The following is a 576,716-nucleotide window of genomic DNA, read 5'->3' as shown; positions in this document are numbered from 1 at the left end:
CTTCTCTGCTCTTCCCCCTTCAGCAATTTGAAGCCCTGATTTGGAGAGAGAGAAAGAGAGAGAGAGAGAGAGAGAAATAAAGAACAAATTAATTCTGTGAAATGCATTTTGTGGGGAAAAATACCAGATGCAAAGAGAAATTAGTTTCAATGTGTATAAACCAGAGCACTAGCATTCAGCTGGCTGAAAAATCTGCTAGTGAAATGCCAACCTTTTGATAGGATTTCTTTTTTTCTTTGGTTCAGCAGATTCCTTTTTCATTACTATAAGAAATATTGTAGAGTGAGCAAAGCTCTGGATAAAGTATATCAACAGCTTCAGCTGTTGAAAGAGCATTCATGTGTATGATACAAAGGATGACGGGAAATGTCTTTTACTACAACAATTGTTACCTCTGACCCTCTCTTGCTTGTCTTCCAGAAGATGAACCTGATACATGGTAGAGTTTACAGCAAGAAATCTATTGTATTTGAAGTTCTGGAATGTTGCCATTGAAGAAAGGAAGAAAACAAAGCAAAGCAAAACAAGCTTAATCTTGACATTAAAGCCAAACACAACTGAAATCACAAAACTCCAGCAGCTGTCTGTTGTTTCAGAATATGTTTCCTGCATTATGCCCATGACATTTTGCAGGAAATACATTTCAACATCCTCAAAGATTAAACTTTAGTATCACATCCAGGAATTAAATTGTAAAGGCTTTGAGCTAAAGTGGGAGAATTGAATCTTAAAAGGAAAAAAAAATGTCTGTGATTACAAGTAAACGAACAAGCTCTAAAAGGCAGAAACTGAATTAATTTTCTCCTTGTAAGCTCTATACTGCCTGTGCAATGCATTAGATTTTACTTTAGCCAGTATGTAATGTGAGATTAAGAGGAAAGTACATATTAATGAAGAGGTTTTACCTTAATATCTATTTTCAAGTGCAGCTCAGTAGAGCAGTACAAATAGTAGAAAGCCACAGTGCTATTAGAGACACAATCATCAGTGGCAGCTGCTAAGACATGGGGTGCTTGAGATCTCAGATGTACATTTCTGTGAGGGCAGGAGGAGGAATCTGACTCTGAGAGAAAGTGGTGCACAGTCATCTACAGAAGACAAATACAATAATAAGCTCTTTAGTTTGGTAGAAAAGGAGTATCAATCACTGATGTTTTGCATGTCTCCAAAAATATCATCTTAGTAATTTTATCACACATGAACAGAAAATCAGCTAAGGTATTGATGCAAAAGTTAGGTATTTGTGCTCTAATGGCTCACAGTAAAGGGAAATCTTTTTCTTCCTATTTTTCATGATGTTAATAAACTGGTGATTTAGAGTTCTATTTAGAGACACATATCCTATCCAGTATAGGCATGAGCATAACCTGAGGGAGTTTGTCTTCCTTTCCTCTCTAATTGGGTTTTGTTTTGGTTTTTTGCCCTGGTCCTAAATTAGATTGTTAAGTCTTCAAAGCAGGGACCCTGAACTCAATTATCCTCTCATTTTTCTCAGTCAAAGTCACTAAAGCTTCACTAGCAATAAACTTGCAAAAGTAGATGAGGAATCATACTTGCCTCATTATATGTCTCCAAAGACATCTAAATTACACAGGCGTGTGAGGCAGCCACCTGAGAAAGTTCACCACATATTACATGGATTGTGCCACCTTCCCCATTGTCATTTCTATCATTATTACATGACTAGAGAATTTTCATCTTTTTCTATTCTTGCACCAGAAATGAGAAGTTCTTCTGCAGCTCTGGTAAGGTTTCTCACACTTTCAAAGATAAAGCAGAGTGACATAGTGCTTTATTATGGCCAGTTAAAATTTTGGAGAAGGTACTTCTCATTCCAAGCAGGTTGGCCTCCCCTCTATCCTAAAATAGCAAACAGACTTAGGTTCTCACGTTCAAAATGTAGATTTTTCTCACAGAGGAATCAGACTGATCTGTATGTCAAACAAGGCTATAAATCCCAGCCAAAGGGAAGACCTCTCCAGAGGTGCACAATGATGTACTTGACCTAACTTTCAAGAAGGGATTAGTTCACAGCTCTCCTTTCTGGATTTCTTTATTGTCAGTTTAGAGCTACTCCTATGTCTAAGCCTTCATCATCTTCCTCTAGCAAAACCTCTTCCCTGTCCACAGTGTGGAGGACCTGCCACCTCACTGCCATTTCTGGATGCAGTCACAGTGGTTAGTGGGATTTGGAAAGTATTCTCAATCCCCAAGGAACTGGGGAGACCATTCTGCTTTGATGAGGACATAAACCATGGGATAAAAAACACAGCAGAAACCTTTGTTTGAGCCATTTTCAGGTCAGTGTGACAATATGTGTATCAGACAAAATAGAAGAGCAAGAGAAGTCAGTATCAAAAGTGCTTCTGACAATCTGTAGAAAAAGCAACTGTTTCACTAAGTCAAAGGTCTTACAGAGTAAGGTAATACTTATTTGGCTGGCTTTACTTTTTTACCATGCAAAATTGCCTTTAATTATATGTACATGTATAAAAAGTTCTCCTATTGATACAGAGAAAAACTCGTTATTCTGATATTCTATTCCTAAATGGCATAGGTTACCATTACAATTATCCTTTGCTACCTTTGTAATTTATTAGCCATTTTATACATTGAACCTTTATATAATATGTGATGTAATGCTTTATAATGACCTCATTTGTTTAAAAGGTGCTGCAATACTTTAAATAGAAGTTGTTTTCATATAATTTGTCTTAAAATGAGAACTACTTCTGTCCAAGAATAATACCAAGTTCAAACACTGTCAGACTGAAACACAGTGAATCAAAACCAGTTAAAATGCAATTTTGCCTCTATCTGACAGTCATCCTGCAATGTTTATGGATTTTATTGTTGCAATAAAATTTGATGGGGAGAAAGGAATTGACTGATTTTCTTTGTTCCACCCATTACCCTACAGTGAGTTTTGAAAGATATATTCACATAGGAAAAATAATTAAACCAAATGTACTCTTAATGACATAAAGAAAATAAGATTAATATAATATTTTGTGTCTAATTTTGTGTCATAAGGAGACCGTTTTTGCTTTTTTAGGTTAAAGATGTCCCTTCAACATTCTAATCTAAAACTGAATTATGCACATGTCTTGCAAGAATTAGATGAATTTCAAAGAAGCAGTTAATGTCAAACACACTTATTCTGCCTTTCTCTTGACAAAGTAATGAGACTGACAGTCTGCTTTGGGTTTTTGCTTCAGTGCTATTATGTGTTTTCAGGTGAAAACTAGATCTGTAACACTGCTTCATTTTGTATTTTTTAAAATTATTATTTATCTGTACATTAAAGAAAATAATAAAATAAAGAAATACCACTTTGCTCCAAGTGCACAAATCATGCCTGTATGATACTCCCTGATTGGTTCAGAGAATATTTGGTTATGCTCAAGTTCCTCTATGGACACCTTCTACCAGAAGGTCTTGATACTGTTGATTAGAGTGATTGATGGGTTTGATGGGTTATTTATTCCACTTAGATAGTTGAGATCAATTAACTTCAGCTGAGTTTTTGAACAGTGCTTCTTTGTTCATTTAGCAAAATGCTGGCTTCTCTTAATATAGACTTCTTTGAAAATGTGTTTTTTTCTAAGTCTGAAATCTCAGGTGCTGACTGGAGGTTGGCTGAGTCTAGCTCTGGGAGCAGAAGCCTAGCACTGAATGCACAGCCCAGACCTGAGAACTCATGGTGGATTGTCACTGGCCTACAGACACATACCCCCACAGACACTCACTCTCCTCCCTGGCAGGAGATAATCACAGAAAGGTGAGGAGGCTCATGCATTAAGATGTAGGGAAGCAAAAGCTATCCCCAAAAGCAAAACAAAGAAATAATTTATTCACTATTTCCTCTCAGCAGGCAGCTGCCCAGTCACTTAATAAATAAAGTCACAATAAATTAATAAATAAAGTCACAATAAAGCAGGGCTTCATCACCTCTAGTGGTTCCTCAGGAAGACTAATGCCACAACCATGGACAATCCTCTTCCTTCTCCTTTCCCTGAACTTTTATTGCTGAGCAGAACACCATACAGTATGGAATACCCTTTTCCTCATTACAGGTCAGCTGTCCTGCCTGTGCCCCCTCCCACTTTCTAGCCCTCTCTCAGTGGAGAGCTCCAGCTTGTAGAGTTGTTTTTGCTCTCTACCCCTGCATGTTCGAACTTGGAAAAATCACTTCTCAGAGCCTCAGTCTACTCAGGCTTAATATAGGAGGAAAATTTCCCCTGCAAGACATCAAGAATCACCACTCTGAAAGTGCTTTCAAAGACATTGACAAAAAGAGCAGCAGAAGCTTCAAATACCATAGTAGCATTTTTAACATTTGTATTTCAATTCTGTCCTCTCCAGATGCGTTTTAGAATTTGGCTTAGCTTTATGTGCACTGAATTTTAGGGTTTCATTAAATTTAGTCCTCTTTCTCTAATCCCTATGTTATGTCCTTTCTCTAATCCCTATTATGTTTTCTGTGTACCTCAGCTTTGGTGGAGCCATGCAACCAGGAGGGTTGCAGAAGGGAATACAAGTCCCACTCCTCTCCGACCAGGATCTCGTGATCTTCTGTTTTAACACACAGCAGTGAAACACAAAATGGACACCATGTTTCAGTGGTCATGCTGGCCCAAAGGCTTCATATGCCTCACATCTGACTGCTGGACAGCCTTCTCCAGCAGGGGGTTGGCCCCACCTGCCCATTCCTTTGGACTTAGGGCTTTGGCATCAGTGGCTGCCTTGTGACTCGGTGCCGGCTGTCGGGCTGTTGTGCAGTGGAGTGCATACAAGACCCTACCTAAAGGGGTGGTGCAAGATGCAGTGAGGAGGATATTCCTGTAGGGGGTTGTCCTTATGTACATCTGGAGTGCTGTCCTGGAGGCCAGGCATTATCTGAGGCTTACACCTTTTAAATTAACCTCATGCCTCTCTGCAGGTACTTCCTGTCAAAAGGCCAGAGCAGTAACAGTCAATAACATACTCATAAAAGTCACCATAAAAAAAAATGAAAGTGCAATAGGAGACTCCCCAGTAGATTTTTGTGTTGTTATTTACTGTTTAAGGACCATATGTCTTTACTCTTTACACTAGCTAATAATGAGCTGCCACCAAATGTAAATTCAACTTTTCACCTGTTTCTCTTCCATGTGGCACAGCAATGACTCAGGCTGCACATGAGCAGTTTCATAAAACCACTTTTTTGATAATTTCTAGTCCTGATCCCTTTTTAAAGAGTAGGAGTTTCAGTATATTGCTATTACCCACTAATTTCATGGTCCATGGTCAAACATAAGGCTGTAATTCAATTGTGGATTTTTTTCTGATACTGAAAACAGCAAGAGCCATCTGATTTATATTCTCAGTGTTCACAAGGACTACATATTGTTATTTATAATGTAAGTAATTTATAATATGTGCTATTTATAATATAGTCATTAAGTTATTTAAAATCCATTATTCTGGAAAAGAAATCTTAATCCCTAAAATGTTTAAAGGAAGGGATTACAGTGCCAGAGACCTCAAAAGGAAGTGTTACTGAGGAAAAAAATTATCACAGTGTGTTCACTTCCTGAGGAACAATCACTTGTAGACAAGACAGTGTCTTGTCTACAGCCTGCATGTACAGATCAATTTTTTGTATTTATTATAAAATACATTTTCCGCATAATAATACATGGGAATTAATTGACAAAGTAATAAGGATATCCTATATCTACTTATCTTTGTTCTGGCAATATCTATTTCATGTTATGTTCAGATGAACAAGAAAGTACAGTCATAATTGCAGGAGGAAAAGCTTTTGAAAGATGTGAAATCAATATCTGTCCTGAAATTTGTACCAGAAGAGAAATATTTTGCAGAGCGATTAAACTTACAACTCACTGGGAGCCACACACTGTCATAACACTTGATCTTACAAGAAGCTGAACATTTTCTGTCTGCTCCAGCAGACCACTCATGTGTGGATGACAGATAAAGTCCCATGGTTAGCACTGGTACTACTCTCTTACATTTAAACTGGCCCTTAAACACTTCAGTTTTTGAACCAGTATGCACAGAAAGTTAAAGGAACAAACCTTTAACAAAAATTTATGAACAGTCCAGAACCAAATTCTGCAATCCTGAAGGTCAAAGTCTAGCTCATTCAGAGTCTGTGACTCATGCTGCATAAGGCACACATATTGAAATTATCATTATCTCACAGTCTTTATCCAGGGAAAATGTCCATTAGTCTATGTATTGAAACAGATGTATTAATTCTACCCATCCCGTCCTGGACTCTCCATAATAACTTGATGCTCCTCCTTTACCTGTTAGCCAGCCTCTGCATCTCCCGCTTTTAGGCTGGCCCTGTGTGTCACTGACAAAGAAGTGGTTTTGCTGCCCTCATCGGATGTAGAAGGATCTGTGTGCTTTGAGTGAGTAAGGAAGGACAAGAGGAACCTGAGGTGCTCAGGCACGGGGCTTTCCTCTTTACCTTAGTTCAATAGTTTATGTCTCAGAGACTCCAACACTGTTGGCTGCTTTAAAAGCAGCAAAGACAGAAATAAGTCAAAAAGATTGTGTTGGGTCTGATAGATTTACTGTCTGTCTGCCCTGGGGTCTGTTGCCTGTTGGAAAACAGGTATTCAAGGATGTGAGAGTGTGCTCCCACTGACGTGGGGCAGCCTCACTCCACCGCTAAGAGAGGTAAAATTCATTAATGCCTGCCCATTGAAATAATGAAAATAGATATTGTTCAGCTAAATTAGTGTGTCTTTATAGGAGGGAAGTCTGGTCAATAAAAACAACAGACAATAAGATCTAACATCAGCAGAGATCTTTTTGTGTTTCCCTTCAAAAGCACAATTAGACAAGAAGGGACAACTTTGCCCAAACTCCATGGAAGGTAAGAATATGAGATCCTGATGACTTCTCATGGCTTTCTAGTCTTTAGTGGATATTCTATAAAATATTTGAGCTCTACAATCTTCTATATCAGAACCAGTGTTCTGAATTTTTTTCTGCTTCTCTCTGACCTAGGAATTTCATTGTCCAAGCAAAAGCAAGTTTGCTAATACAAACTAAATTTCATCTACTGTCCTGGCAAACTTTGCTTCCAAAAGAACAGTGCATGTAAAACCTATTGAATACTTGACACTATTAATTTTTTGTCTTCTGACTACCTTGCTCATTCACCATCCTATATGTGCAACAAAGCCATAAGGATTAAGGACGTAAGAATAATTACATTTTCCATTTTACTGCCAAACTAAAACCTGGAAAAAAATCCCCTCACCAAATTAAAAACAATAAAACCCTAGGTATTAAATTTAGAGTAGAATGCTTCATTCTTGGATGTTTGACAGATTAAAAAGCAAGACAGGGACTACAGCAAAATAAGAGGACTGAGGAGACGGAGAAGGTATCTGGATAGTTCATGCCTGATGTCAGTAAGCTTGATTACTTCTCAGAGCTTCCACTAGTGCCCAATGTTTTCTGCTTCAGTGCGTCTGAAATCCATCTGGCCAAAGCTGTCCTTAGCTAGGAGTGCTCTCATCCAGCCTTGGTAAGAGAGTGTGAGAAATTACTTTCCCTGAAGGAGCTGTAAAATGAATGAAGCAGGTATTGGCCTCCATGGGAACTTTTCTTAGGGACATTCAAATGGGTTTGAACCTGTTGAAGGCAAATTCCACCCTTGTGAGGTGAGCACCAATCCAGAACAGCCAAAGTAAGTCTGGAAAGATGGGAAGGACAAGATATTAGAACATCTCACTGTTTCTCCTCTGGCAACATCCATACTCAGAAACCAAAGAGGATATGGATCACTGGACCATTGTGTAGCCACAATGCCAGGTGGTACCAGACAGTTCACATGGATATTCGCATGGTATTCCCTGCTATACCAAAATACACTGGTTGAAACACTCTGCAATAGAGAAGGGAGTGTGCAGATGAGCAGGATGCAAGTGCCTGAGCACCTGGGCATAACCCACATATGCCATTCTGCCAATGCCTCCATCAGGAGCCTGCAAGTTGCCATTGGTTCAGCACATGTTCCATTATGTCTGACAGGAACTTGAAATACCTTAAAACATGGCAGCTAGGATACTGTAAATGTGAAAGAAAGAAGGGACATTGATTCACCATTGTCAGCCTGTGTGACTTCTCAACAAGTAGAAAGGGATCACTTTTACCTTGATAACATTGCCAAGCCAGCCTGTTGTGTCTTTGCTTCTATTTAGTGTCTGAAATTAAGAAATTTGGAAAATGCATGTAGGAGATTTTAGAAAATGTAATAATGAGCTGCTTTGACATCCCGATCCTTATTGCTGTTTTCACTGTGATCAAAACAGCAAATTCAAGTGAAATTTATCATAACTGCATGTTTCAATGCTTTTGTATTTGCCTATTTTTGTCCTTTTTTCCTTCCCAAATATAAGGCTGACAAAAAAAAAAAAAAGAAGAAGAATTGGATAACATCTAGTCATTTCATCTGCACTGCATAGTTCACCAGTGAGCTGGTGCCCATTTTTGGAGAGTCCAGGCATAACTCTTCAAGGAAAGGAGTTGAACCACACCTAGGTCTTGCCCCAGAGTGGAGTCAGTACAGAATCAGGATGCTCATTTGCATCCAAGGGTCCAAGACTGTACAAATCTATTTATTTGGTATCCTGCAGCCCAACATGATGGGGACATTAAAGGTTTGGAGCACAGTCGCTCCTTCCTAGGCATTTGGATGGCCATGCTCAAGGCCAGGTCACCTATGAATGGTGCTGTACAGCAAGAGCTGTAAGAGCCTCAGAGGAGGCTCTCCTCCTTCTTTTGGGAGCTGCTTTGTAGCTGAAGTTTTTGTTCTTGGTCCCCACCTGAGGTCAACTTCAGCTGCTTTGCAGCCTTAAGTGTGCTCCATCTTGTGCCTCACTGATATTTACTCTGATTCTGAGCTTCTGTATTGATTTCTCGCTTCACCTCAGACTTGTCTCATCACCACAGATTTTCAGGGTGAATGCTGCTCTGTGTATGATGCTGGGTGCTCTTACAGACCTGTTCTGCACTCCTGGCTCAGGAGAAGTGGGACAGCCCTGGATGGTGTCAGTACAGGCTCTACCTGCCTTGCTGAGAATATCAGCTCCCAGCTCCTCACCTGCAGGGTGATGGATCCTCAGCTCTGCCTGGAAGGCAGAGATTTTCAGCCTTTCTTTGATTTCCTACTTGCTGTTTCAAATGCAGCAGATTATCTCAAGATGCCTGGAAGTTCATATTTGAGTCCGATTGCCTTCATAAAATGAGTAATATCGAGTCAGCTTCCTGATGATGGCTGTCCACATCTCAATTAGCATTTCATCTACTCAGAGTTATCAGGGATATTCTCAGAACCAAAATGCAAATGTGGCTGATGATATGAAATTAATGGAATTACATCTGCCTACATGGAAGCAGACCCTCTGACCTTGAGTACTTAACTTCATAGATGTGACATGGGGCATAAAGCCTCAACAGTGGAAACTCATCTATTCATTCCACTGTGCCTCTTAGAGGGAAAAAGGGAAGACTTTCTGCCTCTCAGTCTGTCACCAATTGTCACACAGAGAGTTATGTCTTAAAAGAAAACAGAGGAAAGAATGAATTAATGAATAAATAATCAGTGGAAGTTTTTGACAGTTAACACAGAGATAAAGCTCATGCAGTATCAGCAGGACACCTCAGGGTTTCTGCGGAATGGAGGTGCTATTATGAACCCCTTGTTTGTGTAGAGTTCCTTTATAATATATAAATAGAAATTTAAGAGTAACCTTAAGCAGGAAAATTCATCAGGCCAGAGGGTCGAATTTACTATCCAATGCCCTTGCCTTGGTTTTAATCCATGGTTTAAACTGTTTCTAAACTTTTTACCGCTAATGCTCTTCTCTCAGGATGAAAAATTAAAGACCTGTCCCAGTTTCTGGTCATCTGTTGAGCAGAACAGGAGGTGACACCCTCACCCTAAACTATAAGGTCTTTGAAGTAGAAGACTGCACTCTCTTTGTTCTTTGTTAAGCAGGTGGGAATCTGAGGTCCTACACCATTGTTATGTAAATTAAAAATAATGTTAAATTACAGAACTCACTCCTTACCCATCCAGAATTAAATCTCTGTCCACCTTCACAATATGTGGCAAATGCATAATTTTGTTTAAAAATTTCCCTTTTGATAGAGGAAATAATTTTTCAGTAAAGCTGAGGTTAATAATAAGATAGAACTATAGGTAAATTGAAATATCTTTAAGGCAAACTTAAGGAAAGGTAAGCATGTCTTAAAGTTAATTCAGTACTCACAGTGCAGATAAAGAGAAAAGTTTATTCTAAATATATTTTTCTTTTTAGTGGTTAGACTTTTTAGATAGAAACCAAAAATCTCTCCCTATTAAAATTTTTTTGAAATAGTGAAATGCAAGTAAAAGAATGTTAGGTTAGCAAATCACACCAATATACCAGGATTAAGGTTTTTGTTCTGTTTCCTATGGACTGTCATTTTCCTCAGGAAATCATCCAGAAAGGTCTATTTCATACAGAAAATAAAATTTTAGAAACTATGCAGAGTTCCAGCTTAACTATATTTAGTGCAGCCATATAAAAGCCAAAACCTTACATACACAACAAGAAGGCCCAGAGAAAGGTTAAGTCCAGAGGAAGCCTGAAGTTTATAAATTTGCTTAAGCTGCTTTTGCCACTGTTGATCTAAATCAGAGACACCCACCTCTAGGGTCCTATACTTGGCTCAGATGGACTTGTGTGGGAATAAAGACATTTTGTCTGCAGCTCAGGTGATGTAAACTTCTTTAATCAGGGATGTGTTGCTAGGATCATGGGAATTTGAGAACTATAGCATCATGTCCATATTGGATGTACTCTAATATTTTATTATTAACATATATATATGTACACTTGAAGGGAGATAAAATAACAGTTCACATGCTGAGGAGAGTGTAAGCAAAATTTCTGTCACTGTGATTTGAGTCTTTGTTCTGTAGAGTTTTAGGGCAAGAGACAAGATGCAACCTTTACAGGAAAACACTTGCATGTACATTTAGGTTCCAGTGTTGCTAGCAGCTGTTAAGCAAGTATTTAAAACCTAAGCATGGTCAAGAGCTTTACTAAGTATCAATTGTGAAATAGAGGCCTTAGGGATGGTAAAAACAGTGGGAAGCCCAAGGGTAAATATAAATAAGATATTTATAGAAAAATCTCCAGTGGGGGATAAATTCTTACCCTCTTTCTCATGTTAAATAGCAATTTATTCTACCCACTTCTTGACTACTTCCTGTGAGCTTTAAGAATTGGTCCCAATGACCTAACATGTCTACAGTCCAAGTCAGGGTTTTCCAGGAGACATCTTGTAAGATCCAAAAACTTAAGTTTAAAGCAATCTTTTAATATAAGGAGATATTAAATTCATGTTACAAGGAATCTTAGTTCTACTTGTCATTCCTTAGTTGCATGAAAAATACAATTAGCTTTTAGATTTTTATCAAAAACTGATTGTTGCAAAATTTCTTTTAAATAAAAACTTTCACTTTTTCCCTAATAAAACAGGACAGTTTCCATTTCCTGATTTCAAACTAAACTAATTTTTTTTAATCATCCAGCCTGCCATTAAATAAAGGGTATGTATATTAAATGTGGGCGTTTGATAATCAGAGTTATAGAAAGTGTAAAAGCTGTGCTTTTTCATCTTAGGCATTTACACCTCTTGATTTTTATTTTTCAGCATGTAGGGAAAGAGTGCAGTCAAAAACATATTGTTTGGTCTAAAACTTGCACTTCAAGTAATTTTTTATTTCAATAATTTTTAGATTTGTCATAATGAAAGCAACGCAAAAATGAAAACAGCAGAAATAGCAACTTGAATAAGTTGTTAATGGCTGCTTTCCTTTTTTCCCTCCAAATCCTCCATTTGTTATGTCATAATAATGATTACTTTCAAGGGCTGTCGTTTGACAGTCCCACACGGTGTAGGAGGGGTGAATGAAAGCTGCTTCTTCTGCCTTCAAGCTGAAGCACACAGCACACTTGCACAAAAGACAAGAGCTGAGAGGATGCTATATATCATTATCTCAGTCATTGCCTAATGTTGCTCTCACTTGTTCTTAAATTTGCTTTTATTTTTCAGAGGGGGATAATAAAATAAGCCTCTATTGCCTTCTAACCCCATTGAGTCATATTTTTTGCTTTTAAATATTTGTTTCATTTTGACCTGCACTTCAATAAACACGAGGCTTGAAAAATTATTAAGTAGATAAGGCAAAGATAAAAAAAAATAAATCTCTTATTAGTCTGGACTTCTTGTCCCCTCAACAGCCCACAAAAATCCATGGACGTTATTATCACAGGTAGGATTTAAATCTCAGTTACATTCTTGGGGCCTGACTGCCACTAGCACTGCCTTACAGCAATTTACACAGATGACTCTCTGATCCCTTGCTGACAGGCTAATGGAGTCCATGAAATTCTCTGCAGTGGTTCAGTTGTACTGAATTGCACCTGAAAATACAGTATGTGAATTGATTTAAGCATCAATGTACCAGTCTTTCAGCAGCATCTTGTGCACACATTTAATTTTATGCACATGGTTTAATTTGGAGCAAAAGCCATGATTTAATTTGGAGCAAAACTAAGTGCCTTAATTTGTTTTCCTACCATTTATAATGATAGTTTTCCTGTTAAGTGAGCCACTCCATTACTTATTAATGCTCTTAAAACATTATCTGTTACTATTTTTAAAAGCTTCAGTTTACACTTACAAAAACCATGGTCTTGGTCCAGCTACCACAGAAGTCCCCATATCTGCACTGCCATTATTTTTGTAGGCAAGTGCTGAGATTTTACCAGCTGGATTCACTGTGTGTCAGCACACCCAGCTGTGCTCACACTGCAGCCCAAAAAGCACCTTTATACCAGCCCTGGCACATCCACCCTGCAGCTTGCTCACTGCCTACCCTGCTCCCTGTGTGGAGTACGGTGCTATCAGCAGTACGGGACTTCAGTATTCCTACAGCTCTTGTTCCTAACCTGACATGCAGTGGTAGCAAAGATTGGAATGGGGGGTAAAGGAGGGTGGTAAATAGGTCATCTGGGTGTGAATTGAGCCCCTGCTTCTTGCAGCTCAGGGTTTTACAGATGGCACAGTTTCTCAGGCTTTCACCTGATCAGCAACCCAGAGTATCCTTATCTTGCACCTGTTGATGCTCTTGCATTAGAGCAGATCCAGCTGGAGCACCATTTCTTTGAATGGGTGCTGGAAGGATGCATCCATTCCTCAACAATCTAGGTTAGAACCCACTGTGACAGCACCATATCTGGCTGAAAGCATGATATTAACTCCAATGGACTAAAAATCCTTTCTGTACACAGGGCTACTGTCACAAACTGTGAAGAGCTGATTGTTTTTCTACTTCAACAGTGTGGTTCCTCCCAGCAATGGAGTTTTCTATCACAGGAAGATGCAGTGTTGAAGCAGGACTTTGGATTTCCCAGTCAAGAAAGAAGTGTCAGAACACTATGGAACCACAAAATGGGAATCTTGGATAACAACTTTGGAAGAGCAAGGTTATCAATTACCAACAACCGTCATGAATATAACTCTATATGTTCAGCACAGGATGCATCACGACAGGTAGGTTTTTTTATTCTCCTTAACTTCTTAATAAGTATGTCCTCTATGCAGAGTGCATCCCACCCTATATTCCTATTCTGAGAGGAGCCCCAGTCCAGAGGCACACAGTGGATATCAGCCTCTTCCACACATAGGTTAGCTGAGTGTTTTCAGGCCTTTACATACAGCAGTATTCCTATGGTCCTGCTCCACCCCTATCTGGATCTCTGGACACCACAGATAGAGGAATCTATGGGAGAAATGTGATGCCTAAAGAGATGTGGACTTCCTGTATTTCTGATTTTCTGTCCTTGAACCTTTACCTCTGCTTTGGAGAGCCTGAAGCGGGCACCCAGACTCACAGCTGCTATCCTACCACACACCTATATACCACAGCTATATACCACAGCTGCTGTCCTGACTCTGATGGCATTAATGCAAAGTAACAAATACAGGGGATAAGTTGCTTTCTTCAGACTTTTTCAGACTAGCAGGTGATAGTGATGATCAGTTACTCTAATGACTTGGAATCACTGATCACTGCCATTTAAAACAGATGGATAAATCTACAAGTCTGTCTCTGTGATAATGCAGGAGAACTAGAAAAAATTCAAGTAAAGGAGACTTGGATGACTACATGACTGCAATGGGTGTAAAGCAAAATAGATTTCCAAAATGGAAAAGAGAAGTCTGAGGTGGGACATAATATCTCAAAAGAAGATAATGAAACTACCAATATAAAATACTAGTATAAAATATATGTTTTTAAAATTATGTAGAAATGGCAAATAAAGACTGATTATTCTCTATTTCTCACAGTAATAGAGCCATGAAGCATTAAAGGAAACTGTCAGGTAACAGGTTGAAAACAAGACAGAGAAACTAAGCTCTTCAGTATTACTACAGTGTCTTATTTGCCTTTGTTGACACTTAAAAATTGGGTGAGAGATCATGTGTAAGAAAATCAGCTTTAACAGTCTCATATTCTCACAGGGATGGGCAGCTGAAAATAATGTTGAGAAGGAATGTGTGAGACATCTTCTGAAGACGTGGTGTGAAAACCAGGTGAGGTATTTTTTGCTATTAGTTAATATAAGCTGTCTTAATTTTCAGGGAATCAGTATTTTCTGTTTTTCATGTGCTGTGAGCCATGGCATCTAAATCATTACTCCCCCAAAAAGTACTTCATTAAACAATATTGATAATACCTACAAAAAGAAGTTGGAAAAGTCACTCTCTGGTGTACAAACAAGCTGTACGCTGGATGCTGTAAAAGCATGTGCAAGAGGGAAGGAAGCATCTTGGCCTGCTCCCAGTACTCCCAGAAAATTGTGGGCATCCCGTTCAGCTTGCTGGATGTCCAGCTGACAAGGGATGAAACCTCTGTCACAGAGGGTTGAATCTTCACTCACTAACAAAAGTTACTGAAAGCAGAGCACTGAAGACATTTAAGGCTAAAATGTTATGTCTGATAAGCTCTGGAAAATCATGTGACAATAAAGGCCACAGATTCTGAATTATTTTTAACTAGGACAGCACAGGGTCTTTTTATATACAGAATAACATAATACTGTGAAATGTCATATCATTATTATTAATCTGGTATTTATGTCAGCACAAATTAATCAACAGAAAATGGCAATATAAAAATACTATTTTCATGCTTATTACTCTTCAGTATGTCATAACAGGAAAGTAATTGGAGAGAGTACATAATAATAAAATTATGTGAACGTATCCAGTAAAATAATCTCTTTTTTACTTTGGGGACTGTAAACAGTTCTCAAAATAAAATTGCCAAGCTTGTGGAAGAAAGTGAAAAATTTATAACAACTAGAGCTAAGTGGAATATTCCAGTTGCCTTACGCAGCTGGAACTTGATGTCTTGCTGTCAGAAATCCATAACAGAGTAACAGCCTCATAATCCACCTATCAGACTTGTACTATACCTTGTAATATATATATATATATATATATATATATATATATATATAGCCTTTATGTATGGTGATAGTTGGAGAGAGTTCAGTCATGGGAAATCATCCCACTCCCTTCCACTAACTACAGAGATGGGTCCGGGAGTCATGGGTAGTAAGTGATAAAGACGACGGTGATTGTTTCAGACATCCTAAAGATAGAAGGAAAGGACATAGACTGTACTCAGGAATGAAGAAAAATAAATCAGTTTCAGTATCTGGAATGAAGGTAGTGATAGCATGACAATGGCAGGGGTTATCATATTAAAACGAAATAGAAAATGAAGAGGTATATGCTAAAATATTCATATGTATGTCAATAAATACAAAGAAGCTGTTATGGAAGCTGTATTTGGTTAAGAGAAGAGACAGCAGCAAAGTATTGTCAGCAGGAGAGGATAAAGCTTCTTTCCTTTGCTTGAATTTGACATATTTTTTTCTTTCAATGACAGGTGGAATAAGTCTTTATTATACAGAGGTGAAGACACTGAAGATAAAAGTGTGCCCTGTTTCACAATTAATAAATTTACTGGCTTCAGTGGAATCAGATTTTACCCAAGGTCATCTAAATGTATGAGATGGTCTCAAATCAGGGATCATTTCTTGCCTCTTTTTATTTGTTTGCTTGTTTTTTTTTTTTTAACTCATGGTGCTGCAGCTAAATGGACTTGAAATTTAGTAGACAAAACACAAGGAAACTTAATTTAAGTTAGATTTTATTGCAAAGTATGGGAGCCCTGTAAACCTTATAACCAATGCATGTTCTGTCTCTGCCCTAGATGAACACAGAGTGGACCTTTTTCCCTTTGGATTACAGAGGATAAAACTAGCTGAATACCACATCTTTCATCTGCTATCATTAAATGTGTAGCATGTTGTTTGAAAAACCTTGTTTATGAGAAACAAAAGAAATGCCATATGAAATGGATCTTTTCACAGTCAGGCTATTTTTTTTACCTGCAATGACTTCAAGAACCTTTAAAGATCTTGAAAGAGAATTGACTTTGGATTTTTTGGGTTTGAACTGTTGGAGGGTTTTACACCTCCTAAAGGACTTATAGGAAGCAAGTTGCCTGATCCTAATGTTCTCATGACTACTGTCACAGACAAATCCAAGACAAAAGGTTTGTATTGTAAGCAATGGAGTACATGTTACTTCAAAAGTTCAGACTGTTCTTCATTTTTCATGGAGAAGCATTAAGCTTTTACAGGCATAAAATATCAGATAGCAGACAGCGCTTAAAGACATCATTCATCCCAGTAACCTTTAATTTGACCTTTGGTAATTAGCCACTCTTTTTTCTCAGTCCAGAGAAACTGAGGCTATTATTTAACAAAGTTAAGAGACTTTAGAACAAGTTTAAGAGTCCGTGCTTCAGAATGCAGTTTGGAAATATCTAGCTAGTATGGGCTTTTCGTATAGTATCATTAATGTGTAACTGACAGTAAAATATTTGCTTTTGTTAACAACCAATTATAATTCTTCTGTGTAGGATTTAGCATTAGTGAATACATCTGCATCTTGGGATTGTGGTCCCCTAATATTTTTGCTTTAAGTTCAATTTTTTAAAAAATTCATATCCATCTGGAAGCTTTCTTGCCGAAAACTCAAATACTCTTGCAGTGCTGAAGCTCTCTAGAAGAAGTGTAATTATTTTATCTTTTACTATTAGCGCATCAATTTTTCCAGTTCTTCATTTCAGTTTCTTTCATTTGAGACTTTTATGCTGATCAAGGCTGCTGGCAAAACTGTGGGAGACTTGCACTGAAATTCCAAGTGGGATTTGGTAAGAAAAACTGAGCACTAAGACAGTTCACAGTCCTTGGAAGCTAAAGGTATCTTTCCAGTCTTCAAGAAGCCTTTAGAACAAGATCCAAATATATATAGCATTTCTGTTTCCTTAAAAAACTAGGATATCACTCTGAGACTACAGGAGTAGACGTAAGCCACAGCAAGCTGCTGTGATTTCATTGATGCTGAAGCTGTTTCTATCAAAGAAACAGCTTTCACACTCTCCACAATGCTTGGTGTCATGGAACAAATGTAAGTATTTTGGCTTTGTTGTCTAAAGGTTATCTCCTTGTTCTTTTTTTACATATCTATATTTCCTAATTTCTTTGTAGCAAATGCCTATGTATAAAGTAAGTGAAGAAAAGATCAGGACTGGAAAAGGGGGAGGTTTCATGTAGGGATTTTTTTCCCTGAATTCAAGAGAAGGATTTAAAACGTGTAAGTAAAAACATTCTGGGGCAGAAACAAGGGAAAAAATACTGAGAAAAAAATGTATTTCACTCATGAAGGAACATTCAGACAGCAGTGAGGAAACAAGAAATGGTGACATATCACCATCATTATCACATCTCCCACAAATGTTAAGTTTTATATTTTTCTGTGGAAAAAAAAGAAGAAAAAGGGAGCAAACAAAAGCATTATTGGAGTTCATTCAAAAAATCAGTGTAGAGCAAGTCCATTAAAACTGCCATACCTGAAACATCATGAATGGAGTTCAAGCTGTTCCAAGCCTTTTGCAAACCTTTCACAAAATTAAACAGACTTACGCAAATTATACTTCAAACACATTATTGATCCCCCTTAACAACACTGTTAATCAACTAACACAAATTAAACTCGCTGCAAAGTCTTAATAAAGCAGACTGCTATTAAAGAAGTACAAAAGAAATTTCAGCTAAAACTCTAGAAGAGCGTGCCAGTCAATAATACAATTGTTTCATTGCAATCATTAACACTGGCTAACAAGTAACTAAAAATTCATGTCATAGAATCATTGAATATCTCACAATATCTCATGTTGGAGGAGAGCCATAAGGATCATCAAGTCAAAATCCAAAAATATATATATATATATATATATAAATATAAATCATCTGTACATTCAGTAAAATAAATAATGTCCTGATGTTACAATGACTCAATCCATTTCCATTTCAAAGGCACTTCACACATCTGAATTTCACTGATTTATTCTGGTGCATTTGATTCCCTTTGAGACTGCTTGGATTCAGCCTTCAGTTACAAACACAATTGCTAAAATTGCATCAATATCAACATCCTCCTCCACTGGCATCCTCCCTGCACTATTCCCACATCAGGGACAAAAAACCACACGTCTTTGTGAAGGATCCATCAAAGATGCCACTTCAGGTTCGATTGGGTGTTCATTTTATTTAGATAATGGAGAAGAGAGTCAAAGTCTGTTTGATGTAATGTAGAATGGATTTGCTTAAAAGTGCCTAAAGCTATAAAAAAGTACTAATTTCAAGATATCTACAGAAGTGGTAAATGTATTCATTTTGAAAATAATTGTTATATTATTTATGTTTAGACTGAAATATTTAACTATTTAAAGACCATCAGGATTTTAAAACTCTACCTGTAATCCTTTATTATTCCATAGTTTTTAATCGTGAAAATATCTACGTATTTTTATCCAGCTAACTTGTTATTCACTAAAAAACTTCTTTGTAGCCCACTTTTTTGGGGCTGTCCATCCTATTGTAGTGCTCCCAGGGCTGTGACCAAATCTGGCTTCAGTGGCAGTTTGGGGAAATGGTTGGGAATTCTACCAGGAGTGCTGAAATATCAATGTGGACCAATCAGTCCTCAGGATGAGAAAACCAGCTTCTTCCTCAGAAGAAACAGACCCAACTTTTGGTCCCTTCTCCAGGCTTCTGAGAAAAATATCCAATTTTTTGAATGTCACTTCCAATTACCCACTTGATGGTGTGTCCTTCAATAGCAGCTTGCTCTAGATCAACTTGCGATATAAATATGAAAGCCCTGTGTGAGAACACAACTGCATTTCCTTTTGATTAACCAGAACACACTGTGCACTGTTCAGCTGGCTCTGTGTCAGCTGCATGAAGACAGATACCTGGTGTACTATGGGGCAAAGTTAACCCTTCAAAAATTTTACTGGAAATTCAACTGGTAGAGTGAATTTGCACTAAGTCAGTTCTGTACATCATGTGAAGGCAGCATCTCAGACCTGGTATTTTGTACCCTTAAATGGAATTATTTTATTAAAAAGACACACTCTCAGTGGCCTCTGGAATAGTCTGATGTTGGGAAACAAACATTTTTTTTACATCTGCCTAACACACAGCCTAGCACTGAGAACATCCCAGATAAAACTTGTTCCATAAAAGAAGAGAGCTGTTTTGTACACATATACCTTGGGAATCTTTTTGTTGTGCAATGTGCTATAATATTATGTAGGCATCCATGAAATTCCCTATACCAAAACCACACATATCTGAGACTTCCCATTTGTGGACATGTTAAAGTGTGAATTTAGGCATATAAGCACCAGTTAGGGCTGGAACCTCTATGATTCACTAGCAAGCACTGAGGACATTTTGAAGGGTGGTAGAAACAGGCAATGGAAAAGCTAAAAAGAGTCAATATTTTAAATTTAGGAAAAACTATATGTAGGTGTTTTTCTAAGTGTTAATGAGTTATCGTTGGCTAGGATACACTAGGATATGTTGGCTAGGATCCATTTATTGTAACAGAAGGAGCTTGGAGAAGAGGAGATAGTTAACCCAAAACAGGGACTTGGGTATTTCTGGCTCCTGTGGCTCAGAATCCAGACACATACAAACTAACAAGTTGTGTTAATGGAGGTGCAGGGATGGATACATCCTTTTGTACATCAAATAAAACTTTTTTTTCTGCTTATTGTGGTCTGGAAATGATTGCAAAATTTATCTGCAAAGCATTCAGATTTGGGGCTCTTTAAAATCTGTGTATTTATTTTCAATGCTTATAATGAATTGGTTTTACAGTCAATTCAGAAAAAAAAAGTTGTTATTCCTAGAGAAAGTAAATTCTGGCAAAGCTAGGATTTCATCAGATATTTTCCTTCACATTCACATTTTGTCCTGTGTGGTTATTCATTTAGGATTCCCAGGCTTTTTTATTCTTTGTGTAATCCTTTATGGGAGCTTTTATCTACAGGTTTTGAATTTATTATCTTAGGCTGCACAAAAGGGTCATAAGATAACCTCCTTCCCTACCCTTCTGTTGCAGTTGACAGTGACTTTAAACATTCCAATAATGGAAAAGATCAGATCTAGGAGCCAACTCCTAGCTTTTTTAAAGTATATACTAGTACTGCAACAACCCAGAGCTGGGAATGGAAGAGGAAAAGAGAATAGCTGGTGGAGAGGGGAGGGAGGAGAGAGCATGGAGGAAAACAGGCAGAAACATTCTTTTAATATAGTACTACACTTTGGTACATCAACCAAAGTCTACAATGAAAAAAGGAAAATTCAAAGTGACTCTTAGATATGAAGCTATTTCAGTCCAAAGAGTGCCTTGGAAGGCATTCCAACATTTCTCGTGCTGATGGTGACTAAGGCAGGACTAGCTGTAAGCTGCCCTGCAGCTATGTTTGTCCTGTATCATATGCTCCAGGGTCACCCGTGTCACAAAGAGCACATGTCTCAGCCAAACAGTGCACCCTGTTCTATAACTTGCTGCACACATTTTTTATTTCTCTCTCTGCAAAGGAGAGAGATGGTTATGGAAGAAGAAAATTGTTCAGCAGCGGTGAAGGTCAGAAGCTGAACAGATTTGTTTAACAAACCGTCTCAGTACCATCTCTTTAATCCTCTGAGAGAGGAATAGAGCAGAAGTGCTGGTAAAGTTCAGTCTACTTCATTATTAATTTGCCTTTTTTCTTCTCTATTAACTCATATACTATAACACTTTCAATTTCTAAGCAACAGCCTGGGGCAAAGCCAGGGCCTGGCCTTAAGCAAGAAACATTTGCTTGTCTTACAGGGGCTCTCCAGCATGGTGAGGCCATTGAGCCTCCAGCTGAAAAGAAAAATTGCACCTTCCTGCTCACCTTCAACCCTGCCTCCCCAACAAACCTTATGGGAAATGCAGCACAGCATTATTACCTGCAGCATTAAATCCATTTCCCATTTCACACTTGGGAGCTGCTCACAGTGTTTACATAGACATGTGTTTGCAGGTGGATGCCCATCAATGTCTCCCCGACTCTGGAGACGAGTAGCACGGCTTTAGCATAATTCAGTATAATCTGCAGATTTTTTGCAAGTGCAACTGGTCGTGCAAGGCACAACACCTGCTGGTACCTACCCTGAGCAAAGTCTGAGTGTAACTCTTGGGATATAACCAGGACTAACCATGAAAACCTTTTGGGTGACAGGATTGCAGGTGTTAAAATTGTTCTTCAATCCACTGGGCAGACCTATGTACATGTTAACCCTCTAAGGATTCCATGCATACAGTTTATACATAAATCTAACCTGAGAAATCAGTAAAATGCCTCCAATAAAGTGTAGAGCAAAACTGACAGCAAAGTTGGAGAAGCACTGTTATAGTTAGCAGCAAAATAACACACTGGTTGGGTCTGTCTAGTATAACTGCCAGCACATGTCAGCTAAGAATATCTGAAACTGCAGTAAAATGCTTTGTTCTGATGAGTGTGATAATGGAGGCCTGGCAGAAGATAAGGCAGCAGAAGTTCCTGGGTGTTCATGGGGTTTTTTGGTATGGTTATTTGGTGAGGTGCTTGGTTTGAGGCAGTAAGGGCTCCTGATGTAGGCCAACCAAGCAACTTCTGGGGATAAGACTTCTGCTCTGCTAATTTCTGATGTGTTTCTGGGGAAGTCTTCCCAAATGGCCTTTTTCCACTGCAGCTGGCTGGTCTATCTACCTGCAAGCTCTGTCTCAAGCCTGAGGACACTCCCACGGGTGACTTTTCAGGACACTTCCACAGGTGGCTTTTCATAGCTTCTCTTAGTTTCAAGGCACTTACAATAGGTTTTCTTTTGTGAAGAATCCCATGCACCATTGTAAAGGAAGGAAAAAACCCACCTTTAATGGCATACAATTTAGCTATCTTCTGGGGAGCAGAAACCCTTGCTACAAATAGAGTCATAGACTGTGGAAGGTGAAAAGGAAAGCTCTTATCCCCCCAGCAATTCATTTGCAACTCAGAGACAGGGAGGCACATTAAGGCGGGAACCTAGTGTGTCCCTCACCACACTGAACTAGGCACCTGGGTGATGTGTGACATGTGGTACTCACTGTCCAAATCTTTCTCCTCAGCTCATGCACCTTGTGAGGGCTCAATTATTAAAAAAATTTCAGGGACAAATATACATTGCATGAAAAATGGGTTTGTGTCACTGACAATCCCCTAATGATGGCTGTTCACACTAGCCATGGATGGATGTCAGACTCAGGAGCTCCTGTCCTCTGCCTGTAGGGTAAAAAACTTAGCCACCATGTTAGCACTGGTACACAAAGTATCGTGCAGCACACCTACATAAAATCTTTCCAGAGTTAATATAAATTATGATTACCCTTCCAGAATAAGCTGCTTCTACCTTTTTCCCTGGCATATTGTAAATTCTACAAACCAAAGACCACGCTACAGGCTAAAATGGATTCATAAGCTGAAATCCCACATTTTTGTCAAGAAGCCTGGGATAAATTCTTAGAACAGTACTCCTGTTTATACTAATGGATTAAATTCAGATTATTATTATTATTATTATTATTATTATTATTATTATTCAATGTTTCTACTCAATTTCTGCTATTGCTGTTGTTCTCTGATTTCTAACCAGTCATCACACCTATAGGTGATTTCAAATATTTTCAAGAAGTTAAATGTCACCCTATTGTCCTTATTAATCTTATTTCTCATTAGTACATTGGCTGCAGTCATGTAGGACTGATGGAAAAGTAAAAAGCATAAATCTTTCTGGAACTAATCTCAGAATAAAAAGTCTTTCCTGAAGGCTGTTGGAAGCTGGGTTTTATGCCTTGTTAGAAAAGATGCAGTGGCCTTTTGACCCAAAAAGCCTCTCATTAAAACTCAGACATTAGTGAACTCTCTTGATCAGGATTGATTTCTATTTCATTGTGGTGTGATTAATGTATGGAAAAAAGAAGCAGTATTTGAGCAAACGAGGCGAGGGCTATCCATTTATGGGCAATAATATCTGCTCAATCAAGAGACCTCACAGAACAGCTTTTTGTTCTGATTAAGATATATACCAAATTAAAGGTTTCAAACCAGTTTCCACTCAAATCAAAGGGAGCTTTCTCCACCAACATCGGTGGGTGTTGATTAGGCCTGCAGAGGGGATGTTTCTTCATATATGAAAGTTTTCCCAGATCATTCTGTTTTTCTTGAAGTAACTTACTTGTTCAAACAGGAGGACCCTGAGACAATACATTTCCTGAAATATTTCTGAGGAAGGAAATTTGCAAAAACACAGAAGTCAGGAGTTATTTCTAATTACTTCTGCAAAAGATCCATTTATTTAAGTCTGTACTTAGCTGTGAATCACACATAAGGTTTATAGACATGAGGTGTATGCTTAAGCATAATCAGAAGATTGGCTCTTATTAATGTTTGAAAGTGCATTTAAATAAATAAATAATGTGGGCTGATAAAGTTTTCTTTGGTTGTTTGGGTTTTTTGGATCTGGTTTGGAATTTTTTTTCCTCCAAGTACTGGTGAAATGATGTACCACTGATGAAATACCATACTAAAATACCCCTTGTTAATGTCTGTAAAAATGCTTGAAAAATAGTTAATTTTGAGGAATTTTGGAAGAGTTTTGGAAGAGCAGTAAAGCAATTTATCTGAACGGATCTATTAGAAAATAAAGCTAGTACCAATAGCTCTTTGGTATTGCAGAGCCTGCATCTGCAACATATTTACAGGTGTCACAATGAATTGGGATTGTTTTTACAATTAACTAGCACTGTGGTCTTCTAAAGTGAATTTTTTTGGACATGAATGTGTCTATAAAATATTTAAGTTAAATGGATGAAGTGAAATTCAAATAATTTCAATCATTAACAAACATAACACATAAATATTCAAAAGTACTAATCATGGTAAGAGTTGTTCACTTAGAATCAAGATCCATCTATCCATTTATTGTTACAAGATTGTAAATAGTGTGCAGACAGTGTAAGACTAGGACTGGGTATAACTTTAAAAATTATTTCAACTTATAAGATTTACCAGAGGTGAGTCTTTCTGTTTAGTTGGCTTAATTCTGGTGTATAGACCCATCCTCTTCAAAAATATGCAAGTCTTTCAATATTTAAAGATGTCTTTTTTTATTTTATTAAAGGAGTGTTTAAATTATAAAGCAGTTAAAGGAAAAAACTTTGGCATTTAAGAAACAAACTAGCTAGGGAACTAGAAAACCTATAAGATTAAAGGAAATCAGCTTTTCCCAGGTTACAAGTGATAAGAAAAGAGGAAATTACTCCAGATTGTTCCAGAAGAGGGTTGGCTTGAATATAAGGAAGACTTTATTTGCTGAAATTGTTGTCAAGCGTTGGAGCAGGCTACCCAGAGAGATGGTGGAATCTTTATGTACCTTGGTGAGGTGTTTCGAGATATGCAGATGTGGTGGTTAGGAATATGGTTAAGTGATGGACTTGGCAGTGCTATGTTAACAGTTGGCAATGATGGTCTTAAAGGTCTTTTCCAACCTAAATTATTTTATGATTATTTTATTTTGGTCAGAACACTATACATGCTGCGAGTACATCCATTGCCACACCTACACTATGTGTCTCCAACAAGTTTCAAGGTCCCAGGAGGGATTGCAAGGAATGAAGAATCTATTAGGACCAGGTAGACCTGTACATACATAAAGAGGGGACAATTAAGGCAATTTTCAGATTTGAAGTGAAGAACTACTGGCATTTAGAGACTTTTGGTGTAAAGCAGTTTATGAGTGAGAGAATTTGAGGCTTTGATTTTGGACTTTGGATATAAAGTCCAGTTAAATACTTTTCTGGATCTGGCCTGTAATTGCTAATGCCACATCTCTCCGTGTATGGTTTTTTCTCTAACTGATCTTTTCTTAATTCAGAACATGCCCAGTTTTTGAGTGAGTATTAATTGGCATAATGTTAATATATCCCACCATTGTGCATGCTCATGCTTTTGAATGGACAATTAATTTGAACACTGAATATCTTAAAGAATGCCAAAAAAATCTTGCATAATTCCAGCTTGAAGAGAATTAGTGGGCTACGGTGAAAAGAAATATTCCTGGCATCTCAGTTTTGATCCCCTTGGCTAAGCCCTGTTCGCTTTTAATAATTTCTTTAAAAATGTAAACCTTTCACTTGTCTGACAGAATACTCCGAAATTGCTAGACACCTTTAGTTAAATATAGCACATTTGCATTTCTACAATATTCATGCTTATTTTACTAATTCTGTCCACCCAATATTCCTATCAGAATGAATCCTAAAGTTGAAAGCACCATTCCAGTTGCATGTATTGTTAGAATGCCTATGGACATATCAGCCCAGCATTTTTAGTGGACAATGCTGCACTAAGAGAAAACCAGAAAGTAATCCCCATGTAAAAGACTGCTATCTAGGTAAAACAGGAAAACAACCAAAATTGTACAACAGTTTAATTCAGACAAATCAGCACAAAAAGAGTAACATTTTTTTCTTGTTTCTAGAAATGTAGAATTGTTCCCTAGTCTTTTGTCACTCTTTCTGAGTGTGTCCTTTAAAATATTAGCTCTCATTATCCTTACCTGCCTGAAGTAAATATTTTCAATCCTCTGTTCTCAGAAAGAAGCAGCCAAACAGTGACCAAGTGTTATTGTCATCCAGTTGGAAAATTGAGATGAATAACTTTCTTGAGCTCTTTTTTTTTCAGTATTTTAGAATTTTGTATTAAAGTAAAGACAAACAAAATGCTCTTGTGTCTAGGTCTGCCTGGTTTGCTTCAAGTTAGGCTAAGCTGCAGTTGTCTGAGTTAAAAGAGGAAAATAGATGCAACTGACCTATTCTGAGCAAGAGTAACTTCATCTCTGTTAACTTCCCAAAATATCTGTCATCTCCTCAGGGGTCTGAGTCAGCAGCTCAATCATAGAATAGAATTACAGAGTCATTAAAGTTGGAAAACACTTCCAAGATTATCAAGTCAAACCTGAACTGACTTCCACCGTGCCCACTATACCATATTGCAAAGTGTCACATCTACTATTTCAGGGAAGAAATTTTTCCTAATATCCAACCTGAACCCCACCTGGCTCAACTTCAGGCCATTTCTCCTGTGGTATTGCTTGGTCAATCCCCATCTTACTGCAACCTTCTTTTGTGTAGTTGTAGAGAGCGATAGGTTTCCCCTGAGCTTCCTCTTCTCCAGGCCAAAAATTTCCAGCTCCATCAGCCACTCTTCATAGGATTTATGCTCAAAAATGTCCCATATTGATTATGTAAGGTCTGTGTGTAAATTCTTCTTCTGAATAAAGCTTCATCATCAATCAGTCAAAGGCTCACCTGACTTAGGGGCTGTTTATATTACTTGTTCAGGTCAGAGGTTGGTGTAGTGAGCCTTCTGATTGCCAGCTGTTTTTTATATTCAGACACATTTTGGGTACAAAGCAGTAGCAGCTGGATTCTTGCAGAAGTGCTGTTTGCTGCCACCTACACAGGGAAATTTTTTCTTGTGTTGTGGGTCACTTACAGTCTATTACTGTCCAAAGGGGTGAATTGGAACCACCCATGTCAGTAAGTAATTGCATTTTGAGTTCCTCTGCTTGCCTTTGCTTTAGAAGAAATGAAGATCAGGGGCCTCAATGTGGAAGTGGTGAACAGCAGAAATACCTGTCAGCTGGTGGAAGTTGTGAGCTATTCACTCCCTGTGGCATTTCAGCCCACCACCAGAGTGCCCGAAAATGCTGTGGTGATTTGCCCCAACTTCATATGCATCAGGCAATAACCAGGTTTTGGTAGAACTTTGGAGACAAAGGTAAATATCTAAATCCAAGTTTAGCGAGCAAGAATTGTACTTTGGCTTCGTGGTCCTCAAAACATTCTCCCAGTGAGTGTACAGCCAGTCCTTCAGTGGATACAGTATCTCTGGGCTTAAACTGAAACAGTTGGTCCTACTGCTCACAAAAAGTCACCTTGTCAAGCTGGATGCAAAAGTGAATGCAAATGAAATACTGTCCCTTGCAAGAGATGAAAGAAAAAGAATCAGAGAAAGTGACCATGACAGTACCCTCAGGCAAGGAAGAAAAGAGGGAGCCCAGCATGGAAGAACAAAAGAGGAAATAGAGCTGATGAGTGGAGAGAAGCCTTAGTTTTCACATTTCCAAGGATTTAAATAGTTATTCTCCTTTCCCTAATAATGATCTCTAAGGTTATTCTCTCATGTCAGTCTAAAAGCTCCTGATGTTCAGACAGAAAACCACTCCAGACTCAACTGTTACATGACATTTTGGGTACTCTATGACATATATATCACATGCATCATTCATCTTGATTTTGCCAGCATCTTATTTACTGTTCTTGCCTCTTCTTATTTGAACAGGACGTCACTGTTTTATTTGCCATCTGTGAGCTCCATATGGTCATAGCTAATGAAAGCAAGTAGTCTAAAAAAGATGACACCATTAAATAACCTTTGTTTGATTAAATACACAGTCTACTTCTTTTAGACTAGACTTGCCGTCTCTAAATGTCAAGATAGATAGTCTTGTATTTTCTGTAGACCACAGTGTTTGGGATAGCTGAAAAAATATTGGCTGTCATGTTACAACTGCAGTAAAATTTCCTAAAACTCTCCAAAATTGAAGTTCTTCTGAATCTTTCTCACTCAGATAAGACACAGTCATATTAGCAGCTTTTCCTGAATATCCAGTTCCATCAAAAAGAAAAAGGAGGCTAAAATAGGCCATCAAATTTTTGTCCTCTCATCTTAGACATTTGGGCCCTTGAATCCACAGAGCTTATCTCTGATGCTGTGATCTCATTTATGAACCCATTCACCTTGTTGGGAAGAACAGCCTGGGAATCCCCTGGTGTGCTCTCAAGGACCACAAACACCACAAAGTTTCTGAGCACTTCAGAAGACTGAGCAACAGCAATATCAGCTGCATCAGCCTCTCATTTGTCTGTCTCATGGGTGTCCTTTGCACTCAGTAGCCAATAAAACATTCAAATCTGTAGCAATGGGGCCTGTCAGACCCACGGTCTCTGCCTTCCCCAGGGGCAGTCTCAGTGACCAGTGTAGCAGCTGCAGTGTCCCAGCAGAATTCTCTGAGGAATGTACTTTTTCTGAAAACTCGTGAGAGAAGAGGCCAGGATTTACACCTGATAATTTACACTCTAGGGATATAATTAAGGCTGGCTTACATCTGTGAAACCCCATTAAGGCTCTGGCAGCCAGAGTCAGGACCTTTTAAGCCTGTGGGTTTCCAAGTTTGATTTTTATAAATGAAGTTGAAATGGATGCCAGCTTTATGTGGCTACAGAACTGCTACTGTACACATGAATAGGGATATTAATGATTAGTTGAAATCCCTATGGTGTTGTATGAGGTTTTAAATATTGTTTTAAAATGCATTAAATGAAAATAATTAAATAATGTCTTGCTTTTACAGTGCAACTAAAAGAGCTATGTAATTAGAATGAGGAGTAATATACAATATTTAATTGTGGCCCTGGTGTTCTTTATAATGAAGTTTGAGTAATTAGTGGCATGATGACTGAGTACTTATTACTTAGTATGAGGTTTGTGTTCCATTACACAAAACATCAATTACTGTTTCCCCATGACAGCTGTTATGGCAGTGTCTCTTTTTCTCTTTTCCTGTGACTCTGTTTGCAGATTTCTAGACTTACCCCAAATTTTGTTTAAGCTTTTCACTGTCTCTCTTGGTTGTTTTGCAAGTAGGGCCAAACTCCATTGTCATCTATATAATATAGCATGAATGACTACCAAAAAGGAGGGTTTTTCTTACGATAAAACTCTTTGTATTGAAAGGCATGCTGCAAAAATATCTGGTTTAACAATTTTTATAGCATAACTGTCCATCTATGAAGTTTTTGTGTCTATTTATTTCAGAATTTAAAGGGCCTTCTTGTATAATCTGGGAAGCTCTTGTGCAAACTTCTATTGATATGTTCTTTCCATGCTTTTCTCTGCTCTTCAAGAATTGAGCCCATGGGAAAACATCACCTGAGATAATCAGGTCTGATCTTCTCAAAGGTTTTGAAATGCAAAAAGTGAGTGTTAGTAGGTGTTTAATTAAGAGCCAATACTGGGGAAATGCTTCTCCCATCCCATTTTTGTTTGCAAATATCTGTTTTTCCCCTCAATACGAACTCAATTTTCTCCTATATCCATGGTCAGTCTGAATTCTATTACAAAGAAAGCAGGTTATTCGTGAATATCTGGGTTTTGTGACTGTCTGACATCATGGTCCTTTGTTTTCTGGCTGGGGAAAAGGCAGAGAGGCTTTCTTCTTCTAATATATTTCCCTGTTTTAGGCATGTTAGGGAACAGACCAGAGTAGTATTAGTAACTGAAAAGCTGGCATTCTAATGGTAATGGGATGGTATTAATTACCTCTTTAAAGGCTGAGCACTACTGAGCATTTCCTGACTACATCCCAGACAGCTGTTCTTTGTTCAAGGCCTGCTAGCACCCAGACCTTGAGGACTGATGTAGTATCCAGGGTGGGAAATGAGAGCTTCTTAGCAAAATCAGCGTGTAAGGTCACAGCACCTCCTAGCTAGCCAGCCTCTCCATGGCATCCCACAGATCCTGCTGTCAGTTTTCTGTCAGGCTCTTTAGTGGTCAGGCTGAGATCCACAGGCATTCCCTTACGTCACACACTAGTAAAAGATGGACTACAATTATATGACTGACAAAAAAAGCCTTTCTCAGCTGCCACAAGCAATGACCTGACATGATAACTTGTAAGTTGCAATGGCACATTTTCCACTTCAGTCACTGGGGGTCATATTGTGAGTAGAGGGGATGACAAAGGCAATAGTGGTCTGGGCTGGACTGACCATGGCTGGGAACCCAGTGGTGTGCTAAACACAACCAACAACAAAAAGGCTTTTATAAGATGAACAGACTTTACTGTCTCACATCATAGCAACCTCTTTCTAATAGCCAAAAAGGACAAGAGGAGATGAGTTTTTTATATGGGTGCAAACTGACTAAATATGGGAAATTGTTCTGCCCTGTGTCTTTTTTTTTTTCCTTTTGCTAAAGAAGCAGAAGAAAAGGGATTAACATAAGAAGTATAGCGGCACTTAGATAAAACACTTGGCCTGAACTCCACGGTTTGTTTTTTTTTAATATTCTTCATTTTGTTCTTTTTGTTTGCATGTTTTTGTTGTACATTTAAGGAACAGTGAGAGATAACCTTCTTATACAAGAAGTCATTTTCATGAGAAAATTGAGACATGTAAATATTACCAGTTTGAGGCATAAAATCAATCCTGAAAAGATGCTGATTTGCACTTGCTAGCTTGTTTGAGCTGGGCAAATAAGTAAAGAACCTTCTTTGACAAACAGTGTTGCTTGTGCTCAGATTGACTCACACAGTCAATTTCATTGACTTCAGGCTAACTTTGCTGAATGCCATCAGTTCTTATTGATTTAAAATGAGTTTAAAATATGTGGAATACATTGTATGTAAAATGAAGGCAGAATAGACCCAGGCAGAACATTGGATGTGAAATGAAAAAGGGAAGTATTAAAAAGAGGAAAAGGGAATAAAGTATAGGACAAGTTTAATTGCACCCAAGTTGGGTCACACAAAAGCTTGGTGTGTAGCCTGTATTAATTGTACAGATCTTCTCCACAGTCATGAAGAGGAAGTGACAACTCCACAGAGACATTAATTTCAGAAATCTCAGAAAATTATTTCAGAAATGAATGAGTCACCCTTCAGGGCATCTGTGTCCCTCCTCAGAGTTTAAAGGGAGGATAGGGAATGGTAGGGATATTTTATCTGTGAAATAAAGGCATTAATTTGAAAGAAAAAAATTCAGCCATGGAGGAGAGGAGAGCATACCACTATCCTAAAGACAAACCAATTACAAATTGGGACGATTTCTTGTTTTCTCTTAGATGCTTTATTGAACTTTAAGGTATAGAAGATTCAAAAGGCTTTTTCATAGAGAAAGACTATTGAGTTCTGTCTCTAGCTTCACTCATTTTTAATCAAATGAACCTAAGAGTTTTAAAGTACCTGAATGCCCATATACAGAAAATAAACCAGATGTTATGTGTCAGAAGCATCTTACATGCAATCATAAACATTTGCATTATCACCACTTGATCCACAGTGGATGTATCCCATAAGACCGGTAAGTCCTTCAGTGTGGGCTATAATCACAGAAAAGATGAAGCATCTAAATGAGAATTTTGATCCCACATAATCTTACTTTACAGTCTTCAAGCCTCCACCCCACTGTGGACATATTTTCTGTTTGATTTCTAACAGTTTGCTCTGCAGGCATTACTCTGCAGAATTACTCCCCTCTGAAACATCAAGCTCGTCACTCATTATTACCAAGAGACAATTATTACCAAGAGACACCTATAAATAGATGCCGTGAAGCTGTCTGACCACTTGCTAATAAGGTGCTCCCATACCTGACTTTCAAGTGTCTGGACACCAGCCTGGTATCAAAGACTCTGAGATGGAAGCGTAAGAGGCATTCATTCAGTAAGGAGACACATTTAACTAACCCCTAGGGAAGGAAGTTAGATTAGGAGTAGGGAAGGGGGTGATTGGACAGAATAACAGTCAAGGAGGCCAGAGACAGGAAGCAGGGGAAAGCAAAGCGTTCTGCCTGAGATTTGTGATCATAAGGTCACACAGGGAAGAAGTGCGCTCAGGAAGGGAAGAAAACCTGCATCTGCTTTGGCCCAGCCACCTGCACTTAAGCTCTCTGGTCCTCACCAGTGGGGGACTCCCAATGAGGACAGCATGTCTTCCCTTGGAGCTTCCTCCAATAGCTCTCTACTGACTGTGTAGCTACCATTGCTCACTTATTTTAAGGTATGTTCAAGTGCCACCTGAGCATCTTGGCCTTGTTGCTTCCAACACCTGAGCTCTTGATTGGCAGGAGGTGGGAGCCTGTTTCTGTTCCCTTGTCAGATTGAGGAGTTTAAACTTTGGTTTCTCATCCCCAGTGCCCTAGGAAGATACTTATAGCTTAGAATGAGTGCAGGAATCCTTTTCCCCTTCTGTTCAAGTTTCAACATTGCCCGGGGGAAAATAAATCAATAATTCTATAATCAGAAACAGAGAGAACAAATACAGTCAGCTGAAAAAGGACAGTTATCTGCCTTGGAACAGTGTGCTTTTTATGACTAGAAAAAAAAAAAAAACAAAAAAACCCAAACTCATACACCTTTCAGCAATATATTGAAACAGTTGGTGACTGTCTCACACAGTTCTTGCCTGGGTGAATGTCCTTATTCCCAGCTGAGGAATCAAGAGTTTTCTTCTGCTTCTTTCCTTTTGTGCCTTGAATTTCTAAAATGAACTCTTAACAGCCCAGTAATCTCTACCTAACACTAGAAGAAAGATTAAAATATATATGAATATTTTCTCAGACATGGCTTCTTTTTCAACCCAGAAATCTCATCTGTGATGAGATGAGTGGTTCAAGAAACTGATGTTTGTTCCAGATGTTTAGCAGTGTGCTGCTCCTGCTCTCCAGGAACAGTACAGCCCTCCAGCAACAGCAGCACGAATGCTCAGTGGGGAACGCTGGACCTGTGTAACAGCAGAAAATGTTGGACTGCACTCTGGGATGGGAACACATCAGATCCAATGCGTTTTTCAGAGGCATTGGGTTTATAGCTCACATGTCAGATATTCTGGCCATGTGCACCAAGTACAAGGCCACCTGGAATAATTTAACTTACTGAGCACTTCCTAAATGTCAAAATGCTCTGCACTGATCCTTGACACCCAGGCCTTACTCCATGCAGGACAAGGTGTGAGAGTTTATTTTGGTTTCCCATATCAAGGTACAAAATTCTTCCCAGGAGGCAAATGGGCACAGACCACAGACCTGTCTGCTGCAACATTGCAAAGCATTCTACTGTGTAATCTCTATGCAACTCAGTCCTCTGCAAGATTTGATCCCAGCTGTCAGTTTCTGTTTGCTAAATAGTGATATTCTCCACCTGTTGCTTGCATTAATAACTGTGCTGTATGAATGTAAAATTTTATTCTTATCTAATGATATTTTGCAATCATTTTAGTCTGATATGTGACAAAGGCTTCAGTCACTGGTTACTGAGCCTCACGATGCTTTTAGTTGCCCCTGAATAGCAGCATTTACTTTACTAGATTTGTCTGTGATAGTCAGGATTGGTTTCCCAGAAAATACAGCTTTTCTGTTCCACACGAATTCTGGGAACAGAACCATGAAGCTGTGCCATCACTAACAGTGATAAAAAAAATGGAAAAGCAAAATTTTCTGGTCACTTAAGGGTATTTTATCAACCTCCAGATTCCCAAATTCAATTTTTTTTTTTGGTTTTGAGAAGTTTGTAACTTCAGAAAGAATCTTACTACGTGTAATTTTCCTTCTCGCTGGTTCAGCAGCATCAAATATGCTGACACTTTCTCTGACTTGACACATTCTCCATCTACCTCTTCTACAAATGCCAGTAAGATGAATGTAGCAATGTTTTTTTCACTTGCACAGAGGACAGCAACTTGAGGCCAAGAGGGTATGAGTGGTGACTCTGCAGTCATGATGTCTGCTACTTCCCCAAGCCATATTTAACCAAGCTGATTCCTCACATCCACCATATTAAGTTGTTATGTTTGAACAGGTCTCCAAACATGCATATCAGTCTGGCTTCTAACCTCTGTTAAGACCCTCTTCAGAAGTCACTGAAGTATGAAAGTATACTTTTTAAAGAAAGGAACTTGAAAAGATCAATATTTGAAAATGCTGTGCCATATCTGTCATATCCACATGGACACCTTGTTTTTCCTACAGAATCTAAAATATCATGAGACCTTACATTCAGTTGCCATGATTGCTCACCATGTGTGCAGGTTGGTTTCCTGAGATAACTGCCTTTCATATCAAGCACAAGCAGATAGACAACCCCAACAGTCAATCAGTCAGTCTGCTCCAGAAATTCTTTATTGGAAAATGAGCATCCCTTAGAGGGCCTCTGCTTCTTTCCACAGACTGGAAAGAGAACATATCATAGACAGGGCAGACGTTCCTGATGCCTGTCTTAGGAAAAATGAATTCCATTTCAAGTCTTAGGTCGGGCCCATGCCTATTTGAGTTAAAACCTTGTTTGTGTGCAATGCAACAGAAATAATAACATCTGGGTTATCTCACTCTCAGAACTTCACCACATATCTTATCCTGAAAGTTCTGTGTAGATTCTGTTCCTACATGCACTTGGCCAAATAGAAATACAATTAGTGAGAACAGTGTAAATCTCTAAAAGTATTTAAATTCCTAATTAATGCAACCTGTACAATGCAATACAGAGGTTTATTTGCAGAAAAGTCCATTTCATGGCTTCTTACTTAATGGAAGTGAAACAAAACAGTTTTCAATAATTTACTAGATAATAAAATTGTTTCAAAAATCCATTTGGGGACTGCAAATGGAAAACTTTTCTTTGTTTAATATGTGGATGGTATTAACATTTTGGTAGGCACCTCACCGAGGTGATTAGAGGAAAATCCAGGCCCAGGTTGTGCCCTGAGCCAGAGAGGGGGCTTTCTATGCCAAGATTACCACAGATTAGGCAAAACACTAAGACACTGCTGATATCTCTAGCTTACTTCTTCTCGAGCTTTAATACTCATCCACCTTACTATAATCAATTAGTTCCATTTCATTCACGGTATTATAGGCAAAGAGAAAGTATTAATAGGATGGTGTAGTTAAGATCAGTTTTTTTTTTTTTTTTGTGTAAAATAAAGTTGTTTTTCACAGTGAGATTATACCTTTTTAAAGGGTTTATGTTCCTGAAGCAGATACAGAAAAGGAATGGTATACTTTTGAGATTAAGAAAAGTGAAACTAACCAAAAATCTACCCAGAGAAAAAGATAATGATGGTTTGAATAAAAGTATCAAAAATCAGCTCTATCAAGGAAACCCTGATGTTATAAAACTACTCAGGTAGAGGTTTGGTTTGGCACTTTTGCATAGAACTGAGAACGTTGTCTATAAAGGTCTTTGCAAAGATCATTTTAGAAGTTAAGGAACTGATGGGCAGTTTGTAGAACATTCAGCTAAACATAGACTTGAAAGGAAGGTCAGTAGGTTCTGACCTACTCTGTGCTTCCTTGGCCATGTTTTCCTTTTTTTTCCTTTTCCTTATTATAAGAGAAAGTATATAACATTTCCCCAGCCTTTTGAATTGGTGCGATCTAAAGCTTAATAAATACATTTGTGACACTCGCACTCATTTCAATTGTTTACAGTCAGTCTTTACTAGGCATTTTCTGAGGCATCCTTCCCCATGTCTTGCTGTCAAAGATGCTACCACATTCAGAAATTTTATTTAGCACCAATTAATTTGCTTTCAGAAATGAAATCACACTTATTTTAACTTGTAAAAAATGCAGGCATATGAAGATTCAGTTTAGGTCGTTCTGAGATTTGAGATAAATACAGATGAATGCAAAGATCAATGTTACAGAAATGTAACAAGTAACTTTTGGTGAGCTCTGCTGCGGTGTCTTTCACGATGCATAGTCCTCGACAATTACAATAGCGAAATAAAACATTTTACCTTAAACTTCCCTGTGAGAATGTAAAGTAAGTGATCTCCCTGCATGTCAAGACCTGACACATAAGGTTCTGGGGATGTGTTGGATTCAGCTTAGAAGAGCACATCCTCTTATCCCCCTGACTAGACCAAGTTCATGACCACAGCTGGAAATCTCAGCCAGGCACTTTCACTGCCGCGTCACTTCTTTGGTTCATTACTTTGTATAAAACTACCAAGCAATACTAATTAGGCTAAAAAAAAAAAAAAAAAAGAGAGAGAGAGAGAGAAAGATTAAGGAAAGATTAGGAGGGTGCACTGCATCTTGCAACATCATGATCAGTTAACTGTGAAATTACTGCTTATCACCACTATACATTTTCTATTACCCTATGGACCTTTTCAAATTCAGCATGTTGCTGACAGAAAAATAAATTTTTTTAAACTGCAGGGTAAAGCCAAAGTTAGCAAATATGCATGTATGGATTTCAAAGTAGAAAACAAAATAACCCTATCAGAATTTAGTTATATTTTAATGTTTTAGGAAAAAGTACTTATTTCAAGGTAGTTATTGGTAAAGATGGACATTTGAATAATTAGAAATTTGCATTAAGACATCCAGGCATTCTAAACTTTGCCCTATATGCATGTGTTAAGAAAGCCTAAGAAGAGTGTCTTATCAACGCTAGTAAACAATTCCTCCTGCACCATGTGCAGCTTGGTCAGACTCCAAATCCTGTCCCAAAGAGTCTATTTTCCACTGGATACAAAAGGATTATATTTCTCCTTTAAGGGATACATTCTGCACATGATTAATTGCCATCGGGATGTGATATTGATCTAGTCAGAAAACTGTATTTTAGAACCAAGATTAGAAATTTAATTTACATAAATTCCAGTAATTCATTAAAACAAAGATCCAGGGGTTCATGTATTTTTTGCTAGCACATTAGTCAGGATAAAACTGTGATAATTGATAACAACACAGATGACATACACGCATCCACAACTTGTTGACTTGTGCAGCACAAGTAAGCCAATATTTCAGCACAGCAAAATATCTTAAGTGCAGGAAGCAAAGTAGTTATTTGGCAGTAAACATTTCAGAGAAATGAGATAGCTAAATTTGAAAAACACAAAATTATTCAGTTTTAAAAAGCCATCTTATTTTAATAGCAGTGATTGTAATAGCACATTTAGTTTATATAGCTGTACTTAATTTTTGAAGTATTTTTAGTTGTGCCAGTTATATGAACTATAAAGATGTCATGATATTTCATTATAGGAATTAGCATATCAATACTGAAAAATAAAAGATAAAACAGCATCTCAACATTTTTTCGTAAAATATCTTCCAATTCCCTCAAACAAGTTTATTAAACTATATCTTAGAGCCTGGATCTTATAATGAAAGGTAGCAGTCTACAGGTGAGAAGAAGGATGTTCAGAAACAGCATCTCTAACAACATCTCTAATCAATTTAAGAATGGAATGTTGTCCTTGTCTATTACTGGTCTTCATTTTTGATCTGATTTAACTCCTTCCGAAGTTGATGAATAGATTTCCAATTACTCCAGTGTGAACTGGATTAGTAACTGTGTTCCTCAGTAGATGTGCAAACTAAAACAGTTATTGTTATTAGCCTAAACCAAAAGAATATGAAACAGTGGCCTCAGTCACAGATGAAATTAAATGCTCAGAATCTCTCAATAACATCTGTGATAGTTGATAATATAAACATATATTATATAGGCTATCCAGAGCATGAAAGTTTAGTAGAGTTCTCATGCTAGTGAACTGCACAATGACATCCAAGTTCAGCAGTGTTGGACACTTCTGGGATGGGAGATCCCAAAAAGGGGATTAGGCAACAGGGACAGAGGTGGAGGCTAAATGGACACTAAAGTCTACCTGGGCAGAGGCTTTCCTCCACAATAAAACTGATTTCCTTTTCATAAAAAGAATTGTGGCATGTAAGATGACAGATATCAGAGGCATGTAAGCTTCTAACCAAATACCAGAGCTTGGTGGTTTTAGTCAGGATTTCCAAGCTTGCTCTGCTAAGTCCCCAGACTGTCTCAGCAGGGTAGCAGACACATATCTGAGATTGGAAGCGTGAGTCACTGCTGATCTCTGGTATAGCTCACAGGTGGGAATAGGCCCATGGGGTTTTACCTTGTCTTTTACTGATCAAATGGGCTTTTTCCTGGCATTAAGATTAATTGTGGAATGTACAAACTTCGGGGGTTGGAGGAATGTGTCAAGGGGCCATGTGCTCTTTAAATGTGAATATTAAATGGGAAAAATATTCTTCTGAGAAAGGTAAACAATGAGAGGTACTTTAAGCAATATAATGGGTATGAGACAACATCAGCACTCTTAAAAGTGACCATGTTTTTATTTCTTTTGACATTTGTACATGCTCACTCATTAGAAATGGCAGACAGAACAAAAGCACTGCAAGCCAGTATCTAGTGCCTGTTACCAAGCTACAACTCCACTGAAGACTTGCCAGCTTGTATGAAGGGCTTAAGTGTTTGAGTGGGATTGTGTGATTTTGTTTACTATAGCCTTGGGAGGTCAGCAGTGGAATGACTTTGGATCAACAACTGGAAGATGAATTTAGCTACTATTGTCGTATAATATCACTGTCCTCCTGTATGGGTGTCAAGGAAAGAAAAGCAGGTAGTACCTCAGTACTTAGGCCAGGTACAAATCTAAGGTCTTAGTTAATGCATCCATTATCAAATGGTTTTCTCAACTATGAAGGATAATGTTACTACAGAACATTAGTTTGGTTGTAAAAGAAAAAGTTTACATAAATGTAGGAGACAATGAGGAAAATAGCATTGATAAATTTCTCCAAATCATTAATATAATTGTACCATTTATGTACTCTCAAGATTTTTTTTTGTTTGTTTTAGTAATCAATAATTTTTGTAGATGCTAAAATAACTTCTGAGCTGAGGTATTCTGCAATACTGGCAAATATTTCACGTTATGTGTTTGCACTTTCTGTGGTGGAGTGTGTGATATTGTTCTTAACTTCTTTCAATTATTTAGTTGCTACAGAAAACAATATTTAAAGTAGTATACATATAAAAATAGTTCCAGAATGGCTTCAGGAACATCTCTGATGCAAATTTCTTCTCTATTGCTTTGTGCAAGCAGTCATTGTGATTCTATTTTCTGCATATGAGCTCAATTATTGCAAGTTTGCAACTAAACCCATATAAAAACTTATAAATACCAAAGTAGTAATTGCATGGTTTTATTTTCAAAAATACTAAGTATGTTTTATTACAGTGAAAATAATGTCAATTTCACACCTACTATAAAAGATGGATGAACCTGTGCACACTTTGAGTTACTTCAGAATTTAAAGGTGTGTCTGTAAAATGGGCAATAGAAAATGTGAATTCATACTAAATTTAGACAATAGCTCCAGAAGAATACTCTTTATCCTGCCCACCTCTCAGAAAGAGGCTAGGCCAGGGTTACTCCTAAAATTTTAAAACAAAAAGCAAAGAGTCTAATTGGGACAGGATAATTAGTGTCAGATGGAAAATGTGACAGAGAAACTAGCACTAGTAAAAAATTGAGAAAATTACTTTAATATTTTGAGCATATACCTTGAAAACTTAAAGACAGTGGATAAACCCATATTGACTTAAGAATTTAATTATATCCAAGAGTTATGGGTAAATCCTGAGTTTCTTGCAAGGACTGGAACTTTTCCAGGACAAGGACATGCTTACAGCTGAACTGATTTCTTCTTCTTTTGTGTGACAGTAATGCCTCTATATGAAGGAATTAATTTTCATGGAGCTCTTTCCCAATTTTCCACAGAAATCTTAGGATGTCTTTCCCCTCTCTCTCCTCTCCCATATCATACGTTTCTGCTAAAAACCTCAAGAAAAATATCAGGATAATGTAAATGTGAAGCAGTATTTTTATGATGTCTCAAAAATGAAAAATCGATTAAAAAAGAAGTTCCTTGGCATCTTATCTTGTAAGCTTTTGGTAGTACCAAGACTATTTAGTGCAAGTTAAGGTAAAATAGCCCAATATGTTCCAGATCCAATCTAGGCCACATTTCTACTAGTAAATATAACTAGCCTGGCCTGTTTCCTAGGTCTGACATCAAGTGATGTGATGTGACGTAAGCTGTAAAAGCCAGAGAATATTTTCATATCCTGTTTTCAGAGACAGAGGAAATTGAGCAGCTGATGAATAGAAGTGTATTAGGTTGACTCACTGCTTTTCTTTCTTAATATAGCTAGCTACTCACTTAACATGTGTCATAGAGCCACAAAATTATGGAATCATTTGGATTCCAAGATACTTTTAAGGATGATCAAGTTCAACCCCACCCTGGGCCATGGGCAGGGACACCTCCCACTAGACCAGTTTGCACAAAGCCCCAGCCTGAACACTTCCAGGGACGAAGTATCCACACTTTCTTAGGGAAAGCTGTTTCAGTGCCTCACTGCCCTTACAGTAAAGAATTTCTTCGGCTCTCACTCATTGCCCAGCCTATATCCATATTTAGGATTGCCCCTAACCAAGCGTAGGACTTTGCACTTGGCCCTGCTGAACTTAATCCCTCTGAATGGCACCCCATGCTCCAGAGGACCTGCAGCCACCACTCAGCTTGGTGTGATTCAAAAACTTGTTGAGAGTACATTCAACCCCACTATCCAGGGCCCTAGTGAAGATGTTAGATAATACTCATCACAATACGGACCCCAAGGGACACAGTACCTGACATATTTTCCAATTTTACCAAATCATCTCTTAGCAGAGTAGAAGAATTACAAGTGGAATGGAAAGTGCTGAATGCAATAAGCCTACACAGCAGGATGGCTATGTTTTTATTTTCTACTTTCCCCCCAGTATTTTTCTAATAAAATTCTATTTCTTTTTCAATGCTACTAAGCATTGAGATAGGAGTATAATTTTGTGCTTCTGTTTATTGGATTTTATTTAGCATTTTATCACACTGTGATTCATTATCTTTAGCCTTTTCTGCAACCTTTGTTAGTCAATTCTCCTCTTGACATGTGTTTTTAAAACTTACTAATATCAGCAAACTGTCACCTAATTATTTTCTCTTGTTTACAGATATCTGTGAATACACTGAACAGTTTCAGTGGGGATCTCTGTTTCCAATGGGGAATGGCAACTCAGTTTTTCCCTGTACTGTGAAAAGCATTTATTACTGCTCTGGCTTCCTGTATTTAATCACGTTAGAATGTTCCTTTTAATTCATGTGAGTTATTTCTGTAACAGTACTTGGTGAGTTCTTGACAAAGGAAATTGTGTAGTCTGTTACCTTTTGTTATCAGAACTCTTTTAGGTTGCCATCTTATTTCTGCCTTGAGTGTTTTCTGGGTCTTTCTAACATCTTAAGTAATATGAATTTTCTGTGAATATCCTGTGTTATGTTGTCTGTTTAATGCATTTTGTACATCATGTAAACACATTTTACCCTGTGGGTCTCCCCTGTATCTTCTTTTTAAATGAGAAATCCCATCCTGTCATGCTTATGTGGTCTTCTTTTGGACATTAAATAGTAAGGTAGAAGACGGGGTGACAGGGAGCTCACCAGGACTACAAAAATCCTGGATCTAAGTACTGTAAAAAGAGATTTTTAGTAAAAAAAATATTATGTGCTGTGGACGGGCAAGCCACAAGCTGCATCCCTTCCTGCATGCCCTGACTTGTTGCTCTACAGATCAGCCAGTGATGTCTAAAAAATTTAGTCTCAGCATCTACCTCTGTTGTGACATGTACCTTTTCAACAAGAGACTGCAAACCTCCCCTGCTCTTCTTCTGTTTCTTGGCCTTTCAATTTGATGATTGCTCTGACCAGGTCACATAAAATCGTTGTCATCCTAATTGCATAGTTCTAGATGTTTCCTATTTAAAATGAAAATTTCAAACATCTAGGAGAGTTTCAACATTTCCTGAAGCATTGAAATTTTTTATGTGATTAGACTATTTCCATATTAGCAAATACACTACATTTTATGTGCTATTTGCCATATAGTTTCTGCTTATTTGTTACTGTGTCTCTAATTATCTTCCTCCCATTAAGTTTTTTTTGCACATTTATAGCAGAATATGTGAGTTTAAAACACGTGGTTTTCCTCTTCTTATTTCTGGGCTTTTTATATTTCCTACACAAAATTTTATTTTTCAGTGCCATATTTAACTGGGAACTCATTTATTGAGAATTTTCCCTCATCATTACTGTCCTCTCCTTTACATGAGGACACACAATTCATCAACTCGAACAGTATTGTCCATCTGCCTCTGCTGGCTTCCTGTCCTCCCACCAAGACCATTTGTTTAACTTTTATGGGTTTTTTTTTAAATTTTTCACCTTTTTTCCCTTGTTCTATGGGAAGGAAGGAAGGAAGGAAGGAAGGAAGGAAGGAAGGAAGGAAGGAAGGAAGGAAGGAAGGAAGGAAGGAAGGAAGGAAGGAAGGAAGGAAGGAAGGAAGGAAGGAAGGAAGGAAGGAAGGAAGGAAGGAAGGAAGGAAGGAAGGAAGGAAGGAAGGAAGGAAGGAAGGAAGGAAGGAAGGAAGGAAGGAAGGAAGGAAGGAAGGAAGGAAGGAAGGAAGGAAGGAAGGAAGGAAGGAAATAGTACTTCTGTTCCAGAAGTTTTCACAATTTCTAAGATGCTAAAAGCCTTCTCCTTCTCAGTGTTTATCCTGATGTCTCAGCAGGAAAGTTCTGCATTTCCCTTCCTTTCATTTCAACAGTATGAGTGTTACTAGCCTGGAGTTGGGATAGCTTAGCAGTGCCTTTAGAGACACTGTGGAATAAATTTTCTTTCTCCCTAGAGGACCTACCTCTGGACCCCAGAACCTGCCCAGGAGATTTTCTCAGCAGGAATTACTGCAATGTGACAGGAGAGAACCGAATAAAGCTAATACAGCCTTAGACCATGAAAGGTTGATGATACAGAATCATCCTGGGGAGAAGAGCAAGTTTTTCATCCTTAAGTAAGCTCGTGCCAAGGGTGCAGATGGGCTTGTTTGTGATACATGAAGAGAGTTGAATGCACTACCAAGACTCATGGCTTCTGCAAAGTGGGCCTCTTCAGAGTGCACACATTTAGAAGGTGGAATAAACCTAGAGTAATTCTCTAATGTAAGTGAAAAACTGAAGGCCGAGTACTGCAAGGTAAACAGCAAAATAAAGTGTTTTAAATCAGCATGTCTGAGTGGAATTTTAACAAATATTTTTGCAGTTCTGAAGGGGAAACACTTTCCAGTTTAGCAAAGGATCTGAACGAAGTGAACAACTGTGGCAAAACAGCATGTGAACACAGTAGATTCTGCCAAAAGAGAAATCCTTGAGGGTAAAGGAGGATGAAGGTGAACTCTCAGAGTTTTTATTGGATTAGTTCCAGTATAGTGCTGCATGTTGAAATGAACAGCAGTGAGGCTTGAAACAATTTCTAGTCAGGAATCTGGATTTTTTTTTTCTGAAGTCCACAATGCTACAGATTAGGGATTGCTATTATGTCATGTTCATTAGCTGCACTTTGCTAAAATACCCCTTGGGCTCTATAATAATTGCAAACTTAAGAAACTTTATTCTACTTAAACTCTTTTAACTTAACTGCCTTTGACCAAATACATAAAAACTCCATGATTTTATTCCCTCATTGGAGCCTGGAATCCTCAACAATTTAACAAGAATCGATTGATGACATTGCGACAAGCGAGTCAGAACAAAATGTCAAAAAATGTAAATGAAAGAGACAAGCAGAGACTGATGTGGAGAGATGTGGAGAAATGTGTTGCTCCACACATTTGTGGAGAAATGTGTTACTTTTGGAGGCTCTGAAGGCTGGTGATGAACTGAGCAACTCAGGTTCTTCTTTGGAATTGCCACCATTTCCTCATTCCTGTTACAATGCCAGCTATCTGCAAACCACTGCAAAACTGACTTAACCTCAATGTGAGTCAGAACTAGAAATCCAATTCAGTGTTTTAAATCAATGAGGAAGCCTTGCCAGAAGTCTTTAGCACTAAGCCTCATTTCTTTGTCAAGAGGAAATCCAAGTCCAAAGAATTACATGAGTAAAATAAAAAATAGTGCTGACCAGTCTGACAGCAGATGTATCTATCTGTTATATAAAACAAATTTAAAAGTTGTAGCAGCTCAGATAAATATAAAATAGCATTTTTGATAGAAAAATATAATGAGGAATATTTTAATTAATGGCTATATTAAGAAAGGAAAGCCATGAGTCGACCTAAAGCTTTTCCATTCATCAACTTCTCAATTTCCTCTTTCTCTGAAAACAGGATATGAAAATATTGTCTTGCTTTTGCAGCTTACATCACATAAGAAGTTGGACTATTTGGAAAATATGTTTTAACAGAAATCCCAGTTTCTTTATCAAATTTCTATGGTATTTCTTTTTATCATTAAAAAACATAGACTAAGACTGATGGGTCTCTGCCTATTAAAGAGCTACCATAAAGGGTAAAAAATGAAGAAGCTTTGTAGGATATGAATGAAAATCTTCAAAGAAGGCTACAGGTACATCACTATTTTTCAAATAATCACCCCATCATAGCTCAATCCTTTACCTTCTTGAAGCCCTCCTGAATAAGAAAATTTAAACCACTGCACAATGTCTTAATGCAAGCTTGAAAAAAACAATGTCCAGTTCAGCACACAGAACCCCAAATAGAGTTCTTCAGCACTGAGTGCTCTGAACCCAATCTACTGTTACCTAAGGAAGCATTATGCACAGGAAAGCATGGATTATGGGGTTCAGTGTATTTAAACTGCTCCAAGACAGTGTGTGATAATCTCCAAAGAGATCTGTTGAGGAAAAATGCTGGGAATGTGCTATTTCTGCTCTTTTATGACAGGTACAGAAAGCCTGTAATGTTTCTTTTTATAAAAAATACAAAGGATGGTGTTTGTAGAGGGGTAATTATACTTGGACAAATATTTAGCCGTATTATGGAAAGCAGCTTAGCAAGCTACTTGGGATCTCCTCAAAACTAGGACAGTTTCCAGGCAGAACTTCATCTTTATTTCAACCTCAAGAACAGTTAGCATATTCCAGGAGAGGGAGCTGTCTCCTGACACCTCTGATAGGGAGCAAACATCTCACACAGCAGGAAAATAGTGACTTGATAAGAAAAAGAATATGCTATACAAGTGTATGCCCATGATTTGTGTAAGTGCACTGGTCAATCATCTAGAGAATAATACTGCAGTTGTAGAACATGTGAGACTGAAACCCTTTATTGCTGCTGTAAGTTTCTATCCCCACTGTCTAATCTCAGTCATTAACAACTTTCAGGAGTTATTATCCATCAGGCTTTTCAGGTAGCTTTACTGTTCCAGAGTAATTTAGTTTTTTGAAGTTTAAAGTTAATAATCCAATTACTTTTGAAAACTTGAAAAGTAGAGGAATACAATCCCCATGGCAAATAATGAAATCCTCTCCTAAGTTTGTAAATGCTCTAACTTCAACGCCATTATCAGACCATTAATGATATTTCCCATTTGTATCTGGAGAAACACAGCTCCCTTTCTTGTAGAGCAGGAAAGAAACAAAATGTACTTGGTCAATGACTTATATTTGGTGCACCTTACCCATGGTGCACAAAAGGGTTACCTTTTGCCCCCCTAAAATAAAAAGGAATATGCATTTATTACCAAATGGCCAAGTATTTTTTTAATTATTAGGAACTTCAAAATAGAGTATTTCTCATTTTGATTAGGGAATTGAAGATCATATTTGTGTGCTGTCTTGGTTTGGAAAGACAAGTGTCTGCTAAGGAAGGCAGGAGCCTCCCCTGGAATGGAAAAATGTAAACCCCCTCCCTCCAAATTGTTATAAATTTGAAATTAAGGGGGGGCTCTCAGGCAGGAGCAGGAATATTAGATTTTTATTAGGGAAGAAAATAAAAAGATAGAATAAACAATACAGTAAACTAAACACTGACAGAGTCAGAACACAACCTGACACCCTGTTGGTCAGGGTGTTGGTAGCAGTCCAATTGGAATTGTTGCTGCAGACTTCCTGGAATGTCGGGTGTGGTTGTGTTGGAGCGTGATCCTGGAGAAGGGTGTATTCTTCCTCTGAAGGTCCACTGGAAGAAGAGGCAGCTGCTGTTCCTCTGGGAAACCCAGTGGAGAAAGCCATTCCGGTGTACCAGAGCTCGCGATTATACCTGGGTAGGAATGCTTGGCTCCTCCCTCTGGGTGGAGCATCTCACAGTGGGATGCTGTAGTTCTTATCAGTCATGCAGTGACATTCAATAGCCTATTATCAGCAGATGCCTCCCCAGAGGGAGGATTGGTTGTGGAAGAGATAAGGAAAACTGCCCACTTAACAGAAGACGACTGCCATATGGATGGCAAATAGAATACAATTTGCTTGGCAATCCAGGACATGTGCCCAGCGAGGCCAGTTTTTGAGACATCCCCACTAAGTTATGCTTCCCTACCTTGGAGCTCTTGGAGCTGCTTTCCTGGGAGACTCTGGTACTTTCTCCCTACCACAGCTGCACTGCATCCCACCTGTCTGCTGGGGCTCACATGGATCCAGACTCTGACCCATGATGGCCCAGCCATGTTCCATCTTCATTCCCAATGTCTTGGGCTGGGGCTGCCCTTGGCTATCCCCAGATGGCCTCACTGCTGAGGATCTGCCTTTCCTGCCTGTGAGTCTTGGCTCACAGCGTCTCTTAAAAAGCTTTCTGCCCTCCCTGAAGCTAAATGTCTAGCCTGGACCAAAAAATAAATTGCAATTATTCTAGATAAACTTCTTTTTAGATATATACTTTATATACTTCTATACCAATGGCTTCTCTGGTAGAGCAACTACCAAAGCAACGGTGAACACTTGAACTTTAAGGATGCTTGACAGAGATTTATCTTGGCTAAGGTTCAGCTCTGTGTATTAGAATGAGAGGCAGGGCAGCTGCCTGCAACCAGGGCCTCTCAGGGGGATTTCACTCCAAGGGATGGCAGCTCCTTGCAATTAATTACAAAAAATTACCTTAAAAGTAAGGCAATTTGCAATCTTTGGAAGGATTTCTGTTTTGTTTTTTTTTTTTTTAACTGGTTTGAAAGATTCTTTGAGTGAGTGTCAGACTATCACGACATCCCTAGGATCTGTATTGATTTTTAGCTTTTTGCCTAGGAACATGAGGCTGGGAAGGAACTCTTCAATCACCAAGGACAACAGTTCGCTACTGCAGATGATCACCTTATGTAACAGGTTTTTGAAAACTCATCTTTCTGTTACTTAAATCAATCTTCTTCCCTGTTTTTAATAAATGGCTGTGCAGAACTGTGACAGCGTTCACAGGGGTCTCAGGTTGAGGGAAGAGACGAATCTGACTCCATGTTTCAGAAGGCTTGATTTATTATTTTATGATATATATTACATTAAAATTATACTAAAAGAATAGAAGAAAGGATTTCATCAGAAGGCTAGCTAAGAATAGAATAGGAAGGAATGATAACAAAAGCTTCTGTCTCAGAGAGTCCAAGCCAGCTGACTGTGATTGGCCGTTAATTAGAAACAACTCTATGAGACCAATCACAGATCCACCTGTTGCATTCCACAGCAGCAGATAACCATTGTTTACATTTTGTTCCTGAGGCCTCTCAGCTTCTCAGGAGGAAAAATCCTAAGGAAAGGATTTTTCATAAAAGATGTCTGCAACACAGAACATCACTACATTTATATTTACAAGCTTCTCTTGACTTTTCAGACTGAATGTACTTAGCAAAAATCTACAATTTTCTTTTTTTTTTAATGCCCAAACTGTTATATTCCCATGTTTAACTGGTAGACTTCTGTGATTTCTGCCTGTATCATTAGTAAACTGATAGAAAAAAACAGAATCTATCCTTCAGGAACATTGGTGGGGATAATTCCCTAGATTAATGATTCCACTTTTGACACAACCAGCCTCCTCATCCTTATCTTCTTTAAACTTTCCTTTCTCTCTCTTCTCTGGCATTACTGTCTCAAATGCCACCATAGCACCATAGTGAATGTCATATACATTAGTTCCTTGTCTAAAAAACCAATTTTCTATTTTAGAGAGACATTGTGTTATTTTGGTGTTATCTGTCATGCAAAACATGTTATGTTCTTATAACATTTATTTCAGGGTTATTAACATATCTTCAAATTTATTGTAAAGCTTTGCTTACAACTGAAATCAGTCTACTGCATCTGATGTTGCTCCACAGCTTCCTGTTTTGAAATAGGTAATTTTCCAATCACAAAGCACCAGACAGCACCAACAGTAAATTTTAAAATTTTGTATCAAGATTTGTGATTTTACATAACAATTTTTCCAGATTTTTGATGGCGATTTTCTGACAGGAGCATATTGTGTTTCATAAATCAAATTTCTACTCTGCTTTAGGTAATTTTTTTATTATTATTATTTTGTACACATCCCCATTATTTGCACTGCATTCGCTTGCTTAATCTATAGCATGATTCTTATTTAACTGAAACATCTAAGGAAGATGGCAGGAAGGAACAACTAAATCTTTTTGAACCTCAATACCATGGTTATTGTTTAGGATTTCCCCCTTTAGTTTTCCTTCTTAGAAACACAGCAAAAAATATACTGGGTCAAACAGGAAGTCCATCTCCCTCAATATCATCTTTACAAGCGCACACTAAGCATTTGCCATTATAAAGATAATAATACAAAAGTATAGGTGCCGCTATCAAGCTTCCAGGAGCTGCCACTCTGCTCTTTTCATTTAAATAACTTGAAAAAAATTAACTCTGTTTATTCTAACTTTGAATGTAAAACCTAACCTTGTTGGACCTGGGGCAAGTCTGAACTGCCTCCTTTCTGAGCTGTAAGATGTTTGCTGACTTGTTTTGTCTCCTTTCCTGTTCCTGATTATTCCTCATGCTTTTTCAGAGGCAGCACTTCAGACTGTTAGAACTAGAACCCTCACCTTTCTTCTTTACTTGAGATGCAATATTCTGAAGACTTTTTTCAACTTTAAGTCCAAACCAACAGCATATTAGAGATCCCATCTGTACCATTTAGGCCTTCAAAGCTTGTTTGTTCCTGTGAGACTGAAAAACTTAGATGAAAAGCTAATTTTATTCCTACATAAATTTACATAGAGCAAAGGCAACATATGTTATTCAGTCCAAGATTGTACTCTAAAGTCAGTCCTAATATTCTCATGTACTTTAGAAACATAGCCTTAACCTACACCATTTCTTACTCATGTAATATTTATGTGAATAAATCTTTGAGCCAACATTTCTATGAATACCTTGACCATGTAATTCACTTTTATTGTCTCTGTTCACCAATTTGTATGTGGGAAGTTAAAATCTTCTTCCATTGCACAATTCAAAAGAGTATTTCCTTTTAGCAATATTTTAGAGATGTCTATTCCAGTTCCCGTACAGTCCTTGAATGCCATATATTACTTCTAATCCTCAGAATATACTTCACAATTTTCTTGAAACCAATTTTTTTGCTCAAGAAGATTCTCTTGTGTCTGAATTTTATAAGCATCATATTTCTCTCTCATCTGTACAATATTTTGAATTCTTTTTTTTTCTTTTTTTTCTCAAGACTTGCACAACTCACAGTGATGGAAATCTTGACCTGGCACATATTTCTACCTGACGGAGGTATGGTCTAAGAACCTTTGATACTAATGTTAACTTATACAGCTTTTAAAATTTGAAAATCTCATACAGTCTCAAGTGCTTTTTAGATCCATTTTTCAAGAAATCTGAAATGATGTGAATTATTCAATATTTTATTTTGAAATTTAATGTCCTGTTATAGATTGCTCAACTTTAAAACTTTTTTTCCTGCATCATGTATAGTCTCACAGACAGTTTTTGTACACATTTCAGCAGGCAGTGTTTTCCCTTTGAACAGATACTTACATAATTTAAAAAAAAAAGATTAAATATATATATGTGTTCATATGATGAGCATAACAATGAACTATAAGCCAAAACAATATTCATATGATAATCCACCACCACTGGAAGGTGTCTGGAAATTCTGACACTATAAGGCACTCAGACCTGAGAGAACTAAATATGGGCTTGGTGTATTTCAGGGGATGAGAACCTGTGAACTCTCTCAGACGCTCACAGAAATTCTCAGTGTATTTCTAAATTGGTTCTCTTTCAGGGCTCTCTTTCTTTAAGGTACTTGTAACAGTGTCGGACAAGATTTCACCACTCTGCGTACAAAATTGATGTTACTCAGTGCATACCTAGGTATGCAGAAATTCTTTGTCTTTCCTCTACCACACCAGTAAAAGGACCTGTTTCAAATGGGAAGAAGTCATTCAATTGCCACCTAGGGCCTCCTACTATAAAGAATTTAGTCCTGTGGTTGCACTGCCTGAGCCTGTATATGTTGGGTTGCCTTCACCAACTTCTTCCACCAGTATTTGCCTCCCATAACCCACACCAAACAAAGCTGCTCCTTCCTCAGTTCAGTGAACCAGTCATGCCTAGAAATCATGCAGAAAAGGACAGTACTGTGGTTAGTGATTGTAATGACATCTCAAAACTACCACAAAATACATATGAGATCACAAGACTGCATATATATTATACACAACTGCAAGGATTTTCCACAAATGTGTGTAACATCTGTTATCACTTTTTATTGAGGAATGGAGAGAGTCCACAGCAGCTATCTTCAGCCTGGCATCTAAGGTTAGGTGACCTGGACCTGAGAGACAGATTCCAGTTCAGAGTAAGTCATAAGGGGCATAAATACAAGTTCTTGAGGAGTACTGTTGCAGTCAATGGGTTTTAAGAACATAATTAGGCCTAAATATGTTAACGGGTGGCAGCTTTTCCTTCTGAATACTTTGGTTTCTTATTTAAAAAGAAAATCTTCTCTTCTATCTTATTTTGCTTCTTTTTAATCAGTTTGTGACATCTCTAGGGCTGATAGTGTCTTTGGGAGTGGAACTGAAGACTGACTTCTTTGTGCCTCTGTATTTGCAAAGTTTTTCTTACAGTCAAGACTTCTGAAATCACCTGGACTCTCTGTAATCCAGGCTTTCCTTTAAAAAATTGAAAGCTTCAATGTTTCATAGATACAGAGAAAGTTTTGAATACATGTTCAAATTTATCTGGAAAGTTTAGCAATCAGGAAACAACAACAACAACAAAAAAAAAGGAATTAAAATCTTTAAAGCATCATTGCTTTTAAATTGATCTGATGATAATTGGAGTTTCATTTAGAGTTTTTGAAATGTTGAAAGAAGCAATTCTGATCTCCACAGTGCAATGGAACAAAATTTTCACCCGAATCAAACACTGAAAAGAATGACTTATTAACAAATGCATGCTTTAATTGCAAGAATTTATGTACAGATATTTCTGCCCTGACTTTAACTGGAAATTTGGCCCAGGTAGGAAGCTAGTCTATTCTATCTCTCCCCATCATCCTTCTTAGTTGAGGCAATTGTCAAAGAATTGGTAATTAATAAGAAGAATCCTGAGGAAGAGGAGTTCTGGCATTCAAAGTGAGCAAGAAAAGTGATCTCAAAGTGGAAACAAAATGTTTCAAATATTCACAGTTATGGGCAGGCAACTTAAAAAGAAAAGTCAGACACTTCAGGTACAAGATGCTTATTCTCTTTTCCTATTTTTCCTTTTCATGTTTTCTTATGTTAGCCTATTCCCAAAGAATATAAATCTCATGATTTGCTTGTCTATTCTCCTATTTTATGAGGAACACAATTAACAAAAGTACTGAGCAATCAGAAGAATCTTTTTCAAAATTCACAAAATTTACACAAACTCTGGACACAATTTCAGGGATTACTATTTTCTGTACATAAAAATCCGTCATCGCTCTTTCTCACCTGCTGAAAGTTTGAATAGAACCTTATTTTTTCTGGATGCATTTGCCCACTGCCAATTGTTTGTATTCTGTAGGGATGTCTGGTCCCTAAGACAGCTCCAGGTATTAAATAGACTATGTCTCAGCAGGTTAGCTACTTATAACTACAGCCACTTGAAAACAGTAGCAGTAGGAGAGCCAAGTGAGATTATCATACATGTTTGAGAACAGAACAAGAAGTCAAGGAAAACAAAAGAACTGTACCTCTGCTTTATTTGCCATCTGGGGACACTTTTTTCCTGCTCAACAATATTATTTCCCCCATGGTAGTCAATATATACAGTGATTCTGAATGTCAGGTGTCTGAGCACATTGTCCCACTGCTGAGAATTTCTCTGCTTGGGCTTCGGGACAACTTAGATAATGTGTGGGTACCCAGCCTTGGAGAGAGCTGCTGGCAGAATCTCTGCTGAAAAAAGCCTCAGTGGAGGCTCCTCCTGAGCAGATCTGCTAAGATACTCCAGCAAAGAGTCCTCCTCCTAGTCCAGGAGTTGGTTTAAGATGAGGCTTGCCCACCAGGTACATCCAGAGCCACTCCCCAGTTACAGCCACGCTTGCACCTTGTACATACCTGCTGGACCAAATTTGGACTCTGACCCACAGTCAGAGCTCTGGACTTGACCCAAGACCTGCCTACTGCTCAGGCTGCCTGGCCTTGCTGGACAGTTCACTGGCGTGGCAGAGCCCTGCTGCCCTTCGGGATGGCCCTGGGAGTGCCCCTCCACTCCTGGCCCCCAAGGAGCAATGCAACCACACTAAATTTTCAGCAAAAAGCAACAAACCCACCATCAAAGGAAATAGCTTTCAAGCACCTGCATTGTACAGGAGAGCACAAGTTCAAGCAGCAGCCAGAACAAAGGATTGCTCTGATGGCAAAGCCAAGTAAGTTAAAAAAATACAGGAATGCCTGCCCTGAAAATTGTGTGTACCACCATCTTTCTTTTCAAGCAAACACAGAAGCATTAAATGCTTACAACATACACTACTGCATACTTCTACAAACTCTGTCAATCCCTGAAACATATAATAACGTCATGTATAGGAGGATTTGACCCTGAGAAAAAGATGTAAATAGAATCTTATGTTGTATCTCCTTATAGTGGATGGCATATTCATTCTAATGCCATTTTTTTAAGATGCCTTAGTTCATTTAGCAAGCCACAGATTTTAATGAAAAAAAGTATTTTACTCTCTCCAATAAGAATGATAATAATTGAAATTATTTCAACTACATTATTGTTAGAGGCCTCAGGTTAAATGAATTCACATCAGCTTCTAACACATTTACACACATCATAAATCCTCTGTCTTTTTTCTGTGCCTTGTTCAATAATACTTATTGAAATATTCAGCTTAAGGGGAAGCAGTCTCAGAGATTTTTTTTCTACATATATATTTATAGAGAAGAATCAATTCTTTCTGATGAAAGAGTCATGTAAAGAGTGATTTATTAACAGAAGTGTATAACAAAAGGAATAATCCTCCAGGTATTTGATAACTTCTTACTTAGCCTGTAAACTAGATGTACACTGGATTTTTACATTTTAAGTGAAATGCAGATCCTTTCTCTGTAAGTGATAGTTTACTCCACTGTGTTTTTTATGAAACCAGTAAGAGTGCTTGCATGGCAAAATGACGCCCATTGTGAAAAAGTAACAGTGATCAACACTGATAAAAAAAAATGTTAAGGCTGAAAAACACTATTAGCTCTGAGGAGCACTTTCAAGACAAAAATAGAAATAATGATACAAAACCCCACAGTATATAAAAATTTGCTGGTGAGCTAAGTCAGAAATTAGTTATATAGAGCAAGATCAGAATAAAATGCAGCCAAACTGAATGTGATGGTAAATTAATGCACAAGGTGCAGTGCCATGTTGACAGGGACAGCTCTGAGAAATTATTTGTAAATTTGAAATTTGAAATTTGTAAGCTTGGAGTATATACTTGGAAAGTGCAGGTGGATTTCAGGGAAGAGAATGACAAACAAGAAATATGTCCAATAGTATGAGGAGATTAAAAAATGAAATCTAGAGTATATCCCTTTCTACAGAGAGAGAGAGAGAGAGAGAGACATTAATAGTATGCTTCTCTGCAGGTCCTATCAGCTAGATCATATACTTCTGGTTACCTGTGAACTCAGTAAAGCTAAACTCAAGGAAGATTAACCAGATTTTCCTAGAGAATGCAAACCACATTTTATTAGCAGAGATAGAGATGTGTGGCTTGCTTAGACAAGCAGGAGGAAAACTGAGTGGGGGTGTCATTGCTGTCTATAAATATCTAAAGCAGAGAAGATCAAGGGAGATTCAGATCTATTTATGCTAAAGAGCCACTTTGGCACAGGTATGAATGAACCATGGATACATTAACAATGAACCATGGATACATTAACTGCAGATCAGATTATTTTCAAGATTAGATTATTTTCAAACAGCACAGTGAAGTGCTGAACAGGTTTGATGCTTAAGAGAGAACACATTCCAGGTTTTTTCAGCTTCTCAGTTATAGAAAAAGGTAAATTGATACATATATGATAGGATATGATCCTGTGGATGCTGGTGACCCAAGAGTTCCCTTGTAGTCTTGAGGTACCTGGAGTGGCTTGGAGTAGATAACAAAGATTTGCAAAAAGCTGAAGTCTTCTAGGATGAGATTGTTAGACACCAACTTACAATTGTTTTACTAATCTTTTTCTTTCGCTATATTGCACTGCAATATGAGATCATTTGCTGTTGGTGGAATTATTACCATTTTTGCACAGAAAATATATATACTACTTCTATTGGGAAAAAAAAAAGAAAAAAAGACCCTGAACAATTGCAACAGTATAAAAATCTATGACAGGAACAATTATTGTAACATGACCCTTCATAGAGTCATGGCTGATCTGAGTCATATTCTGTATTTACAATTTTAAATGGATACAGAATGGATTAGTGCAGAAGGGCAAAGGAGTTGAGCAGATTTTCCAAAAGCTGGAGGGAAGTGAATGCTCTGATACAGTGTTTCTCAAATTGGTGGAGCTTACTGGAAACAAGACTTTTTAAATGATGACACATAAGTGAGAAGCTAATTCAGTTCCTTAATAACTTTCCAGCTCCTTATTTGGCCCACTGAAACTCAGATGGTTCTTGCCACTGCAGCTGGTGAACATTTCCCTATTTACTGCTCTGTCAGGCATCTTCTCTGCTACGTTGCTAGTTTCAGAAATTATGCTGAGCTGTAGACAATCAGAGATTTATAATGCTCATGTTATGTTCACTTCTTCAATGACTGATGTGACATTTTGGATGTTCTCATGCACAGAATTTAGAATGAGGGAACTTTGAAACCACAGTGCTGTCAGAAAGCTGAAACTCAAGCAAGGCTTGTGGAGCTGCAAGTGACCAGGTTCTGTGGCAGCTGCAGTTATGGATTTTCTAAGGATGTGTTTTTTAGGGAGGGAGTCTTCCTATCCAGGTCCACCACAAGGGATGGGAAAACTCTAAAAAACAAACCCTAGATGCCCAGTGCCTTGTTCTCCATCCTGCACTGCTGAGGCTCTGTCTAAAGAGCTTAGGCTCCATCTAAAATCACAGCTCACAAATTCCAGTAACCATGTCACATATCTTGAGCAGTTTACCAGTGATTCTCCACACCTTTCTCTGAGCTACTGCTGTCTTGCACATGGCTACAGCCCTTCACACTTCACACACATCTAAAAGCCAGCAACTATAATTCTTTGTTGCTGTTGAGTTTGGGGAGAGCTGTGTCCAATGGCAAAGCGCTTTTTCTGTGCTACCTTCTGCTAGATTGTTCCCAAGGGACATGCCAATAAAAAAGGCTAAGCCTGACCTTTCTCAATAATTTCAAGCTCATATAGTGTCTTCTGGCTTTAACAGCTATCTCTATGTTACATATCATATGGGGAGCCTTAAGGAATACCTGTTATCCTGCAGGACTTGGGTTACCTTTGGCAAGGCCATTCCAGGTCTTAGGCCATACCCTAGTTTGTCTTTACTTCATATGCTCTCTCAGTCCTGCTTTCCTTCCTCCATAAGGGAGCTGCCTTCCATTTTGCCTCAGCAACCACACCAGTCCTGCTCTGCAGCACACTGGTCTCCTGGTGGCACAGATGTCGGCTTATTCCTGGGACAAGTTTTCTCTAAAGCAAAACTTAGCCATGGTTCTGATAAATGATTGCTGTATGCAATGGCAAGAATGGACCAGATTTACTTCCTATCATTCTGTGAGTACCTCTCCAAAAGCTTCTTTATTGTGCATTTCCAAAAGCTTCCACACAACTGTGTACCTGTTGTCATGCCACACTCCAGGCATAGAGTCTAAGCACTGTGCCATTTGAAAACATAAATGAGCATACAAAAAAGGTATATATAAAGAATAGCTGCCTTCTGGAGCTAGCATACCTAAGAAAATTGCCCAGATGTAAAGGATAAAAAGATGCTTACATTTGTATTGAGATCATTGTCCACTACTTGGAATCAATGCCTTGAAAGATTTTATTCCTATTTACTTGATTTACTTGAGCCAGCTCCCAGGGAACCAGGAAGAAGACCAGGGAACAATGGTAGCCCTATTTCAGGTGATCCACAAGAGCTCTTCAGCAATCACCTGCCAGGTTTGCATCCCAACAGGTGAGGGATGCCCATCATGCCCTGGATGATGATCATTCTGCTACCTGTTGTTCTCCATTGCTGGCTTAGGAATGGGCCTCCAATAAATAGTAGTTCCTTGGATGTCTGTGGTGAGGGGAGGCATTTTCATGTATGTCTGTAGTTTGAATAACTCCTTTTGGGTATCCTTAGTTTGAAAGCTTTCCTCTTCCTTCCCCACATCTCACTGGTAATGATGCTTCTCCCCATCAAGACTGGGCTAAGTGTTCCCAAGGGCCATATAGCAGCTGTCAGAGAATCATAGGATTGATAAAATTGGAAATGATCTTTGATATCACCAAGTCCAAATTTGCTGCTGAAGATCTTCTTTAAAATCTTTGAACTGCACCAGGATAGCCAAGGCACAGGCTCATAAAAACTCAATCTGTGTGTGTAAAATATAAAAAAAAAGAAACTCAAGGCTCATTCTCAAGTGAGTTTTTTTCTTTTGATACACTAAACCACATAGAAGGTATTTGAAAATTATTTGGATATTTTAAAAATGTATCAGTTCTGGTATTCTGCCTCCATAGTATTTCCCAGTCTTGTGTTACCTTCAAGTACAATGGATGCTTTTCTTGTGACTATGACAAAAGTAAAAAGGCCACAGTGTGAATTGTACCCAGGCCCATAGATTTGTTTGCCCTTTTTCCTTTAGAAAGTTCTTTATTTTATTTTATTGATTTGTATTGTATTGTATTTTCATCAATTTTGCTCTAGAATGCTTTTGAAAGGCTTGGATAAAGTTATTTATTTTAATTTATTTCCCTGGGTAAAGGGGTTAAGCTAATTGTCTAAAGGACTGCACTTGAGTAGCACCAGATATGATTGTTGGAAGCCTATCATTTAGATTTTTATGAAAAGAATGAGGAGCATAATGACTATTCCTGCAGCACCAAGGTAAGGTAGCACTGTATCTGAAAGTCAAGAAAGGAACAAGAGGCAGAAAGGCATCATTTTCTCCCTTGATATACCACTTGCTGTTTGCACAATGATCTACATTTAATAGGAAAAACCTGTAACTCTTTAAAAAGAAAAGCAGCCAAAGAAAAACAATATCTTTCAATATACAGCAGACAGAGTCACTAAAGGTATAGCAGAATGCTTTAACAAATACAAGGCCATATGAGTTAATTAGGCTTTTTTCATCTTCCATTTAATAAGAAACAAAGTTACCATGGAGACTCACTGGATAATGCATTCTATTTTGGTACAAAAACACCTTTTAAAAGAACATACTTAGTGAGAAATTTTCAAAGTGAATGCTTTGGAAAAACATCCCACATGAACCCTTTGGTTATTCATTTTTTTTCTCATTTTTGTCTGCAGTAGTTGTTCTGTCCCTGTTGTCTGGTGGCTGTCTGGGAAGAGTTCTCTGTTCTGTCCATAGAACAAATAAATGGAAACTGGAGAGACAACAGCCCTGCCTGGTTAGATTGCAACACAGCAGGACAAGCTATCTGTGAATCTGGTACCCCTGGGACCCCTGGACTCTGTGTGTCTCTGGTGAATTGCTTTCTAATATGGATACTGAATTCTCAGTGTCTAAATTGCTCTGTCTTGTACCATTGTCCCTAACCTAGCAGCCAGGCTCACAGAACAGAGAGGAGACTCTTCCTGGAGCTCTCTCTGTTGGCAGGGCATCGAAGCAGGGCTAGAAAAAAGGTTGTGAAGAGGGGAGCTTCCCTCCTCCTTTTTTGTATGGCATAGATGCCTAATTCAGAAGAAGGCCTCCCTCTGACAGGTTTTCAAATGAGACAATTTTTTCAATACTATTTATATCTTGGTAGATGATGTGAAGTGTGGTGAAATGGTGGCTGACTCCAGGATCATTACATTAGTTGTTCCATAAAAGTTTCCATAAACCAAAGGGATTACCATTATCATTTATAGTTATTTTGATTTTTATGGGAGGAAGCTTCTCTCATGGAATATTTGGAGACTTTGACTATAATTCTAAGACTTTGAGTTTTAATATTGTAGGTTTATATTTCTGTAGTTTTTCATATGGGTTATTGGATGTTATATCTTTTTCACCTGAAGGAACAATCCCAAAACATTTTCTGATTTTTAATTAAGTTTACTTTGACAACAGATTTTTTTATGTGATCTTTCATATGAACACAGAAAAATTTCCTTCTTCAGTCACAAAAAAGCTAATGAGAACAGATAATATTAATAAAAATTATATTGCATTTAGAAGTGTTGAAATGCTACTGATTTTTTTTTCATTATTCATTGTTTCAGAACACTAATGTTTAGCAAAAATAGATTTATCATTCTCAAAACCAGACCTATAAATGGATTATAAAATGCAAATAGCAAGAATATTTTAAAGGACAGTCAGTACCTGTAAACCAGGTAAAGTACATGATGAAATGTAAATAGCATATATAACCTAATAGATGTGAAGCACTCGATAATGCTAAAGATAATTTTTGTCATTCATTATCAATTCCTTATTTTTCTTTGCACCTAAAGCAAATTAAAGAAATATATGCTCATACTTCAATTTAAATATTTTGATAAAATAGTGTACCACTCTCAGCTTTTCAACACAAACATAAGACCTTAAATGCAAATGAGCTATTTTGAAATTTATTACAAAGGGTCCTTATCAAAAGCCAAAACCTCTGGACAAGCCTAATTGTCACCTCCAAACAGAGCAGGCAGAAGCTCCATGGAACCAAGCATAATCTGTCACAGGAAAGTCTTACTTGGGGCACTTGGCAGAAGTGAGACCATTTAGAGGGGAAGTAATTTTTCTTAAATTTATCTCCTAAAGGACAAAAAGGAAATATTAAATACTTAATGACCACACAGAAAAATAAAATTACCAACTTTAACTCAATTTTCAAGTCTGATTGATGCTATATTATTTCTAAAGCTGCAGAGATGAATAAGAATCAGATATATTCCCATAGTTTCTTAGAGAAATGCAAAAAAGCAAGTAAAATATTGGAAATATTACTATCTTTGATGGATATGGTAATTGACTAGAGGAATTTCTCTAGCACACAAACCAGACAGACACTTTCAAGAAGACATACACAAGTTATCAGCAGTAGTAATGGAGAATTCTGAGAAAGTGTTCTCAGAATTTAAAATGTCCATAAAATAAAACTAAAATAAAATTTAGGAAGGAAAAGCATCAAAAGAGTAAAATTAGCTGTATGTAGAAGAGATGGCTAGCAGTGTAACTAAAGCATAAAACTGTTTTCCTTTCACCAGTAATATACTACTAAAGTTGTGGGAGAGCTATATCATCAAGATGTCTGCAAGTGAGCTATCAAGCCTGAACTAATCCCTGTACGAAACTTTATGATCAAGAGACAAAGATAGACACTACCAAATAGGGATTTATGTGCCCTTTTGTGAATTCTGATTTCAGGATGGTTTTTTTTCCCTTGCCATTAATAATAAAAGGAGCCTAAGTCATGTAGATTTTCTAACTTTTAGATACTTAAGCTAAGGATGATTCATTCCCCTTTTTCTTGTGAAAACACACAGTTTTTAAATATACTCTCCAACTTAGTTACAAGAACTTCTATATGAGGGGAAGAACCCACTACATTTTATTAGTACCCCAAATGGACTGACCATCCCATGGCTGTTTGCATCTTAAATCACAAGCAAAGTTCTGGGAATGCTTGGGGGCACTTTGGGGGTGCTTTTTGTGTGTTGCTTACCCAGATCACAGTTTTTCATTGATACATTGGCTCTTGAACATTGGATGCAAGGTAGATACAACCTCTTTCCCATAGAATTGCAGATGTTTTATCTACTTAGATTCTTATAGTCAGAAACTCTATTGGAAAATAAAGGCTGTTCATTTGTGCAAAAAAGGTTATCCAAAAAATGGAATTAATTTCATATGTGCCTTAGGATCAAGTGGCAACTAGTGCCCCTCATGCTCTTCCCAAAGCATTATTGATTAACACATCTAAAGGATAAGAGTGCTACTGTTACAAGATAATCCTTATACAAGGTTCCCAGGCAAAGATGTTCTCCTTTGCAATCATATCCATGTCGATTTCCAAAAACTATCATTCGACTGATGGTGATCCAGGCAGGAAACAAAAACAAACCAAAAAAAGCATCAAAACTGCTGCAGATTCAGTATAAAAATGTTGGCATTTTCAGCATCAGCCAATTGAAGTTTTGCCTTCATATAAACCAAGTTCTTTAGCTCTATTATGAAGCTGAGCATTCTTCTGTCAGGGTTGACTTCTCACAATTGACTTAGCAATGCAACCTTGGAAATCTGTAACAAAATCATTTAGTGTTGCTCCTTTTGTCAGAGAAATAGGAATTCCTCAGCTACACTGGTGATAATAAAACATGCACCAGATATGGTGGAAGTCATCCAGTAAAAATGTCTTCAGTTGCTTCATTTTCCTCTCATTTTTTTAATCCCCAGAGAACTGGCAGACATATGGCTCTCTGGGTACCCAGTACTTGCATGTTACAGACATTTTTTATTTTGCTTCTTGTTCTGTTTTAATCTCTGTTTTCTTTTACAGTGTCACTGGAACCCTTCTTATGAAGATTTGCTGAAGAAAGTTAGTTGTTAGATTTCCCATACTTGCACTATTTATCTTCCTACATACAATGTTTTTCTCTGCCTCTTCACAGGAAACAACTTCATTATGTTGTAGATGAGCAAGGAGGGATGTGCCAAGACACTTAGTTCAAATGGCTAATTTTTGGTGATGTGATTTTTCTAGCAGGATCAGAAGCCTGAAAACACAGGGTTTGATTTTCAGTATTTTAATAGTTTTCCCAATTTCAGTAATTTTTAGTCATTTACAGAATTTACAACTGCATCAATCGCTTTAGTGTGAGTTAAAATATGAAGCAAGAAAATATTTTGTAGGGAATCAGCATTTGATGAATGATCTCAGTCTGTTAGGGGGAGGAGGGTGCTTTGTTTTAGTAAACAAATTTGAGAACTTTGCTGGAATTTGCTGGCAGTCTTTGACAAAAGCAACAGCAATTTCATAGATGGGCATGTATCTATACATCCAAGAGAGAATCACTTTGTGGAATTTTAAGGATTTTAAATTTTTATATATATATATATATATATACACACACACACTCACACACATATATATATATGTATACACACACACACACACATATATATATATCTCCATCTATATATATATATTTATCTTTTTCCAAGGGTTTATCCCACACATTCCCACTGCAGTTGACAAGTGAACTAAAGCAACAACTTCAAAATAGCAAAAGGTTTTTGTTTTTGGCAGAAATAGCAATTTAAAAGAAACATGAACACAAAGAGCTGTGACACAGCTCAAAAATCCCTGCCATTTAATATCAGCAGTGGATTGTGTCACAGCATCCAAATCCTCTGAAAGCCTGATTGCACTGTTCTGCTGCATGCTGCATATGTGGGCAGGAATTCTACCTCAGCAATGACCACATTGTATTTCTCCTCTATTTTCTTCAAAAGCCATGATCAAGTGTCCAAACTCTTTTTTTAAATAACTTAAATTCAGTCCAAGTTCTGATCACTTCAACTCCACCTGCCCCTGTGGCTTGGGCACATCAAAGTGCTCCAAGAAAGGTCATGCTTTCTTTTCCAAAAGGACCCAAAGCAATTGTCATACCTGACATCCTCACTGCAAGGTTTCCTAAAAGATTGCCAGATATGTGTGTGTGTGTGTGTGTGTGTGTATATGCCTCTTCTTCCTATTAAAATTAAGTTATCACTAATAATAACTACACTATAGCCAATACTATGATTAATAAATTCTTAATTAATATGAATTAACTGGGGTTTGGGTCTTCCCTGTGGCAGTGAAGGCACAGTTATCCTCTTTTGTAGAATAGCAGTAGGATTTTTCCAGTCTGCATAACCACATGTGCAAAGCAGAACCCCAGGCCAGTGAAAAATAGGATATGTCTTTAACCAAAATCACAAACAACTTCCTCACTGAGCCTCCTAGTGATTAAATTCATTTACAGTATTCCTTTTCACTTGAGCATTTTCTACTTCATCTGGAACGTAATAACTTTCTTTTCTGTGTTGCAATTTAGAAATTTGAATTTAGTTTTTCCATTTTATTTTGAGCTTATTTTGCTTCAAGTTATTTAAACACTGATTGAAGTAATTGTAGGCATTAAAAGCATTTTTTATAAAGTATGTCCTCATTGGAAGCACTTTATAAAAACAAAACAATTACAAAATAAATAAAGATAGGATAAAAAAAATTGACCATCAAATAGAAATACAAGTCAGAAATGACCCAATACACACTAAGTGGAAACAAACCACTAAAGCTTTGTTGATATGATGGGAAAAAGCCTAAATTCCACAATGTGTACCCAAATTCAAAATTGAGTATCCAGGGTTTATTTTTCCTGACTGAATTATAGTCTGTTTTGTGGCTTGCTATTGAAATTTTAGTCAGACTATATTCTCTACGTACCAATAAAATAGTATAAACATTTGTCAATTCCCCATGAAAGGAAAGCCACCATTAGAAATTTTGCAAGTATTGTGCATTTCATTTAGTGTTCAGAATGACAGCATAAAAGTCAGTACAGCATGTTGAGGCAAAGAGATAAAACACAGCAGCTTCATCCATTTAGAGAAAAATTAATGAAATATTGGCAGTCTGGGAAGGAAATCCATTGAATGGGAAAAGGAGAAGTTGCTGTGCCCTTTAAAAGTGTCTTGTTTTGTGTCACTAAGGCAGGAGGACACACACTAGTCAAGATGCAATCATATCATAAATCTTATTTATAATGTTTATTTAGTTATGCTCTTCTGTTTTGTGAAATATGTTTGAAATCTCATTAGAATTACTCAACTTAGTTTCAGAATCCAACCTGACAGTGTTTATTGTCAACTGTTTTCTATGAGTAAATCCCAGAAATCTGAAAGCTGATGAAGTAATTTCTCAGAAAAAGATATTTCAATAAAATTGAATGTACTCCATTAAAAAATAGCAACTCCAGACAGTAGTGAGGAATTTTTTAATTTAAGACTTATGTAACGGTTTTGATAAATATTACACATTTTATTTTTCTTGTCTAATTGCTACTTCCACAAAATAATGTGATGAAAAAAACCTCATAATTTTCTTTTTTTAAAGTCTCTTGTTATTAGTATTTGGCCACCTGTGTGTGTCTGTGCATAAGTATGAGGCACTGTGTTCTTGGGTTGAGCTGTTACTTTCATCTATGGTGGTTTCCTAGGCCTATCCGAAATCATTCAGAGCACAAGTAGAGAGGCTGCTGCTCCAAGGGGAACCACGGACAAGTTGGAACCTAACACAGTAAATCACAATTGCTTGCAGCCCTCAGAAGAAATTTTTGAAAGAATTCCTGGAAAACTGTTGTTGCTAATTCTGTAATGAGGAGAATGGTTTTCTATGAGATTTGAAATACACATTTATGTGGTACTCATTTTTCATTGTTTTTCCCTTTTTCTGAAGGACACATCTAGAATGTTTTTTCTGTAGCTGCTAGTATTAAATATTTGAAAATCTAGTTCAGTATTTGCACAGTATGCAGGGAATGTCAGCTACATTATAACCCAAGCTTTCTACATTACCTCTCAAAGCAACCACACACTGTCTCAGTTCTTTTGCAGTAAGCTCAAAATTGCTCCTTTCCTGTGCCAAATGTGGCAGTTGGCAATTCATATCCTAACCCATGCAATTAAATGGTCTTGGGCAGTGGGCCATGCCCAGGGCATACAGGCAGGAGAGGACACGAGCTTCTGGAAACAGAAATGGAGCAACTGCACAACAGCCTCAGCCCATCCCCAGCTGCACGCCCTGCGTCGCACCACTGCAGACTGAGCACTGTGCAGGGCTTAACTGGGAGAGGTGGGCATTGTAAGAGGCTGATCTTATTCTGTGCACATCATGGTGATTCACAGACAACAAAAAAAGAATGAGTACCCTGTGGAGATGCAATTCTACCCCCTAAGTTCATGCCTGAATTCATTCAAATTAATGGCTCTTTCCTGTTTACAAGGTTTACGCATGTATTAAGCCCTGGAGGCCTGAACAGACAGTAGCGAACTGAGGAAATCTGTGCTACTACAAAGTTTTATCATTGTATTGTTATGTTTTACTACAACACTTTATCATTTTATTGTTATGTTTCACTTGTAGGCATTTCATATCTGCTGCTGATTTACATCCTTACAATAGAAAGCTCTGTTACATAGCTCACCTTAGGACTGGCACAAGGGCAGAGTTTTATTGCTGTGTCAGTCAGAGAAGTCCATCTTTGATCACAGCATAGACAGGTTTGCTCTACAGAAAGTGGGAGACCACCACACAGAGACGCAAACACAGCTGTATGTGGTTTGATGAAATGGAGCAATACATACATTTTTGTCTTGAATAAAGACATGTTTTAACTTCCATGATATTATTGCCTGATGAATGAAAGTAACTAAGCAATTGAATCATATTTAACTAGATGTTGACAATTACCAGTAATTCCTGTGAGAATGGAACCACAGTTGATGGAGCAGATTGAAGATGGTTCCAGTTTTTCTATTATGGTTCCCATTCATGTTATCACAATGTTCTAATAAAGGATTTAGTAGGTTATTGGTAATTCTTGAGTGTAACTTAAATTGTCATAAAGCCAAAGATTACTCCCTTTGGGACTTGGGCCAGACCATATATAAAGTTGATAAACATTCTACTTAATCCCAAAGTCACATAGAAAATTCCTTAATAATGTGGAACATGTTTTATAGAACAGTTAAGACCACATAGTAGAGAGGTAATTTTTTCTTATCTTGATGAGTCCAAAGGAAGTACAAAGGAAAAGGGGTGAAAGATAGAGTTTGCTACATTTAGTCCACCACTGCATGGAAGATTGGACGTAATAAATAATATATTTGTAATAAATATTCATATAAAGCAGAGAGACAAGGAAAATCAAGTAGCTGCCTGCTTTATTTTGAGAGAGGTGTTATTTTGCTCTCTTTATGTGTGGTCAGGGCTTTTCCATGCCACTGCAAATGTACGGATGGAAAAGAATATACAACACTAAAAGCTCGAGTTACAAAATCTGTCATTCCTGGCTATCTTCTCAAAGAAACCGAGCAGCAGTATTCCAAAGCATTCAATGAATTTTAAATTTCTTAAATTTTCTATTTTTATGTATGGAGGAATTCGAGCAGAAGAATTAAAATGGCTTCTTTAGCAGCTATGAGTTCTAACTGGCAGTGGTGAGTGGTAAAAGAGTCACTTGCATCTCTATACTTCTGTAAAACTGGTAAAACCTAGTTCACAGCCTTTCTTGGTTAATCTTCCATCAGAACATTTTATCAGTGCTCATTTTAAAAATGGAGCACTACTTAAGACTCAAGTGAAAGAAAACATCTTCTTCTTCAACTACTAAGGCAGAAGTAAAGAAAAAAAAACAAAGGTTTCTTTCTGCTGCTGACTTCATGATTGCATTTAACTAGTTGTAATAATTTTGTACTATATAATTTGATGCAATTGATTTATTGATTCAATTTCAATTACTACCTTGATTTAATTCTCACATTATTGCATTATTAATCTTTGACAGTAGTAACAGCTTTAGTAAATGATGTATATATTTAATTCTAGATTAGCTTGTCTTTTAAATAAAATTAATAATAATCTGTTTTGATACACCATTTTTGTTTGCATCATGGGTCAGTTTCTCTAAAACAAAGCTGTCTCTGACAGGTATGTCATGCTAGTCACCAATAGAACTGTGGTTTGTTCAATGAACTGCTGTTCACTGGCACTCCCAATAAGTGGTTGCCTTAGGAATGTTATTGCTACCAACATGACACAGCAATTGGACACCTGATTTAAAAGAAAATAAACTGGAACAATATTATTACCTGAGTGCCTTTTGTCTCAAAATAAAAAACTCAGTGCTTCCCCCCTAGCTGGTTAAACATCATTTTATCATCTGTTTCCTCTGCAAACAAAAATAATTATTTTAATTGAAAATGAAGAATGAAAGATGACAAGAATTACATAAAAAGAAAAAAGACTTGTAGTAGTTTATTTAATTCTAAAGCAAGAATGATTCCAATAGCAAATCAGTATTGGATTTTAATACCTAGTCCACAGGCTGTCCTAGGCAAATTTGTCCCTTGGAGCTGGGCAGGGATAGCATGGGAACCATGCAGAGAGGCACAGGTGTCCCTGTCCTGCCACCTGAAGGCTGCAGCCAGGGGTGTTTCCAGGCAGACAATACTGTGCCAGGCCAGAACCCATGCAGTGATTACCTCATGTTTTTACCTGCACCAGTTGCTGCCTACAACATGCCTCCAATATGTGTGTGTATGAACTAACCCAGTCACTCAAGGCCACCCTTCAGATACAGCAGTGCTCTCTTCTGTGTGCTTCTAGGAGTGACAGTCTGTCAGTGACACTAGAGCTGATAAGGGATCTCAGCTGTTTCCCTAGCAGCCACATTCACCACAGCCCTGAAGCTGGGCATTGGGATGTTACCTCTGTACAAAGGACTAACTCACCTTGAAGTGTTTCCCAGCCCATCTGCAACAATGTGGATGGTCAGCCTGCATAACACCCTCTAAGTTTTCATTCAAATATTGGGCCAACCATCCTGCTACATAATCAGCACTAGGTCTGCCAGAGTATCATGTAGGTGGAGTCCTCCATCAGAAGACGAGACAGATGCTGCTCAACCCAGACTGAGAGCACAGTGAAGTCCTATGGGTCTTGCCATTTCATTTACCAGGGACACATTCAGCCAATCTCTCATGTTGCACTTGTGAGATATCCTCCCCTCCATTACCTTTCACTGAGTCAGGGCACAGCAGAGTAATTCATATTCCCCAGTGCTGCAGCTGTTTTTGACAAGTTGTGATACACTTACCTTTTAGTCAGAAAAAGCTGATTTAGATATTACACTGAAGAATCCATACTAACTAACATCAGAAATAATTAATCTGTAAGAAATCAGTGGTCTCTGTTGTTAAAGGGGAATTCATGCACAGTAAGTTTTCTACCTTTTAGAAGGTCCTCGAGGACTTAGAGGATTTAATGCATAAAGGAATTTATAAGAATCTGATCTTTTCCCTGACAATGTTATGAGATGCCCACAGGGCACCCAGAAAAAATTGTCATTGTCTAAAAGGCATAAATTTGGATTAATGCTGGAAATGTGTGCCAAGGAAATAGCTGTTTTAAAGCAGTTAATCACTCATATAAATTCAAACTGCAAATTTAGGCAAATAATATATATGAATCTTTGTTATTGCTCAAAGACACTAAGTATAATTAAGAATACTGTCAATAGATGTACCAAATTCACCAAACTTTCTACCCTACACTGCAAAAATCTTTCTTCAGTGGTATGAGTTAAGCAAATAAAATTTGAGAAAAATTGAAGTGGAACCAATTAAACCAATGAACAGCTTTGTAAAAAAATCCTGTACATTTTAAAGACAAAAATTATGGGATTTTCGAGATGCTATTTTCTTATATTGCAAATATATCTGTAGTCTGATTGTTTAATAGCTTAAGTGAGAGTCTTTTGCTCAGGAATGAAATACCTTATGAATAAATGGAATGAATAAAAACAAAGAAAAAGTTCACCTCTTGCCTCACAGCAAAGGGAGGCAAACAAAATAAAATGTTCCTGTTTTAAACATTGAATGAGCTAGGTTATTTTAAACATAGCACTCAGCTGGTGCTAGGCCAAATTAATATGACTGATGTCTTTCACATGTTAACCACAGGAAAATGTAAGTTTACATGCTGGCTGTAGAGCTGCCTTGAATTCAAGTTATGTTATGTAGAGCCCAAGTCAAAAATTTAGGCTTGGTCATAACTTGATATGATTTATTTAAGATTCAATATTCACCTTTTTAAATTTTTTTCTCCTTTCCCTACAATCCAATTTTCCATCAGTATTTGAGGGACAGGGCTTGAAAAAAAATTGAAAAAAAAGAGTAAAGGAAATTTGTATTTAGAAAATTGTGGAATGCCAAAAGGGGATGCAGTCGTACAGAGTTGTGAATATTTAAAATATTTGTGCAGAGCATAGAAGCTGATGTAAAAGTATGTGAGCAGTATGAGGTCCACAGCTTTGCATCCTCTGGGTTCAGGTGTTACTGAACTGCAGCACAATATACTGGGGAATGCAGTCATCAAGTCTCAAACAGAGGTGGCTGCTGGTCTGCAGTACAGAAAACTGTCTCCTAAGTAACAGGCTGGCAACAGCAACCCTGTATATATGAGCCAGTGGACACACAAACAAGGTCAAACACATAGTCTTGATGTTATCCCAACTCAGAGATTTTTTCTCCAATATTATCTTCATGGGGAAAAAAAGAGCCACTCTTCATAGGAATGCATCTCCTGCTTGTGTCTTGCCAATGACAAGATCCCGCCACTGCGATGACCATGCAAGGATGGGCTGGTCACCTTCAGGGCAAAACACAAGATGCATTTTTGTTGTACTTCATGCCACATCCATATTGTTCCACTTCTCAGACTCTCTTGAAACAGAAAGGAAAGCCATGGAACTATCAAGTAGATCAAACAAGGGAAAGAATTAGTCTTGGGAGAAGCACAGATTACCTGTCTAGACTGCATCAGTAGTGAGGGCACACTCATTTTACAGAAGCTAGTTTTGAAGAAGGCTTAAAGGCAATAGTAATGTAGCTCAGATACAGCTCAGATCCTGGTGCAGTCACTTGTTTTTATTGTGCTGAAACCACTATTTTACCTGGTATTTTTACATGGGAAATAATACAATATTGATGAAACTATTTCTTGGAAATTAAGGACATTCCATAAGGTAGAATAATTCATTCAAATACATAAGTTTGAGAGATCATAGTCAATTACAAGTACAATTTGTTTCTAAAATTTTATGGATTCATAACTATTGACGTACTGCAGCTGACACTACTTACATTTAGTAAATACATTTTCTTAAATCTTGACAAGTCTACACATGTTTCCCAAGAAAAAAATTTTATGGATCTTTTATAGACCAGGTTTCCAATTGACTGACAGAGGTGACTATGTATAGAAGCTCATTGACATTCTACCACTTCAAAGAGCTGTCAGTGCCAAGTTAGTTGTTGACATTAGCAACTGTCCTTTCTGTTGTCAAAACAGCTCAGAGTGGAGGAACAAGTTTCATGCAAACAAATACAAGGTGTGTGCAAATACCTGTATACACTGACATTGGTGATACATTTTTTTCTATGTGGACATGCAATGCACAGTCAATGTCATAATAAATTATTTCGTGTTTCCTATTTCCACATCATCTCAAGCTGTTTTGAAGCTGCTCCATGAATCCATACTGTTTTAGCCTTTTCAGTGATAAGAAGTTGACTGAAGGAAGCAAGTAGGATCCATGTACTACTTTTATTTCAATTCTCATTGTGCAGAGGCAACTTTTGCCAAGAGAGAGTAGAGTCAATATTATATAGTAAGAAGACAGTAACTTTTTGTGCTAATCCATTATGATGAATACACTTATGAAAGTAATAATGTGGATAAATTTGAATGTAGGTAAGTATAATTTCATATATTTTGATTTGATTACAAATCTGGACATAAATTCTTAGAGAAAAAAATAAAAGTCACAAATGTTCAGAAGTGTTGCTCTGAGAAATTGCTATAACTTATGATTTGGTGTAGCTGGAACGAATCTGAAAGAGTCTCCTGAAATATCATTCAGACCTTGTTTTCATGATTTCACAATCTGTGCTCCTCTTTAATAGGCATAAAGTAAGGAGCAATTTTAATGTCACATAAATTTTTAGAATTTTTTGTAAAGAGTTAAAATAATTTTAATTCATAAATTAAAAAGGTTGTGTGAAAGTTAATATACAGTTTCACCATATTGCTACCACTTCAGAAATAGCGTTGTATGTAGTGCCTGCTGTGATTGTATAGGCTCCCCACCAGGACTCAAAAGGAATAAAAGGGCCACCCACTGAGAAGAGGCACCACAGCTGTGAAGCCTAGCTAGTTTAAGGAGCAATTATGAAAGCTGACTGGAAAGGAAAAAAAATAAATCAGAAACTGACTCCTACCATAAGAAGTCTGGTATTTTGCTTTCCCTTCCTGGAGAAAGGTGGAAATTAGGAGCCTTGTTTGAATTGAGAAAGGAATTAGTTGAATGAATAGATTTGAAAATATTTAAAATGGACTTTTCCAATTGAGAATACTTGTAGGATTGCTTTGACAGACCTTCACCCCTTTATGCTCAACAAGATTTTAATATCTGGACACTTCAGAAGAAAACTATGATATATATTCCTGTAACACCTATCTTTTTCAAACTCCATTTGGAAATACCAATGGATATTTGTACACATAGATATTATGTGTACAAATTACATAGATTGTAATCTTATATGCAAAAAGGGTCATCAGTTTGATTACTGAAAAATAACCACTACAAATGTGAAAGTAAAACTTCCACTCCATTTTTTTTCTTGAAACAAAATAATTTGAAATCTTTCAAGGCTCATCTGCTTTACCTGAGATATTTTCAAAACAGGATGAGCTACAGAAAGATGAAAAGAACAACTTTTCCAGCATTTCAGATTATGATTTTTTTTGTACCACCCTCTGTTAGAATGTTTTTCTACCCATTGAATGACTCAACTCTAAGTTGTCACAATCCATGAACTGTGAATGGTGTGAAATTCCATACTACTATAATGTTCTTTCCAAGTACTTTAATGCATTAGATTGCCTGCAAAACTTGAAACAGACTTTTGAGTGTGGTTTTTCAAATAGGTTGCTCCAAGACTTTGTACATGAAGTACATCATCTTTTCAAGTTATTCCTTATTTCTCTTCAGAGGATCACTTGGAGAAGTTTAATCCCAAGTATCTCAAGCTCACCCTTAGGAGATGATGATTCATAGTCAATCAAAAACATTTAATTAATGCATGCTGTTCAGTACTTTAGAGGACTAACACACTCAAGAGATATGCACTATATCCAGTCACATTCTCACATAAGAGATTTCTTAAAGAAGAAGAAAAGTTTTGGCACCAGAGCATTCTAAAAAGTGGATGCAATGTATAGGCAGGATATATTCACTCTTGTCATGGTTTAAGCCCAGCCGGCAGCCAAGCCCTACACAGCCACTGACTCAGTGGCATGGGAGTGGGATTCAGGAGGGTAAAAGCTGGAGAACTCATAGATTCAAATACAGACAGTTTAACTGGGAAAGTGAAAAATCTGAATGCAGGCAAGCAAAACAAATTCACTGCTCATTCACTGCTCCCCGTGGGCAGGCAGGTGTTCAGCCATCTCCAGGAGACCAGATCCCCATCATGCGTAACAGTGACTTGGGAAGACAAAAGCCACTGCTCCAAACATCCTCTGCTTCCTCCTTTTCCCCCCAGGTTCTGGAATCTCCCTTTGGTCAGGTGGGGTCACCTGTCCTGGCTGTGTCTCCTCCCAGCCTCCAAGCACCCCCATCACCCTCACCAGTGTGGCAGTACAAGAAGCAGAAAAGGCCTTGGCTCTGTGCTTGTCCTGCTCAGCAATAACAAGAACATCTCTGTGTTATCAACCCTGTGTTCAGCACAAATCAAAACCACAATTTTATATCAGTCACTGTGAAGAAAATTAATTCAATTCTAGCCAAAACCACCACAGCTGTCTTCTCATTTATTACTGGTAAAAGTTCTCTGACCCTGTAACTATGATTTGCATTTAAAAAAATGGAGGTGGAATGGTATGGAAACAAATATCTATTAACCTTAACCAAAAATTTCTGAATTAAAACCAATATCCATCAATTATAACTTACAGTGCTTCAGTTTACAAAGCCCTGTGCAGATACCTGTTCAGTGTTGGAATACGAATTCGTTTGCTATACACTACAACCAGATTAAGTTCTAATCCTCATTCTTGTTCAGTCTGTAGAAAACATACTAGAAAATATCAATTTTTCAAACACCACAGAATGTCTGTTTTCTGTATCGCTACTTTTTTCAATAGTATTCACATAAATAGACTGCTCAGTGTCTTAAAGATTTCCTGCAGAATTATACATGCTTCAAATAAAATGAATATTTTTCCTAACTCTGTAGATGACTTATGATTTGTTTCCACTTCTCAGCCAGATCTCACTCTGTCTCCCTTGAGTTGCACTGGTTTTAATTCAATTGTCATCCCTCATCCTCTGATATTTAGGCTAAGCCATTTATTTTTGCATGAATAACTTTCTTAAAAGCAAAGAAGAGAAATGAATGAAATAATAAAAGCAAAATTCTTTTGGAATTTATAGGATTTGTTGGGTTTTTTCTGTATCATGCTGCAGCCCTTTGACCAACAAATTACTTTGATCATTAAATGAAGTAAGTTCCACCCAATGACACTGTATACTAATGAAATCATGAGTCCCCCTCCCCACCCCGCAAAAAAAAAAAAAAAAAAAAAAAAAAAAATTAAAGTATGTCTTTGGGGATTTCCTCCTTAAACTTCATACACTGGAATTTCCTCCTTAAAATTCATAGTGGCTTGCATTCTCTGGCAACTCAGAAACTTTTTTGTTTCAGCACAAAAATAAACCTTTGTTAAATTGCACCATGAACTTGAATGCTTCCAAACAACAAATTATTTTCTCTGATCTATCAGGAAGGATATGAATGCTTCACACCTCTAGATCTTTCTTCCCCAGAGGTCAAAACTGTGTTCAAATAATCATAAACAGATTATTCTCTCCTTTTTTTGGCTGATTAAACTTGTCACATTATCTCCCTCTGTGTTCCTGGAAAAAAGCATTTAACTCTTACCTTCATTGACATTTTTCTTAGGATGAGCTAAATTGTTTCTCTTTATCACCTCTCTTTCCCATATGTTTTTCTGGTGCGTTTTATTATCTTCAAAAAAGGGGGGCTTTAGAGCGGTTAAATTCAGTGAAATTAATGTCCCCCTTTTTGTGTTTATTCTACTGCCTTCTCTGTGAGAATCATGTTATTCTCTTCCCTGTGCTGTTCAAAGGAGAAAGTGCCTTGACAAGTGTTCCAGTCTAACCATGTCCTTCACATTCTGAATTGTGATACAACAAACTTATGAAAATTTACAGATGTTGTGTACAAGCTGGAACTGCTTGCTATCTTTTCTAAATCCCCAAAACCACCACGACCTTTTGATACATTAGATGCTTGAGACCATTCTTGGCCTACTGTTGTACACATGTTGATTTGGAGATTCAAAACAAGATGACAGACAAAAATGAAAGCATTCATTCTTCTGCAATCTTAGAATTAAAATGGTGTGTACACAAGAAAATGGAAAACATCCTACTATGTCAAAACAGTCCACCACAGGAGGATAGTGTTTTGCTATACCGCTGAAAAACAGAGAACTTTTGAGGTAGAAAACTCAGTCTATGTGAGTATAAACAGCAGACTATGCTGCATATATAAACAAAAGCACTGCATTTATTCAGAAACAAACATACATAAAACCTCTGCATTAGAGTAATCAAAGTATTTTATGTGAAATTTTTACCTTTCTGAACAACAAGATAACAAATAAGCACAGAACAAAAGCCATTTGGTTTCATCAACTGAATGAAACTCCTCCACAGATAATTACTTTTCCTTCAGTCTCACATTTCTCTGAAAATTTGGTATGTTAAAAAGTATAGTTCAGGGCTTTTCTATTTACACAAGGTTTATCATGGTAATGCAGTCTGCCATTCTCTACACAGTCACATAGCCAGATATGAAACAGTTGGCTAAAAAAAGCCTGATTCCAAGCTTTCCTTATATGGCACATCATTGGCAAATGCCTCTCATGGATATCACAAGAATGTAATTATTATGTCATGGGGTTTTATCATTCAGATACAGTCAGTATTAGTCTGTTTGAGTCTACTGCATGGGACTTTGAGTCTAGACAAAGCATGAAAGCAAAGCATTGGCTGACAATGCTTTTTTCTGTTTCAGTTATCCTCATATGTTAGTGAGTCTGTATCATCTCCCTGATCCTCCATTTTATCATGAACATAGTGTATCTTCAGACTGACTAGTCTTTGATACAGTGCCAATGTTGAGAATTTCTGGGACTTCTAAATAAGAAGTTTCTACCCTGTCCTTACAGATATATTGGTAATATAAACAAATATGCCACAATATCTTGGTAAACAGTAGCAGAAGAAATAAATTAGAAGCATATTCAAGGGAGTAAGGAGCAATGAATACTGCCTTGAATTTTGGGAATTTACTTGAGTGTGGCCCCCATGTCAAAGATGTGCACAATTTAGTCACTAGAATGTTAATGATAAGGAGAATTTAATGATCTGTGACATTTTGACTAGGAACCTGTGTAAATAGCAGGACATACTACAGAAAATTTGGAGTATGAAGTAATTATTGTGCTTGATTGAAGATGGACGCAAAGGAAAACTTGATGAAAATGCAGATATATTTTATAGTAAACTGTGTTCAGGGAATGAGACCATAGTCTACAATACCTTTAGCCAGCAGGTGGAAAGGACAGTACTCTCTAAACTCTAGTAGCAGAATTATCCTTATGCCCTTGCTTCACTTTTGGAAATTTTTCTTTCTCAGATTTAAGTACTATGATGCTATGAAACATAAAATGGTAATATTAACACAGTTCTGCCAGAGGAAATAGAGCAGAATTTCTGCTCACAATAAAGCCTAGCTTTACCAAGGTCATATATATAAAAGCCCATCTGGAGATTCTGTTTCTTGCAAGCCGCTAGTTTGCTTCAAATGAAAGAAACCTTGCAAGTATTCACTTACATGTTGCATTTGAGACATTCTAAGTCAGTTAAAAAACTTTAAATTTTATATAATACCTTTTGTGTATTATAATTTTTATATGCATATAATATCTAAAAATAACTTCCACCAAAAATTTTATGATAGTTTTAGGAAAAGAGGCTAGTTCCATAGCACTTCTATTGAGGCTCTCTGTTGCAGTTTAACTTCACAGATCATTTGAATATATAATATTTAAGATTCAAATATAATAAAAGACAACTCTAAATTATGTCTAATACTTCAGTAATCAAGTGCAGACAAATGAAGTAGGCATTCATGGTCTCAATTTTCTAAGAAGCTGAATAGTTGCAAATTACAGAAGACATCATTCTATCCCATTTCAAATACCTTTATCTTTTTCTTTATCTTTGTTGCTAGGAAACAATTAACACATTATTTGGAACATAAAGTAGTTAACAATGCATAATTTTGTTATTTAGCCTTTTTTTTTTTACTTATTAACCCTTTAAATATATATTTTCCTGTGCTCAGTGAAGAGAGAAAATATATTCTAGCACCCAAGAAGACATTATGTTTAAGATAAAAATCCGTTCCTTATTCACATGGTTGAAAATGCTTTGGCAGTCCAATTTACACAATCTCATTTGTTATTATGTCTCACAACATACCATGAGCCTTTTAAGCATTAAGGATTTCTCTGAGATCTCTTTGAAACTAAAAGGGTTGATATTAGCTATCCATGGATGCCTTTTATGTGGTGGTACCACATTTGCTGGAAAATAATTTAAATATGCATAACAGGTTTTTGGGGTTTATTTAAGCATGAAATATCAATATTTCATTTGTTAAAGAAATTGGTGATTCCACAATAAAAAAAAAAAAAAAACAACTTTGGCAGGAAGGTCAGGTTAAGAAGTTCTTGCTACCTGCTTTAGTCATGGTCATGAATTTAAAAAATGGGTTGAGTAATCTTAAGCCCATATTAATTCACTTCTGCAATGGACACAACAAAACGAGCAGCATGTTCCTGCGCAGGGTTGGACAATACAGCCACACAGGATGTAAAAATGTTTTAAGCCAACAGCATTAACTCCTTAAACTATCAGACTGAGGTCTCAAATTCAGAATTGGCTTCAACCTGTGCAGAGATTACTAAATATAAGGTGCAATTTTGTGCTTTCAGAAATGAATGTGAATGTATCATATAATGTCATAGATATAACTTTCAAATTATTATTTGCAACTAAGATTGGTAAATAGCGATGAAAAGTCATTCTCATATTACTTAATAAAGAGCACCCTTCCAAGGAAAAACATTTTTGACAAAGCTGTTGAATGAGATCTATATACCAAAAAGCAACAGCTCAGAAAAGGGAGAGTCACAGTGGACAAGCAGCTAAGAATATTCCAGCATCCCTCGTTAATGTAAATGCAGAGGAATATTTGAGAAGAGTTGAGAGATTACATTTTCCTTGATTATACAACATTAACAAAGCAGAATATTGCACATAGTTCTTGTATTTACACACAAAAATAGAAAAATTACACTGGAAACAAGAAATATAACTCAAATTATTCAGAGCTAGGAAAACCTTTTTACTTGCAGACTGCAGGTGTTCAGCTTATCAAAAGGAAGTGTAAATTATTTGTGTACATAAAAACTGGTATTCTATGAGATAAAATACTAGATGTGAAAACAATCTGTTTGGACAAAGTCTTAAAAATCCAGTTCCGTAAGTTGATGACACACTTCAGCTTCTAAAGGCATTACCTCTTGCAAATAATTTCACTCTTACCCAATAAGAATTATTTGTATAAAAATAAGTGTAGTCCCAGAAACATAAGAAACAAGAATCGAGGTCTGTTGGATTTTGAATTGTTTTGTTCTCATTTCTAAATAAAAAAGAAATAAAAAGGTTTAGCTTTATGAATGTATTTCAATAAGAGGGAGCATCAAATATCTATACCCTCAGGAAGAAAAATAGTGAAAAAATGACTTCGTGTTCTGAAAAGGATGATCATATAAAATTCTATGTCATTCCTTAAAATATCTTTCCTCCCTCTATATGTCCTGATTTTAAAAATGCTACATAAAAAAGTTAGCAGAGAAAGGTTTTCCAGTATTTCATTAGTCAAAGCCTTCTGAAGATCAGACTGACTTAAGCAGCTAAATGTATCATCAATTTATTAGGAAGTACATTATTATCATAAACAATAAAGTGTGATTATAACTCTAAAAGAATAAAAACCAGCAAACATCTAAGAGGTGTTTATAAGGTGTTTATCTATGAGATTTACAGACATGAGAAGAAGTGTCAATGAAAATTCACTTTGGTAAAAACCAGGAAAGTGTGTATAAACATGCAGTGCTCAGTTTCTCAGTGTTGTCCATTTGAATTTGAATTATGAATTAATATTTCCTGATGGTTCATTATTTATTTATATTTGTTTAAATAGAAAAATCCTCAACTTAAGAATACAGGTGCAGAACAACACCACCATATTATTCATCCTCAACTTTCTTTAGAAAAAAATATTTAAGCAGCATGTCATATTTACGGCTTTCAGGAGAAAGGATCAGTGTAATAAAGCTGCAACACAGAGCTCTGGCAGGAGACTGATTGTTTTTTTCCTGGCACCACTGACACAATCTGGATAATGGCCACCATATTGACTTTCACAGTGTAGGCTGTTAGAGGACAAGATGCTAATCTTATATAGTTTGCACAGTGACTCATCCTCCACATCAGTAATAGAGGCAGAGGACACTACTGTATTTGAAGTATGTCTTTTCACAGGAGGCATTAACAGAATCTGTGGGGTGAAATATGGGTGGCACTGGGAAAGGAAAGAAAATTAGAAAATATGACTAAAGATGGAGGTTGTGTAGAATTGCTGAGTTCTGCAGTTTCAGCTCTGTACTTCCTCAAAAATGAAGATTATTAATTACCTGCTCTCTTAGCCTGGCAAATGATAAGAGTGGAAATTTAGGCACACTAAATCTGCACATTCCAGAAAAATAAATGCTGCTATGGCCTTCAGAATTTCAACTTTTATTGTAAAAAAAGAGGAGGAATATAGAAAGATGAGCCTGGATCATGCAGGAGATGGAGAGGGGAAGGAAGGGTGAGAGAAGCTAATTTAGTTGCAGTAGACAGTAGCATAGGAAGAAGAACTGTGACTGGTTTAGGGAAGGCCTCAGTGCATCAGGCAGGCTTGAGCAGTACCAGAGTGGCAAGAATTGCAATAGGATACCTGCAGCTGCTGTAGGGGGTTCACATGAGTACCTATGAGTTTATGATATTGGGTAGTGCATTTGTTTTGAAGAGCTGGCTTGCCTATATTGTAGGATTGAAAGGCAAAGCCCTGCTACCGGAGGCACTCGTGTTCTCTGCCTTTGTCTGTCGTTGCTGTTCATCCGTGTGTCACTTCCCCATGGTTGCTCATTGTAAGATCAGTGAAAGAGAAAGCAGGAAAAAGCACATGACTGGATGAAAAGAGGATGCTAAAGGAAAGGAAGGACTATTGAGTAATGTCAGCAGCCCTGATGAATGTCTAACATTCCGGCAGAGCTGCTAGAGACGTGAAATGCATGTGATTTGGAAGATTAGAAAATAAATCTAAGCTTTAAAAATGCTTTTGCCTGTTGCAGTCTTTCTCCTTTTCTCTAGAAGGCTTTTAAGATTAGCTGTTGATGCAAGAAATGAGTATGGGCAAAACAAAAAGAGCTATATGTCTCCAGAAGGAGGAGCCCAAATGAAAGACATTTAGCTTCAGTCCTGAATACAGTGGTAAAGAGAAGCAGTAAAGACCCAGTGTCCGAAAGAATGAGAGTAAAAATGAAAAAGACTGCTCATTGGATATTTTGGACAGGAAAGCAGGCTTGCTATTGATAATACCAAAACTAAACTTTGCATGACCTTTAAAGCACATACCCATTTCCTCTTTAGAAGGCACTTGGGAGACATGGGGAAAGCACAAACCAATGAGGGAACATTACATTGCTGAGGGGGTTGAGTGTAATGACAATCATTGGGAGTAAATACCTGATCTGCTGGGATGGCAAGCACAGAAAAAGGATCTTTGAAGCAGCATAGTGCTACAGAGAAACACTTCATTATTAAGAGCAGGAATGGTTTGGAGGAGGCTTGCATAACTGTATACTGTCATCAGGGGGAGGAGTTTGGAGAATATTTCAGCGATACATAGAGATATGCAAAGCATAATTTGCAGGAAAATTGAATTAATCTGTTTCCATGCACCTTAGTATGTGGAAATGGCTAGGCAGCAGCAGAAGACACTGAAGAAGAACAAAGAAATATACCAAAAGAATGTGAACAGAAAGAGAACTAGAGTAGGAAATAACCTTGAGATCAGCAGAAAAGCTGTTTAACAAAATGCATGAGGAAACCAGGAGGAAGAAAAAAATTGCAAAAAATTGCTCAAATTAAAATTAATAAAATGGTCAAGAGACACATGGAGTATGGTTTTCTCTAAAACATTTAGTAGAAGCCTTATGTGAGAAATATATGGGGCTTTGTGCTTACCTGAATGCATATGATTTTTAAGGAATAGGAATTGGATGATGATTTGTATTTTGAAGAGTACCTGCTATTCTGAGTTCCTCATCTTTACTGAGGCTTCTGAAAGTTACAGTACTGTGCGTACTGTACAATACCAAAAGTATATGACAGCAATTTTATTACTTATCTACAACAACTAGCATGGATATAATATAGCTTTGGGACATTCTTTGTGCATGTAAAATCACTTCAGAGAGACATACCAGACTTAATTCATTTGGATCTGGAAACTGCACCTAGGGTTCTTTGGGCACCCTGCCACCAGAGCTGTGAGCGAGCCAGAGCAAATCTGCTGACAGTAATCTTCCTGGTTGCTGTAACAGAGGCACAGAAGGGCTTTGCCTCCCTCAAAGCCATGACACAACATTTAGTAAACTGCCAGAATCATCTGAATATTGGGTCTTTCATCCTCAGTATTTCTAGAGTCACTCTTTTTCCTGAACGTCTCTTAAAAACCAAAGAGGCTCATGAAGAACAAGTTACTAAGAGTATTTAGGATTAAAGCAGACTTGCTTTGCTGAAAGTTTGGCCTAAAATGGATCTGCTTTTTTCTTTTAACTTGACTCTTGGTTTCTGTATGCACAAAATCAAGAAAAATTAAACCTTATTTTTCCTGACCACGATATTCATGCTGAACAAATAATTATTAACAGAAATATTGTTAGGCAAAGGATATAAAAATAAGAGGATTACTTTTGTATGCAGAGGGGGAAAAAACCAACTAAAACAAAAGAGTCTAATTAAAAAATGAAGAGGAAGAAAATTAGTGATGATGATATTGCCGAGATGCTGACTACTCAGTTTTTAATGAGGAAAGAAAAGGGGGGAAGTAAGTATAATTAGGAAATAATGAAGCTGCTCTAAATACACCTGTTTATAAAACAGAGGTAAGAAGATGCTGGAATGTACTATGGCTATATTCACCGGCATATTGCTTTGTACAGAAAGTACTGACTGAGGTCAGATTTTCCTCTGCTTAGACTCCTCTGACTAGCTATTCAGGAGCACAAGAGTTATATGGGGATTTCTAGAGAAGTTACACATAAAATTTAACCTAAAATAATCTAAAATGAACTATCTAATTCAGTGACAATGTTCATAAAGAAACGAGAGAACATTTTTCTGGCATTAGACATTCATAATATTTTTCCTGGTAACGAATGTTTTTGCCTCAATATTCATTTCTATAAGAGCAAATTGGTTGTTATTCAAAGTCTGGAAACAATGGTTGCTGGGGTGTGTCAAACACAGCATCACCAGGAAGACAAAAGAAGTGATAATCATGATGTGTTTAGCAGTGAGGCAGCCTCACCTTAAGCACTGGGTATAGTTCTTGGCCCCAAAAATTTAAAAGGGTGTGAAAGTCCTTACGTGTGTCCAGGGGAGGGCATCAAAGATGGGGAAAAGGCTGGAAGGAATGTCTTATGGGAAGTAGAAAAGTATTTTGGGCTTGTCTAGTTCGGAAAAAGGAATCTGAACCTTGCTACTCTATACAGCTTCCTGAGGAGAGGAAGCAGAGTGGGAGTTTATGATCTCTTCTTTCTGGTACTTACTGCTAGAATGCATGAGAATGGTTCAAGGCTGTTTTGGGCAGGGTCAGATTTGAAATTAGAAACCATTAGTTCTGAAGGGTAGTGGCACACTGGAACAGTCTTCCTAGTGAAGTACTTGATGCTCCAAGCCTGTGAGGGGTGAGGAGACATTTAGAAAATGCATTTAACAAGATGCTTTAACTTGTGGTCTGACTACTGGAGTAGTCAGGCAGTTGGACTGGATGATCATTGCAGGTTCCTTCCAGCTGGAACATTCTATTCTATTCTATTCTATTCTATTCTATTCTATTCTATTCTATTCTATTCTATTCTATTCTATTCTCCTACACAGGTCAATCTCTTATTTCAGACTCTGAAACTGTAAGTAACCTCTAGGAAGAAATTTCACAGGCTGTTTCTATATATAAATTATGAGGGATGTAAACAAAAATAATCTTGTACATCGCAAACTGCAAGATTTAGGCAAAGATACTACAATTAGGCAAGGATATTACCTTCAGTACTCTAAAATTTCGCTGGGAAAATGAAGAGTCATATAAATGGAGGGTGGTATCAACATTTGCAGGATGTTTAGGAATTAGAGGTAACATAAAGTATAAATTGAAAATTATTTGTCTGTGTTGTCTTGACAGCCAGTAAACAAGTCAAACACCAAGTTTTACATGCAAGAAAATCTAAAGGGAGTAGGTAAGATCTCTGTACCTGTTTATCTACCAAAAAAAATAGATCAGTGTTTTATTGTTAAAAAGGTGCTTTACATTTCAGAAAGCTTTTTGTTTGTTTGGGGTTTTTATGTTTCTTTAGGGTTTTTTTGGGGTTTTTTTTTCAAATGAAGCACAAATGGTTCCAGGTTTATTTTACATTTCTAGGTCTTGAAAGCCAAATCAGTTCTCATGTCACACAAAACTCCCAATGTGCCTAAGATCTGCTCTTTATGTTCAAGACTGCAACTATAAAGAATAGTAGAATTTCCTCTTGCAAATAAAAACCATTTATTCTAGGAAGTAATGTTTGCACAGTGCCTAATATGACAGGATGTATCTCTAATTGGTGTCACTGGTAACATTTAAAACACAAACACATTAAGTGTATCAAATGAAAATAGTTCTGAGTCTTTCTATTTCAATACCAAATAAACACAAAATGAAGCAGTAGCACTGTTTGCCCTCTTTTTTTATAATTCGCTGAACTAATCAATAAAATTTGACATATTTATATCAACTATAGAATAACAGTGCATGAAGATCAAGGATATGAATTGAGCTGAACCTAAGTAAGTGAAACTGAAACACAGTTCTAAATACCTTGACCTCTTGTTGCATCCAGATCCAGGCATTGCCTTGTACTGTCTTCCCTGTGTATACATTTTGCAACAGGATATATTAAAGCATGAAAGTTGCTATGGTTTGGGAGTTCTACTGAAATTGAAAATCTCTTGCTTTCTTTAGCATTTTTCATGATTTAGCCCCAGCCAGACATTAAGGGTCACACATTTACTGATTCCCTCCAGTGTGGTGGGAGAGAGAACTAGAAGGGTTAAAGTGAGAAATCTCATCAGTGGAGGTTAAAGCAAATAGGAAAATCAGAAGCTTAACAAACTATGCAAAACAGGGAATTCAGTCACCATGTCCCATGGGCAGGCAGGTGTTCAGCCTAGGAGAGCAGGGCCCCATCACACTGAACAGTGAATTGTGTAGATTAATATCATAAGTTTAAACATCCCCCTTCCTGCTTCTTCTCCCACTTTTTGGTGTTAAAGATAACACCACATGGCCTGAATTGTCCCTTAGGTCAGCTGGGGTCAGCTGTCCCATCTATGTCCCCTCCTACCTCCTCTTGCACCCTCAGCTGGTCAAGTGGGAAGAGAAGGAGAAAATGCCTTGATGTTGTGTAAACCCTGCTCAGGAGTAACTAAAACATCCTTGAATTATCAATGCTGTTTTAAGCCCAGATGAAATCTCACAGAATAATAAATATTGGGAGGTTAATTTTATTTTTTTCTTACATTTTGAATTGGGTTTCTTACTGTTCCTGGTTATTGTGCTGATACCTCTGCTGCCACACTCCTTAACAAGAAGATCCTGCTGTCAACCTCCTTCAGCCCTCACAATTCTTGGCATGGAGGTGACTCTTTAGACAGTCCTTCTCTTGCCAGATAAACACCACTTGTGAACTCTCCCAGAGGCCACCTTGCCATGTACAGACAATCCCTATCCTGTAATGAACATCATGGACATTTTTTGCCATCCTTTCTCAGCATTTCTGACCCTTCAGTGTATAATGGTAGATAAAGAAGGTCTGTCCTTCTGAAGTCCTCAGGGAATGCTGGGCTGTTCAAGGATGTTCCTTGCTGGTGAGTCACCAGCAAAGGCAACCCCATACATGGCATTTGTATCACAGAATTTGTGATCTATGCCAATGAAGTTTGGTAAGAAAATGAAAGATTTTTTTTTTTACAATTGTTCTTCAGTTTTAGCATTCTGCTTTCACAGTAACAAGTTTTTCTTGATCATCAGGAACAAGTAAGCAAACACTATCCCTAAATGATCTGTCATTCTAGGCACCTACATCCTCTTTGGCAGGAGTATAGTGCAAATAAAGAGTGGGCAAGCTTACCTTTTTTTGATGTATTACCATAAACTGTAATTCCCAAATGACAAGTGAATAAACTTTACTTACTTGAGTTTATCTTCAACTATGTCTCAACTGTGATTCATAAAAGTAAAAAAGAAAATGTTCTTAAACTATTTTCTTGCTAGATGAACCCTTTTGGTCATACAAGAATCATGTTTATTAAAAAGGTGGAATTTCATAGGCATGACAAGGTAAATAAAAAGACTGCAGACAACTATTAATCACAGGAACTATCAAGGAATTATTTTAGATTCAAATAGTCACCTTTAATATTTTACATGTTACTGACCCACTCCATTTCATTGTAAAACCAAGTAGCAGACTAACCAAGATCAATTGGTGAAAAAAACACACACCATCTGTCATGGGTGAACATGCTGCAACTTGATGTGAATTAGGTGCACCCTGCCCCTCTGTATGACAAAATACTGAGGATGGTAGAAAGGATGATGACTAGAAGATCATCTGTCATCCATTTAAAGTTAGTTTAACTAACACAAAATTCAAATTAACATTTGGAGAATTAGGACCACTGCTTTCTCCCTGTAACTTCTCAGTAAGTCCATCCTCCATATAATTTATACCTTGATGTTTATTTCCATTGCATTCTAAGGAACCATAGAAAGATTGTATAGGTGGAGCCTAAAAAGTATCTTGCAGTGTGTTTAACTATCCACAATAGCAGAAAAAAGTATATAATATGTACAAAAACTTTAATTAATCTTATTTTAAATATATATATATATATATGTATAAATTACCCTCTCTCTTTTTCCTCCTGGGAAACTAATGCAGGAAGTGCTAACATGGTTTTCCATCCTGCAGTCCTATGATCCAGTCTACCTCATTTCAGAACTAAGACCTTATTCATCTCACCTATATTTAGATTTTTAGCTGAAATTCTAAGTGCATGGTGGTGTATAGGCACTAAAATGCCTCTGTATCCAACAAAGAGAGATATTTGCGAAGGGTGACCCAGAACTTCAGTGGGTATTTCATTCTGTGTGGATTAGAAATAGATGTGCAAACACTTGGCTTCTTGCCTAGATAATTCGGTTAAGTCTAACATTAGGTGGAAAGAATCCTTGATGGAATCTTAAACTTGTAGTGGTGGAGGCACATGTCTGTTTTTGGGCTCAAAAGGTATTAGTGAGAACAGTAGGCAAGGCATAAAATGGAGAAGTGAAATCAGGATATTTGAGATCCTCCTTTAACTATTCTGTCAATTCTCTATATTATCTGCAAAAACTAAAAAATTCACACACTGTAGGTTTTTTGGTTTGTGATTTTTTGTTTGTTTTGTTTTGGTTTGTTTTGTTTGTTTTTTAGGGTTTTTTTTTTTGCATTAATTGGAAGAAAAACTTAAATTTGCATTTGCCTGTTTCTCACCTGCATTTCTCTGGTTACCGACAGCTTTGATTTTTCTACACTCTGGAAGGGTGCAAGACCTTAACTGGAAACCTTAACTTGGCATGAGCAGTATTCTTGACACTGAATACAGACAGGATATACAAAAAAAAAAGGATTATATAGTTTTGTTTGATTTTTTGTCAAATTTCTCAGGAAGTAGTGAAGAAGCAAAAATGTAACCACACTCAAAAAACACAGAAAAGTGTAAATACAGGACATAGCTGAAGTAGCTGAAGTTGTTCCACAACATCCTGGCATGGTGAAACAGGAAACCTTTATAAAATGAACATGACTGAACAGTGAGAACAAATAAATCAAAGAGTGAGAGCAAATATATGATGAATAGATCATTAAAAAGGGTAGTGCAGGTTTTGTTGTGAGTAATTTCAAAAGGTACTAAGAAGCATGTGCTATAGGAAATGAGGTCATTATATCTGACATGGTCCTCTTAACCTGAGTATTTAGAGTTGTTGAATGTGTGCAGTCATGGAGAGGTCAGAATGCTTTACTTCTCTAAAATCCAGACTATCTGCTTCAGGTCAGAGTAATCTGTTCTAGTTTTAGCAACCAAGCTAACTATTAGATGCCTAAGTCAGAGTTAGTAAGAGCAGATGCTCTCCATAGCTAATGAACAGAAATAGGCATCTTCGGTGAACAGATCAACTCATCCTGAGTCATCTAAGCATCCTTGACAATTCATGACCTGGATGATGTGGCACACTGTACCCTCAGTGAGACACATGACACAGAGCTGGGAGAAGTTGCTGAGGCATCGGAGGCTTGTGCTGCCATCCAGAGCCACACCAAAAGTCTGGAGAGATGGGCTGACAGTGACCTCATGTTGCTCATCAGTGAGAAGCACAAAGCCCTGCAGGAATCCCAGGAGGAACAATCATAGGCACCAGTACAAGCTGGAGATCACCTGGCAGAAAAGTAGCATTAAAGGTCCCAGGGATTCAGGCAGACACCAAGCTGGACATGAGCTAGCAATGCGCCCTTGTGGCAAATGGGAATGGTATCCTGGGCTGCATTGAAAGAATTGTTGCCATCAGGTTGAGGCAAGTGGTCCTTTCCTACTCCTCAGCACTGGTGAGGCCACACCTGGAGTGCTGTGTCTCATTCTGGGCTCCTCAGTATGGCAGAAATATGATCATTATGGGGAGACTCCAGCAAAGGACCACAAGGATAACTAAGGGACTGAACCAACATAAAAGAGGAAAGGCTGAGATAACTAGCACTGTTCAGCCAGGAAAACAAAAGGCTCAGGAGGGAATTTTATTAATGTATATAGCTGCATGAAGGGATGGAGTAAAAAAAAAGTGGAACCAGGCCCTATATGGTGCTGCCCAGTGACAAGATCAGAGGCAATGGGCAAAAATAAACACAGGACGTTTCTCTGAATATAAGAAAACACTGTGAGACTGATGGAGTACTGGCACAGGCTGTCTAAGGAGGTTGTAGAATCCCCCTCTTTGGAGATATTCAAGAGCTTTTTGAACATGATCCTGGGAAATCAGTTCTAAGTGGCCTGGCTCGGGCAGAGGGGTTGGACCATATTATTTCCAGAGGTTCCTTCCAAACTCAGACATTCTTTGATTCTGTGAAGTAAGTTTGCATATTCCACACTCAACAAAATCTTATTTTTCTCACTTGAATTTGCATAGAAAAAGATGGTCAATATCCAAGTCTCAGAGATTCCATTTCCAGACATATGAAGGTGGCTTTAATGATATTCAATCACAGTTACCCAAATACAGATTTAATTGCTTAACTAGACAGCATTCAGACATTTGGGAAAAGGCAAGCCCTTAAGATGACTTCTTAAAATTTATTTTCAGCAGTTCAGTAAACTGTGAACAAGATCCAAACTATAATGTGGAGATTATAAAAACTTCTTATTGCATAAATAGATGTTGAGATGTATTTACTATCTGAGTTATTATTTTCTTATGAAAATGAATTCACATGGGAAGAAAAATAAAATTGCACAGTGTAAGCACAGCAACTAGAGCATAATTGTCATCAACAAAAGCTACCATACAATTGTAACATTATCTTTCAAAACTTTTGACCTTTGCCTTACTCTTAGTAAATGTTATTCTGTAGGTAATTTAGTTTCTAAGTGGAAATTTTGAAAACTTCCTTGAAGTAGCTTTAAAACATTCAAAGAAAAGTACACAGAAGTTAGTCAACATGAAGTGTAATTCTGCACTGGATTGTCTTCCTAAAGTATGAATGTAACAAAGTATTTATTTGAAAACAGTCACTAAACTGACATTACTTAAAGCTTTGTAAATATCAAACTAAGGAAAAAATATTGTATACATACATCTCCTGAATTTCTAAAATACTTCCTCATTTTGTTCATGCAGATAGGAACAGACAGTGTAAGAATTGTAATTCCTCAGCTGAAAGTTACTATTTCCATTTATCACCCTCCAGAGCTGAAATCCAGTCCCTGTCATTGAGACAAAGAATCATTCAGACTGGCAGTGATCCTGGGAGGTCTTAAGTCCAACCTTCTGTTCAAAGCAGAGTCAACAGTGAATTCAGAGCAAGTTGTTCAGGGATTTGCCCACAGCAAATCCATGCTGACTGGTATGAATTACTTCGTTTTTCTCTGTGCACCCAGAAGTGGCTTTCAAACAGACTTGTTTAATGATTTTCTTAGGGAATAGACTGAAGTTCACTGTATTGTGCCTCTTTCTACTTTTGAGTACAGTATATTTGCTTTTCTTCAGTCATCAGGAGCCTCCCTGCTCCAATGTCTATGGCCATTCAAAAGCGATAAAGCTACCACCCTCTACATCCTTGAAGTATTCCTGTTATTTCCCAGAATTTGATGGGCCAAGATGCCTAAGGATCAATTCTTTTCTGCTACTGTTATTTCCTCTCCTCCTTAAACTCTGACTTCTAGGCACAAAGACAAAAGCACAAACTAAGGCCCAGCAATTAACATTTCCCAACTGTGCACACAGTAACTGGAAATTGAAGGGAGGCAACTTTGTTTACTACTCATACATCATCATAAGAAGACATCTAACTATGTAATAGAGATGGGGCTCTTAGGCAGCTGTTCTCAGAAACTTATACTGAGAGTGATCTAATTTTATTCAGGCATCTAAAATTTAACTGTATAAAAATGTAATCATAACAATTTGAACAATCTAATTACAGGATCAGGAATGTAGAATAAAAAGGAAGGGAAGACCAGCTAAAAAGAGTCAGAAATATTCACCTCTCACTCAGACTAAGCTGAGAGGCCCACTCAGCTGAATGCCAGCACCCTTGGACAGTTTCACAACCCATGGTACACATCTGCAATAAACAAGACATAACTGCAACACAGAACCGACAAATAATCTTCTGGGTGTTCTTGCTGACTACAGAAACAGCATGAGGGTAACTGCCTTTGAGACAATTCATCATTTGATGAATGTTGATTTCAAAAGCAGTTTCAGCTTAAAAACAGTCATAAGTGGCCCACAAACAGATGTCCTAGTGTACAGTGTGGAAGGTAGAGCATACAGTAAGCCAGGACTTATTTCAGAGAGCACTACCAGCCAAATAGATGCGTGCCAGACTTAACAAGATTTAGATAGCTAACATCTGATCAGACAGATCCCATCTCTTTTGTGTACACAAGGTAACCCTGGAAGTTTTTATGTGTACAATATTTCAAGCTCTATTAAGAAAAAAAGACACATCACTAATGTTTTCTGATTGTTTTTTTATACCTCTTATGTACAGATAATAAACTTGTGAGAAGCTTATTATAGCTAGTGGTAAGTGATTTTCAAATACAGATGCAGGAAGTTAGAACCAAAGATATAAGCATGCCCAGGTATGCTCCAAATACATAATTATGGGAAAATACTTGAAGACTCATATCTTTTGGGTGAGAATTTTGACTTAACTAATTTTCTTGTTTTTCTATTTTCACTTTGAGGGAAATTCATCATTCATTTCTGCAATTTTTTTTTTCTTAATCTAATATTATGGAGAATTTGTTTGGATGAAATTAATATTAATTCTTGGTGAAATAAATAACAAGTACTTTTTAAAAAAGTCTTAGTTCATGAATAAATATTTCAAGTATGTTGAGTTTTCTTTATGAGAAATTCCTAGCTTGCTGGTTTTGTCACTGAAACGTTTACACTCTGCTAGATGTGCTGAAGTAGCTTAATGATTCACTAAATAAATGCATTCATTACTTATTCAGTATAGTACCAGATGAAAAGAAATCAGCCAGTGTCACCCACAGATTCTCCACTTTGTTAAAAATTATCACGATAATATCAACATAGAAAAGGAAGCGAGATGTATTTCTGGAGTTTGTAAAGTGAAGGGGTGAAATTTTCTATTGCTCCTTGTGCTGCAGCTGTTGATGAAGGAATTTTCTTGCTTTCATAAATGATCTGGCCCGAGAATTTCCATTCTAGTGTCACTCATAGAAATGTTAATGACTTTTCAATACTGCTTTTCTTTTTTGTGTCAGTGTGGTGCCTAAGTTCAAGGCAATGTCTTGGAATATGTGTATGCTCATAAATTAAATCAGCAGGTGATCAATGTTTAATATTTACACTGCAAACACCTCAAGATACTTTAACACTGAATTTCATTCATATTATCAGATTACTGTAGAAGACCTCTTTGACCAGTTCCTTATCTTCAGCAATGCATGTTATGACTTTGATTTCAGTGGTGACCTATTGAAATGAAAACATTAATGAATTAAGAATCTAGCTTTTAATGAAAGAGAGGTAAAGGTCGGGGAGAGATAAGAGCAGACGGATGCTCTTTTGACATTTTTATCAGATTTTATTTGCTTTTTAAATATGGGTTACAAAAGAAGAAAAGGTTTTTATTCACCTATCACATGTGTAGTCTTTTATATTACAAGGAGTTGCAGCATCAATACTAGCAATAAACAAAAACATTTAGGTGACAAGTTGCACAGCACAACCACTCAGTTCCCATTAGGATGAGGTTGTATGGATGTTTTATTGCATCATTTTCAACATAAAATCTAAAAATCATGGGTCCATATGTTTTAATTTTCCTTTATACCTTCCATTTTAATATAAGAAAAGAACAGTGATAATATAGTGGAAATTCTCAGTTGCGTAAGGAAGCCTTTCCACTTCAGTTTTCTTTTGAATTCATTAAGGGTGGTATTCTCACAGCAGGCATCAGAAATATGATAACAAATCTTTTCCCACTAGACTACTTGTCTCATTGTATCAGTGCATAATTTGTTTTACAGTTTGACTAAAAATAAGTGTTTAAAAACTCGCATTAGTTGTTTTGAAGTACTAAGAAACTGTATTTTAAATTGGGCTTCTATTACATTTAATTTATTCAAATAATTTTTTAAAAATCATCTTTTCCCAGCTATCTTAAAATCTGGGCAAAGAACAAAAACTATAATCAGATGCTATGAACACTGAAAACAAGAAGAAAAAAAGGGTGAATAGTAAAATATAATGTAGCCACTTGCAGATTTGAGTGGTTCAGAATAATGTTTAGAAAATTATTATTTTTATAAATACAACAAACATCAGTAAAATATGTTAAATTTCTTTGTTACAATGTGTATAAAAGCCACAAAATGAGACACATTAGTGAAAATCACATTAACATTTGGATGATGTGATAAACTAGAGTCATAAATCTGAAAAAATAATTCACAGGAATAAATATGTACAAGCCAAACAGAAGTTGAAAATGAATAGAGTTATTTTTATTCCAGGAAGAATTTTTAGTACTTTGATGGCAGAGAAGACTTCACAGTCTGGTGAAAATTATTACATGTGATGGATTTTTATGTTTTTCTTTAAGTTCTTTCCTCAATTGTGTTTTGCCTAGACAACTAAATCACATAAATCATTATCGCAAATAATTGTCTCAAACATAGGCAATACTTGAAAATCTGTCCTTAAATTTGTTTCTGATAGCTATGCAGAGAATGGTATCTATTTAGATATACCTAGTAATGCTTGGAAAGGCAAGTAATTGCTCACCTTACAGTAACCAGCTCTGTGGGATGCAGGATTTACAAAGATTCCATTTTCTTGTGTATCTGTATTCCAGGTATGAGAAATGTAATTCTTTCTTAATAAACTAGTAAAAGGCATGACAACTTTATGAGCTTCCCATTTTGCTCAGTAATAAAGACACCTCATGGTCAGGAATCCAAATTTGTCGAGACAGAGCACATGCTTGAGAAGCTTAGCTACAATAATACGAACAGCATTCTTTCTTTTTTGATGTAGTAGAAACTTGGTGAGTTACACAGAAGTGCCTTATTTGTGGAGATAAATAGGAAGCCTACTGCAATATCAACAGAAAGAGCTACCTATTCAAGCTTTTTGTATCTAAGTAAAGTATTACACAATAGCACAATGTGGTATCACACTACAGATTGAACTCAACAGCAGAAATTTTGAATTCATTCCATAGAAATTGGCACACATTCTAGATATTCTTGATTATTAAAATGAGTTATGTCCATTTGCTGTTTGAAATCCAGTCAGATTCTTTGAAGGTACCCACTTTTCTGAAGATGCTAAAAACATTTCAGTGGAAATGTAATTGTTGGCCTATTCCAGACCTCTCCAGGAATAAAAAAATTGGCATAAACACATCCAGAATGCAAATCTGTGCATTGGCTTGAGAATGAGGTCTAAGAAAAAAATTTAAAAGGAGATACGTTAATTTGAGAGTAACTAAGATCAGTGGAGAGCCTAAGTTGAACACTTTCAAAGAAACCTGTATATAAGGAGACAATATGAGCTCAGGAATTATTTTATTTTCTAGTAAATAACTCATAATTAAAGACATCTTCAAGAAAAAGTGAAAAACAGAACGCATACTGAGAATCTACTAAACCAGGAGCTCAGTGTGTAGCATGAGAAGCACAAATAGAAATTTGTTTCCTTAAGCAACTGTGATAAATAAACCTTGACCTATTACAGAGTGAAAGGTAGTGCTCTAGTTCTTAGTGTAGAGCATCCACACCAATGCCAATAAAAATTGTTTTAATTATACAGTGTAAGGATGGGACAGTTAGAAAGCAGAGGACAAGTCTAAAAGATTAAAAGAGAAGACAGAAATACTAATTTCGTGTTGAAAAATCACATAATGAAAATTATTTCCAAAGAAAATTTTTTTAAAAGCTGCAATATTTGGATTATCTGGAGTAATAAGTAGCTGGGACTCCTAAATTTGTAAAGTTCCTATTTTCTGAGATGGAATAATATTTTCAGCTGTGCTTTTCTTAAGGAACAGAGGTTATTTATACTCCCTACAGGATACTATACAGCAGTTGTATCTATTTTATTTTTAAATTTTATCTATTTTAATAAGTGAAGCAGGGACCATTCTCTGATTCTGAGGCCAACATTTCAGCATCAGCTGCTGCACATTTAAACTTCATATTAAAGGTTATAGAGCTCTACAATACATGAGATACCAGCATCTAAACACCTAATTGGATTGAATATATGAGGTGGAACACTGATGACTGCATCCATCACTAATAGTTAAGATTGAGATCATTTTACATCAGACACCAAAGAGGATACAGTAGAAACTGGTTTTTACATCCTATGCAGACAGTTGTGTTGGCACTACTCAGTTTTCCCCTAGTAATCTACTTAACAGTATGTGTAATCTCTTAATCTGAGAGGTTTTGAACTCCTGGTTGCCAGTTTCAAGGATACTGTCCCAGCCACCATGCTGGAATGACAATATAGTGAGACTGTTGGACCTTTAAGAAGAAAGAAGTGCAAAATTGATGGAAAGTCATAAACCAAAAGAAATTGACTTTCCAGTTGAAAGATAAGAAAGCTCCCAATGAAGGCAGATCCCTAAAGCTGCTGAAGAGAACTTCAGGGCAAACTTATGGAGATACTTAATGTGCAGTCCTGATTTAAGTTCTTACTCAATCACACCGTTTATTCACTGTTTCATCAGTCAGCTCTAGGCTGTTCTTCACCCAGGATATGAGAACATTTGCCACTGCTGGAGAAAAATATTTGCAGGGGTAGTTGCCTCAAAGAAAACCAGAGAAAAAGGAGTACCTCATATATATCTTCCAAGGCAGACTATTTTAGGAGACATCTTTTCTCTACAAAGAGACAGAGCCCACAGATAAGCCAAACCACACTGCTGTAATCACTAGGCTTAATAGCAGACAGAGAATAACACAAAGTCTGGCCAGTCAACCAGACCATTTCTATGAAAACACAGGGGAAAGAAAGAAAACTAGATAGAAGTATCTCTCCCTCTACGCAGTATTTGTGCTGAGAATGCAAATGGATGCTGAAACAAAATTATACTGTGGAAGGGCATCTATCTGAGAGCAGAAGGCAGAGCAAACAGAAATATTAATCAGAGTGTCTTTGATCACCAGCAAGTCAAAATAGGATTTTATCAGTTTTCATAAAGAAACATTTAACCAGAAATTTATAATGTGATACCTCTATCTTTGTCTTCAAATAAAAGAATGAAAGTCCAATTAATAACACAAACCATTCACAAACTGAACAAAGTATCACTGAAAAGAAATCCTTAGGTAGAGCTTAAGCTGAGCTTAACTTTAAGAGGTTAAGAATAACTTCAAATGAACCACCCAGAATATAAGCAAGGACAATACTCTGTAGTAAGTAGGGAACAGAGAGTATCTAGCCATTTAAAGCATCTTAAAAAAAAAAAAAAAAAGAGTCAACATTTTGGGAAAAAGAAATATGAGGAAGATATCTCATAATTTTGCTTGCCTCTGCATAAAATATAAAGTTACAGGTTAGCCAGCCCATCCCATTTATTGGGAAAACAGCTCTCACAGATAACAGTGGGTGCAAAGAAAACTGTTATGAGTAGGAAAATATGAAGAATCTTTAAAGATTAAAAAAGAAATGAAAGCAAAAATATGGTACTGTAGTAAGATCTTTTGGGCCCTTCTGTTAAATAGTGGAGAAAAACTCAATGAAAGAAGAAATTATCTATGCAGACTTTATCTATACCCAACACTGAAATTGAAGTTAAGATTGTCCTGCTTCCCTCACATCTACATCAAAACCATACACCTTGCAAGCTAACTATGAAGAAATTAAATATAGCATTGATGTGTCTGCCTGAAGCTGGAAACTGCAAGTAATTGAACTGTGCAGAGGTTAATAAAAACAGAATGGGTATCCAAGGAAATAAGTCAAAGCTGTGAGTCTTGATGAGCCTTTTTTTTTTAAACATGCAAACCTTTGGGATGCAATGTGTACATGGCACAGTGAGACTGACAGCTCTGATCAAATATAACATAACCACTGTTCAAACATTGTAATTTAGTTATTACTCAGCAGGTCTGTATAACCTGTAGTGAAAATAGTCTGATGCTATACTACAACATATTACTATAAACAGGAAGAGATTCAAGTTATTTCAATGTAAGAAAAAAATTAAAAGAAATCGAAGTTGATGAACTTCTACATAAAATGTGTTGTATTAATGCATTCTGAAAAATAACTTCTATTTACTCAGTGAAAATAAAAAAGGTGTAGAATGAACAATCTTAGAGCCCAGAAATGCCAAAGTTTTCCTATGCAATTATAGCTGCTCCCTTGTGCCTACATGTTATGGCAATATAATTGCTTGATCACCTACTAATTTTCAAATGATACATTAGAAAATCTTGCAATAACTTTTACAGCTCTTATGAGGCACATTTTGTAAGAAATGGTTTTCCTGGGGACTTTCCCTGTTTCAACAGGTATCCTGGTAAATAAAGGTTATTCATGTTTTTTCCCACATGAAAAACTTGTGCATTTATCAAAAGATTTCTGAAAAATGTATTATATACTTTTATCACAAAAATTATGCATAAATGTGAAAGTGAAGACAAATTTGTCACCCTACAAAAGTCTGTCAGTAGCTTCAGTGAAGCTCAGTACTCATGAACAATCTCCCACCCCCTTTCTCTCTCTCTCTCTCTCTCTCTCTCTCTCTTCTTTATTGTTGTCCTAGGAAGACTGTCTACAGATTGATAATACCAACCAAACCCATTCAATAACTTCTGTTGGGGTTGTATCAGCTGAAGAAGTTTTCAGAATTTCTTCCTATAAAACACCTGTTCTATGGACAAATGTAAAACACCCTGAAGTTATGGGTTTTTTCCCTTCGCCTGTATGTAGGAGTACTTTCCAAAGAATGATTTATCATTCATACAGTGAAGATATTGTGGCCAGCAGCCAAAAAACAATATTATAAGTTGCCTGCTAAGCAGGTAATCTAGTGTGTGTGGGAGGGAAACAGGGTTGTGCTGAGCTTCTTGCTTAACCAACTCCCAGGGAGTGCCACTGACCAGGAACACTCCAAACTACATGGAAACAGAAACTCTGCAGCCAGTGAAGCAGTTCACCCTAGAGAAAAAAACAAAGGAGCTTGCAGTCCTTTTCTCAGACAGCACAGGTCTGCAAGAGTCAGCACCGTGATGATGTTGGCATTCCACACCACGTGGTCCCCAGCAGGAGCCACACTGAATGCTCCTGGTGCAGAAGTCTTGACAGAGATGAAGCTCCTGGAAGGGGTCTTAATCATCTAGGTCTCAGCTACAGAGAGCGCCTGCTGCTTCCAAGACTCCACTGGAAGTGATGGTGTTCTCAGCTCTATAAGGTGTCCTCTGCTCAAATTATTGAGCTACCAGGTGAAGTTGCCAAGACTGCACAATGTTGGAGAGAGTGAATGGGAGGAACTCTACAAGTTCTTAATGAAGAAGGTCATCCAGAAGCTACATATGAGTATGTGGTGGCTGGAAACACACAACTTCCACCAAAAGAAAGAAAGCTCTTTCTATTTCTGTGCACGTGGAACTGAAGGACATTTGTCACAGGTAAACAAGAACAACAGGACATGCAACAAGATTATAGAGGAGCTTTAATAAACATCTATTATATACTGTGTCAATAAGAATAGGACTTGAGAAAGAAGACACATGATTGCAGGGCCAAGTTTTGGCAGGGGCTGGGAGGAGGGCAGGCTTTAATCACTCCAAGATCTGCTGCAAGGGTAGCATGGTGGTGTGTGAGCAGTCCAGGGGTTTTCTTGAATCCAAGAGAACAGTCTTTCAACATAGGGGATACATGAGATTAGCTGCAAAGGTAATCTGATAAATCTTCTACAAACAAGTAACAAAAAACTGATTGGTGACATAAATATCAATGGTATCTTGGGCCTGTAGTGACCATGTGCTGATGGGAATTCAAGAACCTGAGAGAATCAATGAACATAAAGACCTTTGATCTCGAAGCAGATTTTGACCTGTTCAGGGATTTGCTCGACAGGATTTCATCAGAGGCTGCCCTGAAGAACAAAAAGAGACCAGGAAAGCTGACTGATCTTCAAAAACATCTTCCTTAAAATGGAAGGTGTCCATTATGGTGTTCTAGAACTTAAGCAGATTCAGTAAAATGTCAGTCTGAGTTAATGGGGAACTTCTGATTGATCTCAAATACAGAATAGCAAAGGTACAGAAGGTGGAAGTAAAGACAGGGTAACTAGAATGAGGACAAGCTATAGCAGAGGATTACAGAGACACTGCTGCAGGGAAGAAAGGAAAAGCTCAGTTGGGATTCAAATTGGCAAAGGACCTGAAGGGTGAAAAGAGCTCTTAAAGGCAAAAGAAAAGCAAGAGTAAGTAATATGTGGACTCATTGCTGAATAACTTGAAGGCAAAGTGACAAAGGATACAGAAAATGCTGAAGTACTCAGTGCTTTCTTTGTCTCAGTTTTTATTGGAAATGTGTGCTCCCAATCCCTGGTCCCTTCCAGTTGCAGAGTTTGTGGCAGTCAAGTACCACTCATGCTAGAGGAAGAGTGAGCTGATGATTACTTAAACAAGCTGGGGATCCATATGCATTCAATACTGCTGAGGGAGCTGGCTACTCTCACTACAGGGCTGTTCTATACAATCTTTGGTCTTGATGATCAGGGAAAAATGCAAATATCACAATAATCTTCAGGAAGGTTGAGAAAGAAGATTATAGGAACAATAGGCTAGTCAGCATCACACCAGTCCCCAGGAAAACTGCAGAACAACTCCTACTGGAAATAATTTCTGGTACATGATGGAGATCAACATGTTTAGGAACAGTCAGTGTGCTTTTTCAAAATAAGACATGTCTGACTAATCTGATTGCCTTCTGGGGGTAAGGGGAAAACACTGAATGCTGTTTAACTTCATTTTAGAAAAGCTTTTGGCATAATCTCCCATAGTAGCTTCGTAGAGAGGAAACAGAGGTACTAGATCGATTGACTACGAAGTGCATGCAGAGCTGGCTGTGCTCAGCACCTCAAAGTCCACCTGGCAGTTGTGGCAATCCTGAAGGATGGGTGGATACCTGGGCTGATTGTAAGGAACCAGTGAAAGTTCACTGTTCCACAAGTAAGGGGGAGCTAGGAGCAGAGTACTACAACACAGGCAGCAAGACAGGAGCCTGGACAGTAAGAGCCCAGTCCAGCAGCATCTAAATGATGCAATCATGGTCTGGGTGTGGTATGCAGCCTCAGACATTGTGCAGTGATCACAAAGCAGGTCTGTAGTGAAGAGGAACAGGTCAAGCCAGGAATGCAGTACACAGACCAGGGTCCAAATTTCTAGAATCTGAACTGGGCTCATGATCAGGCACAGGTATGGCTGCAATGCAGCGGGAGGTGTAGCTCCCACTGCATTTGTGGGAGCCAAACAGTGTAGCAGCTCTCAGGTGGGAGCTGTGAGTAGCTCTCAAGAGAAGGGAGTCAGGCTTTTCTGAGGCCTTGCTTCAGAGCAGGCAGGGACTACTCTGTCCAAGGATCCCAAAGCAAGGGGAACAGCCCTCCACTGCGCTATTCCTAAGTTGATCCTGAGCACAGCAATACAGGAGGGAGGATTTTCTCAGGGCCTTCACACTGATATTACTGCTGTCTTTACTAAAGACTAGAATGATAGGATAGAGTTCACTTTCAGTTTTGTGAATGATGTCACCAAGAGGATCAGTTGATAAGTTTTCCATCTGAAGTCACCTCAAGAGGCAGGGACACTTGCTGACAGGTAGAGCAGGAAGCAGCAGAAGCCTGCTGCCCAACAAGGGAAAACTAACTGGTACCAAGGCAGGCAGAGGCAGACCTCACTAACAAGGATCCAGAAGGCTGAGTCATTAAATCTGGATCAGGATCAGGTCTGGACAGAGTGAACAGGTGTAGCTCAAAAGTCTGCTCTCACAAGGCAGGCTGAATGCCCTGTTAGTTAGGCCCAAAGTCAAACCAGACATTCTGGGCCAGGGTCTGGATTAAAAAGGTGCAAGGTGTACATCTACAAATGTAGATGCTACACAACAGCAATGTAGCACAGGCAGGGCACAGCAATACACCCTCTGCTAGAAAGCAGTTCCCAGGGGAATGGAGGGGCATGCCCTCATTTCTGTCTTGCTTTACTATAACTCTTACAATGAGGGAGCTGACCTTGGACTGAGCCAGCTAGATTCCCCAGCTCAGCCAACTAAATTACTAGAAAGGGGGAATGTGCTCAGGAACCTGGCATCATCTCATTAAATTCAGCAAAGGCAAATGCAAAATCCTGCATCTGGGAGATAATGTTGTAATGGCACAGGCTGACTATCTAGAATGAAGATTTGTAGAAAGGAACGTAGGTTGAGGAGGATGAGTGTAAAAAAGCAGTGCAGTTCTGCAGCAATGCAAGCTTAAACACAAATAGGGTTGCATTAGTAAGGACATAACCAGCAGGTTAGTTGAAGTGCTTGTTCTCCTCTCCCTGGCATTTGCAAGACTACATTTGGAGAGTTGTGTCAAGTTTGGGTATCTGCAGTATAACAAACACATTGAAAAACTGGCAGAGTCCATCAGTCATCAAGATAGGAAATGAGAACACAGGACGAACAAATAGAGCTTGAGAGCACTGGGCTTATTCATTTGTAATAAAAGAAGGCTGGGTGACAGCTAATTGCTGTCTTCAACTATGCAGTAGGTGAAGACAGAGTAGACGGAGCCAGGCTGCTTGGATATATACAGTGAATACAGGAGAGGCGATGAACAAAAATTGCAGGAGAACAAATTACTGATAATTACAAGGAGAAAAAAGTCACCATGAGTATGGCCTAACACTGAAAGAAGATTTCCAGAGAAACTTCGACTCTGAAGATATACAAAACTTGATTGGATAAGAGTTCTTCAGCAATCTAAGTTACTCACAGTGTTGACTATTGGAGAGGTCAGGGAAGGGAGATTTAGAACAGGTCAGCTTCCAAGGACCCTGACAGCCTAAATCTATGTCATGCACCTCATTGTCAGTTCAGATTCTAGAAATCTTTTAGAATGTATTTTGAAAACAATACTTAGAATCATGGTCTGTATGTAATTTTTATTATACAGTTATAATAAGCCTGTAAATACTGTTCACTATAATGAAGAATAGATATTGGTATCTCACTGTCCACATGGAAAATGGTTCCATGTGGGCTTCTGCAGGGTTGACCAAGATTTGATACCATATAATAATGTCATTAATGATCTGGATGATGGAATGCAGTGTGTGCTTATTAAATCTGCAAACAATACTAAGCTGGAAGTAACTGTGTACATTGGAGGACAAGATTAGAATTCAGAATGATCTTGACAAACTGTAGGAATGGTCTGAGAAAAACAGGATGTTATTGAACAGACACAAATGTGGGGCATTACTTTTAGTAGACATACTAAATTGCACAAATACAGGATGTGCCTCATCCAGCTTGTTTGTACTTTTGCTGAACATGATTCAGGGGCAACAGAGGATCACAAGCTGAGTAAGAGTTAACAATGTCATGTTGCAGCAATAAAAGCAAACAACACTGACATTTTTTTCTTTAAAAGCTGTAATTTACAAGACATGAAAAATAATCTTTCCCCTCTTCACAGTACTGCAGGGTCTCAGCTGTAGTAGCCAGCACAGCTTTAAGCACTACCTCGGTAAAGATGCTGAAAAATTAACGCAAGATCATGACTAAGCCCTATTGGGATTCTGATGACAGGGTAATAATTTTGACTTACTTTCTTGGTGAAACTGTAAACATCCAGAAATGCATCCTTTTCCCAGGTAACACGTCCCTTCTTTTAAAGTCATAGCTGAAAATCATTAAGCCATTATCAATAAAATATGCAAACAGGTAATGTGAAAGCAAGGTAAAATAAATAATGTTTGGAAATCAAGGAAGAAGTGATCCATAGCTCTTTCTATCCTAGGTGATAGATGGCTTTCGTTTTTTGTGGTGGCATTTTTTTGGGTTTTTGGTGGTTTTTTTTGGCAGTAATGTCAGAAAACAAAAGAACTATCCTGAATAACATCTTCTTTTCATTTTAGTGAAAGCAAATGAAAAACTAAACAAATGCCTTTGGACAAATCCTGCATGCATTTTCACACAGAAAACTTCTCAAAAATCAGTTGCTTTGCAGGAATATAACATGTTTACTAGGTGTTTTTTTTCTTTTTTTTTTACTCAATTATTTCCAGAGTTACAGATATAGTAGCAGAATACATAAGCCAGGAAGATAATAATGGAATCATTAAATCATAGAACAGCTCAGGTTGGATAGGACATCCACAGATGATCTGATCCTGCCTTTTGTGGGAAAGAGAGCCTAGATAAGATTATCTAGCACCCTGTCTGATTGCATCTTGAAAACCTCCAGTGATGGGGATTCTACCACATCCCTGGGGATGTTGGTCCAACTAATGAGTGCTCTCAATGAAAAAAAAAATTCTTATGTCAATTTTCCCAGTAAAACTTGTATCCACTGCCACTTGTCTTCTCCACAGGACTCCTTGTCAAGGAGTCTCTGTCTTCATTGTAGATGCTCTTTAAGTACTGGAATACTGTGATGAGGTCTCCCCTGAGAATCCTCTTCTCTACAGAGAAAATATCTATGTCCTTCTGCCTTTCCTTGTGGGGTGTGTTCTCCAGCCTGTGACCACCTTTGCAGCCCTGGTTTGGACCCTTTTCAGTCTGCCCATATCTTTCTTAAATTGTGGTGCCTAGAGTGGGACTCTGGCTGCATCCTGACAAATGCTGAGTAGAGTGTGACATAATGTAAAATAATACTCAGGAACATTATCAGGTTCCTGCTGATAATATCAATAATATATCAATAAATTGTTCAGTGCTCCATGATAATGAAATTTGGCCATCAATTGCATATACTTTGTTGAAATAAACTACTGTATTAATTTTAACCCTTCTGTTCAACTCTCCTCCTTGGTGTATTATAAATGTTAAGTCCTTAAAGGTAGAATTTAATGGCATGTGGTTGGAAATGTGCTTCTAATAAGATACAAGAGCCTGGGATCCTTTTTGTCTCCTATTGTTCATACTCCAGCATAGAGACAAAGTGTGTGAACAACATCCTTTCTCTCTAAGCATTTATTTGGTTTCAAGTAGCTAAAGTGAAAGCATGCAGAGCACATAAAATAAACATAATTTGTTGATGAATTAGGTCTTTTTCTTCAACAAATATATGCTTCATAGCAACAATTAGTTCATTGCATTATGGCAGTGTTTCCACCAAAAGTTAATTTCCATTATCTGTTATTGTCTAGATACATACTAAAAGAAGCATGTCAGAAGTAACAATAATTCACATATTTTCAACCCTAATTAGAGTTTGGATTTTTTTTTTAACTATATTATGCTAAAAAAAGCTCATAGAAATCCAGTTGTAAAAAGTGTCTTGGACTAACATTGGCAGAATCGACTGATTTCTCTGGGATTTGGCCACAGTGATGATCAACGAAGGATAACCCTAAAGTTAGCTGGCAGCGTGGTGTGCTGCATGAAAAAAAGAGTGCTTGACAAAGAGGAGAATATAAGGGGAGGAGAGAAGACCAGTAGGGCTTTTCTTAAGATCCTACTGTTGTCCTCAAAGTAGATCTTTACGGGCCCTCATGTTATTACATTCCCATTGTGCAAGACCAAACGCAAGAGCAAAGATTGACGCATCTACAGACCAAGGAGTCTACGCATCAATATCAATGATATGAAAAATCAGTTATGGACAACCAGCAAAGGGGTCAATATTAGTGATTGACCTTCATAATAATTATTCTTATAATAACATCAATACTAAAAATTATTGTATTAATTTCACTACTAAAAAGGCTGTCGTGGTTGTGCTCGCAAAGTATAAGTAAGAAATATGAGAATAAAATGTCCTAATGGAATAAGCAGCTCAGACTCATGGTTTTAAAGCATGATTTGTGAACACAATAAACCCTTTCAAGACCAAGAAGCTAAGCTATACGTTACTGCAACAAATTGTGCTGTGTGTTTTCTGTAATAAAACATACAAATCCTGCTATTTACGTGTCTGCACATTTTACTATGATTATACCTCAATAAAAACAATTAACAAAAAAAAGAGAAAAGTTGAATAGATATGAATACATATCTTCATTTAAAAGTAAAAGTTCTGTTTTATGTAGATCTGGTTACTGTTCAATACTTCTCAGACTATTATGTCTTTTTACACTAAAAGTTTATGTTTAATGAATTCTTCTCAGTAGAATTTATAACCATCAGAACAAATATAATTTCTATTCTATTTTTAGCACTCTAAGTGTAAAAATTAGAGAGATTAATATATGAATTTCTTATAGAAAATAACTATATTTTTCAAAATTTCTACTGAATTATTTGGAGCATCCATTACAATAAAACCAAAATATCTCCTTGAATTCATACCATCTCCATCTGCTTCATTGTGATGGAAATGTAGAGAATCTCATTTGGAAGGTCTGAAAACTTGCCTCAAGAAATACATAAAAGGTATTTTTTTAATATTGCTCTCTTTCAAGAATAAAGTAAGAAATTGTATAAAAAGCATGTAGAAATTATAGAAATTATTTACAGTCAGAGTGGCAAAAAACCTTACCAGTTTTTCTTTACTTCTGCTTTAATACACCCTGTCATGTGGAAGTTAAAAGCAGTGAATGAAACACGTCTGAGCTGTGTGGTGCAATTGATATGCTGGTGGGATGGGAAGCCATCCAGAGGGACCTTGGCAGGCATGACAGGTTGGCCTGTGCCATCCAGATGGAGTTCAACAAGACCAAGTGCAAGGTCTTGCATCAGACTCAGGGCAATCCCAAGCACAAATACAGGCTCAGCAGAGAATGGATTGAGGACAGCCCTGAGGAGAAAGGCTTGGGGGTGCTAGTGGAGGAGAGATTGCACATGAGCCAGCAACGTGCACTTGCAGCCCAGAAAGCCAAACATACCCTGGGCTGTGTCCAAAGCTGCTTGGACAGCCGGTCAAGGGAGAGGATTCTCCACCTCCACTCTGCTCGGGTGAGATCACATCTGCAGTACTGCGTCCATCACTGGTGCCCCAAACACAAGAAGGACATGGACCTGTTGGATCAAGACCAGAGGAGGGCCATGATGGTGATCAAATGACTGGAGCACCTCTCCTACAACAACAGGCTGAGAGAGCTGGGGTCATTCAACCTGGAGAAAAGACAGCTCTGGGGAGACCTTATAGCGTTTTCCAGAACCTTAAGGAGGTCTATAGGAAAGCCAGAGAGGGATAATTCAAGAAGGAATCTAATCACAGGACAAGGGGGAATGGCTTTAACCTGAAACAGGGTAGGTTAACGTTAGATGTTAGGAAAAAAGTCCACTGTGAGGGTGGTGAGACACTGAAATGGGTTGCCAAGAGAAATTGTGGATGCCCCATCCCTGGAAATGTTCAAGGCCAGGCTGTGTGGTGTCCTGAGAAATCTGGTGTAGTGGGTGGTATCCCTGTCCATGGCAGGGGCTTGGAAGTAAATTATCTTTAAGGCCCCTTCAAACTCAAACCACTCCATTATTCTATTTGGTGCCACCCATATGCATAACAGGGAAAATTTAGATGCTGTGATGGCCTTTCTGTTTATATTTGCCAGGGTTTTGGTTTTTTTTAACTTACAAGAAATCCTGGTTTTCAAGAGAAAGGGGCTAATAGCACTTCCTGATCCTGGCACAGGAACAAATCACATTATCCTTACTCATGAGAATAATCTAATTAAACACAACAGGAGTCCTCATGTGGACATGGTAAAGCAAGCATCATTTTGATGCCACAGTGGCAGACAAATGAAAATTCTCTTCTTTCAAACATGGTTCAGTTCCGAACTATATAATTTCATTATTTAAAAACCCACTTTTTTTCTAAGAGTCAGTGTAAATATATGCCTGAACAGAGCAGCCCCTATTTACTGAAATAGTTCCATGTTTTGTAGCCAAGAGTCTGTCTTCTAAAGCATGTTCTGTCAAGCTTTCACAGTTGAATGATTACATAATCTTTTTACCCCAAAAATGAAGTAGTATTGCTAGAATTTATTTTAAGACTGAAATAAAAATTGAGCTAAAACTTCAAACTTTATTTGTCAGTTTTATTTTCTTCCCCATCTGCTTGTGGCAAACATTGGAGCATAGATAAAGGTATTTTTCTTGGTTTTTGATATTATATTTGAGACCACCTTCTGGCATTTATGGAGAATGGAATCTGAGAAAACCTAAAGAATATCACAGAAAAAAAAAATTCCTTCCTGTCAACTATTACAGATGAGGGAAAAGTATGCCCTGGAAGCAAAGGGATTGCTTTCTCTGATTTCAGTGGGGAGCAAGGAAGAGAAAGGATCAGATCCTGTCATCATCCTGTTTTTGTGAAGGATGAAGGAATTCAATTCATAGCATCCTTTTATCCCTGCCACACCTAGTGTCACCTGTGTCAATGACTGATCTTGCATGCTGACCTAAAAATGGCTACAATTATGCAAATTCTATTATTTGCTAATGCAGAACACCTTGCTGGACTGAGATCCAACTAAACATCTCATGAACTAAATTCTCACTGAGAAATTCACAGTCTTTGGAATGAAAATGTCAATATCAAGAAGATGAGACAAACAATATTTTTAAAGAAAATATATGAATCCTGTTCTATAGCATTTGTTGTGTATGTACTCTTACTTTAATTTTCAGTCTGATGAGGTGCTAGAATGGAAGCAAATGAACACCAGAGCTGCAATTACTAAAGGGCTGAGATTAATGTTTCAAATTTGTTTTTCTTTCAGAATGCCAGTGCTACAATAATGTTCACATGAGTTGATGAATGGCTCACCTCAATGAAAGTTTGCTTATCAAAAACAAACACTGTTGATTAGAGAAGACAGCTACTTCTTCACAACGATTCGGCTTATAAAAATAAAGAGAGCATGATTTTGAAAAATTTATTTGTAAAACCAAATATGAGTTTAAGAACTAAAGGAAGTCTCTGCTATTAAATATATTGTTGGGAATTAACTTTCTTCTAATGTTTTTTTTCCCTAATACTACGTATAGTGTATTATGTGATTTCAGCAGTGAAAATGTTAACCACTTTTAAAGAAACTCATGATTGCAATTTTATCAGAAATTCAGTGTGGAGGAATGCATTAACAATTGTATATGGAACAGTTGTGTTCAGGAGTTATGTACACAGGCAAATGATGGAGTCTTCCATGAAGAGTAGCATGAAGCGAGGAATGGAAAATAAAATGTATCAAATTATATTTTGTTATCTTGTTTTTTTTTGTGAAAAAAAAAGTTTATGCGGTTATGTGGTATTAGTTCATCCATTCCACCACGAACATGAAAAAGTCCCTGACAAATTTTAAGCAAATTTAACAATGGATCTCAACGCTTTGAAGTTATTTTGGGATTTGTGAAAATCAGTAAGTCAATAGAGATCAAATTTAATATACCTACCAGTAGGAAAGCAATTATAACAGCTTCCTACCCATTTGGCAAGGACAGGCAGTAACTATGAGATGAATCGGAACAAGAAAACCAGTCAACCCATCAGCCAACATGAAGTTTCAACCAGCAATACTATTTATAGCAACATGTCTCATCACACAGATATTGTAGATGGGAGAATAATCAAGACAACTGACTGCTGTGGGTTAGCTCCTGAATGCGTTGCAATTTTAAGTGACTGTTACAGAGTTCTAGGCTTAGGCTTCAGTTTTGCAAAAGAGGTCATGTATTCCTGAAAGGAGTTTAGTGAGTGTGTATTCAGCTTTGCTAGTTCTGCTGCTGATGAGAATGGAACCTTTGGCACCTCCATGAATATAAAAAACGAAAGTAAACCTTTATTATGAATCATACATGACTGCTTGTGGCTGGTGCAAATTGTAAAGGAATTTCTCCCAAGAAAATTTTTGCTTTCTTATCTTTCATTAATGACCTTTTGGGTTTTCTTCACTTCTTTTCCAGCCTTCTGAAATAATGTTGGTTCTGTGTTTCACAGCTAACCTCTGTTTTAGTCATGTCTATGTATCCGGGCTCTACACACTGACAAGCACCTATGGACTTTGGCAAAAAAGTAAATGTATCATACTGTATCTCCATGTACACAGAGCAAATGCATCTTAGTACAGAGCTGAGGCATCCTCATTCTTTTGGTGGAGCTTACAGCAGCTGCTGTAATCTAGGAGTTCTAGATCCAGTTCTGCTGATTCATCGTGTTTTTACAGTTTATTACCTAGAGCTGGATATAAGGAGGACCAGCAATCCAGCCAAAACCCCAAGTTTGGGGCTACAGAAGAGTCAGGGTGAATGGTATTCTATGACCACAGGGCAAGCTTTGTTGCAAAATCCAACTTTGTGATGAGCATCAATATAAAGCCAAGAACATATTTTTTAACAGGTATGGATTAACTCCAACACACATAGAGCAAATATATACATCTTTATTCAACGCATACAACAACAATTAAAATAATTTGAGTATCCTCAAAGCATCGGAGGTACTTCTGTTTCTCTAGTACTGGAGAGACTTGATTAAAATGCTCATTGCCATGAGCATCACTGAATCAAGGGGCATGGGAAAGCGGATGTTGACTGGACATCATTGTACCTGACACCACCACCAAGCAAGAACAGTGCCCGAGGGCCTGGGGGCGGCGCGGGGCGGCATCTCCCGTCACCGGCAGCGGCGGCGTCACCCGCCCCTCCCGCAGGGGGCGCCGTGGGGCGGCGGGGCGCGGCCAGGCGGGCGCACGGGGGGCTCCACCCTGTCCCTTCGGACGGCCCTGCGAGACCTCCCCGAGCGGAGGGCGGCGGCCCGCGGCGCCCGGGGGGAGGCGGCGGCGCGGCGGCCCCGCGCACCTGCTCACCTGTGCCCCGGCCGGCTGGGGGGGCCCGGCCCGGCCACTCCCCCGACGGGCTCGGCGCAGGCGCCCTGGCGGCTACCGCAGGCAGGGGGCGGCAACATGGCGGCGTGAGCGGCGGCGGGTTCGGCTCCACAACAACAGCGGCAGCGGCATCGCTCGCGCCGCCGCACGCCCCGCGCGCCGCTCGCCCCCGCCGGGCCGCACCGCGCTCGGCGCCGCCCGCGCCCCCGGCCCCGCGGCAGGGAGGCGGCCCCGGCCGGGCAGTCCGCGGCTAACGGGGCATCGGCGCCCATAATAATCCCTCATTATAGCGGAGCGGGGGAGCGGCTCCTGGGACGGTGCCGGCGCCTCGGGCCGGCTCCCTGCGGCCCCGCCGGGTGCGACTGCGGTGGATGCGCGGCTCGGCCCGGCCGGGCGGGGAGGCGGCGGCGGCAGGTGCCGGTAACGGCGGGGGGTAAATGGCGAGCGAGAAGCCGGTGTCGGGGCCGGACCCGCAGCCCGCGGGACTTATCTCCGTCGGGGCCGGCGGTGGAGGCGGCGGCGGAGGCGGCGGCAGCAGCAGCGTCGCGGTGATGGGGGAGCTGAGGGCGTCGGGCTCCGGGTCCGTGGTGCTCCCCGCGGGGATGATTAACCCGTCGGTGCCGATCCGCAATATCCGGATGAAATTCGCCGTCCTCATCGGACTCATCCAGGTTGGGGAGGTCAGCAACCGGGACATCGTGGAGACGGTGCTGAACCTGGTAAGCGGCCGGGCACCCCGCCCCGGTGACGCCCCGGCGGGCACCGGCCCGCGCAGCCCACCTCCTGCCGGGGCTGCTCCTGCGCCCCTCCGCCCCTGTGCCACCCGGCAGGGACCGCATCCTCCCAGCCCCCGTGTCCCTCCTACACGTACGGCCCTTCTCCAGCCATCCTTCCTTCCCAAACTCCTCGTTAATCCCGCGACCTCCTCATCGCCTCGTCCGTCGTGCGTGTGACAGAAGCCCCCTCAGCGCTCCCTAAACTCCAGGCAGGACCCTACCTAGAACAGACAGGCCACTCTTCCCCTTCCCAGTGCCTCGTCCCAGCCGCCTCCTGCAGAAGTGTAGTGTGTGCAATTTACAGCGAAAAAATAAGGAGATTAAGTAATTTGCAATTTCGTGCTATGGACGCTGCCCTTTAACCTAGTAGCTTCCTCTTGAGACGAAGAGTGGCATGAATGTAGTATCTGGTTTTAATTGAAAAGCATTAAAAAACCCCAGCCTGAGCTGGTATCTTTTCTTGGTGGCTGAAACATGTGAAGGGTTAGTTAGCTCTGTTAGATCAGAGCTAGTAGAGTAATTTATGTGGAGGAAGGGGGAGAAGGGAGATTTTTGCAGGGATTTAATATGCTTTAGTATTTGTAATAAAGAGTTAGTTGTATTGCAGTATTGTATTGGGTTGCCCAAGTCTTAATAACCTGCTCTGTTCCTAAGACACATTCTTGTTTGCAAAAGTAAGTGTTGTTGTTACTTTGGTCCAAGGTCTGTGCATTGCAAAATACTATTGTACAGAGGTAAATAGCTGAAACAAGGAGAAAATGCTAAAATGTAGCTCCTTAGTCAGCTGCTCACTTCATGGAGTGAAAGAGTTACTGCAGGACTGTATGACTTAATGTTTTTGCGCTACCTACACCAAAGCCTGAGGAACCTACAGAAGCCAAGCGAGTGCATCTAAAAATGAATCACTTTCAATTATGTGCAATTTGGTGCTGTTCCTGAATGCAAGATTTGCTGCAGCAAAGCTTTTGAAATAGTTCAGTCAATGAAATACCCTCAAATTTTGCACATAAAATAGGATAGAAAAATGACTGCTCAAAACTGAATGGTAGTTAATTGAAACTGCCTTTGTTTCAAATGAGTTTAATGCTCCTAATCTCCAATCATTTTGTACAAAGTCATGTAAAGCATATATTTTGTTTCAAACACTTAAGAAAGGTGCATTCTTCTGTCTGCCAGTTATTTGCATTTGACCTAGCACAGACTGAATGGAAAAGCTGCAGCATGCAGGGAAGGACGTAATTTGGTCAGATCATTTTAATATTAAGGCAAATCTGAACACACAGGGTTAAAACTGATAGTTTTGTGAATATGTCAAAACAGTGATCTGGTATATTTCCCATTCATCTCTACAAGCTGTTTGTTTGACAGCTTGAAATGTGACTTGTAATTTTTATTTTTGTTCTTTGTATGTGTGGTACAAGTATGGTACAAGTCATCATAACTTCATTGGTTTGTTACCCATTTCTTTAAATGTAGCACTCAAAATAAGTTAATGACATGCTGTTATTTTAGTAACTGGCTTTGTGTAGATCATGACAGATACAAAGATGTTTCATCCTTTTCTAGTTTTCTTTCTTCTTTCATTCTTACTGATATTTAAGCTCATTTTAATTCTGGCTGTTAGTGCACCAGCAACTGGATTAACATTGCCTTGTCTTTGATGGAGAGGCTAAGAGTATGGTTTGGTATCTCTGTGGAGGACATCCATTGCTTGCATGTAAGATAGACCTACTAATCAGTTCCTGTTGCTGAAAACAATGTTTATATTTTAAAATAAACACAAGAGTGTTTAACAGTTCTCTCAGCCCTGGGAGATGTATATGAATGTGAAAGTGCTTGTGAGTCTGCTGCAGCAGCGTTGCATCCTGGATCAGTCATTACTTAACAGATGGACTCTAATATACAACAGTCACTATTCCCAAAGCAGAGAGAGGCTGTATTGTGTCTATTATTTTTTTTCCTCAGGGCAGTAAATGCTTCAAAATTAGGTTTTTATATTTTAAACTTAATTTACTCACATGTGGAACAAGCAGTGAATATGGCAGATATAAAGTAAAACTGATGGCATATTCCTAAACTACTAAACATCATCTCATTCTGTATTAAGGATTTTAGTAGCAACTTAAAATAAGATGCATTTTTCTGTTTTAGAAGCATTCTTCAGTGGGTAGCTGGGGGTAGAGAGAACTATTTGGTTTGGTAGTTTTGTTGTTTTGGTTTTTTTCAGTCTTTACCTGTACTACTCCTGAATGACTTTTGATGCAGGTGTGATAATGAATGAACAATGATCTTGTTTTGATACATCAGTTGATATGTTAAGTCTCTCAGAGAAATGTAACTTGCATTATGCCATATTGGGTTGCTATAAGCCATTTGGTAATAGCTTTTTAGTGTAAGAATTTTGCATAGCTGAGATGTTTTATTATCAGAGAGAAACAGAAGTTAAAGATGGAGATGCCTTTTAAATTTTCTTATCAGAGTTTATTGCTGTCTTTTGTGTAAAGCTTAATAAATCTGTTTACTCTTCCTGCATCTGCATTGAAGCAGCAGTAAATGTCCGAGACAAAACTTTTTTCTGGTGTGTGCCCTTGTCTTGGAGGTCGTCACCCTTCTTTCTTGTGAAGCTGGGCTTTTAGGGTTTCTCTTGAAGAGTTTTTACCTTTGCATGTTTGTTTTGGTGGCCCACACTGTAATCTCTAGTGCTGGATTTTGGACTTAACTCATGTAGTACCTTCTGAAACTGATGTACGTAGTGATTTATTGTATCTGTGAGGTGAGGAAGTGTATTTTTTACAGTGTAGAAAATATTTGTGGTCCAATATATTGTTGTATTTTCAGCTTTGCCAAATTTTAAGTGTCAGATCAGACAGTAGTTTGTTCTTGAGCATTCCTCCATGTTTGTGAGATTAGTTGTTTCTCTTGATGCTTTTCTTAGTGTTTCCTCAGAACCTGCTGTGTTCAAAGTTCTGTTAAACTGGTCAGCTTGTTCAGCAGAGTGTCGCTTTGTAGAATATCTAGTATTGCTTGTGTTATTTTTCATTGTTTAACATTATCGTGAAAGACAGCAGAGAGAGGGTTCAGCCCTTTATATGCCAATGCCTATAAAGGACTCAGTTGTCCTTAGAAAGACCTGATGGTGTTAGTACTGTGAAGGTCAGAAGATCTTAAGAATCTATGAGCTGAAAGGGTTTTTAGAATGATTTTATATAATATTGTATTATTTTTACATTTCTGGAAGTAGGAGGGAATGTCTCATTGTATCACCTGCATTCTTCTGTGTTGGTGCTTATTTTGGTTTTGGTCCATGGGTTTAATATGAATTCCCAGGCTGAGCATGCTCTCTCTGAGATGTGTGTTCACTGACCCTTGTGTACTGCAAAGCACCAAACTAGAAAGGGCTTTCCATAAAAAATGTGTAATCCTCTAATTCCTCTAAGGGATTTCTCTTTGGGGATATTTTGATACCAGTTCTGTGCTTCTATTGTGGAGGAGGCCCCTTTGAACAACTCTTGTTAGTTTTCTCAGGGTGCTCTCAAGGATATTGTTATTGCATGGGAGATGTTCACATTGCTGTTAGACTGATGTTTAAAACAAAATTCTGTACCGTGCGCTCCAGAAAATGTGATGTTAAAGTGGAAGTGGGTCAGTCTGTCTACCTATTCTTCTACTTTGTCTAGTTTTTTTTTTCTTATTTCCTACAGCAAAGTTTCCACATATGGCTTTAATTAGTTTTCTTTAATATACCTTGATTGGTCTTCTATTATTTTACTGATTTGCTTTCTCAATTCTCTTGCTTTTCCAGTGTTTAGGTGGTCTTGGGAATTTTTTCTTCAGTGTACATTTTGAACTGACTCTTGTTTGGCCATCTTTGATCAAACGTAACTATATGAGTTGCATTGTTCCTTAGCTTTTAGGAACCTTTCTCTGTTCCAGTTTGAATTTCCTAGCATCTGTGATTTTGGGTTTTGTAGTGCTGATTATATGGCAGTACACAGTAAGCAAAGTGAACAGGAAGCTGAATGATACTAAAAAGTTGTGGCTGGTGCTGAAACAAGCTGCTCTTGTTGTGAATTTTGCCTGTGCATCTTGAGCAGATGATGTGATGCAGATGTGAACAGATTTCAATCTGATACAGGTGTAGCTGACCAGGGTTCTCCTTGTGCAATCTGGAAAGCTTTTATATGGGTTTTGTCAGGCTAGAGAGTGCTTGTAAGAAGTAGGTCAAACACCAGGCTTAGTTCAAAAAGTCTTTTTCTGTTCTTGTTGACTGCAGCCCACACTTCTGCCTAGCTCTTCTTGTTTTCTTGGCTGTTCCATCCTACTTCAGTGTTAGTCACCCATCACAAGAGGTAAGCCGTTTTTTAGTGCTCTGTCACATTGTGTACTCGTAGGAGTGGCATTTGCAGTTTCAGAGCAAATGGGTTGAATTACATGAGAGATCCTTCTCTCCCTGCAGGCTTTCTGTAGTAGTGGTCATAAGGAAAAATGTAAAGGGAGGCCTGTGTTAGAGATGTTTGTTTTTTGTTGTTTTTTTTCCTTTGGTACTTCTTTTCTTCAGAGATTGGTTAAGGGTTTTCTTATGCTATAGCTAGCTTTGGTATCTGGGTTCTTTAAATCCATTTATAGTTTTGGTTGCTGCACTGTCCCATGGCACAGTTCTACTTAAAGGTGGGGAGGAAGAAACACTTTTGTTCATTGGACACTGTTGTAGTCTGAGAAAGTGTGGGCCTCCTGAGCTGTAGCCTCTGTCATATGACTTTTGTTTTTCTTGTGGAACTAGCTTTGCAGGCTTGAGAATCTTATTCCATTTCTTGGTGTAAGCTTTCTCATTTTGAGTGTAATTCTCTGCTGATAGATGGTACTAGTCAAAAAAGTTAAGTTTAGGGAAATTTCCAAGTTGGTATTTTTTTTTGGGGTTTTGTTTGTTTGCTTTTTGTGTGAATTTTGGTTTAGGTTATACTTAACTGAAGGTGGCAGTCCTTGTCCAAATTAGTCTGTCCCACTGGCCTGTTGGTATCCTGCTCATCTATCCAACTAATCTCTGTTTGGGCATTGCTGTACAAGCTACCAGAGCTGTATTAAAAGAGAGTATCTGATGTGAGAGTTTGTCATAACATTCCATGGGCAGCTACTTTAGAGTACTGTAGCTCTTGCCATTATTTAATGCTTCTGTGAAAAACTTAGTTTTGATTACAGAAAATCTTTGAATGACTGAATGCTCATTTAATTATTTTATTATAACTGATTTTTGGGGGCTTTTTTATCTCATCTTTGAGAGTAGGTGTTTATGGCTGAAAAGTTTTTTTCAATCCTTCTATCAGTCATAAAGCACTAATGGTATCTCAGCAGGTGGCTTGGAATCTGCTGTAGTTCTTGTATGATGGGTTGATATATTTCTATAGGTGATAACTTTTAAAAATCTGTCATGTTGGCATGTAACTGAATGTTCCCTAATGCTTAACTCTGAATAGCTGTTTTCTTCTTAGCTTTACATTTTGATTTTACTTCTCACTTGTCTTCACAGGATTCAATTCATGGATTATAAGGGAGGTGAATACCTAGAGGCTTTTTTATTTTTGTCACACTGAAATAATAAAGTTGTGAGACTTGTATTGAAAAGACACCTGCAATCCTTGGCCTTTCCCCCTTCTCCCTCCTGAGACCCTACCTGTGTTTTATCCCTTTGCACCAAGCAAAGGGTTAGCACCTTTCTCTATCAAGATGCTATTTTTTATGAAATTGTGACCTGATTCCCCATTTAAGCCATGTGTTTTACAAGACTAAGCATTTATCTGTGTATTCAGTTATACACTGGTTGTTCTCTCTGCCCTCCATATTTTCCCCTGTACCTGCTTTCAGATGAGCACTCCAAGGGGTAGAAGTTGGGGCTGTGGCAAGGCTGAGGTCTAAGAGGCTGTGGTGCAGTTTTTTCTTTCATGTTAGGGCTTTTCAGTGTGTTCACTCATACATCTCAAATATATGAAACACTTTCTATATTGCATCTTTAAAAAAAACAACAAAAAACTAACACCCAAAACCTGCATAATCATCTCTGAATTCCTTTCAAAGTGTTTGTTCCCCTTCTGCACTGTATTGAATTTAGTCAAAGTGGAATGAAATCTGTGATTGGGTTAGTAGCAAAACAGAATATTTTCTGATAAATGTTGTGTACACTATTAACAGAATGTTAACTTAATAAGCTATCTAAGCTATTTTAAATCAGCCTCTTAGTCTTACCAGTTCATTATTTGGTTCTGCACTTTTTCCATTTTGTATTTTGGCCTGTCTCAGTAAATCTATTTCAGATTAATTTGTGTTGCTCTTCCATTAGTGTACAGTGTTTTATTGTCCTTTACACAGAACAGCATCAGCTACCTCATTATATATTCAATGTGCCGGTGGCCAGAGGGTCACTGCACTAGTGTCTCTTTGCTCTGATGAAGTTCCATTTATTTTTTTGTGAAATTTGATCATTAATTACTATTTGTTTTTATAGAAACACCCCATTGTGGAGCTTTACTAATTTTTGCACAGACAGAACCTTTAAGCTTTCTTTAATTCTGAATCAAATTTAGAACTTGCTTTTATAATCAGAGGCAGCAGATCCCTTGAAACATCAGTTTTGAATTTGATGACCTACCTCCCACATCTGTCTAGCAAGAGTTTGGTGTAGATGTCCTAAAATGATATGATACATGATCATCAGCATAAAGATAATGAAAAAATTTAAAAATATTTTGTTTGTGGAGAGTCTCATATTCTTTCCTTAACAATAGCAACATCCACTTCAACTATAGGATTAATAGCGATTTCAGCTATTTGAACTATAATTTCATAAATTCAGTTTAAGGAGATTGTTAATGACATTAATATCTAAGAGGAAGATTATTTATTATTTCCAGTAGAGAAGCACCTCGACTTCTGATCAGTCTACTGATTGCTAAAATTGCATTCCAGTAATTTTTACAATTTAGCATTTTTTTGTACTTTTGGCATAGATGGAAAATAATAACCTTTGGTAAATAAGTCTAAGTAGTTTTGGTGTTACTGAGGTTTACACCAGCAATGTCAATTAATTTATTTTAATGCAACCCTATAATATGACTACCCTGCTTTGCTTTAAAATTGGGTTGCATCACTGAAATTGTTCTAACGTGACAATTCACTGAAAGCTTGTATAAATGCGAGTGTTGCTAATGCTGTTCAACAGCTTACAAATGCTTGGCATCTGTCTTTGCAAAATGATGTTTCATTCACTGCCCTTTTGTTTAACAGTTGAAAGCCTTCCTTAACTATGCAGAATAAGTATTAAGTTTTGGAATTAGCTGGAAGTGAGATATGGCAAAATATTCACTTAGGAGTGAAGTTGTTATTCATATCATGCTTTTTGTTACCTCACAGCTTTTGTAGTACTGGGGCAGTGTAGACAGAAGGATGGAAATAATCATTCTTTGAGCAAATTCTTCTATTCCAGTGAGGCATTGTAATCAGTTTTATGCGATCTCACTTCTTTTTTTGCTTTATAAGTCTTCATATTCTGTGACAAATACTAAATTATGCAAAGTTTTCCAACTTTTATTGAATTTTGTTTACCTGCTTTAAGAGCCACCATAGCAGGTTTGTCTTTTTTTAAATTTTGTTTCATAAAAAGAAAATAGTTTGAATATAAACACAAATATGAATTTGAAAACCTGTCTTTTGATTGAGAAAGGATCCCATAGAAACCTGTTGCAACAGATTCCTGCTACAAACTTAAAGAAAAAATAAAATCTGCTTTCATTAAATACAGAATAGTAGCCATGTTCGAGATAGTAAAGACCCAGCTGAAGCCAGGCTTTTTTTGTATTGCTCATGCCTGACCAGTCAGTTTACCCTTAATCTTAAACAATATATAGTGTGGTTTACTGCATTAAAAAAAAATCTTGATTTAATTGGGGGCAAAAAATCTCCCTATGTCACTGTTAATGTTAAAAACGTTTTTTATAGCTGGAAGAACAGGAAAGCTGTCTGCCCCTTCCAATAGGACAAACACATCAATATGGAGCTACAGAGGTATGTCAGCTCCAGTTGCATCGCATACTCATAATGGGAGCAAACATGTTTAATTGCAAGAATTGGAATGTTGAGAGAATGGGTAAAGAGGTTTTGCCTGAGAAGAGAAGAAAGCCTATTTTATAGGGAAAAAAATCAGCTTCATCCCTCTTCAAATCATAATTTTTATGTCAATAATGAAACTTAATGAGGGGCCCTCTGAAAGCTGCATTTTTAGCTATGTTAAGTTATGAAAAAAGGAAGAAGGTAAAGAACCTAAGTGTTGTGTTACACTTTCAAGGCTGGTGGCTTTTGCCATTTTCTTGTGAGTTTGAGAGCTCCAATAAAAGCTCAGCGCCCCCTCTTTTCCTTCTCTTGTTCCAGTGAAATAAATTACCTGTTTTTGTAAATGGCAAGGTGTGTGCAGTATTTATGAGTCATATCTGTGACTGATGGCTTCTTGGCTGTTAATATTCATCTCTGGAATAGCTGAAACTTGATGGAAATGTTGGTGTAAGGCTGCATTGGATTGGGTAAGGTGCTCTAAGCAATATGCTCATGATATGGGAGTTGTTTCATTCTTATGTTTCCCTTCAAGAGACTTGTGGAGCCCTTGCCTCATATTTTAGTCTCTGGGGTTCTGAAAATCTTTGCTGCTGCTGGTTCTGTATGTTCAGCAATGGCATACATATCTTCAAAGAACCTGCAGAAGTCCATCTTTTGTTTGTTTTGCTTTACATAGCTTATTCAGTAATGTGAAAGACTTTGTTATCAACTCTGTTTCTCATGGAAATGTTGCAGTCCCCATTGCATCATTTAATACCTTAGAGAGCACTTTGTGAATGCAGAAGTAGACTTACAAGAGGACCCTGTTGGTGTTGAGTCTACTGTCCAAGGGTGAAGTGAATTCCATCCATTGGAAACGAAACTGTATCATGGTGTCCTGGGGTCATACCACTGAGAAGGGTCTGGCTCCCTTGTGTCTACACTCTGCCCACCCTATCCCCCCCCCCCTAAAAATATACATTTATAAGATCTCTTCAGACCTTCTCTTCTTAAGGCTAAATAATCCCAGCTCTCTTCAGCCTTCCTTTGTATGTTCCAATCCCTTAATCATTCACACATTTAAATCTTTATTCTCCTTGTGCAGATAAGAAAAAATGGGAGGTGGAGTTTGGGAAGCCTTTTAATAATAGCAATCCTCTTCCTCATCTCACAGTATGAGCTGAAATATCTACCACAAATAATCCAATGTACGAATGCCTAACTCAGCAAAGGAAAATTAGCACCACGTGCAGCCAAGAAAGAAAACAGACCTTGGTGAGCCACAGCAGTGAGTGTTTGCTTGTCATCCATGTCTGCTTGCTAATAGATAGTCTTGGATGAAACACAAACCCAAGTCTGTCTGTTGGTTCTGCAAATCAAAGTTACAGTTGTACATAAGCTTATTTCTTGGATTTCAGAAATATAAAATGTAGGTACATTTAATATTTTGCTGAGAAAGTACAAAGTTAATGGCATAATAATAATAATACTACCTTATTCAAAAAATTAACATTAAATGAAATTAAACTAGAACTGTTAGCGTTGTTTTCAAAGCAATAGGTGCTTCATGTTAGAAGGAAAACTAAAAATACAAAATTCAGTATAGAGCTAAGGCTGTTGAAATTCTGCATTGGGTTTGTCAAAAATAATAGATTGATGACTTTATATGTAGTCTAAGATTTATATATTAAATATTCAATAGCATTTCACATGCATATAACTGTATGCAACTTAGAAACTGTAATATATGAAACAAAGATGATTGTGTAACAAAATTTTTATAGTTCATGTTCCGTGAACAGAAAACCATTTATTCAAAGTAACTTATCATGTACAGTAATAAACACATTGTAACTAGAACAATGTGTAGGCTTAGTCACTGAGAGGTAGTCAGTCTTTCATAGTTGATACAGTATAGTATTTGACATTTTAAACATAGTGCTCACTGAATAGGAGCTGATGCATTCTTTAAAATGGATCAGTGAAGTTGATAATTGCAGGTATTTTCTAAAGCCCAGAAGCAGGTTATTCCCAGTGCTCACAATTGTGATGATTTCCCTTATTATTAGTCTAAGGGGTTTTTATACTTTCAAGGCCAGGTTGGGTCGTACTTTGAGAAACCAGGTCTATGGGATGATGTTCCCTGCCCATGGTAGGGGAATTGGATTTAGATGATCTTCAAGGTCTCTTCAAACCCAAACTGTTCTGTGGTTCTGTGATGATTCTGTAACAAGGAAAAATGAACTATAATAAAATAGTTTGTGTTTGTTTGCAATTTTTTCCTCAATAAAATATGATTAAATTCTATTTAAGAATAAATTTGGATATACTCAGTTGCTGTCTCAGTTAAAAAAGTAGTTTTCAAGTCTGTAATCTGTTTTGTCACTTGAAGTTGTAGTTTAAACTTCCACTTTTTCAGTAACCCAACTGTTCAAACTAATGCAAATATGTTTATAATGTATGAAGAGCCTTTACTGTACCTCAGCACAATCAAGAAGAATGGGAAAGGGAGGAAGCAGAAGTTTCAGCTGAGTGAGGCTGATAACTTTTAGGCTGTTGAAGCTGATATATTTCCAGGTGAGTCTTTAAAAAAAAAAAACAGAAATGTATAAAATTTATCCAAATTATTAGTTGTTTAGATTAAGTTTAGCTATTGAGAAATGGTACCATTAAAAGGAAGCTTTATATTAAAAAATAAAAACTTAACAGCATGATGGGAAAATCCTGAGTACAACAGGTTATCTTTCAGTGTCCACCTGGATTTACAGAGACCTTGAAATGACTTGTTACATGATGTTTTATTAATTTTTGAGGTGTCTGAGGGAATTTTCACCATCTGTTAATACCAGAGTCTAAGCCAGCATGTGGGTTTCAAAGTGCTTTGTGTTGAAATTTTTAAGTAAGAAATCCTTCTCTTAAAACTCAATGCAGTTAAGAGGTTTCAGAGTGTAAATAGAGAATACCTGTTGTAGTCCAGATTTAAGGTCTTGGATCATTTGTCGTAGCTTTGGTTTGTGGTCCTGGCCTGTCCTCTGAAGTTAGGATGGTTGCAAGTACTTGTAATGGACTTTCCCTCGTGCAGGAACTGTCTTTTCAACTTCCTTTAAGTTAGCAGAGCTCTGTTTTAGCCAGAAGTTACTTCACTCTGCAAAAAAAAGCAGCACAGCACATATTTTGTATTTTAGTCTGGCCAAGATCAATCCTAAATGCATCTTGTACCAAAAATCTGGTATTACCCAGAAGTGCAGAAGAAGCAGTAAAAGTCTTGAAGTGCCATTGCAATCTAAATCCTTTTGGAGGTCAGAAGAATCTTGGGAACACCTTGTGTAAATTACTACTTCAAAATTCCTCTCTCATGTGCTCCTTGTGGAGTTATAGTAGATTTTAGGCCTTCCTTAGTAAGAAGATCATAAAGCAACATTTTTAAGGGTGAGCATTGGGTTGTTTTTGTTTAAGCAGTACTTCTGAAATGGCCATGTATGTTTGTTGTATTAGGTTTTGAACAATCACAGGTTTAAAAATGATCTTATGTATGCATTCTGTAGAGCATGAATGGTTGAGGGGACCACATACTTCGTACTACAAGCAAGACATGGCACAGATGCAGCTGACAGTACAGCCAAGATGAATTTTGATTTAAAATTCCTTTAAGAAATCCTGAAGATTGCCTGGGAGATAGGGAGACTTGTGGTCTAAAAGCAATCCTAATTTAAATAAAACTCTTTGGCATTTCTATTTATTTAGAAAATGGAAATCCAGCTAAATAGTCTATACTTAGTGTAGCAAAATGAGATCTTTAAAACACTATAATGAAAGGCTACTTGAGCATTATTAAAAATTAATACAGCCAAGAGAGTTATTGAGAAAAGGGCATGTAGAAGTAATTGTTAATGCATTTTGGTACTGCTATATGGTAGGTAGCTTCCAGCTTAATAGTTTGTCTTCTGTTTCTCTTGTAATATTTTTCATTATTTTTCAATGGTTTTTTTCTTCTTGTATATTTTTAAGTTAAGAATAACCATTCTAGGTCAATAGGTTTGTACTGTGACTGAAAACAAAGACTTGCCTGAAGTCTTTTGTTGTATAAGCATCAAAATAAGCTGTAGAAGAAAAATACTTTAAGTAATAAAATGGATCTTTAGAAAGTAGAATGTCATATAAAAAACTGTATTATGATGCTTCATGAGGATAATGTCTGGGATAATGCTCAGCTTTGAAGGTGTGGAGGTTGGGGATTGGAGTGGTATAATCCTGGTCTCAGAGGATGTAGTGGGTTTATGTGTCCAGGCTTTGGTAGTGGGGGGGCTGCAGGGGTGGTTTCTGTGAGAACCTGCTGGAAGCTTCTCCTGTGTCTGAGAGAGCCAGTGCCAGCCAGTTCCATGCCAGACCCATCAGCAGTAGTGGCAGTGACTGTGGGGAACAGATTTAAAATGAAGTTACTGCAGAGGAGTGATTGCAGCTGGAGAGAGGAGTGAGCATATGTGAGGGGAACAGCCCAGTGCGCAGCAAGGTCAGTGAGCAAAGAGAGGGAGGAGGTGCCCCAGTTGATGGAGCAGAGATTCCCCTGCAGTCTGTTGTGTAGACCATGATGTGGCAGCTGTTCCTCTGCAGCCCATGGAGGTCTGTGAGGGACCCACCTGCAACCTGTGGAGGACCAGGAAGCAGAGGGTTGCCCAGAGGAGGGAGTGGCCCCATGGAGAGCCTGTGCTGGGGCAGGTTTTCTGGCCGAGCTTGTGGCCTCATGGAGGACCCATGCTGGAGCAGTCTATTCCTGAAGGACTGCACCCTATGGAAGGGACCCATGCTGGAGCAGTTTGTGTAAGAACGGTAGCTTGTGGAAGGGACCCATGTTGGAGAAGATCACGGAGGAATGTGTCCCGTGGGAGAGACACTGTGTTGGAGTGCGGGAGGAGAACCAGAAGAAAGAAGTGATGGAGACAATGTGAAACGGACAAATGGCAGCACCTATTCCTTGACCCTCTTCATAATTTAGAGGAAGGAGGGAGAGAATTTGGGAGCAAAGTTGAGCTTGGAAAAAAGGAAGAGGGATGGAGGAACGGCATTTTAAAGTTTGATTCTATTTATAATTGTCTTATTATTGATTTTTAGTAAATATGTTTCCTTAAGTCATGCCTGTTTTTCCCATGACAGTAATTGCTGAGTGATCTCTATTCTTGCTTTTATATTGACCCATGAGCCTTTTGTTTGTCCCCCTGTCCAGCCAAGGAGGACAGTGATAGAGTGGCTTGGTGGCCACCAGGTGTAAGGAGATACAGTAAACCTGTAAATACTTTTATTTGTAGTTGTAAGCAGAATTAGGCCTCCATGCAGGGATTGATAGTTATACACTACTATTAATTTGTCTGTATTTCAACAAACAGCTGCTTTTCAGCTTTTGAAATGTGGACTTTCCTAATTGCATTGACATTTGCAGTGGTGAGGTATAATCAAAAAAAGGTGATTGATACATTTGAGTGATGAATAAGGCTTAGCTATGCCTAGTGGCTGTCCTACGAGCATTGCCATTTGCAATACCCCAATAGAACCTGATAGGTATGAGAACTGGCAGTGGCACAGGACTCTTTAGTAAAGACTGGAAAGTCTTGTTTGACAGATATTAATCAGCTCTCTTTTGAAGATTGCTGAATGTCCCTCTTCATGCATGTGAAGTATTAAAAAACTTCTTGGAGGGCAGTGATACCAGTAAACAATTTGTGTAAAATTTTTTTGGTCACTAATTCCACATTGCACTGTGATATGGATCAAAGTTCTTACATTTGATGCTCTGTAGCTTTTATTTACACATTTTGGGATTATTTCCTTTCTAACTAGCGCCCCTTGTTTAACACATCTGCTGGAAACACAAGCCCAGCTTTCACACAGAAAGCTCAGAACTTGCATCTTGTAGGATTTGTATCCTATAGCTACATTGTGCTTTTAAAGCCCTAGCTGAACAGAAAGAGGACTATATCTGTTCTCATTGTGACAAGTTCATAGTGGGTTTTAGACATGTTTTACCCTGACTTGTAATATTATAATTGAGTTAAAGAGGAAATTAAATGTTTTCTTTTTCAAGCCTTATCAGACAGCTACTGCTATTTAAAACTGTCTTGTACAACAGAAAACTGTCATTTATTTATTATGGTGGTAGACTGGTAAGTTACAATTTAAATTTAACAAATGAATGGATGGGAATTTTGTAAGTTTGTCAGTTCTGGATATATTCAAAATGCACCCAACTAATTTAAAGTTAAGCATTACACTGCTATGGCATAATTACTGGGTGATTTCTATTTTAAAGAGGGAGGCTGGAAGATTTTTCTTTTTTCATGGAAGAAAAGATCAGGGTCGTGTTTGAATGCCTTCCTTCTTATCACTGTCAAATAGGATTTAGTGTTTTGGTTGACTGCCAGAGTCTAGTATATATGTGTGTGTTCTACCCAGAAACATTTGATTGTCTTTATCTGTATTTGGGAGTTATACCATGGATGCTTACATAAGATTTTCTTTGTGTAGGTGAGATTAACATTGTTTAATTCTGTGTGCTTTTAAAGTTGCACAGCCATTCCTTTCTGCTTGTAAAGGACCAGTTAAGACTTTCACAGATGTCTGGCACATTTAATTGCAAACCACCATTGAACGGCACACACACACTGTTTAGTTGGATTGTATTTTCTATTTTAAAAAATCATGTCAAAAATGAAAAAATGGAATGCGTAGTGAGTATCAGGAAATTATAAATGTAAATATAAGTATTTGGAGGCACTTCTTTGATATGAATAAAGTATTAATATAGATGTTATTACCCAGTTTTGAATCACAGGATTCTGAAGTCTTAAGAGATAAACTATGAGCATTGGTTAAAATGATTTTTAAAAATAGCCTTGGATCAATTACAGAATGCTAAATCATGCTCACAATTTAAAATGGAAGGCCTCTTATTATTGGTGGTCAAAACTGAGGAAGCATGTATTCAGCTGTAGGCTCAGGTGGAGGGCATGATGGAACACATGATCTAATTTAATACCTTCAGGTATTAAACAGCATACATATTAATACTGGGTTTTCTTTGGGTTTTGTTCACATATTTAAAAAGATTTGGATTTAATTTCAAGAATGTGAAGAGGTTGCTTGTTTTTAAAAAATGTGGCATTATTGGATCTCTTGTTCTCAACAAGTGGTTCTTGGTCGGCTGGCATGTTACTTACAGGTGAAGAAAATCTGCTTCTTTGAGAGGAGGGGCTTTACAGAACTGCTTACAGTCAAAAAGTAACTAAAAAAGCTACATATCTGTCCCAAATAAGATAAAACTGGATAAAAATTGGGACATATCTGTTTAGCAAGGCGCTGTTGTTCTAGGCATTTACTGGCCAGTGATTTCTTTATCATTCTTCACCTAGTTGGATTTAACTTTCTTTAGAATGGAAATTTGAAACAATTGACTTTTTAAGTCCCATCCCATCTTTACTGTTTAAATAAGATAGCATTTTTAAAATCTCCTTTTGATCTTCAATAGTAATAGTATAATCCTTATCGTAAGTATTTCAAGCAGTGGTTTATAGTTTTGCTTTCAAATTAAGTAAAAATTGAATTGTCATGGAAAACAAGTATTGAAGATGCATTTCAATGACTTTGTGGAATATGGGCAGATATTAGCAAAGGAAACAGAAACTAAGTATCTGATGCAAGCTTTCTGTCTTTTTTTTTTTGTAGGCCCATTCATTTCAGTTTCCATAGCTTCACTATGAGACTTTATCAGTAGTTAAAATTATTTTTTTCCCTCAAAATTCTAATTTTAAATCATTCTTCAAAGTCAGTATCATTGCCTATTGAATGAAAGTAAGACTACCATAGTCTTTTATCATAAGTAAACCTTACATTTTTCCAGTACTTACATTTTCATGAGCATCAAAGCTGTATCTGTTCTAACAGGATTTGGGGATAATTGTTTGGTTGGATTTTTTTCTTAATGGATTTCAAATGAAAAATATTAAAATATTTCTAGCTCTGCATCCCTTAAAATAAAAACCATATTTTTCAAATAATCTCAGCAATATTGGAAACATTAAGTATTTCTTCTGGCTGGAGTATTTCAGGAAAATATTCTTTCATGAAAATCTTTGATGTGCTTACATTAATTTTAGTAAACTAATTGCCATATAGAATAGTGAAAAATCAGTTTCAGGATTTTGGGCTGATTTTGTTCTTTGTTTTTTGTTTTAATTCCTTAAAATACATATTAATATATAATACATAAAATACATATAAAATACATAAAGTAATAATGACAAACAACTTCAAAATCACAAATGGAAACATGTAATGAAGCAATCTCACTTGACTGGAAATCAAGTAATTATTTTTTAAACTACTTTTAAATTAACATTCTCTGAACCAAAATTTCCAATTATTGGTACAATGGCTTACTAAGAGGGTATCAGGAAGTCTCAGCTCTGGTTGTGGTCTGTTGAAGTTTTCTTTTCATACAGCTTTGTGATTGGCCTTTAAAGGAGGAGAGGATTGAGGTGTTGGACAAGAAGCTTGGTATGACCCAGCAAAGTGCTCTTGCAGTCCGGAACAACCATATCCTGGGCTACATTACAAGGAGTGTGGCCAGCAGGTCAAGGGATGTGATTCTCCCCCTCTACTCTCATGAGAACCCTCCTGAAGTACTGGGGCCTCTACATTAAGGAAGATGGCAACTTGTTGGAGCAGAGACCACAGGAGGGACATGAAGATGATCAGGGGGCTGGAGCACCTCTCCTGTGAGGGCAAGCTGAGAGAGCTGGGTTTGTTCAGCCTGAAAAAGAGAAGGCTCCAGGAGGATCTTACTACAACCTTCCTGACACTGAATGGGGCTTACAAGAGAGCTGGAGAGTGACTTCTTACAAGGGCATATAGTGGTAGGACAAGGAGCAATGATTCAATTAGATATTATGCAGAAAGTCTTTAATGTGGTGCTGATGAGGTACTGAAACAGGTTGCCCAGAGAACCTGTGGGTGCCACATCACTGAAAGAGTTCCACACCAGGTTGGGTGGACCTTTGAGCAGCCTGGTCTAGTGGAAGATGTCCCTGCTTATGGCACACAGGGGTTGAACTTGATAATCTTTTAAGGTATCTTCCAATTCAAACCATTCCATGTTTATGAGCGCTCTCTGGCACATAAACAGTGGGTATTTAATTTGCTTAGAGGATATAAATAGAAGCTGCAGTCTGTCCTTCATGTCCCTCTTGAAAATCTGTTTCTCTGGAATCAGTGTTTTTTTGGGGGCTCAAGTGGAGCATGCAGTCAGTCTGCTCAAGGTCCTTATTTAATGATCTCTTTTGCATTTTTCCTGAGTCCTTGGTGATTGAGGTTTAAGTGTAGTTTAAGTATGAAGAGAAGGAGAGGAATGCTTGTGATGCTGTGTAGCACTCTGTGGGAAAGTGTGTTATTGTTGTTTCAGTCAGGTGAGCCTATTAGCTAGGATTTTTAAATCTGTTGTGTTTCTGAAATACCTGCTCAGTCAGAAGATGGAGGCTCTCCTCTGAGCCTTATATTTCTTGTGAAGTGGAGTTTATGTGCTAGGTACCTTTCTTTCCTAAACTTGTTCAAAATCTGGGAAGAGTTGCATGGGTTGCAGATTCAAGCATGAGTTGTGCTTGTGGGTGATAGTTGTCAACAGATTGAGATGCTTCTTAGGTTGGCTGTGTTGAACCTTTCCAACGTGAGCTCTTCCTTGATCTCCTGTGTGCTCTCTTTCTCCACAATCCTTCTGTGCCAGGATAGTCAGTTCTTACATTTTCAAATAGGTTGTACCTCCATGGGATCTGAACTTGACAGTCAGTAGATTGTTGTCAATCCATTTTTTGTTTCACCTTTTCATAGAACTGCTGTCTTCACTGGAAGAATTCCTGGCTTTAATGGTAGGTTACTCTTATGCTGGCTTTTTCTCCAGTAAGAATGGGAGATCAGATCACTCATCACAGTGAGGATCATGACTGAATTTCTCCCCAGATGAGTTTAATTTATTTCTGTTTTATTCACTGCCTGGCAGAGACATTCAGCTGTATTCTGGATATGAGGAAACTACCTTCTTGCTGGGATAAACTAAGGTGTTGAACTTACCACGTGTTTTTAAAGATGCAGCTGTATTTGTCTAGAAGATAGCAAAATGGTGTTCTGTTGTGTCAAGACTACATAGAAAGCCATGAAAATGGATTCTGTTCAAAGTTGTAAAATTTTCCTTATTGGACATCAAAAGGTTGCCACCTGGAGGTTTTTTATCATTTCTATCAAGCTGTGTGTATACTCTATAACAATGCTTTTTTGAGAAAGCAGGTTTACAATAACTTTTTGCATGCATTCTAAAAGACACTTCCAGTGAAGTCATATAATACTGCACAAGGGTTGCTATTTCACTTGGAACAAACTCTTGTTTGTACCTTACAGACTTAAAAATAAATAATTAAGACTTACAAAAAGTTGCTCTTTTGAATATCTTAGTATATGGCTGTCAAGTAGGAAAATTCAGATTTCCTTCTATGAAACTTCCAGCATGATAAGATCCAAGATATTTTGCTGAATTAATTTTATTTTTTTTTAAATCCTACTGAATTAATTTAGTGCTTTGGCTAATGCAGATGAGCCATTGGAAACCCAGTGATATGATAGTATTAGTGGGAAAGTGCAGGATATGTCAGGATCCTACAAGTTTTTGTTGATACTTAGCTATGGCTAGGCTTTGGTTGCTCCTTTGGAAGAGAGTTGTCTTGTTTTTCAGATAACCTCTGTCAGAAAAAGATCCCATATTAGCTATCAGTGCTGGTACCAGGGATTCAGTGTCCCCATAGTATGCATTTTAGAGGAAGTTACTTGAGATTAATTTTAGCCTAGTCCTGTTAGCAACTATAACATAGTTTATTGTTGAAGATCTGGAGTTCCTCAGCTTGACTTTTGTGACTACTCCTGGAGTGTATCTTATTTATTCTAAAATATAATTTGGACACTCCAAGTTAACATTGTGATATGAAGATGAAGGCAGCTTAATAAAAAAAAAGGCTGTGTGTGAATAAAAGGAAAATAGAACATTTATTCTCTCCTTCCCATCAGCAGGCAATGTCCTTCCACTTCCTGGGAGCAGCACATGTAGCAGCGATTCTGGAAGGCCAGCATAATTATAACAAAGGTCCCCCTCCTCCTTTCTTGTAGCTTTTACTGCTGAACTGTTGTCATATGGTAGGGAATATCCCTTCAGACAGTTTGGGTCAGCTGTCCTGACTGTGTCCCCTCCCAAGATCTTGCCTTTCCCCAGCCCACTGGTTGTTAGGGTGGTGAGAGGGGACAATGCTGGAGAGATAACCTTGATGCTGTGCCAGCTCTGCCCAGCAGTAGCCAAAACACTTATTATCAGCACCTTTGTAGCTACAAATACAGAGTACAGCACTATGAGGGCTACTAAGGGAAAAATTAACTTTGTTTCAGCCAGACTCAACATATCAATTTATATCATAGAATGGTTAATGTTGGAAGACACTACTGGAGGTGAACTCATCCAGTCCCCCAGCTCTGGGAGGGTCCCCTTGATCATGTTATTCAGGATTGTGTCCAGATGGCTTTTGAATACCTCCAAGGAAGGAGACTCCATAGCCTCTCCATGCAGCCTGTTCTAGTCCTCTGCCACCCTCACATTAAAGAATTTCTTCCTCATGTTCAGGGTAGAATGCCATGTCATGGTTTCAGTTTTTTGTCTGTTGCCTCTCATCACACGCATGTAACTTCATGTGCGTGGTGGCCTTCTGCAGTCTTCATCAGGAAGTTCTGACTGAGACTCCTGTCTGACGTAAGGTTCTGTTGGTGTGTGTGTTGTGTGTGAGTGTGCTTTGCTATGCATTTAAATCCACGCATTAGAGTCCGCTACAAGAAAATAAATGGTAGGAAATTGCTGCTGCCTTTACCAAATGAAGTTTGTATGTGCTCTGGAAAACTGAGTAGCTCAAGTCTGTCAGTACACCTGTTAAATCCTCAACAGAGTGCTTCTTTTCACTGCAGATCTTATTTTATTATTTCAAGACTGTGAGCATTTCCTTTTGCCTGACAATCCTGATTTTTTTTCATTAAAAAATATTGGCTTAGAACTCATTGTTTATGCCAAATTGCACTAAAGAACCATCTAGCCCCCTGCACTATCTGTCAAGGGTGGGTGCATTGATAAGAGTTACAGAGCAGGGAAAACTTGTAATAGACTTTTTCTACTGCTGCTCTAGACACTAGCAAAACATGGCTCTGAGATGTTTCATTGGTCACCTTTGTACAGGCATTGGTAGATGCATTTCTTCTTCCTTCCTTCATTTAATTCTTTTTTTTGCTGCTTTAGAATATACATAAATATCTATTAACCTGTATAAAATATGTTTAGTATGTTTTTACTGGGAAGGAATTACAAATGTGCTTGTGTAGCTTTTATTTTAAAACCTACCTTCTTCACTTTAATGTGATATGCCTTAGCTCTTATGTCTCAAGAGCTATTGATTTTTTGACTGTACCACCCATTATTTAAGGGTCTCTCATTTTCTTTTCCTTAGATGCCTCCTTCTAGCCAAGGAGTCCTGATTTGGTTAGTTCTTCTAGTAGACTACTTCATATATAAACAGAAAAACAATAGAAGTGGTAAATTGAAAAATGTTTTACATCCAGCATTTCAGTTCTTAACTGGAGTGAAAAGTGTTTTCTAGAATTATACCTTACAGTCTTAACTACTATTTTGGTTTTGGGTTTCTTATTCATGAGCTTTCTGGAACAGATTGAAGTCATAATCCCCGAGTTTTAAATCCCCGAGTTTTTAAAACATACTGTTTGGTCCTGTGTGTTGTGATTCCCTCCCCCTACTTCCTGCTTAAGTGTGTGATACATGGAACAAATCCTTATCTGTTTGGTTAATTTTTCCTTCTCCCTTACTGGGCCTTGCAGCCTTGCTGACAATGGATAGATCTCTTTGTCACAAATGATTGCAATAATGATGTTGGAATCCAAGAGAGTGTATTTTACTAGAACTAAATTCTATGACTGTTCTTTTTTTTTTCCAGTGGAAAGAGAATACTGCGGAAATTTGCAAAGGCCATTACTAAAATTAAATTGGAATACTTGCACAAGCCTGATGTAAATGACATTGGTTGCTTACAGGTAGCTGAGGTTGGTGCTGCAGTGACATCCCAGAATCTAGTAGTGGTGCTACATTAATTCTTTTGGCTGGATTTAGCTACCTGTAACTTTGTTACCATGAGATTGTTTATCCGATGTTACTGAACTTCTGTAATTTATCAGAAGTTTTTATTTAAGTGGAATTCTTTTTCTGATGCCTGTGTAGTGATCACTATTAGAAAGTAAGATAAAACTCCTTTCTTGGCCTTGTACAGGGCATAAGGATCTATATACTCAATTAGCACTTCACAATAGGCTTATTTTTTTATTCTAAAATGTTAAAATACTTTAAATGTCAGATTCCCTATTCTTTCTATGACTATGTTATAAAGACACTTGGAATCACAAAGCTACTATCATGTTGTTTCTTGTTTTTTTATACAACATCTCAAGATTCTGCTATTTTTTTTTTCATATTGCGTTGCTTCCTGGCAGGAGAACTCAAAAGAAGATTGGCATTTGTTAAAGCTCTAGTATTTCTCATAGCAGCGCCTTAATTTGCTGAGTTTGTTGGGGTTTTTTTTGTGAAGTAATTTTCTCTGATGAAGGAGAGATATGGCTTTCTTTTTGGCCTAGGTATGTCAAATTGCCAGGTTTTAATGGTTCAACCTTTAGTGTAGGCAAAATGTGGCCATTTTTCAGTGTCTTTAGTTTGCATGTAGATCTGGTCAGATGATTGTATAAGTCTTCACAAGTTTAGCTTCTCCTAATTTGGGGCACTTTTTTCAATCTTGTTGGTTTAATTGTTTGTAAAAGCCTATACTGCTTCTATGAATCACTGAAAATTTACTCTGTTTTTCACACTTTTAGACTAATCCTGCTACTAAGCAGTGTGTTAACATAGGTATTAACTGATCAGTGCTCACAATGATGTCACCAAATAAGATGTATTTAGATTGCACCATGTGACAGAATGGGCGAATACCATAGTTTTCTATATTTCAGCAAAACCTAAATGAAGCACAGTAAAAAACAAAACTACCATCCTGTAAAAAAGAAGGTGGTGTCTCTTGTCCTGTGATCAAAGCACTCTGCTGAAGGGCTGTGGAAAGAGTAATTAAAGATACTGTGGAGTAGCTCATCTTTTCCTGGAGCTGAGTCATACAGCCGCTACCAGCTTGTGAGATTATGTAGTTTGAAGCGTATCAAGCACCACATCATGGGTTCTCTGACAGACCTTATACTGAGACTCTGATAGCTTGAAATGTGTCATCAGGGGAAGATAAAATGAAGTTGGGGAGTTAGTGATGATTAGGGAATGTAATACGTACCACATCTGAGGCTGTCATTTCTATAGATGCACTTTGTAGCCTTTCAAAGAAGGGAAGAGAATGGAGAAGGACTCTTATATAGATGGGAAATGCCTGAGTCAGAATCTTTCTTTCAGCTGACCTTAGAAAAGCTTGTTTTTCCATTTCCCTTGTCACAAGAGATTAGTAATTTATTTAGGAACCAAATTAGATCTCTCAAATTGGTGATGCACATATTTTCCTAATCAAGTAGTGATTAATTTTCAGTTAATCTGAGGTCCTTTGTTGCATAGTCCACATTGCCTCTCTTCTTGTGGTATAGTTAGTGGTACTGACATATTCAAATCAAATCTGGGATTTGAACTTTGTTGTTCTTCTTAGAGCTTTACAACAGTTTTGGATTTTTTTAACCCAGACTTTTCTATTATAGTCTTTTTTTTAATTGGCTATGCAAATTATACTGGTTTGGTGGAGCAATTTTGTTATACTTGATACAACATATATTTAATTTTCTAACAAATTTTGTTATACTTGATACAACATATATTTAATTTTCTAACAGAAAATCTATGAATAGATATGATTTCAGACTCTGTTTAGAATAAAATCAGTGAAATGTCAAGTTCGTTATTTTGCCTCTTTAGGCATTGTGCATATTTTGCATTGTGCATCTGTCTCCTGGGTACTCTTCCTTGTTACCTAGTTAAACTAGTTGCCTAGTTAAAATCAGTGGGTTTATTCTTGGTTTATTTTCTGACCCACATGCAGTCTTTTTTGAGTGGGTGGGCTTCTTCTTGGTTGCTTGTTTTTGGGTTTTTTTTTTTTAGCTTTGCTTAAATAATAAAGCTTTTATTGCAAAATAATTCTGTTTTGGCAAAAAGAAAATAATCTTTTCTTATTTTCGTAAGATCTCAAGCCTAGAGTTACTAACAGTGATATCCTTCCTTAGAGACTCAAGACTGTATCAACTGGAAGTCAGTTTCCTTTATTATATTATCCTTAGTAGTCATAGTGCTTTTAAAAAATATAAGTAATAATCTGTTCTTGCATCTTTTAAAAAACTGTCATTTGCTGTGTGTGAATCTGAGTAATGGCTTTTGAGCAGGAGTAATGGATTTGAGCAGGAGTAATGGATTTGTAAGTTTAAGTGTTGTCAAAGCTGTAACTTGCAAAGCTTTATAAAATAACTTGTGAGTACCAAAAGCCATAAAAAAGTAGGATATGTGATGCATTCTTATGGTAGTTTTATAGGAAAAAACACTCTGTTTTTAAACAACAAGAAGTTTTAAATCTTTGTCTTTAATTGTTTGTCTGTTGTGCGCTGAATGCGTAGTCTGCAGCTTGTATTTTGTTCTTTGCTCCAGTGATGTTATAATTGAGCATATCTAAGGAGACTGATGGAGATATTAATTAGGAGTGATTCCTAAAAGAAAGTGTTGAACACTGGAGGGCAACATTACTGTTTGCTGGAAGCAGTCAACCTCTGCATGTAGGAGAAGCTGTGCTCACACTCAGTGCTCTATGCTGGCTACCTTTTCTATTTCTTTCCCTGTTTTAGAGTTTTTCACATGTAAGTTAGAATTAATGTGACTGTTAAAGCTGATTGGTAATGTGGCCTTTGCTTTGCTGTTTCCTGCACTGTAGTGATTTAATGAAATTGAGTACTCAATTTTAGTCAAACTTTAAATTACATCCAGAAGTGTAATCTTTTAATTTATCATTTACTTCTGCTCAATAATTGAAAAGTTATTTTCCATTCCATATAAGCTATGGGGTTTTATCATTGATTCAATGAGTATTTTCAAAATGCATATCAAAAGTGTGCAATTTTTTTAAATTTCCTTTACTAGACAGCTGACATGTGCATCAAACTGGATTTGGATGACAACTGAGTTTCATTCAAATATATAAAATATAACAAGTTTTTAAAATATTGCTTGTTTTATGAATTTTTAAAAATATCTAAGAGTCATATGCTCAATATTTTAGTATTTTGCAACATATTGATTGGAAATTTGAAAAATTAATGAGATCAGTGTTTCAAAGCAAGTTACACATACCAATAGTATCAATTAGATACCCAGGTGCCTCTGAAACAGTGGCTCCGCACCTCCTAAAAATTTTTGGTTTTAATGTGTATATCACTTTTAAACTTATTATCTTATAAACTGTTTTTTCGAGCACAGGTTTTGTGGTATTTGCTACTAGTTCAGATAACATATTCTGCTTTCCATTAAATAGGATAAGCCGTTATCTTTTTGCCTCCTTTAAAAATATAATGCTTAGCTTGTGTTGTAGCTTCTGTCTCTGCTTGCTTAATTTGTAAATTCTAGTTCCTGATGCAAAAATGTTTTTTGCAAAGATGCTGCCAAATAACATTTTCTTACTGATGTCTTTTTAAGTTTAGCTGTTTCTTCATAGCATATCCAAAATTATCTTTTGTAGGTAGAGAATTTTTTGTTTCTTTACCTTAAGTCACTTGGGTTGTCTTAATTATGTGTAAATTTGGTCTAAAAGTAAGTTTACATGCGCCAGATTTTTACAGCACATCACTATATGTGTAGTTATTTAAATCAGTGAGGGGTTTACAATCAAGTTTTTTGAGCAGGTGTGCATGAGTTACTACTCTGAAATTGCTTTGCAAAAGTTAGGTGTTGAGGTCTTCATCTCCAGCTGACTGCTGAGACAGTTGTCTGACCTAAAGCTTCAGTCTGTCATTAAAGGAGAATGTCACGAGTAATTCAGTTCTGAGATGGATTGATTCATTTTCTGACATAAAACTCTATTGGCAGTATAAGGTGTGTGCTTTTTAGATGTTGCCCATTGAAAGCGCTTTATGGTGTATCACTAGGGTGAGATTTGCCTTGGCCACATTTAAAGATTGTCGGGAATAATGTGCCAAATCCTTCTGTTACGATAAATATTTAAAAGACCCTGATGTTCCTATCTCTTCATAAAAATATTCTAATAACATTGTTATTGAAGGTTTGGGAAAAAGGCATTGTGTGAAGTATGAATGAGCAACTGATGGGTAAAAAAAAATCATCTATTTTGGTAGAAGTGGTTGGAAGAGAGGAAAAAAGAGAGCAGAGAGAAATAAGGTGACATTTGAGTGACAGTGCAAAGAAAGGATTTGGAATACAGGAGATTCAGGAGGCATCATTTCATCAAAAGGAAAGATTAATATGCTTGGAAACGTGGTAGATATGCAAGAAATTATATAAACCACATGAATAACAAAGAATAAAAATAAAGATAGTCCTAAAATTGAGGAGTGGGAGGAGGAAAGAGGAGAAATGGAGATTACTAAGGAAGGGGCAGTTAAACACTAAGCTTTGATTTTGACGGAAAAAAATACTATCTTGAACAGTTTATTTGGTCTGAGGATATGATCTTGACACTCTTTTAATATCCTTCATTTACAGTTTCATTTTGTGCATGCAATTCTGAAAAATAACAGAGGAATAGAGGTAGAATGTGGCTATTTGTGAAAGATATTCCAGGCTACTTGCATTTCCTTTCCTTAGATCAGTGAACCACTTAAACTGGAATCATGCTGTGAGTTCTTCCGTTGTTGTCCAGTATGCAACTGGAACGAAGGAAGCTCTTGTGTTTTCTACATAACTAATCAGGTTTGGCTCTAGGTACTTCCCTTCACTCTCTCAAATTCTCAGTGCACTTCCGGTGTCACCTTTTCCATTCTTCCTGAAGCCCTGCATGGGCTACCCATTGCAATCCCCCTGAGAACATTTGCCTGTTTGACCCCACTGTGCACACATCAAGACCCACTGCCATAATATCATGATGAAAAATGAAATTGTCCCTAATCCAGGAAATAACATCATTTAACTAGGAGGTAGCTTATTGTATTTCAAAGCTGATATGTCTTAATCTTCTACTTGGTATTTGCAGCTTGAAAACTAACATCTGTCTGTGAAGAGTGATACTTTTGAAAGCAATGTAGTTGCAAGTTATTTAACATTGTGGAACTGAATACATTATTCTGCAACATACAGATTATAGTTTTACGTGTGGATCTTTGCATAACTAATTATTTTATTTTAGGATTCCTTTACTTGTCATGTAACCCATATTATTTATGGTATCGTAAGTATCGATCATAAGTATAGATTCATAGGGCAAAAGAAATAGTGGAGGGGTTCTCAGAAAGCTAGATTGATATATGTGCTTGATATATATGTATCTCATCATTTGGAAGTGTGGTTTTAATGTGTTTGGAAATTCCATAATTTGCCTTAACATCCAACTTCTCTGAAGGTTGAACTGTTAATTATGTAAAAAATGTATCTATAGTCTCTTATACACCTCTAAAAATGGTTGAAGGAAAATACAGTTTTTGTGCTTTGGCTGATTTGCATAGATTTGAGGAACAATGCTTATACTTTTTATGGTTATCTTCTTAGTTTTTTAATAAGCTTTCCTGATTTAATTTTTTAGAGATTAGCTGGAGTTTACCTCTGCATGTCCTGGAAGAATAAAATGGGGTTAAGAATGTTTGTTTTACAGAAGTAATTTAAATTACACATGCTTCATTTATACAGTGTAATTGTATACCTTCAAAAGCCTCAGTAACATAATTAAAGGACTGATAAATCTGTAAAGGTCACATACATAGCTTCAATTATTCTTATTGAGTGTTTTTTTAAAAAGTAAGCTTTGTTTTCCAGGGATTTGATTCCCTAAAAGTAAGTGTATGAAAGCCCTAATGGTGTTTTTACTTCAATTTATAGTCTTAATGCTTGCATTTTAGCAAGGTATGCTCAACATAGATGCTGAAAGCTATGTTTGTAGAGGCTCAGTTAGTTGCCAGTTAAGAAATTTGAGTTGTTGACCTAGTATTTTATTTTAAATGTCCCACTTGTCCATTTACTTTTCAAACATTTCAGAAATATTTCTCAAGGCTTTTCTCAAGAAATACTTTCGACTGGAGTTTAAGAACCACTTTAAAGAACAAATAAACTGGGATGTTCGTTCTTCAAGAGTTTTGTACAGTCCCACATGTATAGGATAAAGAAGCTTGTGACATTAACTTCAGAAACTTGTTCCTGACTTTATCCACTGATTGAGTCAATGCATCTCCTCACAAAGAGTTTAGAAGCAAGGAGGACTGTCTTTTTTATTCTTTCTAACTCCTAGGTTTGTTGTAAACTTGCATTATCATCAGAGTCTGAATGGCTTTTTTTTCTATTTCTGTGATACTTTCATATAGGGGAAGAAAAAGGTTATGTGCCACCTGCAGGGTACATACCTTATCTCTGTCAGCAAAGGTGGAAGCATTGCCTTTGGCTGTTCTTAAGGAGCAGTCAGCCAGGATCAAAATCCAACCACAGTTACAGCAGTGGAGCATTAAGAGCTTGTAACACTAGATGATCACATGTTATTTCTGTTACAGCATCACTGTTATGTCCTACTTTGTCCATCATCTTTTTTAAAATTTTTCTTCAGCCATGTATCAGTTGTTATGATATGCAGTTGTACAGCACATGGCCACCTTGTGCCACTGCAGCCAGATGAGCTGCAGGGCTTTATTTACATAGTGATAACTGAAGAAACTTTTTTCAGCTTAAAAAAAATTGAAAACAAAAATTGCTATCCTGCTAGATTTTAGAAAATGTACTCCATAAATTTTAAAATTATTAAGATGAGGAAGAACTAGATCTGGCCACTGATGAACAGGTTTTTGGACTGAACAAATTGGGATCTTAGATAACATGTTGAACACCAAAAAGTAAAAAGATTTTTGGAGGGGGCTGGGAGGGTTGTGGGGGCATCAGGGCAGGGAAGGTTTGTCATTTTGTTTGTGATACCACTAGAATGCACCAAGGACTGCTTAAATAATTTAGAAAGACCAGGAAAAATAGTCAAAATATCTCAAATCTTACTCTATGTCACTTACTACTCGGAGGATTGTCTAATTTCTAAAGTTACATTGTAAAGATAAAGTAGCCACAAAAAACTTCTTGCTTCTTCACTGGACATGAATGACTGTAAATTAAACGTGAAATTAGATTTGCTTGGGAATAAGGTGTTTAAAGAAAGATTTTAATTTACTGATAAGATTATTAAAGATTTTCTGTTAGGAATGAGATGAACCTGTAATTGGAGGCTGTGGGGATTATTGACATATATTCAGCATCTAGAGAAAGAACACTCTTTTGCCGAACTCCTTTCTTTTCAGATTTTATTTACCATAACCTTCTTCTCATCAACTAGCTAATAAGTAATAAAAGTGACAATGAAAATCTAAAGAGGGAATAAGGGTTTTTTGACTAAAAGATAGAACAGGTATGGGTGGTATACAATTAGAAAGGTAAATGAAAACAGTCCTGAGGAACTGTGCCAAAGCAGTTCTGCATCAGTGTAATAGTTTTGTTTTGATGAACTTAAAAGTTTGATCATCTAGATCTTCTAAATTTTCAAAGATTACGATGCTTCAGAACATCACAATTGCATCTAAGAATTTCTGTGAGAGAACATATTTATTGTTATTGTAATGGTATGAAGCTGAAAGAATCAGACATGTCTCTATAAAACTGCAGTTGAAAATCTGGTTGAGACTTAATTTTACCTACTTCAGGTGATACGGTTTGCCCAGGGTCACTCTGGGTATTGGTATTTATGAGGAAGGCATGATCTTATTTGGCTAGCCGTGAAGAATAATTATTTATAAGAATTTATGTTAAGAAAGCATATAATTTATATATTTATGAGTGTTGCAATTTACAGTTCATGAAGTTGTATTAAAATTTATATGGAAATTTATAAATAGTAAACCAGCTGTGTTCAAGTACTCAATACAGTGACTGTTAAAAGGTGCCTAAAACCAAAATGTTTGTTTTCATGTGCATATTCTGAGGATTGTTGTCCAAGGAGATTGCTGTTCCAAGTCCTGAGAAGTATCAGATTCTGTTTGATCCCTTTTTAACTTTGATGTTAGAATATGTAAAGTGATTTTTAAATAATAATTTTAAAAATACAGCTCTCATACATGATGTTCTACTTCTTGTTCTAAAGAGATCTAATGCTGGCTTTTTTTTTTTTTTTTTTGAGTCAGAGGTTGATTAAATAAAAACTTTGAAAAGCTTTATGAATCTAATACAGACCCCGCCTAATGTGGTACTAGGACTTGGTAATTCTTCAACAACAGTCTGGTGTTTCAGTGTTGCCTGCAGTCTACTCAATGCAGTATGATGTCACAAAATCAGATTGGAAATACTCCAAACAGTGCCTCTAATGTCCTCCTCTATGGTAACTAGTGACAGATAAAATCATCAGTCTGTTGTTTCCACTTGCTGATAAATGAGTGCAACATCTGTTACTTAATGAGTATCTTAGGAAGCAGAGAAAAAGAGAGAATGTTAAAGACTTTTTTTTTCTCAGCCCACATTGACCTGTATATTAACCTAGTCTGCTTCATTTAATTTTTGTCTAGGGAATGTGTAGTTTCATTTGGGGAGATTGGTGTCTGTTCTTGGGGGTTTTTTCTAAATAAAGTAGGACATGTCCTACAACATGCAGAAGTTTAATTTTTGGGAAGCAAGCATGCAAACAAAATTGTAGACCTGATTTCCATAGCTGTTGTCTGACTTTTGAGGGAACAATTTCTTGCATCACCCTCCTCTCTTGTGGACAGCTGCTTGGCACATAGCGTGGGTTGACCTTCCAGCAATGTGACAGGTGTGCGGTGTGTGCGTTTTCTCCCAGGGATAAATAACATTATCAGAGCAGACTCCCTCATTAGAACTATTACCTTAAAAATAAACAAATAAAGAAATTCCTTGACCTAAACTGTTATCTTGAGGTCTTTGTTGTTCCCCAGTTCAAGATGTGCAGTGTTTTGGGGTGATTCCATTAAAGGTGAATATGTGTTACTGGGGACCCAGCGGCTGTCGGGCTGCATGAGTCAGCTGGGATTTGCAGTGCAGCATTCTGTTCCTTGCTGCCTGAGTGAGTCAGCAGTGTGCTCAGCAGCACGAGACCATTCCTTCTATAGCCTTTACCTGGTGTGCTGCTTGCTTGGTCACAGTCTGCTGGCCCTTGCAGGAACTGTACATGTCGTGCCATTAGCAGCAACTAGTAAGTATCTAGTGATAGTATCTAGTAAGTAGCTAGTAATCTTCTCCAGTCTTTCTAAGGAGTTCAAATAAATGCATTTATAGTATATTATAGTGAATATGGTTCTGAGGATATCAATGGAGTTTCAGGTCAAGCAGCAAGAAATCACTCTTCAAAATAAGCGACCATGTGGGTGAACACTGAAAACATTTCAACATATTTTAAGGAGCAGCATTTTCTGAAGAAAACTGTGTATATGAACATTTAATATTATCCAATGTTTTTGGCTAGATTTTTCACCAGAGGCTCTTAAAAGAATTTAAGGTACCATGATATAATGAGAAATTCTTACACATGTAAAGATTGCTTGAGATGTACAATAAAAAGAACAAAAATAAGTGCCCTGATTTCATACTGAAGGGAGGTCATCAATGGAATCCCATAAGGATCTGAACTGAGGCCTGTGCTCTTAATGTATTCATAAATTATTTAGAAGAATGAATAATGAGATGTCAAAGTTTGCCGATACTACAGAATAATTCAGGATAAGTAAAAAAAATCCAACTGATATAATGCAGTTCAATATGAATTAGTATGTATATAGAGAGGGAATAATCCTAACACTACTGAAGGATCTAATGTCCTTCAGCTGATTGTTACTACATAGAGAAGGAAACCTTGAAAATAATGAAAATGTTAGTTCAATCCTCAGTTGCAGAAAGGGAAGTTAAGGAATAATTACAAATGTGTTTGAAAGGAAAAGATCAGAACAGCATGCCAGTAGGGTAGAGTTCTGCTGAAATAATGATACAGAATTGAACAGATTTGCTATTGCTTTTAAGTAGGAGTTATGTTAATCTAACAAGTAAAAGCATTCAAAATTCAAGATGCTTTTCAACATCATGTGTAGTTAAGTTCTGAGACAATTTGCTATGGGCTTTTGCAGCAGAAGCCATCACATACAAATATATAACCACTAGCTCAAGAAGTTTCAAGAAAATACTGAAGGTTCTGGAGAGGAAATTAGGCCAAGCAATGTATATACTTACCCTATGCTTATATTTTTCCATGATATCTTTTGATAACTTGTTAATAAACAGGTATTTTTTAGATAGATGTGTTTTTGTCTGACCTTGTATGGCAGCTTTTCTCAACTCTTTCAATATGAAAACCTTTATTCTGGCCTCAGGCTTTAATTAAACCTCTAATTAAATTCCTCTCATGAGGGAGAGGTAAGAGGGAAGACAGAAGTAATATCTTTGATATGTCTACTCCTATGTGGTGGTATTAATGTGCAGTTCTCTTCTACTCCTGCTGACACTGGTGATCTGACATTACCTCTGATATTTTTTTTTGTCATACAGCTCTGTGTAGGTGGGAAGTGTTCTGTTTGCTTTCCTGTTAGCATGCTAATCCTGTTCTCCCACTATAGCACTACAGTTCCAGCATTCATAGTACTTCTTTAATTCTTCAGCCCCTTTTGTCAGATTTAAGAAGCTGAAGGGGAGCTATAATGGCCTTCTAGAAATAGACATTTGCTTCCAACTTTTGCTGTGGAGCAGGAAAAAGGGCTTGAAGCTGTACTCATTTTAAAGTCAATCTAATACATAAATTTAATCTATTTATAAGTATTATTCCCCTTCCCCTCTAAACTAATTTAAATAGAGCAGGATAACCAAACTGGTTAATGAAACATTATTATCCTAAATAAGAACTCTGACTAGGAGAGCTGCCCCTGAACCAAAGAAGGAAGCTGTTCTGTGCCATGGCTCATTAGCTTTGGAGACAATATCTGAGGTTGGGATTGTTTGGGGCTTGCTAAGAAACAGTTTGGTGTTAAATAAGAATAAGCCAGAGACATGCCTTCTGTGAAAACTGCAGAGATTTTTGATGATCCTTGATTTGGATGACATTCATTCATCTTGACCTGACTCTTCTAGAAATCTGGCTGCAATACAGTGAGGGAAAGGCTTCATTGTTATGCTTCAAAAATGATTGTCTACAATTTTAAGCAATTATTGGCTACAACTTTAACAAAATTATAGGCAATCTTCTTAAAAAAAAAGACAAAGAAACCTAGAAGAAACCTAGAACATCACTAAGGTAAATAATAAATCTTTAATTTTTAGTGTAATATTGTGAGAAAGGAGCAATGGAAGGGCAAGGTCAGACATTATATGCTTATAGCATTTGCTTTCTAGGCCTTGAACAATGTGCCCCAGCATATTCTGTTTTTGTGTAGCTAGGCAAGGGCAAGTTATCATGTGCTTAGATAGATCAACTTCATTATCTGAATTTGAGATACTCTAAATAGTAATACTAAAGTATAGACTGAATTTTCCTTTTTTCAGCCATTTAGGATTTCAGCATTGACTGAAAACCCTTCATGATTCTTTCCTACTTCTGAGACAAACTCCTGTGTTAGCAGAAGATGACTTCTTGTACTTCCTGATTGGTTTTGGAAAATTCGACTTAATTACCATGGTACATTCATAAATATGTTAATAAGAAAAAGAGATCTTAGGACAATCTCCATGCTTTCTTGGATAGTGGCAAAGGATGAGGAAGAGGTTAAGGTACTTAATGCCATCTTTGACTCAGCCTTTAATAGTCAGACCAGTTGTTCTCAGGGTACTCAGACCCCTGGATGATGGGGAACAGAATGAATGATCCAAGAGGAAATGGTCCACAACCTGCTACAGCACTCAAGACACGTGTAAATCTATGGAACTGAATAGAATCCATCTCAAAGCTACTGAAGGAGCTGGCAGAAGTGCTCACAGAGCTACTTTCCATCATTTACCAGCAGCTCTGGCTAACTGGGCAGGTCCCAGTTGAATGGAGGTTAGCAAATGGGACGCCCATTTAACAGAATGGTCAGAAGGAGGATCCAGGGAACTACAGGCCTGTCAACCTGACATCAGTGTCAAGGAAGGTCATGGAACAGATCATGTTGAGTACCATCACATGGCACGTTTAGGGCAAGCAGGGCATCAGGCTCAGCTAGCAGGAGTTTGTGAAAGACATGTCTTGCTTGGCCAAGCTAATCTCTTTCTGTAACAGGGTGACCCACTTACTGGATAAGGGAGAAGCTGTGAATGCTGTCTACCTAGACTTCAGTAAAGCTTTTCAAACTGTTTCTCACAGCATTATCCTGGAGAAGCTGGCTGATTATGGCTTGGACAAGTGCACTATTTGCTGGGTAAAAAACTGACTGAATGGCCAGAGAGTGCTGGAGAATGGAGTTACATCCTGCTGGTGGCCAGACACTAGTGGTGTTCCCCAGGGCTCAGTACCGGGACCAGCCCTGTTTAATGTCTTTATCAAGACCTGAACTAGGGGGCTTAGTGCACCCTTGTAGATACATAGGTTGTGGTAATTGGGAGTGGAGCTGTGGCCGAGCCTGATCCCCAATGGGCTACAGCTGTGCAGGGCAGGTGAGCAGCATTGGAGGTAATGAGCCATGACGTGCTGAGGTGCACTGACCAATCAGGAAAGGGCACACAGGTGCAGTGCATTAACATGAGGGGTATAAAAGGCTGGGCTGAAGAGCAAGAAAGAACAGATTCTTGTGGCCTTCTGAAGTGACATGATGTTGCACAGTATGGGTAGATGCTTGAAGCCATCTGATGAGGTGAGGTGTTACTCTGTATGGGCGAATGCTTAAAGCCTTCTGAAACTGTATGGTGGCTGTCTCAGCTGTAACGTGTGCAGTGACACACCCTCAGTCAGTCGGCAGGTGAGGCCAAGCTGGGTGGGAGCATTGATCTTCTGGAGGGCGGAAAGGTTCTGCAGAGGGACCAGTTGTGTGAGGTTCAACAAGGAGAAGGGCAGTGTCTTGCACTCAGGACAAAACAACCCCATGCAGCACTACAGGCTGGGGGCAGTGTCTGGGAAGCTGCCCGGTGGAAAAGGACCTGGGGGTGCTGGAAAACAGCAGCAGGATGTGAGCAGCCCAAGTTCTTGGCCAATGTCATCCTGGCTTGTATCAGGAGAAGTGTGGCCAGCAGGAGCAGGGCAGTGATTGTGCCCCTGTACTCAGCACTGGTGAGGCCACACCTCAAGTTCTGCATTCAGTTCCGGGCCCCTCACTACAAGAGTGACATTGAGGTGCTGGAGCATGTCCAGGGAATGGAAACAGAGCTGGGGAAGGGTCTGGAGTGCAATGCCTATGACAAGTGGCTGAGGGAGCTGGGAGTGTTTAACCTGGAGAAAAGGAGGTTCAGGAAAGGAATTCTCTGCAACTACCTGAAAGGAGGGATTAGTCTCTCCAGGTAGCAAGTGATAGGATTGAGAAGAAGCATCCTTAAGTTTCACCAATGGAGGTTTAGACTGAATAGTAGGAAAAAATCCTTGCAGAAAAGATTGTCAAGCATTGAAACATGCTGCTGAGTGAAATGGTTGATTCTCTGTCCTTGGAGGTTTTTAAAAGATACGTAGATGTGGCACTGAGGGATATAGGTTGGTGATAGACTTGACAGTACTGGGTTAACACATGAACTGGGTGATCTTAAATGTCTTTCACAATCTAAATGATTCTACATTACTTATTTGTTTGTAGAAATTTACTTAAAGGCATTTAACAAGCTTGTTACTTATTCTTAGGACTGAAGCATTTAGAATTGCACTATATTACTCAGGAAAGGAAATGACTGATTATTTTATCTGCACTTTTTTCTGAATTTTGAAGAGTCTAGATAATACAGTGCACATCAGTATGCAAATTGAAAACATCTTTGAAATCAAGTGAAACCATGTCTAGATCTAAAGTGGATTTTATGTATTTTGAGATGTGCATCTCTCAAGCCTTTCAGTGTTGCTAAATACACCAAAGCTAAATTTTGCCTTTAGTATTACTGTTTATGCTCAAGTATGTATACACCTGAGGCAGCTGGGGCCTGTCTGAAGAAGTAATATCCCTCAGTGGCTGAAGTCCATGGACGATTTATGCCAGAGCAGGGACAGCCCTGAGTTTCTATGACGTAATGATCCATTTATTGATGGACATAAAACAGTATTTTTCCTGGATTCTTAAAAAACTGCTTGAGAGATCTGACTAAGTAACAAAACATAAACAAACACCCCCCCCCAAAAAAAAAACACCCTTCAGACATGTCTTGCCTGCAGCCCAAATTAGACTGTTTAGCCCCTTATTTCTAGATAACTAATATGATGTTCTGAAATGAACTTAATCTGCTGAACAGACCAGAAATTTATTCTAGTTAATGTTTCATTTAATTTCTGTACCTTTTTCCTATATTAAATTGTGGATCGTATGGCACTTGTGAATATGGCTGAGGAATGTTTATGAGGTGCTGTGCTGACATTTGGACTACATGAAAGGTCCCTTCCAACCTTGATGATTCTGTGTTTTGTTGTTTGCTGTTATGTGACTTCTTCATCTGGTGTGTCATTGATCTAAAGACAAGGCCATATTAGATATATTAGGAGCATAAAGTGTTAAAATATTATCCAGTCACCCAAAATAGTCTGAAGTTTAGTGTTTAGTTCTAAAAGAACATTCATTTTTTGAATTATAAAATTGGCTGTTTTCTTGGACTATCTTGGCTTACGTTAGGTTAAATGTATCAGTGTTACAAAATACTTGAAGAGTTTTCTGCAGGGTTGTGCAAGCACAAGAGATGTGTATTTTCTAATTTCTGTAGATGTTTTTACAGAAGACTCATTATCCTGATTTAAGAAAAGGCAGATAATATAATTTATTTATTGTGTTCACATAAGAATGCCATTGATAAAAAGTTTGCATTAACTTTTAATATTTGCACTAAGTCACCCCATCCTGCTCTAGGGTTCACATTTCATATTATGGATACCTGAGCAGGCAGGGCATGTCTGTATGAGTGGTTTAGCAAGCAGTGGTGTAGTATCAGTAAATCATCTACAGCTTAAAGCTTACTAGCCATGACTTTCATCATGTACCACAACGTACTATGGTGCAGCACTTCTACTATCAGTGTTAAGTGGTTGTATCTTTGTGACACATCATTAAGTAGCATGTGACTAATTTTCCATGGAAGTATGTATATATACACATTCAAATATATTGTTCACTACCTTTGTTGTGTTCAGCATGTGTATGTGCTATTTTTGTACCTATTCTGACTCTTTTTAAATTAGAAACCATGTGTGTAATACAAATCATTAGTGTAGCTGTTCTTGCTAGCAACCAACAGTTTTCATGGTAATTGTTCTTGAATATGGTTTTTCCAGTCTTTTAAACTTCACCTTTGCTTTGCTCCAGAAGAAACCAGTATTTAGAGATCAGACTATTTTTCATTTGCTAAGGACAGATTGAGTGTCAGCTATTTTATACTGGGCAGGCTGCAGATCCTACAGTGGGAAGTATAGGAGCATAATTTGGAATTGAAAGGGGGATACCCAGTGAAGGGGGTACTCTGCATGCTTATGCAGTATTGTTGCATAAAAGTGTAGCAATGCAGTGAAATCAATGGTAAGAAAGTTCTGTATCATCGTAGTCATCCCAGTTTGCACTTAAGAACCACCTCCTCAGGTTTTTTCATAGATGCTGTTACTCAGCTAAATCTCTTATTTCTTCCTTACTTCTCTTTTTAGGGTTCCTCACTGGAAATATGGGAAAACAGAAATACAGAATGTATTTCTGAGTTGGAAGGGAACCATCAGGGTCATTGAGTCCAATTCCTGGTCCTGCACAGAACACCCCAATAATCACACCATGTGTCTGAGAGCATTGTCCAAATGCTTCTTGAACTCTGTCAGGCTTGGTGCTGTGACCACTTCCTTGGGGAGCCAGTTCCAGTGCCCAACCACTATCTGAGTGAAAAGCTTTTTCCTGATATCCCACCTAAAGCTGCCTTGTTTCAGTTTCATGCTGTTTCCTTGAGTACCGTCACCAGTTTCAATAGGGAAGAGATCAGTGTCTGCCCCTCCAGTTCCCCTCATGAGGATGTTGAAAACCACCATGAGGTCTCCCCAGTCTCCGCCAGGCTGAAGAGACCAGGTGACCTCAGCCACTCCTCATAGAGCTTTCCCTCCGGACCCGTCACCATCCTCATGGCCCTCCTTTGGATGCTGTCTAATAGCTCAATATATTTTTAAAATTTTGGTGCCCAAAACTGCCCCCAGCACTTGAGGTGAAGCCACCCCAGCTCAGAGCAGAGAGGGACAATCCCCTCCCGTGCCCAGCTGGCAATGCTGTGCCTGATGCACCCAGGACATGCCTGGACCTCCTGGCTGCCAGGGCACAATGACTTACATTCAACTTGTCATCAAGCAGGACCCCCAGGTCCCTTTAGACAGGGCTGCTCTCCAGCTACTCATTCTCCAGTCTGTAAACACAGGCAGGGTTTTGCCATTCCAGGTGTAGATTCTGACAGTTTTCCTTCTCAAACCTCATCTGGTTTGTCATAGCCCTTTTCTCTAATTTCTCAAGCTCTCTTTGCAGCACCTCTCTGCCTGCTAGGGATTTGACAGCTCTCCCCAGTGCAATGTTGTTGGCAAACTTAGTTGTTGGCAAACTCCAGGTCCTGTGTCCAAGCCATGAATAAAGATGTTGGATAGAACAGGGGTGATGATGGAACCATGCGGAACCCCACTAGTGACCAGTCGTCAGCCTGATGTCACCCCATCACTAAAACTTTGTGCCTGACTTGTGGGCTGGTTGCTCACTGATCATGTAACAGCTATCCAGCTGAATGTGGACGCTTTGTCTAGAGGGATACTCTGAGAAAAAGAGTATCAAAAGCTTTGCTGTAGTCCAGAAAGGTAACATCTACTAGCTTTCCAAGATCAAGGAGATGGGTTACCCTGTTGTAGAAAGAAATTGGGTTTGGCAAGCAGGTCAGCTGGAACTCTCCCAAGAACATCACAAGTCATCAAGAGAGGCTTTGCAGTGGCATTGCTGAGCTCTTTGAAGGTTCTTTGGTGAATCCCATCAGGCCCCATAGATGTGTAGGGATCCAGCTGGAGCAGCAGATCCTTTACGAGGTCAGGGCCAACTGAGAGTTGTCTGTTCTCTCAGTCCTGGTCTTACAGCATGGGATCAGATTTCCATGATTTCATGCTAGTCATCCATTTATTTGCCAGCACTATTTTCAGACTACTCCCAGGCAACGTTGATAAATGCTATTAATAAAGTTGTTACCATGTGAGTCTTTTTCCTAGATGAATATGATTTTTCCCTTTATGGGAGAAAGAGGGGATAAGCACTTTTTAATGCACTTTTACTATATTATTTGACGGATAAACTGTTTGCCGCTGCATCTTTTGTTTGGAGACGTTTCCTCTGAGCACAGGATACTTCTGTCAAGGAAGTTTGTCTTTTCTATCATCTGTATGCTCAATTGCTGCTTGTCATCAGAGAATGCTCAGAAGAGATGCAGGATAAGGTGCATTCGATCAAGTTGGTTTTTTTTCCCTCCAATTTAGACCTTTTGATTACTCTTTTGCACAGATGTTCATGTCTTGCTGGACTGCAGCTTCCTGTATGGAGCTGCATGGCTATTTACATATCTTTCATATGGATCACATGCCGGATGTTTTACAGCTGATCACTTATCAGTGCCATGTGGATGCAGAGCTGTCTTACTAAAGGATTTCATAATTTCTAACTTGTTATACCACCTCACTTAATGAGGATGTGAAGATGCAGCATAATATTGTTTAATGGATACTGCTCAGGAGACACATCTAGGATCTGTGCCATAACATAGGCATTAAGCACAACAGCAGTCTGATAAACATAGCAGCTTAGAACAGTTTTATTCTAGTTGAAAGCCTTTAACTGGTAGCAGCTCCATGCTTCATAAACTTGCCAATTGTAGTAGGCATTTTTTCTGTTAAAAGATTATTTCTGTACAATTACTGGTAAGATTGTGCGAGATATTTATCACCTGACTAACATGGAAAGTTCAAATCACCTTCTGAAGGAGTATCTTTACAATCGTGGTCAGCAGAGAGAGAGACTTCACTTTTCTGTACCAGTTGCATTTTTGCTTTTCTTGTATAAAATGGACAGTAAATAAAGCCTTAGTCCTGCTGGGAAAATTATTTAATTCCAAATTCAACACAGAAGATGTCATAATGGTTCACATGGTCTTTTAGTGGACCTCAAAGATTTTAGCACAGATAAGGGCAATGTCTTTTATGGATATCAGCTCTACATTGACAGAAAAGCTCATTTATGATAACTATTCATTTTGAAAGGGAGGCAATTTAGTGGTTATTGTGTCTTACATGGAGGAGAGGTGAAAAAGAAATACTAAGTATCAAACTGTTTCAAAAGAACAGCTTTTTTTTTTTTTGTGGCAGTGCTTGTTCTAAAATAGAGTACTGCTTTTAGATTCCCTGCTGGCATTTGCAGATCAACATAAATTATTCTATGAAACTAGCAGAAGTCTTTGGTGATTATTTTTAAAGATGTAAGAGTTCATACTCTCTTAAAATGCGCATTTTGATTTGGGCCATTTACCTTGTGAAGCTTCATGTTTGCTAAAATCTGAACATGTTTTAAAAAAAGCTGTAAGCTAGTATAGGCCATTCTTTGATTCTTTTGTCTCTGTATTTGTTTCAGCAATAAAAACAATTAATGTATTTTGTAAGGTTTTACCTCTTGTAACGCTCATCTCGTGAGCAAAGCACGGCTTTCAAGTCAGTATCTGGGAACATGTAGGAATAGCTCTGAGTTTTAATGCAATGGGGTATAAATATGCATATTTAATGCAGATCTTAGCACAATATGATTAAGTGTCTAGATTTTGTAGCAGGTGAAAATAGACTTTTTTCATTTGCCTAGCATCCAGATGGTACATGGGGGAAAATAGGTTAATCCCTATTTTGTATACAGAACTAGTACATACTGATTAGCAGATTTCTTTTCCATGGAAATTTCAGTCTGGTTACAGTAGAGCTCTGTTCCATTGTTGTTCCAGCATTTCTGTTTTTATAAGGATATTACATAACTTCTAGATCTCTGTGATCCTGAAATTCTTGAATGCTATGAAGCAGCTTTTCTTAATTAAATCCTTCATAAGAAACATAGTATTAAATATTTAGTATTCAAAACGCAGTGTTTTGAATGTAGTATACACAGTATTCAAATCACAGTGTTTTGAATGTAGTTCATTCTGTCATTAATGTTCTGCTGTGGACTGTCAAAAAGAATACTCTGCTTCACTGAAAATGGTATTTGCAAAAATAAAATCCTTCAGTCATGGTGGAAAAGGAAAGGGAAGTTTGAAGGTAATCATGCTTGAAAGCACTGTCCTGATCCCTTATCTTAAATATTTATATCTACTTTGTTTTGATTTAATAGCAGTTGTAGAATTTGCTTTGGAAATTTGTGTGTGCATCTATCCAAAGGTTTTTTTTTTTCCATAGGCTATATGTGCTTGAGAGAAACCAGTCCACATAAAGGAGGTCTGCAGTGACTTACAAAGAGTTACATAGGGCAAAGTAGATACTTTTCAGTTTGTGAATTGGGAATCACTTTCTCATACTGAGATGATGCTGCCAGAAAGGCAACAAAACAAGAGTACATTTCTAATCAGCCTTTTCCCACAGCAATGGTTGGGTATTTGGTGGACACCAGATATGGAATAATTTTGTTGTGAGACTGCTGGAATAATTCCAGAAGAGTCAGGAATGTCTGCATTAGTTGAAAGCAGTCACAATCCTTTTCCATAGAGTTAGTCAGACTTTCTGTGATACAGTTGGATTAAGTTAAAAAAAAATAGTTTTAGAAGTTTGGGGGGCTTTTTGTTAGTTAGTTTGGTTTTTTTTCTTGTATTTTTATTAAGTATATCTTGTCACATTCGATTGATGGTCCTAAGCTCTTGGTTTGTCAAAGCTTTCGTGTCTTTACAAACTGTCATACTTATTGCAAGCATCAAAAGTGGCCTCTTTGTTCCTCCCCTATTGTTAGAATGCACTCCTGTGACTTGTTAATCTTTTTTTGTCAACAGCCTGACTATTTAAACATATACTATGAAATTACTATACATTCATTATATACATAATACAATAGTAATTTTAAATGTTTAAAATGGCTTTCAGTAAGAGGGGTTCAGATTAACTTTTTCATTTCAAAAATAGCAAATATTTCTAGGTCAAATAAAGTTATAGTTTCAACAATCATAATGGCAGATTTTCAAAACAGAAAGCTTACCTTATTAAGAAAATAATACTTTTTTGCATTAAATATTTTAACATGAAATTTTATTTCTTAATGTCTTGTTTGTATTTAAACTTTTGTATTATTAGATGCAGGCCTAAGAGGAGGCTGATAGTGTCTATGGAGGAAAAAAAAAATCACTGTTTCTTTTGTTTAAGAGTAAAAAATGTAACAAACTTTACCATTCTCCAGTAGTCCTACTGGTAAACCCTGTTTCTTGGATTTACATCAGAATCCATGGTTGTTTTCAGGGCCTAGTTTTTAGAACCTTACCTAATATTCTTGCCTTTTCTCACAAGAGATTTGGAAAAGGCCATAGAGAAATTCTTCGTGCATATAAAATCAAATCAGTGCTTATGATTAGTTGTCAGCACTGAGGAAGGCTGCAACCCTAGACAGAAACCAAGGGATTTCTAATGTTCCTGCCTGCTTTTTTTTTTTTTTTTGGTTTTTCCTGAATGTTGAGGGCTTTGAAATAAAAAAAAGGAGATGCTTCTTTAATTATGTTACTTCAGAAATCAGACCTAATTTGACTATAACCATTTAGTGGTATACTTTCCTAAAATTTCAAATTGAGGGGGACTTTTTTTTTGGGTGGGGGGGGCAGGGGTACAGTAAGTATCCAAGCCTTTGGGAGTTTGATAAAGAATTTTCTAAAATTAGGTCATAATCTTAATTCTAAGTAATTTATTAAAGGTCTAGGTATGTATTTTCAGAGGATCAGAATTGTATTAAATTTATTGTGTTTTGGCTATCACTGTATCTTTTACTTCTGTGCTTTTTCAGTTACATTTAATGAAGGGAAGCTCAGTGTTCTTTGCCATTAAGATGTTCTAATATACCCCTAAATAAAGCCTCATTCTGAGCTTGAAGCTGCCTTTCTGTCAGTGAGCATCAAAGCCTAGAATTTTCGAGCTGCTTTTGTTGGTAAATATGTGTAATTTCAGGTGTTCTAATTACTGTTCCTCAAAATCTTTACATTTAAAACAGCTGCTGAAATAGTGCAGGCGGTTTGAGACTCAATTAACCGAGTTTCTGGTTCTTCATGACATTAGAACTTGTAGGTCTGCCTTTTCACTTATATTCATAGATTAAAAAGGAATGTGGGGTTGGGTTTTTTCTTTGGGTTTTATGTTAGGCTGTTTCAGCAATTGAATGAACTGATAATGACAAAGGTACTACTAAACTTTAATAAGAAATAAACTATAAGTCTATTTGAGACTTCTTTGTTGAGTAATGGCTTAGCCCTTCATCAAGCAGACTTTGATACTTAAGCAATGACTGGTCTGTTTAGCTAAATTTATTTCTTAGATGCCTTAATTAGAATATGCATTACTACAGTGAGTTTACAGTTTGTGATAATTTCAAATGTAATTTAAAATTTAGTTCTAATGAATGTTTAGTATTGAAGAATAAATTTCTCAATTATTTAAGCAGTTTTAGATGTGAGGAATTGAACTTACTTAGATAGATGTTATTTTCTTTGTTTGGTCTTGAATGACTTACAGATACAGGACATTGTCTCTTTGCCTGCTTGCTGAAATTTAGGCCAGGCTCTCAAAAGGTGGGGACAATTTTTCTAGTGTATTCATAATGTTGCTGGTTTGAGTTCCTTCTCTAACTGTTGTGATAAAAGAAAAATATTTGTTAAGCATACAAATACAAACACTTATTTTACAGTAATAGAAAGGAGACAGTTGTTGCAACAAGTAACAAGAAAAACAACAAAAAATTTGTTGATGTTTGGTTTTTGTCTGGCTCTTCAGCAATTACTGTGCTGTTTTATATACAGAGAATCTTACTCTGCTGGAAATCTTGGTAATGATCCTTCAGGGCACAGCATCTGTAGATCATCTTGGAAATGTTGCTGTTTTTGCAAGCAAGTATAAGCTGCTGCTTTGTCTCCTGTCCTCTTTCTTCCTGCAAGGACAAATACTAGGTGTCTGGGGAGAAAGGAAAAAGGAGGAAGACCCATCAAGGCACTGGGGCTCTACAAGACATGCGGGATGGAAACTTTAGTGTAGTCCAACAGTGTTGTTAGCAGAAAGAAAAGGACATCTTTATATATATATAAAGTACACTCATTTTAATCTAGCAAAATCTACACCTTGTGGAGGAGAAGGTAAATTGTACTAATCATCTCCCTACACTTCACATTAGAGGTAGCATTTTTGTAGTGTTTTCTATAGAGAAATTACTCAACAATTAGTTTTGCTTTTATATTTCAGATATTTTTTTTTGTTTTTTTTAATAAAGAGAAATTCACTGGCTGCAATCTTGTTAATTAGGTGTTTGTGCTGTGTGTGTTTGTGCTTTCTCCTACTTACCAAAGGAAACTTGAGAAGTACTTTTCTACTGACTTTGTGTTGGAAACTCCTAACATTGGTGATTGCCATTGGGTGGGAGTAAACCATCCCTGTCCTCCCCTAAACTGTATCTGCGTTGGCAAATACTGTTTTCTTAGAGAGCAAACAATGCTGTATTTGAGATTGTAACTTCCTGGGGAAAATTGCGGTCTGTATCCATCAAACTTCCTTTACTGTAACATTAAGAATAGGAGGATGGGAAGCTTCTTTTAGAAAAAGAAAATATTCTTTTCTGTATTACAAAATTGGAACTATAGTTTAAGAAGACAAGCTAGAATTTAAATCATGCTTTCTCTTTCAGATTAATTATTGAGTCATTGGTTCATCACTTGACCCACCAACCAAAAACAACCATTGATGCAGTTGGTTTGAGCTTTTTGTTCTTTTGGATTGTCATGCCATAAACTCCATGTTTATTGCCAAATAAGCATCTCACTTTGGGATTTGTACCATGCCTGGCTATGAGAACCTATTTTTTAGTCTAATTTCATGAAGAAATGATAAAAGCAATTTAAAAAGAATATGTAAAAAACTGAACTTATCCGTTCTGTCTTTTACCTTGAGATGTTGCTTTTTCCCCTTCTTTCAGAGAGCTTTCTTAAAATTGTAGTTCAAATGTATTATTTAAGTAGCTAAAAATTATGGTTTTCATTCAGTCATGGAATCTTCAATAGCACGGACAATTCTATAAATATTTAATGGAAAAATATTTACTCTAGATACATCTTACTGAACTTGAAAATTATGGTGTCTTCCCACACTGACCACAATAGGAACTTAAACTTGTCAGTTTGATTACTTTTTTTGTAGGCTATACTGTCCTACTGTACCCTCATTTGGGAGTCCAACTATCACAGTTGTTTGAAGACTTAAATTGAAGAGTTAGATTAGTTAGATGAAGAAAAGCAAGTGAAATTACTAAACAGTCTAAGAAGAGTAACTGCTGAAAACATTAGGTAAAATAAGCAAATTTATCACTTTTAATTTATTCTTGAAAGTCATTAAATTCTTGTATATTGTGATAGCTCAATTTTAACCTCTGTTTTGTTTCAAATTAAAACCCAAAAAGGCAAGTCTAGTTCAAATAATGGGTACAGATTTTGTTGTAACTAGGGTTTTCAGGAATTTGGAACTAAAAGTAGGTATTTTGGCCAAAAGAGATTGTGTAAATATTTCAGTATTTATTCAAGTTGGAATAAACAAATGACAATCTTGAAGCCTTTGAATGGGTTCCTGCAGTGCTGCTGCAAGTTCCTTCTCAGTGATTGGAGTAGGAATGAAAGCTGGAGAGGATAGGGAAAGTGGAATAGCAGAGTCAGCTCAGAGAACTAGGTTGCTCTATTACCCGTGTTTTGCTGTGGTCTCCACTGATCAGCAATCCCCCCTTGTTCTGGTGTTTTTCTAGACATTACCATGTGCTTCAACATCAGTATTATCCTGTAATCTGTGTGCTTCTCTACTAAAGCATTGTCATTCCAACAACCCCAGACCTCTGACTGTTTCTGGAATTGAGGCAAGTTCTGAAGCGGTAACTTAATCCTTTTTGCCACTCTGAATTCCCTTTGAGTATTGGTGTCACTTAGATGAAGGGGAGAGATGATTGCTCCAGCTAACATCATGGGAATTGCGGAATACTGAACAAGCATGAAGCTATTTGAAGTAGAGTAGGGCTGTGTGAGCAGAGATGGGAAGAACTCTAGTCTGGTGAATTTTTCAATACTCTACTTTGTGCAAACAACTTCTCTGTGGCTTTGTTTCAGGAAAATGTACTACATTAATAGCAAGAAAATACATTCCTATATTTCTGTTTACATAGTATTTGACTAGTTTACACCATTAATGGCTTTTGCTTAAATAGAAATTATGCCTGCTTTCTCTAGATTGCATGCACTTTAGAGTAAACTAACAGGATGAGAGAGCTGAATTCATTCAGAATAGTTGGCTAGGCAGGAATTTCAAGGTCAGAATGAATATAGTAAACAAGGATAAAATATATAGCTAAAGAAGAAAGGCTGTCTGTTCAGTTTGAATGACAAATATGGGTAAGGTTTTAGCTGAGTAAGCTTCTAGAAAATGATGCATGTGCAAAAGGCAGTTTGAATGCTTGACATGTTGCTTTTTAAAAAAAAAATTAGGCTTTCACCATGCATGTCTTCAGTCTTTTCTTTCTTCTTTGAGATTAGAAATCTTTCCCAGGGTAATTTTTTTTTTAGTTTGTTCAGTACTGCTTCTTCAATTTAATCTAGGGAAAAAGATGAAACAATCGCAGTCTAAGCAATGATATTATAAATACTCTGTTAATTTATAGAAAGGAAGGGGTGGGTTGCATGACTGCAAGAGAATGTAAGCAATATTTATCTTTCATTCTGTTCTCTAGTACATGTTGGAGTCTGCTAGACATTCTGCTTTATAGAGGAAATGGAAGTCTAATGCTCCAGTGTGTTTATGTGACTTTGTTTCATTATGGTAATAATTATTATGGCTTTTGTGTCCAGTTCTTACTAGAGAGAAAATGTGGTTTGAGTTTAGGTGCATGTCAGCCATACTTTGTGTTTAACAGACTGTAACCTTGAAATAGTGGTAATTATTAGATGTTATTAGGCACATTTTTTTCATAAGCTGCAGCCTGAACACCATGAGTACAATGCTAGAGTTCCTCTACTGAAATTTATCTTTTGTGTGCGCACTTGCACATGCACACCAATCAAAACAGCAAAGGTTTCTGTTCAAGAAAGATTTACAATAAAAAGCATAGTATTAAAAAATGTGTAATAGTGCCATCTGCTGACCCCTGTCATAGCATAACTAAGTTGTATGAGTGGGCACTGAAGTGTTGCTGCAGAGGGTTGACCTAAACTGAGAAATGAGCCAAATCTGGTGAGAGAAGTTGATAAATCTTGATATCAAAGCATGATAAATTATGCTAATGTAATGAAAACCAAAGCCAAATAAAACTGGAAGTGAACATTGATCACAATAAGAATTGAGAATTTTTGTGTGTATGTGTTGACAAATTATGAAATTTGACAATAACTAAAGTCAATCTGATGCTTTATTCCTGTTCAGAAGTTTTTGATTTTGTTGTGGCAGTCAACATAAAGAGTTTTGCTATCACTTGATGCACTAGAAAATTCATCCAGCATGATAGCATATAGAAATTTATGGCTAGAAGAGAAGAAGCTGATAAGACTTTGTTTCAATGGCAGTGCATTCTCCAACTGTCTCATGGTGGTCACAGGGCCACCTTTATTAAAGATTCATTTGAATCATTTAAGCCATCGTAAGATGTCGGAGTGGATCCAGAAAAGAGTCATAATGATGATCAGAGGGCTGGAAGGCTCTTCTCTGAAAATAGGCTGCGAGTTGAGGTTGTTCAGCCTGGATGAGAAAGGGCTCAGGAAGACCTGGAGCAGCCTTCCAGTCCATAAAGGGGTCTGAAAGAGAGCTGGAGAGGAACTTTTTAGAAAGGTGAGCAGTGATAGGACAACTCTTCTTAAAGAGGGTAGGTTTTAGATTAGATATTAGAAAGAAAATTTTTACAGTTAGGGTGATGAGACACTGGTACCTGGTACAGGTTACCCATAGAGTTGCACCATCCTTGGAAGTGTTCAAGGCCAGGCTGGATGGGGCTTTGAGCAGCCTGGTCTAGTGGAAGGTGTCCCTGCCATGGCAGGGTATTGGAACACTTAGAGGCTAGCTGGTCTTCAAGGTCTCCTCCAACCCAAACCATTCTATGATTCTATCACTGTCAATATCTTGCAGCCATATTATCTCTGTCCTGCTTCTATCCTGAGCACCTTTCTTGAGGTTTTCATTGTAGCATGCCTGCTCTTGGAGGAACTTCGTGTAAAGTTCTCACAGTTATATAGAAATGTGTTTACCACTTGGTTTGAGGAATAAAGTGGAGGGGCATTCTTAAAAGTATTTGGGTGCAGTATCTGAAAGAGCAAGGATCTTGACATTGAAGTTGACGTCAGAAGATTTTTTCAAAGTCCTGGAAAACGATTAGAAGCCTAGATTGTGAAGATTACTGCAGGTCTTTTTGTGCATGTTTGGAAAGAGGCAATATTCAGTAATAAGTCAAGCATTCGTATTGGCATTGTTTTTTCTCAACATGTAACAATAAATGGTTATAGTTGCAATCTTTCATGTAATTAGAAGAGCTTTTGAGAGACAATTATACCAGCCACAGTTGATCTTCCTTTATATTACACCATAGTAAAACAAGTAGAGTGCTATAGTAATCTAAAAAATGAGCAAAGTAGCTGACAACCTTTTTGGTTTTTAAAATTACTTCAAAAATTCATTGTTTATGACACTTTTACTTCAACATATGGCAAGGATTTCTCACAAAATCATTTTGGATAAGAAAACCTGAATGTGTAATATACCAGTAACTAGTCCCTTTCAGCAATATCCATTTTATTTTGTTACTGGTTTTGTGGCTGTTCCTTTTATCTCAAACATAAGAGGTTTTATGTTTAATTTTTACTTTGCATGTTTAGACACTGGATCTTGTACTTAGGTTTTATATGAATAAGACAAAGAATTGTCATATATTTTCCTCTGATCTTCAAGAATGGCAAGAAGGATCTGTGGGTCTACAGCTTCACCTCAGTCCCTGGGAGGGTGATGGAGCAGCTAATCCTGGAAACCATTTCCAGGCACATGAAGGTTGAGAAAGCCATCAGGAGCAGTCAGCATGGTTTGACCAAGGGGAAGTCATGCTTGTCCTACTCAGTGATATTCTGTGATGTTCTAAATCAGTAGGTGAGGGAAGAGCAGTGGATATTGTCTATATCTGATATCTGAACTTCACTGAGGTATTCAACACTGTCTCCTGCAAGATCCTCATAGGAGTGCTGTTGATAGCATTCCTGTGAGCATAGTGAGGTGGCTTGAAACCCAGCTGAATGGCTGTCCCATAGAATGGAGGTCAGTGGCTTGCAGTCTATCATAAGGCCAGTTACCAGCAATGTACCCCAAGAGTCAATACTGGGTCCAGTCCAGCATCTTTATTAATGATCTTGGTAAGGGACAGAATGTGCCCTTAGCAAGTTTGAGGATGACACCAGCTGGAAGGAGTGGCTGATACCCCAGAAGGTCATGCTGCTATCGATCAGCTGAAGTGAGCTGACAGAAACTTGATGGTGTTCAACAAGGGGAACTGCAAAATAATGCACCTGTGGAAGACCAACCACATACACCAGCACATTGCAGGGGGAAATCAAATGGAAATCAGCTTTTCAAGAAGGCCCTGAGGCTTCTGGTGAACACCAAGTCGAACGTGAGCCAGCAATGTGACCTTGCAGCAAAGAAGGCAAATGCTACCCTGAGCTGCATTAAGTAAATTACTAGCAGCACGTTGAGGCTGTTGATCCTTTTCCAATATTCAGTACAGGTGAGGGTCACACCTTGAGTTCTGTGTCTGGTGCTGGACACCCCAGTACAGAATTGGACATAACTGGAGAGAGCCTAATAAGGGACCACTAAAATTGTGAAGGAACTAGAATCTCTCTCCTATGACTAAAATCTGAGATGGCTGGTATCTTTCAGCCTGGAGAAGCCTGAGGAGGGGTTTTATTAATGTATGTAAATACCTGATTAGAGAATGTATAGAGGATGCAGAAAGTCTTTTTTCAGCAGTTCTCAGTGACAGGTCCAGAGAGGCAATAGGCATTATCTGGAACACAGGAAGTTTCTCCTGAACATTAAAAAATGTGTTTGTTTTTTTTTTTTAATTTTGAGGGTGACAGACTACTGGCACAGGTGCTTCAGAGAGGTGGTGGAGTCTCTCACCTGACGGATAGTCAGAGGGTGTCTGGACATGATCCTGGCCAACCAATCTAACAGGGGTCCTAGCCTGACTTTCAACCTAAAGCATTTTGTGATTCTTTGATATACCTTTGAATTTTTAATAATGAACCAACAAAATAGGTGTAACTTGTAACTATGCTGCTTTTAGCAGCTCAGAAGTAAAACTGCTATTAAATTATCCTGCTTCTAGCTTAAATGTTTTTTAACCAAGTCATTGAGGTATTATTTTCTTTTAATTTTTTTGGCTTTTGGTGGTATTAATCTGGGATAATGTAGCTGTAAAACAAATATAAAAACGACTCACTCCTCCAAACACCCCCAAATCCAGAATTTGCATTCTCACTGAAGTACTTAAGTGGTAGTCTAATGTCTGTGAAAAATTGCTAAAGTTTAGTGAAGACCAGTTTTCTGGGTGACACTGTCTCTGCTGTCCCTGTAATCCATTCTGTGTATCTTCATAATATACAAATCTATATGTGATGAACTGAATAGTTCTCTGGATTTTGCCATCTAAGTTACCAAGATTTTTGCTGTCAGGAAGGAGTACTTACATAGACAGCTGACATAGATATTTAAATTAAGAGCAGGTTTAAGCTGTGCTGAAGTCCCAGCTGGCATACATGTAAGACCTCAAATTCTTCCATATTTCTTCTCTTCTGGAAGATGTGTCCATTCAGGTTTCTGAGTGATCTCCCAGTTGACTTTGCCTAACAGTCCCATTCTTAAACAACTTCTTTTTTGTTGGTGTGCCTGGATACTGTTCAGAGTTTTTTCTGTTTATCTTTTCCAAGTTCTTCTTTTAAATTTCTGGAGAATCACAGATTTCCTTTTCACTTCTTAGGCATTTAACTATTTTTTTCTTTTAGTAAATATTTTTTATATTAAAGCAGGTAAAATTTGTCTCCCTGATCTTTTTACTTCTATCTTGTTTGAAAATTTATGCTCTTGTATTTTTTCTTTTTTTCCTTTTAAATTATTTTTCTCTTTTGCTCTTTAACATTGTTAAAATTGTTTTAATTAAATATCTTTCTATTTTCTTTCTTAACCCAAGTGCCAAGATACCTTTGTAATCTTGTCTCTGAGGTGTTAAAGCACATTCTTAAAACTTCACTGTTTTGTCCAAATTTGTTCCATTTATTCTGGTCATATTTTACACTATTTTATGTCCATTTAGTGATCTTATTTTGATTTTTCTCTTTGAATGTAAACTCAGTTTAATAAGAAATCAGTTGGTGATGAACTCCCTTGTTCATTTCCTGTCTTCCTGGCACGCTGCTATTAATACAACTGGACTTTTATTAGCCCCTTCTGGTTTTTTAGAGTACTGTGTTATTTTCTTCCCAGTACTGTAAAAGCAGTACTGACTTCTTTTCAAAGTATGCTATTGATGTCTGGCTTGCAGAACACTTCATAGGGAGACTTGAAGTCTGTCCTTTAGTCTAAACTATATTTTAGGATTTTAAAAGAATTTTATGTTCTCATGTAGTTTAACAAAAAAAAAAAAAAAAACAAACCACAAACTCAACAACTAAACAACAAAATCTCAGCATATATTTGATTATCATGGAGGTTTTGTGGTAAAGGCCTCAGCTATAAGATAAAGGCTAATTACATTCATTATAGGTAGAAATAAAGAAATTTGCCTATCCTTACTGATACCTATCTGAAAGGGCAGTCTGATTGAAGTTTTAAAAATGTGATTTACTCTCCCCTGCCACTTTTTCTCTTATTTTTGACAGGAGTAAGATCAGTCTCCTGGAACCAAGGATGTGCTGACTTGGGACCTCAATACATGTGTTGGAAAAGAGACTTTAAAGACTGATGTGCTTCAGTTTTGGGGGGAGGAGAGGATGGGTAGGATTTGAGGGGCTTTTTTTTTTGTTGTGCTTTCAGTAATGGTGATTGTTTGATACTTGTTTTGTAATTTGTGTTTCACGTTGGCCTGTGGCCCTGGTATCACTGCTTTTTACTTTCAGGTTTGCCTTTCTATGCACTTAATTTTCAGTTATAATTCCTTGTTGCTGGGGGAATCTGGGACTGTAGTAGCTCTTGCTATTTTACTGTCTTACAATGGGTGTAAGTGCTCACAACACAGTAGGTTTTCCAAGTTATTTACTTTTGCTCTCCAGTGAATTTTTAGGTGTCATAACTTAATTTACCGGTCTTCCAAAATCCAATAGCTAGTTAGAACTGTAAAATTTCCATGAATTGTTACATTTTATTACTCATCTTTAAAGATACTTCTTTTTGGAAGACAGCCTTAAAGATGGAAGTTATTTTTTTTTTCAAGGAATTTTAACATGTGGTAGTTGCTCTTTGTGGTTTTTTTTAATGTTAACTGAGGTCAGATGCCTTAAGGGAATTGCATCAGAATGCCAAGGGATTTCACACTTAGATAGCTTAAAGAGTAGTGGAAACCTTGTTGCTTCCTAATTTTTCAAATATTTTTTTTGTGTTTCTTATTCCTTTAGGTATCAGTGAATGCTTCTATACTGTTACATGTATTGCTAGAGAGAAATAAAACCACCATAAAATTAAAAAAAAAATAGGGTTGGACCTCTTTTCGTTTGTTACAGATTTTTTTTGTTTCCTTGTGTCTTACATATTTTCCAGGCACGTCACTAAGTCTAGCAAAAAATCTTTAGGCCTAAATAGTTTTGCCACTGTGTGGTATGCCAGAAACATGAGAAAAGGGCTGGTCATGCATACTAGAATGTGAAAACAAATGGGGTTAACTACCAGTGGCCAGCCATTGCCTAATGCCTTCACCACTGTCATGCTTTGGTTGGATGATCTTGCCAACTCATGGAGCTGCCTTTTCCAATTCTCTATCTCTCTCTTTTCTTTTTTCTTTTATTTGGCAATACTAAAAATGAAAGATCATCTCTATATGTATTTTTCAATCCACTTGTGTTTGACAAGTGTTTATGAGCATTTGCGTAGACCTTCCAAAAGACTTGGATGAACGAGTCCTGATTGATGAAATTTGCACTCCTATTCCATGGTCTGTGTGGAACAGTAAACATTTTATTGGTGCAGGGGCTTCTTAAGGTACTACTGTAAGAATATAGCTTCAGAAATGTTCATGTGCATGGTTGCTGGATGGATAGTTTTTATAGAAGAAAAGGACAAAATCTTGAATACCTTATGAAGTGTGTTCTTCTTTGAGGGAATCCTCTTCCTTTAGGCAATTTCTTTGAATAAATGCCTGGTTCCTCACTAGCATGGTAGGCTAAGCAAAAGCTTTTTGCAGTATATTTGGAATCTCAAAAAAGACAGTACTATTATTACTTTTTCAATACAGAAAACATACTGAAGTTAAATGAAATTCAGAGTTGACTCAAAATCTGTTTAATGCAAATATTTGGAAAATAATATTTCTAATACAGTAATACATTTTCATTGCAGAATCAAAATGATTGATGGTTTGACATTAAAAATTCTTTCATCCTTGAAGTATTTCTCTTTCCAGATCTGTTAAAAGTTATTACAAAGGAAATATTTGTAATAATTTTGTTTAGTAATGCATGACAGTCTCTATGTAAATAGTTTTCTTACCTATGAAAATTTCTTGAGTGCATAAAAATTTTCATTTTTTCAGCATTGTGTGTGCACAGAGAAGAGAGTCAAAAGGAAGCCAGCTGGGCCTGGGCAAAAGGCACATTGTGTACCTGTGGTTGCATTACAGCAAGGTCATTTGGAACAGGCACAGAGCAATGAGACACAAAAGCCTGTGGGATACTAGAGGGTCTTTTGTTAATGCTTAATAAGCGTTAATGTAAGGGCAACTGACAGTGGAAGCAGGTGGAAATGCTGAATGTAATTACAAACACAGATCTGAGAACTGCCATTGGTAAAAGTGAGTAAATAAACTGAGAACATGGATATTCTACTTTATAGGTTTTACCATGAGATTTTTAAAGTCTACTTTGGAGAAAATAGAGGGAATGCTAAAACAACAAATCTTTATGCCCTTTGGCTGAAGTCACTTAGTATCTAGGATCTGTGTATGCAATGCTGAGTGTGCTTTGCAGTTCTATATTGTGTGCATACAGCTTTACTATACTCTAATTTACAAATTCCTAGCAAATACTTGACGAATAAGGTAGACATCGTTATAATAGCACAGACTGGTTTTGTGTCTGAAAAATCTACCATTAGCTACTTAAATAAACCCAAGAAACCAGGCTCAATAGTTAAATCCTTTTGCCAGCAGTTTCTGCCATCAGCAATTTAAAATGTCTTTCATTGAAAAAACTATTTACTTTTATATGACATTTCTCTAAATAAAATAGAACTGTTATGTTATCATACTGAAAGTGGTTTTAGACAAGATTATGGGTTTCTCTCTAATTTTTGAAGACAAAAATTAACCATCTCAGTTCTGGTTCTCTGGATGTTTCTCTACGAATAGTCATAGTATTTTTTCTACCTCTTTTCCTTAGCTTGTGTATTAGCTTCAGATAGCGTTCTCTTTTTGTACCTTTACTTGATTTCCTTTTTTCTCCAAGTATTATATCTCTAATGCAGAAAAGTATTTGAGGTGAGGTGAGCCAGCTTGCATAGAGGAATTGGCTCAAGTCCTTGTCCCATTAATCAATTACACCTTCAAATCTGTTACTGCATACTGATTTACAGTTAGTATGAAAATGGGTTATGCACTGCTGAGATTTAAAGGCATCTCTTTTCTCCATTGCTAATCCAATTTTCCTTATAGTTAACAAGTTGAAGGCTTAGGTGCCCTTGTATGTTGCACCTTGTGATCTGGTGGGTTTTTTCCTTACAGAGGCCTGGGTAAACAGCATTGCTCTCCTTGTCTAATAAGGTGTTGTAAGCAAATCTGTCTTTATTTGGGTTTTTTAAATTTAATTAATTGCCAGGTAACCCAACCTTTTGTCACCAATTTGGGTGTTGGGGAGAACTAAATAATCAAACACTTAGCACTTTCTTCCATCTACCCCAGGTTAGAGGCAAGTGGAACACCTCTCCTCCCTCTGGCCCCAGCTTGCCTTATTGTCCCTGTGTGTGGTTGTGGGCTCACCCCAGCTCCTCCAGCAGGCACTGGGAAGCACAGTCAGGGCCATTTGCTTTGCAGTACCCATCTGACGTTTCTTGCTTCTCAGCTACGTCCTCCATTGTGCTTCACTTGCTCATTTTTTTCCTGCAACTCTTTGCTTATTTATAGTTTCCCCCTGCCACGCAGGGCTTCTTCAGGCTTTTCCTCAGTGGCAGTGGCTTGGGGTGCTGCCGCTCTGGTGGGACTCACCCGCAGCTGCTGTCCCTGGGGGACGCACACCCCTGCTGGAGTGGGGTGTTCCTCACCCCAAGAGCCTGTGGGTGTGCACTGCCCCTGTGGCTGCTGCCTTGGGCGTACAGACAGCAGGGCAGAGGCTCAGCATCCTCATCAGGGCATGCCTGTCTGGGGAGCTGCAGGTTAGACACAGCAGTTTGGGGGCTGGCTGGAAATGGCAGTGACCAGACCAGGGCAGCTCACACCCACTCCCACCTTTCCATACCAAAACTTGGAGAACTTGAAGTGAATATATAGGAAAAAGAGCTTCCTGTAAAGTAGAAACACTTCCTTTAAGTGATGGACTGAAAGGCAAGTATTGTGTTTTCATTCAAAATTCTAATAATTATTTTGTGGTAAATCTTGAGAATTATATATTGATATATACATTGTAGACCAGAAGCAAGATTTTGACTAATCTAAATTTATTTGTTTATAAAAAGGCAAAATTAACAATAATTTAAAAACCAGAAAAAAACTATATGATGAAGGAATAGCCTAAATATAACCATTTTTCAGATAAGAGCCTGAGGATTTCTTTTGTATTGGGAATAAAAAGTAAGTTCATGAACAAGGGGTAGCTAATGAAGGAGTACTTAGAAACCAATATATGCATAAAATCTAGCATTAATATATAGGAAATTCCACATAAACCTCCTAATTTCTTACTTATGTTTCCGTGCATGTTTTTATACAGTGCTTTTACATATATTAGCTCTGTTCAATAGTTAGAGTAATTTCAGTGATTCTTCTTCTGGTGCATCTTTAGGAAAAACTCCTTGTAGTTCAACAAGTGAATACAAAAAGAAAGCTATTTTAGGGTTCATTCAGAAAATAATAGAACTTAAAACATTATATTTGGGTTTATAAACAAATTTTAAATACTATCATTTAGCTGTATTCACAGAACAAAAAGAACTGGCATAATTAAAGAAAAATGGGAGGGTAATGTGAAGAAAGAACAGTGAATTTGGAAGGAAGAAGATAAGGACATTTTTAAGTATGAGGAAGGGTAGGAGAGAATAAAAAGAGGATCTCATTTATATCTTGGTTAAGATAACATGAAAAAAAGTACTTGAAAATTAACAATTTGGCAAAATTAGATGGAATTAAGCCTTTGGGCTGAGATGAGTGAGGAACTCTGGGATGGAATTGTTTTTCTAAAGACTTGAACAAAAAAGTGTGAGGGATTTTTCCATATTTATTTTCTTGGAAGGTAGTTCAAGTGCTGCTTAGGAGAAAAAGTTTTTTCAATATGCATTTGTTTAGGGTTTTTTGTTGTTAAAAGAATAATAAATTTCTAAAAATAAGTGGTTAAGTTTCTCCCAACTCTTCCTTTCTTTTTCAACTCCTTCTATTTTCTGATTTTTTTTAATCAATAATTTTAAAATGTATGCACATGTAACTCTATCTCTAACAATACATATATTGCACATTTTAAACTTTAATTTTATTTTTATTCCCTGGTATAAGTAAAGCTTCTTTTTTTTTTTCTCCTGCCTACTTGCCTTCAAAAGTAATTTGTTTTATATCTGTGAGAGAACATCTTGCAGAAAATGACATAGAGCTCAGTCAAATGAACTTATCAAAAGAGATGGGGTGTGACTTGATCTGAAGTGTGCAGGGACTTCTTTGTGGTAAGATTTTATACAATAAAAGTCCTGTTAATTTAGAAAAAAACATCAGAAGAACAAAGCTAAAATCTGCATGGGCAAATTAAAAATATGTACATTTTTAATAGAATGAAAATCACTGCACTAATTTACCCACGAGTTAGTAAAATATCTATGTTTTCTTGTTGCACATCTTTAAATAAAGATTTTTGATCTGTTTATAAGGTCTTTTCCAGATCTAAGCATAGGCAATCCCATGTTTCTTTTTGGAAGTAATTTGTTTAAGATTGAATACAACATCAAAATAATATTCTGACAGCTCTTGGATCTGGGAACACCATTCAGAGAAGAGCAGGCTAGCATTTTACAAGGAAGTGGCTTAGGGGATGCAAACATTTTTCTCCACTGTCTTTTTTTTCAGTATTACAGACATTTATTGGTGAAATAATTGTATTTAATATTAGCATCAGGTCCTCAACCCAGGGTCCAGAATCCCATTTGAACAGGAATTTTCTGAGCATTACAGTGTAACCATCATGTAAGTGGAGGACTGAGTATGTTTGAAATCAAGCTCTCATGTGGAAGTAAGCATCACATTACACTAATTGCTTTTGTTAGGTGTATGCGTCTGGCTATATAAACTTTTACTCACTGTCTCTGCTTTTGTTCTTAATGTCTTTGTTGTAGAGTAGTAGAACTTAAGTCTTATGTTTCCTACAATTGTGGATATTTATGGACCATATTGTGACATAAGGTATTTTTTCCTTGTGTCCTCCCATCTGATAAAACTATGACTTCAGTGAGAAATTTTGTATGGTGAGTGCCATGGTATTCCCCCTTCTGTATGCAGGAATCAGAGGAAACCATTTTTTACTGTGGGTAGTCTTTTTAATCACCTGTCTTTCTAGACAGAAACCTCTTCAATGTCAAATCAAAATAATGGGATTAAAAGAATATTATCTTAATATTTCAAGGTGGAAGACATGTAACAAAAAGTGCTTGTATGAGTGCTCTTGATATGGAGGGGCATTAGTTATATATTTAGATAAAGTTTCATCAGTAAGAAAGCTTTAATGTTTTTTCTTACAAACATTGCAGAAAAATCCCCTAATTATTAATAATTTCTACCAATTTTGTAAAGCCATCTTATAGTTAAAAAATTTAATTGCCAAATTTGTGATCAAATAAAGTGAATCAAATGTATTCAGATATATGTTTCTATTTGAATGTTTCTTCAGGGTGATTATTGACACCAAATAGCCTAAAAATTTAAAAGATAACTGGGTATAACTGGACTTGTTAATTGCACCAATAAGCTTCATCAGAATTGATTTTTTTAATGTAGTGGTAGCTTTGGTTGAATCTGTACACCAGTCTCTGAAGCTTGTGCTAAAATACGGAAAGTAACCTAGTTTCTCGTCTCCCTCTCATACTGAAAACACAAAGTAAAGGCCTTTTATAAACCTATTTTGTAATGGAAATTTTAGCAGCCTTTTGAATGAACAATTATGTCTTTGTTTCCATGGAGCTAGCACTAAAATAGCTCAAAATCAGTGTGGTGGTATTAAGAATCTTATGTTAGGCTTTGTTCGGGAACTTTCTGCTTGTCTTGGTCAACCTAATTTCAATTAAATAAATTATCAGAGGAATATTAACAAATCAAAAGTAAAATCTGGAGTGTATTTGTTTAATTGAAGCTTTATTTTGTAAATGTTTTCTTTCTTTTCTTTCTTTCAAACCTTCCCATCAGCAGTAGGAGATGTTTTACTTTTGTGTATAAACACTGCAGTGGTAATTTCACTCAGAGTCTCTTACCTACAGGAGGTATGTGATGAAATCCAAGAGTTTGGGGAAGTATATTTCTCTATTTATTAAGAATTTTACTTGAACTCTTGGAAAAATTTTGGTTTCACCTTGTGAAATTGGAGTGGGAGTGGGATGGTTGTGTGGTGAGTTTATTTTTTTTTAAAGTTTGGGGTCATTAAACTGGAGGTATTTTAGCTCTCTATATGACTGTTAAGGATGTCTCTAAGTATAGAATCATAGAATCATTTAGATTGGGAAACACCTCTAAGATTATTGAGTCCAAACATTAACCCAGTCAAGTTCACCACTAAGCCATGTCCTTCAGTTCCATGCCTACAAGTCTTATAAATACCTCTAAAGGTGGGGACTCAACTACATCCCTGAGCAGCCTGTTCCAATGTTCAATAGCATTTCTGTGAATAATTTTTTCTAAATAGTTTAGTGCTTCAAATCTCCTCGTTTTTTTCAGGTGGTAGAGCCTGAAACTGAAATCCTGAATCTGATGGTTATTTTAGGATAGGTTTGTAGTCATTTTTTTCAGCATAAGGAGAGTAATTGCAAGTGACAAGTTGATACAGAAAGTGTTATGTGTTTTCATGTGTGGGAGTCAGTTTAAAGGTTTGAAATATCATCTGTTGTTTTGTGGTCACTAATGATTGTGAAGGTATGTATTTTGCTCATGGGACCTCTTGTTTACTAAAGAAGAAGTTTCTTAGTCTCTTCCCACCCTGTTAAAACTTCTTCCCAGCACCAGCCAGGGTTGCTGCATCTTTTCTGCAATAGAAAGAGAACTCTTAACACAGATGTCACTCCTAATTACCAGCTTCTGATCTGTTTTTAGGAAATTGTGAAGTTTGTATCACAGCAGGGGATTTCAGAAAAAAACAAGGAGGAATTTGCTTTTTTTGTCCTCTTCCATTTTAACCAGAGACTGGTAGCCCTAATGCATAATGTTAGAATATATAATCACATTATTAAACACAGTAGCAGTTAAAAAAACCCCATCAAAATAAAAAGCAAAACAAAACTTCAGGAAATCTGAGAAAATAACAGATGGATCCCAGACATCCTTTATAGCTTGCAAAATAAAATCCCAATGCATGTTTAATGTCAGATGTTTAACTAATTATTTCAAAGGACTTTGAAAAATGTTGCAGAGTCGGTATCCTAAACACTATGTAGTGACTGATTTTTTTCTAGCTGAGTCACTGTAGACAATTTAATTTAGCCAACCTGTATTTCCTTTGTTTTCAGACAGTCTGGTACATATGGATTTGAGAGATACCTGGGGCTTCAGCAGCTGTGGCTTCTGAAAAGCCTTTCTGAGATTCCTGTTCTGTAGATATGTTTGAGACAGAGGCAGAATTGTGCACTCTGAATATTTGCTGAAGCACCTGGTTCTCTGACCTTCATCTGGCCAACTTTTATTTTTTTTTCCCCATTTGTTCGGTGCAGCCAAGCTTTTCTCGCTGCCCAACATTCAGCTCAAACCTTGGCTGTGTTCCTACCTTGCTCTTTGAATCTGGTTCATCCAACTAGTGACTTTAACTGTTTATTTGGATTGTTACATTAAACTTCTGTAGCTGAAGAAACTTTGTCTTTGTTTAGCAAATAGTGAGAAGAGGATAGTTACAAGTGTCATGTGTTTATCAAATATTTGTTTATAGCAGTAGTCAAAATCCTTAGGAATCAGATGGGTAAGCCTGCATGAATTACACAATTTTTCCTACCCATTAAACACCTTGAGGAGGCTGTGTGTACTTCCATAACTTTCCTAGCATCTTTGCCTGAACTTGGAAATATGCCTCCCTTTTGTATACCATCTTCAGTTACCAAGTGTTGACTATATTCCCATTTTCAATGTGATGAATTCTAGACATCTTCAGGAAATAAGTATTCGTGGAAAGAAAATAAATAAGTGTGTTTAGTATCTGCAGTTAAGGTCATTCCTGCATATTATAAATCACTGTTTAATGAAGAGCTGAGAGCTTCATGTAGCTTATACTTCTAGTAGAACAGTACCAAGGTTTGTCAGCATGTTCAACTTTGAACATGTACTTTCAGAATTTTCTCAGATTGGATCTTGTCTTTCAAAAGACTTCTTTCTTGGACTTCTTTCTTTGCTAATATCTGGACAGTACTTTTGCAAAGGCGTCTTAACAGCTTTACTTAGTAACTATGTGGAATATTCTGCTTTCTGTGGAATATTGAAGCTTCCTGAGTTGTTGTTGTTGTTGTTGATTTTTGCCCTTTGAGAGGGTGGAAATTACTTTTTAGTTTTGTTTCCAGATTTGACAATTTCAAATTAAAAACAAGGGAAAATACCTTGTGATAATCCAGTGACCTAAGGTTTGTGTGTGAAACTGTAAGCATCTCACAATAGTGGCTTTTATTATAAAATGTGATAGATAAGGTATTTGATCAGTCATGTCTTTTGTCACATTTCTTCATGTTTTCACATATTGTGAGTGCTAAGTCTAGTTTGGTTGTGACCACATAGATCTTAAAATGCTTTTTCTAAATGCTAGCATATTTTCATTGTCTTCACAGCAACTTTTAAGCTTGGATATTTTAATATTTATTTAATTAAGCATGATTACAAATTGATATTGTCTTGTAATTCTGGTTGCTATTGATGTAACAATAAATGCTTTTGTGCTGCATGAAAGAATAAATAGCATTTAATATATTAAGTACGTTCAAGTGCTCAGACTGTGAAAAGTCTTAAACAGTTTTTGCTAATGTCCTGTCTGAGCTTCCCCTGATGCAGCTTCATTCTATTTCCTCATGTGCTATCACTGGTCACCACAGAGGAAGATCAGCTCTCTCTGCTCTGCTGCCTGCCTTGAGGAAGGTGTATAATGTGATGAGGTCACTCCTCAGCCTTCTGTCCTCCAAGCTGAACAAACCAAATGACCACAGCCACTCCTCAGGTCTTTGCCCTCAAGACCTTTCACAGTCTTTGTTGCCCTCCACTGGGCACACTCAAATAGTTTGATGTCCTTATGTTGTGGTGCCCAAAGCTGTATTCTTGAGGTGAGGCAGCCCCAGCACAGAGCAGGACAATCCCCTCCCTTTCCTGGCTGGCAATGCTGTGCCTGATGGAGGACCATGCCGCCCTTTTGGCGGCCAAAGCACTTGGTTGACTTCAACTTGCCATCAACCTTGAGTTCCTTTCTGAAGGGCAGTTCTCCAGCCTCTCAGCCCCCAGTTTGTACATATAATCAGGGTTACACCCATCTCAGGTGGAGAATCCAGTACTTGCTCTCAGACATTTCATGCTGTTGTTCATTGCCAGCTCTCTAGTCTGTCTATAGCTCTCTTTAAGGCCTCTCTACCCACAAGGGAGTTTGCAACTCCACCTAATTTAATATCATCACTAAAGTTACTTACTGTACATTCTATTCCTGCATCAAGATCATTTATAAAAATGTGGCAGAGCACTGACCCTAACATTGAGCCCCAGAGAACCCCACTAATGGCTGGGCACCAGCCTGATGTAACCTGATTAACTACAAACCTTTGAGCCCAACCTGTCATTCGATTGCTCATCCAGCATATTATGGACTTGTCTAGCCATGTCCTGGACATTTAGTCCAGAAGGGGACTCTAAGAGATGGTACCAAAAGCTTTGCTAAAATAAAAAAAAATCCACATTGACTGTCTTGCCTTGGTCAACTAGTTGGGTGACCTTGTAATAAAAGGAAATTAAGTTTGTGAAACAGGAACACATACTTCATTACATGGCAGTTCATTAATTATTAGAAAATTTACTAAGCATGAAACACCTGTACTGCAGCTGGTGGTACACCTTTTGAAATAGTGTGAATTAGCTGAATGAGTATTTTCTGACAGTCAGTCTTCATGTATTTATGTTTATGGTTTGAGATAAAATTTGCTTTATTTATTTCAGGGAAAATACATTTTGTGTTGTTGATTAAATAACTTTCTTAGTGGGTTTAATAAAGAATTATTAATTTTCAAAGCCAGATGATTAAGTATATATGCTTAAAGGGAACTGTGGTATCTCATAAATATTAAGACAATTGTTTTAAAAAAATAGGCATCATAAAATAAAAGAAAAATTGGGAAAAAGATCTTTTTGTTACATTTTGCAGAATTTTAAAAATTCTATTCTCAAGTAATCTGAGAAAAGCTTCAAATATTACTTGGGATATTTAATTATGCATTAAATGCATGTAGTCAAAAATTTAAATATTTATATTACAGTGTTTTTATACTGCTAGTAAGACTATCACTATTAAGGCTGAGTATGATAAATCCTCTTTATACAATACATTCTGATGTATTTTTAAGAATCCTGTAAGTTCATCTTTCTGAAGAAATTGATGCAATTTGAAAATAATTAACAATGAAATATTTTAAAGGATCTACATAATGTCTTTTGAAAATTATGTTATAAATGTGATTTGGTCAGGAATATCAAGAAATTAATTAGATGAGAGAGCTTTATGGAAATTGCTTTTTAGTCTTCTGAAAGATATTTTAAATATCTTGAGCTGAGAGGGAAAGGGTTATGGGAGTTTTTAATATTAGGGTACTTCATACCAACTTGGTTTGCTTTTGCGTACTCGCTGTGCTGTCATATATTGTTAAAGATAGTTTGGATAACTTAGGTTTTTGGTTTTTTGAGGGTTTTTTTCCACCTATGAGCATAAATGGAGCGGTTGACATGGACCTTCAATCACAGTGAAACTGGACAAGGAAGTATTTATCCCTCTCTCCCACCTCATGAGTTCTCCCTGTGTTGCACATGGCTGTCTGTGGCTGGACTGAGGGCTGGCACAGCCTCCTTCAGCATGGCCACTGCTACCAAAACCTTGGGAGGGAAATTGTGCACGTGTCAAGATGCTCTTGTGTTGCAGTAACTATTTAACTTGGATCAACAATCAGGCTGAGAAAGGCTGGTAAAAAAGCATCTTTATTAATGAGGGAAAAATCAAATTTAAATTTCTCAGTCAATCAAACCTGCAGTATGTTAGCAAAATGTGGATCTGAGTCATCAGCAAAGGGAAGGGGGAAGTGTCTACTGATGCTAAAAATTGCATCAGTATTTTCACTGTTATTGAAAATGGTATTATTTACAGTACTAGAGAATACTTTTCAACACAGAAGAGGCGTTTGGAAATTGTGTGACAGTACCTCAGTGGATGATTCTTTCCACATAGAGCTCCATAGGAGAAGCATTCAGAAGTGAACCCTCGTCTCTGTAGGACTGAGGCGAGAACGATATATGCTGCTTAAGGTTAACTTAAAGTCAAATTTGACACCAGAATTTTCACTGACCCTTCTTGGAGGACAAATTGATACAGATTCAGGTGATTTCAAGTGATAAATGTTTTTGATGCTGCCATACTTCATTTGCAAAGATTTTGGTTTGGAGTAGGTGTAATAACCTTGTAACAAAAAAGTTGGACAATGCCCTGTTTTTCTTTGGGAGTGATGCCCACTTTATGATTGAGCTTTCAATTGTCTTCTGATTGTATAGAGCAGTCACAATTTAGTTTTGCAAATTTTCATGTGCTTTAATACTATTTAGTTAGCTATGACTAGATACATTTTTTTGGTGGATTTTCCTGCTGCCTAGGAACCCAAAAATGTATAGGAAATAGAGAAATGAAGAATAATTGGTAAATTTCATAGACCATCAGAATCAGATCAAAGCTATCTTTTGTTTAAAAGATGCAAAAAGAAGAAAAACAATCTGGCATTCAAAGTCCTGGTAGTGCTATGGTTGGAAAAAAAGAGGTTTTTTTCTCCTCCTTCATGTATTTCTGTAACTTCTCCTATGGAGAGGATTTAAATGTGGCATTTTTTGAGGAGGTAAACCCCAACTAGATCTTAAATAAAAGTTTCCCAGTAAGAACTAATGAAGTAAATAGTTATTTTGTTAGCTGAAACAAATGAAAGTGTAGTTTATTTGAAGAACACAATTATGATTATTCCCTGTATTCAGTAAGTTAAGAATATCATTAGATTTGCCATGTAATAAAAGTTGGGAGAAGTACTGGAAGGAGAAATGCCTGAACTTTTGATCAATATTTTGCAGTCATTGTACTGACTATGTTCCTCTAAAGTTGTTCTCATCTGTTTACACACAGGATGAATTGGCATGCTGCTTCTGATTATTATATATTTGATTAAAGAGCACAGGAATATATTTTCTATTTTGCCAGTTGATAATTGTTTCTGAAGAACTCGCTTATGAAAGAGCTTTTATGGATTATGATTATTTAAATAGCTCTGCTTTTCCCATTTATATAACTGTTCCATTTCCTCTGAAGTAACATATTCACCTAAATAAGGTGCTGATTCTGTTTTACACCAGACAAAAGGAGAAAAACACGCTCTCCCAGTTAATCATTGTGAAGACATAGGCCTCTGGATATGTTTGTAAAAGTTCTAATGTAAATTAAAATTTCTATGCTTTATTAATTAGTTATAAATAACATAATTTGATGTTAAAATTTTGTTGAAATAAAATAATGCATTTCATAAGGTAAAAATACAGAATAGCAAAATAATAATACCTTTCTCATGTATCTTTGCTGCTCTTTAACATTCATATATGCATATTTCAATTTGAGTGTTTTAAATGAGATCTGAAAAGTCTTTTTGATAGATTCTGCTGGATTTATGGCATTGGATATTTTTAAAGGGTGAACTGTAACTATAATTCCTTCTTGTGTTTTATTCTTCTTTCTAAATTATGTAAGAAGTTGAAAATAACTGAATTCAGCCATTTGAGAAGACTTTGTTTAGAAGTTCTTTCCTTTTATTTACTGCTTAGTATTTTATACTTTTCCCTAAAATAAAAATATGTTTACGTTCTTCTGAGAAGATACAAAAACAGTTGAGTATGAATTTTTACTGGTGTCTCATGTGAATGACTTCTAATCTGGTTTGATTTTTTTTTTCCTACTTTCTCATTTTTGTGTGACTGGAATGCTGTTTTTTTTGGAGGGGTTTTTTTGCATTTTTTAATAAGTTAGGTGTATTAAGTCCTTTGTGTTCTAATTTCTTTTCTAAAATGTGATTGAAGAATATTTTAGGCATCACCAAACATAATTACTTCAAATGACAACTGATTATTTTAGAACCAAAGTCTTCATTAATAAAACATGGCTACATAGAAGAACTGTGATTGAAAACATGTTCTAATGTGATTAAAACCCCCTTTTCTTAAAGGCCCTTCTTGCTATTTTTTTTTAATTCTTCTTACTAATAGCTTGATATTTGCATCTGATGAGTAGAGGTAAATCTTAATTATATACGAGAAAATTGTCATAAATTTTTTTGTAGTTTGGCAATTTTTGGGGATTTTTAACTAAGCAGAGTATGAATTTCTCTTTTAATGCAATTAAGAATACTTGAATTTCCTCAACTACGTAAGACCTAACCCTGTAATTATTGACACGTCATCTGTAGTTATCTTGTAATCAAACCAAATGATATGTGATTTCAGTTTTACTCAGTTACATGATGCCTTGAAAGGAATTCTTAGTACAGGTGGAGCTCTGTAATTAGATTTGCAGATGGCGGTTTTGAAACTCAGTCCACAGTTATATTGTTTTCAAAATCTGGGTCTGACTCTTAGAGAGAAGACAAAAGTGTATCCTGAAGTGTTTCCTCCAAGCTTCATTAGTTGAGTGAATGATGAATAGGACTAGTATCAAAACATGGAAGAAATGTTAAGGTGTGATGGAGTATTTTGCTGAAAAAAAGATTGTTGCCTGTTCACCATAATTTTGTAAGCACTTGTTTGATTTTTTTTTTAAGTGAATCAGCTAAGAGCTAATGTGCTGATGAGAGGATACATTTTCCTTTTTGAGTGAGGAGAGTTTATTTTCCTAATTCTTTATCAGTAGAACTATCCTTTCAGTTGAAATTTTGTTTAGCAATTATTTATAAATGGAGTTTATGATGGGAATCATGAAAGGGAAGGTTTTGGGTTTTTTTTACAGAGACGTATCGTGCTTATGCAACTGCATTTATTTTGTGTAGGTACTTATATAAAGTCTATTTTCTCCTCGTCTCATAGGGAGTAATAGAAGTTCTGACTTCATTTCACATCTGTGAACCTATATTAACTGTGCACTCTGATAGGTATTATTGTAAATGGTCTCACAGTGATATTAGCTTTGCTACTAAGAACCAAAACATTTTCCACAATCAGAAAAGTAAATTAATATAAGGAAGCATTAATGAGGAAAAATCAGTAATACAAGAGTAATATTTTGAAACTCTATGAATTATTGATATGTCTCTATTTTGAATTTTGTATGAAGTTCTGGTGATTTCCAGTCTCAAAAGAATATATTAAAACTAGCAAAAAATTTGAAGGGTAAAAAGTGTGATTAAATACAGATTTCAGATGAGAAGTCACTTAACAAAGTAGGATTGCTCAGCTTGGAAAAGAGCTGACCAAGTGTATTTGAAATATAAGTAAATAAAGGGAAGAATGTGATAGAAAACACCTGATTTATGCTTTTCAAAATGCAAGTAGCAGAGGGCTGAAATTAAATACACCTATGGCAGATGTATAACAAGATATTTTTACACAAATCATGGGGGAGATGTAGGACTCCTTACTATGGGTTGTGAAGGCTCCAAGAATTTGAGGGTTCAGAAAGTAATCAGGGAAATTATTGGAAGAAAATCTATTGGCCTATTGAAACAGTGATGTTATTTCTGGAGCAAGAGATTGCTGTGTCACAAATAATGGGAGGTTGATATATTATAATAGAGAAAATTCAGTATATGCCCAGCCTATACTGTTACACTTTTTGTAGATACTTGGCCTCTTGTCACTGATTTTCAAGTGTTGAGATACTTTGTGTAATGAAGATCCAACAAGCTTCTTACATAAGGGAAACTTTGGCCATGAATTAATGTGTTTCTTACACTTCTTTATTTGCTTTTCAGTTTCCTCCTCTAAAAGAATCCTTTGTCATTAGAGTTGCACCTCCTATATGGCTGTATAATTCTGCCCTTTGTTCTTAACTGTGTTATCTATAAATTAAAGAAAACATTTTATTGGATGAGGAGCTGCATAATAAATCAAGAAGCTTGAGGGAAGGCAATTAGGATGCACTTAAATGTTTGTAAAAGAATTCATTATGGTCTGTGTGGTGCCTCCTTTAGCAATTGAGGTTTTGTGTTTTATCATGGCACCAAAAAATATCTTAAATCATTAATGACAGCTAAAACACTGTGGGAGTCCAGTCACAAACTAGAAAAAAAATTCTTACACTATTTGAGAGTATTTAGAGAAGCAAAGGGGATAAATATTGACAAATCTGGTTAAAAAATCCCAGCCTTACAAATCGTGGTATCTCAAATTGCTCCTATGATCCAAGGGCAGGTTCTTGTAAGGACTTGAAAAAAATAAATTGGATTAGAAAAATTTTAGGAGGTTTTAAATTACAATTCCCGTCTTTCATATTTTGCACTTTCGAGGAAGAGAAAAATGTTACAAATAGTGTAACTTGTATTGATTTTCTTAAAGAAATACAGAACCTTAAAGAATGTCTGTGCTTCAAAATTTAACAAACTGCAGGCTGCCAAAACTGAAAAGCAACAGAAATTATGTGGCTATTGATTTTTCCAGCCCTGACATCTTAAAATCATGTATATGTGTTCAGTATTTTTTCACCCACTAGACAACGTTGTGCAGTTGCAAATGCTGGCATTTTCTGAGAAATTATTGGTTTTTGTAATAATTTATTAGGTTTGGAAGGGTTTTGCTAGTTATAAGTTAAAATTTATATGGAAAATGGGAACAAAGTAAGATTTAAGGTAATATCATGTTTCTTTATACATTTGATTTCACTTATTTATAAAATATAGTCAATGAGCATTTCAGTCTTTCAAGAATTAGCTAGATTCTATGGGGAAATACTTGCTCAAGCTCCATAAATCAGTCTAACTCTATAATAGATATTGTTTTGTTATTATGTCCTGCAATCTACATATCTTTTTAAAAGGAAAAAGTCTGCTTAGCACTTCTACATTTACTGTTGGCTTTAACCTAGTTATGTTGTATGCAGAGAATTAAATAGAGCTATAGCACATGCCCAGTATTAGTCCTGTAATCATTAAAGTCACTGAAGAGTCACTGTTCAGAAGTGAGTGAGGGCTTTTCACTGTGCCAAACACTGGGTTGTTTCTCCCACATTAACCTTTTGGAGCAGAGGACTGCATGGTAACTAGTTAATTAAAAATGAAAGATTGGTGAGAATGAGCACGTTGAAATTGAATGTAGAGCTTCTCTAGTTGGTGATGAAAATTGCCACTGGAAATTTCAGCATTTCAGAATGCTGACACCAACCGAAAATATGACTACATATCTCAAAATTATCGATGTAAGCAAGCAGCAGGATGTTGAGAATTAAGGACCTTCCCATTAAGCTCCTGCTTATCAGCAAAACGAAGTTAAGACCAGTGCTGTGCACATGTCAGTGTTCTTTGAGATCATTTTATACCTGGCATTGTGAATTGCCTGGGCTATCCCTCTGCCATTAAACTTTAATGTACCTCTATAGGTATCAGTTGGAAAATGGCACTGTCATAACTAAGTTCATTGGAATTGGTTTGGTTTTAAATATTGCATACCCATGATTTATAGTTTCTGGGCTTTTAAGAGTTGTTGAGTGTTGTGTGACAAGAGGGAAATGAAAAATCTCAAAATAAAAGCAGTGAAAGACCCTAAAGAAAACCAAAACTTAAGAAAAAGGTGGACATGAGAATAGGACACTCTCAAAATTCATTAGTTCATTTTAGGAATTCAAATAGGTAATAGATAGCTTAATCTTAATGTAGAAATTTAAGTAATTCATTTTCTTACCAAACAGTGCAGTGATATAAAAAAAAGCAAGCAAAAAAAGGCAAGGTCAAGTGGTATTTAGTACGGTAAGTGGCACATAAGAGAGCTCCTGAATAGTGAGGAAAAACAGCTAATGCCCTCTGCGAGCAACCACTTTGCCTTCCTGATTGTACCCCATGGGAAAGAAGGGGGAAAGAAGAGAGCCTGCAGACTGTTTTGGGGTTTACAGACTAAGGGGGAATATATGATGGCTGCCTAGAAGAAGATAGTGGGCTAGTACTTGGGGCTAGTGGGCTTTGTCCTGATGGTGTGTGGCTATTTTTTGTTCCTAGCCAAAGTGTGTAGGTAGGACATACGCCTGTGATCCTCACATATCAACATTCTTTGTCATGTTTTTCTTCTTTAATTGTTATGTATCCTTGTTGTACCAGAGAACAATCCCACTGACTATTCTAAAATAAACCCCATCATTTTCCAAGACTAAAATTCCATTAACTGTGTTGTTGCAATTTGTTCTAGTCACAGAGTGCATCTGTAAGTTAACACACAAAAGAGAAATTGCTTTGACAAGTATGTTTGAATAATAAAAAATGAATAAAATAAACAAAGAAATTTAAAAAACAATTGTTCCGAGTTACTGGAAAATTCTGTTGACAACAATTTTCTATTAGTATTTTTTGCAAATACATTCTCCTTGCTCCTGTATGTGAAGTTTGGGAAACAGGTGTGCATGCATTGAGGGTTTTTCCAGTTGTCTCCATTTAAAAACAGACGTTGCTGTTTGCACAAACATAATGTGTGATAGTGTTTGCTGTGCAATACAAATTAGATTTAAATCAATGTGTAATTGTTGACAGCTTAATGTTTCTTAGAATTCATTTTTGTTGATGTTCTCTGATTACTATGTTAAATCTCGGCAAGGTTTGCTTTACAGAGATAATATATCATTCAAACTACCTAAAATACCCCAAAAAGCTGCATATAGTTTCTGACTGTTCAAAAATAAAGGAATGCTGCTGACCTATAAGATTTGGCTGTTCAAGTTTCAGCAGGGCAAATACATAGACATATTAGTAGAAGAGGCTACAAAAGTAGTTGCAAAAAAAAATTTATCTTTTCAGAGTACATTTCATGTGTGATTTTTGTAACTCTCAGTTATTTCCATTTATTTTACTTCTCTTCTGGCTTGGAAACAAAGAAAATACTTTAAAGAAAAAACAACTCCAAAAAAACCCCAAAAAACAACAACAAAAAAACCCACCAAAAAAGCCACGATTCCAAACCACCACCAAGTAACTTGTTTTAAAATACACCTGGTTATTGAAAACAGGCAATTAGAAGCATGAGCTTAAACTGTACTAGCATCTGTACCTTGATCTTAAAGTTATAATTGAAAGTGAAGGAAGACAGGCAAGAATGGGCTATGAAGTATTAAAAGCAAAATTAACTGGTAATGTGCTAATGTCTGTTTAGTGATACTATTTTTCACACTCTTTAAGCTGTGCTCATTTATCAACTTCTTTATAGTCCATAAAAATCAATTTTAAATTTTTGCTTTCAGCCATGTGGCAAACCTAAGTTGTTTGGTTTTATTTATTAAAATAAATTCTCAGTATCTTTTATTTATTAAAATAAATTCTCAGTTCCCTTTTTTGATGTAAAAAAGTCCCTTATCTAATTGGCTGATCTCTTTTGTGATTAAGTCAAGATCAGAAGTAATTTATAAGAGAAACTGAACTAGATAAACTGAAAACAAATTAGCTGCAAGTTTGAGAATGGTTTTAATTTTACTTCACTGAAAATAAACCTGCAATTTTTGTTTCCTAGTATTTAATTTTTCAGGTTCAACATCTTCTGCTTTGGTCAAAAATGGTTCTGTGGAGATCAAAACAATAGATAGGAACAGTGTCTCCTTCTAGTGGCACAGGAACAATAGACCATGAGGAGGACTTTTAGGTTTGTGTTTTGGATTAGGTACTTTTACGTAAAATACTTTTATCTGTCTTCATTTCTGTCAGACATGGTTGGATTACTTTATAAATTCTTCTAAGTGGATAAGATTTGTCCTGTGTCACGCTTCAAAACTTTTTTTTGCATTCCTTCCAGAGCAGGACTTTTTATTTCAAGGAATCTGATTCTTGTGCTAGAGAAGCTTTTATGAAGGCTGATATTTGAACTTCATCAGACTAATTCCTGTCCTACCCCAAAACAGTGTTTTTTTCCAGTAGGTAAAAAACAGCTTAAGAAATTTGTGGCAAGTAGCCCATTTACTGTTTTTGCTTTGTGGTTTGGGGTTTTTTTTGTCTTTTTTCTCTTTAAGCCTCCGCAATACTTAGAGAAGGTCTGACATTGTCAAGGATGTTATACAGCCTTGTGATCTATCCCAGTGTAATTGATAGTTGTCTCAGTAAATCATACATATATGCAATTGATCAGCCACTGGAGCTGATCTGCCTGCAGAAGTGTCCTCCTCCTCCCTCAAGGGAAAATGTAAGAAAATAAAGATAAATCCATGGGATATTTTTAAGCTTGCATAATAACAAGCACTTACAATTCATGTAAGCTCTAAAAGCTCACCATTTTACTTCATTCATATTGTCTCAGCAAGTACAAAAAATAATATTTAAATTAATTTCTCAGATTGCTTTAAAATTGTCAATAAACTTGTTAGGTAGCATTCCCTTAGTGACAAATTACCGATATAGTGGAATATATTATTCAGAATAAAAATGGTTTTGAAGTTAAATGAAGGAAGGCTCATTTAAAATGGTATGTTAATGTGCAGAATTATATCCTGTTGTAATGATTCACATGAGAATCAGTCTTTTAGTGCTGTCATTTGGTTATAAACCATATTGTGAGCACATTGCTTAAGATTTCTCTGACATAACTTTAGAAGTGCCTGTCTGAACTAGTTGTCCTTTTATAGTCAGTAAAAATTACTACATTCTCTGAAAAAGATTTATTTCATTCTGATGTTGCAGCTAAAACCACTGAGATAATCACTTCCCTTAAGCATCTTTTACTTTCCAGTGATGGTAAAGAGAATTGTGAAAATTAGCCCAGATACACAGAGCTATAATTCAAATCTCTAAGGACTACCTTTTTTAATTTAAAAATAAATAAAGAATGTGTACCAGTTATGAAACATACCTTCTTAAGTTTTTTTAGCTGTGATTTTCTCTGTAGTTATATTGATATATTTAGGTTAACAAATGCATATGATCAGCACACATTTCTGTCACTGAACAATTTAATTTATTCCATTTAGCATTCTAAATGGTTTTGCCTAAAGAAATCTTCTTTCATGCAGTTGAAGAAGAATCTTCCTAAAAATGTGAATTAATTGTTTAGAAGTTTAAGGTTTTAGTTAATGACCATAAAGGAGTAACCTGTTTTTTCTGCCACTCGAGTCCCCTACTGCTTTTCTCAGAAAACTGTGTTTTAATGCTTATACTGTTGCCTGTCTTTGTATAAGAAACAGTAGCAGTCTGAACCCACATATTTGGAATTCTCACTGGTGATTATGAAATCAGTTCAGTGTTGTTTTGTAGAAAAGATGCTCCAGTTTTGACAGAAATTATCCTTCCATGTTATATGATGGCTTTAGTTATCAAGAGTTAAATGTTTACTAATTTTCTCTTCAAAAGAACTAATTGATTTGGGATTTTAAGAGATTTTCAATCTCATTTGAGTAGGTTATTCTCAGCTCTTTTCCTGTGGAAACTTGTGCAATATGCTGTGTCAGCTGTTTTGTAATGTCTAAAATGAGAGATAAGCATTAGGGGACAGGAAGAGAATTAATAATTTTGTTTCCAAACTGTTTACCCCCTATATAGCTACAGGAAAGATATGTTTTTTTAATTCTGGTTGTATATGTATATACGTGAACTTAAAATGCTTCAGTTTAAAACAGATGAGGTTGTTATGTGGACTGTGTTATGCCTTCATTTATTTTTGCCTTCAGAAAGAGGAGAGCAAATGTGATATTACTTAATTAGGAGTCAGAATGTAGGAGTGACTTGGTGGAGATTAGGCCTGGATGTGGTTAGCACTTTGGTAATTATATTATTGTGGTACTTTAATTTTTCAGTGGCACTGTCTCTCTAGTATTGGAATTCATATTCTTGATTTTTGTTTAAATAAATGCAGACAGGACTCCAACTTGGAGGAAGCTAGAAAATGCTTCTTTGACAACAATGAACAGCAAACTCAGAGATGTAAATGCTTGAAGACTTTGGTTTATATAGCTCTAATATACTGTCTTTAATCGTTGCTGTCTACAGCTTCCTGAGGAAAGGAAGTGGAGAGGGAAGTTTTGAGCTCTTCTCCCTGGTATCCAGTGCCAGGATGCATGGGAATGGTTCAAAGCTGCACCAGGGGAAATTTTAATTGAATGTTAGGAAGCACTTAGTTGTGAAGAAGGTGGTCAAACACTGGAACAGGCTTTCTGAAATATGTTTGATGCCCCAGGCCAGTCAGCATTTAGGAAGCCTTTGGATAATGCTTTTATCAACATAGTTGAACTTTCAGACAGCCCTGGAATGGTCAGACACTTGGACTAGGTGATTCTTCTAGGTCAAATTCAGCTGAAGTATTCTACTCACTTTTAATTTCAATTCATTCTTCCAAACTTGATTTGGAGAATCTGATACTAAAAAATTCCAATTTTCGGAAGTCAACAATTTAGTTGTAGATGTTCAGCAGCACGTATTTTATTGCATTTCAAGAACTGGTATGAATATACTATCTGAGATATGTAGACAACTTCTTGTGTTTGGGGGAGTATTTCTTTGTTCTAGATCAAAAGCGTGTAAAAAACCAGCCTAAGTTCTGCAGAGATGTGGCAATTTACGAAGAAACACTTTTATTGCATAGCATGATGAATGGTAGGAACTTACTGAGGAATGGCCATAACACTCAGAAAAATGGAAATTCTGAGCAGAGCAGCTGCATTTAAGAATGGTGGTGTAGGTTAAGGAACTCAAACGCAGCTATTCTCAAATGCAGTTCTTGGAGAAATTTGCAAGGAGTGTCAACCTGTTGTTATAGGCAATCTCAGCATGGGGAATCCAGTCTACTTTGCTTATTGCTGGCAGTTCAGCACCACTTTGGGAGGAGTTGTTTGTTGACCACAGTCAACACACCTGTAACCATTATCTGACCATTAGACTGGTGATTCGTTTTTTATAGCTGTGCTGTGAAAGATGCAGAATATGAGAAAGTACAAGCAATACTTCAGGATACTTAATCACAGTGAAAGCATGGTCTTTACTAAATATTAAATATTTCCTTGAAGAATGCAAAGACTTAGTGTTTGACATAAAAATAGATTCTATTTGAGATGTATGATATGGAAAGGACACTGATTTATGGTATGGTATACTGGCTTCTGTGAGGATTTCTATTAAAGTGTTCATCTTGTACTCCAGCTGAAATTTGTCTTATTATAGAAGTCTATTACAAGAGCTATATTAAAAATAAGTTACTTTTTGGAAGTATGATTTAACATTTTGGTATATTGTGTTGCATCTGCAGTTTTGCCCAACTTAGAAAGCAGCAAGTTCATTATGAATATTTTGTTTTTTGTTGGCAGTTTTTAATATGGCATAGTTTTTTGAAGCCGCATCCTCATGGGCTCCAAGATCTCTTTTCTGGATGATAATATCAGACTTTGGAGCCTGTTGTCTTATACACATGAGGAAAACTATAATAATTTTGAATTACTTTGCATTCACTAATTGTGAGTTTTTAAGCATTGCTTCCTGGACAGTTGATATCAGAAGAATCTTCACAGCTCTCAGCAGTTGGGCTTTTAACTGCATTTATTGATTTCTGGCTCCTCAGCAAAGTTGGTCTTTCATTAGTGTCAGCATGTTACCAGCTCATTGCCACTGTGCTTTTCCCCTGGTTACCTCCCCCTGTTGTGGTGGAGACTGGGTATTTTACCTACTGTCCTCCTTGGGAAATCCACCTGCAGAATGTTGTTAGAGGACACCTTTTTGTAGTTAATGTTCTACTATTTTTATTGGCTGAATTCCATTTGATTGTGCACCTTGTGCACAGGCAGAGGATGCCTGCTTTATTTCTTGAACACAAATCAATCATGTTCATTTATTTCTGTATACTTGGTTCACTTTTGTTTAGCTTTTACTTGTCATCTTAGACTTCTCTTTATCAAGAAATTAATGATGAATTTAGGATGACTACTTTAAAGAATTCACCTTCCCCTACCGTCCTAAATTTTTGCTATCATTGTCAATTAGTTCATTAATTTGTTTCCTTTACTAAGGAAGTTGATTTTAATGATAATTATGATAATTTTTTCTGTCTGAAGTATGCTTAGACTGAAGTTAAGGCTAAATAGGAACATTTTAATGTTTTCTTGGAGTAACCTTGATGGGCTAGAATTTTTTTGTGGCTAATTGTACAAGTGAAATAATTGTAGCACCTGCTGGAAAGTCTGTAGCCCAAGAGAAGATTCTCCATGGAACCAGTTTTATGAGCCTTGAGTGTGTTTTTTGATGCAGATTCTCTGAGATGTTTTATAGATGAGACATCTTGGTTTTATTAGTAGAGAAATATGCTATCACTTTAGACTGATACAGGGGCTTTGTTTCAGTCTCTTAAGTGTTACACATTAGTACATTGATTACATTAGAAAGCAAATATGGTTTGAATTATTTTAGTCTGTAGTGAATTATTTCTATCTGTTTTACTGATTCTATATTAGTTTATTAATTTAAATTAATTAGAATTTTACTATTAATACTGTTTGAGGAAAGGGAATCAGTCTGCACTGTACCTCTTCATTCCAATGAGGCATAACTTAATTTTTTCCTTTTTTTTAAGTCCAACTTATCAAAACCAAATGATGGGTAGCATATCTAGTCTGAAGGTAGCCTGTCTAAATATTATCACAGAGTTGGTGAGGTTGAAACAGAAGTCTGGAGGTTCTCTGATCCAATCCTCTTGCAAAAGCCAGGCCAACTAAGGCCGGTTGTACTGATCTGTGACCACATGGACTTTGAAAGAATCCAGTGATGAACTCTCAGCAGATACAATTTTTCATCCTAGATTTCCTCCATGGAAAGAAATGGAGGAAAGTAGATACTTCCAGGAGGTGTTTAATTTCATCTCAGAATATTAATCTAAGAGAGTTCAATTGAATGTCTTCTACAGGTGGCTGTTTTACTTCTGAGTGTTTTTGACATAATCTCAAAAAGGCTCATCCTGGTGAAGAGAAGTCTGAAAACACAACAATGCAGATTGCTGATGAAGTATGCACAAGTTGCTGCTGTTTTCAGAAATAACTCTGCCTGGGTTTCTTGAAAAGAGAGTAAAAACCTCTATGAAACAATTTCATAATTCTAAAGAATGAACATAGAAATAGTGTGCTACTAATCTTGAATTTTTTTTTTGCCTTCCTTTGGTACACATCATGTGTTTACCAAATATGCAAATATATGATATGCCGTCACAAGTTTTAAATTAAAGTACTAATTATAATTAGGATAATAGTTTTTATTTGAATGTAATTAAATGTCTCAGGAGAACTAATGAGGTAGTCAGTTTATATATTTAGCATATTAGAATCTTTTATGTTACAAAATTATAATTATTATTAGCAATTAATTGATAGAGGAAAAAGTAATTTGAAAGTGAATGCAAAGTATGAATTAGGGTGGAAGCTAAATGTATTGTATTAATTGTCTGAAGATGGGTTATGAAAGAAGTCTTTGAATATTTGGATAGGTTTAGCCATCAAAAAAAGTTTGCATAGTATTTCAACTTGCTTATTTTTTAGAGTTTAAGTCAATAAAAACTGCTTTTAAATAAGCCATAGAATTGCCTTCTATTAAAATTGACTGTTGAAATTATGCGCTTATAAGAGCTAATTCTTTGAATATCTTTAATTTAAGCTTTTTATTCAAATTTTAATTATATAACTCCATTAAACAAATAGAACAAAATTCTTAAAGTTATTTTAATATTAATTTATTCCATTATTTTGTGTAATATATTTACAGTTACTAAAATCAGTGTTACTGACAGGCTGAGATACTTGGCTTGTTCAGCCTGAAGAAGAGAAGGCTCCGGGGAGACCTTATAGCATTCAAAGGGAGCCTAAAAGAGAGCTGGACAGGGAGTTTTTACAAGGGCATGTACTGGGTTGAGAGGGGGAAGGCCTTAAACTAAAGGAGAGAAGGTCTAGATTAGATATTAGGAAGAAATTCTTACTGTGAGAGTGGTGAAGCCCTGGAACAGGTTTCCCAGAGAGACTGGCCAAGGTTGGATGGGACTTTAAGTAACCTGGTCAAGTGGAATGTTCCTGCCCATGGCAGTGTGAACAAGATGATCTTAAAGGTCCCTTCCAACATAAGCCTTTCTGTGATTCTGTGAAATTTCACACTGGTATTTTCAAAATTCTTCAAAGTTATTAGGATAAAGTAGGATTCATGAGAGTCTGTGTTTCCTTCAGAACTGAAAGATTTTTATGCCATTAAAATGGCATTTTTTTTTAACTAAATTTTATATTTGGTTTAGTAGATTTTCTTGAATTCAGCTTTTTTAAGTTACACAAATGACTGATCAAAATTGTTGAATTCCATTCCTGAAGATATATTTGGTCTTGACTATATCTTCTACTGGCTTGCTTTTCTCTCCCTCCTAATACGCACCTGGTTGTTGTTGTGTTTAATTGGAGCTTAGGACTTCGGAAAGAGTTTTGCCAGTACCTGGATAAATAGGAGTCAGGCTGTCATTTCATCAGAACTGCTGTTAACTCACTTCTTATCTGAGTGCTTGATCCTTTCCTGGTGGAATCTCTCCCTTGCACCAGCCAGTAGGTTTCCTTGACCCCACAATGAGTGATGTGTGGTATAATAATATAAATTGTCTGTGTTACTCCAGAGCAGATGAGTCGTTCTTTTTCCAAGCATGACTGGGTGGGATAATGGAAAAGGCAATAAGGTCTTCCAAATGCATAACTAAGGGCAAATGTTGGCTTATGTCAGGAGAAAAAGCTGAGTTAATTTTAGTGTCTTTTTATTTTTGAGTAGGCAAATCTCAGAGAATGGTGGAAAAGCCTCAATTTCTTCCTGAGCTTTTTAGGTTCTGCACTACATCTGTCTGGGCCAGGCTACCTTATCAATTACTTCACAAGAAGGAATGCTTCAAATATAGAAAGCATAGCTATTAGTTTCTCTTATCAAAGTTACTTCTCTAACCATGTAAAACATATTCTGTGTTGGTCACAATGAAGGTATGAGAGACACTAAACTATGTATTTCACATTGAAATAGTGTTCTTGTTTTCTCTTTTAGCTGGTTGGTGGCGAATTTGATCTAGAGATGAACTTTATAATCCAGGATGCAGAGAGCATCACATGCATGTCAGAGCTTTTGGAGCACTGTGATGTGACGTGCCAAGCAGAAATCTGGAGTATGTTCACTGCAATTCTACGTAAAAGTGTCCGTAATTTACAGACTAGCACGGAAGTTGGCTTAATTGAACAGGTACTGCTGAAGATGAGTACTGTGGACGACATGATTGCAGGTATAAATTGCCAACTGATAAAATAATTATTGCATTCTTGACCTGCCAATGTTTTGTGATTATGGAAGGGTATGGGATGTTTTGGTTTATACTTCAAGTGATGTTTTCATTAGTACTGCTGTTGAGTCAGAAGTATTTTTTTATTAATTTCAGGAAAACTACAGAAATATCTTCTTAGTTTGAAACCTCTGTAGATATGTGGTGTAAAATAACTGGTTGTTGATTCGTTTGAGAAGATATTGTTATCTTAGTGATAAAAACAATTTAAAGAATTAAAAACAATGTTTTAGACTTTTTAACTACAAGGCAATATTTTAGTTTTTCTATACATTGGTCATTTTTAATTGTGATGCCAGAATTACTAGATCCATTTTAAACATAACTTCATATGACAGCATAACAGATATTATTTACAGGTTTGAATGCTGGACATATGGATTATATGAAACAATCATTCCATAATGCATTCCTGTGATCCTTATATTTTAATTTTTTACATTTGTGGATTTTAACATTCTATAATGTTTTGCAGCATTAAAAAAATAGCATGCTTTGTTTGTTTGCTGAAAATAAGTGATGAAGTCATTGCCCAGTTAAGGTTTTCATAGTACGTTTGAAGGAGTTTATGGTGCTCCACACTACATCCTCTCCATAGCAGGGTACACATTATAATCCTGATTACTTGGATACAGAACAGGTTTGCTCATCACATTTAAATATGGCACCTGAAGAGATTGATATGATTACTATTTATCTTCCCTGAGGGAGCTTAGGCATTTTCTTTCAATACAGTGTGAAAGCAAAGTTCTTAATTCTTATATAATTTGTGACTGATGGTAGGATTGTGAGGCTGTCTCACAATGCCTGACATTGTGAGGCATTTTTGAAAAATGTCAGAGGTTTGCCTTCCATAATTCTAATATTTTAGTTGATGATCTGATTCCTGACACATATACAGGTTTTTGGAACAGTAAACTAGCAAGGATTGCAGACAAGAAGCAAGAAGATGATTACAGTAGGATGAAAACTGGATAGGAATGATTTATTCTTTGTCCTTTTTTCTTTTTGTTTCAGTATAAATGTGTTTGTAATATTAAGTATTTGGAAAAGCTACATTCTGTTTTTCAAAACAAGTCATAATCAACATCTTGATTAGAAATGTATCTCTAAATGCTAAAATCATGTTATGCTAAATAGTGTACAGTGAAATTCAGACTGAAGTACAACAGACCAATAGATTCATAAATGATGGTTTTCACCAAATATGTTTTGTTTTACAGTATTTGTAAGTATAGTATGTCAGAATAGTGTAAGGGTAAACATACTCTTTTATTCCATGTTAAATATAACACATTATATGATGAGAACAAAAATTTATATATTAAAATTTTTCAGGGTTTTACTCATGGAAATAATTTTCTTACATGAGTAATCCCACCCACAAAATTTATCCCATTTAAGCTCCTGTGAGTGGTACTTGTATATGGGGCATAGAAGACTGCAATAGTGCCTCCATTAGAGAGTTGGTTTTTTTTTAACTGCCTAATTAATTGTAGATGTCAGAAATCAAGAGCATGTGATCTGGCTTTTAGGAGCATTTGGGCATTAAAAACCTCTTTGAATTTACAGACATTAATATAAGCCAGGGGTAGTAAATAAAAACAAGACCAACCTAATGGATCTTCTACCTCAATAATCTTTTTTCTGAGTGGTCACACAGTGGTTCAGAAAGAGACCTTCTGCACAAAAAAAAACCAGTAAGCTTGTTCTTTGGTATGCTTACATGGATAAAGGGAGTTCATATTTAACTGAAAATCAAAACTGAAAATTGGAATTCTGATGACATTTTAGCTTTGCAGTGTGTTTCAAATTATCTGAGTATTCATCTATGTATGATGAGCAGGAATTGAACAGAATCATGCTTCCTAGGGTTTTTCTCTCATAACTGTAAATAGACGATTTTTGGGGAGTTTTTTTTTGAAAAAGACATGGAAGTAAGCAAATTGATCATTTTGTTTTTATCTCTTGATTTCTGTAAGCACTTTAGTCTCCTTTTATAAGGGGTAATAATATTGGTAATAAGACAGAAGTAACAAAATAGGTGATGTAATAACTATTTTGATATTAGACAGAATCAGTAACAACTAAAGCAGTATCTTTGTTTCCTAATGCAGATGTTGAAGTCATAATTGTAGAATTTTTTTGCCTCAAATATTTCTGTGAGCTTCCCAAAGCCAGGGATTAAAGTAAGAAATTTTGAGTTAAAATGATTTTTAGCATTAAGGGGGAGGATGGTTTGAACAAGACCCGTGTTAATTTTTACTGCTACTACTTTTTTCCCAAAACAGTTGCTAATACTCTGTCAGCCCAATGTTTTGAAATTGGCTTTTATCATCTGTAAATGGTACAGGTTTTTTGAGGTTTTTTTTGTAATTTGCTTCTCTGGGAGTTGCTTGTTTGTTTTTAGGTTGTCTCTCTTGTTCCTTTGTGAAACATTTTGATTAGACCTAGATAGGGTTTAAATAGACAAGACAGGCAATAATGTCTGTTTTATATTCTGATAGCTCACTTTCAGGACCAGTCTAAGTCTGAAGCCACTCTTCTCTGATTTTATGATAGTAAGACAGCAGCAAATAAACATGTACCCAAACTTTTGCAATGAGAAGAATTTTTCTGTCTGCTTAGATGGAGACACTCAGATTCATGAGGTTCTGAGTACTTTAAATATCTAACTAATGCAATTTTACAGATTATGTGGTGAGGAATAAAAGCTTAATAATTTTGAAAGTTTCAATGGCAATGCAAATGAGCTTAGTTTTCTTTCCAGAAGCATCACCTTTCAAAAAAAATCTTTATACTCTGACAATCTGTTATACTAATAGAGAGAATGGTCAGCAATTTTATCAATAGTTTAGGAGAAAATATTTTCATAGATGATTGGTGTTTGTTTTTTTTTTAACACTTGCACAGGATCTTCCTTGAGGGACTGGGGTTTTGCAGTTCTGTTTCCAGGTAATGAGTAGTGAAGCAGATCACCTGCTCTGAGGGACTCTTTGGGAGGTGTGTCTGAGGTTCCATCTGAGAGGTCTGAACGATGGATGAGAGAGCAGCCTGAATTCATAGAGAGTAGATATGTCTCACCTAAGTCCCATATGTTTCTCTCAGTTATGTTGTGATGATGTAGGTAATTGTTCTAAAACTGCTGGGACTGAATTCTTAAGCACTGAAACAGTTCATAGTTTCCAAGCAACAACGTTGGTTTTTGACAGCTCTGTCATTAATGGGTTGCTAACAAGCTTTCCTCTTTCAACCTATTCTGTAAGAAAAACTGCAAAATTATCACATTGTCTATTATGACCTGTAAAAATTTATTTACAACACTAACAAGAGTTAAAATTCACAATTTCATGGCCATGTAATATTAAGAGGTTAAGGAGACATGAGGGTAGTTTCCTGAAGTTATCTTTCGAATGCTATTTAATATGTCTTCCAAAGTTAATGCCAGACCCATCATTTTGATATATGTGCATTGTTACTTGAAAGACAGGCAGGCATTTTCCTATTGTATTTTCATACTAAGTGACTGAGATAAGCATTCCTTCAAGGTTACTGGTTAATTTATAAATCCTATGAAAACTGCTTAGTATGAAAGTATTCAGAAGGTGCCATTAATAGAAAATAGAAATACATTGAAAATGGGAAGCTGCCTGTTTTCTCCTTCTGGACTTATTATTATTATATACAATCTTGTTTCTGAAATGAGATAATGGATTCCAGTTATATATGTAATCTTATTTAATATAAAAAAAAAGTAGACAATAAAAAATCCAGTTGTAGTATGGCTTTCTGACCTTTGTCCATTTATAGATGAGTGGATTACTAGGGTTTATAAACCAGATGGGATTGACTCTTTTATGAGATTTCTAATAAGTATGAATAAAGTTATGTAATAATTATTTTTAAGTCTTTATATTGAAAAAAGAACCTTTAAATAGCCTTAAGTGCTTCAGCTTCCACAGATGTTGTTTGCTTTATCTTTGCTTGTTATCTACTGGGCTTCTATATTCCAGGTTATTGTTTTACCCAGAGTTACATAATTAGCGAGCTTATGTTTGTTTCTCTCCATCAATGTTTAATTCATTACTTATAAATATGTATTTCTAATGCCTGTAGGTTATCCACATCTTCAGTAGAAATAAGAATTTTTCTGTGCCATAAGGTAGTACAGGGCTATAACAGTGACACACAGCAGCACAAATTCAGTGATTTTAAAACTTTCCATCATTTCTGTGTTTGACTGTATTAATTTGCACTTTTTTCCTCTTTTTTTAATGGTGTTCTGATTTTCACCAGAAAACTTCAGAAAACTTGGCTTCTACACAACATTTTTTCTTTGTAAGGGAAGCAAAATTTGCAGTCCCTTGATCTGAAAAGAAAGCTGAAACTACAAAATAGGAATTGGGAAATTGTCAGCCAAAGATTAGTATTCACTTGTGCTTATTTCCTTTTCTGAGTGCTCACTGTGACTGTTCCCAGTTTCTGATCATGTACAGGATGTGCCAGCTTTACATTGCAGGCTGGATGCCGCTGTGAAAGGGGCAGGTCCTAGGGGAGCTGAGTCATAGAATCCACCATGAAAGAAAAGGCATTTATTTTTCTTAGGTGTATTTTGTTTTCCCTAATTCTGTCACAAATGTATGTGGCAGTGTTTTTAAAGGGAAGATTAAACAAATGAGGGGGTGGGGGGGAAATCTATACTTGGAGATTAGGGATGTATTCAGAATTTACAGTGAAAATGCCTGCTAAATTGCAATGCTTTTCTTTTGCCTTTCCTGATAGGCAATTTCACTCACCAAACAGCTTACTATGTCTTCTGTAAATTAAATGATATTTCATTCTTCACGCATGCCTTTTACTTGCTAAAGATCAGAGGCTAGTATCATTGTGGAAAAAGCTAAATAAAGTTAATGCTTTTGCTCAAAACCACATATATATGAATTTGCAAAGAGAAAATTTGTTTTAAAACAAAATATGAATGTGAAATATCTTTGGAAAGAGTTGTTTCTCCTGAAAACTATTCTTTGTCAGCACCTGTAAGAGTCATCCTTTCCCTAATGAACAAGGATAACATGCAGTCCTGCAACAAAATGTAAACTTATCTGTAGAAAGTTGTGTCTTCCACAAGTTTTAGCAGGGAGGCAGGAGATTGTTGAACAGCTGGGAAAAATGTGTCAATGCTGATTCTGTTGTGTCATAGCTCTTTTGTTTTGAAAACTGGACTTCACTGCTTGATCTTTGAATTAAATTCTTATGCCCCATCTGTGAATATGAGCAAATTGCTTTACCTCCCACTTGAGGAAGTCCTAATTCTTATATGTCCATTTTATTCCTGAAAAAAAGTGTGGAGTATAAGAAAAGGTTCAACATCCCACAAGCGAACAAATTCTTAAAATGGAATTCTGGGGTTTTAAATAAGTAATTTTAAACCTGATAATCTCTGAAAGGAAGACTCTGTTTAATGTTCTTACTGTTAAAGCTTATGGGTTTTGAGATATTGTAATGAAAGCTGTGTTCCATAATCCTGTTAACAATTTTGATCCCTTCTTTTTATTAAGCTCTTTAATTTTTTTCTTCCTATCATTTCTGTTTGTTTGTTTTCCTTATGGTTTTTTGTTGTTTTGCTATTGTTTGGTTCGATTGCTGGGTTTTTGTTTGATTGGTTTTGTGGGTTTTTTTTGTTGGTTTGGGTTTTTTTTTTGCAGGGGCCAGAGGGAGGTGTTAATTTTGTTTTGTTTTCCCTGGCCTTTTATTACAGTAAAGATCAGAAGCATCACTGTAGCAAAAATGGGGAAATGACACAAATTATAATATAAAATTCTGGGTTAAGGTTATTGTAAAGCAATTTTTGGGTCAAAATTTTTTGAAAAATGTTAACTTCAGAAGAAGGAAGGAACTCATCAAAAAAAACATACAGCAGGAAAGACAAGTTTATAATGTGTGATGCATGTTGTGAAATGGGAAGAATTAATGCTCTATAGATGTAATACCTTTTTCAAAGTATGATGCAAAATTTAACATGAAATACTTTGTAAAATATTCAATACAAGTAAGTTGGATTTTTAGAATGTGTGAATACACTTACTTTTAAAGGTATTAATTTTTCAGCTTTTTTTGTGTTTATCAAAGCAATGAAGTTCAGAGTTCAGAATAACTTTATTTTCCTTTGAAGATCTCCTAGTTGATATGTTGGGGGTTCTTGCCAGCTACAGCATCACTGTCAAGGAGTTGAAGCTTTTGTTCAGCATGCTTCGAGGGGAAAATGGAATCTGGGTAAGCTGTGATCAGATAAAGCATTAAGTGTCATTCCATTAGAGCCTGAAGTTAACATAAACTGTCTCCTGGGACATATAAACTTGAATTTGTTTTCTCATGTTGACTGAACATATGTTCAAGAAGTATTTTTGCTACCTATTTTAAAGTTAATTTGCTCTGTTATTTGAAAACTGTCCACTTTCCTTTGTAGCCTAGAGAGTACAAAAATGGTTGTATTGACTTTTGTGCAATTTTCTTCTTTTCACAGCCAAGACATGCAGTTAAATTATTATCAGTCCTTAATCAGATGCCACAGAGACATGGGCCTGATACCTTTTTCAACTTCCCAGGCTGTAGTGCTGCAGTAAGTTTTCAACCAAAATTCTACAATTTCAGGAATAAATAAACAAATAACCTCCTCATTTGCATTTCCCTTCTTTTGGTTTCAGAAGTTCTTGAAAAAGAAATGAGAGTGGAAATACATGTTTGAGTAGTGTAGACTTACAAGGCAGCTGTATTGTTGAGAAGTTGCACTTGTGAGGATAGAATATCAAGCAGCAGATTTTGGTCTGGGGAAGTTAACGAGAAAGAGAAACCTGAAAATTCCAAAGAACAGTGTTATTTTATTAGAATAATGTAATCAATATTATATAAAGGAGAGAGTTGAGAAAAATCAAGAAATTAACTTGTCCACATAATCACAGTTTACAGTGCCTGCCTAGTCATAAATTTATTATAAAGGTTTTGTTTTGTCTGAATTCCATCAACTGTTTCCTTTCCATCAACTCAGTGGAGATAACTTAGAATGGTGAAATTGTATTCCTTTCCAAACCTTCCCAAGTAGATATTCTCTCTTCCATTCACTGCACATACTTTCAAAAAAAACCTCCTCTACAATAAATTAAAGTATTGTCTACAGATTTATAGATCATTGAGAGAGTAAATACAAATGGTTAATACTAGGGAATAGAAATCTGAGGTATGGTTCCATTCTGGTATAGAATGGTAGGTATATGCTCAGGTAGAAAGTGTAATCTTCTAACAGAAAATAATCTTGAGATTCCTGTTTTCTCATGCCAGTGCATGAAGGCTGCTGTACCTGCATTTCATTCATCAATAGCACTGATCATTTTCTTTAAGCACAAATTGCTACATCCATTCCTTGTGAACAGACTTATCAGAGTGGCAGATTGCATCAGGAAAGTGAACTGGCTGATAATCACTGTTTTACACCTGGGTTATTTTTTGCTGGATTACGTCTTTGATCTTGTTTGATATCCAGCCTTATAAACAGATGTGTCAGCAAAATGCATAGGGCAGATTGTGTAAAGAATTAATTACTAAGTTTTGAAAGGGAAAGTTTCATTATCTCCTGCTAAATTTAAACCACAGTTAACATTTCTTACAAGTACATCCACCAGCAAGACAGGTGTTGCAGAATATGAATGTCTACAGTGATACTGCTTTGACATTTCTGGGCTTCAGAGGCAAACCCTGATGAAATTTCTCTCTTAAATTTAATTTTTTATCAGAGGTTCAAAAAAGGTTTTGCAGGAGAAGAATTTTAAATATTCCTTCCTATCCAAAGATGCGCCTCTATAACAGGAATTCTTGATTGAGATGCAGAGTCTCTTTACTTTGATTCTTCCAGGATCTTGTTTCACATACTACTTATGATGAACCACACACCTGTAAATCAAGAAATATAAGTTTCAAATTTACACTTCTTTATTAGTGCATGTTGGATTACTCTATGAAATTCTGGAGGGGATACATCCTCTGAAGTGGACCATGGGCAGAAATTAATAAAAAATTATCCAAAAAACAAAGCACTTCTTTAGAAGAAAGACTGGACAGGACCTAGTTCACTAGCACTGAGTTTGTTTTCAGGAGTGATGCACAAGGTTGACATTAGACAGAGAAACAGCATAAATTTTAATCAGCATTATAGATTTCAGGTTGGCTCTCTCTAAAGTTAAGTGTGAGCTCCTTGTGGATCCAGGACTTCAGTGGCAGTATGAAGGAGCCAAGAGTCTACAGATATGCTGCTGAGAGCTGCTTCCTTTTCCCAGCTGCAGGGTTCTTCTCAATACTGTATTGCATCTCTACCAGTCGGTGCAGGTGGCATGTTAGTCACTCCAGTTGGAGGACACTTTGTGCTTGGAGGTAGTACTACTACCAGGTGTTGTTCCCATTTGTCATCAAGTAGCTCTTCTGCTTCAGGCAGGAAACTGTCTCTCAGGAGGTAGAAGCCATATCCCAAAGGTGTTCTTTGAAATGTGTAGTTTTAGTTTTAATAATGAATCTCTATTTTATGATGTTTTGATTAATTTGATTTTATTTTTAAGTTTAACAGTGAGATTAATAATTGTTAGAAGCTGAATTTATAGTTTAATTTCTGAAGAAGTAATTTTTCTTTTTGTTAATATTACCCATTCACAAATTTAATTTTGCATCCTCTAATGATAGAGTTTATGTAATTTAAATTATCTTAAAATAGATAGAAAATAATGCATTAATTCAAAAGTACTATTTAAAGGGTTTTTTCTATAAATGATCTTTGAAAGTTAAAGCAGATCTAGAGATCTAGAATGACACAGAGTTTTGGGAAGGCACTACTTTTAACAGTATTTCTCAAAAAACTAATTATTTGTTGCCTTTTTTTTTCTTTCCTCTGTCCAGGCAATTGCATTGCCTCCTATTGCTAAGTGGCCTTATCAAAATGGGTTTACTCTTAATACCTGGTTTCGTATGGATCCACTAAACAATATCAATGTAGATAAGGATAAACCCTATCTCTATTGGTAAGTAGCTTATAATGCTGCAGTTATGGTTTGTTCTGACTTCCTAACAACAGTTAATCTTTCTTATTTTTTAGTCCCTGACATGCTTTCCCCCCACCCCTGCCAAATATCTGAAGATTTTAATGACTGCTCACTGTATACAAACTCTTAGAAAACCATCTGTCCTTTTCGCTTTGTGATTCAGAAATCCATGGATTCAAGACATGTGCCTTGTAGATAAACCATAAAATCTAGTGTTGGAGTTTCTTTAGGAATTCTAAAATACATTAATTCTTAGAGCTTTAAATGGAAAATGTCATAACTTTTGTTTGGTGGTAAAGATTCTCAGGTGATGTCAGTACTACAAAATAAATCTATTAAACTCAGAGTGAACAGTTTGCACATTAGCTAAAGATAATAGAAAGTAGATCTATGGATATAAAAATGGTTAACTGATGACTGGTTCCCCAAAATGTGAAAATTTTATGTGAATATAATGTGTATAAAAGAAACTGAATATATACTGATCTCAGAAGGAAATCACAGAATCTGTCGAGTTGGAAGGGACCTATCAGGAGCATTGAGTCCAACTCAGCCCTGCCCAGGACCATCCCCATCACACCATGTGCCTGAGAGTATTGTCCAAACACTTCTTGCAGTTGGTCAGGCTTGGTGCTGTGACCACTTCCCTGGGGAGCCTGTTCCAGAGCCCAACAACCCCCTGGGTGATAATCCTTTTCCAAATATCCAACATAAACCTTCCCCAACACAACTTCAGGCAATTCCCTTGGGTCCTGTCACTGGTCCTGTCACAGAGAATTTAGATCAGTGCCTGCCCCTTCTCTTCCCCTCACAAGGAAGTTGTAACTGCAACGAGCTCTCCTCCAGGCTGAACAGACCAAGTGACCTCAGCCACTTCTCATACAGCTTCCCCTCCAGGCCCTTCACCATTCTTATGGCCCTCCTTCAGGCACTCTCCCATAGTTTAACATCTTTCTAATATTTTGGTGGCTTAAACTGCCCCCAGCACTCAAGGTGAGGCCACCCCAGCTCAGAGCAGAGTGGGACAATCCCCTCCCTTGCCTGGATGGCCATGCTGTGCCTGATGCGCTTCAAGACACAACTGGACTTCCTGGCTGCCAGGGCACTGCTGACTCAAACTTGATTTGCAACCAACCAGGACCCCCAGGGCCCTTTCCAAGACACTGCTTTCCAGCATCACATTCCCAGTCTGTTTGTCCATTCAGGGTTTCCTCATCCCAGGTGCAGAATCCCACTTGCCTTTCTTGAACTTCATATGATTGGTCATTTCCCAATCCTCTCATTTTTCAGTTTCTCTCTGCAGGGCCTCCTTGCCTTCAAATGGGTCAACAGCTCCTCCCAGTTTTCTACCATCTGCAAACACGCTTTTATCCCTTCCAGTCCTGCATCCAAGTAATTTATGAAAATGTTGAGAAACACAGGGGCTAAGATGTAACGCTGCAGACTTTGCCATGACAGAAGCAATGCAAATTATTATTATTATTATGTTTCTATAGTAGATTAAGCCAAGCTCTAATTAATAATTCATAATAGGAAGAATATCCATCTAAACTTTACACAGGTTTCAAACTTTGCCACATGAAAGCTTGTGTCACACACAACCACCACCAAGAGGAAGATACCAAAGCAATACTATTTTCTTTCAACATGCTTTTTGGTCATGTAATATACTTTTCTGTTTAACTAGGTGAAAAATGTGTTGTATAAATAACTCAAGTCTTTAAGGGAGTGCAGTGCCTTTGTGGTGTGAGACAGCAGTTACATCACATCAACCATTATGTGACAACTGATTCTTAAAAACAGAAGGGAAGCAAAGAAATGCCTTCCTTTTTGCCAGGTGTGAGGGAAATTTGCCACTGTTCTGTTATTAGGGGCATGCTAATAACAGAAGAACTGTTCAAACAGAAAAACTGCTTCAATAACTGTATGCCAGGTTGTTTTTTTAATTAAAAAAAAAGTAATTTCAAATATATCTGAAGGTGGTGTTGGGCAGCTCCTGACAGAGTATTAATACTTGCATATTGGAACAGTATTGTAGCTATCTTACCAATTATAAACTGAGTGTGACAATCCTGGAAGAAAATTAGAAGTCTGACATTTGCATGAGCAATAAATAACAACAAAGCAGAGCAGTCAAATTCAAAGGGTAAGGTTCAGAATTCTGTAGCAGAATTTTAGTATAAGCAAACCAATGTCATGTACCTAGCAGTGGATAATGGGTGCCATGCTTATGGAATGAATAGCCATATGTTAGAAATCAGGAATTACAGCAGGATGTTTAGGAGTTTTGTAGGTTGCCAGCTGACCATAAAATCCATTTGCTTTGCTCTACCTGAAAGAGCTAATGTGGTGGTCTTAAGGATAGTCTGAACAAACAGAGATCATGGTAAAGGTGATGTGATCCCTTCCTGAAATCTTGACAAAAGCATTATTGGAATGTCATTTACAGTTCAGACTTGCTACTTCTTTTAAGAGACCATGGGAAAAACTGGTACTATTCAGAAAACACTTGGGAGTGAACTGTCCCTTGGAAAACAGATTTTATAATGAATGGTTTTTTTCTTTTTTTAATTTGAGATCCAGTGAGTAGACTGCAAAATAAGAAAATTCAGGCTTTTAGATACATAGTACTCTGGTCGCTATCACAATTATAAGACATAGTAAAAAAAAGTAATAATAATAATAGTAATCCTTATCATACTTTTAAAGATTTTTAGAAATGTTTCTTTAAAAATAAGGTGTAGATTCTTTGTCATAAAGACCCTACAAATTTAGATATTTAGGGCTCACCTTAAGCATGCTCAACTGGGAAGTCTCCATCCCCTAAATCACTTTATTTGTTCCTGCTAAAAAAAGAGATGGGTGATATAATTATTAAGTAAGGCCTTGAATTAGAAATGATCAATCCAGATGCTGATTGATTTCTCAAGGGTTTTTTTTGGTGTTCTTTTATTTTTATATTTTTTTAAGAAGTGTTTTCTTTCAGATTATGTATCAGGTTCTGTAAAAGAATTAAAAGGTGAACTGAGGCTGGTATGTCATAATTGTTTTTTGTCCATAGAAAGTCTAAGTGCTTTAACAAGAATTAAATGGAAGAATGGCTAAAACTTCTGAAACTATGTCCTATGTTTTAGTGTTATAGATGTAGAGACATAGAGGAGAGAAAAAATAAAAACCATTCTAAAATCCAACTGTATTTTCAGACCTTCTCTAGAGGTTATGGAAGTACAGATAATGCAGAACAGTTGCAAAAGCCTGTAGTGGAATTCCAAAGTTAGTAGAAAGCAAATTTCACACACACCTTTCATGCAAGAATAATTAATATCTTCTCAATATTGGTACTATGATTATATGTTAAATTGCTCATAAAATCCTAAGCTAAAGAAACTGGAATCCCTAAACAGTTCCACTGGTGGAAGGACTAATGCTCTCTTGCTATGGAAGTGTAATATTCAGTAGCTGCTTTGAGAAACTGGCTGAAGTGATACATGATTGTAAAGGTTATATGAAAAAACTGTAATAAAATTATGTTTCAGCTTCTATGTAAGGTTATTTAAAGCTCATAAAACCATATGGCTGTTGATGGTACTGCTCTTGTTGTCTCCATGCATGTCATCTTTGGATGTAGCAAGTTCTGCACATGTAGGTAATTGATAAGAGAACTTTGGAGTACTCTATAGCCCAGTCCTAACCTACATTACCTTTGGCAAGAAAGAATATGTCAAGATTAAAATTTTATAGTATAATGTTGAGGTAAACAGAGCATATTTGAGTACAGAGTTTCTTAACTACTCTTGTATTAGAAATCTACTTAATTTGGAGGAAAAAAAGTAAAATCTTGGCTAAGTTTAATGTTTATAAAATCATTCATTCTATTCCAAGGAAAAGAGCCCTGCTAAAAAATGAGCAATTTTTTCATTATTTCATTGTTCATGTGCTGAACTCCAGGAAGTTACACACTTAAGGACTAGTCAGTGTTTAAAATGTCAGGAACAGTCTGATTTGTCCATAATGGAGATAAAATCAGCCCAGTAACCAATAAGGATAGGAAAGGGAGAAAATTTGAAAGGTGTAGCCATTTCTTTAAGAGATACTCTTTATTTCAAAATGCTTTCTAGCTCTTGTTCAAAGTATTAAGATGCATTTTATACAATGGTAATAATATTTTATCATGTAAAAACGTTGATATTTACAGTGGTTGGCTGTTGGTAATTTAAGAGAAACTATTATATTTGACATCTCTAATCAAATAATGCTGTCAGAACGTAGTGAATTTCTGTATTTTATTATCCTTCAGAATGCGATTCTGTTAAATGAAACTATTTTAGACCATTTTAGAGATGACATTGCAGAGAAACACATTTGGCATTGTGAGAGTTGCAGTTACCTGCTGAAAAGTTCTTTGAATGGCATAAGGCCCTAAGGACATAAATCAAAGTCTCAAACCATCTCACAGCACATTCAGTTGCTCTTATTGTAAGAGCTGTATTTTGAGTTTTTTAACCTTCATTTTATTGCACTAAATTCAGTGCTGTGGTTGTGCAGGTTGTGTATTTGGGTTATTCAGATTTATGTGTGTATAGTGATATTCTTCCATGAATCTGTTCACTGCTCCTTTTGTTGAGGGGTAGAGATGCCTATGGGGTCATTGTAGAAACTGGATCATTGGCATGATCCAGGTTAAAAATAGCCTTCAAAAGATGTAAAGGAATGGCAGTGTTATCAAGTGTTCAATTTTGAGGTCAGTGGTAATGGACAGCATGTAATATTTCTCTTCATTCTTAGGTTCTGTCTTAGGTTTATTTAGAGAGGACATTTTACGTTTATTAAGGAAGTGCTTTCTTCTTTTCTGCAAAGAGAGTTCTGTGTAAGCCCTTATCAAAGACAGTGGCAGGGAATAACGCTTCTTTTCAGCACAGCAGCTTGAGGGGAGAGAAAACTGGGTACAATATAGAGAGGCAGGTGAATGAATGAGGAAGACACAGCCTGAATTGTGGAAAAAAAATACTATATGTACTTCAAGACTGGAAGTAGGAACTTCTGTGCAAGGATTCATTAGGGTGCAGGAAAATCATCTATAGGTGTTATTACACCAGTTCTGTTTACTTTGTTTTTAAAAAATTTTAAAAGTATCCTTTAGTAGTTTTTAAAAAGGTATCCTAAGTCATTACAACAAAAGTGGCTTTCTAGAATTTGAGAATTTTCATGTCTCTTTTTTTACCTCCTTTACAAATGCCCTCATAGGAGATGAGTGTCTAAGCTGTGATCACCTCAGGGTGTAATCACAATACCTATGTTTTAAAGTTTATTTTTTCTGATAAGATCATGGTTTATTAACTATTTTTTGACAATGAGCAAAGAGAAGAATCTGATTCTCTCCTTAAATAATGCACACATTGACTTAGCTGTAAGTTTCTGAGGATGTAATAAGTTTCACAAATATGAAAATTTTTCTGTGTTAAAATGAAGATTGTATATATGTAGTAGGATAGACTAAAAATATACTATTTCAGCAGCTATAAAGGAAGATGAAATTTGAACTTAGTGTTTGCATGTACCTTTCATGTCTTAAAATTTCTAGGAAAAAACTAGTAATAGTGTTTGAAGAAAATATTTCAACAAAGAAACCATTTAAAACATTATTATTGCAATAACATAAAATTATTTTATAAGTTAGCTACATAAAGAGAATGAGAAAGCATTAATTAGTAAGCTACAGGACTTTGTACAAATACTCAAAATTAGTAGATTTTTTTCTTATATTTGCAAAGCTTCATTTCAGAATTCACAGATGAAATTCACCATCTAGACCTTGTATTTCAGCCATTGGTTATTTATTAAAGAAAATTCTAGAAGTTGTATACAGTGTGCTCCATATTATTAAAAGCAAACTGCTCTTCATTGTACTTAGCTTTTCAGAAGTGATTAAGCAGCATAGCTGTTGATATGGACTTGCCATAATGTCATTCATGACCTTTCACCAGTTACCTTTGCAAAGTGTTTATTAAGAAGTCTAGAATTTCTCTTTTAAAATGCTTTTGATTTCAAATATGAAATGTATGAGCTTTCTGCTTTATCTGTCTTTATGATATTTGTCACAAGAAAGCTTGGAAATCCTTGTTAGACTTACTTTCTTAAAATTTCAGTCCTTTATCCATTTGACAAATGAAAATAAATCCACAACTCAGAAAATTAAAACCTTGTATATCATTAGCATAATTTATTAATGTCTTGAAAAATAATTCTTGTGCATGATAATTATCTTGAATCCAAATTTGTATGTCATATAAGCTGCATCGTTCTCTGAACCCCCCCAAAACTGCAAGGCATCTCACAATTTTTCTGTAATGGATATTTTTTCACAACTTTAATCACATGCGTTATTTTAAATGATGATTAATTAAGAAACTGAGGGTGAAACGTGATAAACATAATATTTACTATCTTGTATTCTAGGAAAAAAAAAGTACTGATTTTTAAAATGTAGCTTGGAAAATCAATTAAGTGCTGAAGGTGAGTAGCTCTCCAAAAAGAATGGTGGAAGAAAATTAAATTCACCATTCTGGGTACAAATTTATTTTCTTTTTCACTGCAGTTTAAAGTAGTATTTGGACCTTTTTACTATAAAGTAATTCCCCTTTTGCCAATTTAATTCCTAATTCTTTCTTTTCAGTTTCCGCACTAGCAAAGGTGTTGGGTATTCTGCTCATTTTGTTGGCAACTGCTTGATAGTGACATCCTTGAAGTCAAAAGGCAAAGGTTTCCAGCACTGTGTGAAGTACGACTTTCAGCCACGCAAGGTAAGCAAAGTGGTGTTTACAGCAGAGTAGCACTGAAGGTGTGCTGACAATGTGCTTCTGGGAGGAGGGCTAAAATCCCCTTAGTGCTGTAGTGTTAATCATAGTTCCTCGTTTATAAGTAAATGCTCTTGTGTTCATGCAAAGTTACAGTTCAGAATCAATTCAAGAGAAATGTAATAATTTATAGTGTAACACTTCTATAAAATCAGCATGTTTTTCAAAACTACTGCTTAATTGGCTTCAGATAGAGATGAATTGTGAGTATTTGTAGAATGGCTACATTTAATTACTTAAATATCTTCATTCTGTTTCTGAAAATTCTGTACTTGGTAACTGTTGCCAAGGCCTTGAAAAATTTTGCTGGCAATGCTAGAGTTTCATTATCTGATGCTGTATGATATAATGCTCTGAACTTTCTTCCATTTCAGTGTTGTTTTAGGATTTCTCATTTTTAGTAGTAAATCTTGATTGCACCTCTAGATCATTTTAGTGTTCATTTCTGCTCTATGCCTAGTAGTCCTAGGGGAATGATGATTTTGTGGCCTTCAGTGTTGCAGTTAGTTGACTGAAGCATTGACTTTTCTGTACAGCAAGCATTATGTGTTTGTCACTGATATCAGTCTAGTGTGTATTTTGCCATGAAGCCCATTTCTATTTTTTATGGGTTTAGAATTTGTATATTGAATTTCAGTGCTTGAATTTTTTTTTTTTTTTGAGAAACCAATCTCTTAGGGAGGGAATGCCTTTGTTCACACATCAACTTAATGTTCCACTATTTCTCTTGGTGTGTATTTGTGGTTCAAAATCACCAATTCTAATTTTGTCATGCAGCTTTGAGGTCACTTGTGGTTTTCTTAAAACAAAGTAATGTCTCTCTCTAGCATATCACTTGGGGTTGTATAAAGCCTTATAAACACATATCTGCTGAATCTACTGGAGTGAATAAATTCTGTTTTTCACATTTTTCCAATTTTAGAGCCAGAAAAGTATTTTGATGACAGTTCAATTTTCATTTAAAGTATCATCTGAATCTAATGACAAATGTAATTGTTAACTTTTGTATTATGGTATTGTTAATAACCTCTTGGGATCTAGCTGATCTTTACTTGTTGATGAGGAAGTAGTCTATCTTAGCAAGATATGCTTTTGGTAATTTTTAATACAAATGACTAGTTTTCTTTGTGCCAACTCTAGAAAAATTTAGCTTTTGCTGTTGCTACTCAAAATGACAAATTCTGAAATACTGGTACCTGTGTATCTCATTATATGAATACCAGTTTTGAATCAAAGTCTGCTGATCTGCTGAAGTGCATAAAAATATAACTCCCATGTTATCTTTACGTATCCCAAAGTCCCAAAGTTCATGCTTCATACACTTTGAGTCATATGTTAGCTTTAGAAAGTATTTTAAATAATTATTCTGGAATATATTTTTGAGTTGTTTAATATATGTTTTTTCATCATTAACTTGTGTTCACATGCCTTTGTTAAAGTACATAATACATGGTGGAGGAAATAAAACCTGTCAAATATAATTCCTGGCCCTAAAAAGTCAAAATTTATCCTGTTTTACATGCAAATTGATTTTCTTCTTGTTGTTTAGATATGACATTGGTTTCTCTGTACAAGATTTGAATGTGTAGATGCATATTAAAAAATGTCTAGTCATTTATAAAGCAATTAACTTGAGAAATGTGATATTTTGCCATCAGATGTACCATTCCCTAGACATTTGCTTACAGACACACACATTTCAACAATAAATTTTGTCAGAATCATCATCCTCAATAAATTTCTGAATAATGTGGTTTGAAGGTTTTAAAAAAATTTTGGTGAGTCACAGTAAAGTAACAAATTCAATTTATCTGGTTAAAAGCTTTATGTAGGCAGATCAGAGTTGCTCTGTTCACGTGAAGATCTTCCTGCTGTGTCATATGACACTATTCACAGTACAATATGTAATATTAATGTATAACTTTAGGTCTCAATTGGTGTATTTTATAATATTGTAAAAGCAAGCATTTATAAAAATATATGGAGAAATTTGGTTATCATATATCCAAATAGAAAATGTGGGTGTGGTATGATAGCCTGATGTCTCAACAGAGCTAAACTAGCTTTGGTGATGTTATGTTTAAAATGTCTATACTGCTTTTTTGGGACTCCAAATTGACATTTTTGTGTAGGTAACCTCAATGGTTTTGCTTCCTTGAGTTTCAGCCTGAGCATCAATTCTTGTAAAACTGGAACAGGAAAGCAGCATAGTCAGGAGCAAATAGCTTTTTTGTGTGCGTGTTTCTAACTGTGAACATCTTTACTGACTGTAGCAGAGACAGAAATAAGTTCCACATCCTCGAAATACTTAGTGTGTGATGCCTCATCTCTCTGATTGTGCTGTCCTATGGAATAGGAATATGACTTGGTGAGAGCAGTTGGTGACTAAGCTTGACAGGTTTCAGCAGTAAACAAAAAATGCAGAGTGAAGGGTCTTTTAGTACTCCCTAAAGAAGCTGTTGGATACAGCAGAGGGAGGAGAAAATAATATGGGGAAGAAAACTGCAGGATGAATGTGAAGGAAATTTGTACTGCTGACTTTCAATATTAGGGGGAAAAAGGATTTTTTTTTTTCAACAAAAAGTTCAAGAAAAATTGTGTGTGAGATCATAGAACTTGGTTTGGTTCATTGTGTGGTAGCAAAGTGCTGCCTTTCCTTCTTAAAAAAAGTGTTTGCTAGTGCTAGAGAAATTGCGCAAATACAGAAATTTGCAAAAAACTAGAAGCAAAAACTCCCATTAATTACAAAGCCCAACAGACTGCTTAAAAGCTCTATATAATGTACCCGAGCACAGATAAATAGCAATGTACAGACCACTGTAAGTAAAACTGAGTTTTTCAGGAAGTCGAGGTTGAATCTGAATTGGTATGTTTTCAGAAATGGTTTTAAAGCATTTTGAAAGAAAAATCACAGACAAAAGAGTTATGTTTTTTGGGGGGTTTTATTTGAGGATGACAGTGAATCACAAAAATTACTTTTTTCATGGTTCTTTGAAAAAAAAAGTTTCCATACGTGATTTCAGAAGCCAAAGCTGGAGCAGTACTTCTTTATTCCAGCATTGCCCAATAAATCTATTTGCTTGGAAACCCAAGAAAGGAGATACTCAAAAGTATTGTTGTATGATCAGCGTCATTTTTCTACCTTCTGTTAGTTGTATGTTTAAAGGAGGGAAAAATGAAAAAAAATATTTTTTAATACCTGGAAACAGATGTGTAAAAATATGTGTTCTCATTTCTATAGCTATTATACACTTGTGAGAGAATACAGCTCAATTTGATGACTACTGTAATGCTTATTGTCAAAATGTGTTTTGCTGCATGCAGTTTTGTTTGTAACTTTGTGCTTTGTCTAATTTTAAAATCAACATGTGAAAGCATCTACTTTTATTTTCTCCGACAGAGAGGCAGATTTTTATATTAGTAAGCTCTCTGTCTACTTATCCCAGCTCAGGAAGAGAGTCAACAAGCCCCAAGGGTTGCAGAAGTTCTCTACTTTGGAGAAAAGGGACTTATCTGAACACGGAAATCAAAATACAATAATTGAAAAAGATACAAAGAAATGGATGATGATGAAAATATCAATTATTATTCCAAATTATTGGAATACAAAAGGCTATTTTTAAGACAAGGTGACATTTTTATGGAGTCAATTAGGTTGGAAGGGGATGTGTTGAGACCATCTGGTTTCTCCCCCTGCTTGAAGAAGGGACTCTTAGATCCAGTTGCTTTGGATTTTGTCCACTAATGTTTCAAATGTCTCCAAGCAAGAAGACTCCAGAGTTCTTCTTGAATTAATTTGTCATGGACATCATGATTCCAGTTAAACAAATTATGGGAAAGATCACCATAGTACTAAGTGGAAGCACTAAACTACAGTGCCTTCTCTGTTTGACTATTTAATGCATTTTTAATGATATGACAGTTGTCCAAAAATTGGTGGAATGGTAAGGAAGAGAGGAAAAATATCAAAGCAAACAACAAGGATGATGTCTTAACCTGGGCGGTAAAATTTGCTATTGGGATTTTTTCTGTTTATTTAGTAATTTGTGGTAGACAGAAATTTTTGCTGTCATGCAAAGACAGAGGTTGTGTGATATGAATTTCTTAAGGTAAGAGCACATAGCTCTGGATTTTCTGTCAAAACTCAGCTGTGCTTTTTTACAGAACAGTGTTGAAATTAAATTGCACTGTTGAAATTAAATTGTATGTGTGCGTTTTTGCTTCTAATCCCATAAAAGAAAGCAGGTAGGTACATCATTACATTTAGGCACAGTTCTATTGACTGGACTTGAAGTCCCAATGACTTGAATTTTAATTTTACGTGTTTGCAAGGATTAATCTTTTTGTGTAAATTTATGAGATTGGTCACCCTTTCTTTATGACATTCATTAAGTTTGTTTTATAGCACAAAATCTGCCCCTGTGTACTGACTATTCATGTCTTTCCAGTGGTACATGATAAGCATTGTACACATCTACAACCGGTGGAGAAACAGTGAAATACGCTGTTACGTGAATGGTCAGCTGGTATCCTATGGTGACATGGCCTGGCATGTTAACACGAATGATGTAAGATTTTATTGGTTTTCCTTTCTCATCACTTTTCGTGTTAAGGTTAATTCAAAAAGAAAAAAAAGTGTTACCTTTTTTTTCCCTCGAGATATTTGCAGATTTTCTTTTTTAAGTGTCTCTTTTATTCCTTCTTATTAATCTGCTTATTAAAATGTAATACTATTGACTTTTTGAGTTTGTATATACCTTTTACTTTGGAAAGTTTGAGAGCCTGGACCTAATGAAGCGGCAAATATTGCTCTTTGTGGCTCAAAGTTCTGGCTGTGGAAGGCAGACAAAATTATTTTCTTGTGCTTTGCCTTCAGCTAAATCTGTGATAGAATTTCAGAAGTTCTTGGTTCATCAACTTACTACGCTTTTGTTATTTTTTATTTATAATATAGTTCTCATTTCTTTCTGACTACTGTAAGGGATAAAGAAGCCTTAGGGAAACGAACTGTCTTTTGCTAAATTCTAGAGGCAAAATAGGATTTGAAAGGGAGAGCTTAAATATTACATGTTAATTAAAGTAGGAGAGCTCTGCCTTCCAAAGTTTCTGATTTCCATTCTTTTGGGGTTTTTGGTAGCATTTTGACTTGCAAGAAAAGGCTAGCCTTTCAGTTTTTGCAGAGCATGGTTTCTCCTTAGTAAGATAAAAATTTCCATGATAGGTGCAATGGGATGACTGAAAAGCCAGCTGAGGTCTCAGAGGATCTGGTCTGGATTATTGGTTATATGGTGTGGGGATCAGTAATCCTTAATGACAAATGCTTAGCAGGAGGAGCTGCTTCTTCTATTTTCTTCACTGAATTATTTTCTACTTTCTCATGCACAAAAGTACTATTTTTTCTTAAGGTGAAATTGGTTTGCCAAGATTTAGAGTATTTAAGTCTTAAATATGTGCTAAGGTTTTTATTTTGTCCACTGGATAATAGTCTAAGCTATGAAAGACACTAGTTATCATTAGCTATCTATTTTTTAATACCAAAAATCTGTTCTGTTAATAGTAGGAAGTAGAATAAAAAGATCAAGAAATTCAGGAAAGCTGTGTGAATGCAAATGCGTAAAATACATAAAGGAAAAATAGAGGAGTGTGTACGTAGGCTTCTTACTATTTTGCATTACCTAGGAAGAGAAGCTCTTGTTTTAACTATATTAGAATTTTCTTTGAATTGTTAGAAGTATTCCCTTGAAAAGTCTTGAGCAATTATCCAGCTCATTTGTTAACATCTACCTTCATACCCTTACACTTGGATATAGTTTTAGTGTCCTGGAAGATGTCAGTATAATACTTTACCATAATGGTGTTGGAGGAAAAGAAAACACTGCGTAAATCAGGCAATAATATTTCTTTCTTTATACCCCATGTTGAGCATAAGTATTTATGTAGTTTACACTGATAGATTTAACAGTACAAGTTCTGAAAACAGAAGGGGTCAGGAGCTGCATATTGACTAAGTGCATCTGACTGTTCAGTCTTTATGGATGAATATTGTAATATAATCAAGATGGAGTGTTAAAATTGCTAAATGTACTGATGACAAGATTTTTCATTTGCTCACTGTGTCAAATTACCACTGAGCAATAAGTATTATGATTAAACATATTTTTAGACTAGTAAAATATTCATTACATTTACGTTATTGAGTTTAACATTAAGGAACTGAATTTAATATAATTTTTTAAGCATAAGTTTTGTCTTGGCAGATATTGCAAATTTATTTTATTTTTTTCCCTGACTGATTTTGCATTACCATTCTCTAATGTTTTTGTGAGGGCTTTTTCAGTATCCGAAATTTACCTCTTGTATCCAAGCAAGAACTGTAGAAATCCTCAGTCTACCATTTTCATATGTCGCCTGGGAAATATGGAAGTAAAGATAGAGGGGGGAAAAAACAGTGAAGCTCTAAAAAAAAAGCTTCTCTATTCATTTGTTTTAAATTATTTTTTCTTGTATTTCTTAGAATCTATTCTTATTTATACAAGGCCATGAATTTACTGGGCTCTTAACTATTTCTGTAATGTGGCCAGGCAGATATAGGATGTTACATGATGTACTCATTACAGGTTCAGATCTGCATTCTTCACAAATTTATGTTGAATTAAGAGATATGTTTTCATTTTATTGAGCCTCCATGTATTAAATATTTGCAGTATGCTTCACCCAAATGTTAGAGGGAAGATACAACCTTGGAGGAAAAAGGCGAAGACATTATAAACGTTTTTGTATTAGCTGTTTCTATTTTGAATGCTGCTGATTCTTTGTTTTTATAGAGCCATTTTTGGCTCTGAATTCATTACTACTATTTAATGAAATATAAAATCATATCAGTGCCAATATGTATTGTTTTCATGTCCTATACAACGTACCATGGCTAGTGATAAAGGACTCATTGAGTTTATATTCCAAGGGGTAAATATAGTTTGAGATTATGGCAAAAAGGTGAAGTGACATGCGTGGCAAGGTATAACTCATGCTTACAAATTGCTTGGCACCTGGAACAGAAATGGATAAAATTACAGGAAATCAGGAGTTAGCCCTCCCCTCCAATTAAAAATAATGGAAACACCTACTCAAAAATGAAGTGCCAGAAATGGGAAAGAATGGAAAAAAAAGACAGAAAAGGAAATTACTAGAGGCTAACAAGCCTAGATCTTAACTATAATTAGAACTCAGAATCTGTTTAGAGCTACAATAGTTGTTGTACAATTAATGGTCACTAGAGGAATCCAGGAAAATACCATTATAATGGGCAGGAATGTAGTCTCAGAATATTTAAGTATCAACTAGGAAAAAGGTGGCATCAGTAGCTCTGACAAGTTCCTCAAAAAACCATTGGAAAGGGCAATTGCTCAACATTAATTGATGTAACACTTTCTGACAGTAATGGCACAGTGTCATGAAAGCCTTCAAGGCTAAGCAGGACTTGAGCAAAGTAACTGAAAATTTTTATAAAATTTTGCCATTAGGTTTACCAGGAGTCAAAGGAATCTGTTTAACTCATCTTTTGCACTGTACATCCTGGATATGACTTTGTGAATCAATTTTCATGTAGAGGTTTTTGCCAGAAGTTTTAAAAAGTTTTAAAATTTTGTTAAAATTGCTTAAAAGAATAAAAATTCTGAGGGGAAAAAATTAAAAGAGGTAAATCAAAGGAGGATAATGGTAGACAAAATCCTGGATACTTCTTCCCTCACCTGTTCTTAAAGCTGAGCTCCAGATCTTTGTCTGTCCTTACACCTGAGTCCCTTTTTCCTTGTTAACAGCCTATTCTCCTAGACCAGTTGCTGTAACAGTTCACCATATTTGATTTTGTTCTCTAAACTGACAAAAGTTTTCCTCAAGGTAAAACTCAGCAGTTAAGCCAGATGAAAAAGCAAGTTTCCTAATGCAGGTTCTATTTGCTCAGCTCAAAAGTGATGTCAGACCCTTGTTCCTGTTCAATAAAACACCAATGACTCAAGGAAGCTGAGAAAATAACTTTCAAAGATCCTTGAGCTTCTTCCTGTTGTCCTTTTTTGCTGCATCATGTTTTCTGGTTTCTCGGGTCTTTGTTCTAGACCGGTTTTTTGGAAGCACCTGAAAACTTCACCAAATCTTTGCAAAATAGCCACAAAAAAAATCACTCCTAATCTGAAATAATACGATGTGGACAGACAGAAAGGCAGGGATAGTTAAGAGCAGAAGGGAGGGGTAGTTTTTGGAAGAAAGAATGGAAAATAACAACCCTTGTGTGTATAGAATAAGACAGAAGAGGATTAAGGTCAAACCAAATCATTATAGGCTGTGATCAGAGAGGGAAAATATGCAACACCTGCAAATTAGAAAATCTCTATTTGTTTCCTTTTTGCCTTCTAGAGGTGTTTAGCTCTATTGGCATTGCAGCGAAAGAAGATGGTATTCCAGCATGTGTTCTTGTGTATTAGCAGTAGGAGCTCTGAGTACAATTACTCAGAGGAAGTTCAAGTGTGTCACGTTCCTAGAAGGCAATAGGGGGGATTATTTTGTACTTGAAAGTACTATTCTCATTTTCTCTCTTGTATGTTGAAAAATTAATAGAAAACAAATCCTAGCAGCCAGTCATAAGGACCTCTAAAACAGTTAATGCTACAGTATTCAAAACTAAGTTATTAACCACAGGGTAGTAATAAAGGATTGATAATGGTCAGTTTATCTTTTTAGTTCCAGTCTCCTTTTATTTGTGGCTTTAGTAGCTGTGCATTAATATTATTTCGTTATTAACTGCCTCTTTCTGCTACAGAGCTATGATAAATGTTTTCTTGGATCTTCGGAGACTGCTGATGCAAATAGAGTGTTCTGTGGCCAGCTTGGAGCAGTGTATGTATTCACTGAAGCACTCAACCCAGCACAGATTTTTGCAATACATCAGTTAGGACCTGGATATAAGGTAATACCCGATTTTAAAAGCATAAAACTGGAAAAATAAAATGATTGAGAGATATAGTTGGAAGATATGTGAAGCATGAATATTCCTTCTAGAATCACATAGATTTTTTTAATGTGATTTGTTTTCAGCAACATAAGACTACTTTTTCAAGTATCCTAACTAACCCTAATTTTCTACCATCTTTTTGAAAGACGAAAGTTTTGTTTAAAGCATAAATGAAATATATTTGTAAGGGAAATTAATTACTTTGAGTCATAATCAGATTAGAGAAATTTTGTATTTGGTGCACTGAGTAGCAGAGAAATAACTTTCTTCTCTACTGTTTGTGTTTAAAATCCTGAGTTAAAGCAGATTAACATTCAACAAGGCATACTAAAACAATTTTGTTCAAATGCACGGTTTCATGCAGTCCTGTTAAGGTAAAAGTTGAGCTTTTTTTTTTAGTCATGCTTTGTCTCTGACATTGAGGGGAAGACTGGACAAATTAATGATGCATACATAAACTTAGATCTCTGGTCAGATATATGTCTTGGAATGGTTTTGTATTGTATTATTTCATCAAGAAAAACAACACAGATACTTCACAGAAATCTGCAAAAACGCCTTTGTAGATAATACTTGAAAATTAATCTAACCCTAGGTAAACAATAATGAATTTCAGTTTATACTATCAGGTATTCCCAACTTTTCTTTTTTCTAATTTTTGAAATTTGTGGTTTCATCCAAAGTAGTCTTTCAGTTTTTCAATATATATCATATACTCTGAAGATAAAAACTTTTAAATACGGTAAGTAAAAATCAACATTTAGATTATAATAGTATTAATTTTGTGTGTAGAAAATGCATACTCTTCATCATTTGATTACAGCTAGCACTTGAATGACAGAGGCAGATGGAAATATCTTTTATGGTATTGTCATGGTTTGACACTGGCACTATGCCAGTGCCCCCATGAGAATACCCTCTCCCTGGTTTCTGCTGTGAGATGTGACCAGGAATAAGCAAAGCAGGCTCCCACTTAGGGGGAAAAAAAAAAAAAAAGAAACACAAGGAAAATGAAAACTTCACAAATACATCTCCTCCTCCTCCCCACCAAATTCCCAATACAATACATCCCCCAAATCATAAACTCTCGGTCTGGCACCACCCTTCAGAATACTCAATCCTCAATTCATCAAGAGGAGAAGGAGTCCTTCTTGTGCCAATGGTGACCTCTTCCTTTCATGTCCAGCGCTCTCACCACTGAACACGGACCAGAGCTGCTTCTAGGGTCAACTTTTAAGGATGCTTCGTCCCACTCCAAAAAGGCACAGTCTCAACTTTGGGACATCAGTCCCCCCCCATATTTTTCACCCCCTGGGGCCGAGGGGTACCCACACTGAACCCTCTTGGTCCTGAGGCATTGCCTCCCGCTAGAATGCAGTCCCTGTATCAAAAGGAAACATGGCTCTGTCCATGGCTACACAAGAAGAGTCCAGCATAAGCTACTCCATCATCTCTTCCACCTGAGTTCTTCTCTATTTCTCTCGTGGCCCATTTCCTCTTATCTCATCTCTCTCTTCTCATTCAGCTCCAGGAGGATTAGCATTTGTAAGGTTTCCATCATCCAAGAAAAAGGTTAAAAATCTCAGGCTCTCTCTGTCCAGAACTCCCACGGCTGCCCAGCTGGGCACCTTCTCGCCACACCCCCCTTCCCCTTCTCGGCCGGCCACTATTAAATTTCAAGGTGGCACAAGCACAGGCTCTCTCTCTGTCTCTCCTGGGAGGGGATGGGTGGCTGCCCGATGCCTCTCAGTGCTCCTCCTCCACCCTTCCACCCTGCAGGGCCCTTCCCCTCCCTTCTGGCCAGGCCCGGCCTACCTCACCCGGCCGCATGGCTGCCCCTGCCCCGCCCAGCCCGCAGCCGGGCAGGGCAGCTCGGAGCCTTTCCCTGACCGGAACCCAAGAGAGCCCCCCAGGGGAGAGCCCTGTTTTAACCCCGTGTGCTCAGAGGCGGACACAATGTCCCAATAGCCACATTAGGTGCCAGTATTAAAATCTGAGCATTGATTGGCCTGACCACAGCATCCCAGAAAACATATTTCCTGTCAAACCACCAAAAGGTATGTATCTGTGTGGGGTGAATAAGCGCATGTATATCAAGATTACTTGGAGAAGTAGTAGTCTATTGCCCATAGTTTATGACAGTAAAATCTGCCTTGAAACTAAAAATATTAAGTCAGTTATGAAAGGTCCATCAGCTGTGCAAACAAAGAGTATTTTTTTCCAAACTTTGTACACTATTTTGTATAGGCAAATATTTCTGCAAATACTTTTTGGTCATACAAAAGAAATTAATGTAGTCTTATACTTAATAACAAATGTAAGAACCTTTATGAATTTATTAAATTCATAAAGGATTCCAGTGTGCAGAAACATACTGGAGTGATATCAAACAGGAATAAATCTTTCATGTGTTTCAAGAAGTGCAAATTATTATGTAATATTTTCTGATTGTTGAATGGATTGATAAGGATGTGAGCTTTCATGCTAAATGACATTTTCAATAGTTACTGCTCTAACCTTATTACAGTTGTCAAATTGCCCTGCTTGATTCATAGGCTTCCCTAAACTACCTTTCTGCACACATATAGCTTCTTAGTGATTTTTTTACAAAAATGTCATCTATATTTAATATTTTGGGGAAATTCTTCTTTCATTGTGTCATGGTTTTGGATTTGGGTTATGTACACAGAGCAGTTAATGCCCCCTTGCTCTCTGAAGGAATTTTCTTCCTTGTCTAAAAATCTGAATATATATTTTACTATTTAACACCAGTTAAAAAGAACAGGCTCCCCTAGCAGTACCCTGGAAATAACATTTATTTCTTTGACTTTCTTATTCCCCCCAAAAATAAGAAAACAAAGACTTTTTTTGACCCTTTTCCAACACAAGATCTACTCACAACCAGAAAAGGAACCATGTCTTGTAGTTTAGAGATTTCAGGGCACCAACTGTAGCTTTCACTCAAAGCCTGCCTGTTTCACATCTCATTTAAGGTTATTTCTGTAAATCCTTTCAGATTCTGTGCTGAAGTATTCTGAACTGGTGCAAAGGTCCACCAGTTCAGAATACTTCAGATGGGATTTAATAGTGTAAGGGAGCCTCAATTGACATATAGCTTGTTTTCCTGAATATTAGAGATAATGTTCTTGCTCTTACTCAACTTGCTGATGCAAACTGGCCTTTCAGAAACTTTTCTTAAGTAGTTCACTACATTTCCTGTTCATTCTAATTGTTAGTACTCTTAGTGAATGGGGAAAATAATTTTTTCTTCCTAAAAAGACCCCAGATGAATTGTAAACTCCAGTTGTGCCAAACTTTTCTGCCAAAGAAGGATTATTCAAAATAGTTGAGATTTTTTTTGAAAATATCTTCATACATGTCTTTTTTCCTTTCTAACACAGTATAATGTGTTAGAAAGGAAGTTAGAAAGGAAGTTCCTTTGATTTAAATTCATACTTTAGTCCGTTATATCTGAGAACCTGATTTTTTAGGGGAAGTGACCATTCCTCTACCTACTTTGCTCATGAGAGGGGACTATGATTTTGCCTCTCATTCAGCTGCCCTCACAATCATTCATAATACCCCTAGTCTACCATGACTGCCATTAAAACCTCTGGAAAACAGAGAAATCTGCATAATCTACAAGCATATAGGAGAGTTTGCACATATCTGTTAATATACAGAGTAAACAATGTTGTGGATGACAGCAAAGCCACAAAGTTCAGGAAAAGTGAGAGCTTGATCTACAGATAAAAATGAATTTGTTGCACCTTGTCCCACTCCTGTTCTGTGGTGCAGGTAGAAGCAACAGGTCTTGGGATTGACTAGAGAAGTCATTAAAATAAGTCTTACTTATTATGTGTATCAAACAGTTGTATATTTATATATAATGTTCATATTATTTATTGCACATGACATTCTTCTTCAGAGTATAGTAACACAGAAACAGTTCATAGTCCTTCCATGCTGATCTTGCTCAGCATGTTCTTATGAGTGCATTTGGTTATAACCAGCATGCCCTAATATAAAAATTTATTTGTTAAGCAAATAGATGTTTTAGTTTGAAATACTACATTTTCACTTGTAGCAAAAGGCTTTCTTTAAAAAAGAAAAGCTTACATTGTGTGAGAAGCAATAATGAGAAACTGACACTCTTAGTAACTATTGAAAAGAAATTGCTCATAATCACATGTTTAAGGGGAAGAGAGGAAATACACTGGCAATAGAACTATATGATTTGTCTCTTCCCCATTAAGTCTTCCCAAGTTAATCCATAATATATCTTGGAATTTGAAACTATATTTAGTAGAAACATATTACTATTCAATATTTGCATAACCAGGTTTTATCTTTAATAAAGCACGTTCATTTTGAGCCTTGCCATTGCTGAACAGGACTTTTACATGCTCTGTGGACCCTTTCAGTTGTTGGAGATTGAAGAAAGAAAAAGGAAATGAGAGCATCATCCTTGCTCTCACTGTGCTTTCCCTGCTGCCCATCCTGTTCCCAGGCAGCAAGGAGAGGAGAGCCTGCCTGTGCTGGGATCCCGAGGGGCTGATAAACAGAATGGAGGGGCAGGGGAGGTAATGTGAGAGGAAGCAAACACTGGTATCAGATGCATCTCTGCTATTTATAAAAGGATGTTTCTCAAAGCCCTGTTCTAATAGCCCTGTCAAATCTGTGCCACTCCTCCTAACCCTCCCATAGGCATTTCAAAGCAAGTTATCAGATCATTCCATATGTTGCTTCTGAGTTTGGTTTTGATCAGTGCTGCAATAACAATCTTTTTGTCACGTAAGTTGGAGTAAGAATACAGTAATTCGTGAACACAGACACAAAACAGCACCAAAAATTCAGATTTGCTTAAACCAATTATATAGTACAAGAAAATATTTTATGCACAATTGCTGAACCTACAAGGGCAATATGTAGTGAATAGTAAATAAAAAAGCTACAGTCTTGCTGCTAAAGGAAGTGGGAGAGCTGCTGGTATTCAAGCAGTTCCTGATCAAGCACAGATTATTTTACTGGAGAATACAGTGCTGGAGTAATTCTTATCTCTCTCTGTTACTTCCTATTCCTGTAGGAGCCACAAACATACTTTATATGGATCCTGTATATGTATTTTTACCTTATATAGAATTTTTTAAATCCATGGCTCGCTCTTTCTCTCTTGATGCCCTCACACTGCTTGTGCCAGACCTCAGAGTTGCATATGCACAAGAGCCTCTACACCATCCTGTGGATGTATTTTCCCAAGTCCCCAGTACAGTATGCGCATATACTGAATTTCTTTTCTCTCCCTGTGGATCAATGCTAGTTAATAAAGTAGTATCATATATCAGAATTTTTAGCCTCTCTTTATATTCTGTTACAATAATCTTTTAGGTTAGGAGACCAGAATTTCCAATTTATGATCACTTTTGTTAGGTTTTGATGGCAGAATATTCCTTTAATTCTTGGGTTTTTTTCTTCAAAAAGTGTGAGGCAGTATTATGTTGATTCATAACTTATTTGTGTCTGACTTTCAAATAGTGATCTCAAATTCTTGCAGCATATTAAACACTGCCAATGAAGAGGAAGAATAATGTCAACATTTGTGTATAAAATTGATTTAACTTAACTGGTTTAGAACACTGCAAGTTTTTCATGGTAATGAAATGGTAAGAATTTGTGTTGAAACACCTTGACTTATTTAAACAGCCAAGTTATGAAAAACTCAATATATGAGCTTTGGAATCTCAACAAGCTGAGAGGCATGGAAGATTTTCAGGGTAATAAGTGTTTTCATGTGGTAAAACATTAAAATATAAACAAGCATGATGTAGATGTCTTTGGAAATCAGTGAAATCACTGAATTGTTTTTCCTCTGCAGAAAGTGCACAAAGATCTCTATGTATAGTTAAAATGCCCTCTGAGGTGAAATGTTACCTTCCATAGGACAAATCTGTAATCTGTAGCAGTAATTTCCTGATAAGTGAGATCTAGGCAGCCATATCAACAGAGAGCCAGCTCTCAAGTTCTAAGCATAATACTCCTTCTTTGGGAATTTCTACTTCAGTAAGTAGTGTAGCACAACAGGAACACATTTCTAGATTAAATCATTTAGTGCTGAGGACTGAATACTCACAGTGTGTTACATTGGTGTTTTTACTTTGGATTGGTTGTAGTCAGATCCTTTGGGCTGAATGAATATCACCAATTGCAGGATATTTGAGTTTCAGCCTGAAAGAAGTCTCTTTGGTTCTGAAGAGCTTTGCAGTTTGAACAGAGTAATAAGTGGGGGGACCACTGGGAGTTTCCCTCCAAAACAGACTCTTAACCCAAATACAGCTCACAGAGTGGCTGAAGATGTAGGAAGCAACTGGAAGCCTGGAGGTCCTCTGGTCCTCCCTGCTCAAAAAAGGTCGCCTAGATCCAGTTGCCTTGGACTATCTCCTGGCAGTTTTTTAACAAATCCCAAGACAGAGACTCTATCACCTTGCTGAGCAACTTCTCCATGAAAAAGCGTTTTCTAGTATTCAGAGGGAGCCTTTTTGTTCCAGTTTTGCCCATTGGCTTGTGTCATACCACTGGGCACCACTGAGAAGAGTCTGACTCTGTCGTCTGTTATTTATATATGAGATCCCCTCTGCTGCTTCTTTTCTGCAGTTTGAAGAGTCTGAACTCTCTCAGCCTCTCGTCATATGAGAGATGCTTCACGCCCTCCATGTTTAGTGGCCATTCATTGCATTCTCTCCAGTAAGTGCTTGGTTCCCTGTGGGAGCCCAGAACTCCAGGTGTGGCCGCACCAATGCTAAGTAGAAGGGAAGCAACACCTTCCTCCACCTACTGGCAGCATCCTTCCTAGTGCAGCTGAAGATATGATCCTTCATTGCCAGCTGCAGACTGAACCACAGATTTGCCATCTACATGCATTTGCCATTTACATGCATTTGCCCTTCCTGGTTGTGGTTTCTGTTATGATGCCTGTGTCTGGTACCTTTTCAGCATTGCAGCCTCCCTTCTCCCAGACATCACCAAGGCTGGGACAGTGCAAGGTTGAGACAAATGTGCTCCAAGAGCTCTCCAGCAGCTCCAGTCAGGTGGCCAGTCTGCTCAGCTTCTGGCCCACATACAAAGGAGTGCTAGTCAGCAGACCTTTTATTGCTGTGTCAGTCACTTGAGCAGGTGGGCTTTCCCACTGTTTTGCTGTAATCAAAATAAATTTTTTCAGGGTTTCAGCAGCCCTGAGAGCTCTGAAAAGTCTGGATGGGGTTTATGGGGTTACATCAATGCTATCAACCTCTGATTTGTTTGGAAAGAGAAGCCAATAGCTTATAAATTGCCTGTTTTAATTCTGGCATGGATAACAAAAACCCCAGTGCTGATACTTCCAATAGCTTCAGAGAAAGAGGAGGCTGTGGGAGAAAGGAGATATTTGGTAGGATCAAACGGATAAAGAGGATTGTGATCACTATGTGCAGTGAAAGCAAGGGAAATGATTCATGTATAATCTCAGAAATAAATTATTTTTAGACTCAGAAAATATTTTAGCAGGAACATTTTATATATGTATGTATATATACATACATATATATATTTGTTTCTTCATTTGTAATAAAATGGTGGTCATTTCTAATAAATTTGCTTTCCTTGTATCAGTACAGAACTGTACTCTGTTACTACTAATTGTCTTTTTGCCACTGTTAAATGATTGTTATATGCAATTGTTATATGCCAAATAAATCTTACAGTGCTTTGCAGAAAGACAGAAATCTATCTTCTTGTGCTTTGTTGGTTTTTCAGTGTTGCCAAAAAACTTAATTTTAGATCAGATATGAATCGTGATATGTTCATTTTCAGCCTTCCTTGGAAAAGCTCTGAATTTGCAAAAAATTAATGTAAAATGTGACATTTATGATTTATTTTGGATTTTATTTTATGTGGCTCATTTGTGTATACTCCTGACTGTTAATGAAGCATGGTTTTTAATGTTGTTCCAAAATAACTATTCCTCTAATCAACATAGTATAGCATTTTATATTCTAATTTGAGTGAGCTTATATGAACTAAAATGCAGCATATTTAATTTGTTCTTTATTTTTAGCGTGTTTTTTGCTTAAATTTTATTTTAACGTATTTATGGTTAGTGTGTGTTCTTTTAAGATAGTTACTTCTGAAGCTTGTAAACATTGATGCCGAAAAGAGAGATAATATGTAAAATACCAAATAATGTGTTTGACATGTTGATGTGGTGTAGACTAAATAGAAACAAATCTATCTCATTGTTCTGTAGCATTAGGCTACTGGTATATGCAAGTGAAGTTTAGTGGTTTATTTGTTCTCTCTCAAGTCCAATGTAGTTTTTGCATATTTTGTGGCAAGGAATTTGTCTAAATTAATTACTTCGTAAAACTTTTGGGTCTTTTTCAGAGCACATTCAAATTTAAATCTGAGAGTGACATTCATCTGGCTGAACACCATAAACAAGTGCTGTATGATGGGAAACTCGCCAGTAGCATCGCTTTTACCTATAATGCGAAGGCCACCGATGCTCAGCTATGCCTTGAATCCTCACCAAAGGAGAATCCTTCAATTTTTGTACACTCCCCCCATGCTCTCATGCTTCAGGTTGGTGCTCCTAAGCTGATGTTCTGTGATTACTCTTGGGTGAACATCACACAGAGGATTTGTCTACTAGTGTACAGAGATCGTTCTTTTGTGCTCTGTCAGCTTTTAATATAACTTTCACTTGAACTGTTCTTTCTTTGCTCCCTTTCTAAAGCAAGGGAAAAATATTCCATAAGAAATACAGGCTTCATACTATAAGGCACAGTTTGCCATGTTACTGAAAATTTTCTGTTTAATGCTTGCCTTTAAGTTTAGTCATTATAATCGAAGTATAAGTATTGAAACAAAATTTTTAAAAGTCTACACTCAATTTGGTGTTAAAGTGCTGCAGAATTATACTTTTTACTGTCCTTTAAAACTGAGATTAACTGTAGCTTTTCCTTTATTTTATGTCTTTAGGATGTGAAAGCTATTGTAACCCACTCCATTCACAGCGCCATTCATTCCATTGGAGGGATCCAGGTTCTTTTTCCTCTCTTTGCCCAGCTAGACAATCGACAGCTGCACGACAGTCAGGTGGAAACAACAGTTTGGTAAGCTTCTTTCAACCAAGACTGAAACAAAATTAAGCTTACAAAATGTTTTCTTTTTTTTTTTTTTGTGGGCATGTTCTCTAATTTTTTTTCTACATTTTACCCTTGTTTCTTTTAAAAATATGTAATTTAAAAAAAAATTAGTTTACTGTACAAAACTGATATGATTAAGTAATGAATTCAAATCACTCTAGAGTCTTTAAGAAGAGTTTTACAACAGTTCACCCAACTTCTAAAAGAACTCAATATGCTTTTCCTTAAATGCAATGTTGTTTACCTTCTCAAAGTCTGTATCATTTGAATTCATACTTCATAGCATTCAAAAATTATTTAATATGTGGTCAGAAAGTCATAGAGCTATGATCAGGCGTTTTGTGGCCATATTACAATTGCAATAGTGACTGGGGACATAACAAGAGAATTTTAAGCTGGAACCCATGAAGTTTCTCTTCTGGTACTATGGAAGACACCTCTAAGTTAAAAAGTCTTCACTGATGTTAAAAACAGATGTTGAAAAAGACTGTTTTAGTCTTTTTAAGTCCCATTAACCTAGGACTGCAAAGTCCACCACTCAGCCACATCCCTAAATACCACATCTGCACATCTTTCAAATATCTCCTGCCATGGTGACTCTTTTCTCAAAATCAACTCAGCTATGGTTATTTTTACAAGATCTCTTGCCACGTGCTTGTTACAGCAGGCACCTCTCCTGCAGCACAGGATAGCTAAACTTCTCCAGAAAAATGGTTGGCCTAAATCTTTGAGGGTAACAAATCTGAAAGGATAATGCTGAATAGCTGGTATGGTGTTTCCCTGGAGGATTGTTTGTAACTAAAGCTTGCTAGAAAACAATGTTTAGGGACAAAATAAACTGGCTTTTCTATTTGGATTAGGTGACAAAACAGGTGCGTAATGCTGAGCACGTGGCTTATTTTCCTGCTTATAATATTCTTCTATTAATTATTCTGGATGTTTCTTATTGCATTAGATAGTTCAGTTAAAAAATATTTAACTGAAAAAAACAATAACTAATACTAAATTGCCAACAATTTTGGAAAAGGTGTATTGGTTGTGTATTGGTTACTGTGGAATATTTATTTTTTTAAGTCTCTTTTGCAGGATGTACTTTGCATTGAAGCATTGTAAAGTAAAGGAAATAAAAAAAAGAAATGCTTGGTTTGAAATAAGCTTGGAAAAAAACATCACTATATGTTTTTATTTACTGGCAAAGCAGAAGACTGAAATGCTGTATTCTAGTTTAAGGAAGGTTAGGTGTGTATGTACCTCCACATAGGAATAAAACGTATGTTAAATTCATTAAGGAGCTGAATCTGTAATAGATGACAAAGCAATAACTAGATCTGTTTAAAAATGAAGAACTAATGTAGTGTAAGTTTTAGAAGTTGAGATAAAGACTAATTCTTCCCAAGTGTGTGGTCTACCCAGTGAGTGAGAACATTCATAATGTTCAATTGAAAATGTACAGAACATTTCTGGAGTTAGTTGAACTGTAAGTAGAAAAAAATTTGTTCTTTAATAAGTCAATGAATTTCTTCTATAATTAGATTATATTCTAAAAAGAGATCTGTAATTCATTGTGCTATATGGTTGTACAAATGCATAATGCAGGGCGATGTGATTCTAACTCAAGAACGTATTGAAAAAAGTTTAAGCAAATGGCTGCTTGATGAGACGTAATTTATGTGTTTATAGGTTTTGGTGTCTGTGCATTATTTTCTCATATGTTATTTAATAGGATATAAGTATCAAGAAAAATAATACTGGAAGTGAAAAAGGAAGTAGGCAAATAAAAGAAGAAAATATTTTTGGGATCAAAGAAAGGAGCTAATGGGGAATGAATGCTATACATGAAAAGGATCATTTGAGGAGTGGAATAAGTGAAGCAGTGCATTTAATGAGTCCTTTCCTTGTTCCCTCTTATTTATTAGATTATTGTCTCTCCTTATGTATCTGATGCTGAGTTACACCTGTGTGTATACAGGTATGTCTCTGTAACAGCAACAGAGCGCTTTCCCAGTTCTACTGCTTTTCTGAATCCTTCTCACCTCTTTCTCTCCTGCAAATATCAAACTCCGTTTAAAAAGCTCAGGGTTTTCAATTATTTGATTTTTTAAAATTTTTTTAATATTAGAAGGGTTTTATTAGCAAAACCTAAAACCTCACCATCTAAACATAAATAAAAGAATTATCAAAATTATTTATATTTCATAAGTAAGATAGGTATAACAGAGTATCTACTTTTTAAGTAGATCTACTTTTTAAGATTTATAGTTTGATAAGAAATAGTCAGGGTTCCTATTGATTTCTACAGAAACAACCCAGCTTGACAGGAATTAGTTTGATGTATTGATTTTATTTATTGGTTTAATATGAAAAATCTGTATGTTTCCAATAATTTTCTCAATCTCTTTAGTTTAATTGAATTTATCTTAAAGATCATGACAGTAAATAAGATGAATGCCATGTGGTATCCTACCTTCCTAACCTGTCCTCTCATCCTGTCTTTCAATAATTTTCTTGTCACAGCTGGCTCAGGTATTTAAATTTGAGAGTAGGTCTGGAAGTAATCCTCCTGAGGTTTTTCCATTTGCCTTTGAGCCTCTCATGGAAAGCCAAGATCCCAGTCCATTGCTGCCTTCAGTGTAAAATTCAGAATTTGCACTGTTGAGTGCTGGCAACTCTCTCCCTCTCTGTTTTGAAGGGAAGAGTGCTGGATATTGCTCCTAAAATTCTACATCACTAGTGTGACCTAGCTGTGCTCAGATAAAATCAGTTGCTTGAGTTTTCCCAAACTGTGACAGCCGCAATGTGATTTGCCAAATCAGTCTGCCTGGACACGGGTTTATAATGAAAACCCAACCTCTGCAACACATAGTAGAAATCTGTTGTAAACTCCTGAACTGCTGTACCTCTGCATACTCCAGAAGATCCAGGGAATATTGAGGGTGGCTAATGTACTACTGGAGTCTGTGTCACAAAATGTTTTGCCTGTAAGCAGAGGTGACTTGCTTCTCTAGTTCTCTCACACAAGACCTTTTCAGCTGACTCATGTTTTTGAATAAAACCTGATTAGTTGTCTTATTAGCTTCACCACACGTTATCAGAAAACAATTGAAAAGGCATAAGAAAAAATCCCTTCGCCTCCCTCTTCAACAAGCTTACAGAAAGAAAAAAAAAATCAAATTGGAAGTTAAGGAAGCACTTTAGAGAGCTGCCATAGCTGTAGCTCATGGAAACATTAATTTTTGGTGTATGATCTTCCTTAATACTACTTTATCTGTTTACGCTATGATTAATTTTCAATAGTTATCATACTAATTACCTGTGATGGAGTTGTTCATACAATTTTTTTGTATTACTTTGGAGAAGCTGAAAATACAAATAAAAGATTTTTATCTTTATAAAGGATTCTTTCCCAAAGAGAATCAGACAAAACAAATACATGTATTAGTCTCTTTTATATAGACTCTTCAAGTTAAATTGTCTGTAATTAATAATCATGCTTAGATCTCCAAAGCAACATGCCTACCTTAGTTAAAGGTGCCCTTTGTAAAGGTAATTTGTACAGATAACTTTGTAATACATGATCCAAGATGAAACTTATATTAGGGCAAATGTGACAGAGAAAATTATCATGGGAATGAGGAGTCTAGAGAAAATGATCTGATAGTGGTTTAAAAATAAAATAAAAGAACTGCAGCAACAAAAAAAACAAGGCAAATTTCACTTTTATCCTAAGAGTGCAAATTCCTGACACCTAAGGTACTTCTAAACAGTATCTAAACAGTAGCGACTGGAGGTACTGCATCATCATGCTTTGGTCTATCACCTTTTTTTTCTCCTGCTTCTTAATAATGGAAAACTACTGGATTTTTTTCTCCAGAAATTAATTGTATTTTCAGTAATTATCATAGTTCTCTGATTTAGTGTTGGTTGACATATATAGTTTCACTTTCTATCTGTATCTTGGCTCCACTGCAGACAAACTGATGTGTTCTAGGAAGGGTATGATATAGAAGAGATGTAGGAATGGGCTGAAGTGTCCTTTATATCTAGGGGTGTTAAAAGTAGGAAAGAATGGAGAGAAATTTTGTGTGCCAGTGCACAGAATTTTGCAAGTTTAATGTGTAATGTCAATTACTGTGAAGCAATCTGATGCATGTTAGTTGCTGGTAAGTTTGTTAAATCCTGTTTGAAAAATTGTTCAACTTAATCTTCTCATTAATATTATTTTCCCTCTGTCAACAACAACATTTTTAAAAGAACGATTTTGGCAACCTGTTTCTGCTGATAAATATTTTCATATTTCAAATCTTCAGGTTTAATTTGTGTTCAGCTGCCAAGGTGAAAAAATAAATTGGGTATCCCTAAAAGTTGTTGAAAGTTCTGGATAGAGTCCTCTAAATTAGGCAGATTAAATTCTTAGAATGCAATATTGAGAGAAAAATACATTACTTCAGTATGGATTTTTTATATCTAGATGCACATTTCTTGAGGTCAGTCTGAAAATGTGGGGGAAAAGAAGTTTTGAAGAGACTGGGAAAGTTTATCTGAGAATTCAACCAGATCAGATGCTCTCTGGCATAATATGGAAGGAGAAAAACATTACATGTGAAACCATTGCTGTGTGCAGCAGCTGTTTCTTAGTGCACTTTCATTCCCCTCTCCTCCTCCAAAAAGGAAATTTCACCTAAGTCTAAGCTACCTCTCTGAGGGAAAAAGTCCACAAAACAAAAGCCAAGCTATAGATAACATACAATTCTCCACCCCCTTCCCAAAAAAAACCCCCCAAACACAGGCCCCAACCACACAGACAGCATGTAGTCTGTTTTCTGCCTGTCTCTGATCATCTTCAGGTAGTAATACTGTCAGTACTGTACATGCAGTGAGAATTTTAAAAACTTCCATTTTGATTTTATAGTTCTTCTATGAGTTAAAATATTACATATCTTTTACTTACTTAATTTCCTGCATAATAATGTGGGCAAACTGCTAGTTATATTCAATTATTTTGTTAATTTTTATCAATAATCTGGTTCTGTACAATATTCATCTCAAACTTCATTGCACCTCTATGTGCCTGACAGATGGTTTTCTGTAACTGCTGCATTTTCTGGTACTTGGATTTTTTTAATGTGCTTGAAGGTGTAATGATGCATTCATGTGTGCTATCCCAAGATTTGAATTACTATATACTGCAGTCAACTCTATTATTTATGGTGGCAATCTTGGATAATGCAGAAGGATTAGAAGTTAGAATTACTGCCTGCAGACTTGAGCTGACTCTGCAGGGCTGACTGAGGTATCTTTATGTGTCTGGATCAATAGATGTTAAAAGCCATTTTGTAATTAAGTGAAAGCATAGCTCATTCACAAAGGCATTGCCTAAATTAATACATTTTTCTGAAACTAGAGTCACTGGCATCACTCTGCAGTAGCAGCTAAGGTAGCTCAGTGCAGACGTAATATGGGCAGGCAGGATTAATTACTTCAGCTGTAGCCAGTATAAAGATGGTTAATATCTAAAAAGTTATATTTGGGCACTGACTACATCTGAATTACTACACTTTTTTTGAGTCAATCTTTCTTACACAGAATCAGCTTGTCTGTTTCTGTGTCTGTGTCATGGTTAGGTACAAACTGGTCAATTATGATTTCTGAGTTGACTTGTAGTTTATGTGTGCTTAAATAGAGCAAAAGAGGGAAAAATCTTTATTGTTGTGGTGTCAGTGTGTCTTACAACTTACATTCAAAGTCTATCAGAATTTCTAACAGTTGTCTAGAGATTATATTGATATGAGATAAGAATAACTAGCCCATGAGTTTACATCTAAATTTATAGAATGAACAAGTAAACTGTGATATGAATTTAAAGGCACTTGACAAAGTACTTCTGAGACTAGAAAATGATCTTAAGGCTGTATATGGTACAAAAATCTTTAAAATCCATTTTAAGAATATTTTTTAACACTTCAATATACTATTAACAGTATTTGCTATTGTAATTTGAATTATAATTCTGCAAAGGTGTATGCTGTTTGACTTTATCCGTAATGGCTTGTTGTCGTAAGTCATAAGGTTACTCATAGAGGATGGTGGTAAGCACGACCTATCTAAATGGAATTTTCTTTCACCTCTTTAATTTTTAAAAAAAATTAAATTAAAATCTTCAACATTTAATGTGAGCTGCTTATGGATTTTCATGTAGTAAAAATCATTACATTCTTATTTTAGATGACAGTAGAATACAGTAGAAACTTTTGGTTGGGGTAAGAAAAAATTGATGCACGTAATCTGGTTTGAAGTTGATGTGACAGCTTGAAAGGCTGTTTTGATAAAAGCTTTGGAGTACTGTAAATGGGTATTATCTGTGTTCTTTTATTGCTGACGCTCTGTGGAGCAGTCTGTATGTGATTTTTAGATGGATTATTATGACCATTCAACAGTGAAGAAAGACAGGGCACTATTTCATGTTCCCAGCATGTACGTTGGCTACTCTCTGTTCTTTTGCATGGCAGACTTACTCAACAACAGAATAAATCTTGTCTTCCTCAGCACTTCATTATTTTTTTGGTGCTGGCATGGCTTAACCAAACTCAACATTTATTTCAAAGTAAAAGATTGTATTTGAAGAGCAAGTGAACATATAGATGACTAGATACTGTAAGTAAAGTTGAAATCTATCAAATGCAGTTTGGATATTTTCTTTAAGTCCCTTTTTCATACCTGCAAAACCCACAGTTTTCACTCTTGCCTGTGCCTACTACCTGTGTGAGAACTTTTCATGGGTGCAGACACTTGTCTGTACAGCTATTTAATTTTTAGAAAAGACATAATGATTTTATATATGAATTATATATGCACTACAATACATTTTGTCATCTACCTTTTTGAGATATTTGAAAAGTAATTTTAAATACTTCCCTCCTGTCACTTTTCTTTTTTTCTTTCTCCCTTTCTTCTTGATTTTTCAGCAACAGATAAGTGTATTTTTGTTTTATTCTCATCAACCAAGAGTCCATTATGATTTATTTTCTCTGTGGTGGATTGATCTGTCATGTGTTTCCACTGCTGGATTTTATAATATAGTTTCACTTTCTTGCCAATTTCATCCCCTGAAGTCTTTCATATCTCTTATGTTTCTATACTGTTGCCTTTTCTGAACACTTTCTCTCCCTGTACTTTCTGAACACTTCACTTAAAGATACTGCTGGGATGGACTGTTGGGTGATTTCCTTGTAGCCTCTGGAGTCCCACTCCTATCATTGTAATATGTGAAAAATCACTGGAGAAATTTTCCAATGGTAAAAATAAGATTTGTGTTCTTTTAAGGAATTGTTCACCACCTTAAGCCTATTTCTATTCACTTAATAGCTGAGGATTATTGAGAAAGCAACATTTTTAATCTGAAAAAAATCTTGTTCTTTACATGCAGTGCTACCCTATTGGCTTTCTTGGTTGAGCTTCTTAAGAGTTCAGTAGCCATGCAAGAACAAATGCTTGGTGGAAAAGGCTTTCTAGTAATTGGCTATCTCCTTGAAAAGGTATGTTTGGAGGATTTTTGTCTTTTTTCTTAGTATTTCTACTGCCATTGTGGTACTTTCAATCACCTGGCTCTAATGTCTAGTGGAATAAAATATATTTGTGACATACATTGCAAATTAAAAATATTTTATAAGTTGTCAATGGGAGATTCTTCATCTTCCTCATCCTCTTCTATACCAGTATTCAAAGAACCAATTTTCTCCAGGAGGTTCTGTTCTCTTATTTATGTTTTGACTTTAGATCTGTTTTGGAATCACTTTAAAGTATTTACATTTCTGCATTTTCTGTCCCCCCAAACTTGCTTAGGAAAGTTCTCTTGTTTCTAGTTTGTACAAAGCAGAAATGTCACAACTGAGGGTTTTTGTGTGTGTGTATGTAGGTTAATAAAAGTTAAATTAATCTTCTGTGAAAATTCTGAAATTGTCAAAATAGTTTTCCTGTGTTTTGAAGAAGAAAAACTGTAACAAAATTTAATTTCTGAAAAAATTGGTGGGGCATTCCCTGCAAAGGGCATTCCCAGTACTTGCTTGTTTTAGGCATGATGAGCCATTATCTCAAACCTGAGGTTCAGTTCAGTTGTCTGAGGAACATCACCTGCCTCCCTGCCTCTTCAAACCCTCTTACTGGGGTTTAATATCTAAATAATCTGAGAGCAAACTACTGTCAGCTATACTAAAATAGTGATGATCCCATGATTGAAGCTCATGGCTCTGACATTCTTGCATGTCTACTACTGGACTTTTATTACCATGAGGTCAGCATAGCAATCTTTTAAGCAGAAGATGAGAATCATAATATCACCTTTCAAAAATGTTCTGAATTTTGAAGAATGATAAGTAGTTTCTCTCATTCTGTTCCCTTTTTTCGTTGTGCTAGGGAAATACCTCCACTTAATACCTAAAAGCATATTTTCTGTGCTTCTGTTTTTCACTGCTAAGCAAGTGTGATTTACAATTTCAAAGAACTAGCCTAAGGTGCTGGTTTTTTTCCAAGGTTACATTTTCTTGTGCCATAACAAGAAGGAACTTACAAAGCTGTTAGCTTTGGTTTGGTGAGTTACACACAGGCAGACTGGTGAGCCTTCATGGAGGGCTTTCCCTTGAATAGAGCATTATGGTTTATACACATGGAATACATTGATTTAGAATGTTCAACATGATTTTTTTAAAAAAATGTTTCCATGCTCTTCTAATTAACACCTGCTATGTTCATTAGACTTGGGCATGTGAGTATTTAAAAGATTTCTATTGATCACAGCATAATTATTAAAACATATGTTGCTTTCTGGGTGTTTTTTTTTTACATTATATTTCCTTAGCTGCAGTTTTTTGAAAGGATTTGTTCTCTTTTTTCAATATATGCTTATATTCAGTTGGCACACATGGTGGGAAAACATCCTTTCCTAGTTTCAATTTTATTATTTTTTAATTATCTGTTGTATCTGTTGTTTATTTGCATGTAATCAAATTCTCCAGAGAAGAGAGAGAGCTTTTTCTTTTTCACTTGAACTTCCAAACAGCATTTTTGTTCTTATTAGTTGCAGATTATTTATTGTGAACTTTCATGTGCAAGCCAAAGGAAATTCAGCATGTAGGCTGATCTTGTATCACTGATAGTAGACTTCAGTTCTAAAAATAATAAATCTCTATATTCCCAGACTGTACTTACAACATTAAAAATAGTTGAAAAATAGAATCACAGAATCATTTAGGTTAGAGAAGACCTTTAAAATAGAGTCCAGCTATTAACACAGCACTGCCAAGTCAGCCACAAAACCTTGTCCCTCAGTGCCACATCAACACATCTTTTAAATACCTCTGGGATGGTGACTCCACTGCTTCCCTGAGCAGCCTGTTCCAGTGCTTGACATTTTGTGGAGAAGGAAAGGAGAAAAATCTTTAGAGATTTTTACTATTTATTCATATTATTATTATTATTCATGTTAATTTAGTATACAAAGAAGTTTGTCGAAGTCCTCAGACCATGTTACTACATAGGAGCAGGTCTCAACAGTGATTTCATGGCATATGCTATGAAAATGAAAGAATCCTGAAATTTGAGGAAACTATGAGCCCAATTCCTTCAAATACCTACTTAAGTTTAAGAAACAAAAGCAAGTCTCCTAATAATGTGTGTTCACACACTGAGACACCAAATTTCAGTAAGACACTAATTTAAGAGGAGGTGAGGACTTCAGATGAACTTCGGAAGAATTGTGCTGTAAAATGTAGGATCCTGACTGGATTCTAATAAAATGATAAGAAACCAAACTAAGCAAAATACCAAAAGACAAAGTTATTGATGGATATTTTAGCCTGTTAAATATAGCCATTAGAAAGACCATTGATATTGTTATAAAGTATAAACTGCCTTCATATTCAATCGCATTAAAACATGCAAGCTGAAGGTACGTAGTAATGATGAGCTAGGTGAAAATACTGCTTCATAGTTCTGCTGTAATTGTATTTTAAAAGAAGATTTTTTTTCTTTATCTTTTTTCTTTCTGATTATTTTCCCCCAGTCATCTAGAGTTCATATAACCAGAGCAGTTCTGGAACAATTTTTGTCATTTGCTAAATATTTGGATGGATTATCTCACGGAGCACCTCTACTGAAGCAATTATGTGATCACATCCTTTTCAATCCTGCTATCTGGATACATACCCCTGCAAAGGTAATGGTACACTGGCATAATGCTAAGACTCTCCTACAACAAAATTAAATACCTATATTCTTTTATAATATTCTACTTAGGTTTTTGGTTTTTCTCTTTTGGATTTGTTTTGTTAAGCATAGCAATGATCTTAGATCATGAAGTCTGTACACTAGCTTAACTATATACTCCAATGTCTTTTATACTTTCATAAAAGCAGTTAAATTATTGCCTAAGATTCTGTCTGATTCTATGAAAAGACTGTTTCAAGAAACCCAGTCCCTGTTTCAGTGATTGCATTACATTGTTTTCCTACAGATTAAGCATAAAATTTTGTGGTTTTAATTGCAGTAAAAATGTGTTTTGTTACATGTTAATGTAAGCTCTTATTTTATTTCAGACTATATATTCTAGTTTGATAAAATCTCTAGCATGTTATCATTCCTCTCTGGTAATAATGAATTGTTTTCCTAAGTAATCATAGTAGAGCTATGTAAACCAAAGTGAAAAGTGGCGTTGTCCTAAAAACTAAAAATATATACTTTTTGTATAAAAAGTCAGAATAGAAAGCAAGCCAATATGTTTATCTTAACTTAAATCAGTGCAGCCCCTACTCTAAGCTGAGCTGTAATTAGTTTTTCAGTTTTTTGTATCATATCCAAGGTCTATTCTACAAAGACCCCTACAATTTAGAGCTGCTAATGCAGAGCTTACATTTCTGCGGGTCACTATTTCATTCCCCAGGTGCAGCTATCTTTGTACACCTACCTGTCAGCTGAATTCATTGGGACTGCCACGATCTATAACACCATCCGCCGAGTGGGCACAGTGCTGCAGCTCATGCACACGCTGAAATACTACTACTGGGTGGTCAACCCTGCTGACAGCAGTGGCATCACTCCCAAAGGGCTGGGTAAGTGCCACACACGAGGAAGAAAATATAAACATTTCTCCTGTAGGAATGTTTGTGATGTGAATATCTGAAAGCTCCTTGGATCTGTAGACAAGGAGATGAATAAATGGCAATAGTTGATGGCCATCAGTAGAAGGACTATGGAAATACTTTTTGGTGTATCATAAACTCATGCTGATAATTTATGTTTACATGTATTCCCAGAAGATTGCAACTCTGCTCTCCAGTCATGTAGCATATACTTATTGTGGGCATACTGTAGGAAATATAAAAAAGATTGATTTTTCTTCTTCTGTAATAAAGATGAAATATTACATGTATTTCATATGCCAAAGAAATCTTTGTGTGGTTTGAGTGATTAGTAGTATTAAGTGACCTTGAAAACAGAGTGGAAACTTCTAGTTCTCACTGCAGAGGTTTCTGAAACTGTATTTCCAGTTCAATACTATTTTTTTCTCCTTATAAAATGGAGATTTATTTAATTTTGCTTAAAGTGATGCACTTAGCTTAGCACAGGAGGTACTGAATGACAGAACCAACAAAATGTATTAATGAATACTGCTTGAATGCTGCGTGTTACAGATGTGTATTAAGCAGAGCAAATCATTCTAATCCTATACGTTTTGGCTGTAATGCCATTACATTTAGCTATCTACTTGTGTAAAGCAGGAAGGATTTGCCTGAAAGTCTCTTAAAAAATACCTGATAAATGAGAATTTATTAATTATTTTATTGTGTAACTATTAATGTCATGCTGAGAAATTGAATAATTGGGGAATGTTCTTAATACTGTCACATACCCAAATATTCAAGAGTGTGATATATCTAACACATTAGTTATTGGGTAATTCTTTTTGCAAGTGAGCTGTATGAATAGAGGTTTCCCTCAATTTTTTTTTTAATAAACAAAACTGGAAGTAACAATTCTTTTCCTAGATTAGGTGTCCTAATAGGCAATGAAGGTGTTGAAGGTCACAGAAAGAGCTGCTGTAGGATCTTGGGTGACATTTATAGTTCTTGCATAGTATAATATTAGATGAAGAATAGTCTTCAAAAGAGTATTAAAATTTATTTAAAAATACTTAATGGAAGTCACAGTTTTCTGTTCATTTAAATGAAAGGTTTGAAATCCTAGTTAATGAAAATTACCTAGGCTGGTTACTTAATTAGCTTGAAATCTTTGTCAGTGGCAAATTATATTATCCACTTATGCTGATTCTGGATTCCTGATGCCAAAATAGAATTAACTTCTTTTTTTGGTGCCTGCAGTGAAGATGTCTCCTTCTGAGCTAGGTGTCTGCTGATAATGCACAGTGGAATGCAGGAGTCAGTTGCTTTAATACAGGTTTCTAGTATCATTGTAGTCTTGGTGGGGCATCTCACCTGCCTCTCAGAAGGATGCAGGTTTCCTGTGTATCCAACACCAAATCTGCTTGTTTTGGGTAGATATTTTGCACACTTTATGGTGTGACAACTTACACTGGTATGTTTAGGAAGCTGTATCTTACTTCTAATTAACAGGCACTTGAGGAATGCTTTGTTTGAAATGCAGTTTGCTTCCTAGACTGTGTTGCCTCTATTGATTGGCTGTCCACTAACCTCGGTGGGAGGTTAGAAGCTGGTCTGGTGTGGGAGCTACGCCTCTGATGTCTGAAATTAGGGTGAACCAAATCCTATCCTGGGAGTGGCTTAATCAGGATTCATACTTTGAGAGGTCTTCTCTGTCGAGACTTACACTGCTCTGCTGCACAGGCACAGTTTTACCATTGGACAAATTACTGTGTCTGAGATCAGTGAGGAATTGGGATGTTTAAAACTCAGATAATCAGCTTATTTACTTTGTGATTGTTGATACCCAGCTGTTGTGGTGAGGTGAGGTTTTCAGGTGTCAACCATATTTATAGCTAGGTAGAGACATGGAAAATTCCTCAACTAGCTTGAGAATGGAAGTCTGATAATACAGTCTACTTGTTATGGTTGACATTATTTTTTTTCTACTATATTGGTTTAAATTAAAATAATTCCTGTGCTTCTGTGTCAGGATACTACTACCTAACAACACTTTGAAAATGTATTGCAGACTGCTTCCCTCTGGCTAGGTTTGCTCTTTTGTGGAGTCAGTGACATTTCTTTCTGTAGGAAGCATGGATTGTTTTTATCTTGCCCAGATCTGTCTCTTTGCAGTTAGCTGTATTTTTTGAGTATTTGTATGTGTAATGCCAGTTGCATAGCTTCAAAAAATATATAATGTATTCATGAAAATCTGAACAGAAGGCATGAGGTACACAAGGATACAAAATTAGGATGTGAATCAGTTAACTCTAAATTAAGCATAGATATGGCTGTGATTTACATCCCTACCTTTTCTTTCATTCTGAGTATAGTACATTCTCCTCTCATTTGTGTCAGTTGCAGACCAAATTCTTATTTTACCTGGAGGGCAACCAGGTCAGTCCCTGAAAAGTCATCAGGCAGTGTAAATTAGTGGGTGCCTGGTGTAGCAGTTTGACAACAAAAATCCAAATTTCTAAGGCCTTCATACAGTAGTTGGGAAGGTGTTATATAAACTAAGGCCATGCATATTTTCAGAAAACACATTATGATCCACTATATCTGAATTTTCTCATTTTGTCTTTAGTTAGATTCCTAGATGAACTTGACTTTTTGCAAGTTTAATATCTTCTTTCTTCCTTGTTCCTTATCCTCTTCCTTCTTCCCTGCAGAAGGCCCTGGATAATTGATACAACTACAAAGTAGTAGTTTCTTTTCTGTCTGTAAAAGTGGCTTTTCTTGTGATGCCTTGAAGAATGTCAGCCTGTCAGAGAGCAGGATCAGTGACTTGGCAAACCCAGCACAGCCATGGAGTTTTCTCCATGTAAATCAGCACTGAGACTTTTTGGTATTATTTCACAGATAACTTCTGCTACTGACTAATAGAGCTGTAATAACTGTGATGATTTACGAGCAAATGACTGTGAAAAATATAGTTGCTGAGGTGATGGGTTCCTAAATTTCATTTTATATTAACTTCATTTCATAAAAGATGTTTCAGGATGTCCACATTAGTTGCTAGTTGATAAAATTCATGAAAATATTTTAAAATGTTTAATCATTGGATATTACAATACTTTTCTTTACTAAATAGTTTTTTAACATTAAGTGCAGGTCTAGTTGATTCAGACAGCTTATAGTCACAGAATGCAGTCCTAGAAGTAGCTGTAGTTATTATGCTTAAGGCTTTTCATTTTTCACCTCTGTTTTCAGCATCTCATAACTCCACCAATCCCAATAGTTCAAAAAAAGTAACTCTTCCAGGATTTTGGATTCATGTTAATTTTTATTAGCCTACCTGCAGCCAGAAAGTTTATAATTTGTTGAAATGTAGAGTAATGTATATAAAAATTTTGTTAAAGTAAGAGAGTTGCAGTGTAAAAATACAGTTATGTGAAATTTAAAGCTGCTGCATTTTAAGCAGCATTTGAAATCTCCAGATGGAAGAATAGGACCCATTTTCTATAAACATTATTTAATGTATGAAACAGAAAAATGTCATTATGTGAGTAAATTGCAGCTGAAATTCTAGGCTGACTTGACATGAGACTTTTCAGATTTGGAGAAGACTTTACTGGAAATCATGCCAATATCTAAAATTTGACCGCATGTGCCAAAGTGCCTTCAAATAATTTGCTGTCATATTAGGAAGTAAGCTTATTCATGCAGACATTTTAGTAGTGCGATGTTTTCTTGTCTTCTAGGCATGTCATTTTTATGTGGAGATATTGAAACAATTTTTAATATTAGTTAATAATTACTTTGATTTGCTATTACTTGCTGACAGTTACTCTGCCTCAGGGTTTTATTGCCTTCCTATGCCTTAATAAAACACAAAGTAGGTGAATTTTCTGCACTGACAGTTTAGTAGCACTTACTTTAAAGCCAGAGGAGCTCAATATTTAAGGTTCCCATTTGGCAAATGCTGTTTTCTTTTAAAAAAGTTAAAGTTTTTCTTTTGCTTCTCCTAGTAATTAGCTCCTAAATTGGGAGGTATAAATGGGGTTTTTTAATTCATTTTAATATTTTTTAAAAGTTTCAGATACTCATTTTAAATTTGGTTTTGTATCTTTTATTATTGGATTCCTGTTTCACACTGGCATTTCTTCTTAGATTCAGCATACTGAATTCATATTTGTATTTCCATATTATTTGGAGGTTTTGGAAACACTGTTTCAGAGTGTAGAAGTATCAACTTGGTCTTTACTTAGTAGCTTTACATTTTTCATGTAAATCCACATAGTAGAGACAAGTTGTCTGTTTAAAATCATGAGTTACACTTTTCTTCTGGTGTTATTTGTTTCAAATTTTTTTACAAAGAACCTAAACCATCAATCTAATTTCCAAATAAAATAATCTATTTTTTTTTTTTACCATTAGACTATGGTTACAGCTGTTATGTTGATTTGCCACATGCACACCTTTAATGTTTTGTTAAATCATACAGAATAGGGATAATAGGATCTCCCAGCCATTGCAGTATCTAAACAGCCAACAAAGCAGGAAATGGAGAGAAAATTATTTAAAATGTATAGCTTTTTCTGTAATTATTTGATTTTATGTTGAGTTCAAAGAGACCCATCAGGATCATCAAGTCCAATTGCTGGCCTTCTACAGGACACCCCAAGAACAACTCTGTGTGCCTGAGGATATTGTCCCAACTTTTGAAGTCAGGCAGGCTTGGTGCTGTGACGTCTCTCCTGGGGAGCCTGTGTTGTATGAGAGAAATGTGCATTTAAGTTCCCAACTTAACTGTGTGTTTTAGTTCATGAACTGAGTGGCCAAGCATTTCTCTCTCTACTGGTGTTTCCTGTGTTCTTCATACTCAATAAGTGCTACTTCAAAATCTCAATAAGTGCTACCTTTATGAGTATCATGAATCCATCCTTATTGAGAGCGCATGGTGGTTAAAGTACAAGTTATGTCATGCTAAATAGTTTTCAAGAATGTTTTTCACGTCCAATATTTTTGAACATGAGCTGTGGAAGGGGGAATTACAAAAAATTATTATGACAATAAAGTAACTGTAGTTTTTCTCTTTGAAGATAGACAAGCTCCAGAGTTATTTTAAGAGCTGGGTTAGAGTGGAACTCAGCTCTTGTTAGATTTACAGCAGAGAGAAAATCAGGTTTTCTGTGATCCATGTATCATGTGATGTTATTTATGTGTGTGTGGAGATCAGATTCTGCTATCTGTATCATGCTTTATTAAATTAAGGAGTAGAAAAATCATTGTTTTTACATACAAAAAAATCAAAACAGGTGGAAGAATGTCACATTTGTCTGTTGGTAGAACTGATAACACAATTTTATTTCCAAAGACAGAATTAGAAATCATTATTATTATTATTCAAAGCTTCCAATCAGTTTGGGCGGTTTTGGGTTTTTTTTTTTTTTCTTGTTTTTTTGTTTGTTTTTTTTACAGCAGTACTGATTGTACTTAACTCTGTGAATGTGTTTACTTATTTCCTCTTATTTGCTTCTGGTTTATGCCCCTATAATTTCTCTATGCTGCAGGGATGAATTGCATAAAATTATAACTTTTTCATTTATTTTTGTCTGGGTAAAGCAGGCTAACTCTTATTATGAGTGTGTATTTTAAAAATCTGACGCAAATGATGGGCTCTGTGAAAAATACATACATAAAGAAATCTAAAAGCAGGAAATGCTTTAATGACTCATCCTCGTGTGGGATAAGGGAGGCATCCTTTCTCTTTGCCAATTAAAAAGAGTGTGATTATTTTGTATTAGGGATTTATGATTGCTGTGCCAGATCTTGAAAGGATTATCTTCACATTGATCTAATTTGAGATTGGTTTTAGTCTTTAGCAGTGCTGACTATCAGTGTCTGAGTGATGGTGACACTGAATTTTCTATATGCAGTGATGGGCACAAAGATTAATACACAGTAAAGAACTACTTTGCAATGTTTGAGTTAAAAACAAGATCTGCTTGTCTTTCTTTGCCTGGGTATATGTGTGGCTAATGTATACTTTTTTTAAATTATAGTATAAAATACACTATTGTTTGGTCAATAATATATTTTTTTAAAATAAATCTTCAACTAGGAATGAAGTAATTTAATTAGTAATGAAGTACAAAACTGTGATGACATAAAAATTATAGGGGAAAAAACTGCTTTAGGTAGCTTTAGAACTTCCTATTTAATTAATTCTCTTCAGTCTGTGTCAGATGATCATTACATCATATTGCTGTATTCCTTGTAGCTGTCTGGTGATTACATAGCCTCCAGTTTCTCCAGCCTGTCTTATTTTTCCTTGCCAGTTTTTGAAACTAATTTTTGAAACTAATAAAGTCTTTTTGGTAGCAGCTGTCCCTGTTTTCTGATTCTAGAGCAGTGAAGCTTCCTGACCCAACTAAAATGCAAGGAATAAATAGTACTAGAGAAGGGAAAATTACACTTTACCTGCTTGGCATATAGACTGCAAGCAACAACTCCTTTGGTCTCCTTTGCGTGTTGAAGAACCCTTTTCAAGGTTGTCACACGTCTTCAGGGAAATGAGTGGGCACATGAAGAAGTAGAATAAAATTTGTGTGTCTTGGAAGAAGTTCCCAGTTATATTGGAATACCTTCTTGGCATGTCCTTCTAATTTCTGTTATAGAAATGTTTTGCAGACCTCTCCATTGTCTGTATTCTGTTTCAATAATTACAGTCTTTCAGAAATGACAGAGACTTTTCTTACAGAAAAGACAAGATGTCAATGTTCTTGTTTTAGTCCTGGTTTTCAGATATTGTCTGATATTGATTCCCAATAAGGTGTAAGAGGGAAGAGGGTACAAAGAAAGAAACTTACGTGACGCAGTTAGGGAAATTGAATCCACATTTAAATTAGGGGGGGAAATAGCTAAATTATATAAAAATATCATATTTATATATTTATTAAATAAAAATGGCTTGTTGAAAACAAGCACACCATTGCTAAAAATTCATGCAATATTTAATATAATTGCATCTAGTATAAAAAAAATCAAATTACTTATGTTTCTACAGTGGAAATGAGATGTTTTATGATGCTGCTATTAATATGGACTAGTCATACATCTTTAAAGCCCAGCTGCTAAACTTTTTTACTGTGATACCCTGAGTGCTCTTACAAACTGTGAGTGGAGTGGGACAACCAGAGATTTATTTGAGATTTATTTGCTTTTTTCTGAAGAGTACGCAGTTCTCCTCTTTCTACTCCTGAACAGGGAAGAAAACTTGAGTGTATTAGCCATTCTTTTTCTTCCTCCTAGTGAAACAAATATACTTTCCCTTAAGGTTTTCCCTTGTCAAACTTGAATTACTGTGTGTAAAGCAGTGGCCTCATTTCAAAAAGCATCACCATAGACAATTAGAGAATCTTCATTAAAAGGTTGTATTCATCTGGATTGGAAATAATAATGGGACACAGACTTTTTTTTTAACTTTTGATAGAAGAATAATTTAAGTTGCATTTATTTTTACTGTACAAAATTTAAGACTGTCTATGCCCTGGATTGCCTGAGAAGCAGGAGCTTAACAAAAGAATTTGCAGTTCAACTTCAATATTTATGAAAAAGGAGAGTGACAAATACAATAGAAATAGTTTCAAATTGCTATAGTTCAATGTCTGGCTTTTTTAGATATTTCTGCTTTCATAATGTGCTTCATAAGCACAGTTGTTTAAAGTATTATGGATTATTGTTTTTTTCCTTGTTTAAATTGAATATTTTCTTTAGATAGTAGTTTCTCTTTGGTTAAATGGCTTTAGTTTCTGCTACAGGTGATGGCTACCCCTGGTGTTTCATAAATCCTTTCTCTGTTGGTTTTCATTCAGACGGTATTTAACATAGTGGTTTAGCCATTCCAAGTTGTCTATCACTTATTGCTGTCTATTACTATCACCTTATTACTATCTTTCATCTTCCTGTTTCTTTTAAAAAACTAAGTAAAACATTTATATGGGTTTCTTTTTTTTCCAAATGGAGCATCACTTATACTTAAATATATTATGTTGAAAAATGTGAATCTGAAAGGTTATAAATGATATCATTTGCAAATATGAACTTTATATAAGAGTACTAAATCTGTTGTAGGAACTGTGATTTCCTTAAGAAGCTGCAGTGATTAAAGGAATTAGTTTATATTTTAAAGTGCTATATTTTGTTTCTTCCAGATGGTCCTCGGCCCTCCCAGAAAGAAATCATATCATTAAGGGCATTTATGCTTCTGTTCTTGAAACAACTTATATTGAAGGTAAAATGGTCTCTTCCAGAATGAAAGCATTGACATCTGTTATATACTTGTAATAGTATCTTTCATAGTAGAAAATCGTTAATACCTGTCCAGTATTGTGTCTTTTTCTGGTTAATTTAATGTTCACTCACATCCTTCTAATCAACAGAGAAGTAGTAAATCCATACAAAATTTCTTATTAACCTCACAAAACTCTGCCATGTATATTTTATTAAATGTCTAATATATATGTTTTAATTAATTCTCATATTTTAAAATTTTTAAATAAAATGGTCAAATGAAAAATATAATTGCAGTTGTCAAGTTAATAATTGCTTTATCCTTCTTGCTGGTTCTACCACTGGTAGAAATGGTGTAAGAGTCTGTTACAGCTGAATGCTACTCTTTGAGGGATAATCTGCCATTTGAGATTAGACTGAAAACCAGTATTTTCTGTTCTGTCTCACAAAGTGTAGGAGTGACAGTAATAGTCTGTAGTATCTGAGGGCCCACACTAAAGGAATCTGACCTCATACTGTTTTGAACTGCCAATATGATAAAGCAAAGCAGTAAAATGATAGGGAAAATGTGGTCTTTTAGGTTCAAATAAAAAAGCTGTAAAATTACTTGACTGGGTCCAAGGTTTGCTTGTCCAAACCTGAGGAATGTAGTTTCTCTGAACAACAGCCCTTTTTTTCCCCCTTAGGATCGAGGAGTGAAAGAAGATGAACTGCAGAGCATATTAAATTACTTATTAACAATGCATGAGGTACATTTTTCTAATTACCTACCTTTTATTGTAACTAATTGTATCAGCTCTGTGGGAAGCTTGTTGTTGAGGTTAGTTTGTAGAATAACATTGGTGCTTGTCATACAGGATGAAAACATTCATGATGTGCTGCAGCTGCTAGTGGCACTAATGTCCGAACATCCAGCATCCATGATTCCCGCATTTGATCAGAGAAATGGGATACGGTAAGACAGTCAAGTGAGAAAGTACCTTAAGTGTACCTCCAGTATCATGACTCTCCAGTTGGCTTCCTTTTCACATAAATATCACACTAGCTGATCTTTTAAACTTCAGTTTCATTAACTTGAGCTTTATTTTTTGAAAAAATTAGGGATTTCAATATGTTGGAGGAAAAAAGAATTTCCATTTAAGATTATCGTTATGATATTTCAAAGTAACTACACTGTTTTACTTGCTTCTCAATCAAATAGAATGTGTAATTAACAAGATGCATCAAATAGTCATGTATTGGTCTCAGAATAATTTTAATTATTCTTTCATTGTATATTTAACATTATCTGGGGAGAACAAGAGGAAAACAAGAAATCATGCCCTAGCCTCTCAAATTCTGTCTGAAAAAAAGTGGAATTAATGCGTTTATCTGTTTGTCTGTGAAATTAATAACTGATAATTCCCAAAAAAGTGTTATTTTTGGGGGGGTTTATGCCTAATTTGGTAGTATAATTCTTTTCAGGGACTAATAATTTCTATGTTAATAATTTGATATTTACTATGTTGGGGTTTTTTTCTGTACTGAGAATACTTTAGGAAATGCAAGGGGCTTGTAAAAGGGAAAAAGCCCCATACTATCTACTACTTGATAGATTCAAGCTCCATTTTGCCTAAATGCTAAGATCTTTGTACAAAGATATGTACTTAAAACTGAACAACAATGCTCATTGAAGGGAAGACTCATGGCTTTCTGCCTATAGTTTGTATTCAACCAGAATTCTGTTCCTGTCATTTTTCGAAGAAGGCTAAGTCTGATCTGGAAGACTGGAGACATCTTTATGTAACATTTGTGGTATTAAAAGTGTTTGATGGTGCAGTCTTTGTTTGAAAGTCTGTGTTGTAGAAGTGTGGAGAGAATACACAAAATTACAACTTTTAAGAGCTTAAAGAACAAAACAAAACACCCCAAAGCCTTACATAAAATTAGGGGTTCATTTGCCTTGGATGTCAGAGGACAAAAGCCCCAGGGTTCATTTGGTAATAGCAGAAGTAATTTCAAAAGAGAAAGCTATTGTCTGAAAAAGCACTCTTTAGTGGAAAAAGACTAGAAAGAATGACTAAAAACTGAAGCCAAGCTTATTCTAATGGGAAACTAAAATATAAATTCAAAAAGTTGTTAAGAAAAGTACAGGGCAAGGGTAATGTTTTCTGTCTCTTGGTGACTTCAGATCAAGGCTGGTTTCCTTTCTGAAAGACTGCATAATTTGTGCTTAAACCTACCATATTAATTAAATATTTAATAATTGGATTAGCCAGTATTTGAGGGCACATTTTTTTTGTCCAGCATTTAAAAACAGAGAGTGTAATGAAAGGAGATTTTCACTAGCATCCAGGTACTCCAGGATATGACCTAATGGGTTCCAGTCTGCTTCTCTTGTCCTAAGCTTCCACTGCTTAGACTGTCTTTTACTTGGTTGTTCCAAGAGAGAAGTATAGGATAAGATGTTACTTTCTGTTATAAAACATTGAACTAAACTGCACCATGTCCCCAACCTCAATAATTCTCTATCAAACTGTTATGCTGCACTTGATTCTTTCAGTATATCCTATTTTGTGTAAATTGTTGATTTTATATATTTATTTCTTACTAAATATTCTTGCTCAGTGAAATACAAGACATATATGTGATGTTTAGTGATAGAATTGATATATGTGTTGTTTGAGCTTTAATTTGTTTTCTGTTTTAGAGTAATTTATAAGTTATTGGCTTCCAAAAGTGAAAGCATATGGGTGCAAGCTTTGAAGGTCCTTGGATATTTTCTTAAACATTTGGGTCATAAGTAAGTGTAATTTTAAATTTTTTGTAGTGGTGTATTTAAGTTCGCAATTCTTCTTGTCTTTTTGTCATGATTACTGTATATTCTTTGTCAATCTTTAGAAATAACTTCAAATTTTATTGGGTTTTCAGATTAATAATTTGCACACTGTTAGCTTTATAAATCAGATTTTTTTTTCCAGTTAACTTGCTATTACTATGATGTTTGAAACAATACATTGGTTGTCTTTCAGATATAAGATGTGCTGAAAGTCGAGTCTTAAAACAAGGGACAAATATTTTCCAGAAATACCTCCTATAACTATATATTGCATGTTCAGCTAAAGTTAACAGGAAACACATGAGTGTGATCTAAAATTTGCTTTTGGAATCATCAGTGTCATTGCAATAAAATTTTCAGGGCAGCATTTCTAAAAATAGTTTTAGAAGGATGGGAAAAATGAAATAGAACATTTTATTGACATGGGAATATTTCAGAAGGAAAAGCAGATACATCAAGCAAGTGGTGTTTATCTCTGTGCAAGAAATACTCACTGAGAAAATGTGGCAGCACGAAATATTCCCATTTAAAAAGACCTGATGTCATGAAATGGGTTTACTTAGTCTGATCTTCCATATTATAGTGTCAAGAAGGCTCTAACAATCTTGCAGTGCTGCATAGCCTGCTGTTGCTCATTTTTCCCCTTCTACATGTGGTGTTAAGATCCCTGCTGGGATTAGCCCAAAATGGCATTTTAGTGGGAGGCTGTGTATTATAAAAATGATCCACATGCTTCACAAGAGACTTCATCATGTAAGCCTCATTTGAAAGGAAAGGAGGTAGGAGTCCAGCCAGAGTGTGGTATTGCTAGAAATGCTTTTCTCTCAGTAAGATCAATAAAGTATGACTGTATAATTGAGAGGACAGTTAGCTGAGAATATGCTTCTAAGTGAGATTTTTCCTTTGGGATCCAGCAAGTCAAATACTGTTCTGGGAATTAATAAACCGAATTGATAGTCCACTCAAGAATCTCCAAGGACTTTTCAAACATTCTTAGTAAAAGTCATTCACATTGATAGGGGTTGGATTAAGTATGACACACCAGATGAACGTTTGATTTGTCAGAAGCCTGGTTGTATCTAGATAAGTACAGTTGTTTAAAATATTTATCCAGAAAATCAATTAGCAACCAATGTCCTGGGTGCATCAGGCACAGCATGGACAGCCAGGCAAGGGAGGGGATTTTCCCACTCTGCTCTAAGCTGGGGCTGCCCGACTGACCTCGAGTGCTGGGGGCAGTTCTGGGTGCTGCAATATAAACAAGACATTAAGCTGTTAGGGAGTGTCCAAAGGAGGGCAACAAGGATGATGAAGGGCCTGGAGGGGAAGCTGCATGAGGAGTGGATGAGGTGACTTTGTGTGTTCAGCCTGGAGGAGACTGAGGGGAGACCTCACTGCAGTTACAGCCTCCTCATGAGGGGAAGAGCAGAGACAGGCACTGATCTCTTCTCTGTGGTGACCAGTGATAGGACTCAAGGAAACAGCATGAAGCTGAATCTCAGGGGAGGTTTAGGTTGGATTATCAGGAAAGAGTTTCTCACTCAGAGGGTGGCTGGACACTGGAACAGGCTCCCCAGGGAAGTGGTCACAGCCTGACGAGTTCAAGAAATGTTTGAACAATGCTCTCAGGCACATGTGTGATTCTTGGGGATGGTGCTGTGCAGGGCCAGTTGTTGGATTCGGTGATCCTTGTGGGTCCCTCCTAACTCAGCATATTCTATGATTCTATGGTTACAAGAAAAGAAAAGAGAATTTTCAGAAGCTCAAATTTTAATTTAAAATCTACTTGCAATTATGGATATATCAATGCAATTTCCATTGTTGAGAGAACATATGTACTTAGCAAAAATTAACTTTATTTTTCATGTAATTGGAGTGATTGAAATCCCCTTGAATACTCTGTGTAACTTTCAATTTTTTTTTTAATTTTTAGACCTCTGAACATCTGCAAATATGCATATTTTATGTAGATTTTAGCAAGTAAAAATGCCCTTCCATTTCATGTTTTACATCTGGTGCTTGTGCCTTTTTGTTCATACACATATGTGTGCCTAGATGTGACTTTATAAAATGGAAGGCAACCACAAAAATTACAAAGTACTTATATTCCTGTTTCACAGTACAGGAAACTGGTACTGCATTGTAATACACTGAAGCAGAATCACATAAAGAGATGTTATGTGATTTGTGAAATCTAAAGCAATACAATATTACTAACAAATGTATAGGTAATAAACCAATTACTGTTGATGTAGTTCATATATACATGTATTACAGATGGAGCTATGGAGTAGAAGTGATTGATTCTCAGAAATGACCAGTAATGCGTTACATGAGAGCCTGAATAACTTAACTGATTTTTCTTTGTGATCTGTGATGAGACACTGCTTTGTCTAACCTTAGCAGTTGAAAAAATCCTGGTTTTTTCCTCCTCTGCCATATTTGATTCTTTCTATGCCACCACTTGAAATAATAGTCCCTTGTTTACTTTTGGGTTTTACCCACACATGTAAATCTCCTAATGGATTTCTACTTCTATCTGCTAAATCCTACCTTAAAAGGTTGAACACGTGTAGGTTTTCTCATAATTAATTCATGAAATCCCTTCTGTGCATACAAAAGTACACACTGTTATAAATTTTTACCATTCTTTTGTGGTACTTACTTTGAAAATTATGAAATAATCTATTAATTTCAAAAGTTATTTAATGAACCTATATAGTTTGTATTATTTTCACTGATAATCATGAAAACACAGTTTCTTAGCTTTTGAATGCATATCATTTTTAGAAACTTTATCCTATTTAAAATTTTTCTGCTGCTATAATATAGATTATTATTTATTTTGAAAAATCATTTTTATTTCATATCTATTATAGTAGTAGGTAAATTTAATGATGCAAAGTATGAGGAGTACTCTATTTATGATGTTGTATCCTATTTTAAAATGGTGGGATTTAGGGACTAGGGGAGTTCATTGATGTGAGCTGCTTCCTTCTCCACTTTTTAAAGATTTGAGTAGTTTGTGAAATACACTTCAATCATGTAGAATTTCATAACTTTTCCGTGTATTGTAATGTGTTATTCCAGGATTTAATTATTCTGCTTTCATGAGAGAATGATATATAAAGAAGAAAAGTGGTACTGAAAAATCCGTATATATATATATATGTATATTAGTATTAACAGATACAGATTGCTTGAGCAATCTGAGGGGGGCTGGCCCAGATCACCCACTGTGGTTGCTTCCAACCTAACCAAATTCTGTGATAAATATTGGAAAATATGAAGCTGGATTGTCCTTAGTTCTTGTGATGTGACAAAAGTTGTGTTCTTCAGTGATAGCATTTTAACCAGCCTGTGCACATTTTGAACTTTCTTACCCAGAGTAAGATAATAGTAGTTGACTTTGAGAATGGTGTGATTTTTTTTTTTCAATACAAAAGCCCATCCTAAATACAACATTGTTTTCTGAGGACATTTGTATATTTGTACAATTGCATTAATTGTGGGAAATATCTTAAATATATATAAAATAACAAGCTTGGGAGCCTTTTAGTACAGCATCAAAATATTTGGCTTTTGGGTTTTATCCTGCATTTTTTTAAAATGCTCATTATGCTTGACGTGTGCCTAATGCTTTTATTTTCTCTTACAGGAGAAAGGTTGAAATCATGCATACTCACAGTCTTTTCACACTTCTGGGAGAAAGGTTGATGCTGCACACAAACACAGTGACAGTTACAACATACAACACACTTTATGAGGTACAAATTTTTAAATGTAAAGATTGTTGTTTCTGCTGTAAAAAGCATGACTTAAAATATCTGCGCTCTAGAATATCCTGATTCTCAAGACTTTTGAGAAAAACTTTAAAAATTTTGAGAAAGTTCTTCTTGGTTCACAATGTATTTTGCCATGTTTTAGATATTTTTATTAACAATGTCCTAATTTTTACATAGGTTCTATAAAACTTTCCACTTCTGATAGAAGAGATCCTGTTCCTTAGGATGTTTATCACTTTTCACCAAAAAAAAAAAGCAAAAACCAAAAAAACCCAAACAAAGACCAAAACCACAACAGATACTGCAGACTTCCAATTGCTCATACTTCCCCATTGTTTGGAGAGTGTTGAAATGGAAAATGCTTAAGTCAGAGATGCCTCTCTTTTCTTTCTTCTTTTTCATGTCATTCATTTTTCATTAACAAAATTTTGAAGAGTGCTGTGTTTTTTTTTTCTTTTTTAACCATGCCAAATGATAACTAACAAAGCTACTTTTATGTTGCTGATACTGCTTGAGGTAAATAAGAATGACCCCAAAGCATTCAGCTGTTCTACCAGGTTCTAGTAGAGGCTTCAGTTTTGATGATGAGCAATTTTGTAAAAGCAAAATATCGAGAACATCATGTTGGTTGAAACCCATGTCTTCATGCCTGCACACATCGAGCTCATGTCTCATCTTCAATTATTGCTAAAATGGTGACTTAGAACATAATTTCTTACAATTTCTGAAAATCTTATGCACTAAAAAGGTTTTAATGCTTTTTTTAGTCACAAATAGATTTAATGACTAGATGCTCAAGGTAGGTTCCAGACAAGAAAAAAGAAACTACAGGAGTGCTTGGTTTTCAGGATGTGGAAAATTATTCTCTTATGATTGTAAAAACCTAAACATCGTCTATTTGCCAGTGACTTAGATCCAAGTTCTTTTTATTGTACATTACCTTTTATGGTTTGGCCACTAGAGCCTGAGTCTAGTTCCTGCATTCAGTTTTCTGAAAGCTTCTATGATTGGTATTCTCAGAAAAAAATGCATAACTCATTGATGAAATTAAAGTCCTCATGGAGTTCAGCATCCACAGACATTTACATTTGAAAAAATAGTCAGAGGAAAGGAGAAAAAAGGGGTTCAGTGATCTAAGTACTGAAGATTTGCTAAGAACCTGATGCTAAGGAACAGATATTTTCCATAATTCTCTCATATAAAGTAAGGGCATATTTGCCTTCTGTTTTAAATATCAATATATAAAGACCTATTCTAAGATTCTGTGTTTATGACTGACATTAGTTTGATTATTTTTTAATGAGAGAGCTAAAGTTCTTCTTTAAAATAAATATTGCTAGTGAAATTACTCAATTTTGAAATACATTTACTTGAATGTAGCTTTTCTAAATCTCTTTACTAATTCTCTTTACTGAGAATTTTATGTTGATGTCATTGAATTTTTAGCCTTTCTGTGTTGATATCATTGAATTTTTAGCTTGTTCTTAAAAATGAAGTTGCATATACACATCCAGTGACAGGTATCCCAGTGTGAAAGGTTTGTGATGTTGCCTCAATACAGATTAATTAGGTTGTCAGGTACAATTCAAGCAACAGGAGAATTTTCTGTCTTCCTCATTATGTGAAGCACCAGGATTATACCTACAGAATGCTAATTCTGACTCTTACTCTTTGGGAGCTGGAGGAAACCAAACCCAGTTTTAAGAATGATTTGGTTTGGTTTTGATGAAACATATGAGAATAATTGTTGATGTGTGTAGCTTGTGAAAGATATTTGATGTGCAAATGTATAAAAATATGAGAAATATGAATGTAATATCTTTAAAATACTGTTATTGTATATTTAGGTAACAAACTCAAAGTTTAGCTAACCAGCTACAGTGCAACCATGAAAATCTTTATCCCTGCATAGAAGAATTGCTTTATTCAGGTTTTCAAGATTTAAAATATTTTACCTAATTTTTTAGTATCATGTTGCATGTGGCCATGTTAAATGTTCTTAACAAATTTTAAAATGATCAAAGAAATACTTGTAGTGTTTGATTAAAAATGGTAAAAGAAAGTTAATATTCTCTTTTAGATTTTGACAGAACAAGTATGCACCCAAGTTGTTCATAAACCACATCCAGAGCCAGATTCAACAGTGAAAATTCAGAATCCAAGTAAGGACAATATATTGTGTTTGTTTGATAAATGTGTCACCTATAGGTTTTTTGAAATGTTGGTTCAGAAAGTGAGAACAATTAATTCATGTATCTTAGATACATATGAGTTGCAGTTACCTCTTACATTAATGGCTGTTAGCAATTATTTCTTTTTTTAAACATTGGTAAAGTGCTTTACATAACTAATTTATTCTTTCAAAGTGATTCTTAAGGTGGTGGCAACACTGTTAAAAAACTCCACGCCAAGTGCAGAGCTGATGGAAGTTCGACGATTGTTCCTATCTGATATGATAAAACTCTTTAGTAATAGCCGTGAAAACAGAAGGTACGTCCATGCAAATAGTATTTTCTCCTCATTGATTTCTGGGTAATAGCTATTTGTTATATTCTGTTTAGAGTTTTAGAGTCTGTATTAAATTAAATATATTTAAAATAAATTTAATACATTTGTGGTAACAGTTCTTAGTTCAGTAACTAATACTGGATTCTTCTCTGTAGTATATTTTAATTATTTTTTCATACCGAAATATTTTTAAGTTTATTCTTAACATTGGATTGATGTTAAGAGATGATGTTCCTCCTATCTTAACCATTGTAATGTTAAAATAAAGAAGCTTTGTTTGGATATATTTTGAACTAATTATTTCACTTTAGATGTTTACTTCAGTGTTCAGTGTGGCAGGACTGGATGTTTTCTCTGGGATACATTAATCCTAAGAACTCTGAAGAGCAGAAGATCACAGAGATGGTTTACAACATATTCCGTATTCTCTTGTACCATGCAATAAAATATGAATGGGGAGGCTGGAGAGTATGGGTGGATACTCTTTCTATAGCCCATTCCAAGGTAAGAAACAGCTCATAGATGTTTTTTTGAAATACTGATAACCCCCAAAGGCTGTAGCAATACAGCAATATAAGATGTAAAAGGATTTAGTGCCATCTGGTGGCTCCCAATACTCATGTCAAGGTAGCTTTTTTTCTTGTCAAACACTTAGTAAGCAGTTCTAAATATGTTCCTAAAAATCTTGCTACATTTTGTCCAATTAATCTAACGTATATTTATCCACATAATATAAATGTTCTTTTCTTTTTAAGGTAACATATGAAGCTCACAAGGAATATCTAGCAAAAATGTATGAAGAGTATCAAAGGCAAGAGGAAGAAAACATAAAAAAGGGGAAGAAGGGGAATGTGAGCACCATCTCAGGTCTTTCCTCTCAGACAACAGGAGCAAAAGGTGGAATGGAAATTCGAGAGATAGAAGATCTTTCACAAAGTCAAAGCCCAGAAAGTGAAACAGATTACCCTGTTAATACAGATACGAGGGACTTGCTCATGGCTACAAAGGTGTCAGATGATGTGCTTGGAACTGCTGAGAGACCTGGAGGAGGAGGAGTGCATGTGGAAGTTCATGACCTTCTAGTTGATATAAAAGCTGAAAAAGTAGAAGCTACTGAAGTAAAACTTGATGATATGGATTTGTCACCAGAGACACTGGGAACTGGAGAAAATGGTGCACTGGTAGAAGTGGAATCTCTTCTAGATAATGTATATAGTGCAGCTGTTGAGAAGCTCCAAAACAATGTTCATGGAAGTGTGGGTATTATTAAGAAGAATGAGGAAAAAGATAATGGTCCATTAATAACTCTGGCTGATGAGAAAGATGAACCTTCTACTAACAATACCTCATTTCTCTTTGATAAAATACCTAGTCAGGAGGAGAAACTCCTTCCTGAACTTTCAAGTAATCACATTGCCATTCCAAATGTGCAAGAGACACAGATGCATCTTGGTGTAAATGATGATTTGGGATTGCTTGCACATATGACAGGTAGTGTAGATATAACTTGTGCTTCAAGTATAATAGAGGACAAAGAGTTCAAGATTCACACCACTTCAGATGGAATGAATAGCATTTCTGAGAGGGAATTGTCTTCATCATCTAAAGGACTAGAATATGCTGAAATGACTGCCACAACTCTTGAGACAGAGTCTTCTGGTAGCAAAACTGTACCTAATGTTGATGCAGGAAGTATAATATCAGATACAGAAAGATCTGATGATGGTAAGGAGGCAGGGAAGGAGATACGGAAGATCCAGACAACTACTACAACCCAGGTAAATTTCAAGTACCCATGTATGTGTCTAATGTAAACACTGCTCATTGCCGAGGGGGAGATTAATAGTATGAGATCTGAGAGATATTTGAAGTATATGTCTTTAATTATATGAAAAATATACACCTTCCAGGCCCATTTTCTTTGAAAATACCATAACGTGAAATCTTTCATGATGGTATAGAAAATATATATTGCATATACTAGTTAAATAACTAGTTATTTCCTACTAAAATTAATGAAAAATTACAATGAATTGGTTTAAATAATATGGTCGGCATTAATCTCTCTTTGAGAGATTAATGATTAATATTATTCTTTGAAATAATATTCTTAAGAATAATTATCAACTGAGCAACTAGCAGAAATTAATCTTCAAATCTCTTCTTTGTGTGCTATGAACTCTAAGCTATCCATGGTTAAATACTTTTTCTTAAAATGGAGTAAACTGTAAAAAAATTATTGACGTAATTATTAAATTTTAAAAAATGGAAAATAATTGTTTTCTTAAATAATGAGAAATTTTATTTTATCATATATACAGTGGAGCTGCTGGTTGGAGTTTTGATTGCTGTAGATGTGGTAACTGCCTCATTAGATCTGATCTCTTTGAGACCACTGAAAATTATTTAAAGATCAGCTACCTAAGTGGAGATACTTACATGTTTCATGCTTATGTATGCAGTGGCAATGCACATCAAAGCCCATTCTTGCAGATACAGTATTATTGGCTAGATAAAAGCTCCTCTGTTATGTTGAAGTTATTATACCATTGTTGCTGCTGGCCATGAGGGTTACCTGCAGTTGTACCTGAAGGAGAATGTGTTTGACTGGAGTTGCTGCCTCAAAGTCTCTAAAAACAGGTCTACAATTATCTCCCTGCCTTATCAGTAAGAAGTAACTATCTTTCATTCAAATGGACTAAAAGAAAGCAAGCAAATTGTGTGACAGAGATGGGAACTACTGCTTACTCCTAAGAGTTAATGCCTTTATTAATAATAGATTAAATATTGAATTCATATAGATATCATGAATATATAAAATTCTTTCCTATGTTTCTAACTAGAAAAAAAAAAAGGAAAATACAATTGAAAGCACTATGCAGAAATTAATGTGAAAAATTAAAATCTTAGATAAGTCTAAGGAATAAAAATAATTTAAAGATAACCCTAAGAAAAACATAGAAAATGCAAGCAACTGTAAAAATTTTAGTCCTAAGAGATCAAATTATATAAAGGAAACATTTTCTACTCTCATAACACTGGCTATAGGAGATCAAGATTGACTAAATAAACAAGAAGCTTTTCGTCTCAACTCCAGTGCTGTGCCCATTTTTACATTGCTAACATAATTGTTTTGTAAAGTTCTCATATGTTTTTAAATTGGCAAAATGGGATTTGAGAGACTAGATGTAATTCTCTAATGATCTTCTAAAAAGACCAGATAAATAAACTGGTTTTCAAAAATGAGGAGCTGTCCAAAAATATACATTCTTTGAAGCCACCACTATGTAGTTTGTCCATGTTTATTAGCTCAAAATATAATCATTACATATAAACAAAGTCTTGTTGCTGGCCTTGGATGGGCTACATTTGGTCTTTTCTGTAAAACTTCAAGTGAAGAATCTGAGAGTAAAAGCTTGGTGAGTAGCTGAAAAGGGGGCCAGCCACACCCCTCACCAGCACTGACTGATTTGACTTGGAGCAGCTCATTTACTGAAGGATACTGCCTGCCTTGGAACACCAATGTCTCCTGTGGTTTGTGGCCACATTGTTTTGTCTTGTCCTTTCTCAGATTCTGTATTGCACTCAAAAACACACTGCGTACAGTTAGCATCACTTTTGAACCTCTTGTTGATGTAGGCAATACAGGGTCGATCCGTCACCCAGCAAGACCGGGATTTACGTGTTGACTTGGGATTTCGAGGAATGCCGATGACGGAAGAGCAGCGACGGCAGTTTAGTCCAGGTCCACGCACAACTATGTTTCGTATTCCAGAGTTCAAATGGTCTCCCATGCACCAGCGGCTCCTGACAGACTTGCTTTTTGCACTAGAAACAGATGTACATGTTTGGAGAAGGTGGGTGCTTGTTTCTTCTTTAACTCCTGATGTGTGTTGCCATCAATTAGGAAAAATTAGGCGTGTAGGAGAGGGGATGTTACTGGGATGGTGGGGAGAAAGAGTTGGTGTTAGCTGCAGTGCCTCTCTGTGTCTTCTACCTTCTCTTTTTACCCCTTCCCAGCCTGGAACAGCTCAATTTTACAGGTAGTAATTCCTGTTTTCTTGAGGAGTTGTATAAATCCTAAATACCTGAACTAACTGAGCTGCTCTTCCAGCTTATGTTTAGCATTAGAATCTACTGCCCCTGTTCCAGACAGGATGACTTCTGCTAGTGGCCATCTTCCTAAGTGATCAATTAAAAGAGCTTCTCTACCTGCAAGGTGTATAGATAAAACCTTTCCTGTAACATTTTCTAAGGAAACACCCTATTGACAGATTTTCTTTTGCATACCAGCTACTGGCTGAGTTTAGTCTTGGTGATCATCTAATATTTCATGACAGCAATGTGATTTCCCAGTGTTTTTGTACATTTTGTACATGTTAATAGAGGTAGTCTGTAACTATAATAAGGAGACAATTTACTCTAATTTCCACTACAGAATAGTTAATTTTCACAAAACTTGAGCATAGTTTTGCCAAAGGAGAAATTTAGACTACATTACATTTCCAGTTTGTTGAACCATTCTGTGATACTCACTTGAAAATAGACAATTTTGATATTTTGCTTTTGGCCAAGTATGTGGGATGTATTCAGATAATGCTTGATGGTTAAAGTTCAGATGGTATATTTTCAGTTGATGCCTTTAATTTTTGTTTGCTGGCTGACAACAGATGTTGCTTTGGGGAAAGACCATACTTAGAGTATTCATCAATATTTTCACACAGGGGTTATATATTTTCGGGGAGTGACTGTTTCATGGGACAGTTGCTCACCAATTAGAAGTCATTGAGATTTCAACTAATCTTACAAGCATCTGTGGTTTGTGGAGCTATTATTAATGCTAGGCTTATTATCAGTTAGCAAAGTTAATACTGAATCAAGTCTGGCCATGTTATTGAGTTTCTCCTTTAAAACAGTAGCAGTTGTTATCATTAGATGTTATCAAGGGTGCTTCAAATGGCACTGCTGCAGCATGGTGAAATCAATATTAAATAGTTGCTTTCAGGCTGCAGAAACAACTCCACTCCAGTTCTGCCTTCAGCAGAACTGCCTGTGAAGTGAAGTACTGGTTGATGGGAATAAAAGGTTAGAGGATGTTGTTCTCAGCTGAGTATTTGAATGTAATCCTGTGCAGAAAGAGGTAGCAATCAATTTGTTCATTAGACTAGCCTTGTTGATATTTTTAGACAACTTACATGCAAAGTTTTGTAGACAAAATTTTTCCTTTTTATCAAAGGAACATTCACAGTATGGTTGCAAAGAATATATTTATCTAAAATTTATTTAAGTTGTTTGTTTTTAATCCTTCTTTTCTTCTGTCCTTGCAGTCACTCCACGAAGTCAGTGATGGACTTTGTCAATAGCAATGAAAATATTATTTTTGTACACAACACAATACACCTCATTTCCCAGATGGTAGACAATATTATTATTGCTTGTGGAGGAATTTTACCATTGCTGTCAGCAGCCACATCCCCAACTGTAAGTACAATATTCCCACCTAGTGGTCATATTAGAAATTGTTGTTAATAATGCAAACTACTATTTTCAACTGACTCTTCTTCTTTAGGGGCTCTTGTCCCCTTTCTGCTAATTCCTTCAAAAATTTAAATTTATAATCAAACTGTTACACTTTGATATACAGAATGTTTATAACATTTTGCATTTGAAATGCTTATTTTATCAGATCAGTAGTACTTAGTAAGAAAAATATTTCATAGTTATTTAATATTCTATTTAAAGGGATGACCATTAAGATAATGATTCCTGTAACAAAATAGCATGCTTTATGATGTCTACTCATTGATATTCATAAACCTTTTTTGCATGGCCACTATTAGTTTGTATGCCAAATGAGACCAGATGTCATCCCCTGTATACTCTGTTTACTTCTTCCTTCATTACGTCCTTCCCCCCCATGGTTTTTTTTAATCTTGTATTAAAAATAATGGATATTTTTATCTGCCCAGAGTTGTAAGTTCTTAGCAGATTAAAGCTCAGGCAGAGTATTATCACTAGAAAGGGAGAAATATTTTATAAACTTTGCATTATTGACAAGAGTAATTGTGTTATTTGAATGGGATGCCTTGTCTGTGCCTTTAATATCTGTGACTATTTCTTCCATACTAAATGTCATCTAGACCATCCTGTAAAAATTATTTGTAGTTAATATAGGTCTTTGAAAGGGGAGACAATGAGGCCTAGAAAGGACAAAGAGACTCCTCTGAAGTAATGTAGGTAATAGACACTGGAGACTGCAAATGTGGTTTGCAGTAAAAGATCAAATATTTTTTTCCTAGCCATTCAGCAATTGAGATTACTTTTCTCTTTACTTTTACTTCTAATTTAAAAACCTTTTTGGTTTTTTTTTGCGGATTTTGTTTGAATGGTGTGAATGCATGTGCTGGCAATTTGCTAAACATTAATGTAATTTTCAGACATGCAATTAATACAATTTTTTATGATGTCTCTTTACTATTTTCACTGTGTTAACTGGAAAAATATTTGCTATAAGCAAAAGTGAAAGGACACAATTATTGTTTGTAGTAAAAAAAATAACATTAAGGTCTTGATTTTGGAAGTGCTTCAATGTAAATATTGACAAGTATGAGCGAGTACACACCTAAGCAGTCTTGAAATCAGGCTACATTATCATTCTTAAAGAATATTCTTTAATATTCTTTAAATATACTGGGGGATATATTTTTAAAGCAAACATTTTAGGCATCATTTGAAAATGATGGTGTTTTGATGTCTTTTATATAAAAAATATAAAAAAGGCACAACGTTAATTAGGCTGCAGTTCCATGGAATGCCCTTTGTGGGTTTTAATTCTTGTCCTGGTATATGATACTGCAGAACCATTCTAAGAAATTATAATTTTGAAGTTTGACATTTCTATCTATTTATTTTGGATAATATATATGTGTGTGTGTGTCTGTATAGATGGTTACCTGACACAGCTTTAATCGTTATGCATCCATTTCTTAAAATGTAGTGTGTCAATACTGCCTTGATCAGTAGCAGTGATTTTTATGCACTGATACGAAAGACTACATTTTCAAATTTGGTTATTATGCACACATTTCTCCACTATATGGAGACTGTGTGATTACTTAAATATTTAATTTTACCATCTGTCTAGGACAATAAAATAAAAATAAATAGTGAAATAAAGTCATTCACTTCGTTTAGTTTCTGCTTCAAATTGAATGCATCCTACTGTGTGGAATTAAAAAAAAAAGGCTTCTTCCTGCCTGTTCAACTGCATTCCTGTTCCTCATTGCCCATCCATAAAGATTAACAGGAAGGTGGATCTATTCATCACTGTGACAGATAGGAAGAGTGCAGCCCATCCTCCCTCCTTAGAGCAGGTGCTCTCCCTCAATCTTGCTGTGAATCACAGTTTCAAAGGGAGCAGATGCCCTGCTGGGCATCAGACCACTTTTGAGTATCCATAATCTGATGAATGAAAAGAAGTTTCATACTGATTCTCAGACTTCTAATCCTTGTGCATCCTTGAACTGCTGTGGAGAAGCGGATGGATTGCTGGTTCAGAATGTATTTCTTCTCAGCCTTGAAAGGGCAAAGTAGGCCACTGAAAACAATCAGTTACAAAAGGCTGTCTCACCCTCCTCCATCCAGAAGCTGCTAATGGTAAGAGAAAAGAGGTTTGAAACTGGAAGATTGATATGACATCTCCACTGCATAAAAACACTTACAGCAGGCCTGCTACTGGCCACTCTCTGCCAGAGTAACTTTTAAAGAGGGAAAGGACCTGTAAGCTTTCTCCTTCACTGACTCAAAGACCCACAGAATTACAGAAGGGCTGAGGCTGGAAAGGGGATGCAGGAGGCCACCTGATCCAGCACCCATGCTCAAGCAGGGCCATCTACAGCCAGCTGTCCAGGACTGTGTTGGGACAGCTTTTCACCATCTCTGAGGATGGAGACTCCATCACCTCCCTGAGCAGTTTGTGTCAGTGCTCAGTCAGCCTCACCATGGAAAAGTGTTTCTTGATTTCCATGTGGAATCTACTGTGTTGTAATTAATTACATTAATGAATGACTTTCTATCCACAAGGTACACAGTTCAAATTTTGTGTAGTACCTCCTGAATCCCTCCCGAACCCAACCATTCTTTCAGTCTGTAGTTCTGTAATTGAAACTGGTCATGGTAATAGAAGTCCACTCAAGCTGCGTTGCACTTCTCTTCCAAAAGGAAGAGGCTACATAAGGCTGTTCACAGGCTTCATAAGCTGCCTCACTGGGTCAGCCCAAGGGCCTGTCTGCTTTAGGATTCTGCCACCAACAGTGGCTGTTTGCAGCTTACATCAAAATGCAGAAGTACAAGCAAGCATATTGATTGCTCTAATAACACTCTGTTCAGCATTTAGGATTTTAACAACTAGAGAGGGTGTTTGAGCTGTCATATTTAATAACCACTGAGGAATTCATCCTTCTAGACTTTATCTAATCTTTTTTGAAGCTACTTACGCTTTTAGCTTCCATAATATCCTATGGCATTGAGCCTGACAAAGCAATTATATAACCTTCGAAGCACTTCTTGTCTTTGTTTTTCTTAAGCCTGCTTAAATGCATAAAGTCACTATGTGCTTTACTGTTTATACTATGAAAAGAGTGGTTAATCATGTCTTTATTCAGCTCCATATCCTGTATGTCTTTGTAGGATTGAGTCATATCTCCTGGTGTGCCTGTTTGAATCCACACCATCTTCTTCTTGTTGGGTCTCTGATCCTCCATATCTCTGTTCTGCAGCGCTTTTCTGGATCACATTTTGTAGATCCTGTAGAATACATGTATTCAATTTATCAACAAGTGTGAGCTCATTTTTATTTAATTTCTTCTTTCTTCACTTTCATGAATGGTGAGGCTCTGACATTCCCACTGATGGTCTTTGGGGGCCCATATTGAAATTTTAAAGTAGTTGTTCTTACTTATTTCCTCTTAGAATATTTTATTTGTGGCATAGATCATGTATTTACATCCTCTTACAAAAAATTAACTTACTTTTTGTTTTGGAATAATGAAACATGAAAGCAAAAAGACTATAGAACAGACAGTAAAGGTCATTCCACCCTTTAACTTTGGGATGATTCAAACAGGAATGGAATTCATGAAGAGATTAGGGTAAAATCTCAGTGTTCACTTGAGGTACTTACATGTGGCCTAGATTTCTATGCAATGGAGATCTACTCAACAGAAGCAAATTATTAAGATATCTCTGATGTAGACATCTACCAGATCCTTGTAGGGTCTGGCTGGAATGATTGTTAACCTGGAGCTCAATCCATTCTCTTTTTATGAGATATCTTGTTTTCTAATGGAGAAAGACAGAAGCACATAGTTCCTTTTTCAACTGTCTCACAGTCCTGCCTGTGCACAGTTCCTTTATTTCAGTGAATCAGTTGGAGTTCTGGCAAATCTGGGCCACTCATTCTTAAGCATTCCTAAATTCTGCTGGACAACACTCTTCTCAACAATCTGCTATAGAATTAACTGCTCTTACATGTATCCCATTGCCTCTGTATTTATAAAGCAGTTTACCTATTTCTCATTAGTAGAACAGATGCTGAATATTAGATCCTTGAATTAATTAAGTGTATTTGAAGAAACGAGCCAAGGATAAATTTAGCAAAATGACATTCAGAATACTAAAGCAATTGCAGTTTTAGTTTTTGTTTGGTTTTTTTTTTCTTTTGTTCAACAGATTCTGTATTGTGTTCCCTCCATTGCTAAAAAAAGTTGTACTGTCACAGTTTCCTTAAAAAGATGAATGCTTGAAAAATTCCCCATTTCAAAAAGACTTCTTTTTCTTTTGCATGGTTCAGATTTGGAGTGAAATGGCAATTCTTCTGGGCTGGGTGGAAGATTATTGCATGATTCCTTGCCTGCTGTAGAATGCGCACTCTTAGCTATAGAATTTCTTCAGTATGGAGTGCCTGTAAAAGAAATCTGCCTTTTATCTTTGGGGTTTCTTTTTGTTTTATTTTTTGTATGGTTTTGGATTTTTATTTGTTTGATTGATTTTATTTTTTAATCTAGACTAGGATGATCTGAATAGAAAACTTTAAATATAGATTTAAAAAAAAGAGAATAAAAGAAAAAATGCATCTTTGGTGTAAACAAAGCACTCAAAAATCTGTGGGGGGTAACTCAGGAATGCAGAGAAGGTTATATATTTTTATGACATGCGGGGCAAAGTTTACTCTAATTTACAATAATCTATTCCCACAATTTTTAATATTTCACTCAATTTCAGTTCTATAGTACCACTATCCCAGGGTCTGTACATGGACTTACTTCAAATGCTGGTGTTTTTAAAGTGTTGCCAGTTGTATATATGAAACTATTTGAAACTTAAGAAAATATTCACAAGAAATATTTTTTTTTACAAAATAATCTGGAGTGTCTTCTACTTTTTAATTCTGACTTCTTGGATATTAAATTGGGACTATTAGATAACTCTTGTACAATTATGGGAAGGTTATAAAATACAAAATACTATTTCCTTTTATTTTCTCTTTTCTGTTGGGGATGTCTTTGAGGCTCTCTAAAAATAACTGCAACCATAAGGAAGACATTATTAAGATGTTGTGGAAGTGTGAAAAACAGGATGTGTAAGGGAAAAGGTTTGCAGAAGATGCTTTCTGTTAATAGAAGCTGGTTTACAGATAAAACATTTTTTTGTACAAGCTAGCAACTGGAAGGAATCACTGCCTGCTACAAGGATAGCGGCTGTGACAAGGACTTGGGGACATTGAGCAAGGCAAAAGAAATTTGAGGAGTTTAAATATTTGACAATTATAGACAATTATATGACAATTTAGAACAAATTTCCAGACCCCTTGCAATCAGTTTGTTTTTCTACTTATTCTAAGAAGTCTGTATTCAGCTTCTTACTTGCAGAATTCAAAATATCAGCTCTCAAATTGTGATCTGAGGGCTGCTGGTGTTATATGAACTGTCCACAAAACTCCATTAAACATTTAATGATGGCCTCCTTAGGTCTGTGGATTAAAAGCTGAGATGTACGACCTGAGTACAGTGTTACTGTTATCACGTTCAGGGCTTGTGTGGTTCCACGGGTGCTTTGTGGTCTACAACAATTCTGAGAATCAAAAGTGGTAAAACTGATGCAAAAATTGTCAGATAGTAATTAAGAGATAATAGCCACAAGTTAATTCTCCAGCTGCATCCAACAACAAAAAGATGAAGACGCATTTAAAAAACTGGTTGATCATTGTATTTTCTGCCCCAAGAGGGAAGAAAGCTGTTCAGTTCAGCTTGTTTTGCTTTTTGTTAGATTAGACTTTTCCACTGTCTAAATTATAGCAATGATAACTGACAGAATCTGAAGTTTCTTTCTATTTTTAAAACAGAACCAGTGAAAACTTAAGACTTAGTTCCTAGACTGTTGTAGTGTGTTTTTATACTTTGTAATACTTTGAAGTAGTTTTGTTTTGTATCCCCATATTTTTCCCAAATGGTTTACCCCAAACTGTGCCCCCATCCCTTTACCTGTGTTATCCCTCTCCCGGGATGAGATCATCCCCAAACCCCCACCCTGGCTCTCTGTCAGTCACTCAGCATCCCATCCCCTCCATCCAGAAGTTTTGGTCCAGGTCATCGAGTGATTAGCCAGAGGCTGGGAGTCAGCCCCCCAAGCCTTGCCCTCTACGCTGTCCTAAATGTCCATCAGCATCCATCCCTGAGGGTCACTCACTGGTTGGTAAAATGTTATCTACTTTTGGTTTCCACCTCCCTTTAAATGTGACCTTGGCACATCTCCCGGGGCTCTCGGCAGGAGGCCCCTGAGGTGCAGGAGCTCCTTCGGAACTCCTAATAAAACCTTGGATTAACCCCTGCTAAGAGTCGGCCCTTTCTCTTCTACCAATGTCTCTGGTGTCTCTTGTGCTGCACAGGCACCCAGCCCAGGTGCCCTCAGTACCCTCGGGGCACAGAGAGTGTCTCCCTGTCAGCCCAGGTGCCCTCAGCACCCTCGGGGCACACACAGAGAGTGTCTCCCTGCTGTCAGCCCAGGTGCCCTCAGCACCCTCGGGGCACACACACAGAGAGTGTCTCCCCCCAGCCCAGGTGCCCTCAGCACCCTCGGGGCATACACAGAGAGTGTCTCCCTGCTGTCAGCCCAGGTGCCCTCAGCACCCTCGGGGCACACACACAGAGAGTGTCTCCCCCCAGCCCAGGTGCCCTCAGTACCCTCGGGGCACACACAGACAGTGTCTCCCCGCTGTCGGCCGTGTCGGGGCTGCCCCCCGGTGTCTGCCGACTCGGGACTGGCCCAGGGTTCCTGAGAGGCTCGCAGAGGGACTGAGACACTAGACCACTATGATGATAGAGAGAGTGGTTCTGCCTAAAACTAAACCATAAAAATTTAAAACACACTTGATTGTGAATAATGAAATTTGAAGGGCAACTCAGTCTGAGTGTCTTAGACACTGGTTTAGGTTGAAGAAATCACACCCAAATGTAATATTATAATGACCTATCTTGTAGTGTATTCAAGGGAAGAGCATTATGCATGAAGAACTAGAGCATTGCTTGTTGTAATTCATGTTTGTTTTTTCAAAGCATTTCAAACATATTTGCCTCCTCATAAAAGGATTAACTACTTTACTACATTTCAGTTGAATGGCTTGTTGTATAATGCTCATATCTATATAATTAGTTAAAACATTACATTGCTTTGCCTTGCTTCATAAAATTGCTTTGGAAGAATAGGTGTTTACATGAACTCTATAATAATACAAGATTTAAAGTTTTCCTTGTGCATAGCTATCTTTGACAAGTCTTTACTTTCAAATGTTCATGCTGAGCTTAAATGTTTTGCTGTTTTAAATATAAATTAAACAAATGTATAATTGCAAGATACTAATTTGTTTCAATTTACCTTGCATTTTTTAGTTAACTTAAATAATTTTCTTTTTCTTTTATTGTTGTGATCTGTTGTCTGTTTTGTCTGTTGCATGTCCAGGGTTCTAAGGTTAGTACTGCTGCTGTAAGTTTCAGTTTTTTGCATTTTCAAAAATATCTTATTTTTAATCATTTGATATTATGACTTTCTTTTACTAATATTATTCTTACTATTATTTTCCTATAACATGCAGTGGAATGTGAATATTAGGTGGATTAATTAACTTTTCCTACCATATTTCCCTTAAAAACCTAATGCATTGTCAATATTGGTGCTTGCTGTTATCTCCTGGGCTGACTGTAGTCAGGCCTGTGAGCTAATTGAAGTTATAAATGCAGCTGTCAGTAGAGAAACTCTTTATGTCCTGAACGTGTTCATTGTATAGGAGACTTTGTACTGCTCTTAAATTACACTGAGTAGTTATGGAATAGTGATATGTTCACTTTTCAATGAGTTTTAGGGATACCTCTATCTAAAATATTGGTGATACTAGAAGGCAGCTTGATCAATAATGGAATATATTTTAGACAGTATACAATACCAATGTGCTGTATTTAACAGGTAGAAATGATGGTAAGTTTGGTGTAAAAAAAAACTGTCAGTCTTTTTTTTTCTTCCATGTAGCAGAATTTTAGGGAGATTTCTAAAAACAAAACCAAAACATTCTTTTTAATTCAAAGTTTGCTATAATCTTGCTAAAATGCACTGAAGTCTTATATTAAGTGAATTTACTACATAACTTGCAAAAATAAAAAAGCAATAGATATTCTGAGAGGTTTAAGACCATGATTGGCACAATACAGTTGAAACTTGATAAAAATCAACATCAGGCAGTCAACTGGCTGCAAGTGAGCCTGATGTTATTTCAAGCATGAGTTCAAAGTTCAAACTTCCATAACCACATATGAGTTTTTCTAGCAGACTGTTATGGCTTTAGATTTTTGCAAAGATATTTTCTTTGGGTGAGTGCTTTCAAAAAATCATCTTCCAGTCTGTTATAAAAATCCCAGCAACCTATTTTTCCAAAAGGTAGGAGGTACACAGCACAAACTAAACAGGGGAGCCCTGGCCAAAGATAGGAGATAGGGTGAAAATCTTTCTTCTGAGAGTTGTCATTTTACTATTTTTCTAATATTTTTGGGCAGTTCAGACAGATGACAGCCCTTCCCAAATCACTCATGTGACCAACATGCTACATCCTTAAGAGAAATTAAACGAAGGGCTATCTATCATTACGGTGACACATGCCACTTTGTATCTTTCATCTTTCAAAACAATTGTTTCCTTAATGCTGTTTGGCACACTTTTCACTCTTATAATTTTGGATGTAAAAATATTCTTCAAAGTAAAGCATGAATGCAGCTAATAACATTTTAGGAATATGGAAATAAACAATTTTTTTGTTTTTTGGATTTTTTATTTCCTTTAGAAGAAAATTACCTTAAGAGCACCAAATATATAATTTTTTAAATAAATGTTTCTAAGCAAATTAATAAAATTAGAGAAGCACAATAAACGTACTTTTTAAAGGGACTAAACTGTGTGCTCAGAAAGTCTTGCAACTGGAAAGCTTGTTGACAATCAGTAAGAATCAACCACCTTTAAACAAATTTTAAAATAGTATTTAGGCATATAATTCTGGATGCAAACAAGTATCACACATTCCTGTTTTCAATTTGCCTATCTCCAGGGGCAAAAGTGTTTAAACAGATATTTTTTGTTTTGGATTAATCTGACTGTTTCCTCACTTATCTGCACTGTTAAATACCTGAAGGCATTTGAAAACATGACTCTGGACATCTAAGTGTCTTTTTTGAAGAAAAAAAAATTTGGTTTTCAGAAATATTGAACTCATTCAGAATTTTTCTGCTGATTCCCACTAAGGAGAGTCCAACATTAGGAAAGAAACAGCAACTTTCTGGGACATGTGAGCTGCACACCATGTCACTTGTCCCTTTTTACTTTCCCTCTGTTGTTGTTGTGAGGTAGCAAATATAAATTGAAGAATTGGACTCTGTCAGGATTCTATATGCTGTAAATGTTGCAGGGAAAATCAATTCATGGAGGCAGAGTGCAAAACTGTATGTTTTTTCTCACTCCACTCCTCACATTTGTTTATATGAAAGAAAATAAAAAAGTAAAAGCTATACACAGAGTAATTCCTTTAATCTGTTACTGTTTGTGTAGCCTATGGAAGAAAGTAAGAATATGTTACACCCTTTTACACCATGCATTATTTTATTATCTGCCCTTACTTTGTCTTTATCTAATTGCTAATAACCTTCTCAATTATATTAGACTTTTTCTCATCTACTACAGCATGTAAATGTAAATAATTTTCTCACTCTTCATGCTGCCTTACTTTGAATTTCACTCACAGCTTATGTTAATAGTATCAGTAGGAAATTTTAAAATAACTTTTCAATCTACCTGCCATTAAGCATAACAATTTAGATTTCTATGTGTATGTGCTGTCTTTATATTTAGTTGTGTTCAAACTGTTTAATTCAATTATCTCCTTTTAAAGACTGAATTGGAAAATATTGAAGTGACACAAGGAATGTCTGCAGAGACAGCAGTAACGTTTCTCAGCCGTCTGATGGCAATGGTTGATGTACTGGTATTTGCCAGTTCTCTAAATTTTAGTGAGATTGAAGCTGAAAAAAACATGTCTTCTGGAGGTCTAATGCGACAGTGCCTAAGGCTTGGTAAGTCAACAGACAGGATGTATTAAATAGTTACTTACAGATCAATGAGTTGCGATGGATCAAATAGTGACATGTGCAGCAAAGGACCTTGTAGGAAGAGCTTGATGTGATAAAGTAAAAATCCCATTTGTTATTTATTGACCTGATATGTTTTTAAGGCCAATTCAATTTAGTCATAAGAAAGACGTGTTTGAAAATATTCTTCCTTATGTATTTCAAGTTCCATATATTCAGGGAGAGTAAAAATATTAAATTTAAGTCAGTAAACAGATTCTTTTTTCCTCAAAGCTGCTTTGCTGCCTCCATATTGCAGTTTTTCTTTTGAAAGTCTCCATGGATTTGTAGGGCTCTATGGGCTATGTAAAATAAAAAGAGTTGGGATACTTGTGCAGACTCTGTAGATCTCAATATATTTTGCAACAGCATGGCATTTGTCTTCATTGTTTACTGTTATACATACTACTTATTGTGATACTGATAATTTTACTGTTCCTGGTATCAAATTTGTGAGTTATTCTGAATTTTTTAATCAAATTTTAAATTACTGCCTGCTAGTAATGAGTGCTAATTGGTGTTCTAAATATAAAATTGAAAAAGTATTCTAATTTGTTGCATTTTCCTTTCTTCTTTTAGTTTGTTGTGTGGCTGTGAGGAACTGCTTAGAATGCCGGCAAAGGCAAAGAGAGAGAGTAAACAAGACGTCATTAATTGGTGGTAAAACGCAAGATGCTCTTCAGGGTGTAACAGCATCAGCAGCAACCAAGGTAACTGATCATTAAGTAACAAACAGCAATGATGACAAGCCTGAAACACTGGGGTTTTTTTAGGATCAGAAAATAATTGTAACTGCCTTCTCAAATATTTGGCAAAAGCTTAGGTTTTTCCTGTTAGCTGGTTTATGGTAAATGTGTGTGAGGAGGCTTATTTGAAAGATGCAAACCTTGATGCAGGAGTATGACTGTAGCAATTCTAACCAGCTTCTACACTTTTGCTTGGCCTACTTGAAAAGAGCAAGTTCCCTTACTCACCTCTGTCATATATACCTGCATAGATTTTTTCTATTCCATCAGGGTACTCTCCACTTTTGATGAAATCCTGCAATTGCATCTCTGTTGGTGAAATATCTGAGTTCCAATAACTTCAACAGACCTTTGAATGCATATTAGGCATCAGTATACTATCTGCTTTTAGAAGTGAATTTTATTGTATATTCAGTTACCACTTCGCTTTTTCATCCTTCATTTTTTTTTAACTTGTTGACAGCTTTAAGACTTTTGGGATACAGAAATTAAAATCTGAAATAATTTGGTAGAGCCCATGACTAAAATACAAGACATTGCATGATGTAAAGGATCCCTTCTTTCTTGCTATTATATTTTCATTACTAAATCAGGGTTTTTTTTCTTCTCTAAAACTTTTTCAAGTAGCCTTTACAAAGTTAGCTCCTTTCACAATTTCATTTCATAAAATTTCACAAAGACATTACCTTTATCAATGTTGTCACTTTCAATGCAAGGAAAATCCCTTTAAGGAGACTTTCAGGTATTCAGGACTCAATTTAATACATTTTAATTTTTAAAGGAAGCATGCTATTCTATCTTTTTTAAATATTAGCAGTTTTATTATCAATAACCTGTAATAAGTCTCAGTAAAATTAACATTTTTTTATTTCTGTTCAGCATTTTCAAACATAACAGGCATATTAGAAATAATTTTTTATTCTGTTACGACTCAACTGTAATCTGAAACAAACTTCTGTGTGAAAATTATTATCTTAACTCTGTCTAGAGATACAGTTGTTCCAAGCTACTGGAAATATGTAAGAATTTAAATTAAGACAATAAGACAATAATTCAAAGCATCACATTATTTCTAGAGCCCTTATCTGAGTATTATGTGGAATATCATCTAAGATTGATGTAATAGCTAAAAAATTATGTCAAATTAAGATTCTAACAGAAATGCTTTGATATTTTGAGGGGACCAAAAAATCTCACTACTTTTTATTTTTAGACTCCCCTTGAAAATGTCCCTGGAAATCTTTCTCCCATAAAAGACCCTGATAGGCTTCTTCAGGATGTTGATATTAATCGTCTACGAGCAGTTGTTTTCCGTGATGTGGTGAGTAATGTGTTCTGTAATTCTTTCTTCTGCAAAATCATCACTTATGTTTTGAAAAAGATTTTGATTGTACCCGAATTAAAAATATTCTTCATGTGTGGCACTTCCTATACTATCTGCAAACTCTGCTTTTGACATTGTAACTACTGGCCACCTTCTGCACTTAAAAATTATGTTGGTTAAGGTATTTGAGATTAGTAGTTAACTGTGTTTAACACTCAGCCTTAATCTTATACTAGCCAAATAAACACAGCCAAGATAAATCAGTTACAACATATGTTGATTAAAATTGTATTACTAAAGGTGTCAACTATTGGTCTAACCAGGGTAGAAAGAAGACTTAGTCTATATGTTACAGAAATGCAGCAAATCATTTTGTAAACACAATTCTCACTTCTGCTGAACACATTTATGTATGCAAACATATATAAAAATGCTTTTCAGATTTTTCTGCAATGGATTTTAGCACAAAGCTGCACCATAATATACTTGTTTTTGAATGTAGTGCAATAGGAATTATTACTGTATACCTGCAAGTACATCGTTATGTTTAAATTCTCCAACATGTCTTCAAAGAGGCAATATTTTGTCACCTATTCTTTTCTTAACTAATGGAGAAAAGAATACAAGAAAGCATGTCTCTGGAACTTCTATGAAAGAAATTAATATGAGAATTTCTGATTATTTTTAAGACTTGCAAAAACATGCAGCCAAGTTAAATAATACCCAGAAAACATGGAAAACAAGCACTGGAACTGTAATAGAAAGTACATTGAGAAAAGATGAAACCAGCAGAGGAGTAGACAGAAACTAAAGTTTTAATTTTATCATGTTAAGTTTTACATGATAATAATAAAAGACATTTAGTTGAATTAGAGCAATTTAATCTCAATCAGGATAATATCTAAGCCATAGATGGCAGTTTCCCTTGAACAGCCGATTATGTGGGATGAGAAGAAAAGAAGACAGTAAAGTTATAGGGGTCCGTGGTCCTGGCTTTCACTTAAATCAGTCCTGGAAACCTAGGATTCCTGCTGACATCTCCTGTGGAAGGGGAAATCAGAATGTACGAGCTATTTCTGGAAGACAAACAGGGGTACATTCTCCCTGCTTTTATGTGTTACCAGAAGCTGTTATGCCTGCTTACACATCCAGCGTCAGCTAGAGAATCATCAGTGAGTTTATATTTCCCTCTCAGCCATTGTACCCCTTACCTCCTTCTGTCAGGGGCTGTCACAATCTCGTCCTTGGGGCAGCAGTAGACAGTTGTCCTTGCTGCCAGGAAGCCTTTAAAGCACTCTCAGAGTAGAGTCAGGCCTCTGTTTTGAAAAGTCCATTGACTCCACAGATCCCAAGATTTGTGTAGTTGCCGAATTATCTCCAAAATTTGGTACTTATTATGTGCTCTGCATGTACCCACTCAGCCTTCTGCATTATCCATTTCCTGCTATGCTGGGAGAAGCAGCATTTCAGAAAGGTAGTAACTAGTAAGACTTGTGATGTTTTCGTAGAAAAAAATCCATGAAAACATTCAATATTCTAGATGTGTTTCTTTTTCCCTTGCACAGGATGACAGTAAGCAAGCTCAGTTCCTAGCTTTGGCTGTGGTTTACTTCATCTCTGTCCTGATGGTCTCCAAGTACCGCGACATCCTGGAACCACAGCGAGAAACTGCGAGGTCTGGGAGCCAGGCAGGTAGAAATATCAGACAAGAAATAAATTCACCAACTAGTACAGGTAAATTTGTTTTCTTCAAGTGTTATGTGATTTTGTTTTGTTGTTTTTTTTTTTTTTAGAACAGTAATTATTTTACTACAAAGTTTTTTAGTGAGTAGCTTAAGATCCTAATAGCAAATTACGTACTACTTTCTTTCAGTATAAAAATTTGGGCTTTTAAAATACATTGGCATATTTCAGGTATTCTCTGTACTTGCTTATAAGGTATTACTAATTTTCACTTGTATTTTTCTTTAATGTTTTTATTTTTCTTTAACTTGAAAATAATTAAAAAAAACCAGGATTCCTGCTAGAGTTAAAATTGTAAAGTACAAGGTAGTTCACCAAAAATCTTCCTGAATCTGTTATGTGTTAGGAAGAACAGATATGTTTATACCACAAAACAAATAAACAGAGAATACAGCTGCTTGCCCTCATGAGCTCCCTTTGTTTGAGTGAGGAGGTTTGTGAAAGGGTATTAGTGGAGGACTGAGTACTTTCTTAGAGTACCTGCATTTAAAAGCCTATGATAACAATAGAATAAAAAGAAAATATTGCTATTGCCTTCTGTGACTGAACTGTTTGTTATTTGTTTTAGTAGTGGTTTTACTGGCATGTGTTCTTCAGCCCGAAAGGAGGGAGTCTGTTAGGTCTCAGAACCTGTTAGAATTGAGGGATGCCAACCTTACCCCACTCTGTTTCCAATATTTTGCTTCAGTCCAATATTTTTTTTCAGGTCTGATTGGATTGATTTTAACTGTACCTTCTGTGTTAAAAGAGTTGTAAACAGAGCTGCATTTGTACACAAAAATTTTTGTTTATGTTTTTGTTCTTGTATTGATCTATAACTGCTTTCTTCATTTATGGAGTTGCTAATTTTTATTCTTCATAGAAATTTTCTTCCAATTTGTTATATTCACATTTAGTCATTATTTTGTGATTCATCATGCTGTTTTAATTTGCTAAGTTTATGTAATTTTCTGAAGTCAATGTGCTTGTAGGTTTTCCATTTGAAAAATACTACATAAACATAGTCAGTTAAAAGAAATCATAATTCTTTTTGCCTTCCTGATTTAATGTTATGGTTCTGAACTAAGAAACTGCTACTTTCATCCATTATTGTCTTGCCTGTTTGCTTGTATATATCTATCTATCTATCTATCTGTGTCTTTTTTCCCTATAAATGTTGCTCTTGAAGTGCCCAAATAATAGGTATGCTGTTTCCTATCTCTTGATATGGAAATTGGATTTTTTTTTTCTTTTAGAAATGCCTTTTTTTTTTTTTGCTTATTTTGGTAATACCATATTTGCATGTTTCAATGAGATAGGATATCTGTCATGGATCCACAGTGGACCAGGCCACACATGAATACTAGCTGGCTCACATTTGATTCCATGATTTTCTCCACAGTTGTGGTCATACCATCTATCCCTCACCCAAGTTTGAACCATGGATTCCTTGCCAAGTTAATTCCTGAGCAGAGCTTTGCCCACTCATTTTACAAAGGTAATATTAACATCATCTCCTAACCTGTTTGGGTGTTCTTATTTAATGTAATGCACTTCAAGAACTAAATGTGATGTTACTGTTGATAAATAAGTATACGCCTCAGGTTACATGGAGATCAGACCTGATGATACCTTTAAAACTTTAACTTCCTGCCTACATTTTTCTAAAAAATATCTCTCCCACTTTCACTACAATTTATTATCTTTAATTATTATAAAAGAAAATGAAACAATGAAAAAAAAGCCAAAAAAACAGTCAGGAGAAGGGAATGAATATAGGAAAATTTAAATGCTTTTGGTTTGTGGTTATTCTGCTACAATATTAGGCCCAAGAAAATAAAATCAGGCCTGTTTTGAAAAAATTGCATACCAAATGAAGTATAAAGTAGTTTTGTAGTATTCCCTTTCCCTGTATCTTTTCCTGTTCTTTTGCCTTCCTTTCTCGCTTTTTTTCTTGCCTTCCTGATGGTATGTAAACCTCTGATACTGTATGTGAATTATTTATGCCTGTTACTTAATGTGCTGTGCTGTGTTTCTCTTGAAGGAAACCAATTTTTCTACCAAAGCAACTATTATATGTTTTGGGCCTGATTTGTTTTGTTTTGCTTGTTTGTATGTTTTAATAGATACTCTTTAAGGTAGGAACATGGGTGTTTTTGTCATTTCTTGAAAAAGAGAGGGTTACCTGAATTTAACTTTAGCCAAGTTTACTTGTACATTTCCACAATTATTTGCATGCAATGTGTTGTAAACACAGAATGTAAAATAATTTTTAAAAAATTAATTTGATTAAAATGTCCTAATTTTGTAAGATCTCACCAAGTAAAAAGACTGATTTTTAAAAGGCTTGTTATTTAGAATGCACACAGTTTATAAAGAACAGAATAGTTAGCATCCTACTTCAGTAATAAGGTGACTTATGCTTGTCATATGCTGTTCTTGGAGTATTCTGTTAAAATACTTATAACATCAACTTAGACTATTACTATGTTAATCTGGCATTTCTTGAGTTTTGATGTGTGTATGTATGTATAAATTTGCTCTGTGTATGCAATATTATAAATTTCTTTAATTTTTAACTGTGTGTAAGCCAGGGTTTGTGATTTTGATTAATATTATCGTCTGCCATACAAAGAAGAAAATATTTTTTATTTCTTAATATTAATATTATTATCTATTGTATTTGTTTTACTTTGAGTTCAAGTAAAATAGTTTTGGTTTTGAAATAGTTGAATAGAGCTACATTAAAAGTGTGAGCAGGTTAGAAAGTAAAGTGGTTTGGCTTTCGAAATAAATAATTCAGTAAAGGAAATGTTATCTGTGGTTAATTTGTTGATATCATCAGATCCTTAAGGGTTTTAACTGTCTGACGTCTCAGTCTCATACTCTTTACAGCTTTACCCATTGGAGGAAAAACAATTCCACTTTTTATATTTTGAACGCAGTTCCTCAGTTTTGAGCATCAATAAAAATTAAATGAAAAAAAAATTGCAAATGCTGTCAGTAAAGGCCAGAAGTCAAAACATATTTGTCATTTCAAAAGAATCTTTCATTCCAGTGGGTAAGCCAATTGGGTTTTTTTCAGTGACCTGAGTTGCTTTCAGACTTTGGCAGCAAATTTCATTTTTTAATATGATTTTAAATTTTAAGCTATTTTTACTTAATACAAAGTGATTTAATGAAGCTTTTAAAATTAACAACACATAATTAAAGCCAAGTCCTACTTATTGAAAATTAATAGAAATTTGGTTGTTACCTGGAAGTGAAGACATATTTTATGCATTCCATATGACACTAGATGGACATAAAGAACTTTTTCTTTGTTTATCAAGCAAGTAGTATCATAATTGTTAGAACTGTACAAGAAAAGAGCTCTTTAATTCAGGAAGAGGAATTAACTCCTTAAAAGAAAACCATTTCTCCATTTTTAGAAGAATCTAATTATCTGACCAGGAAACTTACAGGGAAAGGGTAAGATAGAATTAGGTATATTACCAGTATTTAATATAATTATTTTGTTCTTAGTAAAATTCTTACTTTTTTAAATTTTTTCCATTGTGTGGGGCAATATCTTTAGTTAAAATCTACTTCAATCTGTGTGAGACCCTACTTGTCTCAAGTACATTACAGTATGTGATCAGCAAATGCTTCCTATGAGAAACTACAGCTGCTGTCAGGTTTGAGTTATAAGAATTTTAACATCATTTTATTTGATATGAAACTCTTCCATTATCATCATAAAAAATATTAAACTTTGCCTTCTTTACTGATATTACTGGATATAAATAAATGGTAGTATGGAAATAAAAGACCTTAAAGTATATTTTGCAGGGAAATATATTCTACCCTTACTTAAAATGTTTGTAGAAGGCAAAATAATGTTTCTTTTACTATTATTCAGATATTGCTCATAAGCTAGGTGTTATCTTAGGGTGTTTGAAGGAAAAAGGTCACACCCAGAAAGGAAAAACCATTACAGTAGTGTCCATGACTACCATTTAACAATAAAAATATTTATTTCTTTTTAACATTCTATATCTCTGTATTTATTTTTCCTTGTGACCTGATCCACAGGGAGAGGAAAATATATCTGTATCCGTAGATTTACTCTCATCATAAGTTTGTTGTAAGTGCTTATGTTTCTCCTCCTTGTTTCAAGTAACTTTAAAGGGTCTTCAGTACTTTTAAATTAGTCAGTGTGTAGTCAGACAAAGCAGGTCTTGCAAAATTAAGAGAAAGTTCTCTCTCTTCAATTTAGGTCACATATAACTTTACACTTTGAAGTAATTCATTACCAGAGTCTCAAGGGAAATGGCAGATTAGAACTTTTCTCTTGAATCTGAAGGTTGTCTGAAAAACACAGTCCTACAGAAGTAAATACTGCAGACTTTCTTGTTCCTGTTCAAAATACCAAAGAATTAATTAAATTTAAAATTAATTATTTTAATTAAATAGGGAGATTTAGTAAAGATGAGAATAACATTAAAAATGATTGTCCAAAACCTCTGTACTGGATTTTCAGGGTTTTGTCTTAAAATCATCAGTCATGCATAGTTCTACTTCTAGAAAATATTAGTAGTGAATCAATATTTCATCTAGTCATCTTCATCTCCCTTAAAAATAGCTGAAGAGAGGTTAGGGCACGTTTAGGGTACAGTTCATCTGACCTTCTTTGAGATCTACTGGTCACTAGAAATGCCAATCTTTCTTCATTCACTACAGCTGTCACAGCTGATGTGTCTTGGTCAGATCAATCCTGACTCCTGTGACATAGCATAAATGAACTCCAGACACAAACACTGGTTTATGACAAAAGCTGGAATCAAATTCTTTGACGTCAGGCACCGAATCCAATAATGACATTATGTGTCTTAGTAATATCCCCATCCACATCTATAGTTACATATATGTTCATACAGCTGTGTTAGTCAAGACCATTAATGTCCATTTACTGGTTAGCAAGAGCTACCCTTTTGAGCTTAGCACAAAATGCCAAAATTTTCGTTTCTGAAATGGGAGCAATTGGAATAACTTAGAAAATATTGGTTTGTTTTCTGTTGATTTCTCCACTTAGATAAGGATATTTTCCTAACGTTGGTATGAACCAATTTTGTTCTGTGTTATGTCTGGAAGATGTGGAACTAGAGACACAAAAATTAGGAGCAGCCTTTTCTCTTACCAGGCAGAGGGTAATCAGTACATATTTTGAGAGAGAAACACCTTTCCATCAGAATAAGAGAAGGAATAGAGGAGTGTGGTATATTCTGTTAACAACAGCTAATAAGCCTTACCATGTAAAGCTGAGTAACCTTTTCAAATTATAGCTACCAATTTCAAGGAGATTTAGCTATAGGGGTCAGGATCACTTGAAATGAGTTCTTCTACTTCTGGTTGCTATTGAAGTAGTCCTTCCTTGAAGGCTTATTGGACTATTTGTTTCAACAGTGTTTCCACATCTCCAACAGTAGAAAATATGAATTTTTTTTTTTTCCCTTTTTACACTTCAGCCAGCCTCCTGTAAATTACTGAGAACACAGTTAAAATTAACGAAGTAATGAGTAGATATTTTCAGTTCAAAATTGATGTTTCCATTTTCATTATTCATGAGTGTTTCAGAAATGAAAGTATGGCAACAGTGCAACTTAGCTTATGTATATATTGTGTGAAGCAAATCAGTATATAGGTTATCAGAAACTTCTATCAAAAATTGATTGACTTTTCCCCTTGCATGCTATCACTGCCTGTATTTTTCCCAAAGCACTGTAAATTAATAGATTTCTTAAAGATATGTGGTGCAGATGGACTGGAAGCTATTGATTAATTTTTCTTGACAGAATGAACTATATTAAAATGTTGCAGAAACAGTTTTCTCTTTGAAGACAAGTAAAGTATCCAGTTTTTCAGGTCCCCTAGGTATATAGTACTCTGGGAATTACACTGTTTGTATCTCTAATGTAGTAGCGTAGAGATTTCCAGACTATTTTCAAACTATTTTGCATGAGGATAACAGCCTAAGTATACAAAGTGGACTAAAGGACAAATTTCCACTGCCTGTGAAAATATTCTTTGCCTCAGGAAGTCTTGACAAAACTCATGTCTCCATCCCACTCAAAATATAGTTGTATATATATTTTCAAGAAAGGAGAATACTATAAGGAGCATGGGTGATAATCATGATTCTCATAAAATTCCGATTATATTGAATTTCTGCCTTCTGCTTAAAATAATCATACTGCTCTTCTGATGAAACATATGCTCCTTATTCCAACTGCATCTGAAAAGACATGCATTCGAAGATCATGAGATATAGTAATGAATACATATTAATCTATTATTTATTGCCCTTTACCAGCTACTTAAGGAGATGTTTGCACGTGTTTTATTATTAATTGATCAGTAATTATGTATGCATGAAGCAGTTGTAATAGGAATTATTTTATTTTCATTTGTAAACCAAAATGTTTTAATATGTTTCCTTGTCTAGATGGAACATTCTCTGTGCTCCACTGTTAATTTTTGTTGCTGGATGCTGTAACCTACAGAGAGATTTTTTTAAAATTTCATTTGTAAGAAATGTCTAATTACAAAACCACCATCTTTCTCAGCATACATCAGAAATACAGATATTATCATAAGTACCTCTAAAATAATTTATTTTTTAATTTTTTGGGTTTGAGTTTGCAAAATAAAAAATAAATTACTAAAAATATAAACTGAAAAAACTAGGGAAATTCACCTAGGGAAAAAAGCATATTACCATATTGTTCCTAATTTCCATTTGGGTTTTCTTATTTTTATTGTACCTTCTTCATATCTTTTAGTTAATATCTTGGTAATGCTTTGGCTTAAGACATTTTGTTTGGCAGCCAGGTAATCAATCAGACTGATGTCTTATCCATCAAACACTGAGTGAAAGACCCTTGAGTAGTTAAGAAGAATTAAGACATTGATTAAAGACTGCCTAAACAGATCAAGAGGTTTTGTCTGTCATAAATGGCTCTTTCAGCGTCCTTTCTGTGGTCAAGGTAGCTATAGCCTGCTTTAATGACTGCAGGGAAAGAAACAAATGAGACGTATGAGGAATTTGAGCACATAGAAGAAATTTCCAGAGAACAAAAAAGAGAAGATGGGCACTTATGCACATCCAGCTGTGAACAGAGGCTGATGATAACTGTTCTCTTCAATCACTTCCTAATCTTGATTTCCCCACCCTAAGTTTCTCTGGCTCTGTTCCTCTCCCATTTCAGTGCCTCTCTCCTTTTCCTGGTTGACAGCTACATCCCTTCTCCTCACAAATCCACTCTGGCTAAAAGGAAAATTCCCATCCCTCTGTCTTAAATTTCCTGTACTAAAATCTATGCCCTTCCAATTGCCAATCCACCCCAGAGTATTTCCTATCTGACTTTCCTCAGTCCCCTCATTTTCAGCTGGCTTCCTTCTGCCCTCAGGCGCACATATCTGAGCCCTGAGGTATCCTACTTGTGGCTTTTCCTCTTGCCAGCCAGAGGCTGCCATGGCATGCGCTCTGCTTCCACCTCTTCGTGTGCACATGTTGCAGCATGCTGTTAGACAGCTGAATCTGCGCTGCTGCATTGCTGTCCTTGTGGAAGGAAAGGGACAGTGTTTGGTCTGGCAGGAATTTCAGAAACTTGGATAAATACGTTGGCTAAATACAGATGCAGGCTAAATTCAGGCTGAGTTATCAGATGTTTTTGTAGATAAAAGACTGATAGTGAAAGAACGGAAAATTGTATCCCTAAGCCAGGCTCTTCCCTCACATTTTAATAATAAAATTTAAAGGCAACTTGTTTAAAAATATTTTAGAACAGCAAATGGGTTCTACTCTGAGTGTGGTTCATGTTACTTTGCCTCAGAAAAAACAGAACTCCATGAAGTCTTTTAGTGGGACATGACCAAATTTGCCTATTAATGCATAGCTACATGAAGATTAATACCAGCCAAGTTGCCAAAATTCTAGACTGTATAGATTCTACATGGTTGGGCCATGATCAAGGTCACTATAAAGGGAATTTTTACTGTGATAAAAACTTAAAACTTTCACAGGGAAATAGAAATGCCAAGAGAAAAGAAGGTCCTGAGTAGCAGATAGAGAGCAGCTTGGAAATGCTTCTTTTAGTGGAATTCTTACTGTTGTGCCTTAACCTCCAGGGACATTTCTATTGCAAGCTCATTCTTGCTTACTTCTCTCAATGTACCTTATTACTCTTTGATTCTGTTCCCATATTTAGTTTCTCATCTCAGTTTAATCATGCTGCTTCTTACACATGAAAATAAGTTGAATGATGTTGCAAGGAAGAATTTTTCCACTCTATCTTTATGGCCTTGAGTTTAGGAATTGATTAGTTGACTCTTCCACCTACGGAGGAAGCTGTGCTATCACTGCCTTCTTGGAATGAAAGCATTTTCAGCTTGTAGGGTGCTGTTTCTGGAAGTTTGTAGAAAACTTCCAAGGGTTTATAAAAGGCAACTATTAAGGTTATCACCAGCGCTTTAAAATAGCTATGCAGAAAACAACTCATAAATTTTTTCAGTGCAAATGCAGAAAAAGGTGGTAGCAAGTCCTATATCAAGATTGACCAAACCCTTCCACTGCCAAATGTTTCTCTATTGTTTGCAGCAGAAATTTGACAATTGTTTGGGATAGTATTGCTTCCTAATATTTTTTCAGCCATATTGTAAGCAACTAAAAAAATCATTTTCATTCATCTTACTTTTGAAAAATGTCAGCACATTTTTATCTAGTAGGAAGGTTTAACACTATGAAAGAGACAAGAAAATCACAGGAAAATACACTTCATTTTTTCCATCTTTTAAAAGTAAATATTAAAAGTATGATTTGTATCATCATTTTTTTATAATGACAAAACTGTGTGTATTTACCTTACATATGAAACAGCTCATTATTAGGTTAATAAATAAGGGGAGTGTGAGTTGTATTTTTTAGCCATATGGAGGCAGCGCAAGAGCTATTTAGGTAACTCAGTAGGTTAAAACAATTACAATACACTTCATAAATCACAAGCAAACAAGATATTTTAGGGAAGGAGCGTGACGGATGAGGTCACCAGATCTACAATATGTCATTTAGTTAACTTAGGCCCATATTTTTCCCATAATGTAGTAGATGAACTCATTAGTTAGAATGAAAAACAGTAAGAAGGAGGCATCTGGCTTCCAACTGCCTGTTTCTGACAGGGTTAAGATCACTAGATCTAGTAATGATTCTGCTTTGTCTACTGACATGGCCTTGTGCTGCAGAAAACTGATGAGGTTTGCTGAAAATTTAGTGTCTTACTGTCACAGTGTTAGAACATGGAGAGATGGAATCAGTTGTGGCTTTGCTTCTGTTCATGTTTACCATTTTGCTAAGTTGCTTTAAGTATTTAGGATTTTTATAAAATAATAGGTGTTTCTGGTTTAAGATTTTTCTAAATCACTTTATGAATCAGTACTTATTTCTGCATTCAGAAGGCAACAGAAGTGCTAAGACATGGTGTAAAAAATATGGAACAGAACTTAAGCATATCCTGTTTTATAACTAAAACTGGTTGGGTTTTGTGACCTATGCTAAGAAGTTTACCATTCACCTAAAGTAGTACTAGTAATAATAATAATAATGTTGATCAAGAAGGTCTTATAAGACATCTTTTCACACATATTTGTGTGGATTTCACACATCCTAATTTGCTAGGATTCTTACCTGAAAAGTAGTTAAGAAGTCTTATCAGTTCTTAATTTATTTTTTGTTAAGGCACAAAATGTAAATTGAACCTTTTAAACCCTTATTTATTTAGCTTGTTTGATGTTTTAAAAATAAGAGTTAATGCACTCCACTTAGTAGTTTCTAGATATTGTTATTCATAATGATAAATCAGACTGAGCTGAATTGGCTTAGTGTAGCATATTTGTATTAGGTATTGAAGATACACACAGCAAAAAAAGTAAAGATAAAAATCTGATTTTTATGTAATTCAGGTATCCATACAATTGCCTGAATTTAGAATAACTTCCTTTGATATTTTTGCCCTAAATCCTTTCAATTAGTGTTATGTACTTTATAGTGTGTCATACTGAAATTTTATGTCCACAAATATAATTTTGCTTCCATTTTTAGCATCAAATGACGCAGGCCTCCCATCATTTTATTTTCATTTGGGAACAAAGGTTTGCAAGTCACCTGCTGACTTGCAAGCATTAATTAAGTACAGTCCTATTTATAGCATCTCAAGATTAGTCCTGTTTTTTTTTTTTAACTTGCTATGCTGATTGGAAAGCTTCTCCATAACCATAATTATATATTGATGACTGTCACTTGCCAAATTAAAATTTATTCTTGGTGAGTTTGCACTGGTTTTCTCCTGCCAACCCTGCAATCCTTTTTTTTCTTTTTTTTTTTTTTTTAATTTTCATCTACAGCTTGTGATAACTGTTGTATAACTTCTCAGTATTAGTTTGGCCAGACTATGTCAGCCAAATTCTGTTCTGCAACAGCAGATTGCTAAGTACCTCCATAGTGGCACTTCCACATTTCTCAAATATGAAGGCGTACCTGTATTCCATAATGAATCCTTCCAGAGCCTCCTCTAATGCTGTTAATGCTTAGCTGTTGCAAAATATTCAAAAAAGTTTGGAGCTACATTTGCCTTTTCTGTGAGATTATTGTATTGACAGCTAAATAATTACCCACTAATAGATGTATACAAATCCTTCTTTTCAGTCATTTACCAAAGATGAATTCCAGTTATAATGGGAAGCTCTGTGATGTTCACTAGATACAAAGCTTTTCACTATTAAATGTAATTTGCAGTTCTGCCATAATGCCTTCTTACAATCGTGCTTCTGTGACCATCAGTTGTACCTTGCAATTTTGTCATCAGCAAATTTAGCCACAATGTTTTTACCTGAAACCTTTATTCAAAATATTTAAACAAAATAGCTCCCATGGTAGTTTTTATCAGTGCTATGGGCTTTTCTTTTCTTTTGAAAGTAATGGATGGCTCCTTCTTAGCCAGTTTCTTTTCCCACATTCTAATTATTTCCAGGGTCTCATGACTAAATTACAATGTGTTGTGACAGCCCCAGCTTTACTGAATTTACTATATTGATCCTTACTTTCTCTGAACAATAAGTATTAAAAAAGCTCATTTTTGAAAGGCATTTTTTAAATTTGTCTCACTGCATTCCATTACTATTCTTTACTCCAAAATAAATCCTGAAATCCTGCTTTTTGTTAAAGGTTTGCAGTTGTCCTGATAATTTTTTTCCTATCTCTTAAAAAGAGAAACCTTGTATGGTTTTCTTCAGTCATGTGCTTGGCAAAAGTGCCTACTACTGGACAAGTAATATCATGGATATTTCTGTCAAAATTGGCTGAGTCAGTTACAACAGATTTTAATGTGTTAAAAATTAGTCTTCTGGTTTACTCAAGGTAGTTGACTCTCCACAACTGTATTTCTACCAGGTTTTCTGTTTGGCATTTAATGGAAATTGAGGTTGGGTGTAACCTAACTTCACCACGTAGTGGACCGTAGTCTCTTTTCAGTGCCCTCCTTTCATTTGCATAATAATGGAGCCTTATGCCATTTTATTCACCATACATTTCATGGGCAACAACCTGCTTTACTGGCTGTCCAGTACTAATCTTCCCTTCAGTTGAGAAGTGTTATCTTTGTATGGATGGAGTTTAAAGAGACAAGCAGAAAATTCATTAGCATCATTCTGTGGATCAGATGTCTCTCTGTGCCAAATATAGGCAGTACTAAGTAGATACGGATCTTTTTGCTTCCTGACCTGGCAGATGCTAAATGCATTTGATGCAGCTCATAAATCCAGTTTCTACTTCCTGCTTCACAAAGAAGAGCTCATATCTATTTGATAAGATGCATTTAAGGCACTTAAGAGAAAAAGAAGGAAGTGGCTTCAGTGTTTATGGCTGTTAAAAGAAGAAAACAATGCTCCTTTATAATGGGTGATTCTGCTTCATCTTTTTAAAAGCCTCTTCTGTTCTTTCTTATTACTTGTACGTATGAAGATGTTTACATGACCATTAGTTCAAACACAAAAATAGTCTCTTACAGATTTTTTTTATGTATACATGTATGTACTCATACTTATGCTCGTATGCTAAATAGGTGTTTTTTACCCGACTGTAACAAAAAATCGATAGTGAGATATGAGATTGTTATTAAAGTTACATTTTTGATGCACATTTTTTGGTAAAAGAGCTTCATTTAAATACGCCATAAAATATTACCCATAATATCTAAACCACTGTATCAGAGCCATTAAGAAAGTGTTCTTATTTCATACATATGACAGCTAAATTTTGTAATCAGGACAAGTAATTTAATGAAAATGTAGTTTTAAAATAAACTAGGAAAACATTTTGTCAATAAAAATAGCCCAATTTTGTCCTTCTCTAACCAAAATTAGGATACGAGTTACTCACAACTCTAGCTGACTTTTGTCTAAGCATAGCAAATTATTCTTATTTAATAAAGATTTTGTGTCTGTTTCACTGAAGTAATTAATAGAGGTATAGTCTTCTCGGTTACAAGATGCTGTAGAATCCTTTTCAATCTGGAAGTGTTCCAAAGTCAACAGATTTCACTTGCCTTTCTCTATGAAGCTGTATTTATTTTGTTCATTAATTGTTCCTGAATGACATAATTTTACCTTTTGTGGGAAAAGAAGAGGAATCTAAAAAATCATTAATAACTTTTGTTGTTTTCCTTCATGTATAAATTAATCTGTATTCAGTGCAATGATATCTGTGTAACAATGTGTGTAATACATATTTTAAACAAAACACAAAGCAAAAAGTGAAGTAGCAGTTTTCTTTTGAATGCAGACTTAATATTTGATGACAGCAATATAAAAGTAAATTTTACAGTAATCCAAAAGCATAATGATTGCAATTTTCCTTTCTAGTAAGCTCAAGGATCATACAGTTCTGCAGTTGATAGCTTATAATTTTTAGTGTTGTTTTTACTGGCAGTATTTTGCTGTTTGATTACTGTGTGAGTAGTGGCCTGTAGTTTCTAAATGTCACTGAGTTTGTATAATGTGATTTTGGGCTCCCTCTTCCAAGTCTGTCTATATGCCAAACAACTGCTGGAGGTAAAATGTTTTGTATGTATAATGAGTTTTAAAGGTTTAAAATACCATTATTTGTGGCCTAACATGTTTCTGTCATATAAAACCTTATGATAATATTTTATGGGAAAATATCAAACTAAATTTTGTTCATAATCTCTATTTCGCTGCAGAGACACCAACTGTGTTTCCAGAAAATATCAAAGACAAAGAAACACCAACACCGGTTGAAGATATTCAGCTGGAAAGTTCTATTCCTCATACAGATTCTGGGATTGGAGATGAACAGATGCCCAATATTTTGAATGGGACAGACTTGGAGACCAGCACAGGTCCTGATGCTATGAGTGAGCTGTTGTCTACTTTATCTTCAGAAGTGAAGAAATCTCAGGAGAGCTTAACAGAAAGCCCCAGTGAGATTCTGAAACCTGCATCATCAATATCCAGTATCAGCCAAAGTAAAGGAATCAATGTCAAAGAAATACTGAAAAGTCTTGTGGCAGCCCCTGTTGAAATTGCAGAATGTGGCCCAGATCCGATCCCTTACCCAGACCCTGCACTGAAGAGAGAAGCTCAGGCTATACTTCCCATGCAGTTTCACTCATTTGACAGGTATATGGTTGGGCTCATTGTTTTATATTGATGTAATTCAGAAGTTTGAAGGGCTTTTATTTCTTCAAGAAGGTTATTCTACTATTGGTTGGTATTATAGTATATTAAAAACAACAGGACTATGTCTCCCTTTCTGCATTACCAACAGACCACACAGTATAGACAAAAGTAATTCACCTTGTTCTTCTCTGTTAGCAGTGAATAAAACTCTATTAAGTACTCGGAAAACAAGCCTCTTGCAAAGAAATATATGTGCAATAAAATCTTTTTTTCTTTAAGACACTATTTTAGTGAGGAGGAGGAGGAGGGGCAATATCTGCTGATACAGAACAGATTGTGCAGAAATTCAGTAGAATATTCTTTCAAAGGCTTAAATCTTAATTGGATCCATCATTGAACTATTTTCTGGTACTGAAATGCTTTGACCATGGCAAATTGTTTGTTTGGTCATGGTGGAAACCAGTTTCCTTTTAGGTCTTTAAACAACAGAAGCTGTTAAAGTTCAGAAGTTAGTGCTTAAAACTAAATTCACAAACGTTTCCACAAAGAGTCCTTTGTTGTTATTGTTTTTTCTTGGGCTGTATCTTCCTGTTTTCTCATTAATATACTTGCCTTTAAATGTCCAGTCCCTCTCAATCATCCTGAAAACAGAGATTGTGCTCTTGTGGAATTCTCAGCATCCTTCCAGAAGTGTAGTCCCATCTATTTTGAGTTTAGACCTAAGTCTTGTGAGTGTTTATGTGGTTGCATTTTAGATCCATTCAGTTCTTCATAAAAATATTTTTAAAACGTTAAAAATTGAATCAAGGCTTAAAGACAATTTAAGACGTGTCTTGAAAACTTAAAAGTATATAAGTTTATCAGGCAGGTACAGGTAAATTTTAGGCAAGTAAAACACTGAAGGAAATAAAAAAATAAGGCAGAAAAGAGTTATATTGTGATTTATGAGGAAAAAATCCTATGTTTACAGAAAAGTTGCGAAATATAATAAATATCTTCACTAAGTCTTAAGAAAGATAATATTCAGTGTTTTCAACATAACATAAACAGCAAAGTGCGAGAAGATATGTCAGAATTTTAGAAAAAAGTGAAGTACTTTTCCATTATAAGGTCCATAAAAAAATCTGATGTCTTGTCTCTATATATAAATACTGCTTTTCTCAAATAATTTGATTAACAATCAGTTAATGTCTGTTGTAAGAAAGATGATTTTATCAAGACAGGAAAAGTGAAATATTCTTTAGAAGCAATGAATATATCCCTTTCTAACATTTTAGGTCTTAAATAATATTTTAGGTCATAGGACTTGTCTAGAGAAAGCTCATTTAAGAGCTTTTTCTTTAAGATTTTTTTTTTAGTTCATCAATCTGCATATTTTTTTTAGATTGATTTCAATATGAAGTGAAAAATATTTTTTTCTTCCTATATTGTTAAGATTTTTTCCTTTTCCTCTCTGAGGAACCAGCATATTCCAGAATTCATGCTTGTACATTTAGCACTATAAAACATCATGCTACATGTAGAAATAACCACACCTTAACTGTAAACAGCAAAAATGTTACTTTATCTGAATTTCTACCTGGGTTAATAAGAAAAATATTTCATTCAGAGAGCAGTGGTTGATTCACAAAATGCAAGACACCTAAATGAAAAAGCAGCATATCATCTTATGAGATGTTTTTGTCATTGTTAGAGGGAACTTGACATAAAGGTGATTGAAGACATGAATTTTAGTGTGCATTTTTAAATTATAGCTCTATAAGAAAGCATTTAAAACTCCAAGGGCCTGCAGTCGGTTGGCCGTAACATTTATTTAATGCAAGCACCTCCATTTAATTGTTCTTGCAACAATTTGACTGCTTGTACCTTTTGAACATCATTAGTAGTAGTAGATAATATAGAATTATGGAATTATTAAGAGGTGCCTCGTGTCTAGAGCTTATAAGTTTTGATAGATATTTTGTACTTAATAAGTTTAGCAGCTAATGAGTTTAGTAGTTTGTTTTTTCCCTGACCTGTTACCCTGCCAACCAAATTTGATGATTTCCTGTAAAAAGTGCACCGCCATGTTGTATCTTGGTAGCGTACATTGTACATTCATCCTTTGGAATCATTCACTTCTTCAGAGGAAAAAAAAAAAGTGTTAATGGGTGAAGTTTAGGCAAAAGAATTCACTTTTACATCATTTTTTGTGGGTTCTTTTTGTCTTAAATAAATGACCCTGCTGTCTGATTTTGATGAGTGAGGTAGATGATGATTTTTAGTATAACCAACAATTATGAAGGGAAAAATGACACGTTCAGGAAAGTCCAGCAGATTGGGGAATGTTACATTCTTTTATCTAACTAAACAAATATTTTTGAACGGTGACCGTCTTGATAAAAATGCAGATCTTCTTAGCCCATCAACTTAGACCTCAACTGACTAGTTCTACTCCATGGCTGCATTATTGAATGATGCCCATTGTTCAAGCAAGTATTCCTCTGTGCAGATTTTTCATATTGCCAGAGTACTTACTTGACCATTGTGACAATCTTTGGAGGCAAATATGGATGGCAATGGAAATTACGAATGTGGAGCAGATTCAGATCCTGACCCTGTAACTTTTGATTGGGGATAAAACAAGGGTTAGGGGGAAAAAACTTTGAATACTATATTGAAGTAATAACTGAAAAAATTTAAGTATTAATTGACAAAGCAGCATGAATTTTACCTAGTGGTGATTTCTGAACATTTTATTTCTTGTAGTATCCCAATAACTATTAAAACCGAAAAGAAATTACAGTAGGATTGTCCTTACATACTTGCTCATGTAAATGAAATTGTGTTTACAAATATAAAATAACAGTAAAATAAGATAAAATGTTTGGGTGGTTTTTTTAAGCTAAAACTATGCCTGTAAACCCTATTTCTGTAGGATCTTGTGTTGCTGTAGTTTATGCAGCTTTTGGTACTTCACTGAGAAGTGTGTCTGTTGGTCATCTTTATTGTCCCTGGGGAGAACCATGGGCAATGGAGTCTATTGTTTTGTCAGGTTCTATTTGTTTCAGGTTTTATAAAACAAGCACAGTGATTCCATATTTATAACCAAATCTAGGTTAGAAGAATGTGTTTTTCACATTAATCTGAAGATATTCTTAGTCCTCCTGAAGCAATTTTTTTTTTTGGTTGGTCTTTATTTTTTTTGCATTTGGATGTCTGAGTGCCTAGCAAAATAATAGTTGAGGTAATTTTCTTTAATTATGACCATGGATGAAGGTAAACATCATGTAAAGTAAACTGTAAATAGAATTGAAATTGAGAACTATATTTTAGCATTTAATATGATGTGTTTTACTTTGCATGTTCTTTTAATTGTACATTGATAATGTGTCCGTAAGAGTAATTTTGTATGAGGTTACTGCATATTCTCCCGTGGAATTTGGGCCGTCGTAAATGAAACATAAAAGCAGAAAAAGTGCCCAGCATGTTTTATCAAATGGGAGCTGTGTGTAGCTAATGTATGCAGCAGTTCAAGTGCTATCAAATGTAAATGATGAGGTGATATTGATGAAAGGAGGGGATTGAGGTCTCGGGGGGCGCTGATGACGGATTGAACAGAAGCGGCCTTGCGCCGCACGTAACTCAAGTCTGTCGTCTTCACCACTCAAAGCCGTAATGGGACGTGGCAGTCTGAAATGAGTTGCCACGGCAAAGAGTATTATTTTTGAAATGCTTTCACACAAATCACTAGGCCCTGCATACAACTTAGTTTCATGCTTTAATGTCATCAGGAGGCACAAATTGGTGTGTCTAATTGTTTGCCACCTGCCAGCAAAATGAGCTGCCAGGCAGCCAGACGGGTTTGATTGTCTGTCAGCTCTTCAATAGATTGAGAGTGACAACATCAAAAATTTCACTTCAAACTCTGAAGCTTTGAGCAGCTTTTCAGAGACCTCTTCCCCACAAGTGCTTCTGGACAACTGCATTTTTCAATTAGTTTTCAATATATTGCTGCCTTCTGCCTCATCTGTCTTAAGGTAGCTGTAATTACATTATGAGCTATATAAACAGATTTCTGGGACACTAGAGCCTGGATCCTCAAAGTTATGACATGTCTTTTAACGTCAGACTGAATTTCTTGAAAATGGCATCCAGGTTGACATTTTTAGAAGCAAACACAAAGGGTGATTTCACCTAGATTTGTGACTAATGGAGCATAACTCACCAATAATTCCTTTTTGCCTTCTTATCTTCTGTCTGACAAAATTCAGTCCCTTTTATTGATTTTTAGGGTTTGGGGATTTCTTGTTTCTTTTTCTTTGGTCATTTTGCATTGGTACCACTAGATGCAACCTAGATCATTATGGCTTTTTGAATTTGTTTGTGATTCTACTCAGTATTGCATTTTGAAGCTTACACTTCACTCTCTACTTTTTTTCTAGTAGAAATTTCTCACATGGGTGCTATTATTGAAATTGAGAGGCTTGTGGCTTTGTCTCTCATTTATTTTTTTTTCAAACTGAGGCAATTTACATATATTCCCTGTTTTTAGAATTATTTCAATGAGAAGAATGCTTGTATAAGCAGAAAATCTTGAGTTCCTAGAAATACAAAGATCAGGGGTTCTTTTGCTGCTGTTAAAGATGTGATTCCCTTTTAATTCATTATAATTTCACAAATTGGAAAATTATGGGTTTTCTTAGTTAACATACTTGGTGAAATCTTTAGGAACATATTTGAGAATATTTTGGAGAACACATCTTTGAAGTACTTTAGTTTTTTTTTTTGCAGGTTTTTTTCTTTATTTCCCTGACAGAAGGACCTTGGGGTCAGTTTAAGGTTCTAGAAGGTGGACAACTTGTGAGATCCAGTCAGGTCTCATACATGTCCTTCCCATTAATACAGAGACAGGTGGTCTTCAAAAATATGAATAATTTTATGTAGGTATGCTATATTTAGAAGGATTATTCAGAGAATCTACGTGCTTTGCTAGAATACAGTGGTGGGGTGGGTTTTTCTCTTTTTTTCCTTTTTTTAAAATGTTATAATTAACTGATAGAATGGGAAAAGATAACTGTGAGAGAAGATGCACTGAAGGTTCAAATAGAGAGGTGCAATGTCTATCTGTTGTATGATGTCCCACCTTTGGGAGATCACTAGTATGCAGTGGTCTACCAAGTCATTTAAATAGGAGGCCATAGTCCTGTTAGTCATTAGAGTCTCCAAATGATGATTGCTGAAAAATAGATTTGATTTTCCTGAAATCTTATTAAAAATTTGTCATGGATAAATACCTTTTAGTCTTCTTCCAACAAAAATGGTTACTTTTTAAAGTTAATTACAAATAATTGAAGAAAAATAGAGCAACTTTCCCATGAATCAAGAAGGGACAGGTACAGGTGCTGTCTGTTCTTAGGCACTGCATTCCCCATTACTTTGGGTGTCACAATAGTGTGTGAACAGATGAATGAAAAACCTAATCAGTAGTGTGGGAATTAAAGGACTCATCTGGTTCCAGTTCACTCAAGGTAATTTTCATTATCTTTGTGCAATGGAGACTGGTCCAAATAAAATATTTGACAGCTTCTCTAGAATATGTTTTTCTAAGGTAGCAGTAAAAATACACTCCAGAGAATGAGGTAGGGTTTCAGATCCTGTTAGGGAAGAGGGCTGAAGTTGCGTTGTCTGTGTTCCTAGAGAGTGCCTTAGTCACTCATTTGATAAATATAATAAAAGAGAAAGGGAAATCTTATTGCCACATCAGCTGTTTGTTTAGGAAAAAAAGTCATCCTAAATTTATGAATAGGTTCAAGTCAACCAAAATTGGGTATATTAACCCTCAATTTATTTTCACCGAGTTGTAATCATATTTCCCATATCTATCATGTAGCAATCTATACACAGGTAGCTCTTTCAAAACACTTCTTATCACCTGTGTACTGTGAGCCTTTTCATATTCATATACATGGAACTGTAGGTATATCTGCCCTGAAGTTGATGAGGAGAAACCAGCATCTCCCTACTCTCTGATATAATTCACTGGCTATATAAATGAAAATTGAACTGCATTTTTGTCTTGCTGTTTATACCTATCTGCCTTCTTTTGCAGGACTGATTGTAGCTTTTTAGCCTTTCTCTTTTTTTTTTCCCCTTTTTTTCACTATTTATACAGGATTCAGTTCCTCACTCATATTTATTTATACCTCATATTGATTGTTTCTTTGAGGTTTTTTTCTATATTTGATGATGTTCCTGACATTTAATACATACCATGTTCACTTAGATTTTTTTCACTTGCTTCAAACTTATTAAACTTCCAGTATTTCCCATTTCTCTGTTTAGCCAAGACCATTAATCTTTCCTGATAATTAGCTTTTTTTTATCTTTTAGTGTTTTCCTTGTTTCCTGTCAGTATTTTAGATCGCTTTAGATGCTTCAAGTAATTTATCCTGGATGCAAAGGATGGAATTTCTTTGTGAATAAATACTTACTCCGCTGCTTGATCCGAGACTAAGAATCAATGATCTTAATGGCATTGTCCTAAAACCTCACCTGAGATGATTTTCTTTCTTCTAGTTAGAAACAAGCAATTTTTGTTTAATAGATTAGGATCATTTCATGTACTTTGAGATTTAGAAGTTTTGGTGCATGTGTGGAATCAAATGATTGAAATAATCCATAATGCATGGATATTCAGCACTAATATTTCATTTGCTTCAGTCCCAACAATTACATCCTTCTGTGAACCTTCCATATGTCTTCTACAATTCATGTGTAAATCTCACAATTTTTTAATCCTTTTTTTTTCTCCATGGCTCTTTACTCTGAGTTAAACCTTTCCTTCTTGGTATCAGATGTATCTTACCTTAATGCAGTCAGCCTAATTGAAGGTTTTTTTAAAGTAGGATTCAGAATGCATTGTTAGTACATAGTAACATTGCAGGCTCAGATCAGAGTCTGGGGGTGAAATTGGAAATAGCAGAGTGTAAACAACAATATAAATGTTTCATAGAGGACTAGATAAGTACAGAGATATGGCCAATATAAAATATATTTTAGAGAAGGAATATTAAGCTTTCTTTTCAGAGATTAAGTTAATCTAGCTGTAGGAACAAGGTAGCGTGTAATATAGCAGACAAATTGCCACCCACTTTCTAATGTGATTCTTCTGAAACCTCTGAAGTTTCTGTTTGACACAGCAATTCTATGAAAAACTTGCCTGAAGTCTGTGCTGCCTTTTGAAGAATACTTGAAAAATCCTCCTGCTTTCTGCTGCTGTGGGGGAGGAGAGGAGGAGCAAGAATATTAATTCAGCCTTAAGAGGTTTCACATATCCCACAGGAGAGTAAAGTGATTCTAATTTAATTGCTGCTGCTCAGATAGGTAGCTCAAGACATCCAGTATTGAAGGCTTATCTCTGACCTTTACGTTGACCACAGTGATTAAGTTGGAAAGCCTTTAAATTTTAAAATGGGGAAGAGATACAGAATGTGAATTGCAGAGAAAGAGAAAATATAGAGCTGCATAATTCGTGTGTCACCAGCACTGTGTAGCTCAATATTTAAGTAAAGTCAATTTGAGAAAGCGGTAGTTTTTTTTTAATTTCCATTTTCTCTTTTTGCATTTCAATGCATTAATGGTATTATTTTCTATCTAGTTATTTCATGCAAATTTCGAAACCCCAGAAGAATCCTGTAGCTATTTGCTGAGGTTATTTAATGAACCAGTAATGCATAAGTAGTATGTGGGCTGAATCAACAACACGCATCTTAAGCATGATATGAATTATGATGACTTCAGGCTCAGGTTTGAAATTGGTAAAGGACACTCAGAGTAAAGGAACAGTGATTAGGAGCCACAGGTATATTTAGGATTGAAAACCACCCAAGGATCACAGAAATAAAAATCAGTTGCTACAGACAATTACTACTAAGTCTTTGCTGACTACATAATTGGGAATCATTTGAGACCACGATGATGTGATTCAGACAACTGTGGGCCAATTTGGAATATTTAGGGAGTCTGAAATATGTCTTACAAAGCAAAGCCTAAAATGAAATACAGAAGTGCATATAATCTTTTTTTCTAGTCTGTAAATTTCTGTTCCTTCATGAAAGAAAAACCTGAGTGCCTGACAGATACATGTAAAGCATCTATCATAGTAAATTCATTCCTGAAATCTTATGATGCTCAAGTATAATACTTCTTTCATAAGTCTGTTTTTTTTTTTTTTTAATTTGCCTGTATGTGCTGTTGGAGTGGTTAGATTGGTTAAAAGAAGAGTTTATTTACTTGAAGGGCAGTCATTCTCTTTCACCTTTCTTGTTCTGCTGTCCCTCTTATTGTTTTGCACATTTTTGACCATTCTATTGTGTTGTTCATACAGTTTTTCTGTCTGCTTCATCTAAATGTCATTCTGTATTCACTCACTGTATTTTGTTTTAGCAGTAAGAATGAGACATTTTGACAAGGTCACCATGTATGGCATGTCAGAAAGCTGCATTTTCTTTCAGTCTGGGGTGATGTCATCTCACTGATTTTCCCTGTTCTTATGGTAGAGAGGTTTCTATTGATATTTCTTGATAATTTGTTATTTAATGGAACCTGACCTATCCTAATGTGGTGATTTAGATACACAAAACAATGCCAACTATGGATAGAGCATTATATCTGTGGGATATGGGAGGGATTGTCCTTGCTACAGAAACTGTATTTCAGTTCTAAACTACACTTATTATGGGTCCTTTCCAAATCAAACTGATCCTATTACATCTGGGAAGTAAAGTTGGCATGTGTGATCTTTGCTATGGAAAGTTAGATGGTCTTTTGGACACTCTGAAAGACCACTGAACTGCTTAAATATGAGGAAGAAGACCTTGAATTTAGCTTCATCTTTAGAAAAATAGCAGGAAAAGAGGAAATACTTCCACAGAGATTGTATTGCCAATTTAGCAGATACTAATACCAGACCTTATATGAGGGGGAAATTGTTTCTCTTGAAATAAAATACATGTCTTTCACTCTCACTGTCTTACATTTGGGAACCCTGGAATGAGTGTGTGTCTAAGGAGTCTGTTCAGCAGTCAGGGATTCTTCCTTGCTTGCATCCAGAAAAGAGGTCCAGGGTCTGCTCCAATGGCATGGAGAGTGTGGGATGACAGCTGTCAAGTCTTCCTCACATCTCCTGTGTTATTCATAGGTTGGCCACTCTTTCCAGGTTCTGTATATGCCTTTTTTACCTTTATGGACCTGCCTACAACCTCTCTGTCCCTCCCAAGCTCTTGAGTCATCACTCTTCACAGTTTCTGTCTGCAAGGTCATCTTGGGAAGCAACATATTGGCCTGTGGTCTTGGTGACCTGATGATCCATGTGCCATTAGAATAGGCCAGTCTAAGACACCTTTTCATCCTGTGTCTTTCCTTCTTGTGCTCCAGCATAAAAATACTCCCATTCATTCTTCATTCACCCTTTCTATTGCAATTCTCTACAAAGGTAGAGGGTAATGACAGTGGTTTCCTTCTGAAATTAATATAATTGGAAAACACTCCCACCTAAGAAACAAGCTCTAATTTCTCCTTCTGTTTTTATGACGTTACAAGGACTTTGCTTTTGAGTACTTATTCAGCATTATAACCCAAATCCAAATATTTGATTGAGGTATTAATTGAAATAGAGATCTTTGTATGTAGATTGGGGGTAGCTTTAGGAAATTTCATGGTGTCATGGAGCAGATTTATCTAACCCCTGTAGACCCAGCTTTGTTCAGCTGTAGCTGCTGCTATGTAAACACTTAATTTAAGCAGTGATTGCAAGATTATTAACTACAGACAAAAGCAATTATTTTAGGGTCACTTATCTTAATCAATAGCTATTGCTCTGTTCAAACTCATCTCCTAGTGTAAATGGACTGAGACAAAAACCCATGGAAATGCCTAGACTTACCTCTCTAACAGTACATGCTTCAGAGCAGGGGTAGGCTGCTGTTCAGAATGCAGAGACTTCAACTGCTATCCCTCTAAAGAGAGAGAGGGAAAAAATATTTTGTACACTGTCACCACCAGTCCTTAAAATCCAGAGAGATGGAGGATTTAGACATATAGGAAAAAAGTACATTACCCTAAAACCTTATGCCACACCCTATGATTCATTATATGCCATCATATTTACACGTAAGTGTAACAAAGCAGTTACTGAAGGAATTTCTTGAATAAAAAGTGGCCTCATCACCCTAAATAATTGCCTTTACTTGCTCTTTTTTTTCCACAATGATTAATTTTAAAGAAGAGTGTACCTGCTTCAACAGAAAATGTACACCATGATGAAAATATAGTGTTCAATATTATACAAGTATGATTTGTTTCAGGTTTGTTTTTCACTCAGGTTTACCACTGAAACAGACATTTAAGGAGAAAGGGATTTTATAGATAAATGGAAATATTAAAAAGAATAATGTAAATATAATTTCTTCCGCTATAAGAGCTTCCCAGTGTTTGAAAAAATATTGTGTCCAAAGAGCAAGTCTTTTGGTCTTCACACTTAAAAACCCCTAAGTGTGATTTCAAATTAGGTTAAAAAGTGTTTGTTTGAGTGCAATGTTGCCTGCTTACATTTGATATTATGTTGGATTTTCTGTATGGAAGCCCTGTTCTCTTCTTAAAAGCTTCAAACTCTCTAGACTGCTTTTTAAACCTCAGCCATATCAATACTGTGAAAGCAAGTATTTATTGTGTTGCATTGTTGCTGTTCAATGTACATCATGTGCTATTGATTTAGATTAAGATGAAAGAAGGCTGAATCTAAAATTGTTTCTTAGTCATCTCTGTGAAAGACCAATATATTCATGGTATGGAGGAATAACCTACTGTATTCAAATGTGCAGCTGAAAGGCAAAAAATTTGTTATCTTAGGTAACTTCATTAGGATAAACAAACTCACAGTCTTTATGACTGCATGCATATAGACTTCTAGCCTGCTGGCATAATTTCTGACAGCTAACATTATCTTTGCAAATCTAGAACACATTGCAGTGTTACACTGTTGATAGCAGTGTTCTCAACATGTTGAGATGGTGGAGTCTTTCCATTTTGTGGGTGTTGGAAGATAAATTAGGTTCTTCAGAGTCACATGAAGCTGCAGAATAAGGATAGGAGTATGGTTCTAGGGCCTGTTAACAGTGTTTTACCCTATTTCAGGAAGTTTAGGAAAATTTACAATATTATGTATTTCTGAGCAACTGCATCATACAACAGCCTAAACCCATCACAATCAAAAACTCTTCCTGGTTCCCTTGTGCAAATTTAGTAATCTGTTGTTTCTTTTTCCACAGGAGCGTGGTTGTACCAGTGAAGAAACCCCCTCCAGGTAGTCTGGCTGTTACCACTGTTGGAGCTGCCACAGCTGGGAGTGGGCTGCCACCGGGTAGTACACCTAATATATTTGCTGCAACAGGAGCTACACCAAAAAGTATGATTAATACAACAGGTATTGTCCTTAAATATTCTTGTGACCCTCATTTTGTCTTTGTTACCTCTCGTGGTGTTTTGTTTTTTAATCATTTTCGTGTTGCTGTTGTTGGAGTTCCAAAATAAAACCTGGAAAGATTAATCCTTGGCCTTTATTAGAGACAGTGGTTTTTCTTGGTCTGTATTTATAATCTTTGATAGAGTACAGTGGACTTACACAGTCTTAAAATAAGTTCATAAATAGCCTCAATATTGCTTTGTAAGTGTTGTTTAGAATTGAAATGAGCTAACTTTTCTAGTGCTCTGCAGTTGAGGATGTTTATATGATACTTACCAATTAATCCCTCCTTATGTATCAAAGAAAGTAGAGGCAAGTAGCTACTTAACAAGCATATTGTAGATTGTAGAGGGTGAATATTTTGGACAATTACTATTTTTCAGTGAAAATTATGCTCTTTTTGGAAAGTTTTTTTAGTAAGAAACAACTTAATTTAACTGAATTCATGCCTTATCAGTAGTTGTTTCTTGTGACCTATAGAAGGAGGACTAGACCTCCTTTTAAAATTATTTTTAATACTAGTAATGGGATTCTCTATCATGAAGGAGCCTGTTGACAGTGGAGACTGGTTTCCATTGAGAAAGGAATCCTTACTGAGAGCAATGGATATTTAACTTAAACTCCTTTGAAGTATCTGGCTATAGTATTTTTTCTTTCTAAAAAAAGCAAAAGCACTTGAGAGAAAAGCTCTCTTCAAGGATATCACAACTTTAGTCAAGGGTTGAGGACGTGAAAATCTCTCTAGGGTTGCAGGAAACAGAAGGGGATGCTTTTGGCATCCTTCTGCTTTATGGAGTAATATGAGCTCAATTTTTTGTTCTTTCCTTTTGCATATTACCTTTAATACCTGGTAATAGAACTTTGATTTTGTTAAGGATAAAAAAAAAAAGAGCCTAAAATCTAACTTTTCTGAGGCAGGTGGGAGGAATGAATACTCTGAATAATTTTATTACTTCTCTCAACAGTCCATTTGTGTAGCCAGGTCTGTTAATCTTGAATGGATTTCCTTTTAGGTATTCTTATGTAGTGCAAAAAATATCTTGCACTGGAAACCTTGTTTTCCAAATGATACTGAATAGTAGTAAGCTTTTCAGTCTTCTTACTCATTAAATATCTGAACTATTTTGGCTGGGATGTGGTAGCCCTTGTTTGTAAGTAATTGCATTTTAAAAATCAGTTATTTCCCTAATACTGTTCTTAGTAGAGAGCAGTATTGCAGATGCCATGGTACATGTCTGGATTAAAGGCTCCTTTTTTTGACAGATCTTACTGTTTCTTTTTTCTTATTTATGAAATTGTTTTTGATCCTAATCTATGGATTAGCTTGATTAAATGAAAAGTACTGATTTAATGGAATTTCAGCAAGTGTGAGGTTTAATTAGAACTATATATGTACTGAATTCTGTAGAAAAGCATTATATGAAGATTCAAATTTTTTAAGATTTAAGTTTTATATCAACATTTTAGAAATGCTAAACATATTAATGACTGTTTAAAAAAGTAGTATTCCATTGAAAATATTTAAAGAAATATTAGATTAAAATGCTCATTTTGCCATTTTTAATTAAACTACACCTATGATAGTCAAAACAGTGACTCATGGATGTCAGTTTTTGAGACATATAGACTATCTAAAAACATTCTACTTTATATACTTTTAATCTATTAAATATCTATGTTATTAATTATTTTAAAGTAGTGCATAGAATTTAATTGAACAGCACCATTTTTTAAATTTTTTCCATGATAGAAAGGAAACAGAATGCAATTTCTTAGAAACACTAGATGTCCCCCCAAACCTATTTACAGTTGTTTTTACAGTATGTCACAGGTACTCTAGAAATACATATAGAAATAGTTATATCTATGTGATGGGTAGCACAATCCATAAGGTATATTCTGTGCTGGGCTTATGTGAAAGTTGTTTTTTTCAGTTATTCATGGGTTATAGTTGGTGTTTACATTCCATCTGCCATCACTGTAACAGTCTATGTCATGTCATGACTTAATGAGATGTATGTTACTAAAGTCCTTTAGTGCTGTGAATTCATCTTTGTGGAAATAGTTTTCCTCCTTCATCTTTTTATGAAAGAAACTGGCTTTATAGTTTCTTAGACTGGATTTCTATAATTCATATCCTGATTCTTACTTCCATGTTAATACAATGGTTCTAGATCTGTTTGATCTTCTGGAAGCCTAGCTGGTTAGGTTTGGAACAACTTAGCAACTGCATTTTTAAACAAGCTTCATGAAGAAAATTTCATTTTGGAAGGAAAAGGGAATAAACCATAAAAATATGTATATAGGAATTAAACAAGTGAATAAGTACACAAATGCACACATAGAGACATATATATACATATATGTGAAGGCTTAATCTTTCTTAAGATATCTTATTCTCAATTAAGTTGCTGTGATTACTCTGTTGAGAGAGATAGCCTACCTTATACTTTTGTGTTTCTCAGTGTGTTTGGGTAAATTTTGAATTTATATTTAATCCAAGTCAGATCACGCAGTGTAAACCACAATCCATCTCCCAATCCTATTATTAAAAAAACTTCCTAAATCGGTTCCTAATCTAAATCCTGAACCTCACCAGCTACTTTAGTGTCAGCAAGCCCAGTAAATCCTGCTTGCATTTTGATAGTGTTTTGAATTTAAATATTCTTAAATTATCTAGTCATAATTCCAATCTTTACCTTCTTTTACCAATAAAAAATAGCTAAAGTAAAAGTAAAAAAAAAAATCATTCCTGCTGCCAGAGTATTTTTCACACTTACCAGCATTCAACTTCTACTTCACTGCTGGCTGGCTGTTTGAGCAGTTAAGAAACCATTAATGCTTTGTAGATCTCTGCAGGAAACGGAAAAATAATATCATGTGTAATGCAAAGGACGTTGATGTACCTACTGCTAAAACTGAACAGAAACAAGGAGTTAACAATTATAATTTTTGAAAATGGCCAGGATAAAGTCATTGATCTCTAAACTGGGGTTCTTCCGCCTTCATTGCTAACTAGGATAAATCTTGTTGCCTGCCAGCCTCTTCTCTGGTAGCATTGCAGTCCCTCAGGCTTTGAACTCCAAGTCCAAGACTGTTTGTAGCTACCTCTCTTGCAGTGGTGTGTTGCAGAAGGACTGTGCAGAACAGGGACAGCATTTATCACAGCACTCTCACTGTTCATGGCCTCTCTGAGCCCTTGCTGGTTTGCTTCAGAGAGGCTGAACTCACAGCACTGTTTCCAGCAAACATGATAGATTGGCATTCAGAGTCTAAGTTTAGCCCTTAGCTCTGACCCAGATCACTTAAAGTATAAATGTATGCTCTGTGTGCACAGTTTTTTTTTTCTGGGCAGCTGTTCACAACCCATTGAAATGACACCCCCACTGTCCTTCTTATTTTTGAGATCTTACAATTCTCCTTGACTCAAGGAAAGAAACAGAAAAATTGTCATTAGAGTCTAAATACTCCTCAGACACCAATTTCCCCCATTTCTTACTGAAGCAATGTATATTTTCTATCTTCCCTGTCATTTTTTAATTTATATTTTAGTTTCTGCCTGTAGTTGCAACTGGGCAGATAAAAATGCATATATAAATATATTTTAAGAAATATTTAAAATTTTATTCTCAAGCTCATATTAACTACACCTTTATTTTGGAAAGATCTTGCTTTAGAGTATGATGTAAAATTATTTTCAACTTTGGAATATAGTTTGGGAATAGTGGAAATGAGGTAAGGATTTATTTTGCCTGATTTTCAATAGATTTCATGCTTATTATTTTTATACCAGTAAAGTTAAGGTATTGATTTTTTTATAACCACATAGAAAGGTTTTCACTATTTTAGAATAAATAACATTATTTCCCTACTTAGAAGTAGGTTAATAATACAAGGACTATTTTAAAAGTTTTGTTTCATAAGACTGAACTAAGGTTTGTGTTTTTTGGGGGACAGGTGCAGTAGACTCAGGATCTTCTTCTTCCTCTTCGTCATCCAGCTTTGTGAATGGTGCTACCAGCAAAAATCTGCCAGCTGTCCAAACTGTTGCTCCAATGCCAGAGGATTCAGCTGAAAACATGAGGTACACATGTTCTATCTTTTAATATTAATTATAATTTCTCTTTTCAAATTTTTCTAAAATAAAATAACTCATTTAATGTGCATTACTGTAGTTATATGTGTGCTACAGTGTATGTAATTTTTGGGTACCAAGGATGTGTTTGCTAAAATAACACTTCTCTGAAAAGTCTGAGTTTTTCAACTGAAGGGTCTACCTTGTTTAAATTATGCCAGACACTAAAACTTCATTAAAGTATTTTTTCAGTTGGCTGGTTTATTTTCTTTATTCAATAATGATAGTACATATTGGAAAGTAAGAAGTTTATAAATGGAGCACTAGGCGATGGAAGAAGACACTCAACCCCTCCTGAACAAACAAAGGTTTGTGTTAAACTGGAGAGGCAAAAACCAGACTTGTATTTGAAAAGGATAATAACAATTTTACTTGTTCTGGAGTACTCTGCAAATACTGTGGAATTTATGAGGCTGACATACTGCTTACTCTGACATGACATTTCCATTTACTTAAAGCCATTTAAAAACTGTAAAGTTTGATCAAATTATGATCATCCTCTTTTCTAAAGAAGCTTACAGAAACTTTTAAAACAGGTGTGATTTGACATAATTTAGCTTCTATTGTGAAGTTTTCTTACAATCATGGTCTCTTTTTTTTCACAGTATCACTGCAAAGCTTGAAAGAGCTTTAGAAAAGGTGGCCCCTCTCCTGCGAGAAATTTTTGTTGATTTTGCCCCTTTCCTATCTCGAACATTATTGGGTAGCCATGGACAAGAGCTGTTGATTGAAGGTACTGTTCTGTCATGAGATTATATTATTTTAACTATTATTCATTTGATATGAACAATTTTTTATTTTCACTAGACTTCATATAACTATTTTTGACAAAATAATTAATCAGTTCTTAATACATTGTGATTTCAGTTCTTTGCAGTTAATTTCATTTCAAGTTAAAAATGATAGCTTTTATATCCTTTTATTCCCCTGAGATGCTGTGTAATGATACATCCTGTCACAAAATAATCTCCATAGTTCGCCTTTCTGTCTTCAGATTAATTCAGTGCTTCAGCCTGACTTTGAGAAAGTAGTGAAAATGCAATTAAAAAGTGTAAACTACTCCCACAGAAGAAAGTAAAAAGAAGACCATGCTCTAACATTGTATCTGTATTTGGTAGGACTGTTTTTTCCTCAGGCAGGTCAATTCACAAAGGCACATAAAGAGGGGGAAAAAAACTGCTAAATTTTAAAGAAAAGTATCCTTGACCACTTTCAAGGATTTTTATGGGGTTTATGTGCTATCTTCACCACTTCATAGTTAGAAAATTTGCCTCACAAATGAGGCAGGGATTAATGCAGAAGTTATAGACAGCATGCAAATATGACAAGCTCATGAAGAAAGTAATGAATCAGTACTAGTGCAGCTAAAATAGTGAAGGGGGAATTTGCATCAACATGCACAGGTCATGTATTCAGACAAATATATTCAGCCAAGTAAACTTTTTCCTTTCAGGATTCTTCTGACACGCAGTATTGCTGTTAATTGAGAGGAAAAAGTCTCATTCTGACAAGGCTTATAGTATGGAAAGATCTACACAGAAAAAAACAGCTTTGTGTTTAAATTCCAAACCCCCTTCTATTATACATGTGTTTTACCTAAATGTTCGTGTGCAGTTTTTCCTATGGTAATTCCATGATTACATCTCACAGTGTTGGCTCTTGTTACTAGAAATATTTACATCTTGTAACTGAAATTTTCTACAACCTTCTTTTCTTTCATCTTCTTATTGTTTAATAATATTATTGTTGAATAATACCGAGGAATGGTATAGTAGTAGCTTAGAGTACTCAGAAGCTTCAGGTATTGTTTATTGTTAGTTTTATAGCTTGTGATTAAGTTGCACTTCTCACTTAATGACACCAAAATTAATGGTCTGAGATTCACGTTACGATGACTAAGATAATTTATGGGCTACATTCTTAAGTCTCTTATTTCAGTGAAATTGGTCGCAAAATTTGTAGCAGTATTATCCTTTTCCATTTGGCAATTGATTAATTGCAGAATAACTTTTATAAACTATCACTAAAATTGTCTTGGTTCTCCTGAGTTCTTTAACTGATTTTAAAAATTCTTCATTGATGTCATTCTGCTTTTGTATTTTTGTCAGATCTGTAGCATGAACAAGGCGATAACAGTTCCCAGGATATGACAAAGACTGAAATGCTAGAGGTCACAGGAATCTCACAACTATACAGCCATATTTAATCTCACTATTTATCCATAGAGAAAAGTTTTGTTGAATTGTTTTTGGCATATAGCATTTTTCTGATAACTGCTTGGAGTGTCATTTCATATTTTGCCCCTATTTTGCTCCCTATCTATGACTTAGCCACCCAATTCGAAATCAGAAAACATTGGTCACAAACCAAATACTGAATTCCAAAACAAGCAATGTCCTCTACATCATTTTTCTTTAATTTTATATCTCACCTTCTCTTCAATCAGTCTCTCATTCCTGATTTCTAAAAACCAATCCTTTCTTCCCAAGATATTGAAATAGAAATCTGGGAAGTAAAACCATCCAAGCACACCATAGATTTTTACATTGTGAGACTTGAATTTTTCTTTTCCACCTCTGAAATACTTGGGCTTTTTTTCTTCTTAACGGAGGATTCAGAATTGCTTTTATAGTCATTGTGTACTTCTGATCTTTTATCTCTTAATTGCCTCCATGAGACCCTTTTTCTCAACTAAACTGAATTCTTGCCTCGTAAAGATGCCTTTGAAAGAGAATTCCAAATTCTCTCTTATTCTGATACCTGATTTATTTTGAGAAGTTTTCTGTCATTCCTTACTGAAAGCCAAGGGTAATCTTGAAGTATTTGAAATCCGGGTAACGACTCAAAGAAAGAGGGATTTAGGGGTGTTATTCAGGATATAAGAGTGCATACAATTCCTGTGGGGCTTTGATAATAGAAATTTGGTGGGGTTTTTTTGGTTTTTTTTTTTTTACTGCAAGTAGTAATTAACTTGACACTTATATATGCAATGGTTTGTTTTGTTACTTTATATGTAAAGGTTTTAGTTATAAGAATCAAAAAGGAGCAAATAAACTTTAAGTCTTAAGCACTTGTCTGTTTTTTAAATTGATCACCGTAAAAATATCTGTTGTGTTCTATGAAGGATGTACTTTCAAGTTTAAGATAACCTTTTCTTCTTCGCTCTTTTTCAAAACCTCCTCATGGTATGAAGTTTCTCCCCTATCACATTTTGGTAAAATCAGAGTACTGTAAGACATCCTTGATGCCGTGTGCTTTTTCCTGAGGCTCTTTCTAGTGCGTGCTTGTAAGAAATGCTAAATGATTTTCAGATTTGGTAAGAATGTACACAGACTTGTAGCTGACTGCATACTGAAAAGCACAAAACAAAAGGAAGCGGAAAACAAAATTAATTTTAAAACTTCTAAACCAGGTTAATCATACAAATTTTCCTGAATATCTGATGCTTTATGATAGCTGTTGTCAATATATTTTTGGAAATGTGAATACAGCTTAGGTATGATTTCACCTTTTTGTTGTAGTGCAGCTGCCTCAAATCTTTGTTGAAAAATCTTGAAGTCATATCCTTTTCCATCAGGCTTTATCATCATTCTGTCCTATGGGAGACTGGTTGATCTATTGTTTGAGTAAATTATGCTTAATGTCTTAGGGCCTTCTTAACTTTTGAGTGGAGTTGAAATGAACAGGCTGCAATGATCTTTGGTCAGTCTAGACCAAAAACTTTGGCCACTAATACTTGAAATTATTCATTTCTCTTGCTCTGGTAAATTCCTAAATGTGACTGGTAACAGAGGAACCCATCAGGTAGTAATCTGACATTGCACAATATATTTATCGGTAAAATTCCTCGTCTATTAGCTCTACTAAAATTACTAAATTACTAATTACTGAAATAGTTATACTGAAATAGTTATTTGCTCCTATCTCTAAAACCAATTCTTTCTTCAAAGGTATCTTACACTCCATTGAATTTCAAATGTTTCATCAACTTCTCAGAATATTTTATGAGAAGAAAATATTGTCAGTGATAGGTTAAAAGGGGCCTTTTTGCATTTGAATACAAATAGCTTCAAACAGAGTATACCAGAACCAGCCCAACACTGCTGTGGTTTGTCAACTAAGGTTCTTCCAATGCCTCCAAGAACAGAAGTTGCAAAGGTTAAAATTGTCTGTACAGAATCTAATTGGAAACAAACATGCAATACGTGTAGGCCACGTATTTGAGCTTAGCAGAGCTCATTGTGGAGTTCCATTTAACACTTGCACAGATATGTTTTCGCTAACTAGTTTCCATATGGTCTGCAAATTCCCTCCATGTAAAGTGCATGACAACATTCTAGCTTTTAGGTGAAAATGTTACAGGCAAGTGTAATCTGATCTGTGGCTGAAAGAAAAGCTATATCCTCTTTTTGTCAAGCACAGATGGCTAAAAGTATTTCCACTAGAGCTATTCTTGGAGTGTCTGGAACTGTAAGAATAGATCCACGACTGAAACACAGTCACATAGAATGCTTTCCCTTCTCTTGAGTGAGGTACCAAAGAAACTTCACTGATGCTTTTACTTTGCAGTGTCACTAGCTGGGTAGAAGGTCAGCCAGGTAGCCCTTCTCCAAAGGATCTCTGATTAATTCCTTGCTGTGCATTTGATATCTTTCTGATACAGGCACAATTAAAGTCAGATGACAGAGAGAATGTTTTTGCGCTGATAGAAGCAGGATCTGTTTTTCCTCATTAACTCACCACATGGCTCTATGAAAATATTCAGTAGAGGTGGTGATGGACTAGCTTTGTATCATGTTTGACAGGAGGTTTCTTGAAACAATTGAAAAATTGCCCAAAACATTCCTTTGGAAACCACAGATAAAACTTGGGTGCTAAATGACACTATTCTAAAAGCTCCCCAAGACCCCAAGTGTGACATCAGACATCACTGTGGCATCTACCGATACTGGCACAATTAGTTTCTGATTTTCTTGAATAATACTGAATGTTTTATTAGGAAAAGCAGGACAACCATTTTCCTTTAGATACTATGATAATCTGGAAATCCCTTATACTTTCTGGGGAAAATTTACTTTTTTGAAGCTTAACATGCCCCTTTAGTTTCTCTTAGAAACTTTTCATGACCTTTGTATTACTGTGTTCAGGACCACAGATGCTGCAAAGCAGAAAAATGCTTGTTCCTGCAGAACTTTTTTCCCTGTACATTTTATTCTCTCATTCTTTTATCTCACTCTGCCACATCCAAAACATTTTCATTTGTATGTCCAGGCATGCTTTCTTCCAGCTTAACTAAAAATAAAGTAATTGCCCTACCAGTATGTAGGACAGCATTTAGCCAACATTTTGAACAAAATAAATAATTTAATTAATATTAGCAAGTAAGAGGGGAAAGGAATAAATAAATAATTTTATTATTTTAAAATTTGTATTAACTCAAATTAACAGCTAGTAAATAAAGCTTTAAGCTATTTATGGTGCTGAAATTTCTATAATCTGATATTTTGTCTCCTTTTGCTATTTTTATTAACAGTCTTTTTTATAGTGTTGAATTGTTCCTGGCAAAACTAAGTGCTAAGGTGAAGATATAACAAAGGCATTGCATTGGAGAGATATATTGAATCACTTTCTGGACTAACCAAAACTCAAGAAAAAGCCAGATTTCAACATAGCCAGATGCTGAGTCCAACTTCTAGGAGCAAAGAACAGACTTATACCCATCCTAAGGATCCAAGGCGATGGGGACAAAGTCATGCAAAGAATAGAGGGATTGCCAAAATAATTGGGATGTTTGGCTCCCTTGGCTCATTGCTGAGACAGCAAAGACTTGTCCAGTGCCTTGGAAGAACAGATGAGTGATTTCATTTCTATGCATAAATTTGGTTAAACTCCCACTATCTTGTTCCATAGTCAGCGCTTCAAGAATGATGCACACACTGCAGAGGTATGAAGTACTAGGTTAGGAGCTTGATATGTTCAATGTATCAAAAAGACGTAAAAAGAAGTTAAATACTACAGGAAGCTTTAGAGTTTCCATCAAGAGAATGCCTGAGGAGGGTAAATATGATTGGAAAACTATAATAGCGCTTACCCTCAATTATTGCAATTGATGCTACTCATAGTCATTATAACTATTTCAAAACTTTTTTCTAAATGTAGTCATCAATCCAACTTCTCAAGAGGAAAAATGTCATGTATTTGCTGGATGCTTTTGGAACTTCTTTGTGACTTTTGAGCATGTGAATCACCATTTTCTCTGTGCCACATCATGGAAGGAAGAATAGTCTGCATTAACCTTAATTTGCTTTAACATCATCATGACTGCATTTGTTCACATGGTGATAGACAGGTGTACTTCAATGTCAGCTAGCCACCTGCAGAAATCAGTAAAAAAATCAGTGTGCTTTTTCCCTGCTCTGCAGTTGATTGCATCTTAACTGTAGATGCAGTCAAGAATATGTCATTTTCCCTTGAGGCATCAAAGATGGTCAGTGTTTATGCCACTTTATGAAATAAGCCTTTCTTCTGATTTTTTTATATGTGTGATCATGTGTATATATATATATATAAATTGATTTCCATTTTTTGTAGAAGTTCTTTAATCATTACCTTGAAGGTTATTTTAGTATGAGACATTTTCTCTGCATAATGAATTTATGTCTTTTCAGGGAAGCCTCATGTAAGCTCATGCCAGCTCTAGCTGTGTCTCAGATTTCAGAGATCTCTTGCAATTATATGACTGCATAGCTATATATGTACTTTAATCTTATTTTTTTGAGAACATGAAACTTATGTGATTGTTGTGATTGTACTAAGTGAGGAGGATCAGCCTTTTAGTTTCTTGATAACTTTTCAATGTGTTGGCCAGTTTAACAGAGGTTGCTTAAAAGATGTTATTTTTGCACAATATTCCCAAATATAAACATCTGTTTACAAAAAATATCCCCTCTCTTGGGTTAGGATGTTTCTTACTCACCCTCAATATTTTCTCTGCACTATTATTTGAGGTATGCCATGATTGTTTAGTAAAGGAATGGAAAACTGAATAATAACTCAAAATAATCACAGCTGATTCATTTGTAATATACTGTATAATATACTCTGTTGAAACAATAGTGTGGGCATTGCAGCATAAGGAGCAGGAAAGCAATTGATAAAGCAGGACTGTGGGAGCAGTAGGAACTCAGCCTTATTAGACATCAGGGAATCCCTGCTGGACATCAAGGGGATTGTTAAAACTTTCAGCGGAGGGGTCAGGCCAGTGTCATTTGCAATAGGTGTCTCACTGGACATGATCACTCTGCTCAGTAAGGATGAGGAACCTTCTGCTTTATTTGGTTGTACTGGGTCAGGAACTCTAAGTTGATTTTCAAAGCTAAGTTCATAATGTACTTTTTTGCTGTGCCACATGCCACTCCTTCCTTTCCTTGTGCCCAAACTGACTAAGTGTACCTTCTTCTCTATCTAGGAAGAGGTGATACTGCATGTTTAACACAGTGCAGTTAAATCCAGTGAATTTCCTGACCCAATCCTCTGTAAGACAGTTTTTCTGAATTTGTGGTAGTAGGATTCCTATTCATAGATTACTTTTTGTCTTCACTATGAAGATTTGCAGAAAGATCCCAGAAAAAATTACACTACTGTCTGAAATTCATAGAAAATGAGGTTGGAATAATAATGATTTATAGAGAATGCTTTTCTTCAGTAAGTTAAAGTTTTTGTTTTTCTTTTTAGCTTTAAGAATTTCTGTAAGCAATTTGCAAGATTAGGTTTTTACCATGAAGAAAACCATAGGTCATTTCGAAACAGGGCATTAAATCCTCCAGCAGATAGAATTTAAAATACTGCTGCTGCTTGAAAAGCTACTTGCACACATTTTAACCCATTCATAAGGAGGAAAAAGAGAAAGTTCATGAATTTCAAACTGATGTGCAATTATAGGCATGTCAGAAATTTGTTTTAAGAAGTTCTCTGTCTAGGGTTGGTTTTATTAGTTCCTAGTATCTGGCTGAAAGGCTCCACAGTGTGCTCATGTTTCTGCACACATTTTGGGACTGATCATGGGTTTTACTAAAAAATATCAATAAGTCAGGCACACATGAAGACAGAAAACATCACCAGTTTTCCAGAAGACTTTGGTAGGAACAAAGAAATGCTGAAGGACTAAATGTATATTCAAATTTGCCTATTTATTTACACTTACTCCAGAGAGTCAAGGTTCAAAGTTTTGCAACTTACAAAGTTTCTTTAGAAGTAGGTTACTATTGACAAGACAGATGCCAAATCAGACAGCTGAAGTGCGGATGCCACAAAAGTCTCTCTTATTTACCCACATTGGAATCTTCAAACTATAATGACCCCAACACAAGTTACAGAACATTTTTCTTCACATAATATTCCTTTATGACATCTTTAAAGGGATATCATTGCAAACACCAAAAGAGGATACACATTCATTCAATTTTGATTTAACTCTTGATTTACTGAAGTTCCTGTGTGCAGAACTATGTTCTGAGCAGATGTTTAACATGGCAGGAAACATTATAGATCAGAGATCCAGATAGCAACTAGGAAATGCATAGCATCTGGCACCTTTTTGAAAGTAAACCTGCCAATAATTAATTACACATATGAGCCACTCTATCCCTGTCTAATGAGTTGGACACTTACTAAGATGTATTAGACTGTGGAACAGAGGTTAACTGCTCATGCCCTCTCCTCTGTCTCTGACTTGTGTGGTCCCAGTGTAACTTAAGGGTAGAAATTGTTGTTGGCACTCAAGATTTTATGTCATTCATTAGATTATCATTATTACATTGATTAATAATCAAGATGTCTTTACATTCCAAAATGTAAAGAATTCCCATTAGACAGAAATTAGGGTTCTTCTGTTGCTTTGACAATGGAAGGAAAAAAATGACTGAAATTGTGAGACTAATTGTAACGTTTAGTTAGGAGAGTGCAGATGTAAAAAATTAGTAAATATGTACCTTCAGGAAAGCAAAAGCTGGTAACAATATACAGTCAGGTTTAATGGAAGGAAACTCTGAAAGTTATCCTTGAAAATATAGAGGCCACTAGATGTTTGAAGTTACTAAATTACTGTTGAAAGTGCTATCATAACACTTATGATACAGTGTTACTTATCATAACACTTTATTATTACAAAGTGAAGAGCACCAATTACAATTTTTTAAAGCACATAATGAAATGCACAAAATATTGTAGCTTTTAAAGAGTAAGAAAAGGAGATAATTGTTTGTGATCCCTGGGTCCCATTTACTTCAGCAGTATTAGCCACTTTCTCATAAATTTCTTTTTCAAGCTGGTAGCCTGTAGTCCATTTGGAAGCCAAAAGGCCTAGAAAGGACTGGTCTTTTTGCCTTAGAATTCTATAAAAATACCCTCCCTGATGTCCATCTCCCTATTACCCTCCTTGATAGTCCATCTTTTTTGTAATCCAGTTCTGTCTCTTTTCTTGCTTTAACTTCCAGCTTTACTGGGAAATATTTTTTCTAGTGAATTTTCCTACTAACCTACTAAAAAAAAAAAAGAGTAGTAAGAGACCTATTTAAAGTTATTTCAAGGAAATAATTTTTCAAATATTCTGGAGAAAGTTCTTAACATGTGCAGGCACTGCTGTAATACAGCCTGTAGGTGGACTCATCATATCAACTATACAGCAGTGCTGAATGGTAACACTGGACTAAGTTGTACAACATTTTTTTTTTTTTTAGAACAGCCACCTTTTCCCCCCTTATTATTTTCTCCTCTACTGTCCAGGTCCAAAGAAAAACGAGGTGGTATGCCAAAATGGTATTCAGTATCTACAGGATGTTCATGCTGTGACTGAAGCTCTCCACAGGCAGAGGTTCTTTGGTTCTTATTCCACTTAATTCATCATTCAGAACTCAGCAGGGGACTCTGCCTGATTTTGGACTTGAAACAGTTAGGCTGGTATTTGCCCCAGCCCTTGTCCTCTGAAGGCTTAAAAATGGAATCAATCTACTTTATTACACCAGCAGTGTTTTCCAGAGAACTACCTAACTCTGACAATCTATAGGGTGCAAATAACATCTCTGTATGAGATGCCCTGAAAGATGTATTTCTCATGAGACATAGTAAAATAATTCTTTTCCATGTAGTCTGTGTTCTATGACCAGGTTCTTTACAAAATTATTCTCATTTAGGGCTGGTCACAGTTTTTCCATTTACATTCTTAACCTTCTGTCTACTTATCACCTGTTCTATGACCCAGGCTGAAACTTTTAATTAGTGACCAAATTTGCAAAGTTTCCTTATTGGTCCTGATGATTTAAAGGCACTTCTTCAGTTCATTCTTTTAGATATGGATTTACTTGTTTCCTTGCCTTCAAGGTTTAAAAAAAGAATCTTGCACAAAAACCATAGACTCAATTATTTGAAAAACCACTGCACCTGAATTTTAAAAAATATCTGTTTATAGATCATTTTTTGATTGGAAAAAAAAAGTTAAGTATAGTATAAACAATAATGAACCCTCTAGCTTGATTTACCTAGATATTAACAGATTCCCTACATAACCTGGGATTATTTTTGCAAGAACTAAGGTTACAATATCTTTACTGTGTTCGGTGCAACTTTATGTTAAATTTTACCTCCTTCAAAAAAAGATCCTCAGATCTGCTAAACATCTATTCTCTTATATTGTATTTTTTGTCTGATGGTGTGTGGAATTTTATGATTCAGTCTTTTTATACTTCTTGTCTGTGGAGATTTTCTTGCAATGAGAAAACCTCATGCTGAAAGAACTTGTCAGACAACAGAGACAGTTGTGATATGTCAAATTAAGATGGCAAAGTGATGTCAAAGCAGGTCTAGAGAGAGCCCATAACAATGTTACTGTCAAGTAAATAAAGAAAACTGAAACACAAGAAATACAAGTTATTTCAAGAGATCTATGACTGCGGAGGGTTTTTTGTGTTTTGAGAGACACTGTTTCAGAATGATTATCTCTTGTCAGTAGGGCTTCAGGACAGAAGCGAGATCTGATGGCAGCCAACTAAGGTCAGCAAAGTTCAGCTTGGAGATTTTTATTTTCCTTTTCTTGTTATCAAATTCTCAGGAAACATTTATATTTATACAAAAATTGGTTTTCCTACTCAGGAGATCACATCTACTTAAAATAAGGGTCATCTTGGTCACCTTGGAAATTTAGGAAGCTGCATGAGCTCTGAGGTTTTCTTATACTCCCTATTTGTAGCTGTGCTGGTTCACTCAGTGTGGCTCCAATATTGCTAAAGAGAAGAAATATTAGAAAGTAAGGAGGATCAGTAGGAGTAAGTGGTTTTATTGCTGGGCAGCTTAACCTTTTCTCACCATCCTTTTTTGTCATTCACCAGGGACATATTTCAGTTTTGTCATGTCCCCCTAATAATAGGAAAGAATGTAACAAGGAGCTAGTAGAAAATAATAGGAAGAAGAAAGCAAAAATTAATTCCTGTGTTTATTGTAAGAGGAGAGAAGCAAAAAGGAATAAGCTCATAAAATAGGGCATCAAATAGGAATAAGTTATAGACTGAAGCAGAGAAAAAGTTGATAAACTTTAGGAGTAAAAATAAAGCTTCATACCTAAGGAAAATACAGCATTGAGTAACACCTTTCCAGGGAAATCCTGATATTCTAGAGGCTGTTATTTGGGATCATACCTATGATGTATCTTTTCCAGGATGTCCCTTTTGACAACCTTAGAAAGACTTGGAAAAGGTTCTTGAGATGAGCAGAAAGCACCATTGTTGTAGTAAAAGTATAAAATATAAACATTTACTTGTGTTAGTGAGTGAAATTAATATCTATTTCTTCTTGTATAGTTTGAAAATAATTTATTACTGAAGTAATACTTGCAAAATGTATTTCCTCTAACTCGGATTTGGGAGTAGGTGAAAGACAGGAAAAAAGAGAAAGGAGAGGTAGATGTTTCTTCATTTCAATAAGACGACCTCTTTTTTTCATGTATTAAATATATGGCAACTTCTTTGGTATCACTTGTTTCTATTTAGTAATTTTTCTACAAATTTAATTACAAAATTTGCAACTCTCTTGGGAAAGGAATGCCAGGAAAATACAAAAAAATACATGACAAAACTTCAAAAATATTTTAAATTGTCACATTTTAAATTAATTTTTAAATGTCTTTATCAATAAATGTTTTTCTTACTTCCTTACATTGAAATGAAATGTTCCTGGCAGCAGCTAAGTTAGAAATTTTTTGACAATTGTGAGCCACTTATTTGAATAATATCTTAGTATGAAGAGGGAAATTAGAAGACTTTCAGGATAATATTTGAATTCTCACAGTGGACAATTTGGTTTTGGAGGAAAAATCTGGAATGCTTTTCATTGAGATTCTTTCTAGATAAAAAAGTGTTTGGGATTTTCTGGAACCTGTAATTATTGGAGTTTTCCAGGCTTCTGCTGAAAAAAAAAGTTTATAACTTACTCAAGTCTACCTGAAAATGAAGTACATTTTGACAGAAAAGCAATAATTCCACTTTACAGACCTTTTCAAGATTGGAGATATTTTAGTTAGATCAACTGCAGTGCAGTGTGATCATTGATTTGGGTGTTTTTACCTGTAGTCTAGAAGAGGAGGAAATACATTAAATTTACAAAAAAAATCCTAGTAAATATGTGTCATACCATTAAAAAATTCTTAACTTAATAGGGAATTGTTTTCTTATAATTAATATTTGTGTTGAATTATTTTATATAAAAATAATATTTTTGTCTCTTTTTTTGTTAATGCTGATTAGAACAATTTCTCAATTGATGCATGATAGATTGATGTAAATTTTAGATCTGTTGTGTTATAGAAGTTGGATAATAATTTGGATAACCAAATTATTTCACTATCCCACAATATTTGAAAATATTTGGAAGATTTTTAGAAAGAGTTCTGTCTGAAGAAACTGTTTTAAGAGAATGACATACAAATGCTTATATTAAGTAAATTCCAATGGAACATTGGACAAATAAAAATTTACCACAGGCATTAAATGAAAAACGGAATCAGTTTTGAAAATCTTCTGCAGTATATTAAACTGAACAGTGGTAGTGGATTTTATTTTATAGATTAAGTGGTCTCTTTTTCACTTGATGAATGAGAATTTGTGCATCCCATTACACTAAATGAAAATTGTCTGAAAATCCACAGGTTAGCATAAGGCTGGACTCTTCAGAGTAGTGTGGCACTAGCATCAGTTTTGTCAACATCATTGCAGCTCTTGGGATTACTGGACAAAAGTCTGTAATTTTAAAAACTAAATCATCTATGTGCTGTAATAAATCCCCTCTCTGTGGGTACACTCTCAGGGGTTTTTGCCATTCTGTGATTCCATCTGGATGTTTTCCAGTCCATATTTAGATTCCTTTTTAGTAACTGCAATGGTGAAGAAATTTAGGTTTTCTCACTTTAATAAAATTATTCAAGAAACTGTTACATACCATTCTTACTCTTTTAAATATTGCCCCAATATTAAGGTCTGTTTTGTTTTACAGATCTGACTAAAAGGGCTGACCCATTTGAGTTGTGTTGGGACAGGTTAAAATTTGGGGGATTTTTTTGACCTATCACTGTTTATTTGAGATGTTTCTCCTAAGATGTCCATTCTAAAGATTTATGATAAAATTTTATGGGTATTCCATTTGATAACCTGGATGATACCTTTCCTAGATTTCCAGTACCAGATAAAAAGACAATTGCTTGTAATATGCAGTATCTTTCACCATAACCAAAAAATCCTTTAAGAATTGTAACTGTTTTGATCAACTAAAAAACAGAGTCAAATTCACATTCACTGCATTTTTCTGTATCACTCTTCTGTTCTGTAAAGGAGATTTGCCCGTACAAAGAATGTCTGGAGTACTAATACAGCCATCCTTCATGGTCCCTAGAGTTGGCGATAATGTCAGTCAAGGCTGCTGAAGGAATTGTTAAATCCATAGCCCTGACTTTGTTATTTTTGTGAGTTGTGTCTTTGGAATAGTGTTTTCTTTCATCTAGTAAAAGCAAAGTTATAATTATTTTGCAACATGGCTGTGATTTCCATCTGCAGACTTTTTTCAAATCCTGAATATTTCCCAGCCTTTGCTTTTCATAAGGACCATTAGTGTAATTTAAATGCCTACAAAATGTGTGACATATGTATGGTTCTAAAATCAATTTTGAGTGTAATCTTGCAAAGCTTTGCATTCTGTTTAATACATAGCTTCCCCCTGCCTCCCCAATAATTGCTTGGTTTGGAATAAGAACATCTGTTGTTTCAGTTTAAGTTTTGCATACTTAGCATTTACTTCCAAATTTTTCACCAATCTTCTATTTTCTCTCCATACTCTCTCCTTTCAGGTCTTTAGGGAACTCCCCAGGAACTTGATAATTCAAGAAAAACATTAATTTGAATCTAATTTTCTCTGAGTGACAGCGTATGGAAGAGAGGGAATAATGTAGATTTAAATTATCCAAATAACTTTTTTGGTCAAAAAAGGAGTCCTGTTATTTCTGTATTATAAATTGCATTTAGAAATATATTTCAAGAAATCATGTGCCAGAATTTGCTGAAGAAAGAGGTTTAGAATGAGCAAATAAAATGTAAGGAAAACTCACATTTCCAACCAAAACATCACCATAACTTTTGTCCTAGTAGTTTCACAGCCAAAACATGCTTTAGTTTCTGTGCCCAGGGAGAAATGTCCTTGAAACTTTGTTGTGCCATTCCTAACAAATGCTGAACAAAGTAGAAGGGAAAAAAATGAAAACCTAAGATGTGACTGGTAATTAATTGTAGAAAATTCCTACTCTGTCTCATGGCATAGAAATCACTGAGGATTATGGAAAGAGATATCACAGTAAGAATTACCCATAATTGTTATGAACATTTTGAAAGAATTTGAAATAGTAGAGTTTTGTTTAAGGGACATGGAAGACTATATCAGTAGGAAATAAAAAAAAGCTTACCTTACCAAAAAAAAAAAGTTGCAAAGAATTACAGTGTTTTCTCTATTTTTTGTTCTGTGTTTCTTCTTTTAGGTCTTTTTGCTCATTTCTAGGTACAATTTACTCATTTTTCACATTACTAGAATAATGGATTTAATAGCATGTGTGTATTTTTCGTAAGTGTCTTGTACTATACAAAGCTCCTATAGTTTTGATGACATGCTGTAGAGGAGTAATAAAGACCAATTTTTCTCTGAACTGAGTTAAATGGATTCAACTTTCTCAAACATTTTACCTAGCCATACCTGAGATTTTTCAGATAAGCAGAAGCTATAATTGAGTGAAAGATTTCTAAAAGCTCTAAAGTTTTGTTAATTGCATTTTTTTTCGAAGTTGAACATGAGCTATAAAAAGATTTACATTTTGTTTTTTCTAGTATTACAATTGATTCCAGTTCCAATAAGGGTTTAAGTTGACACAAAGTAAAATCATTGAAAGAAAATGCAGGCAAACCTTGATAAATACCAGATGAAATTGTCGTGGTATTCAGTTAGACTCATACACACATTGTATTAATAATAATAAAAAGAAGTTCAAAACCATGATCTTATTTCATGAGGATTTTTTTTTAAAAATTGATTTTATCAGCCTACATTATATTTCTTCAAAATGTAAATTCACACTGACTAGTTCAGCATGGTGACTTGGAAGTTTTGAACCCATGACTTCATTAATGCCACAGGCATGACTAAAACAGTATAGTTGAAATTAATCTTTTTTTAGACATTAATAAGTCATAGTGAAAAGGAATAATTAGCATATCTTTGGGCCAACAGAAGAACACTGAAAAAGAAGTCAAGTAAACCATAGCATTTCAAGATAATTGCCAGGCATACATCATTTATTCCAGATTAGCCAAGGTCATGCACTTGATGCTTCCAGTTTTTGCATCCATATATGTGGTCATTGTTGCCATCAAATTGCTGAATTTTGATGGCTATATTTAATGGACTGAGAATAGACCATGAAGAAAACTACTGAAGAACAGCAAATGTAAAAAGCGCGCACTCCATTCAGTTCAACAGTGACCTTTTTAACCTTGCTGTATGCAGGAAATACCCACTTGTATTTTAGTAATTACATTAGCTTCCTTAATGGCATTTGATACAGATGGTATAGGAAGAACTTATCTGCTGCTGAAGAATGCAGGCAACAGTTTTAGTTTGAGTGGCAAATACTTTTTCTCATTAGAGTTGAGGAGGGGGAAGAGAACTGAAAATAGATTTGTGTGCTCTTTTCAATCAGAAATGCCGTTATTTTTCCAAGCTTGTTATCTTTTTTTTTTTCCTCATTATGTTAAAACTAATAAAATTTTGCACACACTGAAAACTCCTGTCAAATCCTGCAAAATGGTAAAAAGGAAGAAAAAATGCAGGTTTTAGCACTTTGAAGTTTAGAAAATCAATTGGAAAATTGATATTTATTCTGATTCATACTACAAATCCTATTTTTAGTTTTATGAAGAGACCTCAACCAGTTTATGTCTTCAGTACTGTCTGAAAAATGGGAGGAAATCTTTTCTACCCCTCTTTTAATTTTTATATGTCAGGATATAGACTGTGCACTGAGGGAAATTTTTTTGTTCCTGTGCTGTGCCAAAAGAAATGAGTCAATTCACACAATTTCGACTCCTAGAAGAGAGGAGGCTACAAATCTAGAAACTGAAAAAGTAATAAGATTATCTTTTTTTTCTGGTCTATGAAGGAAAAGTTAAATAGGAAAGGGATTGGGGTTCTTCCTAAACTTGCTCCTGCAGCTTTTGATGATGTGGGATCTTCATAATGCAACCAGATATTGCATTCTGACAGTTTTTCCTAATAGGCAGAAATAGATCTGTCCTCCATTAGGTCTGATCTTTTTTTATCACTCTCTACTATTGACTGCACGACAACTCTGACAGTAGATTTTGAAGATTAATTGTGTTTTGTGTAATAGAAAAAAAAAATCGTTATTTATTTCAAATCTTAACTGCTCAATCAGGAAGAAGCGAAAATGGGAAGAAGCACAATAGAGCCCTTGGCAGCTAGGATGGAGGAAATGGAGCATATAATGGAGGGCACACACTTTCCCTCATGTTTTGGGTGAAAGGAGTCCCTGAAGTAGGATTAGGGGGCTGATATGTAAGAAACAAAATGGTGGCCCTGCTATGAATGTTTTGCATTTCTATATTCTGTTTTACTTCAAGGAATGTATTATATGAGTACTTAAAGGTGAACAGAAAGTATTTCTGTTTCTATTTCCTTCTTACTGACCATCAAGGTACACAGGATTCCCCATTTTCTGTCTGGACCACTCAAAGTTCTGCTTATTCATAAGTAGAGAGCTGCACACTTAATTTCTGCAGTAGACTGAGACAAGCATTGTTGACACCGTAACCTTCTTTAATGAGGCTTTCCTATTCTCACTGTATTTTCATATGAAAAAAGTGCTACAGTCTCTAAGATAATTATTTGTTTCTTTTGGACCTGGAAACTAGCCTCTTTTAATACTAGTGGTTATGAGAGGTGTTAATGACTGTTACCAATGGGTTATTTCATCAGCAGGCAATTAAAGAGCTGGTAAATAAGGGGCCTGCTGATGTGCTAACCAGATGTCAGTTCTGTATCCGTTTCTTTTTCTGAATTTCACAAAATCAGTTTGAATCTCCTTTCCAGTGCTGGAATGCTAAATCCAAGCTTGCAGTTGATTAGATGTGATATATAAAAATTATCAAGTAATGTCCAGAGGAATAGTGAAAGGACATCAGTTTGAGGTCAGATGACCACTTAGACCTATATCATTATCATGTCATTAAAAAGTTAGAGGGTATAAATATTCTTATTGTAAATAGATAATCTTGGTCTAAGCAATTATGACTCTTTCAAACAGAATCATGTTTTTTCATGTCTGTAGCTTTGTGTTATTAGGACTAGGTCATTATTGTTATCTGGATGATTATCATGAGTATTTATTCTAGCTTTGGGCTATTTTAGGCACAGTCCAAAATTTTTTTATATTGTTTGAAGCTGCACAGGTAGCATAAGAATGCCCAACTGTATTTGAAATTTAAGAGCTTCTAATTTAATCAGTTAAGCCAGAAAATATTCATTATGTATGTCTCTTCAAAGTATATATTTTATGCCAAGATTTCTTTTTGAAAACCTGGTGAAGATACAAAGATATTACTGCTGATGCATAATCACTTTTATGTAATTTAGTTGGTTTCTTTTTCATAACTGTGTATGGTGCTTATTCTGGATACATTTGTTCTTTTGATGTAAAATCAGAAGTAAACATGTACAAATTTAGAAGATTTTAGCATGGGGATAGGTTTCCAAGAGTTTTTTTTGCCTTAGTCATGTTTTAGTGCACCTGAGGTCTGATTTTGAAAGATGTGTGTGACAGAAAGAGGTTTTATTTTGGTTTGTTTATTTGGTTGGTTTGTTTTAATTTTACAGAATAAGAGGTGAGTTCAGAATAAGCCAGACAACAATCTATGATGAAATATTTGGTGTGTCTGTCCTACCTGCATTGGCTTAACCGTAGAGTTCAGTCTTCTGTTTGGATTTTCTTTGTCAGCTTCCAAACAGTGGAAGTAGCCTGCAGGTGATAAGTATCTCATTAATCTTTCTGATCCTCTAGCACTTGAGCATGGGAATAGCTGATCAATTACAGCAATTGTCTCCCTAAATGAGCTTTGCACATCTGCCTCTTATTTCCTTAACTGCACCTATATCTGATAGAATGGAAGCCTAGTGGCTTCTTACAGCTTGTTCTGTGTTACTGTACAATAAGGATGGGGTTGTTAGCAAAATGGGCACAAAAGGGTATTTATCCACTACCCCAAACAAATATGCATGCTATTGTGTAGGAGTGCTTTTGTCTCTAATCACTGTTTGTAAAAACCTTCTTAAATCACATCAGCTTGCCTTCCAGCCACCTATTTAGCCCTTACTTTTAAGCTTATTTGTAAATTTATCATTTTTATAACATAGTCAATGTGTTTCCATGCCCTAAAGCATCATATCAATGTCTATATGGTTTTAGATAACAGAAGCTAGCACATGCAAAATTAACAGTAGAAATGAAATTTCCTGCAAATGTCCTTACCATTCATCTTTAAAGTACTTAGATATGGAATCCTTCTCTCAGACAGTAAATTTACATTTCCAAAGCTACAAATCAGTAGTATTTGCAATAGCGACAATGTTACTAGATATTTATTATTTACATGAAGTACAGAACAATGAGTAACAGTTAGACTACATAATCCAAGGTTTGTTCTAAGAAACATGCCCTAAAAATTATGGGATTTGATTTTAATAAAAATATGATTTCTCATGAATGCCTTATTCGTTAATACTCAAGCTTTCAATTACAGGATAATCACTTACCAGATGAAAATTAAAATAATGTCTAAGCAGAGGCTTTATTCTTTACCTGTTATTAACTGATCAGTTTATTCTTATGGATATACATTATTTATTATTCAAAAGCTGTTAACTTATGTTTATCATACAGTAAATTGCTTCAGATTATCCCAATATTTATTTATTTATTTATTTAAATAACTATGCTAAATGCCAAAAATAATTAGAAGACATTCTGTCCTGAACTGGTCTAGATTATTCCAGGTGATTTTTATGAACATTTAGATATTCTTGAAGCTGAAAGTCTCAGTTAATTGTGCTTGAAACTTCTTTTATTCTGAGTTATAAAAAATATACATTTATATATTTTATGGATTTATGGAATGATGGAGCTATAATAGCAAAATACCACCATCTTTTAAACTAATTTTTGACTGTTTATTGCAGGTCTTGTTTGTATGAAGTCAAGTACTTCAGTGGTTGAACTGGTTATGCTGCTTTGTTCACAGGTAAGATATTCTCTGGTTTTGATTGGATTAATTTCCTTGTGTAATCACTGTCAGCCAATGAATTGTATCTGGCAGTTCGTTTCATTCTTCCATTTCATTACAAAAAAAAAAAAATTAATTTCTTCTGGTAATACATAAATTGTAGATTTTTTTTTTTAGAGATTAATTCTGTAGTTTTTCTATATTCACAGGGTATACAAGGTATATTTGCATTTATGTTCTAAAAAGGTATGGATGTACATTATGCGTTTTCTCTGTGTATGAGCTCTCCTGCAAGCCTGTTCTTATTTAGAATATGTAAGTAGGATACTGTGGTCATAATTTTATGTTGGAATTTCTCTTTTAATTAGTGATTTTTTAAAACATTACTTTGTGCTGACTTTATTACTTTTGATATACATGACATAACATTGAATATTTTACATAGGTGTCACTATATAAAAAGCAGAGGAACATGGATTAAGTAGTCCTCAAGAACTGGCAGAAGCAGAACATTTATATATAAAAATTCTGTCATTATTGGGGTTTTAACACAGCAGTAATGAGTTCCTCAGAAATCCAAATTAATTAATGTTGTGAAATGCTTTCAAAAATAAAATATTGAAAGCTAAACCAGTTTCTCATACTATTTGGATTATTTATATCTCACTTTTCATATTATTTGTTTTGCTAGAAATGTTAATGGCTAATATTGTGTATATACCCTTTTAATTTAAAATGCCAGTAAGAAGTTATCAGCAAACTTTAGAACTTTGTTCACTTTGTAGAATGTAAGAAAATTAGAATTTCCCAACAGATCCAAATAACTCTGTAAGTTTTTATACTTCTCTAAAAACTTCTAACAGCATTTCATTTTGTTCAACATTCCTCATAAAACTATAATACCAGTTCAACTCAAAATAAGTTTGTATATAAAATGCCCAGGTTAACTTATTACATAATTATCAAAGAAAATTGTAGCTTTTCTTAAGCATTCACTACTTCATATTGACAGCCTATACCAAAAATAAACTGTAAACAAAGGCGTTTCTAGGGACAATTGAAATGAAAATCTACTTTTGAGAAATTTACCTGAAAATAATAAACATTTACAAGTAGATTTGGGGTTGAGTATTCCAACTTACCTTGCCTGTCTGTAGGTTGCATTTCTTCAAGCTTGTGTCATAAGGAAATCATTAAATCTTGTTTTCCTTTGTATTTTTTTTCCTCTTCCTTTCTTTTCTTCCTCTTTTAGAGGGATATCAGTTAGGGAAACATAAAAGAAAAATACATCCCTGGCAGGAATCCTCAGTGGGATTTCAACTTCAAACCTTCTCTAGCAGGGCACTTGAAAAATTTGTTACCTAATGGTGAAGTCTTGGGTTCCAAGAAAATTCCAAAAGATCCATTAAAGCTTTTAAGCTCAATGTTCATGTCATACAACTTTTTTCTTTTATTTTTAGCAGCTCTTGAAACATTTTTTCAAGGGAAAGAATGTTTCAGTCCTTTCTTCCCTAGCCTTTGGTTTTACTGCAGTTCTCAGGAATAAAGTGGAATGTAGCATTAGGGTCTAGTGTCTTTGATGGCCTCATCATCTAATCATAGGTTTAACATTACTCATTTGCTGGCTCCAGGAATTCCTGCCATTAAGGGCCCTAGAGATGAAACTTTGCCTCAAATATTGATTGAAAGGAAGAGAGAGAAATTTAAGCTCTTTCTGCACTGCTCTTTCTTTAGACATCTCAGTAAAGCTACGTAACAAATGCAGCAAAAATCAATTTGTTATTTTTATGACTCCTATATATGCTGGGTTTTATTTCAAAGTATTTTAAAAATAAGGTTCACTTTATACCTGGACTAATGGGAAGCGCCTAATAATTTTGAAGCTTCAAATGTTTATTTATTTTCTTCAGTGTTTGCTTGAAAGAACTCTTTTCCATCTACCTAATTACTTGAGGAAATTGCAAGCTTTTCATTTTTATACCCCATCTGATACTTCAGGGTTGTTTCCTTGTCTTCTAAATAAGGAGGATTTTGTCTTTGGATGTCCATTTATTAAGAAGTACTTCAGGAGTTAATGCTGTAGTATTTGTTGGGGGAGTCTTGGGTAATTGTTTCTACAGGAACTGTCAACAGGGGGCTGTAGTGGTGCAAATTGCAGCCTCCTCCCCTCACCTTTCTGACCTCTGGAATATTCTTCTGAACAGTAGCATTTCCACAGAATATAGTGGTTTATCCTATAGGTGCAAACAAAACACTCTGTACTTCTATTCTTCTACAGGGGAGTTTGTATTTGTTTTTTTTTTTTAATTTACATTTTAAAACTGTCTGTCGGAAGAAAACATGAGATAAATGCTATGAAAATACTAATACATAAAATGGTTAGAAGAAAATGACAGCCAAATATCATAATCCAACCTAATGTTAGCAGAACTTAGGATCATAGGAGATGTTGTCCACAGCAAGTGAGGATAACTTATCTATATAGAGAAGAAGAAGCGCTACCCGAGTTTTTCCTTATGACAAATTAAGCAATGTGAACTAGAAAGACTTCATCAAGTATATAGTTTGTGGGTTTTTAATAATCCCAGTGTAAATAGGGCTTTTCTTTCTAACATGGGTAAGTCCTTCATATTCAAATTGAATGACATTTTACAGATTATGTGGGGAAGTTTGAAAAGTGTCACTCAAAAGATAGATGGCGATAATAAAAACCTTTGAAAAGTACAATTTTGTTTGCACAGAACAGAGTAACTTTAGACATTGAAAAGGAAAGGGAAGTGCAAAGTTTGTTTTCCTTTCATTTGCTACAGCAAATTAGATGCTTTTATGCTTTTTATGTTGGAAATTCCATGTTAACGACTACAGATTAGCAAGGATGTCAGAATTTTTTTTCTTATCTGAGCTCCTGAATAAAATCAACATTGCCAGCGGCTCACATCCAAGGTATGGTCTAAATTTACATGAAATATCACATTACAAATGTCTGAAGGTACATGTCATGGATAATTCAGTTCATATGGGCAGCCTTTTAGGCTCTGAGGAATATGCAATCAAGCCTTTCCCCCAAAGGAATTTGGAGTTTCTGTGAAAAATACATTTTAAGTTTTAAGGAACTCCTATATGGATGGTACTTCATTTGTAGGTTTGGGAAAGAACAAAAAGCACTAGTCTGTGTTTTCAGAATCTTTCTTATACTGGAAGATAAAACTTGTATTATATCTTTTTCCTAGTAACACCTCCTGCACTAGATTAAAATTTAGGTTAAATTGAAGCTTTATTCTCTTTATTTATATAAACCATAATCACACCTCCGAGCACTTGAAAAAATTTTTCTAAATAATTGATAATAAACATATAATGATTTTCACTTTTCCTATGATATGCCTTTTTATGTGGATTTAGTCTATTTCTACATAAAATGGATGAAAATGTGTTATGTTTGACAATATCTGTGCTTGATTAGCTGGTCTTTGTTCCCTCAGCCTAGTTGAGCATGTCACAGCTGTGTTGCTGTTGGAGTGGCAGATTTCTTCAATAAACCATGCAGTATTAGAAAAATGCATCAATTTTTGCAGTGTAGTTCCTTCTTACATCAGATTTAGATTTCAATTACTTTTTTTCATATTCTTTTTTCTTTTTTTTTCCCTAACCAAAACACTACAATAGTTTCTAATTGCTTCCAGATCCTTTGCAGATTCTTCTCTTTGGGGAGACAGCTTCTGAAAAAATTGAGTAGTTGTGTCCCAGAGGAGCTTTATCTCATGCCACTTGTATTTTTCTGTATCTTACCTATTTACAAGGGAAATTAATTTTCCTAAAAAGAAAATACTGCTTTATTACTTAAGACATCTTGTTACTCAATCTGTTTGAAAATATAATTATTATAAGGGCAAATGCTGCGTTGTCCTAAGTGGCAGAAAAAATTTGGAACAATATCAAGAAATTAATCACACTCCAAGAGAGGTGTAAAAACACATGAACAAAAAATACCCCAAAGATGTGCCTGGCTGGTGTAAATTCAAAGGGAATCCTCAGAGAGGAAATTTGATGGTTGTTTTATCTCTGAGAATAAAGACCCATCAACCAGGCACTGCAGGGATTTCAGAAGACACCAGCACATCTAGATGGACATTCTGCCTCAAAGTATGGGATAGCTCTTCAGTAACTGGCAATTGATCAACACAGAAACCAAGGAAAAAGAAAATTTAAAAAACCAAAATAAAAACCCCCTTTTTCTGTTCCCTGCAGCTGACCAGAAGATGCCTTGAAATGTACAATTCATATAGTAGAAGCACAATGCACAACTTGTGACACCAAACATACTGTATTCAAGGCTTTCTTTAAGAGTTTAAGGAGGAATTGTCCAGCTCTGCTGTGCAAAAACCTTTTACTTTTCATTATAGATTTTCCTTTTTTTGTAATATTTCTTGTCTGTTTACTCTTGTTGCTAGTATTAGATTCAACTTTAATTGTAGTTCTTGATCTCCTTCCAGAGGTATTCCTAGAGTTCTCATAGTCTATAATTTTTGTTAAATAAGTGATTGCCCTTTCAGAATAACTGTGATAGTAGAACAGTTACACAAGTGTTTGCTATTGTCTTTTTGACACCAACCACAATAGGAAAGGTTGAAGATAAGTTAAATAATAACTGCTTCCCTTAAATCTAAGGAAAAAAAAAAACCCTGTCACTTAATCTACTTAGGAAATTATGTTTGATATAACTTCAATGATGAAATTAGGGTTGGTTAAGCAAATTCCTATGAGGATATAATTTTTTAATCTCTCTTTTCTTGATCACAAAACAAGTTGGGTGTTTTACCTTTGCTTGTGTTTTTGCATTTGTTCTGTGGCATTATCCACTGTCTCTGTTCTTAAACTATTGCAAATAGGAGACAAATCTGCATATAATATGACTGAAAAAGTCTGAATTAAAATTTGGTTTTATAGAGGGGAATGATGCATAGAAACACACGTGCAAACATACAGAAACTTGTTGCTTCAATAATCCTTTCTTCCAGCATATCTTTAAAACATTTATCTTAACAAAGTTCTCTATCTCCTACACTACTTCCATCCTGCAGCTTCTTCTCTGCTAACCCCACTTTCGTACCAGTGGTGATATTTGCCAGACTAACTCACAAACACATATGAAAACTGCTCAGACATTTGTTCCCTGGTTTAGTGGCTCTTTAGCTAAGAGCCTTGTTCAAAAGCCACCAGAGCTACTTAAAGAAAAAGATTCAGGATTGAAAAATTGGGGGCACAGAGGAGAAAAGAGAAAACACAACTTGTGTTTTCATGGCAGCAAGCGGTAAATTCAGATCTCTGCATCTAACGGAAACACACTCTTAGGCTACAGTTTTAGTGGTCAGTTTAGGATTCTCTCTGGCCAAGATCACACTTGCAGATGTATTGTAACTTCTCCATGTCTAGCTCCATATTGTTGCTGATCCCTTTCATCAGAATATGCAATGGTGGAAACAGCTACATCAAACTAAAAGTTAACTCTGAGTAAAAAAGTCATTTTTAACTGATTATGCTTCTAAGGTAGCCACAATACCAACAGCTTATAGCAGGTTGCAGATCGATGGCTGGCACTCTAGGAAACACAGGCTGCTTCTGTAAGAGTCAAGATACAAGAAAGGAATTTTGGCATTTGATGGGAGAAGTTAGAACAAGAGCAAGAAGTTAAAATAGATGAAAAAAACACAGATTTTCATATGCTGGACAAGGCACTAGAAATTTATATGAAATATTCAGCAATGTTGCTCCAAAATGAGGCTTTGTATCTTCATATTTTACCATAGTCTCAAAAATCACAATTTTTGTAGGTGAAGCGAGTACTTTCTATAATATTCTCATCCTATTTGGACTACATAAAGGTCTATCAAGAGGGAGGGAGGGGATATTTCTTCTGTTTCCTTATGCAGTATCAAATATGGTACAGCTTAAACACATACTTAGGTTCTAATGTTGATTTTGGGCTCTTCATAATCCACCACATGGCCTATACACAAATAGGTTGTTATACACACTTAGTGTAATTTCCTTAATGAACCCCAGTACAAGCTGCAGGAGAAGGCAAAAAAATTCTCCCTTTATATGTTTGTTGTTTTTTTCTCTAAAATTAAGTGGTTTTCTGAGGAGATGGTGTTTTGTGGCTATTTTTTAAGACTTCCCCCCCTTCCCCCACCCTTGGCATTTCTTACCTTATTTAAGGAATTCTGGTGAATGATCTGGAAAACTATTTTCCAAAAGTTTATCAGATATTTTCCAAAAGTTTATCAGTTTATCAGTTATCAGAATTTTCTTGCATTGTCCATGCGTGGAATGTTTTCCAGCCCAATCTGTCTTCATCTCTTGATCATCTGCTTCTGATAATCTAACTTTCAAATGGAAACCATTAGTATATTCTTTCCTACTTGTTGAGTGATTTTACTTTCTTCATCATTCTGTGAGGTGTCCTTACAGATTCCCATACATTTAGAAAACGAATTCTGTGTTTTGCTTTTAGTAATAAGCAGGATGTTTTTTATATTATATCAGAGTTATCAAGGGACTTCAGGCCCTTTCTTTTGCCTGTCCTTGTCAAAGTACTTTTGTCAAAAATATTAAGGAATACACACAAGTGAGATGCTGATCTGAACAACTTCTGGATTCATGGCAAGAATAAGGAAATTGTAAGAATCAACCTCTCTATATTTAATGTGGCAAGTTGTCTTCCCCTGACATCTCTATAAATCTGCCCACACAATTGAGAAGGATCTGAGACCTGGAGGAAATACCTAGAAAGTCAGAGTGAGTTGGTAGTTCTTGAAGGGTTGAAAAAAGATACTAAGCTCATTACTGGAACTCATCATAAATAATAAATATACCATAGCTTTCAGGGGGTTCACTATAATGGAGACAATATAAGTAGTACTTTTCTGTACATCCAAAGATAGATTGATTGATTGATTGATTTTCATTTATTTTGGGAAGAATTAGTTCAAATTAATTATCTGTCTCTAATATCAAAGAGTGGTTGAGTAAAAAGTGGGCTGGTGTTTAGGATAAATTGCCATGCATCGCATACATGTTGTTACTAATAATTTTAGCATCTCTTAATTGAAAAAAATTTTCCAGTCAGGAGGTAGGCTCTAGAAGTTGTGGAGATATGTGTATCCTGTACATCTCTTCTGTCTGTATTAGAAGATATGCAGAATTTCTATAAGATGATGAAGGTTACTTTTCTGAATAAATTTGGCCATTTCTCTAGTGTTGTTTGAATAATGTAAATGTTTTTGCAATTGTAGTTTTGGGTTGTTTTGTTTTTTCTTCCAAGATACCAATGAAATGTTCCTCTGGGAATGTTGACACCATTTTCAAGATAAATTGGCCAATTACCACAGATGATCAGAAGGGCAATGGGGTCTTTGTGCTACCAAGAAAGAAAAAATTTAACATATTATTTAAAGTCAATAGAATAGAGGGAAATGAGGCTGTAGTCCTGTGAAACTGTAATCTAAAACTTTCTATTACCATTGTTTTATTAAATTCACATTTGCATAAATAGTGGTATGAAAGTTTTGCGTTCTTTTCCTTTCTGGGATTTGACCAGAGGCCAAGAGCATTCCAATACTTGCAGATTTTCCTTCCAGAAGGATGTTGCCAGTCATTCTGCAACTTGCTTATTGTGGGAAATAGCCACTTTTAAAATGGATGAGCAATTACAAAAGCCTAAAATTGATCCCAAATTTATTGAAATAGTAGACCAAAAATACTTTTTTTTTATCCTTTATCAGCAGTATATATGTGAGTATGAGAGAATTATACAGTGTTACTGGAATTCTTAGATCTGATTCTCATTCCAAACAATAATGCAAGGTTTTCAGACTCTAATATTTTTAGGTAAATTCTTCTAGGACTGGAAGGGACAAATCTATGGTCTTAAAAACAGTATAATCATCTCAAAAATTTATGAGACTGTGTCTTGAAATCAGTTTTCCTGTTTTTGCCTGCTTTTGCCTGCTTTTACCTGCTTTTAATGGACACAATTTTCTGCCATATAAAAACCACAAAACATTTCGTACATCATGTAACATTTCTTTTGAATATTTCCTCCTAAATGAAGTAAAGCAAGTTATTGGTGATTTTTGGATAGGAAGTTATTGGTGATTTTGGGAGGTAACTCCACATCATGGAGTTCAACCCAAGCTATGTTACATGCATGTTGTGAATTGCAAACACATATTTATAGTTTCCATTTCCTTCTCCACATGAAAGCTAGCGCCTGTTCAGCTCCATACAAGATTTTCCACCAAATATATTCAAGGGTCTAGAAAGAAGAAAGTTGATATAATAGAATTCCATCTGTCTCAATAAGTTTTAATTACACTGCAGTGATCAAAGAATTGAGGTGTCAACTGAGTTATCATTGTCTTAGATAATTCACTAAATGTTCAGTATGACATTTAGTGAAAAGGCCCTTTAATTTAGGCAATTTAAGATATTAATTTGTATTTTCAAAAACAAATTAACCTCAGATATATTTAAGGCATGGAGAAGAGAGAAGTCCAATGAAGATAGAATTGATTGACACAGTAGCACCTGTAGTTCAAGGAGAATTGTAGGATGATTACTACACCAGGTATCTCTCCATTTCAGTAACTGCACTCCTTTGAGAAACTTGAAATTTTTGATACAAATTTAAACTTCCTTGCAGAAAGTGGAAAGGGTGAGAGAACTCTGAGAATCACAATTCCTTTTTTAATAACTATACTACATTATCACAAGATTTTTTAAAGACATGTTCTAGACATCATGAATAAAAATTTTAAAATTGTAAGTAAAGCATTATTTGGAAAGAAATATAATATAAACTAAGAAGAAGTTCTTAACATGCCGAGTCTATTTTTTCCTTTTTGACCCCTCCACTACTTTTTTCCAATGCAATTTTTCCATTATCAATTTAAGATGCCTGGACTGTTTTTTTCCTTTTTTTTCTTTCTTTTTTTTTTTTAATGTGTACTGGAGATTCGAGAATTTTAAAGACATAGGACTTGGAAAATACACTCAAAAGTAAAAATTGTAATGATATCAGAGAGTAAATGAATGTGTATTGTGTTTTATAACAAAACCCCTGAATTTCAAGCAATATCTGTACTGTGGTATTCATCTCCCGTCCTCTGCATGAACAGTTTCATAACAGCTTTCAGCCTGAACTTTCTTTTAAGGAGATGGTACTGAGGCATTCTTTATGCATTGACACTTTTCAAGCAATGACAGAATAGATTAGGAGAAGAAGTTAAGGAATGTGGCAATTTCCATTATCCTAATAAATGAGTACATTTTTATTAATAGAATTTAATAGAATTTTGCATAACATAAATTATTTATAACAAAGTTATACTGGAAGTAATTGAACTGAATGTCTAAAGTCATGATGTTTGGTAATTATGCATGAAGACAATTTTTAAATTTATTTCTCAATAAAGTTAAAATCTAAATTTTTGTTCTGTTTTTAGTACAAAGAAATGGTGTCATTATTCTTGAACACTGTCAGTGTTAGACAGCCCTGAGTCTTCTACACTCCACCTTGTTGAGTCATCCCCACAGCCCTACCAAGCAGGAGCCCCAAGGGAAGAGAGATCCATGCATTCCTGCATAGAAGTAGCTGTCTCATACATGATTTTGTCAAAGGCTTCTGTTATTTCAGCACCTAATTGCTACCATCATTTTTGAGGCACAGAAAAGGCTTCACGCTCTTGCTCTAAGGCTCAGAAGATTCATGATACACCAAAACCACGTGAGATGTAGTGTAGTCATTCAAGCACTTAGCTGCTAATAACCAAATGACTATGCTGTGGTTCCACTTTGCTGTAGCATAAATCTTCCAACTACTGTCCCTGCATCCATTTCATTTGGTGTTTGTTTTTCAGCTTCTTGCATTTTGGTGTTGAGAAAGATTCCTCTGGAATCCGAGAGAATATAAACAAAATTGCTCTACATCTCAATCCAGTTCTTAAAGTACATACAATAACATGAATGGCCATTGTAAAGGCAACTGTAATGCTGGCATTGAAAAATATTTTCAATGCATCTTTTAAAAACAAAATGGAAGAAAAGAAAACCAGGTGCCTCTTCACATATATAGGTAATGCCTCTGGATAGTGAATCTGTTTGTTAAATTATGCTTAAATGTGAAATAAAATTGTGACCCTAATGATTATTTGTGGATTAATGGGGGGTTGAGAGTCTTAAATAAATCTTGTCCTAGCTACTTTGTAGTGAAACAATGCATGAACCATGAATCCTAATTTCTTTCTAGGTTCTGCATCATTATGTTTTTCACTAGTTTTGGGTAGATAGTTCAGCAAGTATCAAACATTTTTATCATGAATAATTACTTCATATAAATCAATCAGATTTTCCACCTATGGAGATATAAGAAGTGTTTTGTTACTTCCATATAGGTATCTTCTTAGTGACTTTTTAGGCAATTAAGATATTTCCCATAAAATCTAGTTAGCCATTTTGGATGTCCTGCAGAATCGGAGACTGAGCTGGAAGATCTGGCAAATACTTGCAAGAATCTCTTGGGCTTTTTCAGACACAGGAAAGACCCTCTGTTACCTTTTAAAAATTTATTTAGCATACTTTCTTCGACCTGTCTTAGGAAACCTTCATTCCTTTCTCTTCTCTCTTGTCAACTTCTTTCCTGACTGCAAAGTCATAGCAGCTGTGGTGCAGAAAAGAATCTCAAAAGAAATGCTGATAGTGGTTTGTATAGTGTACAGTAAAAGGCTCTGATAAAAACAATGCTACATTTTGAATACTATCTCTAACCCAGACCTTTTGTTTCCTAAAATGTCTCAAGGTGCCTGTGTTTAGGTAATTGAATTCTTTCATTCTTAGCTTCTCAGAGTGATTTTCTACTCTACACAGATGATTTAAGTGATATCATTAGCTTCAGTTACTAGATATGAAAAATAACAAAATAAGCATCACTGAAGAAAGGACTTGTTACAATGGTTTTCTAGATCACAAGCTACAGGTTTGGGTGCTGATACTGTCTTCCCTAACCAGGAGTTACCTGCTCAGCCACGGGTCAAGAGAATGTTCATTATTTGAGTATTTTAGTAGCTTGTCTTTTATAAAACCAATCATGAATATTAGATTGCTGTTGTTGGGATTTTTTTAAGATGCATGACTTGGTCATATCTGTAAATTTGTGTAATTAGTAAGAAGAACTTTGCTGATTAGTGACTAGATTTTACAGCTCTTCTTTGAGAAAATTTCCTTTATCTATGGAAAGCCATCTTTTTTCACTCATATTATGGAACAAGAATTGTGAATTTCTGCCTGAATTTTTACTCTTGGAAAAAAAAATAAATGTAAATTAATCTATTAAAGGAATAGTTCTGTAACTGTAACCATCTACCCATTGACAACATGTAGTCTTAGTCTAGGAACTCTCTCTGTAATCAGCTAATGTACTTTGTTTTGTTTTTCATTGTGATGCAGAGGAAATTATTATTGCTTTTAAAGAATTTTTTAAGGAATTATCACAAAAGAAAGTAATTTTTACTTGTCAGAGAGAGATCAACTCTTTTTCATCTCAAGTATCAGAATTCTTGATGTGATAGAAACAGTGGGTTGTATGACAAAAGCTATTTGTGATGCATTTTGAAACTTCTCTTAGTGGTATATGAAGTAAAATCCTGTTAAATTTAATATCAGTTAGGTGGTTTAGATTACTTTGAAATTTCATCTTGGAAATCCATGGTAACAGTAAATCAATTTAAAAAAATAGTTTGTTATCATAGACTGGTTTTGTTTTCACTTATAATCAGAAAGAAGCAAAAATTGAACTCCATGAGGGTGGATTTTATACAGATTATTGCCTGTCCTTTATAATAAAACGTGCAAGGTGTAGCAGTGAAGCCACATGAAGAAGGTACTTTGTTGCACTAATGTTCATTGGGCGACTGCATGAACTGAAGAAACAAGATGTGTTTTCTTATTCTCTAGACAAGGAAACTAAAGCTTGCTTAAGGGTGAAAAAGAAGACACGGCCATCCAAAATTTATTTGAAAATCTGAATTAATTACAGTTTTTTTTAAATGATCAGATCATTCTTTTAAGGGGGGGGGGGAATTAAGAAGTTCTGCCCAAATTCAATCTCCTTAGGAAGTCACCAGGGTCAGCTTCAAAAATGTGGTTTAAAATCCTTGGGTTTTGATCATGTTATGTTTTATCTTCTTAGGAATGGCAAAATTCTATTCAGAAGAATGCAGGACTTGCATTTATTGAGCTCATCAATGAAGGAAGGTAATGAATTTTAAAGCTTTTGAACAAGTAGTAATTTTGCATTTATTCCATTGGGTGATACACTTCCTCACCATCTGTTCCAAAAAGATTGTGAAAAGGCCATGTTAATTAAGAGATTTATTGTATAGATACTTTATATAGTACATATTTAATTTATAAGTGTGTAAATTTTGAAACTTTTGTTTATTGACAGAAGGAAATAGAATTCCCTTGGACCATGTCTAAGTTTAGGGTTATTTGAGAATTGAACCACCATTCTCCAGAGCAGCAAGGTTGTTTTACCCAGAGAGTCCAGGGAGCCCAATCTGTAAAACCATCTGCTTCTCCATCTGTTTTAGGAGCACAGCATTCATTTTACAGACATACTTCTCTGTACTATAATTTCATTATTATTTTATCTAGAATTTACAGACAATCTGAGTCCTGCAAACCCCACATGACATTGCATTTATATGAGCTTCCTCGATTTTGAAATTTTTTATGAAATTTTTTAATCAATCCTCAAGTAATTTTAATTCTATGTGTTGTACTCTGTACATTGTTTCTCACTACTTCCAGCCACCAAGCTGGGAAGCAAAGGGAGACTTTCTGGCCCTTCTGGTAAGAGAGTACCCAAGACAAAGAAAACCACTTAGGCAATGTCTGATTTGTATTAGCCAATATATTAAATCCATTTGAATCTATGCATTTTGTTATGTGCAGCTAAAAATAAGAAATAGCAATACACCTGTTGAAGAGATCTTATCATTTTATGTGTGATTTCTTTTTTTCACTGATGATATCTAGTTATTAAAGTGAAATATTAAGTCTTCTCTTTATTGTATGATATTTTTTGTCTAGCTGATATTTTGGTGGTTAAATCATGCCTTTATTTGAAATTAAATTTAGAAAACATCAGAGTATAGAAATATAGGAGTATAAGCATTAAAAAGAAAAAAAAAAGTCTGTTACTACCCAGAATTTGACTGGTACAAATGCTTCTGGATTCCCTGTGCGCAGTGAAGTTATAGTGCTATATAGCAGTAGGAAACATAAGTCCCTCCACTGGAAATTCTTCTTTCTATGAAAGGCAAATATGAGATTTTACACCATAATAGGGCTCACCTGAGTGGGTCATGTACTGTGCATTGTACAAGAAATTGTACCTGGCAACAGACTAAATAATTATAGTTAGCTTATGTTCTTAGATAGTAATATGCAATACCATTTGGACCTTGTTATTTTCTCAGCCAGGATATTGAGATCAGATATTATTATGCTCATTATTGATAAAATGAACATTCTGAGCAAATCCTATGTCTACATATTTTTAGCAGTCAGATTTTAAGATACCAGTGGACCTTCTAATCCCCTCTAACAATGACTTTTCAAAAATAAGAATCATTTAAGGACCATTTCTTAAATCCAGTCATAGGAATGTCTAATCAAACTGCCCTTGGGCACATGTTCCTCCCTATACTTTTCTCAGAAAGGAGTTTTAGAATAAGTATGTGTGTGTGTTACTGAAATGCTCATCTTTGAAATCAGCCTGTTTGTTTTTAATTTACCCTTTTGGGGAAAAAGATAACAATCCTTTAACTGAAAATTGTTATAAATATTTATTCTGCTTAATAGCTAAACTTGTGAATGCAATTCATCAATCATAGCTAGAGAATGCAATTGTGCAGTTGTCAACAATTAACAGGACATAAACAGTTGATGAATGTGCAGCTGAATTAAAGTGCTCCCTAGGATAACCTGAAATTATAAACTGGATCATTTAAAGGAATCTAACAAAGGATCTTTATAATTAAAACAAAGCAGGGTTAATGGGATGTAAAATTGCATATAATCGCTGTGCAATAATGATTGGATTTTAAATTATTAAAAGCTAAATGAAGTCTAAGAATATTTTGAAGGACTTTCTGGGTAAGATTTTGAGATACCTGGGAAATAAATCAAAAGTTTTGAGAAAGATTTTTCCTTTGAATATGGATGAAAATATTTAAATGTAATGCAGAAGTACATAGTTTTAATATCTTCAGCTAGACATCTATATTTTAATGTATGTATGCTATAAGGTGATTTTCTGAGTACCCAACTCTTGTTATTTCTTCTTGAAATAATTTAAGTGCCTTTAGGATTTTTGAATGTATTAGAAATGTTCTTAAACAAAATATTTCAGTATAGATGTAGTTTAAATAATTACAACTATATTCCTGTTACTTTAGCAAGCTGCATTTTCATTTTTAATTGGTTGATTTACACTGTTTCTGGGGTTTTTTGGTATAGATAATGTTTTTTTTAGGAAGATCAGAATAACATGTAGTTTTAGAGTTCAATATAGAAACACTGATACAGGTTTCTGAAAATAGGACTACTGTAACAGCTTTTAGTGTAACAAGAGATCAGACTACAGATTTAAATTAATTCTTTCAAGGTATGTAATACACCTGAAAGATTTAGTGACATCCTGGTTATGATCTTGAACTTTATGCTTCTATGTAATCAGTCCCCTGCTATGAATGTGTGATGTTGAGGGTATCGCACATGTCAAGAACTTCACTGACAGCAGCTTAATTAGGATTTCAGATTTACATTGGGGTGTACACATAAGCAGGCTTCATAATTTTAGAGCTGGATGTATCTGCAATGTTGGCTGTGAAAGGAGACATGAAAAGACTCCTTTAGGAATGATATGTGAGGGAGACAATGGCCCACATTTAAGTGAAGTAGTGATGGATGAGGTCAAGAGAAAATGGCTGCTCACTGACAAAAAAGAGAGATAAGAGCACCCACCTCAAGTAAATATGTATACAAATGCATACATCTTGGGCAACTAGGAGTAGACATTACTCCACATGCAATCACAAAACTATGACATCATTGGAAGGAATGACTAAGATTTGGTGGGACAGCCTGCACTGTAAGACAGAAGTGCTGCAATAGACAGTTTCCTAGGAAAAGGTAGCCAGGGAAAGCAAGGAGGGAATGTTGCCTTCTCTGTGAAGAAGCAGTTCAGATTTTTTAAGTTCCTCAGTGGGATGGAAGATAGTCTGGTTGATAGCATGCAGGACAGGATGAGAGAAGAGTCACAGTGGTGTCACAGGCCACTCATTTAGAGTGAGGGAAAAGAAGAAGCATTCTCTAAACACCTTGAAGTATCTGGATCACAAACCCTAGTTGCCCATGAGGGCCTTTAACCTTCCTGACAATCTCTGGAAGTGCAACAAGGTGGGATGCATGCAGGGAAGACAATTACTGAAGACTGCTGGGGATGACTTCTTGAAATATGATGAGACAGCTAAGACTGACACACAGCAGGATCTGTTATTTACCAGTAGGCAAGAATTATTTTTGAATGTGATTAATTAATGACACCACTAGGCAAGAATTATTTTTGAATGTGATTAATTAATGGCACCTTTGGCTGTACTTGCCATGAAACAGTGGTGTTCAAGGCCCTGAGGGAAGTGAGGATTGAGAGTAGCAGAATGAGTGCAAATTTTAGTCTATTCAGGAAACAGATCAGTCAGATCCCATGGGAGGCAAATGTGTTCCTTCAAGGTAGTTCTAAAAGGTGTCAGACTTTTAAGTACAGCACTCTCCAAGTGCAGGAACAGGAAAAATATACATGTAGCAAGAGAGTGGTTCAGCCAGAAAAAGAAATTATTATAGAGCTCTGATGCAAAAGGAGAGTACACAGGAGGTGAAACTAGAAGCTGGCTGGAAAGGAGGAATTTAGAAGCGTGAGCACATAAGAAATATTGTCAGGAAGGCCAGCAGTCAGCTGGAAATCAAACTTGGAAGAGATATCAAGCATAACAAGAGCTTCATTAGTAGCCTGACCTAGTAGGGAAATTGTTGCTGAATGGGGTGGATGATTTAGTCACAGATATGACTGAGATGCTCAATGCCTTATTTTGCCTCCATCTTCACTAAATTTTATCAAGGCTCTGCCTTTAGTGAAAGAGTTAAAGGACCAACATCTACCAACAGTGGATAAGGTCTGAGTCAAGAATTCCTTGAGACAGCTTGTGTCATACAAGCCCATGATACCTGAGGGGTACATCTGATGGTTGTGAAAGTCTTTGCAAGGCTGATCACCGACCCAAGAAGTCAAGGAAATTGGGGCAGGTTACAGGCACTGGAGAAAGGCATATGTTACACCCATCTTTAAAATAGTCCTCAAAATCCAGGGAAAAGCTTGTAATCTTTTTTTCTGGCCCTTGGAAGACCATGTAGTAAGTCCCTTTAAAACAAATTCTGGCTGCCTGAAAGAGAAGGTGATTGAGAACGATCAACATGGATTTACAAAAGGTAAACCATCCATGGCCAACCTCTTTGCTTTCTGTGATAAAAAAAAAAAAAAAAGATAAACCAGTCAGATTTGTGGTCACAGGAGTAGCAATGAACATCATTTATCTTGACACTGGAAAGGTCCCACAATATTCATGCACCAGGTAGAACTCTACATTCTGAAGTGATGGACAACTAAATAGATAAAAGACTTAGTACTTAAACAGGGTCCAAAGTTTGTGGTTAACTGGTTGTACCTTAGCTTAACATTTTTGACAAGCAGAGTATCTCAGAGATCTATCCTGCCTAGGAGATGGATTTTATAGGTCATGATCTGTTCATCTTTCAGAGCTGAATTACTATCCTCATCATCCATTTCCTTCCCACATTGTGCTTTCTCAACACTCACCTCTTGAAAGAGATAATCTTTTTCCTTTCATTTAAATATTTTCCTTTACTTTTTACATAATTTCTTCATTTTAAATAGAGGAAGTCTAATTCTAATATAAATTTAAGGCAACGTGAGCCTATATTTAATCTCAGATTTAAAATTGTAAACTTTGTTCTGTAATTCCATCTCTGTACCTAAGTGTGCTTTCTACCTTTAGCCATGAAAATATATATTTTAGCATATCCACCTACATGGACCTCTGAGCATACTTAAAATTCACAAGAAGCCATTTTCTTTTAAATCTTGTTTTGTTGAAATATTTTGAAAAAAAATAACAAGGTGTTTATATAGTCTGGAAATCAGTGTTTCTTTACATTTTGATGAATTATTGATTCAGTCTTGGAAGGAGGCTCAAAAAGACTTATATTCTTTCCTTGTTACCTCAACTGGAATTATGGGCTATCTACATCAAATTTTCTTTTGGACATCCTCTGTTGCCATTTGGCAATTCTGATATGTTTGGTTTGCGGTAAATTAGTTCACAGCCATTATTCACTTTCTGCAATACCTAAATGTTCAGGCATATGTTAAAAGATATATCTATAGTGCTACTTGCCATATTTGATTTATGATGTGCATCTGCATTTTGGGTCTCTTAATAGCTCTCAAAGAACTGATTTAGTAGTAGGGTCCAAAATGGATGCTGTTCCTTGTTTCTGTTTTGATTATGATCTTGATTACAGGACAGAATGGGGACCTGACCTGAATCATCCAAGAAGACAAGATATCGGGTTGTTAGACCATATAGATTTCAGGGCTACCACATGCAAAGGATTCTAGTCTGATGTGCAAAATCCAATATATGCAAATACAGTCAGAAATTAATACTGGGGAAGCAGTAGCTTAGAAACCATAAATAAGAGCAAAGGTGTTTGATTATTCTGTCTTTGACAGATATAACCAAATCCTACTGCTTTATTATCATCTTCACCAAGTGTAACTTTTGATTGGAGGAATCCTTTATTAACTGGCTGTTTTATGGAAATTTATCCTAGATATCATCTTCCTTTAGTAGAGGATCCCTGTCATAGATACTTCTGTAAAAGTGGGCACTGAATGTCTGTATTTCTACTTCAGCTAAAGTGTGAGCTTGTGTCCCTTGTTTAGATGTGCTTGTTCATAATCTTGTATTCCTTACTACAGCTGTCCTTGTCCTGGCTCCAGACAAGTAGTTTGTGTTAGACAAAGTGTACATTGTTATGGTAACCATCTCTGTGCTTGTGGGGTCAGTACACCTACAGTTCTTAGATCTATTAGAGGTTTTGAGGTATCCTTTCCCCTTCTAGAATTGCTTGGTCAGGTCATATCTGAAAGTGGAGGCTGATCCTGACATAAAGGCCATCTCAGTTGCAACTGCTGGTCGTGCATGTTTACTGGGTAGTCACTATTACAAAGAGACAGATTCCTCTTGATTTAGAAAATTCTTCTGCAAAATAGCAAGTCTTTATGGGAGTGGAACAGATTCTTTGTAGTCATCTCTGAGTTTTATTGAATCTGTTACAGCTTCTGAGACATTTCTGAAACAATTATAGTTACACTCCATGAAATTTTTCTTGTCAGTGTGCTTATGTTGTAGTTGAATAGCCAGTGTTTGTATGCTATAATTTCAAACTTTTCCCTAGGATATTCTTCATCATTTCTGTCTTGCAAGAAATGAGACCTCTGTGTTAGACATTACTTTGCAAAGTTTATAGGAATTTGCTTTCAAAGATTCATAGCAGTACTGCATCTTGTGGAACTTCAAACTCTTCAAGTTAGACTAGCTTATGAACTATCCTATTGCAGATACCCAGTGCAATGATAGGTTTCATTTCTTATGAATGCCATTAAGAGTAATAATTGTCAAAACAACTGTTTGATAAAAACATGGCACATTTCCAGGCTGTGTTTTTTGGTTTTGTTTTTTGTTTTAAATAAAGCTACGGGCATATGATGAAAGTAAGTCAGAGAAACATCTGTTTCCCTGGACATGTGAGTTGGCAGAACTTCAGGAATGAATAGAGGAAGCAAGACCTTAGCTAAATTATAACAAATGTTCATTTGGTAATCTTTTTTGAAAACTGCTCTTTTGAAATGATCGGGGTTTTTTAGTTTGTTTCAAATAAAGGAAAGGCTGGAAAACGTAAGCTCAATTCTTTTGTCTAGCAGCATAAAAGCTATGAGTGCTCTCTCTCTCTGAGATTATTATTAGGAGCAAATGACTGCAGGATAACAAAGCCAGGTTAGGCTAATGAGACAAGAATTTTTATCCTTCAGTTCTAATAGGTGTACAAATAACCCCCTCAATCCACAGTTAAATGTGTTGCAAGCATTTTATATTTTTTACAGGTTTCTAATACAGTTTGTGTATAGTCTTATCACTATTTCCAAAATTCTAAGAAAGTTCTCCCAGACACTGGCTATTTATCTGAATGACTTCATGGAATGTGGTATTTCACAATCCAACCTTTTTAAATTCTATTATCTGTAAAACAGGGGCTTCTGATTGGTTGAACATATTTTTCACAACTTCCTTGAACCTTTAAGCCCTCTGGAATTCTAAAGTAACTTTGCTGAGGACAGAATTCTAGAAAGCTACATAGATGGATTTAAAATAACTTCTTACCTACTCCCAAACAGTATTGACAAATAATTCATATTTACGAATAGTCATGTCCTGAAACTTGCTCTCAGTCTGGTCTTGCCCATAAATCTGAAATTTTTCAATTTTTAGGTTAAGGAGACCCCACCATTTATTCCTGCAGATACTTAAGCCTTGTCATGCTTATTATGAAGTACCAGCTTATTTTATTAGAGTTTTTCTCCCATATCTTCAGCTGAAAACTCCACAGTCGTCTGAACAGAAAGATCATTTCTCTGTAGAAGGATTTGAGGCACAAGTGATTTTGGACTGCTTTTTGGTGGATTTCCTACTGAAATTCTTTTGATTCAGTCTAAAACCAAGTCAAACCTGTTTCCTAGTAAAGGAACTTTAGCTGTGGTTTGTAAATTTGTAGGCGTTAGTATAAACCAAGCTTGTCTGGGTGAAGAGAAACCTTAAGTTAGGTTGTGTTTAGTCTCTACCTTATGCAGTAAGGATTGCCACACAAAGAGGAGATAAGATTTTTTGCTTGTCACCAGTTCTTGGTTCAGATCAGCGCATCCAGCAAGCACAGTTGTCTTCAATACTGGTAGGAGTTCCAATGGTGCAACTGAAGAAATGGTCACACAAGGTCAATGTTTTACTTTTTTTACTCAAGGCTTTTTTTTTTTTTTTTTTTTTTTTGGTAAATCATGAATTGCTGGAAGTGAGAATAAAAAGTACAGCAAGCCTGTGGTGAATCCTGAGCCCTTTGGAAGTGCTACTTATGTAGAAATGTATAAGTATGACCAGAAGGCCTGATTCCTCACTGTCTCAACATTAATGTAGCTTCTAGGTCTGTTGAGGGTGATGGATGGGAGGATTTAGAATCACTAATGAGAACTGTGGGTATAACTCAATCACGATGATAAGGTGATCTCACTAAAGAACACAGGGTTTTTTCTAAAAGAGAGTGAAAATTGGAAAGCTCTCAAATTTTAGATCACCCCTTTGTATAGCAATTTTACATCCATTCTTGTACCTCAATGTGCTTCTGAGTGGGATGGTCACTCAAGTACAGGATGATGGTCAGGGGAAGATACAGATAATAGACTTTTCCCCAGAAAGAGAATGCTCTGTGAAAAACGGTGGATGGGAAACCTGGCTGGACAGATGACAGAAATATCCATCAGGTTTTACTGGGTGGGTTTCAACCTGTATTAATATAAAAGTTATACAGTATAATGCACTATATTTATATATGTAACATTACCTGGTATTCATATTCTTGAAAATATATGCATCTTTTGGAAATATCTGAGGAGGTAAAAGACCAATCTGTCACTGAAATTTTCTTGTGCAAAATCACAGAATAAGGAAAAACAATTACAGAATTGTATCAGAAAGGGTATTTCCATTGAAATAATGTAGCATTAATGTTACTATGTAAATAGTGACTGCTGACAGTTTTGGATATGCATTTGCAGAAAATGCAAAATCAAATTATGATATTAGTAAAATTTATCTACTGTTTTGCCATCCAAGAAATATCAGAGATCTGGTTTACTTAGGAATTGTAATACATAGACTACCAGAAGATCATCAGAAGGAAGGATTGTGTAAACCTAAGGGCAAGGTTTGTGTAAAATGAGACAGTTAAGACTGCTGAAGAATACATTTGGATTGGAGAGGAAAAGGGTTTTAAGCTGCAGAGAAATTTCCAAAGCTGTGTGAGAGGCAAGTAACTCAATCACATTTTCATATAATGAAAACACATTTCAAGAACTAGATTTAATGAAAATGCCTTTCATAAGCTAAAGGCAGTTTATGAAAGATTTTAAACTATGTGGTTGCCTGTTGCTATGAAGGAATGAATTTGCTGACCTAGAGATCCTTGTTCTTTTCTCTTACTCTTAGTGTGGGAAGGGAGATTTTAAATTTTTTTAATGTACTGGAATTCTTTGTTACTACTGAGGGTAAGATTTCTCTTAATTTGGGATTCTTTCTGAGTAATTTTGCTTTTATTTCCCTTGAGAAACAAAAAGAACTTGTAGGCTCTTTTTCTCAAGCCAAAAAGTTGGAGGTTTCTTCTTCTAATAGTAATCTTATGCCCTGAATGTGTATACAGATATACAGATAAATTGGTTAGTATTCAAATGATGACAAAATTATCATGCTTGCTCATCAGGTATAAACCAGTTAAGATAGTATACTGAGTAATGCTATGTCTATATGGATCTGAGATTCAGGGTTAGCTGGCTCTGCTATAATCCAGTAAAGACTTTTACCATTTTTTACTTAGTAGGAATGTTGAGAATACATAGTAGCTTTCAGTTAAAGCTAAAAACCAATAGCAGGAATTATTTTTTAATAGAGTTTTTAAAGTCCAAAAAGTAAGTTTTCTTTATCAAGTAGTGCAAGCAGAGAAACATGTACCTTTGCAAAAACCTTTGTAAGACATTGCTTCTGCAACCTTGTAGTTGCTGCCTCTCAGTGATGACATATTTAACTGCTTTAATTTATTATGCTTCTGTTCAGCCTTGCATTCTTGCACTTGCAAATCAAAACATCCAGGTCAAGGCTTATTTTGTAGCCACACAAGATTTTTAAATGACTGCTTGGATTTTCACCCTTTCTTTTTTCAAAGTCTGTCAAGTGATTTTAGGACTAGCATGATTATTAATGGTCTTCTAGATGGAAAAACATTGTTTACTTAGTCTTTGAAGTTCTACCACAGTTCTACTGTGAACCACAGTATGTCCCTTATTACCACACATTGATACCATATTATTTAATTGATGATACACTTCTAAGAGGCTATGGCCTCGCTTTTGTGATAATCCTAATTTTGTTAATGATCATACAAACAGTTTTTCATCTTTTTCTTGAACAAGTCACAATCAGTGAGAGATATGTAAGAGTGCATGAAGTAACTGGCAAGACACAGTTGAAATAATACTGAGATATCCCAGATTGCACAGGATTGTGTCCAGACAACTTTTGAATTTCTCCAGGACAGGAGACTGACTCCACAACCTTTTTGGGCACCCTGTTGCAGTGCTATGTCACCCACAAAGTAAAGACATTTTTCCTCATATTCAGCTCGAGCTTCCTGTGATCCACTTTGTACCCACTGCCCCTTGTCTTGTTGCTGGGCACAAGGAAGGATCTATCCCCATCTTCCTGACATCCACTGATGTTCATTCCTAATCCACATCTGAAGACAGTCCTACACTTACATCTTAACAATAAAAATATGAACACTTAGCAGTAATAAAATACTGAAACATATCTTCCAGCAGGGTAGATTAAAAAATAAGGCTAAATTTTGAAAACTTCAGGATAGGCAACTTTGATCTTTCAGCTTATAATTGGCAAAAAACTTTTTGCTTTAAAAATAGCAAAGGGTTTGATATAATAAAAAGGGTTATTAAAGACATGAATATCCACTATGAAATCTTGATCCAAGTTTTTTTATCTTTATCTCTAAAACAGAGGCCCAAATATTTATGGTTTCCCTTGCCATGTACACATATTAAATAGTAGCTCAGGGTTAGTGATTTTTCCTTTCTTCACACACAGTAGAACAATGGAAGCAAGAAAAGAGTTCAGATCTTTCCATCTTACAGTTTTAAGGTCTAGTAATCATGACTTCGATTTCTAATAATAATGAATTTTACTTCTAACACGAAACACCAAATTAGGGTTGAATTTACTAGAGATTTCACAGCCTTAATATAAGAAACTTTGAAATTCTTTCCCTGATGCTGCAAGATGGAAAATCCCAGACCATGTTCCAGTTCCACAGAAAAAGAAATGGTTTTTCCTGATCCTAAACAGACCTGTCAGATCATTGCATCCTGAAAGAGATTTACTCTCTGCCAATAAGAAGAGCAGAGTAATTTTTAATGTAATGGCCAACCCTAGATATGGACTAAAGGGACAAGAAAGCAGTTGGTTCCATTATTGCTGCCCAAAAACACAAGGGCATTTTCAACCCAGTGTTGTTTATGCAATTTTCTTATGCACCCTGTAGTATTTAGAAGTCTTTAGGAAAGTCTAAATTAATGTGGCTGCCTGGCATCCTCAATCTCAATCCACTCTTAATCTGTTTTTTCCTTCTGTTTCTGATATTTTGAAAACGTGGAAAAATGAGGTACTTTTCACGGTAGTGTTTGAAGAAATATGTGAGAGATATTGATATTACTTTTCAATTTTAATAGAATTTTAAATCTTCAATAATGACTTTTTAAGACTGAAATTGAAATACCTCTATTTAATGTTTTTAATGGTACAAATAAGAGTTTAAGCAATTTTCTAGATTTTTTTAAATGACAGTGCAGTATTCATATTGAGACTGCTGTTAAAAATATACTCAAAATATATTCTTCCATAAAGAACTTTTGCCTTCAATAATAAATGGAAAACTTTTTTTTCCATTTAATGCGGTTTCTTTGTGCTTTCACAATGCAGAAAGTTTGGATAAAATTAATTTTTTATTTCAACTAATCACAAAATTTAATAACAGAAGTTTCATTGATTTTTTCCATTGTAAGTAAATCTGCTGAAATAGTTTATTTGAAGTACATCAAATAAAAAGACTGATTCTGATTTTTCCTATTTCAGATTATTGTGCCATGCAATGAAAGACCATATAGTGCGTGTCGCAAATGAAGCAGAATTTATTTTAAACCGACAAAGAGCTGAAGATGTCCACAAGCACGCTGAGTTTGAGGTAAGCCTGGGAGCTGGCGCAGTGCTGATTCTCTGTTTTCACTCAGTTGACGCCTAGACTGTAACTCCCTGCAATAAAGATTTTATTTTTTTCTTCCAAGGAAGAAATTTACATTGAAAGCATTTCAAAACTGGTTTTTAAAAGCTTTGGTAAATGTCAAGCACAAGGAATGGGTTTAATTTCTCATCTTGTCACTGAAATTCATAAAAGCATTTACAGCTTGAAGAAATGCCTTAATCAGAATGTCTAATCTGATATGGTGGACCCTTTTGTTCACAAAGAACTTTTCTAATTTATTGAAAATAGTAATGCAAAACATCTTATTAATTATTTTTGTTGATTATTTACAACAGTATGTATGAGTTCAGTAAAAAAGTAAAGCAATTATAGACTTAAGGTATGTCATAAAAAAATAAGAAATAGAAACGTTTTGCTGAACAGATTTAATATTTTAAGGTTATTTTCTTCAAACATTTTGAATTTTGGAGCACTCTAGAACACTTGCTTTTTATATAGTGAAATACAACACTGCATATCTTTTTTGGCAGTTAGGAATCATTATCTACAGTAAGATTGAGTATTGGAAGATGTAACAGAGAAGCTGACTCCCATAACTCTCAAATGTCTATAATTCTTGTTCTGAAAAGGAATCAACACTTGGTTGCTTTTTCATCAATGAGTGGTGCAGTATAAAATTTAAATTATGTTGCTTGAAGGTGATCCAAATGTTACATCCCCTGTTTTTAAAATGTCTTCAGTTTCATAGGTTTCCAATTGTTTATACAGGATTAATTTTGTTCCTATTAAAAAAAAAGTCATGCAAAAGTAATGGAGTAAATTTAATACTTCATTTTTTCATTATTTTATCAAATGTGGTTTAGGTTTTTATAGTGTTTCATGCATTTCATCACTGATTTTTATAGTTTCTGAACCTGCCTTGTGTTTGCATACATTTTTGTAGATGTAGGTATATATGTGCAGTCCTATATTTTCACATCTTTTACTGCTTAAATGACCTAGCTTTAGGATTGAGATTGACAGACTTAGTATTGATGATAATAAATAGCTATATCAATTTATTAATCAGTCAGAAAATGTCAAGAAGCACCTGGTGGCTAGAAATAGGATGCAGGAATATTAGTTTTGATGAGGTTTTTATCTCCTTGAAACAGCTCTCTTAAATGTGCACTTTGATGTACTAGTTTTTGTGCTCCTTGACCTAGCTGAGATCTGTGAGACACAGAGATATCTGTTGTCATTTTGAATACACATAACCTTTACTTCATTTTGTCAGATCAGAGAGCAGACACTTGTCATGTGGGATTGCAACAACTTTATTACCAAGCTTATACGGGATATTTTGAACATAGATAAAATTGCATTTACAATTAAGTGTATGTCAGAGTGAAGTTTCATATTGCCTCAACAATAAACAACATTTGATATCTATCAGAGCATCATGCAGTAACCTAAGATGACAATGGAAGATTGAGTTATCTGCTCTTTGAAGAATACATTGAGGTATAAGATAGATTACTTGAAATGATGTCTGTAAACACAATAGAAAGAACACTGTTATAATCATACTGAATGCTAATGTGATCTGTACTAAAAAGGCAGTGTGCAGAAATATTAAGAATAAAATATAAAGTATAAGGTTAACTTAATTTTAATTACTCTTTTGAATACTAGAAAATTGGTTTCTATTGAGCACTATTACAGCATTGAGTGTTGGCTAAATGTTCTGAAATGGTGCACAAAAACTGTAAGTGCAAAAAATGTGCCATAAAGGGTATTTTTTAAATTAGCTATTCTGAGAGTATACTAGCCTTCGTAATTTATACTAAGAAAACTATACTTTTAGTGGATTTATTTTGATTACTCTGGCTGTGTTCCCTTTCTTTAGACATTTCGAAAGAATTTTTATGAGGAGAAGAAATTGAGTTTGAACTTAGCATGATTTTGAGTAAAGAAATGGAAAAAAGATTATCCTTAGATGTAAAGAAACGATTTATCAAACCAAAAATACACTCTAGAATTCTAGCAATTTAGAAAGAAATTCATGTGAAGGTCAAGAACCACAGCATTTATTTTAGAGGTAGTTTTCTCTCAAAGGACACATGACGGAACTATTAGATTTTTTCAGTTTAAAAGATTAGTGATATTTTTATCCATTAGGGTTTTTAGAATTGGTAGTATGTTATCAAAATTTTGCATGTTGTGGTATGAGAGAGAAAATACACCTTTTTTTGGTTTAGCATCTGTAGTAATAAAATATCAATATGTAAAAAATTTTAGGTGTTAATATGATTTAAAAATCCAAACCAGTACATAATTTTTTCTTTTATATTATCCTCTGTACGTTAGAGGTTATTTCATACCTGAGAACACATGAAACATTTACAAAAGGATAACTTTTAAGATGTCTCCATGGCCACATATATACAGACACCCACATGTATTGCTTAATGTTTTTAATTTGAATTCTGTTGTCTTTGCCCTTGGTATTTCAGTTTTTACATGTTCTAACAGAGTGCTTGTTTATGGATAATATATGACAGGACATTTCAATTGAATGGTGTCATGATCAAGAAATATTACTGCAGAAAAATTCAGTGTCATCACCTAGACTCTCCTAAACCAGACACTGTTTGATCGCTTCCCCACCCCTTCCATGGTGGTGTTGAGAAGTGGAGGCACAGGAGGTGAAAATCACCAAGTTGAGATAAGAACAATTTACTGGAAACAGCAATGAGATAAGAATGAGAACAGTAACAGCAATAATATTAATAACAAAAGATATGAGACAAAGAAATGCTTTACACAGTAAGTAAAACAATACTGGACCTTTTAGCCTGCCACACTTTCTCTCAGACCAGAGAGAGAATCTCCCTTACTCCTGCCCCTGGCAAGTGACATGAGATGGTATCAAATGACACTAGGGTTTGGACATGCTTACTTCCCCCTCTACTGTAAAAAAAATTAACGCTGTCCTGGATGAAACTAGGACAAATGGCATGTCCTATACTTCTAAAAAACACTTGAATGAGTTATTTTCATAATCAGAGAGGTAAATAAATAATAATTTTAGGGCGATCATAAGTAGCCTGTCTTTAATGAAGTGGATGTTCTCTCATTGCCAGTCGCAGTGCGCTCAGTACGCTGCTGACCGGAGAGAGGAGGAGAAGATGTGTGATCACCTCATCAGTGCTGCTAAGCATCGAGACCATGTCACGGCCAACCAGCTGAAACAGAAGATACTCAACATACTAACAAACAAACACGGTGCCTGGGGAGCTGTTTCTCACAGGTAAGCTGCAAACGTAGAAGCTGTGCAGCTTTAAATGTTACTTGCAAAGTTTGAGAGAAGCAGGCATGGTATAACTGAAATACGACTTTATTAGGGGTTTAAATTTACTTAAATGTAGCATATGCAAAGCTGAACAAAGTGCAGCTCAATTAAGCAGGTATTCCTGTTAAAAAATTCATTTAAAAATATCTAAAATATATAATTTCTTCTATATATATTCTTATATATATATATACTGATACAGCATTTGAGGTTTATTTAGAGCTGTGTTGAGTACTTGTTTTAAAAGTTCATTCCATTCAAGATAGCAGTGAAATTAAATGTTTTCTTACATCATGCCAAAGAGAAGAGCCTTGCTTCTCAGAATCACAAAAATAGCCAGTGGCTAAAGTGCTGACCCACATGTGGAAGATTTGAGCTGAAATTGCTCTTTTCCTCCATTCATAGCAAGGTCTTGAACCTGGGTCTGTCATGTGAGTGCCCTGTCTGTGAAAGTCGAGTCTGCCAATTCTTTCTCTTGTTTGTGCGCTCTAGCCACAAATACTTGATTATTTATTCAGAGTGAAACAATTCAAAAGAAATCAAGGAAGTCCTGCTCCCAGATAAATAGAATTTAATAGAAAATCAAGCTGTAAAATTTGGTTATCTGTTCTGAATCACGCGGTGAAGAACAGAAAGATCCATTTTAGCTCTGATAAACCTTTTCAGGAAAAACATAGTTGAGATGGATAACACAAAAACTATTTTCTAGATAAATATTCTTTGACAAAACATATTTGCATTTATGTTGACTACATAGTTAGGGTTTAAGCCTATTAGAAAAGTTTCCAAGTAATAAATTTGATGTGTCAGCAATAAGGTTTAATAAATAGCACATATACTGTTCATTCTTTTTGTAATTCTATCTAGTTGGTTCTTGCAGTTATACCATGATCAAAACAAAAATGAATTTTTTCATGTTCATTATCCCTGTTTCTTCTAAAGAAATTACTCTCTCCCGGATGATGAGAGATATGTATTTATTTTTTTAAGATGGTAGAAATTGTGGAAATTCAGTCTTACAGAAACTCTGATGTCTAACACCAGAGACATTCTGAGGGAAATTACAAAAATGACAAGTAGAAAATTGTCATATGGTTAATTCAAGACAAGGCTTAGTCCATAAGGGATGCTCATATTATCTCTAGTTGAGGCTTAAAGCTTTGTGTCTGGAGACTTGAACATGCTGAAAATAAATGCAATTTTCACTCCTTTTAAGGTCTTTGAATAATTAATAGCAATTTTTTAATAATGTTGTTGCTCAACTTTGTGAATGGCTGCAGACACTTTGCTGACTTAAATAAGATCCTGGTGACTACCTTTTCTAGGAGACTCTGTCTTCTTAGGGCCAAACAGCTTTTATCTTCTGGATTATTTATAGCTTTCTAAATGGCAATAGTCCATTGCTGCAGCTTTTTTCTTCCCTTGAGTCCATGATAGTTTCTAATGGGCCATAAAGTAGCTTGACACCTCTGACAAACCCATGAAATTTCTCACATTAAACCAAAGAAATTTTTATTTTATCCCTGTAGTACAACTTGTCCAGTGTTGTCTACTTCTCAGTTACTGGCAGAGCTGCTTTCCATTTTCGATGCTTGCAGTGCTAGTTGTGGTGTTTGGCTTGGTTGTGTTTTAGCCACAGGCAGCGGCTTAACCTGGAGAAAGGGCACATGGTGACAGCACAAGGTCTCCAAGTGGGGTTCCCCATTTGTGGGATCCAGTTGGGAAATGGCCTTGCACTGCAAGTTTGGCCATGCGTGCCGTGGTAGCTTTGTGATCCAGCACACAAGGGCACTTTCGGTCGTGGGACTAGTGGGCTGTGCATGGGGAAGACTGGGATGGCAGCAGGGAGTGTGAGATGCCCAGTGGAAGAACCTCTGAGCCTTCTTAGGGACCAATGTCGCCCAGTGGGCAGGTCTGAAAGGCTTCAAGGGCAGAAAATGGAGAGGGGTCTCATAAAACTTCTCAGCTACAGAATGCAAAAAATGCTGTTAATTAGATACTCCAATACTTTTTATATGATGGAGGTCAAGATAGCTTCCAAAACCATGTACACCTCATGTCTTGGCTGGCACAAAGCACAACAGGGCTCGTCTCTGTTTTTAGTTCCTGACAAGGAGCTAACAGCATTAACAGTCTCTTTATAAACTCATGCTTCTCTGTGCCTTGAGAGATACAGAATGACAGGAATACAGTTACTTTAAAAATACACAAGAACCACATTATCACACTAGACCTCTGCACTTCTGTTGTGATTTTAAAATTTCCATTGGGAAAAATATTCTCAGTTCTGAAGACACAATGCTGGTCTCCTGTTCAACTTGAGCCCTGGAGACCCTTCATTGAAGTAGTGAAGTTAGGGAGATCCTTCTCTGACTCAGGTGGAGCAGGGTGAAAAACAGGCCATCCCTTCTTCGCAATGAATACTTGGGTAATAGGAATGCCTTTTGGCATCCAAAATGGATAAGATAGGAAAATATATGTGCAGACATGAATGTGATTCTTCAAAGCTTCAGCTCTCTATCTGCACAGAGCAGCTACCAATGCAGCAAAAAGTACAAATATGTATAGAATCATATGATCATTTCAATTGAAAAGAATCTCTAAGATCATTAGAACCAACCATTAACCTAACACTGCCAAATCCACCAATAAATCGTGTCCCTAAATGCTGTATCCACATGTCTTAAACAACCCCAGGGATGGTGAATCAACCGCCTCCCAGGCAATTTGTTCCAATGCTTCACAACGCTTTTGGTGATTAAATTTTCCCAATATCCAATCAAAACCTCTCCTGGCGTAACTTGAGGCCATTTCCTCTTGTCCTATCTTGCCTGTGTGTTTTTGTTTATTTCTTCTCAAGACAAACAAATTTCAAGTTCTTTAACATAGATGCTCATGTTGCAAATAATAACGGTTTCATTTCATCAAATATGGCCCAACTGTAGAGAAAATTTTTCCTTGTGTTTGCAGTTCAACACAATGAGCTTGTAAGCCTCCCCAGGTTTTGTGTCTTTGTATATTGTCTTTGCAGAAAGCAGCAACCAGCATTAACTATTTAATCTGTAGGTGCCACAAAGCTTACTCTCTATTCATTAAGAAACAAAGAGACTATTAAGACCCACAGAAGGTTAGTAGTGAGAAGAAAAGCAAGAGGTCTTATGTTTTGAGGTATTCTACATTTTATAGTATTTGTAAATTATGAATTTTAAATATATTATCTTAAAATCTTCCCAAAATGTCTGAAGAAACAAGAATGAAGTTGAATGGTATGAGCCAACAAAATACCATATGAGACTTTGAATTCTAAGTTATAGTTATATATAGATAGCTTAACTAAAAATATCCTAAATTAATAGGTGACTTGCATTTCAGTTAGCTTCCTAATTAGCTATAATTTATGAAGGTAATATTAATTATAGGCTAGTACTCCACAACTTGAATAAATGCCTACAAACACAATAATTTGTATAACAAATTCCTGTCTGTATGTTAATCAATCAGTAGTTTGAATGGTCCAAGAATCTCTTTACTCTTTCATCTTCTTCTGACTAAAAATGGCAAATAACAGTTCAAGAAAAAACTTTCATTTGTATTGCTTGTCAGTGTTAGCCTCCTTTCTCCTTTGTAAATGTTTTGCCTTTATATCTTAAAGTGAAACCCAAAGTTCTTTTTCTCAGTTTCTGCCACGTGTGAGCATCAAATCCTTTATAACAAATGAAAATTTACTCAGTCATCTCATTTTCATCTACATATCTCAGACAAAGCATAATAGATTTCAAAATAAATCCCATTAGTTTGTTATAAATCTTGTTTGTGCCCTTCAACAAAACTAATTCCATTTCCTTTGGGCAATTTGATACTTTTAGGTATCTTTGTAATAGCTTACCCTAGACATACTCGTTTTTTTCCCCTTGTTTTATTTTCAACATTATATCAAAATTAAAATTCTGCAGGTTTTTCCCATTCAGATGAGAAATTGATGAGCTAGTTATTTCTTTGATGCATTGTCACTTGTTCAGAGGGAATCTGCAACATCAGGAAGAATCAGACAGGGTGTTTCATAGCTTAGCATTCCTAGCTTCTTTAAGCCAGCACTTACCCTCAGCTTTTTTCAGGGTTATAGTTTTCGTGTCACAACATATGCTTCCTTCTGCCTTCTCTGTCAGCTTCATATGGTGCTTCTCTCCCTCCCCATCTGTGTCTCTCCCCATACGCATATTTAAAAAAAAAAAGTTTTGTAAAAGTTGTCTGTACACACAGTTCAAATTTCTCATCAACCATATGAATGCCTGTGTTTTGGCCCATAAGCTCTTACTGTCTTACTTCAGCTTCTTGGTTTTATCAGATACCTCAACTTTTCAAAACTTTTATTCAAGTATACTGAATATAAATATTTCTACCTTACAGTCTCTATAAATTTAAAGCAATTTAGAGCAATAAAAGGAGTTCAGAATTCCAATTAGCCTTCAAAGTCTAAATATGAAATACTTGTCATAGATATTTTCATATGATCAGTTTTGGTATTCACAGGAGGACTACTATAATGAGAAAAATGACATTTAAAAATGAGACTTGGTTCTCTTGCTTTCTGTGATTTAAGGAAGGAGGTTCCACCTACATTAAAGCAGCTGTACCAAACAGCAAGTACACAAGGGCTTTTTCTGTTCAAATCCATCTTTGGTTAAACTAGACACCCATAACAAATTAATCATTCATGGTGGAGGGCAGAGCTGTCAAACTCATTCTGTGGTGAAGACCAAATTCGTCTGGGGAGACAGGCTGGAAATAAAAAGTTTCTTGCTAGTCAGCTAGTTTTGTCTCTCTCTGTAGTGTGAGCTTCTGAAGAGATTGGGTTCTGCTGGGGGCCAGAGGGATGAGAACGGAAAGAGAACTCCCTTTCCCATGCCTATGGGGGTTGGCAGTTAAATAAGTTGATTCTGGAAAAACACTGTTTCTAAAGCAAATGTTTCCAGTTTACAGCGAGGGAGACCAGATCACAGGAATTTAGAACGCTGTTTCCCTTACAGCCATCCTTTGGCATTCTCTGACTCCATCGCTATACAATGCTGTCTTAGGAAATTCAGAAAGGCATAGAACCTATTCTAACCCCTACTGCTAATCAGATTAATTTGGTTTAGCTATTCATTCATTTCTGGCTCATTTTAACTGCTAGGCATAAATTACAAAGGGGGTTTTAGCAGTGGAAAAGATGTAGGACCAGATCCTGTCTACTGGTTCCAGAAGCATGTTTGACGCGCCCTTTCTTGAAAGGTCTCTTAAAGTTTTGCATTTTTTACACATACTCTGTAAAAACTATGAATTTTCTGTTTCTCAAATTGGTGGAATTTTTTTTTGGCAGAATATATTCTTCAAAATTGGTCAGATTAAACTGCACACTTTTTAGCTTGTTCTTCAGCTATCCTTTTGCAAGTTCCAAATATTTAGTTCTGAAATTTATTCATCACAAGAAAACATTTAAGAAAAGGCTTTCCTATCTTCTGTTGTTATTAATTTAATGCAGTATTTGAGAGACCTTGAGATCAGCAAATGTGTCAGCAACATATTTTCAGTCCAGTATTAGTTATCCATTTATAGTAGGATTTAAACATGAGTGAGATGATTTTGTTCATCTGATCACTCTATTGTAGTACTCTACATTTCAATCCACTTTTTAACTTTCTTACTATGCTTTCAACTGTGTGGCTTCTCCACCCATTGCATACCCTCTTTCTTCCTCCCTCCCTAACTGCTTACCACTGTGGTGGAAGGCAAAGACTCTTTGAAGGAGCTCTTACTAATGGAACTGAGAATTTTGACAAGCATAATGGAAAAAGGGGGATGTAAGAATTCTGTATCCTTTTCTAATAATAGGTGTAGGGTGATACTTACAGTATAGAGAGATACCTGCCAAGAAAGGAGTGTTGTATTACCAGAGATGGTCTGTACAAGCAACTGAACAACTTGTGTGTGTGGGATTTGTTCAGTTCTGTATTTGTGCAAGGTTGCTCAGTTGTTTTGAACTGTGGCACTGTTCTATGGATTTGTTCCCACAGCTGGAAGAAACCTCATAAGAAAATATTTTTTTTGGAAAGAGGTAGTGTTTTCAGATGTTGAGAAACAAGTGGTGCTCAAGAAAGACTTGTTCAACTCTACGGAGTGACTTGGTTTTCTCTAGGAAGTACAGTACATTTATTTTCATTATAAAGAAGGAAGTCTTCTGCACTTTCACCTTATGACTTCTGCATTAAGAGGATTTTTTTCCTGCTTTTTTCTGCCTAAATTTGGGGTTCCCCTAAAAAAAAAAAAAGGGAAGCTTTGTAAATTTTTTTCTTTATTTAAGACTTTGGGAAAACAGATCTTTAGATGCCAATATTTTCTTTAACTGGAACAGTAATTGGAATACAGCTCCAAATTTCATACAGTCAATTTGCCATTTATGTATTTATTGTAGGACTATAGGTTATACCAGGAGGAAGGCAACCATTAGCAGGCTGAGGGTGACTTCTGCTCCTCCTTAAATCTGGCCATGGATTTACCATGTGCATGCACATGCAGCCACTCAGCTTCCAGGGAAGCCAGTCACAAGAACAGCCATAAAGGTTCAGACCTGTGGTCCTTCCAGCCCTGTAACCTTCAACTATAACTGAACAATTAAGAAACAGCAGGATAGGACAAGCAGACCTGATGGATCCATCTAATACTCAGACTTCTTGAATTTTCAGCTCAGGGTTTCCCGAGGAATCTCACATTCAGTCAGTCTTGATTTTGAATTTTCCATGTCTTGATAGGACTTCAAAGTACCTTCTGCCTTCATGTTTTCCTCCTAGCTCCTGCAGCAGAAACAAACTCTGCAGTGGTTCTCAGCAGACTGGACTAACAGTTGCTGATATTAGACAATGTTGCTAGCACTTGCTCTTCTTCTTTCCTGCTTCCAACTGAGAAAGAAGTAGAAACTCAGTAGAAGACATGAGGGAAGAATTTCTCATTGCTAAATACCACTTTGCTCACTTTTCCTCACAAGTCTACCTAGTATTACCTGGGCAATATAGCAGTGGATTTTCCATCTTCCCCATATAAAAGAATAGAAAGCAAAGAATAAAAAAAGAACGAAAGTCATAGATCTGAAGATTCTGAATAAGAAAATTTTATGCTTCTAAGAAGACTGTATTTTCTCAGAAATGAAAATTCTTTGACATATTATTTATTTTCTGACATAAAATGGGTAAGACCCTATTTTTAAGTCTTTTTTAGGTGCCATTACAATCCAGGGTTCTTTTCTATGTGATGCTTCAAATATATCGGAGAAGGTGAATGCCAAGCTGTAGATTTTTTTTCTTTTCCTAAGAGAAAAATCTGTAATGTTTTGGTAGACTTATCCAACATTTCTTCTTGTAGACATTAGAAATGCAAGGTTTAACCAGAGATGAAAACCAGGTGGAACAATTTTGATTCTCTTTGTCTCAAAAGCTTAATGTCCTGTACTTTTTTATTTGAAAGGTATTTATGTCCAATGATAATATTTTCAAATAATTTCAGAAATTGAGAAGAACGTTTGAAAGCAACTGAGGTTTAAATCATCTCCAGGCACCAAGGCAGGTGTAGTGTGGTACATCCCAATCACATCCTTTGCATCGCCCTTTCTTTGTGGGATACAAATTGCAATTCTGCAAACACCTCAGGAAACCTGCTCCATGTCTTTGAGAGATTTACAGTTGAATTGCATGTACATTATTAGATAATTTTCTTTGCTTAAAATTAGACTAATTATATGTGATTTTAAACCTAGCTCTCTTCTTAGTACCTTTTTCCTCACAATAATGTGTAATCACCTAATATACGTAATATACTGATCTGTTTCTCTTGTCTGCTCTGTTGTTGGGTTTATTTTTCTCCTTTTTTTCTACAGTAGGGAAAAAAATCAACCCTCATGGTGATTTTTTTTGCTCCATTTTTACTTCTCTCTGGTACAATACCTTCCTCATTCAAAATATTTTAGAGCTTTCCTAAGCCAATTCTTGGAGCCCTATCTTGCAGTACTGCTACAGGAGAGCAAGAGGCAAGTGCACATGGAATTGCTGCTCCCAGTGCCATGTAAGAAGGAAGTCCTGTCTTCAGGTGTACAGGAGGAACATGGTTACTTGGACACAGAGACCAGAACCAGAGTCTTGTCCGTTCCCTCTTACCTTAATATAGTTTTGGAGGTTTCCTTGGGTTTGGTGTTTCTGTATGCTTTTTGTTAGCCCAGTCTGTATATTCAGAGATACTAAGCTCTGAAGACAGCTCATCCTTAGACAGCTCACATTTCTGATTTCTGAAAAATATTCCTAGCGTATGTCTCTCTTTCAATTGATCACTTTTGATTGGGGTTTTTTTGTGGATTTTTTTTGGTTGATTAGTTGGTTTGGTTGTTTTTTGAGGGTTTTTAATTGATTAATTTTAACTTTTTAAAACAGTGAAAAAATAAGTTTACACAGATTTACTTTGATTCAGAAACAAGATGTCAGTCATAGTGGTTACCTGACTTGAAGGAGATTGCTGTGCATGATTATACTGCATTCCTTGTTGATAAAATAGACATGGTAATGCACAGTATAATTCTAAAGACTAATTACATCATTCAAGTTGATATTGAAAGTACTGTGTAAGCTTGGTTTTATTATCTGGTTTTAGAAAGGTTATGCAGATTTGATACATCTGTCATTATGCATTTACTTTTTCTTTATGACTGTATTTTTACATTATCTGTAAACTCTGGTTTTTTCAGCAGTAATTTCTGTTCATACAGAGTTTTGATGTATACTGTAGATCTGTTTCTTGTACACTTACAGATATAATATATCTGAAGGTGACAGATTGCAAGCTTCTCCCAGTATTTGGGCTCCCCAGTATATTGGTAACTGTTGTCAATAATATGGACTGTTGGTTAGGTTGTAAAGCTCCATTGCTCAGGAGTGTTATATTTTGAAGTCATCTGTCATGGATGTGTTGTAGAGATAGGGGACTATTTATGTTTATGGCATTTTAAGTAACTCAGTAAGACCCTTTAAAATACACAGAAAAGTCTTGTTTATTGTCATCACTGCTCACTTAATCCTGTGACCTTGACATGATCGTACGCCCATAAAGCTCCCTGCAGGTAGTTCAATAAAACAGATGAAGATGAATAAAACAGAGTCCAATGATTGTTTCAGCTTCTATAATATACTGTCTTATACCATAAGTATTTCTTCAACATTCAATAGTACTGGACCATTTTAAAACCCAATAATGTAGCAGATTATCCAATTGTCTAGATTATTACAAAATCCAGCAAAAGATTCATAAACCACATAGATTCTGTGTTTAACTTGAGAATGCTAACCATTGTTTTGAAAAATAGTCTGTATACACAATGCCAAAGCACTAATATTTAAATTATTTCTTAAAGTGTCCTAATTTTTCAGATTCCCATTGTTGTTGGTTTTTTTTCACTTTTCTCCTGATATCAAATTATATTTATTGAGCAGGGATGCTTTTGGTTTTGTTACAGTCACCATCTGAATCTAGGAAATATTCATGTGAAATAGATTTCTTTAGATGATTTACTGGAGCCTATGTTTGCACTTATGGTAGGAAGCAATAAAAAGGTACATAAAGAGGAAGTTAAATTTGATGTCTCTTAGGCTCAATTTATAAAAACTACTGAAGCCTTTGGGATACTTTGCCATAAGAGTGCAATAATTTCTATGCATAATATATCTTGTGCTATGTGAAAACATGGAGGAAAGTAAAGTATGATATATTTGCCTCATGGTGAGTGGAATGTTGTTTTGGTATTAAAAAGTGTTCACTTTCATTTCTTTAATATCTAGACATTAAAGTTTCCAATTTCTGTTAGGTAACTTTGCATTATTTTTAAACACATAATAATCTTTTACACTGAATAATGCCCTAACCTCTTCTACAGTCTTGAATGAAATGTGAAGTTTTCAAAATTGATGACAGCTTAATAGTAGAGGAAATTTATTTAGTGAACTTCAGACAGTATTTTCAGTGGTAGAGTTTCATGCTGAACAGCTGAGCTAAAAATTATGAAAATTAAGTGAATGAAACCTGTCGAAAAAGAAGAGCAGCCAGAAGCTAGTTTTAATATGTATCTCCCAAACTAAAATAGAATCTACTATCCTTTAATATTTAATCTAAATTAAGAACTACTGAGAAGAATGAGAGAAAATAAAAAGCTACCAGATATTTTTTGGCCAAATGCCAGACAAGTCTGAATAAGAAAAAAACGTTCTTTTATTAATAGTCCTTTCATGTGAGAGCATCATGATGAGTTGGTAAAAAATCTCAGTTAAGTATACTTTTAGAGAACCCAAATAGACAAACTATTTAATCGTTCCCCCAGTATGCACTACCTTTCATTTCTAACAGTCTTGGTATTCAAATTTTGAAAAAACGCAATTGGAAATTTGTGTGGAATGGCCAATTTCTCTGGAAATGTTATCAAGGAAAAATGCATGGTCTGTTACATTTTAACAAATAAGGTGTTATAAACTGTCTTTTAAAAAAAGGAATTTTTTTTTTTTTTACATAGAAATTATGTTTTTCTTTTGAGTAAATCGTCCTTTAGCTTATCAGTATGCTGAGGCTTAGTTTTTGACTGGGTTTTTTGACAGATGATACTGTTTATGTTATTCTTCTTGCTTGGTGAGGAATATATTATCTTCCCTAGAAGGAAGCAGACATGTTTCTTCTGAAACACACACCATAAAAAAATTGATGTACCTGGCCTCCATGGGGTATTCATTCATGCTCCTTTCTGAGTGGTGATCCAGTGTAGGCCATGTGCATAAATTTTTTAGTATGTTTGTTGCACAATCTGAATCTACAGGTCAGTGTTGGGCTTTATCTATGGTACCCCCTGTATAACTGTATCATTTGATAACCTTTTCCTAAGCTGTTAAAGTGAGTGATCACCAACTCAGCAGGGACTTTCAAAAGATTCTGCTGGACACCACTAAATTTTAAACAGAGACCTTTTCTTAGGAATGCCCTATTTTGAAAGTACTGGAATAGCTCTTTTATTTCAGTCACACTGACAAATTTCTAAGGGTGGCATTCTCAATGCAATATTTATTTAGAGGATTCCCCTTCTTTAAAAGTAATCCACAAATGATCAATTTGAGTAAACTAAAATTAAAAAAAAATGTACTTCTACAAACTTGTTGTCTATTAGGATTACGAAAATGTATTTATCTTTTTTCTTTTTGTTAAATTTTTCAGACTCCTCACAGTAAAGTTGTAATGCTACTGTTTTCAGAAAGACATAAAATCTGTAGTCAAAATCTCAGCTGTAAAAATTAAAAAGCCACGATGGACATTCCATAACAAGTAAACATCTATAGATCTCTGTGTCATTTATGGTTTCAATAACATTTATGAGATATTAAATCACAGGCAAGTTTTGAGGTATCTCTTAGTAAATATTTGAGTTCCTGGGCCAGTGACATCTTAGGTTCTCCACTGGCTCTCCATTGGCAGAAATTTTTATTGGTTTATCTCTATATTCATCCACATCAATAGTTGTGGATGAATAGCTGCTACTGGTACTCTTTCAACCCTGTTAGAAATTCATAGTTAATATCATCACCAACATTAGAGAAGCATAAAAGAAGGTCAGGGAATGATATAATTGGTGTATATATAACTTATGATTATGTCTGCTCCAGAAGTTGCAGGCACTTGGACAACAGATGAAGCAAGGTAGGGAAAGGTAGGTTTTCATACTACCTAACAAGTACTGTCTGACTGAGAAATAGCTTTAGGTGTGACTGAAGAGTCACTTTGTAGTCCTCTGGGTTTTGATCTGACAGAAAATAGAAAACCTTTGTAAGCAATGTCCTTCCTCCCCAACTTTTATTATCATGTCTGCAATCAATAGTGAAACTATAAAGTATCAGCCAAGCATTTGTGTTACCTTTTGAGCTAAATTACAATATAGTATCACATTTTTCACTATTTTGAGAACAGAAAAGAAAGGGATGAATCTTCTCACTTTCGATAGCTGTGTTCACCACTAATCACTTTGTTCTCCCTCTGATGGCAAGAAAAGGCAATCAGCAACAAAGTAAAAAAAAATTACTAATCCAACATCAATGGAGAAACATTAAATTTTGAATTCCTTTATGAGCTGGAAGAATTTTTGGGAATTCTAGGAAGGACTAGTTGCCGTAATAGAAAATCAAAATTCCTCTATGTCTTCACATTTTACATTTGAATCAAGATAAGAAGAGCCTTTGGGTCTTTGTCTGAAGGAGGGAAAGATTGATGGTATATTCCAAGTTTTCTCTGTCTTTACATAACAACTTTCTGTCTTTTTCTTTATAAAACATTCAGTAATAAAGAAGGGGGGAAACTGGTTTATGGGATTATGGTTGTGAGGTCTATGGACTCTTCCTCAGTTTTTTGCCTAAATATAATTGTCTGTGCAACTCAATTTTGAGCCCATTAAGTGTCTCTGTTTAGAGTACCTAGGTGTTTCTTACCTTCCAAAAATTTTCCTGTAGGTTTGTGTCACTGAAAAGTTTTCAAATTATGCTTTACTGAGTGCATGCATAGTTTGTGCTCCCTAATATATGGGAAAAAAACAGGGATGTAAAATGACTATTTTATCTGGTTGTTTCATGTATTGAAATCTAGAATTAAGAGGTAGAAGTAATGCAAAATTCTGTTTCATTTGTGTACTGCATTAAGTGACAAATTATATAGGCATATTTCTTAAACATTCCTGGGTAATGCAGAAATAATTTGCATCTGATTTTGAGGGTGGGTGAGAGTTGTTTATCTGTGGGTCAGGAAAGCAATAAGAGTGAAAAAAATGATGTGTTATTTCCATGATCTAAATGTTCTGCAGCAGTAGCAGCAGCTGAGCAGCTCACTGTTATTCAATGCTACATTAACTTTTCCATTAATTCTGCTGCTGTAAAACATGAAGCCCTTAAGCATTGCAAAGTTGCTGCCTGATTTTTGTTCTTTTACATGGCTGATGTATATTTGCATGCTACAGCCATTATATGGATAATCACCATCATTACTTTTTAGAAGGTCATTTTCTTATTATATTGAATACTGTTAGATACAGAAAAGCCTTAATAAAAGAAAGGTTCTTCAACCACATTCACTATAAATGCTGTATTTTTAAACTTATTTGTTGCTCTTATTAGATGATGGCAGCCCAAGTGTCAAGAAGATATTTTACCTCTTTGGTTTTTTTTATTCATTAAATAAAAACCAAACTTCAAAATAAACCCCCTCAAAAAATAAAAAACCAAACCAAAACATACAAAGAACAACAAAAAAAAAAAAGAGACTAAGAAAGCCTTACTTTTTCACTAAAAAAAATTTAAAAACTGTTTACTTTCATGTCTTTCCCTGTTAGGATAGATATTCTTAAATACTATTTTGAATGAAGATACATTTTTGTTATTATAAACATAATTCTATTTTGAAAATGCAGTTTTTAAAAAAGTGAATAACATATGGAGATTAGAATTACAGTTATTCAATTTCTTGTAGCATTTTAAATATTTGTTGAAAATATACACATTTATGGGATTTACTGAGTGTCAAAAACAAACCAGGGCTTGGTACTTCCAACCAAGACATACCAACCATTCCACCTGTTCTGCCCTCCAGAATTCACAGAACAGTTCATATGGGAGAGCAAGAATCTTACTTCAGCTATGAAAGCAGTCACTTTACGCCCTAAATAATGAAGATATATTCTTGGTGGTGCCAGTGAGGGTGACATCTCAACGCTGAATAAATCATATCAGTCTTTATCTATCCACCTTGTTTTCCCCATCTGTAACATGTGAATCATGGTCCGCTGCTAACACAGTAATTTGAAATCTGATGATGGAAGAAAAAGCACTAAAGTAGAGCTTAATAAACATCCTTTCTATTAAGAGAATGGTCTTAAATATTTAGTACTGTTTTGCTTTATTTTTAAACATGCTCTAGTTGTGTAGCTCTTTAGGTATTTCTATGCCTCAGATTTACTGTGTTCACTGTTTTGATGGTTAGATTATCATCATCTGAACCAGCATCAGCATAACAAGATTTGTGGCTCATACAGATCCCATTTTAGCTGCATAAGCCATTACCATTGCTCTTAAGAACTGTTTCTGGCATTTTTGGAACAGGATGAAAGGACACATCTGATTTGACTAGCAAGGTTCTTCTGTATTCAATTGAATGGTTCTGATTCCTTTTCTGTGGCTTTCTCTCTCACCTCTGTGTCTTATAGTATTTTTGTGATACTAATTTTCTTTTTTTTTTATTTTTTTTTAATTCAGGGATTTTGATATCTGGTATTTTTTGATTTCAGGTACATGTGGGAAGACGAGTTTAATATTGAAATGCTAAAGATAATAATATCTTGTATTACATCAGTGTACACACTATACATATTCAGTCTTAAGTCTACAAAGAAATTCTACCCTGTTTTCATGACATTAAATTTACAAAGAAAGTTCAGAATTTCTTTTCTTCTTTACATGATGAAAATATTGCTTTTCAGGCATTTTGCTTAATTTCTAACTTAATAATTTAGGAATTTTTCAGAGTTCTGTTTAGTAAGCAGCAATCTAAATTTCATTGTGTTACCAGCACAAGTTCTTAATGTGCACTTGCTAATTTACTTAGCAAGTGCACATTCATTAGTTCCATTAGTTCTTGCCTAAATCTTGTCCCTGGACTGTATCCTTCCAACATAGTATTATGGTTTTTCTCATTTATTTCTCATATACTGCTGAGAAAATTATCTTACACTTTTATCCATGGGGTATTTCCTCTTAAAACCTGTTCAGTGTCTTCTCAGTATTGCTGCCCTGGCTGGTTAGTGTATCTGTATCTACCAGTGCCAGCAATGTGGCAATCAGAAATGTCTTAAACAGCTCATAAGAGGGCTTTTCAGGATCAGGAAAAAAGGGGATAAAAAAGTAAGTAATTGGTTCAAACTTTGAATTGTTTTTTCTTAATTGAATAGTTACTTTTGATTGATGAAATACTTTGGAACAACAAAAGCTATATAATTAGAATTGTCTCTACAGTGTTAAATATTTTTCAAAATGAATTCAGTATTTATATCAGTTTGAATAAGCTGCCATAAAAATCTATACATGAGCAAATAACACATAAAAATAGTATGTTTTGAATGCTGAGGAATAACACCACTCTTAACACATTATGCAGATTCGAACAGCCTGTGAAAATAGTATTGTGTGTAAATAGAGACAAAAGATCTTTGTTTCATTAAATAGCTGTTTCTACTTAGAGAATTTGTTTTTACTTTGGTATCTTAAGAAAAGAAATCATCCTCCTGAAGCATTAAGAGTTTCTAGCTTTGGGAAGCAAAATAGTGAATATTTAAACTTGAAGTTCTATTTTGTTCTGGCCATTAGAACTGCTAGGAATCTCAAAACACTTGATGAGAAAACAAAGGGAAATTTTCTGATCTTTGGTATGAATCCAGTTAAAGGATTGACAGTTTTAGTCAGACTCTGAAATGGAAAGGCAAAAGGATATTACTCAAAACACATTTTAGCAGTGATTAGCTGTTATCTGGAAAAATAGATTCCACTTCACTCAGTAGAATGGTATATTTTGCTGAGAATCAAAGTTTACAAAATAAATTTCAATATTTTTTAGTATGGCAGGTGATGAATGTTCTCTGCAGAGGTTATATCAGAAAATCAATATTTGTAAAATTGAAACAGTATAGGTTTGTATTGATCCATGTGGCTAAATCAAAATGAAAGGCTTTGTAACAGCTTTCTTAGACAGCCTGCTAGCCAGTAATGGCAAACTATCAATTTTATCTTTCCACTGATAAATCAGCTTGAAAATTGGATGTCAATTTTTTTTTTTTTTTTACTGAAGTAGTGATTTTTTTCTTCCCTCTAACCTTTCTTGATGGGTTAGATTGGTTTATAAGACTAAGCTCTGCCTTTTTGAAGGCAGTTGTCAAAACTGACATTTAGATATATTTTGAAACAAAATCTAAACTCTTAAAGCCAAATTTTGTGTCCTAGCTGGCTTGATGGTAATACTATGTGGGCATCTGTGTGTAAACAAATATGAATATGTGTTTATGTGTGTAATACTGAAAATGACATTGATTTAATACTTCAGGTATATATGTTTCTCCCTTTTCTGATATCTTGAGTTCACAAAGGTCAGGTTTTCAACTGCAGCTTTCAGAAACTAATGCCTCAGAAACTATTTCGGCTTTCAATGGTTAGGAAGATTGATTTTTCTTTAATTGACTGATTTTCTTTTTTATTTTGTGTTAAGTGAGACTTTATGAAATGATAACATGAGCATCAGTTTCAGCTGCAGATCCTTAAAAGCTGCATGGATGTTCTTTGTTTTTAATGACAGAGAAAACAGGATACAGATTTTCTCAGAAACTAGCAAAATCCTTTGTAATGGCAGAGGGAAACCCTTTAATTTGGGTCACATGCAGTAGCTTTCAGTCGGAGCTAACAGTGCCATACCTTCATGTCTGTACAGCAGAATATAAGTTAGCTCGAGTGGGTATTGATTGTGAAGTTTGCTGTTGTATAATTACTTTTGGCTGTAGAAAAATGTGGTGTGTATTGATCTAGATGGAAGCATTTGACTAGCAGTTTCCCTTGGCTAACAGTGAGTGTCATCTTTCAGCCATGATAAATGGTAACACTCTGGGTCAGCATAATTACTTGGTGGTGAAATGAACCTCCTGTACCCTTCTCCTCTCACACCAAGGAACCACTGTAATCATCTTTATCTTAAAGCCATGATTTACTGAACTAACCAGCCCTTTAATACAGTCCTCTCCTTCCCTTCCCACTGTATGCACCCACATTAAATGTGGCTCTATACTATTATTTTAAAAACTAAGCTGTTCTGTTCTGAATCCACAAGTATGATTAATTTTTAAATTTTTTTTTTTGACCTAATCCTTGTCAGTTGACCTGGACCTGCAGGAGGCCAGCTCCTGTAACAATCTTTTAATCTTAATGCTTAGTATTCATTTTAAAAAAAAGACAAGTATTAAGGTGTTCATTGTTTTGACACAGTGCTTTTTAAGTCTTGGAACCAAATGTTATTAATGCACTGTTAAATTATTAGTGCACTGCAATGAAAACTGCCATATGAATTTATTGTCAGTAGCCCTTTAATTTTATAGAGTAATGTACACTCTGGATGTGCTGTCTTTGAAGACCAGATGATGATATTTTTTTCACTATATGCTGCTAGAACAGTTTCATTTAAAAATAATTTTGATACCTCATTTAATATTAGTTTTAAATGTAAGATTTTTTTAAGAAGTAGCCATATTTCTCTTTATGTGTATCTCTAATAGGTGATAAATATGCTATCAGAAATAGGGAAATAATATTTATTGCTAGAGCAGAAAACTAAGATGATTTGTATTGTTTGGCACCTTTTTAATGGGGAGTTTTCAATTTGTTATCAATATTTCATTAAAACTTTGTACCGTGTTGTTTAAAATGGATTTGTGTTTACTTGCCAGTAGTGTAATATGTCCCTGGGGTAATGACTTTTTGTTAAGTAATGTTAGTTAAAGAAAATCTGGCAATAGTTTTAGATCATTTTAAGACAGCTGTGAAGGGTTTGGATAAAGGTCATTTTCAATGATTGTGCTTAGTTAAATAAATGTGAAGGGTTTCACAATGGGAATCTTGCTTTTCAGTATGCTGTCATAAATTTCCCCTTAACACATCTGGGAATAGGAAGTAAAATGTAGTTGTTTCTGCCTTGAAGGCAGTGTATTTTATATTTTCCTTGCTTTGTTTGTTTTCCCCTTATAATGCTGTTTATTCACATAACTAGAGTTCAAAGGTTTTACTTTGTCATAAATTAAATCCTCTATTCTCTGACAGTTTGTGGGACCCGCTGGATATAATTTTCAAGTGGTTGTAACTCGAAGATTTTTTTGCCGAGATTTAGTCATTAAAAGTGTTAAATTTTCTGACAACTCAGCCTCTACTGTGACCCTGGTTCATTGCTTGCTCTCTCCCTTGGCCACAGCTGGCCTCTTGCTGTTCACAGCTGAAAAGTGAAATCAATGCTGGGTCTAACAAAATGCAGATGAAAGCCATTCTGATCATATATAGTCATTTCCCGTAATTTTATCAGCCTTCAGTTTCTTAAATGATCTCTGGAAAACATTGTTTGTTCATGTGAATACAATATCAAGTTTTGTGATAAAATGTCTTTTCTTTCTGAAAAGTAATACTTTCTTAAGCATTAGTAGTGATATACAGCTCACATTGCCTTAGCATGATCTTTTAAAATACCAGTCTGGTCCTTCCCCCTTTCCCTCCTGAAGGGAAGCCATGAAAGAGCTTCTGGCTGAATCCTGCCAGCTTTGAGCCTTTGGAATCTTGCAAATTGAGGTTTTTATGTTCTACAAGGCTCAGAGCTGGAAAGTAAGAACTCTTACCATGTGTCAATGCACATTTCCATTGATCTTGCGTCCTCCTTATTTTTATTTGAGCAAGATTGGTAGGAAAGCTGTGTTGCAGTTAGAGGTGGCAGCGTATGATGTAGCTTAATGCTCCAGAGGTCACAGAACTACAATGAGTTTGATGGAAAACAGCCTTTCTCCTTATTTTAAGTGGTTCCTGCTTTGATTACAGGCATTTATTATAATTATCAAGAGATTAGTCTGTTGTTATAGAATCCTTGTAATGGAACCATTTAAAAGGAATATAATGGCAGTTTATTGGATTTTGCAAAGGAAAAGAGAACAGATAAAGTAGTGGTTTTTAAATGGATCAACTGCTGCCTTAAGCATACTAATTTTTTCCTTTTGTTTAACTTCACATTTCTTTTTGTTTCACAATTTTCAGTTACATACTAAAGAAGTCACTTTTCAAATTCTGAAGGTATTTTACTTGTAACATTTTCATTGCAGTCTAATCCCATGGAATTTCGTTGTTAAAGACAGTCCTTCCAAAATTTTCTTATATTATATGTTTCATAGAAAGTGTACTGATGACACAGCTGCTTTGTAATTTTTTTCATATCTTCATTTAAAGAATAGCAACCAAGAAGGGGTATTTTTTATCAAAAAATATGTAAAAGAAATGTTGTATTCCATATTATATCATTTAAAGTGCAGGTAGATTGATTTCGCTTTTATACTAGCAAAATACCATAATATTGATGAAACCGTGCGAATTTCTTTCATGTGTATATCAAATTCCCCTACTTAACAGCATACAGTTGTATTCAGTGCACTTAGTCAAAGGGAATAAATGTGAAGATTATAAAATAGTCAACTTATTCAAATGTTGCAGCATAATACTTTTATTATTAATACTTGGCTGTGAATGTAAGAACTAGATGACATTGGAAAAAATTAAAATCTCATAAGCTAACGGCGTTTTATATTAGGAGCTAGTTTATATTTCAAGACCCCTGAATTTTGTAGTATGTGTAAGTATGCCTTATCCTTTGTCGAAACCTTCTGCTAAAGAATAATTACAGAGCCTAAATCCTCCTGCTGAAAATGTTCTGTCCTATGCTCGTTAGCTGAGCAATGGCACAAGTTAATTTGTACTGCTGCTAACCTGGGCTTGAGTCAATTCACTCAAACCTAGTTGATGTGGAGCTATTTAATGGCAGTGGGCAGTCAGCCCCAAAATAACAGTAGAAAACTATAATAAAAGCAAACTCCAAGAATGGGATTACAAGTCTGCTACTCCAATATTTGTCAGCTGCCAGCAGTAGAGACCTGGGGAGGAGTTTAGTATTTCCCCAGGTGACTTCACCATGATACTCCCCTGGCATATCCTGCCAGCTTTCAGCAAATTGTAACTCAGGGACTTCCTGAGCCAGAGGTGATAGAACCTCTGAGTTTAATAACTTCTGGTGGTTTTTTCCCCATCTGTGAAAGGAAATGTCTTATCCTTTTAAGCACTCATTTAAACTTTGGCTGACCACAATATCACATAGCGTTGAGTACCCTATACCCATACCCTCTGGTACGTCGTGTGAGAAATTCACACAAAGTGCACCACTGTTTGTTTTGAACTTGTTACTTGATGACTCTATGCTCTCTCTAGGTGTCTTCTTATGAGAAATAGTGAGTCCTTCTTGTCAACTCACCATCTTGGTGCCATTTATAATATTAAACATTGCTATCATAATCCTTCTCAGGTCTCTGTTCTCTAGCTGCTAGGCTCCAAATGGCCTTTTTCTCCTTCCTGGAGGCTCCCCTCAAAGGCTGTAGCTTATTCTGGAGCAGGTCTCTGTTAATCCTTCCAGATGGAGCTGTTTTATGTTGTGTAATAGTCAGAGAGAGGACTATTGATACTAATGGACTAATGATACATATATGAACTTGTTTTTGTCTCATTCCCACCCACCCTCCTTCCTGCAACTGTAATGTGCCAGCCAGGTTGTGGCTTTATTGCCAAAAGGAAGCCAACAAGGAATGACTAAACCTTCCTCACTGATTCAATATTTTCAAAAAGGGAAAAACATAAACAATTGGAACAATGTTGTAAGAGATGAGCCTGTGTCTGAGCCAGATTTTAATTCTATGGTCATAGCCCTTTCATTCCCCATTCCAATTAATGTTTTACTAGATTAAAATGAGCTAGCATTGTCAGAAAAGGCTGACAGTGTTCCATTCCCCAAAACTTTGGTGATTCCTGTGGGAAGCATGCTCTATTCACCATAGCTTTTCTTGTATGATTATGTTTCCTCTCAAATAGTCAGCTGTAATGGTCTAAGCACAAATATTATTTGTGTGTATGTTTTAGAGAGGACACTTTGTTGGCAAAGCCTGTAAAAAATCATTTTGATTTGTTGTCACAGCCTTTGAGAGTACTGCCAGATCATTGCAGGCATAATGTTATGTAGTGAATGGCATCCTCATGCCTTAGGATGTTGAGATTTAGGTTTTACATGTAATTAAAAGTGATGAATAGAGGTTCCTTTCTTTTTTTTTTTTGATACACAATGTGCAAATTAAAGTACTTTGCTTGCAAATGTTACTTGAAAATAAGGGATAGTGGACATGATTCTCCCCTCATGCATACACCTTGAGCACTCTTGGGCAAAAAATTAATCCAGCAAGTAAGACTTCTCAAAGCAGGAGAGATTCCTCTTTGTCTTTCTGCAAATTTCCTTATACTCCTAAGGCCTGCTGGTGCTCTAGAAGTATTAAGATTCTATTACACTTTTTTTTTTTTGGTATGCTGCCAGTAGTCTACCTTTGCCAGTGGAGCAAAGGTAGAACACAGGTTTTTTTTGGGTTTTTTTTCAAAAATTTTGATCTCACACCAGGAAAGTATTTGATATCAGAAAGACCAATGATCTTACCTGACTTCTTTCTTCCTGCTTAATTTCAAAGGCCTGTTGCAGGCAGGAGATGTTCACTAAACAGTTTTTTTAAACATTTATAAACATTTGTAGTGAAAACACTAAGATTATAAGCAAAAGAGCTTTCAGAAGGGTATATTACTGTGAGTCAGTACTGGACTTCATGCTTCCTTGAATATGAGGTTTTTAATGTGCTTCTTTTCTACCATGCTGAGGCCTATGCAGATATTTATGTTATCAGCAAAGAGGGTTTTGTGGTGCAAGAACCAGTGCTCCTGCTGCTGGTTAAAGGCCAGTCAGAAAGCACCAACACTCTGTCAAGTCAATGAATTTTGACAAGTTATATGATTATTGATAGGGTATCAATTCCGAATCATACTGCCTTCTGGCTGCTTGCTAAATCCCTACAGTCAGAGACACACTGGAGTTGTTGTTAATGGTGTTTTTTTTCATTATAAATCTGTTGAGCTATACAGCCTGTTTGGGTTCTCTCAGGAATTAATTCATAACACAGTTGTAAGTGTGGTAGAGGGGAAAGCTAGAGTATTTTCATTGCATTTTACATAGATGTCATGGTAGAGTGTCATTTTCCAAAGGTCTCCCTGAAGCTAAATAAAGGAAGTATTATGTATATTTTTCTTGGGATAAGATACATTAGATACATTGAAGGACAATCCTTACTTGCTGTGAACAGAAGCACATTTCTGTGTGTGCCTTTTCTTCCCCTTCCTCCCCCCGCCCCAAAACCACACAAGAAACTTTAGGCAGATTAAATGTTAAACTAGAAAGAGGTGTTGGTCCATAATTCAGCTTTATTGCTCCATGGAAGGATATTGCTGTTAGAAAAATAGTAGATCTGATATGTTTTATACCTTAGTTTGTGTGTGCCATTTGGACCCACATCACTAACTGCAGAAAATCTACAGAAAGACAAGGATGCTTCAAATCAATGATAATATGAGTATGACTAAAGCAACTTTAGATAGTTTGCAAAAAGAAAGACTCATGGAAGGACATGTTCTGTAAGTATCCATCAACAGAACAGTATAGAGGAAAGAACTGAACTATTTTGTCTTCTATTCGTAGGACAAAGAGCCTTTTGCTGGTTCACTTATACATTAGAAAAAATAGCATAGCTATTGAGCAATACAGAGTCATGTCATGTGTACTAACCAACCTGGCCATAGGTTGCTTTGGTTTCTTAAATAAAGTCTGATATACTAGGCAAAAGCTATTCTCAAACTGTACAAGACTTATGAATTTAATTAAAAGTCCTTTAAGGCAGGACATGAGAATAAACTCTACATTTATTTCCTGTAAAAAAGATTAATAATCTTTCAGAGTGATTTAGCAGCTCTTCACAGTAGTGTCAATTCAATCAATTTCTTACTAGGAATCTTGGAAGCTTTTCACTGTTTGTCTTTTGTGTTAGGTTGTTTGCTTCTTAAAAAAGAAAAGAAAAATGTTAATAAAATAACTTCAACTAAACTCCCATTTTAATGTAATAAACAACAATTTATATATATATCTTTGCCAATCACTTTTCAATCTGTGGTAGAGAAAAGCTCATTGATATTCTAGTATCAGCGTGGAACATCTTTTCATATTTTGATGTAATTAAGCCCCTAGAATAGGTCCTGAAACATCTAACTTTAAATATGTTGTTGACTTTAATGGGATTTTGGATAAACATATACTTAACAGACTCATTTTTTTTATAATTTGGTCTAAAAAATTGTATTTCTTCAATAAAAATACTTATTTACTGCTCCAGAGATTTAGTCCCTCAAAAATAATAGTCTTATTATTCTATTTTTAATTATACATCATAAAGAGTACTCTGTTTTTTAAGTGTTTAACTGTTAGACTTTCTCAATTGCTTTAATAACATAGTCTGATTTTTTTTAAGTGTCAGCCTTTTCTTTATTGCTTGAATTTATATAACTTTTGTGTCCTGAATTTCTATTATTTATGTTCATGATTTGGTATCAATTCAAATAAGGCATTTGCAATCTGAATCTGGGGGTTTTGAATGGTGACCTTCTGATTCTCCATTTCCATTTTATAGCATTGAAATGATAAGCCCATTCTTCAAAAGTGGTATTTTTAATATTTTTTTAATTAATTTATACAGATAAGATGATTTCTGTAGCTTTTGCCTATTTTTTCTTTCAAAATTCCCTTTATCAGGTTAATCAGATCATGAAAAGATACCTCCATGTTACTTTTACTTGAATTAATACAAGACTGGGACAAGTCAGTCGACCACATTCTCTATTTCTCATATTTAACAGGACCAATATAGTCTATAATTCTAGATTCTCTGAATCCTGGCTCTTGGATTTCACAGTCATGTGAGTTCTTTGACATGATCTTTCCCTTGACAATTCACGCAGGTTTTAGATGGCAGTTTTTTTCTTGAGAACCAAGGTTTTCACTTTCTGTAGTGTTGAGACCTTGATTACTTGATACAAGAACACTAGGATTCCCATCCTATCACCCAACTTTTCCCAAGGTGAAACTAGTTTCTCTCCATTGCCTGAGGAATGGGCCTGGGTTGATTAGTTGAATGTCAATAATGTTGACAACTTAAGTTAGATAAAAGAAACTCAGCTATCATTTGGCATAATTTGACAACCTTAATCTTCCAGTAAATTACAACTGTTAATTGCTAGTATTAACTTCCCAGTAATTGAACTGTGTCTTCCAGATTGCAAGAAAGAAAAACAAATTCTATGAGGTCACAGGCAATTTGGTCCCTGTAGAACAAGCAGTTTTCAAAGATAAGGTGATCATCAGCTTCTCAGCATCTTCAGACAAAATGTCTATTGAGCTACACAGGGGAGATCCAGAGCAGTTAAATGAATCAAGAGGTTAAAAAAGAATGAAAGTGTTGAAGAACAAAGAGAGTAAGCTGTATTTTTGCCCAAGATGGTCATTAGAACTTGGAGAATCTCTGAGGGTGAATGACTTGTGCCGTGGTTCTTAAGCCATATGTGACATTCAGCTCTTCAAAATCCACTCTTTCCAAGGGCATGTGTCACCAGAGCTTTGGCACAAAATATTCATGATTATCCACATTTAGAGCTCAGAGAAAGTAAACCAAAAAATTCCATCACCAAATTACATTCAAACCCGGGTACAGACTGCATCCAGCTCCATTTTTTTCCTCCTTGTCCCACTTTTGAACTAATCTTAGAGTTTTGCCATTTCTTGACTTATAGTTTGCATTTCACAGGTCTGTGAAGTTTTCAGCTTTTGCTTTCTTGGATCAGGAAATTTGGCTACCCATGCTCTGAAGGGAGAGAAGAACATCCTTCTCTCCATCCAGGCATATGATTCCTTCCTCCACTGGTTGTCTAATTCAGAACTGAATCTTTCCTTTCAGCTGTAATAATAGATGGGATTGAACTCCTTTCTCATTTTCCATCTCCCATACAAACTGTGATAATGAATGAAGTCTCAAAAAACCCTCCAAACCAACAACCTGCAATGAACATGTAAAGTATAAAATCTGCTTAATTTGCAAGGTTGAGGATTGTAATTCCTTATGGTCATTCTACACAGAAAAGTGGAGGAGGATTGTATAAATTTATTGAACTGCCGCAGATGATTTTTCTTTAATTGTAGTATTCGTTTAAAAACATAGACCCAAATACAGTCAAATACACATTCTGTAATATATTTGTAAAGCATATCCCTATAGGGAGTCATACTTACTATACAACAGCAACTGAAATGTAAATATGCATGAAAAATGCAGAAGATACAACACATGGTCATGTCACAGATTTGTGCTACAGACAAGGGAAAAAGCATCTGTATCTATCTGTATCTCATGATTGTCACACAGAATCATGTGATTAAATAGATAAAAGGAAGGAAAACATTAAAAAGTATATCCAGAGTAATAGATTGCTAAATACTTTGTATGAAAAAATTCTTTAGAGTATACCCTTCTTATTTTTCAGAACCCTCAAATGTAGCAATTTATTTCAAGACTGAAAACAAAGAAGTCATAACTTGGTGTCATCTTCTTTTCTTTTTTTTTTCCCAATTTCACGTCTGCTTCTTCTCGTATAATATTTTCAGAGCCCAAAATACACCATTAGGTCATGCTGATATATTTTGGGATGTTTTATAGAAGACTATTTCTATACTTCTGAAGGACCTCTTGACTGTCAAAAGTAAAGTATAAATAGAAAAGTTTTGATTTACTTGCCAAGCTGGCTTTTTAGCTCTCGCAAAAATTCCCAGGAACAAAAAAGATCAAAGTTAAGATTACTTCAGTATTTATTTGATAGTATTATAAACAAGATCCCTATTAAAAATTCTATAACATTCATAGCCAGGACCCTTGGCAAATTTTTATTTCATCAATACAAGCTATATTTGGGGGTAGGAATAATTGTTTATACACCAGAAAAGGCATATCCACTGATTGGGCTGTCATGTTTTTGTTTTAGTTCTTAAGAACAACATTAAGTTAAAGACAGGTATGTGCTTTTTCTTAACTTGTGCTGTACTTCTGGATGATAGGGGAAAAATAAATCTGTACCAAAAAAACTTGCAGGGGATGTAAAACCTCAGGCTTCTATAAATTTTGAATTCAAGTACTTCCAATTACCCAGCTTGAATTGGCATTTTGCAAGAAATAATTACTCTTTTAAAATAGTGTATTTTTAGACTTGCATTTTAATAAACAGCTCTGCATGATGGAAATTAAAACAATTGCCTAGGTAAAGCTTTATTATTTATTTATTAGATTTTGATTACTGTTGCTGTTTGTTGTTAGGCCTCAAGGAAGCTAATTATTTCATCTCAATGCCAGGTTAATAAGTTAGCTGTCTTTAAACAGTTGCAGCTTGAATAATTTAAAAAGGTCTGAAACAGTAATTCATTATGGGTTTTTAAGAAATAATATATATATATAAAATAAAGCTGTGTCTCCTAGTTTTAGAATAACGCTTTTAAAACATTTCGAGAAAGCATTTTCTCTTTTTTTCTGATTAAAGACTTTGAGAGACAAACTTTCTATTCCTGGATTCCATATTCCATGCCATGACTTACAAACAGGAGTAACTAATGAGATAACAAGTCCTAGCTGTCTATCTCAACCATGTTGTTTCTGTTAAAAGTGCAACTCTAGACTTTTTGACAAGTCATTGCTGGTTTGTCTAGAAACTGGGCTGTAATTTGTGTGCTCAGTAGGTTCTTCAGTAGTTCCATCACAAGAGATTCAGACACCTTAATCTGTGCATCTGGAATGGAGCAGACAGCTGGGACAGCATCCTCATCAGCAGTCACATATGTTATCCTACTTACAAGTCTGAGCCTTTAGAGTTTGACCTTTAAGTAAGACAATGAGGCACCCAAGTTTTCCAGAGCTTCAGCAAGCTCTTTTACCTGGGATGCACACTTGGAAATCTGGGGACTATTTTTCATTTGTCTGAGCACAATAATTGTAACTGTACAAAATTTTAGGTACTATTTAATTCTTCTAGAATTGCAGACAAGTCATAAAGACTCAGATTTTTTTTTTTTTATAAGCTAGGACCCTACTGTCCTTAGATATGTGTTAAATAGGATACATAAAATCTTAAAACACAGAGTAACCTGTTTTTCTCGTAAAAAGTCACTGCTTCATTAGAACATTTGCAAAATCTCAGGACTTCTGCATTGTGTTAATGTAGGCTGTATGGGAGTGACATTAAAAATAATCTCCAGCTTTGTTTACTGGAGTTTCTTAGTGAAGTGGTGTTACTGTCATTCAGAATTCAATGGGAAAAGAGATCATTGTGTTTTAGGATTTTTCTCAATTTCTCTCCAGAAAAGGTAGAAAAAACAACCAAAAGAACCTAGCTGTATTCATTACACCAAGAATAAAATATCCTATCATCTACATAGTTAGCATAGTAGCATAGTAGTGCTCATGCAGAAGGCAAAGGAACAAGGTGTCTCTGTGAGATTTGAATAAATTGTTCTCTCAGTCTTCCCTTTTCAGTGCTACAGCTGAACCAAGCAAATAATACTAAAAGATCCCAGACAGGGAAGGGGTATTTTGGGAGGAAGTTGAGATTTGGGGTTTTTTTTAATTAATTTCTATGCAAAAAAGGAGTCAGACAGTAAGGGGCAATACTTAACTACAAGAAGGAGTTCTCTTACTTTCCAGTGGTCACAACACCAGTTTATCTGGTTTTTGTGCAACCACTGTTCACCTTGCATAGGCAGAATTGAGTCACCATTCTTCCTAATTAAATGCACTTTGATGGTCTTGCCTGAAAAGCTGAACAGAAGTAGGTAACAGCATTATCAGATTAATCCATTCTACAGAATCACTACTGGAAGAATATTTAATGTTTGAAGCTCAGAGGATAAACTACAATTGAAAAAAATCCCATACTTAATTCTGTAAATATCTTAGATATCATAAAAAATATCTCAAATATCCTAAGAACTGTATCTATTAAAGTTAACATTGTTTGAAAAACAGCATCTCTATAGCAAAATAATAGTTGTCCTAAAACTTCTTCTTTTGTTTTAATTTATTAAAGCAACATTTCACTTTGTTAAATTAAGAAAAAGAAGTTATTTTCTGAGATATTTATCTGATTTCTTATGGATTATAGCTGTAAAATCACACATTACTTTCCAGACAATTTTGACAAAAAGTTGTATTATTTCATGAAGTCTCCTGTTTTTGTAGACGGATGGTACCCACTTTTATTTTTCTTTTAGTTTTACAGATGATGTGCTTAACAAGGAAAATAATTTTGCTTACAGTAGGTAACATGCCTGTAAAAAATATAGAAGAAGTAAATGAAAATTTCATTCTTAAACGCATTTAAATTAGAAAACATTCTTTTGATTAAATCTTCTGGGAAAAAGTTATGATGGCATAAATTCCTGTGAAAATACATGATTTTTTCCTATTTCATTTTTCTAAATTAATGAAAGTTTTCAAATGTTTTTATTTTCATATTGTATTTCCTAAAAGCAAGACTGTATCTTAATGTCATAGTGCCTGTTTCAGATGTGATGTTATAGCATACTAGTCAAAACATAAAACAATTTTTTTGCTTGAAATTCAATGATCATTTTCTATACCAAGTTTTGCGTCAATTAAATTTTGAGATATTTCTACATTTTGAATAAGAAAATTATCATGCACCCTTATCATGGAATGCATTTTACTTAATTTTAGCCTCTTATAGTAATGCTTCTAGTCTAAGCCATTCTGTCTGTCTCTTTTTTGCAGCCAGTTAAGAAATACAGAGATGACCCCCAATTCATTCCATCTTGGATTTTGTTGTACTGAGGCATCATGGCAGTACTTGTGAAATCTTACTAAGTGCCCATTGTACTGAGATAGCATGACATAACAAAATATACAGTAAAAATTAAAGTGTCCTAAACATTTCTTTCAAGGTATTTTCCAAAAGGGAATTTTACCCAAATTTTCCTTTATCTAAAACTATAAAATGGCTTTTTGGGCTTTGGATGTTTTGTTTCCTCTTTGTTGGAGTGGCAGCAAACCACATTCTGAAACAGAATTATGGCTCCAAACCAAAAATCTGAGTTAAACCAGAAATCTGAGTTAAACCAGAGTATTGTTTCAACCACTTTCTTTTCCTTTTTTTTTTCAAATATGATCTTTTATGTCCTAATTCTAACCCTAAATTTTATTTCATTTTAGTGTTTCTAAGTTTAAAATTTATTATCTCTAGAATCTGGTGCAATTGCATTGTTGTTACTCATATTTTGTTGCTAAAAAGCCCTTTGTGATTCTGGTGAGTCAAACACTGACAATTTATGTATCTGCTTTGTAAGGTCCTTCAGTTCTTCATTCAATGCCATTGGAGTCACTAAAAAGAACCTAGTATATAACTTTAGAAAACTGTATTGTTTCATTTAGCTGTCCTACATGTAGTGTGCTACTATTGCCCATTAGTACTTGGATAGATTTGCCAAATTTCTCTCTCATTATTTTAAATTTATATTTTATGTTAATTCAATAATTTAAAAAATTCTACTTATCATTAGTTCTACCTTGTAGAGATTTGAATTATTGCCACTTCTATTGTTATTTTTAAGAGTATGTAGCTTTTTTCTCTCTATTTTTTCCCCATTTATATCTTTATGCATGGTTAGTCTTATTTCCTACAACTGCTTCTGCTTGGTAGAAGTTGACTACTACTTAATAATATTGCAGCCATTCCAACGTGAACAACTCATTCTGAAGAACTAAGGCTTTATAAAAAATCTAGGCAATCAGTAAACTGTTAATCCTCATTTATTTGTGTATTCATTATGAGTTTTTTCCTTCAGACTATGCAATAGACTAAAATCCATTACCCTGGGATTTTACTGACTTTTACATAGTTAATTTCAGCTATGGTACTATTTAAACCACTGAGAAGTTTGTGGTTTAAGTAGTACCATAGCTAAAATTAACATCTCTATTGTCACAGCCTCCCTTTCACATCTACTGACATGACTCTCCTTTCTAACATCTTATCTATCTGAAGAATAATTCAAATTGAGAGATTTTTGTTTTCAGCTTTTGATGTGTCCTCAGTTTCCTCACTGAAATTAAGACACAGAAGTTTCAGGAGCTGGAAATCTTCATTAAGAATGTGTACTAAATACTCCTTTTTCTAGTGCCTTAAGAAGAAAATAAAAGCCCCATAAATCACTTCCTCCTTTCTGAAAAGGGTGTTACCCTTTAAAACAGTTCTTAGAAATTCTTCTCCATAAATTTGGTTCATCTTTAATCATTAGTCATCTTCTGATAGTTTTTTCTCTCTTTCCTTTCATTCTCTGTTGTCTCAGCTTTGTCCTTCATTATTAATGCAAGACCATTAGTAACATGATCAGAGGAGAGAAACTGTTAGCAGTTCTCTTTTTGCTTTTCAGAGGTGACTCCTCTGCTCCTATTCTGATGATCAGTAGTAGTGTTTGCTGTTAGTTTGAGTTTCTTTATGCTTTATTTCATCTGTGTTTCAAAGTCCAAGTGGAAACCCTTCCCCTTTTTTACCATCTTTTCCAATTTTCATGACATTAGGTGTTTCTCAGGTTCATTACATCTTTATTCCCTGTATTAATATTTCCAGGGTTGAATATTATTTACAGTTACTGTAATCTATTGCAACACCATTTCTGAACCTTATTTGCTCCTTTGTTGTTACAGGAGACATCTGCTCTTGATCATCTGGCAAATAGGTTTATATGTTGGCTTTCACCATTAAAAATATTGCAGAAGTGTTTTTGTATTTTTTGTATTTCAAGTTTTCTTTTACTTACCTTTTTTTTTTAAATATCATTCACTTTCTGTTTTTCGTCTACATTATGGGAATTCTTTATGCTTTCCAAATATACTTTTTTTCCTTATTTCTCAAAACACAGTCATAATTCTACATTGTGAAAAGAATAATTTTTCTTTTTCAAAATATGTCCCATAAAAGCCACCAGGACTAATTGTTGAAATTATAGATCATAAATTCCTTGTCTTTTCTAGTATTTTCCCAGTATTACAAAGACTAAGGATTCTCAGAGATCCTTCCAATTCTGTGACCCACCTCTCTTTCAAAACAACTTTTCCCCCTTCCCCCATGTCTGCAGGCTTGTTCCTCTTCATTAATATATTCAAACTTAATCTCTTCCATCTGGCAGCCCATCCTTGGGGCTGCAGTCTGAGGATCTTTTATGTGTACTGCTACTTTCCAGAATTCATTTTTTGTCACTAGTTGTGTAGCTGTAGGTGACATGTACCAAACTGCATCTTGTTCCCAAACAGGGACTGGGTTTCACAGCCATGCAGCTGTTGTCACAGATGCTGAATGCACACAGGATGGACAAAGACCTACAGTTTAGGACAGCTAGTAATCATAAGTCCAAGGAAAAACCCTTCCCATGCTCATCATTGCAGCTATGGCCATAGGAATTTACAGAAAATCTTTTCAATAGTTGTATTTTAAATGTTCAAGCTATGGAGATGTGAAAAGGCAGGGAGGACTTTGCTATGCAGGCTGACTTGACATTCCTCTTAATTGTTTTTCTGGCAAAGCACGTCACCATTTCTCCTCTGAGAGGATAATTGAGCTATCTGAAACACTTTAGTCTGTCTCAATAATCTTTGTTCCCACATGGAAAATGTGTGTGGTATGGCAGTAAAGAATATAATGAAGAATTCTGGGCAGATCTGAGTTTTAGAGCAACCTGCATTTGAGAGACTTCAAAGCTGTTTGCTCCAACTTATCAAAGTCCATCATGGCTACCCAGGGCAGCATGACACCAGTTTGCCTTTCCATCCCATGCTGGCCAAGAAAAGTGTATTTGAAGTAGGAGAGCATGCACATCAAGCTGTCAAATGAGTACCAGTGACGACAGTGACATTGAAACAAAATTTGTAATCCTTCAGTATGTAGTACAATAGGGCTTGTTCCATTAAAACATGTATTTTCTTTGTATTAACTATATGAAGTACTGCACATCAGAAATTTGGGATTAAGTTGCAACACCATACCATTAAAAATAATTTTTTTCATTGTTAGTAGCCTTGTAGTATTACTAGATTCATGCCAGTTCTCATTATGATGAGAAAGGTTTATATTGGATTATATTGGATTATACTGTAGTTTGTAAGGAAATTATCTCTGACAGTTAAACTCATCATGTGGAGTTCTTTGGGTCCTGTGTTTTAGTATACATTTAAAATAGCTGTTCAGTTGGAAGGATATAGATATGTATTTCTCTTTTCTTAAAATTCTTTAGAAATATCTCATACATGATGCTATAAACTTTTAGTTCTTAAAAAATAGTCATTATGTTGTGCTTAATATGCACTTCTTCATTTAAACAGGCCTGATTCAAAATGTCACTTGACTGGTATAAAATATGGAGGAATGAGAAATTACATGTAATCTAGTTGGCTGTGGAAATAAGGATTATTAATAATATGCATTATAAGGAAAAGTAAAGCCTATTGAAATATTGTCCTTGTCACAAAAAATAAATTACTAAAATTACTTGATTTAGTCAAGTCACTTTAAAAAAAGCATTGTAGCAGAAAGAGTTATGGGCAATTTGCAGATATGCTCTCTTCTAGGACTGACTTGTGCCTGGTACATCATTTGAAAATATAGTTCTACTTCATTTACAGCCATTATTTAGAACTACCTAACAGCTACCTAAATTCCTCAAAAATCTTAAAGTCTGAGCGATATCCGCAGGATTAGAATATGTCTAAAGTACTGTAACCTGTGGGCTAGGCAATTTAACACTGATTCAGTCCATAATGCTTGACTTAAAGCAGGTTAAATTCTAAATTTTAGGCTGAAACTGGTGCCACAGTATTCTACTTTAGTAGTATTTGTAATCCAACCTAGAGATGTAAGAATACAACATTTAAGGAAAATCACACATTTTTTTCTGCCTGTTATTCAAGTGATGAAGCTCAATCATTCAAAGCTTTCTGTAAGTATAGATCCATCATCTTTTGAAGTTTCTGCTTTCTTTCTAACAACAGTGTAGGAAAGATATCTTGTCTTTTTGTTGATGATGTTGCTCTGAGTCAAAAATCAATCTTCAATCAACTAGTTAAGATTCAGAAACCTTTTCTTTAGGGTTGAGATACCAACTTCCAGGACCTGGAAGCAAGTAGTAACATTGCAGGATAGACATCTGTAGAAAACGGTAACAAGAAACTTCAGTTCTGTTTTTAAAAGTCATATAGTTTGTGAATAGAAATGATGTTTCTGGTCTTCTTTTCTCAAAAATTTTAATTTTGCACCATTATTACATATTTCAAGCTTCAGTCCTTGGTGAACTTGTAATGGTTTTTTTGGATCTGTAAAATAGATCCAAACAACTTAATCTTCTGAAAATTTCATTGCTTTCTTACTTAACACTTCATTAAAATAGTGACTTTAAAATCTGGTTTATGTTAAATTGAGAATGTACAGTAATCTTCAGACTAATTAATCAAAGTAATGAATTACCAGATTAAACACAGAGTTTAGTTTTTAGGCTGAATATGAATATTTCTTAATCTCATTAAGTATTTTATTATTATGTAGATCATTCTTATCAACATTAGTGGTTTTCTTATTGCTGCCAATACAAATAATTTCAGAGATATTTTTTTAAAAGGTTTTCATTAATATTTTTACTTCTGTCCTATCATTACTTACTCTGAAATGGAATTATAAAAGGAAGGTTTCTTGCCTTTCAAAAAACCACTGAAGTTACCTCCTCACTGCTTGTAAATAAGTAAAATGCATGTTCTGCAAGGCAGCCATGAAAGTAGGACCTTCACACAGACTTAAGAAGCATGTTGTGAAAATGCCATTCAGAATGCAAAAAACAGCAGCATTGACTAAAAATTACGGTGTGCTGCTTCTGAAAATTTGTTATTGGCTAGAAGGTAGGATGCTAGATCCACTCCCCATGGTGCCCTGCCCTCTGTTTCTGATCCAGGTGTCATGACAGCAGTTAGTAAAGTTGGACAGTAACTAATGAAAGCATTAAAAAAAAGTGCTTAATTGGACTGTAAAGAATGAAAATGTCTGTCCTACATTAGCATATTTCTACTTTTCCTCTGGAAATGGCTACCAGCACATAGCTGGTCAAAATGAAGGCAATATAGAAAATAGTGGCTGAAGAAATAACTAGAAAAATCCAACAAAGAAATATACCATACTTACGAGTTGTAAACTTTTTTCCCCTCTTCTTTTTTTTTTCTCTTTGTCTTTTGATCACACATGTCCAGGGCACTACAGATGGATTGAAAATGACTGGTTTAGAGCAGTGGTTCCCTAGTTAGTGTCCACAAGGTCATGGCCTGCAGAATAATTTTAAATGTATAGTGTGTTCAATTATGAGTTTGATAATAAGGATGCATCCACAAACATTTTGCATTCTTCCTAGTGATCCAAAAAGCTTTTAAAATGTTGGCTTAGAATGCAGCTTTGCCCAAATGGCTTATAAACAAGATGTGGGGGATTTGTGTTGATAAGGTCAAGAAGTTGTTTGAAAGTGGAGCTGGTCAGCTCTTTAGAACCAAAGCTGAATACCAGATGATTATATATGTGTACTTTTTGACTTTAATATAGATTAACAATGGCTTACATAATTCTACAGGAGTTTAATATTCTTTTGAATGTAAAAAAGGCAATGTTACACTAAGATGGCCATGGTTGTAAATGGCTTGTATTAGCTGGGAGCTATAAAATCATCCTAGTACTCTGTTAGTGCTGGAATAATAATTTACCAAGACAATTACCACATGGTGGAACTTTTTTGCTGTTCTAATTCAGTGTTATTAATAATGAATAAAATTGCAATTTTCTCAGGTTGCTAGGGGCAGTGGGGAATTATTTCAATGAATATTTCAGCACATTAGTTTAATCATAGTTCCACAAAATTCAAGTGGGCAATATTTTATACTTTTAAGTTCGGTCTGCTAAGGGACCATAGTCATTAAATTGCAAACTATTTGCACTGAGGTCCATTCTATGATTTACAAGCCTTGTTAAAAACACTGTAAAAGAAAGCAAGCGGTGCCATTAATACTTGTAATTTGATGCTGCATTTGTTAATGGGTTCAGTGTGATTAATGTTTTTAGCAGCAGGCAGAACACTTTGAGACAGGCGGTGCTGGGGTTTATAATACATAAATGCATGTAAAGAAACGCTGGAATATTGTAAGTTTTAGTAATACATGTTTTTACAAGATTGTATTCCAGAATGGGAAAGCAGCACTGAAATTATACTATAATGTATGTAAATACAGTTCAAGCTGTGGTAGGTGCTGATGCGTGTGTTCTTTATTTTCCAGCCAACTGCATGACTTCTGGCGCTTGGATTACTGGGAGGATGATTTGCGCCGACGGAGGAGATTTGTTCGCAATGCTTTTGGGTCTACTCATGCTGATGCTCTCCTAAAAGCTGCTGTGGAATATGGTCAGTATTACCTCAGCTTAAAAATATAGCTCATGATGCTTTCTTGATGTCCATGGATTCCTCAGAATCATGTCCCTTCTTTCTCAAGGACAGTGCTGAGAATTCCTAGGACAACATATTCTTAGAAAAGGAATTCTTTCAATTCTTGCACTTTAATGAACCAGAAGACTTGAGCTTGTGAGCTGTTAAATTCCCTGATCCTCAAGGGATTCACATTATACTTCTCTAGCATTCCCAGCCACTAATTTTGAGAGGCTGGTAAAAGCAACTGAACATGTCTCTCTGGAGTGACTGAATGAAATAGGTCATCAAACTAATGCATCATAATAGTTCCATTGGAGACATTTTCTGAATGAGGAATTAAAAAATACCCAAAATTTTATTCTGGCATGCAAATTTCAGCCAGAAGAATTTTTTTCTGCAAATCGTGAAATGCATTAGAACTTGTTAACAATAATATTTTTTAAGGATAACTTGTGATTCAATAGTGAACTGAATACATAGAAGCTTCAGTTTTAGAAACTGAAGAATTAAATAATGTTTGATTTTCATGGAGATGTAGCTGGAGTATAAAAGAGGATTGAGGACATGCTTACAAATTCCTCTATAACATGTAGAAGTTTCATATGTTTGTGACTTCTGTACAGCAGAAGTCTGAGTACTCCAAAAATCTAAAGCAAATTTATTTCTTGGGTTTAAGCTGGGATACCTCTCTAGCATATCAAAGACAGGAGATTTTAAAGAGTATTGTGATGGTTTTATTGTTTTGTTTTGTTTTAGTGCTGAAAAGAAAATGCTATGATTCTTTAGCATTTAGGAGTAAAAAATTGAAGTAATCATTCCCAAAGCAAGTTGAACCTTTCATCTGATGTTTAGCCAAAGGCTAAGGTTGCCAAAAGTTCTGAATATGATAGATATAAAGCTAACTCTGTATATGACCTACACTTTTCACCAACTTTGCAGTTGTATAAGGCAAATAGCTGGGATCCAAAGAAGGTTAGACATATGAATTAATATCTGTGTGTGCAGTTATACTTGGAGGTGTAACTTAATCCTTACTTAAAAGTGAAGACTATCATGTCCAGCACTTCAAGTAATAAACTTTCCTTAAGCTCGATTAAAGAAGACATTTCCCCCATTTGTATATGGTATTTCATATTTGACAAAGGGTTATTTTCTCCATGTTCTTCCAAAACATCAGGATAGAGATTTTATGAGAGTCGGGTACAGGACTGTGCTGATTGCTGTGTTGCTTTTGAAAGGCAAATAGTCACTAAAACCTTGGACTTTAAATTTCTATAACACCTGTTAGTGCATTCACCATACAAGAAAATTAAGACTCAGGTTTATACACAGATGGTGCACATCAAACTTAGTGGTTACATAAAAATTAACAATAGAGTGAAGTTTTCAGAAATTAAAAATATTTCTATCTTTTCATATATGTATTAAAATTAACAGGGAATTTAAAATCAGCATGCATTAAAATATTCATGGATTCTATCTAGATGTATTTGCTTTTCAGAGGCTTAAGCCTTTGGATTTTAATACTGAAACTTTTAGCTGACCTTTCTCTGTAAGAAAACATCCTTAACACTGATGTTATTTTTATGCCTCTTGGTGTTACTAATGAGTTTAATAATTTATGAGGTTGTCATGTGAAAAGGATTTGGTGCAGTTTGATGTACTTCTAGCCTCTGGTGCTGGAATGTGATTAATAAAGAGCTAGAGGCAGATTTTTTTTTTTTTTTCCATAGGGCTTAACTTTCATTGTCGTTGGTTTTTTTTATTGGTTTTGTTTTGATAATTTTGTTTGGAACAGTTTGATAGTAAAATGCCCCTAGCTTCCAAAACCGAGTATGACATCGCACTACAGAAAGAATTTAAGGCATTTTTTAAAAAAAATCGGACTACATAGTTTTCCAATAACAGATTTTATTTCCTGACCTCAGATACTTCGCTTGTGACAAATAAAGTATTCATCAAAGGAAAATTTATTGGGCTTTTGTTTCAATTTTTCATCTTGACTGATACCTCTAGTACAAGTAGAGCTGCCTTGAGCATCAGAAAAATAGTGGAAACATCTTACAAGTTTTTGTTATCTACAATGACTGTCCATTATCATTTAGGATTCTGTGCATAAATATTGCAGTGGAGGAATGTTTAGTCAAAGCCTAAGTCAGCAAGCTCCTCAGTGTCTGCGATCAAAGGCATCAACTTAAATAGGTCTGATCAGGCATTGCAGAAGAGGGCAGCCAGCTTCAGCTGAGCAAAAATCACAGAGCAAAGATGACAAAATTAATCAGTCATTTCTTTGGCAGTAAATAATAAGATATGCTGAGGATTGCAGATGAGAGAATTATCAGATTCCTTGGAGATGTGCCTGCTTAACACCTGATTTATCTGAGCTTGTGCAGCCATCAAGATATGACCTTGATAGATAAAAAAGTGCTTTACAGCTACTCTAGTATTAAATAATATTTGATGTTGGATGTATGGATACAGTAATTATATTATATTTGCAGTAATTAAGGAAGGAGTCTTGGAAATTAAAACTATGTTTATGATCTATATGTTTGTTTTAGAGAAGTAAAACAAATGCTAAATTCTACCTAGAAGGCCTAAAAAGAGAAGTGTTAATTTTAGATGATAGTGACTTCTTCCCGTAGGAAACATTCAATGTTGTACTATTGGGAAACAATATTTTCTCCAAATATTTGTCACAATGAAGTTTCAACTTAACTAGAGTCGGTTAGTCAGCTCTTATATGCATGTTTGGATTTCCATTTTTCATAAGATATATTATGCACACATATATGTTTGTGTGTGGGCATATGTCTACATATGAATATATTTTCAAATTACCTGACAAGAAAGAAATATTGCAATTAGAAATCATAACATATTTCTATGCCTATTTAAAACAGTGTGAAAAATTGCAGCAGATTCCTATATTAGGATACTTAGCTGTCCCTTGAGACTCTTTGCATCTCAGTCATAGCAGCATTTACAGGAGATTGACTAGAGAATTTTTCCTTTTGGATTAGTCTCCACCATTTCTAAGACTTTAATATTAGGCATTAGATTTGTTTGTAATCTGTTAAAGTTACTTTCATGCCCAAATGTAAAATACAAGCACAATTAGTTCAACATTGTATCTGCAGTGCCCTTTTGTTTTAGTTAAATTCTTACTCAGATCAAAATATAGTTTCATTTCTCTCTTTTGTGTAGCTGAAGAGATGCTACTTACTGCAGTATAAAAGTGCAAGCTAAAATGGAATTTGAATTACCTGGAACTTTTAGTAGAGTTTTAATTTTATAACATCAATAACTTAAACAATTCTTATTCTAAGTTTATAACATCAATAACTTAAACAATTCTTATTCTAAGTTTAGATGGAATTTCAGTGTAAATAAGCAAATTGTAAATGAAAAGAAAGAAAAAGGAAAAGATTGTATAAATGAGTATACACGCTACTTTTCTTCCCCAAATTTAACTGTGATGGATATGTGAAATATGCAGATATGACCCAATTCACAGAGATTCTGCACATGTGGTGAAAGAACTGTCTCTTCTAGTTAATCAACTTAACAATTTACAGTCATTGGAGATTAGCATAAAGGAGACACTACTGTACCACCCTACCAGTGAGGTAGAATACTGGTCCACAAAGGTCAACCTAGACCAGTTCCTTTATTAAAATTTGGTCCATCAGCCTTTAAAGGTCCACAAACAATTTATACATAGAGAGAGTACAAGAAAGGCTACATTTCCTAATCAACATTTAAGTAAATGAGAATTAACTCGATGCCCACATTTTAAACATACATGTGTAAGCTGGTCAAATATATCTAGGGTATGTGCTCAAGAATATTTAGCCTGTTAAGCTGATTAGCATGACAGATCCTAAATGCTTAGAATGAAAAAGAAAACAAAAAATAAAAATGCCTTCATAATGCTCAAGTTTTGAAATAAAGCCACAGATATATGTGCAATATAGCCACATATGGCTTTTGAACTTGCATATGTGTTTGAATATGTAATTAGCAACCTTATTTCAAGGGCAGTTCTAGCCGAAGATAACTCTGGCTCCTTCTGGGTCTTGTCATTAGTGCTCTAAGTTTCACCAAATACAATGTTTGCTCATCACTAGAAATACATTTTTATTACACAAACACAATTAAAAAGCATCAGGTTTGGCAGTCGGGAATGTTGAGATCTGAAATCTGTTTTCATGACAGCAGAATTTTGAGGGACCTTCAAAGAATGGTGGGAAGGACCAGATTATTTAACAAGCAAGAGCTACCCTAGAAGCAAGGCTGTGTGTGTTCCTGCTATGAAACTGAGGGTCTGAAATCCACAGGAACTCAAACAAGGGACTGTGTTCAGAATGGGACATCTGGCTGTCCCAGGGACTCTAAAGGAAGATTCAGTTTTGTGTGGGTCCTCAATGTTAGAGAAATACCCCAAGATGAAATTTCAGAAATGCTAGCTCTAGAGCAACCCCACAGTGCTGAGAAGTCCAAAGCAGTGGATTTCCATAGCTCCTGAGTTCCATCTCATGAGCTGCTGGGCTCCCTGCCTTCTGCAGGCAGTGTTAGAGCAAGCTAGAGGGGAGAGTGTCCAGAGAAACTGGCAAGAAGCTATGCACAAAATGCTGTTCTAGAAAGCTAAGCTAGTGTCTTAGAAACTTACCTGGCATTTTCAAGTAATGAGACATATCAAGAAATCAGAATATCCCATGAACCAGAGATGCTCAATTTCATCATCTCTGTTCAGAAGCTTTGCTGTAAAATCAAGTGCCCTATTCTAGGAAGTCTGAATGTGCACCTAAAAGCTAGTCTTCATTTCCATTCTGCATTTCAGGTTCTACTCTTTGATATATTAGATTGTTGATACTAATGGGCATTGCTAAAAACATAAAGGTGTCTTTTGTTGGTGAAAATCCTACCATTTTTTGCAATAAATTCAAGACTCTCTGTCAAAGTTACTGCATAAATCATATATATCTAAAGAGTTATATTACTTTTTCTCAAGATCATAAGGTTCTCAGACTTCATTAACCTTTACCTTATCACTTTTCTGTGCATATTGAAAATGCCTAGTGTATTTCCAGAATAGTTTCAACAACACTGGTTTCAGAACCAGCCATAAGAAAACCTGTATTTTTTTCAGTAACTGGTTCAAAAATGAAAGCAAGTTGAAGTCAACTGATAGTGAATCATTACTTATCAGAGTTTTGCTAGCAGGCCAACTAGATGCATAAAACTCAGTTATTTTCCTAGGTATATAGCAGTGAAAGCATTACATATGTACCATGTAAGAGATTAAAGATCAAATTATGCTTCTAGTTTTGTCTATGAAATATTACTTCCTTATACTATATCTGTATGAACAGCTTTTTTTTTCAGCTTTGTTGAATTTTATAGATCAAAACTCAACAAAGTTGAGTTTTGTTGGGTTTTTTCATATTTTCTTTTACTTCTAAACTGATCTAGATATCTGTTGGTTTCCAGTAACAGGAACAAAGTATTTTTTACTGTCATGGTGGTCAAACAATGGATAAGTTGTCCAGAGAAGTTATGTGGTTTCCATCCTTGGAAGTACTGAAAACCAAGAAGTATTTATACACAACTTTGTGGCCCCCTTGAGTCTTCCCTCCTCAAGAAAAACAAAGAATATCTACAGAATATCTGGATCAGTTTAGTAGTAAAAGTAAATATAAAAGAAGATCTATGTCTCTCTTATACTGTGGAGACCAGAACTGGATGCAGAAATCCAGGTGTGGCCTCACCTAGGCTCAGCAGAGGAGGAGGATTACCTTCCCTAACCTACTGGCAATATTTTGCCTACTGCAGCCCAGGATCATTTCCCATTGCTGCAAGGACACATTGATAGCTCATGTTCAAGCTGGTGTCCCTCAGCACCCCCAGCTCCATTTTTCAGAGCTTCTTTCCAGCTGTGTGCTCCCAGCAGGTACTGGAGCCTGGGCTTATTCCTCCCCTAATGCAGGACTCAGTTCTTGTTGAGCTTCATGAGGCTCCTGTTATCCCATTTCACCAGCCTGCTGAGGCCCCCTGGCAGACCAGTCACTCCTCCCAGTTTCTTGTCATGTGCAAACTTGCTGAAGGAACTCTCTGCCTCATCTTTAATGCTTCTAATGTCAATTTTCTCATGTTCAGTATAATAGTTATTGTTGCTGAAATTGAGTTTATTGTAGCTGCATAAGCCAAGACAATATTTTTGATTGTCTTTTTTCTCCCCCCTCAGTTAATGCACTACCTAAAAATTAGTCACATACACTACTACAATTTCATAAAATATGTAGTTCTGGGGAAATACAGGGTGACCCCTATCTAAGATAATTCCCCAAACTGATATTTATTTAAGTACTGCCTCAAGTAAGAATACATTAGAGTAACTGAAGAACGAAAGCCCTTTTCTAAAAAGAAACCTTGTTCAACCACCCCATTCATTCACACAATTTTAGTCTGTAAGTAAAGGCAAGATGACCATTAATTGTGAGCAGTTTTAAGAAACAGAATCGACTTTGTGGGTGGTAAAACACACATACTTGATGTTCACTGGTGAGCATTTTAAGAATATATATACAGTCATTAAATTAACCCATAACAATTCTTCCATGTGCCAAGTAAGTCCTAAATGGGATCATGCTGCCATGTGAAACAAGCATGTAAACATTTCTGCTTCAGTTGAAGCACCTAAAATAATACTTCTCCTATTACAAAACTTCTATTCAGTACACGAACTAGCTTCCACATTGATTGTGAAACCTCCAGTGTACTCTGAATGAGTTTATATCTGAATTGTGTGCCTAAACAAGTCACAAAAATGGTTTTTTTTTAAGCACAGCAATTTAAGATTTTCATCTCTAGCCTTATAATTGTAGCCCAACAGTGCCATCCACTGCTTCACCAAATAAACTCCCAAATGTTTCATCCTCACAGGATTTTAGGGAAAATATTACATGATAGTTTTGTGCTCTTAGTATTTTATATGGTAATTGCAAGATACAGTTTTGTCTAAAGATTCTGTGAAAAACCTTATACTGGGTACTAGTTGAAGGATCTGCAAAATAAAATCTTAGTAGTGAGAATAATTAAATCTCAAATACTAGATTCGACTTGATCTTCTTTATAACATTTCCCACCCCACTCCCCCAATCATAAATATGTTCTCGTTAAATAGATACCATAAATATATCTACCACTATGGTGATTCTTTTTCTTAAAACCCACTGTAATGTAATGAAAGGCACCTTCAAGAGGTAAATGGTAAAGGAATTTGCTTGGGTGGAGTACTGAAGACTGATGTGTTGAATTTTACTGAGCACTCAGTGTCTGAGCTTCTGCTCCATGACTAGGTCATAGAAATGAGTTGCAAATGCATTCTATCAGTACTTGCAGTCTCTAAATATCTTCTGCCTGTTGTATATTGTTTCTAGCATATTCATAGGAATTTTTATGGCAGCTTTACTATCAGTTGTAAGTACAGATTTATTAAACAGTCAATTTTTTGTAATTATTTTCTTAACTCTTGAATGTCAGAAGCTGTCTTTTGACTCTAATTCAAGTTTTTCACAGAGCTAAATAGGATATGAAAACTTTTTCCCTCTAAACCTCTGTGTTTGGTTCCAAATGCCTTTCCTCTGAGATGTTTAGGTTATCCAGCATGACCTGGGTTTTAGCTGCTGTTATTGGTCTGAGCTAATAGATTCTACTGCAGAACTTGCTGGCTTTTTACCAGCAGTTAACATAACTACCTCTTCCTTCATCTGAAAGTATATGACCCCAGAATGTTCTTGAAGCCATGAAATTGGCTTGCAAAACTATTCCTAAGATCTAAAAATTGGAACCATTGTCACTCTTGGAATTCTAGCTCCACTTTTCTCCCTTCCACAGTTAAATTTTCATGTACAAAGAATACAAAATATCTGTTCTGCAAAATGAAAGTAAATTATTTACCAAACCCAGTAAATTGCTATGATGAGAAATATTTTCAAGCTCATGTGAACATTGTATGTGTTCTATTTATTCTTTTCTATATCTGTTTGACAAAGAAATATAAATTCTTGACCCATGAATATTCAGTGAATCTCATAGAAACATTTCAGAAGAACATTCTGTCAGTGAAAGTCTAATAATAGTCCTTCAGAGTCCTTCAAAGCTAGGTGAATGTAGGTCTTGGGACTCAGATTTTAACATGTGTTTTTCTAGTTTCCTATATTTTGTGCTTTAAAACTCTCTATTAAGGAGTAAAAGCACTTTAAAAATCTCCTTTGGCAATAGTTAAAAACATGAAATACTCCTTTCCTAAGTTTACTCCACTCTTCTTATTCTCAATGTCTTCACTGCAGGATCCCATTCTCCACTTTGTATGTAAGTGGGAATGTGTATCATTAGTGTTTTCTGAAGACTTGGCAAGGATAGCATGTCAAGCACATGAGTGGAATGGAGGGGCATTCTTTCAGCAGTGCTGCACCCTTTGCATAAGGATAATTGGGAGATCACACTGTAGATTTAAAAAGACTTTTCTGTCCCACTCTTTCTGATGGTCAGTGAGAGAGGTGAGAGGCTTTCAGGCACTGGGCTCAGGTTTTTGTAAGCCTCTGGGCTACCTGCAAGGGTTAAACAAATATAAGAAGAGTCTAGGAATCTCTTCAGTATAGGTGATTCCTTGTCTTTCCCAAAGAAAAGGAAACTGGTATGTATAGATTTTGAAAATAAGGGAATTAATTTTCAGAGACAGTATATATTTTAAGATGACCAAGTGCTTTTACTCATCTTTTTACATTGCACTACTTAACATTTATCACATAAAATCGATTTCTATTATATCACATGAAAATTCTTGTAGACATTTTATGTATAGAGTAAGATTTGTACACAAGAAATGAAGATTTAGGTATATATGCAATGGCTATTCCATATCCTTACAAGTAGAGTGAATTCTTCAATACCACTTATTTTGTGTATTTCATTATTTTATAGTGTTGGTTTAGAAATACACACAAAAAGTACCAGTGTAATGAGATAAACTGGATTTTCTTGTGAGTTTCAGCATGGTGCAAGTTACAGACAGGGATGAGGATGGTAAAAGAAAACCAAATGGATTTCATGGCAAAAGTTCTCAAATACAGTACTAACCAGCATGATAAGGAAAACCCCTTGTTAAGAATTCTATCAGCCAGCATATTATGTGTTTCCAGTTTAAGTTTCTTTTTTGTATCACGCACATTACATAATGACATGACGTTTTTCTTATCCTTACAGTGTGCCTAAAGAGTACATCTCCTGGTGTGTTTGCATAATACCTTGAACATCATCTTCAATAGATACACTTTCACAGCTGAAAGAACTATGCATAATACTCAAAAAGTCTTTTATTGGTGTCCTTTTTGCCGAATAGCACAAATCATTCAACCCTTTGCCCTTAAAAAGCTGATCACATTGTCTAAATATCATCTCAGCTCTCATCTAAATGGAAGATAATGTTATAGTGCTTGCACATTTAACATAAGCATAGAAATTTTGCAAATATCCCTTCAGTTGCATGCAAGATTTGTGCTCTCTTGTAATATTTGTGAAGCAGAATGAAAGATGTCACAGACCCCACACGGCAGCTTAATGGAAAGTGAAATAAAATACTGCTCTCCTTTTTATTTACTGCTGACTGCTGCTTAGATTTTTGTGGGTTAGCTCTTCTTAATACAGACTTAGGCCTTCTACCTGGGGCAGTGATTGCTGTTCACCCACTTCAATTATGTCATTGAGTTGTTTTAATGATAGACCCTCAGAATCTCATGTCTTGTGTACCATTACTCTTTCACTCTTCATCTGCTGGTCTGCATGCAACAAAGATGTTCTATAACTGCAGCTATTTTTGCTAAAAAAAAAAATAAATTAGCAAGTAATACTTTTTTTGAAAGTATGCAGTAAAATCTGGTTCAAAACCAATAAAATTGCAAAGCTTTGATTTTAATTTGATTAATAATTGCTATCTGGATAGATAACTTTAATATATAACTACTATTGCTAGATTATTTACAGCTTGGAGGAATTTATGTGTTTACAGCAGCCTGGCCCAAACATAAGGGCTGTCTGCTGCTAGTAGAGTGTAGTCCCTTAGCAGCTCTAAGATTTAAACACAAATATCACAGTGTTAGAGCCACAATGAAGCCTCACAAATGTGCATATCCTGTGGGTGCTGCCTTTTGTCTGGTGTTGCTATAGGCATTGATCTATGCTGAAATAGAAGCAATTCTTCCCACCAGCTACTTTAGCTGCTGGGTGAAAATATGTAAACCAGTTCTGGAGATGTGGTGGTCTACATGAGGAAAAAAATGCATTTGAACACATAATAGCCACAGTGCAGCCCACTGAACCAGTGGGAATCTAGAAAGTAAATCTAGATGTTCTAATGACATTTTTATATTGAAAAATTTATTATTTATATATAGCATTGACAATCCTTTAAGGAAACATTTTTATGTGATATTACATCATGTTTCGGAGATTTTGTCTGTGTAAAGACTGTATAAGATGGTTTTTCTGTATGCCTCAGATGAGTTTCACTTGAAAAGGCTACCATTCCAGAAAGATAATGTAATTTCAGATATGTCGGCAAATGGGTCTCTCAAAGCACTGATCATGAGCTGTTGAAGCTTTCTTCTGTAAATAAGTACTTTTGATAGAAATTGAAACAGTTGCATACCTGCAAGAATTACGATAGCTAGTATAAAAAATTTTAAAATTACTTCCTACACATTCATTGCCTGCACTAGAGATTTTTTTCTTTTTTGCTGTCCTATTATGTCTCTGTACAGTGACTGTTTCCAAAGAGCCAATCTTTTTGGGATCTGAGAGCAAAAGCTTAAGTGATGAGGGGCAAAATTGCCTTCTAGCAAAGACATAATCACTCATGGCCACAGAAAAGGAGAATTAAAAACTTGCAGCTGTTTAGTATGCTTTTTCTTTTAAAAATATTCAGGTTTGGACCAGCCACATGGTTTGGAGACACTAATTTTTAAATAATAAGTAAGGCTTAGAAATGTTGGAGTAGAAGTAGTTTGGGAGGTAAGATCACATTATATAGATAATAGAGTGGCTTGAGTAAAAAGGGATCTTAATGTAGTTCCAAATCCCTGTCATAGAGAGGGTTGCCACTATCTTTTCATGGAATTTCATGAAATGCCGTGCCATCTCTTCTATGTCACTGCATTATCAAGCGTTTGTATTTTCAAAGAGTATTTCATTTATTTCCAAGGTTTTATCATTGTTAGCCTTTTCAATTAGAATTTTTTTTTGGTTTTGTGAACAGGAAGCAAAATTAAGGCCAGTATATGTGGGTGCAGTTCCTCAGTATGGAGTGTGCCAGTTTAGAAGTCTGACAACACTGATCCTGGCTTTAACGTCTGCAAGCAGATAGTCAGAACATGTTTTTTCCTGGAGAATGTTGCTTAGGAACTAATCTAAAACTTTCCAGACATAATCCAGGCCTCAACATTAAGACACGGCATAGGCATGTTTTTCACTTTTATGTCATCTTAAAAAGGTTTTATCAGATGCTATGTCAAAAGCATAGAGTGCCTTGTTTAGCAAATTTATTCCATTGTTTCATTATCATGTCATACATTTTGAAATTCAATCACCTTTTCTTTCTTGCCTTATTAATTAAATTTTCCTATTTGAATAGTTTGGTTTCCCTCTTCAGTGGCCTGTCTCAAGGAACCTTTGCTTCCATGTGAATATCTTGAATCAAGAATAAATGAAATTCTTTTTTGCTGTCAAAACCAAATTGTGAAAACACATTGCATGCCTTTGAAAATCAGTACACTCTATTAGCAGACCTGTCAATATAAAAAGTGCATTCCATTTCCACCTCTTGCTCTAATAACCTTTTCTATGTTACTCAGAGGCAGTTCACATAATCAGAGTATATTGTCAGCTTACTGGAGTTGGGGAAGCATGAAATGAAAATCGCGTTAATATTGATCCAATTCTCTTACTTGCAAGTGTCCTTGATGTCCTTTCCACTGAGCAATAACTGTTGGTGTGATGTAGATATTTTCCTCTCAGCTATTACTGTACTTTTTTAAATAGCTAGAAACACACCTAGGAAAATTTTATTGCTCTTAATTATTTTTCTTGTTTATCATCTTTGCCTGTTGAAATTATCCACAGAAGAATTTGGTTTCTTTCTGGAATTTATCAAACTACAGTATATGCCAAAATGCTGCCCTTCAAACTATCAGGGATTTGTAAAGGTTGTCAGTCATGAAATATGAATCCATTCCTCTGTGTATGCATTACAGTGGCAAACTACATCTTAATCCAAATATAAACATTTGACTGTTGCTAGTTCCCATTCGAGGGGCTTCCTCTGGTTCCAGTCAGAATGGGAGCTGCCTTTCAGTAGCCTGAAATGCATTGGAATATTTGCTGGACTGGGAACATCTGACTCTGTCATCCACTGGCTGTTTATTGTCAGGGCTGAATCAGTGCAGGATCCCTCTCATGCGCTCAGAAATCCTGAAATCTCAAATACGTATAAAGACAATCTTGACAACTGCTAAAAATAAATTTCACGACCACTCTGAATCTCCGTTTTTGTGTCTGGGAACAAAAAAAAAAAAAAAAGAGTGCCTAACATGGTACTTCAACTTTTATTTTTATGAGGGACCCTTTTTATTAATATAAAACACTTTGACTGCAAGTATTTTTTTTTTTTAATCCCTCAGCCTCATCTGAGAAACATGTTTGCTTTGGCCTTGCCTGTATTCTCAATCTCCTCATTGGCATAGTCTGTGTCAGTCTCGTTTGACAGTGCAAAGCATCTGAGAATATGAAAAGGAAAAAATATAAAGCAGTTAAGTATTTATTTATAAATTACTTATATGAAGAAGATCATTTGGTCAGATGTTAGATATACAAATTAGAGAAAAATTGATGGAATGTCTATGATTAAATTTTCAGGTACTTATCCATTATAGGAAACAGAAATGCTATTTGGTTTTACTTTTGGTGGAAGTAATTTCCAATGCATATATATGCAAATTTTAATTTATATGAATTTTCATAGTTTTTCTTCCTCATTTCTTTAAAGGTCCCTAATAATGAAAATTTAATTTAGCTTTCTCTGGTTTTTATTAAATCTATTTAAACCAGCCTTCCTTTATCAACAGTCACTTCTCTGATTCTCTGGGGAAACTAAATTATATGCCAGTCAAAGCTGCCCATTGCTGAAACACATTGCAATTTAAATAACAACCCCAGCAGGCACAGGTGGGGACAGCTTGTTGGGGTTGGCTGTGATGTGCCAGCGCTGGGCTGCTGCGCAAAGCCAAAAGTTGGGTCCCTTGAGCCGACCCAGGGATAGGTGGGGCACGTTTCCCAGGGAGCGAGCACAGCCCGAGGATGGCTGGCTCCCGAGTCCTGCAGAAAGATACTAGGCTGAGATAGAGTGGTCACCGTGTCGATGATTTAATCTTGCTGGGTTTCGTAGAGGTCACTTTACAGACTCCCAGGCAGCTGCTCTCCATAACTGTGACCGCTGCGAGGGTACCAGTGCCTAATCAAGTTACTGAAGATTAGCAATGAAAGCTTTATGTGTGTTAGAATACACAAAGCAGGAAGACAGATTATCTAGCAAATCTTTTCTTTTTCTAAGTATTTTCAACTATTATGAGTGTTGAATGAACAAAAAATGTAGATAATAGTAGTACATTTTAATTTTGTCCATAAATAAGCTTGGTTCTTCTTGTAGAAGTTAGTTTGTGAAATAAAGAAAAAATATCTCTCAAAAAAATGCTTTGCTCTTCCAAACTCTGTTGATAAATTATATTTCACCTGTGATACAATTTCATGGTTCACATCATGAACTGTCAGGTAGCCTCCTGTGAGGAACTAATTCTGAATTCCTTTATTTAACAAATCAGTGGAGACTACCTTATATGATGAAAATTCAGCAAGAAAATCAGTGTTCTACAGGGCAGTGCATACTGTAAGATCTGTAAGGAGTAAAAAGCAAGTTTACCCTTAAAACTTTCTGAGGAGAGGTAAGCTTTGCAGAAACTCTACTTTAGCCACTATAAAAGAGAGTTTTTAATTAAATGCAGCATTTTACTGTAAAGAGAACAGACTTTACTTATGTCAAATGCTCCTTTAGAAGCCACATAAAACTGTAAAAGACAGTATATGAAAAAGGTTTCTTATAGAAAAGAAGAACACCATCCCATGAAGCAGATTTCCAGATGTTTGGAAACATTAGAATTTCCTGTCAGTATATTTAGGTAACATTAAAATGAGGTTAACTTTCCATTCTGCCATCTCTCTTCAAAGATCAAAGAGCACTCACTACATAAATTGCCTTATCGGTAATTCGTTGAAGTAAACTATGGAAACAACTTTATAAGAAGCAGTAGTCTCCTTTTGTTGGCCACAGTATTACCAAGCAAACTTTTCTTAGCAATAACCACATTTTTTAACCTCATTTTTTACTAAATGCAGAAAGAAAAAAGTATAAACCACTATATTTGGATATATAGTAAATGAATAGAGGAGAGAGCTAGAAACCCCCTCACTGTGTCCAACTAAATCAGAGTAATTAGTTTAATTCTTTATGAAATAAGTGCATAAACATAAAATAAATCAGTAATATTCTGTGTTTGTACTGCTAATTTTAAAATTTTATTTAGGGACAGGTTTTTTGGATCTGGACCCTTACAGTGTCTTTGAACTGTAGATTTCATCCCTAGAACCTATTGTGACCTACAGAATCCAGCAGGGAATTCATTGATTTAGTTGAAAATAGAGACTCAAAAATTCAAATAACATAATGAAAACACTCACCTAGCTCACCCCTGTTTCCTAAAGTATTGCCTATATTAAATACTTCTAGTGGCTATAGCTGAAAATTAACATTAGATTCTCCTGCTCTTATTAGGGAAATTATTAGGGAAATGTATTTTGAGGGGTTGTGGTAATGGTTTTTGTGGTTCTTTTTTGGAGGGGGAGTTTTTGGTGGCTTTTGTTTGGGTTTTTGTTGTTGTTTTGGTTGTGGTTTTGGTTTTGTGTTTGGTTCTTTTTGACTGCTTAATAAGTTCTGTTTAAGGAAAAGACGCTACTAGAAGAGAGATTATTACATTCTTGGCAATGTTGAACAAGTTTACTGTGCAGCTCATACAATCTTTCAGACATAAAAATTGCACACCTTCCCACGAATATTGGGGTTTTGTAGAGGAATTTTGGTTGGTTTCTTTAATTTCTTTTAAAGGTGACCTGTTTTCAGTTATCCTGAAAATGCTGCAGAAAGACAGTTTGTAACATGTACATTTATAAAAATAATCAAGTGTAATGAAAGAAGGATTTTTTTAACAGCTTATCTAATCCTGTGCATACATTCTTTTGAAATACGTTTAAGACAGAGCCTTTAAGTTTCAAGAAAGTAAGTCAGCAAATCCAGCTGGACTTCAGGGCAATCTGAGTGACTTATTGCCTCCAAAATCTTTGCAAAATGTAGTTTTAAGAAATACTTAACTGCTTGCTTCAAGGCTCCTTTCCAAATCCCAGTCTATCCCTTAAGTCTATCCCTTAAAATATCCTTTAAGAAGGAACTTAATAAGGACAAGAGCTGATAGCATCTGCCAATTCTAGTTCTGTGCCCTCCAGTGTCACAACATTGCTTTCTTGAAATGACATCTAGTTTTGTTTTATGGTTTCTTTTTTTAATGGATTTGAAACATATTCTAATTAGACTTAGTACAATTTCATTTTGTGCCTTTAAAACACAGGGTCCTTGTGTGCTAAAAATTTTGAAATTAAATGTCTGGCCATAGATTTAATTTCATAGTAATTTTTCTGAAGCTTTGAAAAAAAAATTTAGTTTTGATTTTTTTTCCAACACACCGAAATATCAATTATTTATTTATTCATTTCTTCTTTTTATATCACTGTTAACAATAATAGACATCACTTTATGTGATATAATTTTTTATTCAGTTTGTTGTCTGGTTTTAAAGAGACAAGTTGTTTTTCTTCTTTTTCTTATTTGGAGAGTTTCTCTTGTTTTAAAACCTTTTTGAAGTTGTCTTGAAATATAAAAATAGAACATCTGTGACAGATCTGTTTTGAACATATTTCACATTTCAGGATCCAAGGAGATCTGGTGGTCTGTGGTATTAGCTTGTTAATTTCTTGATGAATGGCTAGAAAGGCCACGAAGTGCACTCAGTACAGCACGTCTTCTGAAGATAGATGATCTCGAATAAATTCTATTCCCAATCAGTTTTTGATTTGTTAGGTGTTAAACCATTTCTTTGTAAGGACAGTGTTTACAAGCCTTGTAATGAGACAGCCCTGTGAGACCTTACTCTTCTTGCTGTAATTTTGATAAATGGAACTCTAATTCATAAAGGATATAGTGATTGAAGGGCAACTCCAGGTCCTGTACACTTTCATTTAGATAGATGCTTGGTACAGTACAGCAAAACTAAGGTGCACTCAACAGAGTGATAAATTTTAACAACAGCCAAACCAGAGGGGTTTTTCCATCAGGACAAAGAAGGACTATCTATTATACTTCGTAGAAACAAATGTATTTTTAATATTATAATCCAGAATGGATTTTATATATATTTGTCTGGCTGCTAAGCTCCAAATTTGCCAAACTAATTTAATGCTTTCTACTCTACCATGTTTTTTATACCTGTGTCTGGCAATATTTCTGTAATCTGGTACACTCATCACAAAGAATTTAAAATACCCTAATTTCAAGTTCTTTGGATGTAGTTTAAATGTTAGTAATGATTTGGAGCTTGGGACTTTCTTCCTGGTAATTTAAAAAATATATTTTTATGCATAAATAATTTTATAGAATTGTCATAAATCAGTTTCTGAAGTAATTATTGACTCTTACTCCAGATTAGTGCTTTTCAATCAGTTAATTTGATTATCTCATTTTATAAAGCTCAGAATCTTACATAAAACTGATTAGTTACCAAAAAGGAAGGAAACAGTGTTTTGGTGCTTTCTTCCTCCATCACGTTAGTTCATCTCGGGCCCAGTCTCCTCTGGTGTCACAACAGGAATTATTACTTGTGGCAAATGATGCTCAACTCCTTCACTGTAAACAGAAGTATACCAAGATCCTGACCTATGGATTTAATATGCAGAACAATTCTAATGTAATGCAACTGAAAATCTGTGACAGCACATTAATTTTTTGTGGTTTTTTCCTAACTCTGACCATTCTTACTTCTTTTTATGAATAAGGAAGAAAAAATAAATACAAACCAAACAAACAAAAAATTCCGAAACTTGTGCTAATACTGAAAACTTTTCCAGCAATTAGTTAATTGAACAAGTTTTAAATTGGGCAAATAGTTATAGTTAGTTGAATTAAGTAAAAACCTTAAAAAAACAAGTGAGGTAATAATCATAGCCTAGTAAGTGAGCACAGCAAAACACAGCATATTTAAAATACAGCAGCACCATCTTAATCGCTATCAGAATGGTCCTAATGGAGATAACAGCAAACAAGTCCCTAATTTTGAGCTTGGTGAACAAAATAGGTTTTGATTACTTGTTTATCTTCACCTTTTCAGAGTTTCAGAATGTAGTTTCAGAACCAGCAATCGAGTTAATAACAATAGTATGCAAAAAATTAATGTTAGGGTACATAAAACATGAGTTTTCTCAGCTTGTGATGAAGTGGCATGTTAGCAGTAATCTTGAAACAGAGTAAACACTCCCTCAAAGATATGCCTCCAGCATTTTTATTTATGTGGTGTGACTCTCCTGTGCACAAACTAATTAAAAGACTGTAATTAATTATAAGAGTAGGAGGTAAAATCATAGTGTCGTCCCAACTGCTTGCAATAACAAAACTGCCTGATACATCAATTCCATTCCATGTATCTGTCTTCACTAACCTGTCTGCTTCTGTATTCCTCTTAGTTGCCCTGTATTAATAGGGGGCCATGAGTCTTAGTGGATTTTACCTCAGCATTTTACATCTGCCATGATAGTTTTCATCCTGTTTAAATTCAGGCACTGTGGAAGACAAACAAAATCCACATGTGCATAGTTTTGCCTATTTTCACACTCATTCTGTAGCTTAATAGGAGGCAAATTTCCAAATTATCCTACAAAAAAAGAGAGATAGTTTAGAGGGTTTATTTCTTGATTGACAGCAGTGGAGATGCCCAGGTCTTGTATGGTCCAAGGGGAAGATGCAGGGTTTTCTGCTTAAGAAAAAAAATAGAAATCTTTCTTGTCTGAGGCTACTGTGAGTCCATAGTACTGAAAATAAAACTTATTACCTCTTCCAAGCTAAGAAATACTATGTGGAGGTCACAACAGTAACATGAAAGGTATTTATGATATAAAACCTAATTATGATTCTGTCATTTGACCACACTAGGATTTATTTTTTGCATCATAAGAATAAAATCGGGCAAGTTCCAATAAGATATTCCCAAAATTCAATAAGTCAAATCTCCTGCCATAAGGAACCATCAGGCTGAATAGAAAAAGCCAACTGTAGTCAAGAAAAATGAATATTATCCATGAAAACCTTTAGGTAATTGGCACATATCCACGTACTGCCATTTTTATTGTGTTGCTTAAAAACACACACACAGATGTGCACCAAAGTTCCCTCACCATGCTTGTCCTTTTTTTCAATCTTTTCTGAATCTCGGCATAGCCTACCTTGCTGTTACTGTGTATCAGAGATAAACTGACTCCTGCTTCACCACCCTGTCCCTCCTATCTGAAAAGACAAAAATCCTGAGAGATTTGGATTCCTGAAAGCAGCTTCTTTATTTAGAGTAGGTGGCTTGTGCTCTCAGGTCAGTCAAAGTCAGGGCACCAGGAACCCAAAAGAAATTCCTGCTGAATTTGTTGCAGGTGGAAAACTAATGGAACAACATTGAACACAAAGTAAATAGCAATTATTAAAACCAGGAGAGTCTTTGTGGAAAAGTTTGTATTTTATTTGGGACAGGACAGAAGACAGAATAGACCTGCATATTTTGTAAACCTCGGTAAAGTTTTAGAAAAATGTTCCTTCTTTTCTTTTTGATAAAGATGATTTATACTGTAATGTTTTTACTACTTGACTGTCATTGTTTTATATTTAAAATGTTACTCAGGTAAATTCACAACATTTGTAACTTTTTTTTAGGCACTGAAGAGGATGTAGTGAAGTCAAAGAAAACTTTCCGAAGTCAAGCTGTGGTAAATCAGAATGCAGAAACAGAGCTTATGCTGGAAGGAGATGATGATGCTGTTAGCCTGCTCCAAGAAAAAGAGATTGATAACCTTGCAGGTAATTATACTTTTCATTAGAACTAAGATAAGAGTCAAAAGGTTGCTAGTTCTTAACCTTTGTGGTTAATGTCTTAATATTCACAGCTAAGCATACAATTGCAATATGAACAGATTCTTTGCATTTCAGATTTTATTGCTTCCTCTCTACTTCCTTGAGGTATGGGCAGTGAGTACAAATCATTTGCCCATTGCACAGTCTTTGAGCAGAGATGTGAGAAATAGCAACACCTGAAGTGTTTTTATTAGTGAGGGTCACTTGTTGAAAAGTCTGTAAATACCAATGTGAAGGCTCTCTTTTTTTTCTTTTTTTTTTTCTTTTTTTTTTTTTTTTTCTGTTAAAGTGTAAATGGACTCATTCCACAAGTCAGGGTTTTGTGAGTCAGAGTGTGCTTGTGCCTGATCCTAAGTGCCACGCAGCTTGTGCAGAGACACCTGCCCTCCTACTGGCACCCAGTTCTCTCAGTGATGGAGTTAAGGGGGATCTGCAGTATCTCAACCCATCTGTCACAGTGAGAGAAAAAGTTGCCTGTTTTAAGCAAGGACTAAGAGAGAATGAAGCTGTGACCAAGCTATGAACTTTGGGAGTTAGCATATGAGCTGGGAATGAACCCTCTGTAAATACGCACGAGAGAGCCCTTCTGGTCCTTTCCTGCGTGAAGGAGTGCAGTGAGATCTGTTCATCTGTCTTCTAGCAGGTTCTGTTACAGCTTTGTCTTAGAGGTGATACTACCTTCCCTGGGAAGTAGTCTGGAAAAAAGGACATGTTGAAAGATGAAAATGCACTCTCGTCTCAGATGGGATAAAACTGAGAAATATTAAATGTGGTATGAAGTTTTTTAGATTAATTTACTTAGGAGTATCTTTATTAAACTACTCCGCTAAAAGAGAGTTTTGTGATGTCATGATTTTTTCTGCATAACCGTATTTCTGAAATAGCTATCTTTGTTCCTGCACTTTCTTCTGATACCACAGTAAATATCTGTAGCAAAGATAAGATCATAAGTAGATGATTAAAAAAATATAAACAAAAACAAAGCAAAACAAACAAAAATCCCACAAAAAAATGAAAAGGCAAAAAAACCCCAACAACCACCTGGAAGTTAGTCTCGTACTTTAGAACTAAAGCAGAGCAGAGAGGGAGAAATAGATGCTTTTATTTGGGAGCAAGCATCAGTATATGATTATTACAGTTAATATGTCACTCTACTTGCTTTCTCAATCTGCAGCTAACTGCTGCTGAGACACTGTTGTCTAAAGTCAATAAAATAGTGCATCAAGCAGGACCATAAGTGGGATAATTTGATCAATGTCCCTTTCTCTTTCAGAAGAAAACTCAGTACTGCTTTGGCTAAGTTCTTATATCTAAGAAAACTGTTTCCAACTAAATATGCACGTAGTAGTTTAAAAGGCTGTTTAGAGGCTGAAATATGCATTTAATTGAAATACTGATAAAAAACTGCAAAATGGGCATGAAAAATTCTTACCCAGTCTGGAAAATCTCAGTTAGAAATGAAGTTTTCTCTATGCCACAACACTGACATTTTGTTCAAACACACAGATACAATTCCTCTAGCTACCTCCCTCTGCAAAAAAACTAGTATTTCAATGTGTCCTTAAGAATTAATGTGCAATTTATCCTTTTACTCAAGATTTCTGCTGGATGGCAACTCCTGCTCCCTCAGGACATGGCACAGTCATTCTCGTCCTTTGCTTTTACTGCTTGTAAAACTGGGAGATATTGTCAGCATTGCAAAAGCAGAAATAATAGAAAGTGAAAAAAAACCCAAAACTTTTGAAATATTGACAGGATGCCCTTGTGTTCCCTATCAATGCTAACAGAGCAAGCAAACTGCTTCCAAGTGTGGTGAGGTGATGTGATAATGGTGCCATATGGTACCGAAACCTGTGAGCTTCTCAAAAAGAACCCACACTCCACTATCTCAGTTTTACCATTAGATTAACTGCAGCCTTTGCTACTCAGCTCTCACTCATCTTTGGAGCTAATGTTGATAATTAATGAACACACACAGTATCATACATGTCTTCTGTAAATTTTACATTGGTAAAAAAACCCTGTGAATCCCATGACGCCCTCTCTTTAGGTGCTGATTTTGCAGGATTTTCCATAAATGATATCACTGTTTTTCCCAGTTTTCAGTATATAGAACATGGCTCTGAAACTTGAGTTGAATAACTGAAATCAAGAAAAGCAGTAGGCAAAGAAGGTGTGGTTTTGGCCTAAGAAGGTCTGAACAATCTCTGACGGCTCTGAAGAGCAGGTCCCAATAAAGCCACACTGTCTGTTCTTGTCTAATTCTAAAGAGTTATGTACATTTAGTATACATGATCTGGAAATCTTTGAGATCTATCTGGTTATGGCATACCACAGCATCATTTATATCTAGTTACTGCTCACAGTGAAATGACACATAGGAATTTCTATATTCAGATATGCCTCCAATTTAACTTTAAAGCTTAAATCAATTCAAACCTGATTTACAACGATTTGGATTGTCTCAGTAAGAGATAGGAATTAAACAAAATCTTTATAAACCAGGTTTCAATTGATTTAAGATTGTCTACATTTAACTAAAACAATTTAGCATTGTTTATTCCATGAAACTAAGGCACATTTTAAACAGATGAGGCCTTGGGTTTTAGAAAATTTTTAACTAAGAGGATATAAATGATACAATATTTTGATTTGTGAACTTAAAACTGAAAAAAGGGGAAGTTTGAAACAGATTGAGATTGTTCATACAAAGTTATCTGTACATACCTTTTGTTCCAGAAACTCTTTATAGTTTTTCATCAACCATGTGGCACAAATCAATGTAAAGTTCGCTTTGATAAATTGCATATGGTATGGAGAATTTTTAAATAATTATAGTCTGAATATTTTTATTATATAATCTCAGTATTCCATATGTTGCAATTGCAGTTAGTCAGATTTCATTATATTAAGTAACATTTTAATAAAATATGAAAATCTGATTCCATGTTATTATGGTCTTAGGATTATGACTTATAAGTTTGCATCACAATTTTTAACAAAAGCAGTATTGAAACTGTCTTGCAGTATGAGTTAGCGAAAGACGTTGTTCTTGTTTTAGCTTTTTTGTATTAAAATATTTTACATGTTTCTGTTTCAGTTTTAGCTCCTTTTCTTCCCAGACTGTTCACTTCAAGAGGCAAGTCACATCTCTGTTAGAACTAATGATTGAGATAGCCCAGTCAATTTTAACAGTTTCCTAATATATTGTGAATCTCTGGGTAGTACAATCAAATCCACTGTAGCGACTTGATATTACTAACTCTTGTCCTTTTCCATTTATATTTCCTAATGCTGCAGTAGGGCTCTTAAATACTTACATTTTCCCTTAAGATCCTAAGAGTTTAAATTTGCTAACAGTTTGTCTCCTGCTTAGTAGATGATTGTTTCAAAATGAAAAATCTGTGGGTGTGTTCTAACATTATAAGCTTGCATTTTTACAAGGATATAAGGTAGTAGATCTAGTAGATATGCGGTTTTCTTTTAACAAAGTTTGTTGTTTGGGTTGGGTTGCTGGGTTGTTTATTTTAGAGCACTGATCTTGCATTAAAATAGGTCATTAAAAAAATAAATGTTGATCTACTCAGGTTTTATGAATTCTATATTTTAGGAAGATGTTCTCTTCTCTTTGTTCTGAAGGCGCATTTCACTTGCTGAGACTTGTTTGTGTGCATTTGAGAGCAGAATTTAGCCTTGACGTTTTTGAAAGATACATGTTCTTAACTGGAGCACATTTAATCTATTTTGTCATAGAGCTATTGACAGCAGCAAACATACCCCAGCCAAGCAAGGGATCCTTGATGGAATCTTTTGCTACTCTCTACAAGAGTATTTTCTAGAAAGAAAGAAAGGAAATAAAAATAGGAGGATATGATGCTTTGAGTTATTTTAAGAAGACAAAGGGCTTTGGCAGGCATCTGGTTACTTGCGTGGGCTCAATCAACTCAGAAGCTGACTTCCTCATCAGCCACAGTGAATTACAGCCTCACAACACTCTTGCAAGAATAAATACATGTTATTTGCTCCATTATATGGGCAGATTGAGCAACTCATCCAAATAAACACAAGGAAAGCCACTAACTGCCTTTAATGAATTTTAGTCTTACTTTATCATAACCTTCAGTACAGAATCTTCCCTTCTCCTTTGACATCTGCCGTGAGGTGGAAGAAGCCTCCCCCCAGTACAAATAGGCCAGGAATTTTGATACAGATGCAGCATCCCAGCACTGCCATAACTTTTAGCAACTTTGAACTTCAGAGTAGAAATATTTCTAGAAAGCAGCGCTATTACTGATAAATGAGGGCAGATCTTCCATCCGAGCCAGCATGAGTAGTGAGTCCATCCTGGCCTGAGGACTAAATGTGAAAAACCTTCTCCCCAGACTTCTTGGGAGTGTGCTGAGTGCATTGACTTACTGCCCTGTGCTAAGGAACACACTAGGTCAGGGGGATTTGACAGCTTGTATTATTATTAATGAGATATAAGACCTTTCACTTCCAGGTCATCTGTTTGAAGTCCAGACAAACATTATCAACATCTGTTTTGTGGCCTATGCAATATAAGCCTTTTGTCTCTTTTCAGACAAATTAACAGAAATTATCATAATTTTGACCAATTTCCAAATGAAAACATTTTAGGTGATGTCATTAGAGGGAATTGGAATAGTGCTAAAAGTTGTACTACATAGAGTTACAATTAAAGTTGTATAGGAGTACAAAAAGAAAAATTAAAAAATATAAAATATTTATCCCATGGGGAAATTTTCTATTCCAGGTTTCAACAAACAGCTCATTTACATTTCTGAAATTATGTTGAAGTCTTGCATAGGACCAGATGAAGCAATAAAACCACTAACACATCAAGGAACTGCACCTAAAGCCACAAAAAAAAATTGCAAAATAAGTATTTTTTTATGGAAAACATATATTTTGACTCATCTTCAGATGTATAGTACACATTTAAAATTTATACACAAACATTCTGAGTTACAGTAACACTTCATTTGGCCAAAGTCTGACAAGGAATTTTCTTTACAAGAGTTGACCAGTGAAGACAATCTCCAGTAAGCAAAGCTGTTTGAAACTTTATCTTACTTATTCCTAAGGAGTAAAAGAAGACCATATTTTCTTGAGTTTTCTTCTGTTGCCATTCTCAAAATTTTAATAATATATGTAGTATTATTTCTATTGTTTTTGTTAACAGACTAAGCAGGTAGACAAATAGTAGATTTTCTTAATGAAAAAAAAACCACAACATAAACTTGAGCCTCTACTGAGAAGGCAGATTTTCGAATTATTAGATTTTTCAGGCATATAGAAATAATGTATTTGAGGCCAACCAGAGAAATTTTTGTTGCATTATCTGCTGTTAGAGTAATGGATTGAAAGAAAGGACAAAATAGCATTGATAGTGTCTCTAGCAGTGACCACAGCCTTCTCAGGACATTTAGGGGTAGCGGAAAGGAATCATCTCCATCCTTCTCCCTCCTGGAGAACAAAGCACAACAGTGGTTCCAAGGGTGATCTCATCTTCCCTCTCCAACTCTTCTCCTCCTGCCCTGGTATGTCCTCTCCCGTGGGGCTGGGAGAGCCCTGTTGTCCATCACATTCTGTCCTGCAGCAGTTGCCATCTACGCACCAGTGGCTCTGATGGTCTGGAGTGGCCCAGAGGGCAGAAAGCAACAACCATAAGGGAAACCCAGTAAGGACTGTAGCAAGGACACAGTGGTGCTTCCTAATAATTCTCTCTTAGCTTCTAACAGCTTGTACTTCTGATACTTCCAGAACCAGAGGTAGTCATTATTAGCTTGCTTGCTTTCTTCCTTCCTTCTTTCTTTCTTTCCTTCCCGTTTTATCTCTCTTCTCTCTCTTACACTCTCACTTTCTTTTTTTTTCTCTCTGTCTGGAGGTGGCTTAAGCTTTGCCATACGTTATGCTTTTTTTCTTTAAGAAAGCATGTATATGCACACACAAATAAGTCAGTTAAGTAACAAATATAAAAGTTTCAATAGAAAATACAAAAAAGTCTTAATATTTCTCCTAGTTTTTTAAGCTTTCCAATGGAAGCTCTTCACTGAATTCAGCATGCACTACTAAGTAGATTTTTTTTTTCCTTTCAAACTGCATTATTATTGCAAATTAGCATTCAAGATAGGAATTTCATTGGGGCAGTTGCTTGTCTGGGAAAGTGACAGGAATGTGGAAGAAGAGTGATTCCGTTTCCTATTCTCTGATAGATACGTAACCACACAAGCCTTTTACTTCCAAACATGGAAATTTAAGTCAGCCAGATTTTTGTAGTTTCTGGTTTTTTATGTATTCAGATTTTGATCCTCAAGTCTAAGTATAAAAAAGAAAAACATATTTGTATGAGTTTAATTTGGAGTATAGGTTCAGGCATAAACTGAAAACAATTATACTTTTGATATGGAGTTGGCTTTCACACTGAAAAAGAAAAAGGCCCACAGTTTCTATAGCATACTATTTTTAGACAGCTCAGTGTTTATTCTAATCATTTTTTTCCATATTACTATCCAAAATATCTTAATATTTTATAAGGTGGTTGTCAGTCACATGTGATAGTGCTCCCTAAGCACAGCTTTGAAGAACTCTTCTCTTTGTACCTTAGTACAGCAACTCAAAGACTGAGCACCTTCAGCTTTTAAAATGACAACCAGATTTCCTGCTTTCCAAGCTTTAAAATTAAATCAGTTCAAACTCCGTTGGATTGTATTTATGAGTGACTCTGAGAGTGCTTCACATTTTGTTACTGTCCACTGATAACAGTCTATTTAATTTGTTTTTCCATACATTGCAAAACTCTTTTTTTGAAATTTCTAAGGCTGCAAAATTAGACTACAGTGGAGCCTATGACTTCACAGGTCTGTAGCTTCTCCCTTTTCCTGATGTGCCGCACCCTGGATGGAACTGCTTAATTCATCAAAGGTCAAGCTGATGAACTACCTGATATATAGGGGCCTGCAGAAAGACAGGCCCAGACACAAGGAAACTCCACCATTTTGCATCTTATTTCATCTTCACTATGCAATTGGTTCCCATGCAAAAATCTATTTATTCTTCATAGGAACATATTGGGACTGACCCAGACTCACCATAGATTAGTTAAAGGAATGTATTCAGAACTGCATTGACAGTATCCATGTTTAAACTAAGCATTTTCATTGACCTTTGGACAGGACTTTTTTTGCCTTTCTTTTTTTTCCTCTGAAGCCAATTAGATCAGTCAAGACATTTTGGTTAGTCTTGGTTTAATTAACCAGAAATTTTACCAGAGGAGGCCTCATTCCATGCTTTTAGCTCAGCTTTCTAAAGAAACAAGTTTATGTAAGCACCCTCTGTTAGTCTCTATCTTTGTAATTTCTGAACCTGGAAGCCATCTTGTACAAACTTTTAAACAAGAGTAAAGACCTGAGAAGCAATAAAATTCCAGCAATGGAATTAGGCTGTTAAGGAAAAAAGGCTGAATGACAGAGCCTGCCACATCACTTCTCCTTTCAATAGGTACCAGAGGATATTTGTTGAAAGAGTCTTCTGAATTACCCTAATTGTGGGAATGCAATACATGCAGCCAACTAGTAGACACAGTTGCACTAGAGTTGGCTCTGGTATGGCTTAAAGATACTCATATTTTCAGAAAATTTTGAAGTTAACAACTGCTGCATCTCAAGTGATTTTTCCAAACATACCTGTCAAGTTATATGTTGATCCAACAACTTATGTCTTCATTCCCATACAGATATAGGAGTTACTATCTATATAAGTGAACTTTAAAATATCATGAGCTATCTGAACATAATATTTCTGTTCACTCTGGTCTCAAGAAATACAAGACTTACAGTTTATCTGAAGAGCTTTTCCATAATGGAGACTGGAAGGAATAAAAGCTCAAGGGCTTATTTCCTTAAATTTCTAATCAGTTGAGCCCTATGGGCATGAAAAGGTACACAAACTGGACTGTATAAGATACCTGTCAAGTCTGGTTTGCTCAGACTGGCATCTGGGATTTGATCCCTTGTGTTCCTGAGTTGTTAACTCGAGTTCCTGTTTCAGTGGTATACCATTATAGCAGGCTTCTCTCTCCGCTTTCTCCTTTCTTCTTTAAATGAACATTAAACATGTTATTCTTTTGAACATTAAATATGTTTTTCTAGGGTGTATTTTTTTCTGTTGCATTTTGATTAAATAGCTAGCTATAGTGACTCTCCCAGAGAGAAAAATTTGTTACTTATGTGAGTGTGTTCAGCATCACTTAAGGTTTTCTAGGTTGAAAAAGTATCTTAAGTTTTACCTAAGAATGAGGAGGGAGCTAGTGCAGGTCCTACTGCATCAGTGTAGAATACTCACATCTGGATGCACTGCTTAACAATCAAGTTCTTAAGTTTCTAAACCATCTTAATTTACTCAGTTCTTCCAAGGTATAGCTTCAGGCAGAGCACATTGTATGAATCTAATTTTGAAGTGGCAAATGTGTGCATTGCAGTAGTGAGGTCCCTATCCCAAATATTTACATTTCTGGCCAGGTGTAAATAATTAGGGGGAGTCTTAACTCTTATTAATACCTGATCATCTGGCAGGTTGGCACTTGGACACGTCCTGGAAAAACTCTAAAGCCATGTAAGCCATTGGGAACCTCAGCACATTCTCATGTGTGCCACAGAGTAAATTTGACTTTACCTGCAAAAGGGAGTAAATGTTGTGTTTCTGTTACTTTGGGCTGTGAGACACACAGCTAATTGTTCCACAGGACCTTCAGTGGTTCAGTAAGACTGACTTTGGTTTCATGTTGAGTTTGTCTTTGCATTTTTTCTATCTGTTCTATTAAGTGGTTCCTTCCTATCACCCTTGGAACAAAATAAAGAAATTGTTATTTCTAGAAATATTGGGAGGCATGTTTTCCCTCAGGAAAAAAGTACTATTTAATATTTTTCTTTTAATGAGACTCGGAAGGTCTTAAAATTAAAAAAGAATTAAAATAATAATAATTTACCCATGAAAGTGTATTTGTCACTTAATTCAAATGTATATGTTTGAGATAAAATTACTTTTTTTCTTTTCAAGCAGCACTATATTTAACTATTTTCACAATCTCATCAAAACTATGTAATTCTTTCTTACTACTTTATTCACAGTTATAATATGCAAGATTGTTTTTATTTACATTTTCTTTTTAATCAAATACATTTGCTTGCTGTTATGGCAACCACTTAAGAGAATTGATATGCTGTAATTGTTTAGTCATTGCTGTTGAAAAAGACCATTTAAGTTGATCTTTGATGTTAGTCGTAGTAGTGTTGCATGCTTTAGGGAGGAAAGGGGGGAAAAGTGGGGAAAATCTTGAATATCAGGACCTATCCACACTGGCTATGACATTTAAACAAACAAAAAAAGTCAAGCCCTCTCTCACAATATGAAACATATGATTCTGCAGGGGTAAAAAGCCAACAAAATAAGCTTGTATACCTCTGAAAACAGGAGAATATAATTTGGGATATTATTCAGTGGTGGAAGAGAAAACCAAGATTATAGTCATATTTAGACTTAGATTCTGGTTTTTGCATTTAAAAAGTTGTGCAAATTATCTTTACTGAAACTGTTGAAAGTAATGAGTAAAGGGAGCTGTATATGTATATTCTTATAAGGGCCTTGGCTTGAGTGAAGTTACTGCCTTCAAGTATTTGCTATAGTGGAGAACAAATTGGGGGCAGCCATCCTCATGTAAGTGCAATATATTTACTGCAGAAATCTTTTTAGAGTGTAGTTTGAATCAAATTTAGGATGACAATGGGAACAGAAATAGACTAAATTCTGTGAATTGTTTAGGAATTTTATCTCGTTTACTTGTTATTTACTTGGCACTGCATGTGTTATATTAGATGTTAATTGGTTGAAATATTTTTCAGACTAAAGAGCTTTTCCCAAAGGACTCTGGTACCTATACCTCTTTCTACTTCCATGATATGTGACTTTCATTTCAAGTAACTGAAGTTTTTGTGTGCTTGTGCATGTGTTACATCTGGTTTTTTTAAGTGTAAGGATTTCTATACATTTCAAATACAACTCAATGCCAGATACACCTGGCTTTACAGTTAAAGTGCTGAGGAAATTTCTGTTGTCTTATTTCAGGTATCTTGTGAGTGATTTTTAGTTATTATTCTTATTATCTAAAATTCTTGTTTAAGTGTCATATCAAATTACAAAATGTAATTTATGCAAACTATTTTACTTAGTAAAAGTATTGGTTTCAGTTAATCTATGTTGAATATATGTACATGTAAAAAGATCTATGTTTTTTCTTTTAAACCAGTATCAGTTAAAAATTAAGTATGCCAACATCCACCTGTTTTTTTTCAGAGTAATTACCAGTAGGTTGTAAAATTAAATTGGTTGAGCTGATTGGATATGTTTTCAAAGTACTTGTCCCAGCTAATACATTTTTTTTTATGGGTAATCACCAAAATTTTATTTTAAAAGTTAGACTTCTAGGCCTGCAGCAGGTAAATGTCTTTTTTCGTAATTCAGCATATAAAAGCATATTCCTTACCTCCTTAGGAGTAATTGTGCCCAATCTTCTTAGCAGATATACCTCCAGTGTAATTTTCAGGCTCATGAATGTAACACGTGTTTAGCTCTTACAGCTAAAAATGACAGTTTATGAAAATGAAAATATTTGAAACAATAAGTTCAAACTACCACTCTTTAGCAGCTTTCCTTAAAAGGTGTAATTTTACTGATATTCCATCAGCAGATAAACTTTTAAAAACCTAATGGAACTTTTCACTTGCCTTGATTAGCTTTACTTGAAATATACAAGAGCTAAGTTACAAGAACAGGGAATGAAGTCTCTGTTTAACAAAAATTCCACAGGGGAGCAGGGAAGTTACATTCTGCTTTTATTCACTGGGACCTTCTAATTTCACAATTATTTACGTTTGGAAAGAAAATATTATTTTAAAAGGTAGATGTGTGGTAGAGTTTATTTTAGAAATGTAAATCACATGGGCTGACCACGGGATCAGGCAACAGGGAAAAATCACCATTTGAACAGATTGCTAGACCTGTGTGTCTGAAGGGATTTCTGCTCTCGTTTTAAGGCCCGAGCTTCTCTGGTAGGTCGCTGCCTTTCTGTTGCGGTCGCCCCGATAGCTCCGGAGAGGTTCGGTAGGGGCAACGAAACGATCCTTAAAGAGAGATGCTTTTGCTTAGAGTCCCAAGAGCTGACAAGCGCCCTAGACACGGGTTCCCTCCACAAACGCCAGCCTGTTGGGCGAAGCGAGGCAGCTACAGGTTGGCTTTCCCCCGGAGCGGGAAGGGAAGCGCCCTCGGTGCCGCCTGCGGTCCCTGCGCTGCGCGGGGAGCGCCCGGCAGCATCCCCGCTGCTGCTGCGGCTGCCTCTCCCCCGGGCAGCACGGCCCTGGCCCCGGCCTTCTCCGGGGCCGCAGCCGCGATGGAAATGAATATTTACATCCCCTGGAAAAGCGCAGCTCGCCACCGCCGAGGGGCCGGGCGGAGGCTGGAGCCGAAGCTCGTTATCCTTCCCGAATGCGAATGAGCCCGTCCCGCGGCTCTTGGCTCAGGTGTGCTCAGCTTTTGTTTCATTAGATTATCAATTGGGTTCGGGAAGGAGATCCAGAGCTTCCCGATAGCTCTGTGCCATATGGAAAAATCTGTGCTATTTTGATTATACTCTATGTAAACATTTTAATATCGGATCCTTAAAATCCAGAGACTGTCCCAAAGGGGATTAAAACATAATCCTCTCTCTCTATAGCTGTAGTGGATTAATTTCGTATTCTCTCAGTGGCTGGCTTGCTCCCTGAAGGCTACAACAAAAAGACTCAGTGCTCCTTAAACATGCTATGGAATTGCAAGTTGTAATTGGAGATTTCCAAAGGACAAGTGTAAAAATGAAACACTGCTAATACCGATTTTTTTTTTTTCATTTTGTGCTTTAAGAAAAGAAAAAGTCTGTAAAGATATTTTTAAACTTAGTTTAAACGTCACCTTTCCTGAAATCCCATAATGTAACTGCTATTTATTTTGCTTTATGTTTTTATGGGGATTTTTCTTTGTTCGTTTGTTTTTGTGGGGATTTTTTTTGTTTCTGTTTTCGTTTTTTTTCCCTAAACAAAAAAGCACAGGAAAACCTTTTCTCATCTGGAAAGTACGATAATGCTTATTCCTTGTCGCATTGTGATATCTCTGACATGTTAACCTTGCAACAAATCTAGGGTGTCATTTGAGTAGAATGCAGGGCAGATGCCAAGGTACCAGTCTGGGAGGGAACTTGGAGCCTTTTCTCGGGAGGAATAGAAAGGCAGAAATCCCCGATTTCCCCTGCCTTCAGGAACGGGCTAAGAAGTGACTGTTCCCTTTCCCTCCACATTCACCCCTGCTTTTGCAGCTCTGCCCCCTGCTCCAGTCCGCCAGGGCACATCACCCGCTCACCGGGGCGCACCATTGTCTCCGCCTGAATGGCAGATTATAGGGTTTGGCCTTTTGGCCATTAAATAGCAGTGGCTTTATTTTTATTTTAGCCACACAACACCAGGGAAAAAGAGGTAATTGGATTAAATTGATGTTCTTCCTTCTGGGATTCAGCAAAGCCCACAAACGCCTCCTTAAAGTGATAGAATAACGGGTCGTTTCCAGGACGCGTCTTTCCAAGGCGCTTTTCTCCCGGCACAAAGGCCCGGGAGCCCATCACCCTGCGCCGGGCCAAGTGTGCCCGAGCAGGGATAGAGGAGGGGTAGGGCGCTCTGCTTGAGAGGGCAAGTGCTTCTGCAAGGCAGGGAACCGCCGGCTGCCCAGACCCCCCTTCTGTAAACACAAAGAAAGGGGGCCTGGGGAATAGAAACCCAAATCCACTTGTAATCGTACAAGAGAATCGGGCGTAATTACTTGAGCAACCTAGATGAAGATTGATGAGGCTTTAAAGCGGCGTTTCGGATCGATCACCCTGCCCTTTGGAGCCTCCAGCCGGGCTTCCCCGGCTCGGATCGGCTCCTTTCCCACCGCCAAGGGAGGGAGAGAAGATGGAGGCGAGACTGGGAGATCAGCAAGGCAAGCCCGGCGCATGTGATTCCGATCAGCTGACTGGGGTCAAGAGGCTACCTCGGTTTATTAGGAGATGGAAAACAATAAAATGAAAGAAAATAGAGTTTGTATCAATATTATCCCGTCCGCCACGCTGGGCTGCTGAAAGCTGTCACTGAAACTGTGCGTTTTAGCTTCCTCCTGTACGCACAGCAATTCCTGCCTTCCTCTTTATTTATTTTGCAGCGTAAATGACAAAATATTGAGCAATAAAGGCTCAAATTGGGTGTTACAGTAAAGTAAAGCATTAACAACATGACAGTTAGATGCGCCGATACAGGAGTAATTTGGGCTAAGTGAGTAATTTGAAGTGCTGCCTGCGAGAGCTGGTAGTGAAGTGTGCGGGCAGTGCTGGGGGAGGAGGAGAGGGCGCATCCGAGGCGCTGGCCCCGGTGCGAGCCGCAGCCCCGGGCTCGGCTCGGCCGCCCCAGCGCCCGCACGGCGCTGCTGAAGGGGTGAGCGGCCGGGAAAGGCAGCGGGAGGCTCACGACTCTCTGCCCTCTGAGCAGGGGTCCCCTTATTGCAAGGGACATTTTTTAGCTGCGTGTAACAGTCAAACCCTGTTTAGTACCTCCTGAGATGGTCAGTTGGCCAGTTTCTAAAAGGCGCATCAGTCAGGTGACGTACGCACCTTCTCAATACTGGAGTTTTATTATTTATGTGTCAGATGCGTGTTTGTACACGTATGTGGCTCTGTGTGTTTATGTATGTATATATATATTATCCCACAGGCTTTCGTGGGATAATTAAATCTAGAAGAATATTTAATACATAATATTTTCTTCGAAGCAAGTGAGCTTCCTAAGCACGGCCACTGTCAGCTTTAACAGAAGATGGCATTGATATTGAAGATGAGATGGTGAAACAGCGATCCTCTTGTCTTTTGGATTAAAGAAGGGTTGTTTTGATTTTTGTTTTCCTGAGTTAAAATCTAAAAAATTGTGTGGAGAAGGCTGCCTTTTACAATAGGTTTTCCCCATCCCATCTTTTCAATGCCCGTGAAAGCGTCTCGTCAAGGAACATATTTGAGCGAAGTATTGTTGTAGTAATTTTAAAAGGATAAGCGGCAGCGAGTTGAAACAAAAATTATCGTGCCGTAAATGTATTTAACAATGCTAGCCTTTATGTGCATGGGGTATTGAAATAGGTGACAAAAAAAAAAGAAAAGAAAAAAAAAAGGGGGGAAAAACCCAAAACCCAAACAAGTAAACAAAACCCCCTGGTATTTGGCGTTACTTGTCCGAGTTGAGGTCTGGATCCAGACTTAAAAATAATGCCCCCAGGGCTCGCAGGGTCAGTGTGGCGGGCAGGGGCTGCGGGCTGCCCTGCGCTGCGCCCCCGGCCCGGCCCGGCCGCCGCGGGGACCCCGGGCTGCCAGATCGAAGCGGTGTGGAACGAGCGGCCGCTATCGCACATAAACAGTGATAGCGTTAACGAGGAGCAAAAGGGCATGAAAAGAGAGGGGACCTTCTTCTAAAAGGCAGCTATTTTTCACCCTAACCCCTCTGAATTTCGCTGCTGTGATTTATCTCGCAACCCCGGAGCTCACAAACTCGCTTGTGCCCCAGCCGCGGAGTTCAAAGCGCTGGCCGCGGGCAGGAGGGGAATGAACACGGCGTTTACAAACTGGGTTTACGAGGGGGCTCGCCGGGCGCTGGCTCGGCGGAGGGAAGGGCCACCGGGATGGGCCGGCCGGGCGCCTCCAACCTGACGCCGCTGCCCTTGCCTTGCAGGCCCCGTGGTCCTCAGCACGCCGGCACAGCTCATCGCCCCCGTGGTGGTGGCCAAGGGGACGCTCTCCATCACCACCACAGAGATCTACTTCGAGGTGGATGAGGATGACTCGGCCTTCAAGAAGATCGACCCCAAGGTGAGTGCGGCGTGCGGGCGGGCGGGCGGCGCGGTCTCGGTTCCTGTCCCCGATCCCGGCACACGTGCGCCGGGGCCGCCCCCTCATTCCAAACTCCGCTCCTGTCTGCCGCCTTTCGCTGCATTAAAAAAAAAAAAAAAAAAAAAAAAAGCGCAATGTCTTAATGATGTTAAATCCTCTATTACGGCAGCGTACGCGTTTTCCAGCAGCCTTTCTCGCGGTGCCTTTGTATGAACGTGGTCAGATTTAGTAGTTAAGCCAATTGCTCTGAAATCCCTGGAGGGAGCAGCAGTCCTAGCCCGCAGCCTTCCCGAGACACAGCGGAGGGTTTTACGCCTTCCGAGGTTCTCGGAGAATCCCGTTATTTCAAAAACGTTAGTTTCTACGTAAGAAAATACGGCGCATTTTGTAAACACTTTGTAACTGCTGAAATGAAAGTTAATGCTTGTTTTCTGGGGGAGAAAAGAAAAGGGGGGAGGGGGGGAATAGACATGTACCGAGGACTTGGTTCCTGGGAAAGCTCTGTTTTTTTCTGAAGTCATTTACTACTACCAATTCCCCAGCGCCGCCCCACTTCCCCCTCCCTTCCGTGAAAACCTCCAGCCCAGCCGCAACAGAGCAGGGAGGGGTGCGTGAGTTGAGCGGAAACCTTTGCGTGGCTTTCTCCCCGCGGGAACGGCGCGGGGGATGCCACGCGGGGGAGGAGGGGGCAGACAGAAGGGACGTGTCTAACAGGGCGCTCCTCTCGTCTGCATGTCTTTTTATTCTTATCGCTCTTGCTTTATTCCTTTGCTATTGCTCTGGAAAATGTTGGAAGAGAGGAAATAGGAGAGATACTTTTACAAAGACCTTGGGGTTGGGGTTTTTTAATGCAGAAATATTATAAATAATTTCCAAGAAAACTCCTCGTCTGAATATGTTTGCAATGAAGTGATTTCTCTTCGGTGAATAATTTGTCAAACTCGGAACTTTCTTCGCAGTGCCGGGGTAAAAAGTTTCTGTCAGAATCTCTGGGTATAACAGTTTCGCTAAAGTGCACCCACTGGAAATAGCTGCTAGTGGGTGTCACACAGGAGATCGGCCTCTTTCAGCACTTGTTGACTATTAGGATCGTTGTCAAAATCCGCGCTGTTAATTTGCGTTCTGATTTAAAAGCCCTTTTAAAGAAATGCACCCTGAGAAGGACCAGGCAGTGTGATACAGACGGGCGGCTTTGGATTGCGTGCAGTTTTGTAAGCACGCACATGTTATTCCCTCTGACTGCCCTGGGAGCTGAGGGGCTTGATTTCTGGGAGTGGAGCTGGCAATCTTATCACATTCGTAACGGATTTGTAGGTCAGAAGTAATATTGTTGTTCACTTTATTGGTGCTGGCTCTCACCTATGAATTTTATTTTCTGCTTTATTAGTACCTGCACCAAATTGCTAGTTGTGTCAGGATCGCTGCTTGCTAAAAACACTGCTTCACAGATACGTTGTGTTTCCTCGGCTTTGTTCAAAAGCCAGCAGAAACACAACAGCACCGTACAATAAACCCTTCAAAACAGACTTCTTTCCTGACGGCTGAAAAAGTGTAACTGTATTAATAAGTACGCTGGTGTCTGACAGCTGCTGATGGTGATCTGGAGTTAAATTCCAATATGCTTGTACAACCAATATTTCCCTATTCTACAAAACTATTCCAAATGAAAAGTCAGGACTCTGTCCTTAAGTTTTCTGCTTTACAGGACTTAAACAACTATCCACAGAAAGGAAAAATCCGCAAAACATAGCTGCCTCTTGTTTTTCAAGTGAAAAACTTGATCCGATATTGAAACGCTTACCCATATGCATTTTACTTCATTTATTAGCTTGTAATTAAATAAATCAGCAACAGAAATTAAAATCTAAATCACAAAAAGTAATTATCCAGTGTATTTCAAGTGCATTTTCAAATATATAATTCCAATATTCAAGCGTTATTATATAAGCAGAATCCAAATTTCTTTTGAATATATTTAAATAACATTTCAAGTATATTTATGGAATGTTAGAAATAGAACAAGCAATATATATGAAACGAGAAATGTAAACTTGTTAAGTTCAGACACTTCAAAAGACAATTAACAAAAGTACCGTGATAAAATCTACCTTTTAAAATGGTATCTTCTTTTTAGCAGAAAATGTCCTTGAAGTATCCAAAATGGCAATTTAACTTCTGTTCACCAAATCACAAAACACCAACATCCACAATTTCAAAGACAATGTGAGATCACAATATTTGATACAAATTAAAAGGTACATTAGGGTTTGTTCAGGTGGCATATCCAAATAGCTTTTACTCACAGAAGGTTTACATAAAAATACCGGGTTTTGTTATAATCCGTTGGTACCGTTTTTAGGCAGAATGGTCACAATCAAATTACGGCCAATTTTCCTTTCCAGGTAACACACTTTCATTTTTTCATTTTTTTTCTTTCTTTCTTTTTTTTTTCTTTCTTTTTGTTTTTCCCCCACGGGGAACTGCAAAACTGTGACGAAGAGGAACGATGCTTGCTGTTCTCATTTGCTTTTCTTTGTGAAGAGCCTAAGCTATATTCCTTTTTAAAAGAGAATATTATTTGCATTGTCAAGTGGAAATATATGACTTTTCAAACAGGCATCTTAAACTTCATCGGGAAATTAGCAGATTTATCGGTCAGGCCGCTTTTATAGTTACTCTCTAAAGTTTCTCCAAACTTTTCGGGTTGGTAAGTATTTCCCTAGCCAGTCGCCACGTTTGTTTGGCCGCGTTTTCCAGGGCCGAGTGAGGTTTGCCCTGAAAGAGGTCTAAGTTGGGCAAGAAGTAGTGCGGGCACCTCCGGCACTGGAGGCACGAGATGAGCTGCAGTAAAATCCCGTTGAGCCGGTCCCCCAGGCACGACTCGTCCCAGTCCGATTCGCGGGGATGCTTTTCGCATTCGTAGGAAACCAGAGTCTTCATGTGATAATTATTCAGGGGCTGGCCCGGCAGCTCCAGGTGACGGTCCCGTAAGGTTTTGAGGATGGAGAGGCATTTCTTCCTGCAGCCGCCCATCTGCAGTCTGTTCTCAGCTTCCGCGAACTGCAGCACCCAGGCATCGCTCTCGGCCGAGCTCTGCTTGCCGGCCAGAGAGTGGCACTCCTTGGACAAGAGGTTGAAGCCTTCCGCCTTGACCTCCGCCACCCGGTTGGGTCCCGGCCAGGGGATGTGGGGAAGCGGCCAGTGCGCAGCACTCCGCGGCCAGATCCCCGTGCACTTGAACGCTGGAGTGATCTGCACGACGTACCGATCCCTGATCCTCAGCTTCACCTCGCTGGTGTCCGCCACCATCTTTACCACGTCTCTGTAACTGCACTTATCCACGGCTTGAGCCACCAGAGTCTGGAATCTGGACCGGATTTTGCGAGCGGAGAGGTAGCCAGACGCCGTGATGAACTCCACCCAGAGGGACATGCTCCTCTTGCGCCCGTCGCTTAACTTTAACACAGCGCAGCCCGGCAAGGAGCCGTCGTCCACGAAGTTGAAAACCCCCATTTGGTTCAGATACAGCACGACTTCAAACTCCGTGGGGGAGATGACTTCCAGCCCCTCGTAGCGATTGTCCATCTCGTTCAAGGAACTGATGAAGCGAGGCTCCTGCACCTCCACCTCCTTCAGCACGTCCGACACCACTTTGCAGACTTCTCGGATCGTTTTGGCGATTGCAGCTTTCCTGGCTTGGCATTTCTCATTGTAGTATTTATTCAAATGATACACCAGCTTGGCCTGGGCCGCGATCATGTTGGGGCAGAGATCCGGATTGTATACCGGAGTCTCGCAATAGGCTGTGGGATCCAATGCGGCTGCTATGGCTGGAGCCAACTTCAGAGGAGAAACAGGCTGCCGCACTCTGAAATGTAACAAATGTTTTTCAAAATGCGCCGGGGCTGCTGCTCCTCAGATGCTCTCTTCCTGCTTTTTTAGATCAGCCGTCTTGAAGTGTGTGTGGCGGGGGGGTGAAGGGAGGGGGAGCGGGCGGGGGACTGGAGGGGGCGATATTTTTCCTTCCCCTTTTTTTAAAGGGTCCGTGAGTGAGAGGAAAGCATCGAGAGCAGCACCTTTCCCAGCAGCAAGAAAAAACAAAAGTTGCACTGAGACACAGCGAGGGTTCCAGTAGTCAAAATAATAAAACCTCTTCGTATTTATTTATGTTTTCCCGTAGTAATCACCGTGTGTATGCAGGGCGGTTAATCAGATGGTGGAAAAAAGTGCCGTGTGTGTATGTCAGAAGAAGCTGGCTGTTGGTTTGTATAAGAGCCCAGATGCACTCGTGTGGAAATTATAAAGGCAGGGCCAGGCAGGCGGGCGGCCAATCGCCACTGGGCTCGTCACTGCAGCCTCTTTCAGCTCGAACCCGGCTAATTAATCCCTCTCTAGGAGATAGATATGTATACACAGCCACACGCACACACACACGCACACGCAGGCACATATAGAAAGGTAGAAGGTTACCGGCTAGAAAGCCGCCCCGGTCCTCTGTACACTCGGAAATCAAGAGAAATCGCTCTCCTTTGGGTGTAACTTGAAGGGTATTGACGTTTCGAGAGGACTTGGCAAAACTGTGCCGCTCCGTACTGAATCCCTGCGTGCCTCCTCATGGCCGGGACGTGAATGCAGGTGTATTAATGGGCATCCATCAACTAGGGAGCTACAGACCGGGCTCGCTCAGGCAGGAGCACAGGCGTAAATTCATTAACCCCCACTCGGCGTCACATCACGCTGTCCTTTTCCTCCTGATAGTTATCTGTAACTGCAAGCGAGAAGTAGGTTTGGAATTTTTCTTTTCTCTCGTGAACCGGCCAGTGAACAAGGCAGCGGATTCACGGCAAATTTAGTGTTCTTTGGAATAAAATATTGCTCAGAAGTCCACGATTTGTATTGTTTTAAAGGATCTTCTGACGGGCTCTAATCGATTTTGAGGTTTAATGCATTTCGGTATTGTCTCTGCCTTGCTTTTTGTATTTGTACCTTATGAAGGGAGAATCAATCGCTAAACATATCTGTCAGGTCTTTTTCACGTCCCTTCCAAAAATCAAGTAGCAGATAGAGACGGTAAATCTCCTTTGCCAATTCTTAGCGTCGTTTTTATATTCTGTATTGCTCTCCGATATGTTGTGAGGAGTGGATGTTCGGCTGCTTTTCGAGACGCACTATAAGTACCTATTAATTTCAAACCTGGAGGATTTATCGTACAGCGAGCTGTGCTAGCAAGCTGCGCTTAGTAAATGTGCACACGGGAGGCACGCTAGCGACTGCAAACATGCTGGCTTGCTTGCCTGACAGTTTGGGGTTTCGCCTGTGTGATGTGTAATTAGCAAATTTCGCCTTCGGTACTTAAGTGTTGGTAATCGGGACATTTATTTGCAAATAAGCTGGAGTGGTAAGCTCTTCTGCTTCACAGCATTTACTGAGCTTCACTTCAAGAGAGCCCTAAATTATATACATATATATATATATAAAACAACAACAGCAAAAAAAAAAAAAAAAAAAAACCCGCCAAAGCCAAAGCTTTTGATCGCTTGGAATCTTTAAACTACTGACCCATTAACTTTTCCTAAAGTGACTGTCACGGGCATATCAGTCGCTGAGGAGAAGTCATACCACAAAGAACATTTCACGACATTTATTCAGCGTACGAATGCGACCAACTTTATTGCACATAGCGGAGGATTTGTGACCGCGCGCTTGGCTCCCTCGGTCTAGCGGTTATATGGGTGTTCCCGTGCCGCTCCCGAGGAGGAAGCCGACCGGAATCCTTTCTGCTCATGAGTTGAGCAGGGCTGGTGCTGTCGCTGAAAAACTGCAGGTGACCGGTCGTCTCGAAGCAGCTTACCTCTTCTCGGCCGCAGCCGGGAGAAGGGAGATCACTTTCTGGCTCTTTGGGGCGGAGAGGAGGCAGTCTCCTCCCGGGCTTTCTCCCTCTTCCGCTCAGTTTCCCGGCCGGGACACGCGTGCCTCCCCCCGGCCGCGCTGGGACCGGCGGCGGCAGCGGCGCAGAGCTCCCGGTCCCGGGGCCTGCCGAGCCGCCGCCGAGGAGCGCTGCCGCCGTCCCTGCGCCGGCCCGGGGCTGCCGCCTCTCTCTCTCCCTCCCTCTCTCCTCCCCTGCGGGGCGGTGGCGTGCGCGGCCGCGGCGCTACGAGCTCGGGGGCTGGCCGCCCCAGCCTTCCCGGAGCAGGCGCTTCCAGGAGTTCGGGCTAGCTCCGAGGGCACGGGCGGGCGCCTCCCCGCCGCTCCTACCGGCGGCTGCCCCCGGCTGCGCGGGCAACCTGCTCGGCGGCGGGGGCGAAGGTCGGCCCTCTTCCCTCTTCCCTTTTCCCTCTTCCCCCTTCCGCGGGGGCCGGCGCACGCAGTGGCGGCTCGGCGGTACCGCCACCGGCCCCGGCGGCGGGCGGGGAAGGGGAGGCACCTCTCGGGCCCGGCACATCCCGCCCCGCTGCCCCAGGATGGGGCCCGGCACGACCCAGCCCGCCCCTCGGGCCCGGGGGCGATGCCGGTCGCGCCGTGCCCTCAGACCCGGGGCGGCCTTGGCCGCAGCAGGGCACGGCTGGGCTGTACACAGGAAGGAAAAGCGCTCAAGTCGGGACCAACTCCGGCAGACGTGTCCCGGGGACCGACTGGTGCGGGGGAAGGCCCGCGGCGGCCCCAGTCCGGCCCCGGTTCCCGCCCCGGGCGGCGGCTGCTGCTCCCGGAGCCGTCCGGCTCGACACCGCCGGCGCTGCCGTGTCGGGGGCGGCTTCTTTGGGATGGAAATGTCAAAGAGCCCCTTTCCCACAGGGTCACAGAGCAGCGCCGGGTAAAACCGAAAGTTACAGCAGGCGGACAAAAGGTTGTCCCTTCTTCCCTTTCCGCCGAGGGAACAGCCCTTTCCTGCGGTGGGGGCACCCCTCAATTTCCCAGGGATGCAGGAGCCTCAGAGCTGCACGTTAGCGGTGGGGATGTTCCGGGCCAGGTTTTGCTTGTTTTTGCCCCCTGGGTTTTAGCTTGGCAATTCCAGCTGCCAAAGGCAAAAGTGGAAAGGTCGTACCTTTAAGCTGTCAGAAGTCATAACATTCATGACGTGGCAAAATTAATCTAAGCAAAAATTACATCTTAGATACTAAATAAGAGTTTTCAATGTGTAGTGCTAAGATTAAGCTATGATACCAAGAAATGCAAGGTTATACGTATTCATTGTATCTCGATTGCTATGAGAAATATTAGATTTAGGCTTGATTAGGTGACGTTTAACACTGAAGGTCACTATCAACTCCACTCCATCATTTCATTTCACACACCAAACATTTAATAGTTTAAAAATTTGTATTTTTAGGCATCACAGACACCACTGAAATGTGACTGGTGAAGTGACCCAATCGTTTACCGTGACAAGAAGTCAGTTTGGTTTAGACGTCGAAAATTATTATCTATATGACTATATATGATATAAAAATATAGATATTTTTCAAAGCTCTGATCACTTCAGTTAATTTTTCTCTGTAGTTATTAATGCATCCTTGGTAAACTACAAATGGAACACCTTTTCAGCAATGAATTTTATTTCTACTGAGTTTATTGAGTATTAAGTTGTTTTGGAAAATCGGGATTAAAGTCACCTCATTAAAATGATGATTGATCATTTGTCCTGATAATGGTGCCATATGATATTGGTGACTTTTACCAAACTGCTGTTTTCCAGATATTTCCCTTAATTAGGGGGTACTATAACAATATTTGTTGAACTCTGCTTGTTATATCAAATCTTTCAAACTACATTGCCTATAGTGCTCACGTTAGCCAAAAAGCCAAATGTTGTTGAAAATCTGTATTTGCCCCCAACCCCAAATTGCAATTTAGGGAAAAAAAAAAAAAAAAGAAAAAAAAGTTGCCATGCATATAAATTTAACCAATAATTTCTTTTTCATATGGTGAAAAGCGCGAGTTAAAATGTACTTGCAGATGCATATCTACACAAAGGGCTTGCATGGATATCACTTTATATTTCTTATTATATAGTGATAGTTCTTCCACACACAACTGCTCATGAATTTTAAAGTTTTATTTTTTAATATCTGCCAATTGCACTAGGGAGGTAGGAAGAAAAAGAATGAAGCTGAGTTGATTAAATTATTTATCCCTACTGCTGAAGTAAGTTTGAAGGCTCATTGAATGTATCTGATTTCTTGGCTCCTCTTTTTCCCCTTCCCCCCCTCAGTTCTTCCTGGTTATTTCATCCATATCATCCTGCCAGCAACAATAAATTCACTTTTTTTTTTTTCAAGTAAGAAAACTAAAGACAGATATTTGTGCTGGGTTTGCTATATGTGTCACACTTTATAAAATAGGCAGCATCTTTTTTGTGTGTGTGATAGAAGTTGACGGTACCTTCAATTTACTGTATTCTTATTTTGTAGTTTACTTTTTGCCTCCGCTTTCAAATTTAGGAACAAATGAAAAGTTCAGATGTAAGTTACTATAATGTTTGCAATCTTTCAATTTTAATAAATTTGTACACTTCATTGCTAAGACCTGTGGGTATCAAGTTCTGCATCTTTTGGTACACAAGCATTTTTTCCTCTGTTGTGAACAGTTCTTTGCAAATGTTTTAAATTTTTTTTTTAGAAATTATGACATAGTCCCTTTTACAGTACACAATTGGCATTCATTAGTGTTAAACTTTATGTGTATGTGTTTGCTTTCTATTAGAAATTAAAGAAAAACATGAAGAGAATTCGCATTACTGTTGGATTTGGTCATTTTAGGTCATACAGATGAACTGTTAATGCTTTAAATTCCTCTAATCTGCAATCTGTTAAGGGAAAAAACCGTAATTGATTTATTTTCTCTAAAATGTTGTGTCTCAAAAGTAAACACGGAGCTTGCACAACTGTGATTTTGGCTGGAACTGAAGAAACATGTAAGCAGGAAAAAAAATCCATTGAATTATTCATTTTGTTCACTTATCCGTCAGCTTCTCCAAATCCAGACATTCCTTATAGTACAGCATTTTATTTAAGTAGTCCAACATTGGGTTTGTTTCGGTTTTTTTTTAAGATCTCTAGCTTGGAGAATGTTCTTTTTTTTGCTGAACTGCTAGAAGAGTGTGGAATCAGTGGGGATTAGTGCCTTTTAATCTATTGCATCTGTAGTGGGCCATCCAACACTGCAGAACTCTCATTTACTTCCTATTGCTGTATATGATTAAGTGGCTGAAAATATTGAACGTTGCCCTTGAAGATAAAGCTGTATGTGTTGGATGAGCAGCTTCTGAAGACTTCATGTCTAAACTAATCTTTCCCCTCAGTAACTTCAGCCCTGGAATACAAGAGAGGACTAGAGTGTTAGAAAATGTAAGTTGAGATTGAAGAATGGGAGCATTTGAAATACATCGTTATATAAATTATGGCATCACACAATATGCTATGTCTTAGGGGCAACTCAGCATCTTATTAGCCCAGTCAAAATGGGAGGGTGGTATGTCTTCAACAGGCTTAATTTTGTGGCTGGTGTTTTTCTGTAAGCTGGTTTCATACTGACTATCAAACTAAACTACATCAACTCATCAGTAGCTGCTGAAGATACTGAAATTAGCAGAAGACATTGCTTATTGGCAATGAATTAGCAGAAGACATTTGAATATTTGCCATAGGAAGTTATAAGTAAGCACCATTTTTTGTATACATTTGATCATATTATGTATTTATTACTAATTTTCATGCTGCAAACACTTTGGGCATCTTATGTCCCTCCAACTCAAAATGAAATTTGCCCTCTCTCTTTGCAATTACACAAGTATGGTAAATTACCTGTGTAACTCATTTCATCTTGATTTAGCTATGGATGGACATACCTAACATATTTCAATGCAGACTTCTAGTTTTAATGTAGTGTATAGCTCTCCAATATTTTCTTTCCAAATAACAGTGAAGGGAGGAGTTGAGTGAGTTGGTTGTAAGTGATTAATAAGTTTCGTTGAACCTTATGAAGGCCCTGATCCTGCAAATAACTGCCCATGCACTTCTCTGTGAGCCTAAAAGCACCAGTGACATCATGGGTAGGATCAGGGCCAGAACACTTGGAGGTTAACATTTGAAGAGGATGAGATACAGTGAGCCTCTAAAATATATAATGCATCAAATGCATGTGTTGGTGAGGAAATATATTTTTGGCTCAAATATCTACACTTCTGTCAAGCAGCACTTCCCTATTAATTTCATCGTGCTTTAGCCATAGTGTTAAAATATCTTCTTGTTTTGTCCATATTTTAACAACATAATCTCACAAAAATGCCCCCCTGCCCCCCTCCCCCCCAGTACACTCTAAAGCCCTTCTGAGGAGGGTGAGGTTATTCAGAGAAACAGATGAAAGATTATGCTTTCAGAATCTCTGTTTTTTCATCTACTTTCACATATTCAGAACTATTTCTGACCTCCGTAAAGCTACACAGTATTTTAGCAGTCTTAAATAAAAGCAATCTACTCGCTAAGAATACTTATTGTTCCTAAAAATATCCTAACTATAACTGTAATAGAAACATGTCAACCAACTTATTATTTAAGGAAGAAGAGGTGAGATCTTCTCAGGAAAAATATGATACTTAGATCTTTTGGCCTTTAAAATATATTCCCACCACCACTCTGAACTTTTATTTTTTTTTTACTGGTGGAACATTGTCATTGTAGAACACAATATTTTATCTAGGGGAAATTTGAGCCTCCTATTAAGGGCAGCAAATCACTCCAGTTGCCTTCTTACTTGAATTTGAAAATTTAACCTACATAACCTACTGTCCTTCCTACTTTTCCCTTCCAGCTTTTAGGCCAGCTCTAGGACAGAATATAAAGAAGTAGATCCTGTGTGGCACAGTGCTGATGTCCCTGAAATGAGAAAGGCTATAGAAATAACATGTAGTCTTGTAGTTTCATAAATACCCAATCAAACTATTGAAAGAGAAATATTACCTTGTGGAAATATCTGTTTATCTGAAACGAATATTACTATCAATTTTTCTTGATAGTTGAAATAGATTTTGCCTTTTAAAAAGTTATCATTTACAATATATTAGTGCCGTTGAAAAGAAGATAAAAATTTGCAGTGTAGCTGTTAGTGTAGTGACAGTGCTGTCTCTTAAGACTTCTTAGTTTTAGATGAGGCAAAGGAGATACCTTTATGACTTCACGTCTATGAATCTTATTTACTTACTGGTTTACTTGATACAAAATAATTATTTTGTAAAATTAAGGGAAACTTTCAGGGGAAAAGTTGTGGGGTTTTTACTTCTTTTTTTAAGATCAATACTGATTTTAATGGGGTAATGCAGTCCGTACAGGCCTACTGAGGGAGAAATTACTGTGATCAACATGGTTCTATCTTATTTTCAGTAAATATTTTACCAATTCTATTTCTTGTTTTCCTCTGCAAGTTATTTCCAGGAATAAACTGGGTTCAATTTTCACTTTTTTTTTTTTTAAATAACTTTATCAAAAGGAACAATTATTAAGTGCAGAATTCTTACTAGCCCTCTGAAGCACAGACGAGTATATGGCATATGCTAGGCTGTGCCGTAATGCTTGCCATTTTCACCTACACTTCAAGACATTGCTTCTTTAAAGAGGTAAAAAATGACAGCAAGTATGTTGGACAACAATTTTCTCATTATATTCTGTGAGTACATTCATTATGTATTATTAGTCCTTAATTGTAAAGATGAAATAATATAACCATTTATCTTTGCAAGCCCATTATTTATAATCTGTACATTAGAAAACTGCAAGCATCTACATGAAAGTTTTCTTCTGTATGTATATTCAGATTTTTGACATAGGGGATGAAAAGAAACTTTTTAGGCTAAATCTATGTCTAACCTAATCCACCCTTTGTAGGCAAACTGTATCTCAACATGGTAAGAAAGTCCTCTCTATCCCCACCCCCCAAAATTCAGTTCTTCATTTGTTTTGTTCACCACGCTGCATTAACACAGTTTTCCCTTGTGTGCATCTGCCAGCGTACAATTTAGCCACGGGCATCTGTAGACCTTGTGGTGATCAGTATTGCAGGCAAAAGCCATATGTGTTTAAATAAAAAAAAAATCTCTTTATTTCATTTGCTGTTTTAACTGGATGGATAACTTCTGTGCCTCAAGACAGAGGAAGAGAAAATACAGAAATAATTAATTGCCTCTATTCTTGAGGCAGTTTCATTTTCCCTCTCCAATATGGAATGCTTGTCAGCTTCCCTGATAAATGACTGCATGTATTTGCATAGATTTTACATTAACACAAAAATTAGTTTTATTTGTGAAAAACTATTTTACATAATAATGCAACATCTAGCATTATGGATTATGTTTCCAAACTTGAGAGACTGTGGAGAAATGAGGTTTTTTTTGTCTTTGCTTTTTAAATTTTATTTGGTTTATGTTAGCTGGTTGTTTTGCTAGGGTTTGTTTGTTTGTTTGTTTGTTTCGTGTCAAGGTATATTAATTTTTAGTTTTGTATTTTGTTTTTGTAAAAACAACCGAAGTCAGGATCTCTTAATGTTTATAAACCATTTATTCAACCTTTCATAGATTGAATTATTGATGGTGGTATGAAAACAACTTTTTTCCTAGACTTCTAACCCATTCCATTTATTAAACACACACTTAAATATGAATACATTTGCAAAATTTTGTGGAACTGTTTTGAAAAAATATATTTAATCAAATTTAGTTATTAAATACACTATGAGAATATACTTTAAGTTTCTAAAGCTGCTATTAAAATAGTGCTCCATCAGGTACTCTTTCAGAGCATTAATATACTGCATTAGCTTGTATGCCAGTGTAGGACTATTTTTTTCCCTATATCTAATAACCTGTCTGTTTTAAGCAATTAGGCACTCCTAGCTTGGAGTGACAGTACTATACCTGTAGTTAAAAACTGTGTTTTATTCACTATTTGTCATGTCCTATGAATAAAATCTACAAATCAATCAGTCTGAAATATCTCTGAAAGAAAATATACTGCCCTAATTTTAAGCCAATTGTAGTTATTTTCAAGTGACATGAATTGGATATTTGCTCACAGAATAAACCTGGTGTCTTGCTGTCTAAAGGCAACTGCTAATGGTATATCAGCCAGTTCTCTGTGATGAAAAAAATACAGATGCATTCACTGCTGTTATTTCATGCTCTATAATAATAAGAAAATATTGCTCCTTATGAAACATGCTATACTTGATGGCAACTTAAGGCAAAAGAGTGCCTTCGCCACTTCTTAAATCTGGGACACCCTAGGTGCCAGCTGTCACTGCTCAGCTAATGATGACAAATGCCCCTCTCTATGCAGATTGCAGAGCTTGCAGGCTGCTATGAAAGGCAGTCAGATTACCTTTCTTCAGATAGTAACTTAACCTTTTAAACTCAAGTGTCAGAATGAAATTATTAGCTGGGATAGTTTCAATATCTGTTTCTTTAAAAGGGGGAAAATTATGAGAAGGCAGTGACTTCAAATAATACCGTAGCACTCATATTCAAGAATCGTTTTTGCTTCTCTGATCTTTTAAAAATAGGAAATTGCTGCCTCTGTGTCTGTGAGCACTCTATGGAGTTCGCTGGCATTGAATGCATGAATGCTGAAGCTGACCTCTCGGTTGCACTACACAGAAATGGGGCCAAGTGGGACAAATTCTGTCCTTGCTTACATCCACACAGTGTTACTGATGCACAGATCTGACAGATTACAGGTTAATGGATGCTATTTGTAATAGACCTTAATTGATCTTAGGTATTGTGGATATACTCAGCTCTCTCTGTGGCAGCTCATGTTACCACTCTAAGTCTGTGAACTTAGCTAGATTCCACTCTGTAAAAATTACTGGGTATCTATTTTGTGGGTAGGAGTGGTTTCACAGAACTCAGTGTCACGTGGTTAATATTGCTAATTTAAATATATTCTACAGTCAGAGGTTTGGAGTTGCTTCCTGAGTTGTCTTGAAAGTAGCTAACAGATGTGGAGATTTTACATAGTTCTTTACAGCAAGCCAGAAATGTAACACAGTACAAGCGCTGACTATGCCACCCAAAGGTGTAGGGTACTTTTTGAGTGTGTGCACATACATCTGTCCATGTTTTTCTGTGAGTCTATTTCCATGTGTTTATACACTTGAATACAAAAGTGAATAGGCATAGGCACAGTCATGTCAGTATATGTACACATGCACTATCCTACACATGTAACACCCAAGCAATATATATTTCCATGTTTATATTAAAATGCTGACATATATGAGCATGTTTAACTAGAATGTTTGCCATTTAATCTGTCTCTGCAGTGAACTTCATATGGATATCAGTTTCCCTTTGAGCTAGAGCCTATTTTTATTGCAGTAAACAAGTACTTACGCCAGTATTTTCAGGAACATCTCCACAGCAGTGGACAATAATAGAAAACTACAGAAAAGATCTGGAAAGACTTTTAATGAGATGACCAGGAGCATTATCCTATATGGATGGAAAGAGAATAGGAGGAGTGTCCCAGACAAAAAAAACTTACTATGATTTGCAGAAAGTATGGGAGGAAGAAAAAAATGTACAAATTTACAGAGGAAGTTGAGATCAATGTTGCAATAATTACAATGTGTTTGGTTCTAGATGGTAGTCATTAAAGGAAAGATAATCTGATTAATGAACATAATTAATATTACTTTCACCAGAAAATAATGGATTTGATTGTTGATATGGGTGTTTTCAAAGACCTTCAGTCAGCACTTACCTCTTTTGGTAATATGATGTGTGAAAGGGAGATGGTGGTTAATATTATAGTAGAAATATTTCGTCTTGAAGTTTGGAGACAAGTGTTTCTTTTTGTCTAAGTATGTTAAATTTAACACCCTGTCTTGTTTTGCTGCACTGTGTTTCTTTTCTGTAGGTCATTATGTTCAAAGTATTTAAAACTATACATTTTATTATTTTTAGCAAGTGTAGCACAATCTGGGAAATGAAAAAGACAAAGATCTAGTGATTCATCCTCAGCTTTCTCAGCTTGTTGGTTGAACAGGCATCAAATGAAGTCCAATGCCTATACAAAAGAAATGTTCCTTGTTTGGATTTGCCCCATCTGTGTCATCTGGTGGCTTATGCAATAGGAGGTGTTATCACATGAATCCAAATGCACAAGCCAGTTGTTTTATGGACTCTTTCTGTGCTTGGAGGAGTTTATAAGTTGCCCACTCTATTGTGTGTCACTCCCAGATGACACGTGTGCATTCTGCTGAGCATATTTTGGGGGTAATTATAACTAATGAAGCCTGGTACACAGCTTGTTCACAGAGTGATTTATTCTGCTCCTGTCTGATTCCTGAGAGTTCTATAAAATGGTATATTGTGCCCTCCACTTTAGACATGTATGGGAGCATGTGGTATTGAGTCCATCAGAGAAAATTTGCTATTCAGAGTACCACAGACTAATTACAAAGATATTGGCTGGCTACATCTGTTTAAAAATATAGAGTCAGATTGAAATTATAAATGGGATCTGTAACTTTAGGGATATTGGCTTTTTTATGGCTCCTGTTTAATCATTTACTCTTTCCAGACTTGTAGTAACACACTTAGATGTACTGCTGTTAAATGGCACAGTTTCTCTAAACCCCATAAGTTAAGGTTGGGTTCCCTTCATACCTTTTAGCAAAGCAGATGTTATTATGCAATCTGAGTTTTGATAGGTGGGGATATTTTTTGGAAAGATGGATTTAAAAGTTGGAAGAAAATACCTTGTAGCTTTGCAGATTTCATAAAGCAACAACAACAAAAATCCAATACTGAAGCCTGGGTGTCAACCTTTATTTAACCTTAGATCTATCATTCTCCCCCTAATTCATCTTGACTTACCAGGCTCTCAGGCAAGTAAATCCACTGATATTAGTGGGACTCATACACTACACAAGAAATATTCATACTTTTTTTTTTTTACCAGGATGATTCTAAAAACCTTTTTTCCAAGATTCTTACATGCCTCTGAAATCACAGAGGAATGGTGTGCACAGAATCTTCAAGGTTTGTCACTTCATGTACCCAATTCACAGCTATCCAAGGAGGCTGGATGTTTTTATAAGTATCTTGGCATCAGTGTTCAGTAATAATAGTCTTTAGTTATATTTGTCTTCAGTTATATCAGTTTCTTCCATTTTCACCCCCAACTTTGTATCCAGATTTGAAAGACTTTTTTTTTTCAGTACTTCAACAAAATTTTCTTTCTTTCTTTCAAAAAAGGGAGATGTTAAAAGTTGAAATACTGCTTGTAGGAATAGGAGAAGGGATAAATACTTGTTTTGGTATACATTTAATAAAAAGCATTTTGTTAGGTGGGAAAACAACTGACTAGAAAATATAGTTCACATCCTTCTTACTGGCTGCACGAGTAGAAAAAATAGTGTTATTGAGAATGAATTGTTTTAATCTGTTTTGTGAAAAAAACTGGGGTGTCTCAAGACAACATTAGCAGCACTGGGGGTGAGAAGTTCTTTTCTGGTTCTGAGGAGTGAATAGTGTAAGATAACACACCTTAGCTGTCATGTTAGGCAAGAGGGTGTGGTCACTGGCAGATCTGAGGTTTACCTGTGCTGTAACCTGTCTCAATAGTGCAGTTTATAGTATTGGTAGCAGTTTTCAAAATCAGTAGGATTTTGAATCACTGGGAAAGGAAACAAAATAGAGTTTCCATCTAATTTTGATCTTGATAACCATGAAGGTAAAAGTGACAGAAGGTCTGATGATGGTTTAATTTATTTTTCTTCTGAATTTGTGTGGATTGCAGTGTTATGTACCCAAGATAATAATCATCAGAAGGTGAAAGTGCTGTTTGTATATCATGAGTGTGACTACGTGTATATAATATATGTGTTGAAACACACAATTTGGAAACCGGCTGGTTTGCTGAGAACAAATGTATCATAAAGTAGCAGTTACATTCCACTTGTTTTGAATAAGCAGAATTTGGTTCTGGTCTTTATGCTTTGTTCTGAACTTTCTCCTTTGCACATATACAAAGGTTCTGAGAACAATTGTTGCATGCTTATTTTTTTTTATAGTGGTATAAAATCTGACCAGCGTTTGGCTTCTCTGATGATACAATTATGATAGAGTTTGATTTTTTGGGAAGCACATAAAGTCTGGTTACCATGCCAGATATTACAAGAGGCCTGCTAAATTGTCATCACATACTTATAATTAAAATCCTTAGATAGGATACATGTCACAGATGAAAACAAGGATTTTGTGTGTTTTGTAAGGCTTTTTAAGGTGTATTCTTTGTTAAAGGACTGTGATAAAGCCCAATGACTGGTATATTAGAAAAACAATGCCTAAAAATGATCAGTTGTTTTCCTTGGAGAAAGATTGTCACAAATTTAAAGACTAGTTAACTGGAATTATGGGTTTATGCTATTCAAATATTACAGTTTTCAAGTGTGGTGTTGCTTCTGAGTAATCTTCTCACTTTATGTCAGAGTACACCTGTTCTATATAATTTTAAACATTTAATAAAATATTTAAGACTTATGGTTCAAATCAAGCACTAGCTAAAATGATGACACTAATTACATCAGATGTAGTTGGGTCAGTGAAGCTTACATGTCAGTCACTCTTTTGCACTGACCAAACTTTCAATGCAGGAACTCATGTCTAAGATGGTCTCTGGAAGAGTTTGTTTCAGAGCAGAGTGTGGCCTTCTAAAAACTGGGAATTGCAGCTGTCGTTTCATTCTCTGTACTATTTTGCTTTCTTCTGTAAGCAGCATTAATTTCATTTCCATTTTTCTGCTGCTTTACATGAATTTTGTGACAGAAATTACTATTTAGGTCACCTCGATTCTAGAATTCTTCATGCTATGCCATTCTATGGCTAGTGAATATGATATGCTTATTAGGTATGGGTACATGAAAATAGTTTTTCATATGAGTATTTAGGAAATAGTAGTAAAGTAGTACTCACTTCTACCTGCAGTGATAACTGACAAAAATTAGACACAAGAAGCTGAGGTGCTTTTTTAGTCTTTAAATTGTTAATCTCACCAGTGTTAGCAGCAGACTTTTTCCTGGTAAGCCATTACCTTCCACTTTCCCTGGTAGTCTCCCCGGGGTCTGGCTGCCTAGATTTGTGGGGTCTGGCTGCCTAGTTGGACTGTCTGTTTTCTAGAAATTCTGAAAAATCGCTGAGAAATGAATGTTTGCCCTATTTACTATGTGCTGTTCAGTCACACGGTGGATGTGCTGGACTGCTTGTAATGCTGGCCTGTTTGAGTTTACTAAATGCATAAGGAATTTGAACTCCAACCTAACACTGACCCTGTGGTAATATATATGTTGTTCAGTCAAAATTACAGTGATTCCATTAAACCCTCAACTTTTATACCACTTTAGTGAAGTTTATAAAATTCTGTGAAATAGAAGAAATAAACCACAAACAAGAAAAAAAACGTCTGTGCTTTGGTTAGGAAAAAAAGTGAATGAGCTGAAGATCAGGGCAAAGAGATCAAAGAATGAATTTGAAATGAAAGACATAAAAACTTTTCAGACAAAATGAATGTAAAAATTTATAGTAAAATTTGTTTCATTGAAGGGACTGGACAAAAAAAAAACAATATAAAACTCCAAAGTGGGGAATCAGGACAGAGGACAAATTAGAGAGGAAGAAGTAGTTCTTTGCTTAAAGAAGTTTGAAATAAAGTAGAAACTGTAGGGCCTTCTTCGCATAAATACCATGCTAAGCAGAAATCCCAGCTTTAAGGAGTATCTACCAGTACACCCAATCACAGTTGGTCCATGTGATAACTCTGATGTGAATATGCTGTAAAATGTCAACATGCTCCAGAATTACTCTTGGCTGTGCTTGAACTGAGCCAGCCTCAATGTAGTTGCTGCTTTTGTGGACAGAAGTCATTGTTTTGTGAAAGCAAATAAAGTAGTTTTCCAAGAGGTGCTCTCAGAGCCCCAGACAGTGGCAGCAGTCTCTTCATCATCCTTCACTGACCTAAAGGTTAACCTGTCCAGAGGCTTGTGAAGTCTATACAGTAAAGGAAAACTTTTTCTGAGTGGGAAACAATATATCTGAGAAGAGGGGGACAACAGAGAATCCCAAAGTTTTGAGGGAACACATGTAATGAAGTTCATGGCAAACCTTTAGAAGTGTAGATAATTATATTGACACGTTGGTTGGTATTTCTTTACCTTCTAGATCAAGTCCTAATGAGAAGGACTGAACAAGACCTTTGTATATGTACAAAGTGCTGAACTTGCTTCTTTTGCATGGTGCTGTATGTTCTTTAATAGATGTTACTATACATGAAACTTGTGAGAGCTGCATTCACAGGTCTATGTTATTTGCCACTGGTCTTGTTTAATATTTATAGAGTGATACACATTTCTAAGTTGCCTTAGAGAAATAAAAATTATGTTATTCTGGCCTCATTTTACTGTCTAATTTTGCCAAATGCAAGAAATTGTGAAAGTAAATAGAAAGGAGACATAGTGGAAAAGATAAAAAGATCCTAAGATAGAAAGATCCTAATAAATAGAGATGGCTACTTCGTCATATAGGTGGCTGGTATATCTGCTTTTTTTAAAAGTCAGTATAAAATGGCATTTCTAACCAGACAGTGACATAGGAAAGAAGTTCTGTTTATGGGTTAGGACTGGGAGAAGCACCAGCTGAAAGACAAAGGTAGAAGGTGTGAGAATTAGATTTACATTTGATGTTCCTTCTGAGGCTGCTGAGAATTTAATCAGAGGTGTTTGAACAAGATGCAGTGGCTAGTACAGGAGGGAGCATTTCACTTTGCCTCTTCCCAGGTGGAAGAGCTGAGGACCAAAGGGTGCTCAAAAGGGACCAAGCAGCAAAATACCTGAATCAAACATGAATGGTGTCAAGGTTTCCCAGGAATGTACAGTCCAATGCATGGATACAATACATTTAGCTGCAAAATTTACATGTATATAAGAGCATAGGCTAAATCTCCAAACCAGGAAAACCCAATAAAAAGTCTTGGCAATCAAGGGCAGGAAGATAATGGCATTGGTGTACATGATAATATGTTATTTTTTTAGACGTGGCTGCAATAATGCATCATGTCACCTTGTTGCAACATCAAGCCTGTAATGGTGCTTTCTTACTGCTTTTGATGCATACAGTGCTACTGTCTGTCTTCAGATTTGAGAAGTGGAGCACTAATGTATCTTAGTCTTCCTTTTGTCCTTTTCTGGACTCATTTGTAAAAATTGCCATTTCAGCCAAATACTACCCTTCTAGTGTAGTGTTTCATTGATACTTGATGGTATGGCAGAAAGTTTGCTTATATTATTTCAAGTGTTCAGTGAAAGATTGATTCGTCTTTTTAGTCCTACAGACTGCAAAACTGTTCAGAGCTCTTCATAAATGCTAGTCTGATAGTCTACCTAGAATGTCTCAACCCAGAAGCACAGAATCAATTATTTATACTTCTTGTTTAAAGGAAGTGTTCTTAAGAATGAATTTTCTCGCTTCAACAACAAGAGGTATAAGCTTTGAGTAGAAGGTCTAAATATCTAATTACAATAATCAGATGTAAGTCCCCACAAAGACTGAAGTGTAAAATTTCTGTATGAAATACAACTGGAATTTAAAGGGGATGAAATTGTGGCATAAAAACTGACAGATTTTATGATTTTTGTGTGACCTTAATAATAAAAGCTGACTAGTTTTATCGGCTGTGTGTGAGCTTAAGCAAAATAATACTTTGCATTCAGGAAATGGTCAGTTCTGCACAAATACTATTTGTTGTTTCAAGTTTTCTGCTTAGCTGGCTCATAATAAAAGTATGCCAACTCTGGTGGGGGTTTTTGGTTTTGTTTTTGGTTGTTTTTGGTTTTTTTTACTATATGACTGAAACAAATAAGATGCAGTGGCTGTAATTCCAGTTATTAAACTTGCTCCTTTATTAATGGCAATCATTAGGTGGTTGTTAATCTGGCTAAAAGGACACACACACAAAAATGGTTTTGTGATAAGAAAGCAGCTTTGTCTCAAATAAGGGACACTGGATGTAGTGCTCTGCACAGTACATCTCCCAGAAGCTCATAGGATCTGTTTACCTGGTTGAAATTCAAATTGTTTTATTATGGTGTCAATTCTTTGGTTTTGGCAGCACTTCTAAAGTGTCTATACACAAAAGGACTACCACAGTGAATGAATGCTAGTGTTGACACCACCTAACAAGCAGGGATTATGTGTTTACAGAAGAAGTAATATGATAGGTCAAGTATAAGAGGCACTTCTCAAGAGCACTTCACCATATAATGAGTGACTGACTAGAAAGTGCGGAGCTGCCACTCTTTGGCTTCGTTTCGGTGTTGATGCCTGCCTCTCTCCTCCAAAGCCCTCTTGATCATGTTCAGCTGCTCTGTTCTCATGTGGTGAATAATAGTAGAGTAAAGCTGCTTTTCTGTCTCATTTTTCTTGCTAATTTACACATTCAAGCCATTTTTTGTTTGCTATCCTTATTTGCTATTCCCTTTTGTCAAGGCACTGTTCTCTTTTTTGCCTCAGGCCTAGGAACTAATTTGAGCTTCTATAATTACTTCATGTTTTACACCTGTCTGCATATCATGCACCCCTTGTCTCCGTGCTTAAGCTGTATATTTCCTTGGAAGGAGGGGAAAAAAAAAAGGAAAGAAAGGCTAGTTTTCATACACAAGGAATCCCCAAGTTTCTCCTCTCAGTCTTCCTACAGGAGAAACACAATTAAACTGTTGAGATGTTCTCAGCAATGCAGCTGACCTTTTGGGTTCATGAAGGACAAATGAATGCTGTCTGTTCAGACAGTTTGTGTTAAGACATTGTTGAGCAAAGAGCCCTGAGCTTTGTTCCTCTTGAATGAAGCAATGGTTGTAGTCATTTTAAAATCATTAAGAGCCTGAATGCACGGTATCATTCTACAGTGTTTGCTCTACAGCTGCTCTTCTGCTTTAATAGCAGCTTATTAAATTTGGGTCAAGCACACTCTGAAGAGTATCACAATGAAGAAACTGTTCAAAAAGTTACCTGTTAAAAAAAAAAAAGGCAATTGATTAGATTTTTAACTTAAGTGACAGCTGCAATTCATTGCCTGTTCTTTGTGGTGTCCTGCAGCCAGAGTGGAAGCCTTTTGTAATTTGGTCTTCATTTTGTAAAAGCTTTCTTGAATAATCCAGGGTTGCTTTCCACTCTGAGACCGCCTCAATCCAATTAGGAGTTTAACAAGGGTCAAATTAAGGAGACTTTACACTTCATGTTTGCATCATTAGCCATAAGACTGTTTTGTGTGTGCACGACTGTGTGTCGAGGGAGGAGGGGAGGCTGCAAGATGGGGCAGACACAAAGCTGTCATCCACCATGTGGTGCATCCCGCCGCTGAATGAAGGCACAGCAGGCTAGGAACAACATTTCCAGTTGTCTTTTGGGGCTGTCGTCATGTGGATTTCAGCTGGTACATAGCTGTTTGGGGTTACAGGTGCTAGCTAGAGCCGAGGAAGAAGAGCGCATTCTGCGTCTAGTCTTTTCTCTCCTGGTAGTCTATTGTTATCGGACAAATGGCTGGGAAGAGATGAAGTTAGAAATCTCTTGAGCATTCATTATTTTTGATGAGATGACAACTACCCCAGTTCCTTGTTCTCACTATTCATGCTGTTTCCTGTTATTTTTTGAAAACATTTTTTTTTTGTGTGTGTGTGTTAAGTATATGATACGGTGCGAACTTTTTTTTTACATCAGTAGTTACCAGGCTTTGGATAATCAGATGTACGTATACAGGACTAAAACATTCAATTGCATTTTCTACAATAACGAGTCATCTAAAAATGGTGCCATTTTACTTATGCAATTTTTAACTACGATTACATTTTCCTAATGAATTATTTATAAAAATTGTCAAAAATTAAAGAGAAAGCCATAAGACACTCTTTTCTATACAAGATTGTTCTTAATGACAAGAAAAATTCTCCTGCTAATCAGTGTTTAGACGTGTGGGATATTGCTGGAAAACTGTTGCAGTGTCTCTTTAGCAAATGCTTTGTGCTGCTACATACAAAGTAACGATTTATCTAAAAATAACACTTTCATTGTTCCTCCCCCCCTAAACCCATTAATAGGTACTTTAGTATCATGCGAGTTTTCATAGTTTAATCCCTTTTCAAAAGCTTTTCAGAATAAAAGCTCTAAATGGTCCTCAGTATTAATTTGATGTGACTTCTGTACAATATGGTTTGAAACTCTCAGAAGCACATTTTTACAGCTTACCCCTTTTCACTAGATCAGTGTGTGGAAAATACCAGCTAAATGTTTCATGGAGTCTGTGCTGCAAGCCTTTTTTGTTGTCTTGCAGATGCTATAGCCTTCTAGTAATTTTTATTTAGCACCATCGTTATTAGATAATACTTAAGCCAGATCAAAATCTCTACATAGATTATTGCTCATTGAATTTAAATTTTAGGAAATGCCCCTTAAAAGATAATTTTTTAAACATTTTCACCTGTCTCTTGAATTTCATTTGTTGAGAATTTACCTTCAACAGCAATCTGCATAATAAATGGTGATTGCATTTAATGTAGTCTGCTTTTGTAGTCAGTCAGATCTTTGCTTGCATTTAGACAGGAATATCTGACTATAGGGTTTTGGACACCCATAAATACATTTTTAAAATGCTCAGCTCTCAGTGAACTATTAATGTGATGTGTCTGATGAAAGTAACAAGAAATAATTTAAAAATTGTTCTGTCAATCTCTATCAAAATGGGAAAGTATTTTCAGTTTGGTTTGCAGTGGGCACAGTGACTGATCAAATAAAATTCCTGACAATACAATTTTTTTCATAATGTATGCCTCCTGTGGTGATTTTGTTTCCTTAAAACCACTGCCTATTTTGGAATAAGAGAGTTCAAATAGTAACAAGTAGGGTGTGGGCATGTATTTTGCTTAGCTTTGGTTTTTTTGTTTTTTTGTCACCCCATCTCTTAAGGCTTTTGCATAAATTAGTATCATGAATTAAGTCAATGTGAATTGTATGATAAAAGCTTGTTTGGAGATATTTGGGCTGTTCTGAGCTCTGGATAGCCAAGAGGATCAGGATAATATGAGATTTCAAATGCCACAGATTTTGGTTCTTTATTTCTTGGTTTCTTTAGTTCAAGGAGAGCCCTGTCACTTGAATATAGAAACATTTATTCCAAGTGCTGTATGTAATGCCTAGGTAAAATAGAATGTCAAAAGATAGTTTAATATTAAAGAAAGCTTCCATCACTGATTTATACGTTGAGTTCCTGACTGACCATTATGTGTATTTGTTCAGCACATACCAGTTTATTGTTTTCTTAACTTGGTTATCTTCAAAATGGTACTTAATTTAATAATTTTAGCATCCTGCCTGAAAAGATATTCTTTACAAAATTTTAACAAACTCAAATGAAGAATTATAGTGGTTATGAAATAATTGCATTAATATGAAACCTATTTTATAGTCTGATATTTTGTGCTTGACAGGCTGAAAAGTGCTTTATTCATTCTTCAAAATGAAACTAGTGAACACCTTCATCTCTGCTGAGTAAAAGTCCTGTTTGGCTTCCTGGTACATCCTTTTATTATAGTTTTTCTTATATGCTTTGGAGCATAAGTGGTCTGCAGGGAAAAGGAAAAGATCTCAAACCTGCAATGACAGAATTCACAGGTTGAAGGAAAAGTGGGTTTATGATTGGTGAACATTACAGTTGTTTGTTCCTATTTATCTTCCAGAAAACACAATGATAGGAAAAAAAATTTATTAATTTCATTACTTCAGTAGGGTGTTTTACAAATGTACATATGGACACTTTTATGTAAAGAAGGTACAACCTTTAAACTCTTGGGAAGTTAGCAGAGAAGGCCTTAATATCGCAAACCTTCAACCCTCTCCACCAGGATTTATATAGGTGTAAGAGAAAAGACAACAGCATGATTTATGCATCCATGTAAGTTTCTAGGAGATCACCCAGTCACCATTTCATGCCAGTGTCACAGAGATCTGAAGATGTGAATGGTAATCAGGCTGTTCAAGCAAAGCCTAAAAATGTCTGTCAGGTTGGAATTTTAGATAAACAGATTTAGAACTTACATAAAGTCAAGAATTAAATATTTCTTCCTTTACAATAAGTCTGCATTCCATAAATTCAAAAAAGCAATGAAGCTTTAAGGGCTTCTAATCTAAACTTTGAGATTTCCTGTATTGGTGTGTACATTTTAACTGCTATTAGTGTTATAAAAATGTTTTCCTCATTTTAAAAATTAAATTTTTGTCTGTTTCTGTGTTGGCGCAAAACATAATGTCTATCATATCTATCTATATTGAAATATGAAGTTATTTTTCTTGTAACAAACTCACCAAATACCTCATTTGTTCTGTTTTTCCTTCTTAGTTCTAATGTATAAAACTGGCTACTAAACCTAGTTTTACTGTAAAAGTTATTTCATTAGTTAGTTAGTTAGTTAGTTAATTAGATAGTTAACCAGAGCAGTGTCAGAAGCCAGCTTTATTCCTTTTAGAAGGGCTATCTACACTTTTTGTGTATAACGAATTTAGTTCTATTGAAAGATGCTGGATTGACAGCCCTGAAGACCGAAGTCCTTTATTTATGCATGAGCAGCAACAGTCCTGCCTTTCCCACACTGCCCTCCTGATATGCTTCACCCATGACCTAAAGGATCCCCCTTAAGGGTGACAGCTTAGTAGCCTTCGTACTCATTCACTCTCCAGTCCTTTGCCGAGAGTGCCAACAAGAATGCCAGGGTGTGGTGCCCTTTTGCTGTGAGCATTTGATAATTGCATTTCAGGTTGCAGTGGACATCTCATTTTCCATAGATTATTGAAGAGCAGTCCAAGGGTGACAATTCTCAGGCTCTTTGGGGTGATGGCAAAGTAGAGGTCTTTTAAAGGTAATTGAAGGCAAAACCAGGATTTGGTTCGACTATTGCATGTAGGCCAGTAAATTAAAGTTAAGGTCTATAGTCCATTACCAATTTCCTGATTGAACTAGTCCTCTAGGAATTTTACAGCACAACTAATGTTTTTCAGACCCTCTTTTTACTCACCAAAAAGAAAGAATGAATGCTTTCTGCAAGCACAGGTCACAAATAGCTCAATTTTCTTCTGGCTTACAAATGCAAAGCATAACTAATTTGATAGTGGACTGTACGAAGCTTAATTTGACTCAAAGGCCTTGTGGTTTAAATGAGTATGTTTCTGATCTCATTTATGGTAAACTAATTTTAAATTCCATTTGGGTTACGCTAGATACACATGTGGGCCTAAGCACAGGATTTGGTTCCCTGAGTATCTTATGTACTGGATATAGGTCATTAGTCCTTTCTGAGACATAGGATACAAATGTGTATGTACAGTTAAAATGATAAGATGGTCTAGTGCTAGCAGAAACTCTTATACTTTTTCCCCCGTAATAAACGTATTTCTCATGTTTTGCATCTGCAATACATTTATTTTGGAACAATGTGAATCTGAGGTGTAATTCAGTTGACCACTTTTGCATGTATTTTGAGAAAAATGTACCAGGAGTTTGATTGTATATTGCTAGTTATTCCAGAAAGTAACTCACACATGTGTTAAAAAAATAAAATAAAACAGCATTAGAAAAAGAAGAAAAGAAAAAGAGTAACTGTTGACTTCTGCTAAATGTGCATATTTTCAGTATTCACTGGAGTATTGAAATATTCCAAATTCTAAGTATGAATACAAGAGTCTGTGCACATGAAGAGCTCCACATGTGAATTTATTTTAGAATCCTTAATGGATAATTTAAATGTTTACATAAGATAATTCATATATATATATATATATATATATATATATATATATATATATATATACACACACACACACATTAAAGTCATTAAATGAAAACCATGATTCTGTATTTTGGAGTATGAGAACCTACATTGTATACACACTGATACATGCAAAGCCCTCATCATATTGCTAAAGGTTATCCATGGCTCTTGGCAGGGAAAATCTTCAATTTCAGCCTGATTAATTCATATTGTCAAAATTATTGTGTTCTTAACAACCTCTTTTTAAAACAAGACAAAGTTTAAAATAAAATTATTTTTAAATAGTTTAATTTGAATTTGGAAAATATTTTTAATGCATTTAAAATAATTTAAAACAACAGTCAATCTATTTATGAAAAAGTCATTCAGCTAGGAAAAAGTAAATTAAAAAAACAAAGTCGAAGTAATTATCTCAAGGGTTGTAAGCTCCTGAAAAACACATTTCATTTGAGAGCATCACTTCATAAAGTTGTTTATAATGCTGAATTATTTGTTAAAAATATAATGATAAAACAGTAATGAAATCACATAGCAGTATTATAGTGATCATAACTTATTCTTCTCTACCATGTCCTCATTGATAAAAACTGGGGAGATATCTAGGGGGAAAAAATATTCTCCTCAGTTTCTGGACTCTGCATTGCAGGAAGGCAACAAATGAGAAAAAAAGTAGATTTTAATTTTATATCAAAGAAACCCTTGAGGTGGAAAGTTAGGGAAAGCTGCATTGGTTTGTAGCACACAAAATGTCGCTTGAATTTTGCTGCTCAGTAGTTTGATATACTCATTTGCTGATGCGAAATGACGAGGGCTTAGAAAGCAGGGTTTTGTTTTTTAGCTGTCTGCAGACCTAGTGGGGCCTTACAGAACCCAGTCAGCAGGTCATTAACTCTGGAGAAAACAGCTTGCATTAATATGCTCTAATCCGGTATAATTAGTCAAATTACTGCACGCCGACCGGCTTGTCATGTGTTGTCAGATTTGGCATGCAGGCAGGATCACCAGGGTCCCTCTGGAATGCCACCCTGGATCAGGGAGAAGGACTCGTTTGTAGTAGTGGATTTCTTGATGAGGAAAGCAAATGGAATCAGCAGCCATGGCCTTACAGAAAATAATAGAAAAGAAAGGGAAACCCCCCCCCCCCCACCCCCGACAATCAAAAAAACTGATTTGTTATAATTTTGTTGAGATATAGAGAATTTGTGTCATGGGAAGCATTCATGGTTGAAACCCGCTGTTAGAAATAGGAGCTGTTCAGTTGCCTCTTATAACTTCTATGTATCTAACAAAACTGGAGATTCACTGTGCTATATAAGATTAGCATTCATAAAAAGATTTAAAATAAATAATTACAAGAGGATCAGCTACAAATTACCTACCACACTGTGACACAGATTATTTAACTACCAGCACGTATGGGTGCTAGTGTGCTTATGTGTGTGCTCGTGTGTGTGCATGTGCCCCTTTTTCCAGTAGGGGAGGAGGTTATTAAACTATAAAAGGGCCATATTAGCATAAATTTACAAGAGCTCTTGTTCTGGCGGCATGATAAAAACCTGTGTTACCTTTGCATTAACACTGAATTGCTTGTTGTGCTTTTGGCAATGACAGATAAGTCAGTGTAATTCCCCATCGCAACGGAAATGATGCTCCAGATTCCAAACGCATCCTGAAGATGTCACTGACAATAATCTTCAAAGAACGGCCAGTGAAAGTGGGCTGTATGTTTGCAGGATGATATACTGCAAATGACAGGAAGAATTATGTGAGTGAAGACGAATCTGTAACATATTATTAAGCAATTTCACGAGAATAACAGGGATAAAAGGATAATGGATGAGGGTGTCATTATTACCTTCATGTAGAGGGAAAGCAAAAGCAAAGGTAGAGAGACAAGATTAATTGAGGAAGGGTGAAGCATTCATTGCTCATCAGCTCTTTTGTACTCTCTGCTCCTGAAATTCCAGACAAAAAAAAAAAAAAAATTGCTCAGGGCTGCATTTTAATGCAGCTGGCAAGACAGAGCTGAAAACTGACAGGGCACTTTTTAGTCACCTCCCTGCTTCCATAAACACACAACGGCTATTACTCCTGGAGTCTTCCTGTGATCAGAGCAGTAAACTGGTGGGATGTTCTTTTTTTTATCACAGCTACTGCTTTTAATTGTGCTTCTGAGCTCAGCAGTTTTATCTGTCGATGGTGTGGAACTGAACAGGTCATTCCCTACACATTGTTTGCATTGCACAGTTGCAAATGGAAGCAGACTGTACATAATAGATGTCAGCAGAGGGGCTTCTTCTGAGCACAAAGGCAAGCTGGGGTGTCCTGTGACATTAGTGACAGCATAAAATTGTGTCAAGGCATCGAGGTTTTACAGGTTTTAATATACAAGGTGAAGAAACAGAAAGTCATTTGGCAATTGGGCAGTCCAACCCTGCAGTGTTAAGTCAAGTATAATTCCTGTTGAAGTCAAGATTTGCTTACTCAGAGAGCTATCACTGGGTCAATAATTTCAATTACCATCCTTATTTTCTATACATTCTCCATGTAGCAGCTGATTTTAGCAGCAGAATATGACTGATTCTGTAGCAGCAGAATACAGTTTTTAAAACATGCCATTTGCTTTTCAAAATCTTGTTATAAAACTACAGTTTTAAAAGCCACTATAATATTTTATAGATAGGGAATATTTTCACCAGTTAGTAACATTATCTCTAGGTACATTTTAATTTTAAAAAGGAATTTCAGAGACCTGAATAATTAAGAGCACATAGCTATTTATATTCTGATTATGGATTCTGGGGTTTAAGCCTTCAAAGAGCAAAGTATTGAGCTTCCTTAATTTTCTTTTCTGTGTTTATTTAAGAATAGTGAATTGAAGTAAGCAGTTGTTATTTGTTTTATTTTTCTTCACTGATTAAAATTATTTCAAAGTTTTAACAGCAAAAGAAAAGGAAATAAATTAATTTCTCATCTGCTGTCTGTTAGGGACCTTTTTGGTGTAAGAGAGACAGAGGAAAACCTCCAGTTTGATAAGAAAGAAAAAAGGAGGGGGGGGAAATATGGCTCGATTGATTGCTTTTTCTAGAAATAAAAATGTCTTTTGATTTCATAAAGTTGTGTGTTTCTTAGACTGAGCTATTCCCATACAGTAAAGGGCATATACAGGATTTCAAATAGAATAGCTAAGGTCAACAACACAGGCCTACTCACTGGCAGAGTCTGGAGCTGAGATACTGTGGGAGGAGGATTTTTTCTGCTACCTTTTGTGTAATGGGTTAGGTTGGGAGAGGACTGCACTGAACTGTAGTACATTTATCTATCATTGATAAATATGTGTGTGAAAAGTGTAGATAGGAGTTTTGGTCAGCATTATGCTTTGGTATATTAGCACAAAAACATGAGAAGGTTGTTTCAGCAATGTGAATGTTGTGCTGCCCAGGAATTAAATGATGCTGTAAGGAGCCTCACAGGAGCATAGAACTATTCTGGTTCATTACAAAGATTTTTTCCTTAATGTGCAGGATCTTAAGCATAGACCTAGCACAGTATCTACTGTAATAACCTGATTGAACAATGTACTTGGAAACTGGGTCATCCCACATGCAGAAGACATTTCTGTGCTTGATAGGTCAGATCACATTCCTTTTTGTGTATTTTACTTTTGTGTATTTTAGTGTATAGTACAGTTGCTATATAGAAAAGTCTAAAATGACTGCTATTATCAATAAATAATTATCAATAGATGATCAGTGATAAAATAACCCTTGTGAATTTTCCTATGTATGTTCAATGGAATTGTTGCTAATACAAATTCAGACTGCATAATATATCTGACTGGAGATATCAATTTCAGTCTTTTATATTTTAAATTTAAAATTAAGTATGTATTGAACTAATGTAATTAGACGACAGTGGCAGTGGCTAGACAGCTTAACATCAATGAGGTCTTTTCCCAAAGTACATTGTAAATTTGTGGCTCTATAGGAGGATGCAAAGATTCTGCTGCTAGCTCCCATCTCTCTTGTCCTGAGGAAGAGGATTCAGTTGGTCCATGCCCTGATTTTCACTTAGCTTGGCCTATTCTGTTCCAGTATTCAGCAGTGTAATGTCTTGCAAAAAACTCCTGGAAAACTGACCAAGAATCATGGATAAAGTGGGACTCTAGTTGTGTTCCTCTTGTCCCATCACTGCTTGGTGTAATGTTTGTTTGACTTTATTGAGCCTGTGTGTTGTAAAGGAGAAGGAGGTAGAGACTGAGAGCATTTGGCCTCCAGAGATTTTAATTTGCAATGACGAGCAATGCTCAAAAGACCACAGCAGAATTTTTCATGATTCTGTATTTAAACTAAGCCAGAAGAATTGTATTTAGCTTTGCAGGCAAAATGCAAACAAAACCAAATTTGCATATTTTTTCTCTCTACTGTTTCACCTACCAGTATTTTGAAAATCCTGTACACCTCAATTTTACCATGTCAACATGTAGCATACGCCTCAGGTGGCTTACAGTCACTGGGGACTTTATGCAACCAGGAAAGAATCCAGTTTGGCAATGAGATTCTTCGATGAGTTTGCTTGACTCATCATTATAAAAGAAATCTCATTCTTTTATTCACAAATTGTTCAAACATGGGCTGAACTAAGCAGGGTGGAACCCACTGTCTTTATAGAAAGTTTTGGACAAGTATCTGAACTGATGTGTTCATACTAAACAGAAGATTAATTGCCCAGGTAATTCCCCTGTGCAGGGAACCAGAGGGATGTTCTGACAAGACATAGTGATGCCTTCATTGTACAGCATCAACCCTTTTCAGAAATACACCTTTCTCTGTATTAACAGAATGCAGCGATACTGTAAAAGATCAGAATATTATGGTTGTCTTTAGTCAATTTCTTTTGTTGCTTAATCATTTGAAGAGAGGGATTTGTTCACTTTCTCTCTCCCTGTTTCATTTTGTTTAGTGCTGCCCCCCTTCACTTTTTAATTATGTTTCTTCAATCAGAGTCTCATTTAATCCAGAGCTGCTGAAATCAGTGGAAGGATATGGAGCAACTTCAGTGGGTTTTGGATAAGATGCAGTCTTATAAAATCAAGCAGCTCTGCAATTATCAGCAAACCTTTTGCAGTTCAATGTCCATGAAAACTCTTGGATGTTAGTGAGTTCTGGAGGCATGAATATACTACTATCCTCATTGAACAGGGTCATTTATCATTGAAGAAAATTCAGACAGTTAAAGAATGCAAGTTCCATCTAACTTGAATTGTGCTACTATTGTGTTATTACTTGTACTACCAGGAGTTTTATTTGAAGTATTTGTTGAGATATATAATGTTTCAGGTCAATATTTTAATTTCCCACTCCTTGCCCTCTAGTGGACAAAGGAGCTCATTATTGTCAGATCCCGACACATCTGGGACAGTAATCGCCCATAAGCAGGTTTTTCTTCTTTAAAAAAAGTGGTGTTTTCAAGTAAAATATATTTTGGGTTGTTTTACTCTCCATTTGGGGTCTATTTAGTTTGTTTGTACTGAGGTGGGAAAATATTACTTCCTGGTGTTACTCACTGTTTGCTTCAACAAAATTGGAAAAGTTTTAGGAGTATTTTGCTCAGACTCATAAATAAAGATCTCAGCAGGATCAGACAGACTCTTCCCATATTCTAAATTTTTAACAATAAGTTTGAAAAGTCATTTTTGTGGATTCATTCCACTATAAATAGCAAAAAGTATTTGAAGTGTTTGGGTTTTTATAGAACTAGTTGACATTGTCCATTGTGAAAAATTTATAGTTTTTCATAAATATTAAAAATACCCAAAGTTTTCCTGCTGGCAGTGAAAGCTGTTCCAATAACAACTGATTGATTTTTAAAAAGCTCTTCCAAGAATAATGCTCTCACTAGATTTTTTTTTAAAATACAGCTTGATTTCCTTATTCTCCATGGTAAATATGCTATGAGGTAATGATGCAGGGGACTTATGTCAATATTTTACAATTGCATTGGAAGGTTGGAATGGCCAAAGGGAAGGTAACTGATTCCATTCGCTGAGGTGTTTCACAAATTATTGTGGCCTTGTTTTGTTTATGTTTCAGAGTCTTTTAAATGAATCATACCATGGGCACTTAAGGATAATTGGCTAATACCAAGCAGGAGAAGTACATGTATTATTTGTCCTCCTGAAGCAAAAAGGCTTTTCTTCTCAGCGGTTCCTTATACATAGGGGAAATTTTCTTTCATGGAACAAGCAAGTAAGGTCACTCTACAGGTTCCTCATAGTGGGCACCTGTGTGTCAAAGCAAGTTTAGACTTTCTGAAGTACTTCCAGATTCTACTTCAAACTTCCAAAGGTAACAGCTGTTAAGAGCACTCAGGGTTTTTGAAAGCAAATCAAAAAGCAGCATTAATATTTATAGTATCTAATGTGTCTCACTTAGATACTGCTTCTGGAATGACAATATAAAAAATTCTCATGTATTTTCTGTAGTGTTAAATTTTAAAATTATTTCTAGTAATTTGTGTAAAATGGATTGCTCTGTCAGCAATGCTGACACAGCTCATTCCATTAATTTGGTGGAATTGCATAAAAATAAATGTAGGAAAAAAATTCTTCCAGTGCAGGCTTCCTCTCTGTAATTCTGCTATATCTTCATTTTTCCTAATGATTTTTGGCAGAAGAGGAAGGCAAGTGATTGTAGAATTGTTACATCACTCTACATTTTGGAAATGTGTCCTCAGCCTTGTCTTAGCTTCCTGCTCTACCTTCAAAGGAGAAACACATTTTTTAGCTAACATTTGAGAGTAGAGAGTGGAAAAATTAGAAATACATAGAGGAAATAATGCTTTTTCAGGTGGATTGTATGGTTTTGGCATGTACAAAAATGCTCTACTACGACTACATTCGAAGAGGGTATATAGATTTAAATTACTTTTGTGTGCTTGACAGAGATAGCTAGGAGTGAATATAACATTATCATAAGATATGGTGATTAACATTAACTTTGGATAGAAGAATGTTGGATGCTTATAATGATAGAAAAAAGGTTAATATTTTAAAGTGAGGCTAAAGGTTGACAGGAGAAAAATTGAGTTAGTTTGCGAAAAAGAAATTTGTTTCTTTAAGTGAAAATTGGGGTCAAGAGGCCAGAACTCTCTGCTTCAACATGAATGAAATAAATTAAATAATACCACCATAAAGCAGCAGTGTATAAGCTAATGATTAAATGGTACATGGTGGTTTTGAGAAAGATGCTGTCTATGAGAAAAAAATCTGTAGGAATGCTCTTTCAAATCAGCAGGGTTTTTTTGTTTATTTGTTTCTATTGTTTTAAAATAGAACATCTTTTTTTTCAGTTGGATGGTTTAAAATTTATTCAGTACCTTTAATTATTAACAAACGTATGCTGATTTTCAGAGAAAATTAGTTTTAATAATTTCATTCTGTCTAGCAGAAATTTCTGGCATTTCGTATGGATGTGCTTTTCTGTAGCACTTCATGGCCCAACTGGTGTGAGAGATTAGATGATATTTTGCCATCCCAAGTCAACAAGAGTTGACTGTGTTTCTTTAGTCCCTGTGTATGTGAATAAAGATAAGATATAACATCAATCTATAACTAGTTATATACCAAAATATACCAAATACAGGAGATAGGAAATCAATCAGTGTCATTTCCCTTCTTGTCAATCTATGCCTTTCACAGGCAGATCTGTGCAGCTAGTTTACTATCATCATATCCAGAATGGCTTACCATTCTTTCTCTAATAATAGGCATATTTTTCTCCATTCTCTTTTACAAATTAATAAAAATATAAATTTCTAAGAAAAAAAAAGTCCTGAACATGTTATTTCCTGCCTTCTGAAGGATTTTTCCTGTCTAGGTAGCTATGTATCAAAATACTAACAGTTTTCCTGGCAGCACTTGCTTTTGCTGTCACAGTTTTCAGATTTTTTAAGATAGATAGGGGATTTTAGGTTCAATTATATTTACATTTATACCTATGTTTCTGCAGAAGTGCATTTATATCTAGACTGGTCACAGGAGATATTTCCATTTGTGTGTGTATAGCAGCCCTCTTCTGTTTGACTTTTTTCTCTCAAGTCTGCAGATCGATTATGAATAATGGTCAGCTCTGCTATGTATCCTCCTGCATGAGTTTGCAGGAGGATACATAGCAGATTTTTTTTTTGCAGATTGAGTCCCTAATGGGGTGTTTTAGACTTTGCTGGAAGGTTGAGAATCACCACGTCTCCCTGGCATTGTCAGTGGCATCTGCATCTGGCATCACCTTCTTTTTTCTTTGTATCAGCTTTAGCTGTAGTCTTTAAATTGTGAAAGAGATGGCTCCTTTTTCTTTTTTTTTTCCAGGAATGTAAGGTGATGCCTAGTTGCATACCTAATACCTCAAAATGGAAAAAAAAAAGTCTTATTAGTGCTCAGGTTAAAAAAAAAAGTTAATGAATCTTACTGATTTGGTCATCTCATTCACAGAGGAACCTCAGGGTGGCTGTGCCTTCAGTCAGTATATATTTGGCAGCTGAATCTAGATATTACCCTTCTGTCTGGGGTCATAGTTTGTCTTAAAAGAGTTATGTATGAATTTTCTCTAAATTGTAGCAGAGGGTCATGAATTAGTGTCTAAATGTAGGCTTGACAAGATTATTATAGTCTGTATTTCATGCCAGAAACAAAGATGAATAGAGATAGCAAGCTTTTAAACAGACTTTCTGACATCTATAATGTCAGCAGAGAGTGAATGAATGGCAGGATGTAATAACAAATCTTCATTTTTTATTATTTTACAGGGATTAAATGGACCTATGCTCATTCATAATTTCTTCCTAAAATAATTACTAAGTACTACATGAATCACTCATTTTCCATTCTAGTTCACTTTCAAATAATGCAAATTGTTTACTAAGATATACATACACTAAGACACATAAACCAAAAGATAAATATAGTATGATTTACATTTAGGAGTAGGTAGGATACATGTACTTAATACTTTGCATTTTCATTTTAGCTGATGTTTATTTTTGAAGTAAATTTGTGTCTAGACCTAATAATTTTTTCATGCCTTTTGGGGGAAGTACTTTTTCAAGTTATTTAACTAATAATTTTCATCCTCTCTTACGAGTGATTGACTGATTATTAGATTTCTGGAGCAGAGATCTATGTTAGCAATTTTTGATTATTAAATTTCTGGAGCAGAAATCTGTGTTGGCAATTTTTGAATGAGAAAGATAGGATGCCTACCAGTACACTACTGCCTGTTCATTATAGCCCTTTTGAAGTTACATGTTTGAGGTTTTCTTTTTTGTTTATTCACAGTCTGTGTGCAAATAGGAGAGAACCAACTGTGTTGAGGCCAAGGGCTCTAATACTTTTGTTTAAATTTTTATTCATATTTATGAATATTCATTCCCATTTCAGGAGAACAAATAGTCTTACCATTTGTACTTTGTCAGTTTTTGCCCAAATGAAAATACAAACCCTGGAGTGATGGCTATGAAGAGATATAATGTTCAATGAGCCCAGCTGTTTTGAAATAATAAAAACACATTCCATAATTTACACATTTTCTTAAATATAGCTCCACCAATGGTTGCCGATAGATTTATGTCTATATTCATGTTGGAAAAGAGTGAATAAATGTAGCAAAAACATATCCAGGTGCCACAAATACCATCTCATTTTTGCTTTTTTTTGTAACTGCTGGGGCTAATGTCTGTTTTGATCTTTGTGTTAAAAGACAGAAACAGTTCCACTAAAGGAAACCAGCAAGCAGTGCTAGCAGCTTTAAAAAGTGTTCCCTGCACTCAATCCCCTTCCCTGTGCCAAAATAGGTTTGTAATTAAAACAAAAAGCATTGTTTTGATCCTATTTTGTTTTTTCTTTCTTTTAATATTTTTCCCCCTTTTTCTTTTTCCTTGAGCCCATCCTGTCAGGCTGCAAGCGTGAAAGTTATTTTCTGGTGGCATGATTAGATTGGGGCTGAACTCTCCAGCTGGCAGGCCTGTCTGTGACTGGCGGCGGCCTGTCCCCAGTGCTTGTCATCTCCTGACATGCCTGACAGGATGGGGACAGCAGCCCCAGACAGGTTCATTAGATGGTGTTTTCTACAGCTGGGCTAAAAAAAAAAAAAAAAAAAAAAAAAAAAAAAAAAAGTGGGGAAAAAAAATAAAAAAGCCATGCTTTGTCAAGGCCCAAGCTGTGGGGGCCCTTCTTGTTGGTTTAAACCAAGGCCTTGTTTTGACAAATTCTGATCTGTGCGGTTTTTAGATTTTCTGACACATTTTTGTTTTCTTCCCCTTTGGCCTGCGCTCTTTGCACTCTGCCTTGTTGCTGCTTCAAAATCCTAACGCTGCCTTCCCGGGAGAGCAGGAGAATGCTTGTGGAGGGCTTGGAAGAAAAATAGAGCACTAGAGTGAAAGAGCAATAAGTGTTCATTTCCATGGTGATCAGCCCAATGGCACAAAAAACAACCTTGGGACTCTCAATAAGCCAATTACAAGAAAGGTTAAGGGGTTTATAGTGCCAGAAACATGCCATCTACATGAGAAAATAGTATCATTACCAGCAATCTATGCTGTTAAATACATTGCTGTCTGGTGCTGCCAGAAACATAAGCTGTTTATGTTATTTTGGGAGTTTTGGAAGCTGCTAGAGTTTTCCAATGGTATTGTCAGGCTTTGGTGCAGTACATCAAAAATCTACACGGTTAGATTATGAAACAGTTAAAACCAGTAACGATCTGAAAGCATTACACATATTGGATGTCACAGTGTTAACCAGATGGGTTCAAACTATGAATTTCCTACAGATTTTTATCGGATTTTCACTTTAGATTTTTATCATAAAGACAAAGGATTTGTACATCATGTATAATTTAAGAATCTTCTATAAAATTTTTGAATATAAAAAGATAATACCTTGGGGTTTTTTTCTACTGCAGTTATACAATGCAATTTGATGCCTTTAATTTCTGAATTAGTGGCTGTAGCTTGACTCCAGGGTTATCTGCTGTTTTTCTTAGGTGTGTTATTTAATTCTGGATATTTTAGGCAGCTACAACATGCTGGAATGTAAAACACTACTAGCTACTGGGGGAAAAAAGGAACATATTTACTATTTTGCTTACTTTGCCCTTCTCCTTAGGAATGAGGAGAGCATTACAGCCTTTATGGTTTTTTTTGCATTTAGCTGCTTGCAGTGTGAGCACTGTGGTTGCAAACCAAGCCCTTCATTCACAGAAATCCTACAACTTACCTTTCCTTTGTATTGTTAGTTACTGCTGCTTTAGTTCATGGTCTCTATGACAACTGTTTAAATTGGGATGGGCAACTGTCATCTGGAGTATTACTGAAAGAAAAGTGTTAGTGAGCACACAGTTCCATAGATAGAGCATTTCAATATAATCCAATTTTAATTGAGCTCCAGAGACTTTGATGTGCTGCCGAAGGTTGGGAGAGAGCTATTCCAGGGAGAAATTAAAGCAGCCCGGCAAGGCTTCACTACTTCAGACTGTCACCATTTTAAATAAGCATTAGCATCAGACTTAACCTTCCCCTATGAAAGATCTCACTTTTTTCCCCCTAGGTTGTTTTTTTTTTTTTTCCTTCAGTACATATAAAGGCAAAGACACTTTCATCTTTTTATATACATTTATATATTCCCTTGATTAAGTTTGAAAAGCATGTACTGGACCTAAGATGCATCTGAGGCTGTCTATTGGACCTTGTATTACAGTTCATAGAAAGAAGTCAAAGCGGAGTGGGGATTATTTTGCAACAGTCAAATGGCATGTGTTGGATCTTCTCTCTAAGACTGCTCTCTAAGAGTTCTCTCTAAGAGTAACTCATCATTATACTACAGAGTTGAGTGGGGACTTATTTTAGCTTGGTTTCATTATTAATTCCCTTTAATGTAAATAAAGAAAAGAAAATATTTCATTGTAGATTCTCTGACTGAGAAAATGATGGTCCTTCTATAGCTGGCTTTGTGTCCACTGTCTGAGTTTTTTTGTGGTGGTTGTATGATTTGTTTTATGTGTAACAGGCAAAAAGAGTCATATAACAGTTAGAATAACAATTTTCAGACTTTGTTTTTGCACAGTGAGGGGATTAGAAGGTGACTGTCAACTTCTGAACTGTTAAATTAAAATGCTTGCTTCATTTAATTAAACTGTTACAATCCTTCTGTACCATTTTCTTTTTCTCTTACAAATTTATATACATATTAAAAAACTCCAAGAAGAAGGAAATTCATAATAATATGTTAAAACTGAGGATCACTGTGTATTTTCCAATATATTAATTTACATCAGACAGCATTTCATGTTTGAGATCTAAGACACTTTTTTACATGACTAATTTTCCTGGCTTTGAATTCACCCTTCCCTGGACTCTATTTTTTTTTATTTTTTTTTAATTTCTCTTTATATCTGACTTCCTTGGCTTTCAGTGAAAATGAAGCAAATTGGTGAGATGCTGAGATCACTTCCTGGACAATCTCAATACTCTCAGCTTCTGCTTCAAACAGTGGCATTTGGCATACTCAGTTGCAAGGAAAGGATGCATCCTGGGACATTGAGTCTATTAAAGATAGATTATTTCATAGGGTCCTTGTATTCTTTAAAAGAAATGTGATATGCATTAAATCCAGACTTAATGGCAGTAGAAATAGAACCAATCACAATACAGGCAGTATTCTGTCTGTACGAGTTGATAGTGTTTATTTTCTTCTAAAGTTATTAGCCTGTTGCCCACAGGAAAGAAAAAAAAAAGGTAAGAATCTAGTTCAATAGGAAAATTTGAATAGTTGGCAGTTGTAACCAATTAAAAAAATGGAAATATCTAATCTCTTTCTGAAGCTTGAGTTGAATCTCATTTATTATTTTTATAAAAGTTAAGAAGCAATTAATTGAGGCTATATGAGATCCTCATATAGCCTCAATTAATTTGACTGTGATTGGCTCACTTTTTCATAGTTGCATAGTACCCAGAAGTCCATAAAATTTAAATACCTTCTGTGTCGGAGCAGCTTCTAGTGGATAAAAACTGAGGCACATTCATACAAAGCACCTCTACATGCTGACAGGTGTTGCAGTAATTTCATACTGGGAACCTGGAGTTCACCACAGGAAAGCCTGTGAGTATGCCCAAATTTATGACATGCAGGTTTGCATTCCACTTGCCTAGAAATCCAAAGAGGAGGGAACTGTATATCAGATCTGCTTTGTGCAGATGTTTGAAGGCTAAATGTGTTCCCCAGAATCCACTTTTAGTAGCCAGCTGAGTAGTTATTTTTAATAGTCTTCCTAGTTTTCATGACGATTTTTTGTGTAGAATTAGACCCCACCAAATATTTTAATTATCTATAGTTTGACATTTAAATTGTTGAAATTAAAAAAGTTGATGGTTAGGTATGGGAAAGGAGACATAGAATATACAGAATGCACATACAAAGTTAAAGTGTAAATCTGGCTCCAATTATTGAAATAAATATAAAAATCATTTATAGAGTTTATATACACAGCTTACATTTGAAGCATGTCGATATTTTAGTTTTTATGTATTCTGTGGAGTTATTTACCAGTGCTTAGTTATGGTATCCGATAAAACTATGTTCTCTAAAGCAAGTATGGAATACATAAATACTTCTTCTGTAATAGTAAAGCAAAATAAAGTGTAAACTAATTGAATTAGTATTGAGTAACTGCAGACACTTTGCAAACACTCCAAGTTAAAATCCTCAGAAGAAACTTGCGATTCTTTCCTTGCATAGACTTAGTTATATTAGTTAACATTCTGTATATAATAATGAAAAGTACAGCAGAATTTTGTTCTCTATGGATTAGGTTTTTCCCAGTGCTATAATTTCTTGTCTTTTCCAGAAGTGCAAAACAAACTCATCTTAAGCACTTTTTAGTTGGATAAATAAAGGATCAGTTGGTATTGCAGTATATTATGATGAGGAAGATACTTTGATGTATGTTCACCATTATTCACAGGCTGCATAATTGTACTTTGGGGGCCTTAGAAGTTGACATAACATAAAGTAGCCCTGAATCTACTCTAAATTCAGACTCCAAGCAAACTGATTTCCAGGAGTCACTGGTACTCCATACCCAACCCTTTATGGCACAGCTGTGTCCAGATACAATCCTGGGGGCCATGTGCTTTGGGATGACCCAGGCTGGACCAGACCCACTATGGTCCCTTCCAACCTGACTGATTCTGTGATTCTTTGAGTTGTAGAATTTTGAATTTCTTGAGAATTCTGCTTGACTGTTACAAACTGTATTGCAGAAATGTTGGGGATGATGAGGATGTTGTAGATGTACAATATATATCACTGAAAAAGTAATATATTTCTTTTTTGCATATAAAAATTAATCTTAAATCTCTTGCTAAAATTTCAGGAGTAGAATGTGCTCCGATTATATTCCTAGATATTGGGACTAATGAAAAAGCTTTTGTATATGAAGTGGAAAATAAAATATTATTGGCTTTTGGTCAATCTTATATAGGAAGAGATATTAGGAACATAAAAAAATTAAGCCCAGTAGTAGAAAAAAATTGTATTCTATTGACTTTTATAGATCTTAAATCATGTGCATTCTAGACTGAATAAATCAGATGTGAAGCTGTTAAAATACAAGATGCTTCCACATATCTCCTGTATGACATTAAGTTCATGTCTATAAAAAGAGGGATATGCAACTGTCTTTCTACCTTCATTTGGTAGGATGTGGGTAACGTTTAACAAAACCCAACATTTGCACGTTTCCTAAGACCAGTTATAATGCCTTCAGTTGTTATAATGTTAAGAATTTGTGAAATGGTACATTTGACAATTTATGCATTTTTTTATTGCATTACACTTTTCAATAAATATATGCAAGTTCTGGGGAAAATAAACAATGAATCAAAACAGGCAGAGAATTTTATGATGGCTTGATTCTTGGGAAAGAACACATCATGTGTTTAGGGATATTATACATCCTTTATTCCTCAAGCTATTTCTATGGGTTTTTTGCTTCTGCTGCATCTTTTCTCAGCTAAAGCTCTCACAAATTCTGTGAAATACACCAATAATACAAGTTTAATAAAGCTGCATTTTTTGTCAAAGAACTATTTATTGAATAAATATCCTGCTTTGGTTTCAACGTACAAGCATTTCGTAACACTGTGTTCCCCCTGAATTTTTAGGTATTAAAAGTCCTTTCTTTCAGTTGCCTTACTTTTGTTGAGGAGAATGGACCATATAAGAGAAAAAGAAGCTCTCTGTTTTTATTCCTTAAAAAAAAGTCTGGTTTTCCTCAGATCATAGCAATTTTATGTCTTTTTTGGCATGCCCACTAAACTGTAATTTGTGTGGTTCTAATTGAATTAATTTGATTGCATTTCACTGCTGGGGCAGGATTGCTTAGAGCAATTTGAGTCTGAGATCACCACTCCCCAGTCTGGATTATCTTTGAGCACGAAATGTAGAGTGAGAATGGAAACATAGTTCTGTTAACATTTCTCACTAGATTTGAGTTTGACATCCCATTGTTGCCAAAGTCAACACAAAAAGTCATTTTAAGCTCTGTGAGGTAAGTAACACAATCTGCTTCAATCCTGTGGCTACCAGAACTACTTGTGAGATTTTGCCCCATTATTTGTTTCTTCAGCCTCTGTGTTTGGAGTTGGGCTGTGCTCTATATGGCTTTATGTGCCACTAGAATATAATTGCCTTCTACTTCTCCACATGATGGTGATGGCCCCAGCTAGCACCATCGGCTTTATTCGTGGTTTTAAAATTCTTAAATCAGTGAAGCCTCTGCTTAAAGCAATAATTGCTGAATATGTTTGAAAGTAGAGCCTAAAAAAGGCCTCTGCCTACCTTTTCTAAGGCGATAATATCTAAATCTTCTACCTCTTCCTGATGCTGTTCTTCCCAAGAATGTCAGTCTACAGCTGGCATTTCAGGAGTTGCCTAAATTGACAAACTGTTTTTATTTTGCACAGAAAGAAAACTGCAAAGGCACAGAGATCAAAATTAATGATAAAATAATTATTATTCAGAATTTTGTTTGCACTTATATTTAAAACTATGCACTGGTGTTGCACAAATGCAGTAGTAGAAATGGTCCATTTAGAATACATAAATATTGGACTAGGGTTTGGTTTTTTGCTCTAATTACTTTGTTGGAACTACTCCTTAAAAAAAATCCCAATATCCTTTCCATTCCTTGCCTAAAACACAAAATCATAATATGCAAAACCATTTTGCTTATGAAAGGAGGAAAATAGCCTTCAAGTGGACCAACTTCAAATAATTTTTCAGATGATTGCAAATGAATGTGGGAATAAGAGTATCTGTTGCTTTAAGCTGAGTGGGCATTGTTTTAATGGATAACAAAGTGGGTATGCTGACCAGAGAAATCAAATTTAGAAAAGGTTTGGATGAACAGAACCTCATGTTTCGAGACAAGGGGCCTCTTGAAAGCTTAAAAAAACATTGGAAGTAGAAGTATAAGCTGAGAAAATTTGGCAAGGAAATAAAGTCCAAAACCACAAAAATAATATCTGCATTTTTTAGATCCCTGAAGAGGAGGAGAAAAATGAAACAGGAGTGCCAATATTTATTTTTTTAAAAGTCCTAGAAAAGATTTTAAAACTGATCTGAGTTGAAAAATTATAATAGCACATAATACTCAGCTCATCCTGTACAGCATAACATTACAAGAGCTACTTGGAGGAAAGCTTTTAAGGCTTACAAATAAACATTTTACACAGAAGCATGCTATAAAGAAGGGGAAAAGAGAACTTAATGTAGAGAGAAAGTGAGAACATTTTACTGGACCACAAGGTGCAAAGTAAAAATGATAACAGTATTTTGGTGAGATTTTAGAAGTATTTAATATGATTATGGCAATTGAGGCCAAAAAGTTGTTCCTAAAGTAATCTAAATGTACAAAAAACTAGTAAGAAGTCAATGAAACACTAGGATATTAAAGTCATTTGAATTGTCCTTTCTATTTGCATTCTCTGATTCCCATTTTAGAAAAGCAAAATACAAGGCATTTCATTATTTGAACTTACCTGATTTTGAATTTTCTTAATAAATATAACTTCTTTTTATACTTATCTATCTTGACATGATATATCCCTTGTTGTAGTGTACACTTATTTTTCCTGCTAAATCTAAAAGTTGATCATACTCAGTAATTTATCAAACATTTTGAAATTATAAAATGCTTACTCAATGTGGTATTTCATAAACCCTTGGAGTGGAATTCCATGCCATCAATATCTGTCATCTCAATCTGTATTTAGAATACATGAAGCAATCATGCAGTCTGCCATATACCTATGGTTAACTCTGTCTTGTTAAATTGTTCTGGAGAAGAAAGTCTGCTGTGTGTTCATAGGAGCCATTTGTCTTAACCCAAGAGGACCTGCATTCAGAATTTCACATTTTCCTTGCTGCAAATTGCAATGCTAGACAACATTTGAAAAAGGGAAATCCAAACCTCTGACAGGACGGAATGATTTTCAGTAATCAATTCCATGCATTTCTGACCTCTAAAAGCATACAGTGATGCCAAGCTATTTTCTAAATGCCTATTTTGTACATGGGCCAGGTACATAACCACACTTCTGTGGCTGGCTATAGATGGCACTCTGCTGAAATGACCAAACACTGTAACTTGTTTCTGTGGGAAGTTCTCCATGTTTTCTCCACCATGGAGTGTGCTCAGAGAGGGCACCAGGGCTTGTGAAAGGACTAGAAAACATTTCCTGTGGGAAACAGCTGAGGGAGCTGGGGTGTTTAGCCTGGAGAAAAGGAGGCTCAGGGGGCACTTCACCACTCTCTTCAATTCCCTGAAAGGAGGATGCAGTGAGGTGTGGGTCAGTCTTTTCTACCATGCCTGCAGTAAGAGGACCAGAGGAAATGTCCTTAAGCTAAGACAAGGGAAATTCTGGCTAGATATTAGGAGAAGTTTTTTCATGTTTTTTTCACTGCTCATCAAACAAACCCACAAAAAGACAAATATATTACATGTTAATGATACATTCATTTATAAACAAAGCTTGAAAAATGTTATCAATCAACACTTTCATTGAGAAATCAGGTTAGAATTAAAATATCCTGAATTAGTAATGTGGTTTCAAAAGACAAATGATGAACTTTCACTGAAAACAGTGGATTCAATTCATATACATAGTCATTAATGAATTAACACAAAGAGCTATTTTAAAAGAAGGAAATATGTAAAAATTCTTTGCAACAGACAGCAAAAGTGATCCTTCTTACTAAAAGTTAGTGACTGAGAATAAATAGGATTGTACAGGCTGTTTTCCTTGATTTCTTTATAGCACCTGATTTTGTGATTACTTCAATTCCAGAGAAGATAATCAGAAGAAAAGGGCCAGAATACCCTTTTGCATGCTGTGTCTGGTGATAGGAGATACCAAAAAACAGTATAAAGCAGCAAAAATGAGCCTCAGTACTTAAGTGTTCCTTCTGTGGAGATAATATACCAGGGATTCAAGCAAAATGGACACTAGTATTTCAGGTCTTCTGGTTAGTGCAGAATTCCAGCTGTTAATTAACAATTCATTATCAATAATTGAATATCTGCTGAATAATGTTTATGATTAAAAATGCATTGACTCTTAATTGAATGGGAAAAAAAGATCTTGATTACATCAGAAATAAGATTAAAATAATGGAGCCTTCATATCTGATCCAAATAGGAAAGCACTTGTGTAATGGTTCTGTTTCTCTTCTCTAGAATTTTCCATCTGCATCCCAGGCTGCTTTACTAACCTAATCTAAATAAGAGTCACCAACAGATGTATTTCCATAGAAGAGAATCTTGAGTTTTAGAGACTTCTCATTCCGTTGTTAGGTGAGAGCTTCAATCTTGCTGCAATCAATTCTAGCAAATTGGTATCTTTAAAATATACACAAATTCCTAAGTGAAAAGGTTTTACAAGGAGAAATGAGTTTTACTCCAAACAGCTGCAGCTGATACTAAACTTGAAAAGTGTGCTTAGTTCAAATGTGGATATTGGCTGGTTGTTTTTATTTTAATAAAAACAGCTTATCTAAGATGTATCTAGAATGCTGGGCTTACTCATGATTTTTCAACTATTAAAACATTCCTAGGCAGGAAGCCTTCACGAATGTTTTTAGAAGGAAAACTCATAAAACTATCAAAATAAGGAGTACTGACTTTAAGTATAAACAACCAAGTCTTGGAACTCATGGAAATTTTATTTTCAGATAACTTAGTAACATAATTTCTGTGTATTAGCATAGTGAAATGGTTTTATGAACAATGTTTTTATGAATACTCAAAGATATAATACATAAAGTATGTAAAATATGTAAAATAGATAGGATTTCATTCATGTCCTATGAGAAAATGCAAAGCTAAAAATCATTCTGGAAGAAAGAAAAAGGTATATAAGCCTTTACAAGGGTTCAAATTCAGAGAAATAAAATTACTTTGAATTGGCTGATATAACAGCAATAAGAAATAATCCTGCTACAATGTCAGTAATATCTGCTGTAAATTGTAGATATCTAATAATGGGAGGTTTAATGCATCACAAGAAAATGGTGTAAGATCAATGTTATGGAGAATGGCAAAAATGGGTAATATATCTTGGACAGGAAAACGTTACAACAGAAATACTGAAATAATTCAGATAATTTGATAATGGTAAGATAATCTGATATTTGTAGGACTAATAGACAGTTAAGAAGAGTGTAATTGAGGGCATTAATTGAATTACAGACTCCTTTATTTCCTTTGATTTCCTATTCCATTCTACTGTTTTACTGGAGTGCTATCATGTGTCATTCATTTAATAGTGGGTTGAATGTATCTCTGTGTAGTTGCAATTGCTTTATACTTAATTAAAAAAGAGGAGGAAGTAAAAGCCAAGCAGTGTATGATTGGTATACAGTGTACTTTTAGTGTTGACTTATAATAACTATGTTGTGGTATATATCAATACATCATAAATGTATTATTGTGAATCCTCTAATATGTTAATATATAGAATATAGTTAATAGAAATATTTCTCTTTACGAAAAAAAAAACAACTAGAAACATTTTTGATACAAAAAGTGGTTTCCTGATGTATGATGCTTTGTCAAGGAGCTAATTTTTTTGGCAAATTTGCTGGCTGCTGTAGATCTGGTTGCATCTACGTATATGTCAAACTCCTCCCTCTGAGAGACTGTTCTCATATTTTAGCTTTTTAAATGTGAGTGGTTTCGTCAGACTTTCTTCTCTTTAATTTAAAAACCTGCATATTTTCAAAAATTATGTATCAGATAGCAGCAGAATACATTCAAAGAAGGAGAGTGCTTCAATCTTCAGTTATTGTTCTTATCCACCTGAATTTCACATACATCATACCAGTGTAATCCTAGCATCTGATCTCAATGAAAGAAAATCAAGGAAAACTTTGTTTACTTAGTTTATCAAAGAGAAGGCTAAGCAGTAAGTGGATCCAGTCTGTAATTACCAACACAAGGAAAAGTTACCTGATACTAGAAAGCTCACAGACAAAAGTGTCACAAGATCTATCAGAGTTCAAAGGAAAAATAAGGTGCAGATTTTTAACCATTGCAACAATTTAGTGTATGAGGTAGCATTCCACAGCTGACCTGTGACGGAATAGAGGGAGTCCGTAGTCTTTTGCACATGTCTGGGTGACCTCCAAAGAATCAAGCTCCTTCCCTTCTTCCAAGATGTGTTTAACTGGTGTGGAAAGCTGAGGTGAATGAAACAGTGTCATCAGCTGCAATGTTGGTCTAAGAGTTCTGTCTGTAACTTACCCTCATGTAAACAGTACAGGGGGAACGCTGTGTTCTTCTAACTGGTCTCTATCGAGGACAGAACTAACTCTGAATGCCTTTCCATGCACTGAATCACTTTTTTGTTGTTTCTGTTATTAACATCCTCTCTGAAATAGACTCATCGTGGTTATGAGAAAAAGACTGTACACCAAGTTCACAAACTGAAATTAGCTTTTTCATATATTGAGACACGTTACTAACTTGAAGCCGCGTCAGTGAAAAGATTGAAGAAATACAATTCCCATTTCCTCAAGCATGAAGGATCACTGACAGCAGCAGCATATGGTCTCCCTAACATTTTCCTGTTCAGAAGCTGGGGGAGGTCATGATTAGGGAAAGTAAAGACCTCAGATGAGTGAGTAAAGCTCTGAGAGCTGGTGTATGACAGCTTTTGTGTACCTGATGGAGAGCAGAGAAATTCAGTCTCTTCAGTCTGAAACGTTCCTTTAGGGAAGGTGTTCACGATATTTCTTTGTTTCACTGAGGCTGCAATTCTCTCAGTGGCTGCAGCCCAGGTAAAGGCACAGTCGACAGAGACTGGGAAATGCAGATGGGTGTGGTGAGGATCCCCATCCCAAACAAGTGACTCCTCCTAGGAGTGCCATAGCAGAGCCCACCTGAGCAGAGGTGCAGGGCTGAAGGCAGCCCGCCAGCTGATGAAAATGATTGGAAAAGAATTGTTCTACAGTGCATGATACAAGTTAATAAAAATGACATAAAATTAAATTGTGTCTTTTTTGTCTATTTTTTGTCTATTTTTGTCTATTTTTTGAACATCCAAAACACTGAAAGAAAAGTGAAAAAATATTATTTGATATTAATATCTAGTCTTATATTAATGCACTTAGTTGAGAAAATTTAAAACAGGAAAAGCAGTGCTAATTTTAAACTATTTTATTTTAAAATATTTTCACATTAAGTTTAAAATGCAAAATTAAAACTGTTAAATTTTGTCCATGGTTTGGAATATTTGATGTACCTAACTTCAGAAAAATTATTATGGTGACATACTGGTTTTGCTAATTTTCATACTTATTAATAGAATGGAAGGACTTGTAATTTATGACCCTGATTGGATGTGAATAGCAAGTTGTATTATTTTGGTTGTTCTTTGCACAAGGCAGCCTCAGAAGTAAATCTGGTATCTGATAGATAACTGACAACTGTGTCATGCACACTGTTGGAAGAAGATAAGCATAATTTCAAGTGTGTCTGTTTCCATGTACTTGTTTGTAGAGTTTGAGTTTTTGGCGTTTTTGAGGAAATTAATTTGATGAGACATATAAGAAATAGATCTTAGGAGTATCAGGTTACAGTAATTACTGATATTCTTCTAACAGCAGGTACTCCTTTTTTTGCATTTCTTAAAAACTTTTAAGTTCATTTTAAGTCTCTGGTTTTAAGTGTTAATGGGACACAATGAACTTGATTGGTGGGTAAAATTTCCTCTGTTCTTATATAATATTTTATCAAAAAATCCCTGCTAATAACTCTCACCTTGACTTTCTTTAAAGGTCCTTGCCTATACTGAAGGCCTTCATGGAAAATGGATGTTCAGCGAGATTCGAGCTGTTTTTTCAAGACGTTATCTTCTCCAGAACACAGCTTTGGAAGTGTTTATGGCAAACAGAAGTAGGTCAAAATTTATATTTGTTGCATAAAATTGTGCTAGTGGTTATTTTGTGTTTTATTTATCTTAAAAGGAAAATTCTGTGCTTCCTTTGATAAAGTGCTTATGTCCGTTCTATAATGCTTCCTCTCATATGTGCTCAGTGCAAATTTTATTAAAATCAATCTCACTGCTTCCTGTCCAGCAGTGAGATTTATTTACAGAACCAGATCATTGCAATTGGTAAATTCTTTAGATGTTGGATAGGAAATTTGCTTTTTCAATTGTCTCACCCTTCTCCTCAATTGTCTGTAAATATTTTAGTGGAACATATAAAAGGATATTTCTTTCCCTAATTATAAAAGGAATTAAAGTTAAAAAGTACCTGAGCAATAAATGGATCTACTCGGTTTTCTGTATTTGCTACTCTGAATCACAGTTCACTGGCTGGTGAGGTGTGTAGTGGTCTTTTACCTTCAGGATCTCTGATGTAAATTTTGATTTCAGCTGGAGAAGGAATTGAACAATTCCTTATTCCTGGCTGTTTTAAGACACTAGTTAGAAGAGCAAATGCCATGCCAGCTAATGAACAGTATCTCAGCCTGATAAGAGATTTTATGGGTTAATAGTAAAGTGTTGTTCCTCTGAAGTAAGCAACACTCAGGTCTTCTGCAAAATGAGAGACTTAATGCTAAAATGTTAACCAGCTAATTATACATAGGTGTGAAAAATGTCAGGAATTTCTGTTGTACCTTGGATCCCCAGGAGGATAAAAGTGGAACTGACTTCTGTCCCCAAATAAAAACCTGAGCATTTTAAAAATACATGCAGGTGAAGAAACAGACTGCTGCAAATGTTTTACTGGTATATATTTTCCTTTCTTCATTTAGCTTCTGTTATGTTTAATTTTCCTGACCAAGCAACAGTGAAAAAAGTTGTGTACAGCTTACCACGTGTTGGAGTAGGAACCAGCTATGGTTTGCCACAAGCCAGGTAATTTAATTAACATAGATTTTATATTTTGTGTTTGTTGTATTATACAGTTGGTATTTTTTAAATATCAGTGCTAAAACATTATTCCTGTCAACTCTAGATTTTCTTTTTCTTAAGGTTAGTATGAGAAACATTACACTTTACTTACTATATGGCCTGTTAGTATATGGAATAGAAGTAAAAGAAGTAAGAGATAAAAAAGTAAAAGAAGTAAGTTAGATAATTAGATGTTTTCCTTTTCAGTTACAGGAAATAAGCACCTTCCATTGAAAATACTTACACCTTATCTCTTCAAAGTCTGGTTTTAAAAATGTATAATCAAATGTTCATCCTTGCTGTGATTTTTATGCAGGATGTGAAACTGAACTTGACTAGTTTTTGTGTTTGCTGAATGTAAATTATTTTATATATATGAATGTGTGGGATTTTACTTCATTTCTTATCAGCATAGTGGCTATTTTGCAATTTTCAGATTTCTTCCTTTCATTAGTATAGTGCATTCTTCTTCTTTTCTTTCCAAAATTGAGGAGCATATATATTTTTGAAAGAACAATAAAGGTTGAGTTTTAGAGATTTTCACATACTATGGACAACTACAGTTTTTATTCCCACATCAACATCAACATCAAATCAGCCTATGGCCAGAAATAAGGCTGCAAATTGTCAGATCTTATATATTATAAAAGTATTCCTGTTTCAGGGAGAGGTGAGATGATCTTCATGTGTACTTCACTGTGTTAGAGTGGGGACATTTTTTGTTTGTTTTTCAGTTCAGCATTAACTTCTGGTCAAAATGAGACAGAAATAAAAAATATGAGGGAGCAAGGAAACAGCATGATATTAACAAAATATGGTGCTTTGGGCTCAGACCCCCATTTGGCTTGATTTGGCCAAAAAGCCAATGACTTAATCATCAGTGTAGTGTCTGGGATGTGTCTCTCTCTAAGTCATTTCCTACAAACTAAAACTTCTCATTGTCCTTGTTTTATCCCAGTGCAAAATGTGGAAATACTCTGAAGTGTCAAAGTATTTGTAGAATTGGAGAACTGTTTCATTCCCAGATGAACATCATTCCCTGTCATGAGCCCAAGAGTCTCAGGATACCTAAGGCTTGATCTCCTGAATGTGCTGAAGTCTTTAGGCAAACTGCCAAATTTCTCAAGTTTTCAGTGAGATCAAGGCGAAGTTGGGGCATTTATTTGGAAGGCGCATCTTGTTAATATTTGCATTGTTCTTCCATATACTAAAGTTAAAGGAAATGCTGTCTCTAAATGGAAAGTAATAGCATTCTTTTCTGAAATAGAAATGGCCACATGTTCTAGCACAAACAAAATGCAAATTTCTCAATCAGAATTTCATATTTACAGTGACATTTTTTACTTTTGAAATTCATATCCTTTGTGCATTATTCAGTGAATAATTGTCTGAAAAAGTTTGTTGATATATAATTATTTAGAAAAGTTTCAGCTTCAATATAATATGCACTTATTTCCATACCTTTTTGATTAAAGTTCAAATTGAATCGAAAATGGCTTGCTAGCCTTCAGAATATATCTGGCATATGGTAGTGAAGTTATTTTTCTTTCTTTCTGGTTTTTTTTTGTGTAATCAGTGTATGATTTATGCATAATAAAAACTCCATAATCATAGTTCTTTTTCTTTTTTCCCCTGTCTGCATACCCTTATTGTCTTCAGTAGGATTGCAGTGGAATAACTGAGGGGAAATCTGGCTCTATAACTGCTCTGTAGTTAATCTTTAGTTGATAGAAAATAGTTTTCCTTCCTGTGAATATGTTGGCTGGAATGCTAATTTATAAAATTATGCTTATTTACATAACTAAAATAAGGTGAAATTATACTGAGTAACCAAAAGAAGATGCTATACTGAGTAAAACATTATCTTTTTTTTTATCATCAGAGTTTTCCAGATTAAGTTGTACCTTAAAATATCTTAACAAAAGAAGATCTTTATGATTGTTTTGCTTAAGTTCTTTAGTTCTATTTCTGCAAGTAATATTTCCTCTCTGATACTACTCTGATAAATGTCACCTAGAGTTAATTACAGTTTAATAGTAAATACAGTTTAATTAATTACATCATAAAGGCTTGCACTCATGATGGAAACATTCCAAAGAAGTAAATTACTTTTAATGCAGTACATGGCTTTTAAGTGTATTTCTGTTTTCCTGGTGAAATTCTGGAATTATGAAAGGTGAAAGGAAATAGAAGTAAATAGAAATATTTATGATCTAATGGCTCAAAGGATTAGAAGCAGGTGAACCATTATGACTTCCAAAGACTCTACAGACCTGCTGTTCAGAGCAAGTCTTCAGTTTGCCTCTGCTGCCTTTCAAAACAGCTTGTTTAATGCTTTGATTCAACAGAGTTCAAGCCTGTCCTTAATGTTACAAAGAAGTAATTACATCCTTAAAATAAGTCACATGTTGAAGACTTCAGTCTGATTTAGTAATCAAATTAGTCTGTCTTTGATAAATGCATTTTCACTGTTTCTGAAACATGTTGCATTGATTGTAGTTTCCTTATGACCTTGCCAAATGATACAACTGGGCAAACAATGCTGTGTCTTTTAACTTCTGCCGCTCCATATGATTCTACATAGGTAGAATAATATCCACTTTTTTATCAGACTACTTTTTATGATTCTAACCCCTGAGGTGTTAGAAGGGACACACACATTACTGATGTCTTTTTATTGAGGGCAACATCACAGCTCAGAAACCAGCTGTGAGCTGCCCAATGGTTTCCTAGCATACTGAGATCAAAGAATTGGTAAAAGATCCAGTATCTTTGCCCCTAAAGATACTGACACCTTCCCCTGAAATTCTGTGGGTTATTAAAGCATTAGAGAAAACAATGGCTTCAGTTAATAAAACCAGGAAATTAAAATAATTTTTTTTCTGAAAAAAATGTATTTTGGCTGTTACAGTAACTATATTCAACATCAGCTCAGTTCTGTCATGTCAGCAGCTTGGTGATGGATCTCCCGATCTCAATACAGCTGGTTGCAGAGGTTGAGTTTTGTGAAGAGAGAGAGGTATAAAAACTAAGATTTTATCCCATCAAAGTATAAAACCCTTCTTAGAACTTTGATTAAAATGAATGTTGATGAGTTTTTTGACTTTCCTTGGGAAATTACTTTCCCAAGTCTTTATTTTTTTTTTCTCTGAACAGGAGCTACACATGACATCATGCAGGTGCAAGATGCGTAAATATTTTTTGTATGAGATTGCATTGTATCTAACTAAATTAAAAGTGAGTGTGAAAGGGGGTGTGTCATATTCCACATATGGAATATATAACATCCCTTCCTTCACCAAAATGGCCTGAATTGTTTTCTAAATAAATTTAAATGTATAAAAATTGAAAAATTGGATCATTCTGTTGTACATCAGAGTCTTCTGCAGTTCTCATTTTGAGTAGATATTTTGTGGTTCTCTAGAAGCAAAGGAAGCACATTCATTTGTGCATCTTCATATTGGTGATGGCATATTGAAGAAAGAAATAGTTTGATCAAAGTTGGGTGGTTTTAGCAAAACAGAAAACAGTGGGTCTTCCTGTGTTAGCTGAAACAAGCAGGTGTGGAACCAATTTATTGTGCATAATTTCTTCCAGTCTCTGTTGAAAAAATGTGAATCTTTCAAACACGGTAGATAAGGAGTAAATAAGGATGTTTTTAGTATATTTTGATTTTCTGTAGAGTTCACTCAAATCAGGCATTCAAATGCAAAGTCCAGCACTTGACAGTTTATAGATTTTTGAGACTCCCTAGGAGATTGTGAAAAGTCTGAAAGCAGCTACTAAGCTGATACATAAATGTTGTTTTGTCATGGGAGGAACAGAAAGTCTGTGACATAAACGCTTTGTAAATTTAATGATCTCTTTAGTATTTTTATTTTCTATGTTTATTAATTTGCATGTAGCATTATTCAGAATTTACAGGAAAACACATGTCTTTGAGAGTTGTACTGTAAAATTAGTTGTTATTCTATGAAATGCAATATTAAGTATGATTACATTTGGATATTTCTTTAGATAAATTGTTTCATAAGTATTATAGAAACAACTTTAAAATATTTTGCATTGCCTCCTGTGTACTAGTAAAGTGCATTTATGTTTGGTATCCTATAGTCTACTGTAAAATAAGGCTAGCCAAGCTGGCAAGACCTAACACACTGCTATTTGGGTAAATACCCTTGCATGGTCATTTTTGTATGCCCAGTTTTGGAAGCTGAAATATGGCAGATGTTGACAAGTTACACACTGGCAATTTAGACAAGTAATTGTAATAACTGTGATACACTCCAGTCACATGCCAATGCTCATGCATCCTTTCTCTGGAAATAGAGTTTAGTGCATCTCCAGGAGTATGTGCATGTATCTTTAGAAGTAGGTGGTTCGCATTTTTGTAAACACTGCGCAGTTTGACACCTTGTATATTACTAAGTTTTAAGAAGATACTCAGCTTCCAGAGTCTAAAAATAACACATAGTGTGCCCAGGGTACAACTGAAAGCTGAAGCATTGGGTGTCCCTATTTAGTCTTGATAAGCTGTGTAAATATTACCACATACATTCTTCAAATTCATTGAATTCAAGCTACTCATTAGGAATTGTCTTTTTTATTGTTGATGTTCTTAACAGGTATAAACATTTCTCTATTTTTGCACATTTCTAATATCTAAATTTCTTCTTAAAAAGGTATCTGAGGAGATGAATTTATTTTCTTTACAAAGATTTCCTTGTCTTTCTCCTTTTTTAAGGCAAGAACTATTTTCTCTAGAAATGAGTTTTGAACAATGAGACTGCTTCTGCCTGTTGCCGATTTTTTTCTTTAATGCATTAGTCTAGACTGACTCTAGTCTCCTATGTTTTACCAACCAGGGACAGTATATACAGTGGTTAATTTAAGACTTGCTGCATGGTACTTGTTTATTGTGATGTTGTCAAATTGAATATAGAAGAGTTGAATATAGAAGAGTTTCTGCTTTTTTCTTCCTTGGCAAGTAGTTTCTCCTTTATCCAGCCATGTAAGCTTCAAAAAATATGTGGAAAATGAGGATCATAGACACTCCTGCTCCTCTTCCAAATTTGAATGAAATGCAATTTAGAAGTCATTATGAAGAGACAGGCAGATGAACATGTGAGCAGATAACTGAGTAAAATTTGCTTCTTTCAGAAACCAGGCTATAAATAGAAATCTTCAGGCTCACTAGGATTTAGGAAAGAATCATTGGTAGTTGACCATACAGGAGGTGCACAAATTGTGTAATAATACAGTCAACCTGTGTGATGGAAGTGTATGTCACTTTAATCTATCACTCACTAACATTAATGAATTTATCTCAATATATCCTTTTGAAACAGGGACATGGTATTCCTCTTTTATTCCTTCTGGACAAGCCTGGCACCAGGAGGTCTGCAGTTTCTTTTAATCCCTGTCTTTTAACCAGATTCAGAATAAAATAAACCACAAAATATAATATTCTGATTTATTGCAATGCTGTAGTAGAGATAAAATAAAACATAGCTCCTAATTTTAGACATTTCTGAAATAAGAGTAATAGTGTCTTCTTGACTTCATTAAATGAAATAAAAAAGCTTCTGAGACAATCTGAAATCAATCACACTAAAAATGTTGCCCTACATCTTAACATTTAATGAGACTCTTAAAAAATCATTCTTTAAATGCATTTCCTAGGAGAATCTCTCTGGCCACACCCCGACAACTTTATAAATCCTCCAACATGACTCAGCGCTGGCAGAGACGGGAGATATCCAACTTTGAATACTTGATGTTCCTCAATACTATAGCAGGTAAGGCTTCTGCCTCTTTAATCCCTTGTAATATGTTTATGTTTGTCAAAATCTTAAGCAACGTGACTCGATAGAATACATTCATCCCACTAGAATTCGGCTGCAGTTTTGTGATATCTTCTGAAACACACACACATTACATTTTATCAGAAAATGCACAACCTATCATGGAGACTTTAGATTCATGTATTGCTGTGAAGGCTGTTCCTTGCTCCCCTTCTGCCATTTCCTCTGCTGACAGCTTTGTCTGAAGCTTTATTAGAGTCAACAAACCATTGCCAGAGAGTGTCTGGAAATAATAATGGGAAAATGTAATTTCGCTACTTCATCATTCTCAGCAACAGCAACTAGACAGCAGAATAACAACAGTATTCTGCCTAGTACAGATGTCACCTGGATTGTGGTATGATTAGATTACAGCATCTTTTCTCATTTAGTTCTTTGAGATGAAATATAATATCAGATTAGGTATTTAAAATGAGAAATAACTGCCATAGACATCCATTTGTTATTGGCAAAAGAAGAGCTTTTCTGGCAATTGTCATTAATTAAACATTCAGGAAGATATTACTCCTTTCACCTTTCCCTTTTCTATGTGTTAACTCCAGTGTTAATTTTAAATGCAAAAAGCAGCAGTTTTCTACACCATATACAGAGATTTCCAGGAGGTTGTCTACTATTATGATTCCTGCCTGTAGCACACATGCTGCTTATGAACCTGCCTGTGGAGAGCCTCATACAGACATTTCACTTCAGTGAGCTTTAATTTGAAACCCAAATTAAATTCCACCAGGCATCACTTTGTACTCCAGTGTTACAACTCTCATCTTTACTTGGTCCTGACTTTTATGCTTGAGGTTATCCTCAGGCCAAACATAAGACACATGTAAGTGTGAAACCCAAAGGTAGCACTTGTTATGCTGACCAGTCTGGGGACAGTCACGGCACTCTTCCCAGTAGGGCAGTGGCAGAATTCAGGAGCTGTCAAACTCGCTTGCTTTGAACCCTCAGGCTTTGGCCTCTGTGCTTAGATGGTAGTCATGGTCCATGCATTGAGTCTTACGGACGTTAATAAATGTGTCATCGACTTATCCCAGTGTGATACACAAGTGTTACCACTGAACAGTTGGAAATCTGAGGGCATGTTTACCTTGAGCAGTGGAGCAAAAAGCAGAATCCCTGAAACTACTGGAGATCAGGGCTGGAAAGTCCATATGGTGAAGTCCAATGCAAGTCACCAGCTTGGTTCCCAAGCATTTTAGCTGCGGTCCCGCAGATCTCTGCTGGAGGAAGGAGCCCTGCTGAGTGTTTATTGCCTCTGGTGCAGTGCCAGAATGCCTCTATCCTGCTTCTGGACACTGGCCTGTCTCCAGCTGCTCCGTGCCTCTCACGCATCCGCTGCCCTTCTAGTGAGTAGGAAATGCAGGCAGACCCTTGCCGGCTCCCTGGCTGCCTCACCTGAACTGGGAGGATTTACGGGAGAACTGGGAAGTTAGCCCAAGTCCCCTCAGTCCTTGTCCAATACATTACCAACAGAACTGTCCTTTGCTGATAATTTCCTTTTTGTGTATTCATTTCTTCTGTGAGCATTGAATTTAAGCTCTTTGAATGAGAGTAGACAAGAGATAAGCCATTTTTACATATTTTTTTTTTAATTTTAATCAGTTTAAAATTCTAAGGTCATTATTTTGTAGGTACCTCACCAAAGCATTCAAACCTGGAAGACAGCATTATGTCTGAAGTCAATTAGAAATTGCAGTAACACACTAAAATATCTCAGTTAACAATATTCAGCCTGAGCAGATTCCCTCAGAGTATCTCGAAAGTCTCAACAAAAATATTTTTTGACCTGTTTTTTGGTACTAGTACTACTGGGCAAGTTTTATAGCCAAACACTTGGGGTGATTGCATGAGACAGGATTCTCTTAAGGTCATTTAGTGTTACTCATCTGCCTTATAACAGGATGGCTTGATATTAGCATTCCATGTTCCACCTGCTATGGCCAAGGTTTGAAGGATTACTGACTATTTTGTTATTTTTGGTGTGTGTCCATGAATTTCTGTCCTATTTGAAAAAAATTGTTTGGTCACTATCCCTAGAAATCTCTCTCTCTGACTCAAGGCATTTGATTTCTAGCAGATTTATTGGTGTCAGTCTTTTACAGATAACTCTCATTTGTTCATGTAATCTCATGATTGCATAGGTTAATTGCATAGGATGCCTTGCTCATTTCACATCATTGTCTATCATCTCATAAAATCTTTCAGCAGTATGTGATTTAAAAAAAATTAGAAGAAAATTTATCCTTGGTAGCTGAACTTGCCAATGACACACACAAAACCTTTTCTGAAAATAACACCAGAGAATAAAAGCTGACTGAAACCCAACAGGCAATTCTATACATGACAATAAGGTCTTTATTCTAGTTTGGAGCAAAACCCAAAGTTTTCCAACTTTTTGACAGAAGTAAAAAATCCCCTCAAGTTATTTTTTGGAAGATCAACCAGGTTTTTTAGTTTTAATGAAGTCTGCACTTCATCTAGAAAGCTCAGTTCCAAAAACTCATGAAGTACTTGGGGATATTTGCTAAGAATCTCCTCATAAAGTTCATGGCAAGGCAGAAACCCACCCACAATAGAGTGTACATTCGCTCAAAGTCTGGTCACTGGGGAGAAAGTTTCGAAGAAGAAATATATGTTAGAAAGTCTAGAAGTTCTCACATCCCCAAGCTGATCTTGGCTCCACCATTGCATAGCCTTGTACCACCAGGGCCTGAGATCTGGGAAACTGCAGGGTTGGGGGCTGTGAGGCAGTCTGAGTTACACCACTGCTTTAACAGCTTTGCCTGCATTTCTGTAAGTCTTTTTGAAAGGTGTTCCTCAAAAATATTTCCCTTACAACAAATAAGTGTTTTCTGATAAAGCACTAACAAATAAGTGTTTTCTGATAAAGCACTAACAAAATAAATAACTCTACCAGAAATACAGTCCTGGAAGCAAAGAATCTCTACTACTTGTTGCCCTGGTTTTGATAACTGCCCAAGTACACCTGTATTAAACAGACACAAAATCTTAAATGTACTGTAGACAGGACCTTCAACAGTCAGAAGAAAATACAGGATTTTCTATTTTGTAGACAAAAATAGAGTACTGAATATACTTGTGACCTTCTTTCCTAAGTAAAGATGTATTTTCTTTTCTTTCTTCTTGGAAATCCAATTTCCAATTACAGTCCTAATTATACTCTTTTGTAATGAGATTCCATAAGAAATATCTCCTTATAAGTTACAACTTCTCTGCCAGTAATTGTTAGTGTAATGACCTAGTTTTAGTATATAACTGTTTATTTAAGCAGCATCTTATTCTCTAATGGTATTATTGTTTTCAGCTATTGAGAAATATATCCATCCTCTTTTTTTTTAATTCATGTTGCCATTAAGCTCCTACTGGCTTATTCAGCAAATCTGAGCCGTAGCTTAGTCAGAAACGTGGATGTTTGACACTTAAGAATTGTGGATTATCTGCTGGTAAGTGGGGGATAAGTAAGGTCACTTCACTGTTTTCTCTTCTCATCCAAATAGAGGTCCACTAATTAAGTAGTTTAGCACATCTTTTGCCCATTCTTTGTAGCTTCCTTTTTTTCTTCCAATAGTGCTTAATTAGTCTCTAGTCCTCTACAAAAGAGTAAGAAAGCACTCATGTTTCTTTGTTATCCTCCTCTGAAGTTACACAAGAAGCAGTAGCCTTGGAAGAGTGATGTTCAGAAGTGAGGGTTCTGACACCAGCTTATTTCTCCTATTGTGACATCATGCAGCCAGGTCCTTTCCCACAAGAAGTCTTTGCATATTTATTGGTACTGTTAATTTCACAGACTGGTTGGTGTCTGTACAACGGAACCATTGAAATAAATACATTAATCTCTTCTTGAATCTCTCCCTAGTTTTCTGGTATGTCTGTCCTGAGAAGCATGGCTGTTCTATAGGTCCTTAATATTTGAAGTATGCTCTTGAAAAAAATCCGTCATTCTATGACATTTTCTTTAGTTCTTATGCCATCCTTTTACCCCCTAGAAACATTGCCATGCTTCATGTTTAGATTAATTGTTTCTACTGTGATCTGTGCTCACAGATCTTATATGCTTAATAACTTTCTGCTTCAGCTCTCAAAGATCTCTCTTTCTAGATCATTTCCTATCCAATCCTATGTGTGATTACTGGCACTCTCTGCACTGGCCTGATGTCTCACTGCAATTTCAGTTCAAAATCTCTCTCCATCTTCAAAATTCTAAAGCCTTGTTTCAACCTGTTTCTCTGGCCCCCTAGTCAGCTATTTTCTCACCTCCCTCTTCTGTTTCCAAACTCTTCCCCTCTTTCTTGCCCTCTTTTCTGGCTCGAGCATATTTCAGCATGTTTACAGCTCTGGGCTTTCCTCCCAAAGGTAAACACTACGCTCTGCTACTTATCAATCAGTCTCAGTGTTATACTCTCCATGGCCCTGGTTTTTGTCCTGGCTCTGTAGACATAAGCCTTCCTGGTCACCTCCCCCCTCCTCCCTCTACCTGCTTCATTCTCAGGGAACCTTTTGTTTTTGCTGTGATTGTACTAATTGTCCTCTCTGTATGGGACCAGCATATATGTCAACTGAATCCTCTGGGTGATATAGGAAACAAGTAATTTTTGCTATTCTCAATTAAAAGATTATTAAAAAGAGTGCTTAAAAGTAATCCCACTACACCAAAAGGTATCAGAAGGAGTGAGAACAAGAAGTTGTTTTTAATATTATTGCAGTGCTCACTGTTTTAGCTAGAAGTCTAGATTTCAAATCCATTTCTCAGTATTTATCTAATTTCTGCTGTTTGGTTTCAAATTGCAGTACATTAAATGTGTGCTTGCATTTGTATTTATTGGAATTTTAATTCTTTTAAATCCTACATGTCACTGCTTTTAAAAGAAATGAAGAATAATTGCATCCATAATTTTTGTGAGTAATTTCTTCTAGTGGAAAAGGATTATTTTTAAAGGTTTATGGAAAAAAAAATGACATCCTCAATTAGGTAATAAATTCAGATGAACTTCTTCCCCCTCACCTTTTTTTTTTTTTTTTTTGCCTGTTTAGCATTTTCCACTTTTTTTCTCTGTGATGTACAAGCCCTCACTGGTTAATTATGTATATATTTAGCTACTGCATGTGTTGGGCTTATTATTGTCATCTAATTAGATGTAACTCGAACTACTTACTTCTAGAAAAATCATTAAAAATTCTTTCCTAATGACCTAGAGATGACAAAATGTCTGTAAAGTGTGAAGAAGCAGACAAGCACAGGAACATCGCTCTTAAAGAGTGTTAATCCAGATGCTGCAATCATCTAATTAAACAATATTTTGCTGTCATTAACATTTTCACCAAGGAATTGCAGTTATAATTTCTTTGTCAGCTGTCTCTAGCTCGCTTTACCTTAGAAACTAAAGTGCCATATAAAAACATTAAATTGGATGGTTTAATTAAAAAGTTTTTTTATTTTTAATGAAGAAACATATCCAGTATTTCTGAGATCTCATTTACTATGCCTCATTTTTATTGTTCAAGTAGATTAGTGTCACAGGCCTTGCGATATTTAATATTCAGCCTTTAATATTAATCTCTGTAAGCCTACTTGAGGGGAAATCTGAAGGCTCTGAAAAGGTGTAGGGACTACCAATAGCCATACAGGTTTATGTTCTATATTTATTTAGCTAAAGAAAGGACCAAATAATTCTTGTTGGAAGCAGCAGACAATTGATGAGATGGCTAAGTATATTCATCTGCTGACTTTTCTCTGAAAATAATCAATTGTGAAGCCAGAACAGATCAAGACAGCATTTCTAATAAAGTGAAGCCACTAATATTTATGCATGTTTAGAATTAGGGATTTGTAATCCCATTATAGGCCTAGATCACTGTCCTCCGCTCAGATAAGTACAGATGTGTGGTCTTACCTTGTAGGTTTGGTCTCCTTTCACAATTTAAATTAGGTTCATCTTCTCGAGTCGGGTTTATTTGTTGATATTAAGGAGGAAATTGTTGAGTTGAAAAAAATAAATCACTAACTTTTTTATTAAACAAATTAAGAGCTATTCTTAGTAGTTATTATCTTCATAAATAAAACATGTTTTATAAAAATTGAAGAAGGAGAGAAGAGAATATTTTAGGTTTTTTCACAAGTCTTATATTTACCAAATACATAATCTTGAAAGCTTCATTATTTGCAACGTATCCTACCTAAGCTGAGAGAGAAGCTGCAATAATTTCTCACTGTGAGGTAAAAAAGAGGAGTTACTGCAGTGTTCTGACATGGAGCTAATGTCACATGATAGTTTCTTCATGTGTCTACACCATAAGTAACCCCTCAGCAAAAGAGCCAGCAAGGCTCAGGATTGCTTTTTCCTTTTCCTTTTTCCCATGATTTTCCCACATGGAATGGGAACAAACAGTCAAAATCTTGTTGACTGAATATTGACATTGAATTGATATGAAATTAATGAAGTAAGTATCAAAATTAAATGAAATCACAATATGAAAAAATCTCAATTTCAAAATAAAACATAATTTTGTATGACCCTACATTTCCTTTCAAAATTTTGCAAAAGGATGTTCTCACTTTTTAAATACTTCTCTAAAAGGGTTACAGTTGAAGATTTTTATTACTGTGAGCTCTTTTCCATACAAATTTTGATTCTACAGAGTCTTCATTTTTGCTTATGCTTTGCTTTGTAATAGACTGCAGTCCTCTCAGTCATTCTCTTCCTGGATCTCAAAGTTCTTTTAGTCTGCTCTCTGCATAAGCACAAATGTCTTTCTATTGTGAAAGCTTTTGCACACTCTTCTGCTAATTGAATTAAAGATTTTGATGGTGAGAAAAACTTTTATTGTATGAAGCGATAGCTTTATAGAGGCCTTATTTTAAAGCACCCTAAATTTAATAATCTCAAGAAACTTTACAAGTCATATGCAAATAAACCCTTGCCAAAGAAGAAAATTATATTCTGATTTGAAGGATGTAGAAAATTAGGCAGATTTGTCTTCCTTCAAAGCTTATAGAGCCCCCTCTCAAAAGTCTAAAAGAATAAATATTCTAGCAGAGCATACCTTTCCTTTTCCTTCCTTACAAGGATAAATTCTGGTATACTTCTTGATATAGTTGTTTGACACATTCTTGTTCTGGCCAAGAATTGTTTGGCATTCATTCGTTCATTCATTCATTCATTCATTCATTCATTCATTCATTCATTCATTCATTCATTGTTGATATAAAGAAGAAGTGATTTTGTTCTATCCATCTTTATTGGTGTATGTAGGCCACAGTACTGGAATTGCTTGCTTGACAAAGTGATATTTGCACCTTAATTTTTTTTTTTTTGCATTCTTATGAACATCTATGTTTTCAGAGTGTAAAAATGAGGACACACAATTATTAAGAATATGCACTTCTCCTGTATTCAGTGAAACTATGTACAAAATAAAAACATGCTTTTTGTTCATCAGCTTCTCTTGAAAAAATAAGGTGTTTGTAGAGCAGTGAAAGTTTCATTAAAGCAGAACTGATTTTTTGTGGAGAATTGCAACTGCTACTCAGAACAAGGAAGCCTGTGTTTTCCTGTGCTGAGTGTTGTACCCCAGGAATCTGTCCAGAATCTGGAAGGAAGCAGTTAGTGAGACAGGGCTGTAAATCTGCTGCAGGACTGGGAATTGTTAACCTGGATTATTTCAGTCTGTTAATTATATTATATAAATACACACACACATATATTTATGACCTGATTTTGGTTTTTAAGACTTACGTTGCATATTGTGTGGTTCTCACTATAGCATTAGGATGGACAGCTCTGTACTAAGAAATTTCATTTGTCTTATCACTGAAATGTTAGATTCTGCTAAATACTAGAGAATACAAAAAATAACAGCCTTTCCTAAACATGCTTTTCTTTGTGATGAATTCATAATTTTTAGTTAATTGCAGTTGAAGATTGTTCTTTTGAAATGGTATCTATACATGGTTTTTTGCACATTTGAGCTGCTGGGATGACAGCAATGTTTCTTTCATGATTGAAAAGAGTGGCCTGGGGTAGTCAGCTCTGTCTTTTACATGAGAGAACTGTTTTTTAATTTTAAAAGTGATTAAAAATAGTGTTACAGCAAACCTGACTTTCATCACTTTGATTCCACAGTTGCCATGGAATCTCACCATTTCTTCAGTGAGGAACCATAGGGAATGATAGATTAGCATGGACTATCTAGAATAGACCTAGATTTGCAAACCTCAAATTTACCGCCTTGCTGCTTGGAGTCTCATTTTATCTTTGCCAACTATGATACTTCATGAAGTTTCTAGGAAATAATAGTCAAGTTCTTTTGAATTTCTATATTCATGCTATAAAAATATTTTAATGGAAATAAAAAAGAAATTCTTTATTGGCATATGGTGCATTTTAGTTGATCTTAAAAGATACTGTACTTTTTATATTATTTCAGTTTGTGTTGACTTCTGCTTCAAGATAAGTGCACCTAAATGGCTGCTTTTGTCTGGAAGATTTAGACCTGGTTCTATCAAAGTGGTGGGAACTGGGAACATGTGATGCAAGAAATGTAACCACTACATTTTTTTCTAGCTGGACAAGTGGACACTATTTCCTAATTGTTAAAACTTTCTTTTTCGATAGGACGAACATACAATGATCTGAACCAATACCCTGTATTTCCATGGGTTTTAACAAACTATGAATCTGAAGAGCTAGATCTGACCCTTCCAGGCAACTTCAGAGATCTATCAAAGGTATGCTTCATTCTTGTTAAAGAACAGTAAGCCAGTCCTTTTAGAAAGACATTTTGTTTTATATTTATAGTCTGGTTAAATAAGGTCTTTATCGTAAACTCATAAAAGACTGAAATAGACGTTTCTATTTTAGAACTATTTTATACTGCATCTCTATATTATGCTGCTTCCATGTCCCTGACTTATCTAGTTCCAAATCTACAACTCCTCTGTACCTTCTGACTTATGGAACAGGAGTGCATCAGACCACTTGATCTCACTAATTATGCCTCTTAGTTTATAAAAACTGATCCTTTGGAAGTAAAAAGTTTAGACTATATTTTGCAGTGTCTAGAATAGTAATATAGTATCAGCATCTTCTTTTGATTTAATAGTTAGTAAAGGGGTACTTTGTATTTTAGATCCTGGAGTATCTGATCCTTGTTGTTATTTGTTGGGGTTTTTTCGGTCCAAGCTGATTTGGGCACTTAATGTTTTAGAAAAAAAAAAAAATTCTAGCGTTTTTTTTTTTCTCTAATGGCACCAATTTTGATCAATACCCAGCTCTGGTACTCTGGTTGTGTTAACAGACTGCAGAGAAGGTCTGTCCTGGCCAAGCATAGCAGAAACATATGGAGAGGCTCTACTTTTGGCCAGCTAAAATACAATAAAAAAAGAGCCTCAAAACCGAGCTGTGGAAAGTATCATTCCTGTTTACTATCAATTAAGAAAATGTATGCACTCTCTTGCCAGTGTAGGTGGCAAGATAATGCATAGTCCTGCAGCATCCCCAGTGTGAGGTTTCTGTTGTCTGGTGTGTCAGCTTTCTTGCATCCTTACCAGAGCTCCTCAGCCAAGAGGGAGAAGTTGCTTGTACAAATTGAGTGAGGCTCAAAACCACAGGAAGCTGTCACTCATTGCCTTTAGGAGTGAGGCTGGAGAGGAGAAAATGACCCCCAAGGCCTGTTCTGCAGTCCTGTGCTGCAGACCCTGCATTCCCTTCTTCTGCTGGGCAGACATGAGTGTTTCTGGGGTTTATGCTTTAAGTCTGGATTTCTTTCCTCCTCTCCCTGCAAGCACACATCCTGGGGAGCGATGGAGACATCCTGCCCTGGACATTTGACAGTTTCATCTCTGCTGGAAAGAGTGTGCTTGCAGTACCTCCAGATGTGTTGTAACCATTCCTGGAAGCCTGCTTTTGTAAGATGTCCAAAATAATTTGAGTAGGACTTGAATTCATAATAGTGGATAGAGACACTTAAGCTTACACTCCTTTTATTTTCTTAGACAAATAAAAAAATAAATAAGCAAATAAACCCAGAATTTACAGTTCATTCACAGTATGCCTCAAAAGGAAATAAATAGCTTGATACTTCCGTTAGGTTATGTAAAACTTCTGACCTTTCACAGTATTATAGGTATGTTTCACAAATGTGTTTTTCAGTTCTGTAACACCATTGAAATCTGTGCCAAGAACAATAAAAGATCCACAGACATGACTTAAAAAAAGACCTGTGATCATTTTACACTGGCTTGTTCCCTAGCATGTATAAAAGTAGTGCTGGTTTAGAGTTGTTCAGAAAGATAAACCTTTCATTAAGGTGCTTACACTTTTCAAAATCTCTCAAACTCACTTTCTGGATGTATTAATAGCACTGGATGTGGTGAAGTGCAACAAGATTAGACAGTGCCTCATGAGTCCTTCTCTAGGTATTTAATTTGGTTCAATCCAAATTTTTATAGCAATCTACTAAAATATGTAATTGCTAGAGGAAGTAGTGTGATAGCTGAATAGATGTGTTTTCCTCATGAGTTAGTAAAGACTCATTATGGAATTAGTGCATGTAAAGCTTATTAAATATCACTGTGCTGTTATTAGTACTCTTCTCAAAAGGAAATGTAAAATCAAGTCCATGACTATTTATTTTTCAACAAGAATCCATGCAACATGCACATTTTCTTGCCAATTTAAAACCTACCAAAAGCTATCAGTGGTTTCCTCTGGAACAGCTAAGGTTTTGACCACTGAAAAGCCTACACAGAACTAGTCAATGAAAATTGCCTTTCCTTTCTGACAGTATCTGGGCCCCATTTATCCCATGGATGTATGAGAAAACACATGTGAAATCTGTAAAGTGTTGTGGAATACTTCAGGATAAAAGGATTGTAATTGTCAATTTTTTGCAGTGTTCATTATGAAAATATCTGATAGATTTCATTTCACCATGGTTTTAAAAGGAAAAGTAGGTTAATGATTTATTTTAAAATGCAGTGGCTGTTTAGTATGGAATGCTTGATTTGAGTTGTTCAGCATTACTTCCATCCTGTTTCAATTTTTGCATTATCTGTAAAAATCTTTAAAATTCGAATGTCTCTGAGGTATTACCTTCTCAATTCTGCTTTCATTTTCGATATTGTTCTGTATCTGTGAGTCCCTTCTTTTTTTTTTTTTTTTTCTCATGGAAGTGAATCCTGAGTAGCCTGGTGCTTAAAAGGATAAAACTCATAAAAGCAGGAGTTAGTAATTTATTGTAAATATTGAAAGCAATTGTGCTAGCAAGCCTCAGCCAGACCTCTGGGGCAGGCCCACTCAGTATCCTTTCCATGCGGAGCAATTCCCTTCTGTCAGATTTTGCCCTGCAATGGAGACATGTTCCTGCAGATTTGATGGCAGATCAGAACCTCCAGCTAAACTGTTGATGGATAAAATCTCCTTCGTCAGTTCCTGACCTTCTGTCTCCCTGTAAATTTTGCCCTTCTTAGTTTCACAAAGCTTCTGTCCTTGCTATTTAGCAATTAATAGTCCTCAAAAAATCTATTGCAATTATTTAGAATTTTAACAATATTGCATATATGGTAAAAGCCCACAAAAGCAATGAAATTTAAAGAGAAGTCACCTACCATGCTTTGTTTTCTTGATTTAAAATGGTTTCTGTAGTTAAATGTAGGTGCTAAATCTAGCTTTTAAAAATATTTTGTATATTCTTGCTCAAAGTTCATACAATACTCCAGTGACAGTTCTGATAATTAACTACACATTTTTCAAATTTTTTAATGTTTGGCTTCCAGGCTTTCTGTATAAAATAAAATACAACACCTTTGTGATATCACAACTGCTAGGTGAACATACATATCAAATGCAATTCATATGATTTTTGGAGATGAAATTAGGAGTGTTTGTCTTGCTTAGGATGTCAGTAATGGAGTAAAACATGGGCTTTTGCATTTAGTCCAAACTTAAATATTTACATTCGTGCAAAGCCATCTTGAACATGTAGCTTGTCCTTTCCTTCCATTCCATTTCATTCTGGTTTTATGTGGCACTCCTTATTGTGGTATTTTTACATCCAGATGTTACTTGTTCAGAACAATTATGTTTAAATATTAGTCTGAAAATTCCTCCGTCCTATTTCTTTTGCGTGTTTGGAAATTCTGTTCTAAAAGCTTTTTGGCTTTTTTCTTTTTACATACAGTTATAGATTTAAAACCAAGGCTTATGGGCATGGAATGTGCCAGAGCAGTGGGATATATTGGACCTCTCATTTGATTAGACAGTGTAGGTTCAAGTTTTATTCATTACATATACAAGGTTAAAGGTTATATTTATTGTTTGACAGGATCAAAAGCTAATGAAAGAGGCTGTCATAGATACATAAATTATCTTTTCTGTATCAAACCATCGGGTGATCTGCTTATTTTCTTCTTTGTTGAGATTTCCTTTAAGGAATACTTAGGATATTAAACGTTAGTCCAGGAAACACGTACACAGCTCTTACTAAAAAGTGATTTTTTGTGAGGTTCAAGTCACTTAAAATGTGGTATGGTTTGTTTGTATAAAATTGTATGACTTTTACTCCTAAATTATAGTGAATGCATGGTTTTGACATGCTGCATTGTCCCTGCTCATTAAAGTGTAAACGGGAATTTCTCCTCATTTACTTCCAGTCATACATCCTGTTAAATAAAATGATTTCTTCACCAGGCAAAGTAATACTATTATTGACATGTGTATGAAACATCACACACCCATTCATTGAGTGGAAAAAATTATGTTTTGTTAATATAGAAGGTGTTTGACTGATGGGTGGTGATAAGCATAACCACTTTTCCTTATTACTGTGCCATTTCAAAAAAAGGAAGTGATAAAGCCCCAAGGCTTCTAAATGTAATAATGCAAATGAACACATCCAAGTGTGAATATTTCAAGGCAACCACACTTAATACTTCCAAAAATGTATATGCTGTGGAATGGAGTTTATGGGCTTATTAAGAGCTCTAAGTTGGAAAAATGAAATAATTTTCTGTAAAATTAAACTTCTCTCTTTATCATATGCAACTCTTCCATCAGCAGAAAAACTACACACAATTAAAGCCACACAATTAAACATGTGTTTTTCTCAAATAAACAGTTCATTAACTGAGTGAAACTCTGGTACTATGAATCTGTGAATGCTCTTATATTTGATATTGTTGATATCTGCTTTTCATATTAGGATGCTGAAGAAAAATCTGTTTACTAATTTGGACGCAATTGCAATTTATTTTTAAGTTTAAAGTATCATCCTAAGACATCCTATTTATAGGTTGTTGTTCAGTGGGTGTTTTTTAATAAACAGCAAGCAGTCAGGAAAAGCTCAGTCAGTTTCCAGCTGGAGCCAAATAAAGCCAGGTTCAATATACCTTCATACCGGGCTACAGTTTTGTGCAGTACCTCACAAAAAAAAAAACCAAAACAAAACAAAAAAAACCCTAACAAAAAAAAAACAAACAAAAAAAAAAAAACCAAAGCAAAACAAAACAAAAAACCCCAAAACCCAAACCTAAACAAACAAAAAACCCCAACAGATAAGGTAGTTGAGGCATGAATTACAGTCAAGTTAAGCAGAATATTTGAGTGGCTAGATAAATGGAATGCTACATTCAGTTCTGCTCTGATGAGAGAATATAGTTCTATTTGGCAAACAAATAGATATTACATGAACTAGCATAACACATCCAGTGGATGTAAACAGTAGATAAAAGGTGTATTGACAATATATATTGACTTGTTCAAAGGCCAGATATCTAAAGAGATTAGCCAGGTAAAAAAAGAAAGATGTAGTAGTGTGTTTTTAATGTTACAGTAAATACTTGCCTTATTTTTAAATGGAAGAAAGAAACATAAAATAAACTGAAGCAGCAAGTTTTAGTACATCAAAAGTGAAGTGGCTGAATAGGCATTGTCATAGAGTGACCTGTTCTGTTTGTTTGGAGAATATCTTATGAAACCATTATGTGGGAAGTTACTTCTATTTAATATGAGTCCTTACAGAGAGAATTTTGCAATAAAAAGACAAACGATGTGTTTGGAAAAAGCATTTTATAAAACGTTATGAAAAGAACTTTTTAAATAATGTTCAGAACAATTTATTTTATTCAAATTCAGCTTCTGTCTTTGTCTTATGGTTAAGATATGGACTGAGAGAGTATATGGATTGAGCTTTGCCTTTGTATTGTTTGGGCAAGTCATTTTAATCAGTGCACACACCAACAGAATCTCAGTCAAATGGAAATAATATTATTTTCTTCCATTATGTAAAGTTACAGGGATTGATCCATAAATAAAATTTAACTGCATTTTATAGCCATGATATTAGATTAAAACTGAGGTATTTGACCTTCTGCGCTGAGAATGGTATAGTAAAGCTATGAAAAGTGAGCGAAATTCCATATATCCTACACATTTCACAAGAAACGTGAGAGACTACTATGACTGTAGAACTTGTTATCTAATAGGACCTGTGCCTCATCAGAGTAAAATTGGTTTAGCTGCTAGTTTATACAACTGAGACATAAGGTGTTTACACAAATATCTTTGTCTTTACTGAAGGATGAACTCATACCATTACCCTGGTTAACAGCATTTCCCCACATGGATGTTAAAATGACGCTTAAGAAGCCAGGCGGAGACCTTGCAGAATTTACTCCCTGCTATTTTATTTATGGAGGGTTTTTTTCTTTCAGAAAGTGCCCGGTCTTTTGGTATACAGAAGAAAGAAAGAGAGATTGAGCACTTTCCATTAGCATTTTCAATGTGCATGGTTTCCTGAATCTGGAGAGATGTCCTTTACATTAATGTGTGGAGAGGTGGTTCACATCAGTGTCTCCACGACTGCACAGAGAAGGGAGATCAGGTGTTTCTTGTATTCCTTCACCACAGGCCAGAGATAACTTATGTAAGGCTGAAGTAGAAGCTGCAGAGTTGTGTAAGCACGGGCAGCTTCAGCTCTCCTCCCCAGGCAGTGCTGCATTCAGACACTTGTGCCACTTCTGGGATCCCAGTTGTCATCTCCACATAAACAGCGCTGTGTTTGCACCCTACCTCTTCTAGGGCAGCTCAGGGACTTCCAGCTCACCTTCCTATTGCAAACTAGAGACAAACCTAAGCAGTCTCCTCATGGACACTATAAAGGATTGTGGAATGACAGAAATTAACCCATGTCTTCCAAATCCCAGGCTGTCAGAGAGATCACTAGTTCGTCCAATCCAGGATCTGTCCTGAGAAGTTGAGGTGAGACTTAGTAGCTGAAGACAAGCTCTTCCTCCCTCCCTCCCTCTCTCTCAGGAAAGGACCCCAAAAATTAATCTTCCCAGAGATTTTAGCATGAAAATTGCAGTGTCATGCAAGAACAGAAATGACTCTCCTTGGTATTTCACTTAAAGACTCCATTTTATTCAGATGATGTTTTGTGCATTTCGGGATTTTTCTAAAGTAATTGAAAGGGGGAAAAAAAGGTAATGACTCTGAAAAGAATATTGTATGATGGTAATCCAGAAAACAGATTTTCAGGTTTATCATTTAGTACAATTAATCATATATGCTCTGAAGGTAGATTATTTTAGGTACTTGTACAGCCATTTTAATATGAAAATGGAAATGCCTGATCTTACATCATTATACCTTTTATCTTTTAAATTGAAGTAACACCTCTCATTGAACAACCTAGAAAACATGATGATATGTTTGCATTAGTATTTTATGACTTTAAAAATTATTGTCAAATTGTTGAGAGAAATAACTTTTTTATTAAATACAACAATATTATATTAAAAATGTTATTTAAAGGTACTGATTAAACCAGCATTAAAATTTTGCTAGTCTATAAAATAAAATACCTCATAATTATTTTGAGCATCAGTTATACCTCACAGGCCTTGTTACTTAAGTCAATTTACAGTGAATAATGAAAACAGATCACTTATTTGATGGAAGACTTCTAATCAGCATCAACTGTGTTTCGAAAGGCCAGGAGTTTTCTATATTTTCAATCTTGTGTTAATCATCATATTTATTCTCCACTGTGCCTTCAAACCTATATGTACGATAATATGGTGACAGATGACGTCTCTGTCTTCCATAGCCTCAGAATTCACTGCAGCATAGGATAAGATGCATCTTTGTAGTGGAGGGAAGAGATATTCTCAGGGTGTTTCTCCATTACCAAATACAATCTCACCAATTTGTCTGCTATTTTGTGTTCTCTTCTCAGAGGGGGTGGACATTTCATTTCAACAGACTACAGTGTGAATTACTGCTTTAGCTCTTGAAATGTGCAGTTGGGACTGGAATTTTTTCTGCCAGAGAAGTGGATGCACAGTACCTTAATGAGGGTGGTGTCAGCAGGTTCCATCCAGTCCCCAAAGCAACCCAAAGCCTGATATAATTTAGCAAAGTGCACATATATCTGCACAGTTTGTCAGTCCAATGGGAAAAGAATGTCTCTTTCAAGGAGCTGTTGAACAACCATTTCTATGTAATGATAACTTAAAGGCTATAGTACTACCAGTGTGTTTCCTGACACTGGCAGGATGTCTAACAAAACCAAGTATAACAAAAATGCAAATATTTATTTTTTGCAATTGCCAGTATTTGAGAAACGAGCCTGAAAAGTGTTAGGGAATGGCTCATACTTCTCTTTCAAGAATGTTTTGTGAGGTCTTTCAGTGCAGTCTGCACCAGATAACACCAATCTATTGGGATTACTCAATCATTTTACACATATGAGAAAACTATAAACATCTCCATGACACAGCAAAGTATTAAGCATCCAGAGTGCTTAATGCGAAAAATACTGAAATCATAATGTTTTAAAATGTAAAGGTTCACCAAAGACTGCTATTTCAAAACAAGCTCTAAATCAGAAAATATCATGTTCCATGTCAGCCTTTTAAGCAGCAATCTCAAAAAAATACCAGTGCTGAAAGAATAAAATACTTGCAGCTTTAAATTTTTTAGTTACATATCTAGTGTAGTGAAACACAGAGATTTGACTTTGTACTGATATTTCCTTTCCAAATTACTTTGGATTTTAATTCATTAGAAAATTGTACAGTGCAATAAAATGTGAAAATACTGTTAGCATTTGGTCGAACCCCTTGCCTATATATATATTTTTAATACTCTTAATAATATCAATTCTAATTAAACTTTGATTAATGCAAATCAAGTAATAATTTCAAACTACAATAAGTTTAAACAATTATTTGGTGTGGTAATGTGTTCTCCTCTAAGTATTAAACTCAGTGTTTGGTCAATTTTACTGTAAAAGCTAAAACCTGTATTTTCTTTATCGAAGTAACTTTTGCATCGTACAGTAACAAATACTTTTTGCTAAAGCTTCTGAGATAAAGTGGGTTGAAAAATCATAAAAAGCTTGTATTCCTCAAGTAGCCATATCAAAACCAATAATTCCTACTACTGCCTTACATCTCTTTGTTTTTCACGTGATTTGTATAGATTGTCCTTTAAATTCGCTCAGAATGGACTTTGAATTTGTGAATAATTTCCACATTCTATTGTTTTCAAGTACAAACCTTGTTTGCTTTGTTCAATAAAACGTGTTCAGTCAGAAAGTACACCCAGTCCTGAGGACTATGCATGGTTTTTAAGTATTTCTGCTTAGTATCACCAGACACCATCAGCAGTTCCACGTGAAATCTTTTCATCATGAACTGCGCATTACAAAGTATCCTGTGCGAGCAAAAGTCAGTTTTCATTAGCTGTGTGATTATGGTGAATGACAGCCACAGAAATATTAGTTTGGCCTCAATGCATTTTAAATGCAGTTTTAGAAGTCTATTTCCAGAAGAATGTTACTGAACTAATTGGGAAACAACTTATACTTCAAGAAGGTCCTGAAAGTTTGCAGATGTGGATCACTTATATTTGTCAGTTAAAATAAAGAAACTCATAAGCCTTTTAGTACAGAAAGCCTTTGAAAATAAATTCTAAGCTTATAGCAATCTCAGGGATTACTACAGCATGGAATGTGTTTGGTTGCAGTCTCCTGTGCAGTAAATCTTAATGCAGAATTAACTTATGCCATATCAGACAGCTGATAAATATATTTGACCTCTTATCACTTTACAGCCTATTGGTGCTTTGAACCCAAAGAGAGCTGTCTTCTATGCAGAACGGTATGAGACATGGGAAGATGATCAGACTCCACCTTATCATTATAACACCCACTATTCTACATCTACTTCTACCTTGGCTTGGCTTGTTCGTATTGTAAGTATTTCTGGATCCTGGTTTTTATGGAGATCTTTATTTGCAGCATCTCTTCTGTCACCACTGTTTTGTTTTTTTTTTTAATGAAAGCACCTTTCTATTAAAGTCTCATTGTTCTTCCCTACCTTAAAATCTCAGAAATTCTCTTGATATTCTTTATATACTCATTTGTAGTGATCAGGGGTTCCTTCCTACCCAAACAATCCAAAATGAATTTAAACATAAAATTGTGGTGGTATTAGGATGTATACAATGAGAAAAATGCATCTAAAATGAAATCCACCCCCAAAAAATATCTCAAGGCAGAAATCTGATACTGCTCATATTCATTTATTATCTTCAGCTAGGGACAGATCCGTGCAACATTTAAAAAAAAGCCTTTTTTAAGAACATTGTCACATCGAGAGGGGAATTATATAACCAATTTTATATTAAAGCAACATTGAATAATATTTTATGCAAATGAACTATGCTTCTAAATTAATTAACATCTCTACAGTTTTCAGAAATGTAGAAATTGGATTCTAACTTCAAACTCTTATGTCAGTACTGAAAACCTCACGCTTCTATGACCAAAACCAGATCTAAGGAAGGGGACCAAACTTCAAAGATAGAATGAATCTGAATTCAGTGTATGTGTTATTACAATTATTTACAGAATAAAGAGTATTGATGTGACACTGAAAGTTTCACAGGGAAACCTGAATTAATGAAAAATTGGGTGACTGTGTAATTACTTAAGTTAAAGTACACTCTGCCAATAAAAATCTGTTGCATAAGGTGTATTCTAAGCATGTTTTGCATACAACAAAGCAAAACAGAGCCACACAAAGCTTGATATTGAGTTTTCACTCATCTCAGCTTCCCTTAGACATGTTCATTTTTTTTCTGCTCAGAAGGGAATTCATGTGTCTGTGAGTTCAGGATATACTTCTTAAACCATGGGAAACTAAGTGTTGATTACACTCCTGTGTTGGGTGACCGCTGTATTCCTTTTAAATGTTGCTAAATTATTCATCTACTGAATACATTTTATGGTACACTTTGTTGCCTTAAAGTAGATTAAAACCAGTAGTTTTATTTGGATGTTTCTCTATTAATTTTGGCTGCTGTACAGCAAAAGATCCCCTCTTGCTAGTCAGCAAATTCTCAGCGGTGAAATTCTGGTTACAGGCTGAATGTACAACACACCAAGGAGTATTCTTTTCCTGTATTAGGTTAATTCAACGTCATTTTTACTACTGTCCTTTATGTAATACTGTTGATGCTCTTGCTCTCTTTTTGTTCTCACCTAAAGAGCAAGAGAACAGTCTTTGTCTTGATGGCCTTGCAATATAGACCTTACAAATTACATTTGTTAGAGCAAACAATATACGTGAGGATAGAACACAGAAGTGGAAACCACTGACACCCAAAGAAGAGGTTGCCAATGAAAAGGTGAAAACCACAGATAACTTAAATACAGGGACACCCCTACACAGGTATTTTAAAGATTATTTAAATATGATTCACCAGCAAAGAAAAGCAATCTGTAATGGAAGTAGACAAGAGAAGTAAAAGAAGACAAATCCAGAAAAGGAAAAAGATATAATAATATGATAAGACTAGATAAGGCAGCAAATGGAAAGCCTAAATAGATATTTGAAAATAAGTGTGTATAGAGGAAAAGATTATGGCGATGAAGATTACAAAGTCATAGTGATCTATAGAGAGTTATTTTTGTTACAAAATAAAGGATGAAATATCCTAAGGGAGAAGATTGTGCCAGTGAAATTTATAGATAAGGCTAGATCAGATTTCTGCAAGTTAAAGTAGTATTTCTTGCTCATGAATTTCTTGAGGCAGAGCTTTGAAGAAGACTCTGTAAGAAAAGGTAAATTAAAGTCTAGTCCAGAAAGAGAAAGGTGACATTAAGAGATGCAGAGATTCACACAGAAAAATGCTTTCAGTATTTTGAAAGACTAGAGGAGAGTGATGGGAAAAGATGTGTTACTGTAGAGCTTTTGGTAGAAAGTGACAACAAACTGAGAGTGAAGGATGGGAGTACAAACTAAAACCATGGGAGAAGACTGTGTAAATCAAAGAAGAGAAGAGGAAAAGCAAAAGAAATGGAAAAAAAGCAAGGAAACAAATGAAAAAGATATGAAAAAAAGTAAATTGGAAATGAGAGTTTAGATGAAGAAAAACAAAACAGTATGTAGTAATGGGGATCCAAGGGGACAAACTGCTGCCTAGACCTTAGTGTTGTATTTGCTGTGGGTAAGGAAGTTTCAGCCACTCTGAAGTATATATACATATATATATATATAGAGAGAGAGAGAGAGAGAGAATTGTGTAATTGCCACAAAACCTTAAAAATTATTTTAAGTCTTACTTTTCAGCTTTGACAGATGCAATCTGGTTTCTGTCAGTCGTCTTCAAAGCATTGCTTTTAATACCATATTTTTGAGTCAATTCTGTGATAATCTGTTCCCTACTGCCTTATATTTCCCTCAGTTGCTTTCCCTTATCTGATGTATTGTGGTGGGTTGGCTCTGCCTAGATGTCAGGTACCCACCACAACTGCTCTATTACTCCCCTCTTCAGCTGAGCAGGAGATAGAAAAAATAAGGAGAGACTCATGGGTTGAGATAAGGGCTGGGAGAGATCCCTTACCAGTTACCATCATGGGCAAAACAGACTCAGCTTGGGAAATTAATTTGAATTATTAGCAATCAAATGAGAGTAGGATAATGATAAAATAAAGTCAAATCTTAAAACCACCTTCCTCCCAACCCCTCCCTTCTCTGGGGAGGGTTAGGACATAACTCCTAAATTCTCTCTCTCCTCTCCCCACTGACACAGGGGAATGGGAATGGGGGCTGTGCTCAGTTCATCACACTTGTCTCTGCCACTCCTATCTCCTCAGAAGATTCCACACTCTTCCCCTGCTCCAACGTGGGGTCCCTCCCATGTGAGACAGTCCTTCATGAACTTCTCTAAGAGTCCTTCCCACAGGCTGCAACTCTTCATGAGCTGCTCCAGCGTGGGTCCCTCCCACAGGGTGCAGTTCCTCAGGAACAGACTGCAACTGTTGGAATTAAATCCCAAAATAGCCGGTTGGAACGTGCCTGGGCTGGTCTGGCCCTTGCTGCTTGACCAAGGGCAGCAGCTGTGGTGGTTTCACGTCAGAGACACCTTTGGCTGGCTGGATATTGCAGCTGGGCGCTTGGGACAAGTCCAGGCATGCAGGAGCTCAGGTTTACCTCTGGCAGAAAGGCCTCAAGGCGAGGTGAAGGAAAGGAGTTGGTTCTGATGGAGGGTTTCCATCCAGAGCTTTATTCCTGGCCCACAGGCCTCTGAATCCAGCAACAGCTCCAACAGAACCAAGAACCGCGTGGTTGCTGTGTCTTTTAACCCCAGGGAGAGGGGGAGGGATGGGGTAGGGATCCCACCAACCAGTGAGGTAAGGGGGGGAAGTCTCAGAGGACAAATGGCACCTGGATGGCCCAATGACCCCAGGGCTGAGAGGCATCTTTTGAACTTCGCCAGTCACACAATGCCCTTTCTGGAATGCCAAGATTGACGGACAGCTCTCAGCAGGAGGCAAGGGGAGGGGAAGGGAGAGGATATTGGCACACCTGGGGAAAGAACTGGGATAACTGAGACAGGCTGTTACATCACACCCCATCACACCGCAACATGCAACTGTGGGTGCTCCGTGGGCTTACAAGTTCTGCCAACAAACCTGCTCCTACATGGGCTCCACTCTCTGTGGAAGCACATGGGGCCCTGTCAGGAGCCTACTCCAGCACAGGCTTCCAGGGGCTCGTGACCTTCCTCAGGCATCCCCCTACTGTGGCATGGATTCCTCCAGGGGCTGCAGGAAGAGCTGTACTCCCCTCTGGACCTCCATGGTCTGTAGGGGCACAGCTGCCTCACCATGGGCTGGAGGGAATCTCTGTTCTGGAGCCAGAGCACCTCCTGGCCTTCCTCCTGCACTGACTTTGTTGTCTGCAGGGCTGTTCCTCTCACATATTCCCATTGCTCTCTCTAGTGTTCTTGTGCAGTTTTTCCCTGGGCCTTCTTAAGTCTGTTATCATAAAGGGACTTTGCTATAATTCACAGGCTTAGCCTTGGTCAGCTGCAGATCCACCTTGGAGCCAGCTGGCATTGGCACTATTGGATATAGAAAAAGCTTCTCATAGAAGCCACCCCTGTAGTCTCCCCCACTACCAAAACTTTGCCACACAAATCCAATACATGTTTCAGGCCAATTTTTTAAAAGATGCTGTATGTCTTAGCCTCAGTTCTGTCCTGTGTAGTTAATTTTTATATCTCTGCCTTTGTTTTACCAGTAATACATATTCTGTTGTATGTGTTTTTGTGGAAATGAAATTGAATATTCATAGTTTTTCATTAGGTGACCTTACCACCTGAAGACTCATTTTCTTCATGTGCATTTCATCTGGAACAGTGAATATTTAAGTTGCAGAAGATGGAATAGTTTAAACCAAGAATGCCACTTCACAATGCCTTATATTCCAGTGACTTGACCTGAAAAAGAGACAGAAGGAAAAAGTAAAATAGAAGAATGAATTCTGGCTTGAATCAAGTAGAATGTGAATATCAGCATTGGCTTCAGATTTTTAGTAGAAATAGGATAGAGTTATGGTAAAATTGGATGTTCTCAATAATAGCTACTGAAGAAGTTATATGCGTAAATCAGTTTCATTTTCATGGAAACAGTGACCAGTGTTTGAGAGCATGATTCTCTAAAGTGGTAGTCAAGATGTTTGTAGAGAATAATTGTCTTCCAGTTGCTGTTGCAATGAGTGCATATTTGTACAAGGCAGAATAAATTCTGGATTTATTATGAGTTAGATTAGATTAAGTTAAAACCAGTTTTTAGTGAGATTCAAAGATGAGGAGGACTTCATGTCATATGGTAAACAGAAGTGAATTTGGCTCTTCTTTTTGTCAGATTTTAGCAGGACAATCACAAATATATCTGGCAAAAGGTATGTGTCACTCTGACAAACCATTACATACTCTCTATCTCTCTCTCCTCTTACAAATGGCTGTAAGGACATTTCTGTGTGACATAGGATGTCTTAGAATGACCACATCCCTTCCTCCTCCCTCCTCTACTTCCACCATAAATTATTCAAATTAGTCTGGGTATGGCTAAAAGGGAAGGGTGGGAGAGAAGTGCTATTGAATGGAAAAATTTGTTGTCCTCACAGCTCAAGCTTGTATTCAATGTAATCAAGTCCCCCACGAATTTCTCTCCTTGTTGGCAGTGAACAAGGTGTGAATTTTATTCAGAATATTAAGAATGAGTGAGATGGAGTATTAATGAAAACATTGTGCTGCTTTATAGCTTTCACAGCAACAAAACCTTTACATGAAATGACAATAACTGGTATCATAACAGTATTTAAATTAGTATATAGAATACAGATATGAGTTATATTTGTATAAGCACTTGACTTCCCAGAGAATAAAAATTACCTTAAAATATGTTAGAGGTCTGAGATAAAGGAAGTGAAAGCTCTGAATTTCTGCTAAGGATTAAAAATCCAAAAAGATAGGCACAACAGGCCACAGCAGGATAGCATAATAGGGCACCCTGTAGTGCTCAGCTACTAAAAGTTTAATCCTTGATTATGAATTTTATTGCTTTTGTGTATTTGTCTCAGATGCTTAAAATAATGTTGTCATGCAAGTTTGGATTAATATTTTTACATAATTTATTTTAATTACATCATTTTTTCTGGTTTCTGCTTCTTTTAAATCCATCAACTGCTTCTGATTTCAGAACCTCTGCAATGATCCACAGTCTGCTCCACAATAATATTCACAAAAATCACATATATCTTATAAAGAAAAGAGTGATGGGTAGGAGCTGTTAGAAGACAGAATTATTTGTGCTCAGATCAAGAACATATGATGTTTTTCAGTCAGTGCAAGCTAGAAAATAGCATAATTCCTGTTGCAAATATATACAGATAATTGGGAGAAGGAATGAATTTAAAAGCAAAATAATTCTAATATTGAAAAAATTTAAATTTAATAAAATCTAAATATTAACATATTTTTAAATAATAAATTAATATAATCCAATTTCTGTATATATTGTTTTCCTTTTTGTACTTCTGGGTTGGAATCTTACACATTTTCATTTATATTTTACATTGAATTCACTATATGGAGCACTGAAAAATCTGGATAGATGAAGACTTGTTTTCTGTCAATATTTCAGTTCATTGTGGTAGTTTATACTACTCACCAAGTTGAGCCACTGTTAAATTTTGATATTCTATTTAAATTATGAAACTCTTCCATACGACACAGTCTTTCAATATTCACAAGTGCAAATAAAGCCATTGTGCAATGAGATTTAGGGTCCTCTAACAAGAAATTATATTGTGATGATTTTGTATTTAATTATATTATTTTAATTAATTATTTAACACAGATTAGTATTCTCTGATTAGAATAAAACCTCAGAAGAAAAATATTTATGAGATATTATTCTTTTGAATGTGTCTATTAAAAACTAATTTCCCATATTTTAAGAGGAAAAAAATTGATTAGAGTTTTTTCTTCTTTGTACAAAAGTAGCCTGTGTTGACTGCTGTGCATGATAGAAAAAATTAACTGGGAAAATATGTGGAATAGGGGTGGAGAAACAACGGTCTTTGGGAGTCAGAATTCCATCTTTTATTTTCCTTTTTTTGGATATTTCACTATATTTGCATCCACGTTTTCCTTATTTTAATTTCTCTTAAGGACCATGTAAACATACATTTCTTCATATGTTTTTCATCTGAGGTAATTTTCACACAATGTGTATAACGTGGCATAATTCCTTCAAATATTCTTTATTAATGGAGGAGTTCCCTGACTTGTTCAAAAATTTTGTAGAAGAAAACAGAAAATGTTTAGAATAAAATTCAAATAATAGATGAGTAATACTGTAATAAAAATTGTGATCTGGTGATTATGAGCTGCTTTGATTACCAAAATTTCCAGATGATCAGGATATGCAATGAAATAAATTTGAGTACGAATTAATCAGAAGGACTTTCTTAAAAACATTCCCCATGAGACTTGGCAAAAAGAAGGAATGAACATCCATCCCTGTAGGCACACTGCCAACTATTGGTTGAATAAGAGGGCTAATGGAGTAGTGGTGAAAATCCGGGTTTCTGCCAATGATCTCTGTATTCAGGTTCTACTGTCAAATTAAGGATTTGGTCCACTGTTAACCCCTTCCCTGCAGAGGAATGTAGTGACATAAAAATGGGTCATCCAGACTGTCTAATACCTGAGCTCTTCCTCCCCAAAAGCTGGTTTCCATTTAGTATAAAATGGGATATGGTTTCAGATAGAACTAGTGAAAGTAAAGACTCTAAATATTTAACCTCTGTGCCTCTGCCCCAAAATAATGATAAAGCTGCATATCCTGGGACCACAGTCTGCCTCTTAACAACCTTAGAGCCATTCGTGTCACCTTGAGGCAAAGTGGAACATACTGAGCTCTTTTCAATTAAATGAAAACACAACAAAGATTTAGAGATAGGATTTTTTAAAGATTTTGACATACCAACATGCAAGGAGTATACAAAGCCTAGTTATATAAATAACACAGAATGTGTTTGTAGTGGTTGCAGTAAAGGAGGCAGTCATTGTGAACTGGAACTAGGCTACATACGTCTGATGGGTAATTAGTCTTATGGTATAGAACTCAGGATTTGTTTGTGCAAAATGTGTTACTGCCAAGAAATACACTCAGATGTTCAGTGCAGAAACCCATGTGTACATATAACTATAAGGTGCCATGTTTTTCTTTAATTCTGCATTTATGAAGTATTTTGATCTGCAATAGGCTTTTGGATTTTGACAGAAACCTGCTGCATGAGTCTTTGTACTGTTTTCTAAATCTGTCATAATTTCATTAACTACAGGAGCCCTTTACAACATTCTTTCTAAATGCAAATGATGGCAAGTTTGACCACCCAGATCGAACCTTCTCTTCAGTGGCCAGGTCCTGGAGGAACAGCCAAAGAGATACCTCAGATGTGAAGGTAACATATATGTTAAATAAATGGATAAATATGCAATTTCATTATGGCATTTTTGTTTATGTAAACATAAAGAAGGTGTTGTGTTATATTTTATATTTTTATATATCTCATTTCTTCATATTCAGCACACTAGGTATAGCATAAATAAATAGATGTTGATAAAGTTTATTGTTCTAACACAAACAGTCAAAGATTCTTTGAAGTTGAGTGGACAAAGGGTGGGATTTTTTAAGAGAAAAACAACCTAACTGATCTAATTTAGATCAGATAATCAGGAGATGGAGAAAAGCTCAATAAATTGTTCTTTCCTGCTGTTAACTCAATATTTGGCCCACTCCATAAAACACAGCAGGAATTGGATTTGACCTTAAAGTGTCATATTGTTATAGCTTGCCTAGCTCTGGGTTTGCATTGCCTGAGGCAATTAATAAAGCATTAATGACAAGACCCATTTAAAATGTTGGCTTTTCTGTACAGCTTTAGCTTTTACTTGAATGTGCCTGGGGATATTATGCAACAATACACATTAGATTAAAACAACTTCTACACTATATACAGAAACAGCCAGAAAGCAGGGTGATTTTACTGCTGTTATTCCTTACCTTTGTATTTACCTCGTTAAATACAAAGGGTTATTGTTCATAGACATGGGACCTTATCAAAAGGAAACAAAAATCTAGAAATATTTTGAATAATATGGTCCCTTCTTGATTCTCATTTTCTAGTAATAAAGTAGGTAAAGGCTTCACTATAAAAATTGGTCTTTAAAAAAAACCCCACATTTTTTACAGTGAATATATTTCTCTTCTATTATATACTACCACTCATACTAGGAAATGGTCATATTGCCATTATATTTTTATTTATATTTTAATTTTTTTAATTTATTTGTCTTGGCAAAGAAAAAAGAATTTAAAAATATGTATATTTGTTGATTTATTTTTATTCCGGAGCTCTTGTTTGCGTAAGTATTCCAACAGTCTCAGAACGGACAAATCACGTTGTTGTCATTCAGTTGCTAGTTAGAATAACTAATTGCAAATTGTATGGTCATTTTAACATATGGGAAAAAATGCTTTTTAAAGAAATCAACCTGAATCTCCTACAAACCATTTTATGTTTATTCATGCTTGTCTGGAACTCAATAGATTTTTAAGTACCATCTATCTTACCCTTGTAAGAAAAACAGGAGATTTCCAAATTTGGAAGCAATTTGAGGTAATATCTACTATATCTGATATATCTTCAAAGTGCTGACATTTTGATTTTTACTTTTCAATGAAATCTGTTTTTCCTGTAATTCCACTAGAGTGTCTGGGAGAGTGACTTCCTAGGAGTGGGGCTCAAACAAAGGATAAGAGCCTTAAACTGAGAAACAAGGGAAGACAGTTGGAAGTGACTGTAATCTTCTTGTCTGGCTTTAGTACACAGGAGGAGGGCAGCTAAATACATCAAGGCATTGCAAAAGATAAAGGAATATCTGTGGACAGACGGAGAGATGGTATTCAAGTGGGGTATATAATTAGTGAAAGGATTGTTCTTAAACTAGCAACCAAATGAGTTATCAGTCAAACAATTAGCTGAAATGTTTGTCTGAAAATACTAGAGTCTTGTGAACCAAGTGGGATGAATTAAACTGCTGTTGCTAGCCATTGCAAGGATGAAGGAATTAAGGATGGATAACAGCTGTATTGCAAAATGTATTGGTATTAAAAAACCCTAACTTATCAAAATAAAATAAATATTAAAAAGATGCTCAGAACCAGATACCTTCAGAAAAGGAAGGCAAAGATGACGAAATAGAATAGCTATGTTCTTTAATGCCACTGAATGTAAGAAAGGGAATTGGGGATAGCAGGTAAAATAGTAAAAATTAAGGGTCAGAATTGCCCTAGGGGAAAGCCTGTAAAACAAGGTGTTCCAGAATACATTTGGCAGTCTACTATAGAGCCCCCAAATCAGATTAATACATATATACACATTTCTATTATGCCATTAGAAAGAGAAATACTACTTGGAGCTAAGTCATTACAGAAAATGTAATATGGGAGTAACAGATGAGGTATGTTAGTCAATAAATGTTTTCTCCAGATAATCCCTGACCTGTCCATTCAGGAGTACATTAGGGATTAAAGCTGCTGTTTAAAATAAGGGTTTGTTAATTAATGAAGATGCAGGAAAGGTGGGTTTAGAAAATAACATTGAATTGATTTATTTTGAATTAATTCAGTTCAAGATGAAAATAGATTAATAAAAGGATATTCAAAAATGAGCTGAATCTTTAAGAAATGCTAAAGCAAATAGAAAACATTCATAAATTATCTAACAAAACAAATCTGTAGAAATTGGGGGATATTTAATACCAGTATTCAATATATTGAACTACCAAAATAATTTATTGTATAGTAATACAAAGCGACTACTGGAATAAATCTACTGAGATGTACTTCAATAGCCTAAGCAAAATATGTCAATGCATTCCTCTTTTGTCTTCAGTTTAAGAAGGAAACTAAGATCAACAGGATGGCATAAAGTTTATCATGATACCAAAGGTTTATCCTTAGGGTATAACAACTGGAATATCTCATGAAATATAATTTTCACCTGAAACAGTGTGATTAGTCATTCATTCAGAGCCATTATGTTCTCAGAGAGCATATGTTATTGTTTTTCTCTTTTTTCTTGTCCAGTTTTTAGTATGAATTCTTGTTGGATAAAGCAAATGCTTAGTGCTTTCTTTGCTGGAAACTATCAAGTGTAAGATATACCTAAACTGGAGCTAGCCATAAGAACAAAAAATGTGTTTTAGGAGGTGGATACAGGTAGAAAAATGTGTGTATGTGTGGGGTAATTAATATCTAAAGTGGAGACACATAAATGCTATGAAATATGCAAACATATGAAACGGAGAATTATTTCTCAAGGAGCAAAGAGGGAAGGAACGTCAGAGGAAAGGAATCAGAGTGCAAAAATGCTTATTTAAGCAAGAGAGTATGAAAAGTTAGGGTGAAGTTGAGTATTCTCTGAGTTTGAATATCCCCACAAAGGGAAGTAGCAAACTCCTTATTTGTAAACCTTTTTTTTTTTCAAAGTAGACTGGCAAAGCACTGGCAAGGCCCATTGATTTGCAGAGTCTGTGCTTCTTAGCGATCAATCAAGAATGAGTATAGCAGCTAATTGTTGCTGTTGTTTGTTCCTTAAGATCTTAATGAACTTCATTTCTCAATGCCATTACATCAGGGCCAACTTTTCCCTAAGGCTTTGAAGTTCATTCTGCAAAATGATTGGGAAATGGACTATTATTAATACTACAAATACCTAATTTTTTCAGATTAGTTGTGCTGCTGCTTAGAATGCCTTGCAGGCTTTTCAAACACTTGAATCAAGTTTTCAGGGACTTGAAAAGCAGTGAGGTTTGGGGAACTACCAAGAAACCCCCTGAAAATTTCTAGCCATTTTTGTCACTCTCCTAAGAGCAGCATCCACTGTCTTGCACAACAGAAAAGGTTCAGCTCTGAGAGTGTGAATCATTCAAAAACTAGTGGTCAGCTGTCTGGCAACGTCTAGTATTTATCCAGCAGTCCTGTTAGAAGGGAGAGAATGTGCAAAAGAGAAGATGTGTACATGTTGTGTGTGAGTACAGAATCTGGAGGCATGCTCTCTGTTAAAGTGTTCTGTACACTTTTGTAGCTTCTTCTGGCTCCGCGTCTAGCTATACACGGGGGGAAAGGCAGTGTAGATTTCCTTATGATATACATGCTGTAAATTCTTTCACCATCCTAAAGAATTTTTAAGTCTTTATGGTAAATATTTAGTGCATGGAATAGAGGTAATACATCAAAGTAGCAAACTTTGAAAACTGTTAAGACTAGCAAGTGTTCATTATTCATATATTCCTTATCATACATTTGAAATTCATCTGAGCTGCTTTAAGTGCATTTATCTCTGATCTTACTAATCTCATTAATTATTGTGGCACAGGTTATGAAATAATTTTAAAACAGCATGTGAAACGAATTAATCTGAAATTCTTCATTGCTGTGTGTTGTAAGATGGCCACAATTTTTGGTCTCACGCACTGTATTAAATAATTATATGAAATATCTTCATTCTTTACTAACAAGGTCTAATTAAAAATAAAAAAGGGTTTTTTTGGAAAGCAAAATCTGGAGGGTTTTTTACATTACTGTTACTGTTTAAGAAAGAGGACTATAAGGTACATTATTTTCAAGTGCTTCAGTAAGTGCTGAAGTAGGTCAATTTTAACTAATGAACTGAGATTTTTGAGTACTGCAGATGCTTTCCACAACTGTTCTTTTACAGCCTCAGTGTTGTCTGAAAAAATTATGAAAAAATATCCAAACCACTTTCACAGAATTTGGCATTAAAATTTAAAAACCAAATACCTGAAATTTGCAAAAGAATTTGTGTCTCTTTAGGAAGCTACATTTCTGTCTGTCCAGCTCCTTTCCTCCCATGCTCATTTCCTCCCTGGCATTCTCTCTCTGTTTCTCCCTTTCTTTTCCCTCCTTCCCTTTCCCCTTTAAATATGTGTAATCTCTTCTGGGACTGAATTATTTCACACTGAGCTAATGAAAATAGGGCTGTGGCAGTAGCTTAATCAGCCTGAAAACAAGCTGTAATTCTGGCATCTCGAATTGTGGCAAAAAGTAGACCACCTTTGAAAAATGAAGTGTATGATAGATTATTGCTCAATAAAGGATTAGAGATTTACTTAGACCATGTTGTTCCTTACTCTCAGGTTGTTTTGGTTCATTTTCAAGAAACTCATTCACCTACAGTGGATGAAACAGAATTAATACAGTATGTGCTGTGTTAGAGTGGTAACACACAAGGGAGAGCCTGGATAACACAGTTTATTTTATTGTGTCTCCCTTTATCAACATCGACCTTCTCTCGAGATAATCAGTACAAGCTGGAGGAAGAATGAACGTTCACGGGGTGACCTTTGAGGAAGCAAGTCACCCGGAAATGACCATAACTTGGCCAGTCAGCTTGCACATTTTTTCCTTTCTAACCCCCCCTCCCCCTCCCCCCTCCCCCCTCCAGTTTTTCGTAACATTGACTTCCCCAGAACCTCCTGTTCAGATGCTAATCTTTCCTAATACCTCTCAAACTTGTTATATTACTTTTTGAATATTCTGTTTAGAAGTTAGAAAGGTAGCTCTGACAAAATGTCAGTGAAGTGCCTTAGTGTGAAATGGAGGAACTCATGACTGACTCATTGACCAGTACTAGACTCTTGTGGAATTAATGGATGCCAGGGGATCAACCTTTTGGGAGGAAAAGAAAGAAAGAAAAAGAAATGGAAGCTTTAAAACCTTGAAGTGAATTATACTAGAAAAGTGAAAACGTCTGGGTTGAATTTGATTTCATTGGGAGGCCATAAAATGGCATACCCTTAGCAAAACATATTAAACAGAAATGTCAGATTTGATGCAAGTGGTGTACAATTATAATAGTGTTAATAGCAGTCCTCTATCACCTGAAGACATATTTTTAAAGTTTAATTTCTCAGCAGTTTGGATTTGTCACAGGCTTGTAAATTAGAAAATGCATTTGGGGGATGTTTTCTTATATGAAAACACAAGGCATATAATACTGTTAACTATACCTTGGGGTTTTAGTATAGCTATTAAAATAAACAAGAGATCACATTTACAGACAAGAAATGTCTGTTATAATATTAATTTTGCTTTTTTTTATACACCCTTCAATAGCTTTACTGCATCGTTCTTCGTGTGAGAAGAGCCAAGCTTCTTGGGCGGTTTGAAAGGCAGCTGACAATTAAATGATGGAAAGCTAACCTGTCTTATTAGAAGTGTGAATGAAAGGGGAGCAGAGGAGGTTACCAGCTGATGAAATGTCAAGGACAACTAGACAGAAATTACTGCAAATAGGTTTAGATCACAAAATCCCTATTTTTATTAACTCTTTGAACTCTAGATATTTCTTGTGGTAAGAAATTACCCATGACAGGTAATGTATTCAGAAAGATTTATTTAGAAATTTCAATGTCGTTTGGCAAGAGCAATGAAGCCAAGAACATTTACTGATTAGTTTCAGTTAATGCAAAATTATAGGTCAGCTGAGTTGCATGCAATAACATACGCATTTAAAATGCGTAATTGGTCTGTGAATACTTAAAAAATTCCAGACTTTTAAAAGTTGGGTTTTCTGTGCATTTTTTTCTTTACATTCCCTCATTTTATGCCTGCTAAATGATGTAACTTGTCAGGAAGCTGTTTTATGGGTTTGTTTGTTTTGATATTTTCCTTCATGTCTTGATTTGCACTGGCTGACACAATGTGTGTATTGTAGGAAAAAAATATTTTGAGATTTATCTTTCATGAACATTTGTAGCTTGAGACCTAAATTTCTCAAAGTCATGGTAGCTTCAAACTAGCATTTCTTTGCACAGATCTGGCTTTACATTTGCCTTTTACCACTAGTGCCACTGAAGGTGCAATAGGATTTTTGAGAAACCCCTTATCAACTATTTTGTCTGTCAAGCAGAAAGCAGATTTGGAGACAGAAGGTCCTCTGTGTCCTATCCCTTGACGTAAATACTATCTATGAGATACATTTTCCCCCTGCTAATTTTTGAGTCTCCTTGTCCCTATCTTCAGGGTGAATTTAACAATGACACTTCTGAAGTATGAAACTGGTGATTTGTAAAAAGCTGTGTTGTATGACAAATTACACTCTGCTCTGAAGTGAATGAAAAATAGCAGATGCTGTCAGAAAAGTATGTGATCTCCATCCCCAATGTAAAGACTACAGAGGTTGACAAAAACATTTATTTTGGCTTCTGTGTGATGAACATGTGACAAAATATGATATGTCCAAAGTATATAAAGAAGTAAATTAAGTTATGGACTGTTTAGCAATAAATCTGCTAGCTTATTTAGGAAGGTTAGAGGAATATTTTGCATTTCTGTAACAAAAACAATGGAGCAATACATCATTATCCTTAATTTAGACTTTTAGGAGCTTGAAGGCTGTAAATCTGGTAAATAATGCTTTTCAAACATGCAATAAACAATGCAAAGACAAAACAGTAATTTATTCTCAGTATCTGGGATGGATGATAGCTAGGATGAGGGAAGATTTACTTAGATTGCATAATGAAGGATTCAGGGCAGTTACTAAGTAAAACTCCCCAGATAAAGAACACTGGAGACCAGTTGATGGAAGAATTGTGGAATTGCTCTCACTCAAATTCTGGGACAACAGGGTAGACAGATATCTTGCAGGATAGCTGTCATAGCTGAACCTCATCTGGAATGGAGGAATGGACACGGTCACCTCTCTGAATAGCACCCTGAAACTGCTATTTTTTGAGGTATTGTTTCCTGTCCATAACAGAAAAAGCACCAAAAGAGCGCCTCTCTCAAGTCATAATCTTTATTAGAATATGAACTGGCACATGACCATTTGTGAAACAAATTAAAAACAAACTCTAGATGAGAAAATGTTAATAGGTTTTGAAAATAGTCCTTGCTAGTGTTATATTTTCCTGCATTCTTTTGTACATTCTTGCAACTTTCAGTGGCTTCTTAGTTAACATGATTCTCTCTGGGCCCCAGTTGTCATCTTGTCGTCTCCTCTGAGGTTCACTGCTGTCTGTTTCTTTTCCCAGAAAGCTCCTGGGCTCCATCCTTTCTGCCTCACTGTCCTTGCTAATCCTTCCTCTCTCTGCCTCTCCCAGTTTATACTTCTCTTAGTGAAACATGCTCAGTGGCCCTGGGGAAGAGGATATTTGCCCTTCTATGCCCAGCCACTGCCTGCCTTTGGCATGAGATAGAAGAGACAGCTTCTTCAATTTCTTACAGCAGAATAAACAATGTACACATAAACCCCAAAATTTTATCAACCATCTCTAGCTTGGTTGTATTTTCTATGCATCTAAGTAGCTAAATACATGAATCTGAAGTTCATGCATACAGGGTGCCCCAGGCTTTCATACTGGGCCTGTGTTTTAGTATATACTAATTCATCCTCTAGAAATGAGAAGGGGATATGTTTATCTGAGCTATTTTTAAGCGCTGTGGTTTCTTAGTCTAGTAAGCAGTGGAGATGGCAAAATTACAAGAGGAGCATCAAATGCTATAAAAGAAAACTGAATGGTTAATACAAAGTATGGGAAATATGCAAGTATCTGGGAAAGGTCACATGCAACATGGCTCACATTTCAAGAAAAATTTCAATTCATGCTAAATAGCACTCAAATAAGCACTGTAATTGTGGGCTGCACTAAAAATAACATTGAAGAGAATGCTGAGACTATAACAGAGTGGGTTAGTTAATCCTTTTTAAATACCATGTTTAGGTATTTTTATTTTGACTGAAAAAAACCCCAACAAAACAACCTACCGGGAGATGTGTAACTGAAATGATTAGGATTCTAGGGAGAGTGTTATTTGAAGAGGATTCAGAAGTCTGGCACTGGTTAACTTCCAGAGCACAGGAATAAGACAGCTCAAACTAAACATACACAACACAATAAATCTTATAAAGAAAGTTAATCACATACTTTTGTTTATTCTATTTCTATTTATGTTTTCTGCTATTCCAGACAAGGGAACATTAAATTACCCTGAAAGCAAAGAGCAGCAAAGATAAACTTACTAAATAGAAATACCTTTAAAAATACTCAGTGACTTAAATCCCTTTGTTTCAAGATACCCCCACAGACAAAAGGTTAGTAGAATTCAGTTAAACACTAGATATGTCTCTGGGTTGCACAAATCTTTCAGGTATGTGTAGATGTAAAAGTCCACAGTTACATGCTATGACATTTAAAACTGAAAAAGGAAATTTAACAAATAACTTTTCTTTAATGGAATTGAAGGACTTGGTTGCTGTGACATTGAAGGTTAGTATGCCACCACATTGAATAAAAATTGATAGTATTTGCAACCAGTGCTATGTGCTTCAAGACTTTTATACAAGGTAGAAACAAACTTTGCTAACTTTTTCCTTAATAAATTCTGCTTCATTTGAATATTTGCTTTAAGAATAATTTTGACTTTTTGATATTTCTGAGGTCCTTATGAATTTTTCCCTTTTTTTAAGGCAATGCACTTAGTTTGTCAGTGATTTTTGTGGTACTATATGTTGGGTTGTGAGTCCTGGGTTAGTGATTTGTTGAAGTCCTGAAAGATTTCTGTATAGTTTTCTCCAGCTCTGAGGACCATTAATTCTATTTTGGGCTCCATTAGAGAAAACCAAAGGGCTTTCTTTGGAACCTGAGATTTAGTGAATCATGTTTTGGGGGAATGGGGGAAGAGTGCTTTTAAGAAATACTCTGTATAAATTAGGGGTGTCTATAATAAAACTTAAGATAGGCATTAAATGAATCTTTCTTCTTTTAACATTATAGGATATTCAGGATTTCTCTCATTTTGACTTTGCTCTGGCTGCTGTTTTATTATGTACTACATCTAATAATTTAATTCTTTCTTTTCTGTTTGGAATTGTAGCTTGTTTCATGATGAGTTATTCAGGTTCAGGCATGTCTACTTGGCTAATATTTTATAGAAGTTAGATAGTGATTGGATTTGCATTTTAGTCTAACCTATATTAGTATATGATGATGTAAAGAAGTAATTAAATTGCCTTCCTAAACATACTTAAAATTGTAACGAATACACTTTTTAAAAAATTACTTTATAAATTTGAAAGGTTGCTTTAACTGCTCTATTCTCTGTGGAGTTGCAGATCAGATTTAATTAGATAAGTTTGTGTCTGCAGTAGGGCTTTTTTGCTTCTCATATCTGCAGCTTTTGAAAGGACCACAAAGAGACTCAGATTTCAGGTGCTGTGTCATCAGTTTTTATCATGTTACCCAGCTAAATGCCTGAATGCTTTTAACAATGTAATTTGGTGAATTTAATCCATATCTGGATATTAGAGAAGAGATAGTGAGCTTTAAAGCTTTTTTGTTTTACTGCAGTTCAAGACTTAATGCTAAAATAACAGGAGCAAACAGTAATATTCATTATGTCAAAATGGATTCCTGTTTAGCTATTCTGGAAATTGGGAAAACTTCACACTCTAAGTTACTTATTGTTTATTATATGTTGCAGTTATTGATCTTTCACTTTTTAATATCTGTCTGAAGGGCATTTGTTGTGCTGATATTTTTCCCTCTGTCTATTCTTGAATTTTTCTTACAGTAGAAAAAGATCTTCACCATGTATTATTTTTCATTATAATGGTAATCAACTTACCACCTTTTCTTATGCAATTAAAGAATTAAAGGAAGGAAAATCAAGACACTGTCATATCTGCAAATTTTCCCCTTTTTACATATTTTTGTTAAATAGTAATTTAAAAATCCAATATATTTTCATATTGAAGGCTTAGCATAAATTTTCTTGTAGCTATTATTCTGAAGAAGTCTCCTTTACTCATATGCACTGCCTTGCCTAAAGTTGTGCTTTTCATAAAAACAGATATGGGAAAAACAAAGTCTGAATATTTCATTATGCGGAATACATTTGACTGTAAGTCAAAGAAAGCAGGATATAAAATTTCTTTTAAAAGGTGCACAGAACATAAAAAAACCCAGGTATGCTTTAATATGTAGTACAAGAGAGCCTGATTCTCAGAGTACAATTTAGCATCTCTGTTAAATGTGAAGTCTCATTGTGTGTTTTCTCCCTGTTAGGAGTTAATTCCAGAATTTTACTACCTACCTGAGATGTTTGTCAACAGTAATGGCTACAATCTAGGAGTCAGGGAAGATGAAATTGTTGTGAATGACGTTGATCTCCCTCCCTGGGCCAAGAAACCTGAAGACTTTGTCCGTATCAACAGGATGGTAAGCTGTACTTTAATTTAGTCTAAGGGGTTCTGTATTTTAGTCAGCTAACCTAGTTCTGTTTTTCATCTCTTTAGAAATAGATTTAGAGAAATAAAATAAAAAAGCAAAGAATTTGCATTCTGTCTTGCTTGACAGAACCCTTTATTTTATAGTAGATTTTCCTTCCATGTGCCCAAATTATGGAAAGTTAAATTCAGTTATTTACTCTCTCATGAAAAAGCATCAGACGTGCATGAGCCTGGCAATACAAGATAGCCTGAAAAATTTATGTCTGTTCCTCCTCACCATCTTCTACATCAAAAAATAAAAGAATATTATAAATGCTGATATCTTGCAAGCCATCTTGTAGTTGTTATTCACCTAAAGATGTGCACTACCTGTTCATCAAGATGAACTGGAAATGTAGAAATGTGAACATAAGCAAACAACTGCAGTCTTTGAAGAAATTCTGCAAAATAACTACTCTGATGTATATCATCATGTGCCCTCCAGAATTTAAGCAGTAGAACATTTCTGGTGTATATTTTTTCTTTAATTTTGATAGACATTTTATTATTGATAAAGTTAATGCATGTGTATGCCTTTAGTAGTTTTTAGGAACAGCAGGGTATATTCAGGCGCTTTGGCCAGCAGTACTTCAATTTATTGTATTATTCTGGAAATAGTTCTTCTGTAAAATGCATATTGGTTGTCTTTCTTAAAGAGTCAGGACTGTGATTTCAGTAAGCTGTGGTTTTCCATAGGGTTGCAGAACTGTTCAGTTTATGCATTATTCCCAGTAGTGCTTTTGTGGTAGCATTGCAAATCTATCAATGTGTTGAATTGTTTGGGGTTTTTTTCTGATCAGTTTGGTAACTTAATATTAAGAACTGTCTATTTAAAGAAAATTGTTCTTTGGAAGTTGATAGAAAAAATAGCTCTATTAAGTTCAGAAGAATTGAAGAATATTATAAAACAAAACCTATTCCTAGATGTAGATGATTTAGAAGTGTCCTCCATTTAGAAGAATAAGTGGTTTGACATATGTACATCAGTCTCCAAAGGAAGTGATGGCAACCTCATCACTTGAGACTTATGAAATGTACTACACAAACCAGGAGAAATGTATTCTCTCATTGACAGATTAGTCTGTCATTGACAGGAAGAAGCTGAAGAACCTTTCTTGGCCAATTTCTCTTATAACAGATATATTGGAAAATTATTATTAAAAACAAGTAATTGTCTCAGCTGCTGAAAATAAATTCAAGTGCAATTTTACTAGAGGGAGGTGTACTGAAAGGATTGCTGGAGTACATTAGAATTCCCAAGTGTGGGATGTGCAGTCACAGGCTGGTGTCTCTGGAGTGCCTGTGTCGCTGCACAGAGCCCTTTTCGGGTTGTAGTTGTGGGTAAACCCAAACTGAGCCCAGGTGTAAGCACACTGAAGTTGACCTACAGGTTTAGTTTTGACATCTGAAAGAACCAAAGTGTGATTCCTTGGTGAAAACAGAGAAGCAAGCTGCCACCTATTGGGGGATATAATGAGAGATGCATAGTAAGGACTCCCATTCTTAAATTTTTTAAGAATCTTCCTTTTATATTAAATTGTACTTCATTAATATTTTCTTTCCACAATGTTGGAATTATTACTAGGAGGATAAAAGGTACTATGTGATAGGAGATCACCTGGAAAAAAAGCTTAAGCTTTATTTTATTTAATTTCCCTAGTGCAATTCCTGCTTTTTGGAAAGTAGCATAGCAGCTCTCCACATAAAATTTTTGTGCTGTTGAAGAAAACAGCTGGTTATATAAATTTAGGGTATAGCATTTAAGCCTCATTAGGGCTATAGGACTTGATAGTGAGATAATGACTGATTCCACATGTGTGTAAGTATGCTCAGACTGCCAGGAGACAGACAAACTGATGTTAAGACTAGAGTAGTATCATAATTACAGGCTTCAAATAATTGAGTACTTTACAGTTTCTAAAATCACTAATTATCACCCATTTGTATCAGACCCTCCCTCTACTGTTTTCCAGCCCTTTCCTCACAGATGTGAGCATTATGCCATTCTTGTACAGTATTGCCAGGAGGCAGTTTCTGCATGGCCTTTATTCATCCCATCATCTACTTTTTTGGCAAGAGCATGATCAGGAGCTAAAATTCATCTCTACACAGATACATGCTGTCTTCAAATGAGCAGTCAGAAACCTTGAAAATTATAATAAAGTTAGGAACTGCCTACAAAACAGTAGAAAGAGGCATAGATTTATTTGAATTAGATGCAGAACATAGACTGAAAATCACCTTGGGAGAAAAGAATAGAAGATAATAAGAAGCAGAAGTCTGGAAACAAAAACAGTACCAAAAATAGAGCAGTAGCAAGGTAGGGGTGACAATGAACAGCAATTAGATTAGATAAAATTCTGTAATTCTATATCCACCAGAAATAAGTGTATTTTGATGCCATCTATGGAGAATCATTACATCACAGAGGATATAAGCAGTCGTACCTATCTATGGTCCTTTTGAGACTGCACCTGGAATATTGGATTCACTTCTGGGTGACTAGAAAACAGAAGCATTCACATTTGGATGGAGTTCAGAGGATAAAAGCAAAGTGAATAACTTTGGGAGTTTAAAGAGCATGATATATGCATAATATTTTACAAAGCTTATTATGAAGAGCAAGTAGCTAAAGAAGGATAATCCTTTTCATGAAAATGCAGATAGTATGTATAGTAAGAAGTAATGGAATTACAGTTTCAAAATGTAATCATTTGAATGTGTTATAATTTTTAGAAAAACTTCCTCATGTAGGGTTTTATTAACACACACAACAAACTGCCAGTACCCCATTTTTTTGTCTCTGGAATGAAACTAGTCAAAGGAACAAATACAAAAGGGATTGGAAAGTTTGACATTCACTACCTAATGTCTGATTCCATTATTTGAACTGGCCAGCAGATGTATTATTCAGATAGGTCATCCCCAGGCCAGGCTTTGGCTGTTACATTTTTTTCTTGCGGAAAAAAATAGCCTGGGTGTGATGCTCATGTGTAAAACACAGCAAGCTTGTGCAAGCCTGGGATTTCTACAGCAACTTAGCAATGCAAGTAGAGAATATGTTTACAGAAAACTAAGGAATGTTTCAAGTAAGAGTTTTCCTGATCCCTTATCTATTAAAATCAGCGGTAGTAATTTCATTTCAGTGGGAAGAATCCTATGTGGTAGTGCCTAACATTACAGTGGGATCTTTTTTCCCTAGGTGATGCTGTTTTCTTTTGTTCTTTTTTTTTTTTTTGGTGCTTTCTGCAGGCATATATTATGTGTAATTTTATGTGGGAGTAAATAAAAATCCTTATATACTACTTGCACATTTATGAATGTAAGCATTTTCTTTAAATAACAGCAAGAATGTAATCATTTCATCCTGATACTTACCAAAGAAAAAACAGAATAGCCTAGGAAACATCACAGAGGCACAGTGACATAAATCAGCACAATTTAACCAATTGGTTAATGAGCTTTACTAAAATTCTGTGCAAATTAATAAATAGCAGGCTAGGATTTTTTATTGTATGATTAGATTGTTCAGGTGGTTGTTTTACACTTCAGACTAAACGGGGAAGTGGAAATGGTTTTCCCTCAAAAGAGATTCCTTTAAACTTGTGAAAATTAGACTTATTAAAAAGCCTGGAAAAGACAGTCAAGTTACTTTCAAGCCCTATTACAGTACCTTCAACATTCGATTTATACATCAGGGATTGTTGTAGCAGTTTTATTTATCCTTCCAAAGCTAGACTGATTACGTTGGAGTTACACATGAAACATTAATAAAGCACTATGTTCAATGCTAACATGATTATGGTCTGACCTCAGCAACGGTACAAAGGACAGAGGCAGAAAGTGTCCCTGATAACATTACCCTAATGCTGGGCTCATCAATCATAATCTTCCAGTTTACCAGGGAGAAAAAAATCCACACATAGAACCTTCCACAGATGTGCATCTGCAGTCCTACTCAGCCTCTCAGTCCCCACAGACTCAGAGCAGTCCAAGAGCCAGAAATAGAACAGACTCAGTCAGTAAGTCAAGCATGTTAAATCAAGGCAGGGAACACCACTGTGAAACACTGAAGCACAGCTTTTATAATAAGCATTCTTTAGTTTTGAAACAAAAGATGCAAGATTGTGTAATTCAAAGTTAATTATAATGATATTTTAATTATGGCTTATGCACATATTAAATTACAAATTGCAGTGCTGAGAAAAATGTGTTCATGATAAATTATGTTTTTGAAAGACTAAACCATGTCTTGTTTTTGTTATACATATTTTGTTCCTATTACATAACTGTTACTAAGATTGAATTTTCTTTCTCTCTCTGAAATGATTTATTTGCACTCTTCTGCTGCCAATTGCATTTTTGTACCATTCCCTGGCTATTCAGAAGCATGCATAGTATTTCATAATTAAAAAGCTTCTTGAATACTCATTACAAATATCTAGTGTGAAATCTCTGTGCTATGAAAATCAGGAAGATCTTTTCCTCTTCCTTGAATTGTGATTCAGCAGCAATTGATATTTCTTTTCTACCAGATAAACAGTAGATAAGACTTGATATTACTTCCTCAAAAGTCACTTTGTTTTATTTTGTGTATTGCCAAGGTTATGCAAGTAAAACTTATTGAGGCAAAAGGGGTCTCGATCTACTTCAGATTTTTTAATTACTTTTAGCAGTGATTTTTTTTTTAATCTTGCTATACTGCTGAAGAATCTTACTTATATCATGAAGATGCTTACATAAAGGATCTGTTTCTCTGCAGACATCCCTGAATAACCCAAATCTGTATAGTGTACTTCGTCACTTCTATTAAAATATTACTTTGCTTAAAAGAACATAACTAATCTCAGATAGCAGTATTGCCTGAAATACTTGATGAGGAAAGTCAAGGATATCACTTTGATGAGTGCAAGGAGTAGTAACTGAGGAAGAAAAGTATTTAGCGGAGAGAATCTGCAATCGCTGCAGAGGACCATGGACATGAGGGGAGAGGAGAAACCCGGCTCATAGGCTGAAATGGCTGATGATCTGTTTTTGAGCAGATCTGTAAAATCAAACTATCTCAGAGTAATTATAAGAAAATATCTTTAAATGTATTACATATAATTTAATAGCAAGATGGAAAGCTTTTTGGAGAGACAGACAGCATATGGATATGGAGGGCAAGGCAGGAACTGCAGAAAGAGAAGGTGCAACCATGGTCCAGACAAGTGGCAGCATCAGGGTTTTCCACTTCTCTGGTGACAAAAAATACCTGGATAGATATTTTATAAATCCAGAACTTCTGATGTTTTACACAGCATATAGTCTGTATTACAATAAAAACCACTGCCTCCTACTGACATGCCAGTGAAAAATATCTTTAATATCAAATTACAATAAGCATAGGGGAAATTGTGTAGCATTCATAAAGGTCAGAGAAGAGCGATAGTAAGAAGTAATTTGGTTTAAAATAAATTTATTTAGTTTTTAAATCACTTTATTTAGTTTTAAAACCAACCTACTAATACCTCTTTCTATTTTACAGCAGCTACAGGTCAGATTTTGGAACATATGTGCATACACTTGCCTGTAACACAAAAAACCCACAAAAGATGTGTATACTAGATGTATAATAATGCTTGCAATTTACCTATTAACAATAAAAGTCACTCCACTGGAAACAATAACATGTTAAATACCTTTCTTAAAGCAAAACTCACGAAAAAAAAACTTGACTGGAATGTTGCTATTTGAAAATTAAGCCCAAATAATTGTTCAAACATGTTCATTTTGGGAGCGCTTGAATAAAACTCTGGTTTTTGTACATGTTAGTTATGATAGATAACAAGGTGGATGTTGGCTTATTTCTCTTAACTTTAAGAATCTTTAAAAACCATATTACAAATTATATAGATATTACATAATTATATAAGTAATAATTATTATTTTTAATGTTTCTATAGCTCATATTAAAAATATTCATAAAATTAAAGCCCTCAAAATAATTTAAATCCAAAATGCTGATTTTTATGGCCATCACCAGCCTATTTTAAGGATATTATTGTTGTCTTTTTCTGTATTTTTTTCCTACTGTACCTACAAATTATGTTTTATACAGAAAATTCCCTCACCCTATTCCCTACAGAGCATTGCATATTCTTGAGAAACCAAACGATGTACCGTTGACAGTGAACAGCTCATAAATTTTCAGGAGGCACTTACATGGAGTTGGAGTAGCCTGTGCATTAGAGCAAATTAGGGAGAGGATTCTGCAAGTATCGCATGAGTAGCGTTGCAGAAGTACTTGGAAGAAACCAGGTCAAACCTGATACAAAAAGCTTTCCCCGGACTAAAATAAATCCAGATTATAAAGCCTTGACCCACTGAGGGCAGGGTGAGACTTTGTAGCATTTTGGTGGCCCTTCCTTGAGGGCACGTTTCCTGTTTTTCATGCCTGCTGCTATACCCCACAGGATGTCCTGGCTGGGAGGCCGTGAACATCACACAGCATCCATTTCATCCTGCAGCTGGAGGCTGAGCAGTGCTAAGGCCCATGAAGAGCCCTTCTTCTTCACAGTTCAGGCTCCTCTCTCCACCTTTTACTCTTGTCCTTTCCCTAAATTCTGTACCAAACTTTGCAGCTTCCACTCTTCTGAAATATATAGCTCAAAATAATTATATTTTCTCAAAGTTTCTTCAAGAAACTAAGGTTCTTCCCCAAGGAATTAAGGACCATTATACCTGTAAACATAGTACAATAAATCTTTAAATAATTGGAGACAAATACATGATATGCAGCTGTTAAAAAGTAGATAATAAATTATTAAATAACTATTAATCCATGTGAAATATAAGTTCTCCAAACCTGCCAGGGTCAGTAAGACCTCTAGAATGAAAAGGTGCTGAGTAAGGGCTGGTCATGCAAGTGGAAACTGCCTTAGGGAAATAAAACATATGTGTTCAACTCTCTTAAGTCTTTTAACTTGAAAGGTCAAAAAAAGTGCAGTACCCCTCATGAGCAAGACTGATAAATTGGTCACAATGAACACGATACTCAGGGTACTTTTTACGTGACTCTTCAATGGCAATCTCTCTTCCCACACCTCTCAAGTGACTAGACTGAAAAATGGGGACTTGGGGAGCAAAGTCCCTCCCACTTTAAGAGAAAATCTAGTTGGTGGTCCCCTGAGGAACCTGAGCATGCATCTATGGCACCTGATGAATTGTATCCCAGAGTCCTGAGGGAATGACCTAGTTGTCAAGCCAGTCTCCATGAAATGTCATGGCAGTCAGAAGTCCCTGGTGATTGGAAAAAGGACAACATTGGTCCCATTTTAAAAAGGGTAGAAAGAAGGGCCCTGGGAACTACTGACCTCTTGCCTGGGAAGGCCATAGAATAGATCCTCCTAGAATCTGTGCTGACACATGGAGGGCAGGAAGATGATTCGGGACAGCCTACACAACTTCCCCAAGGGAAAGTCCTTCCTGACCAACCAAGTGGCTTTCCATGATGGAGTGACGGCATCAGTGGACAGGGAAGGGTTGCAGGTTTCATCTGTCTGGACTTGCTTTTAACATGGTCCCTTGCAACATCCTTCTCTCTAAACAGATGAGAGATGGATTTGATGGGTGGACTGTTCAGTAGACAAGGAATTGATTGGACAGTTGCATCAGCTTGGTGACATCAGTGACAAGTGGTGGTCTGCCCTGGGACCAGTACCATTTAATATTTTCAACGGTGACATAGACAGTAGGATCGAGTGCACCCTCAGCAGATTTGCAGATGGTACCAAGATGAGTGGTGTGGTTGGCACACCCTGAGGGCTGGGATATTGTCCAGAGGGACCAGAACAAGTAAAGGAAGCAGCCCATGGGAATCTCATGAGGTTCAACAAGACCAAGTACAAGGTGGTATGTCTGGGTCAAAGCAACCCCTAGTATCCACACAGTCTGGGGGACAACAGATGGAGAGCAGCCCTGCCAAAATGACATGGGGATGTTGGTGGATGAGAGACTGGACATGAGCCAATAAAGTCTCTTTGCAGGTTGGAAAGCCAACCTCATCCTGGACTGCATTAAAAGCACCATGAGCAGCAGGTCGAGGGAGTTGTTTCTGCCTTTGTGCTCTGCTCTGCTCTGGAGGGACCCCACCTGAAGTGCTGTATCCGGCTCTGGGGTCCTCAGGAAGGACATGGACATGTTAGAGTGGGTCCACAGGAAGGTCACAAAGAGGACCAGGGTCTGGATTATCTCTCTTATGAAGACAGGCTGAGACAGCTGGGATTGTCCAGCCTTGAGAAGACACTGGGGAGACCTTATTGTGGTCTTCCAGTACTTAAACAGTCTTATGAGAAAGCTGGGGACAAACTTTTAGCAGAACTTGTTGAGATACAGCAATGGGTAATGGCATTAAATTAAAAGAAAATAGATCAGACAAGATATAAGGAAGAATTTTTTTATCGTTTATAGGACGATGAAACACTGGAACAAGTTGCCCAGAGATGTGGTGAATGTCTCATCTCTGGGAGTATTCAAGGTCAGACAGGACAAGGCTCTAAGCAATCTGAATTAATTGAAGATGTCCCTGTTCATTGCAGTGGGGCTGAACTAAATGACCTTTTAAGGTCCCTTCTTACTCAAACTGTCCAATGGTTCCACATTTTTGTGATTCTAACACCAGTGAGAGGATATTAGATGAGAAAAGTGTGAAATACGCTCATTTAAACCAAGCATCGATTTTTTTCAAACATATTGTCTGATCTTTGAGTAATCAAAAGTTCTGCTGCTTTCCTGAAATGCTCTTAATATTCTAGGAAAAAATGCTAATTTTGACCAAAGAAATACCTATTTTTTTGTTAATTACATGTTAATAAACAAATAAAATAATAATAAATATATAGAGATCAAAAGAAAATATAAATATGCAGAATTCAGGTGCTCAAGAGAACTTTTAGGCTGATTGCTGCAAATGGATTTGAGGTGGATGCTAGAAAGATAACTGCTTTAAATTTTAAATTCTTAAAAATCTTTATTACATACAAAAGGAACATTAACAATTGAGCATTTAAAAGTAAGGAAATTCTTTATTGGTTGTTGCTATGGCATACTTAATTTTATCCTTGCATGCTAGCATCTTGCACTCTAAATGATGTAAACGTCCTATGGAAAATATTATATGGAATGATGTAGTTGCTGACTGTATCATTTTGTACATGCACAGTACAATATAATTAAGGACACGGCATTTTAAAATTATTTTTTGGGAGGCATGATTTGAAACTAAATAGTATTCATTTAATATTATTTAGTATTCAGCAATGTTAATGCTATTTTAATAATATTCCATTATGCATATGATGGCTTCTGATTTTGAAAAGGAAACAACAAAATTTTGTATGGTTGCCTTCAAGATTTCTTTATGGCTTTTTGTGGTATGCTGAACTTAAGCCCTTGAATACTGAGCTACATGTCAGCTCTTAAGCCTGAGCCTTCCCATCCATTTTCATCAGAGATAATAGTCACTGGTTTTGACAGAAAAGTGTCCAGTTTTCCACAAAAGCACAGAGAGTTCTTCTTCCATGAGGAGCATTACAGGGAAAATCTCTGAGGAATGGTTACATGATGACCCAGGCATGGTTTGCCTTGTCTGAGGCTAGTCCTGCTTGTGGGGTGAGAAGGGGGCTGCCACCAGTAAACAGGGCATGGCATGGTACTACAGCACCCGATGATTAGTTCTGAAGCAACTTCCTTTTAATGTAAATGAAAAAAATGAATAATATTTTCCCAAAGTTTATCAGCTTGTAAAATCTGAAATTTCTTCAGAAAGACATGAAGGTCTGTCCTAGCTGGGAAGTGTTCGTATTGAGTAGTGGCAGTGTGATAAAAACAATGGAGGAATTTCCATTTTAGATTTAAGACTAATTATAACTAGTTTGAAAATTAGCTGGAAGACTGCTTTTTTGAATTCTCTTTCCCATTTCCATCTTTTTTTTTTTTTTTGACAAATTAACTAGCCTAATTGAAAAGCCCAGAAATTATTAAAATACTTGCAGCTGGGAGAAACTCAGTAGCTGAGAAGAAAATTAGCATGATATAAAGGTAAAGGAGAAAGATACTATATTTTTCATGTTTCTCTCAATAGAATAAGTTAATTTTTTTTAATGTTTGAAAGATTTCAAATATATCAAATAAGCCTGAAGAGAAAATGTAGTGATGCCTGCTATGTTTTCTCAGTTACTTCCTAATCCTGAATTTCACTTGCAGGCCCTGGAAAGTGAGTTTGTATCATGTCAACTTCATCAGTGGATTGACCTTATATTTGGCTACAAGCAACGAGGACCAGAAGCCGTGCGTGCACTCAACGTTTTCCACTACCTAACATATGAAGGCTCTGTGAACCTGGACAGTATCACTGATCCTGTCCTCAGGGAGGTAGGTGTTTACTGTCATTTCATGCTAAAATCTGCTGTCATCTCACAAGAAATGGTACTTTTTCCATCTTTCATTGCTGAACAAAATGGATGTGTTTGACTTGATTCAGAACTTAGGCCCCAGGTGATTTCAGAAGCAAGTATGAATAAACTAGCAATGAAACAAATGAACCTAATAGATTTAATATTCAGTTATGGTGTAGGAAATTACATTGCAATGTATATTCTTTAATAGAGTGTCTGCTACATTTTATAATTTACTTGTATTAAGTTCACTTAGTAGAACTGAAAAACTGGAAAAAACCTGCATAGTAGTCATACAGAACAAAAATCTAACCTTTACAGGCAGATGATGTGTGATGATGTCAGAAAATGTGTCTGAGAAAGAATGTATTTTCTAGAGTGACTGCAGCAAATCTTTAAATTATTTTTAATCAAATGAAGTATAATCAAACTGTTATCAAAATAGAAAATGCTTTTTATTTGTTGTGTATTCAAGTACTTATGAATATATGCATATGAATTAAACATATATACTTTTGCAATATATACAAGTGAGTGTTTTAAATTAATCAGTAAATTTTAAAAGAAAATCGTTCTAGATATCCTGCTACATTTCCTTCCAGTGACTGTTTTCAATAAGACTAATAATTTTAATGATGGTTTTCTAGTACCTATTAATTTGCATGATGATTTTCTAGCAATATTCATTTGTTGGCTAAAACAATTGAAATTTGGTGGAAAGTGTGAGGAAGCAACAGCTGCTAGATGAGTACTGCTGTGATGAAGCTCTACACACAATCTTCCATTCCCCCAGATAGCTGCCATCTGCTGTATGCAAAACAGGAATAATGTACATTGCCAGGCAATGGGATTTTGTTTGTTTGTTTGTTTGTTTGTTTGTTTCCAATCTTGCAGACAGAAATCTACAGATTTCAGAAAGAAGTAGATTCCAGAAAGCATTCATTCAGCTAACTACTGAGTTTTGTCATGGGTTTTTTTTTTTTTTTTTTGGTTTTTTGTTTGGTTTGGTTTTGTTTTGTGTTTTGGTTTGATTTAGGGTTTTGGGATTTTTTTTCTTTTTGGTTGGTTGGTTGTTGTTTTTTTTTTTTTCACTAGTGCATTGCTGCATTCTGTTACATTTGGTGATTTTTTAGGAGCAGAACTAAAACACCATATAGACCCCAGGCTTCCTAGAACTGGATTTTCACTACACACACTGTAAAGCTTAGATTTTCTAAACAACTAATATTTTCTTATTCCAGTTTTAAGACTGGCCTCAATTGCTTTGACTCCCCCTGCCTCAAATATTTAATGTTGACATCTGTATAATAATTTTAAAACTTTGAGCATGAGAAGAGTCAGGCTCTTCTAGAGATAACAAGAAGCAATGTTTTTTAAAGTATAAAGCAGGTGTCCAGCACCATGAATACAAGGGATTTGCATGGCTTAGGGCCCTGATCTGCATGGGCAGACTCCTATGTCTTGACTTTTAGGGTCTACTCCCACAGGGCATCTTGTAGGATTGAGGTCTATCTGTCTGTTTGTGCACCTTATCTAACATCTTATGACATGATGAGACTCTTCAGCTCTCCTGGGGCTCTACTTGCTTGCATATCTTGTCATCAGAAATTTAAGAAAATTCATGGAGACATTTTTGTTCACTCACTTGTACATCTAACCCACGCCCTTTAAGTCAATAACATGTAGACATCTTCTTAGGCAATTTACACTGTAAATTTCTAAAAGCACAACTTAATCTTCATTGCAGTAAGTTAGATTTGTACATAAATTTCATTGATAGCAATGAGAAGGAAAAATTACCAGAAAAAATAAATCCTCCTTATTTTTGTTATGCATAGATAATAAAGTTATAAGCATCCATTTAAAAATAGTATGCTTTTACTTCCAAGATCTCAGGATTGTTGATTTTTGGTTTGTCATAAGAAAATTAAAAAATACTTTAAATTATTTTTAATCAGAATTTATAGTGCATGTTTAAATATAGATGGATTTAGACCTGCTTTCTGCTTTCCTGGGATCTGTTTATGAAACTAGTGCACGTTCTTTTGCCAATAATAAAGCATTTGACACATCTTGACGATCTAGAGGACCATGTATTTGATGGTCATGTTTCTGTTGACAATAAATATTATGAGGTTTTTACTTTTTTGCTGTTGTTCTATTTGTGCTTGTTTGGGTTTGTTTGACCTTATTCTGACTTTTGGTAAATATTCCAGAAAATAAATTAAAAGCAAAAAGATATTTTAAAAGCCTCTGAAGACCCCTTGTAAATACAGGAATTAAAGATAAGAACACCAGCACCTTTAAAATAGTGATAAAAATTGTTTATCATATTTTACAGTGGCAAGTGGTGGTATCTGGCATTTTAATTTAGAGACACTGCAATTTAGAATTAATTGCACCCTGTAGTTATCCAGGAAAGTACATCTCTTAGTATTCAAATTCTCTTCATGTTTATTTTGTAAATAAACTAAAATATTGTGGTCCTGTGTCACAGATGATGGTGAATGTTCTTAATACATGGCTGTAAAATAAGCCAATCGATACAACCTTATTGGCAGCAGCCATTATCAGGCCAGTGGGCTCAAGTATGGCAGTAACTGTGGCCATAACTAATTTCATATTGAACTGTGTCCCAGGTGAATCTATTCAGTGAAATAAGTCTCCAAATAAAAAATATCCTCCCATTTAGTCTGAGCTGATTGAAAGATGTAATTTCAAAAGGTGGAAAGGGTGGTCACAGCCCTGTGACCTGTTTATGCTGTACCTTGGCCCTTTCACCCTTTACTTGAGCACCTCACTTAACCACTAAAAATATGCTCTTAGCCTTCTGTGAAAAATATTAAAGTTACTTCTCTAGTCATCTATCTACACAAAAATATTCAGCAGTGGAACAACTGATCCCTGCCATTCCTTACATCTTTCTCATATGCTTTGGGAGCTCTCCAAGAAATCTCTACTGTTTAGCATTGGGAAAATGGCGATCCTGTGTTATTGTTCTTTGCAGATCTATTAAATAGCAGATTTTTCATCTGATTTTCTTTCTTCAGCTTTCATATAGAGAATTCCTACTGATAGAAACCATAATACTGGGATAGTTAAGCTTTAGATTACTTCAGTCTAAGAAATCACATACATCTGCCCCTGGAATACCCTGGAATACCACATACCTCTTTGGCAACTTAAGGTCTGCACTGGATGGGTAAAATAAACTGGTTTCATTTCAACATAATCAATTTGACTTTTTCAAACAACTTCATCATTTCTGATACTGCAAAAAATAATTGGTCATGATAATTTACCTCAAGTTGTTACAAGGGCAACAGGAAAGTCCTGATTTACATGCACCATGGAATAAAAGTATAAAATTGAATTTCGTGGTTTCAATCTTTTATCATTAAAAATTGTAAATTCTCCAGTTCTATCTGCTATAATACTCTCTTAGTCACATATTGAAAAATTACTTTCATATTGTAATGAGGAGGAAAAAAATGTGTAACAAAATAAAATAAAATAAACGTTTTCCAGGCCCAAAATCCTTCTTATTTTTTTTTTCACTTCAACCTTTTTTAAAGTAAAAGCAGTGAGGTGGAAGCTTAAACTTGAACAGCTTAAGGATATTGATTCATTCTTACTTGACAGGTGGAATAATGGTTGCAGCACTAACCACAGCAATTACAGCATTAAAATGTCAAAAAATTAGAGGTCAGAATAACAGATAATTTTCTTCCTTTTGTCAGATTAAAAATTGACATTCTTTGACAGCACAGGATTTCTGGCAGAGAAAATTATGACAGCTTAACTCATCTTGTACTTGTAAGGCAGTAATTGATAATGAACTTTACCATGACAGTCTTCTCCTGTGGAGAAACATGACAGAACATCCCTGGTACAAAGCCTGTATCTCTTTTTAATATGTAAACAGTAGTTATATTGGACATTAGATGTTATTTGGAATTGTCTTTACTGTTAGTTTACATCATAATCCAAATCCTTTTCCACTAGACAGACTTGGCTGACTTCAGGGAATTGATGCTGAGAATGCTAATATATAAAGAACAATATAGGAAATACAGTTTATTTATGGTGCTTTGATGTTGTGGCTCCACTTCTTTGGTAAAATATAGTTCCTCCTCTGGTTTCTCCCAGAATATCTGTAGATTTTAGGAGCGCCTTTCTTCCCCAAACACCTGGAAATGAGGACACTCAAAAATCTATTGACTTCAAGTTAGGAACTTGGATAACAAAGTGTTGTGGCAGAAAGGAAACAACACAACCATACTGGTCATTAGAAAATGCCATAGATGAGACAAAATTATTTTTATTCATTACTACATTAATTTAATGCCTTGTAGATGAAACAAAAAATAATTAAGTGGACAGCTTAGTGCATAAAAGGCTAATCACATGTAGTACTGAAAATACATCTAACTTGCAGAAAGGTACTATTTGGGGGTTTTAAATTGTTTTGGGTTTTTTTTTTAAATCATAGCCAGGTCTCTGTTTATTTCCTTTTTTAGACTTTCACCTTGTTTGTGATTAGAAATATTTTGAAAAGTTTTTTCAGCTTTTGGTTTGCTTTGGACTTAAGGATAACTTTGTATCATACTTGTGTTGAGCTGCAAATCCAACTTGGCGGTGCAGTACAATGACTTTCCTGTGACTGTTGCATCTTCACCATATGCTTTCATCTCCCCAGTCCAGCAGGAATTATTGCAAGGACGTAGTAAAGCAAGGCAGTGTGAATCTGGTGGGCTCAGATATTTTTCCCGAGCACCTGTCAAGATACCTGAGCATACTTGCAACGCACACAGCAAATTGAAAAATGATTAAAATTGCTAGTGTTTGACAGGCAGTTGCTGTGCCCATAAACGAATCCTAGTAGGATAGTTTTTCTGGCAGCTAACAGAGCATATGGCCTATGCAATATTTATTTCTTTGGTGATGACTTGATATTTAGCATATTTAAATAATTTGAAAAGTCATAATGATGTGGTAGTCTTGCAGTGCTTTCAGCTACCCTCATTTCTGGGTTATATTTTTCCTCTTATATTTTCTTCTGTTATCTCTTTCTTTGATCTGACAGGAATAACAAAGCATCCCTCTGGATCTGCTCTAGTGAAATATGCCCACAGGAAGCAGAGTAGATCACATCAGTTTTCACTTTTTTTTTCCTCCTTTCTTTTTTTTCCCCCTCTTCTTGCTGAAACACTTTTTGCTACTACAGAGGGCTGACATGATAGGGCTGTCAAGACTCAGCAAGATAGATATATCTTTAACAAAGGGAGCTGGAGTGCTAGCCCTTCCCTGGTGGCTGAACCTGGCAAATTTATGAGGAAAAAATTAACACACTATTCTAATAGCACTATATAACACTTCCAAGGTAACGCCAGCCCTTGCCACCAAGCGCTTGTTCTTCTTTTCTCTCAGTTATTCATATTTATTCTGATTTCATTTTTAACTTGTTAAGATCTTTTTCTTCTGGGAGCTGTTTCTTTGATGTGACAAGAATATTAAAACCACCCCTATAGATCTGCCTGATTGAATTGTACACACAGCACTGGCCACTTATATGTTCACTTGTATTTAATTGCCTCCATACAAGGAATGGTCTTTGCTTCCTTACTAGGAGCAGTCCTGTTTAAGCATGAATATGGATAGTGGTGAAATTAGTTGGAAGCTGCATTTGTATCAATCTGCTTTTTTCAAAGTTAAGTTAAGGAATTCAAGTAAAAGCTATACTCAAAGTAGAAATTATTTTCCTGTATGCCAAGAGTTCTAGTCTCTAAGAAATGTGTATCGCATTCTATTGATTTTTGTCAAGAAATCTACTTCTTCTTCATCCCAAATAATGTTTTTCCTCGACACACAGAACAAGGATTTTTTTTACAAATTTATACTGGTTTGGGGAAAAAAAACTTGACTATTTTGTACTGTATTTGGCCTGTGTGTTTTATTGCATTAAGGGATTATAAACAGAATATTAATAGATTTTTTAAATGGGAACATATATGGATGTAATATAATAATTTGTATGTCTTTCTGGTGAGTTTCGGAGCTCTGTACCCTTCTCTAAATGGAAAAGGGAGAGTTTTAATTTGCTGTCACTTTGTTATGATAACTCCCTGTAGATCAAGAAGCAAAACACAGGGACTTTTTGAGGGTATGATATTTATTTCTGTAGGTAAAGATTCCTGAAGAAGACACAGAATATAAGAAAAGACAGATTCTATAAAATCAGAATATCCAATAAGGAATTCATATAAATTGCATGAGGTCAGTTACTATATAGTAATTGCCCAATATGTAGGCTTCTACTTGGATATTAATGTGTGCACTTCCATATGTTTGTTGTTCAGAGAAAAGGTCTTTCAGAAGGTGTTTTCTTCAGAATCACCAAAACATTTTAATTATGCATCCAATTTGACTACGAAATTACTTTTTGGGAGGACCTACCCTAAGTAACACAAGCCATTTATGACAAGAAGTCAAAAATCATATTCGGATCCATAGGATTCCAATTTTAAAATGTCATTCCATCATTGCTTAAAACAATTATCCACAGTTAGATCAATGATTGATCATGATATCTCCTGTTAATGAATGTATTACAGATGATAGCCAGTATTACAAAGAATCTGTGATGATCTGAATTCATGACCATTCCTGGATCATGCTGTTATATGTTTATGGGAATTCAGAACCTTTCCAGAATCAAGAAAAGGCACATTCTCTTAAATTAAAACAAGGGGCAATTGTTTGTGGCATACAGGTGGGGTTTTTGTCCAAAATTGCCCATTAGAAAGTTTGGGATTTGTTTATTTTTTATTGTACTTGTGATTAAAATGCTCTTTATCCAGGCAGAGCTAAGCACTGCCACTCAAAGAGCACCACCAGCTTTACACCGAGCATTCAAATGGAAGAGCTGATGGTAACTTATTAAGCTGATGAGACTTGAATCAGCCTATTTATTACATATTTCATGTCATTTATTCATCTATACTGCAGTGAGTTTGTAAATAACCCATATTCCAGAAAAATACCTTCTAATACTTCAGCCTACCTGAAGTATTATTTGGAATAAATTGTTTTGCCCATTCTCATCTACATTTAAAATTCCATGTGCATTTCAAACCCTGGAGTCTTACCCAAACTGAGCTTAATGTTTTGCTGATATGGAAAGAACATTAACCACAATTGCTCTCTTTTATTGCAGAAATATATAAAATATAGGTCTTGTGCATGAAAATTTCTTCTTTATTGTCTGGGGTTTTTTTGTTGTTTTTCTCCATATGGATGACAGGTACCAATTATTGATTTTTAAAATTAGCAACAAGCATTTTCACATACACTTGAAGTAATATTTTATGCAGGGGAGAGAGATGTGAAAATAACTGCAGCCAATTGTAACACAAATAGCTGGAAGGGGCTTCTTTTTTCCTATTAGCACAGATTTCAGTTGTATTATGCTGTCATTACCTCAGCATAAATTAACCATTATTCAAAACATTTCCCACAGAGTAGTTTATTGGAACAGATATTACTCAGTCTGAGTATCTAGTCATTCACTTAGAAAGATGCAAAGCTGAGCTTTCTAAATGTTTTAAACATATTGATAATGTGCCTCTTTAATGCCATTTTGAAGCCTGTATACAGTATATCTATATTATTGTTTTCAATTTATGTCAAGAACAAAGTGAAGTTTTGAGGAATGTGTTCTGGGAAATAATCCAAACAAAATTATTTCTTTATAAACTAAAACCTACAAATAACTGAGAACATTTATTTTGAATGTAACAGTATAACTTGTTCCAAAACCAAAATTCTAATATACACTGAAACCTGATGAATACATGACACCTTTCAGTATGTACCTTTTACCTATTCCCCATCAGTCCTCTTTTAGATGTGAGTTTTGAAGGTTTGCCTGTTCTCTGAAATGGATCTTATGTCCAGCAGTGGATAAATTGAAGGCTGGCAGATGGCTGGAGCCTCATCATAAGCACAATTTGTAGTAAAGAGTATGGGCTTTCAAAATCTCAGTGCACCTTCTTAAGGTGGGAACAAGACAGATGATTTGTGATAGAAAGACTGAGCTGAGAGCAAAGAAATAAGCCTGCATTTACTTTCTATTCAGATGAAAAATGAAGCCACTAATGTTATATTGCCACATTTTTTACTTTGTTTTATTTCATTAACAAGAAAAGATTTTATTCAAGGGGTTTGAGATTTCTTTTTGTCAAAGCAGAAGTAGAACACGAAGTCGCATTTTTAATTTTCTAAAGTTATATGTTTATAAAACAAGTATAAAATACACATACTGTGGTTTTCTGAGCCTGTTCTGCTTTCCAAGCATTAAAAATGTCTTCAGTCATCATGTTTTATTTCAATAATAAACCAGAAGAAAAAACATCACAGCTAAAATGCATTCTTTGATGATTAAGTACCCTTTCCTCTTTTATTACAGCCCAGCTTTCAGAAGCCTGTTCTGCTCTTTACTTCCCTGTTTTTCCTCATTTTCTTTTGTGTTTTCCTGAAGGGGAAGTTCTTAATTGTAAAAATAAGTAGAAATAAATATGATGTGTATGTTCTACACTGAAACATATGTAAGTCATTCTTCTGGCAGCAAAGGTCACTAATTATTTGAAGTATTAATAACATCTATTTTCCACAACAATTATATTCTCTAGACTTAAACTTATACCTTCATTTATTTACTTCTACATAAAAGATGTCAAGTGACTCAGCAGATCAAAGTACTACTTGCTTATGATTATCTGAATTCTTTTCAGCTACTAGCAAAATTGCTGCAGGGTATGAACAACTGCTAAGAGAGTCCCTTTCAAGTTTTGGTTGAACTTTCTCTTGGTGTGTTATTTTCTATGTGGGTTTACTAAAAAGATCTCAGAAAGTTGAGGGAAGAGCATCCTAGTGATGAGAGTAGAAGACTGACTTAGGGACAGGATTTCAAGAGCTTGACAGAAAATAAGAGTCAAAGGAGATGTGTGGCAGAAAGGCAGGAATATGGAGAGTTGCTAATGCCAATGTATATAGGAATATTTTTAGGTCTGGTGCCAGATTAATTAGCACTTACAGGGTCAAATTCAGATGGGAAAGTTTAGACATCATTGCAGAAATTTCCGGAGGTCTATAGGCTATAATTTGAGTGTACACATCTCATAAGAGATATTGTAGAAGCCTCATTAAATGGATCATCTTAAACTAGGATGAGCAAGCACTGTGAAAATGGATTTTTAGGAAGAATGTACAATGTGGGAAGATGGAAAAATTGTGGCTTTTTTCGCCTGTATCTTTTATTTTGTTATGTTTTGTTATGGTGATAGCTTCAAGCATAACAGGAAAACAACTGTGTTGTAAGTAACTGCATTAATCTGTGCCTCCCTTGACTACATTAACTCCCATTCTATGTTACTGTGATTTTTTCTGTTTTAATTCAGGAATATATTTAAAAATTTTTAATTTCTGAAAAATTATTGTAGAATTTGGTTTTTTAATTGATTCATTATGGATGAAAATTTTACCAGACAGCCAGGTCTTTGGAGCCCTTCATTGTTTAAGACCCTGTGTGAGTAGTTGATGCTTTGGTGATTTAAGTAGACCAAAGTCAATAGGTTTAAAATTTGTGGTCAGTAGGTGTCCTGAGCATTTACCATGTATAGAATGCTATACAGCAAGCATGGTTTGCTACAGCTCCTGCAACCAAAACCAGTTGCATGTAATTGACTCCAAGTCACAAAAATTAAATATTGTCCTAAATACTTGCAGTTCTTTATTTATTTCTTATATTGCCAAATTTGTCTGGAGGTGACACAAAATGTGTAGTATTTTTACAGAATAAAATGCAAACATATGTATTTCCTAGAACAAAAGAGGGGAGTATAGAGGAGGGAAATATAACTAAAATGGAAGAGTAAGGAAAAAACTAGGGACTTTTTCTTTAAAAAAGGATAAATTCAGTTGATGGACAGAAAAATCATGGAAGAGGTGGAATTATTGATGTAGTTTTGTTTAAAAAAATCATTCCCTCCCAAACTAGGCTGTCATTGCAGAAACTTTACATGCATTTATTGTTTATTTTTAAAGGTTTAATTGTTAATTTTTAGAGGCTCACAATTTAGCTGTTAAAATAAAAAGTATAGTTTAAATCATCTGTAAGCATGCACTGTGAAAACTCCTAGTCACAAAAAAATTAATTAGAAAAAATTGATGAAGTTTCAAAGTTTCAGTAAAAACTCCTACTGGTATTACTGTTGCCTCTATGAATAGGATGCCTATGCTTAAAGGACTCTGTGCTCCTCAAAATGACTATTAAAAACATGCAGTGTCTTAAACAAAATAAAAGATGAGGAGAAATAATAAATAGAATTAAACCTGATGAGGTCACAAAACAATTTTCTCTTCTGTCTGTACAGAGTAAAATTTTGTAGTGTGTAAGAGGCAGTGCCCTATTTGGGTGACATAAGCATCTCTGAAATCCATGGGAAATAGCCCAATACTACTTCCTTGGCTTCAATCCCAATTAGTCCCCAAGGATTTAACAAGTCTAGGGTGCTTGTATTTTATTCTCATCCTGGTTAGCTTTTCCTTTTTTTCTGGCAGCTGTGCGGGAAGCAGCAAGCCAAGCTCTGTCTGCTTCTGTGACCATTCATGGCTCATGAAATAGACATCCATCTTGAAAGTCAGGGAGCCTTCAGAATTATTCAATCCCAGCATTTCCTTAAAAATACCATGGTTTTTTTTTCACTTGCTGCATTGGCCTGTTGAAAGCTGTGAGTGGAGGTTAGGCTGACTGCTTCTTCTTTCAGACCAGGCTGTGGAATACGGACAAAGATGCTCAGTTTTGCTGTTTTGTCCAGACTGCAATTTGCTTCATGTATTTTTCCCCAGGAGAACTTCATGAACAGTAGAAGTTTCTTTCTCTGCCACAGTGGAGAGGAAAATAACAAGAAATTTTTCACAAGTGCCTTCTCTCTTTTTGTAGCTTCTTTACTCCTGCACAGGATCTGGAGCTTTATTACTTTAGGACTATGAATGTGTAATACCAGCATCTTCATTTCCACAGAATAACTAGGTTCTGCTTTCAGCTCATCATTCTGGTCAGTATAAATGATCATGCATCAGTGATGTGTGGGTTTAAAATGTTAATAATTTTAAAATTATTTTTAAATACTAGAACCAAGAGCAGTATCAAGTTTTTGTCCAGATTAAAGCCTTGCATGTGGCATAGAGTTTAACTGGACAGGTCAGGGTGAGAATATATTTTCTCTGTCTGAAAAGAAATTATAATGAGGGATGAAGGAAAGAAATGGAATTGCGTGGGAAGGTGGGTATTTACAGAACTCCTGTCTTCTTGAGGGAGGGAGTAGGATAAGACAAATGAACAATAAAGAGAGGAAAATAATAGAATAGACATTTGGAGCTTTTATTCAGGAGGAGAAGGAGGAAGAGAACGGGTTAGAAAGGCAGTCATTGGGAGCCTTGTAGAAATGAGGGAATTACCATAGGAACAGACAGCTCTTGGTGTGGTTAATGGAGAGAAATTATATTTGTGGCCTTCCCAAAACTTCATGCGATTTTTTTAGTCTTGACCCGTGGAACTTATTTTTTAACTAGTGAATTAATTGAGATATTGCATAGGATAATCTAGTTAGGCATCTCTAAACAAAAACAGAGACTTTATTTTATGTACTTTTGACTTGTAAATTTTAACAGACTTTTAAATGCAGTTGATGGTGTATTGAAAAGTACTACTGGCAATTTTTAGCCTAGAACAGCTGGAACTTCAGTCTTTCTTGCTGTAACACTGCCTTTCCCATGAGGAAACAATTGTATCACCCAAGATAGAAGCAGTGGTTTTGTATTTTTTTTAAATGCCTGTAAATTTTAGTGACTGCCAACCAGAGGATGATAATTAGAGTTATCTTTTTTTTTAATTTTATTTATTCTTTTACTTTATCTTTTGTAGCATTTGAAAATCGATAGTGGTTCCAGTGAAGAAGAATACAGAAGAGAATCTGTATTTAAAAATTCAGAAGACTTTTTATTTCTTACTCACAAAAATGTAACAAATTTATCTTTGCTTTAGAAATAACCATTACTGTAGGTAGTGCACTTAGAATCCTTGGAGCCTTTTTAAAAAGCAAGGTGTGTTTCATGAGTTTCCTCTGTTTCCTCTGTTTAAAGAAATAAAACCCAACAGACCCAGATCCCAAAGATCTAAAAATATGAATTAAGATTTCATCATCCTGGCTTGTATTTCATATGCAAAAGAGAAAAATAAATTAGTTAACAGGATGACATCATGGAAACACTTGGCTTAAAAGCAAAGACTTCTGAGTAGGAATGACAAGAAATATGTAAAAGCTAAGACTGTAATGGTAGAATTTTTTTTAAAGAAAAAGACAGATGCCAGCAAGAATAGCTTCTAAAGGAGTATAAGTAACAAGAAGAGCCTGAGTTTCCTGAAACTTTAAACCAGCACTGCAAACTCAAGAAGAGTTTGGGCAGATGAATTGATCATGTTCACTCTGAACATGATGTTCAAAGCCAGATCTTGCTAAGGCCTAAGAGTGAGAACTTTTTCTTAGTAACAGGAGTTATACAATGGGAGGCACATTGAGGAAATGCATCTGGTTTGGTTTGGTTCGGTTTGCAAATACAAACTAGGACACATCTGCAATTTTGTATGTTGAAATGCTTTGATTACCATCCTATAAAGGAGTAACACAAAGGAGTAGTATCAAAAGGGAAATTCCATGTTGCAGGTGTACATTTTAGTAATTTGCATTGCAGAATCAAGATGTCAAAGAGAAGTTTGTTCCATAGACCTAAACACTAGATGGGAAAGATCATCTAGATTGGTCTCTCACCCAACAAATCACATAGACCTTTTGCCCATTTACCTTTTTGAATCTGACCATCAGGGTTGGTGTCTGAATAATGAAGAGGATATGGAAGTGTTTCCTTATATAGATAGAGTTTAGATGATAAGAAATTATCTCAGACAGTCACCTTAAATATTTATAATCTGAAAACAACAGCAATTTTTTTTTTATTTTAAAAGAAATGAATGAATGTCTTTGGAAAAGATGGAATTGCTTTTCAAGTTGAGAGGAATCCTTGTTTCTGAGGTTGCTCATTAGGTGCTTATTGTGAAATGATTTAAGGACAATTTTCAGTATCTAAAAATAAAAAATCCTGATTGTCTAATAGGTTTCAAAACCTTAACTATATGTCATTAAGTTACATATTTGATGAATTATTGAATCATGCTATTATATCTCGTAGGAATTAATTTAGCAGTAAAACATTTTTTAATCTTTGTGCTCACTGACTTAATGATCAAAGAAAGCAACATTTTGTTTTACAAACTTAATACAGATTTGAAGGAATGATGACAGAGCAATGATTTCATTTGGCATGACTTCAATGAACACAAGAGTTTCAGTAAATGTTACCAATCTATATGGGACAGAAATAATTGCAAACATGAATATAAGAAATACAATGGTTCGACTGAAGACAATAATGGCAAGAAATGAGAATAATAAAATGGTTTTTTATGGGGTGGATGACCTCGTTACTTTCTAAAGGTACCTGAGAAGGGAGTGGAGAGGGAGATGCTGAGCTTTTCCCTCTGATGTTCAGGGACACATGAAAATGGTTCAAAGCTGTGCCAGGGGAAGTCTATACTTAACATTAGGAAGCTTTTCTTTTCTGAATGTGTGGTCAGCCACTGGAACAGACTTCCTAGAGAGGTGGCCGATGCCTGAAGCCTCTCCGTGTTTAAGAGGCATTTGTATGATGCCCTTAACAACGCTCTTTATCTTTTGGTCAGCCCTGAAGTGGTCAGGCAGTTGGACAAGATGATTGTTGTAGGTACATTCCAGCTGAAATACTCAAGTCTAGGATAGACTATACAAAAAAGAAAAAAAAAAAAGAAAAACAATATTGAATGTATTTGTAAAGAAAATTATAAAGAAATATATTACTTTCTTCACTTCTGGGATATGTTTAGGGATTTGCATAGCATGAACTCTATGAGCAGAGGGATGCTTCCTATTTGTAGGAGGCATTTTGTATACAGGCAAACAGCACAGAAGAAAAGGCAGTGGAATTGTTTGTCATGGACTGGGAACAAGACCCACATTTTAAAAAGTTATCAGAGCTGTAAAAAGAATGTGATGAAATGAGCAGTGTCGCCTGAGAAGCCCCAATAACAACTCAGACCTTGTTAGAGGAATTTGGGGTGAAATCTTTTTGCTTAAGAGTAGAACAGATATTTTTTAGGTTTTAGTGTAATATAATGGGAGAATTTTGTTATATCAGTGCTAAATTCCTTTGTTCTGGGCAGAGTTGGAAGGGACAAAATTATAGGATTTTTCTTTTCTTTCTGGTATAGTATAGAAAGGGAGGGGAGCACTTAATTCCTTGATATCAGCCCTTTTCGGCCTAAGGAGGTTCTCCACAATTTTCAGGGGAATGGAAGCATTTGTACTCAGGCAAGTGTGAACTTTAATAGTGAGAGAATGCATGAAAGAGTAAAGAACACTTTTAGCTAAACCTGTCCTGCCTGCAGGATATTTATATTTATGGTATTTTTGCTTCATCTGCTCTGTTTTTGTTTGTGAGATGTATTGAATTTATTTCCCACTTGCAGTCCATTAACCAAATGCTTGCTTAAGCTGGCAGTGTTTAAAATATTTTTTTTGTCATGAGAGTCATATTGGAGTACTTGGAGTACCAGGGCCAAGGATGAGAGGGAGATAAAATAAAGGTGAAAGAGGGGAGAACTGGGTGTCACAATTAGTAGCTTCATGAGGTAAATGTGAGAGGTAGTAGGCAGCACTCCCTGAGACGGACAAGATCACCAATGTGACTCATACCTGTAAAGAGAATAGGAGATCTTACCTTCCACATTCTCATTCCTTTCATAGCACTCTCTCCTTTCACAGGAGAATGAAGAAGAAGTTCAGGGATGGAGAGCTCTGGGGGGAAGCTGAAGGTCAGTTTTGAGCTGTTTGTGTTCTGCTAGGGAGCCATTTAATTGCACACAGGATCCAGCGAGATACCTCCTGTGAGGGGAATGAGCTTAAGGATACCCCTTCTCCATTGTTAAATTAATAAAGTAGTGACCTGTGGAGAAAATCCATTCCAGTGCCCATCTTTCAGTCCCTTGAGTATCCTGATTAAATAACTGACTGTATTGAAGCCTCCAGAGCAGTTGAGTCATTGCTTGTGTTTAAACTACAGCACTTCTTTCCTCCAAACATACAGTAATAAAATGGAATTCAATACTCTTAATCAACTTATCAAAAATCCTGAAGATACTAGTGCTGCTTAACATCTGTAGATGCAAAGAAAAAAGCAATATCTCACACCACTCGTACAAAACAAAAGCACTTCAAGCTGTTTATGTTACCCACCAAAGGGCTGTCAATCTTATTTGCTCTGAAGAAGACAGTGCTTGGGGGCTGCTGAGTGTGCTGGCTGCACAGGAGGGAGAGTACATAAAGGATTCCTATGTTTACTTGGATGCAAAAATGAAATAAACTTTCAGGAACTGCAGTGTTGGATGACTATTGCTGTGGTGCATATTTCTCTAATGCCTCAGATTTTCACTTTTCATTGGACTCAGTCCCCATGCATAGAGGAAAATGGATTATAGAAAAATTTCAGTGTGATAACAAGAAATAAAACACATCAGGATTATGGGAATTAGTAGTAAGAAGCCTGAACATGTTAAAAAAATAAAAACCAATAAAAAACAGAAAGATAAAAATTTTAGAAAGCTTACTGATCGCTGTGGTAATCAGTGAAGATTAATAAAACAAGAGTACTTCACACAAGAATAAAAATATTGTCTATCTGCAGTGCAGTCTGATTTTCAGGAATTTCTTTCTTCCCTTCATGATTTAGAGTAAAAGTGCTCATGCTTTTAGGTTTCTTGTGTTAGGTAAATCACCAAGCATCTCTCTCAGCAAAGGGGATTTTACAAATGAAACAGACTGTTAATATCTTCCTTGGTGATGTTATCTGCATTTCCTAAGAACCTTTTTAGAGAAAAAGAATGTTAAAAATAAACTACTTAATGGCTTACCCTTTTTGCAGAGGTGTGTCAGCAAGCAAACAAAACCATAATTTCTCACATGAGTCAGTTCTAGCATTTGCATTTAGATTAGGACTGTGCTTCTGAAATGAATATGCCAACCACCCTTATTTGTCATGCTTTCATTCAAGCTGCAGAGCAGCTTTGGAGTGTGTGAATTTTCTCCCAAACCACAGAAGCTGAGTGTTCCACAAGTGCAGCTGGCAGAGCTCACTTCACTGTTGGGATATGCAGCCCCCAATGGAGCCCACCTGGGAAAACCCTGCTGTGGACATGTATTCAGCAGGGCTTCCTCAAGAGGAACATGGCTTCTTCTCCTTGGGATACAGTGACAGAACATGTGAATAGTTCAAAGCTGCATGTGGGAAAGTATGGGCTGGACAATAGGAAGCATTTCCTTACTGAGAGATTGATCAACTACTGGAACAGGCTTCCCAGAGGCACAGATGATGCCCTGAGCCTGTGAGTGCTTAAGAGGCTTTTGGACAGTGCCCTTAATAACATGCTTTAGCTTTTGGTCAGCAGTCAGGTGTTGATCAGAGTGATCACTGTAAGTCCCTTTTAACTGGAAAGAACTCTCCTCTCCTCTCCTCTCCTCTCCTCTCCTCTCCTCTCCTCTCCTCTCCTCTCCTCTCCTCTCCTCTCCTCTCCTCTCCTCTCCTCTCCTCTCCTCTCCTCTCCTCTCCTCTCCTCTCCTCTCCTCTCCTCTCCTCTCCTCTCCTCTCCTCTCCTCTCCTCTCCTCTCCTCTCCTTCTCCTCCCCTCCCCTCTCCTCACTGTGCATCTCTGTTTCTGTTGTTTCACTTCTTCCTGGTAGAGGCATTGCCTTTGACCACTAGAAGTAATTCTTACCCCTAAAGAAACAGAGTGCATGGATTATTTAGTAACATGCTTGTGTTTATTTCAGTTAGAATTAAACCCCAATACTTCAGTAGACTGAATAATGAGCAAAGCGAATGTATTGAACTCTTCATTCCATGGGAAACTGACACTAAGGCCTTACCCTCCAAGGTGCAGGGCAGCATCCCAGTGTCCTTGTGAATGTACAGTCTACCCTTAAGCATAAAAATTGGAAACCAGTAAATTACTTTGAGCAAAAAAATTGAGGATCTTGATCATTGTACTATTCATAAGATTTGGTTATCTGATATATTGATTTATTGACCAAAATGTATGCAAATATATAAGAGATATGTATTTATATTACTTTTAAATGATCATTATTAAATCCTATGAAGTCACGTTTTGTTTGAGCGTATAAATTAGCTTGTGTGAGATTGACTAATTTTAAACTTGGAATTGCCAGCAAGTTTGCGGATTTTTTTTCCTCATTCTGACCTACTATTATCAAATAATATGCTAAGAGCCATTTTATTTTTCTGAATACATGATCATATCCTAATAGATACTCCCTGAAGTGTCTGGAGTACAAATCTCATTTTATGTGTATTAAAAACAGTAGGGATTCTCAAATCAGCTCACTAAATAGCTTTTCTGCAACACCTTATTGAGGAAGAGAAAACTAATATAATTGCCATTTTGCTGTTCTGAAAGCTTTAAATCTTGCAGCCACTGAATTCCAAGCTTATATTGTTTCTGCATGAAGGCCATTTGAAGGTGAAATGAGAATAAACTTGATTTTATTAACATTTGTATTAAATTGACTAGAATGTGTATCCTGGGGAGTGGTGCTGCACTTTGCACACAATACTCAAGATCTGATGGGAGAAAAGGAATAGATTGATTAGAATGAAATGTTTAAGAACACTAAATAAATCTAAAGTTTGATGATTTACGGCTCAAGAAAAACTGTGGTGTACACTTACCAGTTTTCAGATTAGCTTTAGATACAGCCAGAGTTCTCTTGTAAACAAATCAATGTATTACATTATACTTCACAGATCTATTTTGTACCTGCTTTTCATTTTGTGTCAAGTTATCTGATAGGAGGCAGCGTTAGGAATACCCTTGGGCCAGTCACTTTATCTCTCCGTGCTTATGTTTATCTTCTGTGTTATGTTTTGATGAGGTTTTTCTGTCCTTTGTGAGTACTGTGAGCTCCAGAGAGCAGTACCAGCTGTAGCTGTGCACAGCAGTGGTGTTGTGCAGACTACAGTGCAGTAGCGGTGCAGGAGCTGAGTGTTATGGGTATTTTTTAATCAGCATTGTTCCGTTTCTTTAATGCTTCTAAGAGGTGTCAGTTTTACAAATGGTATTTTGACTGAAAAGGATAACATTACTATCCATGGGGTGGAGGACAGGCAGTTGTCTTGCAAATGCAAGCCAGCAAAAATATTCAATGTTCCCTGAATATCAAGGTCTTGGTTCTGTATTTGTTCTGGTTACAAAAGGACTCAACATTAACTAAAATGTTTTAAAATTATAGGATCATAGAGTATGTGCATTTACCAGCACATTTTCAGCTGTAAAATAACAGCTGCTTTTGATAATTACATTTTGAGTGTCCATTCCTCATAATCTGAAAAATTCATGTGAGTTTGTTATTGTATTCTGCTTCTCTGTCTCCTTCTCTATTGCCTCCATAAATCTACTTGAACTGAGAGGGAAAGCCAGCAATATTTATATTTGTGTGGAATTTACAGACAAGCAATCAGAATTTGCCAAGACCGGACAACATGAAAGTAAATGTGTAAATTAGAACTGGACAGCATTGAAAAAAAATTAATAATTCATTTCAGTGCTCCTGTGAGAGAACATAAGTATCATTTAAGGATCACTCTAAAGGGTAGAAGAAGAAGAAGATCTGGGTTTTTTTCATTATTGCTGCCAAATACAATTCACACTCCTATTTCAACACAGAATTCTTTCAAAAATTAGAATTAAATTAACCTTGATAATTATTTGAAAAAAACCCTGAAAAAATGGAAATTAATTTTCTGAAAATATCAGCAGATATATGTGGGAGTATATATAACACTGATATGTAATGATATTGTTAATATTAGTATTTGTAATTTTGAAAATGAAATTCACAAACAAGTATGATTCCTTTCCCTTCTGGTAAATCAGTTCTGAAGTACTGAATGCAATAGAAAATACTATTTTTATGTGACTTGAAATGAATTTTGTATTCCCGTGTAAAAAATGTCTGCATTAATGAAGGTATTTACACATTGTGTAATGAAGTACAGCTTGTATGGTACATATGGATAGCTGCTCTATGGACATATACACACACGTATACACATATGCCCAGACAAATGTGTTGGTTTTGTATGAAAGTCATCTGTGATTTTGAATTAATTCACCATTAAATGATGTTAATAAAACCTGAGATGCTGACAAGTTCCCAAGAAACAGTCTGCGCCTTGGAGGCTGAAGTTCACTCTGAATTAGTCAACAAACAAGAAATCACCTGTACCGATATAATTACAGCATCAAATGTGCTAGGGCTACAATCCAAAGTCCTTCAGCTGCTTGACTGGACCTTGCATTAAGTTTCTTTTTCAGCAAACGTTTGTTTGTGGTATTCTATTATATACCTGTCAGTCCAGGGCATTAAGAGTGTTGGACATCAGTGACCTGTTAGGAAATCTCTCTCTAACATCTGTTTTTACATTTGTGTTGTGAAGTGGAGGAAAGCACAGGTTGGCTTGTAGGAATGACAAAATATGTACCTTAAAAGGATTCCTCTGCATCCTGAAGTATTTATGGTGTTTGTCACTGTTTTATGTCTAAAGGAAATAACAAAATTTACCAAGATACAATGGTTTTGGTGGGTTTTCATGTTAATTCTCTGTAGCCAATGAAAAATTCATAAAGATCACAAGAAAAATATTGAGGGTCAGTAGTTCAGGTTACAGTATATATATAGGTACATAATGCACTCTGCATTTCAAAATCTGACAGTTTAGTTTCCTATGAATGCTTTAGTCTCAATTTTACAAGGTCAAATAAAATAATATGTGTCTGAAAAATAAGGAGTATTCTCTAACAGTATTGTTTCTACCAGTAACAATCTTTTGTCAAAGTTTTTAAGAACATATCTTAGATATAGTTTTGTTTGAATGAACTCTTTGAGTAGCAGAAGTATTTCAGTACATGTTCTGTATTCTATTACCTATAAATTAGTCAAGATTTATTCTGAAATTAGACTTGTCCTAAAGAATGTGTTTAAATTGCAAAGTTTTAATTTCTAACCCGTGAAGCCTGAAAGCCCATGAAAAAATGCAATAAAATTAAGGATAAAATAAATATTCAGTGAATGTATGCAAATTGGAAAGATTTCTATAAATTGTCTTACTGTGCCTGATAAGGTTAATTTCTGGCATTTTTTTTTGTTTTCATCTACTAATGTTGTTGAAATACTACTTTTTATTATTATATTTAATACATAAAATTTATTTCTCAGTTTTCTTTTCTTTCCCCCCATTTAAGATTCCAGAGGCTTATTTTATTAGAGATCCTCATACTTTCCTCCTTACAAAGGACTTTATTAAGGTATATATGTTCTTTTTAGTGCAAAAACCCCAAAAGCTCTCTCAAGACCTGAACTGCATGTCCTCACAGGTTAACATTTTCACATATAACGCCAGTTACTGGAGATGAGAATGGTTAGTTGGTTAACTGAAGCATGCTTGAAAGGAGAAGCAAAGCTTGTCTACAAAATACTAACACTTGGATGAGTCTGCAGCCTGGGAGGAGAGCACCGGGTGAATTTTCTGGACTTTTTTCATGGCTGACTTGGGATATGCCTGCATTGTCACACAGTGTGTTGACCTCTCTCCTTGATGCATATTGCTCCTGACAGTCCCTCTCCTCTGCCCGCAGGCCATGGAGGCGCAGATACAGAACTTTGGACAGACGCCATCGCAGTTGCTCATTGAGCCCCATCCACCTCGGAGCTCTGCCATGCACCTGGTGAGACATGACTGCTGGCTGGGAATGCATTCCCTTTGAACCTTAGGGTCCCTTGTAGGTCATAAAGTACTCGTTAAAGCAACACTTTTGATGCCCCCCATTGCCCATGTAGCCATACTTGCTTTGGGTAGCAACAAATCACAGGGATCTAGCAGAGCAAGGTGAAGGTGTGACTGGCTTTAGCTTCAGACAGTCCTGGATTTTCCTTACTAATACGATATAAGAAGGCCCCATCTTAAAAAATATAAACTTGATAAATACATATTTGCATTCTTGTTTCTGCAAGTGGTGGGAATGTCAGCAGGCTTTCCTTAGAGTGAGTTTGTTGAGTTCTTTTAAAGGATGCATTGTTAGGGGCTGATTTATGAACAATGTCTGCTTGACAAAAATAAAGTATTGGAGTTCAAATCGTGCTGGAATCCTCCCACCCATTCCCCCAGGAGAATGAAATGTATATTTTGAGTTTTAATTCAAACTCCAAAATTCATTTCCATCACATTCTTCTCTATCCTTCTTACAAAGAATCATATGAAATAGCCATACTGAGCAAGACAGATTTTTGTGCCCCGAGTGCCTTTGATGAAATCCTTACAGCTAGGTTTTTTTAAGCTTTGCAAATCAACAGTAATACGTGCAGTAGTTTCAATCATTTTATCTATCTATTAGGAAATCTCTCTATGTAGCTGTACACTGTGAAAGTGGAAATTGATCTGAAAGTGGTTGTTGTATTATTTTAAGTGTGTACAAGTCAAAGTTAGATAATATTTATTCTACATTCTTAAGATATGGATAATATATTTTTAATAATTCAAGGTGATAAGCAGAAAGGAATATTTGACCTTTTAGAAATAGTTCATTTTATTATAACAGTGGCTGGGAAAAAACTCCTTAAAACCAGTACTCAATAGCTATCCTTGCCCATGTATAAACAATTGTGTCATTTGCAGAATCATGGAACAGGCTTAGGTTATTATAACCTTATTAGGTTACAGACTCTTTAATAAGCATACGCTTTACTTAGAATTAAATTGTGTTTGGAAATGTGGTATTTCATATGAGGAATTCATTAAGAAAAATATCTGTGCGTTTTTGATTCACTATTAAAATTTATTTTTCAACTGTTGTAGTTTAGAGAATTAAATTTATGTGTTAATTGATTAACTCATTAAGACATATCTCTATGAATATTAACTACTGAATAATTTTACATTTTACTGTATGCTAATTAATGCTAATGGTCATTTTGTACCCTATAATGATAACCCTTACCATACCTATTCTCTATTTATCCTCGTGTAATGTTCCAATAATAGCTTGTGATCTTGCTCTCCTCCATTACTAGAGTAGATGCACAGGTAGTGTTGTTTTCCCTGTATGTGCACATGCTTACCTGCTCTTTTTTAACCTCGTTTTCCCTCAGACCTCCTCACTAATTGTGTTATCCCTTCTGTTTTCTTCTGCTCTCTTCTCCTTTCTACTCAACAGTGTTTCCTTCCACAGAGCCCCCTCATGTTTAAAGATCAGATGCAGCAGGATGTCATCATGGTGCTGAAGTTCCCATCCAATTCCCCTGTCACACACGTGGCAGCCAACACGCTGCCCCACCTGACCATCCCTGCCGTGGTGACAGTCACTTGCAGCAGGCTGTTTGCAGTCAATCGGTGGCACAACACAGTAGGTGGGTCCTCGCAGGCACGCTTCATTCAAATTTGGAGACCTTAACAATGCAGCTTTAATTTTGAGTGCAATTTAGCTCACTTGCCTGCCTGTGCACCAAGATTTACTATTTCTTCTGGTTTGTGTCAAATAATCACAGCTTCTCTTTTCTCTGGTGTCATTCCTAGAAACACTCTCCTTAACAGCAGCACATCACCATGGCAGCGAATCGATTTGTGGTTACTTCAGGATCAGTTTTTGATACAATGCTTTTCAGGAGACTGCTGTTCCTCTCGACACAGCAAATATTAATATGTCCCAGGTTTCAGGAATACATACTGACATGCTAGAGAGTGTATATCCCTATCTGCTGCTTGAGAGAGATTTCAGGATCTTGTCATAAGCCTTCCCCTGGGTCGCTGTTGGATTATCTGGGACCCTAAGCAAGTCTAAGCAGCTGGACACTGAACTATTCTGAGGAGAAGTTCCCTCATTCCCTCACAAAAGCCCATCCAACAGGGTCATCCCAAAATTCCCTTCCAGCCCCTCTGCTCACCTCTCCATATATTCATTAGGACTGTCCATGTCACCTGGACATGCAGGTGCTAAGGCTGTTCCAAGCATTGCTAAATAGGTGGTGGGGCCATGAGGTACATGAGGGAACAAGCAGGTTTCATTTTGTCAGGTAGTTTCCTGCAGCGATAGCCCTTGTGCTGCAATATCTGGGAACATTTATAATACACCATCAGGTGCAACTACATTACGTGTAACAAAATTTTTTCCCATTTCTTTTAAACAAAAGGTAAAAATCTAGAGGGGAAAAAAAACCCCAGCATTTTTTAAAACTATTTAGTGACAATGTCCTCAATGGAAGATTCCAGTGTCAGGAATTATTTGGAGGTGCAGAAACTGTCCTGTGTTGTTTTAACACACCTTTGACTAACATTGATTGGCTAATTCCTAATTATTTTCCTTTGACTTTTCAGGGATTCTGTCCAAATACTCTATACCCATCACCATTCATGTCTCCTCTATTTGAGGAAGCTTATTTGGTTCTGGAGTAGTCCTTTCTCAACCAGATTTTTGAGTCAAGAGAACCCAAAATTCCTACCTGTACTTCATTGTGAAGGAATTAATCTCATTAATATTGCAGTATGCTAGAGTTCAAATGCTTCCTTAAAAACTGTCATTTGAAGTCCTTTAGTTTAGTTTAGCTGAAGCTTTGTTGGTCTTCATGATGCATATGACAGTAAGGTTTTAAGTTTTCCTCTATACTCTTGTAAAACATGTCATGTTGCAAAAATTCAGAATTCAAGGCATGAACTAACCCTAAATTCAATTTCACACCATTTGTAAACCTCTGATCTAAATTAAAAAAAAAAAGGAATACTTTCTAAATATATTATAATAGAAAGAGAGGAAAATAAAACTGCTTAGAGAATCAAACCTGATTGTAATGATTTTCTTAACTTTTACATCCTGCTTGACAATGTTGCTTATTTTGCAGGAGGCTAATCCAGGACAGGGTATCAATTTCCTACTATTGCCATAATATTATTTTAATAAAGCATTACTCTAATATAAAGAATAAGTTTATCTACAGAAATGTATGCACAGACCACTTGTTGTAAAATGTATGTAGAGCTTTGGAATTAACAAACAGCAGGAGGCATTTACAGAGACATCTCATAATAGAAGTGGAGGAATCTTAGTTAATACCAGTAAATAGCTGTCCCAAACTGCTTGGGCTTTGAAAGAAGAGACAGAAAGAAGGGAGGAATTTCTCAGAGCTATGTCTTTCTGAAAACGGAAGAGCTTTTCTTTTACCTCTTCCAGTTGTCTATTGCAGTAGTAGAAAATGGACTTTATTCTTCAGAAATCTGTATGTCCTGTTATAGAGGGTATTCTTGTGCAAGGTAGCAGTTCGTGACAAAAAAGGTGTTTTCAGTAATGACTATTTGATTTAAATACCAGGGAAGGTGCTCAGAAGAGCCAAAGCAATGCTATCTGTGCATGACAAGATAACACTAAATTTGCAGTCCCTGATGCACATTTGAACATCTTAAGGACTGCTTAGAATAGAATGAACAGGAATATTGTGGCACATTTACTGTACCCTATACTTTTACATCTAAAACTTTTAGATAAATCCATGAAAAGGTCCAAGTTTCTGTCATGTACAGGCCTCCATATGCAAGAAGCTCATAAAAATGTTTAATCTAATTAACTTTATTTTCTGTGCTAAGATCTCTGCTCAAAAGTAAAAATAAAAATCTCTTATACTATTTTAAATGAGTTATTTAATGAATGTGTGTGGCTGCAAAAGTTGTGATGAAGTTGATGCTTCTACATTTATAGTTACTTTTACATAAAGAAAGAATTAACAAATGCATATTTGTGAAGCACAGAGAAAGAAATCTTAAGACATTAATAAAGCAAATAGTAAAAACCTACTTTCTAAAAATATATAATAATCCAATAATGGACTTTTAAACCTAGAAAAATCCTGTCAAAATGTTTCTATGTGCTTTATTCCTCCTTTCATGTGTAGGCCTTCGGGGAGCCCCAGGATACTCTTTGGATCAAGCCCATCATCTTCCAATTGAAATGGATCCATTGATTGGTATGTCAAGATGAAAATGTAGCAATATATTTGAAATTGGCAATTTCAGGAATTATTGATTAATCTATATTTGTATATTATGCTTCATTTAACACAGAAAATAGGAAAGTATTTATTCTTGTCAGTCCTGAAGAATTAAAAAGCATTAGCTGTTGATGTTGAATGAATTACATGAATGCTATTTGTTATTAACATCACCAGCAACTGGTATTTAAGAAACAACCAATTAAGTCAGTTAATTGTCGACCCATATCTATAATTCTGTTCTCTTATCAGGTCACATTAGTAAAATAAAACTTGAGGGTCCTATGGAGAGAACATATATTTTTTTACAGCCAGCACTATGTTTATCAGTGCAGATGCAGATCCATTTATTTTCATTCACTTTATGATTTGGATTTAGTCAACAATACTAATTTAATAATGAAAAGTCTGGCTTTTAAATTGATAGTATTTTTTAAAATCCAGATTTTTTTGAGAAAGTGAATTATTTGAGAAATAGAATCTGCTAAAATTGTTAGATTGCAGGACTTCCTAATGATCATAAATTTTCATTATTGAACTTATTTGATTTTTAGAGGGGAGAGAGTTCAGAAATTTGAAACAGAAATTGGGGATAGGAAAGGTTCTTAGGGACAAGAATTGTAGCATTGTAGCATTGTTGAGAAAAAAAAAATTAATTTAAACATAGCCAGATATAAAGTTCCATTTTTTCTGTGTCAATATTCACAATATTCATGTTCAAAAGATTTATATAGAAGTACCTCAGGAGAGTTAGCTTTCTCTTCTGTGAGCTTCATTTGATCTCATATAATGACAGTGGTTTTCTCTTTAGTTTTTCTCTCACAAGCTAAGGCACAACTTTTGTGTCCATCTGTTCTGGAAATTTGAGTAATTTGCTATTCATCATCTTTCAGCTAATGGACATAGAGGGTCTGGTAATTTAAATATGTGTTCTTAGAATGTATGCAAACATGATATTAACTTCCATGAGCAATTTCAAAATAGAATGGAGTGGGGTTTTTTTGGCTGAATCTCTTATTCATGTAGTTGTGAGCCCTTGAAGTAGAATAGCAAAAAATAAGGAAAAATCAGATTATTGTCTGCATTAGGTTGTGTTCCTATGTTAGGAGAAACATATTTCTCAGAGTGATTTTTACCTCCCTGGCTTTGGGTAACTGAAGTTAGTTGTCAAGATTCCCTCCATATCTACTGTAGAAAGACACACTCCTCTGGAATTGTCTAGCACTTAGACAGCTACTCCAGTGTGAGATGACTTGTCATGAGAAAAAATGTTGTCTTCTCTAGTGAGACTGGATGGATAAAATTAACTTAGATTATATATTCAACTTTCAGAAAGTTAATACTGAGATGGAGCACACTTTTATGGTGTTGCCATATCTTGTCTGCTGTGTCACAGGGGGGACAGAGCACATTAGCTGTGAGTTCCCAGTCATTAGTATCCTTCTAACCAGCTCCATTTGGCAGTTGGGTTGGTGGGATTCTGCGTGAACTATTCCTTTTCCCTCAGTCTGGGGGAGTTTCTAAGTGTCATTACCTCTTTTTCAAGTACTGTCCTTGGTCTGGGTCCCTGCTAGAGAAGCAGATGACAACACTTACATTTCCTGTACTGGAAAATCAGATTAGGTTTGATAGAGTCATGGAATCATAAAATAAGCTGAGTTGGAAGGGACCCATCAGGAGCATCAAGTCCAATGCCTGGCTCTGTGCAGGACCTCACACAAGAGTCACACCACGTCCTAAAAGCATTGTCCAAACTTTTCTTGAACTCTCTCAGGCTGGTTCTGTGACCACTTCCCTGAGGAGCCAGTTCCAGGGCCCAGCCACCCTCTGGGTAAAAAACATTTTCCTGATATCCAATGCAAACATCCCCTTACTGAGCTTCACACCTTTTCCTTGAGTTCTGTCCCTGATCACAAGAGTAGAGATCAGTACCTGCTCTTCCACTTCCCCTTGTGAGGATGATGAAGACCACAATAAAGTCTCCCCTCATTCATTGGTTGAATCTTTATGTCTTTAATCTGGTTAAGCATCTGGAGGTGTGGGGTTGTCAAGGCCACACAATACAAGCTGTTTTTTGTGAAAGAGATACCAACCAGTAAGAACTGGCTCTCTGCAGTATTGTTAGTATTGATTTCATATTGCCACTTTCCTTTGGTTCAGATTGTTTTGAGAGATTACTTCAGCAGAGCACTAAAATTATTACCACATATTATGCAGTGCATCAGGCAACTTATAAGAAATTGTCATCTTCTGTAAAATCTTATCTCTTATTCAAAGGGGAGCTAGAAATCTCACAATAATTTTGTATTTCTGACACCCATATAGACAGCTCTAAATGTTCATATTCAAAATGCTTACTCAACAACAAATTCACAGTTCATTGAAAGTTAAATGTATTCATTTTCTCCTGTAAATGGATGACAGGAAGGTGCTGGAATGGCTTACATGTAAAATGTGTTTTGCATTTCGTTACAGCCAATAACTCTGGTGTGAACAAACGTCAGATCACAGACCTTGTGGATCAGAGCATCCAGATCAACGCACATTGCTTCGTGGTCACGGCAGATAATCGCTACATTCTTATCTGTGGTTTCTGGGACAAGAGCTTTCGAGTTTATTCCACAGAAACAGGTGACCTCAAATACAGATCTCTGGTTCTTCCTGGGTCACAAAGTGGACAAAGACTATTGTCTTAATAGAACCATATCTAATACTTGTGCTTACATGTCAATAAATGGTAAAGGGCAGTTTGTAAAACCCTTCATTACTGTTTCAGCATGATAACGTTAAGATTTTTTTTAAATGGAAGACAGGGGATGTAAAAGGAAATGGAATACAGTACCATAATTATCTTCAGGAAATTTATCATGTCAAAAGAATCAACCAAATTTTTGTTACAATATTTTTATGGATCTATTATTTCTAGCTCTACTTATTTCATGTAGTAAGGAATTAGGTTGAATATCCTGCTACAGGAACCAATATTTTGTTCCTTTGTCTGATTACTTTGACTAATGTCACTAAGTATATTGCTAAAAACTAATTGTAATAATAGAAAGGAGGAGGTGATAATCATAGTAAACCTTAGTTTGACATTAACATAGAACAAATACACATTTTTAACGTGATAATGTAGCACAATTATGGAAAAGTTCATGTACAGTCTTATGCATATCACTCATGAAATTCATAAATACTGTTCTAATGCCATTGCTTAAATATTGATGGAGCTATAACTCCACTTAATATTCAGTGACTACAGCACTGCCTTGATTTTTAGAGATAAGGGTTAGACTATGGATTGCCACAGAGGACAGCTTTCAACAAGACTGAAAAGAAAAGTGGAAAAAAAAGTTTAATCTTTGTGATTTTTTTTAATCTTCTTGTAGCATTTAGTGAACTTTAATTATGGGACATGAAACAAAAGTTGCATTTGAACTGAATATTAATTATATAGTTAATGATTTCTAAATGCTGCTAGTACCTTAGATAACTGAATTTTTATGACTTTGCATTCCCACCAGGAAAATTAACTCAGATTGTGTTTGGCCACTGGGATGTCGTGACTTGCCTGGCCAGGTCGGAGTCCTACATCGGGGGCGATTGCTACATCGTGTCTGGGTCTCGCGACGCTACATTGCTGCTTTGGTACTGGAGCGGTCGGCATCATATCATAGGTGACAATCCAAACAGCAGTAAGTGTCCTTTAAATAACACCTCTCCCAGAGGTCTTCTGTCACACCTCTTTGTTTTAACATTCCTTCTTTCAGCTTCAGAAGTTATTACCAAAAATCAGTAACTTTGCCTACAGGTTGAAAGTTCATATAAGAAGAGCACCACATGCTAAGCAGTGCATTGATTGCTTGCCAAAAAATGTTTAAACGCTCTCTACATGTTAAGAGATAATAGGATGGGAGTATAGTTCCTAAGTTTGTAATTGCCTTTATCACTTATAGCATCGTGTCATCATAAACCAGAACAAGATGGTTGTGGCCTTTAAGTGACAGGACATATATCACTATATTTTGACTTCTCTTTCCCTGGAAATATTTTTTGGCATTTTAACTTACTCCTTTTGTGCTACAGCATGCTATATCAGCTGCTTGCTTTTTCAAAAAAAGAATGTCTCACATGCCATGGAATTAAATGAGACTCTCTTGAGAAAGGTCTTTCTATAGTTTGGGGGAGCAATCTGACTGAATAAAAATAGAAGATAAAATGTCAGGAAAAGTTTACATTTCATTTGCATGGGACTAACTATCAGTGCTTTGCAGAGTCAGTGGGACACAATAATATTATTAATTTATGCAAAAGGACACAAATTTAAAGATTTAAATTTGCACCACGAATTTAAAGATCCCATCACCCAAGCCAGAGATATGGCTGCAGCTAAAGAGCAGCTTTTATCCATATACTAGAACTGTTTTATACAACACTAAATCCACTTCACTTAAAGAAGCTTCTGACTTCTAATGATAATTTTCAACAGAAGGGTTTTGTCTTTGGATAAAAGTGTTAGAATCTGTCACTATCAGTTCTGATCTCTGATTCAATACTGACTGTAGGCAGCACTGTCAGTTACAAACATCTAAGTGAAAGTATTTCTTCAACTGAATGGCTGGTAGAAAAGGGTTTTATGTGTTTCAAAGTAAATATTTTGTTAATTTTGCAGCAAGAAACTTTTTATTGAATTTTGATTTTTTTCCTTTTGTCTGTAAGCAGGGTAAAAGGGAGACATAAAAGCCTTGCTTTCTCATGAGATTTTATTTGCTTTTATAACAGAAAATAGAGGGGAAAGAAGAAAATTGTGTTCCAATAACAAATTTCTGTAATTTTTGTCTATATTCCATGACTTTTTTAGTATGTAATTCTCCAATATGGATAAATTCAGTCTGACAAGGATTTTCATGTCTTAGCAGTTTGTTTAGGTAGATGCCATTTTTCTTCTTTGAATGCCTGTGTGATTCATATAAAGTATTAGTCATTTCTATGATAAGAGAAAAATAAGAAGAGCTTTCTACTCTCATTAAAGAAAAAAATGTAAGACTTTCCCCTTACCTCCCTTTATTGTAAAGGGCTTGGAGAGCCTTGCAATTAGCATCTCCTTTCTGGCTGATACAAACTGCTTCAATTCTTTTCCAGTTAGAATTATTTTAGTTCTGGTATTATTCTGTCATCACTTACATATCTGAATGCTCAAAAGTGGTACTTTTTGAATCTCAGATTTAATATCTTAGCTGTATAACTTTGGAATTGTCTGCTTTGAAGGTCTTGAATTTTATGAAAGGAAGGATATGACCTGGCTGACAGAAATAAATGAAAACAAAAATTACTTGTATGACTTGCTCTCTGCCTCTGAGTGGATAAGGCACTGTTTTGCTGAAGAAATGGCCTTATGGTCAGATTAATAGGAGACTGTGCTGCAGACAGCTACGTCCAGTCAAATGAAATCTTACAGGCACAGGTAACAGAACTCAAGGAGATTAAGTACCCAAGACCACTGTGGTAGCTTTGAAATATATTGATAAGATTTTTTAATATTCATGTTGAAGACATGTTGAAGACTCATGCTGAGGAAGAGTGATGGCATTTCTATTATTTCTATCTCTATTCATTGGATTGAAGCTACCATGGACATGGTAATTATATACTAGTACTGTACTATAACCAGAATTACATGTGTTGAAAACATACCATTATTAACAGATACTTTGACTTTTCATGAACATACATTAATGGGGATAGATCACAAAAACAAAGGGCCTTTAAAAAAATGACCTTTAAAAACTTCTGAAATTACTAAATGTTTCTGCTGAAGTAATGACTAGTAGTTTCTGCTTGCTACCATGAGCAGACATGATGACTATCATAGGACTGATTCCCTTTAAACTAATTTCCAAGAGTGAAGCATTCTCAACAATCCTTATGAAAATATGTTTGAAGTTTTACATAGTAAAAGCCACCAAAGTAATAAAGAAATACTTTCTAATCTACTCTTCTATAGTAGATTAGTAGTATATAGTAGAGCTGTTAGAAGGTTTCCTTGTAGGAAAAATGAAAATGATATGATCAATGTAGATCAAATCCAATTAATTAACATCTTTAGAATTAATTTCCAGAAAGATGTAGATGATATTTTCAGAGGGAAAAGAAGGGATATTGTTTTTTTTAAAAGCTGTCATCTGGAGATACAGATAAGGTGCTTTATACCAGAGGATATAAAAAGGTGGAGAACTGAACGAAAAATGTCAGGTATAGTAATTACCTGGGTTAGATGTTTGACTTTATAATTATCTAAGCTGAAAGACAGTTAATTATCAATTTTAGGTACAATACATCCAGTTACCAATGGATGTTTTGTTGTTTCAGAAAATCTTAAAGGGGAGAAAAAGCCAACCTACAGTCCTAAACAGTTTGTGTGGTTTGACATTTGTATAGAAAAATATAGATACCATTTCACTCAAAAACATACAAATCACAATTTATTGTGAAATACTCTCAGGCTAAAGATTGTCAGATCAAATTTCTTACAGATTCGGCTAAAATTCCTATTACAGAATCCATGAGGTAGATGTAATCTTTACTAAACAACAAGTATGTCAACAACCTAACCTGTCAGACTTCTGTAGAACCTTCTGCTGAACAATGTATGTTCAGTGGGTTACTTCAATTGGGTCTGTGGGAAATACAGAACCAGCTCTTGTTAAAAGAGGAGAATTGAGAAAAGATGCAAGTGATTGATCTAGCTCAGTAGTTGAAAGTTTGCCTATGAGAGCATGGTAAACTTCATTTTATAATTTTAAAATAATTTTTCCAATCAATACACTTATCAAGTTATCTTTTTTATTCTACAGTAAGTGTCAAATTAGTTTTGGTTTAATTTGCACTTGGTACAATTTCTTGCCACCTCTCACAATCACTCTGAGAAGAGTGAAGTTTTACCAGGTTTTAAATGCAATGCTTTCCATACAGTAGCTTTCTGAAAACACTTGAAGGAAATCTCCAGGTTAGAGTGCTTGTCCAGGAAGTAGGAGGCTACATTCTTGACCTCTAGAGACTGGGGGAATTAAAGCCCTCATTCCCATGTTCACAGGCATGTGCTGACTATCAGCTATAAGTTGTCATATGATGGGGCCCTGAGAACCTCTAGATTTGGTAGAAAGCAAAATTCTTTTCTATGCTCAAATTAATGCATGTTACATGTCATGATGATTGGATACAGAAATAAATCAAGAGATCAGGAGCGATGTGCTACATACCTTCAACAGCAGCACGTAGGGCAAATCTTGTCCCTGTTTGTACTTTCTCTAGTTCAACATTGGTCTCGTGGCCATGCCATTGCTAAGCTCCAACAGCGGTGATGTTGGAGGTCCTGTTAAGACTAGACTAGAGGCTGATGTTTGGGAATGCTCCTGGAAAGCAAGAGATGTGGCATGATTTCCTGTAGGCTGAAGGGCAGCTGAATGCAGGGTTTATGTATGTTTGAACTTCCCTTTCTTTCTTTATTCCTGCTTACTTAAATACCACCTACTGGAAAAACACTGAACCGAATGAAGCTTAGTCCTCTTGCCAGGGTCAGATATCTACTTTCTGAGCCAAAATTGCCCATCTGAAATAGCTAATCTGAATCTGTACCTTATTAAGTTGATGAGCAGATTGTATAAATCTGCTGCAGTTGCAAGAGCAATGAAAGGTATCTGTTTTCTCTTAGTAAGACACGGCACATGCAAAGGACATTGTTTGCTTACTTTATTTGTTTGAAGTGATATGGGAAATGTAAATCTTTGCAGTTCTCAGAGACTGAATAGAAAAATTATTGTGATGGAGTTTGATAATTTGTGTTTTGATTTTTCTTCTCTTATGATATACAGGGATTTGTTTTAGCTGAGTGCTAATTTGTATACAAATTTTTTCTCACATGGCAACTGTATATTTTTATATTTTATGATTACTTGATTGAATGTCTCTTTCAAACAAGAGACTTTGAAAATGCGAAGTATCTAAGAGTCTTTGAACAGATATACCAAAGTGGATGATAGAATTGCAGAAAAGTGAGGGAGAGATGCTTTCATCTGAAACAGACACAAATTCAGAAAGTAATTTGGAAGTGATAAAAATTAATTTGCACACTTTAATTGGAATCAGACTCCGGCATGAAAGAAAGGAAGGGTAGGCAGCTTGTGCTAAAGGCTGATTGAATTTTTTTGTCAGGTAAGTATGTTGGACCGGGCCGCTTATCCTCTTGAGCCTCTCCATGCAATATATTACATTCACCCTCTGACTGGTGTTCTTTAAAAGGATCAATGCTATTCCTGTTTTTTCCCTAGAGCCTGAAATTTCATTGATCTTGGGACTTGACATTTCTCATTACCTATTGTAGCTTCCAAGAGGATGGTCACAAGAGGTGTGGGAGTTAACCCCACTTTTTCTAACAGCAACCGCGCTGACCGTTGAAAAATGCTCTATCAGCCATAAGATGGGTTTGTTTAGCCTTATAACATAATCATCACAGGTGTTAAGAATTCATCCTGTCCCAGTGAGTGTGTTCAGTATATATCTGAAAGGAAGGGTAAACTTTATCATAAAATATCTTTGTCAAGTCAATATACATTTTTCTGTGTCTGTCATTGTCATGGTTTAACAGTGGCACAATGCCAGTGCCCCCATGAGAATACCCTCTCCCTGGTTTCTGCTGTGAGATGTGACCAGGAATAAGCAAAGCAGGCTCCCACTTAGGAAAAAAAAAAAAATATTAACTAAACTACAAGGGAAAGGGAGAAAAAAAAAAAAGAAACACAAGGAAAATGAAAACTTCACAAATACATCTCCTCCTCCTCCCCACCAAATTCCCAATACAATACATCCCCCAAATCATTGGTCTGGCATCTCGGTCCGGCACCACCCTTCAGAATACTCAATCCTCAGTTCATCAAGAGGAGAGGGAGTCCTTCTTGTGCCAATGGTGACCTCTTCCTTTCATGTCCAGCGCTCTCACCACTGAACACGGACCAGAGCTGCTTCTAGGGTCAACTTTTAAGGATGCTTCGTCCCACTCCGAAAAGGCACAGTCTCAACTTTGGGACATCTGTCCCCCCCTATATTTTTCAACCCCTGGAGCCAGAGGGGTACCCACACTGAACCCTCTTGGTCCTGGGTCATTGCCTCCCGCTAGAATGCAGTCTCTGTATCAAAAGGAAACATGGCTCTGTCCATGGCTACAGAAGAAGAGTCCAGCATAAGCTACTCCATCATCTCTTCCACCTGAGTTCTTCTCTATTTCTCTCGTGACCCATTTCCTCTTATCTCATCTCTATCTCTCTTCTCATTCAGCTCCAGGAGGATTAGCATTTGTAAGGTTTCCATCATCCAAGAAAAAGGTTAAAAATCTGAGGCTCTCTCTGTCCAGAACTCCCATGGCTGCCCAGCTGGGCACCTTCTCACCACCCCCCCCTTCTCCTTCTCGGCCGGCCACTATTAAATTTCAAGGTGGCACAAGCACAGGCACAGGCTCTCTCTCTCTCTCTCTCTGTCTCTCCTGGGGTGGCTGCCCTGATGCCTCTCAGTGCTCCTCCACCCTTCCATCCTGCAGGGGCCTTCCCCTCCCTTCTGTCCAGGGCCCGGCCTGCCTCACCCGGCCGCATGGCTGCCCCTGCCCCGCCCAGCCCGCAGCCGGGCAGGGCAGCTCGGAGCCTTTCCCTGACCGGAACCCAAGAGAGCCTCCCAGGGGAGAGCCCTGCTTTAACCCCATGTGCTCAGAGGCGGACCCAATGTCCCAATGGCCACATTAGGTGTCAGTATTAAAATCTGAGCACCAATTGACCAGACCACAGCATCCCAGAAAACATATTTCCTGTCAAACCACCACAGTCAAGAAGTATATCTTTATGTGTTCCTTTTACATAACATATTTTTGAAACAATTTGAAGTTGCAAACATTAAGAGTTCTGCAGGTTTGTGTCTTGAAAAGTAGTTATTCTGAGCTCAGAACTTTCAGTTGTTGTTTTATATCCCTTTTATTATTTTATCATATCCCTTTCACTATCACATTTTAATATGCCCTAGCTTAGCCCTGAAATGGCAGCAGTTTAAAAATAGTCACCAGTGGGGTCTGCACCAAGAGGACTGGGTGGCTGGCTGAAGGCCCTGCACTGGCACATGGACACATGTGCTATCTGCTTTGTTTGTTTAAGGAGTTATTATGGTACTTGTAAGTTTATAGAGTTTAGTATTAATTTTTGAAATAACAAAATTTTGAGTATCTTAGCACTGCCAGAACAGAAGCTCTTTGAAAATTGGTTCATATTTTTACTGGTACCATCTCTGCTCTGGTTGCCAAAGGCATCTCTCTTCTAAGGCTGCTATGTAAAGGGGAAAGAGCCAATAATCTACCTGAGATCATGCAGTTATCTCTAGTATTTTATCAACACATGTCAGTGTCCATGCTACACAGCATGCTCCATGGGAATTATACAGTGCAGGGTGGTTCTGCAACTTGCCCAAGATCCCAAAGCAATTTAGTGAAAGAGATAAGAAGAGATGCTACAAATCCGTAATCTCCTGTGCTCCACTGTATTTTACCTTCTGGATTAGTGCAAGGTACCTGAAAGCCCTCTCACCTGGGTGAACTGTTGTAGCTATATACAATACGCCTCAGCAAATAAACCAGCTCTCCTTCCCAGAGCTGGGAATATTTTGAATATACTAATATTTTCCTGTCAGCAGTCTTTCTTTTACACTCATTGTTCTCTCATGTTGTGGGCATTGTTATTGACTGTTTTCTGTTTTGAGATATTCATATTTATTGGTTGTAGTATTATCTTTTAATTAAACTCTAAGATGTTTTTTTCTGACAGTAAAAATTTGAGAAGGCTCATACATTTTTACATCCATGAAAGCCATTGTATATTCTAAAATTTTGTTTTCTGATCAGCACCCCTGAAAAGTCCTGGCAGTAAAGCAAATAGCAAAGTAAATTCTGTTTCAGCTAGTAATTCAGGTATAGCCTTGTACTTGCTTTTGTCAAAGTGAGAGATGAAATGGAAGCTAAAATTTGCCATGTGCTCTCATGTTTCTTTATACAGAAGCCTCCTAGATGTGTCCCCATAGAAATCTGTACACAATTCTTGGAAAAGGACAATATGAGAGAAAAAGTAACAGTCTTTTGTCTTTCTTTCCCTCTTCTTTTTTTCTTTGTTATGCAGGAGCACCATCTGTTCCCAAAGAACCTTACAATAATATTAAGCATTATATTTTTCAGCAAGAAGGAAATATGCGTGTTATTTTAGACTTTCTAGAAAAACTTACTTGTTTGGAAATACAGCACATTTTTTTTCCTTCTGCCCTCTAGTAATTCAGTTCAAAGGTGCACCTTTGGGGAAATCACAGGGATTTTACAGTGATGGTATCTCAGTTCTTAGGTAGGATATTTTCACCTGCAATTCCCTTAGAGCTGCAGCCTTTGACCTCTGGCTGCATCTATCAGTGGTGATGTGACAGTGACAGAATATTTTCCTAGATTTTGAATGATTCCTGGAGTCCACAGCTTCTTTCCTTTGCAATAAAATGTAATATGACTGGGGTTCATGCCACAGCTTTTTCTGTAGAAAGTATCAGTGAATAATTTTTTCTTTGAGCCTGAAGGGAAAAAAAATCCCATTTTCAATTACTGCTGGGCAGTTACTCCTAATATTGTTATTCCATTATTAATTTGTGTTTACTGAAAAAACAGGACAAAATAAGACTCATAGATCTATGTTTCAGGGAAGTTGTTTCCTATAAGCATTTTCCTTTATAAATCAAGAAGTCAATGAAATATGCTTTTTTGGTGTATTCTGGATTTTTACAGTTCCTTGATATTATAGAACTTTCCTAGGAAACACTGAGGAAAGTATCCTTTTGAAGATTGCATTATTTCTTTTCCTTCAAAAATTTTAGCCATTTAATAATTTCAGTCATCCAGTTTGATGCAGTCTGATGACACCTCTATAATCATAGCTTGAGCCAAGATGGCCATTGAGCATAATCCTCTTTTTTCCAGGAGGACATACAGAAGGAAAAAAAAGTGGAGAATTTTGAACTTAATTAATTGCCCCCTTTTTTTGTTTGTTTGTTTTTATGTTATGCACTTGGAGAAAAGAAACCCTTGAAAGGAGATGGAGTGCTCAAAGCAATGTTGATGGGGAAATCATAAAAACCAAAATGTCTTTGATGAGTTACACAAATAATCTTTCTGTTATTTCTGACATTCATCCTTCCCTAGCAGTAAATCTCAGTTTTCAGTTCACATCTTCAGTTTCCAGACTAAAAAGATTATTTTCTTGCAATATAGATTAAATTTTGGGAAACTAGGACTTATTGAGGTAGCTGTTTGCAGTAGAGGGTAAGAAATTTTTAATGTGTCTGTACATTGGAATAACCTGTTAGATTGCCACACTCTGTACTATTGGGTCCAAAACTGAATTGTTTCCTAACTGAAAGCTGATTTCCAAACTGATTTTCCAAACCCTGGTTTCCGAAATCCTTATATGTAGCTCATAGTACATACCTCTTTACGGAAAAAAAAATTAAGATTTCTAATTGACCCACCTTCTGTGCCATCCATGCTGTCCATAGTCAGTTGCATATAAAACTGGTTTAAATCAAAACATTGTACTACTATGAAAACTATGGTGAAAAAAGTAAATGGAGGCTGTTTTAATATAGTTATCTTTACGAACTGTACCACTCATCCCAGCAAAACCAGATAAGACTTCCAGTCCAACACTGGTATTAAAGGTGACTGGTATTAATGAGATTTTTGCTTCCAATTCTTGTGAGAAAAGTGTGGATTAACCATTTTATTACTTTATACAGAATTAATGTTACAGTAATTTATCTTTACTTCCCTAGGTAATTTCTTTTAGTATGTGAACTACACTTGCAGAGCTCCGGTCCTTTTGAATATCCCAGTTTCCTGTATTTCATTTGTATACAATGCAAATATAATGATGTGAACTCTGTGTTATCTAGCAAGTTGCTAATTCTTTTTTGCCAATTTACTTTCTTAGCCTGACACAGCAATATCAAATACTAACCAATTAGGTTATCAGCATCTGTTCTTATTAGAAAGAATAGAAATGTTCCTGTTTGTCATGTAAATACTCTGTAAATGCCCACTTGTTCAAAACCAAAATAAAATATATTTCAGTCCTGAATATATATTTGTAATATCTATAAATAAATAAATATATAATTATGTGTAACAATAACCATCTTTAGGCATATTTTAATTTGTGACCATTCCATGTGTCTCTGAATCAATATTACCTATGCAGCAGTAGTTTTTTTCTAGTACAGTGTTGTTCTTCTCTCCTTTTCCTACCCCCAGTTTCACAAAACAAATTAGGATCATTATTAAAGGAACATCCTAAGTTCTTTAGGTTCATAGCTTAAGTCTGGAGACATATATGTTCAGTAGCAGGCCTTTACATTACAGCTGCTTTCAATAGCAGCACACTTTGTGTTCTTTTAATTAATTCATTAATGCATTGGTAAGTTGCAGTTTTGAAGCTTTATGATATCTGAATATATTTTGCTCGGTATCCTAAGTAAGAGATATTTAATCACACTGCACTCTGTCATGCTTAATGATTTCAAGCAAATTACAGCAAAGTTGTTTTGTTGATAAAACATGTCTGATTTGGCATTCCCTTGTTTTCTTTTTCTTTTTTTTCTCACTTACTAATTTTTTTGTAACAGGTGATTATCCAGCTCCTCGCGCTGTTCTAACTGGTCATGACCATGAAGTTGTCTGTGTGTCAGTCTGTGCAGAGCTGGGACTTGTTATCAGTGGTGCTAAAGGTCAGAAACATTTTTATGATTTAAGTCTTAACATTTTTAGACTCTTAGTGGTATTTCTCAGACTTCTCTCAGTACACATACGCTTTAATTATAACTAAGACATGTTGTAATTCTGGGAGAGTCTGTAGCACTTTTCTCTGAATATTGTTATTTACTATCTGCACTCACAAGTTTAGACACAAATTAAATTGATCATTCCTTCCAACCATCAGTTTATGCAGCTATTCTGCCCAGATCTGGAAGTGTATTTTATAAATATGTATACAATAATTCTAATGACAACTGGTGATTTTGAAGAAATCTGTTGATAGAGACATGTATTTCAGGGAGGGCCAGCTCAAAATTCTCCACCTTGATCTTAATTGAGAGATAATTTGTAGGACCTGACCTCACTCTCCAGGGAAGCAGGATCAGTTTGCTTTGGAACTGGGTGCAGCATTCTGTCCAGTAGGGTTTTTTGTGATGTTTTCTAAAAAATGAGCAGTTGCAGGTTCTCCTTGTTATTTGTCTATGGAATCCAGAGCACCCAACAATTGCTAAAATAAGTGTTCGAAATACTTTTCCAAGCCTGCAGCAATATCCTGTATAACTGGTGAGCAACGCAAATAAAGCACCAGCCTCAATGAATGTTTGCTTCATCCTTCCTTACTGTTTCTCCTTAATTTATTCCATTTCACTGCTTCTGCCCACCTTCTCCTACTTCTCCTTAATTCCATGTCCACTTTTCTTCCCCCACTGCCCTCTTTCCTTCAGCTTCTTAACTTGTCAAACTGCATGTCTTTTTCTCTTTTCCTTTCCTATTTGACTCTCCCTCCTCTCCCCCTTTTCTCTTAGTTTCTTTTGTGCTTCATCAACTCATTTCCATTCTTATTTCATTTCCATTCTTATTTTCTTTCTTTGTATCACCCTCATTTTTTCTTTTTCCTCATATGTTTTCCTATCTCATTTCCACTCTACTCTTGCATCCACATCCAATGACTTGTTATCTCTTTCTATAGTGATGCCTGTTTTAGTCATCCCCATGGATATCTTTGTACTCATTTTTGAGTTTGCTGCTTCTGAGGGTAAGAAGAATGTGATGCTTGCTCTGCCAGGTTTTGCTCACAGCTGAGCTCCTGGGTTATTGCTTTTTATACTGTCTTGGAGCTCAACATTTATTTTTAAAGCTGAGTGTGAAACTTTTGAGTAAAACCATTTTTAACAGGAAAACCTAATGGGTCATTAACTCTTGTAATGGCACACTACATAACAGTCATAGGCAAAGTCAAGACATTTGTGAAAAGAATGTACAGTGATGCTGGAGCTAAATCTTTTTTCTTGATACACTGCTATTTCTTACCCTTTAAGGCAGCTTCATACACTCTGGCTGCCATAATAGTCCACCCTTTCCAACTATCTTTTTTCAAATTGCCTCTTCTTAATAGAGATTGAATCTTTACTCAGTTATCTACTGATCCATTACCTATTTGCTGCTTTGGTAACTTTCACATTTTTACAGAGAACTAAAGATTTCAAAATCAAATTCAGAATATGTTTATAATTGATCAAGAGAAATGGAAGCTCAGTCTGTCTCTTAAAGTAGTCTTCCCTTGTTCTTCCTTTTGAAACTTTAGAACATGTAAAAGTGCAGAGAAAAAATATTTTTTTTTAATTTCAGTTTTCCAAGATATGCCTTCTTAAAAGCTTGTTCTTCTGATCTGTTAGTTTGAGTCCCTTTTCAGCTTCTTAGATCGCATCTCATGGCAGTATTGCATTTTCCTGCCATCCAGTCTGAGCTCAGCCTGTGCTTCCTGGTGGGCAGCTGCTCCTGTGGAACTGGCTGTGGCACTGTGATGACCCATGTAGCACTTGAGAACATACTGAAGCAGGAAAACAGCACATTTAGGGTTCCTCTGTGGAAAATCTTATTAATCAGGTTGATGTTTCCACATTCTTACCCAACAAACCCAAAAAACAATCTGTATGTCCTTACAGTGGCATCCTAAATCAGATGTGCCTTTTTGTGCCCATGACTATTCAGCTACGAAGGTATTTTCTTTTGAAAAATCTAACAAGGTAATTTTTCTAAAGGTGAAGGCATCACTTTTTGTAATATTCTGGCACTTCAATATTTCCAAAGCTGAAACTCAACTATTTGAGAAAATAAATTATTTCCATTGCAGTGAAATCCCATGGATGCAGCCAAACTTGGTGTTCCTCTGCATAAGATGTTATGCAAACACAGATAAAAGCCTGTATCAGAGGGTTCACAGATAAATGTGCTGATGCTGATTCATTCTACCTGGGCAAACCCAGCTGCTGTGTGAATTTCAAATAAGTTAGAAGGACTTAACATGAGATGGCTGAGTCTGCCAATATGAATTTACTTTCAGGGTCATGAACCAGTTGTATAAGGAAGAGATTAATGTGCAGTCCAGGATTATCCTGTGATTCATAAAAGAAAACATTTAGAATTTCCTGTGATTCATTACATTTATCAGAGGAGAGACCCTTTTTCTTAGGAGGAATACAGATCTCACTTTCAAAACGAACTTTTCTCATTGTTCTTGAAATGTAAATAACTTCGTTTTGCATCTTAAAATGTAGATTTGCATCTTACATTGTAGATTTCATAGCTGTTTGTTTCTTTCATGAGTGTAATAAAAAGACATCACAATCTCATATTAAAATCTCTCTGGAGCAAATGGAGTTACAGTATGATCTGAAATCTCTTATAGTCCAAGTATCATTGTGACTCTTGGCTTTCACGTGACTCCCATTGCTGAAACAAATCAGGACTAAAATCTATGCATAACAAATGTTTATTGGGAGAGAGGATCTACAGGAACTGCCATTGTCTATAGGAGAAATATGCAGTAATATGATTACATGCCCTATGGGAGTTGCTCCCACTAGTCACTGACAGGGCCACATCTGTTTAATGTGAATGGGCAGGCTAAAGAAAGTTCATGTTCTTGGAGAAAATCACTAAGAGTGAAGCTTCTGAATGCTTGGGAAGAGGAAAGTGTTTTTTAGAAGACAGATCAAGGAAAACTCCTAGCACCCTATGTAAATAATATACTTCTGGGCATATTTTATTTATTTTCTTAACATATTAGCTCTTGCATTTCCTTTTGTGTTGTATTTGTTAAATTCTTTAAGTTAACATTGCAGCTTCTTATATCTATGCAGCACTAATGTGATATAAAAGTGTATTATGCATCATTTTTGTGCACAGACCATATCGTTTGTATAAACAGCCAATTTATGATATATTATGTTTTCATATACAGAAGGTCCTTGCCTAGTACACACAATTACTGGAGACTTGCTGAGAGCCCTGGAAGGAACAGAAAACTGCCTGTACCCTCGCTTAATTTCAGTATCTAGTGAAGGTCACTGCATCATCTACTATGAAAGAGGACGGTTCAGCAATTTCAGCATTAATGGCAAACTCTTAGCTCAGATGGAGATCAATGATTCAACCAGGGTAAATCTAAATGCAAACAAACATTTCTTGTGTGTTGCCTTTCTTTATTAAAATAAATTGAATTTATTTGCTGTATGGTTTAGAGGAAGTCATATATATAAAATTGCTGCCTGCTGGTTAAGCCATTCAAACACATATCCTTTCATCACCATATCCAAATATCAAAATGCACTTAAGCTTTTCTAGAATAAATAAGAACAAATAGGTTATGAGCCCACAGTATTCCCAGAATTTTCTTTTGGAATTAAATTTCCGTGGAAAATATGTCTTTGAAACAAAATGCTCAGAAAAGTCCTCATTCTTCATTTATTAGCCAAGACATGAATTCATGCCTTCAGGGCTCTGCTCTGTCACAAGCACTTGAAGCAGCATTAGGAATGCATATTGCTGCTCTGTTTAGATTGTAGTGATAGCACTGAGTATTGTAGAACAAATTCTGGTATGCAGAAATGTGCTGAACTCAAGTATTGGCAGATTTGGTCAAGGAGCTTTTTTGTTATCTATCATGTTTGATGCCACACAATTGCTTTTAAAATTTGATGATACAACATATGTTGGTTTATTTTTGGACTGGGGAGAAAGAGGAGAGGAAGCATTTTGCTTCAAATTTAAAGTGGCAGAACATAAGGAATGCTTTTAAGTCAATTCAGTGTTTAAAATATTTATCCATTTCTATAAAAGCTAACTGTGTGCTTGGGATTTTTGTTTTCTTCTGAAGGCCATCCTCCTGAGCAGTGATGGGCAGAACCTGGTGACAGGAGGAGACAATGGTGTAGTGGAAGTATGGCAGGCCTGTGACTTCAAGCAGCTCTATATTTACCCTGGCTGTGATGCTGGCATAAGAGCTATGGATCTGTCTCATGATCAGAGGTGAATTTGTCATTCATATTTGTATGCAAATACTAAAATTACAGAAAGAATACATCTCCATGAACTTTGAGTATATGGTATGGAGTCATTAACAGGATGTGTAAGAAACAATTATTCAGTTGTTTTCCTGTTCATTTATCTGATTCAACACTTACTCTGATAATTGAATCTCATCATGCAAGCACTTAACATTAAGGTGAGGTCTTATTTCATTGAAAATAGTAAGCCAGACAGCTAGCAAAATATGACTAAAACTGCATTAACTTAAAAACAAAGAAATAGTCAGATTGGATCAGAGTGCAGTAGTGCCTATTAAATGCCTTAGAACCAATTGCAGGCGTTTGAGATACATTTCTGATTTTCAGCCAAGATTAAGAACTTCAGACAGTGTTGCAAAAAGTGCCTTGCTCTTTTAGCGTTTTTCTGTCTATGAAAAACCATAGCTCGATGAGGCAAAAGAGAATTAACATCAGCATCTTTGATATCTTTTTCAGAACTCTGATTACTGGCATGGCTTCTGGCAGCATCGTAGCTTTTAATATAGATTTTAACAGGTGGCATTATGAACATCAGAACAGATACTGAAGTGCAGTGAAGAACTGAAAGCCCAGGTAAAGCTGAGAGCACAAGTGCTGCAAAGAAAGGTGTAGTCTCTGGTGGAAAACCACGTCTGCATTGACCTCCGTTGTACATTCCATTACACCCAGCAATAGCTGTACATTGTAGTCAGCAACCATTTTACTTTGTGTGTTTTTTCACAACTGAACACCAGCTGCTGAAAAGCAAGCTTGTATCATGTAAATTATATGAATTAGGAAATGTTTTGGTAATTATTTCATATATCTTTGTTTATTGAGAAAAGGTAGTAGGATGCGCCACAAGAGACTTTTGAAAATTCTGGGGAACCTTGTGTCCAGTTATTTCAATGTTTAGGCTTTGAACCTAACATGCATCCCATCTCCAGCCTCTTTTCAAGCTGAGATTAAAAAAAATATGTTTGATACTTTGTACATCAGATGCACATCTTAACTTTAAAGGGATACTTTTGTAAAAGTAAAACCTTGTATAAAGAACAAAACTGTTTCTTAATTTTATTGTGGAGTTACAACTTGCATGTACTTTAAACCTGATGTCTTGAAGGAACAGGTGCATTCACACAAATCAGACTGGAGATCTGCCTAAGGGTACAGCTTGTGTTAAAGGGTTGAATTTGGGAGCAAACAGTAATTCTGACATTTTCACCAACACATTTTTCACTTTTTGAATCTAAAGTTTACCCCTCTTAAGTGGAGTTCTGCTCACAAAGCATTTGGATAAAAAGCCATCATTTGCCATATTTATACTTTATACAATAGAAATTAATTTCCTCCCTTTAAAATTTAAAGACTAGACAGAAAGGGAGCAAAGAGGGAAGTTCAATTTAATGCTTTGTAATGCTTAATAATTCCCAATACAGACAAAGTGCTATACTTCTGGATTATTAACATTTGGCATATAAATCATGGGCAAGAGAGCCCCCACTGATTTTTTTTCCCCTTATTTTTAATCTGAGGAGCTTAGTTGATTTGACAGCCTTAGCTTCATTTCAGAGGTGACTGAGGTTGTTCTTTTCAGTTCTTCTGAAAATCTCACCTGAAGTCACTCAGACTAAGGCACTTCATCTTTTACAATACTCTAACAATAACTATCAGAATAATTTTCTGCACATTGTACTGATCAAATTACACACCCAGGGGTATATACACTTTAATTCATGTTTCTTCTTTGTATATTTGGTGACTGTATTGTCATAGATGTACATATTGTGTCGGTAGGGCTATGAGGCATGTAACAGGAATGTAATTTTCTCAGAATTTACACTCACTTGCAGTCATTTATTTAAAAAGATAATGGATTCTTTGTATTGGCACTTTGCACCAGGAACATATCATTATTTATTGATGTGATTACTTATTTGTTATCCACCTTGTATTAGTAAGTTTAGCCCTGAATTTCCTTCTTCATTGTTGTTTGTATTTATAAGGTCCGGAAATCATGGGGATCAACGTAATGATTAAGTTATTCATCACCTGTCTGTAAGCAATATCTTGAGTTTGTAGCTTAGAATTGGGAGACTATTGAACATCTGGAAGACAAGTTCATTTCATCTTGAGATCATGGTGAAATATTTTGGATATATAAATTCCTTAAGCTATTGTAACCATGTTTTATTGCAAAGATGTAAAATATGCCAGATGTGTGTGAGTTGGAAATCAAAAAGAAAAATAAAATATGCAAAGAATTCAGTGATTATTTTTCATTCCAATGCAACTTTTTTAACAGCATTCCCATTATTGTTATGAACAATTATTTTTCAGAAATTCTTACTTATGTGCTAATTACATGCCAAAGGTATGCAATTCTGGGTGGTTGTTTTTCCTGGGGTCTCGGGAAAAAAAACCTCACAGGTTACAGAGTGACCTCTGCAAGTCTCTTGATTGTCATGAGAGAAGCCACTAAAGTTACTTTGGTCAGCAGAAGTAAAAAAGAAGAACAAAAAATCTAAGCCTTTAAGGGATACTAAGGATCCTTGTGAACAGGAAATAATTGTATGTAACAGATCTCACAGAGAGCAAAGGTCTGATGAGAGAAATTTTGGATATCTCTCAATAACTGATAACGTGGAATAAATTTAATCTTATTTTGGGCATTGAAAGTTAGAGATCTACACTGCTTGCACAGCATAACAAAACAGGGGGGATAAGTTACCTTTTGGAACTGCTGAGTACCCTACAAACATTACAGCAAGTAAGTGGGGACGTACATGTATATCTATATGTCGGATGTCTAATTTAAGGTAGCAATGGTAAATGAAATATTTTCCGCCCAGAAGTAAAAACTCCCAGAAGTTTTCTAACTCTCAATACCAGAATAGCAACCAACATTTCAATTTGTTGCCCTAGTAATTTCCTTTAAATTTAGAAGGATTGTTCTTTAAATAATCATAAAAATGAACAAAAGCCAATATTTGAGAATCTTATTAGAATACAGTATACATTTTAGAAGATATCTATTTATATCAATCAGCTTTTGAAAGTATAATGACCTCACTTGATTGTTTTGAAGCTGTAGGAGATATAGGAGAGGAAAGGATTGGTATGTTAATAGTGTCCTGTGAGACAGTTTATTGATATGTCACAACCTCTATTCCAACGTTATACAAGTGTCACCCCTAATTTTGTATTTTATTCAACAAATTGTTTTAAAATGCACCATTGCAATTAAACAAAAAATGGATATTGCTATTTTTTTTTAATTAATACTGTTGTTTTCATTAAGTCTCTCAGCATGGTGTTAAATACAATCTAGTCACAAATTGGAAGCTTTTGTGCCCATGCAAACCTTTACACGAGAAATTTGCCATGGGTTTACAAGAATAAAAATTTACTCTCACTGCATTGCATTCATAGGTAGGGGTACCCAAACAAGACAGACTCATAAAAAAGATCATAATAATAATAGTTTAATGTTACTACTACTACTAATAATAATAATTGTTCCAAGATATTTCAATTCCTTTGTTTTATTTGTTGATTTGTGTTAATTACATTAGCATACACCCATCTATTTCAGGGCCTCTTATAGTAAACAGACAATATATACAGATCTCCAGTAAATGTCACAAGCCTTTCCAATGCTTCAGCTGCCCATTTCTGTCACACAGTAAATCTTGCCTTTTTTCTCTCTAGAAATCTGAGCTACTGATCCCAGGGAGTGTCTGAGAGCTGCTTGTGGAACACGAAGCAGCTTTAGCCAAACCAGTTAAATGCAACGAGTCTCTCAGCTAAGGAGGTGCAGCTTTAAGGATACAACTGTGCAACTAAAAATATGCCTACGATGTAGATAAGGCACAGTTATTGGCTGCCTTTCTGCCAGTTCATCCTTGGTTAAGCACTGGACTACAAGTCATTGCAATCCAGGAGAAGTGATGCAAGAGCTGCGAGGCATATTCCTCATCTAGATCCTACCACTGTTGAGGAGAATTCTGCTTTCTCTACATGAGCAATAATAAAAGAGAGGCTTCTGCTTATTTACCCCAAGGAAAGACTAGTTAGGCTCAATTTACTAGGAAAGCTTTGGATAAATAATGATTTTGTTGATAGAGAACCTTGCAGGTTGTGTGTGTAGAGCTAAAAGTGCTGCCTGTGAGCAGGAGTTGTGGAGAATGTTTTTTATAATGCAGTGCAACAGCCCTACTGACAAGCAAGCAGGATGAAGCAAGCCTCGTGCTCCCAGGGATAAAAGTATTTGAAGCAGACACAAGGAGCGAAGGGCTGACTTATGACAACATCAAGAAAACCACCTCCTGATACAAGATGTTTAGTGCATATGAATATTTCATTTGGATCCTTAAAGCTGGAGTTTATGCTTACAATTTTCAAGGGCTTTACTGCAAACTGGTTTTATTTAGGCTTTGGGGTGTGTGAGTGTGTTGGGCGTGTGGGGGTGTGTGTGTGTTACTTCCAAACTCTAAAAATGCATGGACAAAAGGTAGTATTTAAAGCAGCAAAATAGTACTGGACATTTATATGCCTATGCAATACAGTACAGTTTATAGACTCCCTAGACTAGTGATTAATTTTGCAACATCTACAGTTAAGTTTCAATATCTGAAGCTGATAAGCAAAACAAGTCTTGTGTTTGCTTTCTTATAAAGTTTATAAGCTGTGGCCATATTATTAGTTTACATAAGGATTTACATAGATGAAAATCTGCCAAACAGCTGACTTGGTTTATAGTCCATCCATGGTGAGCAACCACATTTTGGACACTGGAAACAACTACTTTTCAAGTTACTGAGATGGAAATGACTCTTAATTCTTCATCAAAAGAGTACTCAATATTAGTTGGATTTCTTTCATGAAATCATTGCTATTGTTTTTACACATTTGAAAACTCATCAAAACTATCAAGTCTATCTTTCACAAATTATTGTGATAGTAAATAATCTCATTATTTTAATTTATCCATAAATTACTTGTGAACCACTATTTTCTATAGGATAATGTCACAATGAAGATTGTCATAATTTGATTCATTTTCCCTTTTAATATATTGGCCATAATTTTGTAGTTTTAATCTTTTTCTTTTTAAAGGCAAAAATCAATAACTCAAAAGACACCCCATCCATACCCTTTAAGCTCTTTGAGGGAAATTACAGAATACACTGCCTTGAGACATTTCACATAAGCTGAAAATTTAACCTCAAGCAAACAGAAATTAAATAGTCCCTATTATTTAATTTATATTTTTCATGGAAGGATAGGTGACACATACAGTATTTTCACTGGGAACTTCTAGAATAATATAGTTCCACCTTTAAAATTCCTCAGGTAATTTCTTTGCCTTGTCTAACATCCCAAGCTAGAGGACTTTCTACAAAGAGTCCTCAGCTTATTTCAGAGGACCAAAATGCCATCAACCAGTGGGCAGAATGGGCTCAGTTTGTCCTGGAGTTGAAGCACTTACATCTTTCCCTGGTGTGGATAATTGGTCAATGGATGCGAGTTAGCTTGACTGATTAATGAAAATGTTTTTTATATCAGATGGGCTGGAATTCCTGAAAACAATGACAAATATGTTACAAGGACATGTTTGCATCCCAAACATGCTCAATTTCCAGGTTTCATGTTTGCATCCCAAACATGCTCAGTTACTAGGTCAAAATGAGGAGGAGTCCCCCTGCTGTCTTGGCCTCCACACCCCAAGTTTTGGTGGAAGCACATTGCACATCCCCGGGTGCAGCAGTGCCACAGGCCAGGCGAGGTGCTTGACTGCACCTGTGCTGCCCAGGAGGTGTAACCTGGAAGACACAGAGGTGTAATCCTGGCTGGGCTGGGCTGGGCTGGGCTGGGCTGGGCTGTCTGAAGCCATCACACAATTCTGCTGCTGATGTGTGAGGGGCACCAGCTGCTTCCTGCCTAGGTGTGGCACCAATGGCCCCTGTGCACAGGGGGTGAGGCAAGAGGGTCCTGAGTTAAATCACATTACCACTGACACCCTCTCTGCTCCTTCAGTTTTATCTGGTTATTAATCCCATACATGTCAAGCCAATAGCATGAGAAGGTAGGAAAAGAAGAGCCTGGGTTTCAAACCCCTCCCCTGAGGGAACCATGTTCTCACTCAAGGCAGAAAGAGAACAGAAATTTTGAGCACATGATGGGAACACTTCATATTAAAAAGTGTGTTCCTTGTGCACTGGACACTTCCTGGAGTTGACAGGGACAAGAGAAGCACAACACACCTACAGTCCACCTAAACCTTCATTTGCAGCTGGACCTTGTTGGACTAAGGTAGTTATGTGTGCTCTGGTACAGGCTGGCATTTCAACCCTGCATTGCAGTAAATGATACAAAACAGCTTTCATGGATTTACAGGCAGGTAGCCAGCCTAGCTCTTTAATAACACTCACAGGAAGGTACATAGTGATTGACTGGGGAGAAAACCATGAAGATATAAAAGGCAATCGTATAAATGTCACAACAAATGAATATACAGCAACATTTTAGACAGAGGAATTTTTATTCCAAAAACCAGAATATATCTTCCAGGTTAATGAGTGTTCTAAGTGCCAGTGACAATGTATACTGACTGCAGAGCTTTTGCATATGTTCTGGGCTTGTCCAGAGTGACACACAGCTGGCAACAGACAATAATTAGCAAATGCATACAATCCTTTTGCAGTCTAGAGTAACTCATTTGCAAGATTGGTTTAGGAGGTACTGTGGTCACTCTTGTCTAACACTCTCTTCTCAGTGAACTTTAGAATACTTTACCTTAAATTTTTCAGTCTAATATTGATCTCAATGCCTTTTGACATTTGGACAGAGGAGATTTTATGAAAAACTTGGATTTTGAAATGCATCTCATACAATTCTAAATAATGAGTTCAACATAGTCTGATAGTAAGTGTAGTAAATATTATTTTCTGCGATAAAGTAGATCTTCTCTAAGCATGGAAAAACTTTATAAAAGAAAAAGTAATTTTTACATGTAATTTCTGAGAAGACTCTGGTACTTAAGGGGGATTTTATACAAATAGCTTCTCTTTATGTACAGACACTACCACTTAACCATTTGTGTTTTGAAGAGGATTCTTCAATCACTTAGGTCTAAGTTGGTATGCATAAACTACATCTAAATGTGCAAAATGTATCAAACACAGGATCCTCACTGTTCTGTATTCTCTGACAGTATTCAACCAATGACAGCAGCCAATTTTATCTCAAAACCACATTTTTGGTGAAACAACTTTCAACCTCAAGCTCATTTGAAATTCTACCTTTCTTTGTATTTGCACATTTTGTGCAATCTTATTTTTATAATATATTTATTATATAATTCAGCAAAACAGAAACAAGCTATGCTTCATCCTAAGGTTATCATTGTTCAAAATAGCTGTTACTAGAGAGACTATATCTAATTGTACCTAATAGGTAACCCAAACTTCAGAAACAAAAATAAAACCTATAACACTATTTTTCTATTTAATTAAGTTTTCTAGATTCAGCAAGCCACATGTACTATTGAAAATACTCCAGATGATGGTCTGTATTTTTTTTAGTTATACACTCACAGCTGCAAAGATGTGCTTCCATAAAAATATTTTATTAAACAGGTAAGCTTACATGGCACAAATGTAGGCCACTTTTTAGCCCAGTTCACTCAAAAATTGTAAGATTAGTAAATCTACCTTAATGATTGGCAATTGCCTAGAAAAACCCTGTGCAATCTTACTGTTTTTATCATAGAAGTGCAGGGATTACCAAATACTGCAAAATTTTCATGAAGCTTTATTCTAGGATTTTTTAAAATTATTTTCAGGGTGATGGACAATTAAGAGGAGCAAACTCTTAAGTCAACAAACTAGGATTGTCAGGCAACAGTTGGATAGTTTATATATTTCTTTCAAGAGACTTTTCCTGGTAATGCTAGATGTGCCAACAGTGCATGAGCTGAGCAGCAACCAGGTCATAAGAGACAGAAAACAAACATGGAGAACTGCAAGCACATAGCAAGGTGCTTCAACAATCCTATTTTCTCATGGGACAAGAATGGACGACTCATCCTTTGGCATGACTTTCCAAGGCTTTGATAAAAGCACTGTATTGCCCTTTTCTCAAAGGAAAGGCATCAAGTTGGCCTGAAGAAATCATACAAATCACTGCTGTTCAACATTCTGTTCCCTGAAGTAGGAATATCCAGATGAAAGAAATAGGGAGCAGCACCACCAACATCTGAGTAACCCAAGTGCCCCCAGCTTCCTAACAAGTGAAGCCACGTTGCTGACAAGTACCCTATTAGCTCTGTCCTTCAAAGCCTTATCTAGGGAGACTGCTGTGAAATCAGGGAAGAAAATAAGAATTCAGCTGTCATAACAGCCTGAGTGAATCACCTGACTGAACTCTCTATTTTCAGAAACCAGTCACTGTAACTGTGAAGTGGATCTGGAGAGGCCACCTTCATGCCGGTTCCAGCTGATAAGTAGAAAGTGACACTTCGTAATGTTAGGCTAAATGCTTCTCAGAAAGACCATATCTGAATTAAGGAAAGACCAGATGCATTCCTTGATTTCACAAACAAGTTCACTTTTCCTTATCTATCCATTACACTAAAAATCAATGGGTAACTGAGAATGTGAAGGCTAAAGGGACTCAAGACACTTATTACACAAGACACTTAAGCTCAGTGCTATTTATGGTAGAAAATTACACTGACTTACAAAATAGTTGTAAGAAAACATTTCTTGAAAATTAAAACTTGTTTCATATGTTTCAAAAAATTATCAGACGGATCTTATGCAAAAGAAGACTGACAGGTATTTAGATACAGAAGAGAGACATTTTGAATTGACTTTACCACTACTAAATCTAGTTTACAGTGCTACACTGGCTTATAAGCCTGGTTAAATTCCAGAGGAACACACTTCATGGCAACATTTATCTGTATATCACAGTTGACACTTAATTTATCATAGTTTTCTCTGTGTCTTCCAGCAGAGAAGACAACTAGGCTGAAGTCTGAATTTCTAATAAAAGTCTTGTGTGACCCCCCTGAATTCAATCATATAACCATTAGCATTTGAAGTGCACCATCTTGTAAAAACACCTCCTGAAGACTGAAACTCAAAGCTTGTTGATTCCTGCCTAGTGTGTCCCCAGATTAACTGATTCTCACTGAGGTGAGTTCATGTTTTTGAGCTGCTTACCAACACACAGGTGGGTTTTAAGTCCATAAGATGAGACCTGCTCTGCATGGAAAGGCACCCACTAAATCCAGATATTTTTCACCCAATGCTTCAGTTATCCACAACCAGATATCCAAATCTGTATAGGCCACCAAAGGCTACTGTTATTGCAAATGGAAATATGTGAGCAGGCACTTGTGGAGAGAGAGCCATTTGAACTGTTGAGACTTACATGTCAAAGAAGCCTAATGGGAGAAATCTTTCTGTGGTAATACATACTTATTTCTCTCCACCTGTAGCAAATACAGCCTGGGGTGACTGGCTCAGAAGGAAATACCTCATATCTATAGAAGTTAATGCATTATAAACCAGTCTTGATCATCCAGTCCCTCCTTTACATTTGATCCTGACAAATTTGGCCTCTCCCTGCCCTGCAGGTATGGCTTCTTCTCCTAACTGTCAGGTAAAGTGAATCAGGAAGTAGAAAGAGATACCTTCTCCCTCTTTTTTTTGTGCCCCACTGTCTTCATTCTTGATTAGATGTGTTCTTTGGATATATTAAAGCTTAATCACACTGTCCAACCATCATCTCTCAGAGCTGTTACAGCCATACCCAGAACAGTGCTGAAGTACATAATGCGTAGAAAGGGGGAAAGTGAAAGAGAGGAGAAATACAAAGGACCTCAGGAGTGGGAGGAGCTAAAAAATCTGGCGTGGCTTGCTGAGAATGGGTTGTCCCAGGGAAAGGCAACCTGAGCCACCGGCTCTGTACAAAGTAATACATCAAGTCTCTACTTCAAGTCAGGTAAATAGAGGGAGATGGGGTTTTCTGGTTGGATCTTGGCAACGTTGCAGCATGATTTTCTGTCTCCTGTGGTCCCAAACTGTGATTCCTCTTTGCATGTTGTAAATGAATAAGTGGACTTGCATTTTACTGTATCCTGATTTGAACCAAAGGTGCCTGTAACAAAGAATCCCTTACATGGGATACAGCAAATTCAAACCACAAAATGAGGGCTGCAGAATAAGTGCTGAATTCACCAAAATCCTGTTGAAGGTATTCAGAGAGTTCAGTAGCCCTCTGTAAAAGATGAACAAGCAAAAATAAGGTCTGGAGATCAGGTGAAGAAGCGGCTCCTGGATACCAGTAATAGTCAGAAAAATTCCTGGGTGTTTGAGGACCATGCTTAGACCCAGAGATGTGTCCTTAGCTTGTGCAATTTCTGATAATTCACAACTAAGTGAAGGTTTTAACACATTGGGGAGTTCAGTGGCCACAGCAGAGGTTTGCAGCCAGACCTATGATCTGGGCAGAGGAAGGGAGAAGAGGAAAGGAATCCTCAGCATGTTCCATGTTCCTGATCTAAAGACAGGATGCTTATCAAAGGACAAAAATGAAAATACAGCATCATGCCCTAATGAGAAGTCTGAAAATACCATGTATTTTCTGTATTTTGTAACTGCCTTTTAAACTCAATTGGCTTATGAATCATACAGCTCTGACAGTATTGCAATTTCTGTTCCTCAGCTATGGAGCACAGATGCAGCAAAGAGTTAGAGAAAAAGTAGAAATTAATTTGCTAAATAATTTAACTAAGCAGGGTGAGTTAAGTAGGGTTCCACAAAATGAAATTCATTATAGCAAGTGAGCCTTACAGATAACACAAACACCTGCCTGAAATACCTGAGAAACTCCACAGAGAAAATTTCAAAACCTCCCATGAAACTGTAAAATTGTCTTGTGTAAACTGTTGTACATTTTATTTGTTAAATTGTGTTTATTTTATTGCTGGGGGAAAGAAAACTGGTTATTAAAACCATTTTATTTCAGTCCAATTTTTTTTATAATTTTACTTTGTCAACAGATGGGGGGATATATTCCAAACACATAATGGGTTTATCACTTTTCAAATGCAACTGCTGCCAAATCTCAAACATTAGAGTCTTCTCTCAGCTGCAGCATTGTGAACAACAGAATAATTATATTGAGTTTCACAAATGTTTATGACATTTTAAATGAGAAAAAATTATTTACAATTAGTATATTTTCATTAGGGTGTAGGTGTTGTCTGGTAATAATTCAACAAGTATTGTCATCAAAGTTGAATGGTTTGGTGATAATATTCATTAGGCAGAATGAGCTTCAAAAAATGGTTGTCAACATTTGTTCTTAGTTAACTCTGATAAAGAACTGTAGAAAAGACCAAATGCAATATATCACAATTTCTAAGGTTGGTTTGAATTACACTACTGACATTTTATTATATATATTGTGTTGACCAGCTTTAAAAAATTTATGTAGTGTTTGTTTTGGAATGGAGGTAATTTCTGTGGTTATGGATTAGCAGTGGAGCTTGGCTTTTCCCACTCTCTGTTACCCCAGGCTATAGCCAGAGAATAATTTTTGTTTGATATTGCCAACTTGGAATTTATGGGTGCACAGCTCAAACCACCAGTTGCCAGAGGCACTCATAAACCCTTCTTCCTAGCACAAACTATCAATATATAACCTGATCAGGAGCATGCACTGAAAGTAATGACTCTTTGTTTCCTTCCAGCTGCAAAGTGCCATTGCCGGCCACGCAGGATTTGGGTAAGAGGAAAGCAGTGACAGTTACTGTTCTCTGACAGATGCCTCAGCAATTTCAACCTGCTGATATTCGGTGCAATTAAATAGCCCTACTTGGAGCCATTCTACTGAGAAAATCTGGCCAAAACTTGCATTTGGTCTGAATGAGACCAGAAGGACTCAGTAGTCAGTGTCTAACATGGAACTCTGAAGTGGAGGAGAGGTGAATGTGAAGGTCCTCCTCCTCTCCTTCCTCCTTTGTTCAATTCAGACACTTCTGGTGAAGTGGAATTTCTTCTGCAAATCACAAATTTTCAGAAATCTGACAAGTCCAGAAGAAGCATCTTTTCATATAGCAATTTTATCAGAGAAAGGAAGTCCAGAGTTGTGTCTGTAAGGTGCTGATCTGAGATGTGAGGGAATCCTTAATCCAGAGCATTTTTTAAATGTCAAGAACATTTTGAGGAAGACTGAGCAGGATCTGATGCCTGGGTGGGTACTGCGCAGACTTGGGCATGGAAAGAGTTGACCCTTCCTCAAAAATGTTCAAAAGAAGATTTTATTACATTTCAGTGGTAACAATAAGCCTCTCCTAAACCACAGGAGTTATTACAAAAAAAAATATTCCAGTATCGGTCCTTTATTCATATCTGCCATGGGAAGACCTTTGCAACATCAATGAAAGCTCAAGCAGATCACAAAATTTATGCTGTATGGAGAGGAGGTTTTTAATAAAGGCATAAAAGGAAAATGGATGCTAAGCATGACAAACATCTGCACAAGAACAAAGAAGGTGAAAACCATCTTCATCTGCCCAGTCCTACAAATGCTGTGTGTGCCCTTCCTGCCACAGAAACAGGACACTATAGG

General features: G+C 36.1%; 2 protein-coding genes across 6 annotated transcripts; one reads left to right on the top strand and one right to left on the bottom strand.

Moving 5' to 3' along the window:
- The first annotated feature begins 108,163 nt into the window (after positions 1–108,163).
- NBEA (neurobeachin) lies at positions 108,164–566,336 on the top strand. 5 transcript variants are annotated; one of them, XM_036391637.2, is made up of 59 exons: positions 108,164–108,683; positions 187,559–187,790; positions 194,020–194,120; positions 194,371–194,466; positions 196,785–196,906; positions 203,601–203,727; positions 208,230–208,349; positions 212,594–212,740; positions 221,201–221,398; positions 221,798–221,931; positions 229,388–229,496; positions 232,019–232,171; positions 232,895–233,063; positions 241,274–241,353; positions 242,039–242,101; positions 242,210–242,307; positions 244,042–244,134; positions 247,829–247,937; positions 250,036–250,117; positions 250,322–250,445; positions 250,775–250,967; positions 251,219–252,241; positions 254,103–254,320; positions 255,791–255,944; positions 263,478–263,501; positions 265,945–266,125; positions 266,759–266,889; positions 268,139–268,246; positions 269,815–269,983; positions 271,374–271,469; positions 283,261–283,699; positions 295,009–295,145; positions 299,160–299,286; positions 299,943–300,070; positions 319,165–319,226; positions 331,456–331,520; positions 343,436–343,544; positions 346,688–346,854; positions 382,121–382,245; positions 401,453–401,596; positions 404,751–404,789; positions 416,497–416,633; positions 465,895–466,012; positions 466,880–466,982; positions 472,701–472,816; positions 481,513–481,625; positions 491,014–491,154; positions 499,107–499,226; positions 509,923–510,075; positions 520,371–520,538; positions 541,481–541,570; positions 543,056–543,248; positions 545,778–545,849; positions 548,349–548,504; positions 549,398–549,568; positions 559,611–559,712; positions 562,985–563,181; positions 563,900–564,051; positions 564,546–566,336. In XM_036391637.2, the coding sequence occupies exons 1-59, from the start codon at positions 108,402–108,404 to the stop codon at positions 564,634–564,636; spliced, it is 8,871 nt and encodes a 2,956-aa protein (XP_036247530.1). In that variant the 5' UTR covers positions 108,164–108,401; the 3' UTR covers positions 564,637–566,336. The 5 variants fall into 5 exon arrangements, with proteins under 5 accessions (XP_036247530.1, XP_036247512.1, XP_036247554.1 ...); XM_036391619.2 differs by having other exon boundaries at positions 295,009–295,163; XM_036391661.2 differs by lacking the exon at positions 271,374–271,469 and having other exon boundaries at positions 295,009–295,163.
- MAB21L1 (mab-21 like 1) lies at positions 418,461–420,570 on the bottom strand. The gene has a single exon (XM_036391688.2). The coding sequence runs from the start codon at positions 420,411–420,413 to the stop codon at positions 419,334–419,336; it is 1,080 nt and encodes a 359-aa protein (XP_036247581.1). The 5' UTR covers positions 420,414–420,570; the 3' UTR covers positions 418,461–419,333.
- Positions 566,337–576,716: the final 10,380 nt, after the last annotated feature.

This window comes from Molothrus ater, chromosome 2 (genome assembly GCF_012460135.2).
Source record: "Molothrus ater isolate BHLD 08-10-18 breed brown headed cowbird chromosome 2, BPBGC_Mater_1.1, whole genome shotgun sequence".
Lineage (NCBI taxonomy): Eukaryota > Metazoa > Chordata > Aves > Passeriformes > Icteridae > Molothrus > Molothrus ater.
This window is presented reverse-complemented; position numbering and strand designations above follow the sequence as displayed.

Excerpts from the sequence above, each read along its gene's own strand:
- NBEA (XM_036391619.2), top strand. The coding sequence starts at position 108,402 with ATGGCGAGCGAGAAGCCGGTGTCGGGGCCGGACCCGCAGCCCGCGGGA. Across the intron at positions 331,521-343,435 it reads GAGCTCATCAATGAAGGAAG|ATTATTGTGCCATGCAATGA; the intron begins GTAATGAATTTT and ends TTCCTATTTCAG. Across the intron at positions 466,983-472,700 it reads TATGGTTTGCCACAAGCCAG|GAGAATCTCTCTGGCCACAC; the intron begins GTAATTTAATTA and ends TGCATTTCCTAG.
- MAB21L1 (XM_036391688.2), bottom strand. The coding sequence starts at position 420,413 with ATGATCGCGGCCCAGGCCAAGCTGGTGTATCATTTGAATAAATACTAC.